The sequence below is a fragment of the Schistocerca nitens genome, chromosome 3 (assembly GCF_023898315.1).
Source record: "Schistocerca nitens isolate TAMUIC-IGC-003100 chromosome 3, iqSchNite1.1, whole genome shotgun sequence".
Lineage (NCBI taxonomy): Eukaryota > Metazoa > Arthropoda > Insecta > Orthoptera > Acrididae > Schistocerca > Schistocerca nitens.
In genome coordinates this window covers 734,240,081-734,816,796 of record NC_064616.1, presented here as the reverse complement: position 1 = coordinate 734,816,796, position 576,716 = coordinate 734,240,081, and the positions used below count along the sequence as shown (strand labels likewise).

Here is a 576,716-nt window from a genome sequence, read left to right as displayed (position 1 = left end):
GAGTTTTTTCCATCTACGTGGATTTTACGCTTCACGGAAATGCTCGTGGAACATGCACCACCATTTAAATATTTGCATCAGCTAATAATCGAATCCAGAACCCCCACGTGGCAGGCGAGCATTCTACCATATAGTGACACTACTTTAGAAATCTTGACTTTAGTTCAGGCTATTAACGACGCTCGGAAAACTTCAAAGGCGATTTTGTCGAGAATTTTTGTGAGTCGCGTCGGACAGCTATGGTGAGTTGACAATTGAGTTCTGAACTTCTAGTACCATAGATATAAAAAAGGACAAAAATTCGTTTACCGTGTGGTCTTGTTGTCAGTAAAGGTAGCTTTGTTTTGAAAATGGATGTTATTCCATTCAAATATGAATTTAGTTACATAGCTTACAACCCACTGCAGATTAATTCCCATAAGCAGTTGAGTTTATAAAAATGTTCTTGTTCACTAAATGCACATTCGAAATACATATACGATTCTAATAATAAAACAGTCAGTTAACAAACGGCGGAGCGTCTGGAAAAAGGTCTCTGGAGTTGCATATTCGTGTACAAGTTGCCTATAAGACTCTTACGACATTCGATTACCGAACACTGATTACAACTACTTGCATAACTTCCACGATCTGTTCAGTGCACTGATATGTGGAAGTTTTGCTGTTGACTTCTTCCAACTTTCGTATCTTGAGGACTTAATCAAATTAGAGTTGATTCCAAACTATGTGCGATTCTGAGACACTCTATAAGCATAAAACATGCTTCGAAGACAACGAACAAGGCCGACTCCCTGCCGCAGCGAGAATCAACCCACCCTTATTAGCGCAGCGAAGCGCGAGCATCAAGTTAGGCGAGATTCTACTCCGCTGATTTAGTCGGAAACGTTTACTGGTAGAGCTAGATTAATTCTCTGCATTGTTATACTTCTAAAACCAGTTTAAACAACGGTTGTCTGCCCTGCTTTGACACGCGATACAGAGCTAAGTTTTAGATTATGCTCATCCATTACTGATATTTTAGAACCGTGACTGTAAATTGAATGTAGATATGTTATATAAAACTGCAACCAGTCACTTTTTTGAATCATTATGTTTTATTCCATGAACCGGTTTTCGAACCTTTTCAGGTTCATCTTCAGATGGTTTAAGCCGCCCATATTGTCGCAGTAATTAAAAAACTAAATTTGCATCCATATCGATAGATGAACAATAGTCATGGCGATACATTAAAGCATGTTCCATCTTTTTGTCATAGAGCCAGCACCCAGCATTATGCTGAAAATAGTGATGTAACTTCCAGAAACCATCTGAAGATGAACCTGAAAAGGTTTGAAAACCGATTCATGGAATAAAACATAATTATTCAAGAAAGTGACTGGTTGCAGTTTTATATAACTTCTATACAGAGCTAAGCTTATCACAGTTTCAAAGTCAGTATTTAAAGCCTTGTAGCTATATAACTACGATCAGAAAGATCCTGAGATCTGTCCAGTGGACTGGAAGACATATGCCGTTATCAGCTTATACACCGTTTCCAAATGGCTGCTGTCAACTTAACGTTAATAAACTATACATATTATAATTTAATGCCCTCGGCGCGTTTTACTGTCTGTATGTAAAGGCTAATTTCAGGAACCACTGTAGGGATTTTGATACTGTGTTCGCTAATAGATAAACTGATTCACGAGGAAGATTTTTGTGTATAGTTTATAAATATTTCTTGCAAATCTACTGAACTACAATTTATCATAGTCCCTCGCCGTTTCTCTCTCTCTCTCTCTCTCTCTCTCTCTCTCTCTCTCTCTCTGTGTGTGTGTATGTGTGAACTCATCTCAGGAACTACCGTAAGAACCTTGATACAGCTTTCGCTAATAGGAAGGTTCGTGTGTATAATTTATTACCACTATGCCAGACAATTTTCCAGCCATACACACTTAGTGTTGCGCTTGCGTAGCAGGTGCGATTTGCTAGTCTCCACATAAACGGAAATAGCATTACCGTTCAAAGACAATTACTAAAAAATCACACAAAAACGCTACATTTGATGTTCCCACGGAAACAAAAGTAATTTATTGACTTCAGTTACATTTTATCAGGTCTACCTCTTCCATGCAGCTAGCTAATAGCTTCACGCTCTGAAATGAGGCCTCTGCTACCGAGTACACGAATATACTCATGCTCTCTAGACTCCGCCACACGCCTTTAAGCCGGCCGAAGTGGCCGTGCGGTTAAAGGCGCTGCAGTCTGGAACCGCAAGACCGCTACGGTCGCAGGTTCGAATCCTGCCTCGGGCATGGATGTTTGTGATGTCCTTAGGTTAGTTAGGTTTAACTAGTTCTAAGTTCTAGGGGACTAATGACCTCAGCAGTTGAGTCCCATAGTGCTCAGAGCCATTTGAACCAACGCCTTTAAATCTGATAAATATCTAAACAGAATCCCACGTCCACGCACCGGAACACGTTTTTTTAATTCTTGCTGTTTTCTGTATTGGATAAGGACCATTGTCAATTGCGAATGATCACTAACTTATGACTTCCAAAATGTTAACGGCTTTAAAACGTAAACGCCACGCTTGAGTGCTACCGGCTGACTTCTCGTTTTCGTTAACTGCAGGCAGATCAACAAAATAGTTTCAACATTCAGGTCTTTCAGTCGATCAGAGCGAGGAGCATATACATATACCTAAAAACATACTACTTCTAATGCCTATAATTATTAGTCTGCAAAATGCGTAAATACTGACTTAATGTTGTTCAGTACACTGTCCTCAGCCAATAATAACAATATCTGCACTTATGCACATAACATCCTGTATACTTCTTTCTCACTCTTACCTCTCTGTACTGACTGAGAGAAGAAAACGAGACTAACATATCGAAGACACAATTTTTTCGTAAGACTGGTTGAGCTATCATTTAGCCTCAAACGATAAACAACACAGTGCACGTCTCCTTTCCTTGCATGAATTTCTGAGCACTGCCATACCGCTAGAAACCAGAGAGATTTTCACTAGATAATAATGCTGTTGATTTTCTGACGAACCGTCATCTTATTTGCAGTCGGGAAAGCTAACAAATGAGTTCTTCGTAACTGACTTGAGAAATTATTATGATTTAATCTCATTCTAGAGGTAACTTATAATTCCTTCCTGCGATAATTAAAGGAAGGAAACCATAGAATGAGTGGGTTTGTGGCATGAATATGTACGTAATGCTTTCTCTTGAAGCTAGATGCCAGGTTCCATTCTTTATGCTGTACGTTTGCCTGGGGAGTAAACTAACAAGGGGAGGCCGCCAATTGTGAAATTCAGATTCGATTCATACTGCGCATAATAAAAGCTCATGGCCAGAGGTGTAATGTGGCAAAGCACCAAGATGCACTTCTCAGGCGTTGTCGAGAAAATCGACAGTTAAAAGTAACTGTTGCGGTGAAATACTCTCTACGATTAATATTTTTCTACAGCGTCGTGGCGCCGCGGTAAGCGCTTGGGTTCGTAATCCGAAGGTCGCCGGATCGAATCTCGCGCCATGCAACTTTTTTTATTATTAATACTTCTTTCTCACTCTTACCTCTCTGTACTGACTGAGAAAAGAAAACGAGACTAACATATCGAAGACACAATTTTTTCGTAAGACTGGTTGAGCTATCATTGAGCCTCATATAATATATAATATATATATATTATATATATATATATATATATATATATATATATATATATATATATATATATATATATATACACAAACTATTAATGAATTGCTTATGCATCTTGGTGAAGGCGGATCGCTCTCCAATTGTACCGCTTCCATTTTTCCGTTTGTTTAACAGGGTGTACCAAAGCTCTCACGTCCGCACTGATTATATACATATATAATTCCCGGTAATCATTCGTGAAATCTTCTCGGGTGATCAGCCGAGTAAAGGCGTCGTCTTCTCGCAACGTTTCGAAGGGTTTCGTACCCATCATCTTCAAGCGAAGATGGGTACGAAACCCTTCGAAACGTTGCGAGAAGACGACGCCTTTACTCGGCTGATCACCCGAGAAGATTTCACGAATGGAATACGCCGAGAAAGTCTCAAATCACATTTCCCGGTAATCAGTTGCAACAATTATGCATATAATAAGTTGTTGAAAGTCGTTTGTCGTGGAAAAACTGGCGACTTCGAACATCATTATGTTTTCCGCAAACAAAGTTGTATTTCACAAATGTTATTAATTGTCTTCATAATGTTAACCACGTATAGTTAACGGAAGACGTAGAAACGGTATTCCGAAACGAATACGTATAGCATAAGTCAAACGTTCGAATTAGAATAGAGACCCCACGAACACAAATTTGCTGTGGCAAGTATGAAATATAAACTCCGTTACTCGCTCGTTACACTTGAAGGACAGATGTTGAATGGGCCGAAACGAGCCGCCGCATAACAGCGTAGTTGCCGGCTAACTTCGAAAGAAGGTAGATGTGGTCCCTAGCGCAACTTATAACATCGTCGAAAATCAGTGAGAGCTTTGGTACACCCTGTTAAACAAACGGAAAAATGGAGGCGGTACAATTGGAGAGCGATCCGCCTTCACCAACGTGCATAAGCAATTCATTAATGTTTGAATTACAAAAAAACTAACAATATAAAAAAATTGCATGGCTCGAGATTCGATCCGGCGACCTTCGGATTACGAACCCGAGCGCTTACGCTGCGCCACGACACTGTAGAAAATTATTAATCGTAGAGAGTATTTCACCGCAACGGTTTCTTTTAACTGTCGATTTTCTCGGCAACGGCTGAGAAGCGCATCTTGGTGTTTTGCCACATTACACCTCTGGCCATGAGCTTTTATTATGCGCAGTATGAATCGAATCTGAATTTGACAATTGGCGGCCTCCCCTTGTAAGAGTTTGATGCTTTAGTACAAAGCAATTCAGCATAAATGAGTCCGTTTGATGTGGAATTCTTGTCATCTGTGCTACTTAGTTATTATTATACGCAATATGACCCAATCTGAAAGTTTACAGACTGTAACGGTCATAATGATTTGCCTGCTGACTCTTAGAATCTAGGCGCTTCAGTCTGGAACCGCGTGACCGCTACGGTCGCAGGTTCGAATCCTGCCTCTGGCATAGATGTGTGTGATGTCCTTAGGTCAGTCGGGTTTAAGTAGTTCTAAGTTCTAGGGGACTGATGACCTCAGATGTTAACTCCCATAGTGCTCAGAGCCATCTAAACCATTTTTTTCTTATAATCTCTTCCAGCGGACGTTCTCTCGCCGTGCTATGAACCGAGGAGCCTATGTCCATGTTAAAGAGAAGAATGCAGTGTCCTCTCCGCATAACACTGAAGTTATCGCTACCACTACTGGTGTAATGACTTCTCTTCCATGTATGCACGACTTACACCTTCACGAACAACCGAATCAGATATAGCTGTTCGAGTGGAGAAAAAGCGCAAATTGAGTGGTTCTTTAGTACCCGACGGTGATTCGGATTCCCCACCTAGACCAAGTACCGATAGGGAGATACTCGGGCTCCAGGCGACAGCTACAGCTTGAGCACGCGCGATTGGTTAGTAGGGTTTTGACCTTGCCTAATTTACGTTTGTGATCTGGATTGCTCCTGGATTGCTGTATACGCTTAAGACGACTTTGCTACACTCTGAACTTGTTTGGCTGTCACTTTGTGATCTCCTCTGTCTTTTACCTGCTGAACCGCCTGTTTCATTCCGCTGGTCTCTACGTTATCACCAGTGCGAGTTATCTGAAGCTGTGTTCTACCCGAACAGAGAAGGATAGAAGATGTTCGGCATGTCGCGTTACTGGGAAAACATCATACCTCGTGCTGGACGTCGCCAAGACAGTCAAGCGCAAGGCATGAGGCAGTTGATCGCGGTTAGATCGACATACTCCACCGCCGAGGTCATGCAGGTGGGTTGCAACGTGCTGCCATGTTAACAATGTACCGTGAGTACTTCGACTTCGGGAAAGAAAACAGCCGTTAGAGCTAACTGCGACGGGCCACAGGGCAGAAAATTGCACGTCAAATCTGCGTTGGTCAACAAGAACCAGAGAGCAGCTATGTCATCCAAAACAACATCCTCACTAAACTCACCTTAAAAAAAATGGCTCTGAGCACTATGCGACTTAACTTCTGAGGTCATCCATCACCTAGAACTTGGAACTAATTAAACCTAACTAACCTAAGGACATCACACACATCCATGCCCGAGGCAGGATTCGAACCTGCGACCGTAGTGGTCGCTCGGTTCCAGACTGTAGCGCCTAGAACCGCACGGCCACTCCGGCCGGCCTAAACTCACCTTCACATAGGGCGTGGCATTCAACGTGTGGCGTGCTGACATGGTTTCTACTACGCTGCTGATAGCTCAGAAACGATTCGGCTAGTTCACAGAGTACATGAAACGTTGCGTTATCGTTTACGACCGCTGCGCTCTCCATCGAAAGTTGGCATTTACAGATGACGAGTGCGACTACACACGAGTTTTCGATAAGTACGTGCGTAAACTAGCTTTGTACTTTGTCAAAGACACAAGATAGAGCCGCCGTGCGAAATCGTTCGTTATGGTATTTCGTACATTTGACATTGTACAGTCACTGTTGCTCTTTAAATACATCTCTCAAAACACATAATTCTTGTCATACCGAAGTAGCCATGAAGTTCTGTCCATACTGAAACGAGAAGCAATCTAAATGTGACGTAGGATGTTGTTCTACGACGTCTGAATGCTCTTTCAGAATTTCTGACGTGCTTGATATTGCTCTGCACGTTCCGTAGTACTCCTTAACATCGGTGTTCCTTGCTCTGACGTTAGAATTTGTGGCCAGCGTGAGGACGGTTTAAGAAGTTCAGAAGCCACTTTCCCTATCAGTTTACCTCTCGCTTGTGCACATCGCAGGGCAAAGATACAATGCCGGTCAAAAGAAGTGAAGCACCCAGTAGACATGGTCAGATGACGATGTAACTTCGTGCACGTTCACACCACCAGCGGAGCCGGCCGGAGTGGCCGTGCGGTTCTAGGCGCTACAGTCTGGAACCGAGCGACCGCTACGGTCGCAGGTTCGAATCCTGCCTCGGGCATGGATGTGTGTGATGTCCTTCGGTTAGTTAGGTTTAATTAGTTCTAAGTTCTAGGCGACTGATGACCTCTGAAGTTACGTCGCATAGTGCTCAGAGCCATTTGAACCATTTTCGAACCACCAGTGGGTATGTAAATGATTAGAAACGCAGTTCTCAGTGACAGTTGGAACGGATACCTGCGTGCATCAGTGCTGTCCTTGTTTAGTGCTATTACCGGGCGTGGTAGGATATATAAGTGGCTTGAATCAAGTCAGATGTTGAGTGATCACTGTGAAGGACACGGAGGTACCGCGTACTCGTATTAGACAAATTTCTCAGCACCTGGCAGAGTTTGAAAGTAGCCTCATTTTGGGTCTCCATTTGGCAGCCTGGTCGAATCGTGAAATATCGAGATTTGTGGGGCCTTCGAATGTGGCAGTGGCCCCATATTCGATTGCATCGTGATGTGACGGCAGACATACTCATCTTCAAGGTTCCGGTGGACCATACCTGACCACCGTCAAAAAGGATCGCCGTATTGTGCACCAAGCACATCGTAACTTCTTCACAATTGCGCCTGCCATCCATGAACAAGAAAGGCACTCCCTGCAACATTCTATGTCTTTCTGCGTCATTAGTCACAGACTAGCAGTAGCCGGACTAAGGAATTACCGTCCCATCCGTAGGCTGCCATTAAAACAACAATACAGATGGCCGAATTTGTAGTGATTCCGTGCTCAGGAAGCATGAACCGCTGTTGAAAGGCATCACAGAATGCTCAGCAGTGAATCACGGTTCTGCACTATCCCAGACGACCATCGTCGACGAATATGGTGGCGACCTGGGGAGAGACCCCATTCTTCTAATGTTTTGGAGAGACACAGCGATGATACTCCTGGGATCATGGTGTGGGGAGCCATCGGGTATGACTTCAGGTTACAGATGGTAGTGACTGAGATCTCTGACAGAACAACATTATGTTATGGACATCCTACATCCTCCTGTGTTACCTTTCATGTGACGTATCATGGTGCCGTTTTTCAACAGGACAGTGTTGGTCCACCACATAGCACGTGTCTCTATGAAATGTCTGCGTAATGTTGTGGACCAGCTTGCCTCAGGGGAGAACACTACGGCTTTATGACACCATTCTACACCTAATCAGTGTATGCATCCAGGCCAGAAAGAGTGCACATCACACTGATACGTGGACTCATGCTACCAAGTTCTTTGTAAATTTGATTCCAGTTTATAATCACGGAAATAGCATCGCATACCCTCTGAACCCGTAAAGTTTCATTTCGTTTCTTCATCCCCGTCTTATCTGGGATGAGCTCGACATGCAAGCCTTGAACGCCGCTGAAAATAATCTCCATTAGTTGTTCGCGTTGGTTGGGCGGCCATTGATCAAATTAGCCTCCGAACACGTTCAGTGCCTCGAGGAGCCCTTGCCACGAAGCGTTTCCGTCGTCAGATGAGTGGTTCAAATGGCTCTGAGCACTATGCGACTTAACTTCTGAGGACATCAGTCGCCTAGAACTTAGAACTAATTAAACCTAACTAACCTAAGGACATCATACACATCCATACCCGAGGCAGGATTCGAACCTGCGACCGTAACGGTCGCTCAGTTCCAGACTGTAGCGCCTAGAACCGCACGGCCACTACCGCCGGCAAGAGTGGTTCAAAATGGCTCTGAACACTATGGGACTTAACATCTGAGGTCATCAGTCCCCTAGAACGTAGAACTACTTAAACCTAACTGACCTAAGGACATCACACACATCCATGCCCGAGGCAGGATTCGAACCTACGATCATAGCAGTCGCGTGGTTCCGGACTGAAGCGCTTAGAACCGCTCGGCCACAACGGCCGGCGTCATAAGGATGATTCGGGGAGCTACTCACTGCCAAGTAGGATGCTACATGAAGCTAGGTGGGTAACGCTAATACGGTTGTTTATGAGTGTATGAACTGGGCCAGCGTTTGGCTCCCTTCACCGCAAGGGCGTACCCAGGATCTGAACTGGGGGGGGGGGGGGCAGGTCATACTAGTCTCAGGAAACAAGGACTCGAGACAACATACAGCACTTCTTATTAAATAAAACAGTAAACCAGTGAAAAACTGCTTTTAATAAACATTTTAAATACAAGAGTGCACTTGTACAATCCGAGAAAACATGCAGCATTTCTTATTAAATAAAACAGTAAACTAGTAAAAAACTGTGAATATCTTCTTCCCCCCGCTGGGTACGCCCATGCTTCACCGTATAGTTTTCCGTGTTGCACAAGTAGCACTAGATCTACTTGAAAGAGAGCACCCAAGTAGCTACATGAACATCAGGCCTAAACTGAACTATCTAGCCACTCAGGATCATCGATCGAGGAATAGGATACCACGTGGAACCTTGACGGGGAGTCCAAAGAGGCATATTACCAACCATTTTCTACGTAATCCGTAACCGAACTGAACGGTAAGCCTCGGTAATACGAGGTTCAATAAAAAAAAATATCCTCTGCCACAGACTTAATATTGATTTGCCGAGGTGTATTTATTTACACTCCTGGAAATGGAAAAAAGAACACATTGACACCGGTGTGTCAGACCCACCATACTTGCTCCGGACACTGCGAGAGGGCTGTACAAGCAATCATCACACGCACGGCACAGCGGACACACCAGGAACCGCGGTGTTGGCCGTCGAATGGCGCTAGCTGCGCAGCATTTGTGCACCGCCGCCGTCAGTGTCAGCCAGTTTGCCGTGGCATACGGAGCTCCATCGCAGTCTTTAACACTGGTAGCATGCCGCGACAGCGTGGACGTGAACCGTATGTGCAGTTGACGGACTTTGAGCGAAGGCGTATAGTGGGCATGCGGGAGGCCGGGTGGACGTACCGCCGAATTGCTCAACACGTGGGGCGTGAGGTCTCCACAGTACATCGATGTTGTCGCCAGTGGTCGGCGGAAGGTGCACGTGCCCGTCGACCTGGGACCGGACCGCAGCGACGCACGGATGCACGCCAAGACCGTAGGATCCTACGCAGTGCCGTAGGGGACCGCACCGCCACTTCCCAGCAAATTAGGGACACTGTTGCTCCTGGGGTATCGGCGAGGACCATTCGCAACCGTCTCCATGAAGCTGGGCTACGGTCCCGCACACCGTTAGGCCGTCTTCCGCTCACGCCCCAACATCGTGCAGCCCGCCTCCAGTGGTGTCGCGACAGGCGTGAATGGAGTGACGAATGGAGACGTGTCGTCTTCAGCGATGAGAGTCGCTTCTGCCTTGGTGCCAATGATGGTCGTATGCGTGTTTGGCGCCGTGCAGGTGAGCGCCACAATCAGGACTGCATACGACCGAGGCACACAGGGCCAACACCCGGCATCATGGTGTGGGGAGCGATCTCCTACACTGGCCGTACACCAATGGTGATCGTCGAGGGGACACTAAATAGTGCACGGTACATCCAAACCGTCATCGAACCCATTGTTCTACCATTCCTAGACCGGCAAGGGAACTTGCTGTTCCAACAGGACAATGCGCGTTCGCATGTATCCCGTGCCACCCAACGTGCTCTAGAAGGTGTAAGTCAACTACCCTGGCCAGCAAAATCTCCGGATCTGTCCCCCATTGAGCATGTTTGGGACTGGATGAAGCGTCGTCTCACGCGGTCTGCACGTCCAGCACGAACGCTGGTCCAACAGAGGCGCCAGGTGGAAATGGCATGGCAAGCCGTTCCACAGGACTACATCCAGCATCTCTACGATCGTCTCCATGGGAGAATAGCAGCCTGCATTGCTGCGAAAGGTGGATAGACACTGTACTAGTGCCGACATTGTGCATGCTCTGTTGCCTGTGTCTATGTGCCTGTGGTTCTGTCAGTGTGATCATGTGATGTATCTGACCCCAGGAATGTGTCAATAAAGTTTCCCCTTCCTGGGACAATGAATTCACGGTGTTCTTATTTCAATTTCCAGGAGTGTATTTTCTTTATTTGTCTATCAGGTTCCGTGGGACCAGAGCTACTTGGTCATGGAAACAGTCAATACATAGTTGCAATGCTGATTACAAAATTTATAAACAAAATAATAATAAAAGCACGAACAAAATCGTGAGTGTAAACGAATATATGACACATTACAGAGAAAAGTTCTCAACTACAGAGAGGAGCTCCTGTACGTAATAGGAGTGTGCCACAAGGAAACCTTTCAATTTGGATTTGAATTCTTCGTGTTATCAATAAATTTTTTTTCAGTTCTGATGGAAGCCTATTGAAAATGAAACCTTCTGAATAGTGTATACATTGCTGCAGGATGCTGAAAGAAGTATTACCCAAGTGCATCTCGTTTTTCCTTCTAGTGATCACTGAATGAATGTTGCAGTTTCTTCTGACTGAGTCAGTATTATGAAGAAATATACATACAGAGAGGGCAGAGTTAGAATTCCAAGAGACCTGAACAACATTGTACACGAATTTCGCGAGCTGACATCGCAGATCAATCTGGCTGCCCTTACTTGGGATAAGAGTATTAGTGGTGTGTGCACAGAACTGCCCCAAAACATAACGCCATACAGTAAGGTAAACAAAGTAAACAGTCCTTCTCGTTTCAGTTTCTGTACACGATCTTGAACGTAATACCGCCAAGAAGACTTCCATCTACCCTCAGTCCTAAGGATTCAAAACTGTCGATAGTTTTGAAACCTTCACTCACTGACTCACCACCTTGGGACCGTAAAATTTCGCTTTTACAAGATTTCCTTGTGAGAAACTGTATGCATCGCGTTTTGTCGCAGTTAAGCTTTAATCTGTTCTCTGAAAGCCATGTGCTTGATGTTCTACTAAATCTACATCTACAAGATTACTCTGCAATTCACATTTAAGTGCTTGGTAGAGGGTTCATCGAACCACAATCATACTATCTGTCTACCATTTCACTCCCGAACAGCGCTCGGGAAAAACGAACACCTAAACCTTTCTGTTCGAGCTCTGATTTCTCTTATTTCATTTTGATGACCATTCCTACCTATGTAGGTTGGACTCAACAAAATATTTTCGCATTCGGAATAGAAAGTTGGTGACTGAAATTTCGTAAATAGATCTCGCCACGACGAAAAACGTCTTTGCTTTAATGACTTCCATCCCAACTCGCGTATCATATCTGCCACACTCTCTCCCCTATTACGTGATAATACAAACCGAGCTGCCCTTTTTTTGCACTCTTTCGATGTCCTCCGTCGACCCCACCTGGTAAGGATCCCACACCGCGCAGCAATATTCTAACAGAGGACGAACGAGTGTAGTTTAAGCTGTCTCTTTAGTGGACTTGTTGCATCTTCTAAGTGTCCTGCCAATGAAACGCAACCTTTGGCTCGCCTTCCCCACAATATTATCTATGTGGTCTTTCCAAATGAAGTTGTTCGTAATTTTAACACCCAGGTACTTAGTTGAATTGTCAGCCTTGAGAATTGTACTATTTATCGAGTAATCGAATTCCAGCGGATTTCTTTTGGAACTCATGTGGATCACCTCACACTTTTCGTTATTTAGCGTCAACTGCCACCTGCCACACCATACAGCAATCTTTTCTGAATCGCTTTCCAACTGATACTGGTCTTCGGATGACCTTACTAGACGGTAAATTACAGCATCATCTGCGAACAACCTAAGAGAACTGCTCACATTACTTATTTGATCAGAAACCGCTTTTCGGCTTCTAAGGTTATCGTCAGGTTTCCACCTGACAATAGTCCAAGAGGCCGAGAACCAGTTCTTGGTAAAGTAAATAATCGGGAAACTGACTGTTCACTATTTAATATTATTATTGTAAAGGTCGACTGCGTAAGTAGCAGTTGATTTATTCTAGATGTTTCATGCACTCAGCATGATACTGAAATGAGGATGCCACCCACGTATTGGCGTTCCTTAGCACGGCGTTAAAGCATCTAATGCTGTGTGCTGACTGCTGACAGTTTCCTGTTATGTTAACTGCTTCGTTCACCCATTAACATCACGCTTTATCGCTGGGAAAATATCAGTACACTGGAACAAACACCTATAAATATTATCCCATACTTAATGAACTAGGAGTACGGTTACGAATTTATACGTCTGAGCACGTAACACAAATTGTTTTATCTGATGACGGGCTAAGAGGCCAACAAACCGGCTCTCAATCAAACGATTCTGGTGCAGCACGCGGCGTAATAGTTTTGTGTTTATCGTGCTGGGTCTTTAACTGTGTCAGTTTCCTCAAACAACGCCTGCAGTGTGATTTACGAGCTGGTGTTTTTTTTGTGTGGGAGATAAGGCGCAGGCAGGGCCGTTATGTCTGTCAGCCAGACGGCGGGGGAGGCGGTGGCGTGCGCACGGAAGCGAGCAGCAGCCGCCAGACAGATAAACCAGCGCCGGAACTCGCAGGATAATGCACCGACCTCACATGCTGATAGTCGACTCTACAACGGTTCTGCTCCACTCTCGTCTCGAACCGGTTCTCCCGACGGCATCCACTCACATTACCTGACTCTACACAGAACACTGTTTCGTCTTCTGTATCAACTTCCTGCTCCATTTTTACCAAATTTCCAACACTGGTGTTCTTTCCGACGAAGGCTATTCGCTTCTCAAGCAGAGTTAATTTATTACTCAGCGACAACAATTTAAACGCATCACTTGGTGATAGGATCGATGTGTGTGCAAACAATGAAACATTGAAATACGTAATAAGATAATCCCTACAATAAAGACGCGGAACTATATAGTATCTGATTACAAGGCAAGTTGCGAACAACTAGAGGACGTCGAATCATGTATGTATTTAGAGGTAATAAATACTAAGGAGCGATATGAAATCGGACGACCGCGAAGGCAGTGTGTAACACCCATAATTAAGGTAAAGAGAAAGACGTTATTATTAATGGCCGATTTTGGTGTAACTTTTTGACAATTTCACTGTCTTTTTTACCGAATATCGGTAATTGGCTAATTCCTGTTTTATTTTTTTCCAATTTTGGTATTTTATTGCCAAAATTGGTGATATTTTTTAACAAATTTGATGTTACTTTCAGCCAAATTTGGTGTTATTACTTACCAGTTTCGATGCTATTTACTGTCGACTTATTTTTGAAGTACCATATGTTCTTTATTTTTGTCTTATTTTATTGTTTTACATTTTATATTGAAAATGAAAACACACCTATCAATTACATTAAATTTATTGACAAAAAAATCACATTTATTTACATTACTATAAAAATGAAATTTACGTTAAACCTATTAAATCTAATTAATCAAAGAAAAAGTATCTCTGCAACCGTGCACTTGAAAATTTTTCAAAGTATAGTATTGTTATAACTTCAACTGAGACATTGTACCACTAGTCCGTCAATACTTCACTGTAGTGTGAGTAAAAGTCACCTGTAATAAAATTTTAAAAAATATCAACCATATTCTGTTCACTGCCAGGGGCACATCAACCAGCACGATTGCCTTCCTTGCGACGATGTTTGTTACGAAGATGTGAACAGCAGTATGTTTTTTTTTTAAATAGCGCCATATACAGGGTGCGTCAAAAAAATGTATACACACTTTGAACTGTCATAGACAATTTATTTCCCGTTCTACAAGGTTAAATATCTGTGAGAAAGTAATGTTATGTTTCTTCAACAGGTGGAAGCAGTGGTAAGGCTTAAGTAACTGCAACATGGCGGACATGCGTTTGCGCTTTGAAGCGCAGAAGCAGATAATTAAGTGGTACTGGAAGTTTGAGAATGTAGCTGCGGTTCGAAGACAGTGGAGAAGTGAGTATGGTACAGAACCACCTTCAAGGTTAACAATTACACGTCTACGAGACAAATTCGAAATTCGTGGAACAGTGTGTGATGTGCATAAAGGTCGATCAGGGCGACCCCGTACAGCTACAAGTGATGATTCCACAACTGCGGTCTTGGAACTATTTCTGCGGTAATGATGAGTTTTATTTCCGACAAGATGGCGCCCCGCCGAACTATTATAGGGACGTACGAGCATACCTGGATCACAATGTGCCAGGACAGTGGATAGGACGCAGGGGACCAATCGAGTTTCCTGCACGCTCTCCAGACCTCACGCCGCTGGATTTCTCCTTATGGGGCATAGTAAGAGATGAGGTGTACAAACGTAAACCACGTAACCTGGACACACTTTGGAATGAGATTCAGGCGGTGTGCGCAGAAATCTCATTGGACACTTTGGTGTCCGCAGCTCGTGGTCGTGCGGTAGCGTTCTCCCTTCCCGCGCCCGGGTTCCCGGGTTCGATTCCCGGCGGGGTCGGGGATTTTCTCTGCCTCGTGATGACTGGGTGTTGTGTGATGTCCTTAGGTTAGTTAGGTTTAAGTAGTTCTAAATTCTAGGGGACTGATGACCATAGATGTTAAGTCCCATAGTGCTCAGAGCCATTTTTTTGACACTTTGGTACGATGTACAGAATCAGTGGTGACTCGTACTCAGAAATGTATTGATGCTGAAGGCCACCAGTTTGACCATTAATCACATTTCCAAAGTACATTTATTTTTCCAATTGGACTTTAAGCTTTCCATTTCCAGAAATTTAACATTGTACAACGGGAAATAAATTTTCTATGACGCTTCAAAGTGTGTATACATTTTTTTGACGCACCCTGTATTTATCATTCGGTGGTCCACTTCCTCTCGTCAGTACTTATTCAAAAACTTATCATAGTGTACCCTTCATGTAAACATAACGTTATGAAAAACGTACCACAAAATTGACTTTGACACTACTGCACAAGCACACAGTGATGGTACAGAGGATAACGTTGCTCGTTCACTTGGTGGAATTGACAGTACACAAATGGAAACTCAAGCACGTTACATGCTGGTCGTTTAGTCAGACACCTTCAGTTTGTGTTAGTACACCAATGGAGAGAAGGTTGACATGCTACTCATTTGGAGTGTTCAAGATAAACGGGTCTGAATGTCCGACGTGCGTTTTCCTTGTGTTTCCATTTGTTTATTGTGAATTAAAGCAAGTGGACGAGTTACGTTACCCTGCGTACCTGCACTGCCAGCGTCAGTTTGGTTCAAATGGCTCTGAGCACTATGGGACTTAACTTCTGAGGACATCAGTCCCCTAGAACTTAGAACTACTTAAACCTAACTAACCTAAGGACATCACACACATCCATGCGCGAGGCAGGATTCGAACCTGCGACCGTAGCGGTCGCGCGGTTGCAGACTGTAGCGCCTAAAACCGCTCGGCCACTCCGGCCGGCAGCGTCAGTTTGGTTTTACATTTTTCATAACGTCACGTTTACGTGTATGGTGGATTGTGGTACGTTTTTGAAAATGTTCTGACGTTAGGAAATATTCCACACAGAAAATAATGCTGGAAAACTCGATCTGTTAGAACAATTGGAAGTATCCGTTACACAAAGAGAAATGATAAGTTTATTTTCTCCTAAGGAAAGAAGAATTTAACAGTTGCAACCATTTTAGAATGTAAGGCAACATCTCATATATGTGAAAATAGATGTTCTGCAAATGATACCTGTATATAAATAATAATGTAACAGTTTTGTATCATCTTAGAAATAGTAACACTTGCGTATATGTGGTAACTTCTTTGCATCATCTTACATGCACCCATACCTGTGGATACATGGAAATGTAACATCTTTAGTGTAAAGCCGACTTTGGTTTCCGGCTTTACTTTAAGAAAAGCATCTGCATGGCAATAGTATGTGAGCCGAGCAGCCAAGCGCAGAGGCGCTGGTATTCGATTTCATAAACGAGGCTGTTTACTTAACTCATGGAAGAATCGGGCGAACCACGCAACCTTGCTGGCCTCGCAGAAAAGCTATGTAACTACCGGGTTGTTATAATCGATGTGCACCTACTCACGGAGGTCCAGTTTGGGCTGTAATTATCGAGTGACAGCGAAACTCGTTCGATACACTAAAACATTTATGCGGAATCGACTTATGCTGGAAAAAATTAGTTCCAATTTCGGCCACCAGGTTCAAATCTGGCACTGTACAGAGTCTCGTCGACTGATATAAAACAAACTGTCTAAAATCGGAGGTTAATAATAAAATGAACATTATGACCTTTTCTAAGCCGGCCGCGGTGTCCGAGCGTTTCTAGGCGCTTCAGTCCGGAACCGCGCGACTGTTACGGTCGCAGGTTCGAATCCTACCTCGGGCATGGATGTGTTGATGTCCTTAGGTTAGTTAGGTTCTAGGGGACTGATGACCTCAGATGTTAAGTCCCATGGTGCTCAGAGCCATTTGAACCATTTGAACCGGCCGGCAGCGTCAGTTTGGTTTTACATTTTTCATAACATCACTTTTACGTGTATGGTGAATTGTGATACGTTTTTGAAAATGATCTGAGGTTAGGAAATACTCCACACAGAAAATAATGGTGGAAAAAACGTGAAAAAAATTGCCCCCTTCTAACAGCCGTGTACCGCAAGTCTCTAGAGGAAGGAAAGGTTCCAAATGATTGGAAAAGAGCACAGCTAGTCCCAGTCTTCAAGAAGGGTCGTCGAGCAGATGCGCAAAACTATAGACCTATATCTCTGGCGTCGATCTGTTGTAGAATTTTAGAACATGTTTTTTGCTCGCGTATCATGTCGTTTCTGGAAACCCAGAATCTACTCTGTAGGAAACAACATGGATTCCGGAAACAGCGATCGTGTGAGGCCCAACTCGCTTTATGAGACCCAGAAAATATTAGATACAGGCTCCCAGGTAGATGCTATTTTCCTTGACTTCCGGAAGGCGTTCGATACAGTTCCGCACTGTCGCCTGATAAACAAAGTAAGAGCCCACGGAATATCAGACCAGCTGTGTGGCTGGATTGAAGAGTTTTTACCAAACAGAACACAGCATGTTGTTCTCAATGGAGAGACGTCTACAGACGTTAAAGTAACCTCTGGTGTGCCACAGGGGAGTGTTATGGGACCATTGCTTTTCACAATATATATAAATGAGCTAGTAGATAGTGTCGGAAGTTCCATGCGGCTTTTCGCGGATGATGCTGTAGTACACAGAGAAGTTGCAGCAATAGAAAATTGTAGCGAAATGCAGGAAGATCTACAGCGGCTCGCTTCCCGCGCCCGGGTTCCCGGGTTCGATTCCCGGCGGGATCAGGGATTTTCTCTGCCTCGTGATGACTGGGTGTTGTGTGATGTCCTTAGGTTAGTTAGGTTTAAGTAGTTCTAAGTTCTAGGGGACTGATGACCATAGATGTTAAGTCCCACAGTGCTCAGAGCCATCTACAGCGGATAAGCACTTGCTGCAGTGAGTGGCAACTGACCCTTAACATAGACAAACATAATGTATTGCGAATACATAGAAAGAAGGATCCTTTATTATATGATTATATGATAGCGGAAAAAACACTGGTAGCAGTTACTTCTGTAAAATATCTGGGAGTATGCGTGCGGAACGATTTGAAGTGGAATGATCAAATGGTTCAGATGGCTCTGAGCACTATGGGACTCAACTGCTGAGGTCATTAGTCCCCTAGAACTTAGAACTAGTTAAACCTAACTAACCTAAGGACATCACACACATCCATGCCCGAGGCAGGATTCGAACCTGCGACCGTAGCGGTCTCGCGGCTCCAGACTGCAGCGCCAGAACCGCGCGGCCACTTCGGCCGGCTGGAATGATCATATTAAATTAATTGTTGGTAAGGCGGGTACCAGGTTGAGATTCATTCGGAGAGTCCTTAGAAAATGTAGTCCATTAACAAAGGAGGTGGCTTACAAAACATTCGTTCGACCTATACCTGAATATTGCTCATCAGTGTGGGATCCGTACCAGATCGGGTTGACGGAGGAGAGAGAGAAGATCCAAAGAAGAGCGGAGCGTTTCGTCACAAGGTTATTTGGTAAGCGTTACGGAGATGTTTAGCAAACTCAAGTGCCAGACTCTGCAAGAGAGGCGCTCTGCATCGCGGTGTAGCTTGCTGTCCAGGTTTCGAGAGGGTGCGTTTCTGGATGAGTTATCGAATATATTGCTTCCCCCTAATTATACCTCCCAAGGAGATCACGAATGTAAAATTAGAGAGATTCGAGCGCGTACGGAGGCTTTCCGGCAGTCGTTCTTCCCGCGAACCATACGCGACTGGAACAGAAAAGGGAGGTAATGACAATGGCACGTAAAGTGCCCTCCGCCACACACCGTTGGGTGGCTTGTGGAGTATAAATGTAGATGTAGATGTAGGCCTTTTCTGCCCACATCTCCCTCCTAATCCTTTACGTATGAGAACGTTCCTGGACGTCTTTCTTGTATTCAAAGCGCCAGATTTGCACTTGGTGGCCAAAACTGGTCTAATTTTTTTTTCCATCGTAAGTCGGTCCCACATTAACGCATTAGAATATCTACCAAATTTCGCTGCCATAGTATAACTACAGCCCACACTAGACTTATGAGAGTAGCTGCAATATAATTACAACCACATGGTAGAAACCGGCCTGAGAGCAGTTGGCACTCCATTGAACCATGAAGATGCTCATCTGTAAGTGCCTAGAAGCAACATAAGCAACATATGAGCACAACAAATGTGCCATTAACCGCTACAAATACCCTCTGATTGTATCACAGTTATGTGCAGTCTGGCAGCACCTTTCGCGACGCCTGGGCCACGCAAGTCTCCACCGAGTTATGGGTCAGCGAGCGGCCGACGTCGGTCTGGGCAGCCATTCCCTCCAGACATATTCACGGGATAAAGTCCGAAACCGTGGTCTTCGAGCAGTACAACGGACGAGCTGTCTCCAGGCTCTAGAGCAGCAGCTGGACTTCTGCCTTTTATAGCAGCGGTTCGCGACCAGGGCGGTTGTACTATCGCCAACCACCTGCACCAGGGCGAGCTTCTCTTCCCGTAGCAGTAGACAGCTACGAGAACACGGGAGACTGTTCATGGTGCTGGCACCCTTCGCTCACGACCGCGCAGTGCTACCTGGGACATGCCCTGCCGAGTGAGCAAACGGTGCCAACAAAGCACGATGTGTACGTCACCCGCCCAGCACGTCGCCAAGGTCATCAGCAGTTGACGCAGCCGGCGGACCACGCGCCTGTAGGGGGCGTGTCCGTAACGCAAAATAAATAAAAGATGTCTTACCTATGCTGTTCATTTTTGGAACACAACCTACGACCAGCCTAGAGACAGAAGTGATGACACTTTCTGCAGGAAGTGACCATCATTTTGCTGGACAATGCTCTAGCTCGTACAGTGCAAGCTGTTACTGATTTGTTTGACTGATGGAGCTGCTAAGTGCTATATCACCTACTGCACTCCCCTGACGTAAGCCCATCGTGAGCTCAACTCGATTTCTAAACTGAAGGAAACACTTCGCGGCATTCGCTTCAGAACTGCTGCAAATTTGTCGGGCAATAGACTGCGCTGCTCGAACTGTCATAACGACTGGCACTGCTAAGAGTATCCTACGACTTCCACATCGCTGGCAACGGGTTATACACAATACTGCCGGCTACTTTGAAGGTCGGTAAAACTTCGAAACACGTATCTATTTTTTACGAGCTGTAAATAAATAGTTGCCACTATTAAAGTTCCAACCCTCGTATTTGCGTTTGCCTTTTGGCAGTGTTTCCGCAACCGTCATTTTCTAACGGTATCTGGAACAGCTGACTGCTCAAGTACCAAACAGTTCAAACTATTAGGCCCAAATTGTGGTTGCAGGTCGTACACCTGAAGAACCCTTTGCAAATGTGCGTGCTTTGTTTCGCAGATGCAGGACTAAAGTGCAGATTGGACAACTGTGATTTTTTTAAAGCTGAGCTGCAGTATCTTGGTCATGTCATAAACAGTCAAGATGTACATCCTCTTCAGTCAAATTTGAGAGCTATACGTGACCTGCCAGTTCCTCGTAACATCACAGAATTGCAGTCGGTCTTAGGGAAAATGAACTATTATATTAGTTTCATACCGAATGCTGCACAAACCATTGCATCATTTACGCCACAAGAACGCCCCCTTTGTTTGGACAGCTGAGTGCCAAGAACCTTTCCAAAAACTTAAGTATGCGTTGCTCAGTGATCGATGCTTGGTTCACTTAGATCCTGAAAAACCAGTTGTGTTGCAAGTTGACGCTTGTTCTTACGGAATCGGTGCAGTGCTTTCGGACAGATTTGGTGATAAAGACAGGCCTATTGCTTTCCCATCAAAAGTCTTGTCCAAAGCTCAGCGTAACTAATCACAAGCCGAGAAAGAGGCATTGGCTGTTGTGTATGGAGTCACCAAATTCCACCACTATTTATATGGCAGAAAATTCTACTTAGTAACGGATCACAAGCCATTGAAGTCCTTGTTTCATCTGATGAAGCCGGTTCCTGTACGAACTGCCCAAAAATTGCAACGATGGGCTTTGTTGTCATCTCAATACCAGAACGAGATTGTGTATCGTCCGACAGCTCAACATGGTAATGCGGACGCACTTTCACGTCTTCCGATTAGTCCTGATACAGACTTTGATCGGTCTAAGGCGCTGCAGTCATGGACTGTGCGGCTAGTTCAAAATGGTTCAAATGGCTCTGAGCACTATGGGACTTAACTTCTGAGGTCATCAGTCCCCTAGAACTTAGAACTACTTAAATCTAACTAACCTAAGGACATTACACACATCCATTCCCGAGGCAGGATTCGAACCTGCGACCGTAGTGGTCTCGCGGTTCCAGACTGTAGCGCCTATAACCGCTCGGCCACCCCGGCCGGCGCGCGGCTAGTCCCGGCGGAGGTTCGAATCCTCCCTCGGGCATGGGTGTGTTTGTTTGTTCTTAGGATACTTAAGGTTAAGTAGTGTGTAAGCTTAGGGACTGATGACCTTAGCGGTTAAGTCCCATAAGGTTTCACAAAAATTTTTGGAACAGACTTTGATGCTTCGACTGCAGCTCGTCGTCACATCGATGCTCACGATTCTGAATTACTTCAATCTTTTCCTCTGAAGTATAAGAAATTTGTGCAGGTGACGGAAGCTGATTCAGATTTGAACATTGTTCTAAAATACATTCTCACTTCTTGGCCTCGCCCATTACATATCATAAAGGACTCTGTAATGCGCAGATCCTTTGCATGTAGGCATAGCCCTGCTATACTGCAAGGTGTGATTCTTGTTCAAAAAGACAGTGGACTGTCTCGTGTGTTGATCCCTAAAGCTTTACAAAAAGAGGTGTTGCAGTTACTTCACCAAGGACGTTTCAACCAGAGCGAAGGCCAGATGGCGGAGGATGATTGGAAGTCTGACGTCCCCTGCAGCCACTTCTCTTCAAATCACATTAATCATGGAATGGAAACACACAGCAACAGAACGTACCAGCGTCACTTCACTTTGTTACAGGAAATCTTCAAAATGTCCTCCGTTAGCGAGGATACATGCATCCACCCTCCGTCGCATGGAATCCCTGATGCGCTGATGCAGCTCTGAAGAATGGCGTATTGTATCACAGCCGTCCACAATACGAGCACAAAGAGTCTCTACATTTGGTACCGGGGTTGCGTAGACAAGAGCTTTCAAATGCCCCCATAATTGAAAATCAAGAGGGTTGAGGTCAGGAGAGCGTGGAGGCCATGAACTTGGTCCGCCTCTACCAATCCATCGGTCACCGAATCTGTTGTTGAGAAGCGTACGAACACTTCGACTGAAATGTGCAGGAGCTCCATCGTGCATGAACCACATGTTGCGTCGTACTTGTAAAGGCACATGTTCTAGCAGCACAGGTAGAGTATCCCGTATGAAATCATGATAACGTGCTCCACTGAGCGTAGGTGGAAGAACATGGGGCCCGTATCTCGTGGTCGTGCGGTAGCGTTCTCGCTTCCCACGCCCGGGTCCCCGGGTTCGATTCCCGGCGGGGTCAGGGATTTTCTCTGCCTCGTGATGGCTGGGTGTTGTGTGCTGTCCTTAGGTTAGTTAGGTTTAAGTAGTTCTAAGTTCTAGGGGACTGATGACCATAGCTGTTAAGTCCCATAGTGCTCAGAGCCATTTGCACCACTTTGAAGATCATGGGGCCCAATCAAGACATCACCAAGAATGCCTGCCCAAACGTTCACAGAAAATCTGTGTTGATGACGTGATTTCACAATTGCGTGCGGATTCTCGTCAGCCCACACATGTTGATTGTGAAAATTTACACGTTGGAATGAAGCCTCATCCGTAAAGAGAACATTTGCACTGAAATGAGGATTGACACATTGTTGGATGAACCATTCGCAGAAGTGTACCCGTGGAGGCTAATCAGCTGCTGATAGTGCCTGCACACGCTGTACGGAAACAACTGGTTCTCCCGTAGCACTCTCCATACAGTGACGTGGTCAACGTTACCTTGTACAGCAGCAACTTCTCTGACGCTGACATTAGGGTTATCGTCAACTGCACGAAGAATTGCCTCGTCCATTGCAGGTGTCCTCGTCGTTCTAGGTCTTCCCCAGTCGCGAGTCATAGGCTGGAATGTTCCGTGCACCCTAAGACGCCGATCAATTGCTTCGAACGTCTTCCTGTCGGGACACCTTCGTTCTGGAAATCTGTCTCGATACAAACGTACCGCGCCACGGCTATTGCCCCGTGCTAATCCATACATCAAGTGGGCATCTGCCAACTCCGCATTTGTAAACATTGCACTGACTGCAAAACCACGTTCGTGATGAACACTAACCTGTTGATGCTACGTACTGATGTGCTTGATGCTAGTACTGTAGAGCAATGAGTCGCATGTCAACACAAGCACCCAAGTCAACATTACCTTCCTTCAATTGGGCCAACTGGCGGTGAATCGAGGAAGTACAGTACATACTGACGAAACTAAAATGAGCTCTAACATGGAAATTAAGCGTTTCCGGACACATGTCCACATAACATCTTTTTTTTATTTGTGTGTGAGGAATGTTTCCTGAAAGTTTGGCCGTACCTTTTTGTAACACCCTGTATATGTAACACAGACTTGCGATTATCTATACTGAAGAAGTTAGTTTATTTTGTATGTCACCCTTTGGTAGCGACACATCTGTGTAATTGCAAAGTTTAGTATTGTGTCTTTTCTTTTTGTAATAAAACTCATTAATATCATTTGTTTGTCCAGCGAACCGAGAATGCAAGCTTCCTAGACACCACACTTTCAGCCTGCGATATTGTCGAATTGCAGCTGCAGCATTACTTTTGTTTTGATAACAGAGCTTCGCCAGTAATGCTATGCTGCTTTTGTCCAAGTTAAAGTTGAAACGTCAATAAATGGACTGCTATTGGTCAGCTGTGTGAGACTATGAATCACGACGACTGATCACGGCACCTGGTGGCCATAGTTGGAACTGGACGGTGGCGCTGTGAGCCATGGAAATCATGCACCCCATACTCTAGACGTTTATGCTAACAAATTTGGCACTCATACGGTAATTAGTTTCCGTGTTATAACTTGTTAAATCGGGAAAGTGTAATTATAACAACCCAGTATGTCCACTCATGTCCTGCTTAAAAACTATGTGACTGATACTGGACACAGTAAGTATTTTTTCAGTTTTGTCTTAGTTCTTTTACGTGTTCTTGTTCTTGTACTTGTTGTCAGTTCTTGTACTTACAATGTGCCACTTTGTAATCGGTACGCATGCGACTAAGCTCCAAAATCCCGGGCACAGAAACGGGATTTTTCCTCGGCTCATACCTCGAGTTCTTATTGGTGATGAATGGTAAGGCCAAGTCTTCGATAGCCTTTGCGCTAGTGTCTGTTTATACACCCAACAGAACGATCGTGTTACTGTAATTAACCTACAGTACACGACCAGAACTTAAATATTACACACTTCCTCCAGCTTAGTAAATAGAGCAAATCGGTTGGTTCTTTTTGCATTATACGTGACACATGCTTCGCCTTTAAGGGGCTTATGGAGTCATCATTCAGTTCATGGGCGATTCCTGAGAAAACCCGAAAATCATGGTTTTTTGGAGTGCAAGAAGGCTATACAAAGCCAATTGTTGTAATTTTTACGATATATTCCTAAGATCTCGAACAAACTCGAAAATTATGCAGAGAATTGGAAGACAGAATGCTGATTGATATTATATTTTATTTTAGTATATAAGATTATTGCGGCTTTATTGACTTCATCAGTACATCAGCAAACAATCCATTTATTAAACTTCCTGGCAGATTAAAACTGTGTGCCCGACCGAGACTCGAAATCGGGACCTTTGCCTTTCGCGGGCAAGTGCTCTACCATCTGAGCTACCGAAGCACGAGTCACGCCCGGTACTCACAGCTTTACTTCTGCCAGTATCTCGTCTCCTACCTTCCAAACTTTACAGAAGCTCTCCTGCGAACCTTGCAGAACTAGCACTCCTGAAAGAAAGGATATAGCGGAGACATGGCTTAGCCACAGCCTGGGGGATGTTTCCAGAATGAGATTTTCACTCTGCAGCGGAGTGTGCGCTGATATGAAACTTCATGGCAGATTAAAACTGTGTGCCCGACCGAGACTCGAACTCGGGACCTTTGCCTTTCGCGGGCAAGTGCTCTACCATCTGAGCTACCGAAGCACGACTCACGCCCGGTACTCACAGCTTTACTTCTGCCAGTATCTCGTCTCCTACCTTCCAAACTTTACAGAAGCTCTCCTGCGAACCTTGCAGAACTAGCACTCCTGAAAGAAAGGATATAGCGGAGACATGGCTTAGCCACAGCCTGGGGGATGTTTCCAGAATGAGATTTTCACTCTGCAGCGGAGTGTGCGCTGATATGAAACTTCCTGGCAGATTAAAACTGTGTGCCCGACCGAGACTCGAACTCGGGACCTTTGCCTTTCGCGGGCAAGTGCTCTACCATCTGATCTACCGAAGCACGACTCACGCCCGGTACTCACAGCTTTACTTCTGCCAGTATCTCGTCTCCTACCTTCCAAACTTTACAGAAGCTCTCCTGCGAACCTTGCAGAACTAGCACTCCTGAAAGAAAGGATATAGCGGAGACATGGCTTAGCCACAGCCTGGGGGATGTTTCCAGAATGAGATTTTCACTATGCAGCGGAGTGTGCGCTGATATGAAACTTCCTGATCTACTGAAGCACGACTCACGCCCGAGCTGTGAGTACCGGGTGTGAGTCGTGCTTCGGTAGCTCAGTTGGTAGAGCACTTGCCTGCGAAAGGCAAAGGTCCCGAGGTCGAGTCTCCGTCGGGCACACAGTTTTAATCTGCCAGGAAGTTTCATATCAGCGCACACTCCGCTGCAGAGTGAAAATCTCATTCTGAATTCATTTATTTATACCTTACGTAATAAATAATTTATAAGGTTTTTTCATTTGATGTACTCGCATCCTGACGTTGTGGGTGGGCATACATCAACCTGTAGTTGTTGGATGTATATTTTTTTCAGCAACGTTTTGAATTTCTTTGATAATTTGCTGTTGCCCGTTTATTATAAAACGTTTTTTATTATCTGACAGTCGTAGAAACTGACATTTGACAGCTAGTTGTTTTCTCTAAGATATTTATGTTGTTGTGGGTCGTGTATCAATGGAACTGTTATTGATATATTTGTAATCTAAGGTGTTCTGGTTATCCGTTATCCTAAATAAAATTTCAGTAAAATTTCTTAAAAACTGTGTGTGCTTGAAATCGGTTTGTACATATCGTACCGATTATCCTTGGCGTGTATGTATATTTTGAATTACTCCAAAATATTCGTGATCGGACCGTTTGGGATTTTGTTCGGGATTTGTAGTGCGTTTTCAATGTTGTCAACTTCGTGTTTTTCATTTTTGAGGTGTGTAAAGAAGGTGGAGTGTTTGTTATTTGCTTGTCTCATGTGTTCTCTGTCTCTAACGATGTAATTTCTTCTCGTCTGTGCAATATAACATTTTGTGCAGTTACTGCAGTTAATTTAGTAGATTCCAGGGTTGAAGTGTTTCGGGAGTATGGGTTTTCCAGAACGTAGTTTTGTGCTAATATTATATTTCGTTCTTAAGGCTAATTTCACGTTTGCATTTTTTAGTAGGGCGTTTATTTTATCGGATAGTTTGCTAATTTCCTCCATTAACCTTCAGAACGACAAATAATGTTAGCGCAAAATTACGTTCAAGAAAGGCCGTACTCCCGAAACACTTAAGCGCAGAAATCTACTAAATTAACTGCAATAACTGCACAAAATTTTATATTGGAGAGACGGGAAGAAATTTATTCGTTGAATTCAGAGAACACACGAGAGAAACAAATAACAACCAATCCACCTTCTCTACACACATCAAAAATGGAAAACACGAAGTTGACAATATTGAAAACGCACTACAAATCCTGCACAGAATTCCAAAAGGTCCGATCATGAATATTTTGGAGGAATTTAAATATATATACACACCAAGGATTATCCCTACGATACACTAAATGAAAAAACCGAGTTCAAGCACACACAGTTTTTAAAAAATTTTACTGAAATTTTGTATAACGATAGCGGATAACCAAAACACCAGAGATTACAAACACATCAATAACAGTTTCGTAGATACACGACCCACAATAACATACATAGCTTTGAGAAAACAACCAGCTGTCAGACTTCAATTTCTACAACAGCAAATTACCGAACAACTTTAAAGCGTTACTGAAAAAAATATTACATCCAACAACCACAGACAGCAATAACGGTTTATTCAAAGTTGACATATGTCCATCTACAAAGTCAGGACGTGAGTAAAAGATCAAATGTAAAGAACCTGTACAAATTATATAATATGTAAATTATAAATACATACGATTGATTACAGATGTAATGATGAAGGCGATAAAGCCAAAATAATCTTATATACTAAAATAAAATACCAAGCAGCATACTGTCTTCCAGTTCTCTGCATTATGCCCTACTGTGACATAAGAAATGCTGCAGGTTTCGCAGTAACGAAACCTTGCAAATTTTTATGGTAGATTTATCCGTTTCCGAGATACAGCGGTTTAAAGTTACCCTACTTGTACACGTAAAATATGCACGTAATATACGGTGTGAGGCGAAAACGTAGTTTATAAAGTGGCGTAGCACGGGGAATTACGCTGTAAAGTGTCTCCGGTATTATCAAGAGGATTCTGGGAAACCCATATTGTAATACTGAAGCACACGCAAAATTTTTGTGAACGTAAAATCCGATCTGAGGAGTAAAATTTGTTTTGCGTTACTTCAATTACACATAAGTAAATCATCAAAATTTCGCTGATGCATAAAGTTCTTTTCATGTGAGTGGCATGTCCTATTGTAGCAGGGAAAAGAATAGAACCAGCGAGAAAATGCGCCTATCAGAGTGCAAAGAGGCTAATATGCTCCTGCTTCAAAAGTCTGAATGAAAAGTGTAGTACCAGCTGCCTCATTCTACCTTCCTCAGAACCTTTAAAAGCTTTCCCGAAACTTTTGGCATCCGAACATATTATGCTGAGAGAGGAGGCAGTGCCAGTGGAAAAGAGACGGAAAAGTAATAAATACTGGAAGATGTAGACAGTGACGGTGGCACAGAAACAGCGAAGGAGACAATGACAATGTGAGTGAAAGAGAGGGAACATAGTTGTCAATGACAGAACAATGTTAGGAAAAGAGTGAAGGAGACAGTGCCAGTGGGAGAGGACTAAAGAGAAGGAGAAAGTGTGAGTGAGAGCCATTGATAATAAGAGACATAGTCGATGACAGTGACAAAGAGGAAGAGAGAGATAGTGATACTGGGAAGCGACAGCAACAATGGGAAGGAATGAACGAAACAGTACCAGTAGGAGAGAGCAAGAGGGAGATAGTGACAGTTAGAGGAGACGGTGGTAATAGGTTGAACGAAGGAGACTGTGGGACAGTTAGAGAGAGACAAAGAGATAATGACCGTCAGTTGGGCTGAATGAGTGAGGGCGAATGGGCAAGTGGGAATGGATGAGTATCAGCGACTTATAGCAATGGACTGGTGGGTGTGAGCGAGTTACAGTTAGGGCAACTTGTGGCAGTGACAAGTGAGTGGCATGTTAAAAAAGAATCGGAATATGTTAGCATGCCAAAATTTTAGGAAGAATTTTTAAAGGTGCTGAGGAAGGTAGAATGATGCAGCTGGTACCCCACCTATGAGTTAGTCTTTTCAAGCGGGAGTGTATTAGCTTTTTTTGTGCTCCGATAGGAGCGTTATTCCGCTCTTAAAAAGACCAGTCCCAACCTAAATCCAAAAAACTGGTGTAGACTGATCAGATACCTGAAGATGATCCCCCATAGTTTGAAATGAATCGTTAACTGAAATAAAAATCATGATTTGTGACTGAAGGCGGTTTGTTGTCTCTTTACGAAAGCATTGCAGTCACGGCAACAACTCTGACAACTATGGACTAAAAAAAGCCAAGTCCTTTGCGGGGGCTTTTATATCGCGTCTTTATAGGGATTCCAGACGGATAATCAATATTAAACAATCAGTCAAACGAGTGTTTTGTGAACCATTTCTTTTCTGGATGAGTTCCATTTGCCTATAATACTTCCAATGAATTTCAGCTTGGCTTCATATTGTTTCTATTCCTCTTTAAACCTGGTCTTTCTCTCGGTAGCGTATTGACTTTGTTGCAAAAAAAATTTTTACTTATAACATAGCAACAATCGAGTTTTCTTCTGTAGTGAAAATGTGGATGGTGTGTAGTGTGTGCGAGACCATCGCTGACGTATTATACTTTTGTAGTCTGTTGCCGGCCGCTGTGATCAAGCGGTTCTAGGCGCTTCAGTCCGGAACCGCGCTGCTGCTACGGTCGCAGGTTCGAATCCTGCCTCGAGCATGAATGTGTGTGATGTCCTTAGGTTAGTTAGGTTTAAGTAGTTCTGAGTCTAGGGGACTGATGACCTCATTAAGTCCAATAGTGCTTAGAGCCATTTGAACCATTTTGTAGTCTGTTACTGTCAATGTGTTCTTTGGAACGGATATTACGGATTTTGATATTATCAAGTTGACACAGTGCACGTTAGAAAGCAAAGTTTACGTAGAGGTATTAAAAGTTGAGGAAACAAAACATTACAAAATGTCAGATTCACTGCAAATGACATCTACGTGCCGGCCGGTGTGGCCGAGCGGTTCTAGGCGCTTCAGTCTGGAACCGCGCGACCGCTACGGTCGCAGGTTCGAATCCTGCCTCGGGCATGGATGTTCGTGATGTTCTTAGGTTAGTTAGGTTTAAGTAGTTCTAAGTTCTAGGGGACTGATGACCTCAGATGTTAAGTCCCATAGTGCTCAGAGCCATTTGAACCATTTTTTTTGACATCTACGTAAACATCATATCTGATACTAAGAAAGTAAATGAACCTGTTGTCGATGGTGAATCTTCACCGAAACATCTACATCTGCAACTACATCTACATGGATACTCTGCAAATCACATTTAAGTGTCTGGCAGAGGGTTCATCGAATCACCTTCACAATTCTCTTTTATTCCAATCTCATATAGCGCGCGGAAAGAATGAACACCTATATCTTTCCGTACGAGCTCTTATTTCCCTTATTTTATCGTGGTGATCGTTCCACCCTATGTAGGTCGGTGTCAACAAAATATTTTCGCATTCGGAGGAGAAAGGTGGTGATTGGAACTTCGTGAGAAGATTCCGTCGAAACGAAAAACACCTTTCTTTTAATGATGTCCAGCCCAAATCCTGTATCATTTCTGTGACACTCTCTCCCATATTTCGCGATAATACAAAATGTGCTACCTTTCTTTGAACTTTGTCGACGTACGCCGTCAGTCCTATCTCGTAAGGATCCCAACAGCGCAGCAGTATTCTAAAAGAGGACGGACAAGCGTAGTGTATGCAGTCTCCTTAGTAGGTCTCTTACATTTTCTAAGTGTCCTGCCAGTAAAACGCAGCCTTTGGTTAGCCTTCCCCACAACATTTTCTGTGAGTTCTTTCCAATTTAAGTTGTTCGTAATTGTAATACCTAGGTATTTAGTTGAATTGACGGGTTTCAGATTAGACTGATATATCGTGTAACCGAAGTTTAACGAGTTCCTTTTAGCACTCATGTGGATGACCTCACACTTTTCGTTATTTATGGTCAACTGCCACTTTTCGCACCATTCAGAAATTTTTTTCTAAATCGTTTTGCAGTTTGTTTTGATCTTCTGATGACTTTATTAGTCGATAAACGACAGCGTCACCTGCAAAAAACCGAACACGGCTGCTTAGATTGTCTCCCAATTCGTTTATATAGATAAGGAACAGCAAGGGGCCTATAACACTACCTTGGGGAACGCCTGAAATCACTTTTGTTTTACTCGATGACTTTCCGTCAATTACTACGAACTGTGACCTCTCTGAAAGGAAATCGCAAGTCCAGTCACATAACTGAGACTATATTCTATAAGTACGCAATTTTAATACGAGCCGCTTGTGTGGTACAGTGTCAAAAGCCATCCGGAAATCCAGGAATACGGAATCGATCTGAAATCCGTTGTCAATAGCACACAAGAACTTCTTGTGAATAAAGAGCTAGTTGTGTTTCACAGGAACGATGTTTTCTAAACCCATGTTGACTGTGTGTCAATAGACCGTTTCCTTCGAGGTAATTCATAATATTCGAACACAACATATGTTCTAAAATCCTGCTGCATATTGACGTTAACGATATGGGCCTGTAATTTAGTGGATTATTCCTACTACCTTTCTTGAATATTGGTGTGACTCGTGCAACTTTCCAGTCTTTGGGTACGGATCTTTCATCGAGCGAACGGCTAATGCATCAGCATACTTCTAAAGGAACCTAATTGGTATACAATCTGGACCAGAAGACTTGCTTTTATGAAGTGATTTTTCGTTCACTACTCCGAGGATATTTACTTCTACGTCACTCATGTTGGCAGCTGTTCTCGATTCGAATTCTCGAATATTTACTCCGTCTTCTTTTGTGAAGGCATGTCTGGGTGTAGAAGAAGAAGAATTTGTGTTTCCTCAAGGTAAAGTCATATTTACCTGGTTATATACGGAAAGCAACCATGAATATCAAAACTTGCCTTTTGTACTATTTGTTACACAAGTAGCTTGCTTACCTGTATTTACGTATAGAACTGGTACCATGAATGATTTTATCCAGAGATTGTTATTAGTGTTCAGACTAAACCCAACATATGCGCTTTTAAACATTCTTTTCATTTTCTCTGCCATAATAGTGACGTATGCAATTTTCTTGTCAATAGATACTTGGCTCATGTTCTGTGTGTGTAGTTGTCAGTGACATTCGATTTTTGTTTTCTAGGTTCTAAGAACTTTTATTTGTTTCCGAAATATCCATTTTTTGTGCAAATTCCTTTTATTATTTGAAGCTGTATCTGGTTATGGCCTCTGTAGAGACACGACCTATAATCTGTATTCTCGTATGAGCTTGAATGTGTGAATGCTATATTTAGCGCAAACCGTTGAGAATTTAACATGTCGACAATGGCTTTTTAGGAAAAATGGCACCATTCGACTCAAGTGATTGCAGGTTTTTACAGTGATCTTTAATGAGAAGATTGGTTTAATGCAGCACCCTCTGTTAGTTTATCTTTGCACAACTACTTCAACCTGCGTCCACTAGAACCTCCTTATTGTATTCATCCCTCGGTCTCCCTCTGAAATTCTCACCCCCTATGCTTCCTTCCATCCTCGATGCCTCAGGATGTGTCTTACTAACAGATCCCTTCTTTTGTCACGTTGTGCAACAACTTTTTTTCCCCCTATTCGGTTCTGTGCATCCTCATTAGTTATCCGATGTACCCACCTAATTTCCAATGTCCTTCTGTAGCACAGAATTTCAAAATCTTCTCTTCTCGCCTGAACTGTTTATCGTCCATGTTCCACTTCCGTAAAAGACGACGTCCATGCAAATACCTTCAGAAAAGACTTCCTGATACTTATATTTATATTCGATGTTAACAAATACCTCTTTTTCAGGACAAAATCTAAACTGGAAACATTAGGAAGTTCGGATATTGGTTTTAACTTCGAGGTTTTTGAGAGAAATTTTATTTCCCTGCCCATTGAGCCACTTACTTCATTTGCAGTAGTACGATGTTAAAGCCAGATGTGGTGCAGCTGACATGTAGTCATAGAGTCGCCTCATGTCTTCCGGAGGAAGATGATGCCACGCTGACTCCATTTGGTATTCCTGTAACCCTCGGTCTCGGGTTTAGCCAGAGATGAATTTCTATCTGCTCCCAAACTTATTTGATGATTGACAGTTTTTGAGATCTCCTGTAAGAAATTGCTTGCTAAAATCTAGAAGACAGATGAAAGACTCTCGCACTGTGACGGAGTGCATTTTACTGTTAATCAGCAGGCTTCTGGAACTGCTTAAGGGAGCTTATAAGAATTCTATGCAGTAGCTGCTGCACTGTGAAGTTCGCCAGATCGTATGTATGGAAGATAATAAATTCTGCACAGAGGTAGATCACAGTATGATACTGCACAACTAACATTTGATGCTCCATGGTGCATTTGTGATTTCAATGTTTTAGTTAGTTAGTTGTGTGTTCCATGGGTCATTTTGCACGACAGATCGTAATGAGGTGAAACGAGTCACATTATCATCGCAAATTAATTTGTACATACGGTTACATTCTGAACATTTCTAAGTTTTTTCCTTATTTTCCAAACAGGAAATAGATATACAGATGTCAGTTAGTAATTCATACTCACCAACTTTTACACACTACAGTAATAGAAATTCTTCTACAGAATAGGAGTTGTCAAGGAGGAACTTTCTCAGTTTGTTATCAAATTTTACTCTGTTGTCTCTCAGACATTGTATATCATTGGGTGAGTGATCAAAAATTTTTATTGCATCGTTATGCACCTCGTTTGTGCTAAAGACAACCTTATTCCGGAGTAATGAATGTCATTTTTCCTTTTGGTATTGTAATTATGTGCCTCATTGTCCATTTTGAACTGTAGTGTGTTATTTACAACAAATTTCATGGGGGTTCAAATGGCTCTGAGTACTATGGGACTCAACTGCTGTGGTCATCAGTCCCCTAGAACTTAGAACTACTTAAACCTAACTAACCTAAGAACATCACACACACCCATGCCCGAGGCAGGATTCGAACCTGCGACCGTAGCAGCAGCGCGGTTCCGGACTGGAGCGCCTAGAACCGCACGGCCACCGCGGCCGGCCTTTCATGGGGGAATAAATATAATGTGAAGCATTAGTCACAATGCCCATCTCCTAAAACAGATGTCAACAAGAAGATCGTGAGTGAGCACTAAATATTATTCTTACAGCACGTTTTCGCGGAATGGCTGAATGAAGACTTTCTTTCTTGAAGATGAGTTATCCCAGAACATTATTCCATATAATATTATTCAATGAAAATATGCAAAATAGGCCAGCTTATTGATTTGTCTCCCCCAAGATTTTCAATTGTTCTAAGAGCAAGTGTGGCTGAACTAAGTTGTTTTAGGAGTTACAAAATGTGTTTTCTTTTTTAAATTTATATTCTTATCAATATGGACCCCTAAGAATTTTGAAGTTCCCACCCGATTTATTAGTTCCTCACCATGTGTTACATTTATCTCTCGTGCAGCATCCCTAGATGTGCAGAACTGAATATGTTGTGTCCTTTTAAAATTTACGGTAGGACCATTCGTAGAAAACTGCTCAATGATACTTTTAAGAACCTTGATTACCATTTCTTCTGTTTCTATACATACGCTTGGATTGATTACAATACTAGTGTCATTGCAAAAACAACTAATTCTGCTCGCTGTATGCTAAACGGAAGATCGTTTACGTATATGAGGAACAGTAGTGGACCAAAGACTGAATCTCGGGGAACCCCATACATCATTTCTTCCCAGTCAGACTTACGTTCCGTCTCTAATGACCTCGATGTTGACGGGAGGTTAAATTCAATCTTCCTTCCTTCCTTCCTTCAGAATTATGTCCCTGCACTATGTTGATTGAATTACTACATACAACGTTCTGCATTTTTTTGGTTAGATATGACGTTATCCATTAGTAATTGTCATTATCAATGAAATTCCCCAAAAGCCGTGTAACTGAGATGATATTTTATTTTATTTTGGCATCCCACTATGCCATCTTCAGGCCCCTGCATAATAAAAGAGTATACATGTAGTGTATCTCAGGGTGATCACAGCAAGCTTGCAGAAACTGAAGGGTAATCATAAAAGCGCTTAAAGCTACAAAATGAAAGTAGTGGCGTTAAACCAAATCTCTCTGTACATCCAACACAAAAGACTAAAACATGTGTTCATATTTGTTGGTCATAAAACCATTTAACAACACAGATTTACAAGAAAATATGTAAAAATATTAAAAAGATCAGAACTAGACAGTACACAATCAGGAGTTCCGCTGGAACAAAGCTTGTCTTTTTTAAAATATAAAATTCTGTATAATTCGTATAGATGAGGAAATCCCTAGCATATATGAGAACCTATCTTCATTTAAAGTAAAATGTCACACAGTAATCTATGAAGTACAATAATATACACATTTACGGCCTAGGTACTATCACAACTAGTGATATAACTAGTTGTCACAACATCAAAAAAACAACTTGACGCAAAACCCAATGGCAGACGACATATTAAGAGATAAACAGCATGCAATGAGCACACTAAGAATATTCACAAATGCCTTGTGGGCCTAGGTTATACGTTAAATTGAAATAAAAATATATGATTTGGTATCCTTTCTATCACATAACAGGTCGGCATTACCACAGTGAAACAAACCAACAAGGTTCTCAAATCCTACTTAACTAAGGGGAATCCTCCACGTTCTCAGCCGATAATGCTATACTATTTCCCTGGGAATGTAAGGCAATACCCTAACGACCTATCTACAGATGACAAACCATCTAAATAATACGACATAGCAAGTTGTGTCGCGATTGGTAACGTGGGTGTGGCAAAAGACAAAAGATAAGTGAAAGTGTGAAGCCCATTAATTGAGTAACGTGATCAAAAAAGCTCCGTCTTTAGGCCACAAGTGGCCCTTCCGGGACCGTCCGGCCGCCGTGTCATCTTCCGAGGAGGATGCGGAGAAGGAGGGGCGTGTGGTCAGCACACCGCACTCCCGACCGTTAGGACGGTATTCTTTGACCGAAGCCGCTACTAATCGGTCGAGTAGCTCCTCAATTGGCATCACGAGGCTGAGTGCACCCCGAAAAATGGCAACAGCACATGGCGGCGGGATGGTGACCCATCCAAGCGCCGGCCACGCCCGACAGCGCTTAACTTCGGTGATCTCACGGGAACCGGTGTAGCCACTGCGGCAAGGCCGTTGCCAACGTGATCAAAAAGTCAGTATAAATTTGAAAACTGAATAAATCACGGAATAATGTATATAGAGAGGTACAAATTGACATACATGCTTGGAATGACATGGGTTTTTATTAGAACAAAAAAAAAAAAAAAAAATACAAAAGTTCAAAAAATTTTAGACTGATGGCGCTTCATCTGATCAGAATAGCAATAATTAATATAACAACGTAAGACAAAGCAAAGATGATGTTCTTTACAGGAAATGCTCAATATATGCACCATCATTCCTCAACAATAGCTGTAGTCGATGAATAATGTTGTGAACAGCACTGTAAAGCATGTCCGGAGTCATGGTGAGGCATTGGCGTCGGATGTTGTCTTTCAGCATCCCTAGAGATGTAGGTTGATCACGATACACTTGCGACTTCGGGTAACCCCAATGCCAATAATCGCACGGACTGAGGTCTGGGGACCTGGGAGGCCAAGCATGACGAAAGTGGCGGCTGAGCACACGATCATCAGCAAACGACGCGCCGTCTGTCGGACATTTTGTGAACTTTGTTTTTTTCGGTTCTAATAAAACCCCATGTCATTCCAAGCATGTGTGTGAATTTTTACCTCCCTATCTACATTATTCCGTGGTTTATTAAGTTTTCAAATTTATACTGACTTTTTGATCACCCGGTACAACTAACATTGGCGGGAAAACATACCCGAGACAGAGCCGAGAAGTACTGAGTGCAAGTTTAATGATGAACAGTAAAGTGGACATTAATGTTGTCAACAGCAAGAATCATCAGTGAATGGAGAAAGCTTTTTCTTCTGTAGTGTTCGCTAAATAAGTGTGGCCCCCAAAATAAAGGTAGCAGCAAGCGAACGCTTTACTACAAAATATGCTACTTGCTGTAAGCAGTATACCAATGCCGACTCTGGCTCACTTTTTTACATTTGTGACGTCCAGTGGGCAGATCAGTGACCTACTCGTGACACCATAACTCCGTCCTTCTTATCAGTGACGTCATTATTCTTATCGGTGACGTCATCTGCCTTATCAGTGACTTTATCCTCATTATGTGAGACACCACAACCCCAAAGTCAAATATGTTTGCGGCCAGCCGGCACTCGGGAGATCGGGTGGGTTTGCGCGATTAGCCGGCCGAGGTGGACGAGCGGTTCTAGGCGCTACAGTCTGGAACCACGTGACCGCTACGGTCGTAGGTTCGAATCCTGCCTCGGGCATGGATGTGTGTGATGTTCTTAGGTTAGTTAGGTTTAAGTAGTTCTAAGTTCTAGGGGACTGATGACCTCAGAAGTTAAGTCCCATAGTGCTCAGAGCCATTTGAACCTTTTTTTTTTTTTTTTTTTGCGCGATCTTGTTTGGATGATGACAGACGCCTCGGCCAACGACTCATCGTGCTTTTGTTCACTGAAAGGTCTCCGTAGACATTTTGCAAGCGCCTATGAAAGTCTGCGATGCTCTGGTTTTCCGCCAAAAGAAACGCAATGCCAGCCAGGCCTCTGCTTGGAATGTACCTCCGTTACAGGCGCCATTCTGAAGGCTACGCATAGCGCCGCCACCTATTGGAACTTGATGAAGCTATAGGGGCTGATGCGGAAATATTCCACGATATATCACAACCAATTCCTCATTTTTTTACAAAACTCCCTAGTAGATACAAATAACGTGCTAAAGAAACAGTTGAAATTCCAAGTTAAATCTAAATACTTAATGTACTAAAACTATCTCGAGCAGCCTTTCAACTGCAGAAAACACATGTTGACTAAAATACTACGCCAAGCAAACACATAAAAAATAGTCTGACATACTGCCAACGAGTGGTAAAATGTAATTAATTTTACTTTTCAGGCCTACGCTTGGTGTAAGGCGCAATGTACCTTCAAATAAAATATTTCCATATTTAAATAGCTCGAAGACACTTCTCAAGTTACAATAATATCTCCATATCTAAAATACATGAAAGATATTGAAAATTTCGATTGTTTATTGATCTATAGAATGGTTCAAATGGCTCTGAGCACTATGGGACTCAACTGCTGAGGTCATTAGTCCCCTAGAACTTAGAACTAGTTAAACCTAACTAACCTAAGGACATCACAAACATCCATGCCCGAGGCAGGATTCGAACCTGCGACCGTAGTGGTCTTGCGGTTCCAGACTGCAGCGCCTTTAACCGCACGGCCTATTGATCTATAGAACAGACTGTCATAAGACAGCATTTTTACAACTTTTTCATTGATGTTTCATCCTAGGAAATACCATTTTAAGGGGGTAATGCATCAAGGGGGTAAGAAACGAGGTGTGTTATACGGACAGTCCCACATAAAAACAGCACGCTTCACGTGCCTATTAATCACCCCTAGTCGAATTGCTTGTGAAGTGGCATGGATGCCCATAGCCACCACTTCCAGCATTTCTTATAAACAGGTAACTACATGTTTTTTAACGTTATTATTTCTTATTGTTTTTTATGTGAATGAGGTCCCATACTCTGAGGAGTCTAGGGGACAATGCGGGAGACCCGCACCGCCGTGCTAGGCAAGGTCCTAGTGGAGGTGGTTTGCCATGACCTTCCTCCGACCGTAATGGGGATGAATGATGATGATGAAGACGACACAACAACACCCAGTCGTCTCGAGGCAGGAAAAATCCCTGACCTCGCCGGGAGTCGAACCCGGGACGCCGTGCGCAGGAAGCGAGAACGCTACCGGAAGACTACGAGCTGCGGACCTTTTATATTTGAATGCCGGGCGCGAGGTGTACCGGTCTGATGTGGGACACCCTGTACTTTCGGCTACCTATTTTCACCAATTTTCAAGATCATCTAACTACCCACTTTCGGCTACTTTTCATGATCACCATCCAAAAGTCACACAAAACTAAGATATTTCTAGGATTTTTTGCACTGTAATGAATAAGAAAACAAATATTCTTGTACAAAGTATTTATTACTTTTTGCATATTTATTTACAGACAGAAAACAATTTTTGGTAAAGTTTCAATAGCATCCACATTAATTTTTAACTTGTAATATAAAACCACATCTGAATCATCTAATTCCTTTTCCAACTAGTAATTTGACAAATACAAAGAAGGTGTGTTTTCTTATTCTAATACATATATAATCCTTTTCCTGCAAACCATTTCTTGTTTCCCCTAACACATACTCAGTTCCTTCTCGCGATTTTTCTAGCTGTGAGCATTTGGGGAACTTTTCTTCCACAGTCTTGCAAAATATCGGTATAGAAATTTAAGTTTACAATCTTTGCAAATGAATTGCCAGCTGTAAAGCCTTCAAACAGATTTTCTGTGTCTACAGGTAGATGCACTATGTCCAGTCCACCACATTTAGATGCAATGTAACCATGCTTTCTAAGCAGATCCAGATTATAACAAATGTTTATAAACAGATTTTTTGTGTCTCTGTTAATATGGTAAAACCTTTGGATCGATTCCTTTCTGAAAGTACACCAACACGTAGCCACGTTCCATTGTTGCTTGCTGATATCTTGTAATTCCCAGTGGTATACTAATTTTTCCATGTACTGTGTTTTAAGTAATTTTTAAGCCTTGCTTGCTCTTCTGCAATGGCTTCCTATTTTTTTCAATAGCAATTTTTATTCCTCCGTTACGGTAATTTCTTTCACCATATACTCCTGTTTTCGTTTCCAGATTTCACTCTTTTGCGTACATATAACGCATTAACTGTACTTAAAGGAGTAATTTCTTTAACGGGAAGTGGTTGAAGTCTGTTCAGTAAGTTGTTTATCATGGTATCCAATCCTTATTCAGCAATATCTGTATTTGACGGCATTGTAGAGAACACGGTACTGGATTGAGAAAAAATGTGTTTCTCCATCTTTAATGTAACACTTGCGTACAATACTTTTGTCGTTTTTCGAGTCAGTGTTAACAATTTTTGTATAGTTTACAAAAAAATGTTCAAATGTGTGTGAAATCTTATGGAACTTAACTGCTAAGGTCATCAGTCCCTAAGCTTACATACTACTTCACCTAAATTATCCTAAGGACAGACACACACATCCATGCCCGAGGGAGGACTCGAACCTCAGCCGGGACCAGCCGCACAGTCCATGACCGCAGCGCCTCAGACAGCTCGGCTAATCCCGCGCGGCCGTATAGTTTACAGATAGATAATTAGAACTATAGGCACATAGGGCATAATTTACAAATTTTCTCGATCTTGATTGTCTGGAATGTTTACTTGAACACAGTCAACTTTTTTGTATTCTTGGAGCACTAAATACACAGGTTGCAGAACCATGTTACACGTAGCACAACAATTGTTCTGTAAGGTATCCAGTAATTTGCTACACGACGTAGAAGCAATTGGCACAGAGTACAGTGGAGAACATTGCAAATACTGTTTGTTGGCATCTGAAACACTTCAACAGTCTTACACAGGATCAAGCACATCACCCATTCTTTCGTTGTGTATTATAATTTTCAGTTAGGTAATCCCATCTTCTTGGCCAAGGAAGACATAAAAGTTTCTTTTAATCAAATGTCTGTGTACTTTATGAAATCGATAAGGTGATTGCCGATACGTTTCTTCAGTATTGGGCTTGCGATTTGACACATAAACTTGGTACATACACTATGTGATCAAAAGTATCCGTACATCCCCAAAAGCGTACGTTTTTCGTATTAGGTGCATTGTGCTGCCACCTACTGCCAGGTACTCCACATCAGCGACCTCAGTAGTAATTTGACATCATGAGAGAGCAGACTGGGGCACTCCGCGGAATTCACGCACTTCGAACGTGATCAGGTGACTGGGTGTCACTTGTGTCATACGTCTGTACGCGAGAATTCCACACTCCTAAACATCCCTAGGTCCATCGTTTCCGATATGATAGTGAAGTGGAAACGTGAGGGGACACGTACAGCACAAACGCATACAGATCGACCTCATCTGTTGACTGAAAGGCCGCCGAGAGTTGAAGAGGGTCGTAATGTGTAATAGGCAGACATCTATCCAGACCATCACACAGCAATTCCAAATTGCATCAAGATCCACTGCAAGCTCTATGACAGTTAGGCGGGAGGCGAAAAAACTTGGATTTCATAGTAGAGCGGCTGCTCATAAGCCACACATCACGCTGGTAAATGCCAAACGACGCCTCGCTTGGTGTAAGGAGTGTAAACATTGGAGGATTGAACAGTGGAAAAACGTTGTGTGGAGTGACAAATCACGGTACACAATGTGGCGTTTCGATTGCAGGGTGTGGGTACGGCGATTGCCCGACGAACGTCACCTGCCAGCGTGTGTAGTGTCCACAATAAAATTTGGAGGCGGTGGTGTTATGGAGGGGGCCTGCACCCCTTGTTGTTTTGCGTGGCACTATCACAGCACAGGCCTACATTGATGTTTTAAGCACCTTCTTGCTTCCCACTGTTGAAGAGCAATTTGGGGATGGCGATTGCATCTTTCAACACGATCGAGCACCTGTTCTTAATGCACGGCCTGTGGCGGAGTGGTTACACGACAGTAGCATCCCTGTAATGGACTGGGCTGCACAGAGTTCTGTCCTGAATCCTATAGAACACCTTTGGGATGTTTTCGAACGCTAATTTCGTGCCAGGCCTCACCGACCGGCATCGATACCTCTCCTCAGTGTAGCACTCCGTGAAGAATGGGCTACCATTCCCCAAGAAACCATTCAGCAGCTGATTGAACGAGAGTGGAAGCTGTCATCAAGGCTAAGGGTGGGCCAACACAATATTGAATTCCAGCATTTTCAGCCAGGAGTCCGGATACTTTTGATCACATAGTATACCTTTTCCCTATAACTGGAAGTCATCAGCATTAAACAGTCTATTCCAATTTTCTTGTCTTTGTTCACAATCACACTGCTGTTTTGTGGGTAATCTTCTTTCATGCAGAAGTCGTTTTGATGTTAGATACTCACACATTTCATTTTTGTTGAAAATCCAAAAACATCCTGCATTATATCTACTTCCATAAGGTATTAGTCGTCTCCACGAAGCTGGTGCAGTATCCCAGTCACCTCATCCATTAGTTCAGCCATTTTAACGTCAGATAATTCTACTTTATACGGTACAGTCACACGATTTTTATATTTCTTCAAAATGGTTTCCAGTATTTCCTTGCCATTTTTTCCATCAAACTTCATGCTGTCGCATCGTCATTCCAGTGTAGAAGAAACGATAGTTTTGCTTTGATGCCATGCATAGCAGAGATGAACATCGAGAATTTATTAGATCTACAAGTTTGCTTCCGGATGCCGTCCTGTGTGGACGAGCGGTCTAGGCGCTTCAGTCTGGAACCGCGCGACCACTACGTTCACAGGTTCGAATCCTGCCTCGGGCATGGATATGTGTGATGTCCTTAGGTTGGTTAGGTTTAAGTAGTTCTAAGTTCTATGGGACTGATGACCTCAGATGTTAAGTCCCATAGTGCTCAGAGCCTTTTGAACCTTCTTTTGTTTTCACTTTGCTTCCGGTGTTTTGCAGTAGATGGCAGTAGCGGCAAGTGGTGGTGGTGCTAGGTTGTGTCATACAGTAAGCTTAGGTATTTGTAAACATAATGGCATCAAACTATTAGTCGATTTGTGATTGTATCATGAAGTTATTCTCGATTGAATATGTAAAGTTACGAGCCCAATTCTCATTCGCGGGAAGTTTTAATTAACCGCTTGGACATGAAGAAATCCGCGGCTGAGGCTCATAGAATGTTATGTTATACCCATGGCGAGGCACCTATTAGTGAAAAAAAATGTGCAGAGAATGGTTTCAGCAAGAAAGGTGGTGATTTTGACGTGGAAGACCGGCATGGAGGTGGATGAGAGAAGGTTTTCGAAGCTACTGAAGTCGACGGATACAGTCGTAAGAGATCATTATCGAAAGCAACTGATACGTTTGAGCAGAGCACTGACAGACAAATGGCCACAATAGCGATAGACATGAAAAAATGATTTTACAGCATGATAGTGCTCCACCAAAGTCGCAAAACCCGTCAAAACATACTTGGAAATATTGAAATGGGGATTCCTACCCCAACCACCGTATTCTCCAGACAATGTTCCCTCAGGCTACCACCTTCTTTGATCAATGGCACAAGGCCTGGCTGACCACACATCCAGTCATATGACAAAGAAAAAAAATGGATCGATTCATAGATCTCCTCAAAAGACGTCCAGTTTTTCCTCCTCGGGATTAGTATGCAACCCAAAAGATGGGGGGAAGTAGTGGCTCGCGATTACCAAAACTTTTAATAGCAATGTGTTGAAAGTTTCTGCAACAACGCCTCGAACTTCTAGAAGAAACGGCGGAAGCAAAGTTTCAGACCTAATACCAGGAAGAGAATTGTTAAATGTACCACACATTTTCTTCTTTAACATTATGGACCGTCCTTTGCTTAGTAATTGTTCCTGGCAGTCAACCTGATCAAAGATTTTAACAACTATGTTGTTGTCAAAGAACGTTTCTGCCATTGGTGTAAGCACATTTAAACTCTTCTTGCTAAAAAGTATGCCGTTTCTTGTGTTATTTATGTTACCAACGTCGGTAACAAAATACTTCAGGTTCTCCAGTAATAATAACGGCACACCAAAGTCTTCGTCGGTTGGTCTTGTCTTCCTCCGTAACAGCTGAGGGATGCTAAGCACTTTTGAGGAAGTCATGCTAGTCCGCAGCTCGTGGTTGTGCGGTAGCGTTCTCGCTTCCCACGCCCGGGTTCCCGGGTTCGATTCCCGGCGGGGTCAGGGATTTTCTCTGCCTCGTGATGACTGGGTACTGCGTGATGTCCTTAGGTTAGTTAAGTTTAAGTAGTTCTAGGGGACTGATGACCATAGATGTTAAGTCCCATAGTGCTCAGAGCCATTTGAGCCATTTGAAGTCATGCTCTCACTTTCCACTACGACAGAACACTGATCAGTTGCAGCTATCAAGGTTTCTTATGTTTCCTAGTGATCCAAGATGGTGGCAATTTTTGCTGATAACTTTTGTTGTCGAGGCAAAATTTTTGCTAGATGTTAAGAGTATTAGCTACTGCCGGTCTCAGCTCTTGCATCTTAAAATTCTTTTGTGTCTCCTTATAAAGTATTAAAAACTTCTTCCCAGTAATTTAGGGAATTCGTCAGACATTTCACAATATCTTAAAATTCGTCAACTGTCATATCCTTCTCTGTCACAAATGAGGGGTGGATCAGCTGCTAAACTTGAGTCATTGCTCTTTCCTGAAAATAACATACCATTAATTAAAATGTTGTGATCAAAGATATACATACAACACAAGAGCCGCATGTTGGTTAGTCCCATCGAGCAGAAAGCCAGTATCATTAGACTAGGTGCTGTATGTGGAAAAGTGAGCGGTATTTCATCGTATCTGAGAGGTCAAGAGCAAGTACTCGGCCGGTACTTATTCTCTGTTGCCTCTTGCCACTCTTATGCCCGTCAATGCAGTCAAGAGCTAGCTGATCGCATGTAAATGGAATGCACCTTGAACCACTGAATTCAGTATATGCTTCCATGGCTACGAAATTTCCTGATGGCTTTCCCTGAATTTCCATGTGCTCTTGCACCATCAGAACTGCATCCCCTTCTCCAGCCTTTGTAGGTGGAGGAGAGAGTCCTAGGGAACCTGGACTTGTTTATCTGCTGATACGTAAATGTACTACATCTATCAGAAACAGAAATTAAACTACCTGCATTTCTAAAGAGCTACGCTGCTGGTTAGTTAAGTTGCAACACCACAAAGGATATCAATTAAAGAAATTTACATATTGTGAGTGAACAATATTGGAGGAAGAATAGGTAATTAAATTAAAAGTTATTTGGGGTACGATGTGGGAGGGGGAGGAGGTGTGTCAGTCTCTTGGCGACTCAGGACGATGAGATACTTTCCGTTGATAGGATTTGGAGAACTTGCTGGCCTAGGCCACATGCGGACACCTTTTGTATCGAGAGAGAGAGCAAAGGAAACATGCGCTCTTGCGTTATCTTCTGACAGACAACATTACGGAGACCTCGAAGACAGGCCACAGCTCCTGGCCTTAAAACGTCAGGAATAAAACACCTGCAGCCCAAATTAATGGCTATGTTAAATAGAGGTGATCGTGTTGTGTACCAAATGGCATCCCATATCATCACACCAGATTATGGGTCCGCTTGACGTAGACCAACACAATCTGATAGTGAACTTGCTCCTCAAAGACTCCACGCACAAAGATGCGTCCATCGTCATGTTGTACATAGAACTGACTCGTATGAAATGTTGACATGATGCTACTCTTGTGTCCAGTGTTGTCGTTTGGCGCGCCACTGTCGACACGCTTCTCTCAACTGCTAGGGAAGCCACAACAATGGTCGCCGTATTGATCGTCCAGGGTCCTCTAGAAGTCAACACACTGTCTGCGTGCCTTCTGCATTCCACATGAGCATATATTTGTGCGCCAGATGGTCAAATGGTTGTATCTAGATTTTTTAGTATTATTATTAAATTTACTTTTATGTAGATATTGTATGCAGATTTTTCCCTTAAACAGAATAATTCTTAGTTTTAATTAATACATATTAAATTATGTTGAAACATTATGTGCTCTATTCATGCCAATTCATGGGCAGCATTCTGTCTCTTCTTGTATGTAGACAACAGACTATAAGAAAATAGCAAATAAATAAATAACGTGGATACTTACCTTGCTACTGAGCGAGGTGGCCAGAGGTTTTCGTGAGGACGACGGTTCACGTCTAGATTTTGGTTTTCCGTGATTTCCCCAATCGCTTCACGCAAATGCTGGGATGGTCCCTTTGAAAGAGTACGGCAGATTTCCTTCCCAGACCTTGACACAATCCGAGCTTGTGCTCCATCTCTAATGACCTCGATGTCTATAAACGTCAAATCCAGTCTTCCTCCTTCCTTCCTCCTCATCTTGCTGCAGACATGCCAATTTCCTGACTCAAGATACGTTACATGGCTGTATTATCCTGCAGGTCGTACTGAACAGTGTGTTAACCTCTGGGGAGCTAGTCCCATGGGGCTGTTAAGATCCTGCTTGTCGTTGAGTATGGCCCTCCTGAACCCATCGATCCGATATTCGCATGACAGTCATGAGATACCAACAAATGCGAGCAACACTACCACAGAATGACAGTTTGCAGTCCCGATAAGCCAAGGTTCTGCCACTCTCAAATTCTGTTACGCGCTGTTAGATGTTTTTTTTCCTTTTTACATGTGACAGAACACGAACTTCACAGTAACAACTAAGATTTAAATGCGATTTCTGAATGAGAAGCCCTCTGGGTAATCTTCCTTTATATTCAGAATGTCGTTGGCATTGATTCTCCCTACTTTTTGTGGCTGCGTTTAAATGATAAATCGTTTCCATATCCAAGCCTTTACTACACTTTTATGCCAGTTTGCCGTTTGTTACATGCCACCTTCAAGCTATCGCAATTGTAATGGCCTTCAGTGTATTTGTAGTGGCATATTAGAGCTCAACCGTTTACCTGCCTTTTATGGTGCTGTTACTAGTGACAAATCTCATAATAATTGATCATAAAACTGGGAGTAGAGGAGTAATTTACAAGTTCGTTACCTCTTTTAAAAAATGGTTCAAATGGCTCTGAGCACCATGGGACTCAACTTCTGAGGTCATTAGTCCCCTAGAACTTAGAACTAGTTAAACCTAACTAACCTAAGGACATCACCGACATCCATGCCCGAGGCAGGATTCGAACCTGCGACCGTAGCGGTCTCGCGGTTCCAGACTGCAGCGCCTAGAACCGCACGGCCACTTCGGCCGGCTTACCTCTTTTAAGTCGTGCACAATGTTTGACTGTTTGCCTGTGTCTATTACACTCTAACCTGTTGAAGCCATAAGTTCTGTAGGAAAACAACCGTATATGGGCATATTAGTGAGATCCTCAGGGGTGTAATGCAGAAGCACTGCCAGCAGGCGAGAGCGAGATGTTGCCACTGCAATACACTACTGGCCATTAAAATTGCTACAACACGAGACGACGTGCTACAGACGCGAAATTTAACCGACAGGAAGAAGATGCTGGGATATGCAAATGATTAGCTTTTCAGAGCATTCACACAAGATTAGCGCCGGTGACGACACCTACAACGTGCTGACATGAGGAAAGTTTCCAACCGATTTTTCATACACAAACAGCAGTTGACCGGCGTTGCCTGGTGAAACGTTGTTTTGATGCCACGTGTAAGGAGGAGAAATGCGTACCATCACGTTTCCGACTTTGATAAAGGTCGGATTGTAGCCTATCGCGATTGCGGTTTATCGTATCACGACATTGCTGCTCGCGTTGGTCGAGATCCAATGACTGTTAGCAGAATACTGAATCGGTGGGTTCAGGAGGGTAATACGGAACGCCGTGCTGGATCCCAACGGCCTCGTTTCACCAGCAGTCGAGATGACAGGCATCTTATCCGCGTGGCTATAACGGATCGTGCAGCCACGACTCGATCCCTGAGTCAACAGATGGGGACGTTTGCAAGACAACAACCATCTGCGCGATCAGTTCGACGACGTTTGCAGCAGCATGGACTATCAGCTCGGAGATCATGGCTGCGGTTACCCTTGACGCTGCATCGCAGACAAAAGCGCCTGCGATGGTGTACTCAACGACGAACCTGGGTGCACGAATGGCAAAACGCCAGTTTTTCAACTGAATCCAGGTTCTGTTTACAGCATCATGATGGTCGCATCCGTGTTTGGTGACATCGCGGTGAACGCACATTGGAAGCGTGTATTCGTCATCGCCATACTGGCGTATCACCCGGCGTGATGGTATGGGGTGCCATTGGTTACACGTTTCGGTCACCTCTTGTTCGCACTGACGGCACTTTGATCAGTGGACGTTACATTTCAGATGTGTTACGACCGTGGCTCTACCCTTCATTCGATCCCTGCGAAACCCTACATTTCAGCAGGATAATGCACAACCTCATGTTGCAGGTCCTGTACGGGCCTTTCTGGATACAGAAAATGTTCGAGTGCTGCCCTGTCCAGCACATTCTCCAGATCTCTCACCAATTGAAAACGTCTGGTCAATGGTGGGACGAGCAACTGGATCGTCACAATACGCCAGTCACTACTCTTGATGAACTGTGGTGTCGTGTTGAAGCTGCATGGGCAGCTGTACCTGTACACGCCATCCAAGCTCTGTTTGACTCAACGCATAGGCGTATCAAGGCCGTTATTACGGCCAGAGATGGTTGTTCTGGGTACTGATTTCTCAGGATCTATGAACTCAAATTGCGTGAAAATGTAATCACATGTCAGTTCTAGTGTAATATAATACTCCAATGAATACCCGTTTATCATCTGCATTTCTTCTTAGTGTAGCAATTTTAATGGCCAGTAGTGTAAGTCAATAAGGCCAGCACAATTTTGCTAGTCAGGTTAGCTTGCTGAGACAGCGAACTCAGCAGTACTGCACGGACAAGTGCAACAAGGGGCTAGCCATCACATGAGGCTGGCAGTGGCGCATATGCGTTGTTGCCAACTATAAGTACTGGTCATTTTTGTAATAGATTTATTACGAATCTCACAGTCCAACCAGAACAATGGGGCTGTGCTGGATGAGGACGCCACATGGACCTACCAGTATACGTTACCGGTTCGAGGCCACAGCAAGGCAACAGCTCTCTCCACTATGTCGCTCCCCGGATTTAGAGCCATAGCGCAGATGGCTGTGACGGTCATCTCCAGCAGCACGGCCGTCTCCTGCTAGGGGGAAGGAGAGTGCACCCCATGCACACCAGCCACCATACGCCATTGCCAGGCAGACGTCTCAGCGTGGTGAGCATCCACTACCATGGCGCAACCGGGTGACCCCAGGGCTGGAGCACACAAGGAAACCGCGTGGTCAGCTTACATAATTAGGCTGCCAGTGTGGGGAAGCACCGCATCAGCATGCAGGCAACCAGCCAAACAGAATTCAGCAGCCAGCTGGCCACTGACGTGGTGGATCAAGTGTGACAATAAAAAAAACTTGTTACATTTGCAGCTGTATTTCTCTGGAACGTCCTGGGCTCCCACCACACCTCCACCAGCCGTCCACACCCCCTGCACCAGGGGCACTGTAGTTTCGTGTCAGAGTTTGTGGTGGCGTCTTCACGTCGCATGGCATACAAACCATGACTCAGGGTGCCAACACGGTGCAGTGAGTGAGAAAAAATTTGGTCGTTTTTTGAAGGGTGTAACAGACATGAAAGTGAGGCATGACTATCATTGTAACTTAAAAGTTACATTGTTTAGTCCAGAGGAGCCAACTAATTTATTTCAGTTTAAGGGTAACTGTAGAGGGCAGTATTCTATGCGTATGCAATACAACCTACTTAGACGTACTGCGCCATGCACAGAGTCAGTACCTCTAACCTGTTATGCATGTCTTGTATATGGTCATATTGCAAAGCAATGTTGAGAGTGCAGGTGGCTCATGATAGAACATAAAAACTAATTTGTAGTGATCCTTTGAAGCTGTAATTCATTTTTGTGCCGCGCGGGATTGGCCGCGCGGTCTAGGGCGCAGAAAAAAATTGCTCTGAGCACTATGGGACTTAACTTCTGAGGTCATCAGTCCCCTAGAACTTAGAACTACTTAAACCTATCTAACCTAAGCACATCACACACATCCATGCCCGAGGCAGGATTCGAACCTGCGACCGTAGCGGTCGCGCGGTTCTAGACTCTAGCGCCCAGAACCGCTCGGCCACCCCGGCCGGCTAAGGCGCTGCAGTCGTCGACTGTGCGGCTGGTCCCGGCGGAGGGTGTGTTTGTCCTTAGGATAATTTAAGTTAAGTAGTGTGTAAGCTTAGGGACTGATGACCTTGGCAGTTAAGTCCCATAAGATTTCACACACATTTGAACATTTTTTATATTTTTATATTATTGAGTTTAACATAGGGTACGAGTGTCAAAATGGCAGAGTTAGAGATGACAGGCTTGCCAAAAACAGTACAGATGTTTTTGGAAAAGTAGTCAGTTGACAGCTACGGATGAACAGTCACCAGTGCTTCAGGTACTTCTGCATTAGGTGGATCCAGTTGCCACAGGATTAATTGTTGCCTTTTCAGGAAAATCATCTCAGGATATGTATTCATTCTTAGAGGAACTTAAAACATCAGCGGAGATGGGCGTTTGGGCCGATAGTCAGTTGTTGCACGTAAAAAAATTGCGACTAGTGGGGGAAGTGAAAATGTATGTGAGATGTGCAGAGGCATTAAAGAACATAGCAAGCCTTGAGCAGTTGGAGAAAGGCCTTTTGCAAAGGTATAAAAAACAAAATACTGTGTGGTATTTTCAGGAGCAGTTGAGCAGTTGCATGGGGAAACTGTGGAAGTGTTCATGGACAGCATAAGGAAATATAATGAACATATGAATGTTTTAATGCAGAGTGATCCCACAAACGCAGTTTTATTGTAAGAATCTTAGCAGAGGGTCCTCGATGCTTTCTTGCTATTTGGTTGGTGATCGAATGTGAAGAAATTGAGTTATCAACAGGGATACAAGATAGATATGAGGTATTTGCTGTGACCAATAAGTGTTACAAGTATGGACAGAAGGGATATTTGCAGAGGCACTGTCACCAGCCTCAGGGACACAGAGGAAATGGAAGTTATCAGCTGAAGAATTTTGGTCATTAACATTGGGACATATATGTGGATGAAGAGGTGGTAAGCAGCCGTTAAATGCAAGACAGAACCCAAAGTTCACCCAAAGGCGTTCCCATTAAAATTAGATGCATAGATTATTCATGCTAAGGTGGAGTGTACAGTTGTAAGTGTTGTAAGAGGTAGAGCGTGCAAGTTTTTGTTGGACGCTGGGGTGCATGTGTTTGCTGCCAGCAGTTCAAAGGCAATGCAAACCGCTGTGCTATAGGTTATGTGCGAATACTATTATGACATCATTGGTGTAGTCAGAGATAGATTTACGTACAGAAGCTGTTGGTGTAAGCAGTGTGCAGAGATAGTACCACATATAAGCATTGGTTCCAGCATGGTCTTGGGATTAGATTTTCCGTATCGACATTGTCCTAAAATTGGCCTTTGGCAACATACAGTAGAACTCAGTGAAAATACATTCCAGCTAGGGGAACCTGTTGCCAGTGTAAAACTCTTGTGAGGAGCATCTAGTGTATTGCACAAACAAGTTGAATCGTGCACAATTGCACTAAGGCTTGTTTCGCATGATTGCGGGCCAGGTGGCACCAGGAAGTTTCTCTGGTTAAATATGGAGCTTCGTGTACCAGTGGGTATCTTATGTGTTGAAGGACCTCTAGAGGAGAGTGATGTACAAAATCTAGCAAGCTCTTATTAAGAGAAGTCCTGTACAATTACAGCAAAGGTATGGTGGAAGAGTGGTACCATTAAATATAGATAATTTTGGTGCTGAGGAAGTGAATTTAAAGAAGGAGATGTTGATAGCGAGTTTAGACATTCCTGGCGAGGATGGGTGGTGCACAACGAGTGCGAACCACAAGCAGCCACCATTAAGACTGCATTATGTGGGAAAGTGGGACACCTCAAGAGAACAGAGAGAAAGTGGGGATGGATGAACTGTTGTCAGAATTTGAGAATTTATCCTTTCCATCGTGTCCATTGCCAGCAATGCCCCTGTGTCAACACCGAATACTGACAAGGAATGAAGCAACAGCGTATCGGAAACCATATCGCATTCCTAGGAATTTGCAGCCAATTATGGAGTATTTTATTAACCAGTACTAATCTGATGGCACAATAAAAGAGTCTACAGGTTCTGATGTGATTACCATCACTTGAACAACAAAATTGCAATAGATTAATATATCGTTCCTGGCATTACTGAGACCATCAACAGCTTGGGACAAAGTCGGTATTTTTTTTAACATGGATTTGGGGAGAGGATCCATCAATTGGAGATTGTTCCTGAAGGCAGGCCAGAGACAACTGTTTCAGTAGCACGGCGGCACTATGAGTTCAGGAGAAAGTTGTATGGCTTGAAAAATGAACCTGCAACATTTCAGAGGTCTTTAGATGCCGTGCTGAGAGCTTTAACACTGCATCAATGTCTAATTTACCCAGATGATATCATCTATCGTCAAAAAACAAGGAGCAGAATAGACAATTTTTCAAGAAATTGCTTAAGAGATTGAGGGCTGTGTATCTGATGTTGAGCAAAGAGAAGTGTCACTTTTCAATAGAAGATGTAGGGTATTCAAGGCCACATAATTAGTAAAGGCAGAATGAGGACAAACCTGAGGCTGTCGAGAGTTCCCAGTGCCAAAATCGAATAAGGAATTGCAATCTTTTTTGGGCCTCTCAAATTACTACAAAAAGTTGTGAAAGGTTTTGCTGAAATAGCACAACCACTCATGAGCTTGCTAAGGGAAGGTGTGAAACTGCTATGCGCACAAGAGTGCCAGGGTGTGTTACAAGAATTAAAGAGAGGTCTGACATCCAGCCCGGTTCTAGTATTTCGAGACTTTCAGAAGAAGTTTATCCTTTCATGTGAGGCATCTAATCATACTTTGGGAAGTGTTTGAAGACAGGAGATTAGCGGTGAAGAGTATTCTATAGCCTACATGTCGAGACAGCTGAATGCAGTGGAGAAGAACTGCAGGTAGACAAGATGGCCCTCAGACTTAGTGAATTCAACTACAAAGTAGTACACAAGTCAAGGAAGAAGCACGGGAATGCAGATATTTTAATCAGGAAGGTAGCAGCGGTGAAAATTCTGGCTCGTGGTCTTGTGGAGTAGCAAGCAGCACAGAGCACTGACGGTGACAGAAAAGTTTAAAGAGGAAATTTTAAAGGAAGCACATAATCACATTTTAACTGACGAGACTAAGGCCACAGAGAAAAGTTTAAAGAGGAGATTTTAAAGGAAGCACATGATCACATGTTAATTGGTCATGGAGGGTTTAGGTCAACAAACTGGATAGTGGTTGGGAGGTACTGGTGGAGAGGAAGGAAAGCGGATGTGGATCAATCAGTGAGGAATTGTGCGCAGTGTGCACTGACTTGAATTGTAAACGAGTACCATTGCAGAGCCTTCTAGAAGCATCAAAATCATTTGGAATGCTTGGGATTGATATATTAGAACCATTCAGTCAAATGCTAGTGGGAAACCGATTTGTATTAACAGTAATAGACCACTTTTCATGGAACATGGAGATACTTGTGCAATATGCTGAGCCAGCAGGTAGTGACGGTTGCACAAGCGATGGCTAACAACTGGGTGTTGTAGCTTGGAGTATCAGGTACGATAATTGTGAACCAGAGTACGGATTTCATGTTGCTGTGTCAGTTATTGCATGTGAAGAAGTTAAGAACTAGTCCTCTTGATCGGCCAATTGTAGAACAGACCGGATCTGTAGAACAATTGGGAAAACTTAAGTTACTATGTGAACGCACATCCTGTAGACTTGGACACACATCTGTGGTATGTCATATCAGCACATAATTCAAAATTACGTACGAATACTGATTTGTCGCAATATGAGGTGGTATGTGGTCCGAAAATGTCATCACTGTTGATAAAGGCGAAGAAAGGTAAAGGCTCTAAGCACTATGGGACTTAATATCTGAGGTCATCAGTCCCCTAGACTTAGAACTACTTAAACCTAACTAACCTAAGGACATCACACACATCCATAAGAAAGGTAAATCTGCAGAGTCAGTATGTGAATTTGCAAAAGCAGTATGGGAAGTATGGGAATGAGTACTGAAAGCGAATACAAAGGTGTTAGCAAAGCAGGAAGAGTTAGTGAAATGTACAGCAAGATGACTGCAGTACAAAGCAAGACAACGGGTAGTGTCATCCAGTCTGTACATGCCAAAAGGGAAGACGAAGAAGTTCATCACAAAGACACTACCAGGTGGTGGAGTCAACTTCGTCAGTCAATGTGAAGCTCCAATTAGCAACAAGAACGACAGTAGTATATGTTTGATACCTACAACCTTTCTGAGAAAATCCAGAGTCGATTCCAGGAGTGTCAAGGATGGAGCCGAAGTAGAGTGTGAGGAGAAGGAATCACAGGAAAAGGAAGAAGATGTGGTTGAGCCTGAGCACGATGTACCATTTGCCTTTATGTCAGTAAGATGAGGTGTGTTGTAAATGATTTATTTTGTTTAAATGTTTGTAGTGACTAAGTTGTGGTAGTTTAAAGATTTTTTTCTGTTATGTTTTATATTTGTGAATGGGCTTGCTAGTGACAGGAGCCTTCTGAGGAAGCAGGAAGGGTGATATCAGTCCCTGCCTTACGTTGCGACCCGTCAGGAACAAGAATGGAAGGAATGCAAGTCACTGCAGTAAAAAAAAAAAAAATTGGCTGTGGGGAGTAAGTCACCAAAAGAATGGTACGCTAGACAGACAGCTAATTTGAAGAGTATAGTGCTTAACAACTACAGTTGTTATGGAGATTATCAGGTAGAGTAATGGTTTGTGCTAAAGCATCGGAGGACGCAATGAATCGGAATTTGGGATAGAAGTATTGGACAAGGGAATTGTAATGACGAGGTTACAAAATGGTTCAAATGGCTCTGAGCACTATGGGACTTAACATCTTAGGTCATCAGTCCCCTAGAACTTAGAACTACTTAAACCTAACTAACCTAAGGACATCACACACATCCATGCCCGAGGCAGGATTCGAACCTGCGACCGTAGCAGTCCCGCGGTGACGAGGTTACAAGCATTAGCAGATGGCATATGCGATGCATGAGGGGTGGGGTCAGACTTGCAAGAAGCCATACGTGATGTACTGCATGGACAACGGAGTGCTAACCTTTTGTCACCGGAAAAGTAATTTTTGGAGCAGGAGTTACAACATTGTTAAAGCGGTGTGGTCACAGTGATTCCGACCAGGGTAATACAAACGAGCCAGAGCGTATGTGCAATAAAACTGTTCTTAGCCAGGCAGAAGGGACGACATTGTTCAACGGTTATCTCGGACCCCACACTGCATTTCCAGCAAGCAGGTTTTCACAGGATTTATTCCACTTATGATGACTTGGTCATAGTGGCAAGTTTTTACGAACAGGGGAAGCTCACGGAGGCCAGACGGACTGAACTTAAGGGAAGTGGGTTATTAACCAATGGGACTACATGTGACATAACAATGCCAGCCTTCCGTCTAGCCGGCCGTTGTGGCCGAGCGGTTCTAGGCGCTTCAGTCCGGAACCGCGATGCTGCTACGGTCGCAGGTTCGAATCCTGCCTCGGGCATGGATGTGTGTGCTGTCCTTACGTTAGTTAGGTTTAAGTTGTTCTAAGTCTAGGGGACAGATGACTTCAGATGTTAAGTCCCATAGTGCTTAGAGCCATTTGAACCATTTGAACCTTCCGTCCACCAGCCATGAATACGAGAATCACACAAGTGAACATCTCAGTACTACAGTTGCATTGGCCAGATGTGCCTTTGGAGCTGTTACCAGCACCGAATGTAACATTTCTGAATGCAACTCTAGAACCTGACCTAATCCATTACCATGATCAACTCGTTGCATTGCAGGAAGGACGCAGTTCAGCTGAGCATTTAATGCAGCACATAAAGTAGTTCAAAGAAGGACAACGACATGTAATAGCGATTTTGAACGAAGTAATTCCCGAGTGGTACAGTGACTCTCACCCTGCTGTGCTTCGCTTTTATTCTTTTGAGGAAGAGAACCAATCGTCAGCATAAATCACCGGTAGTTCAACTCTAGTAGACTGGAAGCCTAAAGTGTAAGAGAGAGTGGGATTACATCCTTGTAGTGCGAATGCAGAAAAGATGTTTGTCTAGGGTTCAGATGAAAGAACGCAATGGAACAAGCTGTTAAGGCAAAATTGCCAGATGTGCAGAAAAGTGTGATAAATAGGAACGTAAGTAACGTGGCAATAAGCAGCATACTGAGGAAGATGGGATGCTGTATCTAATCTATATGGGCAAGCCTCAAGTTGTTCTAGCTATAAAATTTCTCTCTATTTTGTACTAATATGCAGTTTAATATGAAACTGATTTTAAGTTCTACTGTATAGACCGGATCTTCTTCATTGAGAGGGATAATGTAACGTAACGACCATATGTGGGCACATTAGTGTGAGCCTGGGTAGGGTATTGCAGCAGCACTCACAGCAGGTGAGTGCGATGTGTTTTCACTGTAATAATTCAATAGGGCCAGCACAGTGTTGCGAGGCAGGTTAAGTTGCTGAGACAGCAAACTCAATGGTACTGCACAAACTAGTTAGGTGAGGGGCAAGGCAGACACTGGCACTAGTGTTTTAGGATATGTGACTTCAAGTGGCTACTATGCACAACAAGTGTGTCGCTAGCGACTATATGTACTGGTTATTTTTGTGTTAGATTTATTCTTAGCCTGGCAGCCCAACCAGGACGATGGCTCTGAGCTGGAAGAGAAAGCCACATCGACCTGACAGTTGCATTCACCACTTTGAGGTCACAGCGGGGCAACAGATCTATGCACTAAGTCCATCTCAAGACATCGTGTCAAGGCGCAGCAGGCCACGCAAGGTTAAACCACTGCGGCAGGGCCGACTCCTGCCCAGGCGCCAATGGATAGCACCTGCGAACACCAGGCACCACCTGCCATCAGTGATCAAGGTTTTAGCGTGGTGGGCATACACCGCCGGAGCGTAGCCGGGTGCTACCCAGCGCCACAGCACATACAGCAGCGTCGACTGCACATCGCGAGTGCAAGACCCACGCGGCCAGCTTACATAATGAGGCAGCAGGCATGGTGAAAGACCGCGTCAGCGTCGCTAGGTCGAGACCCACGAGAAAGACAGACCGTGGCGCGTACGTGACAGCACTTGATACTACATGTATTACCTATGCCAGCAGCCATCCCCGGAGGAGAGCGAGTAACTATTTCAGACTAGTTTAATAATTCTTGACTGCGTGTTTAAATGAATGCAAGTTCTCGATAGCGCATGACTAAATTAAATATTGGCTTCCCGTGGACCCTGCACGGAGCCGAGCGTTCGCAAAGTGTGGAGGACATGGCGACTAATGTGACGTCACAAGTTCTTTACATGGCCCGTATATCTCACTGGTTCCGCGCAGGATGTGCAGGAAACCAGCCCGGGAAAATCCAACGGCCAGCCGGCCACCGATGTAGTGCATCAAACAGCGCAGTTGCGTCAATAAAAGAACTTGTTACATTTGCAGCTGCCTTTCTTTGGAGCCTCCTAGTCTCCCACCTCGCTTTCACCACCCTCTCGCACATTGTGGCCAATAGCCGCCCACCCAGCACCAGGGCACACTATACTTCCCTTAGGTGTGATAACTACGACCGTTTTGCATCATATATGAAGCCCAGATATTCACAGAATCCTTAAAACGTAGAATGATATCACTTATTTGCAGGACAGGTAAATAACGCCACTAAAACAACGATTGAAATGAACACATACGAGGGTAATCCCAAAAGTAAGGTCTCCTATTTTTTTTATAAGTGCATAGCCTGTTTATTTCTATAATGGTTTACATCAGCTTACAGCTTGAACATTTAGCTGTTTTTCGACATGATCACCATTTCTGTCGATGCATTTTTGTAGACGCTGTGGCAGTTTTTGTATGCCCATGTCATACCAGCTCGTCGCCATGCGGTTGAGAAAGTTATGAACCTCTTCTTTCACCTCGGAGCTTAATCGCTTTCCGGCCAAATGTTCTTTTAACGTAGGGAACAGGTGATAGTCACTGGGCTCCAAGTCTGGACTATAGGGTGGGTGAGTGATTATGTTCCACTGAAACTGTTGCAGGAGAGCGACGGTTTGCCGAGCGATGTGTGGGCGAGCGTTGTCATGGAGAATGTGTATGCCCTTGCTCAACATTCCTCTTCTCCGGTTCTGAATTGCCCGTTTGAGTTTTTTCAGAGTCTCACAGTACCTGTCAGCGTTAATTGTGGTCCCAGCGATTCATCTCCGACGACGAGGTGAAAGAAGAGATACATAACTTTCTAAACTACATGGCGGCGAGCTGGTATGACATGGGCATACAAAAACTGCCACAGCGTCTACAAAAATGCATCGACAGAAATGGTGATTATGTCGAAAAATAGCTAAATGTTCAAGCTGTAAACTGATGTAAACCATTGTAGAAATAAACAGGTCTATGTACTTATAAAAAATAGGAGACCTTACTTTTTGGATTACCCTCGTACATAATCATCTACAGAAAATTTTAAGTCAGCCTCTTAGACTTTTCCTTTAACCTCCTAAAAGTGAGTAATAACTGGGGGTGTGGTTATTGCTAAATTGGTGAAATAACAAAAAAGTTAAGAATTGACTACAGGGAAGGAGAGGCTGTGGACTCCTTACCGTTAACGAGAGTTACAAATGGTTCAAATGGCTCTGAGCACTGTAGGACTTAACTCCTGAGGTCATCAGTCCCCTAGAACTTAGAACTATTTAAACCTAACTAACCTAAGGACATCACACACATCCATGCCCGAGGCAGGATTCGAACCTGCGACTGTAGCGGTCGCGCGGCTCCAGACTGTAGCGCCTAGAACCGCTCGGCCACTCCGGCCGACAGAGTTACACTTGACGTACTTCCTAGAGGGGCACCAGTTACCTGCTCAGCTTGATCAGACTAAACTTCAACAATTCGGTATCAAAAAACCTTAAAGGTAGGATGGAACATATGAATACAGGCAGACGACCATGGAAACCTCACTGATGAAGATACTACAGAATTTTTGCTCAAGAACTGTCATATGCTTCTTCCGCCTAAAAAGAAGCTGCTAATTACATATTTTTTCGTGTAAAAGCCAGTTGTATACCCGCCTCCAGCAGTCTTAGGTTGTAGATGCTTAGTCAATAACTCCTGAAACCACATGGAGATCGGCCATAGAGCTTGTATATCAAGCAGACAACTTTTTGTAATAAACAGTGAACCATCACAAAAGGCGACTAGTTGCAGTTCATGACATGTTTGCCGACAGTATACAGCTTGCCAACAACACAAGCTGCACGTCTCTACTTTCTGCATTGCTCGCGGGATTTCCTCGAATATCACGAGTAATAGTGCGAACTACTGTTCGTTATTTGAGGCCTGTTGTCAGCAGTGGCAAGTCTGCAAATAATAAGGAAGGTATGCATTTTTTTCTCCTGTATTATTTCCATACGTTCGGTTTCTAACGCAGACACAATTTTTCTCGTTTCCATGTTTTTATATATCCACAGTCACCTCGTTTTACTTTGTGTATTTTATTCTGCAAAGTACACAACACGCGCAAGGCATATGGTCCAAATCAGACTATATACAGTCACAAAAGAAGGCATACTCGTAGCTCCAATATTACTTACATTCGCAACTGTTTCAGAGAAAAAAAGAGTCTGCATTTGTGGCGATCGCAAAGAACGAAGACAATTCATTAATTAGAAACATATGCTTAATACGTACTTTTCACAACTGACACATTAAACTTCTTTTTCAGACGCGACAAAAAGCAATAATTAACAAACATAATTTCTCGTTTTCCCAATTTTCCTCCCTTATAATATGTAGAAAATGGCGTGTACAGAGTTCGACATATCTTTCATTTACAATCGTAGGTTTTTATAAGAAAATGAGATGTGGAGATTGAAATATGTACCTTATAATGTGCTTGTTAAATGAAGACTCGGCTTTGTATTATGTATAGATTAATACAATTGTTTGTATTTTTAATGTCATCTGAAAAAGCACGAACATTTCCCTTACAACTAAATAAAATGATAGTGGTTTTATAGTAAATAGTTCTTAGAAGCGACTTTTTGAGGAATTTTTGTCCAGAACTAAAATTCGTATTTTAGATGCCGTATTACATAGAATTGTACTGTCTGAATTACATCAAGAAAGTTTCCAAATGTTCGCTTGGTTGCACTCAGGCTAAATGTAAAATTATAAGGTAAAAATTAGTTGCAAATGGACAAAATTTTCTTTATTATTGTATGGTATGTCGAAAAGGAAAAGTAAAAATGACGGGAAATAGTAACCATTATTGGTGGGATTTAATGATCTTTCATTACGAACAATAACAGAGGATAAATAGAAAAAAGTTAGAATCTGAAAATGTCACATCTCTCATTGTATTTCTATGACGGGCATAAATCATTACGGTATAGAACTGTTGTGGTTCGTGGGGTGTGTGAACCACCGCTGACTATTTCGAACAAAACACAAAAATTATAAATAAATGGCAACATTTGAAGTAAAATGTGCTTCATTTACTTTTCATACAAAGTCCACTATTCTTCTTAGTACAATAGTTCGTTGAGGCTTTGAGGAATTCTGGACACGAGGGAGCTACAAATATGCTGATTTCACCTACCGCTCTCGCAAATGGCAAAAACACAGTTCAAAAGAGCCGCTGGAGTACATTTCTGACTCAGTCCCCATTCTAGAACCGTCGCTACCCAAACATAGTCGACTGGGTTTAAGCCTAGAGACTATGCGGGCTTCTCCAACGCCTAGACTTCTGGGCATATGTTCAGATAATTTTTGCATGATGCTGTTATCCAGCACGACGTAGTTGATTAGCATCTCCTCAGTTGGAGAAGGATATAGAACAGTTCTAAGGGTATATTCTTCTTAACCGTGGCTGTGTTAATTCTAAAACGTCTCGCATAACACGTCAACCAAATCTCTGGCTCCATGTGCAGTAATTCAACCCCAGGCAGCCAAGTTTATCCTTCCTCTTTGTGTTACGGCAACGGTGAATTTGGAGAATGGCGCGTGTTATCGGTATTCATGTAAACTGTCTGCTACCCCCGTTCGAAAAAAAATATTTTTCGTCGGACCACACCATCAACTCCCAGAAGCCGTTTCCAGCTGGGAGGTACTGTTGACAGAACGCTACACGTGCTTCTTGATGACGAACTGTAGTTGTTGTAGGCTCGCGGTGCTGGAAGCCATCAACAAGAAGACGTCGACCGACAGTAATAGCACTCACTAAGAGATCGGAGTTTCTGCTCATTTTTACACCTACTTCTACATGTTAATGATTACTTCTACATGTTAATGATTACCGCTGTTCAGAGAACCACTTTCAGGCTGTTTCTCGACCAATCAACTCTCGAATAGCACGTGGGAAAACGAATACTTGAATCTTTTCGTATGAGTTCCAATTTCTCATATTTTATTACCATGCTCACTTTTTCCTACGTAGGTGGCCTTCGGAGGAGAAAGTTAGTCGTAGAAATTTCGTGAAAAGCTCTCGCAGCAACGAAAACGTCTTCCATTTTATGATTGCCGCCCCAACTTGCTTCTCAGAACTGCGAAACACTATCCCTTATCTCGCCATAACACAAAACGGGCTTTCCTTCTATCACATTTTTCGATGCCCTCTTGAAACTTATCTGGTATGGACCCCAAACCACGCCGCAATACTCGTGCTGTGGAGGGATAAACGTAGTGTGGGCAGTTTTAGCAAATTTGTTGGTGTTCGAAATGAAATTTCAATTACCAGTTTTCTCATCTGATTGTGAAAACATACTGTTGCCACTCACCTACATAGAGAGAAATGATCATCACGATAAAATAGGAGAAACCAGGGCTCGCACAAAAAAATTTACTGCTCGTTTTTCCCGCGCGCCGTTCGAGAGTGGAAGGGTAGAGAGACAGCTTGAAGGTGGTTCATTGAACCTTCTGCCAGGCACTTTATTGTGAATAGCAGGGTAATCACGTAGATGTAGATGTTCAGCCAATTAAATGCAGTGTTTGCTTCGCCTTCTCCACAACATTTTCTGTGTGATGGTTCCAGTTTGAGTTGTTCGTGATTGTAATTCCTAGGTATTTAATGGAATCGAAGACCTACAAATTTGTGTTATTTATCGTGTAACTGCAATTTAACGAAATGTTTTTTAGTTATCATGTGGACGTCCAAACCTTTTGCTGTCTAAGGTCAATTGCCACTTTTCACACCATGCAGATATCTTGTCTAAAGAACTTTGCAATTTGTATTGATCTTTTGATAGCTTTACCAGATGTTCAAGCACAGCCTCATCTGCATGCAGTCTAAGGGGGCCGTTCATTGTCTCCAAACTCGTTAATATAGATAAAGAATAACAGACGGCCTATATTTTCTTGGGGAACCCCAGATGTCACTTCAGTTTCACTAGATGACTTCCTGTCAACTGCTACGAACTGTGACATTTCTGACAGTTAATCACAAACACATTCGCACAGTTGAGACTCACTAGGCACCCAATTTGATTTGATTGATAAAAGATTTTGGTAGTATGTGAAATCAGTAAGTGGGTCAAAATCATCTGTTCATTCTCTCAGCGACCACACCGGCACCGAAACGGAAGATAACAGAGAGAAGGCCGAAATACTCAATTCGGTCTTCCGAAGTTGTTACGCTGCGGAAGATCGTAACACTGTCCCTCCTACCAATCGTCGTACGAACGTCTAAATGGCAGATATTGGGATAACCGACAGCGGAATTGAAAAAGAGCTACACTGTGACTGGATTTGTGATTTCCTGTCAGAGAGGTCACAGTTCGTAGTAATTGACGGAAAGTCATCGAGTAAAACAGAAGTGATTTCTGGCGTTCCTCAAGGTAGTGTTATAGGCACTCTCCTGTTCCTTATCTATATAAACGATTTGGGAGACAATATGAGCAGCCGTCTTCGGTTGTTTGCAGATGACGCTGTCGTTTATCGACTAATAAAGTCATCAGAAGATCAAAACAAACAGCAAAACGATTTAGAAAAAATATCTGAATGGTGCGAAAAGCGGCAGTTGACCGTAAATAACGAAAAGTGTGAGGTCATCCACATGAGTGCTAAAAGGAACTCGTTAAACTTCGGTTACACGATAAATCAGTCTAATCTAAAAGCCGTAAATTCAACTAAATGCCTAGGAATTACAATTACGACTAACTTAAACTGGAAGGAACACATGGACAAGTTGTGGGGAAGGCTAACCAAAGACTGTGTTTTACTGGCAGGACACTTAGAAAATGTAAGAGACCTACTAAGGAGACTGCTTACATACACTACGCTTGTCCGTTCAAAAATGGTTCAAATGGCTCTGAGCACTATGGGATTCAACTGCTGAGGTCATTAGTCCCCTAGAACTTAGAACTAGTTAAACCTAACTAACCTAAGGACATCACAAACATCCATGCCCGAGGCAGGATTCGAACCTGCGACCGTAGCGGTCCTGCGGTTCCAGACTGCAGCGCCTTTAACCGCACGGCCACTTCGGCCGGCACGTTTGTCCGTCCTCTTTTAGAATACTGCTGCGCTGTTGGGATCCTTACCAGATAGGACTGACGGAGTACATCGAAAAAGTTCAAAGAAAGGCAGCACGTTTTGTATTATCGCGAAATATGGAAGGGAATGCCACAGAAATGGTACAGGATTTGGGCTGGAAATCATTAAAACAAAAGGCGTTTTTCGTTGCGACGGAATCTTCTCACGATATCCAATCACCAACTTTCTCCTACGACTGAGAAAATATTTTGTTGACAGCGACCTACATAGGGAGAAACGATCACCACGATAAAATAAGGGAAATCAGAGCTCGTACGGAAAGATATAGGCGTTCTTTCTTTCCGCGCGCTATACGAGATTGGAATAATAGAGAATTGTGAAGGTGGTTCGATGAACCCTCTGCCAGGGACTTAAATGTGATTTGCAGAGTATCCATGTAGCTGTAGATGTAGAAGCGCTTAGTAGTGGAAAGGCGTCAGGACCAGATGAGATACCTATAAGATTCCATAAAGATTATGCAAAGAGCTTGCTCCCCATCTAGCAGTAATTTATCGTAGATCGCTTGAGCAACAAAGGTACCTAACGACTGGAAAAAAGCACAGGTCATTCCCGTTTTTAAGAAAGGCCGTAAGACAGATCTACACAATTATAGACCTATATCGTTGACGTCAATCTGTTGTAGAATTATGAAACATGTTTTACGCTCAAGAATTATGACGTTTTTGGAAAATGAACATCTCCTCTATAAAAATCAGCATGGATTCCGGAAACAGAGATCCTGCGAAACACAGCTCACTCTGCCGCGGTGGCCTCGCGGTTCTAGGCGCGCAGTCCGGAACCGCGCGACTGCTACGGTCGCAGGTTCGAATCCTGCCTCGGGCATGGATGTGTGTGATGTCCTTAGGTTAGTTAGGTTTAACTAGTTCTAAGTTCTAGGGGACTGATGACCTAAGATGTTAAGTCCCATAGTGCTCAGAGCCATTTGAACCACAGCTCACTCTGTTCCTCCATGAGATCCACAGCGCGGTGGACAACGGCGCTCAGGCTGATGCCGTGTTCCTTGATTTCAGTAAGGCATTTGACACCGTCCCGCATTGCCGTTTAAATACGAGCTTACGCAGTATCTGAGCAGACTTGTATTTAAGACTTTCTTGCAGATAGATCTCAACACGTAGCTCTTATCGGAACAAAATCGAAAGATGTACCACAGTGAAGTGTGATAGGACCGTTGCTGATCTAGTAGAAAGCGTCGGATGCTCTTTAAGGCTATTCGCAGATGATGCTGTTGTCTATACCCAAGTAGCAACGCCAGAAGATAGTAAGAATTTGCAGACGACTGCAGGGAATTGATGAATGGTGCAGACTCTGGCAGTTGATCATGAATGTAAATAAATATAACATATTGCGCATACATAGGAAAAGAAATCCACTGCTGTACAGCTACACTATTGATGACAAACAGCTGGAGACAGCGTATGCTGTAAAATATCTAGGCGCAACTAGCCAGAGCAACCTTAAGTGGAATGGCCATAAAACAGATAGTGGCAAAAGCAGACACTAGACTCAGATTCATCGGAAGAATCTTAGGGAAATGGAACTCATCCACGAAAGAAGTGGCTTATAAAGCGCTTTTTCGCCCGATTCTAGAGTATTGTTCACCTATCTGGGATCCCTATCAAGTAGGACTGATAGAGGAGATAGAGAAGATCCAACGAAGAGCGGCGCGTTTCGTCACAAGAGAGACGTTGTGCATCACGGAGAGATTTACTATTGAAATTTCGGGGCAGCACTTTTCAGGAGGAGTCGGACAACATATTACTTCCCTCTACATACATCTCGCGTATTGACCACCAGGAGAAAATTCGAGAAATTAGAGCCAATACAGAGTCTTACCGACAATCATTCTTGCCACGCACTATTCGCGAGTGGAACATGGTTGGAGGAATCAGATAGTGGTACCGAAAGTACCCTCTGCCACACACCATTAGGTGGCTTGCGGTGGGTGATGTAGACACAGATGTAGAAGCCTCTTGTGAGGAAGTGTATCAAATTAAAAAAGAAAAGAGCTCCTCCCCAGGCCGTGAAGACTCAGGGATGTCTACCGGTCCCCGTGTTATCCTGTCTGCCTTACGGCGTCTTGTGGATGTGATATGGAGATGTGTGTGGTCAGCACACCGTTCTCCCGGCCGATTCGCAGGCTTTCCAGACCATGGAGCCGCTACTACTCCGTCAAGGAGCTCCTCAGTTGGCATCACGAGGCTGAGTGCACCCCTTACCAGTCCTCTCAACAAGGAAAAATTCTTGACAGTGACGAGAATCGAACCCGGATCCTCCGCAAAGTGTATCAAATGCCTACTGGAAAAACGATCATGGAAACTACAACTGATTGCACGCGTTAATTCGTGTGAGCAAGGACCCAGTTATATTTCACAAGAACGACGTTTTCCAAATTCATTCTGGCTTCGTGCCAACACATCGTTTTCTTCGAGATATTTTATTGTGTTAGAACGCTGTATGTGTTCTATAATCCTACTAAAATTCAACGGATTGCTGCTATCTCGTTTCTTTTGTACGGGTGTGATCTATTCCACTTTGCAGGCCTTGGGTACGGAATTTTCGCCGAACGAGCGGTTCTGTATCTCAGATGAGTGGATTCCGAACGCTGGCATCTATAATGTCTTGGTCTTACACCCTAGTAGTTACTATAGACTTCCCACTGTTTTACATATTTGATGATCTTCACCACTCTTCTCTTTATGTCTTTTATAAAACTTTAATTATCGCTCCGAAAAATAGAGTTACGTAATTTTGCATTTGCGTACAAATACAGAGTGGTCTATTGATCGTGCCCCGTCATTAGTTTATCAATACCCGGAAACCTGTCCATACTGCTTACAGTAGTTGCCAAGTAACAGAGAAGACGCTGGAAAGTCTACGTCTTAGATAATCATGAAGTATTGTATTGTATTGTACTGGGGACCTAGGAACGACGGAGAGGCTTCGTCCGTGCTGTAGCCCCCAGTGGTTCACAACCCCATAACAGGCTACAGCAGTCCACTCACCCCACTTCCGCCTCACTCCGAACTCAGGGTTAGTGTGCGGTTCGGCCCCCAGTGGACCCCCCCCCCCCCCCCCTCCGCTTAGGAACGTCTCACAGCAGGCGAGTGTAACCCCAGAAGTATGCGTGGTAGAGTAATTATGGTGTACGCATACGTGGAGACACTGTTTGCGCAGAAATCGCCGACCTAGTGTAACTGAGGTGGAATAAGGGGAACCAACTCGCATTCGCCTTGGCAGATGGAAAACCGCCTTCAGAACCATCCACAGATTGGCCGGCACACCGGACCTCGATACTAATCCGCCGGGTGGATTCGTGCGTTAGACCGCACGACTAACCGGCCGGGCAATCACGAGGTAATTTAAAACGCTACAATCCGGATCCCTGGATTTGAATATTCTTACAAGGGGAGGGCACGACGTTGGGATCACGGGTTTACTTTAAACTTTGTAGACCATTAGTAGGCCATTAAAGCAACATGATGTGCAAGTAGTAAGGTGCAGCACTCTGGCAATTCCGTGAAAATCGAAAGAGGAGCTTTATGCGTTTATTATGTGACTGATGTATCTGAGCGAAAGCACCTAGACTAAGCAGTCACTATGGTCAAGGGATAAGTCGCCTTTCGGCACGCTAGCGGCACGGACGTCTTGTTTACGCTCGCGGAGTTGTTTATGTAATTCTTCCGTCTTAGCGCGCTATATTTCCTTCGACAGATTATGGCTTATGCCCACATAAAATCGACACTGAAAATTAGCTTTGCACCTGAATATGCCCGAACAAAAGCACTGGATATCGAACAGTTTATCACAGATGAAGCCAAGATTGATTGCCACGATCATGTTGGCATCCACCTGTTTATAGTGAGTAGTGTGGTCTACGTGAAATTGGTTAACGAAGACATATGTGACAAAATTCTACGTGTAACTCGAAGTGGTCTTAAGTTCCGTCACTCTGATGGACACATCGGTGACGTAACTGTGGAACATGCTGGACTTGGACTGCGGACGATACGTGTATTTGAACTCCCTTTCGAGGTGCCTTCAGAGGTAATGGTATCCGCATTGCGCCCATATGGCAAGGTTATTAGTCATACAGCTGAAAAGTGGGCTCAGTTTACTACATACCCGGTTCTCAATGGAGTACGACAGATCCGCATAGAGCTAACCAAATATGTGCAGTCCTACTTATATATTGGTGGCTGCCGTGGAATTATTATTTATGATGGTCAGCCGAAGACATGCTCGGGATGTGGCAGAGAAGGACACCTCCGTTCCAGCTGTCTGCAACGCAGAATCACACAGTTACCGCCTGGGGACCTGCCGGCCACGACCGCTCCGACGACGCTACCGCTGACGTTTGTCGAAGTTCTCCATAACGACCCCCGACCGCGATCACCCCTGGCTCCTACTACTGCCACATCGTTGTCTCCGGTACTGTCTCAGGCTGTCCTCCCGACATGTGCATTGGTGAGCCATTCTTGAGTCCATGGTTGTGCCTACCGATGCTTTTGTGCCCGAACATCCGAATCCCCAGGCGTCTTCGGACACTGAAGATCACGTGTGCAAGCAACGGTCGCCGAAGAGACGTCGGAAACGGCGGATCACCCCATCTGACACCTGCAGGACGCAGTCTCAAGACGATGAGAATCACACCTATCAAGATGTTGCCCCGATGGAAGCATCAGTCTGCACCCCGTCGGAGGTACGACCATCTCTGCATGCACCAGGCGCTATACCTATGGACGTTGAACTGCAGCTGAGCCAGCACCACTCTTCCACCGCCGACGTGACGCCGCCTTCGGACTCCACAGGTACTCCACCGGACGCACACCATCCACGCACCTTTGCGTGGTCTGACGATGCAGACGACGAAACACCCACCGTTGAGACAGCAGCGATTGCTGCTGCTCCAACCCACGACTGCTAATCGACAGGGTTACTGGATGGGGATGTGCAGCCTCCTGGGACAACATTTCTGTTCGCTGCTGCTCTTCGTGCCACCATGAACGTTCCAGTAGCCCCAATTCCACGACAAGCTTACAGGATTGGCTCCATCAATGTCAAAACCATTGGCACCCCTGTCAAGCTACAATTGCTCCTTGAAATGTTGAGGGCGTCGGACCTCGATGTTGCCCTTTTTCAGGAAGTTCGCCTGGAGACGTTTCCTAACATCTATGGCTATGTGTCCTACCTCACGCTGTGTGCTGACGGAGGCAGTGGGACAGCTATTCTTTTAAAGGAAGGTATTGAGGTAGACGACGTGATTTACCTCCCATCGGCTAGGGATCTCGCTGTGACTTTACACGGTGTCCGTGTCATCAATATTCACGCTCCCTCGGGCACGGCCAAGCGACGGGAACGGTCGCGATTCTATTTAGAACAGGTCGCTCCTTTGTAGGCCGCTACGACCATATTATTCTTGGCGGCGACTTCAATTGTGTGTTATCCCAGCAGGACCAACATCCGCATTTCACCACATGCCAGGAACTCAAGTTGCTCGTGCATGAACTGAACCTCACCGATACTTGGGGCCGCGTGCATAGTGATCGGCCTGGATATACGTACGTCACCAGCCATTCAGCAAGTCGTCTTGATCGTGTCTACGTTTCCCAAGGAATCGTAACTGCCACGCTCGACGCTGAGTTATGGCCTACCACCTTTTCCGACCATATCGCCTACATTTTCACTGTTTCGCTCCAGAGGCAGAAGGTGTGGCGCGGTCGAGGCCTGTGGAAGCTGAATGTCGCCCATCTCAAGGATCCGGAATGCAGGCAGGTCGTAGAAACGACGTGGAACAACTGTGCGAGACGCCTTCCAGCGTATCCTTCAACAGTCCGATGGTGGCTCGACTGCACAAAGCCTGCTTTACGTCGTTCGATGATGAATTACGGTCGCGACAGAATGCTGTGGAAACGACATACCATGGGATACTATTTCACAATTCTCCGGGAACTGTCCAACCCTGCCCCCTCTGTTCAACGACAGGTTGAAATTCAACGTATTAAGGCGAAGATAATTTCTCTCATGCGTCACCGCCTTGAAGGCACAATAGTACGCGCAAGATGTCACGATTCTGTACTAGGAGAGCCCCCGTCCATGCATCATATTATCCGAGAGAAGCAGCGATGTCGGAGAAAGCTGGTCAGAGCCCTCGACATGCCAGATGGTCGTCGATTGACGTCCCAGAATGACATCGTTGAAGCCTTTGTGGATCACTACAATCAGTTCTATGCAGCAGCGGACCAGAACAAAGCGGTAACGACTGAGTCCTCCGTTCCTGGACGGGTACCCTGGATGAGGCTGCTGCGGAGATTCCCACAGCGACAATTACGTTTGATTACGTCGCCGATGCTCTTCTTAAGGGTGCGGCGAATAAAGCTCCAGGTCCAGATGAGTTCCCGCTGGAGTTTTACCGCACATTCCACGACATCATGGGCACACGTTGGACTGCGATGTATGGAGAACTGATGAACCCTGACCTTCTCCTCCCACCCGAGTTCGTAGAAGGCTTGCTTATCCCGGTCCCCAAGCCATCGGGAGGTCGGGGAGTTGGGCATTATCGGCCGTTGACCCTGTTAAATTGTGACGTCCAGATTTTTACCCGGATTCTTGGCGCTCGCCTTCGGCGCGTCATTCCTCAATTCATCTCTCTGGATCAAACGTGCTTTGGTGGTGACAGTAACATCCAGACGGCACTCAGCGATTACCGTGATGTCATGGCACTGGCCACGACCTGCCGCCGTCGCGGTGCCTTAGTTCCAGTGGAATTCGAACACGCCTTTTATAGAGGGAGTCATGCCTTTCTAGAAAACGTACTCAGACGGATGGCCTTTCCCCACAGGTTTATACACATCGTCTTGCGGCTCCTCCGAGATGCCACGTCGCGAGTGCTGGTCAATGGCCGTGTGGCGGGCCCTATTAATGTCATGCGGTCGGTCTGTCAAGGCTGTCGTCTGTCGATGCTGTTTTCGCCATCGCCCTTGAGCCACTGGTACGCGGTTTGACGAGCCGGCTCACAGGGATAACAATGAGGGGGAATGCTTTCATCTGCCGCGCCTATGCAGATGACGTGGTGTTCTTGGTTCTATCGGAGGACGAAGTGCGAGAAGCACTGGCATGGATCGATCAGTACGGGACTGCTACGGGCAGCCATGTGAACCTGACGAAATCTAGTGCTATGTCCGTCGGTAGAGGTCTTCCAGCAGAGAGTGTGGCTCCATTGCCATTAGTGGACAAGCTCAAATGTTTGGGGATCACCTTCACACGTGATATACAGCACACAATCTCATTTAACTATAAACGTCTGCTTCGAGCTATACGCGCGAACGTTCGGGGCAACCTACTGAGAACATTGGACATGTTACAAAGGGTGGATTTTGTTAACACTCATCTAGTCTCGCGACTGCCCCATTTAGCACAGATTTTACCGATGCCAAAGACAATGGCACATAGACTTCAGGCTGCGTGCGGCTACTTTGTAAGCACGGGTCTTATCCTCAAAGTCCGCTACGACACGCTGACACTTCCTCCTCGAGATGGCGGCCTCGGCCTTGTCAACGTCCAAGCGAGAGATGTAAATACGATGGTAAAGTCGTGGACCCGCCGCCGAACGGGATTATCGGGAAGCCTGATTGACGAACTGGCCCCTCCCTCTCGAGTGGCACCTGTTACAGTAGCCCATATTTCTTCCTCGCTCTCACATGTCAGGACCTTTTTCATCGAATACAGTGATGTCCATGCCGACTTGCCTTGTACCAGAAAATCTACCGCACGTAATGTTTCCAGCCTAGTGATGAGAAATCATACTAGGAATGTTGTGGAAAGCCGACATCCTACGATCGCATGGCCCGTGGTTTGGCGTTCTGTGCACCGTATCCCCCTCGGCACGAACGCTCGTGCGACCCGGTATCTGGTCGTTGATGGAAAATACATGACACAACTTCGTCTACATGCCTCACTGTCACATGCTTGATACGGACGAACATCGACTGATGTGTGGATCTTCTGCAGAGATGTGGCAGCTGATTCAGAAGATGCTTGCCTTTCTTCTACGTACTGCTCCCCATGCCATTACACTGCAATCTCTTCTGTTCCCAGATGAGACATACTTCCCACGTGCGAAGGCCAACGCTGTGATCTGGATAAAAGGCCTCTAGATCTCTTATTTGTTCCATGAAGGTGATAAGACTGTTCTTGATTTTTGGACGTTCCTGGAAGATCGCTTTACTTTTCTTGTGCACCATCCGCGATACCGTCAGTATTATGCCAACTTTTTGGCTAGTGCCTTCCTCGATCCCCCCTGCAGCTGGGGTGTCCCAGGTATGAAAAGGTGATTTCAGTGAGATTGTTTAATACCAGGACTCGATCCAATATATCGGCAAATGCAGTATTCTTCGTGAAGGCGTGCCTGGAACATGGATGACTGCTTTGGGATACAGTGTGCGTCTACCCACAAGTTGGCGGGACGCGGATGCCATTTTGTCTGTTCTGCCAGGAGGGCATTTTCTTTAAATTCTATAATTCCCTTTTTTATTTTGTTTGTTATTGATGGTAATTACAAATAATTGTTTTTCGCCTGGAGGACGTCCTATGTGATCTCAACAACTATATAAAAATAAATAAATAAATTAGTATGATACCAAAGAAAAGCGGTTAGCGTTCGCCCAATACAAAGAGATCGGGAGACAAGCCACGATTCGAATCCTGGTAATACTTATTTTTTATAAACTATATTTTTAACTACATTTTCTTCATCAGTGGTTACATTATATAATTTATATGGCATTTGAGAGATAATACAATGAGGAAACGTGCATTTTCGTGAAGTTGTAGTGAATTTCATATGTTATTTGACTATTTACTATTTGTAATTAAATTTTCAAGGGCGAGGGACAAGCTTGGAAGGCCCAAGTCAAATGACGTTATTCGCAATGAGTAATATAGTAAGTCACAAAGTACCAGACCACAAGAGTAATGTTCAATTACTCGTCGGATGTGCTCTCGACATCACACGTTGCAGGGTGTTATTTGTCGTAGAGACACGGAAAACGTAAATTGAAACTCGATGCAAATACATCATGCGAATAGACGAGTTTTTTCATTATGTTATCTCTCAAATGTCACAAATTAAATAATATGACCAGTGATTAAAAAATAGATTAATTATTAAGTTCGAGTCGAACCACCGCTTTGTACACGTTCGTCTTACGAAGTTCGTTGGCTAATCGCCCGACCACCATGAATGAGGTCCGGCACCTGCGCACAGATACATCAGCTTGCGAACCATTCAACGAAACATAATCGATTGGGCTTTTGCAGCTGAAGGCCCACTCGTGTACCCTTGATGACTGCACGAGACAAAGCTTTACGCCTCACCTGGGCCCGACATTACCGACAGTGGACTGTTGACGACTGGAAACACATTGCCTGGTCGGACGAGTCTCTTTTCAAATTGTATCGAGTGGATGGAGGTGTACGGGTATGAAGACAACCTCATGATTGCAAGGACCCTGCATGTCAGCATGGGACTGTTCAAGCTGGTGGAGGCTCTGTAATGGTGTGGGACGTGTGGAGGTGGAGTGATACGGGACTCCTGATACATCTAGATACGACTCTGAAAGGTAACGCGTACGTAAGCACACTGTCTGATCATCTGCATCCATTCATGTCCATTGTACATTCCGAAGGACTTGGGAAATTCCAGTACGTCAATGCGACACCCCACACGTCCAGAATTGCTACAGAGTGGCTTCAGGAACACTCTTCTGAGTGTAAACACTTCCGCTGGCCACCAAACTCCCCAGACATGAACGTTATTGAGTATATCTGGGATGCCTTGCAACGTGCTGTTCAGAATAGATCTCCACCCCCTCGTACTCTTATGGGTTAATGGACAGCCATGGAGGATTCCTGGTGTCAATTCCCTCCAGCACTACTTCAGACATTAGTCAAGTCCACACCATGTCATGCTGCAACACTTCTGCGTGCTCTCTGGGTTCCTACACGATATTAGGCAGGTGTACCGGTTTGTTTGGGTCTCCTCTGACATCTGATCAAAGACTTAGGCGTTCGTAGTTTTCTTTCCAGCATTTTCACTTCGATTATTTACCGCAAATTTGTGACGTACTGGTATCCTCTCATGTTCCACTAATAGAAATTTATTTCGTGGCTAGGAATGTGCCGATTTCTCGGCGGAAACATCTCGGATTTATGACAAAACTGGTTGTGTCAACGCTTGAACATTGCTGTATTAGTAGCGTGTCACGCCCCAGCAAAGATATGTGTTGTAACAACGTGAAAGTTGCATTTTTTGGTTCATGAATAATTGCAAAAGTCTTGGAGACACAATTCTTCACAGAATTCATCTTGTAATGTAGTAATGATTTGGTTGTCTTCCGCTGATATTGTGTGCATTGCCAGTGGGGCGTATGCACGGTCTGTTCCACGATTCGGAATGAGGAGACAAAAATGGTGCCACAGAAGCTGATTTGTGATCTGATAGTGGATCTTGACAAGATTTGGATCATGTCACCGATACCGGTGGGGGTATTTTGCGAGATGGAACTGGATTGTCCACGCCAGAGGCGTGTTGTCGTTAGAGTACAGTTATTTCTCTCGGATGGTTCGCTTAGAGTTATTGCCAGTAGATCGATGTGTTCTCGTTGGTGGTTTTCGAGTGTGGTTACACTTTTGGATAATCGCGTATAGTACGATATTTTTCGCTGGAGGTATTTTTTCGTCTGTTAGCTTATGGATTATCACCAGGAGTGCGATAATGTTTGTCTTGAGGTCTTCCGATGGTGGATCGCCAGCGCCAGAGGAGCGTCATTGGGAAAGATTTGTATTACGTGGTGTGAGCACGTGTAGTGCGAGTCACGGTAGTACGTTTTTACGTGGATAGAAAAGAAATGGTAAATGGGACCATATGAAAACGGAAGATACTAATCGTTCTGCACTAAAAATTATTAATAAGACCCGGTATTTTTATGTCATTGCAGCAGCTATTAATGGATGATATCTGTATGGTCTGTATCGGTCAGTTTCAGAGGGAAACGTGAATTCCTGCCAATGTCTGATCTATGCTGACAGCACTGAGAGGAGTGCACAGATGGCGGTGAGCAGTATTCGACCCAGATACTGCGCCAGATATCTGCATCAGCGTTACCATCCAATAAGTTGGCATCAGGAGAAGTATCAAAGTCCAGAGTAGCGTAAAGTAGAAAGGGTTAGAGGTAGCTAAACTTGGTAATGGGTAGAATAATCAGAAGTAAGTGTTGCATGGTGTGAAAGTGCTTGAAGTATGAATGTGCAGGCATTGCTGGCGTAGCCCACTGGGGTGTACGAGGGGTGTTGGGAAACTGACATGAGACTGACGTACACACAACAATGGCTTCATAACTAGAAAATGGTTGTTCAGGTGTCTTTTTAGATAAGGGATTAACTTATTGCCACGCGGGATTAGCCGAGCGGTCTGGGGCGCTGGAGTCATGGGCTGTGCGGCTGGTCCCGGCGGAGGTTCGGGTCCTCCCTCGGGCGTGGGTGTGTGTGTTTGTCCTTAGGGTAATTTAGATTAAGTAGTGTGTAAACTTATGGACTGATGACCTTAGCGGTTAAGTCCCATAAGATTTCACACACATTTTTTTTTTTTTTTTGTAAATATTTTTGGTTTAATGTTGCGATCTTATCACAGAAATACACGCATTTACACAGTTTACAATGTGACAATGTTACGACAGTTGTCAAACGAACGCATCTCGTCCTCAGAAAGTGAAATAATCCAAAATACAACAATAGTAACTAAAAGTTTATTTACAAAATTATTCTTATGACTACGTCATGATGTTAGCCAGTACTACGATAAATCATCCGATTCCAGTTCAAAGTGCGGTACTATTTAGTATGATAATCAGGTCTACAGAGGATGGTTAGTTTTGTGACAGGTTGCGCAAATGATTACCCAAGGTCGCTCGAGTTTACAGTGGATGAAAGCTGGTGAACCAACAAGTGTACACCTCAGCTCGTGGTATTTACCTTAGCTGCGATGAGCTATCGTTGGCATGGCAGCTCTCATCCTCTGAAATTCCTATAAAAACTAATTAAGCCTTTGCTAATTTTTCTAGCAGAAACTCTCCCTATGTTATTCGTTATGCGAGAAAGCAAGTACTTAGCCCTAGTCTTGGAATATGGCAATACGCACGCACATGGCTGTAACAGCGTGCATATTACGAGGGCAGTTCAATAAGTAATGCAACACATTTTTTTTATGAAACAGGGGTTGTTTTATTCAGCATTGAAATACACCAGGTTATTCCCCAATCTTTTAGCTACACAACACTATTTTTCAACGTAATCTCCATTCAATGCTACGGCCTTACGCCACCTTGAAATGAGGGCCTGTATGCCTGCACGGTACCATTCCACTGGTCGATGTCGGAGCCAACGTCGTACTGCATCAATAACTTCTTCATCATCCGCGTAGTGCGTCCCACGGATTGCGTCCTTCATTGGGCCAAACATATGGAAATCCGACGGTGCGGGATCGGGGCTGTAGTGTGCATGAGGAAGAACAGTCCACTGAAGTTTTGTGAGCTACTCTCGGGTGCGAAGACTTGTGTGAGGTCTTGCGTTGTCATGAAGAAGGAGAAGTTCGTTCTGATTTTTGTGCCTACGAACACGCTGAAGTCGTTTCTTCAATTTCTGAAGAGTAGCACAATACACTTCAGAGTTGATCGTTTGACCATGGGGAAGGACATCGAACAGAATAACCCCTTCAGCGTCCCAGAAGACTGTAACCATGACTTTACCGGCTGAGGGTATGGCTTTAAACTTTTTCTTGGTAGGGGAGTGGGTGTGGCGCCACTCCATTGATTGCCGTTTTGTTTCAGGTTCGAAGTGACGAACCCATGTTTCATCGCCTGTAACAATCTTTGACAAGAAATTGTCACCCTCAGCCACATGACGAGCAAGCAATTCCGCACAGATGGTTCTCCTTTGCTCTTTATGGTGTTCGGTTAGACAACGAGGGACCCAGCGGGAACAAACCTTTGAATATCCCAACTGGTGAACAATTGTGACAGCACTACCAACAGAGATGTCAAGTTGAGCACTGAGTTGTTTGATGGTGATCCGTCGATCATCTCGAACGAGTGTGTTCGCACGCTCCGCCATTGCAGAAGTCACAGCTGTGCACGGCCGGCCCGCACGCGGGAGATCAGACAGTCTTGCTTGACCTTGCGGCGATGATGACACACGCTTTGCCCAACGACTCACCGTGCTTTTGTCCACTGCCAGATCACCGTAGACATTCTGCAAGCGCCTATGAATATATGAGATGCCCTGGTTTTCCGCCAAAAGAAACTCGATCACTGCCCGTTGTTTGCAACGCACATCCGTTACAGACGCCATTTTAACAGCTCCGTACAGGGCTGCCACCTGTCGGAAGTCAATGAAACTATACGAGACGAAGCGGGAATGTTTGAAAATATTCCACAAGAAATTTCCGGTTTTTTCAACCAAAATTGGCCGAGAAAAAAAATGTGTTGCATTACTTATTGAACTGCCCTCGTATAATGCCCTCTCAGTCCTCACAAAAACAATTAACTAATTGGCTGGTTTGTTTCACCACAGTTGGAGCTCAACGACGCTACAGCTAATATCTAGCAGAATGTCAGCCGCAGTCAACACAGTGTTCACACAAATTTCTCCTCTGCGTCATACAGAGCATTATGCACCCCGTTCTGTGCTTGATGCCAGTTCAGAGAAGAGTCCCCGAAAATTTCGGTCTTGTCTTTCTTGTACTCAAACTGTCTCCCCACATGAGTTCTTTGGTTGCCCACGTCACGTCTTTTTTCGACCAATAGAAGCATTCCTCTTATTTTGTGGAAACTCTCTCTGCCAATCATAAGGGACCTACCATTAAACTGCGTCGAAGTCTCTGCACTTTACTCCTTCCTAGTTCGTTTCCGCCATTCGGACGTTTTGTGCCCACTCCAGATGCCTAAAAGCTACATGCGTACATCACATGTGTATCCCTCGCTGTTCACGTGATCAACTACGTCACTGGTTTTGTTCGTATTCATTTGGAATTCCGAAACGCAGTTTTCTAAAGCTTCTTTCTGTCCTACTTCTGGTAGCCCATTACTTTCTCTGCAGTATGTGTCACCTGTCCGATCGCTGACTCCCACCGCGGGATGCCCCCTAAGAGGTGTGGCCTCTGCTTCTGCCCATGCCAGCTTCCACACAAAACGTTTCCTCTCGCTGCTTGTTTCACCTTCTGCTCATTGACATACGTTATTTAGGAGCGGTATTCTGCCACCTTACATATCCTCCTCCTTCCGTGTTCAGTTTTGTGCTGGGTCAATCAATGATTGAGAAATTGATTGAAGTCAGTGAAAAATTGTTTGCAACTGCAGACTGTAGCAATTGTAATATTTGCTGACCAACTTCCTATTTTAACATTTTGTATAGTACCTTAAACAGTGGTTGGATCTAGTCTCCTTATCATTATATTTTACATTGTACTTGATTTCATATTTACGGATTTGAGCTCTTAAGTGATGTTCTTTTTTCTTTCAAAATTTAATATTTTTTTCTAATTTTTTGATTTTTATGCAATTCTGCATTTTAATTTTAATTTTAATTCAAACAATTTGAGGTTATCTATAAATTTGTATCATCCCTAAAAATTTTAACTTTGAGACTGATCTGTTTTTCTTTTTATTACTTAGTTTATGTTAAATGATGATGGATTGTACTGAAGTTGAGGAAACCTTCATTTAACATTATCCTCTCCTTTTTCAATATTTTTCACTATCTCCAGCTTTCATATCAATCATAATCTAAGAAAGTTTTATTTCTTACAATAAAGGTTTATGATCTATATTAATCTCAACCAAATCATTCCCATGACTTTACAGGCATAATCCTATTCATAAACATGTTTATATTCCCCAAAAATCTTAAATCTACATATTATAACTTTATAAAAGTTTTCAAATTTGACTTTTACAAACATATTACATTTCTAATCCTACTAATTGCTTTACAAAATTTAAACTGACCTTATGGAATACCTAAACCCATTCATATTTACATAGCCTCCATTTTTGACAAACATATCACACATTAGAATCCTAACGTCCCAAGAAATGTTAATATTAGGTTACCATAATTTAAACATATTGAAAAATATTAAATACAAGGAAATATTATTGATATGCCAAGATTAAAGTTTTAAAAACATCGTTAATAAAGATCTATTGCTAACACATAAAAGTCTTCAAATTCAAATGTATTTTTAATCACAATCGTAAAAATTATCTTTTTTTTTCAGATAGTGGTCTCTCAAGGACAGTTATTTCTCCTACATCTTTAACATGGTTCATTGAAATCGTCTCTTTTATTCATGTGTTTTGGCGTGCCTCCGTCGAGCATGTAATGAGGATTAGCATGTGCCTCGCCGCGTTTCTGCTGAGCATGGAATGACAGTCGGCAGAGGGAAATGCTGCTGAAGGTCTGAGCGTGTTGTAAATGCGTAGTAGCCTTTGTTCCATTTTTCATGTGCCCATAGTGAGGTTGTATTGGAGATCCGTTTTTGGCAGCATAAAACTTTTCTTCTTCATTCGTCGAATCTTTATGTTGGTTCATCGTTGGTCTACTCGTCTCTAGGTATTCATACGAGTAGTCATCTTCTATGTCTCGGTATGACATCTGAGGATGTTGCAATTTGCCATAGGAATATCTGATATTGATACTGCTAGAACAGTTGAATTGGATTCTTGTTGTTAGTTAAATGCAATAATGGTCTTGTATGGGAAGCGATTTGAAAAGGTTCCTTGATCTCTTCTGGTCCAGGCTCTTCCTTCTTCCAAATCTTCTGCGTGTCATCTTCTGTTCTTGGTGCATCTTGCTGTCTTCTCACTTGTGTCTTCGTTCATCTCTGGACCGGGAATTGGGACTGAAGACCTGTTTAATCTCGTTATCCTTTAATCCGTTCTTATGGTGTCTTCTCTGAAATTTTTGTGTATTCTTTTATTGTATTCGGTTGTTCGTTTAGATAGATTGGGCAGCCTTCCATCGTTTTCTTGCTTCGTTCAATGAGTATTCAGGGGTTGGTTCGCAGTTGTTGAATTCCGTATGGTCTGATAACACTTCCATCTATTCTGCACGTTGAGTTACAGAAACGCGTCTCTTCTTCTTCCTGTGGTGAATTTAAACACCCGCTGGTCCTTGCTGTAATATGACCGTCTCCGTTTCGGATCGGTGGACATCCATCATCTCTCCATATGCTGCTTTAAATAGTTCGCGATAAAAGTGCCAAGTATCTAACACTTTCGCAAAACCATTGTTATAACGCTTGTATATGGCATTCGTATGAATAAAGCTCGCGTCGGGGTACATGTTGATTGTATCCAGGATCCGTTGTAGCTCTTCAAACATTGCCCCAGAAGTGTAATCCTCTTGGACCGTTGCTTCCACCAAGGCCTCTTCTTACGTCATCTCGTAAGGTGACGTACCAGGCACTCCCACTCAGTGCCCCTTCCTCTCACGCCTAACCGTTCTCCTCAGTCCTGCCGTCGATCTGACTGCAATGATGCTGAACCTTGTCTGCTGACTTCATACCTAATACAAAGTTTGTCCCTGATTTGATAATCTTACTTCTCTTACATCCCTACTTAATCTCTATTTCACATGATGTCATTATCTATTTTATTACAACCCTTACTCTCTCAAATTACGCTACAATATTACAAACATTAAAATTTTTAATAAACTTTACGAAAGTTATAATTTACTCTATAAAAATGTTTTTCTTATCACTGTTTTTATTTATTCATCTCTTCTCCTCATTCTACTTCATTTTCTTAATATACAGGTCATGATTTCCGTATCTTCATCACTATGGATAGTAAGAGTGAAATTGATGGTGAGAACGCTTAGTAAGTTAGTGAATTCCTTGCACCACCTCATTTTATTATTCTAACTACAAGTACTTCATACTATTTTTGCAACTTCTCATCTTGACTCTGACTCCCGCGTCTTTTTCTCTGCAATCGCTTCTTTTTGGCATTAGCTGTAACAGAACTTCAAAATATTACACACACACACACACACACATATATATATATATATATATATATATATATATATATATATATATATATATACTCCTGGAAATGGAAAAAAGAACACATTGACACCGGTGTGTCAGACCCACCATACTTGCTCCGGACACTGCGAGAGGGCTGTACAAGCAATGATCACACGCACGGCACAGCGGACACACCAGGAACCGCGGTGTTGGCCGTCGAATGGCGCTAGCTGCGCAGCATTTGTGCACCGCCGCCGTCAGTGTCAGCCAGTTTGCCGTGGCATACGGACCTCCATCGCAGTCTTTAACACTGGTAGCATGCCGCGACAGCATGGACGTGAACCGTATGTGCAGTTGACGGACTTTGAGCGAGGGCGTATAGTGGGCATGCGGGAGGCCGGGTGGACGTACCGCCGAATTGCTCAACACGTGGGGCGTGAGGTCTCCACAGTACATCGATGTTGTCGCCAGTGGTCGGCGGAAGGTGCACGTGCCCGTCGACCTGGGACCGGACCGCAGCGACGCACGGATGCACGCCAAGACTGTAGGATCCTACGCAGTGCCGTAGGGGACCGCACCGCCACTTCCCAGCAAATTAGGGACACTGTTGCTCCTGAGGTATCGGCGAGGACCATTCGCAACCGTCTCCATGAAGCTGGGCTACGGTCCCGCACACCGTTAGGCCGTCTTCCGCTCACGCCCCAACATCGTGCAGCCCGCCTCCAGTGGTGTCGCGACAGGCGTGAATGGAGGGACGAATGGAGACGTGTCGTCTTCAGCGATGAGAGTCGCTTCTGCCTTGGTGCCAATGATGGTCGTATGCTTGTTTGGCGCCGTGCAGGTGAGCGCCACAATCAGGACTGCATACGACCGAGGCACACAGGGCCAACACCCGGCATCATGGTGTGGGGAGCGATCTCCTACACTGGCCGTACACCACTGGTGATCGTCGAGGGGACACTGAATAGTGCACGGTACATCCAAACCGTCATCGAACCCATCGTTCTACCATTCCTAGATCGGCAAGGGAACTTGCTGTTCCAACAGGACAGTGCACGTCCGCATGTATCCCGTGCCACCCAAAGTGCTGTAGAAGGTGTAAGTCAACTACCCTGGCCAGCAAGATCTCCGGATCTGTCCCCCATTGAGCATGTTTGGGACTGGATGAAGCGTCGTCTCACGCGGTCTGCACGTCCAGCACGAACGCTGGTCCAACTGAGGCGCCAGGTGGAAATGGCATGGCAAGCCGTTCCACAGGACTACATCCAGCATCTCTACGATCGTCTCCATGGGAGAATAGCAGCCTGCATTGCTGCGAAAGGTGGATATACATTGTACTAGTTCCGACATTGTGCATGCTCTGTTGCCTGTGTCTATGTGCCTGTGATTCTGTCAGTGTGATCATGTGATGTATCTGACCCCAGGAATGTGTCAATAAAGTTTCCCCTTCCTGGGACAATGAATTCACGGTGTTCTTATTTCAATTTCCAGGAGTGTGCTGGACGTGCAGACCGCGTGAGACGACGCTTCATCCAGTCCCAAACATGCTCAATGGGGGACAGATCCGGAGATCTTGCTGGCCAGGGTAGTTGACTTACACCTTCTAGAGCACGTTGGGTGGCACGGGATACATGCGGACGTGCATTGTCCTGTTGGAACAGCAAGTTCCCTTGCCGGTCTAGGAGTGGTAGAACGATGGGTTCGATGACGGTTTGGATGTACCGTGCACTATTCAGTGTCCACTCGACGATCACCTGTGGTGTACGGCCAGTGTAGGAGATCGCTCCCCACACCATGATGCCGGGTGTTGGCCCTGTGTGCCTCAGTCGTATGCAGTCCTGATTGTGGCGCTCACCTGCACGGCGCCAAACACGCATACGACCATCATTGGCACCAAGGCAGAAGCGACTCTCATCGCTGAAGACGACACGTCTCCATTCGTCCCTCCATTCACGCCTGTCGCGACACCACTGGAGGCGGGCTGCACGATGTTGGGGCGTGAGCGGAAGACGGCCTAACGGTGTGCGGGACCGTAGCCTAGCTTCATGGAGACGGTTGCGAATGGTCCTCGCCGATACCTCAGGAGCAACAGTGTCCCTAATTTGCTGGGAAGTGGCGGTGCGGTCCCCTACGGCACTGCGTAGGATCCTACAGTCTTGGCGTGCATCCGTGCGTCGCTGCGGTCCGGTCCCAGGTCGACGGGCACGTGCACCTTCCGCCGACCACTGGCGACAACATCGATGTACTGTGGAGATCTCACGCCCCACGTGTTGAGCAATTCGGCGGTACGTCCACCCGGCCTCCCGCATGCCCACTATACGCCCTCGCTCAAAGTCCGTCAACTGCACATACGGTTCACGTCCACGCTGTCGCGGCATGCTACCAGTGTTAAAGACTGCGATGGAGCTCCGTATGCCACGGCAAACTGGCTGACACTGACGGCGGCGGTGCACAAATGCTGCGCAGCTAGCGCCATTCGACGGCCAACACCGCGGTTCCTGGTGTGTCCGCTGTGCCGTGCGTGTAATCATTGCTTGTACAGCCCTCTCGCAGTGTCCGGAGCAAGTATGGTGGGTCTGACACACCGGTGTCAATGTGTTCTTTTTTCTATGTTCTCTATTGTTCTATTGCATTGTTTTAAAGCTCAAAAATATTTTTGTCTTATCCCTGTCTCCTTTTTCTCGACAGTAAACTTTTATGTTCCTTCCTTTCCCCATCATACTCTTCCTTATTGAAATCTTTTCTGGGTTAACCTTACTTCCTACTGTTTACTTTCTTCCACGAAATAACATGTTTCTTGCTTAGCTTTATAATTCAATTCTCTTTCCTAATTATTACCTCCTAACGACTTCTTATATTTATTTCCCTCATATCTTCATTTCAATATCAGTTTGTGGTACCTTCCACAAATCATACATGCTTCACATCTTCCCCCAAAATAACTCCTCAATTATTTTTTCACCGTCCTCGACGGAACAATTTAGAAATGACACTCTCCTTCTTACCTAATTCTTTATTTCCTTCCTACTTCTTTACTTCCTTTCGTCCACAAAAATCAACTTCCTTCTCCTTTACACTACATCTTTAAGAGAGATTGTACTACTGTGTCGTCCAACTATCCACATGCTAATCTCTATCTTCCTTCTTGCTTTCTGCTCTTTCCCCAGAACACATTTCGTTTGCAGAAGAGCTACTTTAGTTGTTACATTCCTGTCTTTTCTACATAATATCCTTTTATCTTCCTACGAAAGTTGTTTTATTTATTTAACTGAGGTAAGTACAAGTTCAAAATTTTATATGTGTGCATTTTTTATCTTTCATACTCTTTGATTTCTGGACGTTTAATACAACTAAATTCTCGAGTGGAGTTACTTCTTTCTTTTGTTTACTCTTTATACAATTTCAAATGACTCACATGGTGCAAACACAATGATTTTCCTGTTTTTGGATTAATCAATTCGACTGCATTATCATGGACTACTTTACTCATTTGTATGGTGCCTTTCTATACAGAAAAGAACTTATTTCCAACGCCGTAATCTTCCTATTGCTTGGTGCTAATTTTATTTGATGTCGATGTTTTACTTTACGTACTTGTTGGACTTCACTTGTAACTTGGGTATTACTATTGGTGTTGTCAATGGTACATTATCCTCTTGGCGTACTATTTCTCTCTCCGTTTCGTATAAATGAGCTAAATCTTTTACAATTTGGTCATCATCAGGTTTTGTACAACTGTCTATATTCGCCGTTAATAACTCCTGTTCTTCATCATCGGTCGATTCCCAGTCAATTGAATCCCAGCATGCTGGTGTTTGTATCCGATTACTCCCTAAACCTACTTCAGAATCTTGCGGATCAAAACTAAGCCTATTTACATGTTTAATTATATAATTAACTTCATTTTGCGATTGAATCACTTGTGACTGCTGTTCGTACCGTTCATCTCGTCAGTTCTGTCTTTTACCTGGGTTTGGTGGCCTCAACTCGATTTCCTGTACCGGTTCATTTCGCGTGTTTTGTCCTGCTAAAGCTTGATTTTCCCAACCTTTCTGCGTTCTGGCCATTCCACTTCCACCTGCGTAACTTGGATTTTGTTGTTGAAAACCTCTAAACCATCCTGCCTCGTTTGCACAATGACTATATCTCGGATCATAGTTATCATCGTAGTTTCTAGGACCAATCCACTATTGTATTTCCGCGGCCCACCAAATCCATAATTATTATTCGACCTCTGTGAATTTCCAAAACCATAGTTATTATTGTTATCCCATGGGCGATTACCATTCTTTCCAAAAGGATTACCTTTTCCTACGTTATTATTGCCATTGTAATTATTATTAAAGCCTAATTGGTTGCTATTATCCACCCTACCATTGTTTTCTCTCACTGTACGTTGTGTCTTCGCGTCATCTTTACTGAAGATGAATTCAAGTTCTCTGAACATCTCCTTAAATGCTTGTATATTATCCCCTGCCCTACCAACCACTGACTGCTGATAACGTAACGGTAACTTCATTGTGCACATACGTATCAGTTCCCCATCGCTTTATGGATTATCTAAACACTGGTTCTTTTTTGTCAATTCTTCGAAAATTCTAAGTGTTTCCTTTCTCCTGAGTTTTCGAATAACTCTTTCTGTAACAATTCATACTTTATTCTATTTCGGGTTTCCGTGGGCCAGTATCGCTCCAAGAACGCGGATTTAAATTACTCATACGATTGACAGTTTGCAGCTACTCTTTGCATGGTTTCCGCTATTGCGCCGTGCATATGCCCACAAATGAAGTCAAGTTTATGTCTAAGTGGCCAATGGTCTGGTAAATCGATCTGGAATTGATTTATAAACGTACGTGGATGTAAGCCGTTCCAGCTTTCTTTGTAATGTTGGAATTTTCTGACTGTTAAAAATTGATCATTCTCAAATTTTTCTATTCCACCATACGACGTTTGTGTTTTCACAACATTATCCGTTCCCTTCAACTGTGTCATGTTTTCTTGTATTTGTTCTACCATATTTGGATCCTGAGATGACAGATTTACGTCTCGTCTAGCATCGTATCTACGCAGTGGTGTGCAGTTATCTAAACCGTACCGTTCCTCGTGTATCGGACTGAAAGATTCGTTTAAATCTACCGTTACTGGATCAGTGTTTTGTCTTCCTATTTGATTCATATTGACTTGCCGTCTACAACCTGTTGTTTTATAACTTGGAAATTGAGAAATTGGTACATGTGTCGTCACAACTTGCTCTGTTCTCGCGTCACTCGCGACGTTCGGAGGCTCGGCTGCAGCTCTATTGGAATGTGCGCGTTTACCGTTTCTCGCTCCATTGTCTGTTGTGACCGTACATTACCTGCTTCGCTCACCTGTGTTGACTGTTCTCTTCCCATGTGCTTCTGTTTCGTTTCGGTAGTTATTGACGCAAGCTCTTGTGGGTATACGACTGGAATCTCATGACTTTTTTGTGTTTCCGCTACTGCTACGGAAGATTGCACAGCTAACTTGTTTACTTCTGGATTTCTGTCCATCTCTTTGTCGGATGATACTACCGATACCGTTGCCTCACTACTGCTTTCTGTACGGTTCTCGATACACTGTTTCAGTTCTGTAAGAAGCTGTTCATACTATTTCCGACTTTTCAAAACGATGTTTTCAATGCGTGTATCGAATCTTTTTAATGCGGCTCACATGACACGTTTTCTGACATTGAGCTCTTCCACGATTTGTTGCGCCTTACCAGACGTCTTACGTGCTAAATTATCAGCTCTTTGATTAGCATTAGATACTGCATCCTGCACCTGGTTAACGTCAGAACGCATCTTTTTCTGGTCTGCCATTAACGATTGTATAAGCTCGCGCGAGTCTCTCCCCTCTCTCCGGATTTTAGTAAACTGTTCATTAACTCCCGTTCGTAGTTTTTGCTGATATTCGCGGACTTTTTCGAATCCAGAATGTTTCATATTTGGGACTATTTAAGCCAGCATTTGTCTCTGTTTTTAAATCTGCTAACCTTGCATTTGTTTCAGTTTTTAAATCTCCTTACCCCGCATTTGTTTCAAGTTTTAAGTCTGCTAACCCTGCACTTGTCTGCTTTACGACCATAGCGAGTTGCTTCAATATTGCGAACACACTATCTGACTCTTCGCCATCGTCATCTGTCAATATTTGATGTAAATTTTGCCGTTCGCGTCTTTCATGTGGCGTTTCACCGACTTCCGTACATAGTGCAGACGCACTTACACACATTCATTCTACCGAGCGAGGTGGCGCAGTGGTTAGCACACTGGACTCGCATTCGGGAGGACGACGGTTGAATCCCGCGTCCGGCCATCCTGATTTAGGTTTTCCGTGATTTCCCTAAATCGCTCCAGGCAAATGCCGGGATGGTTCCTCTGAAAGGGCACGGCCGACTTCCTTCCCTAATCCGATGAGACCGATGACCTCGCTGTTTGGTCTCTTCCCCCCCCCCCCAAAAAAAAAAACAAACAAAAAAACACATTCATTCTGTTGGAAATTGTCCCGTATGATTTAAAATTACTATATTTGGTTCAACGTACTGAAGTTGCTCGTCCTCTGATTCCACTTCTGACCCACTAGATCCGTCATTTGTTTCTTTTTGTGCATTCTCAGACTGTGATACCAATCGCGAAACTACCACAATTCCCTCTGCACTATCACTACGTTCCATTCCGCGACTCGCACTCGATACTTTGTGTTGTACATCGATCTCTGTCCTATCAAGATCTTCAGTTTGCCCTATCTGCGATAATCTCCGTTCTTCCGCCATCTCCGATCGTCTAACTAACCTCCATCCTTCTCGAATTGCGCGAGCCAGAGCTCTCGTCAACATCAAGTTATATGATCTAAGACGTTTCCAAAATATCATAGAAAGTTTATTAGGCTATGTACACATCATTAACAACGCCGTTCACTGTTTGTAGAATTTCAAACCGACGGAACAACGCTGTGTATAACTTCGCGCTCGCCAGCAAGGCCACGTACAAGCTACTTTTACACCAAAATAAACATGATCTTGTTTATGAATGCAACTTTTCTGCACTTTGGATCACACATTTACTTTTTTCTGACCACTATACATACACATACATTGGGTAACCTCGTCACAAAAACAACAAAAACAATTTTTTTTTTCAATTCAAAAATTTTAATTTCCCTTTCTAATTTCACTAATTGCGATCCAGGCAGACCAATTGCCATCCTGGCAGGGTCGCCATTCTGTAAGGTTTTGAGGACAGAACAACAACTGTGTAAGCTGTAAATAATTTTTGGTTTAATGTTGCAATCTTATGACAGAAATACACGCATTTACATAGTTTACAATTTGGCAATGTTGCGACAGTTGTCAAACGAACGCATCTCGTCCTCAGAAAGTGAAATAATCCTGAACACAACAATGGTACATTTTAACTAGAAGTTTCTTTACAAAAGTATCCTAATGACTACGTCATGATGTTGGCCAGCACTACGATAAATCATCCAATTCCAGTTCAAAGTGCGGTACTATTTAGCATGACAATCAAGTCTACAGAGGATGGTTAGTTTTGTGACAAGTTGAGCAAAAGATTACCCAAGGTCGCTCGAGTTTACAGTGGATGCAAGCTGGTGAACCAACAAGTTTACGCCTCTGCTCATGGTATTTACCTTAGCTGTATGAGCTGTCGTCTGCATGGCTGCTCTCGTCCTCTGAAATTCCTATAAAAACTAATTAAGCCTATGCTGACTTTTCCAGTAGAAACTCTCACTATATTTCTCGTTATGCAAGAAAACAAGTACTCATCCCTAGTCATGGAATATGGCGATACGCACTCACATGGCTGGAGCAGCGTGCATATTAAAATGACCTCACAGTCCTCGCAAGAACAATTAACTAATTGGCTGGTCTGTTTCTCCACAGTTGGAGCTCAACGATGCTACAGCTAATATCTAGCAGAATGTCAGCTGCAGTGAATGCAGTGTTCACAAAATTTCTACTCTGTGTTGTACAGAGCGTTATGTGTCCTATTCTGCGCTTGACGCCGGTTCAGAGAAGAGTCCCCGAAAATTTCGGTCTTGTCTTTCTCGTAGCCAAACTGTCTCCCCACCTGTGGTTTTTAGTTCTCCACGTCATGGCTTTTTTCGACCAATACGAGCATTCCTCTTATTTTGTGAAAACTCTCTCGGCCAATCACAAGGGCCAAACCATTAAACTGCATCGAAATCTCGACACTTTACTCCTTCCTAGTTCGTTTCCGCCAATCGGAGTTTTGTGCCCACTCCAGATGTGTAAAAGGTACTTGCGTACATCACATGTGTACCACCCCCTGTTCACGTGATCAGCTGCGTCACTGGTTTTGTTCATATGCATTTGGAATTCTGAAACACAGTTTTCTAGCTTCTTTCTGTCCTATTTCTGGTGGCCCATTACTTTCTCTCCAGTATGCGTCACTTGTCCGGTCGCTGACTCCCGCCGCGGGACCCCCCTAAGAGGTTTTCGTGGTGTCTCTCGTGGTGCTGCCTCTGCTTCTGTCCGTACCTGCTTCCACAGAAAACGTTTCCTCTCACTGCTTGTTTCACCTTCTGCTCATTGACATGCATTATATAGGAACGGTGTGTTAATACTGTCAATTGAGTGTCATCCCTTTTGCATTACATACCTAAAGGCAAATCTGCTCATTACCGCCGAAGTAAGTTAGGTGTCATATTCACCTTCCCGTTACGATTTATAAAACTCTTCCGTAAGGTGCGAAATTGACCTTCATTTATTCTGTCACCTTACAAAGTCACTCTTTCACTTTCACTACTCTCTCGGTCAGTTTAATATTCATATTTTAGGTCATGATATCTGTGTTTCCCAATACTACATTTCATATATGTGGCTTATGACTTTTTTACATGAGGAAACTGTGAACTGAATGTTCTTATAACTTCGCGTGTAGCCTGTAGAGATCTTGTACTTGAGGGGCCATAGTAGAAGCGATTGGGAACGGGGAGAAAGATGGATTGTGGGCCTTAAATGTTGTGTCCAGAAATCTGGCTGTCTACATCTACATCTACATGATTACTCTGCAATTCACAGTTAAGTGCTTGGCAGAGGGTTCATCGAACCTCAATCATACTATCTCTCTACCATTCCACTCCCGAAGAGCGCGCGGGAAAAACGAACACCTAAACCTTACTGTTCGAGCTCTGATTTCTCATATTTTATTTTGATGATCATTCCTACCTATGTAGGTTGGGCTCAACAAAATATTTTCGCATTCGGAAGAGAAAGTTGGAGACTGAAATTTCGTAAATAGATCTCGCCGCGACGAAAAACGTCTTTGCTTTAATGACTTCCATCCCAACTCGCGTATCATATCTGCCACACTCTCTCCCCTATTACGTGATAATACAAAACGAGCTGCCCTTTTTTGCACCCTTTCGATGTCCTCCGTCAATCCCACCTGGTAAGGATCCCACACCGCGCAGCAATATTCTAACAGAGGACGAACGAGTGTAGTGTAAGCTGTCTCTTTAGTGGACTTGTTGCATCTTCTAAGTGTCCTGCCAATGAAACGCAACCTTTGGCTCGCCTTCCCCACAATATTATCTATGTGGTCTTTCCAACTGAAGTTGTTCGTAATTTTAACACCCGGGTACTTAGTTGAATTGACAGCCTTGAGAATTCTACTATTTATCGAGTAATCGAATTCCAACGGATTTCTTTTGGAACTCATGTGGATCACCTCACACTTTTCGTTATTTAGCGTCAACTGCCACCTGCCACATCATACAGCTATCTTTTCTAAATCGCTTTGCAACTGATACTGGTCTTCGGATGACCTTACTAGACGGTAAATTACAGCATCATCTGCGAACAACCTAAGAGAACTGCTCAGATTCTCACCCAGGTCATTTATATAGATCAGGAACAGCAGAGGTCCCAGGACTCTTCCCTGGGGAACACCTGATATCACTTCAGTTTTACTCGATGATTTGCTGTCTATTACTACGAACTGCGACCTTCCTGACAGGAAATCACGAATCCAGTCGCACAACTGAGTCGATACCCCATAGGCCCGCAGCTTGATTAGAAGTCGCTTGTGAGGAACGGTGTCGAAAGCTTTCCGGAAATCTAGAAATACGGAATCAACTTGAGATCCCCTGTCGATAGCGGCCATTACTTCGTGCGAATAAAGAGCTAGCTGCGTTGCATAAGAACGATGTTTTCTGAAACCATGCTGATTACGTATCAATAGATCGTTCCCTTCGAGGTGATTCATAATGTTTGAATACAATATGTGCTCCAAAACCCTACTGAAAACCGACGTCAATGGTATAGGTCTGTAGTTCGATGGATTACTCCTACTACCCTTCTTAAACACTGGTGCGACCTGCGCAATTTTCCGATCTGTAGGTACAGATCTATCGGTGAGCGAGCGGTTGTATATGAGTGCTAAGTAGGGAGCTATTGTGTCAGCGTAATCTGAAAGGAACCTAATCGGTATACAATCTGGACCTGAAGACTTGCCCGTATCAAGCGAGTGATTTGGGGAAGCAGTGCTTTGTGAATTTTACCTGCAGAGGGACCTCGGGCCATGGCACTCCACTCTTCCCACTTAGGGTTGGAGCAGGAGGGCGTCAGGTTGCAAAACATTTTACCTGGGCCAGGTGACAGTCCATTGCGAAGGCGGATAAAACAGGCATGGACGGCTGGGAAGCTTAAAAACCTTCGTTCAGAAATTTGAAATGGTCAGTCTCTTCATAAATGAGGGACTGTGGTCCCATCTAGGTAGACGTTTCTTGCTGAAATGTGGCCATGCTTACCTTGAGAACGATGCCTTCCTAGTCTAAAATCTTTTTTTCAGACAATAGAGATTTTGAGTCATTGATTGGCTTCCCTCAGGATATGGAAAGCAATGGCTTGCTCCCTCAGAGTGGGAACCCTGTTGCTGTGACTGGATTGGCTACCAGGCCAGCAGAACAGTCAAGAGGGGAGATTCAACGAGTGGAGGATAGTTCGATTGGTTTGTACAAAGTGGAGGCAGGTTTTTCTGCTAATCCGGCTTCTGTACGAGACTTGGTGGAAATTGATTGTGATTCTTTGCTTTCTTTGTCTCCTGGTCCTCCCCTAGTGGAGAACTAACCGTCATTCCCTAGTGGCTGAGACTTGCGGTATGCAACTTGTGGTGGACTGAGAGCCAGTGGCAGTTTCCAGCTGTACTGACAGTGAAATTGCATATCATTTCGGACATATCTGTGTCACGATGGTGAAGTTATTTGTCCTCAGTGGGCCATCTGATGTTTGACAATTCCAACACGCGCCATCGTGCCTGTGAGTCAAATTGGTTGCCAGACCAGCGAACGGGTGCACCTCACACTGAAATCTGCCAGCATTTCAGGACTCTGATAGGGAAGTTTCCGGCGTTCTACTAAACAGAACGCCAATCCGCTTAGCTTGTAGGTTTTCGTGCACGCGTTAGAACATTACAACTGTCGCCGCGCACCACCCCTCACCCACAGTGTGCCGTATCCTGCTGCTGCCTCAATCAACGTGGAAGACTAAAGTATTGCTACACTGGTGTAGTATTGTTAATGATGTTCACAGCTCCCTGTTCTCCATGAACCATAGTTTGTGGTGTACCTGGTCGTAGTTGATTCCATTTGAATAGAATTTGGCCTCACAGTGGATTCATGTAAACGGAGTCTGATTACGTTGTAAAAGAGATTAATTCAGGGGAGAACTTGTATAATTTCCACCCCAATCAATGCACAATTCCCTTCCTGATTTATATTTGTCATATTTGTTGTAAGATTTATCAGCTCGACTGTAGCTATGGAAGGTTAAAAAAAAGCTTGTCATTATTTTTATAAACTTAAATATGTCACTGTTTTCATTCGTACTCCGTCAACCATTCACTGTTTTTATTTTATTGTGGTGATTTATGGATACACCAGCAATTCAGAATACAGTCCTACAAAATTAGTTAATTTGATGATTAATTTGAGTTCTGAAGATAATCGCAGACCAAGGGCAATAAAGGTGCCATGAGTAAATTCACTGATTTCATATATAAAAATTAAGGCTGTGGCTCACGATTGGAAGATTGCTGAGAAGATAATACTTTTCTAAATGTAAAGTCAATAACATCTGGCATCGCTTGGACGCATATTTATGATGAAGCAAGTGACCGCTTGCATTGCTGCTTTCGAAATTGTTGATGAGAGACTAACTGGTCTGTAATTTTTGGGATTCCTATGTTCTTTGTTTGGTTTGGCTATAGAAATTACATTGGCATGCTTCCACTGACTGGGGAAATGTATTAATTTTAACATTAAATAAATTATGTTGATTATCAGTCTTCGGGAACCGGGAGACAAATTTCATAACATCATGTGGATTATACCATCAACACCGGGGGATTTACTTGATTTTTGGCGAGACAGAACACTGTAAATTTCCTGCAGATTAGTGAAGTAGATACGCTCATCATCTATGGAAGCACAACGTCTTCAAGGCGTCCGCCAAGTGTTTCAGTACCTTCACTGACATGGCAACATGAATGGGATGTAAACACATTCCAACATATTCGTTTCCATCGAGTTGAGATCGCAACGAAGGTATTTCTGATGGCAACAGAAGTACTTTTTGACGCAGCTGTGTTTCGTAATGAGCATTAACAAATAAAATACAATAATGAAGGACAATTGATAGGTTTAGCTGTTTAATTCTCTATTACTCTCGCTGTTCCGAATTTCCAAAATAAGAGTCAGTGTGTTTAAGGCCGGCAGAAATTATCTCGTTAGTGAGATGCGTGATGAGCTGTGCAATACAGGCATGGTCATGTTAATGTGTCTGAACTTGGTAATTTGCATAATTCTTGTCTGCGAACTGAGTGAAAGCCGCGCAGTTTGGCGCCCAGATAGTCCTTCGATAGGCTAAAAAAGGGAATCATCAGACGTAAAAGTAACTTGGATCGTACGCCAAGGACAATCAATGTTCTCAGTGCACAAATTGGCGGAAAAAAATCGCAACACCGAGAAGGAGTTGTTGTTGTTGTTGTGGTCTTCAGTCCTGAGACTGGTTTGATGCAGCTCTCCGTCTACTCTATCATGTGCAAGCTTCTTCATCTCCCAGTACCTACTGCAACCTACATCCTTCTGAATCTGCTTAGTTTATTCATCTCTTGGTCTCCCTCTACGATTTTTACCTTCCACGCTGCCCTCCAGTACTAAATTGGTGATCCCTTGATGCCTCAGAACATGTCCTACCAACCGATCCCTTCTTATGGTCAAGTTGTGCCACAAACTTCTCTTCTCCCCAATCCTATTCAATACTTCCTCATTAGTTATGTGATCTACCCATCTAATGTTCAGCATTCTTCTGTAGCACCACATTTCGAAAGCTTCTATTCTCTTCTTGTCCAAACTATTTATCGTCCATGTTTCACTTCCATACATGGCTACACTCCATACAAATACTTTCAGAAATGACTTCCTGACACTTAAATCTATACTCGATGTTAACAAATTTCTCTTCTTCAGAAACGATTTCCTTGCCATTGCCAGTCTACATTTTATATCCTCTCTACTTCGACCATCATCAGTTATTTTGCTCCCCAAATATCAAAACTCCTTTACTACTTTAAGTGTCTGATTTCCTAATCTAATTCCCTCAGCATCGCCCGACTTAATTCGACTACATTCCATTATCCTCGTTTTGCTTTTGTTAATGTTCATCTTATATCCTCCTTTCAAGACGCTATCCATTCCGTTCAACTGCTCTTCCAAGTCCTTTGCAGTCTCTGACAGAATTACAATGGCATCGGCGAACCACAAAGTTTTTATTTCTTCTCCATGAATTTTAATACCTACTCCGAATTTTTCTTTTGTTTCCTTTACTGCTTGCTCAATATACAGATTGAATAACATCGGGGAGAGGCTACAACCCTGTCTTACTCCCTTCCCAACAACTGCTTCCCTTTCATGTCCCTCGACTCGTATAACTGCCATCTGATTTGTGTACAAATTGTAAGTAGCCTTTCGCTCCCTGTATTTTACCCCTGCCACCTTTAGAATTTGGAAGAGAGTATTCCAATCAACATTGTCAAAAGCTTTCTCTAAGTCTAAAAATGCTAGAAACGTAGGTTTGCCTTTCCTCAATCTTTCTTCTAAGATAAGTCGTAAGGTCAGTATTGCCTCACGTGTTCCAGTATTTCTACGGAATCCAAACTGATCTTCCCCGAGGTCGGCTTCTACTAGTTTTTCCATTCGTCTGTAAAGAATTCGTGTTAGTATTTTGTAGCTGTAGCTTATTAAACTGATTGTTCGGTAATTTTCACATCTGTCAACACCTGCTTTCTTTGGGATTGGAATTATTATATTCTTCTTGAAGTCTGAGGGTATTTCGCCTGTTTCATACATCTTGCTCACCAGATAGTAGAGTTTTGTCCGGACTCGCTCTCCCAAGGCCGTCAGTAGTTCCAATGGAATGTTGTCTACTCCGGGGGCCTTGTTTCGACTGAGGTATTTCAGTGCTCTGTCAAACTCTTCACGCAGTGTCGTATCTCCCATTTCATCTTCATCTACATCCTCTTCCATTTCCATAATATTGTCCTCAAGTACATCGCCCTTGTATAGACCCTCTATATACTCCTTCCACCTTTCTGCTTTCCCTTCTTTGCTTAGAACTGGGTTTCCATCTGAGCTCTTTATGTTCGTACAAGTGGTTCTGTTATCTCCAAAGGTCTCTTTAATTTTCCTGTAGGCAGTATCTATCTTACCCCTAGTGAGATAAGCCTCTACATCCTTACATTTGTCCTCTAGCCAAGCCTGCTTAGCCATTTTGCACTTCCTGTCGATATCATTTTTGAGACGTTTGTATTCCTTTTTGCCTGCTTCATTTACTGCATTTTTATATTTTCTCCTTTCATCAATTAAATTCAATATTTCTTCAGTTACCCAAGGATTTCTACTAGCCCTTGTCTTTTTACCTACTTGATCCTCTGCTGCCTTCACTACTTCATCCCTCAAAGCTACCCATTTTTCTTCTACTGTATTTCTTTCCCCCATTCCTGTCAATTGTTCCCTTATGCTCTCCCTGAAACTCTGTACAACCTCTGGTTTAGTCAGTTTATACAGGTCCCATCTCCTTAAATTCCCACCTTTTTGCAGTTTCTTCAGTTTTAATTTACAGTTCATAACCAATAGATTGTGGTCAGAGTCCACATCTGCCCCTGGAAATGTCTTACAATTTAAAACCTGGTTCCTAAATCTCTGTCTTACCATTATATAATCTATCTGATACCGTTTAGTATCTCCAGGGTTCTTCCATGTATACAACCTTCTTTCATGATTCTTAAACCAAGTGTTAGCTATGATTAAGTTGTGCTCTGTGCAAAATTCTACAAGGCGGCTTCCTCTTTCATTTCTTAGCCCCAATCCATATTCACCTACTACGTTTCCTTCTCTCCCTTTTCCTACTACCGAATTCCAGTCACCCACGACTATTAAATTTTCGTCACCCTTCACTATCTGAATAATTTCTTTTATTTCATCATACATTTCTTCAATTTCTTCGTCATCTGCAGAGCTAGTTGGCATATAAACTTGTACTACTGTAGTAGGTGTGGGCTTCGTATCTATCTTGGCCACAATAATGCGTTCACTATGCTGTTTGTAGTAGCTTACTCGCATACCTATTTTCCTATTCATTATTAAACCTACTCCTGCATTACCCCTATTTGATTTTGTGTTTATAACCCTGTAGGCACCTGACCAGAAGTCTTGTTCCTCCTGCCACCGAACTTCACTAATTCCCACTATATCAAACTTTAACCTATCCATTTCCATTTTTAAATTTTCTAACCTACCTGCCCGATTAAGTGATCTGACATTCAACGTTCCGATCCGTAGAACGCCAGTTTTCTTTCTCCTGATAACGACATCCTCTTGAGTAGTCCCCGCCCGGAGATCCGAATGGGGGACTATTTTACCTCCGAAATTTTTTACCCAAGAGGACGCCATCATCATTTAATCATACAGTAAAGCTGCATGCCCTGGGGAAAAATTACGGCCGTAGTTTCCCCTTGCTTTCAGCCGTTCGCAGTACCAGCACAGCAAGGCCGTTTTGGTTATTGTTACAAGGCCAGATCAGTTAATCATCCAGACTGTTGCCCTTGCAACTACTGAAAAGGCTGCTGCCCCTCTTGTACGACACGAAAAAAAGTTGGTAGGCGTGCTTCTACATCTGGAAGAAGATGTATGTTCAAATTTCACGTCAGTGGCGTAAGACTGGCGCTAGTAGTGCCACTATGAGCATGCAAATCAGGTTTGCTTTAAATACACGCTGTAAAGCGGTTGGGGTTGGTTTGGGGGAGGGGACCAAACAGAGAGGTCATCGGTTCCATCGAATTAGGGAATGATGAGGAAGGCACTTGGGTGTGCCCTTTCAAAGGAACCATCCCGGGATTTGCCTGAAGCGATTTACGGAAATCACGGAAAACCTAAATCGGGATGGCCGGACGCTGAATGCGAGTCCAGTGTGCTAAACACTGCACCACCACGTTCGGTGCTGTCTATGTCGTGAGCGTTAGTTACCTTTGAAATTGAACTTATGTCAGTCAAGAATGCCTTTAAGGCGACAAAGACGCTATTATCTATACCTCGCTACGTTTGAATTAGGCCGTGTAATAGGTCTACGGGATGGTGGATGTTCCTTCTGCGATACTGCAGAAAGACGTGGCAGGGATATAGCCACTGTCCAGTATTGCTGGCAGCGATAGTCACATGAACGTATGGCCGCAAGAAGACCGGGCTCGGCATGGCCACGTGGCACTATCGAGAGGGAAGACCATCGTGTTCGGCATATGGCTCTGGCGCATCGAACTGCATCTGCAGCAGCTGTTTGAACAGCAGTTGGTACCACAGTGACGCAACGAACTGTTACAACCGATTGCTTCAAGGACATCTCCGAGACAAACATCATGTCATGTGCATTCCACTGACCCTACAACACCGCTGTTTGCGACTTCAGTGGTGTCAAGGGCAGGGTGAAGATCTGTTGTGTTTTCTGATGAACGATGGTTGGGCCACCGACTCAGTGATGGCCCTGTGTTGGTTAGAAGGAGGCCAGCTGAGGGCCTGCGTGCTAGACACAACAGACCTACACCTGGAGTTATGTCTGGGGCGGCATTTCGTATGACAGCAGGAGCACTCTCGTGGTTAACCCACGACTTTGACTGTAAAACTGTACGTAATCCGGTGATTCGATCTGTTGTGCTGCCACTCATGAACAGTATTCCAGGAGGTGTTTTCCAACAGGATAACGATCGCCCACATACATTTGTTGTAACCCAACCTGCTCTACAGTGTATCGACATGTTGCCTTGGCCTGGATCGATCACCAGACCTGTCTCCAGTAGAGCATATACGGGACGTCATGGACGACAAATCCAACATCTTCTACAAACAGTATTAACCGTCCCTGTATTGCCCGATCAGATGCAATAGACATGGAACTCCATACCACAAACTGACAACCGGCACCTGTACAACACAATGAATACACGTTTGTACGCTTGCATTCAACATTCTGGATGTTATACCGGTTATTAATACACCAGCATTTCACATGTACAATGGCTTATCTCGCGCTTACACTAACCTGTGATCTTGCAATATTAATTACGGAAATATGTTACCTAGACAAACGTATTCCCCAAACTTCATTACTCTTCATTAATTACTTTTTGGTGCTGCGCTTTTTTCTGTCAGCGTATATAAACGTCGCGACGGAATGCACCGGGAACTCTAGGAGGCTGTTCGCGAAATATACTGGTATGCAGAGACACAGACAAGTCGCAAACCTAGAAAATTAAGGTGAGGTTCAGAAAGACCTCTAGAGAAACGACTCTGGTTGCAAAAATTGGCAATTAACTCTCAGTCTAAATAAATGTAACACCATTACCAATCACTGGTTGCAGATAGTCCATTAAATAACTGGGAGTATGGACAAGGAGCTATTTAAAGTGGAACGACAACGTAAAATTAATCCTACGGAAGGCAGATAACTCAGTGAGATTCATTGAAAGAATACTCAAGAAAGTTCACCCACGAATGAGGTGCTTTAAAAAATTCTGTTTCTACCAATACTTGAGTATTGCTCGTCAGACTGGGATCCGTACGAGACAGAATTGATGGAGGCAATGGAGATGATCCAAAGAAGGAAAACGCATTTCGTCACAGGTTCGTTCAGCAACCTCGAAAGCGCCACGGAGATGCTAATCCAACTCCGGTGGAAGTTGCTGCAAGGTGGGCGTAATGCATCGCGGTGTCTTTACTGTTAACATTCCGAGAGCGTACGCTCCCAGTAGACTCAAGTAATATATTGCTTCCTGCTATGTCTGTCACGCGAAAAGACCGTTGGAGTAATATCAGAGAGTGTAAAAGTAGAGGTAGCGCAACGGTGTGGTGGGCTTTCCCACTGTGGATTTAGCTACCAGTGACGTCAACATGGTGGTTTTTCCAACCGTTTTAGTAATAAGAACATCATTTCACATTTTATATAGCTTAAGAACTCACTATGCACGCAATGTGTAGTCATGTTTATTTTTTTTTATTTTTACGTTTTTTCTTTCTATAATATTACTGCATCTTTTTGTCTTATTCTATGACTTTTTTAATTCCTCCATCATTTTTTTGTAAGAAGACTAAGATTTTAAAAGTCCTCCTTAATCCCCGAGCCGATATTTATTTATATAATATCTTTCATCTTTTTGTCAAAAATCTGTACATCTTTTTTTCCTGTTTTGAAGACGTAGGCCAATGAATTTTTTAAAATTTCAAATAGAGCATTTGCTGATTCCTCAATCAGCTTATTTATCAGAAAGTCCTTGCTGGGATGTTTTTGATTTATTGAGGAGTTAAGTTTCCTACGGCAACTTCCGACAGCGTCCGTGGTCTTGTGGCGTTGGTTGAAAATATTCTACATTTCAATTGGTATAATAGGATTTTCTATCCACTGATTCAACATACAGTTTGTTCATTGCGTGACCTTTTCTTCACTGATCACTTCCTCCATTATTACCATCCACGATTCATCAGCACTATTTAGTGGAAGATGTACCACTGCAGCACACATGCGACAAAACGGTTGGACTTCTTCTCTAGCCCTGTGTTACTGGGTTAAGCCAAGTTCTTGTATTTTCTTCCACAGACTTTGGATGAAGTGATAATTGCTACCGGAAAGGTATTTTTTGGAAAACACTGCTTTCATAGCTTTAATTTCAGTCTTTTCGAAGTATAGCTTACTTGTTTTCGATGAACACCGAGGCATCTTATTTTTCAATCTGGAAAAAGTCTTGTGTGCCTATTTTGTCTACTGAGATAGCACGTAACACAAGAAATATCTTCGACTCCTCTTCTTGTGTTTCCGATGTCCGCATGTATTGTGAACAACTGTGTGACCCGTTTAGAACAATTGTCAAATGTCCCGTCCACAAGAACAGTTTTATTTGCGTACCTGATTTTCTCTGTTTCTTCATAACCGAACACTATTATTCTTTTGTCAGGAACAGACCCATCGTCAATTAAAAAAAAAAACTGTTAAATTACCTTCAGTTAATTTCAAAATGTTTTCGCTCTGTAGAATCTCCGAAATACAGCCAAGTTTCTAGGTCTTACCAATAGCTCCTCTTCTTGCTCTACAGTACCTAGTCTCAGAGTTCTCACGATTTGGCATAATTGCGACGAATTTTTAAGTTCTTGAGATTCCTCTTTAAAAATTTGTAAAACAGGCAGTGTGTTTTCTTTCCAAGCTCTTTTCCTGCTGTTATGCATTCGTTTTGTAATCTCCAGATCTGTTTCGTCAGATGGGCAAGACTATTGCTATTCAGCCTTGATTCTGCCTGACTAACGGTGACAACACATCTGCTGCTGGTGAATGACTGGCGTAAATCAGGAGCCATGGCGGCTCTTGTTGGGAATACGATGGTGCAAACCGGTTGTTCGGAAGCCCCGCTGTACCTGTGGCACCTACAATGGGGTCGAAAATACCACGGTCGGTCATTCCACACAGTCAGCGCACAAAGGAAGGGGAAAACATTGGTACACAACAGGAGTTGATCCAGACTTCGGATTTGGGGAGAGGATGGGAGCTCATAGTTAATTACTTTCTCTCCTCCGTTTTCTCCAAAATGTAAATAGCCGTCACCTCCACTTTTAACATTTCTATGCCTATGATATTAACTACAACAAAATATAAGAAATTTTTAAATGTAATGGTTACAACGCCTGACAAAAAAAGGTAAAGCTCGTAGAAGGGGAGGAAAGAAACGAAACTTCTGAGATGGTGCGCAAGAATATTTCAGCGATCACAAGTATCGAGTAAGATATTCAAAGGCCTTGGCAGTACGACAGCGCCGCCCGCGGTGGCCAAGCGGTTCTAGACGCTTCAGTCCGGAATCGTGCGATTGCTATGTTCGCAGGTTCGAATCCTGCTTCGGACATGGATGTGTGTGATGTTCTTAGGTTAGTTAGGTATAAGTAGTTCTAAGTTGTAGGGGACAGATGACCTCAGATGTTGAGTCCCATAGTGCTCAGAGCCATCTGAACAATATTGAAGTACGACACTATGTGATCAAAAGTATCCGGACACATGCCTGAAAATGAATTACAATTTCGTGGCACCCTCCATCGGTAATGCTATAATTCAATATGGTGTTGGCCCACCCTTAGCCTTGATGACAGCTCCCACTCTCGTAGGCATGCGTATAATCAGCTGCAGGAAGGTTTCTTGGGGAATGGCATTCACGGAGTGCTGCACTGAGGAGAGGTATCAATGTCGGTCGGTGAGACATGGCACGAAGTCAGCGTTCCAAAACATCCCAAAGGTGTTCTGTACGATTCAGGTCAAGACTCAGTGCCGGCCAGACCATTATTGTCGTGTAACCACTCCGCCACAGGCCGTGCATTATGAACAGGTGCTCGATCGCGTTCAAAGATGTAGTCGTCATCTCCAAATTGCTCTTCAATAGTTGGGAGCAAGAAGGTGCTTAAAACATCAATGTAGGCCTACGATGTGAGAGTGCCTCGCAAAACAACAAGGGGTGCAAGCCCCCTCCATGAAAAACACGACCACACAACACCACCACCACCTCCGAATTTTACTGTTGGCACTACACACGCAGGCAGATGACGTTCACGTGGCATTCGCCATAAGCACACCCTGCCATAGGTGTACCGTGATTCGTCACTCCACACAACGTTTTTCCACTGGTCAATCGTCCATTGTTTACACTCCTTACACCAATCGAGACATCGTTTGGCATTTAACGGCGTAATGTGTGGTTTATGAGCAGCCGTTCGACCATGAAATCCAAGTTTTCTCACCTCCCATCTAACTGTAATGGTTCACTACTGGACATTAAAATTGCTGCACCACGAAGATGACGTGCTACAGACGCGAAATTTAACCGACAGGAAGAAGACGCTGTGATATGCAAATGATTAGCTTTTAAGAGCATTCACACAAGGTTGGCGCCGGTGGCGACACCTACAACGTGCTGACATGAGGAAAGTTTCCAACCGATTTGTCATACACAAACAGCAGTTGACCGGCGTTGCCTGGTGAAATGTTGTTGCGATGCCTCGTGTAAGGAGGAGAAATGCGTACCATCACGTTTCCGACTTTGATAAAGGTCGGATTGTAGCTTATCGCGACTGCGGTTTATCGTCTTGCGACATTGCTGCTCGCGTTGGTCAAGATCCAATGACTGTTAGCAGAATATGGAATCGATGAGTTCAGGAGGGTAATACGGAACGCCGTGCTGGATCCCAACGGCCTCATATCACTACCAGTCGAGATGACAGGCATCTTATCCACATGGCTGTAACGGATCGTGCAGCCACGTCTCGATCCCTCAGTCAACAGATGGGCACGTTTGCAAGACAACAACCATTTGCACGAACAGTTCGACGACGTCTGCAGCAGCATGGACTATCAGCTCGGAGACCATGGCTACGGTTACCCTTGACGCTGCATCACAGACAGGAGACTCTGCGATGGTGTACCCAACGACGAACCTGGGTGCACGAATGGCAAAACGTCATTTTTTCGGATGAATCCAGATTCTGTTTACAGCATCATGATGGTCGCATCCGTGTTTGGCGACATCGCGGTGAACGCACATTGGAAGCGTATATTCGTCATCGCCATACTGGCGTATCACCCGGCGTGATGGTATGGAGGGCCATTGGTTACATGTCTCGGTCAACTCTTGTTCGCATTGACGGCACTTTGAACAGTGGACGTTACAGTTCAGATGTGATACGACCCGTGGCTCTACCCTTCATTCGATCCCTGCGAAACCCTACATTTCAGCAGGATAATGCACGACCGCATGTTGCAGGTCCTGTACGGGCCTTTCTGGATACAGAAAACGTTCGAGTGATGCCCTGGCCAGCACATTCTCCAGATCTCTCACCAATTGAAAACGTCTGGTCAATGGTGGCCGAGCAACTGGCTCGTCACAATACGCCAGTCACTACTCTTGATGAACTGTGGTATCGTGTTGAAGCTGCATGGGCAGCTGTACCTGTACACGCCATCCAAGCTCTGTTTGACTCAATGCCCAGGCTCTATGCACCCAAATTGCGTGAAAATGTAATCACATGTCAGTTCTAGTATAATATATTTGTCCAATGAATACCCGTTATCATCTGAATTTCTTCTTGTTGTAGCAATTTTAATGGCCAGTAGTGCACTTGCAGTGGGTCCTGATGCAGTTTGGAATTCCTGTGTGGTGGTCTGGATAGATGTCTGCTTATTACACATTACGACCCTCTTTAACTGTTGGCATTCTCTCAGTCAACAGACGAGGTAGGCCTGTACGCTTTTGTGGTGTCCGTCTCCCTTCACGTTTCCACTTCACTCTCATATCGGAAACAGTGGACCTAGGGATGTTTAGGAGTGTGACACAAGTGACACAAGTGACACCCAATCACCTGAGCACGTTCGAAGGCCGTGATTTCTGCGGGACGCCCCATTTTGCTTTCTCACCATCTCTAATGACTAGTGCACTCGCTGATATGGAGTACCTGGCAGTAGCTTGCAGCAAATTGCACCTAATATGAAAAACGTATGTTTTGGGGGTGTCCAGATACTTTTGATCACATAGTGTATCTGTGTGATGTTGCACCCCCTCTGTGCTGAATGCTTGCATCTTTTCTGTTTGGAATGGTTTCAAAGCCGTTTTATTCTCTCTCGAAGCAAGCTGCCCAATAACTTTTGTATCCGGTCCTTGATATCCACGATACCGGCACTGGGACGGAACTGACGTCCGAGCTTGTTTCGCACATATTCTGTCGGCTACTAGAGTACCTCAACATCACGCAGACAGGTCATAGAGACATCTGCCGTATATGGACGAGCATTTACTTGTTGAAATTTGGCTCCACGATACCTTCGCATGAGAGGTAACATATGAGAACGAAGCATGTCCGCGACATACCGTTGTGCCGTCGGATTTCCCTCAGTCACAACCAGCCGTGACTTGAGGTCATACCTGTTGGCTCCCCACTTCATGACGACAGGAGTAACAACGCTTCCAAAGACTGGCAGAATAGGACCTCACTCCATGTTGGTCATCTGGGATAATGCAAAACTACAGTTATTCGCTCAACACAATGCGACATAATTCATCAACAAACCGTGCTTCCCGCTCACGGCAACACTACAAACGCAGCTGTTTGTGGTGTTATCGGCAGCCAATGTATGGGACAGTAATTCCTTAGCCCGGCTGTTGCTAGTTCCTGACCAATGGTGCGGCTCGGCAAAAAATGTTACGGGAAGTCAATTACTTGTTCTCACATGGCAGGCACTGATGTGAAGGGGTTACAACGTGCTTACTGCACGATACAGCGATCCTCCCTTGTGGTGGTCAGACGTGGTCCACAGGAACGTTGACGATGTTCCCATGCACATCATAATCGAGCCACTGTCAAATCCGAATGCGCCACAAATCGGGATATTGCACGATTCTACTAGCCAGCCAAGTGGACGTTTACAATGACACCCCTCTGAAATTCTGTCAGGTGCTGGTAACGTTGTCTCACGGAAGTACGCATTGTCTCCGTGTCCTTCACAGTGGCCACTCAAATCTGATGGTGTTCACGCTGCTTGTATAATCTACCAGGCCTGGTAACAACACTAAACACGAACTACAGTAACACGCTTTGGTTGTCGTTCTATAAGGGGCATTCAAATGAAACCCGGTCACTAGTGTAGAGCAATGGCAACGATTTTATTAATTCAAAAATGTAGTTATATACAGTACTTTACTTTACTTTACACGTGGCAAGGGCCTTATCGACCATACGCCTGCTCTATGAGCCTCTTCCACTTCTACCTGTCCAATGCGCTGTTTGTCCAGTTGCTGTTGCTGTTCATCCTAGTTGTGTCCTCCCGAATGTTATCCCGCCATCTGATTCTGGGTCTCCCTCTTCCTCTGGTTCCATCTATTGTTTTGCTGAATGCCATTCTAGGTAGTCTATTCTCTGTCATTCTTGTTATATGGCCTGCCCAATTCAACCTTCTCCTCTTGTCTTAGGGTGAATAAGTGATCTAATGTGGATCCGTTTCTGTTATTGGTATCAGCATGTTTAATAGGCAGCTCGATAAGATTTTGTAGGTGACAACCAGTAAGGCAATTCCTCTGTAGTTATCACAAACAAGTGGATCATTCTTCTTAAATATAGGGCACACAATTGCAGTTTTCAAATTTGCAGGAATGGTTTCTGTCTCCCAAATTGTTTCTATTAACGCCTGTATTTCTAATTCCAGTTGTGGGTCTCCATTCTTTAATAACTCAGAGTATATCTTGTCCTCGCCACAAGCCTTGTTATTCTTTAATTTCGTTATTGCTTGCTGTATTTCATTTACTGATGGGGTAGTAACTGTATCAGCTGTATCAATTGTATCAGGTTCTTCCAATTTAAAGTAAGTGTGTGGGTCATTGCAGTTGAGAAGTTGTGAAAAGTATGTCTTCCATCTTTTTTGTATGTCACTTTTGTTGGTCAATATTTTCCCATACTGATCCTTTATAAACTGTTCCCTTTTATTAAATTTACCAAAGGATTTTTTTATATATCTTCTGGTATATTTTTTATATTTTGATACATCTGCCTTGTCCTGTGGTGTTGGAAATCATCCTCTGCTTCTCTGATCATATTGTTGTAGTATTCCCTTTTCTCTTGTCTTAGGGTTCTTTGCGTTTCTTGGCGAAGTTTATAGTATCTTTCCTTCAATCTCATATTGTCCCTTTCGTTAATCCATGCATTTCTCGCATTTCTTCTTTCCAGCACTTTTTCATGACACTTTGTGTTAAACCAAATTTTATTAGGTCGTTTTCTTTCACCTATGATTTTGGAAGCTGCTTCTTGAATACAGTACACATACTCAAAAATAGTTACCAAAACTGTTGGCACGTTTATCCCATTGCGGCACAAGCCGGTCGATTCTATCCTTGAAGAAGCTTAGCTGCTGTCGGATCCAGGCCTGGACCCTGCCACACACTTCGTCGTCCGTTGCGAATCGATGTCCGCAAATATCTAGTTTTAGAGGTACAAACACATGAAAGTCACACGGTGAAAGGTCGGGACTGTACGGTGGATGTTCCAGCGTTTCCCACCGAAACTGCTGCAATGTCGTCTTCACCGCATTGGCCGTGTGTGGACGGGCATTATCATGCTGGAGGGCATTGGACAACATGCCTCGGTGTTTCGACTTGATGGCTCGTCTAAGGTTATGAAAAGTGGCTTGATAATGCTGAACATTGACGGTGGTTCCCCGTTCCAGGAACTCGGCAATCAGTGGGACCTTGTGGTCAAAAAAGAAGGACATCGTGACCTTACCAGAACTGGTGTGCACGGCCTTTGATTTCTTTGGAGGTGGTGAAGTCCCATGTTTGCACTGCTTTCTCTGACGCTTGCTTTCCAGTTCAAAATGGTGACAACATATTTCGTCACTCGTGACAATACGCGACAGAAAGCCGTATTCTTTCTTATGATATCATTGCAGATAAATCAAAGACAGTGCCATTCGAGTATTGCCCTGTTCGGAGGTCAGTTGGTGGGGAACGCACTGCTTTCTAAAGTTTAAGAGTTGATGCATTATGGTGTGGGCGGTACCCACTCTAGTACCCAGTAACCGATGGATCTCGTCCACTGTGATTCTGCGGTTGTGCAGTAAAGCATTCACTTCCGCAACGATTTCCGGTGTGATGATACGATGAGCCTGTCCAGTACAAGCATCGTCTTCCAGTGACTCGCACCCCTCAAGGAATCGTTTACACCATTCCACAACACTTGAACGACTCAGACTGTACTCACTGTATACAGCCTTCATCCGTCGATATATTTCATGGCCTCCAACTCTCTCCGCCGCCAAAAATCGAATCACTCGTTGTTCCTGCTTACTCGCCTGCATGTTCGGTAGTGGATGATAACTTGTGTGACCACCTTCTCTTCGGCGTGAAACCACACTGGCGCTATGCAGCATCAAACGGTGCGCACGCGTCAATCTCTCTACCAATAGATGGCGCCACCTTACCCGCAGTTAGGTGGTGCCACCTTACGTGTAAGGCAAAGGTAGACGCACTGATCAGGTTTCATTTGAATGAACCTCATACCTGTCACACATAATTGCATCTCTAATCATCTACATACGCGATGATGGTGTGTACGTCTTCGAAGATACATTGACATCCTACTATGCCTTCTTCAAAGAAACGTTGACATCCTACCATGTCTTCTAAGTGTTTCAATCCTTTGTCAGGCATAGTATAATTTTTTTTTACACTACTGCTCAGTATATCGCTTTAACATAACGTCCAAGAAACTGAGAAGTATTCGTCGGAAAATCTAAAAATGTAACCTCACTAATGTCAGTATTTCACTAAGCACTATGACTGTTAACACAGCTCTGCAGACTGTGGTTGTGCGAGTGTGTAGGTGAGGGAAAGTTATTTCTTTCAGTTCTTTCTGCCTACGTTCGGGAAGTCAATTTCTTTTACCCCATGGCGGAACGTCTTTCCCTTGTTCATTTTCCTGTGGTTTGTCGTTTCTATTCGTGGAATCACGAACTGTGTCGGATTTATTGTTGACAGCAGGTATAGTCAGCATATGAATATGCGCCTTTACCTGGCTGACTGTTACTGATTAGACCGCAAGCCCATCTCATGTATTAAATACGGTTTGTGAAAGCCTGCGACTGTGGAAACAATGGGTTATTTTATATTTAACTTTTTCTTTATTTATATTCCAAGATAGAAGAGTGGGAAAGAAACCAGAACTGACGAGGTCAGAAAACAGGAAGAAAAAGGTAGTGAGCGGATGAAAGAGTATTGGAAGAAAAGAATAAGAAATGCATTGATACGTGGTCCTTTGTTGGCCCATCCGAGAATTCTATCTTGGAATTCTTCCATATTCAATATTTTTTTCCGTTCAACACTTTCGCCGCGCGGGATTAGCCGAGCGGTCATGGGCGCTGCAGTCATGGACTGTGCGGCTGGTGCCGGCGGAGGTTCGAGTCCTCACTCGGGCCTGAGTGTGTGTGTTTCTTTTACCCCATAGCGGAACGTCGTTTATCATCTGCAGTTCTTCTTGGTGTAGCAATTTTAATGGCCAGTAGTGTATTTTTTTTACACTACTGCTTAGTATATCGCTTTAACATAACGTCCAAGAAACTGAAAAGCATTTGTCGGAAAATCTAAAAATGTAACCTCACTAATGTCAGTATTTCACCAAGCACTATGACTGTTAACACAGCTCTGCAGGCTGTGGCTGCAGATTTAGGTTAAGTAGTGTGCAAGCTTAGGGACTGATGACCTTAGCAGTTAAGTCCCATAAGATTTCACATCCATTTGAACATTTTGTTAACACTTTCCTGTATTTTATTTATATTCACACGAAGCGTTTTGGAAAACGATTCCCATTTTCTAGATCGGTTTTCTCTGTGTACTACGCCAGTTTCTTGTAGTGCTTTTGGTGTGTGAGGTTTGCATTAACAAGTTGTCTTTCAGTTTTCTTGCCGTCCATTAGGGCAGAGTCTATAATACATTAAACATCACACACAATGTTCTGTGCACAGTATACATCGAAAATAACATGATGTGAGTTTGTTATTCTCGACGTATATTTTGCACAGAAAATTGAGTATGACGTTTAATGTGTGTGAGACTATGCACAGATGGACCACAATTAACAAAGATATCAGAATAACGGAGAATGTCACATATCAGAAACATTGCGCAAAATTGGCATAATACACAGACAAAAACTCATTTGAAAATGGGAATCGTTTCCCGAAACGCCTCGTGTAAAATATAAATAAAAGACAATCGTGAGTGGTAGCAGAAAAGTAAACAAACCCATACGTATTTCACTTACCGCCACAATGGTAAACACAGGCCTGCAGACATTGCTGTGCGAATGTGTATATGTGAGGAACGCTGTTTCTTTCAGCCCTTTCCACCTACGGCCAGGAAAGTCAGTGATTCTGTTAGTTTTTCCTCAGTTCAGGGCCTTTTCTTTTTATGTTGCCTTACTCATCTCTATTTGGTTTACCGGTTCTACTTGTGTACTCAAGAACCGTGCTGGATTTGTTGTTGGCAGAAGGCATGGCCAGGTTGTGAATCGGCGCCACTACCTCCTGTAATACAATACCGGTCAGCGAGCAAGCATATTCCTCAAGCGAGCAACGGAAAGGTGTTCTGCGTCAAACATAGCTGGTGGTTTTCTAAAATTCCTTGGCCTTTCTAAACTGTTTTCGTACTACACTATTTTCCGATAATTATCTAAGATAACTGATCATCGATATAGGTAAAAATACTAACGCTGTTAGTCAAATGTTCTCCTGGTCTGAAAGCTACAGATGCGCAGTAAGTAAAAAGTTTGGTATACAAATTTGTAAAGTTATTAGAGAAGATAAAAAGAAACACCTTTGTCGCGGGATATAAATGTCAGAGATGCACCCTTTCCCAACTAGGGATCTTTGAAGCATTTGACGCTGGAGTTCCCTTTGCCCAACGTTCGCAGTTGTGTTGGATGTTTCATAAGCAACACGTTGACACTGGAATTTGATTTGTATCCCAACTACATCATACTGCAAGGAAGAGTAGGTTGCCATTAGTGTTAGTAGAGTCTACGTCCATGGATAAACAATAACATTATTATTCTTGAAGTTACGTTGCATTTACATGGAAGTTTCTGCTGATATTTACAGTTCTTGGTGGTTGACTACATTCTAAACGAAGTTACTGACATGTATCTCAGTTAGGGGGACGTACGATGCAGCAGTCGAGCAGAAAGGGGCCTGTATAGCGAAATATTTCCAGGGAGGAGACTACAAAATCATTTTACGTTTCAGTGGCTTGATTGCCGTCTTCGTGAAACAGGATGGTCCAGACTGACGGGAAACTGGTATACCTCGTGTTGTGGCGTAACAAGCTAGTCACGCCACACTGAGGAGGAAGCCGAAAGGCACGCGTACACACACGCTGACTGGCGTCAAGTCTGGAACAGGATACGTATTGAATACTATAAAGAAAATACGTATCTTTGGAATATACATAACTTTTAATCAATCCTTGTGGTACATCTCTCTTGACTATACAAATGAGACTCGTAAGATACATGCACTGTGCCAATTGGCGCCTTGCTAAGTCGTAGCCATTAACTTAGCTGAAGGCTATTCTAACTGTCTCTCGGCAAATGAGAGCAAAGGCTTCGTCCGTATAGTCGCTAGCAACGTCGTCGTACAACTGGTGCGAGTTGTCGTACGTCTCTCGAGACCTGCCGTGTGGTGGCGCTCAGTCTGCGATCACACAGTGGCGACACGCGGGTCCGACATGTACTAATGGACCGCGGCCGATTTAAGCTACCACCTAGCAAGTGTGGTGTCTGGCAGTGACACCACACCTCGCAGTGTGCGAACTGCTCACTTTGAGGAAGCTGTTACAGTGAACTGAGGGCAACTTCTGCACCAGTACACGATCCGTAGCCAAAGTATTAAATACCTCCAACAACAATGTGGGGAACGTCCTATAAGAGACGGGCATACATTCATTCAAGTATCAGAAGGAACAAGAGTTGTCAGCTAATGACTTTCCCTGAGCGTGCAGAATTCTTGAATTCCAAACTTGTGTTTTGATTATCGACCAGGGTGCTTTCACAAGGGAAGAAATATTCAACAGCTACAATATACATCTCTGGAAGTACGAAAATCCTGAGGCGACTCGATTGTACCACCACCAACAGGGGGTTACCGGACATGTATGGCCTGGTATTGTTCACGATTGTCTGACTAGACCGTAGGTGCTGTCTAACACGCTCGATGGAGAAAAATACCGCCGGCCGGTGTGGCCGAGCGGTTCTAGGCACTTCAGTCTGGAACCGCGCGACCGCTACGGTCGCAGGTTCAAGTTCTAGGGGACTGATGACGTCAGATGTTAAATCCCATAGTGCTCAGAGCCATTTGAGCATTCTTTATTTTATTTTATTTTTTTTGTGAAAATTACCATAATATTCTCCACGAAGCACGATCGCAAATGCTGGCAATGCCCCGCTAGCACTCAGGCAACTATTACGGTTACAATACGACGGCCCACCACACTTTGCTGTTGATATCAGTGAACATTTAGACAACGCTTTCTCTAGTTGTAGGAATGGGAGGCGTGGGCCAGTCCCGCTGTCCAAACTTTCTTCATACGAATTGCTGTTTTTTGTGGCGGACAGGAGTAGGTAGATGGGGAGATGAAGCGTCTAGTGTCCGAGACACCGGTAAGTACTCCAGAAGAGCTAGTGGTCCGTTTGGCTGAAGCTGCAGCCATCATCAGCGAAATACCTGGTTGTTTTGAGAGCTCTAGACAGTTATTAGCATCCAGATGTCGGTTGTGTAACAACATAAACGGATGATATTTTCAGCACCATCTCTAACACAATATTCATCAAACGACGGTTTGAACGCAGTCTCTCAACACAACTAGCATCAAAACCGACATCGGTCTCTAGCAGGCAAACGGTGCACCTGTGACCTTTATGAAAAAGATTTCTGAGAGACCGCTACCAATCACGAAATTTTTGTTGACGTACTTAAATAATTTAACGAAGCAACATGTTTTGACTTACAGACCTCATGTTCAGGCTACGGTGGTAGTACGGAAAACGTTTAATGGTTCAAATGGCTCTGAGCACTATGGGACTTAACATCTATGGTCATCAGTCCCCTAGAACTTAGAACTACTTAAACCTATCTAACCTAAGGACAGCACACAACACCCAGCCATCACGAGGCAGAGAAAGTCCCTGACCCCGCCGGGAATCGAACCCGGGAACCCGGCGTGGGAAGCGAGAACGCTACCGCACGACCACGAGATGCGGGCGAAACGTTTAATAATAATACATATAGATACTAAAGTAGATTTTATAGTGTTGGCATGTTCTGTGGTCATCTCGTGGAGAAAGAGAAGGGAAACCTAATATGGAGGAATATTAATTGTTGTGGTCTCCTGTTTACTTAAAAAATTTCCACATGAAGTGTCTTCTTGTGGAGCGCTCAGTTGTCTCCATTGCTATGGCTCCTAGAATCTTGTTAACGCTGTTCGCAAACTTGAAATGGACACTTACAACACGTTATGACAATGTATTCCGCTGTACAGTGTTTAACTATAGATGTATAGATTCTAATGTTATCTGTCACTTGCGGTGTCTCCTATACATCTTGTCGCATCTCTGGTGTTAGTCGACGAATATATTACATTAAAAGACTATCACAATTTGATGTTAATAACGCCAGTATAAAAGTTATTCTAGGGAATTACGAAGGTATTTATATCCGAAGACAGATTCATACACAACTCATTCTTAATCGTTGCGTATTTTCTATTTTAACAGTAGTAAACTCAAGTTGGTGAAGAGATGTGAATTCTTGAAATGTATAGTTTCGTGTAGCAGTTCATTTTTCCACTTCAAGGATGAACACAGTGAGGTGACAAAAGTCATGGAATATGCAAATGGCGATAGTATCGCATACACAAGGTAAAAAAAGGGCAGTGCATTGGCGCAGCTGTTATTTGTACTCAGGTGATTCATGTGAAAAGATTTCCGACTTGATTATGGTCTCACGACGGGAATTAACAGACTTTGAGCCGACCTCGGTGGCCACGTGGTTCTAGGCGCTGCAGTCCGGAACCGCGCGACTGCTACGGTCGCAGGTTCGAATCCTGCCTCGGGCATGGATGTGTGTGATGTTCTTAGGTTAATTAGGTTTAAGTAGTTCTAAGTTCTAGGGGACTGATGACCTCGATTGTTAAGTCCCATAGTGCTCAGAGCCATTTGAACCATTTTTGAACAGACTTTGAAAGGGGAATTGTAGTTGGAGCTAGATGCATGGGACATTCCATTTATGAATTTGTTAGGGAATTCAGTACTCCGAGATCTACAGTGTCAAGAGTGTGCTGAGAATGCCAGGCATTATCTCCCACCATGGACAACGCAGTGGCGGCCGACAGCCTTCACTTACCGACCGGTAGCAGCGGCTTTTGCATTGAGTTGTCAGTGCTAACAGACAAGCAACACTGCGTGAAATAACCGGAGAAATCTATGTGAGACGAACGACGAACGTATCTATTAGCACAGTATGGCGAAATTTGGCGTTAATGGGCTATGGCAGCAGACGATCGACGCGTGTGTCCTTGCTAACAGCACGACATCGCCTGCAGCGCCTCTCCATGGCTCGTGACCATATCGGTTGGACTCAGCACGACTGGAGAACCGTAGCCTGGTCAGAGCAGTCCCGGTTTCGGTTGGTAAGAGCTGATGGTGGGGAGGCCGGAAATTTGTGGTAAGGACTGGTGGACCAAACTGCTGAGGTCATCGGTCCATAGCTACTTAATCTAACTTAAACTAACTTACGCTAGGGACAACACACACACCCATGCCCGAGGGAGGACTCGAACCTTCGACAGGGAGGGCGGGGGGGGGGGGGGGGAGGGAGCCGCGCGAACCGTGGCAAGGCGCCTAAGACCGCACCGCACGGCTACCCCGCGCGGCTCTGATGGTGGGGTTCGAGTTTGGCGCAGACCCTGCAAGCCATGGACCCTGGTAGTCTACAAGGCACTGTGCAATCTGGTTGTGGCTGCATCACGGCGTGGGCTGTGTTTACATGGAATGGACTGGGTCCTCTGGTGCAAATGAACCAATCATTGGCTGGGAATGGTTATATTCGGCTACTTCGGGACCATCTGCAGTAAATTCATGAACTTCATGTCCCCAAACAACAATATCACATCACCGGCCCACAATTATTTGCGACTGGTTGGCTCTGAGCACTATGGGACTTAACTTCTGAGGTCATCAGTCCCCCAGAACTTAGAACTATTTAAATCTAACTAACCTAAGGACATCACACACATCCATGCCCGAGGCAGGATTCGAACCTGCGACCGTAGCGGTCGCTCGGCTCCAGACTGTAGCGCCTAGAACCGCACGGCCACTCCGGCCGGCTTTGCGATGGCTTGAAGAACATTCTTGACAGTTCGAGTGAATGATTTGGCCGTCCAGATCGCCGGACATGAATCCCATCGAAATTTATGGGATATAATCGAGAGATCAAAAAATGGCTCTGAGCACTATGGGACTTAACTTCTGAGGTCATGAGTCCCCTAGAACTTAGAACTACTTAAACCTAACTGACCTAAGGACATCACACACATCCATGCCCGAGGTAGGATTCGAACTTGCGACCGTTGCGGTAGCGCGGCTCCAGACTGTAGCGCCTAGAATCACTCGGCCACTCCGGCCGGCGAGGCAGAATGGCTCAATATTTGTGCAAGAGACCTCCAATTACTTGTTCAGTCCACGCCAGGTCGAGTTGCTGCACTATGCCCGGCAAAAGGTCAGACACGATACTAGGAGGTATCACATGACTTTTGTCACCTCAGTGTATATGCATTACCTCCGAGATGTCCATGTTCCATGTCTTTTCTAAGTAACTGCGTTTTGGTGCCGTGCTAGGCGGGCTGTCGCAAAATTTTGCGGTGCCGGGTGGCGGAGGGGTGCCGGCGGGTGTCGGCGGCGCGGCGGGCGCGGGCGTTGGGCGAGGTCGGCGGCACGTGGCCCGGCGTGTCACGTGACGCGCGCCGCTGGGGCCGAGGCAGCGGCGCGGCCGCGGCGGCAGTCGGCGCGCCGCCATGACGGGACCCGGAGCTGCCGCGTGGCTGTGGCTGGCGCTGGCCGCGGGCGCAGCCGCCGCCGCCGCGCGCCGCTCGCTCGCCTACTGGGGCGGGCTGGGCGCCGGCCGGCCCTCGCAGCCCATCTGCGTCGACATCCCGCGCAACATGAGCCTCTGCCACGGCATCGGCTACCTCAAGATGCGGCTGCCCAACCTGCTGGAGCACGACACCATGGCCGAGGTGTCGCAGCAGGCGGCGTCCTGGCTGCCTCTGCTCAACGTACGCTGCCACCCCGACACGCAGCTCTTCCTCTGCTCGCTGTTCAGCCCCGTGTGCCTCGACCGCGCCATCTACCCGTGCCGGTCGCTCTGCGACAAGGTGCGCGTCGGCTGCGAGGCGCGCATGAACGCCTACGGCTTCCCGTGGCCCGACATGTTCCGCTGCGACAGGTTCCCCGTGGACAACGACATGTGCATCACGCCGCAGGCGCGCGACGACGCCGCCGCCGGTGAGTCGCACGCCCACTTCTCTGGCAGCTGCAGCAGGCGCTTCATTTTCAGTTGCCACGTGCGGTACTGCGTTCATTGTTGCAACGTGCACCCCCGTACTGTCTCTTTGTGTGGAGGGAAGCATTGCAGGGACCGTTACTGGCGACCTGACAAATATCGTAGACAATTTTTAATTTTATTACATCAGTTTTTTTGTCCCGTAGGTACACGGCAAGGAGATCTTCAACGGTGTAGACATGTCGTAAAGTGAAAATACGTAATACGTATTTAAAAGAAAAGCTATAGTTCCTTCCACAGATCCTGAGTTAAATGGTCCTCCGGGATGAGGAATTAATCGAAAGGTCTGCACGTCCCTACTATTCTGAAATTCATTTGCTCGAAGAAATACTTTTAATCTAATTTAAATTGGCCCAGTCTAAATCTGTATGTCCTGTCAGGTCTTTGAACGGTTTCTCCCGATAGTGGTCCATTGTTACTGTACTATCTCTCGGAGTTTACTTGTACTCTTCCCAGACGGCAATGGATATCATTCACTCCAATCTCAAATAATGCTATAGCCTACATCTACATCTACATCTATACTCCGCGAGCCACCTTACGGTGTGTGGCGGAGGGTACTTATTGTACCACTATCTGATCCCCCCTTCCCTGTTCCATTCACGAATTGTGCGTGGGAAGAACGACTGCTTGTAAGTCTCCGTATTTGCTCTAATTTCTCGGATCTTTTCGTTGTGATCATTACGCGAGATATATGTGGGCGGTAGTAATATGTTGCCCATCTCTTCCCGGAATGTGCTCTCTCGTAATTTCGATAATAAACCTCTCCGTATTGCGTAACGCCTTTCTTGAAGTGTCCGCCACTGGAGCTTGTTCAGCATCTCCGTAACGCTCTCGCGCTGACTAAATGTCCCCATGACGAATCGCGCTGCTTTTCGCTGGATCATGTCTATCTCTTCTATTAATCCAACCTGGTAAGGGTCCCATACTGATGAGCAATACTCAAGAATCGGACGAACAAGCGTTTTGTAAGCTACTTCTTTCGTCGATGAGTCACATTTTCTTAGAATTCTTCCTATGAATCTCAACCAGCCTGACACTTTCATGAAAACATGAAAAGAAATTAGAGACGAAAGAGCGCCAGATATTTGTTGAGAACACCAGAGAGTTGCTCTTATTATTATTATTATTAATATTATTATTATTAGTAATATATTCGATTAATGTGTCAACTATGGGGTTCATTACTCACGGCATACCCAACCCTAATGCCATTCCTTCAATGGGGTATGAAGTGACACAATTACGTAAGAGCAGTCGCGATTGTGACAAAGCCTTTGATTCATTGGTAGGATGCTCTTCGTTTTCTCTGTCATTTGCATGATCTATAGGCCTATTAGTATACAGCTTAAATGTACTGAGTCTATATCATATTAGGTTAACAGAGAACCTGGTGCATACTCAGAGGAGAGCAACAAGAGTGGTCAAATACTGCACTAAAAGTTGTTTTTTAATGGACAGAAAACTAGTCGCATGATAATTTTCAGTATTATAATGTGACCACTATACTTTCCATCAAAAATAATTTATAGTTAAGTAGGTGCCAACATGGCATCTGGTTAGTTTATTTTATTTATTTATTTATTTATTTTTTTAATGAGGAAGTTAACACACTAGTGCTCAAGGTAAGGCCCTTAATTTCTCACGGAAAGCTCATGGGAAAGAATTCCAGTATTCGATTTGTGGGACAGGCTCCATGGAAACCTCACACAGAACCTATAAACTCCAGAGAAATGGAAGAAACCATAATTCTGCACAACACAAAGTACTCTCAGCTACGCACTTTAATTTGTCAAGTTTAGATGTAGATAAAAAAACAGGAAATCTATGCATTATTTTTTTACTTCTTAAATTTTCCATCTGTTCATTGGGCTCCTTTTTCAGTTTCCCTTCTGTCAGTCTCCATGACAAACTTTCGTCTAAGAATATTTGCAGAAATGTACGGATGACCTTCCGATCAACTTCAGCGTAGCTCTTCTTCAGGTCCGATGCTGGTACTTTTAGACGTATTCTGATCCACTATTTGCTAGCGACATGCAGTGAGTGCACAAGCTGACTATACTGTGAGAGGTGGTGTAGTGGTTGGCACATTGGATTTTTAATCGAGTGGAGCGGGGTTGAAATCCTCTTTCGGCCATCCTGATTTACGTTTTCCGTGATTTCTCTAAACCGATCAAGGTGATGTTCAGGATGGTTCCCATGAAAAGGACACTGCCGATTTCCTTCTTCATCCTTGCCTTGTCCTATATGGTATTATTGCTAATAACCTCGTCGTCAATTGGACGTTGAACCCAAACTTTCCTCTCTTTTCAGCTGTTCATGTCAAATTAGACCAACAGGAAACTTTGTGCTTATACACAAATAAATCTTCCATCCTTCTCGTTGAAAATTGCAGCAAAAGTTCTCGTACTTCCCTATCCGACAATAATAGGTGTTACTGCCGCCGAGGTACACTTACGGCACCGTTAGTGACAAAGCATACGGTACGTGAACTATAATTACTCTTTAAGTACGTCTAATGAAGTCCTTTATCTTACATATCTTAATAACTTGACTCCATACATTAACGAGAACTGTATAGAATATCGGTTTGAGTGAAAGCAAATGCTCGCAACTTAATGGGTTTTTAACAGTGTAACAGTAAACGGAAGTCACTGCAGACATGGCTATTTTATGATGAATATGAAATCCACTACATCAACGTTTGGGGCGAAATATAGCTAGTAAATGGCTTGTAAATGTGACGATGGAAAAGCTGTCATAAACTTTTGTGGTTGTTCCATGTCTTATTTGTGTGCATAGGAGGTACGTGTTATAATATAAGAGCTTTGTTCACCTCTGCTACGAGTGGCTTCCCAGAAGCGCAGTACTTTGTGGTCCAACTCGATAACATTTGTATAAAAACAGTCACACTTTGGTTTATTGATTTTGTACCGGCTACAGGTCGGCTGTATTATCTGTGAGATGTAACTGTAGTGTTTCGAGTGGACGCACTAACATTACGAAATGTTTAAGTGAATACATCAATAGTCGTAGTAAGTATTTCAGTCTTAATTAACATAATCGTTATTGTCACCTGTAGAAATCTGTTGTTTCAAATGGACAACTTTAAATATGCTACTGCACATTTAACGGATTCCACATATGTGTGTTCTTGTTATTATTTATTCTTGCCCTTAACTACGTTGTCTCTCAGAAAACACAGCATTTGGTCAGAAGTGTTGCGGGAGTGAACATCTATAGTGATATTTTGCGCATCTAGAGTCGAGCAGCAATGTGAAATAGATATATATGCTAAATTTCGACTGATGTCTTAATATGCCCTACTGATAGTCTCGGGTACCCACATGTTTTAATTTTAGTAGATGACATGCACGTGAAGATCCGGTATCAAACCTCGAAATACACCGTACAGTATGAATTAACTAAATTCTTATTCCTTACGGTTTTCAAACTGTCTTACATCATCGTTCAAGCAGTGATTTCCTACAACTATGTATATTACTAGATATATAAAAATACTAATAACTGCTTATGGATTAATGGACTTGGCGATGTGAACAACTGCAGCACATACTCGTTTAGGGAAATCAGCTACTCTCGTAGAAACATTTGTTGCTGTCTGCGGTAACCGAGTACTCAGTTTGTGACATTGTTATCTCGAAATCTTAAATGCTGTTATGTGTGAAGTTAACACTGTGTAGGATACAAATATCACAATGTCGTTTGAGAGTAAATCTATGGCTGTACAACTGTCCGAAATTCCTCGAAGATGTTCAGTTATGTATGACTCACTTTACATATAGAAGAATTATGCTTATTTGCTTGTGTACTCTTAGGTGAACGTGACGTAATGCGAACAAAAAGATGCACGGTCAGTGAATATTGCAGACTTACGGGGAAACACGTGTCAACTGTTTCGTGAATTAAAAAAAAGGGTATGGGCTGCACGAAGACAGCTTTTTCCTTTGTATTCAACAAGGATGGGGCATCAGCCGAGACACCTTCTTAAAAACGGTCCAATTATACAACTGCATGACGGAAGACCTAAGTCAACAGTCAAGACAAAGAACCAAAGCACAAGCGACCACGTTCGTGATGATAGGCAGGTGATGCCGATCGTAGCTGCTGCGATACAGAAGAGTGAACGAAAAATATTTTGTCTTTACTGACATCGTGCGTCCTCTTTCTCGTTCCAGAAAAAAAAAAAAAAATCGTGCAGCTCGACCTGGGCGTGAGGTGCCAGTTCAATGCTGACAGAAGTTCACCGGGAGGTTGAAGCTTCAGCACAGTGAAAAACTTACCTTTCTGAATGCTCACGTGACAGTTAGGTCATGTGAGAATAAAGTGCCAAATGCTTGTAAGTTCATGTTCCACTCTGTTAGATTGTACGATAGAAATACCGGAAACGTATTCGTATTAGTGATCCTTCGCTACTGATACGATATCTTCTTCGCTCAATATAATGGAAGCTTTCATATCGTTGGCAGTTTCGCTACATAAACTTGTTCCTGGCGATGTTACAATTCACTGGAAAGTTCTCTGGTGTAAATATCATCTGTAAATTTAGCAAATGCTTTGCAACTCTCTGTCTCCCATTGTTACATACGTGGAGTGATATTCTAAGAGTTTAAGGAAGTGTGGAAAACCAGTTACTCTTAATCTGGTGTAGTCAGATCGTGAGGACGAGCACGTGTTATTCTCAGTTTATTGAATACAAAGTGACACAACAGAGAGGTTTCAGAACAGCTCTGGATATGAGGAAGTATTCCTCTGAAATAACACAGAACGCGATGACACAGAGAAACCCACTGCGGTTCCCATTTTCACGTCAGTATGTCTCTGTCACACTGCCTGTCATTTCTACGTCACTGCGAAGGTCTTTATCACACAGGCACCCAGCTCAGAGCAGCACCGATTTTTGGTATTCAGGTCGAGGGATGTATAGCTCATTGTGCTTCCCGTCCGCATGATGGATGATTATTTGAAACTTTGCTCTAAAATTACAATAGATGTGTAAAATCTGTAAGGAGTAATCTCTAGACCGTCTATGACTTCTTACAGAACACACACTACCTTCAGGAGTAGACAGTTACCGTCCTAGTAGTTTATACAGTACGCATATTACCCACAGACATTTAGTTAGATTAGATATGGAGAACTGCTGTGAGGCATACGTCAAAAGTAATCCAAATTTCTTTTGTTGTTGCTGGTGACATTAGAAGCGAATCATGAAAATAAAACGCAACGCACCGTCTCTGAATTATATTGTTGGTATTTCATGGGCACATTTCCGTAGAGTAAGTAAACAGAAATTATGACAATTTAAATAGATAAAAGTACTTGTCGCGATAGGGTTCGGGTGATTTGCCAGTTATGTTAACTCGTTATCACCGCATGTACTGTCAAATGCTTGCACAGTCTGAAATTTGGTGGAGGAACACTTGTCTCCATCAGTGTACATCAGAATTTTTGTAGAGCTTGGTGAATTCCTGATAAAATAGAAACATAAACCGGAAATGAGACATTCGAACCATAATGCAAAACACCTCTAGATTTAAATAAAAAATAATGTTATTAGCACTGTCACTGAAGTCTGCCGATTTTCGGGGTAGCACTGAAAGAGAACCTTGTTAATCTATATGTCAGTTTCTTAATCTCGCTAGATATATTTATTAGCATTCGAAGGTAGGAAGAAAGAAACATTAAACGTAAGTGTCACGTCGTCGGACATCGTGGTTTAGCGGTAAAGCGCGTGCCTAGAAACCTAGAGGTCGCGGGACCAAATCCCGCTCGAGTCACGGAAATTTTCGGTCTGCATTTACTCTGCCTTCACCTTTCAACGATTTGAGGAGTTGCCAGGAACAACACGTGATTTGGATTCCACGTTAAAGTATATGTCCCTTTTCCCATTACTGTATCCTGTCAACGACGACGTTATCAATGAAGCGCAAGGTCAGATTAAACAATGATAGGGAAGGAAAGCAATCACCCTGTTTTTCGCCTTACGAGATTTAGGGAAGCCATGTAAAACCAAATCTGGGTGGCCGGAGAGGGTTTTGAATCCCGCCTCACTATAATGTGAGCCATGTGCCATGGCCTAGCTGGGTTTAGTATTCGGTTCTTTTCCAAGTGATCTTCGTTTAAAATTTTTAAATTTTATTTTAATCTTAACAGTTCCTGACAAGAACGGTTATGTGGCTACCACGTGGCAGTCTTAACATTTTCTCTTATCTCTTCGAACCGCTGATAGCTACGGAACTTAAGAATAACAACAATAAAAAGCAGTATACTGTTACAGAAATTGATCGTATAGTAGTCACCAGAGGGCTGAAATTTACACAAGACACATAATGACCAGTCCAGCAGCATCTCCTCACTTGGTTCAAATGGCTCTGAGCACTATGGGACTTAACTTCTGAGGTCATCAGTCCCCTAGAACTTAGAACTACTTAAATCTAACTAACCTAAGGACATCACACACATCCATGCCCGAGGCAGGATTCGAACCTGCGACCGTAGCGGTCGCGCGGTTTCAGACTGTAGCGCCTAGAACCGCTCGGACACTCCGGCCGGCGCATGACCTCACTAATTTCTGTTAATGTTAAGAAATCCACGTTGAATAATGATAGTTGAGACCCTCGGAACGATACAAATGTTTATAAGGAAGAAAATCAACGACAGAAAATCTGCCGCGTAAAAATTTTGTCTTAGCTTCAGCCTCAGCTGCTTGTTAGGGAAACCCGAGCACAAACTCAACATACGACTGTTACTTTTCCATAGTATCAGATATAGTCAGACAATGACGTGCTCATTTCTTGAACAAGCCCACTGTCGATTTCTCGACGGATATGAGCTCTTAACCTTCCTTCCTTTTCAGTTCTCCACCGGTCCTTTCTGATTCATTGTTTCCGCTGTTTCGCGGAACCAACGAAAGAGAATGCTTAAACAATTCCATATTGGACCCTTGTATCTTCTACCGACATTCCGTTAGGAGAGAGTGTGAACCTTTCCCAGAAAGGTGATAATAAAAGGAATACCTATAAAACCGAAATAAAGTCGCGCGACGTTGGCGCTGCAAAAAGCCCATAAGTAAGGTTAACTGGAAAATATTATTCCTGATATTGAGAATTGTAAACAACGAGATGACATTTAAATGTAGGATGCCTACACGGCGAGTAATAAAAAGGGTCCTTTACATCACCAAGGAAATTAACAATACATAAATGAAACAAATGAACTAAAATTAATTTTATTCCTAGATATTCTCTGAATGAGATTTTCATACATTAGCTGGAATGAGCATAGATTATTACCCAATCGTGACATGAAAATTTGTTTTGGGGTGGAACGCGAATCTGGATTTCTCGCTTTTCGTTAGCGGTTGCCAGAATCATTTTGGCTATCCGTGCACGCTCTCCGGGCCGATCCAAACCGCCATTTATCACTGACCACTTCCTTATATCGAAGTCTTATGTACGCCTCTCTTTAAGCTCGCAACATTACTTGATTGCTTCTCAGGGACAATGACGCTACTACAAGGAATTGAGACCATTTTATCGTCTTATGCCCCACCTCGGCTTATGATACTTACATGTGATTTGACGGTCAGCAGCTATACGAAATATTATTCCAAATTATTCGCTGAATGTGAATTTCATGACATCAGTAGTTTGGATCGAGCCGGGGAGCGTGCACGGATATCCGAAATGATTAAAGCGACCGTCGCGATAAGCAAGAAATTTGGGCTCGGGTACAAACTTTTATGTCGCAATTGAATAATACATCTATATTTACCACTGCTGACGTCTTGAAAGTCGCATTCAGCGAATAATTTGGAATAATATTTCATTTAGTTACGACCTCCTCGACTGGTATCACGTGGCTGAATTTCATACAGTTACTGATCGTCAAATCATATGTAAGTAAAATGCATATCTTATGCAGCTAAAATTATGAGAGGAGAACTTCTTTGAGGTTTGAAAAGTAGAGAAGAGGTGCTGGCGGATGTAAAGCTGTGTGGGCGGGTCGCTATTTCTGCTCGGGTAACTCAGTCAGTAGAGCATTTTCCGGCGAAAGGCAAAGGTTCTGAGTGCGAACGTCGCTCTGACACACAGTTTTAATCTGCCAGCAAGATCCTTTACGCGACTCTGGAAAGATGAAAAATGTATTATCGATTAGATTTTTGGCGTGCAGGCGTAAAAACCACATTTCTTCCCTGGATATTTTGACTTTATACACTTCGGGCATCTTCCGAGTGAGCCTCTAGGCTGCAGCTAAAGTACTCGCACCGTCGTTTTAAGGCCACAGACCGCGCCACTGGGGATGCGCTCACAGATACACGATTTTTTGAGAAATCTAGATTATCATATACAGCACTGTGACATCTTTATAATCTTATAACAAGGACGTGGAAACAGTGAACTGCTATTTCAAGAGGAACAGGGAAAATAGCATGTCTTCGATCATTACTGTTGCCTCAGACCCTGCAGCAATGAGAACCCCAAGGGTAGAGAACGTTCGTGTATTATGCTCTGCGCCACCTCACGGCCACTGTGGTAAGATTCTGCCAGCTCCAGATAACAGAAGCTGATATTCGTACACTGTATCTATTGCTGGGCGATCCATATAAAAATTTTGTTTTCGAATGGGATATTGATTCACGTGCACCACATAGAGATGATGACTACTGGCTCATCGAAAATCGTGATGTCTGCATCAGTATTTGTCAAGACCTTACAGTCTGAAAAAATATATATTAAATTCATATATATTAAATTCATCAATAAAATGCCCTTCTGATTAGATTATACAAAAATAACCAGCAAAAAATCCAGTAGCCATTTTGTAATACACTATTAAACTTCCATTTACATCTATAGATATACCCCGCAATCCAATTTACGGTACATTGTTCCAATATTACAAAGGCGTGCTGAAAAGTAATGCCTCCGAATTTTTTATGTGAAAACTCGTAAAGATCTCTAAATAAAACAAAGTTTATTAACATTCTACATTTCAATTATTGATGTCTACATATTTATTTGCCAACATAGTTACTCTTGCGTTGATAGCGTCACTGTAGAATATTTGACTTTGTTCAGGGAGCAGCAACCTCACCTCTGCTTGCGCCGCTTCATCGCCATCAAAGTGAAGTCTTCGAAGGTGGTTTTAAAGTTTTGGAAACTGATGGAGCTCTGTCGCACACGTTGAGGCTAGCATCGCCTTCCCTTCATTACGAGCATGAATAACCAAAAATCGCACATTATCATACACATCTTTCATGTTTTCAGTTAGAGGGACGTTTTCTGCGGTTAGAAATTCGACTAGAACACGCTGTTCCTCACATTCCAACATACATTGATGAGCCAAAACATTATGACCACCTGCTTAATAGCTTGTTTGGCTATCTTTAGAACGAAATACATCACTGATTCTCCGTATCAGGGATCCGACAGTTTATCGGTGGGTTTGTGGAGGTATGTGGCATTAGATGTCTACGCACAAGTCACGTAATTCGCGTAAATAACGGGCCACTAATTTGCGAAAGCGGTGATGGCGCCAGATAGCGATCCAAATGGGTTCCATAGGATTTACGTCAGACGAATTTGATCGCTGAGACATCAACGTGAGTTCATTATAATGCTCCTCAAACGACAGTAGCACATTTCTGGCTCCGAGACTAGGGCAGTTATACTGCTGAAAGATGACATCGCCACCGGGGGAAGACATTAAGCAAAGTCGTTGCAGGTGGTTCGCAGCTGTCAGCGTGTCTTCGATTACTACCACAGTTCCCATGCAAAAGCAGGAGAATGTCTCCCATATCATAATACTGCTCCCTCCAGCCCGCGTCCGTGGCGTGCTGCACGTTTCGAGCCGCCGTTCACCTCAATGACGGCGTTTGTGGAGACGACCAGCGACCTAGTGTAGCAAAAATGTGATTCGCCCGAAAAGCCGACTCGTTCGCATTGATCGACGATTGAATCCCGATGTCCCGTGCTCACTGCAGTCGTAAGTGACAATGTCGTTAGATCAACATGTCAACACGTGGTGGTGGTCTGCTGCGAACCTCCATGTTCAACAATGTACGATGAACTGTGTGCAGCCGCGGGGGATTAGCCGAGCGGTCTCAGGCGCTGCAGTCATAGACTGTGTGGCTGGTCCCGGCGGAGGTTCGAGTCCTCCCTCGGGCATGGGCGTGTGTCTGTTTGTTATTAGGATAATTTAGATTAAGTAGTGTGTAAGCTTAGGGACTGATGACCTTAGCAGTTAAGTCTCATAAGATTTCACACACATTTGAACTTTTTTTTTCTTAACTGTGTGCTCTGAAACACTTGCGTGTGCAACAGCATTGTGCTCTTTCGGCAGAGATGCCACATATCACCATCTATTTTACAGAGCAGACAAATCTCCGAACCCCACGTTCTATGAAGAGTCGTGGACGACCAACCATTTGGCGCCTAGTTGTAGTTCCATTGTCCGTCAACCTCTTTCCGTAGATGATCACGACAGTAGCAAGTGAACAATCGTCCAGTGCTCGTTCACAGCCTCTGCGTAATAATATTATACCCTTTGTCAGAGCCACTTACTCAATGGATTTCCCCATTAGCAGCCCATATCTTCGCTGCAGTGATCCCCCTTCCGGGTCTGGTCTGATTATATGCTTTTGTTACCACGTCATGTGCCCGCAACGCCACTAAGCGGCGTCCAACGACTCTCTGGGCAGTGGTCATAATGTTTTGGCTTATCGCTGTAGTTACACGGAACCCTCCAGCTGCAGAGGGATGCAACTTGTTTCAGCGAAGCAGGAAAGTCGACCGAGTAATATGCGTGGCATATAATACCTCAACCGATATTGGGAACAGAACAAAAAATTGTAAGACATTACTAGTTCAGCATGCCCTCGTGTTTATTTTCTTTCTTTTTCCATTGCGGTACTGAGTAATTGAAAAATGACTATTTATATATATCTCTGTGCACCCTAATCTTTTTCATCTCATTCTCACGACCCTACGAGTGATATACAATGATGGCAGAATAATGGTCGCACAGTCTTCTTCGAGTACAGTTTCTATATGATTGCCCAACGATAAGATGGCGAGATCTGCTTCTTATGTTTTCCAAGGATTCCCATTTTAGTTCCCTGAGCATTTCTGTTACATTTTCATCCTTTTAAGATCATCCCAACTCATCTCTGAATTCGTTCGCGGTCTGTTGTCATGGGTACTTGATAAGTACTCCAAACACTGGAACAATGCTGTAGAAATTGTTGTACTAGGACCTCGTACGAGATTTTTTTTTTTCCCTATAGAACCCTTACAACAAATGCAAGTCTTCAACGTGCCTTCATCAATAATGATTTTAAGTGAGCGTCAAATTTTATGTCTTCTTGGTTTATCCCTGAATATGCATACGATGTTCACCACTAATTTTGTAATAAGATGCTATCGGGTTCTTTCTGTTTGTTATAAGTATTGTCTTACATTTAACCACATTTAATGAGAGCTGCCATTTATTACACCGAGCGGAAATTTAGTCCATGTCTTTTTGCAATTCCTGATCCTATTTTTCGCCTAAACCGCTGGAGTACAAGTATGCATATTTTGTTCTTAACAACGAGAAAGAGAGTTTGAAAATCCCGCAGAAAAATTTACGATCAGGTGCTCTTTGAGAAGCTAGTTTTAGACCATCGTATTGCGTACCGGTTGACAGTGACATCCGGCATCAAAAATGGCTCTAAGCACTATTGGACTTAACATCTAACGTCATCAGTCCCCTAGCCTTAGAACTACTTAAATCTAACTAACCTAAGGACATCACACACATCCATGCCCGAGGCAGGATTCGAACCTGCGACAGTAGCAGCCGCGCGGTTCCGGACTGAAGCGCCTAGAACCGCTCGGCCACAGCTGCCGGCACATCCGGCATCACTATATGCTGTCATAATACCTGAAATCAGTCAACAGTGCGATATTGAAGACTTTTCAGTAGTTGCCTGATGTCTTCTCACGCGTTCAGTCATGTACTAGTGTCTGGTTAGCAAAATGTGACGATAAGATGATGATGATGACGATGACGACGACGACGACGACGACGACGTACTTTGTTGTCGATATATTGTACCAACCTGACACTGTGTATGTTCCCGCGACCACTCTGATGAGCGCTGTACGGCAATTTGTTGTGTTTCATGCGAATTCAATATATTCAAGAAAAGAATTTAACTTACTACCAGCATGTAGAACAGTTTTCTAGAGGGTCTACGTGGTTAACGTCATCGTGGAAAACGTGAGTTATAGCCAACAGTATCATACCCTCCCTACCTGAGATACGGAGGGAAGATTTAGGTTTCTATCGAGGTTATTCCAGCATAGTTCAGTGAACGGGAACTACGACTTGTCCTGTTCATGCTGGCCAAATTCTGGCAAAGAAAATTTCTACTATCACCATAATTTGATACAGCACAACGACCATAAACGCACTGTCTGATCATAACTGTTCTGAGACGTTCTCTACTAACGTTTGTGATAGTTAAAAATCCCGGAAAGAATGATCAGCATGAATCATAAGTTCGAAGATATTACCGAACGAGATGGCGCATTGATTAAGACACTGGTCTTGTATTCGGGAGGACGCCGGTTCAAATTCCTCTCCGGCCATCCAGATTTAAGTTTTACGTGAGTTCCCTAAGTCGCTTAAGGCGGATGGCGGGGCGATTCCTCTGAAAGGACATGGCCAATTTTCTTCCCCAATCCGAACTTGTGATCCGTTTCCTAATGACCTCGTTGTCAACGAGGAGTCAAACACTAATCTTCCTTTCCCTTTAGGGAATGTTTAAAACAGAGTGTCAGCAATAAGTGATTCAGGTAGCAGAAAGCTGGCATACACGTAAGTCCAACTGCGTTCTCCCTTTTGCTACTGGAATGGTCAAACGTGAGAGCAACAGCCAGCGTACCTCGTCGACGTCAAAGGGTGCAATATCTGCATGTGAATGAGTTCAAATGGAACATTATGATTGGTTCCAGGGAACGTATTTTCTTACCATGCTACTATCGCAATGATGTGTGTGTCTAACCAATGGACAGAACAGGATTATATGTGGCTACAAGGGGGTGCTGGCCCCCGCAATTGCCCATAACACCTTGACCATATGGCCGTAACGGATAATACAGCTTCGTCTACAGTGTTATCTCGACGCTGGAGTGGACACCTGAATGCCGGTGATAGAGTGCTGGGTGTCAAAATATATTGTTTCCGTAGGAATCCCGTTTCTATTTGCTCTAGTGTTCTATAGTGATGGCTGCATAAGCGTTAGAAGCTACCTTGATGACTACTGTCCAGCAGACTGAATTCTTGAGCAGCATAGCGGAGAAACGCCAAATCCTATGTTTTAGGCCACCACTGCACAAAAAATACAATACCAACTAATATTTGTTGGGGAAAATGTGAACATGGTTCAAATGGCTCTGAGCACTATGGGACTCAACTGCTGTGGTTATCAGTCCCCTAGAACTTAGAACTACTTAAACCTAACTAACCTAAGGACATCACACACATCCATGCCCGAGGCAGGATTCGAACCTGCGACCGTAGCAGTCGCACGGTTCCGGACTGCGCGCCTAGAACCGCGAGACCACCGCGGCCGGCAATGTGAACATGGACCGGAGAGTTTTTAGACAGTTCCTGACTCTTCTTCAGGCACCATATTTCAGCACGACAATGCGCAACCACGTGTGGCGGGAAATGTGAAAGCTTTCACTCAGCAACGATGGGTAGCTCTCCTGTAAGTTCGTCTGACATGTTGGCCATCGAACGTGTCTGGGATATGATTCATTGGAACTCATTCTTCAGGGTCCTTCAGCAGAAACTGTTGCTGGTTTGTGTCCTTGGACTTCAGACGACAGCGGTTCCAGTCCCCTTTCGACAATGCAACGGTTTCCCAGAATAATTTAAGGCAAATCTAGGATGGTACCTCTGAAAAAGACACGGCCGATTTCCTTCTCCCTGCTTTCTAATCCGAGCTCCGTCCCGAATAACCTCGTCATCGTCGTGACGCTAAATCTTAATTTTCCTTCCTTCCTTCCTTCCTTCACATAGTGTGGAGAGATATTCCGTAGAAATATAGCCATGTTCTCTTCAATCCTGTGCCACGACTCGTGGATGCCCTACTTTTCGCTTGTGGGTGCTTCACACTATACTATTTTTTTTAAGCCAGACGGCATATACAATTCTGCAGCCCTAATTATGCATGTGCTGTCATGAACCTGATCAGCGGTGTAACGTATTCTTCTTGGTGATTGAGCTGTCAGTAACGTCAGAGTAGTACAGAAGTGAAGGAGAAGACAATGGCAATACATTACAAATAAATCAGAAAAATAGGAAAAGAAATGAACTGTTTATGTCTGTATGTTCACAAAATCTCTGTAAATACGGAAGATCGTCTAAAATAGGTGGTGGGGGTCTCCCACGTTTCTTTGAAAAGCGGGTGCTGATGACTGCGATGTTGAGTGCCCTAAAGATGCACAACAACAACATCTTTGAAAAGAATAAGACTCTAATAACTCTAATAAGAAAAGTCCTTACTGCAGAAAATAACGGCTTTGTGGTTGCCTTTCTGTGAACGCAATTTATGTTAATGATATAAAACAACAGTTAGGTATGTAAAAAAAGCTGCGAGAGGATTTGACTTAAAGTTCTAGCAAAAGACTATTCGGGAAACTAAGATAAACTGGTGAAATCTGGTTTGTAAACGCCGATTAGAGTTAGAAATAACGTCTACCGCAATATGATACAGACATTTCAGAATAAAATTCAGTAGCCAGTCGCACAGATATTTTTACTTCACTTTATCGGTTTCAACAAATTAATATGTCATTTTCAGAAGCCTACAAAATTAGGAGTACTATAAATCAGTAGACCGTGGGCATACATTTATGTAAATTACAAGAAATGTGTTACAAAACCTTACTTATTGTTGGTTTCAACAGATATCGATATGTTCTACACAGAACCATAATGCCATGACACGACCAAAAATGTACATATTGTCTGTGATTATTGTAAATACAGATTGACAAATTGATAATTTGCAATAAATTAATCACATTTATGTACATAGCTAAATTGTTGTGCTAGCAGCAAGGAACATATATAAAAGCATATAAAAACTATAGATAAGTTACCGGTGTATAAAGAAGTTATATATAATGCGTTTGAAAACCATGACACACAGTTCTGATATCTAAAGGGAATGGACTAATTCTCAAATGTATTACATAACTTCTTTATATACCTTAGTTACACTTTTTATATCCTTTTATATGAATTCCTTACTGCTAGTGCAACAACTTGACTATGTACATATATTTGATCCATTTAGTGTAAATTACCAATCTGCGTTTATAATAATCACCCACAATATGTACATTTTTGACATGTCATGGCATTATGTTCCTGTGAAGAAGATATTTATATCTTCCAAATCAATATCAAGTAATTTTTTGCGATAAACTTCGTACACTTTACATAAATTTAATTTATGGCCAAAGTCTACTGATTTATAACATCCTTAATTTTGTAGGCTTCTCAGGATGACAGATTCATCTGTTGAAGCCGGTAAGGCGAAATAATAATTTCATTACTACTGACGACTGAATTTTATTCTGAAATATATACTACAGTTGGTGCGAAAATAACAGCTACGAATAAAATCATATATGATACATGGGTGTTAACGTTGCTCTGCCACGGTCGTCATTTATGTAAGATGCTCTAGTATCGGAGCTATTAAGTGTGAGGCCAACAGGTACGGAGACGGAAATGTTTTCGCTTGGTAAACAAGCATAATTTCGTCCCTGAACCATTTTACGGTTATCCCAGTAAACGGAGCTTAGAACGTGAAACTGCGCAATCTGTCACGGGTTTGTTTGGCTATAAGCGTTAAATTCCAGCCTTCCACGGTGTTAAAACTGGATTCCAAACACGGCCGAACCACGCAGTGAGATGCACTCTGGCGATATTCTCATTTCGGAACCGACACGCGAGTGAATAGGCGATGCAGGCCAGGTAATATCTCGGGCTCCTCTTTTTTGCGTGGACTCCGCGTCGCAGACACCGGCGGATACGACGCGACTATTTCTTTTCCCCGTCCCTTTCTTTTATTTTGCACGATTTATCGATTCGCTCTTGGCTTCGACTGGGAGGCCGGCTTTTTGCTTCTCTTTTTGCGACACGTATCCGGCGCACCCGCCGCCTGCTTCTGATAAAGCGTCCGGCGCTCACATTTCACCGGCGCGCAGGGCCAGTTAACGAGCAGCCATCCCCAGCGTTTTATCACAAAATCCCCTCGGTGCCTTCTCGTCCCGTGGCCTCATAGTTGCCAAAAGGACACGAGTTTCAGGTAGTTGGAACCTACTGTCTCCACAAGGTTTACACCGAGATACACATACAGCAAAATCTTGTTCTTCTTGTTCTGCCACACCAGGATTAGGCATTGTGGCCTGTGCCAGGCTCACCATCTTTTCCTCAGCCTTCCCACACTCCTTCTTCCAATATGATTGTATTCCATCGCCTGTCGAAGGGTTTTCTGAAGTTACATACGCAATACATGCTCTTCCCAAACCTGCACTCGTTGGATTACTTTGTCATTTAATAGTTGTATTCCCAGTCCTTTTCCTGTTTCTTCATTTCTTATTTTTCCTTCTCTTGTGCAGCCTTTCACAGAATAGGGGAATTTCATTTCTGTTGTTTCAAGTTGCCTTATGTCTTTTGATCTTAATGTCTTTCTGCTCCGTGTAGCACTGTAGGTAGCACAAAGACTTTCTAAAATGTCACTTGGATTTGCTTCTCTTGTCGTTTTACTTTCAATGTTCATCTTTCTGAGCCACATGTATGTTGACAGAGGTTAAATTTTCCTATTTATGTCCTTCTTTTCTTCAAAAGTTATGTCACATACTTGATACTGGAAATGGGAAACCTGGTCTGTTATTATTTAACTGCCAATTGACTTAGTTGTTATGGGGTACTTTCCTAAAAATGCCATTGTTTTTGTTGTTGGCATATCCAGGTTATAATTTAGGATCTGTGTATTGCTATTTATAATTTGTCTTCACTGCCCTGTATGATTACCTGGTTGTTGGCAAAAAGCATCGTATTTAGAAATTTATCTGTCCCAATTCTTATACCTTGGAGTATTCTGTTCTTCATTTATTCCTTGACCATGTCGTCGATTTAGATATTAAACAGTATTGGTCACACACACTATTTTTATTTTCTGTCTGGTGCTAGCTCTTTGCCAGTATGTATTGTTATTTCCGTGGCCTTATGTAAACGTTGGCAACTTTTATTAGGTGCCTGGGGAATACATCGCTATAAATAATCTTAACGAGCTGGTAATGTTGAATTATTTCGTGCTGTTAGCCCATTCTTTCACTTTTCGGATTCTTCATTTACTGTTAAGCTTTTCACTATATTTATGATGATTTGTGTTTGTTTCACAGTAATGTGTAATCTCTGGTGTGTTTTTGATCCACTGTTCCACTGAATTAGTTACTGTTTATTTATAATAGTGCATCGTCTCGGAAATAAGCTTAACTGCAGCACCATCTCTTAATGCAAATATGATGCAAAGAGAGTGTTTCTTCCCTCTTCCTTGTGTAGGTATGCTAATAAATAGCTACCTTTTACAGAGGAACATTTATTTTTTCAGAAATGTTTCTCGCCTAGTGATAACAGTCGTTATATGTAGGTTCCTATTATATCTCCATGCTCGTCGTCAAATATGTGGTGTCTAGGAATCCTGCGTGCTCGGGTCACTAGACAAACATTCAAAGAAATCGTATTAATCAGTTTTATTTCAGAAATAAAAGATACAAGATTTAACTGTGCAATTACAAAGATGTGTCGCAAGCAAAGGGCGACATACGAAATAGTAGATCTTCTTCAGTATAAGCAATTCCAGGTCTGTGTTACATAAAGAGTAGAAGCGAAGTGAACAGAGTTGACGCTTCTATACAAGTGCCTAATCTTGGAGCTGCGTCGGTCGCGGCACTTATGTCCTCTTCATATACGTGCCGCTGGTGTTGCGTTGTCGTCCTGGAGAGGAGTCGTAGCGTGCGATTGGCTGACGTCTTCTCACAGCCATCTCTTCTCTTTCGTTGCCGACTGGCGTGCCGGGGCATGACTTTACGTCGTAACAGTTCCTATTCATTTAATGGCTGTTTCTGTTCATGGAATTTCCTCTGAAAGAGGTCTACTCCATTACAACAGATAATGAAGAGTCCCCAGTGGTTGTCTGTTTTGTTGCTGATCGCTGGGAACATCGATATCCAAACAAACGATAACAAAACTGATGACGAGCAGCCGGCCGCGGTGGTCTCGCGGTTCTAGGCGCGCAGTCCGGAACCGTGCGACTGCTACGGTCGCAGGTTCGAATCCTGCCTCGGGCATGGTTGTGTGTGATGTCCTTAGGTTAGTTAGGTTTAAGTAGTTCTAAGTTCTAGGGGACTTATGACCACAGCAGTTGAGTCCCATAGTGCTCAGAGCCATTTGAACCATTTAGATGACGAGCAACGTGCTCGTATACAATATTTAGTGGATGGGGCAGGTCCCTTCCTCATATGTCTCGTGACCATGTAAAATATACGAGTGTGGGAAAAAGTGTAAATTTTTTTGTTGCAAAAGAGCGTTCTATACTGATACATTCACACAAGTAATAGAATCGCATTCACGTGGCATGAATGTGTATCTGCATCGTAAAATTTGTAGGTCAAAAGAACATCTAAGGCAGACTTTGCTGCTTTGAAAATGTAATATGGTCGATTCTGGCCAAGTTGCTGTGGAAAAGGTCAATGAAGCGCAGAGGTCTATTTTTGAAGTCGACATGAGCACTGCGAAACGGTGACTGTTGTTATGCGGAAGAAGAGTACGAAGACTAGTGGAAAATACAGTTCTGAAGAAACCGCCAAAATGCCGTTAAACACGCTGCAGACAAGAGTTTCTTTGATGAGAGCAAATTTTAAGGTTTATGATATAAATCAAAATGTGAAGAATAAAGTCTAATAAATTGTGTCATTATACTAAACGAGGACCTATGATTTCAGTTGACAACTTAATAATGACTGAGTAAAGCTTTGGAGTACAGCAAATAAAAATTATTTCATCTTAGCAATAGCAAATAAAAATTATTTCATCTTAGCAATTTCTGCCAGACAGTGAATTTTGCCAATAAAGGCTCATGTCTTGTCACAAATCTCAAAAATACGAGAAACATTTCGATAAATACTCGGTAATTATGTTCCTTGACAATATTGTAAACCAACGGATACCTTTTGTCTATTTGTATTCTAGAAATGAGACTGTAATTTATGTGTGATTTTATGGTAGGGAAACAAGAGCATGCTTTTAGTGGACAGATGTTATATTCTATTACGTTGTAAATCTTTAGAGACAGTTTGGATTAATTGGAGCAGTGCTGTAAGAATCTGATACTTGTACTTTCGCTTTTGCGAAATGAAATATTACGTCATCAGTAGTTGTTTTAATGCATTGCCTTGGTTGACAGATGGTATCTATAACCTGCCACAGCAAATCACCTGCGAGTAAAACAGCCATCAATTCGAGAAATTGGTTGATCAGCTCATTGCTTTACTAGGACATGGTACGCACTGGCTTCCTTTGAACTCAGAACTATCTAAAGCAGATCATTGCGCTGGATATACTTTTGATATGGGACTCGGATCAAGCAGCAACTTTATGGTTCTCACCTACTTGAATTATTGCCAGATACGACAGTCAGGCAAAGTGCCTAACCTTAATCCAAGGACCAACCACGTATCCTACACAGACCGTTTACTTAAACACTTGATCCTCAAGAAACTGAGAATCGAGCCAATTTAGTATTACTTTTACTGTGTGCTAGGAATGAAAAATGGTTCAAATGGCTCTGAGCACTATGGGACTCAACTTCTGAGGTCATTAGTCCCCTAGAACTTAGAACTAGTTAAACCTAACTAACCTAAGGACATCACAAACATCCATGCCCGAGGCAGGATTCGAACCTGCGACCGTAGCGGTCTTGCGGTTCCAGACTGCAGCGCCTTTAACCGCACGGCCACTTCGGCCGGCGCTAGGAATGAACAAATATATATATATACTACAGAGCGAACGACAATAAGGATGATAATTAGCGTTTTTGGCATAGAACGTTCTTCGAAGGTTGCTTTAAGCAGATCTTTCACTGGGTAAGCGACGTAAGGTGTTGCCTCATCTTGCCTGAAAACAGTGGTTTACACACAGTTGTGCTCTTCCATAGCAGGAATCACATGCGGTACAAGGGGGTCTCGATAACGTACAGACGTCACGGTACACCAGAAAGGCCGTCTGGGTGTATTCTCTTCAAAGAAGAACGGACCGAGAATAAAGGTGCTTGTGAATCCACACAACACGGGTACATACGGCGCGAGCAGTGGCTCTGTCCACAACACGCAGTTTAACAGTATCCCACATTCGACAGTTCAGTGTATTCACTGCACTATGTAGTGTAAACTGTACCTGGTCACTCCGTAGAATATTGCCCGGCCACATGTCATTAACTTTGTCCGTGCCAGAAACCGAAGAGCAAGTTCAGAACGTTGCTGCGGACCTTGAGGTTTCAGTTGCTGCATCGTCTGGTTCTTGAACGGGTACGAGTGTAAAATGGACCTCAAAACTTTCCGTACTGTTGACCATGGGATGGGCAGTTTTCGTGACACTGTACGATCACTAGCAGTACCCGGGGCAATTGCTGCATGATCAGTTACAGCAAAAGCAACATTGTCAATAACTTAATAACTTCCACCGGCATATGACGCCTTCCTCTTCCAGGTACCGCACCAGGCTCACCCGTGTCTTCGAATTTAATTATTATCTTCTTTAAACCATTTAATGACATCTGGCCTCTACTCGCAAATCTCAGTCGGAGATATTGTCTCAATGCTGTACTGCCGTTTACATAAACAGTTTCATTAACAGCGCACGGTCTCTCTTCTCGATACCATACAGTTCATTCACGTTATGGTTAGTCAAATGACAGCGTGGATGTCATGCCGTCATACAAACGCTGTACAGTGCCATGTTTGCTCCTGGTGGTCAAAACTGGAAATAATATTTTTTCCAGCGTAAATCGGTTCCACATTAACGCATTAGCATATCTAATAAGTTTTGCTACCGTGCGATGATTGCAGCTTTCACTGGACCTCCGTGAGTAGCTCCACATTAATTATAGCCACCCGGTATTTAGAGTTTACAAGGATCTACTATAAATCTCATCGTCACCGTGGAGACAGAACACGCGCAAGTATACGATGAGATAAAGAAGACTCCAAATAGCTAACTCCATGTAAGACAATGATTTCTTGAACTGTTACGTTACAGATTGTCCACAAACAATACGTGGTGATCGTGAGCGATGCTATAGCCTTTGGTTTAAGTGACAAAATATTTTATTTCTCTTTTACGCACGCTGAAAGTACCAATATCAGGTACTTACAGCACTGCTCCAATTAATCAAAACCTTCTCTAAGGATTTATGACGTAATAATATATAAGACCCGAACACTGAAGGAATGGAACATTACCCATTTTTTCGGGTTCTGGTTCTGATACATACTGACTTTTTCCGAAAGCATGTCATTGTTTCCCTATCATAAAATCACACATAAATTACATTCTCTTTTCTACACTCCTGGAAATGGAAAAAAGAACACATTGACACCGATGTGTCAGACCCACTATACTTGCTCCGGACACTGCGAGAGGGCTGTACAAGCAATGATCACACGCACGGCACAGCGGACACACCAGGACCCGCGGTGTTGGCCGTCGAATGGCGCTAGCTGCGCAGCATTTGTGCACCGCCGCCGTCAGTGTCAGCCAGTTTGCCGTGGCATACGGAGCTCCATCGCAGTCTTTAACACTGGTAGCATGCCGCGACAGCGTGGACGTGAACCGTATGTGCAGTTGACGGACTTTGAGCGAGGGCGTATAGTGGGCATGCGGGAGGCCGGGTGGACGTACCGCCGAATTGCTCAACACGTGGGGCGTGAGGTCTCCACAGTACATCGATGTTGTCGCCAGTGGTCGGCGGAAGGTGCACGTGCCCGTCGACCTGGGACCGGACCGCAGCGACGCACGGATGCACGCCAAGACCGTAGGATCCTACGCAGTGCCGTAGGGGACCGCACCGCCACTTCCCAGCAAATTAGGGACACTGTTGCTCCTGGGGTATCGGCGATGACCATTCGCAACCGTCTCCATGAAGCTGGGCTACGGTCCCGCACACCGTTGGGCCGTCTTCCGCTCACGCCCCAACATCGTGCAGCCCGCCTCCAGTGGTGTCGCGACAGGCGTGAATGGAGGGACGAATGGAGACGTGTCGTCTTCAGCGATGAGAGTCGCTTCTGCCTTGGTGCCAATGATGGTCGTATGCGTGTTTGGCGCCGTGCAGGTGAGCGCCACAATCAGGACTGCATACGACCGAGGCACACAGGGCCAACACCCGGCATCATGGTGTGGGGAGCGATCTCCTACACTGGCCGTACACCACTGGTGATCGTCGAGGGGACACTGAATAGTGCACGGTACATCCAAACCGTCATCGAACCCATCGTTCTACCAATCCTAGACCGGCAAGGGAACTTGCTGTTCCAACAGGACAATGCACGTCCGCATGTATCCCGTGCCACCCAACGTGCTCTAGAAGGTGTAAGTCAACTACCCTGGCCAGCAAGATCTCCGGATCTGTCCCCCATTGAGCATGTTTTGGACTGGATGAAGCGTCGTCTCACGCGGTCTGCACGTCCAGCACGAACGCTGGTCCAACTGAGGCGCCAGGTGGAAATGGCATGGCAAGCCGTTCCACAGGACTACATCCAGCATCTCTACGATCGTCTCCATGGGAGAATAGCAGCCTGCATTGCTGCGAAAGGTGGATATACACTGTACTAGTGGCCGGCCGAAGTGGCCGTGCGGTTAAAGGCGCTGCAGTCTGGAACCGCAGGACCGCTACGGTCGCAGGTTCGAATCCTGCCCCGGGCATGGATGTTTGTGATGTCCTTAGGTTAGTTAGGTTTAACTAGTTCTAAGTTCTAGGGGACTAATGACCTCAGCAGTTGAGTCCCATAGTGCTCAGAGCCACTGTACTAGTGCCGACATTGTGCATGCTCTGTTGCCTGTGTCTATGTGCCTGTGGTTCTGTCAGTGTGATCATGTGATGTATCTGCCGGCCGCGGTGGTCTCGCGGTTCTAGGCGCGCAGTCCGGAACCGTGGGACTGCTACGGTCGCAGGTTCGAATCCTGCCTCGGGCATGGATGTGTGTGATGTCCTTAGGTTAGTTAGGTTTAAGTAGTTCTAAGTTCTAGGGGACTGATAACCACAGCAGTTGAGTCCCATAGTGCTCAGAGCCATTTTTGTGATGTATCTGACCCCAGGAATGTGTCAATAAAGTTTCCCCTTCCTGGGACAATGAATTCACGGTGTTCTTATTTCAATTTCCAGGAGTGTAGAATGTAAATAGACGAAAGGTATTCGTTGGTTTATAATATTGTCAAGGAACGTCATTATCGCGTTTCTATCGAAATATTTCTCGTGTTTTTGAGATTTGCGACAAGTCATGAGCTCTTGCTGGCAAACTTCATTGTCTGATTGAAACTGTGAAGAAGAAATAATTTTTATTTGGCTTACCCCAATGCGTTAGTCAGACATTATTATTTTTTCAACTGAAATCAAAGGAAATTGAAATATGTTTAAGTTTGGATTTACTCAACTTTGACTGTTGCCTTATAAACGCCGATTTTAGGATCTCTTTCGTCGTTTACAATTTCTTTCTCTCAATTTCAGTTTTGTTATTTTCAACCATACGCTACGTTAATTCCCAAAAAATAATCTTATTCGTCGGCCAACCACAGCTACAGAATTTGTACTTAATGTGAAGTACAATCAAACAATTTAAAATCGAAGACGGTAAAATAGTCTATATGAAACTGAGTGAAATTCCAAACCCATTTATTGTGTTTTTCGCTGTGTGACGACCGGTTTCATACCCGCGAGGTGTATCTTTAAGTCATATCTGCATATAGAATGAAACTACACAAGCAAAAGCGCTAATAATCAGCATAACCTACCGAACCGAGTAGACATTAAAGCGATGAACTCACAAAACTAATCCTTCGTGTGCCACGACTTCCAAGGTGCAAGTGTGCATAAAAACATGTCATTGCTGGGTAAAACCATGGATGAACCAGCAGATGGGCATCCGATCCCAAGTTTTAGGAAATGAAGATCATACATGTAACGTGAAGTCGAAATGGAACAGCGCTCGAACTAATGAATACTCTACTAGACCGCAGATGGGTGCTAATAGAAATAATCTACGTGCTAATTAGACAGTTTACATGTGAAGTATCTTAACCAGCTGCGTTTAATTAGATCATCTACTCGTTCGTTCGTGGAATAATACGCCAATTAGTAGAGATCACAATAGCCAATGTTACCTAAACGGTTTGAAACATGGAACTGATCATTGCGACTCTGGCGTGAAAAAAAGTCCCCTTTTTCAAACTAGACCAATTTCAAAGGAAAAAAAATCTGACAAACTGCCTTTTGGCTTCTGAATCGGGTACTTCGGCCGATTTTCATCTAATAATTTTATTGACGTTTCGCCAGCACGAGTGGCTGGCATTGTCAAAGCTTCACCCTCCATTGCCGGTGGTGAACTGAAGCTTTGACAATGCGAGCCACTCGTGCTGGCGAAACGTCAGTAAAATTATTAGATGAACGTCGGCCGAAGAACCTGATACAGAAGCCAATAGGCTGTTTGTCAAGTGGCCACGAAAGCCTTAACAACTTTGAAAAAAAAAAAAATGTGCTAGCAATTCTCGTTCTAAAATTTTACTTCTCTTTTATCAGTGGCTTAGTATAAAAATCGGTCGTACAGCCATCATTTAAGCGTTGGCGTCCCGAACTTAGTTCAGAAGAGGTAATCTACCCTGGCTGGGACTGAGCGCCGGCTGCACAGCTATCTCCAACTGAACACCAAGCATGCGCCTTCCTGTGCTGACTCACACATAAACGGCGAGCTTCTAGAAGACGCTAACCACACACATTCTAGCTTTTATTCCTTGAAGTGGCTATGGGCTGTCATCGCATAGAAATTACCACACACCAACTGCCAAAAAATTAAAGTATCTGGTAATCATTTTTTAAGTGAAATGTATGTAATAATTTGGCAATACACGGTGTTATGTGACGGTGTATTATAAATGAGACGACAGTGTTAATGGGTTTCTCTTGATGCTGGTGCTGCCCACTGCCTTACTGCCATTCAGGTCGTCGTGCGGGTGGCGACGTTGTTCGAAGAGAAATACCTAGTGAACGTAGTCTTTGTCCATAGCCAAGGACTTCCATTTTTCAGCGAGAGTTTGAGCTCTACTTAAACGTCCTTTTGTACTAGAAGAACCGTGACGTTCTCACGTTGGTATTGTCTTATGTCACTTTACAGTTGGCTATATGCATTCTTTGATGCCTAAATGAACGAAATGTTTTGCATTTGATACTGACTGTATTTGATAACCGCGAATTAGCTATTATTTCTCTGTGTGCTCATATTCATCTGGAACGAATGAGCCATAGGAAAATATTTCTGTTTCAGTCAGTACTGAGTTTCGTCCTTCATTCCTCACACACAAAGAAAGAAAATATGTTACGTGGACATGTGTCCGGAAACGGTTACTTTCCATGTTAGAGCTCATTTTATTACTTCTCTTCAAATCACATTAATCACGGAATGGAAACACACAGCAACAGAACGTACCAGCGTGACTTCAAACACTTTGTTACAGGAAATGTTCAAAATGTCCTCCGTTAGCGAGGATACATGCATCCACCCTCCGTCGCATGGAATCCCTGATGCGCTGATGCAGCCCTCGAGAATGGCGTATTGCATCACAGCTGTCCACAATACGAGCACGAAGAGTCTCTACATTTGGTAGACAAGAGCTTTCAAATGCCCCCATAAATGAAACTCAAGAGGGTTGAGGTCAGGAGAGCGTGGAGGCCATGAACTAGGTCCGCCTCTACCAATCCATCGGTCACCGAATCTGTTGTTGAGAAGCGTACGAACACTTCGACTGAAATGTGCAGGAGCTCTATCGCGCATGAACCACATGTTGTGTCGTACTTGTACAGGCACATGTTCTAGCACCACAGGTAGAGTATCCCGTGTGAAATCGTGATAACGTGCTCCATTGAGCGTAGGTGGAAGAACATGGGGCCCAATCGAGACATCACCAACAATGCCTGCCCAAACGTTCACAGAAAATATGAGTTGATGAGGTCATTGCACAATTTCGTGCGGATGCTCGTCAGCCCATACATGTTGATTGTGAAAATTTACAATTTGATCACGTTGGAATGAAGCCTCATCCGTAAAGAGAATATTTGCACTGAAATGAGTATTGACACATTGTGGGATGAACCATTCGCAGAAGTGTACCCGTGGAGGCCAATCAGCTGCTGATAGTACCTGCACACGCTGTACGGAAACAACTGGTTCTCCCGTAGCACTCTCCATACAGTGACGTGGTCAACGTTACCTTGTACAGCAGCAACTTCTCTGACGCTGACATTAGGGTTATCGTCAACTACACGAAGAATTGCCTCGTCCATTGCAGGTGTCCTCGTCGTTCTAGGTCTTCCCCAGTCGCGGGTCATAGGCTGGAATGTTCCGTGCTCCCTAAGACGCCGATCAATTGCTTCGAACGTCTTCCTGTCGGGACACCTTCGTTCTGGAAATCTGTCTCGATACAAACGTACCGCGCCACGGCTATTGCCCCGTGCTAATCCATACATCAAGTGGGCATCTGCCAACTCCGCATTTGTAAACATTGCACTGACTGCAAAACCACGTTCGTGATGAACGCTAACCTGTTGATCATACGTACTAATGTGTTTGATGCTAGTACTGTAGAGCAATGAGTCGAGCCCGCATCTCGTGGTCGTGCGGTAGCGTTCTCGCTTCCCACGCCCGGGTTCCCGGGTTCGATTCCCGGCGGGGTCAGGGATTTTCTCTGCCTCGTGATGGCTGGGTGTTGTGTGATGTCCTTAGGTTAGTTAGGTTTAAGTAGTTCTAAGTTCTAGGGGACTGATGACCATAGATGTTAAGTCCCATAGTGCTCAGAGCCATTTGAAAAGCAATGAGTCGCATGTCAACACAAGCACCGAAGTCAACATTACCTTCCTTCAATTGGGCCAACTGGCGGTGAATCGAGGAAGTACAGTAAATACTGATGAAACTAAAATGAGCTCTAACATGGAAATTGAGCGTTTCCGGACACATGTCCACATAACATCTTTTCTTTATTTGTGTGTGAGGAATGTTTCCTCCCGGCCGCGGTGGCCCTGCGGTTCTAGGCGCTTCAGTCCGGAACCGCGTGACTGCTACGGTCGCAGGTTCGAATCCTGCCTCGGGTGTGGATGTGTTTGATGTGCTTAGATTACTTAGGTTTAAGTAGTTCTAAGTTCTAGGGGACTGATGACCTAAGATGTTAAGTCCCATAGTGCTCAGAGCCATTTGAACCATTTGAATGTTTCCTGAAAGTTTGGTTCAAAAAATGGCTCTGAGCACTATGGAACTTAACATCTGAGGTCATCAGTCCCCTAGCACTTAGAACTACTTAAACCTAACTAACCTAAGGACATCAAACACATCCATGCCCGAGGCAGGATTCGAACCTGCGACCGTAGCAGTCGCGCGGTTCCGGACTGTAGCGCCTAGAACCGCTTGGCCACCGCGGCCGGCCCTGAAAGTTTGGCCGTACCTTTTTGTAACACCCTGTATATGTACCAGTCATATACAAGATCCTCTCTAGAGCTTTACGTAACAGACTAGAATACCAGACCGAGCACTTGATTGAGGAATACCAAGCAGGCTTCGGTAAGGGCGGTCTTGTGCGGGACAAATTTGGAACCTGAAAATGATTTTACAACACAAACAGAACCTGATAATTATCTTTGTCGACTTCAAAAAGGCGTACGACTCTATCGACCTGAAAACTCTCTTCAAAATTCTGGCTGAATACAAAGTAGACAACAAAACACGGACTATCATAGAGCAAACCTTGACCAACACGACCTCCAAAGTAAAGTTCTGTGGGGAACTGTCAGAGCCATTTGAATTTCGCACAGGTTTCCGACAAGGCAATGGCCTCTCACCTCTGCTTTTCAATCTAGTGTTAGATAAGGTACTAAAAGAATGGGAAATATCACAACAGGGGATAACCTTAGGAAACCTACAAACTAAATGCCTGGCTTTTGCAGATGATTTGGCAGTTGTCACGAAAGGTATAAACGAAACAAAAGAAGCTATTAAAAAACTACACAAAATCTAGCACGAAGACAAGCAATAGAAACTCTCGCCGTGTGCGGGCGGACGTTATCTTGCTAAAATGTAAGCCAAGGATGGCTTTCCATCAAGTGCAACAAAACGGGGTGTAGAACATCGTCGGCGTACCGCTGTGCTGTAAGGGTGCCACGGATGACAACCGAAGAGGTGCTGCTGTGAAATGAAATGGCATCCTAGGCTATCACCCCGGGTCGTCGGGCCGTATGGTGGGCGATGGTCAGACTGGCATCCCACCGCTGTCTCATTACAAGTCTTCGCTGGCCATTGGGATTCATTTCGAAGCGGGTCTCACCACTGAAGACAATTCTACTCCAGACAGTCAGATACCAGACCGAAGACTTGTCTTTTGCAACCACAACTTATTAAACTGATAGTTCTGTAATATTCACACATGTCAGCACTTGCTTTCTTTGGAATTGGAATTTTATTTATTATTTTTTATTTATCGTATGGCTTTACCAGTACAAGTGCGGCATTGACATCGTAAATTTACATAACATATAAATACAAATATACATATACACACATACATAATAATATAAACAGAACAAACACCAGTCATTACTGAATCTGAGCAAAGTTGAAATATAATCACAGCTACAGTTCGTCAAAAAGTTATGTCCAAATGTGACAGCCATTTAATGGCAGCAGCCACGAAGTCTCTCCAGTCACCACAGAATCTTCGCAGTGGGCAATATTGCACTAGATGTTGTAATGTTTGTTCATCAGTTTCACAGTCACACATTGGGTTATCATTGGCGCCTCATTTGTACAGCACGGATTTAGTTCTCGCGTGTCCAGTTCTCACACGGTTAAGCTGGCATTCCTGCGAGTTGTTGACTGGGGTCCTCTATATTGTGTCGGTTAATGTCACTATTGTTCCACTCGGTTTTCCAGGATTTGTGGAAGTCATAGGTATTTCCTTGGGCAAGTGTTCTGTCTTCCCATATTGGCGCTCTCGATTTAAGGCGATATCGACAGCGGTCATCTAGTACTTGGTGTGTGGGTAGTACTCTTGCCTTATCTGCATGATTTATTTTTTGCAATTCTTGAATTGTTGCCTGCTGTCTACGGATTTCAGGCGGAGTGATGTTTGAGAAGACATGAAGCCATTCTAGAGGTGTTGACTTTAGTGTCCCTGTTATTGTCCTCATGGCTTCATTGATCTGGGCATCAATCTTCTTTACATGGGCACTCCTACTCGACACAGGGGCACAGTACTCTGCCACGGAATAGACGTGTGATATTGCTGCAACACGTAGTGTATTTGCATCCGCTCCCCATATGGTACCTGCTAATCTCTGGATGATGTTATTTCGGGTTTTCAATTTCTGGCTAGCTCGTTCCAGGTGTTTCTTGAAGGTAAGTGACCTGTCAAGAGTTATGCCTAGATATTTGGGAATTTTGTTATGTTTAATTCGTTTTCCGCAGAAAGTAATATTTAGTTCTCTGTCTGCTAGTCTGTTATTTAAATCGAAGGCGCAGGTCTCTGTTTTATTTGGGTTTGGGCACAGTCTCCATTTTTTGTAGTACTGGGTTAGTACTTCTAGGTCAGCAGTTAGAGTTCTTTCACCATCTTCTAGCCATTTGCTTTGAGTAGCTATAGCCATGTCATCAGCGTAGCAAAACTTACTTGACTCAGTGTCTATCATGTCACTGATGTAAACATTAAAAAGCAGTGGAGCCAATACAGATCCATGGGGGAGTCCGTTTTTTATTCTTTTTGACTTGCTGCTTTGTGACCCCAGGTTTACTTTGAAATATCGGACTTTCAGCATTTTTTCCAACCGGTTTGTCAATTTCAAGCATGGAATCATTATGGCAAATTTCAGGATAAGACCATCTATCCATACCGTATCACAAGCTGCACTGAGGTCGACAAAGACTGCTGATGTTTTCAATCCTTTTTGGAATCCTGATTCTATGTATGATGTGAGGGCTAATTGGGATTATGACGTTCTTCTTGAAGTCTGAGGGTATTTTGTATTAAGCCTGTCTCACACGCTTCACACATCAGGTGGAATAATTTTGCCATGGCTGGCTCTCCTAAGGATATCAGTACTTCGAACGGAATGTCGGCTGGCCGGAGCGGCCGAGCGGTTCTAGGCGCTTCAATCTGGAACCGCACGACCGCTACGGTCGCAGGTTCGAATCTTGCCTCGGGCATAGATGCGTGTGATGTCCTTAGGTTAGTTAGGTTTAAGCAGTTCTAAGTTCTAGGGGACTGATGACCTCAGATGTTAAGTCCCATAGTGCTCGGAGCCATTTGAACCATTTTTTGAACGGAATGTCGTCTGCTACAGAGGCCTCGTTTCGACTTAGGTAGTACAATATACTGTCGAGATCTTCTAGCTGTATCGTATCTCCAATCTCACCTTTATCTACATCATCTTCCTTTTCTATAATATTGCCTTCAATTACATTTCCCGTGTATTGCCCTCCTACGTACTCCAACACGTTCCTTCCACCTTTCAACTTTCCCTTCTTTGCTTCGTCCCGGTTTCCTATATGAGCTATCTGGTATTCATACTCCTCTACCCACTCCTGTTCAGCCATACTGCATTTCCTGCCAGTCTCATTTTTTAGAGGTTTGTATTCCATTTCACCTGCTTCATTTGCTGCATTTTTATGTTTTCTCCACTCATTATTTACGTACAACGTCTCCTGTGATATCCACGGATTGCTATTAGGCCTTGTCTTTTTACCTATTTGATTCTCTGCCGCCATCAGTATTTCATCTCTCAAAGCTACCCATTCGTCTTCTACTGTATTCCTTTCCCCTGCTGTAGTCAATCGTTCTCGAGTTCCCTCTGAAACGCTCAACAACCTCTCGTTCTTTCAACTTACCCAGGTTCCACCTCCTTAATTTCCTACATTTTTGCAATTTCTTCGGTTTTAATCTGCAGCTCATTACAAATAAATTGTGGTCAGAGACCACATCCGCTCCTGGAAGTGTCTTACTGTTTAAAATCTCCGTCTTACCATTATATAATGAATTTAAAACCATCCGCTGTCTCCAGGTCTTTTTCATGTATCCAGCCTTCTTTCATGATTCTTAAAACAAATGTTAGCGAAGATTAAATTATGCTCTGTGTAAAATTCTCCCATGTGGATCCCTCTTTCATTCCTTTCACCGAGGTCATATTCACCTACTATTTTTCCTTATCTTCCTTTTCATATTATCGAGTTCCAGTCCTCCATCACAATTAAATTTTCGTCTCCTTTAACTATCTGGATGATTTCTTTTAACTCATCATACATTTTTTTTCAATATCTTCGTCGTCTGCAGAGTTAGTTGGCATATATATTTGTACTAGAGTGGTATTTTTCGCTTAGTGTCTGTGTTTGTTATGATAACGAGTTCACTATGCTGTTGGTAGTAGCTTACCCGCATTCCTTTTTTTTTATTCATTATTAGACCTACTCATGCATTATTTCATTTTTATAACTCTGCACTCACCTGACCAGAAGTACTGTTTATCCTGCCATCGAACTTCACTAATACCCACTATATCTATCTTCTACGTATCCATTTCCCTTTTGAAATTTTCCATCCTACCTGCCCGGTGAAAGGATCTAACATTTCACGCTCCGTCTGTAGATTTCCAGTTTTGTTTTTCCTGATGATGTCCTCCTGGATAGTCTCCACCCATTTTACTCAAGAGGTTTCCATAATCATTTAATCATACTGTAGGGGCGCATGCCCCCTCCGTAGTACCAGTACTGCAAGGCTATGTTGGTTGATGCTAAAAGGCCAGATAAGTCGGTTATTCAGACTGTTGACGCTGCACCTACTGAAAAGGCTACTGACCCTCTTCAGGAACCACACGTTTGTCTGGCCTCTCAACAAATACCCCTCGATTGTGGTTGTACCTATAATAACGATAGCTGTGTCGTTAAGGCAAGCAAGCCATCCCACCATGGCAGGTCTATGGTTCATTGAGGGAGGGAGGAGGCTCATACTTGCTGCAGTATCCCTGTTCATTTTCGTGGTAACACAGGCGCATGAATCACGCTGAAACATGGAAATGCCTCAGTTTGAAACGCACTCATTTTCCACATATTAAAATATCAATTTTCCATCCTCTCTCTCTATACGAAACTGTAGTGAAAATACTCGTCGCAGATAACCAGAAACCGTAAGTAGTCATTTTGCATCACAAGTAGAAGCGTCTGTGTCATCTAACTATTTTTAGTAAATTCTTAAGGAATTTTCATTCTAAAAGAGTAATTCCAGTGAACAGATTTACCGTTTTAACTCGCCATCGTATACAGATTTGTTCAGGTCATACAATTTATCGTATAGTATTCTTTTACTCTTAAATATCAGAAGAGAATAGTTTATATAACAGATAACATCATAACTGCTCTAGAAATGCTATATATTTCATATGAAGGACCTAGTTCAATAGCGGTACAAGTCCCTTTTTGTTCATTTTGAGATACAGTGTCCTAAAGTTAAATGAGCGCTGAAAAATCTGCAGTTGAGATACCAGAAATATTCAAGCATATTGCTTCTTGCTAGAGATGAACCTTTCTTTCTGTTTGTTTTGGATCATTAATTTCAGAAACATTATAGGCAAAAAAGTGGAGGTAATGGACTTGTACCACTATTGAAATAAGCCCTTCATATGTACCTTCACCTCTGAGCTATGCAAAACTGAGCTCTCTTCCCTGCATAATGTTTTAAGAGTTCCAGTAAATTCAGTTGTGTTAAAAATGAGTTTATTGCAGCGTTTTGTTCTTGACGAAAAAATATTGTATCAAGAGATTCAGGTAAGTGAATAAGATCCAGAATAGTGATTCACTTTCAGCTCCAGTGAAATGGTAAACCGGTGACTCACTATGTATAGCACTTACCTTTTCCCAACGCCATTCAATTTCATCTTGCTTCATCTGCTCACAAGGCCTGAGACGAAACTTCGTTTTGCTTTTGGCCTCAGAAATACTATTTTACTGCTCGAAAAATAAATAGCCCTTAGCTGTGTGCCGAGGCACAGAGCCAAGAAGTATCACACAAACGTGTGTCGCTATGAAACCTGTATTCTGAAACTGTTCATGCACAATATAATAAAGACGTTATCTACATCATCTTCCTTTTCTATAACGTTGCCTTCAATTACATTTCCCTTGTATAGCCCTCCTACATACACGTATACATTCCTTTCAGCTTTCCCTTCTTTGCTTCGTCCCAGTTTCCTATCTGAGCTTTTTGATATTTATTCTCCTCTACCCACTCCTGTTCAGCCGTACTGCATTTCCTGCCAGTCTCATTTTTTAGAGGTTTATATTCCATTTCACCTGCTTCATTTGCTGCATTTTTATGTTTTCTCCACTCATTATTTAAATCCAACGTCTTCCGTGATATCCACGGATTTCTATTAGGTCTTGTCTTGTTACCTATCTGATCCTCTGCTGCCTTCAGTATTTCATCTCTCAAAGCTACCCATTCGTCTTCTACTGTGTTCCTTTCCCGCACTTCCTATTTCGCTTTGCTCGTCAGCTGCCAGCTGTATTAGTATCTACGCACATATGCTGATAGGCCAAAACGTCATGACCACTGCTCACGGCGACGTTGGACGCCTTCTGGTGGCGTTGCGGTCACATGACTCGGTGACAAAAGTATGTAAACGGAGCAGACACAGGCGGGGCTCACCCTAGCGAAAATATGGGCTACAAATGGGGAAATCCATTGGCATAAGCGACTTTGACAAAGGGCAGATTATTATTACGCAGAGTCGGTGAACGAGTATATCGCAAACGGCGAAGCTGGTAGAATGTTCGCGTGCGATGACGTGAGCATTCGAGAAAAGAGAAGGACAGTGAAACTACCACTAGGCGCCAAATGGTTGGACGTTAAGACTCTTCACAGAACGTGGGATTCGGAGGCTTTTCTGCTCTGTAAAATAGGATGGATGGTGATCTGTGGCATCTCTGCCGAAAGATCACAATGCTGGTACACGCACAAGTGTTTCGGAGCACATCGGCCACCGTACATTGTTGAACATGGAGCTTCGCAGCAGAACACCCCTACGTGTTCACATGTTTACCCAACGATATCGACAATTACGATTGCAGTGGGCACGGGAGCATCGGAATTCGACCTTCGATCAATGGAAACTTATCGGCTCTTCGGGGGAATCACATTATCCTACACTAGGTCGATGGTTGTCACCACAAACGCCGTCATCGAGATGAACGGCGGCTCGAAACGGGCGGAGCGCCAAAGAACCAGGCTTGTGGGAGAAGTATTATGCTATGGGAGACATTCTCCTGCGCTTACATGGGACCTGTGGTAGTAATCGGAGACACGCTGACAGCTGCGAACCGCCTGGATCTCTTCATGTCCTCCCCGACGGCGATGTCATCTTTCAGCAGTATAATTGTCCAAGTCTCGGAGCCAGAACCTTGCTATAGTGGTTTGAGGAGCATATACTGAACCACGTTGATGTCTCGGTGACCAAATTCACCTCATGTAAATCCTACGGAACCCATCTGGGCCGTTATCGGAAGCCGTCACCGCGTACGCAAATCAGCGGCCCGTTATTTACGCGAATTACATGACCGGTGCGTAGACATCTAATGCCATATACCTCCGCAAATCTACCAACAAACTGTCGGATCTCCGATACGCAGAATCAGTGAGGTGTTTCGTTCCAAGGACAGCCAAATAAGCAGGTGGTCGTAATGTTTTGGCTCGTAAGTGTATCTTTGTATCATCACTAAAGTGAAAATTGTACATTAATGCATCTCGGTATATAAAAATATGCACAGGTCAGCTGATAAAACTTTTATAACTATATTATTTTGAAGATAAGAATAAATTTAACTTTCAGGATTGTAACGATCATGAAAAAGATGAAAAGGGTGTAGTAATAAAATGAACACCACTAGTAGCTGACGTCTATGAACTTATGAAATGTACGACTAAGAAATGGTGTCAAGTACCCTGTAACATGGGAAACAATGTTTTACTTGGGTTAAAAGTAATACAGCAGCTGCAAGGATTACGGGTTTTCTTCCCTGGCAAAACACCGCCAACGTTCTCAGTGTCTTACATAAGTTAAATATAGTAATGCCCCGACTTATGGCACCCCGTTTTATGCACATACGGAGTTCCGCGATTTGTCTGAGTGTCGCGCACCTCTCTTCCCGCACTCCGACCACACAGTGTTCGACATACTACAGGCTCGGAAGTGTTTCGTGCGGAATCGTTTTATCCACTTGTTAATAGATTCAAACTATGTCATACAAGCGAAACAGAACTGTTTCACTTGCATCAAGCAGGAAAAGAAAAACATTGCTATTGAAATGCAAGCGTAATATTATTATAAAAGACTCCGATGCAAAAATTAGAATTTGTGAATTGGCAAAGAAGTTTGATCTACCCGAATTAACTGTCAGAATAGTTATAAAAGGCAAAGAAAAAAATTTCGAAGCTGTGAAAGGTGCTCGTTTTTTTATTTCAAGTATGAGTCGTAAACGTCATGGTACAAGTATTATCGCTCAGGTGGAAACAATGTCAAAATTAGAGTGTGATAATGAAGTAAAAATGAAAAATTGTCTTGTTGACCAGAACATGGTGTGTTCTCAAAATAAGCTGATTTTTGAGAGCTTGAAAAAGAAGGTGGCGAATGATGAAATATACAGGGTGATTCAAAAAGAATACCACAACTTTAAAAATGTGTATTTAATGAAACATAATATAACCTTCTGTTATACATCATTACAAAGAGTATTTAAAAAGGTTTCTTTTCACTCAAAAACAAGTTCAGAGATGTTCAATATGGCCCCCTCCAGACACTCGAGCAATATCAACCCGATACTCCAACTCGTTCCACACTCTCTGTAGCATATCAGGCGTAACAGTTTGGATAGCTGCTGTTATTTCTCGTTTCAAATCATCAATGGTGGCTGGGAGAGGTGGCCGAAACACCATATCCTTAACATACCCCCATAAGAAAAAATCGCAGGGGGTAAGATCAGGGCTTCTTGGAGGCCAGTGATGAAGTGCTCTGTCACGGGCTGCCTGGCGGCCGATCCATCGCCTCGGGTAGTTGACGTTCAGGTAGTTACGGACAGATAAGTGCCAATGTGGTGGCGCTCCATCCTGCTGAAATATGAATTGTTGTGCTTCTTGTTCGAGCTGAGGGAACAGCCAATTCTCTAACATCTCCAGATACTGTAGTCCAGTTACAGTAGCACCTTCAAAGAAAAAGGGACCAAAAACTTTATTGGCTGAAATGGCACAGAAAACGTTCACCTTAGGCGAGTCACATTCATACTGAGTTGTTTCCCGCGGATTCTCAGTGCCCCATATACAGACATTGTGACGGTTGACTTTCCCGTTAGTGTGGAAAGTTGCTTCATCACTAAACACAATCTTTGAAACGAAAGATTCATCTGTTTCCATTTGAGCAAGGATAAAATCACAGAAATCGATTCTTTTAATCTTATCAGCTGCAGACAGTGCTTGAACCAATTTCAGACGATAAGGTTTCATAAGTAACCTTTTTCGTAGGACTCTCCATACAGTTGATTGTGGAATTTGCAGCTCTCTGCTAGCTCTGTGAGTCGATTTTCCTGGGCTGCGAACAAATGCTTGCTGGATGCATGCTACATTTTCATCACTCGTTCTCGGCCGTCCAGAACTTTTCCCTTTGCACAAACACCCATCCTCTGTAAACTGTTTATACCAACGTTTAATACACCACCTATCAGGAGGTTTAACACCATACTTCGTTCGGGCCGGCCGCGGTGGTCTAGCGGTTCTGGCGCTGCAGTCCGGAACCGCGGGACTGCTACGGTCGCAGGTTCGAATCCTGCCTCGGGCATGGGTGTGTGTGATGTCCTTAGGTTAGTTAGGTTTAAGTAGTTCTAAGTTCTAGGGGACTTATGACCTAAGATGTTGAGTCCCATAGTGCTCAGAGCCATTTTTGAACTTCGTTCGAAATGCACGCTGAACAACTGTCGTCGATTCACTTCTGCCGTACTCAATAACACAAAAAGCTTTCTGTTGAGCGGTCGCCATCTTAGCATCAACTGACGCTGACGCCTAGTCAACAGCGCCTCAAGCGAACAAATGTACAACTAAATGAAACTTTATAGCTCCCTTAATTCACCGACAGATAGTGCTTAGCTCTGCCTTTTGTCGTTGCAGAGTTTTAAATTTCTAAAGTTGTGGTACTCTTTTTGAATCACCCTGTATAAAGGTAGTAACGGATAGTTTAGGTAATTCAAAAGTCGTCGTTATTGGCACAGCATCGCAGAAAGTAGGGAGGCGGCAAGCGCTGATTAAGAGACTGCGTCGCTCTATCCATGGAAACTCAACGCAGTGAGAGAAGAAATTGTCTACATCAGACAAGCCATACTCAAAATGGATGAAAGTGGTCTATTCTGGAATAAGATGCCCAAAAGAGCTTATATCGCTCATGAAAAGAAAAAAATTCCAGTTTTTAAAGTCACCAAATATCGATAGACAGTGACTGTTGGCACGAATTCAGTTGCTAAATCAAAACCTCTCTTAGTTTATCGCTCACAAAATCCAAGAGCTTTAAGAAATATACGCACATCTAAAGCTGAGTTGCCCGTGATTTGGAAGTCGAGTGTTAAGCTTGGGTGACACCTTCCCTTTTTTGAGGGCTGATGAAATGAAACGAATTCTGACTTTTTTGGTCATAACTCGATACCTGAAGTCGAACGCTATTGCCAACCAAAACAAATCACTTTTAAAATGGTGCTATAAATCGACAACACACCTGGTCATCCTCCTGTTACTCTAATTAGTCTCCACCCACTTGTGGAATCTGTATTTTCGCCATCGAACATAACCAGCTTGCTTCAACCGATGGTGCAGGAAGTTAGCAAAACGTTTAAGGCTTACAACTCGAGACGATCGTTTCCGCATGTACATGAAGCTATGTGTGTGAATTCCTATGGGACCAACCTGCTGAGGTCATCGGTCCTTAAACTGACTTATGCTAGGAACAACACAGACACCCATGCCCGAGGGAGGACTCGAACCTCCGGCGGGAGGGGCCGCGCAATCCGTGACATGGCGCCTCAAACCGCACGGCCACTCCGCGTGGCCATGAAGCTATGAGACGAAACAACGAGCTCTCTGTTAAACACTTTTGGGAGCAATTCAATATTTGAGTTGCCGTGAGAATGATTGCACAATCTTGAAATGAAATTTTGCAAAAACCTTTAAATGACGTCTGGAAAACACTGTGTCTCTTTTTTTTTCACCACTCAAATCCAGGGGAAGTCAGCACCAGATCCTGATCAAATTAATAATGTGATTGAGTAAGCAGTTGATTTTGGAAGACAATTAAATATAGACGTTCACGAAACTTTCGGGAACTGCCAGACTCACACAATCAGGAGCTAATGACTGATGATTTTATAGAAATGTGTGAGCAAGAGCAAAACACTGAACAACATGATTATGTAGATCCGGTTCTATCAGAAGATCAAATGACGATTGCAGACTTGACAGAAAGCTTCAGTTTAATTGAAAAAGGTTTTCGAATTTAAAAAAAAATAGACTCCAATGAAATGCGCCTTTCTGCTACAAAACAGGGAATAAAATATTTATCAGCGTGCTACGAGGACATTTTTGGTGAGAAAAAAGTGATTAGGCCGACTACATTATTAAATTTTATAAGCCTTTTACGTCACAATGACTTCGGCTTCAATCGTTGCAATGCACAATAGTGCAGTGTAACATAATTTGTCGTATTGTTGAACATTTTTTAGAAACTTTTCTTCTAAACTACATTGTTTTCTTTAGTTTCTGGTCCCAATTGAACATAAATTGTATGTATTTATGTTAGAAATTGGATCCCTACATCCGCGGATTCGACTTACAAGGCTATCGCTCTGTTGAATCTATCGCGTAATTCGTGGGTATTACTGCAGAATAATATGTGACAAAATCGACAAAATTTTCTTATTAAATGAAATAGAATGTCTGGATGCGTCATGTAAGACGTCGACTAGGAGAGCGGAGAATCATTCAACCATTCTTAAAAACGTTGATTATCATTAACATTAACGGAAACAGAAAATTCGACATTTTCTATGCTGATTGAGCACTAACTTACTGTTAATAATTTACAGTAAATCTATTAATTTGCCAATTGTCGTAAATTTCCGCTTAAACATTTGAGTGTAGCAAAATGCGGCAGAAAAAGGTACAAAAAATTGGTAAGAAGAATTAGGCTTATATTTCCTAGATTTCATTATATATTCGGTATTCTAATGTTCTGTCTTACTTTTTTTGGGAAACGTGAGTGGTGAGGAATATAAACGGTTCTACAAATCCCATAATAACCTTACACCTGGCAACTTACATAATCTCATCACTTTATTCATCTGTGTAAATATTTTAAACGATCGACAAATCAGTCTTTTGTCTTTCAACCAACATAACTCACCATCTGCAATTAATTTTGTGAAAACATTCTTTTTTTAACACCTTGTAAAAATTTTAAGATGTTTAAATTTTTAAAATCGTTTCGCTGAAAAGCGACACATTGTAACCACTCATAACATACCCACCGCCAACGCGGACTAGGGGAATGAAATGAGAATAAAAGGCCGGCCGCTGGTGGCCGAGCGGTTCTGGCGCTACAGTCTGGAACCGCGCGACCGCTACGGTCGCAGGTTCGAATCCTGCCTCGGGCATGGATGTGTGTGTTGTCCTTAGGTTAGTTAGGTTTAAGTAGTTCTAAGTTCTAGGGGACTTATGACCTCAGCAGTTGAGTCCCATAGTGCTCAGAGCCATTTGAACCTTTTTTTTTTTTTTGAGAATAAAGGAAACAAAAAGACGAATTGAGTTTAAACACTCCTTAGCATTTTTTTTTTTTGCTGTCATTTTCATTTTTTGGGGAGGGGGATTTTTAAACTCCATCTTCTACGACATACCATTTTTGAAAATAGCGTTATTTCCATTTCACTCAGAACTATGCTATACTTCCTGAATACTTCTCCTGACATCATCCCCTTGCTGATCAGCCTTTTCTTGCTCTGATTTCTTCCATATTGCTGCCATGGTGTTTAATTTCAGCCATACCACCTTTTATTTGACACATGTGCATAATTAGTGCTAATGGTTGTCTCCTCAGTGCTTCTGTGAACATTAATTTCGTTCTTCTTATGGGGTAGCCACAACTCTATACGTCCGTTTTGTAAAATAAAGGAACCGCAGGACAGCTGCTTAATCCACAATCTTTCATTGTGTACACACGACCGGTTTTGGAACAGTTCAAGTTCCATCATCTACTGTAAAAAATAAAATTACTTAATCAACTGTGGTCATCCTAACCCCAATGTTGTCAAGGAACAAAAGGTTCCGTATCAAGGGTTTAAAAGGGACAAAAATTCCATAATAACTGTTCCACCGTGCTGCGCGACTGGGAACACAAACAGCATTAGGGAACGGCTGTCATGGAATTTTAGTCCCTTTTATTCTTCTCACACAGAACCTTTGGTTCCATGACAACATTGGGGTGAGGATGACATCAGTTGATTGAGTGGTTTTACTGTTTACACCAGATGATTAAACTTTAACTGTTCCGAAACCGGTCGTGCGTACACAATGAAAGATTGTGGATTAAGTAACTGTCCTGCGGTTTCTTCGTTTTTCAAAAGTAATTTCGTTATCAGTAGGCAACACACTGAGGTGACAGAAGTTATGGGATACCTCCGAATATGGTGTCGGGCCTCCTTTTGCCCAATGTAGTGCAGCAACTCGACGTGGCATGGACTCAGCAAGTCGTTGGAAGTCCCTTACAGAAATACTTAGCCACACCGCCTCTATAGCCGTCCATAATCGCGAAAGTGTCGCCGGTGCAGGATTTTGTTCATGAACTGACCTCTCGAATGTCCCATAAAGGTTAGGAGGGATTCATGTTGGGCGATCTGGGTAGCCAAGTCATTCGCTCGAATTATCCAGTGCCGCAGAGAGCGCTCTAGAACCATGCCTTTCTTAAGCCACAAGCCCCTGCTCGTTGCCGCACAGCCAATCAATGGTTCTGCTGTCGGGCCGTGCTTACGTTGGCGCTGTTACTCATTCTAGTCGAATGTTGCTGCAAGTGGTTACCATGGTGGTGTGTCTACTAGTGAAAAGTTCAGATCTTATAGAGTATTATTTTTATTCTACTCTTCTTGTAAGTAACTCAAAAACGTAACTGGCTTGATTTTAAACTGATGACAGGTATAGGGAGAGGGGATTAACGTCCTTTTCTTTAGTGGTTTGGCATACTGAAGACCGTATGAAGTAACTTATGTCTTCTTTCTTTTCTCCTTTCTTTGTTTCTGTAGTTATTTATTCTTTACCTATGTTGTTCTCTTCCCTCTTGTGCCCATATTGACCTTTTTTTTCCTAGAAGCCCTTCAGACTTTTTACTTTTGATCTAAACTTTTCCCCTTTCCCATTTCTTCCTATGCTATTTCCATTTCACTCGGATCTACTCTAACTTATTTGATCCATATCATTGATGTTCTTGAGTTTCTGCCAAAAAAGATTAAAATTATCTTTGTTTTTCATTTCTCACCTAGCCTTTTTAAGTGTTCACAGAATACAACTCTTCTCCTCCTCACTGTATCTACTATTCGTTCTAGTCTTTCATAAACTAATTTTTTAATTCTTACTTCCATTTCGCATTGTGGTATTTTGGTCTATTTCACTATTTTCTTTTCCTTCTTTCTCATTTCACCTAATTGTTTGACTGTATTGTACGAAAGACATTCTAATCCATAAAGACATTCTGGTCTAATAATAGTGTTGTAGAGCCGGAGTTTTACACTTGTGGGTAAAGCTTACTTGTTACGGAAGATTTTTGTTAAGTGGAAAGTCACTTCCATTTTCTTCGCCCTTGCTAAGTTGGCTTCTTTGTCAAGAGCATACTGTCGTATTACTTCAAATATATATTTAAATTTTGTAGCCTTTCTTATTCTTCTTTAATCGTTTTCCATTTATTTCGGTACCTCCTTCACCTCTTCTCACACTCTGTTTACTTTCAAAAGATATACATAGGCCAACGGTTGACGGTGTCTCTTGTAGGAGATTTATCTCCATTATTGCGTCTTCTATAGATTCAGTTCAGATGGCAAGATCATCTGCAAAAGCCAAACAATCTGTTCTGAGGTTACCTGTTTATCCTCAATTACGATTTTTGTTACTTCCTTCTCCTTCTGATCCTTTCCTTCATTCTCTGTTAACATTTTCTAGTACACAATTGAACAGCAGTGGAGACAATCCATCTTCTTGTCTTACACCAGTTTTAATCTCAAAAGCCTTGGAGGTTTCACCTAAAAATTTAATTTAGAATTTTGTTTTATGGTTTCAGCTGATTCCTTGTCGGCTCCAAACTCTTTTAAAATGTTGGATAATGTTTCTCTGTCAGTCGAAACACATGCTTTTTTTTGATGTTATATAAGTGTTTCTGGCCCTCATTCTTCTATATCTGGTTATACATTTCAAATTTAAAAGTTATTCCACACATGATCATCTTTTTCTAAACACTCCTTGATACTCTGGTAACTGCTAATCCAGTTTGCATTCCAGCCTATTTTGTAACACTTTTGAAAAAAATTTTGTAAGTCGCTGGTAGCAAGGGAATTCATCTTTATGTGTTGAGATCTGTCTTATCGCATTGTTTGTGCGTTGAGTGAATTAATACAGTTTTCCAATCTTTTGGTATAGATTCTGTCTGCTTCCCAAACTTTTTCAAAGGGTTCCTGTAGTTTATTGGCTGTTACAGATTTTGCAGTTTCCCACGTTTTAGCAGTTACTGAAACTTCCTGCTTTACTGGTAGTAATTGTTATTTTTATTGGAACCGACTAATGTGGTCATATCAGAAGAACGGCGTAGTGCTGTTTCTGCATGACTGCAGCAGCTCAGTGTCTACGCCCCCGGCCGCTACATTTTACTACCGCGGCAGATGGGGCAGGCAAGAAGATGGGAGACTGTATCCGCCGTCCTGATCTACCTTAGCAGGCTGCTGCACAATCTCAACTGTCTCTCCTATCTCTCTCTTGAAGGTAAGCAGCTGCCTAGCCAGCACGCGAACTTCCAGGAAATGTATGATTTTGCCGTAGTCTTTATGATGATCTGCCACCGTCGACTTGCTGTATTTTCCAAGCTATATGTGCCTTACGTTTTCCATTGAGCTTGTGCTGATAAACCGCTCCATCTCACCAACGTATACCATTCCGTTATCATGGGTGACTTGAGGCACTCCATATGTTTGCAGGCTGTCTGTTGCAATCTTCTTGGAGCCCTAGCACATCTCTGATTTCTTCGGTAAATCGGCATGATGTCTACTAGACGAAAGCTTTCCCCGCACGTTTTCTGACTTCCAGGGCGTACGATAAAGACAATCTCTTTCCCCATCTCTTCCTCCATTTCGGTTTTATTTTGTTTTTCCATTGTTCTGCGTATAGTTGTATTGTCGTAACCATAGGCTCTAAAAGCGGACCATAATTATTGGAACTTCACTTTCTTGTATTCTGCGTAGCTGACTTGGTGTGTGCGCTCAGTTATTGTGTGAATAGCAGATGTGTGAAATCATACGGGACTTAACTGCTAAGGTCATCAGTCCCTAAGCTTACACACTACTTAATCTAAATTAACCTAAGGACAAACACACACACACACCCATGCTCGAGGGAGGACTCGAACGTCCGCCGGGACCAGCCGCACAGTCCATGAATGCATCGCCTCAGACCGCTCGGCTTATCCCGCGCGGCTGTGAATAGCAGAATTTTTCTGTTTTGGGTAAGCTCATCAGACTAAATGTTATTGTGTGGGTGGGTGTGTGGAATTTGCGGGCACTCAACGGCGAGGTTATAATCGCCCTTACAAAGATGAAAAGAAACGGATGTCGATACAATGACTAAAAACGTTGTCACACAGCGAGGGATAAACCTACAAAAGAACACTCATTCATTAACCCACACCTCACTCGCTTTGACCACAGAATCACTCTATGTCACACACATTAAGATAACGGAGATAGGATGAAAGGCGCTATACCTGGGAGTAAAACATAAGGTAAACGATAGAGGAGCTAAAGTAACAGCACAGAAAAGTGTGACTGGCAGGCCACTTACAAAAAACAAAGGTGGACCTGTCTGTAAAGTACGTTAATAGCGCTAAAACTGAAAGAAATACGAGACGAAACTGAAGAAATACTAGAGAGGAGCTAAGGTAGCAACATAGGGAAATGTGACTAGCTGACCACTTACAAAGTACAAGGGTGGGCCAGTCACGCTGTAAAAATAGTAATAACATCTCCCTAAAATTTTAGGAAAGAAGTTGGACATACTAAAAAACCTTAAACTCTCACCGCACTCGTTTCAGTGTCACTTAAAACAGAGAGCAGACATGTCGGCAGCTCTGCTGCTGCCCTCTGGTCTGAAAATAAGACACAGTCTTGCTAAATGTGGCGCACAGTGGTCTGTACGTACTAGCACCAAGCATCGAAGGGTCCTCTCGCCGGAGCAATAAGCCATGCGTTAAAGGACTGTGCTCTATACGAAGACGAATGAGAAGAACCTCATCGCGCCTGCGTGGCTGACAGGAGGTACGCCACGGCCGCGTTGTAGGCTTTACCAAACGCAGCTTATTGTCTGTCATTCCGAGCCACTCTTCTTTCCACCTATGCATGACTCTGCACCTCAACAGCGAAGCGATAGCATGTAGGTGGCGGCACATTGAACTAACTGAGGATCGCGACATGCCTCCTTGGTTGCTACAGCCACTCTATCGTTCCCCACAACACCGACGTGCCCTGGCACCCAGCAGAAAGACACCTCATTCGCCAGCCTTTGTAGTTGGAGGGATGCGTCCTGGATAGTCTGAACTACTTTATCTAGTAGATACAACCATTGTAGAGAGTGAAGGGCACTCAGGGAGCCGGTGCAGACAAGGAATGTAGCACTTGAAACACATCGCATCTGCTTCAGTGCCCGCAAAGTCGCGTACAATTCCGCGCAGCAGAAAGTGAAGTCCAGAGGCAGTCGGATAGTGAGGATACGATCGGGGAAGACAACAGAGCAACTAACGAAGTCCGCATGTTTAGACCCATCCGTAAATACAGCTAAGGAGTTGTGGTGCTCAGCTAATATGTTATAAAAGAATTTATTTAAAAAATATACTGTAGTTCAACCTCTCCTGTACTGCACTAAATCTCAAATTACTTTGGGCCAATGTAGTAACTAGGGTGTCATCCGGTTAAATGGTTCAAATGGCTCTGAGCTTAACATCTGAGACTTAACATCTGAGGTCATCATTCCCCTAGAGCTTAGAACTACTTAAACCTAACTAACCTAAGGACATCACACACATCCATGCCCGAGGCAGGATTCGAACCGCGACCGTAGCGGTCGCGCGGTTCCAGACTGTAGCGCCTAGAATCGCTCGGCCACATAGGCCGGCCATCCGCTTAAAACTACGTAATATTGTTCACTCCTCTTAAAAGAGCAGACTGTTCGATTCAGAACGCTGTGGCTGGTGTAGAACTGGCTCCCATGTCGAACACTACCACTGGCCTTAGTCATAGCAGCGACGTGGTGTGTATGTGACAGTCGGTTTTATGGAATCAGCGCAGAAAGATGGGTCGCCTTTGGGACGCAACATAATGCAGTACGGGGCTATCGTGTTTGGACACCTCCATGACCACGTCGTGAAAGAAGCTGCCCCGTTTGTTTGTGTATCTAAGCTGGCTGTGCAACGTTTCTACAAGGAATCAAGTAATACTCGTGGCCAGGTAACACGATGTAATAACGGCAAACATAAAAAGATCCTAACCCATTGAGACGGCAAACGAGTGTAACGCCTTGTCACTGACAGTCGGTTTCAAATCCGACAGGAGTAGCTACTGTCATTGTATGTAGCTCTATCTCAATCAGTTTCCGTGCTAACATTGCAAAAGGAACTGCATACGACGGCCATTTGGCGGCACGTAACTCGGAAAAGGCCATTGCCCATAGCAGCACATAAAGCTAAATGTCTTTAATGGACCGTCCAACATGGATGTTTCACACTAGTTGACCGGAAGCGTTTAGTGTTGATGTGATGATGATGTTTGTTTTGTGGGGCGCTCAACTGCGCGGTCATCAGTGCCCGTACGAAGTCCTAATTATTACACAGTCCAAATTTTACGCAATACGATCTAGTCACTGTCATGAATGATGATGATGATGATGATGATGATGATGATGAAATGATGAGGACAACACAAACACCCAGTTCCCGCGCTGAGAAAATACCCAACCCGGCCGGGAATCGAACCCGGGACCCCGTGATCCAGAGGCAGCAAAAATAGCCACTAGACCACTAGCTGCGGACAGCGTGCAGTTTGGCCAGATGTGTCACGATTTTGCCTCATTTCAGCTGATCAAGGCGTCGCTATACTGACGACCTAATGGAGCATTTAATCGACAGTGTGTGCAAGGTGTAGTTCCGACTGGAGATGTTTCTGTGGAATTTCGTGGTTGTTTCCGTACCATATCTTGCACTCACTCAGTCAGGTCACCATTATCAGTGACCAAGTATTACCCTTACTTTTACATCTCATGAGTATTCTGGGGACACGCCCTCCACCAAGATGATGGCAGCCAGATTCTCAGGGCTGCACACATACGTTCTTTGTTTGACAGTCGTGCATCGACTGACTCGCTAAATCATCGGATATTGATGCCACAGAAGATGCCTGGCTCTATTTGGAACACCAGGTGAAGCGTAGCAGGGTGGTAGCTCGACAGGTTCTAACCATCCATGAGTGGGTTTCTTGCCGAATTGACGCCATTACCAAGACAAGAGACGGTGTTGCACTATATTAGCTTGATGTCTCCTGAGCGTGATTAAATTTTTGTCCTGTGTGCTTGTCAATGATCTTTAGGAAGTGTATTCCACCCAGCTTACAAGCTCCCGGTTCGACCAATACTTGAGTACTGCTCGTTAGTCTGAGACTCTTACCAGAGAGAACTGTTGGCGGAAATGCAGGAAATACAGAAGATCAAAAGAAGAGCAGCGCATTTTGTCACAGTTTCGCTTAACAAACACGAAACTGTCACGGAGATGGTAATCCAGCTCCAATGGCAGACTCTGTAGGAGAGCCGTTGGGCATTACTTTGCAATGTACTTTTAAAATGCCGAGCGTACTTTCCTAGAAGGGTCAATCACAATGTTTCTCCCTCCTACACATATCTCGCGAAAAGACAGTGAAACTAAAATTAGAGGGATCAGAGCTCACACGGCCTCCCACTAACCGTGCGTCTGGAGCACGTTTCGTTACTAGAACAGGAAAGGAGGGGGTGGGGAGGGGGGAGGGGGAAGAGAGAACTGACTATGGTGCATTAAGCACTCTTTGTCACATACCATCAGGCGTCATGCGGATCACATGTAAGTGATGGCTAGAACTATGGAAACACATAAAACACAGCACATTACATCTACATGGCTGTCCTGCAAATCACGCTTAAGTGCCTAACACGGTGTAGACATTCAAAACAGCTTCCACTCATCTCGGAACGGATGATACAGCTCCTGTATGGTTTTTAAGGGCACTAGTACCAGTCTTCCTGCAAATTAGTGGTAAGTTCAGGTGGATGGCGCTCATGTACTCTTCTGGCCAAAGTAGACCACACCGGCTCATTAATGTTGATATCTGGTGACTTTGTTGGACAGGCGAGATGCGAAAATTCGTCCTCGTACTCACAAGACGAGTCCTGGACGATGTGAGCTGTGTGAACAAGGGGCCCTGTCGTCTTGGTACACAGCATTACGATTGGGGAACAAGCATTGAATATGGGATTGACCTGATCAACCAAAATGGTCACATATTTCTTGGCAGTAATGCGAGCTCGCGGAGTAGTCATGGGGCTCACGGACTATCACCATATGGCTGCCCATATTATCACCGAACACCCCTCCCCCCCCCCCCCCCCCAATTTCTCTCTTGGCAACAAGCAGTCAGCTTCGTAGGCTTGGGGTAGCGCATGCCAGACGTCAACTTGTCCAGAATCTGGAAACAGTGTACAATGACACTCGTTTGACCAAATGACTTTCTTCCATTGCTCCATAGTACAGGTCTTATGGCTTCGGCATCACGTTTTCCTGTTATGGGATTGCATCACTGAGGTATGGTTTTGAAATTTCAGCTCACTCTCCAGTTCATAGTTTATAGAGCTCCTTAGTGTTGTTTTCGTGCTGACAGCGTTCACAAGAGCTACATTCAGCTCTGCAGTAACTTCTGCATTTGCTGTCATTGTATTTTTCGTCACAATCCTGTTCGACAACCGTCTGTAACGATCACTCAGCACAAACTTTCATCCGCGTTGTGACGTAGCGGATAATGTGTTGCCACTTTTCTGTATGTAGTATAAACCTTCGATACGGCACCCTCAGGAATACCAAACGCCGAGCGGTTCTAGGCGCTTCAGTCGGGAATCGCGCCGGTGCTTCGGTCGCAGGTTCGAATCCTGCCTCGGGCATGGATGTGTGTGATGTCCTTAGGTTAGTTAGGTTTAAGTAGTTCTAAGTTCTAGGGGACTGATTACCTCAGATGTTAAGTCCCATAGCGCTCAGAGCCATTTGAACTACACTCCTGGAAATTGACATAAGAACACCGTGAATTCATTGTCCCAGGAAGGGGAAACTTTATTGACACACTCCTGGGGTCAGATACATCACATGATCATACTGACAGAACCACAGGCACATAGACACAGGCAACAGAGCATGCACAATGTCGGCACTAGTACAGTGTATATCCACCTTTCGCAGCAATGCAGGCTGCTATTCTCCCATGGAGACGATCGTAGAGATGCTGGATGTAGTCCTGTGGAACGGCTTGCCATGCCATTTCCACCTGGCGCCTCAGTTGGACCAGCGTTCGTGCTGGACGTGCAGACCGCGTGAGACGACGCTTCATCCAGTCCCAAACATGCTCAATGGGGGACAGATCCGGAGATCTTGCTGGACAGGGTAGTTGACTTATACCTTCTAGAGCACGTTGGGTGGCACGGGATACATGCGGACGTGCATTGTCCTGTTGGAACAGCAAGTTCCCTTGCCGGTCTAGGAATGGTAGAACGATGGGTTCGATGACGGTTTGGATGTACCGTGCACTATTCAGTGTCCCCCCGACGATCACCAGTGGTGTACGGCCAGTGTAGGAGATCGCTCCCCACACCATGATGCCGGGTGTTGGCCCTGTGTGCCTCGGTCGTATGCAGTCCTGATTGTGGCGCTCACCTGCACGGCGCCAAACACGCATACGACCATCATTGGCACCAAGGCAGAAGCGACTCTCATCGCTGAAGACGACACGTCTCCATTCGTCCCTCCATTCACGCCTGTCGCGACACCACTGGAGGCGGGCTGCACGATGTTGGGGCGTGAGCGGAAGACGGCCTAACGGTGTGCGGGACCGTAGCCCAGCTTCATGGAGACGGTTGCGAATGGTCCTCGCCGATACCCCAGGAGCAACAGTGTCCCTAATTTGCTGGGAAGTGGCGGTGCGGTCCCCTACGGCACTGCGTAGGATCCTACGGTCTTGGCGTGCATCCGTGCGTCGCTGCGGTCCGGTCCCAGGTCGACGGGCACGTGCACCTTCCGCCGACCACTGGCGACAACATCGATGTACTGTGGAGACCTCACTCCCCACGTGTTGAGCAATTCGGCGGTACGTCCACCCGGCCTCCCGCATGCCCACTATACGCCCTCGCTCGAAGTCCGTCAACTGCACATACGGTTCACGTCCACGCTGTCGCGGCATGCTACCAGTGTTAAAGACTGCGATGGAGCTCCGTATGTCACGGCAAACTGGCTGACACTGACGGCGGCGGTGCACAAATGCTGCGCAGCTAGCGCCATTCGACGGCCAACACCGCGGTTCCTGGTGTGTCCGCTGTGCCGTGCGTGTGATCATTGCTTGTACAGCCCTCTCGCAGTGTCCGGAGCAAGTATGGTGGGTCTGACACACCGGTGTCAATGTGTTCTTTTTTCCATTTCCTGGAGTGTATTTTTTGAGGACATCTCATAGGTGCTGTTCGTTGTCAGAGTCCACAGTGCAACCAGAAGTCTTGGTTAACATCTGCATTTATGTGCAAGCATGCATTTCTCGCGGTGTGTCTATATTTTTGTCCAACCCTTATATTTAGATGTCCACCTACAACGTATTTTTCCAAATTGAGTGACTCTCTACCACTCACGAAGTAAACCAAATATTGCGGTAATTGAAATCGAACATCAAGTCTCTTTATTCACACGTCATTTGCTAGAAGAGTTTCGTTCACAACCTTGGTAGGAGAAAGAAAGCACATGTAAAATCCTTGCTTTCTAAGCAAACTAGTTTGGTATTACGTCTATGACCGTACATGTAGGTTCGACGTTGTTAGAAATCTACCAAGTGAACAGCGTTTTTCCCCGGATCGGCTTCCACTGCGTCAGTGTTGTGCATCGGCGATTAATCAGCTCCTTATAATAACGCAGCTACGCATGTGGCGTCTGAAACTCGAGCGGAGAGCCGCGAAGCCACATGCGGGCCCCAGCGCTTGGCATGGCGCCAGCGGCTTTTTGTTACTTTCACTTTAACTATGTATGGCTCTTAAAATTAATTGCGCGTGTCGTAATGAATATCCGAGTCGAAAAGCTAAGCGCCCAATTTAGCGATTCCGTAACGGCCTAGGTACCGCCCCATATTGGCGGTCAATGTGCACAGCGCTCAGGGCATTGTCAATAGCATCGTAAAATCATTAGCATTCCTTAAGACCCTATTCATAGGTACTTTATTTAAAACAGTCTTAGTTTTGTTCTCAAAGTTCTAGTAGCATAATCACAAGTCATCTACCAATTTTCAAGTGCATCGGTAACTATGTTACCACGGATTGCTCCTTACGGATCTAATGTTTATTCACATCCTGCGCTGTAGGTCACACGGAAAAATTTTGTAATAAAAAAAACATTGCAGAGCTATTGTTATTTCTGAAACATAAACCTGTTGATCTTGGCGAGATCCTTCAGAAATAAATGCTCCTGTTCTGGGAAACTGATTCTGGCCTTACTCCTTCTTAGGATTTCACAGAGTCCCTACAAGTAGAACTTCTGCAAATTCTCTCTACCTTTTTCTTTTTACATGTGTTGATCTCACTTATTTACCTGCAGGAGCACTCCACTTTAGTCGCTTCTCATTATTCGTGTCTATTTACACAAAAATATTCAATTTTTGATGGTAACATACTGTAAGTCGTTAGGCCGCGTCACATTCCTCTTCAAACTTCTTCAGTGCTCAACGTTTCGATCCCTCCGCTGGGACCTTCTTCAGGATTTCACTGGTTTACCTGGACGGCTGAACACTGTCGAGAAGCACTATCGCGATCGCTTATAAAATGCTATTTTCAGGCGCTTTTCCGGCGAAGTGCAGTTACTGTGTAAAAATCTTCAGGCTCCCATTAATGAACTGTCGTCATTGGGAAAATACTGAAAGCAGATATTGAAAGAGAGGGGGAAGCCAAAATATTATTTTTGTTGTGCCAAATCTGCTGATCCCTGGTAGTTACTTATGTTCATTGTTCAGCATCCACAGACACCGTGGTAACCTGAAGAATATCGCAGCTGAGGGATCGAAACGTCGAGGACTGAAGAAGTTTGAACAGGAATATGACGCGACCTAACGACTCAGCAGATTTTACCATCAATGACAAGGCCACGAAAGCGTGCAGTCTTCATTCCGTTAACTACGCCTACGATCACTACTAATAAAAAATACTTTACACGTACCCCATTAATGACCTCACCCATCATTTCCCTGTGCACAATTCTGTGCACAGAACGAAAACAGTTTTTTTTTTCTTCGTGTCATTTCATGTAAACTTTGTTAGAGTACCTCAGCTTCACATATGTCACGTAAAATACACTGGTGTGCAAAACTGAAGGACGAAAGTAGCTTTCGCATGATGTCACTGCCAAGTAACATAGCTCGATGAAACTTGGACCATAAACAGAATCAACTGCTTCGCTATAGTACAGAAGGCAACTGAAAGAGGCCGGCCGAAGTGGCCGTGCGGTTAAAGGCGCTGCAGTCTGGAACCGCAAGACCGCTACGGTCGCAGGTTCGAATCCTGCCTCGGGCATGGATGTTTGTGATGTCCTTAGGTTAGTTAGGTTTAACTAGTTCTAAGTTCTAGGGGACTAATGACCTCAGCAGTTGAGTCCCATAGTGCTCAGAGCCATTTGAACCATTTGAACTGAAAGAAATATGCAATGAGACGAACAGAAATGACACTTTTATTCAAAGACAATAATTACAATGAACTCACAGTGATGTATGATACAAAGACGAGACATGGTTATTCAAAATGTGTGTGATCACCACGGGCAGTGCATTATCTGAAACGTGCTCCCATGCTGGCCACAAGGTTAGTACGGTGTTCTTGTGGTAGGGTGTTCCATTCTTCCACTAGCTCGGTTTTTAGCTGCCGAATGGTGCATGTGGACGTCCTGCAATATGTCCCCCCGACGCACCCAACACGTGTTCGATGGGGAATTGGCAGGTCAGTCTATTCACCGAATGTCCCCTCGTTCCAAGAGCCCTTTCACCTACGCTGTTCGATGCGGTCTCGCATTGCCATCCATAAAAATGAAGTCAGGACCGAATGTACACCTGCAAAGTAATGTATTGCGAATACAAAGAAAGAAGGATCCTTTATTGTATGAGTATATGATAGCGGAAAAAACACTGGTAGCAGTTACTTCTGTAAAATATTTGGGAGTATGCGTGCGGAACGATTTGAAGTGGAATGATCATATAAAATTAATTGTTAGTAAGGCGGGTGCCAGGTTGAGATTCATTGGAAGAGTCCTTAGAAAATGTAGTCCATCAGCAAAGGAGGTGGCTTACAAAACACTCGTTCGACCTATACTTGAGTATTGCTCATCAGTGTGGGATCCGTACCAAGTCGGGTTGACAGAGGAGATAGAGAAGATCCAAAGAAGAGCGGCGCGTTTCGTCACAGGGTTATTTGGTAAGCGTGATAACGTTACGGAGATGTTTAGCAAACTCAAGTGGCAGACTCTGCAAGAGAGGCGCTCTGCATCGCGATGTAGCTTGCTGTCCAGGTTTCGAGAGGGTGCGTTTCTGGATGAGGTATCGAATATATTGCTTCCCCCTACTTATACCTACCGAGGAGATCACGAATTTAAAATTAGAGAGATTCGAGCGCGCACGGAGGTTTTCCGGCAGTCGTTCTTCCCGTGAACCATACGCGACTGGAACAGGAAAGGGAGGTAATGACAGTGGCACGTACAGTGCCCTCCGCCACACACCGTTGGGTGGCTAGCGGAGTATAAATGTAAATGTAGATGAAAGACGCACATGGGGAAGAAGAACAGTGTCACATTAACGTTACCGGTGAATGTACCGTGTTTAAAGATTTGGACGTCAGTACGCCCATGCAACATTAAGATCTGGACCGCCAAAACGATCACCTCACGCCTTATGAGAGTAAGTCCAGCACTGTCGAACATGATCGTTTTGTTGGTCCTCGTATTATGGTCTGGAGAGGCATAATGTTGCATGCGAATACTGACCTCCAGATGCGCGACTGCAGCGAATGGCGTAGACGGAGGAGCTCTTGGAACGAGAGGGTATTCGGCGAATGTACTGGACTGCCCGTTCCCCCGACGTAAATACCATCGAGCAGCTCTTGGGTGCGTGGGGCAGACGTCACATGCACCAACGACCGCCTGGCAGTTGTCAACCTCGCTGATGGAGGAATGGAACGCCGTACCACAAGAACTCCTTACGAACTCGCAGTTAACATGGGTTCAACTTCTGAGATCATCAGTCCCCTAGAACTTAGAACTACTTAAACCTAACGAACCTAAGGACATCACACACATCTATGCCCGAGGCAGGATTCAAACCCGCGGCCGTAGCGGTCGCCCTGTTCCAGAGTGTAGCGCCTAGAATCGCTCGGCCACCCCGGCCGGCAGTCAGCATGGGATTAAGTTGCATACCATGGTGATGACAAACCCTATTAAGAATCATGTCCCGCCTTTTGTTTCGTCCAGGGAAACGTCATAAATCGCGGTGAGTTCAGTGTAATTATTGCCTTTGTATAAAAGTGTCATTTCTGTTTGTCTCATTGTGTATTTCTTTCAGTTACCGTCTGCACGATATTAAAACAGTTGATTCTATATATGGTCTAAGTCTCATCGATGTATGTTACTCGGCAGTGCCACATCATGTGAAAGTTAATTTCTTCCTTAAGTTTTAAACACCAGTGTAGTTAGTGGAACAAATGTTCTCGAAATTAAAACTGTGGGTGTCGCGTTGTTATTCGAATTAAAAACATTATCTTTCGTGGGATGTGCATATGACTGACGAATCAGTCAGTGGTCTTCATTTGGCCCCTGAGCCGAACTCGAATGGCTCCGCCGTAGTGCTGTCTGTGGAGCATGTTTCCTGGAGGCGATGGTTTCATGATATTTCGGTTCGTAGATGGATTAACGTATTTAAAGACCAAATTAACAATCATCAATTTCACATGAAGTGGGTTTGGTGTTTGGTAGGACTACGAGGATGACACAGCTGAAGGGGCGTGGAAATGACTGTACATTACGACTGAATTTAACGTATAAAAAACGACAAATAAAAATTACGCATTTCTATTATATTGCAGTAATGTCAACCAAAAAAAGCAGAACCTCACACATCGAAAAAATTATGTACAAATGGCATAGTACAAAGAGAAAATACACTTTAAAATGGGGATAATTTCCCGAAACGTGTCGTCTAAAATATGAATAACGGAAATTGGTGACAGAAATGTTATTTATAAACACCCATAAGTGTTCACATGTTGACCCCACGATATCGTCAATTACGATTGCACTGGGCACGCAAACATCGTGTCGGCTCTTCGGATGAATCACTTTTATGCCACACTAGATCGCTGGTCGTCTGCACAAATCCGATCATCGAGGTGAACGGCGGCTAGAAACGTGCAGAGCGCCAAGGACGTAGGCTGATCGGAGCGGTATTATGCTATGGGAGACATTCTCCTGCGCTTGCATGGGACTTGTGGTAGTAATCGAGGACAAGCTGAGAGCTGCGAACCACCAGCACCCCTTCATGCTTGATGTCTTCTCCGACGGCGATGCCACCTTTCAACAGTATAATTATCCTCGTCTCGGAGGCAGAACCGTGCTACAGTGGTTTAAGGTGCATTGCAGTGACCCGCGTTCATGTCTCGGTGACCATATTCGCCAGATGTAAATCTTCTGGAACTCATCTGAGTCATTATCGGGCACCATCACCGCGTACGCGAATCAGTGGCCCGTTATTTACGCGAATTACATGACCTGTGGGTAGACATCTAATGCCACATAACTCCACAAAAATATCAACGAACTGTCGGATACCTGATACGCAGAATCAGTGATGTATATCGTCGCAAAGACAGCCAAACAAGCTGTTTATTAATCAGGTGGTGGTGGTGATGATGATGAAGAGTTTGTGGGGCTCTCAACTGCGCGGTCATCAGCGCCCATACGAAGTCCCAATTTTTCACACAGTCCAATGTTTACACAGTCCAATCGAGCCACTGTCACGAATCATGATACACTACTGGCCATTAAAACTGCTACATCAAGAAGAAATGCAGATGATAAATGGGTATTCACTGGGCAAATATATATTATACTGCAACTGACATGTGATTACAGTTTCACGCAATTTGGGCGCATAGATCCTGAGAAATCAGTACCCAGAACAACCACCTCTGGCCGTAATAACGGCCTTGATACGCTTGGGCATTGAGTCAAACAGAGCTTGGATGGCGTGTACAGGTACAGCTGCCCATGCAACCTCAACACGATAGCACACTTCATCAAGAGTAGTGACTGGCGTATTGTGACGAGCCAGTTGCTCGGCCATCATTGACCAGACGTTTTCAGTTGGTGAGAGATCTGGAGAATGTGCTGGCCAGGGCAGCAGTCGAACATTTTCTGTATCCAGAAAGGCCCGTACAGGACCTGCCACATGCGGTCGCGCATTATCCTGCTGAAATGTAGGGTTTCACAGGAATCGAATGAAGGGTAGAGCCACGGGTCGTAACACATCTGAAATGTAACGTCCACTGTTCAAAGTGCCGTCAATGCGACAAGAGGTGACCGAGACGTCTAACCAATGGCACCCCATACCATCGCCCTGGGTGATACGCCAGTATGGCGATGACGAATACACGCTTCCAATGTGCGTTCACCGCGATGTCGCCAGACACGGATGCGACCATCATGATGCTGTAAACAGAACCTGGATTCATCCGAAAAAATGACGTTTTGCCATTCGTGCGCTCAGGTTCGTCGTTGAGTACACCATCGCAGCCATGGTCTCCGGCTGATCATCCATGCTGCTGCAAACGTCTTCGAACTGTTCGTGCAGATGGTTGTTGTCTTGCAAACGTTCCCATCTGTTGACTCAGGTTGGTTGGTTGGTTTGGGGAAGGAGACCAGACAGCGTGGTCATCGGTCTCATCAGATTAGGGAAGGATTGGGAAGGAAGTCGGCCGTGCCCTTTCAGAGGAACCATCCCGGCATTTGCCTGGAGTGATTTAGGGAAATCACGGAAAACCTAAATCAGGATGGCCGGACGCGGGATTGAACCGTCGTCCTCCCGAATGCGAGTCCAGTGTCTAACCACTGCGCCACCCCGCTCTGTTGACTCAGGGTTCGAGACGTGGCTGCACGATCCGTTACAGCCATGCGGATGCCTGTCATCTCGACTGCTACTGATACGAGGCCGTTTGGATCCAGCACGGCGTTCCGTATTACCCTCCTCAACCCACCGATTCCATAATCTGCTAACAGTCATTGGATCTCGACCAACGCGAGCAGCAATGTCGCGATACGATGAACCGCAATCGCGATAGGCTGCAATCCGACATTTATCGAAGTCGGAAACGTGATGGTACGCATTTCTCCTCCTTACACGAGGCATCGCAACAATATTTCACCAGGCAACGCCGGTCAACTGCTGTTTGTGTGTGAGAAATCGTTTTGAAACTTTCCTCATGTCAGCACGTTGTAGGTGTCGCCACAGGCGCCAACCTTGTGTGAATGCTCTGAAAACCTAATCATTTGCATATCACAGCATCTACTTCCTGTCGGTTAAATTTCGTATCTGTAGCACGTCATCTTCGTGGTGTAGCAATTTTAATGGCCAGTAGTGTAATAATGATGATGGAAAAATAATGAGGACAACACAAACACCCAGTCCCCGGGCAGAGAAAATCCCCAACCCGGCCGAGAATCGAACCCGGGAACCCGTGATCCAGAGGCAGCAACGCTAGCCGCTAGACCATGAGCTGCGGACTTATTCAGGTGGTCATAATGTTTTGGCTCATAAGTGAATAAGGTGCAGTCAAATGGAAACTAGGCAAAGAGAAAAAATTAGTAAATTGTTTTGTACTTCAAAAGTGATCGGCATAACTGTTAATACATTTATCCTACTGTGAGACAAAACGGTCATTGTTATCATGGAACAATGTTTGCGCTTGCCCAATGAACCGTGATTGTACCCAGGCCTTCATCTTTCCGTCTGAAGAAAATCGATGGCCACGAATGTCTTTCGTCAGGGCTCCAAAACAGTGGAAATCGCATGGTGATAGATCGGCACTGTATGGAGGGTGTGTAAGGGTTTCCCAGCGAAATTTCTATAGCGTACTACAGGGTGGCGCACGAAATGTGTTACCAATTGTGTCTTTCACAATTTACGACGCACATTAGATATTCCGCTGGGATCTCTACAGCAGTACCAGCAGAGCTTGGAAAAACAAATGAGTTACGAATTGACGTGTAATTCGCGATACTGCCGCTAGGAGACGAGTAAGCAGCAGTGGCTGACAATGGAAGACTGATGACACAGCAACGATCGGCATTTGTATTACTTTTTCATGAAACGAAAAGCCTTGTTGTGACTCAGAGGCGTTTTCGACAACAGTTTAACACATGATGGGTCCCTTGCAAGAAGACCCTCCACAGGTTGTGTTACTTTTTCATGAAACGAAAAGCCTTGTTGTGACTCATAGGCGTTTTCGACAACAGTTTAACACGTGATGGGTCCCTTGCAAGAAGACCCTCCACAGGTTGTACGATAAATTTATATAGGAAGGAACAGTATTGGAAGCGAAGCGACCTCGGCCTAAGCCTGTTTGTTCGCCGGAGAATATTGAAGCGGTATGAGTTGCTGTACAGAGAAGTCCCGGGAAATCGTGTGGAAAGGCAGTAGTGCAGCTGGGAATATCCAAACGCTCCGTTCAACGCATTCTTAAAAGTGACCTCCATATGTACCCATATAAGATGGCCTGTGCACAGAAGCTCACTGAAGAACACAAGCAGCAGAGACTACTGTTTGCTCAGTGGGCGGAGGATAGGGAAGGAACTCTCAACAACGTTTGGTTTTCGGACGAGGCGCATTTTCATTTAGACGGCGTGGTTAACAAACAAAATGTACGCTTTTTGGGCCACTGAAAACCCACAAGTGCTTCATTAACGACAACATTATACTCCGAGGATTACAGCGTGGGCATCAATTTCCAGTCACGGACTTACTGGACCCTTTTTCTTTGAAGAAACTGTGAACAGCGAACGTTATTTGAGCATGCTTCGCAATAGCTTCATTCCACAGCTTCTTGCTACTGCCTTGCCTGTCAACAGGCAGTGGTTCATGCAAGATGGAGCAAGGCCACATACTGCAAACACTGTGTTGGAGTTTTTACACGAGCATTTCGACATGCTGATCATTTCACTCAGGTTTCCAGGTCGCTTCAATGACGGACAAAATTGGCCCCCCAATAGTCCAGACCTCAATCCATGTGACTTTTTTCTTTGGGGGTACCTAAATGAAAAAATTTTCCCGAAACGTCCACGTGATTTAATGGAGCTCAGAAGACTTATTCTTCAAGCTTGCAGTGAAATTGCGGAAGACATGTGCCGTAGGGTAATCACTAACTTCAGTGTTCGTTTGAAGGAACTTAGGAAACGAAATGGTGAACATATTGAGCATGTGCAGACTTAGAACAAATCTCCGTGGACGGCTCTTCATTGTAGTATATGTTCCTTTCAGACTGTATTGACAATAAAGTTCATATTCAAAAACAAAATGGTAACACATTTCGTGTGCCACCCTGCAGTAACAAGCTTGGCGAGATGTGGGCAGGCAATATGTTATCAAAATTGTTTCGAGTACGCTGCGGAAGTTTCGTTGGAAATCTCTTACACAGCCTCCATATGCCCCTTACAGTTCTCTATGACAGCCGTAAAGATACCAAAATATTCGGTGTCAAAGTTCATCTGCTGCCTTCTCTCAAATATCCGCCTCATCCATTGCCTCGTGCCTCCTACAACAGTACTGTAAATATCCGGAAAGGAGCGCAGTAGTCAAATCCTGACACGCTTGTCACTGAACCGCAGCCGCTACCAGCCCTTACTCATTTGGTACACGCCTTCCCAGCTTTCGTGTTCGACTACCACACAGTTTTAGTTCGCAAAGGTGTATCGTTACAGCGTGCTCTAAACTATAGACTAAAATATTTATTAATATTAGCGAATGACTGCGGCAATTTTGAGTAGTTAAAAAATTTTTTAGAGCTGTTTCAACGACGTGCTCTAAGCTGCTGTCTTCAAAGAGATCACTGATCATTTTAAAAAAAGATGTAGCGAAGAAATGGAGTACTTAACACGCATTGGATGAGAGAATGTGTTGAAGGGAACTGCAACAAGCAAGCAAGATCTGAATTGGAATGACTGTGTGTTTATGTATAGCGATATCAAGCTGATCATTAAAGTACTTATCTCTACACGCGGAATCTTAGCGCTACGAGCGCTTTTCGCTTGCTGTGTTACGAGATAAGTAATTTAGCTAGTAATTAATTGTTTTTGCTGCATATTCTATAGTATTTACGTGCATTAGTGTCAGATAGACTTGATAAATTGAAGGTTTCAGTTGTTATTTGCGTCTGAATAGGAAAAGCGAAGTTTCTGTTTAGGACAGTTTCGCGTGTACGCAAACGTTTGTTTACTTTCTTAACAACTGACGGTAAATACGCGGAATTATCAATTTAGCCAGTGTACAATACTCATTATTTACGTTTATTAGTGCCATTTAGACTCGATACATTGAAGGTAGCAGTTTTTATACGTTTTATTAGGTCACTTTTCACGTGTACGTAAACGTTTCTTTACATTATACAAGGGCAGTTCAATAAGTAATGCAACACATTTTTTTTTCTCGGCCAATTTTGGTTGAAAAAACCGGAAATTTCTTGTGGAATATTTTCAAACATTCCCGCTTCGTCTCGTATAGTTTCATTGACTTCCGACAGGTGGCAGCGCTGTACGGAGCTGTTAAAATGGCGTCTGTAACGGATGTGCGTTGCAAACAACGGGCAGTGATCGAGTTTCTTTTGGCGGAAAACCAGGGCATCTCAGATATTCATAGGCGCTTGCAGAATGTCTACAGTGATCTGGCAGTGGACAAAAGCACGGTGAGTCGTTGGGCAAAGCGTGTGTCATCATCGCCGCAAGGTCAAGCAAGACTGTCTGATCTCCCGCGTGCGGGCCGGCCGTGCACAGCTGTGACTCCTGCAATGGCGGAGCGTGCGAACACACTCGTTCGAGATGATCACCATCAAACAACTCAGTGCTCAACTTGACATATCTGTTGGTAGTGCTGTCACAATTGTTCACCAGTTGGGATATTCAAAGGTTTGTTCCCGCTGGGTCCCTCGTTGTCTAACCGAACACCATAAAGAGCAAAGGAGAACCATCTGTGCGGAACTGCTTGCTCGTCATGTGGCTGAGGGTGACAATTTCTTGTCAAAGATTGTTACAGGCGATGAAACATGGGTTCATCACTTCGAACCTGAAACAAAACGGCAATCAATGGAGTGGCGCCAGACCCACTCCCCTACCAAGAAAAAGTTTAAAGCCATACCCTCAGCCGGTAAAGTCATGGTTACAGTCTTCTGGGACGCTGAAGGGGTTATTCTGTTCGATGTCCTTCCCCATGGTCAAACAATCAACTCTGAAGTGTATTGTGCTACTCTTCAGAAATTGAAGAAACGACTTCAGCGTGTTCGTAGGCACAAAAATCTGAACGAACTTCTCCTTCTTCATGACAACGCAAGACCTCACACAAGTCTTTGCACCCGAGAGGAGCTCACAAAACTTCAGTGGACTGTTCTTCCTCATGCACCCTACAGCCCCGATCTCGCACCGTCGGATTTCCATATGTTTGGCCCAATGAAGGACGCAATCCGTGGGAGGCACTACGCGGATGATGAAGAAGTTATTGATGCAGTACGACGTTGGCTCCGACATCGACCAGTGGAATGGTACCGTGCAGGCATACAGGCCCTCATTTCAAGGTGGCGTAAGGCCGTACCATTGAATGGAGATTACGTTGAAAAATAGTGTTGTGTAGCTAAAAGATTGGGGAATAACCTGGTGTATTTCAATGCTGAATAAAACAACCCCTGTTTCAGAAAAAAAAATGTGTTGCATTACTTATTGAACTGCCCTCGTAAATACGAGGGTTAATCAGTAGGTGTAGCTTACCGTAGGTTACTGTTTAATTCTTTAATAACATTCACTAGATAGCCCCTGGCAGTTTACTAGAGGTCACTGTTTTTTTCTCTAGTATTCACTAGATAGCCCCTAGCAGGAAAATAAGAACCTGATCTAGCTTCTTCCATACATTTTTATTGTTTTTCATTGTTGAGTGTCCTTTCTGCCAACTAGAGTGTAGCTGTTAACCTTGTGTGGCAGTAGGTTTCCTTAAGTTTCTTATAGTAAATCACATATTAGCTAGATGGATAGGGACTGTGTCTGTTATGTGCGGATGCAGGAGGAGTTGGCCACAGTGCAAACGCAGCTGGAAGCTTTGTTGGCCACTGTCAACAGGCTCCAGAGTGCCACCTTGCCGGCCGGGGTGGCCGAGCGGTTCTAGGCGCTATAGTCTGGACCCGCGCGGCCGCTAGGGTCGCATGTTCGAATCCTGCCTCGGGCATGGATGTGTGAGATGTCCTTAGGTTAGTTAGTTTTAAGTAGTTCTAAGTTCTAGGGGACTGATGACCTCAGAAGTTAAGTCCCATAGTGCTCAGAGCCATTTGAACCATTTTTAGTGCCACCTTGAGGTGCGGCGGGGGGCCGGGATGCCTGGGGCAACCTTTGCTGTACTAGATGTGCAGCGGGGGATCTCACAGCTCTCTGTCACTGAGCCGACCTCAGGTGCGACTGAGCCGGCCGGCCTACTCTCACTTCAGTGTGCGTGGCGGACTTTGTTGAGGTCTCGAGCCTCAGGGCGAAGGCTCCATCAGAATGCACCTTCTGCCAGGATAGTGGCCGCTCCTTCAGCAAGGTCCGGACAGGCACATGGGGATAGGGCTTTGTTAGTTATTGGGAGCTCCAATGTTAGGCGGGTCATTGGAACCCCTCAGGAACATAGCGACTAGGGCGGGGAAGAAGTCCAACGCTCACTCGGTGTGCTTTGCCGGGGGGCCTTGACCGGCATGTGGAAGAGGTTCTTCCAGCGGCTATCGAGCGTGCGGGGTTCAGCCAGATGCAGAGTGTTGCATATGTCGGCACCAACGATGCCAGTCGTCGGGGTTCCAAGGAAATCCTCGGGTTCTTTCGACGGCTGGCTAAATTGGCGAAGGCGGCCTCCATATCTCGAGGAGTGGGAGTCAAGCTGACCATTTGCAGCATCGTACCCAGGGTGGACCGGGGTCCTCTGGTTTGGAGTCGAGTGGAGAATCTAAACCAGAGGCTATATCGACTCTGTGACGATAATGGTTGTAGATACCTCAACCTACGCTATGGGGTGGAAGGTTGTAGGACGCCCATCGATAGATCAGGGGTGCTCTACACACAGGAAGCAGCTACATGGGTAGCACAGTACTTGTGGACTGCACATGGAGGTTTTTTAGATTAGGTTCCTCCCCACGGGAAACAAACCGTTGGCCTGAACAATTACCAGTTCATGACACAGATGTGGGTGTGCCCACTGTAAAAATTATTAGTTCGCCTACACAGGTCATTCCAAAGGATTTAAATATGCTAAATCTCATGTTAGTAAATTGTCGAAGTGTCTGCAGCAATATTCCCGAGTTACTCTCCGAAATAAACAGTAGTAACGCCACTATTGTATTAGGTCCCGAAAGTTGGTTGAAACCAGACATACATAGCAGTGATATTTTGAGCTCGGATTGGACAATGTTTAGGAAGGATAGGACTGATGCTATAGGAGGTGGTATGTTCATTTCAGTGAAAAGCTGTTTAAACGTAGCTGAGATCGATACTGGGTCGGACTGTGAAATAGTCTGGATAAAGCTGTCAGTCAGACAAGGAGTGACCATTGTATTAGGATGTATTTATAGACAACCAGCATCTGCAACAAACGCCGCAGAACCTTTCAGGGAATGTCTTGAGTACACAGGAAATAAATATCCAAATCATCCATTAGTTATAGGTGGAGACTTAAATCTGGCGTCCATTAACTGGGAAAATTACACGTTTCTCACAGGGGGCAGGAGCAAAGACTCGTGTGAAGTTATTCTAGGAGCGCTCTCAACATACAACCTTGATCAATTGTTTAGAAAACCAAATCGAGATGGGAACATGTTAGATATATTGGCGACAAACAGACTTGTTCTTTTTGAGGAAGTTAATGTAGAAGAAGGTATTAGCAACCATAATGTCGTTGTGGCTTCTATGTCAGCGGAAGCTTGAAAAAAAAAAAAAAAGAAACAGCGTAGAGTTTTCTTGTTTGGGAAAGCAAATTAAAGTATCATTAATGAATATCTTCATAGTCAGCTCCAAGCATTCACCGCGAGACACAAAGATATTGAACATCTTTGGTTGGAATTTAAAGGTATTGTCCACCACTTGCTAGAGAAATATGTACCTAGCAAATATAGGGGAGGGAAAGGATCCACCTTGGTTCAACAAACATATTATGAAGTTGCTGAGAAAGTAGAGAATTTTGCACAGTCGTTTTAAACATAGTCACTGCCCCGCTGACAAACAGAAATTATGCGAAATGAAAGCAGCTGTCAAAAGGCCAATGAGAGAATCTTTTAACGAATTTGAAAGCAATATTTTATCTGCAGATTCTAAAAATAACCCAAAAAATTTCGCTCGTACGTGAAATCTATGAACGCTACAAATAATTCAATACCTTCTCTTGCCAACAGTACGGGTAACGTAACGCATGATGATAAATAGAAGGCCGAAATTTTAAACCTTCAAAAATTCGTTTACGGTAGAGGACTGCAGCACTGTTCTCCCTTTCAATTACCGAACAAACGCAAGAATGACTGACATAGTGTTTAGGGTATCTGGGATTGTAAAACAGATAAGATCTTTAGACGTCAGGAAGGCATCTGGCCCAGACTGTATCCCCGTAAGATTTTATGTTGACTATGCTACAACTATAGCGCCATTCTTATTCATCATCTATCAGAGATCATTGGAACAGCGCAAAGTTCCACGAGACTGGAAGAAGGCCCAGGTTATAGCAATCTATAAAAAGGGTAGAAAATCGGATGCACATAATTACCGGCCAATTTCGCTGACATCGATTTTTTGTAGAATCATGGAACATATTTTGTGTTCAGACATAATGACCTTTCTAGACTCTGAGAAGCTCATCTGCAGAAACCAGCGCGGTTTTAGGAAACAGCGGTCATGCGAGACACAGTTGGCCCTCTTTGTGCATGATATACAACATGCTCTAGATACCGGCTCCCAGGTTGATGCCATATTCCTCGACTTTCGAAAGGCGTTCGACTCAGTTCCTCACTGTCGCTTACTCCAAAAACTGGGCACTCACGGTCTATCCGATGACATATGTGGTTGGATAGAAAGTTTTCTAACAGACAGAGAGCAGTATGTCGTCCTGAGTGGGGAGATTTCAACAGAGAGAAGCGTAACATCAGGTGTGCCCCAGGGCAGGGTAATAGGCCGCTGCTTTTTACGATTTACATAAACGGTCTTATTGATGGTATTGACAGCGGCATTAGATTGTTTGCCGATGATGCTGTAGTCTACAGGAAAGTAGTATCACACAAAAGTTGTGAACAAATAAATGAGGATTTGCAGAAAATAAATGCATATTGTAATGACTGGCAGCTATCTCTCAATATTAGTAAGTGTAACCTACTGCGTATAACAAGGCGAAAATACCCATTAATGTAAGAGCACAAAATAAATGCCCAGTCTTTGGAAGGGGTAACATCCGTCAAGTATCTTGGTGTGACTATTCGAAATGATATCAAATGGAACGATCAGATCACACAAGTAACGGGCAAGGCGAACGCCAGATTGCAGTTTATTGGTAGGATCCTGAAGCGATGCAGTCCTTCAACAAAGGAAATTGCTTACAATACGTCTTAGAGTATTGTTCGTCTGTATGGGACGCTTACCAGTTGGATCTGATTCAGGGAATTGAGAAGGTCCAAAGAAGAGCGGCAAAATTCGTGACTGGTACATTTGTCCATCGCGAGAGCGTTACAAATCTCATAGAACGTTTGAAGTGGGACACACTTGCAGGTAGACGACGCGCTAAACGGAAGGGGCTGCTCACTAAATTCCGAAGTCCGATCTCCGCCGAGGATGTAGAGCATATATTATTACCACCAACTTTCAAATCGCGCAATGATCACCATTCAAAGATAAGTGAAATTAGAGCTCGTACTGAGGCGTTCAGGCAGTCGTTTTACCCTCGCGCGATCCGCGAGTGGAACAGAGGGGTGGGGGATATGACATTGGCGTGAATAGTGCCCTCCGCCACACACCGCTTGGTGGCTAGCGACGTATATGTGTAGAATAGATGTTTTGCAGAGATCGTAACGACCTATGCCACGATCGCGAAAGTGTAGGTTCCTGTTTTCCGACCCAGAAGAGACAGGATGCTAACACATCGGCCTCGCCGATGGCAGTGCAGCGCGAAGTCCACGGCAGTAATCTGTTGCCATGATCATCTCGCGTGGCCTGGATGTAGGGGCGTCCATTACGCTCAATTTACTGCGAAACGGCAATTATTTATGCGGACTCGTTTCCATGCGTCGCCTTTCATGTAGACTTGCCAGGCGTGCAATTAACGTCCCCTCTCTTCGGCGACGCTCGGCAATTTCCGGAGGCGTTTGTCAGCTGTGTAATGCACTGCACTTGCAACGCCGCTTTGCACAGCGATTACGCGCTAGCCATTCTTCGGTTACGACGCAGAGCGTTTTACGAGACTTCTCGAAACGAGGAAGGTGCCGTTCTTTTATTTCTTTATGACGCTGTTTTGTAGGAAGCAATTGTAATCTGTGATACATATATAGTTCCACTTCACTATTTTTTTCCAAGTTGCAAGTGGAACTTGTCGAGACCAGCGTCTGTACTTACGACTTTCTTTAACACAGCATCAAATTTCCAAATCAGTCACTCTTTATTTCTGGCACGAAGGATTATGGCCGGCCGAAGTGGCCGAGCGGCCCTAGGCGCTACAGTCTGGAACCGCGCGACCGCTATGGTCGCAGGTTCGAATCCTGCCTCGGGTATGGATGTGTGTGATGTCCTTAGGTTTGTTAGTTTTAAGTAGTTCTAAGTTCTAGGGGACTGATGACCTCAGCAGTTAAGTCCCATAGTGCTCAGAGCCATTTGAATCATTTTTGAAGGATGATGCCTATATGACATCCTCATTGCTATACGACTGTATTCGGTTATATTAACTGTTGGTGAATTATAAATTTTATTTTCAATCGCAACGGTTTTGCTGCCAAATCTACTTGGGCTACGTGACCTGCCAAAAATTAGTACAACATGTATGTAAACTATTCGATAAAATAAGTAACTGAGGGAGAAATTTAAAAACACCACGCGTTTCAATAAAACATAGATTAGCTTACCGTCGATCAGATGAAATATACTGCATTTAAGTTATATACTGATTAGCTCCTCCTAGTAATCGCTTTTCTGTTACTTTGCTATTAATAACACTATTTTCCAAATACCTACGTTAATAGACAGGACATATGACATGATTCAAAACAGTTTTCTTTCTGTGGAAGAGTTAGAGCATAATATAGATGGTCTAGCCCAAGTGTTTCCAAACTTTTGCTCTGAAGGAACACTTTGAGAATCAAATGGTTCAAATGGCTCTGAGCACTATGGGACTCAACATCTGAGGTCATCAGTCCCCTAGAACTTAGAACTACTTAAACCTAACTAACCTAAGGACATCACACACATCCATGCCCGAGGCAGGATTCGAACCTGCGACCGTAGCAGTCACGCGGTTCCGGACTGAAGTGCCTAGAACCGCACGGCCACCGTGGCCGGCCTTTGAGAATCCTGATACTTCGATGGAACACCTTGTTTATTCTGAGGTTTCATAAAATTTTAAAAATGATGAACACTTGTTTTATTCGGTGATTACTGCAGTTTTAAATCATTATTAATACAACACAAATCATTTATAAAATTTTAGAAAATAGTTTCGTCCAAATGTCGAAAACTAACGCCGTGATATTGATACACTGTCCAGTCACGTCAATGTGACCACCCTTCAGAAGCCTGAATAACCATCTTTGACAGCGCGAAACGAGCAGGAAGAGAGTCGATCGAGTTTTGGAAGGTGCCGACACGGATGTGGAGACATGCCGACTCTGGTGCCGGTTTCTCAGTTGAGGATCTATGGCGCTATAAATTCGATCGAGATGGTCCCACAGATTCTCGAGTGATGTTAGAAAAGGGAAGTTGGTGGCCAGGGGAGTACGGTGAACTCATCCTGGAGCTCTTCTAATCACGCACGTACTCTGGGAGCTGTGTGACACGTTGCATTGTCCTGCTGGTAGATTCCGTCGTACCGAGGAAAAATAAACTGCATGTAGGGGTGAACATGGTCCCCATGGATAGATACAAACTTGTCTCGATCCATTGTGCCTTCCAGAACGACGGGATCAGCCAGGGAACGCCACTGAAACATTCCCCAGGTCACAACGCTCCGACGAATGTTGCATGGTATTTGCTCTGTGACGTTTCACGCCGTAGACGCCAGCGGTCATCCGTTCGATGGAGCACAAAACGTGATTTCTCTGAGGAGCCCATCTGTCACCACTCAGTGGACATCCTGTAGCGGTATTGGCGTGCAAATTCCTGCCTTTCTCGTCGAAGACCAGCAGTCAGCATGGGTGCATGAACGAGTCACCTGTTGTGGAGGCTCATATGCAGCAACTTTCGCTGAACGATTATTGTGATGGAACTTGTGGTGGCCCCTTGATTCATCTGGGCGGTTAGCTGCTCAACAGTTACACATCTATTCGCTCGTACACATGTCCGCAGCCGTCGTTCTGCCCCGTCATCTATGCCCCACGGTGCGCCAGTTTTGCACAGTGTCATTTTGTCGGGCACGGCATACTTTAACCACGGCGGCACGAGAAAAGTTTAGAAACATAGCTGTTTCGAAAATGCTTCCACCCTTGGCTCGAAAGCCAATGATCATGCCCTTTTGGACGCTAGATAAATCACTCCGTTTCCGCATTACGACAGCGACTGCACTATTTTCCGCGTCCCCTATCACGCTTTACATGCCATCCACTGCTAGTGCTTCCAACTCCGTCTGTGATTCGTTACTGCACGTTGACGTCGAACATAGGCGGTGGACACTATACCAAACTGTAACAAAATGTAATACATACAGTTGACATGAAGCTCTTCTAAAAGCATAGTTTTATCGTCCCAGTGTTGTCATACAACCAGTGAAGGCGACCATTTCAAGTTATTAGGACTGAGGGTAGATGAAATGGTGCACTGGCAGTATCATGTTCAAAATCTTGCGCAGAAACTGAATGCTGCTGTTTTCACTGTAAGAATGATATAGACCATATCTGACGCAGAAATGGGAAAGCTTGTTCACTTTTCTTACTTTTACTCAGTAATTTCTCATATTTTTATTTGGGAAAACTCCGTGCACACACCATGAATACTCTTATCCCAGAAGAAGATGATCACGTAGATGTGAGGTGGCAGTTGGCGACCTTTGCGTAGGTAGTTGTTCAGGTGTCTCGTAATTCTAACTGTCAGCCCGTTGCATAGCTTGCATAATCGGAACTGTTTTTGACAATATTGTCTCATTCAGAAGAATCTAATGACTTTATTCAGTGAACACTAGACGGAAAAACAATTTGTATTTGGCTAAAACTTTCTTATGCACTGTACACAAAGATGTGCACTATTCGACCGTTTTCATTTTCAATAGGCTCCCAGCAGAACTGAAAAAAGGAATGATGATCCACAAATATTGAAAAACAAGTTGAAAGAGTTCCTTGATGCACACACCTATTTTTCTGTGCAAGAAAACCTCGCCGTATTTCAGATCTTTTCTCTGTAATGTTTTGTGTATTTGTATACTCTCTCGCTCTTTTTTCGAGTTTTATTTATTGTTTTGTTTATAAATTATCTACTCATCATTCTGTAAAAAATGTATTGCACCTTTCCGTGATCAAGTGGCTTTGGCTAGCACGATACTACGAAACTTCATAAATAAATAAAATCATTAAATAACAAACTACTTAGTGAAATTTGTTCGCCTCTGTATCTGAGGCGACTGACACGCTTACCTGGGTTCACTGTCCGGTACTGCCTGGGGTTTTTCCTTAGTGAGAGGACTGGAATGAAGTCCACCCCGCCTCGTGATGCCAATTGAGCAGCTACTTGATTGAGAGGTAGCGGCTCCAAGGTCTGCAAAGCCGACACCGCCAAGGAGAGCGGTGTGCCGACCTCACGCCCCTCCATACCGCATCCAGATCACACCGCTTGGTGACGATGAAACGGCGGTCGGCCCCTCCCGATGTCCCGTCTGTAGCCAGAGCGCTGGTGCTTTGCTTTGCATTACTTAGCGAAATTTACTTATAACGTAACTGATTTTCTCATTAGTTCGAAAACGAATGTTGTGATCCATTTTTATAGGTGATGGTGGTGGGACGCATTTAAATACATATAGAATGTGCCCTTCTTCGTTCCTTCAGTGTATTGAAAAAAAAAATGAAAGATGATACTAGTGTATTAAATATGTATCTGTGTTGCGTAGATGTCTGTTCGTCCCCAACCAAGAGAAAAAAAATGTTAACCGTGAGTTTCGAAACTAGTTTCTCATATTCATTCTCCAGAGAGGAGAATGATTCAGACTACATCGCTGGACACACTTTGTTTGTGTACGGTATAGTACTGTCTGTTCGTGTCGTCATGAATTTTACGAAAATGAATGAAGTATGAAACCCAGAGCCAGCGCAGGCACATACTGTAGTCTGCTGTCACTGGGATACAGGCGAGGCCCCTCCCCAATCCTCCCCCTACACACACACACACACACACACACACACACACACACGCGCGCGCGCGCGGACACTGGATAGCCGCTCGCGTCAGCACGCCGATTCCGGGTCTCGGGAGGGCGCATCGGCTCCTGATTTAATCTGCCCGGCGGATTAACGACGAGTGCCAGGCACTGGCCAGTCTGGATGTGATTTTTAGGCGGTTTCCCCCTTCTGAGTAGGCGAATAACTAGGTGGTACTCGCGTCCACTCTCAGCTACATGATCGACATATATTTAGAAAACGTTCGCTCACTTTCACGTCTGGCCACCCTCTACCACTAACGCTGCAAAATCCAATAATTAACATACCGACCCCGAGGCGGGATACAAGCCAGGGAAAAGATTGGGACACAAGCAGACGCTCTGAATTTTCCCGACAGCACCTTAAATGATACTACTTGAAACATCCCCTTAGAAAAATTAATGAATTACTGTGCTGATAAACCTCTTACGTTATTGGATTTTCAAACAGCTGAGCATAACTGAACGTACTCAGACACTTCTCTCTTCACTTATTCTCATCAATACTAAACCGACACACAATATTTTTAGCGCAACGCAACCTGACTTTCAATAATCCCTACAAAAGAATGGCCCTGACTAACAATAACCTATACCTTTCGTGAATCACTTACCTCACAAAAATCTTCGTTACTCGAACTACTGCAGTACAGCGAGCGCCAATACTGCCAGCTAAATAAAAGATTCTAACTACTGAAGGCACTAACTACTGATAGCAATAGTTAGCAAATGAAAGATTTTGATAGAGAACAAACTATGTATTTACCTTAATAGTATACAAAAGACATTATATATATATATATATATATATATATATATATATATATATATATATATATATATATAAACTGGAGTACGTCAAGGTGACGGGCTATCTCCACTTTTGTTTAATATAGTCCTGGATAAAGTCATTAAGGAATGGGAAAAAGAATTAAAAAATCAATCCTACTGGAAACCAATCCATCTTGGTAGAACCAAAGACAACGTGGAGATATCTTGTTTAGCATTCGCGGACGACTTGGCCATACTTGCAGATGATGAAGAAATCGCCACCAAACAAATAGAGATCCTTAAGGAACGCGCGGATAAAGTAGGTTTACAAATTTCGTTTCAAAAGACAGAATTTTTCTGTACGAAATTCCATATACACAGTTTGAACACAAAATATGGAAAAATAAATAGAGTAAAACATTTTAAATACCTAGGTGAAATTTTGGAGCCAACCGGAGGAGAGAAAGTTGCACAGAAGATCAGACAACAGAAAATGAAGAGAGCATATGGTATGACACATGAAATATACAATAAAAAATGCATCTCCTCGAACACAAAAATCAGACACTACTGCGCAGTAATTAAGCCAGCAGCACTATATGCTAGTGAAACGCTCACACTCCACACAAAATGTGATTTAGAAAAAATACTAAAAGAAGAACGAAAAATTATGAGAAAGATTTTAGGTCCAAAATTAACAGAAGAAGGATACCGGATACAATCAAGAAGAACCACAGAAACTATATCAAACCTGGCAGCAGACATAAGAAGGCGAAGATTAAAATTTTATGGACACGTCACTAGACTTCCCCCCACACGACTCACCAACAGAATTCTCACTTACATAGAAAAAGTCAAATCAACAACACCATGGATTAGCCAAGTAAAATTAGATTTACAAAAAGCAAATATTGAACTTAAAGATGTCAAAGATAGAAAAACTTTTAGAAATAAGGTGGAAAAGTGGAATGTATTGTCGGAGAAGGAAGCACTAAAGAGACCAGGAACAAAATGGACAGAAGAAAGAAAAAGAAAACATGGAGAACGAATGAAAGAAGTATGGAAGAAACGACGTCAGAAAGCTTTGCGTGATCCTTCTGGGTCCATTCGCGATAAGTATATATATATATATATATATATATATATATATATATATATATATACTCCTGGAAATTGAAATAAGAACACCGTGAATTCATTGTCCCAGGAAGGGGAAACTTTATTGACACATTCCTGGGGTCAGATACATCACATGATCACACTGACAGAACCACAGGCACATAGACACAGGCAACAGAGCATGCACAATGTCGGCACTAGTACAGTGTATATCCACCTTTCGCAGCAATGCAGGCTGCTATTCTCCCATGGAGACGATCGTAGAGATGCTGGATGTAGTCCTGTGGAACGGCTTGCCATGCCATTTCCACCTGGCGCCTCAGTTGGACCAGAGTTTGTGCTGGACGTGCAGACCGCGTGAGACGACGCTTCATCCAGTCCCAAACATGCTCAATGGGGGACAGATCCGGAGATCTTGCTGGCCAGGGTAGTTGACTTACACCTTCTAGAGCACGTTGGGTGGCACGGGATACATGCGGACGTGCATTGTCCTGTTGGAACAGCAAGTTCCCTTGCCGGTCTAGGAATGGTAGAACGATGGGTTCGATGACGGTTTGGACGTACCGTGCACTATTCAGTGTCCCCTCGACGATCACCAGTGGTGTATGGCCAGTGTAGGAGATCGCTCCCCACACCATGATGCCGGGTGTTGGCCCTGTGTGCCTCGGTCGTATGCAGTCCTGATTGTGGCGCTCACCTGCACGGCGCCAAACACGCATACGACCATCATTGGCACCAAGGCAGAAGCGACTCTCATCGCTGAAGACGACACGTCTCCATTCGTCCCTCCATTCACGCCTGTCGCGACACCACTGGAGGCGGGCTGCACGATGTTGAGGCGTGAGCGGAAGACGGCCTAACGGTGTGCGGGACCGTAGCCCAGCTTCATGGAGACGGTTGCGAATGGTCCTCGCCGATACCCCAGGAGCAACAGTGTCCCTAATTTGCTGGGAAGTGGCGGTGCGGTCCCCTACGGCACTGCGTAGGATCCTACGGTCTTGGCGTGCATCCGTGCGTCGCTGCGGTCCGGTCCCAGGTCGACGGGCACGTGCACCTTCCACCGACCACTGGCGACAACACCGATGTACTGTGGAGACCTCACGCCCCACGTGTTGAGCAATTCGGCGGTACGTCCACCCGGCCTCCCGCATGCCCACTATACGCCCTCGCTCAAAGTCCGTCAACTGCACATACGGTTCACGTCCACGCTGTCGCGGCATGCTACCAGTGTTAAAGACTGCGATGGAGCTCCGTATGCCACGGCAAACTGGCTGACACTGACGGCGGCGGTGCACAAATGCTGCGCAGCTAGCGCCATTCGACGGCCAACACCGCGGTTCCTGGTGTGTCCGCTGTGCCGTGCGTGTGATCATTGCTTGTACAGCCCTCTCGCAGTGTCCGGAGCAAGTATGGTGGGTCTGACACACCGGTGTCAATGTGTTCTTTTTTCCATTTCCAGGAGTATATATATATATATATATATATATATATATATATATATCCTTAAGCTCCGTCTTTAGGCCACAAGTGGCCCTTCCGGGACCGTCCGGCCGCCGTGTCATCTTCCGAGGAGGATGCGGATAAGGAGGGGCGTGTGGTCAGCACACCGCACTCCCGACCGTTAGGACGGTATTCTTTGACCGAAGCCGCTACTAATCGGTCGAGTAGCTCCTCAATTGGCATCACGAGGCTGAGTGCACCCCGAAAAATGGCAACAGCACATGGCGGCGGGATGGTGACCCATCCAAGCGCCGGCCACGCCCGACAGCGCTTAACTTCGGTGATCTCACGGGAACCGGTGTAGCCACTGCGGCAAGGCCGTTGCCATATATATATATATATATATATATATATATATATATATATATATATATATATATATATATATTAGTTCATGATATACAGTATTACAAATTTACTCTTTCTGATGGACACACGTCCAGATCGTCCGCTCTCAAAATTCTGCCATCTCTCTCCCCACATCCACCACTCCTGGCGGCTCACCTCCAACTGCGTAACACTACGCGCTGTTCACATCCAACTGCCCAACACTACAATAGCAAATATTCCAGCAAGGCAAATCAGCCACAGACTGCACACAGCACAGTCAGTGATTTTCATAAAGAGCGCTACGTGGCGTTACCAATATAAAAACCTAAACAGCCTACTTACATATTTTGATGATGATGAGGTCCCATACTCCGAGGAGCGTAGGGAACGATGCGGGAGACCCGCAACGCTGTACTAGGCAAGGTCCTGGTGGAGGTGGTTTGCCATTGCTTTCCTCCGACCGAAATATGTAAGCAGGCTGTTTAGGTTTTTATATTGGTAAGGCCACGTAACGCTCTGTATGAAAATCACTGGCTGTGCTGTGTGCAGTCTGTGGCTGATTTGCCTTGTTGGAACATTTGCTATTGAAGTGTTGTGCAGCTGGATGTGAACAAAGCGTAGCGTTGAGCAGTTGGAGATGAACTGCCAGCAGTGGTGGATGTGGGGAGAGAGATGGCAGAATTTTGAGAGCTGACGATCTGGACGTGTGTCCATCAGAAAGAGTAAATGTGTAATACTGTATATCATGAACCAATATATATGATTTTTTAATATTATTAAGGTAAATACATTGTTTGTTCTCTACCAAAATCTTTCATTTGCTAACTATTCCTATCAGTAGTTAGTGCCTTCAGTAGTTAGAATCTTTTATTTGTCTGGTAGTTGCCGCCGCGGTGGTCTAGCGGTTCTAGGCGCTTAGTCCGCAACCGCGCGACTGCTACGGTCGCAGGTTCGAATCCTGCCTCGGGCATGGATGTGTGTGATGTCCTTAGGTTAGTTAGGTTTAAGTAGTTCTAAGTTCTAGGGGACTGATGACCGCAGATGTTAAGTCCCATAGTGCTCAGAGCCATTTGAACCATTTTTTTGTCTGGTAGTATTGGCGCTCGCTGTATTGCAGTAGTTCGAGTAACGAAGTTTTTTGTGAGGTAAGTGATTCATGAAAGGTATAGGTTATTGTTAGTCAGGGCCATTCTTTTGTAGGGATTATTGAAAGTCAGATTGCGTTGCGCTAAAAATATTGTGTGTCAGTTTAGTGTTGGTCAGAATAAATAAAGAGAGAAATGTCTGAGTACGTTCAGTTCTGCTCAGCTGATTGAAAATCAAGTAACGTAAGAGGTTTATCAGCACAGTAATTCACTAATTTTTCTAAGGGGGTGTTTCATACTCTACTCGGTTAGCGACCTCGCGTATACGAAGAGTTATTAATTGAGTAACATTTTCGTGGCGACTGTATCTCCATGTATGTCAGTTATCGCATACCGCGTAGTGGACAATCAGAGGGGTCAGCACCGGTCATGTAGCCCCAGACAATTACACCCATTCCCCTGTCTTCAGAAGAAATACGAGCACGAAAAACAGTACCCGACTGTGCCGCTTGCGGAGCGTAACTGCTTGAATGGCCTCCATGAAATCCGACTCAGCTGCATCTCTGCCCTCTGCGTGAGAGATTATCCTGCGTTATCGGGGGCTATCTTGATGCACTAGTGCTCAAGAAAAGTCAAAGACGTTTAAACTGCTGAATAGGGCTGCTCCTCCTGAGGTGACATCTTTGATGCTCACATATGTATTTGCCAAACGTGTGAAAATATCAGTTGACAAAGAAAATGGTTCATGATTAATATACGGATGCCCTGCAATCATAATATTTGAAGTGCTATGTTTAGTTAAAGGCTTACTGAGTTATTCGATGCGTCAAGGTTAGCTACGTTAGTTCGCAAGTTACGGATGTTGTGTATGTCATTAGTCGTGTATCTTTTTTACCCAATACATATAGCCGAAGAATAAGTTATTATATTTGTCCGGCACGAGCAGTTGTATGTTCTACTTCGTCCGCCAGCATGGAGAAAACTAGAATAATGCAAGTGATTTATTCCTGGCGCACGTCTTTACCGGCAGTGAAATTCGTATCTCTTGTGCCACTACTTATAGAAAACGTTGGCCAATGGAGTGGCAGTACCTCCAGTTGGCAAATAGAAGTAAAACATTCACGAATTAAGTCGAAAAATTATATCAACGTTCTTTGATGATTTAAATAGCCTGTTTCTCCTTTAGGATTACTTTATGCTTGAAGGAACCATTAATAATGCTAATGCGTATTGTTTAACTCCCAAGAGACTGCGTCGAATAATTCAAATCAGCGATAAGGTCTATCGTGTTCAGGTGTCGTGGTCTTATACAAGAATACCAGAGGAAATGATTGTATGAAAACACGATATTGTCTGATACATTTTTACTGAGAATGTTCGTACTACCCAACCAAAGTCTAAGTCGTACTACTCGTTTATACGGAAGTGGAATATGTTTTAGGAAAGCATGTTATTCATAATTACATTATTTGGTCACATGTATCCGGACAGCCTTATGTAGTGCGGAACTGACCGCCAAATGTCACGAGAGGTGGACGCGCTGGTATAAAAGGGAGTCCAGGTGTATTTTACCGTCAGTAGAGAAGCGGTAACAGCGAAATGGGTCAGTTAAGAGAGCTCAGGGACTTTGAACATGGGCTTCTTACTGGACGTCACTTGAGTAACAAATCTCTCAGGGACATTTCACCCTTCTAAACCTGCACAAGTCAACTGCTGCCGGCCGTTGTGGCCGAGCGGTTCTAGGCGCTTCAGTCTGGAACTGCGCGACCGCTACGGTCGCAGGTTCGAATCCTGCGTCGGGCATGGATGTGTGTGATGTCCTTAGGTTCGTTAGGTTTAAATAGTTCTAAATTCTAGGGGACTGATGACCTCAGATGTTAAGTCCCATGGTGCTCAGAGCCATTTGAACCATTTCAGTCAACTGCTTGTGATGTGATTGTGAAGTGAAAAGGTGAAAGAAAAACCACACCTAAACCAAGACCACACAAATCTCATGTACTGTGTCCGCCACGATGGCTGAATGGTCAGCGTGACGGACTGCCGTCCTAAGGGGCCCGGGTTCGATTCCCGGCTGAGTCGGGGATTTTCTCCACTCAGGGACTGCCTTCATCATCATTTCATCCCCATCCGGCTCGCAGGTCGCCTAATGTGGCGTCGAATGTAATAAGACCTGCACCAAGGCGGCCGCACCTGCCCCGTAAGGGGCCTCCCAGCCAATGACGCCAAACTCTCAATTCATTTCCATTTTCCATATACTGTCGGACAGGGACCGTCGAACACAGCGGAGGCTCGTTGTAAGAAATCGTGTGAAATTGGCGGAAGAAATCACTCGTGATTTTCAAAGCGCTACCGGAAGTCCAGCTAGAACAATGATTGTGCGCACGGAGTGAAAAGGAATGGGGAGCAACAGTCGAGCAGCTTCTGGTAAGTCACACATTTCTGTAGCCAATGCTAAGCGAAGCTGAGGTCGTGTAAAGAGCCACTGCAGAGGGGATGACTGGAAAAGAATGCTTAGGAGTCATCAAACGCGCTAAACCCTGTGGCAATCCGATGGAAGGGTTTGGGTTTGGCGAATGCGTGGAGAGCTTTACCTGCCATCATGTGTACAGCCAACAATGAAATACGGTGGAATTTTTTTGGAAATTTATGGTAAGAACTATGGAACCAAACTGCTGAGGTCATCGGTTGAAGTGCGGTGGAGATGGTGTTATGGTATGGGGCTGTTTTCTGAGGTTAGGGTGTGTTCGGCTTACTGTGCTTAAGAAAACGTGAAATACAAATGGATATGAACAAATCTTACAGCATTGTATACTGCGTACGGTAGAGGAGCAATTCGGATACGATGGTTGTTTCCATCAGCATGGTATCAGCATCACAATGCATCTTTGTCGTAAAGCAGCATCTGCGAGCTAATGGCATGTGGACAATGACATTTCTGAAATGACCTGCCCTGCCTAGAGTCCCGACCTGGCCACAGTGGAACATCTTTGGGATGAGTCCGAACGTCGACTTCGCTCCAGACACCAGCGCCCAAAAATACTACCTTGTCTAGTCTCGGCTCTTGAGAAAAAATTGGCTGAAATTCCTCCACAGACATTCCAAAACCTCACTGAAAGTGTTCACAGCGGGGTTCTAGCTGTCAAAAGGGTAGAGGGTGGACACAGCCCATATTAATGACGACTGGTAGGTGTCCGGATACTTTTGATCAGATAGTGTATGAAGATCTGGTAGACGTAACTCAGTTACAGCAAAAAAATGTGACGCAAGTACCAAAACTCAAAAATTGAATATATGGCATAACAGGTTATTGAATATGTAAATTCAATAATCTTTTGCACCATGTAACGAGATTTTCATCATGTAAGATGACTGATTGTAGGTATATAGAAAAATAATGTTAGATACATAGTAAAATAAAACCTATAATTAGAAAGCTCTTCGTTGTTTTTGTTTTTATTGCTGACCAGGCACAACTCTCCATGATGGATTGCCTCAAATACGGATCAAAATTGAGTGCACTATCCGATAGGAGTTGCTCCCACGACTGTTTGTTCTAAAGTTTGGGGACGTTGTGCACCTTTCGTTTTTCATGAAAAATAGTAACAAATTGTTTGTCTGCTTCATACAGTCCGTCTATCTTGGATTACAATCCATGCAGCCGCACGTCACATCACCATCTAAGTAAGTACACTATGTGATCAAAAGTATCCGGACACCTGGCTGAAAATGACTTAACAGTTCGTGGCACCCTCCATCGGTAATGCTGGAATTCAGTATGGTGTTGGCCCACCGTTAGCCTTGATGACAGCTTCCACTCTCGCAAACATACGTTCAATCAGGTGCTGGAAGGTTTCTTGGGGAATGGCAGTTCATTCTTCACGGAGCGCTGCACTGAGGAGAGGTATCGATGTCGGTCGATGAGGCCTGGCATGAAGTCGGCGTTCCAGTCCCAAAGTGGTTCTATAGGATTCAGGTCAGGACTCTGTGCAGGCCAGTCCATTACAGGGATATTATTGTCGTGTAACCACTCCGCCACAGGCCGTGTTGAAAAATGCAATCGCCATCCCCGAATTGCTCTTCTACAGTGGGAAGCAAGAAGGCGTTTAAAACATCAACGTAGGCCTGTGCTTTGATAGTGCCACGCAAAACAACATGGGGTTCAAGTCCCCTCCATGAAAAACACGACCACACCATAACACATGGCCTCCGAATTTTACTGTTGGCACTACACAAGCTGGCAGATGACGTTCACCGGGCATTCGCCATAACCACATCCTGCCGTCGGATCGCCACATTGTGTACCGTGATTCGTCATTCCACACAACGTTTTTCCACTGTTCAGTCGTCCAATATTTAAGCTTCTTATACAAAGCGAGGCGTCTTTTGGTATTTACCGGCGTGATGTGGACTTATGAGCAGCCGCACGACCATGAAATCCACGTTTTCTCACTTCCCGTTTAACTGTCATATTACTTGCAGTGGATCCTGATGCAGTTTGGAATTCCTGTGTGATGGTCTGGATAGACGTCTGCCTATTACACATTACGACCCTCTTCAACTGTCGTCGGGCTCTGTCAGTCAACAGACGAGGTCGCCCCGTACGCTTTTGTGCTGTCCCTTCACGTTTCCACTTCACTATCACATCGGAAACAGTGAACCTAGGGATGTTTAGGAGTATAGAAATCTCGCGTACAGACGTATGACACAAGTGACACCCAATCACCTGACCACGTTCGAAGTCCGTGAGTTCGGCTGAGGGCCCCATTCTGTTTTCTCACGAAGTCTAATGACTACTGAGGTCGCTGATACGGAGTACCTGGCAGTGGGTGGCAGTACAATACACCTAATATGAAAACTGTATGTTTTTGGGAGGGGTCCGGATACTTTTGATCACATAGTGTATGTACTTACAGGATGTTTCCGTGATGACAATACAGAGTATTAGAGATTATGGAGAAGGATAAAAGTATTAATCTGAGACAGGGAATCCTCCTCCGGAAACAAATTGGCCGAAATGTATAAGCGAAACTCTCTGGTTTACTGTTGGTCTCCTGACGATGTTAAGAATTCATGTAAATACATTTCTGTAATAATTTTATCTGCACAATTTCACAGTTGTTCAGAGTGGCTCCCGCCAGTTTTAATGCAAACTTGTCAATGTTATCAGTGTTCTTTGTCATAACTCTAGTGTTGTTCCAACAATGTTACAGGCACCGAGATCTCTTGCGAGTAATCTCGACAGATGTTTCGCACATAAGGCTTTTCATATCGTTCCACAACATCGGGTGATCGAGATGTCCACGATCAGAAACTTCGTTACCGATCTGCCTTTCAGCGAACGTCTGACACAGGTGCTCACAAGAAAAATATGCGAAGCGAGCTGGGGCACGTAATGTATTACGCAATTGCTGAATATTATCAAAAGCCCCGAGACTACAGAATGATGCGCATTTCCCGTTGCAATTCCGAAACGCAAGGTGCATCATACGAATGTTTGGGGCTACATTACATTAAATCAAACGCACAGAATATTATTGATCTTCAAAATTACGACGTTCGTCATTGCCTTGGTAAATTATTAAATTTGACACTTTACAGACAGCGGACACCGCCTCGTTGGTACACACTCGTATAATAATACACCAGTTTGCAGAATAGATAACTTCATTACAGTTATTTTGTTTTATTTGACAAAGAAAAGTTTGGTGGTTTCTTTTACCTAGGATTATTTTACATCTTACTAAAGAGCATTTATATTCTCGAAATCAACATTTTGTACATTTATTTTATCTGTGAAATGACATTTAATTTGGTTTCACAATATATATATATATATATATATATATATATATATATATATATATATATAGAGAGAGAGAGAGAGAGAGAGAGAGAGAGAGAGAGAGATTGATTGAGATTATTTTATGTTTGATAATGTACCTTCCAGTCTTCTTCATGTAATCTTCCCTTCATTTATATGTCATTCAATATTTCAGTGTCTAGTCCCCGCGTATTTTTACCTTGCATTATTAACTTGCACATTGAAGTGAGGGAAATTTTAAAAAGGCAAAAATATTTCATTTAATACAAAAAATGTCTCTTCTCATTACCCAAAAGCACATTAAAATACGAAACTCGCGAACAGACAAGCTTCTGATTATGAAAACCGCAAGTCTCGTGTGCTTCACTGATACGAGATGTCGTCACTGTGTTAGACACCACGTGTTTCAGTTACATTCCAGGTTCCATCACGTTGGAAACCCGTACGTGCACGAAGATCAAGTCAGATATCTTAAAACAAAGTGGGGAATATGTGTCAAAAACACAGTAAAAAAAATGGTTCAAATGGCTCTGAGCACTATGGGACTTAACATCTATGGTCATCAGTCCCCTAGAACTTAGAACTACTTAAACCTAACTAACCTAAGGACAGCACACAACACCCAGTCATCACGAGGCAGAGAAAATCCCTGACCCCGCCGGGAATCGAACCCGGGAACCCGGGCGTGGGAAGCGAGAACGCTATCGCACGACCACGGGCTGCGGACCACAGTAAAATCGCGACGGGCAGGCGGATACGTGCCTATTTACAATTCATAAACTAGGCACATCCATCACTTCACTGCAAATGCGTCCTGTTTCCCTTACTCATTGGAACGACCTTAGAAACATAGTGTGTACCGGATGTCTCTTGTGTCGGTATTTGGCCCGTACAACCTGTCAGGTTCACTACAGTTTCCATTTGCTTGTCCGTTCACGAAAATCATATCTGCTCATTCCGTAAGCAAGAACAAAGTCGTATCACAGTGACTAGTCGACAGTAAACTGCAGCTTGCAAAAACAGACCACAGTCTTATAGATCTTTACATCAGTACCCGTCACTGCACAGTACACATCATGCCATCAACAGTGCATTTGTTGAGTTACTGTTCACACATATCATCCTGCACTTCTAAATGTTGGTCGGGTTTGCCTACCTTACAGTGTTAGCAATTACGTTCTTACGAGTTTCCAAGACCATGAAATACCCTGTATATTAATGAATGATTCTTGGCAAAACAATTTTATATAAATTACTTGAAAAATTGAACGGTGAATACAATATTAACTCTTGTTGGTAATCGGTTTTCATAATTATTCTATTCAAAATTTGAACGATAAATTTAGATAATTATCATTTCGACAACATTTTAAAAGCATCCAGTGAGACCAGTGTCATGTTTTTAATTCGGTGGATTATGCGCAAAGAAATATATTTGAATACAGAAAACACTTTACTGAAGCCGTGTGATGTTCACACTTTAAATTTGTGAACTACATACAATAACCTAGTCCTCAAATTATGCCGTAAACGCTCTACAATGTCAATAGAGAGCTCACAAAATCAATTTGTATACTCATTAGCCTTTGAGTAGTGTATTGTGGTTATGAAACATCTAGTTATTTTTAGAATACGTGAATTACATGGTTGGGTACATAAGGCTTCGTCTCTGTCTCCTTACTTCGTGTAATGACTGTCGTATAGGATAGGTGTCTGGTAATTCCCGTATTAAATTCTGGCCTCCCCTTAAGCAGTATGACTTCTCGGTTTCTCCGGAATATTCTTGCTAGTTATAGCTCATCAAGGCCATCTAGTGGCCGACTAATGACATTATAGTACAGGAGTGTACACAACTTCGGGACAATATTTGCCCAGATAACGCTTCTGGTTTCATCTGAAACAAATAGAACAACTTAAAATTTTACCTTCAAGCACGCTCGGTACAATTACATCTACCCTGTGGCTACAACCAAGTTTTTCTCAATGTTTCCATGACATCTGATAACAGAAAGGAGATTTAAGAAAAAAATGCGTTCTCTTAGAAATCCAGCCGGCTGTAAAATACAGGACACTATAAACCATTATTACGCTACGTAAACATTGAATTTTTTAACCTAAACTGTATTCACTGAATGTAAACAAACAGCTCATGTAGATCATAACATTCGCCTCTCTTTGAACAGTGTACAGCATACGTTATGTGGTGCCAATGTACCGTCACTATACCATGACTTCCATTCTTCCATTGCTTCAGGATTTCAAATGCGCTGCATCATTGAAACATGAAAGGTCTATTCGCAGAGGGTTAAATACTTGATTATACAGTAACTAAAACTCTTCAAATTTTCTGAAATAGTCACATTTCGAGCTCTCGTTAATACGCCATAGGAAGTGTTATTGCTCATAAAAGACTATAATTGATAGTTAAAAATACGTTAATTGCAACCCATTTTCTATAGTTCACATTCCACAAGACTTTTTAGTTTCGTTCAAACAGGGTTCCGGTTTATTTGCTTATTTCTCCACTATTATGAATCTACAAACAAACTGGCTATAACAATACCCATACATAAATAAAACAAAATAATCTCCTGCCAAAGCAGAAGCTAAGTGCTATTCGTTCTATTAAAATAATTTTTTATTGTAAGAGTGTATGAAAAATATTGCTAACAAGTAACAGTTATTCTCAAGCAGAAACCTGTACTAGTTTTTATTGTGCGTGATAGTTAAGTGAAATACAATTAAGTAAACAAAAAAACGGTCTGGTTATTTAGAATGAGTCCACAAGAGCCTTTTTGGGACATTTCTTCTGTAATTTCTAGAATTTCTATCTTTGTAGGTTTCTGTCCGTTCTGTCGCGAGTGCAGAACCTGCAAGTGTAAAGGATATTTATGTTTAGATTGTCGAAAGCGTTGTGCAGAAGTTAAGTCTTTTTTTGCGGTTAACAGTTCCTCCGTTTCTCTTTAGTGTACTATGGACTGAGCTCCCTGTCTTTCTTGTTAAATATGAAGCATTTTCTTTTCATAAGATCTAGAGATTCACCATGTACCGCATTTGTCATGTTCCATATCCGTAGCACCCGGAGGTAGTTCTGAGCAACGAAGCCAGTTTTATTCGCCAGTATTAGCCTAATGTATGACATAGTAATAGAAAAGAGTTTATTTTTCCACTGAAGAATTAGTTTTATGTATGATTGCGTAACAATAATGAATTTTTTGGTCTGTGAGGATATCGCCTAATATAGAGCGAGTTTCACAAAGGTGAAATGACCGTCTTGTACATAGATGGTGATAGATTACTTGGGCTGGATTTTAACTTACGCATACGCCTGTACGTTCTTATTTTAGAAAGAAGCAGCCGATTTCACAAGGGTATATCTTTTAGATGCATGCACATTCAGCCTCGAGGTATCTCTCTACAACTGAGCTTTGAATCAAAGATTTCATTTATTTTCCACAAATATTCAGTATGACCGGACACACGACATAAATACAGAAGACAGTCAGAATCGTCCGATATTTTTGCGAGCATGTCCAGAGTTCCCGCATTCATTGCTGTCGTTATGCAGTGTCGCAGTTCACCCAAAGCAATTGGAAGGGGAGGCACGTAGGCGGAGTCATAAACAGTTTACTTAATTTTCTTTCCATCTGTTTCGTTTTCATGTGACTACCCTTACACTACCACGAAGGATTTGTTACTCTTACAGCTTTTTAAATATAACAAACGTTAATAACATGCTGCAACTTTATTCTTCATATCTACATATTTGCAGCCCTCAGCCGTTAGAGGGCTCCGAATTACAGCGTGTAACATAGCGAATGGAATGTAAATACACTGAAACGCCAAAGAAACTGGTATAGGCATGCATTTTGCTATACAGAGATATATAAACAGGCAGAACGCGTAGTTGCTTTCGGCAACGCCTATATAAGACGACAAGTGTCTGGCGCAGTTGTTAGATCGGTTACTGCTGCTATAATGGCAGTTTATCAAGATTTAACTCAGTTTGAACGTGATATTACAGTCGGCGGTTCACGAGTGTACCGTGAATATCAGCAATCCGGTAAAACATCAAATCTCCGACATCGCTGGAACCGGAAAAAGACCCTGCAAGAGCGGGGCCAACGACGACTGAAGAGAATCGTCCAACGTGACAGAAGTGCAGTTTTGAATGCTGGATCATCAACAGGTGTCAGCGTGCGAACCAATCGACAAAACATCAGAGATGTGGAGTTTCGGAGCCAAAGGCAACTCGTGTGCCGCCGCGCGGGATTAGCCGAGCGGTCTAAGGCGCTGGACTGTGCGACTGGTCCCGCCAGAGGTACGAGTCCTCCCTCGGGCATGGGTTTGTATGTTTGTCCTTAGGATAATTTAGGTTAATTAGTGTGTAAGATTCACACACTCGTGTGCCCCTGATGACTGCGCGACACAAAGCTTTACACCTCACCTGGCCACGTCAACACCGACTTGGACTCTTGACGACTGGAAACATGTTGCGTGGTTGGACGAGTCTCTTTTCAAATTCTATCGAGTGGATGGAGGTGTACGGGTATGGAGACAACCTCATGAATCCATGAACCTTGCATGTCAGTAGGGGACTGTTCAAGTTGGTGGAGGTTTTGTAATGGTGTGAGGCGTGTGCAGTTGAAGTGATATGGGACCCCTGATACGTATAGATACGACTCTGACAGGTGACACGTACGTAAGCATCCTATCTGATCATCTGCATCCATTCGTGTCCATTGTGCATTCCGACGGACTTGGGCAATTCCAGCGGGACAATGTGATACACCACACGTCCAGAATTGCTACAGAGTGGCTCCAGGAACACTGTTCTGAGTTTAAACACTTGCGCTGGCCGCCAGTCTCCCCAGACATGAAAATTATTGAGCATATCTGGGATGCCTTGGAACGTGCTGTTCAGAAGAGATCTCCACCCCCTCGTACTCTTACGGATTTATGGATAGCCCCATAGGATTCATGGTGTTAATTCCCTCCAGCACTACTTCAGACATTAGTCGAGTCCACGCCACTTATGCGTGTTCGTACACGATATTAGGCAGGTGTACCAGTTTCTTTAGTTCTTCAGTGTATACCAGTGAGTGAGAAACACCGTACTGTATTCGAATCTCGAAATCGAAGAGTTCGTCCACACATATAGCATCCTCTCTTGCAGCATGACAATGCGAGACTGCACACGAATTCTACGACATCTGCAACAATCCGGCACGTAGGATTCGCTGTCATCGGTCATCCTAGGATTCGCTGTCATCGGTCATCCTCCATGTAGTCCCAACTTGACCCCATACGATTTTAATCTGTTTTCAGAACTTGAAGAACACCTCCGAGTACTTCACTTTGATAGTGATGAAGCAGTGCACACAGAGGTCAGGTTGTCGCTCCGTCAACAAAGTCAAACATTCGGTATCAACAAACTGGTCTCTCTGGAGAAATGTATTCGTTGTCAGGGTGACTGTGTTGAGAAATAAATATGTAGACATGAAGAATGAAGAATAGAATGTTAACAAAGTTTGTTTTATTAAAAAGGGTTGAAGAGTTGTCACATAAAAAATTCAGAGGCATTGCTTTTCAGCACGCTCTCATAAGTCCGTACGTTCTTCACGGCAGACCCATCGATGTAGTAGTTCGTTGTAAGAAAATACTCTCACGTGTAGGTGTTAGTGCGGCGGTGCGCCTTCAGATCGAAAAGTGATGCTGTGTTATAGCCATCGCGATTTGATGCATTTTATGTAATGAACGAACAAGCTTGCGAGCTACCTGTAAGACGCAGATGCCTACAGGCAACCACATGAACCAGCAACTTACAACTGGCGTCAGCCTAAACGTTTAGTGTCGTAGTTAAAATTCACTTCCCGTCCTTTCCAGTCTCCTTCATGCGGCGAATGCCAGGTCGAAACTGATATGGGACTTCTCTAAATTTGCTGACAACCAACCTCACCCTTATGTAGGCTATTTTTATGATGCACTCGCCACTACCAAATGCATTTTAAAGCTATGCGTGTTACACTCAAGTATGCGTGTGTGTGTAGAATATCTGAAGCATTAAAAGCATTAAAACCACCATTTTACATTTTCTATATTTTTGTTGATCCAGTCTTGAAACCTTTTGGACTGACAATTAATTACCACATTGCTCTTAAAAGGTATCAGTATGATTTAGGAACACTCCATGGACGTAAGATTTCTTGTGTGACCTCCCCACCCCAACCCGTCGGTAATGCTTTTCTCCTGAGTAGTGTATTTCATTGATAAGCTGCGTCTGAGTGATCCTAAAGAATCCGATGTGCGGTTTCTCCCTTATTGTCCCGTTTCTAGGGCGTTATTATATCGTCTCGCCATGCTGCACTGGCGCCTATAATCGATGTGATGGTTCGCAAGTCTTCATTGACACTTAACATGAAGTTTTGATCTATGACCATGCAACCTTCTGCAACTGTTGATATGATTAATATGTGAGTGTCCGGTATTTATCTTGTTCTTATACTTATCGAACACTGACTCTGGGTGAGAGGTGGCAGTTTACATATACTGGGTGATCAAAAAGTTAGTATAAATTTGAAAACTTAATAAACCAAAAAAAAAGTTCACAAAATGTCCGACAGATGGCGCTGGGTAGCAAAACGTCAGTGACTGCGCATGGCAGTCGTGTATAAAAGGAGCTGTAATGAGAGAGAGTATCACTCGGCTGAAGAGCGGCGTATTGTGCCGCTGACAGCCCTCCTCTGCCCATATGGGGCAGGGGAATGAAATCACAATAAAGAAAAAAAAAAAAAAAGAGAGAAAGTATCAGATGCTCCAGCAGTCGCAGCATGTTGACGTTACCTAAAAACGCGCTTTTAGTGAAGCTGTATTATCAGAATGGGGAATGTGCTAGTTCAGCGTTACGATCCTATCGCCATGGGAAGGAGATTCGAACGGGTAAAGGTCCATTGACAAATGCAGCTCTGGCGAGAATGACTTCGAAGTTCGAAGCCACGGGTTGTTTAGACGATAGACCCCGTAGTGGCCGACCGAGCACAAGGAGTAATGCTGCTGAGACAGTTCAGGAAGAAATGGAGACTGTAGCGGGTTCGTCTATGCATGGGGAAGTCAGCGCTCGTGCAGTCGCACGTCGCACCGGCATTCCATAAACTATTGTTTGCTTGGCACTTAGGCGTACCCTCCGATGCTATCCGTACAAAATCCATTGGCATTATGAACTGTTACCTGGCGATTTAGTGAAGCGGATGGCATTTGCGGTGTGGGCATTTCAAAAGATGGCGGAAGATGACGATTGGTTGAGTAACGTGTTGTGGACCGACGAAGCTCATTTCACACTCCGAGGGTCTGTCAACGCCCACAACTGCAGAATTTGGGCTACCGAAAATCCTAGAACTGTCGGCGAAACTCCATTGCACGACGAGAAAGTCACGGTATGGGTTGGATTTACCACATCTACCGTTATCGGGCCTTTCTTCTTCGAGGAAATGCGTGATTCTGGTTTCGTAACTGCTACCGTGACGGGTAAGAGGTACGCCGATATGTTACAGTTATTGGCTTTGGGGTTACCTGAAGTCGCAAGTGTATCGTGATCGACCGACATCTCTAGGGATGCTGAAAGACAACATCCGAAGCCAATGACTCACCATAACTCCGGACATGCTTTACAGTGCTGTTCACAACATTATTCCTCGACTACAGCTATTGCGGAGGAATGATGGTGGACATATTGAGCATTTCCTGTAAAGAACATCATATTTGCTTTGTCTTACATTGTTATGCTAATTGTTGCTATTCTGATCAGATGAAGCGCCATCTGTCGGACATTTTTTGAACTTTTGTATTTTTTTTGTTCTAATAAAACCCCATGCCATTCCAAGCATGTGTGTCAATTTGTACCTCTCTATCTACATTATTCCGTGATTTATTCAGTTTTCAAATTTATACTGACTTTTTGATCACCCAGTACATAAATAAATCTTTCCCACAGTATAAAGGGACATCAGTCAGCTCCTTTTTCTTTTCTTTCCACCCCGCCGTATTCTCTTTGCATTCCAGGAAACCTGGGAAAGAGCCGGCCGAAGTGGCCGTGCGGTTAAAGGCGCTGCAGTCTGGAACCGCAGGACCGCTACGGTCGCAGGTTCGAATCCTGCCTCGGGCATGGATGTTTGTGATGTCCTTAGGTTAGTTCGGTTTAACTAGTTCTAAGTTCTAGGGGACTAATGACCTCAGCAGTTGAGTCCCATAGTGCTCAGAGCCATTTGAAACCTGGGAAAGGCATTACATATTGATGGCTGTTACCTCTTAAATCTAAGGCACAGTCGTAACACAGTTGGAATTTCCTCACCGATACGAGCATTGTGTTGTTTTATCGCTCCGACGAAGGACTTACGGGTCTGTGGAAGCAAAGCGTGTAAACATCGAGAAGTTTCCCCGAGTACTGATTTCAATGAAGACTACAACTCCGACGTGTGAAACTTTTATCACGACCTAATGAACAGTGCTAGTTTATAGTTGACAGGATCAAGAACAATGTCTTGTGTCGTGAAAGTATTTATCAGTGTTAAGAGTATTTTTGGGATAAAGTGTGATTAATCGTAGATTCAGAAACGAGCCACGTTTTGAATTACCTTATATTGCTAAAGCAGACAAAAATACGAGAATCCAGAACGTCTCATCTTCTCTCATATTATCTGACGCTGAGGGATCGCGATTAATTAAATCATCAGTCTCATTATAAGTCGGGCACATATTGCGTTTTACGTTTGTAAACACTTTCGTGCAGAATAACGGTAATCCATCGGCGCGGCTCCCCCTTTATATGCATTTAAGAGATAAACATCTCAAGAACCGTAATCTTGGCACGGGCCTTAACATCCACAATTCCAGGGAAAGGTTATCGCGTCGGCCGCTGTGGCCGAGCGGTTCTAGGCGCTTCAGTCTGGAACCGCGCAACTGCTACGGTCGCAGGTTCGAGTCCTGCCTCGGGCATGGATGTGTGTGATGTCCTTAGCTTAGTTAGGTTTAAGTAGTTCTAAGTTCTAGGGGACTGATGACCTCAGATGTTAAGTCCCATAGTGCTCTGAGCCATTTGAACAATTTTTTCACCTTGTCTAGGCCCATGTTGACTGTCTGCAACTGTAATGCACACTGATGCTTGTGGTTCAAACCTACGTCGCCGTACCAGTACCGGCCCGGCTCCTACCAGCGAGTCATGACACTAACAACTAAAAACAACCTAAATTCTGAAGCGCACACTCTGAACAACACTCCTATAAAGTTGGGTACCCTTAAGATAAATAGTTTCCCGTCTACACTGACTGAAGGAGCGAAAATTTAATTATGACCACACTGTACTATGGATAGCACAGCTATTTTGGACATTACAGAATCGAAATTTTAACTGATTACTTCTTTGTGCCACCAAGAAATGATGACATTGACAAGCTCGATTCGAGATGATGATGTTTTTCAGACCAGTGCATTCCCCAGGCCCTTAGCGTCCGAATACGTGCTACTTCTCTTTAAAACAGTTCCCATTTTAGCATAACAAGTCAGCTTAAGCGCATTTTTTCCATTCTAAACTGTTTCTAATTCTTGAATGAGATTTTCACTCTGCAGCGGAGTGTGCGCTGATATGAAACTTCCTGGCAGATTAAAACTGTGTGCCCGACCAAGACTCGAACTCGGGACCTTTGCCTTTCGCGGGCAAGTGCTCTACCATCTGAGCTACCGAAGTACGATTCACGCCCGGTACTCACAGCTTTACTTCTGCCAGTATCTCGTCTCCTACCTTCCAAACTTTACAGAAGGTAGGAGACGAGATACTGGCAGAAGTAAAGCTGTGAGTACTTTACAGAAGGTAGGAGACGAGCTACTGGCAGAAGTAAAGCTGTGAGTACCGGGCGTGAGTCGTGCTTCGGTAGCTCAGATGGTAGAGCACTTGCCCGCGAAAGGCAAAGGTCCCGAGTTCGAGTCTCGGTCGGACACACAGTTTTAATCTGCCAGGAAGTTTCATATCAGCGCACACTCCGCTGCAGAGTGAAAATCTCATTCTGTAAACATCCCACAGGCTGTGGCTAAGCCATGTCTCCGCAGTATCCTTTCTTTCAGGAGTGCTAGTTCTGCAAGTTCCGCAGGAGAGCTTCTGTAAAGTTTGGAAGGTAGGAGACGAGATACTGGCAGAAGTAAAGCTGTGAGTAGGGAGCGTGAGTCGTGCTTCGGTAGCTCAGATGGTAGAGCACTTGTTCGCGAAAGGCAAAGGTCCCGAGTTCGAGTCTCGGTCGGGCACACAGTTTTAATCTGCCAGGAAGTTTCTGTTTCTAATTCTTAATTCGGCATGTATTTCTCTATTTACTCAGGAAGCGTATGGTCACGGACTTTCCAAACATAGAAATCTCATTTTTTGTTTCATTATTTCCAAAACAGTATTTTCTTGTCATATATTTGTCCCAATCAATTTGACAACACTTTTAACAGTAAACGGAAATAGGTAGATGTAGATGTAGATATTCATTTTCTTCCTCTGTTGCTCACGAAAAGCTAATCTTCGTTATCCGTTGCCAGATTCTGGCATCCGGAAATATGAGTGTCGTTTGCGTCGAAACAACGTAGTTGGAAAGCACCTTTGAAGATGGCCTACTAAGAACTGGACGAGAAGCTCGCATTATTTTCAGCTGTGGCTTGGTGGAATATGTGTATACTGTGTCGCCGCCTTCACTGGCTGGGACCCAGGGTGCTGCAGTTTCCCCAGCCGGTCTAGTACAAAGCATCTATTGATTTTCGAGCCCTCATCTGCCATTTAGCTATTTTCGCAGCTCTGTCATAGAGGCTTGCAGCAGCCGAACAAAGGATTACAGCATCATATGCTGACCTTTATTCGCTCTTTTGTTAAGCCACTACACTGGTATGTGTATATAGTGGAACGACGTAGCAGCATTAATGTTTACTCGTATTTTACTTGTACTGGTATGGCCCTCCTTCTTTAATCTCATGCTGCCAGTTAACAATAAAAACGTTTAAACAATGTGTGAAAGTCAACTAATACATAACTTTTTCTTCTTTTATTCTTCTTTGCTTCCTTTGTGTGAATAGTCGGGATGTCAATTAAAAAAAAAAAAACGATTTTGTGATTCTCGTGTTTTAGAAAAAAAAAAGTGTGTCAGTTGTAGACCGATACATTCAAGTTTGCTTTCAGTAATGTAAAGACCCAATATGAAAAATGTCATGGTAGCAGCAATGTTTATGTTTCGATTTCTGCCGGAATAATAAAAAAAATGAGCTGATACCCTGACTAACTTAAGCCTAGGATTTATTTTACGAAAACTCCGACTAGTATGTTTTGTAATTTTATTTATCTTGTCCATCCGTTTTCGGCTTAGGAGATAAATATTTTGCAACACTAACAGTTTGTGACTTAATTCATAATGTAAATAATTGTTCAAATGCGTTAAATGTCATAAGTGTGGCTTCGCTCGTATTAGGACTCTGCTTGAATAACAATAATGACATTCTCTTTCTTTTATTGATTTCATCACGCGAGATACCGCAGTTGCTCAAACACTAATGATGCTGCAGTCAACTTCCGGCCATTTGTTCCTTCTTTTCTCTCAAGAAAAGCTATTAAATACTCAGCTGTACACACAACGATAAAACTTATGAAATTATTATATAAAAATAATAGCAGTGAAAATGAAAATGAGGTGGACGAGACATGTAACTTCGCAAATAGATGATAGATGGACCGAGAAAGTTCGTGGCTGGAATTAAAAAGGTAAGAAAGACCAAGGAGACTGAATATTCGAAAGTAAGTAGATAACACGAGGAACCATGCGGAAGGAATACGGTTGGATGTGGCTAAAAAGTGTAATGCATGAGGTATGGAGGCCCTGTAGTGGATGTCGAATCAGAGGTATTGTCAGTCATATACAAATATATAATTTTTTAATCTTCTGGAGGTATGTGGCATCCACTTTTGTAGTGTGGCTTCACGGCGAAGAGAAACTTCCTCAGTTCTTAGACCACCTGAATTTTGTTCGTGTGAACGTGCAGTATTCCGTGTTACTGGAAAAGGACGGATGCCTGTCTTTCTTGGGTGTCTTCAGACATAGTGTCTTCTGCAAACCGACACATACGGATCTGGACCTGCGAGTGAACAACTGTCACCAGCCTGCGCTGACCATGGCGCCCTAAATACACTTGCGCAGAGGGCACACGTGGCTGCTGCTAAGAACCGTCTACAGCAAGAACTCGAACACCTCAAAAAATGTTTTTGAAGATAATGCCTGTCCGGCATGGAACACACTCAACGCTTTGCAATTAAAGCCGAAAGTGAGTGTCAAGCCTCAAGAAACTGAACCGGAAAGGCTCAGTTCCAGAGCCTTCCTTCCGTTCGTAGGGAATCTGACTTCTGAAATAAGTCGTCTTCGTCTTTTTTCCTGTTTTTTATCATGTATATTGACGGAGTCGGTATGTTAATCTGGATTTGACAGTGTTAGTGGTATAGGGTGGTCGCATGCTCTTCCTGTCGCCACTACTCCCCCCCCCCCCTTTCCGAGACGGAAATTGTGTACCCCATCTATTGACAGATGTGAAAATTACCGAACTATCAGATTAATAAGTCACAGCTGCAAAATACTAACGCGAATTCTTTACAGACGAATGGAAAAACTGGTAGAAGCGGACCTCGGGGAAGATCAGTTTGGATCCCGTAGAAATGTTGGAACACGTGAGGCAATACTAACCTTACGACTTATCTTAGAAGAAAGATTAAGAAAAGGCAAACCTACTTTTCTAGCATTTGTAGACTTAGAGAAAGCTTTTGACAATGTTAACTGGAATACTCTCTTTCAAATTCTGAAGGTGGCAGGGGTAAAATAAAGGGAGCGAAAGGCTATTTACAATTTGTACAGAAATCAGATGGCAGTTATAAGAGTCGAGGGGCATGAAAGGGAAGCAGTGGTTGGGAAAGGAGTGAGACAGGGTTGTAGCCTCTCCCCGATGTTATTCAATCTGTATATTGAGCAAGCAGTGAAGGAAACAAAAGAAAAATTCGGAGTAGGTATTAAAATTCATGGAGAAGAAGTAAAAACTTTGAGGTTCGCCGATGACATTGTAATTCTGTCAGAGACAGCAAAGGACTTGGAAGAGCAGTTGAACGGAATGGACAGTGTCTTGAAAGGAGGATATAAGATGAACATCAACAAAAGCAAAACGAGGATAATGGAATGTAGTCAAATTAAGTCGGGTGATGCTGAGGGAATTAGATTAGGAAATGAGACACTTAAAGTAGTAAAGGAGTTTTGCTATTTAGGGAGTAAAATAACTGATGATGGTCGAAGTAGAGAGGATATAAAATGTAGACTGGCAATGGCTAGGAAAGCGTTTCTGAAGAAGAGAAATTTGTTAACATCGAGTATAGACTTAAGTGTCAGGAAGTCATTTCTGAAAGTATTTGTATGGAGTGTAGCCATGTATGGAAGTGAAACATGGACGATAACCAGTTTGGACAAGAAGAGAATAGAAGCTTTCGAAATGTGGTGCTACAGAAGAATGCTGAAGATAAGGTGGGTAGATCACGTAACTAATGAGGAGGTATTGAATAGGATTTGGGAGAAGAGAAGTTTGTGGCACAACTTGACTAGAAGAAGGGATCGGTTGGTAGGACATGTTTTGAGGCATCAAGGGATCACAAATTTAGCATTGGAGGGCACCGTGGAGGGTAAAAATCGTAGAGGGAGACCAAGAGATGAATACACTAAGCAAGATTCAGAAGGATGTAGGTTGCAGTAGGTACTGGGAGATGAAGAAGCTTGCACAGGATAGAGTAGCATGGAGAGCTGCATCAAACCAGTCTCAGGACTGAAGACCACAACAACAACAACATCTATTGGTGTCTAGTGTTATCCTTGTAAAAGTGTGAGAACGTTTTCGAAATATTTGAGAATCATGTAACTGAGGCAGATGGGTGTGGGAAACCGACAAAAAACCACATCCAGGTTGGCCGGCACAAAGCTATCGTCGTTAATCCGCCAGACGGATTCGATCTGCGGGCCTGCCCTGCTACCCGAATCCCCAAAGGGGCATGCTAACGCGCGTGGTTATCCGTTGTGTATGTGATTCTCTGCCAGAGTGGATTTTCAGATATCGGACACAATTTAGCTACAGTCCATAAACGTGGCGTGGAACATCGACACTATACTCGTTTGCTACGGCCTGATAAATTGCTGTAGCCGAGAGCGTTTCAGGCAGGGCACGTTGTGGACTACGAGAACGTTCAGCTTTTCAGGCAGGGCACGCTATGGACTACGAGAACGTCCAGGTTTCAACATCTGTATCATCCTTCTGAGAATCGGTTTGCAGGGAAGCCACTGTAATACATTTGACGAGTGATATAATTAATCGTGATGATTGTTTTATTCCTGATTAAATATGAAATCCGGCACTGGCAATAGTTGTCTCTCATAGATAACGGTTCTGTTCCCCTGTTGACCAGAATTTGTGACACAACATCCTTCACAGAGGGAATCACGGTAGTATGTATCTTTGCCGTCCGTGTGGTATTTCTTTCACTATGATTATCCGTGTACACATGCGCAATTGGCCCACCCTACCAGTAAAGTTGGACGGAAGCGCCTTCCCGTCAGTCTTTACAGCTCACTCCGAAGATGACTTAACTGTTTGCAGCCGGAAAATTAGCACAAGACAAAGTTTGGTTATGGCTGAATTCCCGTAATTTTAGGGAACAAGTAATACGCCGAGGAAACAAAGATTGAGAGAAATGCAGTTGTTTCGGTGGTCACATATGAAGGGCTTATTTCAATAGTGGTGTAAGTCCATTACCTCCACTTTTCTGTCTATAATGCTTCTGAAATTAATGAGCCAAATAAATAGAAAGAAAGGTTCATCTCTAGCAAGAAACCATATGCTTCAATATTTCTGGTATTTCAACTGCAGATTTTTCAGCGCTCATTTAACTTTACGACTTTGTATCTCAATATGAACAAAAATGAACTTGTACCACTATTGAAATAAGCCCTTCATATGAAACTTTATGAAACTTAGAAATAAAATGGTTCTCCGAAATAAATAGACGTGTCGCAGCAGAACAAGAGCTAATCAACGTAGTTTTCTGCAGATGCGAATGTAAAACCTTAAAAATCAATTAAAACCATAATTTATGTAACTTCCTTATCTACTTTTCTGCTTCCTGCTCTTTAGACTGTTTTAAGCAGCTATGTAACCATTGTCTTGTAAGGATCACTAAAAAAAACGTGAGAACAGTATGACCAATTTCTGTTAAGTTCGTTGAAAAGAACTCTGAAAAACATTATGCTAACATTAATATATTGAATCTATAGATTAAGTAAGTATGTGCATAGCATTTTGTAATACCTATTTAAATTATTAGACTGCTTAAATACGAGCAACGTGCTAAAACAAAATAAAGGGCTGTTTTAATTCATCCAACGGCAATAAGTGTGGCAAAACATTACCATTTAAATAAGTAGAGGACGAATTTGGACCATTTCAACATTATTGGACTTCATATTGTAGAAATAAAAGGTAAAGCGGAGAAACGTTGTAGATATAAATCCTTCTTAGCTGGACAAAGATGGAGTACGGAATCTGTCGTTGCTGTGTCGAAGAAACTGTCACAGCAATCACCTAAACTGATTTATGGAAACCACGGTAACTCAAATTTGGTAATTTTAATGTAGCTCCTTCCGAATATGTGTTCAGTGACTTAACCACAGCGTCATTTCGCTCGGTAAAAGGCAAAAAGCTTTAAATAACAAACTGTACACGTTTGCAATAATACATTACTTGCTCAGGATTGGCAACAACAGAAAAATATATTGATTCCGAGTACAAAAACGGTAAAGTCGAAAATACAGTGACTTGCGTTAAGCAACAAATGTACGGTTGAGAATTGTGCACATTTTTCGCCTCCGACAGCCTATGGACGCGTCCGTGAAAGCAACTGTAATTTTACTAAAAGGCAGAGGCGTCTGCGACGACAAATGGTGTCTCCCGAAGCAGACACAGACCGTCTCTGTAAACAAGAGAGGCACGCGCCCCGAACGAACAAGACAAAAAGCGACGAAGCACTCCCGCCTCTGCCTCCCGTCATCGCATTTTCATGTGTGTTGACGACTCGGAGAAGAAATATTCTACTCGACAAGGAGGAACTCATGCGTTACGAACAGTCGTTCAACACTGAAGGTAGGCTACATCCTCGAGTACAATGCAGCATTTGTACAGGGTGGTCGGAAACAGTCTGAAAAGCTTGTTAGTGTTGCAAGATAGGTTGTGCTGCTAAGTAACTGTAAAGGAAAAAATTCAATACTTTGCGCTGTTTCCGAGCTAACTAGCGTTAGCCAATCAGACCTTTGCGCCCGCAAGTTCTAGCGGCCCGCTAGATACAGTTAATGTCTGTTTTCCCTATGTCGTAGATGATAGCGTGCGAGACTGCTTAACCGTTTGGTCGGGTTCGATCCTTACTACCGTCCCATGTCCAATTTTTGTATCGCTCTTGTTCGGTTTTAGGAAACCAAATGAAGTACACGTCTGGCAACGCCGTCTCTGGGGGGCCGTTTGAATTTGGGTGCACAACGGCTTGATAGTCTAACTTCAGTTCTAATAAATTCATAAACGGCGCAACGTATCGAATTTTTTTCTTAACATTTATTTCTCCGTACAGCTTGCCCTACAACACCCTTACAAGCTATTCACCCTGTTTCTGACCAACCTGAATAGCTGGCAATTCGACAGGCTTGTCAAAAGCGTTAAAACTTCTGCCGAATACACGTCTCGGATAGAGCTGCACAAACACTGAACAAGCAACTAGGGCTGTCACCAACCACTGTTTCGATAGGTGAAGCTCTGCATTCACTTGAAATGAGAACACGGATATTCATTTGCACGTGCTGTGATTCACATCACACTAGCGTCATTTAAAACGGTTCTGGATAATCCAGCAGATCATTGAATTGCTTGCATGTAGGTTAGTCGCTGCCTTTTGAACGATATAGGTAGGAACGTGATATAAAATGCTCAAAAGAAAAGATTTTCTGCGAACGTGTAAGAGCTTAGATACAGGGGTTGGACAATAATACTGAAATACTGAAACACCGGAAGCACAACACACTAAATGCCTAATACGCTGTAGAAAAATCGTTGTCATTCTAAACAGCTTCCAGTCGCCTTGAAACGCATAAATGCAGCTTCTGTATTATTGTCAAGGGTGGCTTATAACATCCTTCCAGCGAAATAGTGGCAAGTTCAGGTAACAATAGCGGATAGCGATCACACACATTTCTCTCCAAATCAGACCACAAAAGCTTAATAATATTGAGATCTAGTGTCTCTGGTGGCCAGGGGAGATGCGACAGTTCATTTTTGTCTTTTTTTAATCACAAAACCAGTCCCGGACAATGGAGGTGCGCGAACAGGTGCGCTGTCCTCTTGGAACACAACATCACCATTGGGGAACGAAGAAAGTACCATGCGATGGACGTTGGTAGTAACGCGACCTTGCAGAGAAGCCGTGGAGCCTAGGGAATACCACGATATGGCTGCCCAAATTATAACAGAACGCCCGCCATGTTTCACTCTTGACGATTAAACTCGGTCAGAAGTTAGGAAAAGTGTGAAATAAGACTCATTGATCAAAGAACAATCTTCCGTTGCTCCATAGACCAGGTTTTATGGTCTTGGCGCCACGTGCTTCTGTTACGAGCATTTTCATCACTGATGAGTGGTTTTGGAATTCCGCTCGCACTACAATTCCCTGCTTATAGAACTCCCTTCGTATAATTTTGGTGTTGACAGGATCATTTCTGCAGTGACCTTTGGAGCTGTACTCTTCTTATTTTTATCACAGTCCTATTCAATGACTGTCCGTCACGATCACTTAATACACAATTTCGATTGCGTTGTGACGTAGCTGATGATGTTTTTCCTCTTCACGTGCATGCGGTATCACTCTCCGATACGGTGCCTCTTGAAACACTTAACACTTCGGCTACCTTGGTTACGCAAGCACTAACAATATGCCAAGTTCGAATTCGTTTGACAAAGACATAATGCACTCACAACTACACACAACACTGTTCTGACCGAGACTGGCTCTTGCTAGGTATTGACTACGTTGCACATAGGTGCCGTTCGTAGTCAGATACACAGTGCAACCTGCAGGCTTGGCTAGTATCTCTATCTGCACTATGTGATTTTTTTATTTATTGCCAAATTATAGACCTGTTACCTGATGCTTAAAACAGGTCGTACATCTTACAATTTTCGTTTTTCATCTTTTTACAATTTTCTTTTCTTTTGTTTTATTTACAAAATTTACAAAGAATGATACTTTTCAAAATAACAATAATTTAAGGTTGAAAAGCAAATAAAATTTTGTTGTTTTTAAGAAGAATATGAATAGAAGATAGGATAGAGGAGAGATTTGTTAGTAGCATCACCGAGTGTGACTGTCGGTCAATACCTCGGAATGGTTTCTTCGAGCCGTTGACCGTCAGTCACACGCGCGCGCGCGCGCGCGCGCGCGCACACACACACACACACACACACACATACACACACACACACACACACAAATGGTTTTTAGTAGAGAAATAATGTTGCTTATCCTATTTATTACTAATCCTATGTATTAACTACTGTAGGTGCCCATCCATGTGCAGTATTTGGTGTTTTCTTGGCTAGATTGCCAGCGCTTTTGCTTATTTACTATCACATCTCAGTTTCGTCCTCCTGTTCCTCCTCATTGTCACTATTTTCGCTGTCACTGTGGGTATCGCTGTCCATCCCCTGGAGATTGTTGTTACGCTACACTATGTGATCAGAAATAACCGGACACCTGGCTGAAAATGACTTACCAGTTCGTGGCGCCCTCCATCAGTAATGCTGGAATTCGGCCCACTCTTAGCCTTGATGATAGCTTCCACTTTCGCAAGCATACGTTCAATCAGGCGCTGGAAGTTTTCTTGCGGAATGGCAGCCCATTCTTTACCGAGTGCTGCACTGAGGAGATGTATCGATTTCGGTCGGTGATGCCTGGCACGAAGTCGGCATTCCAAAACGTCCCAAAGGTGTTCTATAGGGTTCAGGCCAGTCCATGACAGGGATGTTATTGAAAACATCAATGTAGGCCTGTGCTGTGATAGTGTCACGCAAAACAACATGGGGTGCATGCTCCTCCATGAAAAACACGACCACACCGTAACTCCACCGTCTGCGAAATTTACTGTTGGCACTACACACGCTAGCAGATGACGTTCACTGGGCATTCGCTATGCCCACACCCTGCCATCGGATCGCCACATTGTGTACAGTGATTCGTCACTCCACACGACGTTTTTCCACTGTTCAATCGTCCAATGTTTACGCTCCTTACACCAAGCGAGGCGTCGTTTTGCATTTACCGGCTCGATATGTGGCTTATGAGCAGCCGCTCGACCATGAAATCCAAGTTTTCTCGCCTCCCGCCTAACTGTCATAGTATTTGCAGTGGATCTTGATGCAGTTTTGAACTCCTGTGTGATTGTCTGGATAGATGTCTGCCTATTACACATTACGACCCTCTTCAAATGTCGTCGGTCTCTGTCAGTCAACAGACGAGGTCGGCCCGTACGCTTTTGTGCTTTACGTGTCCCTTCACGTTTCCATTTCACTATCATATCGGAATCAATGGAGCTAGGGATGTTTAGGAGTGTGGAAATCTCGCGTACAGACGTATGGTGCAAGTGACACCCAATCACATGACCACGCTCGAAGTCCGTGAGTTCCGCGGAGCTCCCCTTTTTGCCCTCTCACGATGTCTAATGACTACTGAGGTCGCTGATATGGAGCACCTGGCAGTAGGTGGCAGCGCAATGCACCTAATATGAAAAACGTATATTTTTGGGGGTGTCCGGATACTTTTGATCACATAGTGTACGTTCAAGCATGGATTTCTCGCGGTGTTCCCTTGTTTTTATTCAACCCCTGTACTAGCGGACAAGGAATGAAAGAAAAAGTAGTGCGAAATTATTAACATAAATTTACTTTGAATTAAAAACCTATGTGGTATCAAAGTCTGCTGCTGAGTAACATTCAATACCAAGTGTCTCGCCCCCGTGTATTGTAACATGATTCGATGTTCCTTGACATACCATGCATCCACGAAGTGGTCTATACGTTACTTCTGAAGCCTGTGCCACTGTGACGGCGGGTCCCCTGAAGCCAACCAGCGTGCAATGAGGGTTTCTGTGACGACGCACGCAAGTTTGGTCCCAAATGCGTTCAACCTAGATAATGTCAGTAAATACGACAGACCATTCCATTCCGTCGATTACTGCCTCCAGAAGCAAGGTGTTCCAGAGATTGGCGTCGTGTGATTGCGTGTTATGGTCTTCAAAGGCGAACCCGTCGCCGAAGTGTTGACCGTAGGGCTTGGAAAGAGGGTGAAGGATCGTTTCTGTGCAGCTGTTAAATTACCCTCGACTGCGATGAGATACTTCCGATATCTGTGCGTGATACTGTAGAACTCCATGCCTGAGAGCGTATATTAATACCTGGCTCCCTCCTCACACTTCTACTGTGATCATCAGGCCTCCAACATATTCTGCACTTGTCCATGAAAACCCGCCGTGATTAATCGAGGTTCCCTACCAGGTGTTCCCTTACCTACACTCTTCCCGCGCACGGTACTTGGGTTTTATAACGAACGCCTAGAGACGATACTGGACCTACGACCAACAATTTGTATGTAGTAGTCATCAGCAGGTGCTGTGGACAGCAGTTGAACACTAGGAGGCAAAACTTCAAAGTGATGTGGCGCACTGTAGCGGTTGAATGTTGGACTACTTTCTCTATGGTGTACGCTAATTCTTCGGGCTACTAACTATGCTGACAACCATTCTTGCCTCAAAGTGATTATGTGCGCACAGTCTAAACTAGAAATCAGCGTTCCAGGCATGTTCACACAATGAACAGTAAACACAAGTCGTGTTTCCCCTTCGTGGTTGGAGAGACTGTGTACGTAACTGAATTGCATTAAGGACTCAGGTTTATTTTTAGCTGCATTATACGGGGGTCAATATGTAGCCATTTCCTGTGGTCAGAAGAGTATAAAGAAAGAGCTTTCCCATACAAATAAAAGATTACTCTATTGGCACAAACATACACGCACCCCAGCCCCCCCCCCCCTGACACACACAGGGTGATTAAAAAAGTGTTACATGTTCCTACAGGAGGTAATAGCCTATTGGTCAAAACTAGAAGATAACTTACTGTAGTGATATGTCCGGAAACCAACACCTGCTGAGATGCGGGCCATTGAAGAGCGGCAGTTCACAGCCTGCATTTTATTTACAGATTAGTCAGAATTCACAAGAGATGGAATACTACATCACCACAATAAGCATGTGTGGACAGATGCAAACTCCCGATTAGTCATGGTGGTGACGCATCGGAATCGCTTCAGTATCAACGTATGACCAGGAATTTTTGGTGAAAAAGTCATAGGGCCATTCAGCGTTACCATGCAGATTAAGACGTACTGTGTATTACCGATTTCTGCTCGATTAATTACAGCGCTGTTGGAGAACGCGATCCGTGCAGAAAAACGACGACTGTAGTTTGTTTACGAGGGGGCGCCACATGATTTTCTACGGATCGTGTGACAGACAGCACCTCACCACAACGTTTTATGAGCGATGAGTGTGTCGAGGAGATCCTGTAGCACGGCCTCTCCGTTCGCCAGACTTGAATCTGTTGAATTTCTGGCTATGGGGACATTTAAAGACAGTATTGCAAAAATGTTTAAATGTGTGTGAAATCTTATGGGACTTAACTGCCAAGGTCATCAGTCCCTAAGCTTACACACTACTTAACCTAAATTATCCTAACGCCAAACACACACACCCATGCCCGAGGGAGGACTCGAACCTCCGCCGGGACCAGCCGCACAGTCCATGAGTGCAGCGCCCTCGACCGCGCGGCTCAGTATTGCACGCCCAAACCATCGGCAACATGCAGACGTTACAGGACGGTGTGACTAACGCCTGTGACGCAGTCCGAATGGAGCCACGAGTGTTTCAAAGAATATGTGATTCACTGCGAAGAAGACCTGAAGGATGTGTCAGGATGCATGGTAACCAGCCCGCATCTCGTGGTCGTGCGGTAGCGTTCTCGCTTCCCACGCCCGGGTTCGATTCCCGGCGGGGTCAGGGATTTTCTCTGCCTCGTGATGGCTGGGTGTTGTGTGATGTCCTTAGGTTAGTTAGGTTTAAGTAGTTCTAAGTTCTAGGGGACTGATGACCATAGATGTTAAGTCCCATAGTGCTCAGAGCCATTTGAACCATTTTTTTGCATGGTAACCGCATGCGGCACTGCGTATTGTGTCTACTTCTGTGTAGGAGACAAATATGAATGAAAGGACATATTGGCCCACATCTCGGTTTCCTGACGTATCATTATAGAAACTTTTCTTCTAGTTTTGACCAATAGTATGTCCTGCAGGGATATGAAACACGTTTGGCGTGCGGAAATTCCCATCACAAACTTCTAAGACTTGTAAAAACGTTCAAATGTGTGTGAATTCCTAAGGGACCAAACTGCTGAGGTTATCGGTCCCTAGACTTACACACTATTTAAACTAACTTATGCTAAGAACAACACACACACGTATGCCGGAGGGAGGACTCGAACCTCCGGCGGGAGGGGCCGCGCAATCTGTGACATGGCGCCTCTAACCGCAAGGCCACAGTGAATGCATAACGCTTTGAATAGGGACGTCATCCTGTCTACCCAATTGCATTCCACAACAAGCAACTCTGAGACGTTTTTCTTTCCCTCATTAGAAGTGGACGCGTTACACATCTGAATTAAAACAGTGGTAGAACGGAAACGGTACGTTTCCGGACATGGTTTCCCATTCAAAATATTATGTACTCGCTCCTCTCTACAAGTCCTAGAAGTATGTACTGGGTATTTCCGAACACTCTGTATATGTACAGAGTGCCATAGGACTGTTAAGTACTCAGGTACATTACAGGATACCCTTCGAAGCAAAAGAGTCTAGTATACATGGGCTCTAAAATGGATATCGCAAGAGCTATGAGCACTTCCCATCTTCGATAATAGGAAACAAATCTCTAATGCTGCCATCTCTTTGCCTTCCGTATTTTGAGATGTGTTAGTATGGATCAAAACAAGGGAAAACATCCGGTAAATGTGGGCTCTAAAGTGCATACCTTAAAAGCTATGAGCACTCGTTCATCTTCAGTATTATGAAACACATCTCTTATACTGAACAAGTGCTCATAGCTCTTAAGATATGCATTTTAGATCCCATGTCTACTCGAATTTTCTCCTCTGAATGATCGGTCCTGTCATATTCCTGAATGTTGACCATTCCTCCGCGGACTCGCTGTATATATACAGGGTGGTCAGAAACAGTCTGGAAAACTTCCAAGAGTGTTGTAGGATAGTTTGTGTTGAGAAATAATTGTTAAGAAAAAAATTCGATCCGGTGCGCTTTTCGGAGTTGATTATCATTGAAGTTTGCCAATCAAGCGGTCGCGCGCGCAAATTCAAGAGTACCACCAGATACAGTACAATTAGTGTCAGTAGATCTCATAGCGTAGGTGATAGCGCATGATACTGCTCAGCCTTTGACTCGGGTTCGATCCTTACACCCTTCCGTGTGCAATTACTGTATCGCTCTTATGTTCGGTTTTAGGAAACTAAACAAAGAATACGTTTGACGACACTGACCCTGGCTGGCCGCTTGAATTTGCGCCCTGATTGGCTAACTTCAACGCTAATTAACTCGGATACGGAGCAACGTATCGAGTTTTTTCTAGCAATTATTTCTCGGCAAAGCCTACCCTGGAATACCCTTACAACCTTTTCAGACTGTTTCTGACCACGTTGCATACACGAGGAGCGGTACTTTGTGAAGTAGCTAAGACCGGCCACTCTTATCCGGAACGAGTAAATACACCAATGCGCGGTTTTCACAAAGTTATAGCGCGCATTTTCTGTCTTAGGGAAATAATTTTCAACGTATATAGTTGCCGAAAAATGACACTGACTTTTTTTTCTTTTTCAGTGGAACTATATACTTTCTTATGTGGAATCTGAGCAAACAGTAACATGAAAACAGCGTCGCAAATCAGTGTCCCGCCGTCCGGACAAGAAGTCCTTCATACGTTTGCTCTATTGTACCAAATGTAAAGAAACACGTAACTCAGGTATGATTAATACCTGTACGCCCGAAACCGTCAGTCTATGCACTGCTGATATAGCGACCAGACAACTTGCTCGAGAAGCTATTCAGGCTTCCACAATGTATGAGAAGGCAAAAAGGGAATATGGTGTTTATTTAAGGTGAATTTCGGCAAACTGTTATAGCAGCGGTGCGGTTGTATGGTGAAAGGTATCCTCATCATTCCAAGCCCAATTTCGTTTCCATTGTTCTAGCTTGCAGATTCTCTTCATTGGGCTTAGATCTACATTCGTCTTTGTAATAATAGATAGGTCAACTATTTCATCTGGCTCTAGAACGTTGTCGCAGAATTCTTCCTCAAACAGTAACATTCGTCGAGTGGATATAGATGAACTTGTTTCAGGTACAGTGTCCCAATATTATCTCAAAACAGGCACAAGGTTCTTGTTAATCAGTATCGACTGGAGGAGCAAGCACCAGAAAGTTTCCAGATGTCATCCTGGAGGGCACACAGAAGAACTCGGGCCACTTCATTCGGAAGTCATGGCTTATGATTTCCTTCTCAACTGTTGTAGTAACTTATTAGCCTATATTACAATTGTATTTCTTGGGATAGACATCATAGCTCCAAGCTTCTTTACACTGACATATGTTGAGCTTCTCTAAAATGTTATTGGAGGGTGACGCAAATTACACAATTGCATAGTCAAGAAGTGGGCGCTGTAAATGTTGATACTGATTTCACAGCCGATACTCTAGCTGGTACCTATTACTCCACGAAGCATGTTAATAGTCTTTCCAGATCTGTTTACTTCCTGTTTCATCTGGCCTTACCATTTGAAGATTTTTGATAAATGGTGCTGTGGTATATTGCAGGAATAACATTGCGGCTAACACCTTCAGCAGCTGCATTAAACAACTTTATCCCTTCCAGTGCCACTGTACGTGGGCATCTTCAGGTAGCTGAATGTATATACGAAAGAAACATCCAACAGTAGATACAAAAACTATAAAACAACACCGAAAATTTTCGTGGTAAAATATTCAGAAAAGATGACAATGCTATTTGTGTGTCAGTATTATACAGGGTGATTCAAAAAGAATACCACAACTTTAGGAATTTAAAACTCTGCAACGACAAAAGGCAGAGCTAAGCACTATCTGTCGGCGAATTAAGGGAGCTATAAAGTTTCATTTAGTTGTACATTTGTTCGCTTGAGGCGCTGTTGACTAGGCGTCAGCGTCAGTTGATGCTAAGATGGCGACCGCTCAACAGAAAGCTTTTTGTGTTATTGAGTACGGCAGAAGTGAATCGACGACAGTTGTTCAGCGTGCATTTCGAACGAAGTATGGTGTTAAACCTCCTGATAGGTGGTGTATTAAACGTTGGTATAAACAGTTTACAGAGAATGGGTGTTTGTGCAAAGGGAAAAGTTCTGGACGGCCGAGAACGAGTGATGAAAATGTAGCACGCATCCAGCAAGCATTTGTTCGCAGCCCAGGAAAATCGACTTGCAGAGCTAGCAGAGAGCTGCAAATTCCACAATCAACTGTATGGAGAGTCCTACGAAAAAGGTTAGTTATGAAACCTTATCCGTAACTACCTGAACGTCAACTACCCGAGGCGATGGATCGGCCGCCAGCCAACCCGTGACAGAGCACTTCATCACTGGCCTCCAAGAAGCCCTGATCTTACCCCCTGCGATTTTTTCTTATGGGGGTATGTTAAGGATATGGTGTTTCGGCCACCTCTCCCAGCCACCATTGATGATTTGAAACGAGAAATAACAGCAGCTATCCAAACTGTTACGCCTGATATGCTACAGAGAGTGTGGAACGAGTTGGAGTATCGGGTTGATATTGCTCGAGTGTCTGGAGGGGGCCATATTGAACATCTCTGAACTTGTTTTTGAGTGAAAAAAAAACCTTTTTAAATACTCTTTGTAATGATGTATAACAGAAGGTTATATTATGTTTCTTTCATTAAATACACATTTTTAAAGTTGTGGTATTCTTTTTGAATCACCCTGTATTATTGTCACGGGCTGTTATACCCCATTAGCACTGCTAACAACTTTTCTACAGTTTTCTAAACGTTTCCTTTTATGGCGCTTTGGCGTTCTCTCTTTGTAGCGATTGTAAGAAAAGGCCTTGACTCAGCCGTAGCATTGTCGTAACTCGGTGCAGGAGCTGCTGCAAACGACGGTAATAGATGCCTGTTAACACAATACTATATCTGTTTTCATCTGTTTGAAACCAAATACTTTACCTGTAGTTAGTTATATGTTCCGTAGATCATATTTACGATAAACGTTATGGTGGGGAGTGTGTCAGTGGAACAAAGGGTGTAGAGGCAATAAAACCATCCCCGTCCCACACACACACACACACACATCATTAATGTATACACTATAACACTTCAGCTCTCTGTCAGAAATTTTATTTCCTTGGGCAGATTTCCAGTGGATTTTATAGCTGAGAATTCCATTCCTTTCAGCTATATGTTCCGTAGGTCATATTTACGATAAATGTTATGATGGGGAATGTGTCAGTGGAACAAAGGGTGTAGAGACAATATAACCACCCCCTCCACCCACACACACATCATTAATGTACACTTTAAAACGCTTCAGTTCTCTGTCAGACATTTTATTTCCTAGGGCATATTTTCAATGGGTTTTATAGCTGAGAATTGCATTCCTGTCTCTGTCAAAGTATGATTCACTAGACAGTCCGAGGAAAGGTTTGTTGCAACTCTCCAAGATAGTCAATTTCGTGCATTTCTCTTCAACTAGATCCACACATTTCATCTTCACAATTTTCCTGTAACACCACATTTCAAAATCTTCTATTCGTCTACTCTTGTCTGTACCGTTTATCGCCCACGTTTCATTTGCATGAGGCTATACTCAAGACAAATGCTATTAGAAAAGACTTTCTAACACTTACATTTGTATTCGTCGTTAACATTTTCCTAGTCTCCTTACGATACACTCTTTACTTCTGGCAACATCAGTTGATATCAAAACTCTGATATTACGAGTACCTTTAGTGTCTCATTTGCTAATCTAATTTCTTCAGCACCACCTCACGTAATTCGACTGCACTACAGTACCTTGTTTCACTTTTTGTGTGTTGAAAGACACCATCCATTTCATAAAAACTGATCTTTCAAGTTGTCTGCAGTATCTGAAAGAATTTCATTGTCATTTACAAGCCTTCAAGTTATTAGTTCTTCTTCCTGAACTATAATTATTTTCCCAAATTTCTTCCCATATTCCCTTTACTGCTCACTGCCCGTACGAAGAAGAAAATGGGGGCTAGGCTGCAACCCTATCTGACTTATTCTCAACTACTACCTACCTTTCATATCCTTCGACTCACGGAACGAGGTCCATGGTACGAAGATGGATGGGGGGGGGAGGGGGGGGGCTGGGCAGCGACTTTCATCAAGCTCTGTCTGACACCCCGCTCACCCACTCTCCGTATGTAACTACCAGGGGCCAACAAGTTTAATGGACCCAATAAACTGTTATGTTATTATCATTATGGAAATTTGAAAAATTTTGAGGAAAAATTGTTTACTTGCAGAAAGGCAGACCCATCTGTTCATGATTATATTATGTAATTACATACTCCAAGCGACCTGTCACTGAAGTTTGGGACTTACGCCAGGATACGGGCGCACAACTAAGTAGGTTCATAGAAACCCGTGCAACTTTCCTGTCGTTATGTGGGTTAGTAATGTAACGAATCTGGTGAAAGATCGTGCGCCATATGTAGTCTTAGTACAGCTGTAGTAATACAACGTATGAGCAGGCCTAGGTTATTTAATGACCTCTAATGTGACATCAGTTATCGCCTGTACTTTCTTTTATATTTGTGCAAAGGAAAGTAATTCCTTGTATCCCCAGCAAAGCTCCTCAATAACAGAGTCTCGGATGGAGTCTACTAAAAATGTGAAAGAAGCACACATAAGGCTTGATGCTTCTCTGGCTATGAGAAGGCAGATAGACTAAAATGTACGCGCTCCACTGATGGAAAACCTCTGAACACAAAACATACGGCACACAAAAAGCAGCAGTACAAACAGCGCATTAGGGCCGGCCTGAACTTCGCAAACATTTGTACTGGCGCGCTTACACCAAGTTTGACGACTGCAGCCCACAGTGTATGAAAAAGGAAAATTCAGTAAGGCAAACGATATACCACATAAGAAAACTTGCTGAACCATTGGAGAAAGAAACACTAAGCGTTTAAGTAAAACACATATACAAAACGAAGTAATTAAGATGTATTGCAGAGAAAGGTTTACTCGCTGAAGTTTTACGCTTCTTTATCTGATACATCTTTTTCTAAATCGAGACGGCATTAATTACGCTTGAAACTCTACCATCCAGTGAAATAAATAGATGCGCGTTTTGCTTTTATTAGTTGGGCTCTTACCATTACAATTCACATTAATAAAATTTCTAGTCAGAAACCCTGCCAGAGCGTTTTTCATACTTCCTTACAAATGAGAGCTGATGTTTCTTTGTACTCTCGTAGTAGATTGTGGTTTTAAGATTTAAAGTATGTCATTAATATCTTTCCTATTCTCAAATACTGGACTCGCATTCGGGAGGACGACGGTTCAATCCCGCGTCCGGCCATCCTGATATAGTTTTCCGTGATTTCCCTAAATCGTTCCAGGCAAATGCCGGGATGGTTCCTTTGAAAGGGCACGGCCGACTTCCTTTCCCATCCTTCGCTAACCCGATGAGACCGATGACCTCGATGTTTGGTCTCTTCCCCCCAAACAACCAAACCAAACCAATATTCTCAAATGATCATAACACTAAAGAAAATTCAATAAAATCACTGAGTCAGCAAAATTCGTATACATTTCTGGTCAGTTGTCGTTATTATTCTGAGGACGATTGTTAAAACTGACATAAACTGATGGAAGAAGGTAGCGTTCCAGTGAAAGCCTGACAATAATGCATCAACTTGACATTTTTTTTTTTTTTTTTTACCTGCATGAGCTTACAAGGGGAGGCCACGACGTTGGGATCACAGATTTACTTCAAACTGTGTACACCTTTAGCAGGCCATTAAAACAACAACATGTACATAATGTACAAGTAGTAAGGTGCACTAATGTGGCAACTCCGAGAAAATCGCAATGAATTTTTACGCGTCCATTGTGTAACGTATTATCTACGCATAGGTGCAGGGTGTTAGAGTTCATGGTGATCAAGTGATTAGTGTTCGAGCTTTGTAAGACAAACGTGTATGAGGCGGCGGTTTGACTCCCGCTCGAACTTGATTTTCAATCTATATTTTTTTCGTTACTGTTCATATTACACTACTGACCATTAAAATTTGCTACACCAAGAAGAAATGCAGATGATAAACGGGTATTCATTGGACAAATATATTATACTGGAACTGGCGTGTGATTACATTTTCACGCAATTTGGGTGCATAGATCCTGAGAAATCAGTACCCAGAACAACCACCTCTGGCCGTAATAACGGCCTTGATACACCTGGACATTGAGTCAAACAGAGCTTGGATGGCGTGTACAGGTACAGCTGCCCATGCAGCCTCAACACGATAGCACACTTCATCAAGAGTAGTGACTGGCGTATTGTGACGAGCTAGTTGCTCGGCCACCATTGACCAGACGTTTTCAATTGGTGAGAGATCTGGAGAATGTGCTGGCCAGGGCAACAGTCGAACATTTTCTGTATCCAGAAAGGCCCGTTGACGACCTGCCACATGCGGTCGTGCATTATCCTGCTGAAATGTAGGGTTGCGCAGGGATCGAATGAAGGGTAGAGCCACGGGTCGTAACACATCTGAAATGTAACGTCCACTGTTCAAAGTGCCGTCAGTGCGAACAAGAGGTGACCGAGACGTCTAACCAATGGCACCCCATACCATCACGCTGGGTGATACGCCAGTATGGCGATGACGAAGACACGCTTCCAATGTGCGTTCACCGCGATGTCACCAAACACGGATGCGACCATCATGATGCTGTAAACAGAACCTGGATTCATCCGAAAAAATGACGTTTTGCCATTCGAGCACTCAGATTCGTCGTTGAGTACACCATCGCAAGCGCTCCTGACTGTGATGCAGCGTCAAGGGTAACCGTAGCCATGGTCTCCGAGCTGATAGTCCATGCTTCTGCAACCGTCGTCGAACTGTTCGTGCAGATGGTTGTTGTCTTGCAAACGTCCCCATCTGTTGACTCAGGGATCGAGACGTGGCTGCACGATCCGTTACAGCCATGCGGATAAGATGCCTGTCATCTCGTCTGCTAGTGATACGAGGCCGTTTGGATCCAGCACGGCGTTCCGTATTACCCTCCTCAACCAACCGATTCCATAATCTGGATCATTGGATCTCGACCAACGCGGGCAGCAATGTCGCAAGACGATAAACCGCAATCGCGATAAGCTACAATCCGACCTTTATCAAAGTCGGAAACGTGATGGTATGCATTTCCCCTCCTTACACGAGGCATCACAACAACGTTTCATCAGGCAGTGCCGGTCAACTGCTGTTTGTGTATGGGAAATCGGTTGGAAACTTTCCTCATGTCAGCACGTTGTAGGTGTCGCCACCGGCGCCAACCTCGTGTGAATGCTCTGAAAAGCTAATCATTTGCGTATCACAGCATCTTCTTTCTGTCGGTTAAATTTCACGTCTGTAGCACTTCATCTTCATGGTGTAGCACTTTTAATGGCCAGTAGTGTATTTAATTTATATGGCATTTGAGAGGTAATATAATTTTAAGAAACTACCTGTATTTGCCTGAAGTTTTAGTGAATTTCATGTTATTTGACTACTTAATATTTTTAAGCAAATTGAATTATTAGAACAAACATATTTATAACTATCAACAAGTAAATGAAGAATTTTTCCTGAAAATGCATGCCTGTCGTAATTTGCGAAATCTCTTATACATGCAATCTGGTAAAATACCCGGAATCATTCTCCACCTCTATGCTTCGAGCTGCAGACACAGAGGCAGGCCCCCTTTGTCAGTTAACCTGCGTAGTGGTCAGACGTTGCTAATGTAGCAAGTGCGAATAGTGTAGGTGCAAATTTTTTAAATCTTGCAGAATTTACCCTTTTATTACAAAAATGAAGGTTTGAGCGGGAGTGGAACCGTCGCCTCATACATGTTCGTCTTACGTAGCTCAAACGCTAACAACTCTTTTTTTTTCGTTGCGTTTGGTCTGGGCGGCCGTGACAAGACATCCGTTCAAGCTGATCGTTGATTACTTTACTCAGTTTTTTTATTACAGAGGGCGAGCAGCCCACTAACCGAACATGCTGAGCTACCGTGCCGGCATTTTTTAGTTCGTTGCAAGACACCCGTTTCAGTTCGTCGTTCATCCATTAACTCAGTTTTTTTATTAGAGAGAGCAGCTAACCCTCTGACCGAACACGCTGAGTTCCATGTTATGTTGTTTTCATGGCCTACTAAAGTTGTAAAATGTTTGAAGTAAATTCGTCATCCCAACGCCGTGGCCTAAAAGGGAAACTTACGTATATAGTATTGAGACATTCTCTTTGTTTTTTCTCTTTCCCTCTTCTCGCCCTCCCCTTAAAAATTTCCTTCCTTCCTTGTTCTGATGATCTTTCTGTCAAGAGATAGTTGACAAACAGCTGAACGAAACTGAGTGATGAAAAGATAAAGGTCCAGTTCTTTGTTGTGGAAATAGAAGGAAAATGATGTATCTGTGTACATAAAAAATCGAAATGTCCATAACATCTACGACATCTAATGAGATCGCATAACATGAATGAGAACGTTCTCAGATAGCTCGCCTACACCTACCACTATAGAATCGTCAGACAGCGCTTCATGTTGTGATTAAAAGTTGATAAAAATGCTATCACGCACGACTGTCGCCCCGAATTAGCTTATAATGGAGCTGATTTGCATTCCCACACACTTGTAAATGTTAGTATACTGAAGTAATGTGTTTGTGCTTTTACTGATGAATGTAGAACAAGAGGAAGGAAAATAGTAGCACCTGTGGAACACAGCATTACGACCAGATCTTTACAGAGCGAGGTGGCGCAGTGGTTAGCAAACTGGACCCGCATTCGGGAGGACGACGGTTCAATCCCGCGTCCGACCATCCTGATTTAGGTTTTCCGTGATTTCCCTAAATCGCTCCAGGCAAATGCCGGGACGGTTCCTTTGAAAGGGCACGTCCGACTTCCTTCCCCGTCCTGCCCTAATCCAATGAGACCGATGACCTCGCTGTTTGGTCTCTTCCCCCAAACAATCCAAACCAATCCTTCTGCGTCACCTGATCCGACAACCAGATCTTACATGCAGGTAACTATCCACAGTGGCGAAGCTCTTGCTTCACTAGAGATCGAAGGAAAATTTGATATGAAATGTTGAAAAATACCACTCAGTCCGAGGATTGGGTGACAGAAGTTTTTGCGGTAGCGTGACTTTAACGGGCTGACTATATCTCAAGTCATATTGCGCCACAACGGTAGGACTATTTAATTATTGCTCTCTAACGACTGTCGTATGTATACTTACTGACATCTACTGCCATTATAGAAATTATATTAGAAACTGAGACACTAAAAGGAGTACGTGAGTTTTGCTGTTTGGGTAACAAAATAACTGAAGGTCACCGAAACTGAGAGGATATAAAATTCATACTAGCTATAGCATGAAAAGCAATTTTGAAAAAGAGGAATTTGTTAATATCCAACATAAAATTGGGTGTTAGGAAGTCTTTTCCGAAGGTAGCATGTAATGTAGCCTTGTCTGGAAGTGAAATGTGAACGATAGAAAGATACAGATTAGTTTTTCCTATTGTTTTTGGGAAGTAGAAATACATTGAGAACTCTTACTGTAAGTTAAAAATGAGGAAGAAAAAGGAGTGTAATTAGAAATTAAAACTGCATTAAGTACACATTTGTCGATACACAATCATCAAATCATTAGTATTGACAATAGCATGGAGATTTTGCACAGAGCAAACTAGGAGCGGTATCTAGACGCGATTGAAGAACTTGAAATTTATACTGCAAAAAGAAAAGAATATGGTACGAACAGAATGGATTTTCCCGTAACGCTGCGATGAGTGTCATTTCTTTGTGGTGACTACTTTCGGACCATCACGACCGTTTTCAACCATATACTTAGACGAAAGTGTAATCATACAGTTCACCAATGTACTTGTGAGTAACCAAATGTTCATTATTTGTCGCTAGAAATCGTTACATGAATACAAAATGTTAATCGTCAAATGAGTATAAAATGCAATTTCTTTCCAATCGAACGTAACAAACTTAATGTTTGTGATGACGTGCTCCAGTCGTTGTATAATGCCTGTGTGCTTCCTCGCCGGCCGGGGTGGCCGAGCGGTTCTAGGAGCTACAGCCTGGAACCGCGCTACCGCTACGGTCGCAGGTTCGAATCCTGCCTCGGGCATGGGTGTGTGTGCTGTCCTTAGGTTAGTTAGGTTTAAGTAGTTCTAATTTCTCGGGGACTGATGACCTCAGAAGTTACGTCGAATAGTGCTCAGAGCCATTTGAACCATTTTTGTGTTCTTCCTCATTCCGCGAATATGATTGTCTTTCTATATATTGGCTTTCGGGACATGCCGATTCACCCATTTCAAAAGTGGAATGACAGTTATGACGATGGGAACTCAAGGACGACAACATCCAGTCCCCTCTCCTACGCGACCGGGAATCCAACCCGGGCAACTTTATTCAGCAATCCGTCCCACTGGCCGCGCAGCTACAAAGGCGGACATATGAATGTATTGATCATGTTAGCTGGCCGTAATGGAAGGCGGTCGACGTAAACTGCAGCTAGTGACATGCGTAAACACACTACTGCGTCGCCCGTCACTCAACCTGCTTTGGTAGGTGATGGCCATTGTTTCTCAAACTATTATCATTCAACTTCTTTAATTTGTATTAATTATTTGTAAAAAGCTGTGGCTAGACTACTTCTTCTTTCACCTTTTTAATTTACAGCAAGAGTCCTCAATGTGCTTCTATTTTTATTTATTAAAACGAAGACATATTCTTAAAATTTCAGGTATGTTTGGTGGTTTTGCACCGTCTTTTAAAATATGTAAACAAGAACTAAAATGTACTATGCCTAGTGTGCTGTCAGTTTGCTTATAACATTTGTTTTTTTTTCTTTTGTTGTGTAACGCATCATTCACGCTGAAATGTATTACATGAACGCACCCTTTTAGTCTTAACAGCCATTAATTTTTTATTTAATTATGTATGGAGAAATATTTTTACACTGGTTTAATGTAGTCAGCTATGAAGTACATAGGAAAATTTCTCCCTCACCACTTCCTTGTTCTTTTTTTACGTTTGTTTCATAGAGAGGTTCACAAACTACAGTTTGCAGTGTCATGTATAGTTGGTTTCGCAATATTTCGTTGGTATTTCTACAACGCATGAGACTAGTGTTTGTAATATCGCAGTTCTGTAAAATTTTTATTGTTGCGTTATTTTATTCCAACCTATACTTAACGATGAGCTGCAGCGCAGATTGAAACCGGTAGTCGGTTAATAAAGCTAGACAGTATTTATTTATTATAACAAGAGGGTCACGGTTCCTAAGTCATGGCATCATTTATAACCTCAATTATGTTTTTGTACGTGATACTATGTTCGGAATCAACCGGATACAAACTATCCAACAACTATACACATCTGCCTCTCTACGAAACCGTCTCTACTCGACACCACAGCTATTAAGTCTTGTTCTGCAGTTTTGAAATATCTTCATTATTTAGAAGGGCGATTTGATAATGTAATCGCTGTGGTTTTCTCGTGGTGTTTGATTACTGGTGTGCTTTCCGGTGTTCCGCCGAGTTAGTGTTTTCGTTTTATGTATATTACAAAATGGAAGCAATAACTTGGTAGACGACATAGAAGCACACCATTGATTATCTGATAATTGTTCCTTCAACCTATTGAAGTGTTGGATCTGACCAGAGATTGACAACTGGCCGAATCTCTCAACTCCTAGTAGATACCTTTTCGAATACATCCAATTGGAAAAGTAAACGTTTCAGTACTCCTCAAGGAACGTACTGGCAGTAAGCTGTAGACAAATTACTGTAGAAACTCTTTATATTGCCAAGTTGCAGTAAGAGGTTCTTTATGTTACGGCAAAAAATTAATGAAGGGTTGAACGGTGTGATTATACCTGGCCGGCTGCTTCTGCCTAAGTTCATGGTTCAGTTGTATTGATTTCTGACTGGCTATATATAATGCGCTCAGGTCCAGACGCTGACGTGTTCGGAGATTCCTCAGCTCGGCGAAGCAGTAGTACCTATTATGTAACAGTAAATACGGCTATTGGACAAAAATATGGAAACATTGCGAGGAATTCATGTCTTAACATAAATACATATGCTAGCCAGGCCTGCGGGTGGCGCTGTTGTATTCGACCACGAACGACACTTGTGCAGTTTCCTCAAAAAGGCGGAGTTCAATTGATTGGAACGAGTGCAGATCATTGGTACTCGCACAGTGGGTGCTTCCGTAACCAAGGTAACCGAAATGTTTGGTGTTTCATGAGGCACCCTATTGAAGATTTATACCGCATACGGGAAAAGCGGAAAAATATCATTCGCTAAGTCACAGCGCATGGTATGTGTTGAGTGATTGTAACGGGCGGTCATTGGAGAGAATTTTAAAGGAAAATAAAAGGACAACAGCTGCAGAAGTCACTGCAGAACTGAATGTCGCACTCGTGAACCCTGTCAGCACCAAAACAGCACGAAAAGACTTCCATAATCAAGGAATTAGAAGACGAGTTGCAATTCCAAAAACATTTGTCCGTGGATGTAATCACCCGTAACGGGAACACGTAGTGGCGAAGCCATAAAACCTGGCCTGGCGAGCAATGGAAGAAAATCATAAGGTCAGATGAGTCTTGTTTCACACTCTTTTCAATTTCTGGCCTATCCCAAGAGTGATATAGCGGTTTGGTGATGATTTGGCCAGCCATATCGTGGTATTCCATGGGCTTCTTGGATACTCTACAAGGTCACATTACTGTCAAGTATTATGTGACCATTTTGGCTGATCAGGTTCATCCCAATGTACAGTGTTTGTTCCCCAATGGTGCTGTTGTGTTCCAGGACGACATGCCCATGCTGACACATCATCCATGACTGGTTCTTGTACTTATTCAGATTTTTTAGCTAGCTGACCAAAGCACTTTTGCCAATACTATTTGATCAAACAGTTGATCCATATTTAGTATACTATAACACAAGATTTATTAATTTTGTAAGCAGCAGTTTAATTTTGCAATAATGTTAACTCGTTGACAGTTATCCAAGTAAAAGATTCCGATGCAGAAAAAATTATTTTTTCACGGCTCATTTATAAGAAAGACATCCATCATAAACTGCTCTAAGCTCTATTACGTTAATACCTCCACGTCAAATTTCACTTTTTCATTAAGAGTACGAACTATTTTCAAAAACGGGTAATATTTATTTACTGTCATTTCATGTTTCACTTTCTAAATACGATTACGAACTATTTTCAAAAACAAGAAATGCACTGTTTCTTTTAGGCATTTTGGAGTTCAATTAATTTAATGTGCAGTACAAAATAATCTAAAACCCCGACTCGTAATTTGAATGCAACTACTATAGGATATGCGCAATAATGACCTGACTAGTGTAAATTAAAGAATTGTTATCTCTATTGAAACAAAATATCTAAGCAGTGAAAAACATTCTGGATCTCCTAAGCTACATGATATTATAAATCCGGTGAAAAAGAATCCGAATAAAAAATAAAACATATAAATTCATTAGGTCACTTGCTGGGCTATAACTTTTGGGTGGAAACATCTAGACAACATTAAAATTACTTGCATCTGAATACAAACTATTTCTGTTGATAACAGTGAGTTCAAAAGAGGTCTAGAGTAGTTGCCAAATCGGGATTTTACTGGGGGTTGCACTATCTTTACCTTTTGTACATCCGGCACTTTCGAAATATTACTAAATATGCAAGGGAAAACGGTAAACCATCCTTGATGTGATCGCATAATCAAACAGTGACAGCCCTGGGTAGAGGGGGCCGGGTGACAAGCAGCGATGGACTATCCGCTCGTGAGTCCGCAGCTCGTGGTCGTGTGGTAGCGTTCTCGCTTCCCACGCCCGGGTTCCCGGGTTCGATTCCCGGCGGGGTCAGGGATTTTCTCTGCCTCGTGATGACTGGGTGTTGTGTGATGTCCTTAGGTTAGTTAGGTTTAAGTAGTTCTAAGTTCTAGGGGACTGATGACCATAGATGTTAAGTCCCATAGTGCTCAGAGCCTATCCGCTCGTGATGATACACTACTTGTGCGCCTACTTCATTTATATGCTTCCAAAACGCCTTACAGAAGTCCTACCTGTTTTACAGTTCCCATAATTTTCATCCTATTCTGGTGACTCCGTCTTGGTGTTTTGCATTTCACTAATGTACAGTGTGATTCAAAATACAGGCAGTAGACCGCTCCATTCGCACAGAACAGGCTCTGCTAACGGTATACTACGCCTTCCACATCGCTGGCAACTGGTTCTACACAACACTAGTGACTACTTTGAAGAACAGTAACAGGTGCAAACATGTAACTCTTTTGTATCGGTTGTGAATAAATAGTTTCCACTATTTAAGTTCCAACCCTCGTAAAAATTATTCACGTCGGCTTCTTGCTGTTCACCTTCCAAGTGTCCATAATCTTTAGCATGGAATGTATGGTAATGTCGTAAACTGAATTTTTTCGTTGCGTTTAAAGTTTTGAAGCACATTAATAGAACAACAAACATATCAAGATACCATCGCATACAATAAACATATAGACTAGGCATCCTGCATTGATCCGTTGATATTGTGTCTGAACACTTTGAAGTTCCTCACCCGACCATGATGCTACTTTTCATCCTTTTAAAAACAGTTACTCTCCGTTTTAAGGGGAGACATTACCCTAAAACTTATTTTTTTAAAATTCATGGCTATTTCACATCTTTAGAGTGATAACTCTTAGATCCCAAAGCGATTTGGCTGTACTCGTATTAGAAGTACGTCTAAGAAATTTTTGAAATACCGACTGCGTAAGGGACTGTGGCACACCAAAAGATGCCAAAGATAATTTTTGATTTCTATCACCATCAAACAGAACCGTCTTTACTCCGTACTTGTCATAAACTCAAACTGGGGAAAACAAGTTGCAAGATTTCCAGGAAAACTGAAGTGAAACAGTCGGCAGCCAGTCGTTGGAAATCAATTACTTTGCTTTTTGATTGTGTAAATATAAATCTAGGAAATACACTGAGGTTCTGTTCAGTACAACCAGCTAGCGCCAAGGAAACAAGCATTGACTTACAGTCAAATATCCTTAAAACTGCACCTCCTCAAAAAGACTGAGAGAGCTTTTCTGTTCAGAAAATTCAAGAAAAAGGCGACTCTGATCTTGAAATTACAAGAAGTAGTATCACATAAGCAGGAAGGGGAAACGTTACGGTGCTGGTGAATTTTAATGGGTACGTGTCTTGTAGTAACAATCATTTTTTGATAAAATCTTAAAATCCATTTTACCTTAAGTTTGTTTTTCTAAGCTCAGTGCTAACTTTTTTAATCATAAATATTAACCAGTCTGAATGAAATTTTTACAGGAAGTATTCTTGATGTGTTTGCATGCAATTTGCTTATTTTATCATCACATTTATGTGTTGTTGTGGTCTTCAGTCCTGAGACTGTTTTGATGCAGCTCTCCATGCTACTCTATCCTGTGCAAGCTTCTTCATCTCCCAGTACCTCCTGCAACCTACATCCTTCTGAATCTGCTTAGTGTATTGATCTCTTGGTCTCCCTCTACGATTTTTACCCTCCACGCTGCCCTCCAATGCTAAATTTGTGATCCCTTGATACCTCAAAACATGTCCTACCAACCGATCCCTTCTTCTAGTCAAGTTGTGCCACAAACTTCTCTTCTCCCCAATCCTATTCAATACCTCCTCATTAGTTACGTGATCTACCCATCTTATCTTCAGCATTCTTCTGTAGCACCACATTTCGAAAGCTTCTATTCTCTTCTTGTCCAAACTTGTTATCGTCCATGTTTCACTTCCATACATGGCTACACTCCATACAAATACTTTCAGAAACGACTTCCTGACACTTAAATCTATACTCGATGTTAACAAATTTCTCTTCTTCAGAAACGATTTCCTTGCCATTGCCAGTCTACATTTTATATCCTCTCTACTTCGACCATCATCAGTTATTTTACTCCCTAAATAGCAAAACTCCTTTACTACTTTAAGTGTCTCATTTCCTAATCTAATCCCCTCAGCATCACCCGATTTAATTTGACTACATTCCATTATCCTCGTTTTGCTTTTGTTGATGTTCATCTTATATCCTCCTTTCAAGACACTGTCCATTCCGTTCAACTGCTCTTCCAAGTCCTTTGCTGTCTGACAGAATTACAATGTCATCGGCGAAACTCAAAGTTTTTACTTCTTCTCCATGAATTTTAATACCTACTCCGAATTTTTCTTTTGGTCCTTTACTGCTTGCTCAATATACAGATTGAATAACATCGGGGAGAGGCTACAACCCTGTCTCACTCCTTTCCCAACCACTGCTTCCCTTTCATGCCCCTCGACTCTTATAACTGCCATCTGGTTTCTGTACAAATTGTAAATAGCCTTTCGCTCCCTGTATTTTACCCCTGCCACCTTTAGAATTTGAAAGAGAGTATTCCAGTTAACGTTGTCAAAAGCTTTCTCTAAGTCTACAAATGCTAGAAACGTAGGTTTGCCTTTTCTTAATCTTTCTTCTAAGATAAGTCGTAAGGTTAGTATTGCCTCACGTGTTCCAACATTTCTACGGAATCCAAACTGATCTTCCCCGAGGTCCGCTTCTACCAGTTTTTCCATTCGTCTGTAAAGAATTCGCGTTAGTATTTTGCAGCTGTGACTTATTAAACTGATAGTTCGGTAATTTTCACATCTGTCAACACCTGCTTTCTTTGGTATTGGAATTATTATATTCTTCTTGAAGTCTGAGGGTATTTCGCCTGTCTCATACATCTTGCTCACCAGATGGTAGAGTTTTGTCATGACTGGCTCTCCCAAGGCCATCAGTAGTTCTAATGGAATGTTGTCTACTCCCGGGGCCTTGTTTCGACTCAGGTCTTTCAGTGCTCTGTCAAACTCTTCACGCAGTATCTTATCTCCCATTTCATCTTCATCTACATCCTCTTCCATTTCCATAATATTGTCCTCAAGTACATCGCCCTTGTATAAACCCTCGATATACTCCTTCCACCTTTCTGCCTTCCCTTCTTTGCTTAGAACTGGGTTGCCATCTGAGCTCTTGATATTCATACAAGTGGTTCTCTTCTCTCCAAAGGTCTCTTTAATTTTCCTGTAGGCAGTATCTATCTTACCCCTAGTGAGACAAGCCTCTACATCCTTACATTTGTCCTCTAGCCATCCCTGCTTAGCCATTTTGCACTTTCTGTCGATCTCATTTTTGAGACGTTTGTATTCCCTTTTGCCTGCTTCATTTACTGCATTTTTATATTTTCTCCTTTCATCAATTAAATTCAATATTTCTTCAGTTACCCAAGTATTTCTACTAGCCCTTGTATTTTTACCTACTTGATCCTCTGCTGCCTTCACTACTTCATCCCTCAGAGCTACCCATTCTTCTTCTACTGTATTTCTTTCCCCCATTCCTGTCAATTGTTCCCTTATGCTCTCCCTGAAACTCTCTACAACCTCTGGTTCTTTCAGTTTATCCAGGTCCCATCTCCTTAAATTCCCACCTTTTTGCAGTTTCTTCAGTTTCAATCTGCAGTTCATAACCAATAGATTGTGGTCAGAATCCACATCTGCCCCTGGAAATGTCTTGCAATTTAAAACCTGGTTCCTAAATCTCTGTCTTACCATTATATAATCTATCTGATACCTATTAGTATCTCCAGGATTCTTCCAGGTATACAACCTTCTTTTATGTATCGATCATTAAAGAAAATTTAAGGCTGAAATTTTAAATAAACGCTGGAAACAAATTATTAATATTTCTCATAAAATGAAACCACAGAACCGTTAAATTATGTCTTGTGAATGTACCTACCTGGTGGGAGTACCAAAAGTTGGTTTTCAAAAATTCTATTTAAATCGTATTAAAAATTGAAAACTCGAAAATCAGTGAAGTTATGGACTTCAAAACTTTGGTATTGCCACATATTTACACAATTGACATGATTTAAAATTTTGTTGCTTTCGGCAAAGTACAAGAAAAGTTAAATTTTTGGGTGGAGTCTTCCCTTAAGCACCGCGCCGTATATACTGTATGTTCGTATCCAAGGCTACGCCGAACCTAATTATGGTCACTCCTTTGAAGGCAGCACATCGTTTGCACTTCTCCTGCAATACCAGTCGGCCGTGCTGCTCTACGTAATGACGTCTGACCATGCAATTTTACCGTGAGCGCTCACAACCAAGGCGGCAAGCGAACGTCAGCGCTGTTGCTCCCCTAGCTCCATCAACAGGCCTGCTGTAGTCTACGACATGTGTTACTAGAAATTAGTTTTAACATATGCTGAAAGGTTAAAAAATTCCAAACAGTCACTTTTTTATGATAATTTATTTTTCTTTATTAGTATCATGCTGGTTTGTTCATCTTCTAACGGAGGGAGAAATTATGGATTTAACTTCATGTCATTTGCCTGCATTTCCTCTGCAAAGATTTTGTATTCGGTGTCTGCCCATACAAATTTTAATTCTAAGAACTTCTCGAGGGTAATGCTGCGAGTATTCCCCAGAAAAGGTTTGGGCTTTGAGATAGTTTGTCAATTTAATTCTAAGAACTTCTCGAGGGGAATGCTCCGAATATTCCCTAGAAAAGGCTCGGCCTTTGAGATAGATTTGTTAGTTTTCATTGAGGAATATTTTACAAAATTTTAAGAGACATTTAGCCGATTTTGTATTCTTTCCAGGAAACAGCACGAGAAGGCAGTCTCTTCCAGTTCCCCATTACATTTATTTACAATACTTTCAAGATTCTCAATGATCACATTAAACTACTTTTCAATATTTACTTGTGTGCGCAGGCCACACAAGTCAGAAATGATTTTGAGTTCCCATTGTCTGGAGTTTCTTTAAAGTCTTTGCATTCGTTTTGTCAGTCTCTATTGCTGACCTTTTTCATCTTTCCCAGCAAAGTTTAAAATTAATCGGTTATTAATGTATTTATTCTTCGGTTCCATCCTTTTGAGACGATATTAGTGCGATGGCACCTTCCACTGCAATTCCACGTCTCTCTTGGCATATGTTCGTTAGCGAGTCACTGCTATAAAAAATGGTCATAAAAGTCCTGAAGCTTTTGGTTTTCAGGCGTGCTCTCGTGAATACACAGCCAACCATCGTCCAACATTTCCAGGGGAAGATATGCTAGGGCAGAACACATTCTTATTTAAGTGTATTTGCTTGTTTTCCTTATAGGCTGGAACGAGGCAGCAACACTGAACTTCTTTTCAAAAATATTTATTAAAACGATAATTGCAACTATAATCTCTGTTCCAGGAAACAAACTGTTAGCTGCTTGGACGAAATAGCTCTGAGCACTATGGGACTCAACTGCTGTGGTCATCAGTCCCCTAGAACTTAGAACTACTTAAACCTAACTAACCTAAGGACATCACACACATCCATGCCCGAGGCAGGATTCGAACCTGCGACCGTAGCAGTCGCACGGTTCCGGACTGCGCGCCTAGAACCGCGAGACAGCTGCTTGGACGATGACAGTTTCGAAGTCCATCATCAGAGATGTAGGGTTCAATCCACGCACGTTACTTTTAATAGCTTTTAAAAAAACAAAAAACAAAAAAAAACTTTCATATGGTTCTCGCTTTTTATTTGGCAGCAAAGTGTTAACAACTGGAATGGTTCAAATGGCTCTAAGCACTATGGCACTTAACATCTGAGGTCATCAGTCCCCTAGACTTAGAACTACTTAAACCTAACTAACCTAAGGACATCACACACATCCGTGCCCGAGGCAGGATTCGAACCTGCGACCGTTAGCAGCACCGCGGTTCCGGACTGAAGCGCCTAGAACCGCTCGGCCACAGTGGCCGGCAACTGGAAAAGTGTTTGTTTCCTCGCAAAAACTATTAAGGTCGGCGTGGAGTACAAACAACTGTCCAAACTACTTGCTCGAACTGTTGAATGTTCCATCCACAAACAAAGATTTGCAGTTTGATAAACACGTTTTTACCTTTTCGCTGGCAAACATCAGTATTCTGTCATTCGTTCCCCTGTTAGCATCTGCAAGTAAACAATTGCTGCCATCACTCATCAGTAAAGTATTTACTTGGAAGGATATTCCTCCAGAATCGGTGAGGTTTTTAATAGTTCCCACACATTTTCTCCTAATGGGATGTAACGTTTTCTCTTTTTTTCGCACTTCCGTGTGATGGTAAAGATGTTACTAAGTCGTAACCTCGATTGAAGAGCTGCCCTACTTCTTCAACATAAAGTGATAAAACTGTAGCGCCTGTTTCTTGCTAGCTTCTTTGCGCCGATAAAATGCTTTCACACTTCATTTGCTGCTTTATCTGGAATACAAACATGGCTATCTTCCCCTATGACTGTGTTATTTTTTGTGGATAGTCTTCTTTTGCATTTACTGTTTTTAAAGGTTACGCAACAGCAGTAAGTCACTCCTTGTTTGTTTGAATAATACACTGTATACCGTCGCCCGTTGTACATCGGTAAAGGCCTACCTTTGGTGATATCGGTGAACTCCATTATCTCAGCACAAAAACGTAGAACACTACTTGCCAGTCAGAGGTCAACTGCAGTACTGAACTATGAGAGACGCTACGCACACTACGATCTGATGGGGGGACAGGGACCTTCGTACAAAAATGAACCTTCCCCATAACACGTTGCATTTAGCGTCGGAGAGGCCGGTGTTTCCCACTTCTGGAACACTCTGTCCACTACCTACAGTGTCCTGTACTCCGTGCAAATGTCAACACATTCCCTCTCCCTGCAAGTGTCACAAATTGCGTTAAACCTGTCATACACCTTTTCTTCTGTCCAATGTGTACGCACAATGGTTGCAAAAATGGTGTCGGGTTTGTCGAAATACTTTAGTGTGTTACCTGAAATGGTTGTACCTTGAAGAAAGACGAGACTATCAAAAATACAGTTCTGAAAATTTTGGTAAGTCATTCTCGTGATTAATACGTTCATATCCTGTTTCCCTGTAACTTTCTTTCATATGCAGGGTGAACCGGAAACAAACCGACAGAATTTCGGATGTTGTTCAAAATGGTTCAAATGGCTCTGAGCACTATGAGACTTAACATCTGAGGTCATCAGTCCCCTAGAACTTAGAACTACTTAAACCTAACTAACCTAAGGACATCACACACATCCACGCCCGAGGCAGGATTCGAACCTGCGACCGTAGCAGTCGCGCGGGTCACAATGGCCGGTCCAGGAATAGTTTGAGTATTCTGGTATAAGAAGCCAATGGTGTCTGGTTGCTTGGTACGCAGTAATTATATAATTGTGATTTATTTGATAATATTTTGAGGAATCAGCCTTAGTTGTAGTTGTGCAACTGAGGCTAATTACTCAAAATGTTAGTCTATCACAGTTGCTGACGGGGCTGCAGTATGCAAAAAATTCTTTGATTTATTTGAGTTGTTGCCACAGTTACCTTTGTTAATGAGAAATTTTCTTCCTAGTAGTGGAAGTCCTGTAATATTCAGTCATCAAAATGTACAACACAAAACACAGAGTAATGCAACAGACTTTCAGACGCATCGTTGTGCCGTTTTTCCACTGTATTCAGTGAAGCCAAACATGAAGTGCATATTGGCCAATCCTTCATCAATAAACTTGTTCATATTTCTGTGTATCACTGTTAAAGGGCAACTGACACTGCCGGACAAGCCAACCCGAGACAGAACCGAGAAGTGCTGAATGCAGACTTGGGTTGGGGGGGGGGGGGGGGGGAGGTGGGTAAGTGAAGTGGGAGCTAGTGTTGTCAACAGGAAGTCCGTCAGCGAATGGAACAAATTAATTTCCACACATGACACACATTACAAACGATCAACAACTGCAGTGTTGTGTAGGTATTTTCAGTGGAATAAAGATACCAATATACGGCAGATAGGGATGAGAAATGCAAGCAACAAATCAGTAATGTACCACAGTAGAACACGCATTTTTTATTTGCAAGGTGCTCTGAACATATCCTTGAATACCCTCCGAAATTTTGTTGATGTAGTTTGGGCTCATCCTGTACAGTAGGAAACAACTACATTAGTTATAGAATTTAAAGAGGGACACAAACAATAGTCCACTATGATCAGAAAAGAAAGAGCTTCTCAGTGTATACAATAATATAAAGTATATGATAACGACATTCTGCGACTCAAAAATGGTTCAAATGGCTCTGAGCACTATGGGACTCAACTGCTGAGGTCATTAGTCCCCTAGAACTTAGAACTAGTTAAACCTAACTAACCTAAGGACATCACAAACATCCATGCCCGAGGCAGGATTCGAACCTGCGACCGTAGCGGTCTTGCGGTTCCAGACTGCAGCGCCTTTAACCGCACGGCCACTTCGGCCGGCCTCTGCGACTCATTTTACAGTGATCTGTAAAACAGAAATACACATTTAATACTCCGTCGAGTGTGGAAACTTGGGAAACAGAGAACTTGTCCTCGATACATACTGAAATTTGATGCGCTGGACGAAGATATAAACGTAATCTATTAATTAAGGTTTCCGTCAGAGTTGCAAATAATATTTTTATTACTGACTAGTTTCGAACTTTTAGTTCGTTATCAAACCATCACATACATTACAAGATACAATGTTATTAACAAATCATGAAAAACATCATCTTCAAACATCTTGTGTGCACAGATTACAGCAGTGCAATAAACCTTTTGTACATATCTGCATTTGTAATGTTTCAATGTACATATTGCATCTGTTTTACATCACATCAATATTACTAATGTTACTTGACTGTATCCCGGTTGTCTTGAAACATTCGCGGCTCTTTCCGTCGGAGGTTCGAGTCCTCTCTCGGGCATGGGTGTGTGTGTCGTCCTTAGCGTAAGTTAGTTTAAGTTAGATTAACCAGTGTGTAAGCTTAGGGACCGATGACCTCAGTAGTTTTGTCCCATAAGACTTACCACAAATTTCCAATTTTTCTTGAAACATTCGATATTCGACAGATGCCTTTAGTTGTTTAGACATGAAAATCTGACAGGCACCTTCAGTTGTTTATTGTGTGTCCATACGCTCAGGCTCTCAAACATCTTGATGTTACAACTAAATGCTGTATTGTTAAAAGTCTGAGATATTATCGCACTATTTTAGGCCTGTAAATTACTATGTAAGAAGCTAACTGCTTCACTAAATTATGAAACATTTTTAAAAAGAACAAAAAACTATTGTAATTAAATTATTGTACTCAGCTAAGCAAAAATTTTATGACTCTGTCCACCGCGACGTTGTATGCGTTGCGGGCACGTGACGCGGTAACAAAAGTACGTAAGCGGAGCAAACACCGACGGGCGATCACCCTAGCGAAGATGTGGGCTGCAAATGTGGAAATCCATTGAAGTAAGTGACTTTGACAAAAGACAGATTATTATTACACGGAGCCTGTGAGCGAGTATCTCGAAAACGGTGAAGCTGGTCGAATATTCACGTGCTTATGTCGTGAGCATCTACGGAAAGGGGTAGAAGGACGGTGTAACTACCACTAGGCGCTAAATAGTTGGACGTCCACAACTCGTTACAGAATGTGGGGTTTGGAGGCTTGTATGCTCTGTAAAGTAGGGTAGACGGTGATCTGTGGCACCTCTGCCGAAAGAGTACAATGCTGGTGCAGGTACAAGTGTTTCTCAGCACACCGTTCGTCGTACATTGTTGAACGTGGAGCTCAGTTACGATTCCAGTGGGCTAGGGTTCATCGGGAATCGACCGTCTATCTACGGAAATGTATCAGCTCTTCGGACGAATCGCATTTTTGCTACACGAGGTCGATGGCTGTCTCCACAAACGTTGTCATCGAGGTGAATGGCGGCTAGAAACGTGCAGAGCGCCACGACAATGATGATGATGTCTGGCTTGTGGGGCGCTCAACTGCGCACTCATCAGCGCCCGTACAAAGACCCAATTTTTTACACAGTCGAATTCTTTTACCCAATCCAATCTAACCACTGTCACGAATGATGCTGATGATGATACGATGAGGACAACACAAACACCCAGTCCCCCGGCAGAGAAAATTCCCAACCCGGCCGGGAATCGAACCCGGCACCCCGTGATCCAGAGGCAGCAACGCTCGCCAGTAGACCACAAGCTGCGGACGCAGAGCGCCACGAGCACAGGCTTGTGAGAGCAGAATTATTCTATGATGAGATACATTCTCCTGCGCTTGCATCGAGCCTGTGGTAGTAATCGAAGACACGCTAACAGCTGCGAACCACCTGTATCCCTTCATGCTGGATGTCTTCCCCGACGGCGATGTCATCTTTCAGCAGTTAATTGTCGGAGTACCGGTGCCAGAACCAAGCTATAGTGATTTGAGGAGCATTATAGTGAACTCACTTTGTTGCCTTGGCTATCAAATTCGCTTGATATAAATCCTATGGCACCCATCTGGGTCGCTATCGGCCGCCATCACCACGTACGAAAATCGGCGGCTCGTTATTTGCGCGAATTGTATGACCTGTGCGTAGATATCTAATGCCACATACCTCCACAAACCTACCAATAAACTCTTGATCCCTGATATGCAGAATCAGTGATGTCTTTCGTTCTAAAGACGGACAAACAAGCTGTAAAGTCGGATGTCGTAATGTTTTGGCTCATCAGTGTGTTTAAATTCGTTGATGAACCAACAGTCCGAATTTAAAAACAATAACTTTTTTGTAACTTTCTGATCATTTTCAAAATATTTCGTGATTGAGTAAAGCATTTAGCTAATGACGTATCAGTAATTTATAGGCCTAAAACAGTGTGATAATATCTGAGACCTTTACAAATACAGCATCTATGAATTTAGTTTCGACATAATGACCTCTAAAAGACAGACAGATGGTCACACAATAAGCAACTGAAGACACCAGTCAAGTTTTTATATCCAAACGATTAAAAACGCCTATCGAATTCTGACTGTATCAAGTCAACCGTGATACAGTTAAGAAAACATTCATTAAATTGATCTGATGTTAAAACGAATGTATTATGTATAGTGAAACTTAGCAAATGCAGGTATGTCACAAAATATTTATTGCGCTGCTGTACTCTGTGCACACAAAATGTCTGAAATTGTATTTCATATTTTGTTGATCCTAATATCAACTCAATGTTGGAATTGCTGCTACAACGCTTCGCTCTGTAAAACTTAACCCGAGAAATTAAATAACGATATTACTCAAGCGGACAACTGTAACAAACGTGCCTTCGTTAACACATCTAGAATAGTCGCTTTTCGTTTCAGGATTATACCCCTTCCTATAATATTACCACGGAAATTAGTCCACAGTCCACCTTCGGAGCTGTATGGTCATCGCGTCTGACTACTATGTGGTTGATCCGGATTCAATTCCCGGTACTGCCTGGGGTTTTTCCTTGGTAAGATGACCTCGTGCTGCCAACTGAGGAGCTATTTGGATGATAAGTTGCAACTTCAAAATCTGGAAAGCCGACAACGGCCCGGAGAGCGATACGCTGACCGCCCGTCAATACGTCGGGGACCAACGAGATATGCAGGCCCTGTGGCGAACGTCACAGCACGTGACACTACAGGTCTTAAGAGTTCCAGCGGCCGTCTCCTACGGCGAGCAAGCTACTACTTGAGACCACGTCGTAGCTACTGCTTGAGATCACGTCGTAGCTGCGCGTTTAAATAAAATCGAACTCTCTATAACGTATGACAAAATTAAGGACATTATTGGGTGCCTTTCAATTGGCATACTGTTCTCCTTCCTGGCCTCGGACGTAGCCCAGCGTTCGCGATGTACGTAGGGCAAGGCAACTAGTGTGACGTCACAAGTTCTTTGTGGGACACATATTTCCTGTGCGTCTCGACAAATCCGAATGAATCCATATGGCAGAGGATGACACGGGAGCCGGTCGTCATCGGCCGATCCTCTTTGTCTAATCGCTGACTGTAGTTTTACATTTTAATTAGTCCACATTTACTGTTCGCAGCAGCTTACGCCGACTTTCACGATATCGCACTGTAGTTTACGTCTTTCCTTTTTTGTTTTCGTGATGTGGGGCTCTTCTAGTTCGGTTAATACTCATTACACGAAATGGTGGTTTGCAAAGTAAGTTCAGTGCGATTCTATACCAGCAACGCGCTGCAGAAAGGAGCCCGGTCGCCGGTCTGCTACCGACAGCAAAAATAAACGCGTGCTGGGCGAGTTTATCGTAGAGCTGCGCTAGTGCAGAAGAGCGCGTGTGGCGTGGGAGTGGGCCACACCCTGCGGCCAAGGTTAGCGCTGCAGCGCGCCTTTCGGCACTGCACCGCACTCCGTTACGCCAAGCAATGCAAGACTCGATCCCATCACGACGCTTTACGATTTCACTCTTTCTCTTATGTAATTCGCGAAGGAGATACTGATCATTCTCTGACAGAAATGGACAGAAAACGCCATTCCTACAGATTAATAATGGTGCGAGTCTACATCTACATACATGTTCCGCAATTCACCGTAGTCTACTAGGTCGTGTCCTTTGGCGATGGAAGAAAGACTGTCCATATGCCTCCATATGAGCCCTAATGTCTCTCATCTTCGTTGTCCTTACGCGAAATGCGCGCTGGCGGCAAAAGTATCGTTCTGCAGTCAGCGTCAAAGGCCGGTTCTCTACATTTTCTCAACAATCTTCCACAAAGAGGACGTCGCCTTCCCTCCAAGGTTTCCCATTTGAGTTCCCGAAGCATCTTCCCAATGTAGACCGAAGTCGACCATTCACCGTCCCCACATGCTCGTGCCACTTCATATCGATTTGCAGCGGTACGTCTAGGTATTTAATCGATCTGAGTGTGTCATGTAGCACACTACTAATGCTGTTTTCGAACATTACCGGGTTCTTTTTCTACTTACCTGCATTAACTTACATTTTTCTACATTTTGAGCTACCTGCCATTGATCACACCACTTATAAATTTTGTCAATGTTACCTTGTATCCTTCAACAGTCATTTCCACAACACAACAGCGGCGTCAGCAAACAGCCGCAGGTTGCTACTCACCGTGTCCGTCAGATCATTCATGTATAAAGATAATAATAGCGATCCTGGCACTCATACATGGTGGCTACTGAGTTTGTCTAACGTTGCTGGGACTTTTCTGTTGGAGTATGTAACACAACATCCCCAGAGAATACAAACGTGCAGCTTATCACCATATTTCGGCGCTCGAGAAAGATCGAATGATCGCCAAGAGGAACATGGGAGCATCATATCGACATATCGCACAGATAATGGAATGACTGCAGGTCGAGTGATGTCGAGATAGTCTCAGGAAAGCAGTGTGGTAAATCTAGTAGGTACCAGTCCTGCCGGATGAAAGATACCGTGAGGAGATGGTAGTATCATTCGACTAGCTCTGTCCAATAGACCGATGACAACAGCTGAAATCCGGGCAGAGGTTACAAGCAAAGTTTCGTAACAAAACATCGGGAACAAGTTATTGGAAGCTGGGCTGAGATCCGTAGTTGCCACGCGCCGTTTACCGGAGACACCAAGATGACAGAGACATGCATGGCGTGGTGCCCAGAGTCAAATGGCACATTGAGTGACATTCTGCGGAGCTGAGCTATGAATCTTGCTTCTGTTTATGGTGGTTAGATTCTCGACCAACGTGTCTGTAGACGACTTTGTGAAAGGTGACAGGATGCAATGATTCTCGAGACCCGTACCTCCAAATAATGGAATCTTGGAGATCTATTGGATATGACAACCGGACTGATACTGTAATTAGTGAAGGGAGGCTGAATCCTCGTCAGTATATCACAAGAATGGTAAACCCTGTTTATCATACCTTTCATGAGCAGGTAACCAAACTGCACATTTCAGCAGAACAATGTAGCGCCTTGAAGAATATATGAATCCTTTATCGATCTGGTAGGCTCTCTGATTTATCACGCACTGAACGTGTCAGAGATGAGATGAGAAGACGTATACCTTCAGACAAGCGTGCAGCCAGGAACCTTCATGAACTGACACAGAATTTGTTTCAGCCATGGCAAGAATTTGCTCAAGATGTTTTTCGGAGGTTGTTCGCTCCAAGGCCACAACGAATACCATAGTGTATTCGATCACGTGGGTGTCACAAATTATATTTGTGTTGATCAGTTCCGAATGGAATGAAAGTTTAATCGTTTGATACTCATTATGTGATGAATATGTCCACAAAATTTAATAGATATCGGATTGGTGCTTCAAGGTGTATCACTTTCCATTTCATCACGCCATATTCCTCTAAACACTTATAAAAGTCACATAGAAGTTCTTCCTCCTTTACGTTATTGTTAAATACTAATCACGAACAAAAATCTACTTTAAATATAAAATGTTATAACTTATTGAAAATAATGGCTAATGAACGCCAGAAGTTTTAACGCAAAAATTGGTATACATTGACACTACACCTGCACGACTACTTTGCAATTCACACTTAAGTGCCTGGTAAAGGGTTCATTGAACCACTTACACACTATTTCTCTACTGTGTCACTTTCTAACAACACGCGGAAGAAACATTTAAACATTTCAAGCGATCTCTGATTTCTCTTATTTTATTACGTGATCATTTCTCCCTATGAACGTGGATGCCAACAAAATGTTTTCGGATTCGGAGGAGAACGTTGTAGATTGAAAGTCGGTGAAAAGGTCTCGCCGCATCGAGAAACCCCTTTGTTTTAATGATAGCCACCCGCGTATCATATGCGTAGCACTCTCTTCCCTCTAGCAGGATAATTCAAAACGAGCTGCCCTTCTTTGAATTTTTTCGATGTCATCCGTCAGTCCGATCTGGTAAGAATTCCATATGGCGCGGCAGTTCTCTAGCAAAGGACGGACAAGCGTAGTGTAAGCAGTCTCTTTAATAGACCTGTAGCAACTTCTAAGTGTTCTGCCACTAATACACAGTTTTTGGTTTGCCTTCCCCACAACACTATCTATGTGATCGTTCCAATTTCAGTTATTTGTAATTATAATTCCTAGGTATTTAGTTGCATTGATAGCTTTCAGATATGTATCATTCTCGGTGTAATCGTAATTTAGCGGATTCCTTTAGTACTATGTAAATGACCTCATACTTTTCATTATTTAAGATAAATTGCCTCTTTTCTCACCATGCAAATATCTTGTTAAACTCATTTTACAATTGCTCTTGATCTTCTGATGATTTTAATAAACGGCAAATAACAGCATCATCTGCAAACAATCCAGGAGAGCTTCTCAGATCGTCTCCTAAATCGTTTGTATAGATTAGTAACAGCAGAGGGCCTGTAACACATTCTTGAGGAACGCCAGATACCACTTTCGCTTTATTCGATGACTTTCTGTCAGTTACTGCGAACTGTGGCCTTTCTGATAGGAAATCACGAACCCAGTCGCACAACTGAGGCGATACGTCATAGGCACGCAATCTGGTTGGAAGCCCCTTGTGAGAGACGGTTTCAAAAGCCTTTTTGGAAGTCTAAAGATATGGAATTAATTTGAAGTCCCCCGTTCATAGCACTCATTTTTTTTCTCTCTGCAGTGATCTTTTTATACTCTTTGTGCATAACTTTACTGGTTGCTTCTCTGACGTTGTTGTTGAAATTTAAGCAAGACGTACTCCCGCAGCTTCCCACAATACCGCTAAGTCGTCCTGTTCCACGGAAAACGTGTAAACACTTTCTGGCGCAGTTCGCTATATACAGGGTGAAAAGTATTTAAACCGACAAACTCTGGGAGCCGGCCGCGGTGGTCTCGCGGTTCTAGACGCGCAGTCCGGAACCGCGCGACTGCTACGGTCGCAGGTTCGAATCCTGCCTCGGGCATGGATGTGTGTGATGTCCTTAGGTTAGTTAGGTTTAACTAGTTCTAAGTTCTAGGGGACTGATGACCTAAGATGTTAAGTCCCATAGTGCTCAGAGCCATTTGAACCATTTGAAACTCTGGGAGGTTGTAGGGGACATCAAAACAAATACTTTTCCCTAGTGTCATTTTTTCCTATGAGGATTATTTAAACCGTTGGAGGCCGTATTACGCTCTTCAGTAGTTAAAGGCCGTATTAAGATCTTCAGTTGTTAGAGGGCGTATTACGCTCTTCAGTAGCAGGCAACTGCTGTCCACCGGTGTAGTAGTACATTGTCTCTGTTTACTAATGGAGCGATACACAAGAGGTGAGTACACCGATATGGTTGGTGCGTACTACGTAGCGCACCACAACGGACGAGCTGCACAGCGGGTTTATCAACAACAATATCCTAATCGCCGTATCCCGCATCATACGACCTTGGCTGCTGTGTACCAACGTCTCCGTGAGACCGGGTCATGTAGCAGATTACCTGGACAGGGACGCCGTCGCACGGTAAGAACGAAGAACGCTGCAATTTGAGGAAGATGTCTCGCAAGGGCCGGCCGGTGTGGCCGTGCGGTTCTAAGCGCTACAGTTTGGAAGCGCGTGACCGCTACGGTCGCAGGTTCGAATCCTGCCTCGGGCATGGAAGTGTGTGATGTCCTTAGGTTAGTTAGGTTTAAGTAGTTCTAAGTTCTAGGGGACTGATGTCCTCAGATGTTAAGTCCCATAGTGCTCAGGGCCATTTGAACCATTTGTCTCGCAGGTTGTGGAGCGGGATCCGTCAATCAGGATTCGTGCAATTGCACGTAACATGGGGACGAATCAGACGAATGTAAGAACAGTCCTTCGAGAGCAATTGTTACGTCCATTTCACTTACAGCGTGTCCACAACCTGGAACCAGTTGATTATCCACCCACAGCACAGTTTTCGCAGTGGTACCAGGAACAGTGTGAAATGCATCCTACATTTCCATCCTCTGTGTTGTTTACCGATGAAGCAACGTTCGAGCTTGATGGAGTCTTCAACATTCACAATTCGCATGTTTGGAGTGATGATAACCCACATGCCAGAGTTACTAGCGCTCATCAAGTGCGATTCTTCGTTTATGCGGGGGTCGGAGTTTGCCGGCCGCGGTGGTCTCGCGGTTCTAGGCGCGCAGTCCGGAACCGCGCGACTGCTACGGTCGCAGGTTCGAATCCTGCCTCGGGCATGGATGTGTGTGATGTCCTTAGGTTAGTTAGGTTTAAGTAGTTCTAAGTTCTAGGGGACTGGTGACCACAGCTGTTGAGTCCCATAGTGCTCAGAGCCATTTGGACCATTTGGGGGTCGGAGTTGTTGGGGACTGTTGAATTGGGCAGTACCTGCTACCTAGGCCATTAAATGGCAGGCACTATTACAATTTTCTCGCCAGAGCATTGCCAGAATTGCTGGAAGACGTCACGCTCCCTACAAGACAATGCATGTGGTTCCAACATGACGGGGCGCCGGCACATTTCAGTCATCGTGTGCGTCGATTCCTGGACTGGCAGAGGTGGTCCTGTACCATGACCTGCTCGATCCCCAGATATGTCCCCTCTGGAATTTTTTGTGTGGGGAGAGATGCGCAACATTGTTTACGTAACTCCTGTTGCATCCGAAGAGGATCTGGTTGCCCGGATAGTAGCAGCACCAGGAACAACTCAGGATACTCCTGGGGTTTTTACCCGTGTCAGACGGAACATGATCCGACGGTGTAACTTTTGTTTACGTGTCAGTGGAGGCATTTTTGAAAATCTACAGTAACTGAAATTGGGTTGTGTTAATGTGTTGTGTCTTGGCCATAAAAAAATGAAAATTGTTTGTTGATTTAATTAATTTTCCGCCAGAGAAATCTTCCTCTACTGGTTTAAATACTCCTCATAGGAGAAAATGACATTAGGGAAAAATATTTGTTTTGATGTCACCTACAACCTCCCAGAATTTGTCGGTTTAAATACTTTTCACCCTGTATACCTATTGTTGTTAGTAAAGAGCGGAAATCAATATTCACTTAGTAATTTTTACTGTATCTTTTATCTCTTAACATGTATCTTAGTATCCTTCGGCGTCGATGCTGCTGCCTTTTTCTACCTACGCAGATTCAGATGTAGTGGGGTGTGATTCCTGGTACCCATAGACTGACGAGTTGTCACCCACGATGTCTATACTTCTTAGACGCTATTTTTCGAGTAATCATTGATTTGGTACAAAGGCTGCGTTTCACATATTTTAGTCAGAGCCTTGTTGTATTCATTTCAGATTAACAGAAAAGATTTTAATTACAATTTGTAATTCCAATTATGCTGCTAAGTCTTATTTTACAATAGGCCTGTTTCAGAGTACGTGGGACTATAAATTATAACTATACAATGTTCTTAAAAAGCATCTACATCGCAGCAGGAAATATAAATGGAAAGATATTACTCCAATGAGAATAGGACCTCCTATCATATGCGACCTATCGTTTCTGCAACACTTGTAATGATGACATCGTGAAACAGTCTTCATTAAGGTACTAAATAGGAGAGGTGATCAGTGGCGTATGTAAAATTCACTGCTCGCTACAGGAGGGAGCAATTTGAGTGGGCACGCCAACAAGTAAAATGGTTGGTGTTCAATGGAGGACAAGTCTCTTTAAAGGTGAGTTTCAGATTAGCTTGCCAAATGATGACACACATGTTTTAATGTACTGTGTGACCGGAGATCTGTACCACCTATCGAACATCAGTGAAAGGGACGCCATTGGACATGTCAATGTATGGTGTGATACATGTTAGATGGACGCACAGATCTCAGTGTGTTTCTATGTGACATGTTGACTTCATGAGTGTACATCTTCAGAGGGTGATCTTCTTTCTTGTTGTTTTATGAAGTTTAAATCGTGAGGTTGTCCCGTCTAGGTTGGCGTTGATCTCTCTTTTTGTTCCTAGCTTTTGGTTGTCTTCTTGGTGTTCCAGTTCATGGTAAATAGTTTCACGCGCTAACTTGCGTTGCCATATAGCAGGTCTGACCACCTTGCAGATGCCCTGCAGTTTATCTTTCCGACTAGAGCCCGTTTCGTCCTGTCTTATGAGGCCTGTGTCTTCCTATAAAAAATCACAGAGTCTCACGAAAGCATATCTGTAAATGTGCGACCCTTCCTATATGATGCACGATCTCTGACTGGAGATAGCAGCAGTGTTGATCTACTGAGACGACTTCCTTGATGCTTATATATTTACCGAGAAAGATAGTGCGCTATTCATATACTAGACTCGCGTACTCTGGTGATGCGAATTAAATTCTTGTAAGGTCATCCAAATTTTGGTTTTTTACTGTTCCTCTAAATATTCCTGGGCAAATGTCGGGATGTTTTCCTGACGTAGGCCATAGCCAGTTTCCTTCCTCGTCCCTTCCAATAAGAGCAAGTGCTCCGTCTCTAACGATTCACCATCGACGGCATGTTGAACTTCAGTCGTGCTTCATTCCTTCCTTATGGCCGTCGCTAGCTGGTGCAGTGCCCCACCACACAGGGCTTGTCTCGTTGATGCATATAACCAACAGCAAAGAATTTAGCATATGGGGTGGACAGATTCGCTTATTCCCATAGAGCTTGTTTGATGGACTCTTGTGAGGCATATTTTACCCCCAGTACTAATTCACTGAACCATGTTGCTTCGAGTAGTACCGTACAAGAAGAATGGTATTCACGGACCTCGTGTACACAAGCAATATCACCGTCGCACATCGTTACATGTGTTATACAGCTATTCGGAGTAGTCATGCTCCACGCTAAAACTAATAGCGCTGTGCAAACTGAAACATGCCTTTCGTAAATTTCGAACACAAAATTAATCATCTGTAATGTTTTTTAGACTCCGAGCAAGTGCCACATTCAACACACAACGGTTTTTGAGTTATCGTTATTTCCATGCATTTTCTCTATTTTATGGAAAATAGTCTACTTATGAACGTATGCGATCATCATGAATTAAATTATACTTAGTATGGACGTCATTAAGACCTCAAAAAACCGTTCAGGACTTCGAAACGAGGTTTCCAAGAAGTAATACGGCCAGGTGGTGTATTTTCTATGAAAGTATTATACAACTGTTGCGTTGATATACGAGTACTATAAAGGCGTATTCATAAATGGCACACGAGAGCATTTGTATAGCGACACAATGCTTGTTATGGTTGCAGTGAAACTACTACATCTACATCGGCATCTACATCTACATAGATACTCCGGAAGCCACCGTACGGTGCTTGGCGGAGGGGTCCCTGTACCGCTAATAGTCATTTTCTTTCCTGTTCCATTCGCAAACAGAAAAAATGGTTCAAATGGCTCTCAGCACTATGGGACTTAACTGCTGTGGTTATCAGTCCCCTAGAACTTAAAACTACTTAAACCTAACTAACCTAAGGACATCACACACATCCATGCCCGATGCAGGATTCGAACCTGCGACCGTAGCGATCACGCGGTTCCAGACTGTAGCGCCTAGAAACGCACGGCCACTCCGGCCGGCTCGCAAACAGAGCGAGGTGAAAACGACTGTCTGTATGCCTCCGCATGAGCCCTAATTTCTCGTATCTTGTCTTAGTGGTCCTTGCGCGCATTGCATGTTGAGGGCAGTAGAATGATTCGGCAATCAGCTTCAAATGTCGGTTCTCTAAATTTTCTCAACAGTGTTTCTCGAAAAGAACGTCGCCTTCCCTCCAGGGATTACCATTTCAGTTCTCGAAGCACCTCCGTAAAACTTACGTGTTGTACGAACCTACTGGTAACAAATCTAGCAGCCCGCCTCTGAATTGCTTCGATGTCTTCCTTCAATCCGACCTGGTACGGATCCCAAACACTAGAGCTTTACACAAGAATAGGTCGCACCAGCGTCCTATATACAGTCTCCTTTACAGGTGAACCACTCTTTTCTAAACTTCTCCCAATAAACGGAAGTAGACTATTCGCCTGCCCAACCACAGTTCTCACTTGTTCGTTCTAGCTCATATCGCTCTGCAACGTTACGCCCAGATATCTGAACGACGTGACTGTGTCAAGCAGGACACTAGTAACACTTTATCCGAACATTACAGATTGATCTTCCTACTCATCAGCGTCAACTTACATTTTTCTACATTTAGGGCTAGCTGCCATTCATCGCACCAACTGAGAATTATGTGTAAGTCGTCTTATATCGTCTTACAGTCACTCAACTTCGACACCTGACCATACATCACGACATCATCAGCAAACAACCGCAGATTGCTGCCCACCCTTCTGCCAAATCATTTATGTATATAGAGAACAACGACGGTCCTATCACAGTTCCCTGGGGCACACCTGATAATACCCTTGTCTCTGTTGACCACTAATACTCCTAGGACCAATGAAACTTTAACCTCAGCCAAGAATACCATACGACATTTGTATCTTTTTTTTTACCTGGAAGGATAGTAAATAACGAAATTTTACTTGTTCCATGTATGCAATCAGGTAGGAAGGATACATGATTATATTTTTTGGTGATTTGAGGGCATACAGGGAGCGAAATTTAGTACCCTCAGCTACCATCCCTGTCGGCAATAACAGCTTTAACCCGGCTGAGCAAGGAGACGGACTGAACTTATGACATAAGGGTACGTCATTCCATGATGCTTCAACTCTATGCTAGAGATCATCTGTCGCAGTGGCAGAAGAGTGGTGGTGTGTCAGTCTCTAGGTAAGCTATGTCCAGATGTTTCTAATGGGTGAGAGATCTGGATAACGTGCTGATTCTGTAACGAGGTAGGTCTAGATAGGACGAGCAACAAACTGCCTTGCGTTATCTTGCTGAAGGATACTGTCTCGGGGATCTAAATAATAGAGCACAGCAATGGGCGTTAAAACATCAGAAAAATAACGCCTGCTATCCTAGTTACCGGCTATGCGAAACAGAGGATGTGACGTTCCTCCAGTTTTGACATGTATTTTACTTTTTAAACTCAACGTTTATTAGAACTGACATTTAGCAGGAATAATTCGCTACCTTAAATTAGCGCTGCAGAATACGATGGCAGCGAATAGGAATCTGGTTTCCACGAAAGTTGTGGTGACGAGTGGACCATATGCGCAGTAGTGAATCATAGGAGTGGGGAGTAGTAAGCAAGCCTTGAGAGCGAATCTTGCGTAGAAGCCAGTACGTAGAGGAACCAGAAGTGTCCTGGAGCGAAACTCAGAATTTTATTTATTAAATACTAGTTATTAAATTCCACTTCTGACATAACAAATACGAGGAGGAGACTATGGGACATCGGGACTTTAATACCGTAACACTGCCATGCAGCAAACCAGTTAATTCAGTAGACAAATGAATCCTGTTAAATTACCGAAGATGTACGAGAAGCAATGAAGTTTTACAATGCACGAATGAGATTTCAGCAGCGTGCCAATCTCGCCAGTCGACGACGGGATGTACTCAGAGCCTGTTGTTATGTGATAGTCGGTCTCACCATGCTTTTGAATTTTAATAACTTTTCGAGAGGAATCGTTTCCTACTATTAAATTGTTGCTGTTTTACGTTGTTTGCTAATAAACGCATCGCAATGGCATCCCGAGACTTATTTCAAGTAAATTAGCTACCCGTATTGACCAGTTTTAATCACAAGTAACCTGCTTACCTCTTCTGAACTTCCAGTGTGTTTCGACGAACAGTATCTATGAGAGTGAACAGAAAACAGGTTGGTGGAAATCCTATGCGCTGATTCATTAACATATTCCACGAAGGGGTTAGCTTAACTAGCGCAGTCCCGGGTGGGAAGATATGTCCATTCATACTTTTTTTTTTTTAATTTAATCTTATGGCTCGGCCCCCCGTCGGGGAGACCGTTCGCCGGGTGCCGGTCTTTCAATTTGACGCCACTTCGGCGATCTGCAGTCGATGAGGATGATAGGATGATGATGACAGCACAACACCCATTCCCTGGGCGGAGAAAATTCCCCGACCCAGCCGGGAATCGAACCCGGTCCCAGAGGATTGACAGTCACGCTGGGACTACATTTATATTGTACGTCACCTATACCACTATCTACGGAGTCGCGGGTAAACTGAAAAACTTTTATATCGGTTTAGTACAGCGAGGGTATTTTGTACGATAATGGTGATTGCGTTGTACGAGGTGTAGCTATAAAATAACTGGACTATTGCTGTAAAGCATTTTATTCCAGAAACATACATATGTACTTATTGTCACCCTCAGTACACTCCCCTCCACTATCCCTACAGCGCTCTATGCGAATTTTCCGTTGATGGAAACAGTGCCGCATGTTTTCCTCTGTGAGCTCCTTGATGAGGCGTGCCACTGGTTTTTCTCTGCTTCAGTGGACTAAAAGCTTGTTCCTTTTAATGCAGATTTGACGTTGGGGAGTAGGAAACAATCACCGGCGAATAACGTGGGTGGTCTAACACTAGAATGCTGTACTTCGCTGGAAATCTCTTAACAGACACTGCGGTATGAGCTGGTGCGTTGTCTTGCAGAACCCATGACTTGTTCTCCTAAATTCGGTTGGTTTTTTTTCTTCTTTTCTCACATAGCTGAGCAAGAACAACAAGGTAGTAATGTTGCCTAACAGTATGGACCTCAGGATCCCAGTGAAGATACACAATTCCGTGAATAACATGATGGCTTTGAATCTTGATTCACTCATTCGAGCTTTTTTCGCTCTCGAGGAAGTTGAGCCCTTCCAGTGCATGGACTGACCCTTAGTTTCTGAATCGTAACCGAAACACTAAGTTTCGTCACATGTTGCCACTCTTTCCAAGTAATTAGGATCACTTTCAGCGGTATTCAAAGTTTCAGTACAAACATTTTCACGATTTTCTTTTTGTTCGCTCGTGAGAATTTTCGACACCAGTTTCGCACACACTTCTCTCGTTTTAAATTGGTTATGTATTATTTGCCTTAAGCATTCTTTCTCAAACCCTACAGTTTCAGCAGTCGATCGAATACTCAACCGACAGTCATACCGAATCAGATTACCTACTTTTCCGATATTTTCATCCGTTTTTGATGTTGAATGGCGTTCCAGGCTGAGTCATCTGAAACTTCTTCTCGGCCATCTTGGAAACGCTTGAACCACTGAAAAACTCGCGTACGTGATGAACAGTCTTCGTCATACACTTATTTTAGTAAAAGATTAGTTGTAGTAGCAATTTTTCCAAGCTTCATGTGAAACTTCAGGATAATTCGTTGCTCTATTAAAACACAATTATTTTTCCGGCAAAACAAAACAACAGTTCTCACACAGACAAAGGTGGCCACACTGATTTGTCTGCAGGCACCAGAGATGCCGCATTCGACTGAGAAGGCTTCACGCTTCACAGCTATTGGTCGTTCATCACTGGTGCATGCGTACTTTGTGACAGCACTCCTCGTATACACATTGTCAACCCGTTCTCCAGGTGCTGGGCATGTAAGACGATGACTCGAATGCACTCTGGCAACGTTCGTCCGTCTCGGAGACTCTGCACGCGTGTACCTTACATAGCGATGTAAAACGCAAAACCAGTACTCGCCTGAAAAAATGATTCGGTGCCACTCCTTAGTGCTGACTTTGGCCGCGCGTTTCTCTGCTGTCACGTCAAGGGAAGCCAAAACTATAATTGTAATCGTGCAGACAGTCTGTGGTGCTCCAAACGTGGTCGCTCTTTCCCTTTGGATACTTGTCCTGCTGCAAACAACCCAATTTCCTGACTCGAGATTCGTAATGTGACTGAATGATCATGCACGGCCGAGCGAGCAATTTGTCTGTCCCATTTTGGACGCCAATCCCGTGAGGCCGTTGAGATCCAGTGTTAAATTAAGTACAGGCTCCTGAACTCTTTGATTCCATATTCGTATGGCAGTTGTGGGTTCCCGACCAACGAAAGCAGCAATATCGCTCCTTAATCGTTCTTTATATACAACGGTTGTATAAAAAGTAGTGTAGTGGCATCACTGCCGTAACATGAAGAATGGCATGCGCGCTGTCTGTAGCTCATAGTAGACCAATGGAACTAGTGCGGTGACAGGCTACGGTTACGTTTGAGTCAGTTGCAGTGTGTCTGAAAATGTGGAAGGCCAGTTCAGGCGCCCTAACAGTATGTTTAGGAAATACGAACAAGACTGAAGTTGCACGGGGTCGGAACGCACAATGCACTTGCAGAGGAATTGCTCAATCACTACGACAGGACGGGTGAAACCTCATTCCAAGGATCGTCACTATGGACGAAACCTGGGCTCCGTCAGAAAAACCACGATTAAAGCGACAATTCATGGAAACACCCTGGTCCTCCTTGCTCACAAAGCTTACGCCGTGAACTGACTGATAACAAAGTGATGGTTGTTGTGCTTTACAAGATCCATAGCCAAATCCTGCAGCACGTCGTACAGCAGGGCAGACGGTCACTGCAGCGAACTACCGCAACTTGTTGCGACATCGCCATCGACCCGCATTGAGAAGGAAGTGACGGTACCTTCTGGCACTGCATCCAATCATCCTTCACGACAATGGACGATACCACACGGTGAAGCCCGTGCAGGAGATAGTGGAACATTCACCGTGTTCACCCGATACGAGTACGTGCGAATACGACCTGTTCGCCAAAATGACGCAACCTCTTCGTGGCAAGCACTACAACAGAAGACATCTTCCGTGCCACAGGGCGGTGCTTGCAAGACATCGACAGAGATGGACGCGCTAACGGTGTACGACACCTTTTATCTGTGTGGGCGAAGGTGATCGAGATGCGGGACGATCATATTGAGAGCGTAAATACAGTGAACTGATATTAAAATCTTCTGGGTGTTCTAGCAGAAGTGGACACCAAAAGATCCTGAGGAAGATCCCAGCAGAGGGGTCGAAACGTCGAACATTTTAGAAGAAACATGACGCGGTCTAATAACCCAGAAGATTTTAACTTCAGTGACAACGGCCACGAAAGCCTGCAGACTCACATAATACAGTGAACGTTTGTTAGTAATGAATCGTGTGAATTATAACAGTGTCGCCATTACTTTTTATTCAACCCACGTAGAGAATACAGGTGACGTTACTCCTATCTGCTTTGCGCGGATGCGCAGATATGCTGCTTATTTCCTTAACTAAGCACGTGTGAACCTCATGTCAGTTTGTTGCTTCCCGCTTCCATTGCGTTGTACACTGAGGTGATAAAAGTCACGGTATACCTCCTAATGTCGTCTCGCACCTCCTTTTTCCCTGCAGCTCGACGTGGCATGGACTCAGAAAGTCACTGGATGTCCCCTGCAGAAATGTTGAATCGTGCCGCCTCTGCAGCCGTCTATAACTGCGAAAGTGTTGCCGGTGCAGGATTTTGTGCACGAATTGACCTCTCGACTATGTACTACTGACGTTCGACGGGATTCATGCCGGCGATTTGGGTGGCCACTCTAAATGTCCAGAACGTTTTCCAAACCAGTCGTGAAAAATTGTGGCCTCGTGACATGGCGCACTGAAATCCAAAAAAATTTCATTGTTGTTTGGGAACATAACGTCCATGGAGAGCTGTAAATGGTCTCCAAGTGGCCGAACATAACCATTTCCAGTCAATGATCGGTTCAGTTTTACCAGACGACCCACGCCATTCCATGTAAACACAGTCCACGCCACCAGCTTACACAGTGCCTTGTTGGCAATTTGGGTCCGTGACTTTGTGGGTCTGTGCCACACTCGAATCCTACTGTCAGCTCTTACCAACTGAAATCGGGACTCATCTGACCGGATCACCATTTTCCAGTCGTCTAGGGTCCATCCGATATGGTCACTAGCCCCGAAGAGGTGCTGCAGGTGATGTGCTGTTAGCAGTCGCGTCGGTCTTCTGCTGCCATAGCCCGTTAACGCCAAATTTCGCCGTGCTGTCCTAACGGATACGTTCGTCGTACGTATCGCGTTGATTTCTGCTGTTATTTCACACAGTGTTGCTTGTCTGTTAGCATTGACAACTCTAGGCAAACGCCGCTGCTCTCGGTCGTTAAGTGAAGGCCGTCGGCCACTGCGTTGTCCGTGATGAGAGGTAATGCCTGAAATTTGGTGTTCTCGGCACACTCTAGACATAAATAGAGATCCCATACGTCTAACTACCATTCCGCGTTCACAGTCTCTTAGTTCCCTTCGTGCGACCGTAATCACATCGGACACCTTTCCACTTGAACCAACTGAGTAGAAACGACAGCTCCACCAATATACTGTCCTTTTACACCTTGCGTACGCAATACTGCCGCCATCTGTATACGTGCATATCGCTATCCCATGACCTTTGTCACCTTAGTGTAATTTTAATGCCTACAGTGTATTCCAAACACGAGAACTGACAACGGGACCACACCTACTCGTCATCACCAGTTTCGTCCAGATTGATGGTATATGCAGGGCTTGGCCAGAAATGAAAGTGACAGAAGTGGGAGATCCAGATATCCAAGCGTTTAAAAGAAGTATCATTATGGGCGCTGTTCGGGAGAGGCATGAGGCGTTTATGTTAGCATAATTTCCTGGCAGCAGGTGGCACAGAGGAAAGACAACAGAACGGTAATCCATCGGTCGTGGGTTCATTTGCGTATACACACACTATTTTTTATTTTCAATGTTTAGTTACTTACACTGCACAAAAAACGGAGATAATGCTCAATGTATTCTATTTGTTGATATTTTCATAAAAGACATGAAAAGGAAAGGCAACGGAAAATTTGTAATTAGAAATACGTTTTCAGGAAGGGATTTGCTTGTAGAGTCCACGAGGACTCTGCAGATAACTTTTCACGAAGGGATTGGACTTCGTATTCCATTAGTTTCACCTTCACTATCGAGCAGCCGTCGGCAGCTGCACGCGAACAGTAGGTTCCTGGTCCTTTTTAGGACCGAGGAGTCAAAAAAACGATGGATGAGTACGCAGAAAAATATAGGAATATCGTCATTACTTCAACAAGGTCTAGGAAATTTACAACAATCTTCACGCGCAGAAAAACAAATGTCTTCTATTTACTGACTCGTGGGATGAAAAAAGAAATCCAAAATTACCGACGAGATTTTCCAAGATGAACAAGGATAACCATCGTACAGTATTAAAGTGACTCCCACCACATGTGCTCCGCTAGTGCAACCCTACGACATCTAATTTTATCTTCAGGTAAAGAAGTTGATCAAAAAACTTCATAATTGCTCTTTTCTCACCGAAAGAGAAAAAGAAATCTCACCACGAGAAGACTGCATCAAAATACAATGGAATACATTCCACTGTACATCACCAGCTACGTTCGCCAATATTTGGCGAAATGATGCGTAACACCTGGTTAGCTCCCAAACTGTCCGCTGGGAGAGAACCTTTCATGAATGTATATCAAGTATTTCTTTCAATGAAAACTTTAAAACAGCCATATAATTGTAAAATTGCGGCGTTAAAAACGTGTGCAACATGCTGAGAAAATTACTGCTGCCCCTGTTTTTGAGATGAATATCGGCCCAACACGTGTACATCATCAACTGTAAAATAATGAAAGTATTTAATTTTGTATATGAAGCTCTCGGTATACCTTACAATCCCTATATGGAAATTGATTTACAACCAAAATTTTCCAATTTTCGTTTGCTTTTCCTTTTCGTGCCTTTCAGCAAAATATTAATAAATACCATGTATTGAGCATCATTTATTTACATTCGCGTTGTACGTAATTTAAAATATGAAACTCAAAAACAGTGTCCGCATAAGGACTCGAATCCACGACCCTAGAATTACAGTTCTGCACGCCTTCCATTGCGGTAATTGCAGTAGGCTTGGCTTAAATCCCTTACGCCTCTCTCGACCAGTGCCAAAAATTCTATTTTTTTTCTAAACTTTTGGCCATCTAGAGCTCCCACTTTTATTACTTACATTTCTGGCCAAGCACTGCACGTACCATAAATTGAGACGAAATCGGTAACGAGAGCAGGCGATGTCCCGTTGTAAGACTGAATCCACAGTAAAGTTTTCAGTCCATTGGTACGTAAACATCGCATAGAGGGGCTGGATTAGCGCTGGCATTTCGAAAATTTACCGAATATTTTTGCGAAATGTTCTACTGCTAGTATTACGAACTGCTACACCACTACACTCTCTTCGCAAGAGATTCAAGTGCTAATAGAAAAAAGCGTCATTTTATTTTAACTGCAGTCTCTTCAGTACCTCGGTAGATAATGGGGGGTAATGCTCGCCGCGTCCGTGGCATTCGAGAAGCCACACGTGCCCCCTGGGTCGTGCCAAATGGCGAGCACCTCAGGGAAATCGGCCAGTCATGGTTGCGTATAGATTTGGTGAATCTGGGGTTCTCTATCTGGGGACTGGTCACTGCCGCTAGTCCCCTGTTACCGTAATCTATGGCCATGCTTCAGTGACAACCAGGCGGAGCATTGTGTGTCACAGGGAACGACGCTATTGGCTTAACCGTCCGGGTCGCGGGGATGGAATAAACCTCCGGAAGAAACTTCATCCTCAAGGTGTGCTATGCACTGATGATGAAGATACCTCTGGAGGCAAAAGAGTCGTTCACTTCAACTTCTGGAACTTGAGTTTTGGGATGTATATAGTCATATTTTCAGCCCAATACATCGATCTTTAACGGAATATGGCAAAACAGGCGAGTTTATCGTCAGAGTAAATACAGACATTTTATTTCTAAAACAACATTTTCTACTCCAATTAGGTTTTGGCCTTCAGTAGCCCGTTTAACCGACCATTCCTGCTAAACATCTGAGAAGCCTGCAGCACCTCAGTTCAGTTACGTTAGTTTTGATAATACGAGCGTCTGTGTGGATCGACTTTTATAATCCTAGCTGGACGTAGAGAAGGAATGGACCATTCACAAAAATAAAACCCCCAGTGGTCCGCGCGTTTCGTTGGCCAGCACAAATACCCATTCTTCAGAGAGAGTTCGGGAAAGTAGCGGTTCCAGTTCGCACAAAAAAAAAAGAACTTGTTTACTGATAGTACATGGATATAAAGCACGTTCCGGAAGATCTTACACATTCAAAGGACTTCAAAGATATTTGTCCGAACACAGAAATCTGTTGAAAGACTTATTAACGGAATGTTACTTACACAACCGTGACGTCATAGAAAGCCTCGCACCAGCAAAAATTGAACCACTTGGGGATCAACCAGTTGTAGCAAAAATTGAGCCATTTGGGGATCAACCAGTTGTAGCGCAACTGGTTTCCACCGTTAACTATAGTAAAAAGTCTATTAGCTATATCCATATAACCATTGCAGTGATTCAGGAAGAATTCCCAATTAAAGGGGCTACTGAAGGCCAAAACCTAATTCGACCAGTAAATGTTGCTTTAGAAATAAAATGACTGTGTTTACTCTGACGATAAACTCGCGAGTTTTGCAGACTGCGGTAAAGATCAATGTATTAGGCTGAAAATATGATTATAGTTGCAGATGCTGAAGCATATCATTATGGAGAGTAATAGTGAGGCAAATTGCGGAAATTACGGAACGGCGACTCGTGATGAAAGAACGAAAAACAGTGTTCCTGACTTCTGCATCAACTGCTCGGGGGATACCCAATATACAGTAAGGCATGACGTGCCTTTCTGGAAGAGAAGAAAAACTGGGACCAGAAAGTAAGTAGATGGTGTATGCTAATGTGAAGAAGACGTAAAATGTTCTTGAACCACCTATATTTACTACAAATCTTGGAATAGCTCTCAAACAAACTTAGCGAGAAATCAAGCGCATCAACACAGATGCAAACCATGTATCTCAATAAAAACAAGCGCTCGTTCAACTGCACATGTAAAAGTAGTGTTAAAAATGAATCTGTTGTTGATCCCAAACCAGAACTACGAAGTTGGAAGTTCCCACAATTAGAAAAGTTTGTGCACCTGAAGCAGAAACCCGAAAAAAAAAACCAACTTAAAATCATAATGGTCGTGCTGCATCTTATTAAGTAAGTAAACCAAACCTGTAAGGAACCAGAGTTAAAACACGCAAAAAATAACTGACTTATTACATTAAATGTCGACTCCGTGCTGCACATTTAATTCTGACTTAGTGAATCCTCAAATACTTTGTTCTTCCCCCGACTGATGGCACCTATGCGAACGAGGAACGCAGACGGGTCCTGAAGAGATGCAGAGAAGATGAAACTTTTAGCAAAGGAAAGAGCGTATGTTTGTTTCAACAGTGAAAATTCTGGGATACGAAGCTACAGAGAAGCAGTGAAGTATGCGAGCGTGGGAAATGCTGCGGCTCACAGTGTCGTCTCTTTATGTGCACAGGAGCATGAGTTACTGGGAGGACAGCGACTGAAGTTCAGGAGCAACAAGTTGCCGTCAGTGAAGTCCACTCTTCGACCAAAGCATTTTTCCTGTTGGACACTGAAACAAGATGAAGTGACTTCCCACATGCCTCTGGATCGAGTACTGTCATATGACGTGATTTCGACGTTTTGAGCCCTAATCTTAATATTAAAGCCATCTCTACGTAACATAGTAACGAGTACTGAATACGGAATAAAATAATTTCTCCTTTGCGTACTATTACTTGTTTTAAACCATGTTTCGATATCCTGTAACTTTTATTGAATACGTTTATTGACTACGTTAGGTGGGCACATTGTACATGCAAAGCCTGTGACAAATATTAAATTCATGTAAAATTTAAAATGCAGAATGTAATTTTTAACACTCTGTTTGGTTTTTAAGTGCTTTTTGGAGAATGCACTTTTAAAAGTATAAAAATTAAGCCATGAATGGTTCATCAGAAAAAAATGTATCGCGTAGAGCTATTGTTGGCGTTGATAAATGATTAAAGCTGCTAAATAATAGTCACGTTGCTTCAAAAAAAAGAAATATTTTCTGATGTCAGTACCAGTCACAATGGTATCCTCTATATTTTGTGGCGTCAAATAAATAGTAAGGTGAACGTGCGTTCAAAGTTTTTACTTGTCTGTAGGCTTCGAGCTGTATCATCAACAAACAGGTACTAATTTCCGTATGTATTTATCTCTTAGTGGAATTTTTAAATTTTGTTTACCCTATTACGACCGCTGGACATTGTTGTACTATCGTGGAACATGTGAATAAATTTACTGAATAACAATAAAATACAATAGGTAAATAATAGAAGTAACAATAATTATGTAATTTAACGTGTTTGTTTAAGACGTTGATTTCAAATTTTCAACAAGCGATAAGCAGTTTTTAAGGCCATGGCCTATTACTAGGAAACTAGGAATGTTTTCGGATTACCCAAATCAGGAAAAAACACAAATTCTAGTTAAAAAACATATGTTTCCTCGATTTATTTGATTTTGATACTACATCGACCATCACTGTTAACTGAGACTTAGATATCATTGCTGCAAATAGGGTTTAGTCAAGATAAATGAAATCAACTCGGACATTTGTGTGCGTATTACTTGCGTAGTTTTGGAGAAGCGGGTGCTGATTGACTGTACAGAAGACTTGTTGGTCCCGGGCAGTACGTGTTTGGGCGTTTCCTCGACAGATTATAGCACAAAGAGGGTGCCGGAAATTCTTTTAGGAATTTGACGTCTATAATTTGGACACATTAACTGCTGATACTGAAGGTATCCTCCACTCCTTGCAGCTTGGAATATCCACATACCTACTATTGACCTAAGCCATCACTACTGCATTTCATCCTTCATTGGTCGCCCTGCCTTCGTGTTCAGTGCATCGATATGTAAATATCTTATTGGAGGCCTTGCTGATGACACATAATTCTGTTTTCCAGCCAGTGAGGAGCTTGAATCAATCTGAATCTTTATTCGAATATTTATATGATGATTGCTCTTCTGTGTCATATATTTGGATTCTCCATTGGAAGCTGTGGTTGTCCCTAACCCATCCATCTTCAACAGAGCTTTCAGAATGTATCTTTTACTCTGCAACGGTAAGAGTATTGCCTGGGAAAGTCAAGGTTTGGATTTCGAATCTCAGTCCGTCTCAGTCTTAACCTGTTAGGAAGTTTCAATGGAATTATTGCTCCGTCTCTCATGACTGCGATATCGACGAGACATTTAACATAAATCGTCCTTTTTCTTGCCACTCTACAGCAAAATTAATATTTCTCTCTATTTGCTCTGCTACGATCACTTCTTGGTAAGTGTCCAAACGATTGTAAACAGCGTATCATTTTCCTGTTGTACTACGCACTGTTGAATGACTGTTTCTCGTTTGCATTGTGAATATCATCCCTTTCTGTTTTTTCTGTGATGCTTCTCATAAACTGCGCGTCTCTTTCGTTAACGCTGCTTTCTTGTTTTCTGCTCGTTGTCCACTTATTTCACTCGCTATGGATACGACATAGAGTTGACACAGTGATCTGTTATATTTTAGACGCATTGTGGTGTTACACTACTCTTTCCCAAACAGTCTGAATGAATTTATTTTGCTACAGAGCACTATTTCTCTTACAAAGCAAAGAGTCCGTAGAGTAATTGGTTTCCTTTCTAGGCATTCCCTTTTTTGTTCGATGTGACGCTGGATTCCTTAATTACTTTTTTCGGTATTTATCCGTTATACCCTTACCTGTTTCTGTGAATAACTGATAGCGTTACTTCTTCTTTACATCTGTAGTGTTACTGCAGGCGCTCAACAGATTTCAGACATAAAAGTGCTGAAAGAAACGGAATCAAATTCTTAATCATTCTTGTGTTTCATTCCCTATACCTGCAACGCACCTTTACACCTTTTAGTAGAGACACAATATGAAAATTCTGCTTTTTGAGATACACAGCAAATTCTTTTTTATTTTACCCAAAAATGTTTCGCTACCCTCGACTCACAGAAAACTGTGGCCGTAAAGTGGTTTTTTGTTACCTCTTCGCCTTGTTAAAGCTAAACTATTTTCACAACATGTCTTCAATCTTTTATAAGTATATTATAGACATCAATCCCATATTATGAATACAGATGTTAGACTTTAAAGATAATGGAAAAAAATGATTCTCAGTTTTCCAGGTAGCCTCCTAATAAGCTTAGCACAGAAGCTGTTATTAGGATACAGTTTTGACTTGCATAGGGCAGACCTGGGTAAAATTTTAATTGCAGGTCTCCTGACCTAGTCCAATGTCTGCTACAGCCGATGTAAAAGTGCTCTTTTGTTCCTTCAGTTGAGCCTTAACCTTTACTTAAGCGTTTCCGATGCACGCCGCATATGCAATAGATTCTGTATGTTACTGCTGCGGTTATTCAACGACGCTTGTCTTTTGCGAAACTGAGGTGTTTACGTACTTATTTTGTTGGTCTGAATACTGTGTATTTACTTGTTTGTGTTCAAATTATGCTCTTGCGATCGGTGACCATTTTTACGAGAGAGAAATTTTTTCTTTAAATGCCTTGTTTTTACCTTCATTGCGAATGCAGAGCTCTATATATCTGTTTGATAATGGAGCCATTTCTTTTAAATAATTAAATTGCTCTTCCAAGTACTGTGGCTCACATAGGTGTCTATGGAATAGCGTGCGTATTTCCATTGCCTTCGAATGTGCATCTTTCCATCGTTGTTTTCCCCCACCCTCTTCTTCTTAACGTCTCTGTCTTTATTCTGCCGTCGTGGCTTTGTTTATAACCAACTATAATCGTTAAATTGCAGAATAGAGTTTAGTGGATAACAGACACCAATTATTTGATTTATTACAGAAGAAACATTTGATTAAGGGATACGGCCTTAAATATCAATAAAGTTACTGCCTTAAATCATTTTACATAGATAAACGCAAACAGGTTCGATTTTCCTCGATGACATATATTTCCTAATCTGGATTCACTAATCTCCACAGTAAAAGAAGCTGGGACACAGAATAGAGTCTTAGTGGTCAAATTCACTAATGCGTCGTTGCGGCGTGACCTTTTACACGTAAATAATGGATTTTAATATGGGCGCTACAGAAAGTTTTTGCCACCAGATTTAGACCAGGGGAAAAGAAGGAACGTTATGGTTCTGGCTCCTCACATGATATTGACGTGGAGACTTCACTATAGCATGCAACAAGTGTTCGACAACTTTCAGTTGATTTGATGATGCTGACTGTATGACGTTTAACGAATAAACGCGCATTTTGTTAAAAAATGTTCGTAATTGCAAAATGGAATCTTCGTGCTAGCAGTTATCCACTAACCACATCTGACTATGTTGCGAAAAGTGATAATACGCTTGGTAAGTACTAGTGTCACATGCTGAGCTGTCAACATGACACCTTTCCAACAGCTTCGTATTCACGCATGACTATTACTACGACTACGCCTGATTACATGTAGCCCACGAACGTACAGATATCTCTGTAATGCCGCTTTTCTCACGGCTTCCAGTTCTTGGCCAACATTACACAGAGAGATCTGAACACTCCAGTCAGAGCATACGTCATTAAAAAAGTACTTCCCGAAAACACAGTACCTCTCTTGATCACGACCGAGCGAGGGGGCACAACCTACGACCAACTTAGAGACAGAAGTGATGACACTTTCTACAGGGCCTGACCATCATTTTGCAGGACAATGCTCAAGCACGTAGGCCTACAGTGCAAGCTGTTACTGATTTGTTTGTACTGATGAGGCTGCTAAGTGCTGTACCACCTACTGCACTCCCCTGAGTTAAGCCCTCGTGAGTTCAACTCGACTTCTAAACTGAAGCAAACACTTCACAGCATTCGCTTCAGAACTGCTACAAATTCGTCGGGCAATAGACCGCGCCGCTCGAACTGTCAACACAACTGGTACTGCTAATGGTATCCTACGACTTCCACATCGCTGGAAACGGGTTATACACAATGCTGGTGACTATTGAAGGTCAGTAAAACTTTGAAACAAGTAATTTTTTTGTACGAGCTGTAAATAAATAGTTGCCACTATTAAAGTTCCAACCCTCGTATGTAGAAGACACAGTGTATTCTCTAATAGCAGTAAGGAAGAACTCAGTGAAATCTGTGGCCTGTTCAACAAATTACACAACAAGAAATGGTTTACAACAGAACTTGCAACGAATACAACACTATATATCCTTGCTCACTTTGTAAGCATAAAAATAGCAAGTATAACTTCAACATTGGTAGGAACCCATCAGCAGCAGAAACAATAATTCACAACATCTTATATCATTCCATATCATACAAAAAATGTGTCTGCCCGGTAGCTGAGTGGTCAGCGCGACGGAAGGTCATGCCAAGGGGCCGGGTTCGATTCCCGGCTGGGTCGGAGATTTTCTCCGCTCAGGGACTGGGTGTTGTGTTGTCCTCTTCATCATTATCTCATCACCATCGACACGCAAGTCGCCGAAGTGACGACGACTCAAAAGACTTGCACCAGGTGAACTGTTCACCAGACAGGAGGCCGTAGTGACACGACATTTCATTTTTTTTCACACAAAAAAGGAGGTCAAAGGAGTGTGACTCACGGAGCATTAACACTGACTCTGCTGGAAGAAGCATTTGTAAATGAAAGCCATATCACAAAGCACTTAGTAACAAAAATGGTTACACAATTGAAACTACGACAGGATGATAAAAAAGCTAATTAACAGGACAGAGAGGGATAAAGAAGTAGTTGTAAAAGCTTCTTCAATTGACGGACAGACACTACAGTTTGTGAACACATAGCAGCCCATCGACAGAAAAATTACAGTAAGTCAGCTGTCAGCTGTCGCAACCCATGAAACATGGGACAAAGTGGTAGATAGAACGACTGTTTTACATACACAGCCAAATTTCATAACGCTAATTATCCCACAGATATTAGAAATCTTCGAAAACTTCAGCCAGATGTTATTCTCAATGACAACATTGACAATGAACCCACGAAGATAATACAGAACTTACATGAGACATGCCTCCTCCCCAAACTCACCACATATGTAGCTGAACCAAATTAATGTATAATAAATGTCTTTTGTGTTATATATTACCTTTCAAAGTGGATCAAATTTATATCCAGTTTACTTTATATAATAAAATTCTGAATTCAAATGAAGTATTGAACCCTTTTTTAATCCTGAGAGTGATGCAGTTGTCAAATAAAGTAACCACAAGCTCATTTATGTAGAAAGCATGTACAAATTTATAAAACCAATATCCACTTTTTAACAATATTTGCGCACCGCAAAACGTGGAAAGAACCTATAACCGGTCGTGCGGTAGCGTTCTCGCTTCCCACGCCCGGGTTCCCGGCTTCGATTCCCGGCGGGGTCAGGGATTTTCTCTGCCTCGTGATGACTGGGTGTTGTGTGATGTCCTTAGGTTAGTTAGGTTTAAGTAGTCCCATAGTGCTCAGAGCCATTTGAACCATTTGAACCTATAACTTCTATATAGGTCTAGAGACTGTTTGTAAACAGTGAGTGGATACAGCTCAAACGCAGAGCTCCCGAGGAAAATACGCAAGGCAGTTGCACAGGATTCCAGCTATGGAACATCAGCTCTAAAAATTTTACTTTTTACTAATCCAGCTAAATCATTCAATTTCTTAAATTTAAAATATTCCAGATATTTCGACATCGTTGGTTTCCCGGGAACAATACTGATGAGCTAAACATCTGAACTATTATCCGACGATAGAGAAAGACACTGAAATGTGACATAATTGAAGAACTAAATTTTATTGACTGGTTACAGTGTGTAAATGTATAGATAAAATATACAATCTTGGAAGCATTTTTGTGTGTAAACTGTAATAGCATACTTAACGATTCGTACTCGATCGTCATTGGCAGCATCGGGCAACTAACACTCCAGAGCCTACGATTTCGATGTACCTCATGGTTATTAGGTTTTTTATCGCCCATACCTGGCGAATGAAACATAAACTTCGTAATCTTGTGGAGGTGTATCCCGGCTAGTCGATTGGGCAGGGAAGTGGTTATGTGACGAGATGAGTACGCGGTGCACAATCCTCTCTGCTCAAGAGTTCCGCTGGATGCGTTGGTTTACGGACTGACCAAGTGGGCGGTAGTTGTCGAGCTGGAGTGAATGAGCGATATGAGACATTGCTCGTAGTAGCATTGTAAACTGCAAATGATTTACACCTTTGTTCGCTCTCGGAACGAGCAACACATTGCACTCTTACTTAAATGACTACATCACCCTTCAAGACAGTTTGCAAGGAATGGAGGCAAGACAATCACTGCTGCACTGAGAACTTATTTAGCGACTGTATTCTGCTAGCAGCTTGTAGGCGGCTTTCAGTTTCCGTATAGGCAAATTTCGAGTCGCTTTTTTCGGTTTGCAGATCAAATGAATGATATACAGACAATTAAAAGAGGGTTTAACACAGAACAAAGTTTCCAAAATTCGTAGACGTAAATCATACACGAGTTTTTTGTCTGACGTTTGATTGAGGATGTAGCAGTAGAAATAATTTCTGATTGCAAAACAACAGGGAAACAGTTCTGGTACGTGAATCTTGCTGTGAATCCAAGACAATGCCAGAAATAACAGTAAGCAGAAAAAGCAACGCAAGAAATATTATATCACGCAGATACTTGTAGTAAACCTTTATAATTACTTGTTTGAAGTCTTCCGCTGCTCTGCAGGCTTTGGTAGTACTGACAGATGGGCTAGGTTTCACTCTTTACATCTTTTTTTTTCATTTGAAAAGAAGAAAGAAAGTTGAGAGCTTAGGGCCACGTCGTCATCGATGTCATGACCGATGGAGTTGCAGATCAGATCTCTAAGGAACTTGTCAGTGGCCTCACTTAAGGAACCAATCCAGTAACAACGTTAAGTAATCTAGAGAAACACGGAAAAACTGAACCGGTAGGATTTGAATTCCAGTATTCCCCAATACGAACAATACTGTGCCACCTGAGCCTTACGTGAGGGTAAACCCACCACTCATCGAAACTAGTGTACGAGACAATTTAAAAGCAGACGTCATATTCCATTAAAATCACATCTTACCTCCGAGAACCATAAGAAAGCACAGACAGAAGCATTACAGTGGAAAATAATGGCAGTCTGACTTCGGCTTCTCACAGGTAGATACATTACGCGCGGTCAGTAACTGCTGACGGCAATGCGAACTGGTTGACAGCAAGAAAAAGCTGTCAGCCAATAAAGTGTAAGTACAGTGTCTTTTAAAATGCAAATCGCACTACGCAAGGAAAGCAGATGCCGTTTGTTTCCTACACGGCACCATAAATCTCGTCAATGGAATTACACTTATTCAACGCCTGTCAAGTTGTCTTGAGTCAACAGCTAGTAGACTGAGACCACACGTCCGTAATTTTCACACGTTGTTGACAAAATGCCTGTGACAGAATTTTTCGTTTACATTAGTCATTTTGTATTGTAACTGTTCCTCGCTTTCACTATTTTTGTGTTCATCTGAAAATAATAGAGATAATTAATCCATTGAGAACTGGATTTGATGCTGATAGCAGTACCAAGGTCCATCTCCAGGTCGTTTGACATTCTTCCAGTCACCAGGGAGTAGCCAGTATGTGATACCGAACGAACCTGAAATAAGTGCCTCTTGGTTTAATTAGTTTCTGTAATAGACAGATCTTAATTTTTGTTGTATCCGTACCAGGTTATCTAAATCTATAGATTTCATGAATTACCCAAATAACATCAAGAGAGTATCGGTACGATTCCTTTAACAAAGCTACAGTCGAGCCATCTCCCATTCTTTCCCAAACGAGCTGAAATTTTCTGATTGCACTATTGCAGTACAGCTACCCATGAATGGTGTTCACATAGTCCGTACCTTTGGGGGAGATCTCAACCTATGGTTATTTTGTTAATTCTTCCCAACACAAGATGCGTTGTTTAATCATTTGCCCGTCTATCACACGAAATGCTGAATGCGAATATTGTAGAGCACTGAGTGCAGTTAGGCTCTGAGAAAAAGGTTGCTCGAGCCCAGAAATAACCCAAAGACATAGTTCCTGCGCAATAGTTCTTTCAGTTGATAAAGCAGAAAAAAATCACTGGCTGCTGCATCTGACTAATATGATTTCCGTACACTATCAGTATCGTAGGCTCAGAAAGATGTTGGACGGGGGACTGGAGGGAGAGGAAGATGGTGGTGACAATTATGGAGTATTCGATCATATTTTGCCATCATTATCCATTTCTTCTAATTGACCCTTGACACATCTGTGTCAGTGAGTCTTAAGAATGTCCCGCCTGTCTCTCTTCATAAATAAAATCCTGTGGGATCAAATGCCTACTCTCAAAACGTGCTAATAAAATTTTGGAATTTATATCAGTCTCCTATTTTTAGATTTTATTCGATTACGAATTTCGATGAGCTATGATCATCTTCAAATCGGTTTGTGTTAATAAAATGGCGTAAAAGTCAATTTTTTAGGCAAGAATGACATCTCAGTATTGAGCCCTTCCAAAGCTCCGCAAGTCATAAAGATCCTAGTTTCTCGAGTCAGGCTCCTCCGAGGTCAAGCCGATTCATTTTTTTTTTATTATTTATTTATTATTTCAACAGTGAGCGCAGTATCTTACAAAGGCGCCCAGTATTGAAATTCAACACATGTCATAACTTATTAGGCAAGTAAATTGTTTACGGGGCAGTAATACACATAAAAATTGGTTCTGCTCACATCAGAATTATTAACCTGGTCTGGAACATGTTAACCTCTAGCGTCAAGTTGGGAATCTCCCGAGACGCATCCAAACCATTTCACTTTGTCTTGGTGCTGCCGCAGAAGTTGTCGGTTAGGCGTCCAGACGTTTGGGGAACAAGAGAAGGCGATCGATAACATTTCCCGGGGCGAACCTCAGCCTTGGCCGAGGCTTGTTCAGTGTACTTCCCTAAAGACGCTTAAGTGCTTTCGCAGGTAAGGAAGGCCTGTTTCGAGAGAATGTGCCTTGGTCAGCGAGAGCTGTCAACCTAGCCTCCCACTGCAGAAGGACCTCCTGGCCGGGAAAACCCAAATAGGTAGCGTGGCAGCCAGCACGTTCCCAGGTGCAGCACGTATCTCCCGTACAGGTAAAACATGAGCCGAAACGGAAATCGAATTCATAACAACACGAAGGGGCAAATTCCTACCGCACTTTCGTTAACGAAATGTCACATAGTGTCAAAAGAACGACGAGTAAATTCACCAGAAAAAAAAATTCGTATGAGAACTGGAGCACATGAGAAGGAGAAGTTATTAATTTTTTTATTAACTGAACACACCGGTGACTGGGAGGTGGCTGTAATGCAAATTAAGTAGTTGATTAACGACATACGGAAATTCTTCAATCCCTATAATTTCATGGCAAGAAAAACGAAAGAAATTAAATCCATTTCATTGCTGATATACTTCACAGGAAGAAAAAAAAAAAAAACACGCTCTATACCACCGATGTGCCGCTAATTACAGCCACATCCTTCTGATGCTGCCATTCAGTTACGTAGCTTTTATGGAGAACGGCCAAGGATTTCGAATGAGAGACGAGAGTTCTATAACGATTGAAATATGGTGGAATAGGTATTACAATAAATCGTAAATCCATTGCCTTTTTTTATACCACGCGAGAAAATGTTTCAAGGATTAACAACAAAAACGCAATATTCCATTTGTTTCCGTCCTAGTCGTCTGCACGAATTAGTTATTTGACTATGGTGTCTTGGTAGCACATTATGATTTTTATTTTGGAAAACACACTTCGTTGTTTATATATCTCAGCTTCTCTGTTTTACACGACATAAATTTGTGTTACTGTTTCAAAGATATTATTAATGTGTTCAGGTGTGCTCTGGAACAAAGAGTCAACAGCTACCAAGTGGTAATTCGAAATACATCGAGATCTTACAATATACAACAAATAAATGAAACGTGGATATGAGAAATATAGCGTAGTATCTAAACCAGATTACAGGTTCAATACAGTTTCTAACAACATCAAATTGACGACGGGGTAGTACTTATAACACAAAAGGGAGTCAAGGAGGTTTCAGTAATTTTCACAGTGTCTAATCATTGAGTTTTTGATACAAATTACGTAACTGAACAACACAAGATAGGAGAGGAATCAACTCTTTTCTACTCTCTTCAAACAGTTTCGATGGGTGGTCCCTCTGATGTTTTTGAATTACTAACATTTCAAAGCCTGAAAATGTGTGTCCTCTTTGGCCTGACTGTGGTATTTGTACATATACAGAATCCTTACATATTCTTCCTAAATAATGCTAAACAGGAGTTGATTTCTGTCATTTCCTGCATATATGTTGTTATTTCCGTCTGAGTACATAAAATCTGTTGCCAAGAGTTGGCGCAGTGTTAGATGTAACTAAATACATTAAAATACAAAACAGTGCGACGGAAGGGAAATAACTGCGCTTTCGGGCTACAAAATTATAATTGTTTCTTTGAATCTGGAAGGCTGAGAAGCTAAATTACTGTTAAATGTAAAACCTAAATGTCTGTTACAAGTAAGTTATGGAACTTTAATATTTAGAACACATGTAATAAATATCCTTTAAATGAGTATTTAAACACAAGCGTTGTAGTTAATACAGCAGGAGACTAGGGAGAATGTGCATGCCAAAAATTAGCTGCTTCTAATCGAAAAATTCTGAGGGCAATTGACAGTCAGAAAAAATGAATGAACGAATTGGTGGTGATTTTATCGAGTCACTCACCCGGCTTCCTCCGGAAGCAATATATGGACACAATAAGAACCCGAAACCAGGATGGCAGGACGGAGATTCGAACCACACTCCTGTATATAATACATTCTTGTAACTACTGCAATTCGGTTTAAAACTCGGCATATGTAATTACAAGCCAAAAAAAAAAAATGGCTCTGAGCACTATGGGACTTAACATCTATGGTCATCGGTCCCCTATAACTTAGAACTACTTAAACCTAACTAACCTAAGGACATTACACAACACCCAGTCATCACGAGGCAGAGAAAATCCCTGACCCCGCCGGGAATCGAACCCGGGAACCCGGGCGGGGGAAGCGAGAACGCTACCGCACGACCACGAGCTGCGGACAATTACAAGTCACTACGTATCATATGACTTCACAACAACTCCCATATATTTTCTCTATTCTGTATCAACAATAATGGTTCGAATGTGATACTACTTTGTTTCGTGAAGAAGGTAAATACATAAATACGAGGTGTGATCAAAAAATACGGTGAATAATTTTGTTAGAAACAAAGTAATAGGCTTAAACGGAATTTGATTTAATCTCCTTCAAATTATAGTCCTTGGCTAGCAATGCACTTATACCAACGTTGTTTCTCTGCCTCGTGATGACTGGGTGTTGTGTGATGTCTTTAGGTTAGTTAGGTTTAAGTAGTTCTAAGTTCTAGGGGACTGATGACCATAGATGTTAAGTCCCATAGTGCTCAGATCCATTTGAACCATTTTTGAACCCAACGTTGAGTCCATGACTGGAAGCTTTTGTGGAAGGCTTCTTTTGGAACGGCGTTCAGCTGCTCTTTCGTGGTCGTCCAAAAGTCAGAAATGGTGCTAAAACGTTTTCCCTCAAGCATAGTTTTAATTTTTAGGAAGAGCCAGAAGTTTCATGTTGCTTAACCTGGTGAATGAGGCGGATGTGGAGAGACGGGAATACTTTTTCCGGCCAAAAACACGCGAATTAAAAGCGAGGTTACCACGGCGCGTTGTGATAAAGAAGGAAGCCATTGGCCCATTTTTCTGCTCTCTTTCCTCATACATTGTTTCGCAAACATCTATATTCCGCAAGCCACCTTACGGACTGCGATGGAGAGTACTTCTTTTATGACTGTGAGTGGTAATTGTGCAACACGCTTCCTCTTATCTGTTATACGGGGCGAACGAAAGGTTTCCGTTTGAGGGCGTTGCTGTAGAGTATATGCAACGTAGCGTGACCCCGGTGCAGGTATATAAGCACCGAAATGTAGGTTAGGGATTAGTGTGGCATTCGAGTTTTTCCCACGTGCGTGCGTTAAATTCGCAAACGTGAGCTATGACGACGTTGTTACCAAATGAGTCTGAACAGGACCAACACTGCTTCATTATGTCGTACGTCCCCATACGGCAAATGTCGTACCGCGGAAGTTGCACCAACTCAACTGGGAGACATTCGAGTATCCGATCTGTAGTCTAATATCTCCCCATGCGATTATCACGCCTTCTGGACCCTAAGAAAAGCCTTGAAGCGTGAACGATTCCTGTTGGACGACGATATGCAGCAGGCAGTTACGGACTTCTGTTTTACCAAATGGGTATCTTCAACCTCGTGCGTCGCTGGTATGATTGCTTCAATGTTCACGGTGGTTTTGCTTGATAATCATACAGCTTATGGCCTGTACGGCCTTCAGATGATCGACCCTTATACATTCGCGACCGGTGCATGGGAAGGACAATCAGTAAAACTCCAGATGAGCCCTAGTTTCTCATTTTCCCGTGGTGGAAATTTCGCGAAACGTTTGTGGAAGGAAGTAATATGTTGTCCAACTGTTCCTGGAATATACGCTCGCCGAAAATCAGCATTAACGGTAAATCTCTCTGTGACGCACGATGCCATTCTTGTACTGTCTGCCGATGGAGTTTGTTGAGAGTAGGATTCTCACGTTAACCGAACGATCCAGTGACGAAACCTTCCTCGCTTGGATAGGTATTTTCTCTCTCTTCCATTAATCCTACCTGCTAAGAGTCCCAGGCCGCTGAGCAATACTGAACAGTCGGCCAAACAAGTATCTTGTGAGCCATTCCTTTTGTGGATACATTACATTTTCTTAAGATTCTTTCACTGCATCCCAGGCTCTCATCTGCTTTTCCTACAATCAGTTTTAAGTGGTCATTCCAGTTTAGATCGCTCTGGACTGCTATTTTTAGGTATATTAGGGTTGTTACAGTTTGCAGTGATTCGTCGCCAATAGTGTAATCAAATAGTAATGGAATTCTTCGCATATTTATGTGCAATACATTACATTTGTTTGCGCTCAGGATCAACTGCTTGTCCTCGCACCAACTGTCGATCCTCTGCAAATGTTCCTGCATTTCGCTACAGCGTTCTGGCGACGCGTCCTTTGTATAGGCAACAGCATCATCTGTAAACAGCCTCATGGAACTTCCGATATTATCCACTGATTTACGTATTGTTAACAGTAACAGTCCTATAACACTCCCTTGGTGTGCTTCCGAAATTACGTTTACATATATTCACTTGTATGGAGTGATTTAGGGAAACTATGGAGCATGCTAGTCAGAATGGCCTGGCCAGGATTTTAGTCCTGCCACACCCGAATATATATCTAGTATCTGACGTACTGAGTCATCTTCTTCTGTTCCTCTCTGATGATTTCGCTGTCAACACATTAAACCCTAACAAAATTATCCGCATGATTTGTAAGCATATTATAGTCTTTCCATTCGTATTCCGAACGATGTCTAATGTCGGTTTATTTTTTTAATGAAGAATAATGTTCTCCAGTAATTTGTGTATGTGCTTATTTATAAAACTAGTTTCTTGCACGTGGATGAATCGCGACTCAGATCCCAATGAGGCAATACTGTTTCGGATTTTCATCGCTTCTTAAATCAACCCAGAAGAACGTCAGGGAGAATTATGACTCATTTGGAAACTCAGTGATGGCGCCTTGATGCTTAGGATAGCTTAAGAAAGCATAAAGGAAATTCACGAATGAGGTAGAGCCGAGGTCACTAGATGCACAAGACGATGGGATCAGACTCTACCTATCAGTGACTTCCCTAAATCACCATAAACAAATACTGTTGTACACCTGTCAATTAAGTCATGTCCATTACCATTACGTAACATTAATAAAACTAAACACCAATTTCGTATCCAGCGTTTTGATTACCACTGGATATGAAACGTAACAGCAGAAAAAAAGTAAAAAGTTAATGAATTAAGACAGCCACATTGGAAGCAGTATCGTAGAATGCGACATGTTAGTGCGAGGCTAGCTCACACAGTAATAAAGTTGCAATCCGCAACTGTAATCATATAAATCTTTCACAAAGAGCTTGAGTAATTGCGGAGCAGGTTAAAAGCTTGTTAGTATAAGAGCTCCTGTCTTACCTGTCATTAATGTGCCTCATTTCTTGTACAAATACGAGTTACGGAAGCGTGGCTACGATTTTCCCCGTTGAAACAGTCTAGTTTCCAATAAAAAGACGACAGAGGCTGACATCTTGCTACGAAAGGTGGATTTGTGCAGCAGCAGACGTGAGTGAGTGTACGTTTGGTGCGGTTTGCACGTGAGAAAACAGTTACCTGAGCAATACTTCGCATGGCTACGCTGAATGAGAGTAATTAAATTCATGAATCAGGGCATTTGTTTTCAAATCTGTCGTCGGAAGCATGGTGTTAGTCCACAAGATCTAAAATTCCGGTAACTCTGCAGGTAAATGCTAGATTTAAAATCCGAATGTTGAGGGTCCTAGTCTCAGTTGGCTCTATTACTTATTTTTCCTTTCTGACACAGAACTTCCATTGGGTCAGCCGATTAGCATCTCCAACACTGAGGCTAACAACACTACCTGCTTTGATGTCTGACTTTTTTATAATAGAAGGAGCTGCTATCATAATAACTGGATAATTATCGAACATGAATTTATTAATCGAATTACGATCAAACATAGACTCGAAATGATGTGATGTGCTCTTCAGCGATCTTAATTACTACATGGGTGTCAGGAACCTTCAAACTGTTTTAAAAACTATTTTGGTCCATATGATACCCAGAAAAGCCGTAAATCATTGAATTAATTTCATCAAATGGGAGTAATGATCACCTGCCTCTATTAATGCACTGCTATGTAATAAAGTATCAAATACAGTGCCAATTTCGTTGCGCGTCTTTGTCTCAATTGCTTCACCTTTCAACGATTCTCTCCTATCAGGTCTCTGCGGTACAATCCAAAAAATCTCATAAAATGTTAATTAGTTCAAAAAATTATTAATATTTGGATACATATACTGTACTGTGTTTTTATAGTGAAGGAAAACCATGTGCACTGCAGGAACTAGAATGAGACCAGTCCTGCAATGGTCTCGCCAAAGTTATGATGTTAAAACAAAACTTTCAAAGAAATTTACTGGTTCCATAATTAGCCTCGAATCAGAAAAAAATTGTCCCTGATCATCTGTCATGCAATATGTGGGCTCTACATAGGTCTGCTTCTGGTATCGAAACAGACATGTTACTTACATTAACACTATGCTGTGTTGATCGTTCTATTCATGTAGAGAGACCCGTTTTACACTCACGATTGGAAGAAGAACTTGATTGGTCACTGGGGAAGGTTAGAATGGGCACACGACCTAAACCAACGACAAACACAGGCTTGATTGGTTTTTGCTGTGCTCTACATTCTTTTGAATACATCAACTGAATTCATCATTTCAAAAGGAAGTTGAGTTTTGAATGTAATCATTGAAGACAATTCACCTCTCTGAAGTTTCTTTGAAGTTTTTCTCTTCTGTTGTTTCAACCTAAGCAATATGTTGAGTAAACTTAAATGCTTTGATAAGTATTAAATTTTGTATTCAATTTGAATCTAATTTTGTGATTATGTGTTCCACTGCTCCAAAACTTCTATAAGGACACTGACTAACAAGTAATGCCTCCATAGTCATTATGCGTACATGAATGAGAATAATTAAATAAATGAATGAATTAATTAATTACTAAGTGTGACAACAGACAATTTGTGCCACACCGGAACTCGACCCAGGATTTCTTGCTTTTCGTGAGCAACTGCGTTAGCCACATGGCAATCTGAGCACCCATCCTCGTCGCCAGCTTTTGTATCCCGCCTGGAAGGCGGCGCGTGGGTCTGCTCCTGTAAACTGAACGGTAGGCCGAATGTAGGAAGTGAGTAGGAGCAGGTGAGGTAAAAATCTCGGCACCGCCTTTTACGTGAAAGTACATTTAATAGAGAATATTAGTCAATGACATACGTAGCTTTGTACTGGGGAGCACGTAGGTGCGAAGCCGGATCTGTCAAAGCTACATTGGCCAGAAGTTACAAAGACAATATCTGTAGTAGCTCACCCACTATGAAATAGAAACAATGTTGCTAGGTCGTCTCCTCGAAATCAAATGGGTGAATCTGGAGCGTCGCTCGTAGAGCTGCACAGCGCCGGCTAGAGGGCGCTGTCGTCTGTGTCGGTGTCGTAGTGCCAACCTACGAACTTGCACCTACGCCGCGGCGTCGTAGCTATCGATACCAAGGATACAAGATGTGTCATAAAAAATTTATAGTTGGTGTTACGAATGGCAACTTACTCTAAATGTAGAAGGATGTAAGTTAATTCGGATGAGTAGGAAAAACTATGCTGTAATGTTCGAATAGAGCATTAGTAGTTTACTGCTTGACACAGTCACATCGATTAAATGACTAGGCGTGATGTTGCAAAGCGATATACTCAAAAAATGGAACGAGCACGCAAGGGCAGTAGTAGGGATTTTGGTTGGTCGACTTCGCTTTACTGGGAGAATTTAGAATTTTAGGGAAGTATGGTTGATCTGTGGAAGGAGGAGGATATAAGTGTTTAACGTTCCGTCGACAAAAAAAAAAAAAAAAAAAAAAAAATTGCTCTGAGCACTATGGGACTTAACATCCGAGGTTATCAGTCCCCTAGAACTTAGAACTACTTAAACCTAACTAACCTAAAAACATCACACACATCCATGCCCGAGGCAGGATTCGAACCTGCGACCGTAGCAGTCGCGCGGTTCCGGACTGAAGTGCCTAGAACCGCTCGGCCACCGCGGCCGGCGTTCCGTCGACAACGAAGTTATTGGAGATGTAGCACAAACTCGGATTAGGGAAAGATGGGAAAGGAAATCGGCCGTGCTCTTTCACAGGGACCATCCCGGCATTTGCTTGAAGCGATTTAGAGAGGTCACCTATATCAGGGTGGCCGGACGCAGGTTTGAACCGTTGTCCTCCCTAATGCAAGTCCAGTGTACTAACCACTACGCTACCCCCTTCGGTCATCTGTGGTAGGAGAACGCGTATAGAATATTGGTATGATCCGCTGTTGAGTATTGCTCGAGTGTTTGGGATTCCCACCAGCTCGGATTACAGGAAGACATCGAAGTAATTCTGAGGCGGGCCGCTAGATTTGTTGCCAGTCAACGCACCAGTATTATGGAGGAGCTTCGTGAACTCAAATGGGAATCTCTGGAGAGAAGATGACGTTATTTTCGCGGAAGACTATTGAAAAAATTTGGAGAACAGAATTTGAAGCTGAGCTGCAGAACGATTCTACTGCTGCCAAGTACATTTCGTGTAACGACCACGAAGATAAGATAAATTAGGTCTCGTACGAAGGCATATAGATAGTAGATTTTCCCTCCTCATCTGCGTGTGGACAAGGAAAGGAAATGGCTAGTGGTGATACAAAGTACTGTCCACCACGCACCATACCGTCACTTGCGGAGTATGTATGTAGATGTAGAAGACGTAGAATCATTCACTCTTCCCCATGGAACACAAGATCCGCATCCGCTTTCATGTGTTGCACGGATACTTGAAAGTACATGTCTTCCACGTTCAAAAGAGAGCTCCTGAGTATCCTGCGGAGACTGGGCATGAACAGATCACTGACAGCGGAATTTAATGCGACTTCGAAGCTGCAGAATCGGTACAATCGAGTCAGTGATCGTATTGGTGCAAGTTGTAATTTACCGAAACGCCATAGTTCTTATATTTACTCAAAGCACAACTTCCACGCAGGGGGATTGGCCATGTTCCACGTCCTCTTAATTTCTAGCTTCGTTAGCATATGGTCGGCAGAGTGTTTTACCGTTGTTACGAAACCGCTACTACAATCGTGACGAACCGGGTACTCCAAGCCTGCCCTCGTGCAATAGTGATTGATTACTCTGAATTACAAGTCCAAGAGTCTACGTAGTGACAGCAGACTGAAGGCACCGGCAATTAAATACATAATTCTAATCATGATAGAGTTCACAATTCACTCTTTTTAAAACAAATCAAAAATGTAGCAGAATCGAACTGGTGAAAATTGCTGTTAGAGGGGGAAAGGAGGGGGCGGAGGTGCCGGACAGGTTCTGGCAGCTCACCTTGGCTACCGGAGTCATGCGTTCGAGTCGCGGCGAGGTCACTGCGGATCGCTGGCCAATGCTCCAGCCCCGCGCGTGTCTACGCTCCGTTAGCGAGCTTACCTTTCTTTTCTTTTCGGACTTCAACTTTACTGGGTCTGCAGAGTGCTGCAGTGTGCGCTGACACAGTTAAAAAATGAAGGCCACCGTGATACAGTGAAAAGGGAAACAGAAAGAAATAATGCTTCAAAACCTCGCTTGTATTTCATTCAGTTTATGTAACCTTGTCGAAGGCCGCGCCATTCTATACATCGAGTATGCTCTACACATAGTTTTCATTTAAGTGTCCTTAATCATGTCACGTCTACTAATTTAAAGTTTCGGAATACAAAGTTAACGCTACAGACAGGCGGTATTATTAACGTTAAAATAGGTACATTTGGATGGCAAGCGTAATAGTTTTTTGTGGATCAGGATCATTTTTATCAGTTGCGTGTCATACAAGCGAATTTTTTTTCAAATGAGAAAGCACCAATTGAAAGTGTTGGCTTTACATGGGATCCTAAACTGCGCCGTTTTTGTTAGTATGTTACTTGAACGCAAAGACTGATTTTCACAACAGGTAAAATTTTAATTCTTACTTGAACATAAATTATACAGAAACTGCATATAAATGCTAATTGCAAAAGAAATGCCGCTATATATGCTAATAAACTGGAGAATAAAGTAAGAGCCAAAATTTAGATTTTCGCTTTACCACATATCAAGTTTTCAGCAACTGAGACCGTCTAAGGGCATTGTATGTAGCTCTTAAAATAACAGACTCCACTTTAAGATTTTAGTTTTACTTGAGATTCCAAAACCTAGATGCGGAATATATCTCTAAACTGTAATACTACTTCGGAGTGTGTGTGATTCCTGATTCTGGCTAATATGTGGCTTATGAGGAGCTGATCGGCCATGTACCCCATTCCTTTTAACTTCACAGTCCTTGTGCTAGCTCCATTGCTAACAGCACTTTGGAACTCACGAGTGATTCTTTGCGTTAATTCCATGCTATTTTTTCCAACCACCCTCCACTGTCTCGTTGGTCTCTATCCGCCATTAGATGAGGTCTGCTTGGTCTTGATCCGGTTGCGGTTGTTCTTTCGCGTTCCTATTTGACAGTTTCACAATCGCATCGCCAACAGTTGACCTTATCGTTTTTAGAAGTGTTAAAAAGTCGCTGAAGGATCTATTATTCGTGTGAAATCCAACGACTAGCCCACGCCGGCCGCGGTGGCCGAGCGGTTCTAGGCGCTTCAGTCCGGAACCGCGCGACTGCTACGGTCGCAGGTTCGAATCCTGCCTCTGGCATGGATGTGTGTGATGTCCTTAGGTTAGTTAGGTTTAACTAGTTCTAAGTTCTAGGGGACTGATGACCTCAGATGTTAAATCCCATAGTGCTCAGAGCCAGTTGAACCATTTCTGAACTAGCCCACGTTGTACACCACTGAACTCTTCTGACCGACCATTTCTGCTGTTACTCTTTTACTGCTGACAACATAATAGAGCCCGCCTCCTTTTCACTCCCAGGTCCAGCTGTAGTGGTCAATTCCGCATTACTTAGCGGTCCGGATACTTGTATTCAGATTTTGTAGATCGAGTAGGCTCTGCACAAAGTTTACATTCAAGTTTTCTTAATTAAGCCATGCATACTCATTTAAGGTTGTGAAAAATCCTTAACGCTAGAAAAATGTATCATTAACAGTAAAATTGGTACGTTTAGTTGGAAAGTGTTTCTAAAATATTCACTAGTATTTTTGGATGAGGATAATTTTTATCACTTACGTCTGATACAGGCCAAATTTTGTTACGATTTCAAATAAAGAAGCGCCAATTGAAAATGTTGATTTTATATGCGATCCGAAATGGCGACGTTTTTCGTTCGTATGTTACCTACACGCAAAGACTGATTTTCACAATATGTAGTTTTTTGATTCATATTGCGTCATAAATAATATAGAACCTATATTTAAATGCTAATTGCAACATAAGTATCACTGTTCACTGATAAGCCAAAACATTAGGACCACTCCCCACCGCGTAGTTGGATGCTGCGTGGTGGCGCTGCGGGCACGTGACGCGGTAACAAAAGTATGTAAGTGGGGCAGACACGGACGGGGGATCGCCCTAGAGAAGACAAGGGCTGCAAATGGGGAAATCCATTGCGGTAAGCGACTTTGACAACGGGCTAGTTATTATTACGCAGAGCTTGTGAACAAATATCCCGAAAACGACGAAGCTGGTCGATTGTTCACGTGCTACTAAAATGGTTCAAATGGCTCTGAGCACTATGGGACTTAACATCTGTGGTCATCAGTCCCCTAGAGCTTAGAACTACTTAAACCTAACTAACCAAAGGACATCACAAACATCCATGAAAGTGGCAGGATTCGAACCTGCGACCGTAGCAGTCGCGGGGTTCCGGACTGAGCGCCTAGAACCGCTAGACCACCGCAGCCGGCCACGTGCTACTGTCGTGAGCATCGATGGAAAGAGGTAGAAGGACAGTGAAACTTACTACCAGGCGCTAAATGGTTGGATGTCCACGACTACTCACAGAACGTAGGGGTTCGGAGGCTTTCCTGCTCTGTAAAGCAGGAAAGATGGTGATCTGTGGCATCTTTGCCGAAAGAACATAATGCTGGTGCACGCACAGAACTTTGTGAGCACACCGCTCATCGTATATTATTAAAGATGGAGCTCCGCAGCAGACCACACCTACGTGTTCACATGTTCACCTAACAATATCATCAATTACGATGGCAGTGGGCACGGCACCGTCGGGATTCGACCGTCGATCATTGGAAACGTGTCAGCTCTTCGGATGAATCATATTTTTGGTACAAAAAATGGTTCAAATGGCTCTGAACACTATGGGACTCAACTGCTGAGGTCATTAGTCCCCTAGAACTTAGAACTAGTTAAACCTAACTAACCTAAGGACATCACAAACATCCATGCCCGAGGCAGGATTCGAACCTGCGACCGTAGCGGTCTTGCGGTTTAACCGCACGGCCACTTCGGCCGGCTATTTTTGGTACACAATGTTGATGACCGACTCCAGAAACGCCATCATCGAGGTGAACGACGCCTCGAAACGTGAAGCAAAAAATGGTTCAAATGGCTCTGAGCACTATGCGACTTAACTTCTGAGGTCATCAGTCGCCTAGAACTTAGAACTAATTAAACCTAGCTAACCTAAGGACATCACACACATCCATGGCCGAGGCAGGATTCGAACCTACGACCGTAGCGGTCGCTCGGCTCCAGACTGTAGCGCCTAGAACCGCACGGAACGTACAGCGTTCCACGGACGCAGGCTGGTGGGAGCAGTATTATGCTATGGGAGACCTCCTCCTGCGCTTGCATGGGATCTGTGGTAGTAATCAAAGACACGCTGACAGCCCCGAACACCTGCATCCCTTCACGCTTGATGTCTTCCCAGATGGCAACGTCATACTTCAACAGTACAACTGTCCGTGTCTCGGAGCCAGCAGCGTGCTACAGTGGTTGGAGGAGCATTATAATGAACTCTCGTTGATGTCTCGGCGACCAAATTCGCCAGATGTAAATCCTATGGAAATCATCTGGATCGCTATCGGGCGCCATGACCACGTACGAAAATCAGCGGCCCGTTATTTACACGAATTACATAACCTGTGCGTAGACATCTGATGTCTCATACCTCGACAAACATACCAACAAACTGTCGGATCCCTGAACTAGTACATAGGAGAATAAAGTAAAAGCCCTAATTTTTTGTTCCTGACGCAGGTGAACACCATGTATCAAGGTACCAGCACAACTAGTATAATTTTACGTTCGATGTCCACTTATGTAAAATAACTAAGACCGTCTGCGGAGATTGCATAGAGTCCTTAAAATAACAGTAAACTACACTCAGATTTTAGTTTTACTTGACTTACTGAACCTAGATGTGGAATAAATCTCTAAATTCTAATTGGAGGAATTCGTGATTACTGATTATACTTCTATGCTTCTGAATGCTATAAAAACGTCGCTGTAAACTACAACCTGTCCCCCTGCATTAATGTGAAATTTAGAGGAGACGCCTCTCTGAAACACATTGGACTTGGCGATGGCAACGAATCTGAATCCCCGGCTCATCGGTTCGACATAACACCACAACCATTAGGAAACCGTGCTCAGTCAGCCATGCTACAGTCGGCTGCAATACCACTTGGACTCGGTCAGCCCTGCTGACAGCATTCCATATCTACTCAATTTATTTCTGACTTCAGGATAGCACTTCCACTTCTGTGAAGCATTCGTCGAATTACTTGACACATTTAGAGAGTGATGAAATACTTAGTTGCCAACGGCCTTGCCGCAATGGTAACACCGATTCCCTTCAGATCACCGAAGTTAAGCGCTGTTGGGTTTGGCTAGCACTTGGATGGGTCACCGTCCGGGTCCGCCGAGAGCTGTTGGCAAGCGGGGTGCACTCAGCCCTTGTGAGGCCAATTGAGGAGCTACTTGACCGAGAAGTAGCGACACCGGTCACGAAAACTGACAATGACCGGAAGAGCAGTGTACTGACCACATGCCCCTCTGTATCCGCATCCTGTGACGCCTAAGGCCTGAGAATGACAACGGCGGCCGGTCGGTGCCTTTGGGCCTTCAAGGCCTGTCCGGACGGTGGGTTTTTTTCCTTTTCTTTTTTTTTTTAATACTCAGTTGCCTTATTTAATGTACAGGTTCATTTATGGTGCTGTAACCTTATAAACGTGTACCGTTGTCGTGGATAGTCCTGTAATGGTGCGATTGTGAATACTGATGACATACATCCAGTAGGTCTCATTTCATTCCGTAGAAGCATTCCCCATATGAGGATACCAGCACCAACTTGAACTGCTTCATATTGACATGGCGGATCTGCTGCATTCGCCAAACGCTCTAAATGCCAAACATAAATATGTGACAGGAAGAGAACCGCCTACCACCGAAAGTAACTACTTTTAGGGGATTGCGTGCTTGCACGAAGCAACTATACATCCACGTCTCAGGCCTAAATAAGATTGGCAACATATATGACAAAATGATGGAAATAGAGATTAGCAGCAATTTACAATAATTTACTTGTAGGAATCTTACAAATACTTAACTGTAACCGAGCGAGGTGGGGAAGTGGTTAGCACACTGGACTCGCATTCGGGAGGACGACGGTTCAATCCCGCGTCCGGCCATCCTGATTTATGTTTTCCGGAATTTCCCTAAATCGCTCCAGGCAAATGCCGGGATGGTTCTTTTGAAAAGGCACGGCCGACATCCTTCCCCATCCTTCCTTAATCTGGTGAGACCGATGACTTCGCTGTCTGGTCTCCTCCTCCAAACAACCCAACCCAACTTAACTGTAGTACGAAGTTAGGAAATGGTAATACTCTGATAATTATAAATAGAGCTGCTTGCAAAAAAGCCCGACCAATCCACCGTAGACTGGATTGGTATGTTGTATATCATGAGGTACGCCAACTGTTAATTTTGCATGGTTGGCCGTGGACTCGGGGAGCGTGGGTGGGGCTGTGACGTCGTGAGAATCGGTTGATATAAGAGGGCCTCAAACCTCTGTTCCGGCCAGTGCGACAGCAGGTAGCGTCATTAGAGCGTCACCTGAAAATACTCTATGCCCAGGCGCCTCATTAGACAGCGGGTTTCCACCCTAGACGAGTTACAGAGGGTCCGCATCGTTACTGCGGTGACTCTGTGGTCCTATCGTCCTGTTGCGCACCAAATGGCCTTACGGGCACCACCATTGCCTGTTGTTGGCGGGAGTGGATACAGGAAGGCACGTAAGCACGACATGTAGGATCCGGACTTCCAGGACGCATCAGGAGGCGGCAGGACCTACGGATTGTCCGCCATGCACTATCAGATCCAACGACAGCGATAGCTGCCATTCAGCGGGTTGTCCTGTCTTCTACACAACTTCCCGCAAATGCTAAAACCATTGGCAGGCGTTGTATGACGCAGGGGTCGCCACACGCCGGCCGCTACGATGCCTGTCACTCTAACACCCGCAGCGTCGTGCCCGACTCGTCTGGTGTCGACAACGATGGACATGCAGACTGGCAGCGGGTCATCTTTAAGAAGAGTCTTTCTTCTGTCTTGGATGCGACGACCACCGGTCTCGTGTCTGGAGACGCAGTGGAGAGCGCCGCGATGGGCGATTTGTGATCTCCCATCACACATCCTGTCAGCCTGTTGTGATGGTGTGGGAGAGGTATTCTACGGCGACCGTTCACCTTTAGTCTTCCTAACGTGCTCGTGACTGTCGCACGGTACGTGCAACTGGTGGCTATGCAACTGGTGGCTATGCCATTCGTGAACGCCCACGCCTTATTTCAACAGAACAGCTCACGTCCTCATAACGCCGTCACTTCCCAATCGTGTCTTGCACCTGTGGATACTCTGCTATGGCCAGCCGAATCGCCCGATCTCTCTACGATCGAGAATGTGTAGGATGTCCTGGAGTGTCTCATCAGGACTCCACATCGAGCCACCAGCTTACGGGAACTGCGTGTTTAGATGCAGGTAGCATAGGATGGAGTATTACAGGATTAAATCCGAGACCTGTACAACTACATGCCGCGACGGCTGGACGCATGTATTCTAAACAGTGGGAATCCAATGTCATCCTAGCACGTACATTTTATGACCATGTAGTACAATAAATGTTGGTCCTTCCAAGTTGAAAGCGTCATCATTTCGTATATGTGGTACCAACTACGTTCCTGCCAACGATGATCACAATACGCTTTGTCCTTCTGGGAGCAGCTGTTTTTATGACGATGAGTGTAATTCATTGTTCACTTGCACTGACCTATCTTTAACTCTGGCCTAGTACTGAAACCAGTGAACAATAACTACGAACATTTGTAGACTGTCGAGCTGCTGAGCTGATAGAATGTCGACTTGAACTCTTCTTGGAAGCAACTTGAGGTACAGGTACTGTCTTGCTATTGTGCGATACCAAGTGACGAATGGAGCCTTGTGTCCCCTTACATCAGCGTTGGGCGGATATATGTCCACTTGGGAACTATCTGAGGCAAAAAATAGTCCTTTCTTGAAGCTAGCCTTACTGAATAGCATCTGATTGTCAGGCAGCTCGGCGCTCTTTGGTGTATGGCTGTGTTCCGTATCTTCTGGAAGACACGGCAGGATCCATCGCCTGATTCCCGCGTTCGATTCCCGGCGGGGTCAGGGATTTTTTCTGCCTCGTGATGACTGGGTGTTGTGTGATGTCCTTAGGTTAGTTAGGTTTAAGTAGTTCTAAGTTCTAGGGGACTGATGACCATAGATGTTAAGTCCCATAGTGCTCAGAGCCATTTGAACCATTTTTTTCCATCGCCTGATGCGATTTTCAGTGCGCTCATACCTTGTCTACGGCGAGTATCAACATGTAGCGATTCATCCGTCTAGACCGAGGTGGGTGACGCTGTGGTTAAGGTGCTGAACTCTCAGTCATGCGAAATGGGGTTCAAGTCCTCAAGTTGGCATTCTGAATTAGGCGAATATTGGGATGTTTCCTTCATCAAGGCCATGCCTGATTTTCTTCCCTGTCCTTGCTCACCAGAGACAGCACTCAGCCATTAATCACTTAGACTTTGAACATCAATTTCCAATTTTCATAATCGCAGGTGCCTTTACTGCATGTATCAACGTTACGTTGGTTGTCTTTCTGGACTCATTTAAATATTTCTGGCATGTGGCGTGCGTATCAAGGGAGTTGGTGTAGTGGTAAGTCACTGGAATCGCGTTCGAGAGTAGTGTGGTTGAAAGTCTGTCTAGCCATCCTGATTTAGTTCTTCTGTGGATCTCCTAAACCGCTAAGGTAAATGCCTAGACTCTTCTTTTGAAAAGGAAACGTCCGATTTCCTTCCCCAGTGTGAACTTTTCCTCCGTCTGTAATGACGTCATCATCGACAGGACATTAAACCCTAATTTCCCTTCCTTCCTTCTTTCTGTTTTTTAGAATGATTACAAGTACTTCTATTGTCTAGCGACTTCTGAACCGTATAGCGTGCAGATACTTGAGTTCTAAATGGTCCATTCACATGAATGTAGCCACTGGCTTTGTTCGACGTCAACGTGCAATAGCCACTCACAGACGACAGGTGGCAGCATTAGCACTGGAGTGAATGTAAAGCGTGTCAGTTGGATGCGGAAAGAATTGTAATCGCTGTCGCAATGCACCAACAGAGCGATTTATTTGACGTCTAAAATGGCATGATCATTGGATTTCAGGCCAAAGGTGGAAGCATTTCCGAAACGGCAAAGTTTGTAAACTGTTCACCTGCTGCCGTGATTAATGTGTACCGAGTACGGCAAAATGTATCTATCCAAAACCGGAGCCGAGACCGGCCGAAGTGGCCGAGCGGTTCTAGGCGCTACAGTCTGGAACCGCGAGACCGCTACGGTCGCAGGTTCGAATCCTGCCTCGGGCATGGATGTGTGTGATGTCCTTAGGTTAGTTAGGTTTAAGTAGTTCTAAGTTCTAGGGGACTGATGACCACAGAAGTTGAGTCCCATATTGCTCAGAGCGATTTGATTTTTCGATTTGAACCGGAGCCGAGGCAATTAAGGTGCATCACGGGCCATAGATGACAGGGTTGAAAGACGACTGCGAAGATGTGTATGGGCGAGTAGAGGTGCAATTGATGAGCAACTGACCGCCCAGATGAACCAAGGGGCTACCAACAGTGTCTCCTCAACGACTGTTCAGCGAACGCTGCGTATGGGCTTCCACAGCAGGCGCCTGCTTCATGCACCCATGCTGACTGCTGTTCATTGGTGAAGAAGACTGGAATTTGCACGCCAATATTGAAACAGGATGTCCACTGAGAGGCGAAAGATGACGTTTTCAGATGAGTCTATCTGACAGATGTCCGTTTGGCGTGTATGTGGGCGTCTGAACGCAAACACCCCGCAACCAGGAGGAAGCGTTATAGTCTGGAGCATGTTTTCGTGGCATTCCCTAGGTGATCTCGTCATCCTAGAAGGCACAATGGATCAACAAAAATGCATCTATTCATGGGGACTATGTCCACCCCCACATGCATTTTGTTTTCCCTCGACCCGATGGCATCTTTGGCTCTGAGCACTACGGGACTCAACTGCTGAGGTCATTAGTCCCCTAGAACTTAGAACTAGTTAAACCTAACTAACCTAAGGACATCACAAACATCCATGCCCGAGGCAGGATTCGAACCTGCGACCGTAGCGGTCTTGCGGTTCCAGACTGCAGCGCCTTTAACCGCACGGCCACTTCGGCCGGCCCGATGGCATCTACAGCAGGATAATGCAACGTGTCACACAGCTCGCAGTGTATGTGCGTAGTTCGAAGAGCACCAGGTTGAGTTTGTCGTACTCCCCTCGTCACCAAACTGCCTGGATTTCAACTGAATCGAAGATCTGTGAGACCACCTCGATTGCACCACGGACCCTTAAGTGAGAAACCTAGCGCATCTGGGCACGGCACTGCACTCGGCATGTCTCCACATCCTTGTCGGTACCTTCCAGAATCTTATTGTCTCTCTTCCTGGACGTCTCGCGGCGGTTCGCTCTGCAAAAGGTGGTTATTTAGGCTTTTGCCATGTGGTCACATTAATGTAACTGGACATGTTAATATTGTTATCGTTTTGTTTTGATTCACGGATTGTCGACCATGGCTGCTCTACTCACGGGAGCCCTTCGCGCAGTGGCACATGAATAACTCATTGCCTGCTCGACTTACGTGATGCAATGTCCTATACCTCCTGTCACTCTGTTAATATCCGATCACTTGAGCTGAAGTCGTGGATATCGCTCATTCTGTACGCGACTGGTACTCAAATGGACAATGTAATGTTTGTAAATTTTACAGTCACATCCCGCTCCTAGCTATTTCACTCGTCTCAGTAACGGAGACTCTTTCTCTCCCAATTCTTTGTAAGACATTTACTCATCACCGATAAAGATGTAGATTTCTATTTTCAAGCAAAGCCAGCAGTTATGAGAGCGTTTAGAGGAGCCAAACAACAACATTATTTACGTATAGGCTTCACAGTACGTTTCATTATTAGGGGTACAAACGGAAGGGCCGAGTAGAAGACAATGAAGCAAGCAAATAATCCTAATAAACAGAATTCCGAAAACCAATAGTTCACTCGATGCACCGTATTATGATTGAAGACATGAACACCTTGTAACAGAGTCTCCGCGGATCCAAACTGCAAATATGCACGTGAGGACATAGACATTACAACAAATATTCCCTCTACGGTCGCAGGTTCGAATCCTGCCTCGGGCATGGATGTGTGTAATGTCCTTAGGTTAGTTAGGTTTAAGTAGTTCTAAGTTCTAGGGGACTGATGACCACAGATGTTAAGTCCCATAGTGCTCAGAGCCATTTGAACCATTTGCACAAATATTCCACATGGCCACCGTTCATGTGAAGACAGGTTTCAGTACATCTACTCGTCGATGCTCATACAAGTCCCGTGTTGCTAATGCACTGTCACCACCCACAATGCTTTCCCGGAGTTCATCGACACTGTCAAAAGGGGTAGAATACTCCAAAGATTTAAATATCCTCATATTAAAAAAATCAACGGGTTGAGTTCTGGAGATCTGAGAACCGTGCTGTCGGATAGCAAATACCGATACAATTGTTGTCGAACATTCGTGCTACATATTCCCGAACAGCCACATGAAAGCGTGTCATCACATCATCATGCATGCACCACACATGTATCCGTTCACTGTAAGCAACATCTCCAAACAGTCGATTAGCATGACTCCAATTGTTCATCCTAACCCCTGGTTTCAGGGCCTATTTTTATTATTCTTATTTGCTTGTTTCGTTGGCCTCTGCTCACCCCTTTCATTGGTACCTATAAGGCAGACACATTATATACGCTGTACGGACATTGCTTTCCTCGGTTCGTTACTTTAATTTTGTAGGACGAAGCCGTACAAAACTCAGTGAAAATACAAGATGGTTGTCATAAAACTTTTGCTACTTGAGTCAGTGTAGACGGGAAACCAATTACCGTCTGGTTACCCAATTATATAGGAATGCTGTTCAAACTGTGCGCAGCACGATTTCTGTTGTTAGTAGTGATAACAAGTGTTGCCGTTAGGCGCTGGTCGTAGGGTTGAAACAGAAGCATCATTGCAGTTGCAGACAGTCAACATGAGTCTGGATAACGTAAGCAGGGCGTTACTCGTAAAACTGTTTTATCAAAACGACAGCAATAGTGCTACTGCTTTTCACGACTATCGACACATTAAAGGAATTCAGGGAGGTTCTCTTTCCGCACTGAGGTTGAAGAATATGATTCAGTTGTTCGAATTAACTGGCGATTTGGGAATTGCGTCTTGTAAAGGCCGCTAGCCAATGGCGGCCATAAATTGTTCGGGAATGTATTTTTGGCATAACTGAGAATGCTGGACGCAATATGCGATCTTTAAGCAGGACACGAGCTGTCTCACGACACCTGAACATTCCGTGGACCACCGTTCGAAAAGTGTTGCGAACAAAAAAAAGGAAGATTGGGTTTGGCGCCCCGTCGACGTCGAGGTCATTAGAGACGAGCTGCTAACAAATGGTTCAAATGGCTCTGAGCACTATGGGACTTAACATCTATGGTCATCAGTCCCCTAGATCTTAGAACTACTTAAACCTAACTAACCTAAGGACATCACACACATCCATGCCCGAGGCAGGATTCGAACCTGCGACCGTAGCAGTCGCGCGGTTCCGGACTGAGCGCCTAGAACCGCTAGACCACCGCGGCCGGCCGAGCTGCTAACAGTTGTGAAATGATATCCGCACAAACATCCAGGCTGTCGTGGATGCAGATGGCCGTCACATTGAGCAACGATTGTGACATGGACCGTAAACATAGCACGAAATTAACAAATGTTACCCACTCACGTGTAAATTAAAATGTGTTTCTTTCAATGGTTTATTCGTTATTTTTATTCCACGTGTCCTTACAAATGCCTCCACAATGTGCTACGATCACTCGGTTTTCATTGGGACCCACTCAAGTAGCGGACGTTTAATTATAACCACACAGTATGTTTTACATGAGCAGTTCCCATGCCATATCATATTTTTCTCTGCATTTCGTATGTACTTTGATTAAATGCCTATAAGCAAAGCTGCTACTCAAGTAACTTTTCCTCCACATCGTATTTATTCATTCTCTGTATACCGATAAATGCCTATCTTTAACATAAATTACGTAGAATCACTTTTGGCTGAAATTCGGCGCCATGTGTACCCTATATAAACATGCACAAAATTCGACACTAGTCTCCCAACGAAGTCCAACAAATTCATCGGTGGAACTTCCTAGCAGATTAAAATTGTTTGCCACACCATGCTCGAACACCGAACCTTACCTTTCTCGAACAATTTTCTTACCGGCTGAGCTACCCAGGCACGACGAGTGACTCACCCTCACAGCTTTACTTACGTCAGTAATTCTCTCCTAGTTGCTTAACGTCAAAGAATTTCTCCTGCGTGCCTTGCGGGTCAAGCAGTCCTGGAAGAATGATTATTGCCGGGAAGTTCAAATGGTTCTAAGCACTATGGGACTTACATAGGAGGTCATCAGTCCCCTAGACTTAGAACTACTTAAACCTAACTAACCTAAGGACATCACACACATCCATGCCCGAGGCAGGATTCGAACCTGCGACCGTAGCAGCAGCGCGGTTCCGGACTGAAGCGCCTAGAACCGCTCGGCCACAGCGGCCGGCTTGCCGGGAAGTGATATAGCCACAGCCTAGGGGATTGTTTACACAGTGAATCTTCCGCTCTACAGTGGAGTGTGCGCTGGTTTGGAACTTTCTGGTAGATTAAAACATAAAAGTTTTTTAAAGCTACAGGCATAATTTTGAGGCAGATCTATAACGGAAAGTTTCTAATCTTTCTTCATAGGCCTCTAGAAATATCTTACAGGAGGCTTTTATGGATGAAGTCAGAGGAGTGGGACTCTAACCGGAAGCTTCCCTTTCTCGGTCAATGCTTCAGTCTGAAAACAGTCGCCTAGGCTGTGGATAAGCCATTTCTCGGCAATACCGTTTCTTCAACGAATTGTAACCTGCCACGAAGTTTCAAACTAGCGCTTACTCCATTGCAGAGTTCAAAATTCATTTTGTAAAAATTCATTGCTACTGGGGAGTTCGATTTAAGTTAATAATGATTCAGAGCCTGGTGATCGTACCAGCAATAGAAAGTTGATATAATGGAATTTTGTACACTCACAGCCTGCCACGTAAAGTCACAAACTTAGCATCCTTAGTAATAAAAGTTTGTAAAGTTAAATGCATAATTCAGAGGCAGACCTATAATGAAATGTTTCTTACCTTTTTTTCGGAGGCCTCTAGAAACATCTTGCAACCGGCTTTTAGGGATGAGATAAGAGTGCCATTACGTCACACATGATCGTGGTGCCTAACATATCCATTGTTATGAAGGCAGCAGCACTGTTTCAGCTCTGTAATTCTCATAGCCTATGTAAAGTAATTATTCCAAGGCGACGTCTTAAACGACAGTTGCTGTCTTCTTCTAAGAAAACGCTTCCTTCGCGTACATAAACGAGAATCTTGTAAGTCTATAATCGTGTTTCACTAGGTAGGTGATGAGGCTGTTTTCTAGTCGCACTCAGTGACGGCCCATCGCCTTCCATAGTGTTCAAATAGTTATAAGTTCGAGGATGCGACGACGAATCTCCAACCCCGCATTCCCTTCCCATTTCTAGTAGTCAGTTGTCTTCGAGCGAGGTACATGTGTTTTGCAGAATGGAAACAAGCTAGATGCACCAACATCCCCACGTTCTTCCTATGGGCCTATAATCTCATTTTCATGTAGACATTCGACAGTGTCATTTCCTCATAGTAAGGATTTTAACAAAATGGCTCTGAGCACTATGGGACTTAACATCTATGGTCATCAGTCCCCTAGAACTTAGAACTACTTAAATCTAACTAACCTAAGGACAGCACACAACACCCAGTCATCACGAGGAAGAGAAAATCCCTGACCCCGCCGGGAATCGAACCCGGGAACCCGGGCGGGGGAAGCGAGAACGCTACCGCACGACCACGAGCTGCGGACAAGGATTTTAACAAACTAACGTAAACATTCGTTGTATAGTCACTTTCTAACTCACAAAAGCTGTTTGGATTCCAAAATCAGACACGGTGGCGGCTCATTATCTATTCTACGATTTTTCCACGCATTGATATGGATAACACACGTTGAACATTTGGGAACGTATGGCCCTTCACTGGTTACAAGATGGGTTTTTGGATCATAACACCCTTCCACCCCCTGACAAAAGTGAAAGAGGTCTTGTCCCTCCCAAAATTGTTCAAATGGATAAGAAGGATTTATTTGTCTGTCCACGTAAGGTGCCACAACTTGGTAGGTGGGGGGAGTGGGGGAGGAGGGTGACAGTTCCTCATTATAGGAACTGAAGCACCGACTGTCCCTCTCAGCAGTTCCCCTGTGGTTGTTTAAGGCTGCATCCTAACTGGCGCTAGAAGTTTCTTGGAAACTCTATTGTTTGAGTTCTTCCCGACATAATAACTGCTTGAAAGGTTCCCGGACGTTGCATCGAATGATGTTGTGGAACCTAAACAATTTTTTACGAGGCAGTTTATCGTCATCTTCAGTGAAGTCTGAAGATGATGAGCATGTGCGTCGTAGAAATACTGTGCAGTTTCCACAACGCCATCCGACGCAACGCCAGAGAACGTTTCATGCTGTCCAGTTGTTCTCTGGAACATGTCTCTGAGGTTCGTCCCGAGACTGCCATTCCATTGTCGACCAAAACCTAGGCACTCCCACCTCTTTCAGAAATCCTCCTGGTAATCTGTACTTTGCGAAACAGTCCAAGGTGATCTAAAATTCATGCACGATCTCTTCTGGATCTCATGAATAGTTGCGCGGCATCTGATCCTCGCTGTCCGAAAAACTGCATCGTACTCAGTAGTTGGTTGGCATATGAAACCGCTCAATATGCAGTTGATTGCAAAACGGCACCCTTAATTCCACTAGAGTACATCGGTGCTCTTATAAGTCTTGCAGGCTTTGCAATGGATATACATCATAATGTGATCGTCATTCCTGGGCTCTGCGCCCTGTTTATACACAGCCAGAACATTGTAAAGCAGTCTATTTGGCTTGTTGGGAATCTGTTTCGTCAGTTTCCTTTCGGACACTGGTCGATTTGATGTGTGTATCCAGACCAGAACGTGGTCACGGGAGCTCCAGTCCATAACTTCATCTCATCAAGCAGTTTAGGCGAGGGTAGAAGAGCATGGTGAGAGATCGATGGCGAAGAACGACCCTGTAACAGTGCAGAAGTGTGTGCTTTGCCCTGCGTTAAGACAACTAGTTCCTCTGAAGAAGAGAATTAATATTTTTAAAAAAATAAATAAATCTTTTACTCTCTGTAGGTATTATGCTCTCGACAGCTCGATACCAGGGCCCTTGGTGAATTGAAGCCCATCGCGCATTACATGTACTGAAGTATCCATTATGAAACAATGGACGGTGAGGTGTTTAATAACCAATCGCAGGTAAGGCAGACACCAGACTGTGATTCACTGCAAGAATCGTCATGTAAAGCAGTTCATGCATGGAGGAGGTAGCTTACAAAACCTTCGTTCGACCAGTACTTGAATATTGACCGTAAGTGTGGAATCAGTACCAGACAGGATTCACAGAGGAAGTAGAGAAAATACCAAGAAGAGCAGCGCGTTTCGTCACAGTTTCATTTAGCAAGCGCTAAAGCTTCACGATATGCTCACCCAATTCCAGAGACAGACGCTACAAGAGAGGCGTTGTGCATCATTGTATGGATTACTGTTCAAACTCTGAATTAGTATTCGTTGTTGACAAATTTGGCCACCCCACTTGTAGCCTTATCCCCACCTGCCATTCTGTAGGAGCTAAGACCCATTAGCACAGGGGCATCGTGGCATTGGTGCTCTAGAGACAAACTTGTAATCTTTAACTACATTAAGAGTTTCAGTTCCTCCACAAAAATTCTTGACTCATTATCTCTCCAGTGCAATGAATGAGACACGTATTAATCTTCCTTCATTTTGTCTTTTAATCGAGATGGCAAACTTCGCTTCCACATGATCAAAACGACCAACGTTGTTGAAGTCAACCGAGAAAACTAGTTTCACGTGGCTTATCACCCGTTTTCTGGTCTCTCCTGTTTTGAGTGCTTCTGTCTCTGTGGGCCGGCCGCTGGTGGCCGAGCGGTTCTGGCGCTACAGTCTGGAGCCGCGCGACCGCTACGGTCGCAGGTTCGAATCCTGCCTCGGGCATGGATGTGTGTGTTGTCCTTAGGTTAGTTAGGTTTAAGTAGTTCTAAGTTCTAGGGGACTTATGACCTCAGCAGTTGAGTCCCATAGTGCTCAGAGCCATTTTTTTGTCTCTGCGGGCAGATGATGCCAGTGCTCTTTATACGCCTTTCAATTTTGCACTTTTTTTTTCATTTGCGAGTGTTGACTTCAGCAACCTTTGTTGCGTATTTATTTAAAGGGATCTGTACACCTGCACTTACAGCTGCAATTTCTTTCGGTGCCTTTGTATTATCTGGTGTTCAGTTTCTTATTTTTTTCAACCATGGTTGTGAATTCTGTGGCGAATACTGCAGTTTGTTGAGCTCTATGCGCCTTTCTTGCCCCGCTATACGATGTGCGATTTGCTACTCTCATTTCTGCAATTTTCCTTTCTCGTGTGGAAACGTGACAATCCCTACTTCAAACAGCATTTATATCCGAGAAAATGGCGTACACTTATGATCTTGAGCGTATTATTTTTTGTTCAAAAGCAACCAACCCACAGCTGCAACAAAATACTTGCCCTTTAGATCCTGAGGTGGTGTGGCTACAGTTTTTGTCATTTAAAGCAAAGCATTGAGTTCAGGTTGAAATGTTTGACATAAGAGCGAACAACGCCGCTATTGACATGTATTTAGGTAATGTCGGTAAACTAAACGTGAGAACGAAAGGTGATTTCTGTGACAGACCAAAAATTCTTTTGTTTATATATTTTACTTCTCGAAGCCTTCATTTTTCCACTCCTCATGCAACTGAGCCGTATCAAAAAGTGTCAGATTTCTACATGCGAAGGAACGTTTGCTGAGGTTGGAGTTGTTGTGTGACTCAACTGTGGTGGGATGATCACCCAACTTTTTGCGTTTTGGATAGTGGATGAAATGAGCACCTTTGATGTGCGTGGATGAGTACCGAAATGCATGGGTATTCTGTTGGAGGCCTTTTTCGCAGAATTGGATTGCAAGTCATGACGTCTTATATAACACACTTCATTCTAACAGTGTTTTCAAATCGAATTAACTGAGTGTCTGTGTACATCCATCGACCAGAAAGGTCACAAATCGTTTTTCTCTTCCCACTTATTCCTCCTACTCTAGTCTTCAGAATGATTTTACTTACGCGAAGGTTACTCAAGAGTGACTCGCGCACGACATTTGTAGACGACCACATTCTCAGATAAACCGCACTTCACCATATATATCCCGAGGAACCACAGTGTGCTATTTGGCCCTCAGAATTTGCTCCACATAATCTTTGCATACTAGAGCGTTTAAAAAATGTGTCACCTACTACTACAGGACGTAGTATTGTCAAAAATAAAAGGAAATTTCCAGTAATGGTATATCTGGAAACCAATATCTGTTGAGGTATGAACCAATCCGTCCTCTCATTCCGATCTGTCTGATACGTGAAAGTAGACAGTATAGGCAGTGCTACGTGTGGTTACCACGCATCCTGACACATCCTTCAGCCCTTCTTCGCAGTGAATCACGCATCTTCCAAAGAAACCTGACTCCATTCTGATAGCGTCACATGCACTGGTCACATGTTCCTATAACGTCTGCACATTGTCAATAGATTTCGTACACACCAATGCTGTTAAACGTCCCAACAGTCAGAAATCCAATGGGTTCAGGCCCCGTGAATGGGGAGGCCATGTTGCCGGACCCCACCGACCAATCCACCATCCAGTGAGGCAGTGTCACACGATCCGCAAAAAAACTGTGCGGTGTCCCATCGGGCATAAACCACAGTGGTTGTCTTTCTGTGAGGGTAAGGTTCACCAATAGCATAGGTAACTCACCACGCAGAAATCGGTGACACACAGCACCTGTTAATTTGCTTGGTAAAGTGTATGGCCCTATATTGCACCAGACATTGTGCAGCCCCATCGTGTAAGGTGTTCTCAGGCACGGGATGAGTTAATTGTTATTCTGAATCAGCTAGAAATCGTCCTGACTACTGTCAAACAATTGGAAGCTGCTGGGAGTTGGGTGTTTTGGGAAGGCTATCGAGATCCATGTACCAGAGATACCAAAGGTACCTCAAGTACTATCGTCTCCTGTGGATACCGTCGCCTCCGCAGGAAGTACAGGATCTATCACTACTCGTCCACATGACTGTGAGTGCCATGACAGTCATAGGTCTAGGCGTCTTGCATGGGGGAGACAGGGACCCAGAAGTTTTTAGTATGTTACAGCCGTCCACCTGCTCAACATGTTTGAGGTGTTGTCTTCTACAGAAACCAAAACTGAGCAAATGAGATTTACTGCACGTGTTAGGAAAAGTGCTGAACTCCGTGTCAAGGGGAGGCAAACACAATCATCGGAAGTTCAAACGTACAATGAATAGCGGTTCCTTGGGAAGGAAAATCATGTGCACTCAGTGCATATGCCTGGTGGCCTCATTCAACATGGTGGAGAAACTATTCCAGCACACTGAGCGAACAGGTTGTAATCAATTACAGATTGTGTCTCACGCTGGGACAAACGATGCATGTCTTTAGCACTCCACTGTCCTACTTGGATGATTCCAGCAACTGGCGTAGAAGGTTGAGAACACCAGGCTTGCTCATGGAGTTTCAACGAAGCACACAATCTGCAGAATTGTCCCCAGAACAGATCGTGGCCTCGTGGTTCTGAGTCAAGTGGAAGGCATGAAACGGGCTGCGAAGGTTCTGCGGCAAGCTAGGCTGTGACTTCCTAGTCTTGCTCCATAGTGTTGAGAACTGTAGGGTCACACTAAATAGGTCCGGTGTGCACTACACATCGGACGCTGCTTTCCAGGTCACTGAAAGTGTAAGGGGCGCACACAAGGTTTTCTTAGAATAGGCCATTCGGACCAGACAATGAAAGCTGTAGGAAAACCAGATGTACCAAAGAAAGTTCCAAAGAAATGCCCCCCCCCCCTACACCCAAGAATATAAAAAATCCTAGTGGCTAAATGCGGAAGAATTCGCAAAAAAAAGTCAGAGTTTCAAGCGCTCTTAAAAACAGTGAAGCTCACATAACACCAGGTACAGAAAGCTGGTTTAAACCTAAAGTTAACAGCTGTGAAATTTCTGGGTAACATACACGCTTAGAACAAGAGAATAAGCTAATGAGATATGGAGGTAGTGTATTTCTCGCAGACGTACAGAGGCAGAAAGTGAAGCCACTTCCTGCTGTAACCAAAACTTTAAAGAATATCTCAGTTCATTAGTACGTAAGTTCCCCAATCATACAGTAGTCATCGGAGGAGTTTTTTAATCATTCAACATTCAGTTGGAATAATTACAGTTTTATTAGTGGTGGACGTGACAAAACACCTCACGAAACATTATTCAGTGCCTTCTCTGAAAACTACCCAGAACAAATGGTTCGGAACAAAAATCGCGATGGCAATATTTTGGATCTAATGACAACAAATAGACGCGACCTTTTTGATGACGGCCACAACAAAACTGGTATTAGCGACCATCAGGCAGTTGTAGCAACAATGATACCGAAGTACAAACGGCAACTTAAACAAGCAGAAATATTTATATGTTCAGTAAACTAGATGAAAAAAGCAATAGTGCCATATCTTACTGAGGAACCTGAAACTTTCAGCTCAGGACAGGCTATGGCTCAAGTTTAACAGAACAGTTCACCAGGTACTTCTAAAGAAACAGAGACTACTGCATAATAGGTATAAGACAATTCAGAGGACCGTAGATAGAAAGATGCCGAATGAAACGTGTTTAGTTGTGTAGAGAGCAATGCGCGAATACTTCAACAGCTACCGGTAGTAGCATATTGCCAACATGTTGGCAACATGTGTGCAGGAATTTGTTGGCATGCTGTTTCGAGAACGCCCAGAAATTTCTCTGCGAAGCACTTACACATCCTCCAAAGAGTCTCGATCTCCCCCATGCGATTTCCAGATTTTTGGAGAAAGACGTTCGTGGCCGTTGATTTGCTTCGGACGAGAAGGTACTCGCCTGGTACTTCCAGCAAATTTCGATTTGCTTCTTCCAGAAAGATTACCGTTGATTTCTTCGTCTATACGTATGCAACTGCTCATGCCCTGTATTCAGCTAGAAGTCAGTGAGACGCTAAACTTCTAAATTACTTCGTTCACACGGGGTAGAGGTGAAATTCCATCACATAAGGCAAGAGAATGCCGATGAACCCCGTAGCATTGATCCACAACTAAACAGGAAAACAGCATCTACTTAGCATACTACAAGCATTGTTTATTGCCTCGAGCTAAACAGAAAATACAATAATATTTCAAACATTCGTGACAGTTTTGTAGAAGATTATGGTGTAGAGGACGCGGGGGTGAGGATGAAGGGTTATTAAGGTAAAGTGTACTGGAACAATGAAGGAGAAGCAGAAGAAAAAAAAGAGATTGGTTGCTGCACTGTTAATACTAGACAGTTACATAAAGTGCGGCGGTAAAATAGGAAGAATTGCGTACGAGGAAGAAGTCTGCTGCAGTCAATTAGCGGTGCGGGGTTTTTGCAGCGGCGCGGCCCGGCCGCCTTGTGCAGGTGGTCATTGCCCGGCAAAAAGGCGAACAAAGAGCGCTGCATCGCGTCTAATGCCACGATGAAAGGCGCGCCGCCGACAGCCCTGGCCCGCCGCCGTAATTCGCGGAAAGTACTCCGCCAGGTGGAACGCATTCCCGTCCAAATGCTAAATTAAGTGCTCTCCGACAGCCGTTTAACCGCCACGTCTCACTTACGGCGACCGACATTTTATTTCTTTACAGTTAGACCGACAACAACTGAACTGTTGCCTTTGGCTGATAACATTTAAACACAGTGGCCAAAACTCACGAGAAAGGTTGTATGCCACGCCCGTTTCTTGCGGCTAGATGTACTGAGTACGCATCAGATGCATGTCAAGCGGTCGACTGCGTCTTCTTAAATTTCTGTTAGGAGTTCGACACCGTACTGCATAGTCGACTACAAGGTACGATCATACGGAGGACCTTCGTAAATGCCCTGCCTAACAAAAAAAGTGAAGCACCCAGAAGATACGGTCGGTTGTCAACGTAACTTCGCACACGTTTCAATGATAACAGTTCTACATCTACATCTGCATGGATACTCTGCAAATCACATTTAAGTGCCTGGCAGAGGGCTCATCGAACCACCTTCACAATTCTCTATTATTCCAATCTCGTATAGCGCGCGGAAAGAATGAACACCTATATCTTTCCGTACGAGCTTTGATTTCCCTTATTTTATCGTGGTGATCGTTCCGCCCTATGAAGGCCGATGTCAACAAAATATTTTCGCATTCGGAGGAGAAAGTTAGTGATTGGAATTTCGTGAGAAGATTCCGCGCAACGAAAAACGCCTTTCTTTTAATGATTTTCAAGCCAAATCCTGTATCATTTCTGTGACACACTCTCCCATATTTCGCGATAATACATAAAGTGCTGCCTTTCTTTGAACTTTTTCGATGTACTCCGTCAGTCCTACCTGGTAAGGATCCCACACCGCGCAGCAGTATTCTAAAAGAGGACGAACAAGCGTAGTGTAGGCAGTCTTCTTAGTAGGTCTGTTACATTTTCTAAGTGTCCTGCCAATAAAACGCAGTCTTTGGTTAGCCTTCCCCACAACATTTTCTATGTTTTCTTTCCAATTTAAATTGTTCGTTATTGTAATACCGAGGTATTTGGTTGAATTTACAGCTTTTAGACTAGCCTGATTTATCGTGTAACCGAAGTTTAACGAGTTTCTTTTAGTACTCATGTGGATGACCTCACACTTTTCGTTATTTAGTGTCAACTGCCACTTTTCGCACCATTCAGATATTTTTTCTAAATCGTTTTGCAGTTTGTTTTGGTCTTCTGATGACTTTATTAGTCGATAAATGACAGCGTCACCTGCAAACAACTGAAGACGGCTGCTCAGATTGTCTCCCAAATTGTTATCACTTCTGTTTTACTCGATGACTTTCCGTCAATTACTAAGAACTGTGACCTCTCTGACAGGAAATCGCAGTTGCAAGTTTCTGTGTCAGGTAGGACGGACACATGTGTGCATTAGAGTTGTTCGTATTTATCGTAGTTCCCGGGTCTGGTAGGGTATATAAGGGGCGTGAACAGTGTCAGACGTTGAATAATTACTGAGATGGCGCGAACTGGTCTGAGACAGCGTTCTGAGCATCTTACAGAGTCTGAAATTGGACTCATATTGAACCTCCATTTGGCCTGCTGGTCGAATCGTGTAATACGAGGTGCATTCATGTTCAAAGGCCTCCGATTTTTTTTTCTCCGGACTGGAAAGAGATAGAAACATGCGCATTGGTTTAAAATGAGGCCGTGTTCATTGTCAATACGTCCCAGAGATGGCAGCACCGTACGGCAGATGGAATGTTACCGCCAGCGGCGAGAATGAGAACTGTTTTAAATACTTAAAATGGCGACGTTTTCCTTACTTGAACAGCGTGCAATCATTCGTTTTCTGAATTTGCGTGGTGTGAAACCAATTGAAATTCATCGACAGTTGAAGGAGACATGTATTGATGGAGTTATGGATGTGTCGAAAGTGCGTTCGTGGATGCGACAGTTTAATGAAGGCAGAACATCGTGTGACAACAAACCGAAACAACCTCGGGCTCGCACAAGCTGGTCTGACGACATGATCGAGAAAGTGGAGAGAATTGTTTTGGGGCATCGCCGAATGACTGTTGAACAGATCGCCTCCAGAGTTGGCATTTCTGTGGGTTCTGTGCACACAATCCTTCATGACGACCTGAAAATGCGAAAAGTGACATCCAGGTGGGTGCCACGAATGCTGACGGACGACCACATGGCTGCCCGTGTGGCATGTTGCCAAGCAATGTTGACGCGCAACAACAGCATGAATGGGACTTTCTTTTCATCGGTTGTGACAATGGATGAGACGTGGATGCCATTTTTCAATCCAGAAACAAATTGCCAGTCAGCTCAATGGAAGCACACAGATTCACCGCCACCAAAAAAATTTCGGGTATCCGCCAATGCTGAAAAAATGATGGTGTCCATGTTCTGGGACAGCGAGGGCGTAATCCTTACCCATTGCGTTCCAAAGGGCACTACGGTAACAGGTGCATCCTACGAAAATGTTTTGAAGAACAAATTCCTTCCTGCACTGCAACAAAAACGTCCGGGAAGGGCTGCGCGTGTGCTGTTTCACCAAGACAACGCACCTGCACATCGAGCTAACGTTACGCAACAGTTTCTTCGTGATAACAACTTTGAAGTGATTCCTCATGCTCCCTACTCACCTGACCTGGCTCCTAGTGACTTTTGGCTTTTTCCAACAATGGCCGCACATTCACCAGCCGTGCTGCTATTGCCTCAGCGATTTTCCAGTGGTCAAAACAGACCCCTAAAGAAGCCTTCGCCGCTGCCATGGAATCATGGCGTCAGCGTTGTGAAAAATGTGTACGTCTGCAGGGCGATTACGTCGAGAAGTAACGCCAGTTTCATCGATTTCGGGTGAGTAGTTAATTAGAAAAAAAAAATCGGAGGCCTTAGAACTTGAATGCACCTCGTATTAAGATTTGTGGATCATTCAGACGTGACAGTGGTCCGATGTTGGACTACATGGGAGCGTGAGATCAGGCAAACTCGTGTTCAAGATTCCAGTCGACCATCCCTAACCACCACAAAGGAGGACCACCGCATTGTACATCAAGCACTTTATAACATCTCCACATCTGCCCCTCCATCCGAGACCACGTAATTGACTCCCTGCAACATTCTGTATCATCCCGCATCTTCGGTCAGAGACTAGCAGTAGCAGAACTAGGAAATTACCGTCCCAGGCGTAGGCTGCCTTTAACACCACAACACAAACGGCCGCGTTTGTATTCGTGACGTGACCAGGAAGCACGGGCGTCCGATGAATGGAGGTACTCCTGTGGCTAGCAAGATCCACAGATCTGTACCCGTGTCTGTTTGTGTAAGAGCAGCTCGGACGTCACAGCTCGGACGTCACTTCCATCCCAGTGTCAGTATCCACACTATGAAGCACCAGCTACAATGTGGGTAGATGGCGTCAGGAGAGGATACGACGGATTAATAACACCCATCAGCCGAATTAGTGCTTGTATCCACACGAGAAGTGGTGCTATGTCATACTGATAAATATGCTCATCCTGCCAAGTTCTTTATAAACTTGACTCGAATTTGTAATGACTGAAATAACATCACATGCCCTTTCAATCCGTGAAGCTTCATTTCGTTTCTCTATTTTTGTCAGGCAGCGTATGTGACTGGTTGGAGGAATGTTTGACTAATAGAATCCAAGTATACTGGACGGCGAATGTTCCGCAGAAATAAAAGGAACATGGGGTGTGCCCCATTTATTTAGCGTATGGCGCTACACACATGATTTAGACTGCTCTTACGTTCAGTGATAAAATACTCTATGATATAGATCAATGAAGATTGCAGAATAAAATAGGATAAAATGAGATAAAATATAGAAACAGTAAGACAATAGCCGGCCTGTTTTAGCCGAGCGGTTCTAGGCGCTACAGTCTGGAACCGTGCAACTGCTACAGTCGCAGGTTCGAATCCTGCCCCGCGCGTGGATGTGTGTGATGTCCTTAGGTTGGTTAGGTTTAAGTAGTTCTAAGTTCTAGGGGACTGATGACCTCAGCAGTAAAGTCCCATAGTGCTCAGAGCCATTTTTGAAGTAAGACAATAAAACGAAAGATCGCAGAAGATAAATTGCGTAACTTTTATCTTCATACTCTGACGTCCCTACGGGCGACCCATTCGAAGCAGGACGGAATGGTGTTGAACAAGTCAGTCAGGCTACCCTGATACGGTCTTAGTGCACAGTACTGGGCGATATATTGGGCAGTTTGATTTGGTGCCCCACAGTCGCAGCAACGGCTGGGTAACTTCTCTCACTTGATGCGTAATAGGAGTTCCAATGCTTTTAATATATAAACAGCACCATAGGATTTTTTGCTGACTCTGGAGTTGGGTATGGGAAAGCAGTGTCGTTGAGCGATCCTAAGGAGACAGACTTGGACGACACTTCTACTTGATGTAGTGTATGTCAGATCTCATTAAAGGTGGATAAATGTAAAATAATGCCTACAGCAAAGAGAAAGACTAGTGGTGAACATCGCCTTAGTATTTATGGTTAAGACCAAGATGCGATATGAAATTTGACGATCGCTTAAAATTAGTATTAAGGAAGGCAAAGATTTGGTGAAAGGGTTCTGCGAAAATGCAATACTTTTGTAAATGGAATGGCATATACAGTGCTAGTACGACCAATTATAGAGTTTTGTATCCGTGTTTGGATTTCTCACTAATTTGACATAATAACAGCCATATAAACAATACAGAGACACTCTGCCAGGAAATGCGACATAGTTCTCCCGAAACCCAGTTGGATAAATTTAGAAAATCTGTATTCGAAGATGAGTGTGCGACCATCAGGCTGACATAAACGTATACCTCTCGTTGGGATTATGGGGAAAAGGAAAGAGAGATCAGGACGAATGCAGAGGTATTGAGACAGTCATTTTTCCCTTGCTCAGTGTGCGAATGGAATTGGAAAGAGAGTTGCTAATACTGGCACGATTTACACTGCGCCATCTACTGTACCGTGGCTTGCGCAGTCCGTATGTTCTCGATCGGGTAGCCGCGCGTGTTAACGCGACCACTTCCGGAACGGGGAGGTATGGCGGCCCCGGATCGAGTCATCCCGCTGGATTAACGACGAAGGAATGGTTCGCCGGTCAGCCTGGATGTGGTTTCCCACATTCCACTAGGAGAACACCGGGCGGGTTCCCACGTTCCACTTCAGGTACATGCTACGCAACCATTTAGAACACTTTCTCGCACTTGCACACAGAATTTAGTCTACACGAAGACAGATTGGGTTCACTGCTTTTGTCCTAGGAGAGGAGGGAAGGGGGGAGGGTGTGGAGAGAAGACTGATAACCTTAGCTGTTTTGTCTCCTTAAATATTTACTCAGCGTCAGCATCAGTATTTATGTAGCTGTGGCTGTAGGTATCTGACTAGTATATTACAGACAGAAGTGTAATGAACATGGCAGCATGTAGTGAGTTAACCCACTTTGAATGTGGGATGGTAATCGGTGCAAGATTCATGGCTTATAACATATAGGCTCATAACATAGCTATAGACGAGCTACTGGGATTCAGATCTCTGCAGATTTGAAAGGGTGGGGGGTGTCAGGAATTGTTTTCTGTCTGGGCTGTGTGGAGACAAATGCACAGCAGCGGACGCCCGACTCATGTCACAGTGCCCTCCCGTGACTGGTCACTCAGTTGGGAACAGATCTCGTTTGGAAACATTTAAAAGGACGTTAGATCTCCTGGAGTAAGTCATCTATACCAGTATCTACTCTTTCTTGTTAAGCAGTGTTGCTTTCATCCCAGCCTCTCTCCCAATGACCGGCTGCACAATTTCACCCATACCGTGTGCCATCAACGCGTTAAAGTAAAATACACATTTATGTCAATCCTTTCAATCAGCGAGACTCTACAGTCACTGCAAGTGGCAATCTGTTATACTTTTCGAACCACGAACCTTTAACTTCATTCGTTGGCGCTAAAAGAGCATGCAATAAATGGCTCTGAGCACTATGCGACTTAACTTCTGAGGTCATCAGTCGCCTAGAACTTAGAACTAATTAAACCTAACTAACCTAAGGACATCACATACATCCATGCCCGAGGCAGGATTCGAACCTGCGACCGTAGCGGTCGCTCGCTTCCAGACTGTAGCGCCCAGAACCGCACGGCCACTCCGGCCGGCCGAGCATACAATACCATTTAGTATTTTGATCCACTGCTGGAACTCAAGATCGCCGTGCATACGAAACTCAGCGTCCGCCTTATTGCATAGTTTCTATCCAGTCGCCTTCGAATTGTGCACAGAAAGCTGGATGCCATATAGCGTGAGGTCAGAGTGACTATAGAGACAAATGGTGTTGGCCACACTATACGCGGCAGCTGAAGGAACGAAAAAGACAGTGTGCGTCAAACAGAGAGCAGTTACGGTACACTATCGTGGTTTTCTTCATTACAACATTTGGATGACTTCACACGGCGAAGAATCATCGGGAAACTGGATTTCAAATGGCTCTGAGCACTATGGGACTTAACTTCTAAGGTCATCAGTCCCCTAGAACTTAGAACTACTTAAACCTAACTAACCTAAGGACTTCACACACATCCATGCCCGAGGCAGGATTCGAACCTGCGACCGTAGCGGTCGCGCGGTTCCAGACTGTAGCGCCTTTAACGGCTTGGCCACCACGGCCGGCTCGGGAAACTGGAAGAAGGACGAAGTGTGAGGGGCGTAGCCCAGGATTTTCGTATTGCTCACAGCAATATTTCACGTGCGTGGGGAGCGTTCCGAACAACAGACACTGCTGCCCGAAGAGGAGGAGATGATCGACCATGGTCAACTACAAAAGCAGATGACCGCTGCATTGTGCAAAATGCAAGAAAGGACCCACATCAGACAGCGGGTGCAATTGCAATCACAATAAACAGGACTGCAAGGCAAGCATTAGCATGTCCACTGTGGCACGATGGCTGCACAGGAGTGTTCTCTTTGCCCGACGACCACTGCACTGTGTTCCGTTGAAACCGTCACATTGGCGGCACCATTTGCGATGGTGCTAACAGCGTAGGGACTGGATCAACAATGAGTGATGCATGTTCTGCGCTGAGAGCAGATTCAGTGTGAGTAGTGATTCTGGACGTACCCACATATGGTTGGAGGGGGGGAGCACGTAATGCACCCACGAACATTGTCGACAATGATCGTTTTGTGGTCCAGATGTTATGGTGTGGCGAGGCATAATGTCGCATACGTACTGACCTCCAAATCTTTGAACATGGCAGACTCACTGGTCAATGTTATTGTGACACTGTACTCCTTTCTCATGTGCGTCTTCTCAAGGGTACATTAGGCCCTGACTTCATTTTTAAGGACGACAATGCGCGACCGCATTGTACAGCGCAGGTGGATAATCTCTTGAAGCGACAGGGTATTCAGCGAATGGACAAGCTTCTCCGTTCTCTCGACTTAAATTCCGTAGAGCACGCGTGAAATGCGTCGAGGAGGCGTACTGCAGCACATCTACATGAATCGACGATCATCCACCAGTTGTCAATCGCTGTAGTGGCGGAATGGAACGCCCTACCACAAGAACTCCTTACCAGCCTCGTGGTCAGCATGGGAGCATGCGCTGCCATCTGTGGTTATGACAAATCTTATTGACCACCATTTCCAGGTGTTAGTAATATCCGATGGACCATCATGAACAGCGGTGATTTCAGTGTAATTATTGTCTTAGAATAAAACTGTCATTTCTGTTCGTCTCATTGCGATTTTTTTTTTTTTTTCAGTTTCGTTCTGTACTACACTGTAGCAGTTTCAACTATGAATGGTCCAAGTATCAATGAATTGTGTTACTTGGCTGTGACAAATCATGCAAAAGTTACTTTCGATCTTATGTTTTCCACACCAGTGTAGCTTCCATTCGCGATACCGTTTCATTTACAATAATCTTATCCAATTACATATCACACTAACAAACAATTCAGTAAACTTAAACTCTGAGCCATGTAACACCTATTCATACTACAAAACTCTCAATCGATCTAAGCTAGTAATTGGTCCAAAATGGAGGTTACATTCCTCCATTACTCTCGCACCCATAAAACCTTTATCCGACCAATGGCCTCATGTGCAAATGTTCTTCAGGTCCCATAAGCTATAAACAAATAAATACATCGTCTCTCACGTAATATCGAAACCGGTGTTATACAGTGACTATATCAACACATCTCTCCACCGTTACGCTGACATGCTCTCCACATCTACACCCAACGAAACTTCAACGTAGATCAACTTCCAGGGGAAAGAAAGAACCCACCCTGACATCTAGGCATCGAAACAGACTCTTTCTTCCCCTTCTGACACCACGTCTTGCCTTCGCTACATCCCATTCTTTAATGCCAACTTGGGAGCCATGACTGAACCTACATCTTCGTAATTCATTTGAATCAAATAATAGAATCTAATGTTGATACTATAAATCTTAAACAAATCATCTCATTTAACAACTCACTCATCCAAGCATATTCATCTTTATTGTGACACCCACACACACTCACCCACCCACCCACACACATACATATGAAAACCATCCGAAAGGTCCTTAATATACAACAAGAACAGCAGGGAACCCAACTCACTTAGCTGGGATCCACTGAAGTTACTATTACATCTGTCGACGACTCTCTATCAAAGATAACGTGATGCGTCTTTCCTACCAAAGAATCCTCAGCTCAGTCACAAATTTCGCTGGATGCCCCATCCAATCGTACTTTTGATAATAATCCTAGGTGCAGTAATGAGTCAAAGGCTTTTCGAAAATCGAATTTTTTGAACGCGAACAGCAAATATTGGTTACTGGGGTGCGTAAAAACTCTTGACCGTTTTTGGTTGAAATTCTTAGGATGCCGAATCTTAGAATCTAGTCTGTGAACAACAAAAAGGCATTCATTCAAGCGAATGGTCACCTTTAGCTGCGTTTGACGTCTCGTTCATTCGGTAATTGATTCTCCAACGTCATTCGACGTCTATACAGATGTTCTTCTCTCATACCCGCCGTCGTAAGTGTCGACCTTGTTTCAAACACGCAGTTGTGTGCTCTGTGTAGATGACGCGAGCGCGTTGCAGCGCTGCTGATTTGCATGTAACGTTTTTGTATAGCGCTAGTGCTGCAACAACATACTCATCTTCCGTGTAAGCCACTTAATGTATTCCAAAGTCACTGTTTTTACGTTTTTATTTCTTAAGCTGTGGAAATTAATAAACGTAACACCGAGGTAAGTTTACACTCTGATGACGAGGGAGAGAAAGAAGGAAAAGAAAGAACCAAAATTAAGTGCCCCTGAACAACACGCGAGTTATGTGGTGTTCGTCTCCAACAGGCGTATTTCCTCAACTGGCCACAACGCTTTTATTAAAAATGATATTATAGTACTGTACTAAAATTACAAGGATTTTAATTTGAATACAGCAACCAGTTACAAGTGTGGTATGAGAGGATTATTTACATTTAATCATAACCAGATTGGGATTTTTTGTTGAATTCATCGTCATATGGCTCTTACAAACTATCATGCTGAGGCCTCACTTTGCAATCGTTACTTGTTTCGTGCTCTAAGATAAACATTTTTTTGTTTAAAATACAGTAAATATATGGAAATACATTTAATTTGGGAAATAAAACGAGAAAGCGCTATGAAATTGATTAACAAATAATGTGTTACATACGATCCTGAAAGACGCATTCGTCGAATATTTTTATTTTGCTTTTCTAAATTTTGCTGTTTTGCTCATGCATTAAATATGTGCTGTACAATTCATAATAGACACCATTAGGGCATCACACACTATGATCAACATTTACAAACGCAGCCCAGCTTCACACTGGGTAACGAAAGAAACTACATTAGTTCCATAGATGCTAAAGCAGCAAAGACATTAAGTCACAGACTCTGTGTGAAATACCATGGGACTATAAAATGTGTCTTTTCTAGAAGCATGAAAATTTTTTTAAAGGTTGAATAAAAAGTGATATTATATACAATAGATAGTAATATGACATGTTGTGTAGAATGGTCATGAATTATGTGACAAACTATGATTTCTGTTTAACTATGACTGACGTATACATGGTGATCAGAAGCAGTCTGGGTGTTGCAGGGTAGATTATGCTGAGAAATAGTTGTTAAGAAAAAAAATTTATATGTTGTATCGCTTCCGTGTTAATTAGCATTGAAGTTAGCCAATCAGGCTGTTGCGCTCACAGATTGAAGCGGCCCGACAGACACAGTAATTATTCTCAGTTGTTCTCTTAGCGTAGATGATAGCGCACGAGACTGCTCAGCCGTTTATTTATTTATTGTTCCGCGGGACGAAATTAAGGAGAAGTCTCCATGGTCATGGAACGAGTCAATACATGAAATTATAACACGATATTAGAAACAGATAAAATGAAATATAAAAAAAAAAACATATTCAGGTGACAAGTCGTAAGTTTAAATAAAGAAAATCAACAATGTAACACTGGAATTTGCTTAATTTTTTCGCTCTTCCAGGAGCTCCTCGACAGAATAGAAGGAGTGAGCCATGAGGAAACTCTTCAGTTTAGACTTAAAAGAGTTTGGGCTACTGCTAAGATTTTTGAGTTCTTGTGGTAGCTTATTGAAAATGGATGCAGCAGAATACTGCACTCCTTTCTGCACAAGAGTCAAGGAAGTGCATTCCACATGCAGATTTGATTTCTGCCTAGTATTAACTGAGTGAAAGCTGCTAACTCTTGGGAATAGGCTAATATTGCTAACAACAAACGACATTAAAGAAAATATATACTGTGAGGGCAATGTCAGAATTCCCAGACTATTGAATAGGGGTCGACAAGAGGTTCTCGAACTTACACCACATATAGCTCGAACAGCCCGTTTTTGAGCCAAAAATACCCTCTTTGAATCAGAAGAATTACCCCAAAAAATAATACCATACGACATAAGCGTATGAAAATATGCGAAGTAGACTACTTTTCGTGTTGAAGTGTCACTTATTTCAGATACTGTTCTAATGGTAAATAAAAAAGCATTTAGCTTCTGAACAAGATCCTAGACATGGGCTTTCCACAACAGCTTACTATCTATCCGAACGCCTAGGAACTTGAACTGTTCTGTCTCGCTTATAATATGCCCATTCTGTCTGATCAGAATATCGGTTCTTGTTGAATTGTGAGTTAGAAACTCTAAAAACTGATTCTTACTGTGATTTAGCATCAAATTATTTTCCACAAGCCACGAACTTATTTCATGAACTACATTATTTGTTGCTGTTTCAATATTACACACAAGATCCTTCACTATCAAGCTGGTGTCATCAGCAAACAGAAATATTTTTGAATCACCTGTAATACTAGAAGGCATATCATTTACATAAATAAGAAACAGCAGTGGCCCCAGCACCGACCCTTGGCGAACGCCCCACTTAACAGTGCCCCATTGGGTCTGAACAGCACTACCACCCTCAATATTGCGGATAATTACCTTCTGCTTTCTGTTCTTAAAGTAAGAGCGAACCAATTGTAAGCTACTCCCCTTACTCCATAATGGTCCAACTTCTGCAATAATATTTTGTGGTCAACACAGTCAAAAGCCTTCGTTAAGTCAAAGAAAACACCTAGCGTTCGCAACCTTTTATTTAATCCGTCCAAAACCTCACAGTGAAAAGAGAATATAACATTTTCAGTTGTTAAACCATTTCTAAAACCAAACTGAACATTTGACAGCAAATTATGTGAATTTAAATGCTCCAGTAACCTTGTATATACAACCTTCTCGATAACTTTATCAAACACCGATGGCATAGAAATAGGTCTAAAATTGTCAACATTATCAATGTCTCCCTTTTTATAAAGTGGCTCGGGTTCGACCCTTACTATCGTCCCATGTCCAGTTTTTGTATCGCATTCTTGTTCAGTTTTAGGAAGCTAATCGAAGAACACGTTTGGCTACACCGTCTCTGACAGGCCGATTGAATTTGGGTGCGCAAAGGCCTGATTGACTAATTTCAATGCTAATTAACTCGAAAACGACGCAACCTATCGAGTTTTTTCCTTAACAATTATTTCTCAGCATAAAGTATCCTGTAACACCCTCACAAGATTTTCTCGCTGTTTCTGACCACCCTGTAGATCTGAAATATTTAATCAAAGCTTTTGTGAGACAAAATGTGATTACACAAAGTGCGTAAAATTGAATGAAACTGGAACTGAATTTGGTCATTAGGTTACAGACTATGTGTAAAGTACACGGGCATAATAAAATATGTGTTTGCTGCAGTTGTGCTACAAAGTTTAAACGTCGAATATAAAGTTACATTATACAGATTAAAGAGTAACATGACACATTCTACTACTGAGTGGCCAAGTATTATGTAAGAGAAAACTGCGATGTTTCCATACCTAGCTGTATAGTGTGGATTGCACAATGAAAACAAGGAGAGTTACATTGTAATCATAAAAAGTAGGCGTACTGATTCGCGAAAAGTCACCCATCGTTAATTCTCCCAGTACTACAGTAGTAACTTAATCCCTCCCGAAAAGTGCACAGCTGACTTCTCCTTGAGAAGAAAGGCCCATCCGTAATGAGACAGACGGCGGCGGTCTTTTAAAGATCAGAGCGCGTCGCACCAGCCAAGGCCGGTTGCGCGCCCTTTCAGAACCCAACAACGCGCCGCGCTGCCAACTCGCCTCACTCTATCGAAAACAACTCGAATCAAATTGGAAACACAAACAGTGAAACTAACGACCGTTTCCCGTATGTGTGTGTATATTTATCAAAAGTGTGTCGCGACGGCCACATTGAATACGTCAGAACTATAATGTTGAGCCGAAACGTTATGACTCCTAAGGGTGCGAGGTGCCGGGGCTAGCAGTGTATTTAATATTAAATTCTTCTAGAATCTACATATGTAAATGATGCTCTAAGCCCCCCCCCCCCCATTCTAACTCCGACTTTTGCTGTTGCACATGGATTAAAAAGAAACGCGAACTGACAGTAATCGACCCTGCAAGTGGAGTAGAAAAGAGTTTGGCACCTGCAATAATTTCATTTGATAAATAAGTTAAATAAAGGAAAGTTTCATTGACGTAGTGAGAAATGATAGGGTTGCTCTACCGATTAACAGAATGAAAGTTCTGTCCAAAATAACAATATGATTTATTATAACTCAAAATAATAAACAAAAACACATGAAACATTTACAACACATCACATTGGCTCAAATTGGATACTCAAATAAATGCTGTGAAGGTGAAGTTATCCCTAAACTAGATTGTAACATTTAGGACGAAGTGGTATGTGGAGCCAATTCCTTGCAACTCAAGTCTTAAGAGAGACACACAGCCAACCCAACATTAATTGCTGCTACAGTAGTGAGAATTCAGACAATGAACACCCAAGACAGAACAGAGTTAGAGAAAGACGAACAGGCACGCTATGCTTAGCTCTGATTATCACCTAGGAAAATCCCTATCTGCCAGTGCTGCGGACATACATTACCAAACTGTCTTCTTAACTGCAAGAACACGATCTGGCGTACCGGAGGCGATGGCTGGTTGCTTCGATGTCCCGTCATGGTGATGATAATGTCGCGAGTATAGCCCGAAACTAATTATCCTGGTCTGGTTGTTCCAGACTAAAGACTTCCTAGCAATACAAATGCGCCTCTGAGGGAGACGAAAAAGGCTCGCCACACAATCACTGACGGTACAGCGATTGATTTTAACAAGCGAAGTCACACTGTAACTCCGATACAGTCAACTTTAGTCAAAACTGCTCAAGACAGACAACATAGGCGCTTGTACGCAGAACGTTCAATTGCCAACTGTACTCGGAAAGTTACGTTGAAGTCGAAACTTCAGCAACTTCGTCAAACAGTTACAATTAAATAAAAGTATATTAGACAGCCAACGGAAGGCAGGCTGTCCAGAGCAGCGAGAGCTCAGTCTTGTAACCTACTCCGACCGGAAGGCGAGAGCCGACTCCCCACAAGAGCACCCGTACAAACCGAACACAGAACATTCCCGCCCCCACGACAGTGGCCATGGTTAACCGTTCCAATCAGCAACTCGAAAACCGGCGGAAAATTCCACTCTATTGCCGGAGCACTACCATTCCACCAATGGAGATTCTTGGCGCCAATTTCTGCGCCGAGTTTGCTACGTCACGGAGCTATGCCGTGAGCAAGCCAATCACAGTTACGATTTTGCAGAAAGCGCGGGAATTTGCCCGCCAAAACTGCCTGGGTACACAAGTCATTCCCACGCTTCGCTGGTAGCCCGCCAGAAAGTGTTTTCGCTAAGTTTCTGCGAAGTAACGGAACCTCTAGCCCAGCCGCTACTTCAGGCCCCTGTGGGCGTGTCTTTTGACAATGTCGGCGTCTGGAAAGCATTCTCTCGACTCCCTCACTCCCCCCCTTAACCCTTTTAACATCAGCAGAGCTCACCTGTCACTGGACCACCCGGGTGACGAGAGACGCTGCGTGGGAAGTCCGCATGTGAAGGAATAGCGACTTTTCACCGCATGCAATTAGAGAGGAAAATCGTAAGATAGAAATATGAGAGGGGGCCCATGCCACCTCTCATAGCCCCTACGCCATTTTAGATTGTAATTGGTGAGCAATTGGCTCACTTAGGAGCAAGGTAGTGAGTCAATCGCCCAAGAACAATCTAGCAAACTGACTCCACATGCCGCACTCTATAAAGAAAATCACTGCAACTGAAAAATGCAGCTCATAGAGGGAGGATTATTTATGATGTAGCCAACTTAACCTTCTTAATATGGAACACTAACACATCACACATCCATACCCAGGGAGCCCCTTCCAAACACCGATTCACACAGACATTCACGCTCTAAATATGGCCCGGGCATGTGAGCCAAATATGGAGCAATTTATTCTTTACAATCAGAGTTGGAGTGCTCTGCAATTAAATGCCCAAGATGTTATAACAATTTGAATCATTAAACCTACCTGAACTCACACATGATACTATTTAAGTTAACAATCTCTTTGTGAGCTTTCAGAATCTAATTACAACCTCCGATTCATTCTGTCTCCCTGCAGCAAGAATAACCTTTACAAAATGTTCCCTGAACTGATGGTCCATTCACAATGACAGTGGTGGTATCCGCTTTAGTTTATTGGGACTTCATTCACACTGTTTGCATACACACAACAATAAATACAAAATACAAAAAAAACAACATGGTGTGGAGAACAATACAGTAATTTGTAATTTGTGCGCCCTACTCTATTATTTACATAAGAATTACAGTGTAAAACACAAACACATACAAGGTATAACATACATTACAAAAACAACAGTAGAGAAAGAAATTTAAAAAAAGACAAGGTTCATGAGGCATCAAGTTGTGCTTGCACATTGCACAATGTTCACGACTGTGCTGAGAATGAGGCACTAAATCACATTGTTAGAAATATTCGAAGCACTTCACAAATTCGTTATTCTCTCTGAGGGGTTGGTATGTTGAGTCATATGCGTTGATGCACGTGGTTCCATGTCTTGAGCATCGGAGGGGGGCTTTTGGGATGGGGCCACAGTACTGACATCACATAGGGCTAAATGTCAGGTGTTGTTGCTACGTTGTTGCAACAGCAATAGGGTGTGCTGGAGCATCTGCAGTACGCTGTTGAGATTGCAGCAAGACCCACGCATATGATCACGGCAGTACGGTAGGAAGACATAGGCTCTCCTCATGTCGATTAAATGTCTCTGATGACTACTAGTTGGGATGCATCACTAGTCCAGATCTCTTCTCTCCCTGGACAGTACTTTATGTTTCCCAGTATTGCAGTTCGATGAGTGATGATGGCATGTGGAGTGACTCCACAAGTGTGTGAGGTGATCCAGACAGGATCGAACTAGGAGCTACGATTGCTACAACTGCTCTCTAAGTGAGAGGAGAAGTTAAAAATGAGACAATTCATTTGTTAGAGTTTGTGGCACGATACTGATTTGTGTATGCAGATCGGCCAATGCTAGTGAGTTGTAAACACTTAAATACACTCCTGGAAATGGAAAAAAGAACACATTGACACCGGTGTGTCAGACCCACCATACTTGCTCTGGACACTGCGAGAGGGCTGTACAAGCAATGATCACACGCACGGCACAGCGGACACACCAGGAACCGCGGTGTTGGCCGTCGAATGGCGCTAGCTGCGCAGCATTTGTGCACCGCCGCCGTCAGTGTCAGCCAGTTTGCCGTGGCATACGGAGCTCCATCGCAGTCTTTAACACTGGTAGCATGCCGCGACAGCGTGGACGTGAACCGTATGTGCAGTTGACGGACTTTGAGCGAGGGCGTATAGTGGGCATGCGGGAGGCCGGGTGGACGTACCGCCGAATCGCTCAACACGTGGGGCGTGAGGTCTCCACAGTACATCGATGTTGTCGCCAGTGGTCGGCGGAAGGTGCACGTGCCCGTCGACTTGGGACCGGACCGCAGCGACGCACGGATGCACGCCAAGACCGTAGGATCCTACGCAGTGCCGTAGGGGACCACACCGCCACTTCCCAGCAAATTAGGGACACTGTTGCTCCTGGGGTATCGGCGAGGACCATTCGCAACCGTCTCCATGAAGCTGGGCTACGGTCCCGCACACCGTTAGGCCGTCTTCCGCTCACGCCCCAACATCGTGCAGCCCGCCTCCAGTGGTGTCGCGACAGGCGTGAATGGAGGGACGAATGGAGACGTGTCGTCTTCAGCGATGAGAGTCGCTTCTGCCTTGGTGCCAATGATGGTCGTATGCGTGTTTGGCGCCGTGCAGGTGAGCGCCACAATCAGGACTGCATACGACCGAGGCACACAGGGCCAACACCCGGCATCTTGGTGTGGGGAGCGATCTCCTACACTGGCCATACACCACTGGTGATCGTCGAGGGGACACTGAATAGTGCACGGTACATCCAAACCGTCATCGAACCCATCGTTCTACCATTCCTAGACCGGCAAGTGAACTTGCTGTTCCAACAGGACAATGCACGTCCGCATGTATCCCGTGCCACCCAACGTGCTCTAGAAGGTGTACGTCAACTACCCTGGCCAGCAAGATCTCCGGATCTGTCCCCCATTGAGCATGTTGGGGACTGGATGAAGCGTCGTCTCACGCGGTCTGCACGTCCAGCACGAACGCTGGTCCAACTGAGGCGCCAGGTGGAAATGGCATGGCAAGCCATTCCACAGGACTACATCCAGCATCTCTACGATCGTCTCCATGGGAGAATAGCAGCCTGCATTGCTGCGAAAGGTGGATATACACTGTACTAGTGCCGACATTGTGCATGCTCTGTTGCCTGTGTCTATGTGCCTGTGGTTCTGTCAGTGTGATCATGTGATGTATCTGACCCCAGGAATGTGTCAATAAAGTTTCCCCTTCCTGGGACAATGAATTCACGGTGTTCTTATTTCAATTTCCAGGAGTGTAGATGATTATATAGCGTCCCTAGCTGTCCTGAGGCACATGAGGCGCAGGTTCTGACACCTTATGTGATCTTCGTGTACTCACGACAACGTGGTCTGCCGCAGGGAATCCCTCCAAACGGCTGCCGCGTCCGGAGAGCTAGCTGGCTGTTGCGTGTAGGTCGCGTGTCAGTTGTCAACAGCCAGCCACACTTTCGCTTGTGGCCCGGCGAGGGCTGTCTGCCGCCTAATCCTTCAGGTATACGGCCTGGTGACTGACAGCTTGTAGGACCGGATGCTCCCGCGCCCTTCTCGTCAGGCGGCGCGCTGACGCTCCCCTTCTTGCAGGTAGCCGATTACCTCTTGTTTTTGCTCCACCTGGCCTTTGCATTGCCACGATTACCGTCATCTGCACAGTTCTGACAAAAATCTTATGCCTAACTTTTTCCCATGACCTTCTATGTTATAATAAATTTACATAACGATACATTGATGGTCTGTCATTTCAGACACTCTTATTTCAATTTTATAGTTATCAATCTACGGCTGTCATTATAACAAAATCTTGGTGTATCTAATCTAGACATGGAAATAATCTATCTTGATATTTGTGTAGAGACCGATCTCACTACTGTACATGGTGTGTGACGCTATACTGGATGAACAACTAAATGTGCGGGCCCGCACTAATATTACTATTACTTATATAGAGCGACAGTAGACATGCTCAAGAGTTAACTACCAACTGCCAACGATCTACATTCTATGTCTTTTGAATAAATTAGGTGATTATGCAGGTGGAAGTTTTACTGAGTTATAAAGAACGTGCAACTATTCTACATTCGCTCGCCCGTCGTCCCTCCATCTCGGGTCTGTGGTTTGGTGACCTGAAAAATGGCATCCCAACAGGCACGCGCCAAACACTTGTGGTAGAAAACCACCACCATATTAAGGATCTTGTTATTGTTAAATCCTAAAGTTTAACTTATCCTAGTATATGGTACTCTCTCTCCCTCTTTTCTTTTTTTATTTTATTTTATTTATTTATTTATTTATTTATTTTTTTACCTTATACAACACTCTTACATAATTCCTGTTATGTTGAGATGTCTCGCTGCTCGCCGCTATTGACGACAGTGATGTGCGCGCCGTACGACATGCCCTCCGAGTTTTCATTACGCCTCACTGAAACTCCAGAGACTGGGTTAGCCATGGCTATACAAGACAATAAATTTATAGTTGAACTTAATTTTGTATGTGATGCAGTTTTAGCAATGAAAGCGCACCTTTCCAGAGGCAATGTAATATGACCGAGCCAAGACTGGTTCCTGTTGAGGATTCAGTCGCCCACCACACGCCAGCTACACAGTATGTCACGAATATCCAAGTATAAGTCCCTGGTTATTCATCTGTGACAGTCGCAAGCAGCATGCTAAATCCCCAACCAGCACATTGGCATGGTAGGCTTTATGCCCGCATTTCTACCGTCTAGGGCACCATTGGAGTCAAACGCTCACAGGTTCACCCCGACTTGCAAGACAACGATGCTGGCGCATCACTCTAAAAACTATACTGCCCATATTCATCCTCGAATTCACGCAATATACCACAATCTTGCAGTGCACTGTTGCGTGCCTGCAAGCATTGGTATGAACGTCTCACGAACTGTTTGTGGCCGCTATAGAGCGTATCACGACTTCTCACAACGCTTCTAAAAGCACGATCTTGTATGCGCCCGTTTGTGCGATATCTCCTCACTCATCATTATCCCTCAACATGGACACCAGACAGGAAAGGACAAAAACATTGCTCATGAAAAGGTAGTGTCTCCTACTCCATCGACATTGGAAGTCGCGAACATAAACAAAAAAAAGGATAGCAGCAGTAAATTCTTATGCGAGACAACGCAGCGTGTTAATACTTTAGCAATCTTAATCTATTAATGCAACGATTATTGTTCCCCGAAGAAAGGTTCATATATTTGCCTATTCTACTATGCACACCTCTTACACTACTACTATAGCAAGGTTCATGTATTTGCCCATTCTACTATGTACACCGCTTACACTACTACTATTCCACGAACTTCTTTATGTGAGAGATGTGGTGGAGTCCTATGGACTTCTTTCCTTTCAGCGTCTCCAATTCATAAGCATTGTGGTGAGCTGCTCTCCTTATACGGTACGGGCCGTTGTAAACAGAATAGAATTTTTGGCATTTCATTTTTTGTTTGTTAGGGAGTCGGAAAGACTTCACGAGCACCCTTTGTCCAATTTGGAAGTGTCGTAGACGAGCTCACCCGTCGGCACGTCTCTTCCTGACCTCTGCTGCAGCCCGTATCCTCTTGAGAGCCAAATCCACTATGGCTCGGTGCTGCGTTCGCGCCCTTGGTGGGAAGTTTACGACTTCGGTTATCAAGTCCTTAGGAATCCGGTTTTTCAGTACTGTAATGGGTGCCAATTTTGTTATCCCATGGGGTGCCTCATTGATCACCTCCTGGAAGTCTTTATGGAAAACGTCCCATGTCGTGTGCTGTTTGTTACAGTACAACCGGCACAAGTTTCCGAGTTCCTTAATAACCCGTTCTGCAGCAATCGAGCTCGGATGGTGTGAAGATATAAAAATGGGATCAATTTTACATCGACGCAACGTCTCCTTCCATGTTTTTGACTTAAACTGTGGCCCGTTATCAGAAATAATTCTACTCACATGACCAACCTGTGATAGGAAATCCCGGATTAGGGCTCGTGATACAGTTCTTCCTGTCGCCCTCTTCAGTGCCGTAAAGGTAATATATTTGGACGTAAGTTCAATAAACACTAATACGTATGTACATCCTCTTCTTGTTCTTGGCAAAGGTCCCATCAAATCTGTTGCTGCTAATTGTCTTAATTTGGTCGGTACGATTGGGTATAATGGTGCCTGCATGCTCACAGTGGTGCGCTTAGTCTTTTGGCAGTCTTTACACACCGACAGGACCCTCCGAATTCGACGCTCCATGTTTCGAAAGTAACACATGGTCCTTAGCTTGAGATTGCACTTGCGTGGTCCGAAGTATCCATAGCTGAGGTGAGTATGCCATATAATCTGGTTTATTAGGTGTTCAGGGATGCATACCCCCATTCAGTGTCATTGGCATAATTTCGGTGGAAAATTATGCCTTTCCGCAAGAGGTAGAACTGCCTGACGGTGGCGTGTCTTCTGTCTATCCATTTCTGTTTCAATAACACTAGGGCAGGGTCCTTGTCTTGCTCCTTCTTGATGTCCTGCATACTACAGGTAATAAAATTTTCAAAGGCTACTTTCTGCATATAGTAAAGGCAGTATTGATTTTCCTCCAGATCTTCTTCCATGTTGTGCTCAAATCCGACCGGTGACCCTGATAAGGCGTCTGCAATAATGTTCTGACTGCCGGGGATATATTCTATCGAAAAATTGTAGTGCTGCAAATAGGATGCCCACCTAATGAGCCGCCTGTGATTAAGCTTTGCAGTCATCAGGAACTCGAGTGCCTTGTGGTCAGTGTAGACCCTCGTCTTGCGACCAAACAGAAGGTATCTGAATTTTTCAAACGCCCATACAATAGCCAGCGCCTCTAACTCGGTTACTGAGTAATTCCTCTCACTCTTGGCTAGTGCTCTGCTACCAAACGCAATTGTCTTCCACACCCCGTTTCCTTCATGTACATAGTCTTGGAACACCATGACACCCTGACCTGAGTATGAACTGTCCGTGACTATGCAAAGCTCTTCTGCTAAATTAGGGTGTGAGAGGATGGGTGCTTGTAATAATGCGAATTTTAATGCTTTCCATTCGGATTCGGCCGCCTCATCCCATTCCCAAGGAATCTTCTTTCCTGTAAGTTGATGCAACCTAGGACTGCTCTGAGTTTTGACATGTATAAAGCGGTTATAAAAATTTATGATCCCCAAGAACCCCCTTAACTGCTTCTTTGTCGTAGGAATGGGAAACTTTTCAATCGCTTCGATCTTTTCGGGATTTGGGGCAATGCCCTCACCCGTGATGATATGTCCTAGAAATTTGACAGAGGACGTCCCAAAATTCGATTTTTCGATATTGATAGTCACTCCGTATTCCTTGAATGTCGCAAGGAGTTCACCGCGGACCGCATTGTGTTCTCCCCAAGATTTCTCCGCGATCAGCAAATCGTCCACATAGCTGGTGACATGACGTTTCAAATTATCGCTTAGTATGCCGTCCAGCCCCCGAATGAATGCGGCAGACGAAATGTTCAAACCAAATGGTAGACGACGAAACCGGTAACATCTTCCAAATGCTAAAAAGGCTGTATACTGTCTGCAATTTGGATGGAGCTCGATCTGCCAGAAACTCGATTTTGGATCAACTGATGAGAAGATTGATATTCCATGGAAGTTTTGTAAGAGTTCCTCTAATCGTTCCGGTCTGTCTGTTACGGGTTCTATTATGGTATTAATCTGTCGCGAGTCCAAGACTAAACGAATACTACCATCTGCCTTCTCGACTACTCTTAACGGGTTATTATAGGCTGAAGCCGTAGGTTCTATTATGCCTTCACTCAGCATTCGCGTAATTTCAGTTGCTACTTTCTGTCGATATGCCAAGGGGATTGGATAGGGTGCACACGAAACTGGTTGTGCGGACGTACACGGAATTCATATTGGAAGTTCTTTATTGATCCTGTCTTGGGAATGAAGACCTCCGCATGTTCTACTAGTAATTTATGAAGTTCTTTGCGGTGGTCGCACCTTATATTCTTTATTGCTTCCACTTTTTCTCCTATTTTCTCCTTTATTTCTCCCATTACTACAACTTCATTCTCATCCGTGTCCTCTCCCCTACCCGCAACGTTGACCTGTTCTTCCTTTCTGTCTTTCTGACACGCATAGTTTATCCGAACACAGTTAGACGGTAGTTGAGCTGGGATCAGCTGGTCGTCGAACTTAATGTGGACGGGTTTCCTTTTCCTCAGAACCACTTCACCTCGTTCTAGATCAACTATCGCCTCATGCTCATTTAGGAAGTCCGTTCCTATTATCATGTCGATCGCCAGATTTGGCACGATCCAGAAGTTAGACTCTATTTTGTGTCCTTGGCAGGAGAATTCCAGTCTTGTTTGTTGGGTGACCTCCGTACATTTACCCGCTAATGCCCCTTTTATTTTGGTTTTCTTAACCGATAGGACAGGCCAGTCCATCTCCTGAGAGCACCTCTTGTATGCTGCCTCAGATATTGCTGTTATGTAGCTTCCACTATCTATTATCGCATTCATACTCTTTTCAGCTATTGTTACTGTGATACAGGTAAGAGGCTGCCGATCCTGTCGAGGAGTTGTTTTATGTTCTTCGAGCAGGATTTCTGATAAATCTTCGTAATTTATCATCCGTAGTTGGCCAGGTCCGAGATTACGTGCGAAATTCCGGCGGCCTGTGTTCGCACTAGTCTGGCGTCAATCCTTTGTTAAGCTCCCCCTCCTCTGACGTGCATTAGGATTTGCGGGTCTAGTTTCAATCTCCTGGCTCCACTGTTGTCCTTGGTTTCGCTCTCTCCAATTACGGTCGCTTTGCCGTTCGTTATTCCTCCTATCCCAGATTCCTTGTCTACATTGACCCTGCTCCCTGACGTTCTGGTTTCCGTGTCTTTGGTTTCCATAACCTTGAATAGCGTAACCTTGGCTTCCGTAACGCTGGTTTCCTAACTGACCAGTGCGATTATGCGATCTGTTGTCGTCTTCCCTTCCTGGCCCGTGGTATTTGTTACTTTGCCCCTTCTTCCTGTCCTTTGCGTCTTGTTTATCAAAGACAACTTCGAGTTCGCGCAATAGACTCTTGAATGCTTCTATGTCAGATCCACACTTCGCGACAAGTGTCTGTTGGTACCTAACTGGCAATTTGGAAAAGCAAAATTTAATGATTTCTCCGTTGCTATATGGACTATCTAAAATTGATTCTTCTTGAGTAAATCATCAAGAAATTTGGTTGCGCTCCTATGCCCGGACACTTCCAGTTCAGGACAAAATATTATTTCCTCTTTAATCCTGTCTTGCGTTTCCTTTGACCAGTAGGTCCGCAGGAATGCACCAACAAATTCCTGATAAGTCCGACACGTCGCTGCCATACCTCGCATCTTTTCCGCGGCTTGGCCTTCGATGTGTCCACACATGAATTCTAATTTTGCCTGGGTTGGCCATGATGCCGGTAATGAATTTGTAAACTGCATCACCCAGCTCTTCGGATGCATCGACCCTCCATTTTCTTTGAACTTCTGGAATTTTAGTATCGACAGGAAGTGATTGTGATGAAAATCCTGTCTGATCCTCGCACTGGTGTTGTCACTCGTTTTCGATACTTGCACGTCTGCTGAGTGTCCTGTTCTATCTTGCTGATAATTGTGATGTGCTACCTCTGTAACACAGTGGAAGTGGCACTCAGAATTCACTCTCCTAAGTGGGCTACAATTATTGGAGCTATTACTCGCTGTTTCTGCGTGTGCATTGTTAGTTCCGCACTCGGTCATTGGGCTAGAGCACGGCGGGCTTTTCCTCGGAGACACAATTCTGTGTACTCCATCATTGGTATCCGAACGCGCAGTGCTCGTGTGCCCGTTTTGCTCTAGTTTTGCTATCCGACTCTCTACTTCTTCCATTCGTTTCGTGTTGTTCGCAACCGCGTTATTACCCTGGGTTTTTAAGAACGCTAGGGATTTTGAGTGGGATTGTGTTGTACGTCGCAAGCGCCCTGCGAGTTTAGAAGTTGCTTCCGCGACTTTCATTGCCCCTATTGCCGCCGTTATGGCCAGGCCTGCTACTTTTTGTGCAGCCATTGACATTTGTTTTACTTCTCCTCATTCTTTCTTTATTGTTAGTAATTCCCCTCGAATTTCTCCTATATGCGAAATTATTTCCTGAGTGTCCTTCTTACGCTGTTCGTCAGCTTCTTCCTTCTCCTTCTTACGCTGTTTCTCATCTTCTTCCTTCTCCTTCTTGCGTTGTTTCTCATCTTCTTCCTTCTCCTTCTTACGCTGTTCGTCAGCTTCTTCTTTCATTGATCGTAGGAAGCTCAGTATTGGGTTAATGTCATCATTTTGATCCTCGTCACACATGGGTGATGTAACTCTGGACACCTGGGTACTAGAGCTCTGACGTGACCGAGCTGGCCCCTGTCTGTTCTCGTTCGTTTGATTATAAACTTCTGCTACCGTCTCGACCCGTGTGCCTGTCTCTGTTTCATCCTCTACCTCAGTATCATAATCACGGCGGCGACGTTGCTCTAAGATCGCGTCCAAATCACCTTCCTCATCAATGACCCTGTCGTCCTGTCCTGCTAAAAATGTGCCCATCTCATCTCCGAACCTATCCCCGTCAGTAAACTGCCCCTTATCCATTATGCAATCCTCTTTTGTTTTAACTTCGCTCGATAATAGTCGTGCCTTACTTCTCGTGATCATTCATAAAAAACAATTTTACCTAAAATGCACAATAAAAATAATCTACTCCATATATTTTTCAACATAGACACAAAATTTCAACAACGCCGTTCCAACGCTGTAATTACATGCACAGAAACTGCACACAAACCCGACAAAGTGTGAAGTGGTACGGACACCACATCAAAGAAACATATAAAACAATGAACAAACAAACAAATATATACGCTGAAAACAAAAACAGTAATCATGCGCTGCTACTTAAAACTAATCACGGAACTACAAGAAAAACAAGTTGGGTATTAATCATTAAAAAAAGTAGAGAAAAAAATTTGAATGTTCCTACTAATAATACTGTTTGTTTATCAGTGATTCACAGGAAAGATCCGAGGCTAAGGTCGCCATTTTATGCGAGGTGCCGGGGCTAGCAGTGTATTTAATACTAAATTCTTCTAGAATCTACATATGTAAATGATGCTCTAAGCCCCCCCCCCCCCATTCTAACTCCGACTTTTGCTGTTGCACATGGATTAACAAGCAAAGCGAACTGACAGTAATCGACCCTGCAAGTAGAGTAGAAAAGAGTTTGGCACCTGCAATAATTTCATTTGATAAATAAGTTAAATAAAGGAAAGTTTCATTGACGTAGTGAGAAATGATAGGGTTGCTCTACCGATTAACAGAATGAAAGTTCTGTCCAAAATAACAATATGATTTATTATAACTCAAAATAATAAACAAAAACACATGAAACATTTACAACACATCACATTGGCTCAAATTGGATACTCAAATAAATGCTGTGAAGGTGAAGTTGTCCCTAAACTAGATTGTAACATTTAGGACGAAGTGGTATGTGGAGCCAATTCCTTGCAACTCAAGTCTTAAGAGAGACACACAGCCAACCCAACATTAATTGCTGCTACAGTAGTGAGAATTCAGACAATGAACACCCAAGATAGAACAAAGTTAGAGAAAGACGAACAGGCGCGCTCTGCTTAGCTCTGATTATCACCTAGGAAAATCCCTATCTGCCAGTGCTGCGGACATACATTACCAAACTGTCTTCTTAACTGCAAGAACACGATCTGGCGTACCGGAGGCGATGGCTGGTTGCTTCGATGTCCCGTCATGGTGATGATAATGTCGCGAGTATAGCCCGAAACTAATTATCCTGGTCTGGTTGTTCCAGACTAAAGACTTCCTAGCAATACAAATGCGCCTCTGAGGGAGACGAAGAAGGCTCGCCACACAATCACTGACGGTACAGTGATTGATTTTAACAAGCGAAGTCACACTGTAACTCCGATACAGTCAACTTTAGTCAAAACTGCTCAAGACAGACAACATAGGCCGCTTGTACGCAGAACGTTCAATTGCCAACTGTACTCGGAAAGTTACGTTGAAGTCGAAACTTCAGCAACTTCGTCAAACAGTTACAATTAAATAAAAGTATATTAGACAGCCAACGGAAGGCAGGCTGTCCAGAGCAGCGAGAGCTCAGTCTTGTAACCTACTCCGACCGGAAGGCGAGAGCTGACTCCCCACAAGAGCACCCGTACAAACCGAACACAGAACATTCCTGCCCCCACGGCAGTGGCTGTGGTTAACCGTTCCAATCAGCAACTCGAAAACCGGCGGAAAATTCCACTCCATTGCCGGAGCACTACCATTCCACCAATGGAGATTCTTAGCGCCAATTTCTGCGCCGATTTTGCTACGTCACGGAGCTATGCCGTGAGCAAGCCAATCACAGTTACGATTTTGCAGAAAGCGCGGGAATTTGCCCGCCGAAACTGCCTGGGTACACAAGTCATTCCCACGCCTCACTGGTAGCCCGCCAGAAAGTGTTTTCGCTAAGTTTCTGCGAAGTAACGGAACCTCTAGCCCAGCCGCTACTTCAGGCCCCTGTGGGCGTGTCTTTTGACAATGTCGGCGTCTGGAAAGCATTCTCTCGACTCCCTCACTCCCTCCCTTAACCCTTTTAACATCAGCAGAGCTCACCTGTCACCGGACCACCCGGGTGACGAGAGACGCTGCGTGGGAAGTCCGCATGTGAAGGAATAGCGGCTTTCCACCGCATGCAATTAGAGAGGAAAATCGTAAGATAGAAATATGAGAGGGGGCTCATGCCACCTCTCAAGGGTTTCCAAAAATTACTGGAACCAGTCACCTTTTGTAACTCTTCAATTTTTTTTTACCATGACCGGTCTCGAATCAGCTAGCGATTCCTCATAAGATGACTCTCATTTTTTTATTTTATTTTTGTTGTGGCTATTGCCCGCCGCGAGACGGAATGCCGTCTGGTGGCGTTGCAGCCAAGTGACACGGTATAGAAAGTACACTCTAAGGAAAATAAAAAAAAAGCGACACACCACGAAGGAATTATACGCGTGGGACGGAAATCAGTAGGTTTGATTTACACGTACAGACAAACAAATGATTACAAAAAATGGTTCAAATGGCTCTGAGCACTATGGGACTAAACATCTGTGGTCATTAGTCCCCTAGAACTTAGAACTACTTAAACCTAACTAACCCAAGGACATCACACACATCCATGCCCGAGGCAGGATTCGAACCTACGACCGTAGCGGTCACGCGGTTCCAGACTGAAGTGCCTAGAACCGCACGGCCATACCGGCCGGCCAAATGATTACAATTGCTGAAATATTGTATATTTTATTCAAGAGAAAGAGCCGCACTAATGGAGCAAATCAATAATGCGTTGGTCGGCGTCTGGCCCTTATGGAAGTTGTTATTCGGCTTGGTATTAATTGGCAGAGTTGTTGGATGTCCTTCTGGCGGATATAGTGCCAAATTCTGTCCAATTGGCGCGTTAGATCGTTCAAATCTCGAGCTAGTCGGAGGGCCCTGCACATTATGCTCTCTTACGGAGAGATACAGCGAATTTGCTGGCCAATATAGGGTTTTGCAAGCACAGAGACAAGCAGTAGAAACTCTCACCATGTGCAGGCGGACATTATCTTGCTGAAACGTAATCCCAGGATGGCTTGCCCTGACGGACAACAGAACGGGGCGCAGAATGTCGTTAATGTACCGCTGTGTTGTAAGGGTACTGCGGATGACACCCAAAGGGGTCCTGCTATGAAAAGAAATGACACCCCAGACCATCGCTACTAGCTGTCGGGGCGTATGCGAGCGATAACCAGGTTGGCATCCAACCGCTGTCTGGGGCATCTCCAGACACGTCTTCGGCCTGAAATCCCACTGAATGGAGTAGAACTGTTTTCAGTGACGAGTCCCGCTTCGAAATGAGCCACAGTGACTAGCGTTTTTTTTTTTCTTTTTCTTTTTTCAACGGTGCACATAAGCGAGCAAAAGACGAATAGTGGCGATGATATGGGCCACAAATGGGAATGAAGGTCAGTGAAACCCGTGTAGGTGACAAGGTATTACACATCCACGAAGTGGAGGTCAGAGTCTAGGCTGCTTTATAAAGCAGGCTAGGCGGCGATTTTACGACGAAGTTCAGTGATATACTTATATGGATATCCATATAAGTATATAGTTCTGGCAATACTGGTCATGACCTTTTTCTTCTGTGCGGATACACACATATTACCCGAACTCTTACGGGACTTGGTAAGAATGTCTTCCACGAGTAATGAGTGTGTTGGGTAGGGACACTACGAATGTAGTATGTGGACATATAAGGTGAGAATGTGGATCTCGCGGGAGGCGTGCGCAAGATAGTCGCTGCGGTCACACTATCCTCTGCCCTCGGTGGCTCAGGTGGATAGAGCGTCTGCCAGGTAAGCAGGAGATCCTGGGTTCGAGTCCCGGTCGGGGCCCACATTTTCACCTGTCCCCGTTGATATATATCAACGCTCGTCAGTAGCTGAAGGTATTAATATATAATTCTAATTTCGTTCTAGATGGCTGCAGGTCATCAATGGTGTCTGTTCTTTCAGACATGTCCGAAAATGTTCGAAAGAACAGACACCATATCCATATAAGTATATACTTCAGCGCCGGCACGGTAGCTCAGCGTGTTCGGTCAGAGGGTTAGCTGCACTTGTAATAAAAAAACTGAGTTAATCGATCAACAACGAACTTAAATAGATGTCTTATGACGTCCGCCCCGAGCAGATGCAACGAACAAAAGGGAACAAAATGAGATTAAAAAAAAAAAAAGATGGATAGAGCGTCTGCCATGTAAGCAGGAGATCCCGTGTTCGAGTCCCGGTCGGGACACACATTTTCACCTGTCCCCGTTGATATATATATCAACGCTCGTCAACAGCTGAAGTGCATAAGTTCAGTGATGGTGCGGGCACAAGTGTGGCGGAGCACACCGTTCAGTGCATGATGTTGAACATGAGGCTTCGCAGCAAACGACCCCTTACGTGTTCCCATGTGGACAGAACGATATCGTCAGTTCTGATGGCAGTTCTTTTGGGGACATTCACATGGGGTTCCATGGGGTTTTTGGTAGCACATGATACTGTTCACTATATGAACACTGTTTTGGATCACGTGCTTCCCTTCATTCTTGATGTCTTTCCCGATGACGATGGTATTTTCCAGCAGAATAACTGGTCGTGTCACAAGGTCAGAATTGTCAACACTGGTTTCAGGAGTGTGATAGTGGATCCACGTAGACAACTTGGCCACCAAATTTTTCCTGATATGAACCCAGTGAAACACATGTGGGACGCCATCGGGCGTCACTCTGTACCCACAAGCCAGCGGCTCATAATTTACGGGAATTGTGTGACCTGTGTGTCGTAATCCGGCGCCACATACATCCTGCGAGGTGCCGGGGCTAGCAGTGTATTTATCACTAAATTCTACTAGAATCCACATATGTAAATCATGCTCTAAGCCCCCCCTATTCTAACTCCGACTGTTGCTGTTGCACAAGGATAAAAAAAATACGCGAACTGACTCTAATCAACCCTGCCAGTGGAGTAGAACAGAGTTTGGCACCTGCAATAATTTAATTTTATAAATAAGTTAAATAAACCAAGGTTTCATTAGCATAGTGAGGAATGATAGGGTTGCTCTATCGATTAACAGAATGAAAGTTCTGTCCAAAATAACAATATGATTTATTAAGATTAAACACAGAATAGTAAAAGAGATACAGGAAATATTTATAAAACATCAAATTGGCTAAAATTGGAGATTCATACAAACACTATAAAGGTGAAGTTGTCCCTAACTTAGATCGTGAGGTTTAAGACGTAGTGGTATGTGGAGCCAATTCCTTTCCACTCAAATCTCAAGAGAGACACACAGTTAACCCACCAGTAATTGCTGCTACTCGAAACAGAACAAAGTTAGAAAAGGATGAACAGGCGCGCTCTGCTGAGCTCTGATTGTCACCTAGGAAAATCCCTATCTGCCGGTGCTGCGGACGTACATTACCAAACGGTCTTCTTATCTGCCAGAACACGATCTGGCGTACCGCAGGCGAGGGCTGGTTGCTTCGACGTCCTCGACCGAAAGGCGACTGCCGACCCTTCACAAGAGCACCCGTACAGGCCGAACACAGAACATTTCCGCCCCCACGACAGTGGCCGAGGTTAAACGTTCCAATCAGCAACTCGAAAACCGGCGGAAATTCCACTCCATTGCCGGAGCACTACCATTCCACCAATGGAGATTCTTGGCGCCAATTTCTGTGCTGATTTTGCTACGTCACGGTGCTATGCCCTGAGCAAACCAATCACCGTTACTATTTTGCAGAAAGTGCGGGAATTTTCCCGCCACAACTGCCAGGGTACACAAGTCATTCCCACGCCTCGCTGGTAGCCCGCCAGAAAGTGTTTTCGCTAAGTTTCTCCGAAGTAACGGAACCTCTAGCCCAGCCGCTACTTCACACCCCAGCGGGCGTGTCTCTTGACAATGTCGGCGTCTGCAAAGCATTCACTCGACTGCCTCACACACGTCGGCTTAACCCGCCTGTCACCGGACCACCCGGGTGACGAGAGACGCTGCGTGGGAAGTCCGCGTGTGAAGGAATAGCAGCCCTCCACCGCATGCAAATAGAGAGGAGAGTCGTAAGATAGAAATATGAGAGGGGGCTCATGCCACCTCTCATAGCCCCTACGCCATTTTAGATTGTAATTGGTGAGCGGTTGGCTCACTTAGGAGCAAGGTAGTGAGTCAATCGCCCAAGAACAAATTCGCAACTGGCTCCACATGCCACACTCTATAAAGAAAATCACTGCAACTGAAAAATGCAGCTCATAGAGGGAGGATTATTTATGATGTAGCCAACTTCACCTTCTTAATATGGAACACTAACACTCACATCACACATCCATACCCAGGGAGCCCCTTCCAAACACCGATTCACGCAGACATTCACGCTCTAAATATGGCCCGGGCATCTGAGCCAAATATGGAGCAGTTTATTCTTTACAATCAGAGTTGGAGTGCTCCGCAATTAAATGCCCAAGATGTTACAACAATTTTAATCATTAAACTAACCTGAACTCACTCACACATGATACTATTTAAGTTAACAATCTCTTTGTGAGCTTTCAGAATCTAGTTACAACCTCCGATTCATTCTGTCTCCCTGCAGCAAGAATAACCTTTACAAAATGTTCCCTCAACTGATGGTCCATTCACAATGACAGTGGTGGTATCTGCTTCAGTTTATGGGGACTTCAGGCACACTGTTTGCATACACACAACAATAAACACAAAATACAAAAAAAAAACATGGTGTGGAGAACAATACAGTAATCTGTAATAAGAATTACAGTGTAAAACACAAACGCATACAAGGTATAACCTACATTACAAAAACAACATAAGAGAAAGAAATTTAAGAAAAAAAACAAGGTTCATGGGGCATCAAATTGTGCGTGCACATTGCACAAAGTTCACGACTGTGCTGAGAATGAGGCACAAAATCACATTGTTAGAAATATCCCTGGCACTTCACTAATTCCACAGTACTGACATCACATAAGGCTAAACGTCGGGTGTTGTTGCTACGTTGTGGCAACAGCAATAGGGAGTTCTGGAGTGTCTGCCGTACGCTGTTGAGATTGTAGTCAGACCCACGCATATGATCACGGCAGTACGGTAGGAAGACACAGTGATAGGCTCTCCTCACGTCGATTAATTGGCTCTGAGGTCTACTCGTTGGGATACATCACTAGTCTAGGTCTCTTCTCTCGCTGGACAGAACTTTACGTTTCCCAATATTGCAGTTCGACGAGGGATGATGGCACGTGGAGTGACTCCACAAGTGTGTGAGGTCATCCATACAGGATCGAACTAGGAGCGACTATTGTTAAAACTGCTCTCTAATAGAGAGGAGAAATAAGAAATGAGACCATACATTTGTTAGTGTGGCACGATACTGCTTTGTGTATGCAGATCGGCCAATGCTAGTGAGTTGTAAAAACCCAAACAGGTGAGTATATAGCGTCCCTTTCTGTCCTGAGGCACATGAGGCGCAGGTTCTGACACGATATGTGATCTTCTTCGTGTACTCACGACAACGTGGTCTGCCGCAGGGAATCCCTCCAAACGGCTGCCGTGTCTGGAGAGCTAGCAGGCTGTCGCGTGTGGGTCGCGTGTCAGTGTCAACGGCCAGCCTCACTTTCGCTTGTGGCCTGGCGAGGGTCCCGCGTAATCCCTCAGGTAGGCGGCCGGGTGACTGTCAGCCTGTGGACCGGATGCGCTCGCCCTTCACGTCAGTTGGGGTGCTGACGCTCTTTTCTTGCAGGTAGCTGTAGACCTCTTGTTCCCGCTCCGGCCGGCCTCCGCATTGCCACGATCCTCGTCATCTGCACAATTCTTACAAAAATCTTATGCCTAACTTTTTCCCATGACCTTCTATGTTATAATAAATTTACATAATGAAACATTGATGGTCTGTCATTTCAGACACTCTTATTTTACTTTTATAGTTATTAATCTATGGCAATCATTATAACATCTCATCTAGACATGGAAATAATTTATTTTGATATATGTGTAGAGACCGATCTCAGTATGTACAAGGTGTGTGATAACTGATGCTTTGTAATGGATGAACAACTAAATGTGCGGGCCCGCACCAACATTACTATCAATTATATAGATCGACAGTAGACATGCTCAAGAATTAACTACCACATGCCAACGATCTACATTCTGTGTCTTCTAAACAAATTACACTACTATGCAGGCTGAAGTTTTACTGAGCTATAAAGAACATGCAACTATTGTACGTTCGAACATGCAACTATTGTACGTTCGCTCGCCGGTCGTCCCTCCATCTCGGGTCTGTGGTTTCATGACCTGAAAAATAACATCCCAACAGGCGCGCGCCAAACACAACACTTGTGGTAGAAAAGCCCCACAATATTAATCTAGTTATTGTAAAAATCCTAAAGTTTAATTTATCCTAGAATATGGTACTCTATTATTATTATTATTACCTTTTTTTTATACAATACTCTTACATAATTCCTGTTACGTTGAGATGTCTCGCTGCTCGCCGCTATTGACGACAGTGATGTGCGCGCCGTACGACATGGCCTCCGAGTTCTCACTACGCCTCACTGAAACTCCAGAGACTGGGTTAGCCATGGCTATACACGACAATAAATTTATAGTTGCAACTTCCTTCTCTATCTGATGCGGTTTTCGGGATCAAAGCACACCTTTCCAGAAGCAATGTAATATGACCAAGCCAGGGGTGGTTCCTGTTGAGGATTCAGTCGCCCAACACACGCCCGCTACACAGTATGTCACGAATATCCAAGTATAAGTCCCTGGTTATTCATCTGTGACAGTCACGAGCAGCACGCTAAATCCCCAACCAGCACATTGGCATGGTAGGCTTTATGCTCGCATTTGTCTCGTCTAGGGCACCATTGGAGTCAAACGCTCACAGGTTCACCCCGACTTGCAAGTCAACGATGCTGGCGCATCACTGTAAAAACTATACTGCACATGCTCATCCTCGAAATCACGCAATATACCACAATCTTGCAGTGCACTGACGCGTGCCTGCAAGCATAGGTATGAACGTCTCACGAACTGGTTGTGGCCGCTATGGAGCGTATCACGACTTCTCAGAACGCTTCTAAGAGCACGTTCTTGTATGCGCCCGTTTGTGCGACATCTCCTCACTCATCATTATCCCTCAACATGGACACCAGACAGGAAAGGACTAAAACATTGCTCATGGAAAGGTAGTGTCTCCTACTCCATCGACATTGGAAGTCGCGAACATAAACAAAAAGAAGGATAGCAGCAGTACATTCTTATGTGAGACAATGCAGCGTTTTAATACTTTTAACAATCTTAATCTATTAATGCAACAATTATTGTTCCCCGAAGAAAGGTTCATATATTTGCCTATTCTACTATGTATACCACTTAAACTACTATTATTCCACGAACTTCTTTGTGTGAGAGATGTGGTGGAATCCTATGGACTAGCGCCAATCCCTTGTTAGACTCCCCCTCCTCTGACGTGCCTTAGGATTTGCGGGTCTAATTTCAATCTCCTGGTTCTCCTGTGGTCCTTGATTTCGCTCTCTCCAGTTACGGTCGCTTTGCCGTTCGATATTCCTCCTGTCCCAGATTCCTTGTCTAGATTGACCCTGTTCCCTGACGTCCTGGTTTCCGTGTCTCTGGTTTCCATAATCTTGAATTGCGTAACCTTGATTTCCGTAACCCTGGTTTCCTAACTGACGAGCGCGATTATGCGATCTGTTGTCGACTGCCCTTGCTGGCCCGTGGTATTTGTTATTTTGCGCCTTCTTCCTGTCCTTTGCGTCTTGTTTATCGAAGACTACTTCGAGTTCGCGCAATACTCTTGAATGCTTCGATGTCAGATCCACACTTGCCGACAAGTGTCTGTTGATACCTAACAGGCAATTTGGAAAAACAAAATTTGATGATTTCTCCCTTGCTATATGGACTATCTAAAAACTGATTCTTCTTGAGTTAATCATCAAAAAATTTGGTTGCGCTCTTATGCCCGGACACTTCCAGTTCAGGACAAAATATTATTTCGTCTTTAATCCTGTCTTGCGTTTCCTTTGACCAGTAGATCCCCAGGAACGCATCAACAAATTCCTGATAAGTCTGACACGTCGCTGCCACTCCCCGCATCTTTTCCGCGGCTTGGCCTTCGATGTGTCCACACATGAATTCTAATTTTGCCAGGGTTGGCCATGATGACGGTAATGAATTTGAAAACTGCACCACCCAGCTCTTGGGATGCATCGACCCTCCATTATCTCTGAACTTTTGGAATTTTAGTATCGACAGGAAGTGATTGTGATCAAAATCCTGTCCGATCCTCGCACTGGTGTTGTCACTCGTTTCCGATACTTGCACGACTGCTGAGTGTCCTGATCTATCTTGCTGATAACTGTGATGTGCTACCTCCGTATCACAGTGGCAGTGGCACTCAGAATTCACCCTCCTAAGTGGGCTACAATTATTGGAGCTATTACTAGGTGTTTCTGCGTGTGCATTGTTAGTTCCGCACTCTGTCACTGGGCTAGAGCACGGCGGGCTTTTCCTCGGAGACACAATTCTGTGTACTCCATCATTGGTATCCGAACGCGCAGTGCTCGTGTGCCCGTTTCGCTCTAGTTTTGCTATCCGACTCTCTACTTCTTTCATTCGTTTCGTGATGTTCGTAACCGCAATATTACCTTGGGTTTTTAAGAGCGCTAGGGATTTTGAGTGGGCTTGTGTCGCACGTCGCAAGCGACCTGCGAGTTGAGAAGTTACTTTTGCGATTTTCATTGCCCCTGTTGCTGCCGTTCTGGCTAGGCCTGCTACTTTTTGTGCTACCATTGACATTTGTTTTACTTCTCCACATTCTTTCTTTATTGTTAGTAATTCCCCACGAATTTCTCCTATATGCGAAATTATTGCCTCAGCGTCCTTCTTACGCTGTTCGTCCGCTTCTTCTTTCATTGATCGTAGGAAGCTCAGTATTGGGTTAATGTCATCTTTTTGATCCTCGTCACACATGGGCGATGTAACTCTGGACACCTGGGCGCTAGAGCTCTGACGTGACCGAGCTGGCCCCTGTCTACTCTCGTTCGTTTGCTTATAAACTTCTGCTGCCGTCTCGACCTGTGTGCCTGTCTCTGTTTCATCCTCTACCTCGCTATCATAATCACGGTCGCGACGTTGCTCTAAGATCGCGTCCAAATCACCGTCCTCATCAATGACCCTGTCGTCCTGTCCTGCTAAAAATGTGCCCATCTCACCTCCAAACCTATCCCCGTCAGTAACGTGTCCCTTATCCATTATAATATCCACTTTTGTTTTAGCTTCGCTCACTAATAGTCGTAAATTACTTCTCGTGATCATTCATGAGAAACAAAATTTATCTAAAATACACAGTAAAAAATAATCTACTCCCTGTGTTTTTACACATAGACATAAAATTTCAACAACGCTGTTCCAATGCTGTAATTACAAACACAATTTGATGTGGTACAGAAACCGCACACAAATCCGACAAAGTGCGATGTGGTACGGACACCACATCAACGAAACACAAAAACAATGAACGAAAGAATATATACACTGAAAACAAAAACTGTAATCATGCGCCGCTACTTAAAACTAAACGCGGAACTACCAGAAAAACAAGTTGGGTATTAATCATTAAAAAAAAGTAGAGAAAAAAATTGAATGTTCCTACTAAGAATCCTGTTTGCTTATCAGAGATTCACAGGAAAGATCCGAGGCCAAGGGTCGCCATTTTATGCGAGGTGCCGGGGCTAGCAGTGTATTTATCACTAAATTCTACTAGAATCCACATATGTAAATCATGCTCTAAGCCCCCCCCCTATTCTAACTCCGACTGTTGCTGTTGCACAAGGATAAAAAAAATACGCGAACTGACTCTAATCAACCCTGCCAGTGGAGTAGAACAGAGTTTGGCACCTGCAATAATTTAATTTTATAAATAAGTTAAATAAACCAAGGTTTCATTAGCATAGTGAGGAATGATAGGGTTGCTTTATCGATTAACAGAATGAAAGTTCTGTCCAAAATAACAATATGATTTATTAAGATTAAACACAGAATAGTAAAAGAGATACAGGAAATATTTATAAAACATCAAATTGGCTAAAATTGGAGATTCATACAAACACTATAAAGGTGAAGTTGTCCCTAACTTAGATCGTGAGGTTTAAGACGTAGTGGTATGTGGAGCCAATTCCTTTCCACTCAAATCTCAAGAGAGACACACAGCTAACCCACCAGTAATTGCTGCTACTCGAAACAGAACAAAGTTAGAAAAGGATGAACAGGCGCGCTCTGCTGAGCTCTGATTGTCACCTAGGAAAATCCCTATCTGCCGGTGCTGCGGACGTACATTACCAAACGGTCTTCTTATCTGCCAGAACACGATCTGGCGTACCGCAGGCGAGGGCTGGTTGCTTCGACGTCCTCGACCGAAAGGCGACTGCCGACCCTTCACAAGAGCACCCGTACAGGCCGAACACAGAACATTTCCGCCCCCACGACAGTGGCCGAGGTTAAACGTTCCAATCAGCAACTCGAAAACCGGCGGAAATTCCACTCCATTGCCGGAGCACTACCATTCCACCAATGGAGATTCTTGGCGCCAATTTCTGTGCTGATTTTGCTACGTCACGGCGCTATGCTCTGAGCAAACCAATCACCGTTACTATTTTGCAGAAAGTGCGGGAATTTTCCCGCCACAACTGCCAGGGTACACAAGTCATTCCCACGCCTCGCTGGTAGCCCGCCAGAAAGTGTTTTCGCTAAGTTTCTCCGAAGTAACGGAACCTCTAGCCCAGCCGCTACTTCACACCCCAGCGGGCGTGTCTCTTGACAATGTCGGCGTCTGCAAAGCATTCACTCGACTGCCTCACACACGTCGGCTTCACCCGCCTGTCACCGGACCACCCGGGTGACGAGAGACGCTGCGTGGGAAGTCCGCGTGTGAAGGAATAGCAGCCCTCCACCGCATGCAAATAGAGAGGAGAGTCGTAAGATAGAAATATGAGAGGGGGCTCATGCCACCTCTCAATCCGGAAGCCTACCAAGGACTTTTCGAATCCATTTCACGCAGAATTTCTGCAGCATTGCCTGGCAAAGATGGACCAACACGTTTTTAGTAGGTGGTCATAATGTTTTGGCTCATCAGTATATGTTAGCTTAGCCATAAACCTGAAACTAAAAAATGAGTTTCGAGCTTTCATCCAAATATTGCGTCCTTTTATTACAGGACACTAAGAAAAATCAGCTATGTCTTTGAGCTGGAACAGTTTATTATGATTGTCAGTTTCGTCCTTTATTGAACTAGTCGCTTCATCTCTGCGCGCCTATTAATTCGACATATTCAGTAACCTATACGACAATTTCCAACCTTTATTAAACATTAGAAATATTATGTACTATTCTTAATTTTCTTAATTAATTCTATCTGGGTGTCTCGAATACGCTCCACTACGTCAGGTTTATCGAGCAAGGTATTTCCAAAGATTTCGTCCCTCATGCATTCAATTTTAGTTTATATACCACTTGTCACTCAAACTAAGCATCCTTCTGAGACGTCGCATTACAACGACCAGCACACCTAATGCTTCTGAAAACTATTTTGTTTTTCAGTTCAAAGCACTCTGTTCCTAATGTGTTTCAGGGGAGACTGTATGAGTCAGTGTGGAGTTTTTAACTCCTAATGAATATGATTTATAAATGAAACTTTTTACTCAAAATTGATCTTGCAAGAGCTATTGTTCTATCATTCCAACAATTTTTCATTCTATGCAGTCGATTTCCATCTATTTTTCTACGATATCTTTATTCGATTCGAAATATAATAATTTAACTTCCACTTTAATAATTTGTATGGAAACAGCGCCATATCCTGTCCTCTTTCCTTCCACCACACGTCGAATGGGTTTATACCACTAATATAGCATTACTTTCCGAATTTGATTATTTTTGTTGGCGATTGTTAATGCTTTTGATTCATTTCTTGAACTATATAAACGTTTAAAGAGCCGTTCGGTTATTGTATAATTTTCTCTCTCTTGTTAGTCACTCTGCCATCTGCCATTTTAACCGATGAAATGTGAAATCCCCCATACATAAGTTCCTGTTTTGTCGTCTTCATGTTGTTATTATTTTCAGTCATTTTTTTAGTAAAATTTGCACCGCATATTCTAACATCGTCACAAATACATTTGCGAAACGTTATGTTCAATTCTGCATATTCTACGCTTCCCGTGTCTGATAAGACACTGGTAATACTATTCGGGAGGACCACGGTTCAGATTCATGCCCTATTATCCAGTTATAGATTTTCCGTGATTTTCCTAAATCACATAAGGCGATTTCAGATAATTATAAATGTAGATATTTCTCCTGACCTATTTGCTTCTATTCCCAGGGGCTTAGAACTTCATAATAACATGTTCTGAATCAGCATCTACGTTTTCGTTTGCCTGATTATCCAGTACTTTGTGTCTAAATCTCACACACCAATAATACAGTTGTAAGTTTCGTGTAAGTCACTGATCGCTTGGAAAGAGTGAATTACTCGAATACTCGAAAAAGTCTAAAAATCGAACTCTTCTACAAGTCCTTTCCTCTTTCCCAATTACTCCGGCAGTTGTCTCCGTCCTTCTACTAAGGTCGCTTTTCTACGTGCAATGAGGACAAATCAAATCGTTTTGTCTTCCTTCAAACTGTGAATTTTCCAGTTTGCTCCTGATAAATGATCTTACGTTTAAAAGTCATTTCTCATTCCCAGTGACATATCCCTTAATTATATTTGTATTAATGCTTGTTTAGTGTCCAGAAGAAATTCATTGCCCAGAAACATGAGTCACGTCTGCGACTTGCAAAACAAAAATGATCCAGTAATGTTGGTTTGGGAAGAGGATTCTTCAGAGTTCGAAGTCAAAATGCAGTTTGTTATTTTATTTAGTGTACGGCAAAACTAGAGGAAGGTATGACACGTGTAAAACAGAAAAAGAAAGAAAACAAACATAAGAAAGTATTCCAATAACTAATATAAGCCGGCCGGGGTGGCCGAGTGGTTCTAGGCGCTACAGTCTGGAACCGCGCGACCGCTACGGTCGCAGGTTCGAATCCTGCCTCGGGCATGGATGTGTGTGATGTCCTTAGGTTAGTTAGGTTTAAGTAGTTCTAGGTTCTAGGGGACTGATGACCACAGCAGTTAAGTCCCATAGTGCTCAGAGCCATTTTTGAACTAACATAAAACTGTAGCCAGTGATAAACTAGAGACGTTATGAATTTCACACTCCCGTCATTACTCTATATCCGGGAAGTTTAACAGTGCAGTAGTCTTAAGAGGGGCCTTCATGAAGTCGTTCCAGTCTCCATTAAATTTACTTACTGGTCATTCACGAGTAATGTGGTCTATGGGTTTGCTGCACTGCACCAAGGTCGTGTCAGACCCCCCCCCCCCCCCCCCCCGCACCACTTTCCCCGCCTCATGTAGCATCATGTAGATAACCTAACCTCATGATGGTACACTCCAGGTAACGTTCTGCTAGTAGAACACAGTGGATAAAAGTCTACACAAATGGCGGCCGGACTAGATATAGCGTCTGTCGTGTGCCTAGAGAACTGCAGAACTAGAAAAACTATTAAAATGTAATAGTTATCATCTACTCATGGTCTGATTCTTTCATTATTACGCCGCAATTAGTTTGTTTCAAGTATCCTGTTGGAGTTGAGAAGATTATTTAGATGATTCGGAGACTAACTGGTAAATTCACAGAAAATTTAAAACTAAGCAGTCGTATAAAGACTTGAAAGGCGAACCAAAGGAGCCACGATATTATTTGCTGTTTAATAATAACGACACCTGCCGCGAGTATGGGTGCCATAGTTACATATACGACTACCCTTTTCCTTTGTACAACGATCTGAAAATCACTTGTTAAACATTTCCTTACTTCAGAACGACAGAAGGTAAGGCGTGTCGAAAGGAACGTAATACACCACTGTCTGTAAAACACTGTTGAGGCTGCTGTATTTTTATTGACAAAGGCGTGAAACTGCTCGCCGCGTCGCACCCGGCTGGAGTGGCTGCAGCACTTAGCTTGGCTGATACCACCAGATCTGGCTGCCTACGCCGTTACGCCCTTAGCAAATACTCTTAGGCGCAAAGAACGCCTCATTCAGATCCCCCTGTATGGACACAGCTACTGCTGTTTATTGTATGCCGCCAAATAAGCCATCTGCTAAAACCAACATATTTGATGACGGATAATGGAGCGACCAGTCGCAAACAAGGCGGGTCGCTGGAAATGTGTTTGCCTAGTGAAACTGTATTTTGGTAGCACGGTAGCATACCATCAATTGTACAGGCAGCTCTTCAAAACAAGCTATTTGCTCATAGCTATGTGGCGTAGCAGTTAAAACACCGATGCAAGAGTCCTATCCCTGTCCGTACATCTTCCCTTACTTAAATTTTCCATGGTTCCCCTAAGTCTATGGATGCAAATGTCATGATATTTCCTACAAAGAGGCCACGGGGAATTTCCCGTTGCACCCAAATGATCTATTAATCCGTCACTAACGACCTCGATATCGGGCGTCGTTGAATATCAACTACTTCTTTGCAGTACTTCAGCACAGCATACGACCTGACAATACGTATTCCTCTATGAAATACACAGAGTGAACCGAAACTCCACCGACATAGTTTCAGAGTTTGTTGAGGGATATTTTCTGAATATTTTAATACAAGGAATACGTGGTATCTAGTGGCTCGTATGGAGGAATAATGTAAATATGATTTATTCGGTTTGTTACACGAGTTATGTTTGTTTGTGTGAAAATACCTTCACAAAAGCGAAGAAATCTGTACTGTGTAATCACCAAAACGTACAACACAAAGAGCAATGTAACGATACTCATATGAAAAAGTATCGTGTTGTTATTGTTGTTGTTTCCGTCATCGCTGCGGGAACGCCTGAGCATAGCGTCGTTATGACGCTCTTCCGTTGCATCCAGTGAACCCATACATAGGGTGCATATTGGCCAACTCTTCATAAGCGACCCTATCCATACTGCTTGCTATGTATCACTGTTACTGTACTACTAACATTGCCGGAAAAACAAACCCGAGACATAACTGAGCAGCAGTCACTGCAAGCTTAAGGACGAAGGGTTAAGTGGGCATTACTGTTGTCAACAACAAGTACCGTGAGGGGACGAAATACGTTTGTTTCCAAACAAGGCACATAGCGAATACCGTCGACATTTGCACTGTTGTGCAAATATTTTCAGTGCAATACAGATGTAAAGATAAACGGGGATAAGAAATCAAACGAAATGCAATTACTTTGTGACGAGCCACAGGACACCAGAGGTGTCTTATACCAAACCACCCATAAAATTCACCTGAACAATCTCCAAAATTTTATCCGTTACCTTCCGGTTCGTCCCGTAGAAAGGTGGAACACACACACACACACACACACACACACACACACACACACACACACACATACACAGGTAGGGATAGACAGGGATAGACAGAAAGGCGAGACGTTTGTTTATAACAGCTTTCCATTGCGTAAAAGGTTGGTGCTTAGAAAGAAGGTAGCTTATGAGACGTCCAAATTCAAGTCCTGTTATTTCCACATCTGCTAAAAAATTACGTTCACTGTATTTCAGCAGTAATTATTTCGATTAGTCAAGAAGCGCATACCAAAGACGTCGCGAGATATTCCTGCGGCACTTTTGTCAAAAAAAATGGCTCTGAGCACTATGGGACTCAACTGCTGAGGTCATAAGTCCCCTAGAACTTAGAACTACTTAAACCTAACTAACCTAAGGACAACACACACATCCATGCCCGAGGCAGGATTCGAACCTGCGACCTTAGCGGTCGCGCGGTTCCAGACTGTAGCGCCAGAACCGCTCGGCCACCAGCGGCCGGCGCACTTTTGTCAAAAGCGGATTTTCGTGCTCCTGTTGGCACATATGCTGAGACTTCAAAATAAATATAATAGAATTAACTGTCTTCTACATGTCTTGTAATAATGAAAGACTTTTAAAAAATTACAAATATACATAGTCAAAAATCATCTTCACTCCATCTCATTGCATTTTACTCCTGCGAACTGCAAATCGTTATAGATTAGGCTTCAGTTTAATAATACGCATAACTGATCATTAAATAAGTATATTTTCATACTCAGTAAGGCAAAAATGACTGAAAAGACACTGTTTCATAAAAAATTATGGATTATCGATTGCGTAGCACGTAATTACGTTGGTAAAATCTGACTAAAAGCTGCCATACTCGGTGCAGCTCATTCTCCTCGGAAAAGCTATAACGCTACCTAAAAGAATTTTTGCTTTATTTATTGTTTTCATGTGTTCACATGTCTCGCCTCAAGAGCTGAAACAGACAGTTCTACGTCATTCATATGATTACACCAGACTGATGATTTTCAAACGTAGGAAGATTGAATATACACTACTGGACATTAAAATTGCTACACCACGAAGATGACGTGCTACAGACGCGGAATTTAACCGAATGGAAGAAGATGCTGTGATATGCAAATGATTAGCTTTTCAGAGCATTCACTCAAGGTTGGCGCCTGTGGCGACAGCTACAACGTGCTGACATGAGGAAAGTTTCCAACCGATTTCTCATACACAAACAGCAGTTGACCGGCGTTGCCTGGTGAAACGTTGTTGTGATTCCTCGTGCAAGGAGGAGAAATGCGTACCATCATGTTTTCGACTTTAATAAAGGCCGTATTGTAGCCTATCGCGATTGCGGTTTATCGTATCGCGACATTGCTGCTCGCGTTGGTCGAGATCCGATGACTGTTAGCAGACTATGGAATCTGTGGGTTCAGGAGGGTAATACGGAACGCCGTGCTGGATCCCAACGGCCTCGTATCACTAGCAGTCGAGATGACAGGCATCATATCCGCATGGCTGTAACGGATCTTGCCGGCCGGAGTGCCCGAGCGGTTCTAGGCGCTTCAGTCTGGAACCGCGCGACCGCTACGGTCGCAGGTTCGAATCCTGCCTCGGGCATGGATGTGTGTGATGTCCTTAGGTTAGTTAGGTTTGTTCTAAGTTCTAGGGTACTGATGACCTCAGATGTTAAGTCCCATAGTGCTCAGAGCCATTTGTAACGGATCTTGCAGCCACGTATCGATCCCTGAGTCAACAGATGGGGACGTTTGCAAGACAACAACCATCTGCACGAACAGTTCGACGACGTTTGCAGCAGCATGGACTATAAGCTCGGAGACCATGGCTGCGGTTACACTTGACGCTGCATCACAGACAGGAGCGCCTGCGATGGTGTACTCAACGACGAACCTAGGTGCACGAATGGCAAAACGTCATTTTTTCGGATGAATCCAGGTTCTGTTTACAGCATCATGATAGTCGCATCCGTGTTTGACGACATCGCGGTGAACGCACATTGGAAGCGTGTATTCGTCATCGCCATACTGGCGTACCACCCGGCGTGATGGTATGGGGTGCCATTGGTTACACGTCCCGGTCACCTCTTGTTCGCATTGGCGACACTTTGAACCGTGGACGGTATATTTCAGATGTGTTACGACCCGTGGATCTACCCTTCATTTGATCCCTGGAAACCCTACATTTCAGCAGGATAATGCACGACCGCATGTTGCAGGTCCTGTACAGGCCTTTCTGGATACAGAAAATGTTCGACTGCTGCCCTGGCCAGTACAAATGGTTCAAATGGCTCTGAGCACTATGGGACTCAACTGCTGCGGTCATTAGTCCCCTAGAACTTAGAACTAGTTAAACCTAACTAACCTAAGGACATCACAAACATCCATGCCCGAGGCAGGATTCGAACCTGCGACCGTAGCGGTCTTGCGGTTCCAGACTGCAGCGCCTTTAACCGCACGGCCACTTCGGCCGGCTGGCCAGTACATTCTCCAGATCTTTCACCAATTGAAAACGTCTGGTCAATGGTGGCCGAGCAACTGGCTCGTCACAATACGCCAATCACTACTCTTGATGAACTGTGGTATCGTGTTGAAGCTGCATAGGCAGCTGTACCTGTACACGCCATCCAAGCTCTGTTTGACTCAGTGCCCAGGCGTATCACAGCCGTTATTACGGCCAGAGGTGGTTGGTCTGGGTACTGATTTCTCAGGATCTGTGCACCCAAATTGCGTGAAAATGTAATCACATGTCAGTTCTAGTATAATATATTTGTCCAATGAATACCCGTTTATCATCTGCATTTCTTCTTGATGTAGCAATTTTAATGTCCAGTAGTGTATTTTTCTCTTGGTGTTTCCTTAAACTAGTGAGCTATGAAATCTTTAAGATGTTTGGTATAAAGAAATTATTCTGTCGTCCTGAGATAGATGCTATAAGAGAACGCCGGTACTGGCTTTATGTGCACATTGATTTTTATACTGAGATATTTCCAGAATTAAATGTTAATCATCGAAAGAAATAGAAGCTTTTTAGTGAAGATTACAGGCAAATCACCACCCTGGTACTCGTAAGAAGAACGTGCACGTGCCAAGGGAAATTTCTTTCAGGCGGCTGTCCGGCGGAAATGTAAGGGAGAGCCGTAGACAGCGGGGGCGGTGAGGTGAGCCTAGGACGGAGTGAAGACTTCCTGCTGGTTGCTTCCAGAGTGTTGAGTGCCATTTCCAGCGCAGGCAGCACCGTTCTTGAGGCAGCACTGCCACGTTATGTTACGACAGTTCACTCACATTGCTCCCAAATGTCAAGTAATAGAGGCAAACAAGTTAATTAATAAAGTTGTGGAATTTCTTCAGTGTATTAAGACGAATGGAGATATTAAGATTCGAACTACACACATCGACGGATGAATTTAGAAGCAGGCCACAAGCTAAAGGCGAAAATGCTTATCTCCGCACACTGATGGGTATCCATTCACGATACTAGAAGGATCTGTACGCCTACTAACCAATTTTCTGGCCAAATACACAAACATGCTGCTATTTATATTAACGTTCAGTACACAAGAGGCAACTACGGAATTCTTTCACATTTAGTAAACCTCATGCGCCTGTACTGAAAACTGTGAGTTAATGGAAGGCCATGGAACAACAGTAGTTCGTAATGATTACTGCAACAATAAGTGTTAGTAATGTAAGAATCTTCAGTTGAAGACTGAGCAAAACAAAGGCTCTCAAGGGAGAACAATTTCAACAACACTTTTTCATATTAAAGCTGATTTAAAACACACAGTTGTTAAGACAAATACACTCCATCCTGGCAGCACAAAGATAGGTAGTACATACAAAGTAAATTTTGTTGCATTAATTTGTAAATTTCAATGGAAGCAGATGAGAATAGAAGTCCAGGAATCTGAAGTTGCAACTACTCTTTTAAAATGAGTAAGGATTTTATTTAGTCGGTCTAATAGCATCCTTTGTTATCTACAGATGCAGGTTATTACTCTAACCCGATGTTTCCCGACAAACGGTGAGAGAGATACGTATGTGGTAGTTCGTTTCCATTCAGTTCAAAAGAAGTGGTCGTAAAAGTCTTGTGAGTTCACGCTTAACTGAGGTTCAAATTCAAATGGTTCAAATGGCTCTGAGCGCTATGGAACTTAACATCTGAGGTCATCAGTCCCCTAGAACGTAGAACTACTTAAACCTAACTAACCTAAGGACATCACACACATCCATGCCCGAGGCAGGATTCGAACCTGCGACCGTAGCAGTCGCGCGGTTCCGGACTGAAGCGCCTAGAACCGCTCGGTCACCGCGGCCGCCGCTTAACTAAGGACGTCAGAATAATGCATATGAACAAAATGATTGCATTAGGACTATTTATGGAATCAGCACATCACTATCAGTTTTAAGTGCTGGAGAGATATCATTACCCGACTCTGTGACGAAGACATCTAGTACAGGAGGCATAGATAACTTTTATAATCGTTTTTGCCCGAATACGAAAGGTGAACGTACAGATCTGGATCATCAAATTGTGTGCCAGTATTTTTTTTTTTTGTTGTACTCGAAACTTCTGTTCAAAATATAAAGGAGAGAGAGGGTAAGACACAGTTTATGTTGATGCATCCGTCAGGAGGAGAGAAAGTTAATTATAGCCCAACGTATCGTTGACGTAACTGTCATTAGAGTCTAAACATTGGTAGTATGGCGCAGAAATTTTACGCTCGTGCTCTTGTAAGGAAAAATTACAACGAAGGGTGCTATATACCGGCGTAGGGTTTTCCCTTGCTCAAATTTAAATGTTATAACAATGCTACAGAAAATATACTGAAGTTTTATGGATATATATGCCCCACTCGCCCACAGGTGACCGAGAAACTAAGCATGGTTGTTAAGCGCAAATCGATAATGAACTCACACTCTTCTGTGCAGTATCAAATTTATCTCCGTTTTAAATTAATATGTGATCGACGAGCATGATAATACGTGCAAACCAGCTGGTTAATGCAATTTATTTCAAATTACAGATTTTTCTCGTGACACAATGAGAGAGGTATTTTATACCTCCCCTCCTCCAGAGAAAAAACAAATCTTTCTTTTTCATTCTGGTATTACAGGCAATAATAAATCAATAGTAAGAAACAGTTGTACGACTCTGTTGAAATTTTTCTCATTAAATACTGTAGGTAATTCTTAAGATAATTTCGTATCACTAATGTTGTATATAGTTCTCAGGGAAGAAGGAATCCACCCAGAGACTATTTCACAGAAAATTCATTTGACTGTATGCTAAGCTACAGGAACAGCTAATGGTCAAAGTTAAACATAACGTGCACTTAGAGACTGTTGGGCCTTATTTCGAAGAAGCAGGTACATAGGTAAGCGGATGGCTTGATTCTGAGCATCGTTCACGTTTCAGCATGTAGTTGACAACAACATGCAAGCCCTTCATTCTTAAGCGCGAATTGCATAAAGAACGAACAAGTGAATGAGTCAGTACATAGCTGCAGTATCTGTCAGTTCCTCACCTGTTTGTTAATTGTGTAATTTGAGAGTTAGTACACGGTTAACCTTAATATTCGGAGTGACTTGTTCTTGCCTAGTTACAAATTTTGCAACTCCTCCAGAAAGAAGGTTTGTTAGCTGTTATTAACTTTTCTATAACACAGTCTCGAAAAGCTACTTTGTTGTTAAAAAACTGAAATAGCGTTGTTATTTTTGTTTCAGATAGTGGCTGCATAGTGTGCAATCAAGTTGAAACATACGAAAACATACTGGACAACTTTTGCAGAGCAGATTTTGGTAAGTATGTTGCTATTATCCTATGAAGCAAAATATTCACTACTATGCTAAGAAAATCAGTAATGGCCACTGTGTAAATGCCAACTCTTCTATATGCATATGAAGAAATCGGTAGGTATATACAGGTATTTGAGAAGTCAATGATTGGTTGGTTCCTTACTAACTGACTAGAATTTCAGTTATTTCCTCATTACACTTGATACCACAAGTGATGTTCACTAAGCAGTGTTTCCAGCGTTCCGTTGATCGTGTAGTATTCTGGTATAACAATGGGTGACTCAACAAAATGCCAGCCCTCAAGACCATGAACATCGTCTCGCATACTGTCGGTGGCTATCACAGATGATTAATGACCAACCAGATTTGGTGAACCACGTCTTATGGCCTGACGAGTATGGGTTCACAAGAGATGGTGTTATGAACAGACACATTTTACACATCTATGCTGACGAGAATCCTCGTGCAACTCGTTCCGCCTCATTCCAACCCAGATTCAGTGTTAACGTATGGGTAGGTATCTTCGGTGATACACTATTTGGCCCATTCACACTGGAGGACAGAATGGGGGGAGCTGCATAATCTTTCTCATGCGAATCGCGGTATAGCGTTCATGATGAAAGAGAAGAACAAAAGCAGCATCTGCCCTCATACTATTCCATATCATGTAAAAGCGACCATCAGTAGGCTATTCCTGATATTTGGTATCCTACAAGGCGAGATTACTGACAGGATTAGAAAAAAAATAAAGACTTTTCCTTTCCTTTTGCTGTCAAATTACTTTCATACTCTTTGTGATTGATATCGTGGAGAATTTCAACATAGTTTCCGAACTTATAAGCAACCATTATCTGCAGTGCTGACAGTCCATGGTGCTCCAGATGTCGTCGCACTGTCTGTGTAGCTACTTGTCCTGCTGACTTGAAGAACTTGACATGGGTGTATGGTGGTTAACGGCCGAAAGAAGAATATGTTTGTCCTCTCAGGCGCTAGTCGCTTGTGAACACATCGATTCCATATTCGAATGGCAGTCGCAAGCATCCTGACTGACATGAGCACCAATATCGGGGAACGCTAAACTGCAGTCTCGATAGGTCACGATGATGTTGGTTAATGCGACACGTACCGCAAGACGGTTCCCCTTCTTACACGAGGTATAACATAGTCTTCTACAAACAATCAACATTCACTTAATGAATTGTGGAAAATCTAGGTCGCAATTTAATTCACTGATGCGCTTTGATACCTCATCAATAGAACATTGTAGTGTTAAAAATAAAAAAAAGGTATTACAACATGTAATGCCACAGAAGAATTAAATACGTAATGACCAGACTTTGCATCAATAGTTACAAAGAAATACAAGACCGAGCCATACAGCCTCACAAAATGGCTCTGAGCACTATTAGACTTCACATCTGAGGTCATCAGTCCCCTAGAACTTAGAACTACTTAAACCTAACTAACCTAAGGACATCACACACATCCATGCCCGAAGCAGGATTCGAACCTGCGTCCGTAGCGGTCGCGCGGTTCCAGACTGAAGCGCCTAGAACCGCTCGGCCACACCGGCCGGCCACAGCCTCACAGCAGTGGGCAACCAAGGTATTGAAAATAGCCCATATACGTATATTAAGCCTAGTGCCAAACTGGACGTACATAGAGACCTGTAGTGCTGAGGAAAACAACTGTCATCACCACATGGGGTTGGCAACTAACAGAGCATAAATGACTATTAAAAAATGTAACCAACAGGAGGTCATAGACTGAACATCGATTATGTACTATGCAATTTGAAAACCACGGAGAAATCATGCAAGCATATTACTTCATGAAAAGATTTTACGTAATGTGCAGAATTAAAAGTAAATAATATAACAAAATAAACATAACCTGTGAAATGGTTGAAATGGATCTAAGCACATGGGACTTAACATATGAGGTCATCAGTCCCCTAGACTTAGAACTACTTAAACATAACTAATAAGGACATCACACACATCCATCCCGAAGCAGGATTCGAACCTGCGACCGTAGCAGCAGCACGGTTCCAGACTGAAGCGCTTAGAACCGCTCGGTCACAGCAGCCGGCTATCACGTGAAATGTTAGCCGCTACAATTACTAAACATAGCGCAGGTATCAGTTAAGACGTAAATGTATGCCCGCCCGCTTGGCCGTGCGGTCTGCCGCACGGCTTTTCGGGCGGGAAGGAGCGCCGGTCCCCGGCACGAATCCGCCCGGCGGATTTGTTTCGAGGTCCGGTGCACCGGCCTGTCTGTGGATGGTTTTTAGGCGGTTTTCCATCTGCCTCGGCGAATGCGGGCTGGTTCCCCTTATTCCGCCTCAGTTACACTATGTCGGCGATTGCTGCGCAAATAAGTTCTCCACGTTCGCGTACACCACCATTACTCTGCCACGCCAACATAGGGGTTACACTCGTCAGGTGTGAGACGTTCCCTGGGGGGTCCACCGGGGGCCGAACCGCACAATAACCCTGGGTTCGGTATGGGGCGGTGGAGGAGTGAAGTGGACTGCGGTAGTCGTCGTGAGGTTGTGGACCACTGCGACTTCGGCGGGGACGGAGCCTCGCCGTCCTTTCTAGGTACCTGGTTAACATACAATACACTACTAGACGTAAATTATAACAACTTGAAAGATATAAAAACACCGAAATAATATGACTTACGTAGACAAATAATTACAATGTGAGCGTGGAATGTGTCATAGCTTCATACAAATTACAAAGTAGGTGTAGAAATGAAATAGTTTCAAAAACAGTGCAGGCAAAAGTAACATAGATTGGGATTTTATATACATATTATCCGCAAATCACAAACTAAAGAAGGACAAATATGAGACACACCGTAAACGCATGTACCGCGTATGTTAAAACATAAAGTAACGGAATGAATTGGAAAATAACTTGTTAAAAATACCAGGCTCACTATAATAAAATAGTTAACATTACGCAATGCTGAACTCAACTTTGCAGCAGGAAATATTGTGAATCAGGTCCATATGTAATCAGTAACATCATAGTGCCATGAAATAAAATGCTATAAAATCAGTAAATAAAACGAACTTAACACCAGCAATAATGACTGAGTAGTCAGAAGATTGCGTTAAAGTAAAAACTAAAATTAAAACCAAAGTATCGTAGAAAATACAGTGTCTGTCTCGACGCAAATACAGCACAAGATGAGCAAAGTAGTTTCTAATACACTGGCCTATCAGTGCATGTACATTACATGAAACTTTTTTTCTTTTTTTAAGTACTATGCCTGCATGGTTCCTCCGCGGTTTTCAAATTGTATAGTATATGATCGATGTTCCGTGTGCAATCTCCTGTTGGCTGTATTTTTCGATAGTCTTATATACACTGTATATTTGCCATAGCCATCTGATGATGGCCTTTGTTTTTCTCACCACTACTGCTCTCTATGTTCAATCAGTTCGTCACTAGGCTTCATATATCTATTTTCATCATCATCTTCTTCTTCGCATTGGAGCGGTGTCCGTTTTTTGGTCAACGCACGCGCCATTTCTATTGGTCCAACGCTTCCTTTGGATTTAGGCTTCTTGATTTCAGATCTGCGTTTATAGAGTATAGTCACCGTAATTTAGGTCTTCCACGTTGTCTCCCTCCTTCGAAAATGAGATCATAGACTGAGCTGATAACTGAAGTGGATGGTGCCAGTATGATGTGTCCATACAACCACATTCTTGCTTTTTCTCTTTGATTGGAGTCACTCCAGATAGTTGGATTGTTGTATTATTGATGTTGTCGAGAAGTGAAATGCCTAATGATCTTCTCAGCAACCGCATTACCATGACGTGTAATGAGTACTTACAGGGTGTTTCAAAAATGACCGGTATATTTGAAACGGCAATAAAAACTAAACGAGCAGCGATAGAAATACACCGTTTGTTGCAATATGCTTGGGACAACAGTACATTTTCAGGCAGACAAACTTCCGAAATTACAGTAGTTACAATTTTCAACAACAGATGGCGCTGCGGTCTGGGAAACTCTATAGTACGATATTTTCCACATATCCACCTTGCGTAGCAATAATATGGCGTAGTCTCTGAATGAAATTACCCGAAACCTTTGACAACGTGTCTGGCGGAATGGCTTCACATGCAGATGTGATGTACTGCTTCAGCTGTTCAATTGTTTCTGGATTCTGGCGGTACACCTGGTCTTTCAAGTGTCCCCACAGAAAGAAGTCACAGGGGTTCATGTCTGGCGAATAGGGAGGCCAATCCACGCCGCCTCCTGTATGTTTCGGATAGCCCAAAGCAATCACACGATCATCGAAATATTCATTCAGGAAATTAAAGACGTCGGCCGTGCGATGTGGCCGGGCACCATCGTGCATAAACCACGAGGCGTTCGCAGTGTCGTCTAAGGCAGTTTGTACCGCCACAAATTCACGAAGAATGTCCAGATAGCGTGATGCAGTAATCGTTTCGGATCTGAAAAATGGGCCAATGATTCCTTTGGAAGAAATGGCGGCCCAGACCAGTACTTTTTGAGGATGCAGGGACGATGGGACTGCAACGTGGGGCTTTTCGGTTCCCCATATGCGCCAGTTCTGTTTATTGACGAAGCCGTCCAGGTAAAAATAAGCTTCGTCAGTAAACCAAATGCTGCCCACATGCATATCGCCGTCATCAATCCTGTGCACTATATCGTTAGCGAATGTCTCTCGTGCAGCAATGGTAGCGGCGCTGAGGGGTTGCCGCGTTTGAATTTTGTATGGATAGAGGTGTAAACTCTGGCGCATGAGACGATACGTGGACGTTGGCGTCATTTGGACCGCAGCTGCAACACGGCGAACGGAAACCCGAGGCCGCTGTTGGATCACCTGCTGCGCTAGCTGCGCGTTGCCCTCTGTGGTTGCCGTACGCGGTCGCCCTACCTTTCCAGCACGTTCATCCGTCACGTTTCCAGTCCGTTGAAATTTTTCAAACAGATCCTTTATTGTATCGCTTTTCGGTCCTTTGGTTACATTAAACCTCCGTTGAAAACTTCGTCTTGTTGCAACAACACTGTGTTCTAGGCGGTGGAATTCCAACACCAGAAAAATCCTCTGTTCTAAGGAATAAACCATGTTGTCTACAGCACACTTGCACGTTGTGAACAGCACACGCTTACAGCAGAAAGACGACGTACAGAATGGCGCACCCACAGACTGCGTTGTCTTCTATATCGTTCACATCACTTGCAGCGCCATCTGTTGTTGAAAATTGTAACTACTGTAATTTCGAAAGTTTGTCTGCCTGAAAATGTACTGTTGTCCCAAGCATATTGCAACAAACGGTGTATTTCTATCGCTGCTCGTTTAGTTTTTATTGCCGTTTCAAATATACCGGTCATTTTTGAAACACCCTGTATCACTTCTAGGTGCGGGCCAACACCCGATACTACATAATGCAACAGGTCTCACCATTCTGCGGTATATCTTTGACCTTAGGTGGGTAGGCGTTTTCTTATCACAGAGAATACCAGTGACACCTCTGAGTCTCATTCAGGTTGCTTTGATTCTTGCTCGTACATACTCATGTACACATGTAGCTGCCACTCTGTAATCGGGAACCTAGATATCGAAATGAGTCCGCCTTGTTTCGTGGAGCTCCATTAATTTGTATAGTTTCAGGATATGGAATCGTTTCGAGGTACTCAGCCTTGTGGATGTTTAAACGGAGGACAAACTTTGTGGATTTTAGGATTTGAGTTTCAAGATCTTCCATGTTATCCGTCGCAAGCATCACATCATCAGCTTATAGCACTCTCCACGGTAATTCGAGCATTATGGTATCCATTACGGTAACAAAGAGCAGCGGAGACAGAGCTATGCCTTGATGAACGTGACCAAGACATTCCATAATTCGTTAGGTGCGAATTCTGAATGGCAGCCTACCTCATAAATGGAAGCATGTATCTATCAAGTGAAGGGAATCAACATTCAGATGGCGTTTCTGAATGAGAAACCTGTTGCGTAATCTTGCCTTATGTACGAGGGTCAGTCAAAAAGTAATGCCTCCTATTTTTTTTTCTACGTTTAATTGTCAGGAAATTTAAATGCAATTACATAGGTTGAAAACCACAACATTGAGGATCATTTTGTCATTTTTCAATGTAATCTCCGCCCATCTCTACAGTTTTGGTCCATCTTTGAACAAGGGCATGCATCCCAGCACGGTAAAAATCACAGCTCTGCTTCCTAAGCCATTGACGCACGGATGTTTTGACGGCCTCCTCATCTTCAAAATGAATCCCACGATGAGCTTCTTTTAGTGGCCCGAACAGATGGAAGTCTGATGGTGCCAGGTCAGGGCTGTATGGGGGATGAGGCAAAACTTCCCATCCAATTTTGACAATCTCGTCAGAGGTGTGACGACTGGTGTGTGGTCTTGCATTGTCATGCAAAAGAAGAACATCTGCCATTGATTTTGTTGGGCGAACTCGCTGAAGACGTGCTTTAAGTTTTTTGAGGGTTGTGACGTATTGAACAGAATTTATTGTGCATCCCTGCTCCAAAAAATCAACCAGAAATCAACCAGAATCACACCCTCTGTATCCCAGAAAACTGTTGCCATAACTTTCCCCGCACAGTTTTGAATTTTTTCTTCCTCGGCGAGCTTGTGTGACGCCACTCCATTGACTGCCTCTTTGATTCGGGTTCAAAAAAATGCACCCATGTTTCGTCCCCGGTCACAATTTTTTTCAGAAACTCATCTCCCTCCAAACGGAAGCGCTGCAAGTGTTGGGAGGCTATTGTTTTCCTTGCCTCTTTATTCTGATCGGTTAACATTCTTGGAACCCACCGTGCACAAACTTTTGAGTACCCCAATTGTTTAATAATCGTGATCACACTGCCTTTACTAAGAGAAATAATGCGACACACTTCATCTGCAGTCACCCGACGGTCACCACGAATGATGTCATCAACTTGCTGAATGTTGTGTGGAGTCACTGCACTCACCGGCCTGCCGCTCCGCTTTTCGTCAGTCAACGGTGTTTGCCCTTCAGCTTCCTTACAACGACGAACCCATCGTCTAACAGTGCTGACATCCACTGTCACAACACCATACACCTTCTTCAGTCTTTCATGAATGCGTATGGGCGTTTCACCTTCTGCATTCAAGAATTCAATCACACAACGCTGTCTCAAACGAACATCGATGTCGGCCATCTTACAAACTTCTGCTGTGCTGCCACCTGTTGACACAGAAAGTTACTACTGCAGTGGATTGCAGAAGAAGGTTTGAGGAATGGCGCCAAATTCAAATTTTTCACTTAACTTAATTTCTTTAAGTAGAAAAAAAATGGGAGGCATTACTTTTTGACCGACCCTCGTAAATAAGACATATGACGTTACTGCTACCTTCTTTTTGCAGCTGTGTTGAAATGCTAATCAACTGCATATCCAAGCATGCAGTTCACTTTGTGCCAGTTCGCGTCTTCCGCATACCGCCATCATGGTGTTGCAAGTTTAATGGCTAGCAGTGTATTTGTCACATTGATCACGTATATAACAATACGTCATGGACGTTCTTCGCAGGTTTGATTATCTGTTCTTGTGCACACCATAGTGCTGTGGCCAGAATATAACTCCAAACATAAAAAAGTAAACAGCAATCAGTTACGATATATATTCTTTTTTTATTTTGCCAACATACCATACCAGTTTCGTACAAATTGTTCCATTCTGCTCTGACCTGCTACAGCAACAGTGGTTCCATCTTCCAAATAAAAACCAGTCTCTTTTGCAATATTTATTGATTAATAACCCGTTTCGCGCTCTTAATTCCATCTTTTAATTCTGACTAATGAGCCTCCGCTGACTTTTGAAGTCAATCTGATGATGCGCTAAGAGCGCGAAACGGATTATTAATCAATAAATATTGCAACAGAGACTGTCTTTTATTTGGAATATACCTGTTTCGGTATCTCCTGGTTTGTCTTTAATTAATACAGATGCGGTTTGATATTTATGACGTTCTCCACTGAATATTAGTGTGCGTCAAGCCTGGATTTTACCTGTGACACATAGCGAATGGATTTATGGTAGTCCTTTTAGACAGCTACTCACAAGAAGCGACATTATGAATGTAGAGGTCTCTTGAAAATGTATGTAAAGCTCTATGAAGCGACTTGTAGAGGCATTATGAAATCTCATTTTCCATTAGCTTTTTTAAAGTTATTTCTCCACAGCCTTTTGAATCTTGTTCATTGTTTTGCATTTATTATTGGGAATTCGGAACTGTGTACTTAATCTGTTCAGTGTAAGATTTACAACTGTTTACATTAACGAATCCACATCAAAACAATTCTGCCAAGGTATTACTCGCTCTGTAATTCCGCTCCCCCCCCCCTCCCCCCCTCCCTCCCCTCCCCCTCCCCCCACACACACACTTCCCTCCAATAGTAAATTGACGATTCCCTGCTGTCCTTGAATGTGTCCTATCAACCAATCCTTTCTTTTTGTCAAGTTATGCCAAAAATTTCTTTGCTTCCCAATTTGATTCAGAACTTCCTCATTAGTTACGCAATCTACCCACCTAATCTTCAGCATTCTACTGTAGCGCCACATTTCTAAAGCTTCTGTTCTCTTCTTGTCTGAACTGCTTATCTTCCACGTTTGACTTGCGTACAAGGCTACACTCCCGACACATACCTTCAGGAAAGACTTGCTAACACTTAAATTTATATTCGATGTTAACAAAATTTCTCTTCCTCAGAAACTCTGTTCTTAATTGCCAGTCTGTATTTTATACCCTACCTACTTCAGCCATCGTCTGTTACTTTACTGCCCAACTACCAAAACTCATCTTCTTTCGGTAATTTCCAAGAATGATTGCCTACGGAACGGGCGCATCCCTAACGATACATATCGAACATGCGACTCTTATGTCGACCACATGACCGTGGTGGCGCGAGTTATGGATACCGTTCACAGCGTTCAGTAGAGCAACGACAAAAGACGAACGATTATTAAATTACGATTAGTTGCAAACGAAACTAGTAACTTACTTTACTCGTCGGCCACGTCTTCTTCATGCACTATTTCTCGTATTTGCCGCCAGCTTGTTATGTCAGTTAGATATACGTGGGGAGTATGAGGAGGGCCAATTTTTCCAAGCACCCTCATTTTGTGTCAATATAGGTACTGGAAGAAGTAGAGTTCGTCCCTATCCCCTGGACGCCCCTCCCCTTTTATCGACGATTTGACAAATTTCCACAAATGTTTGATGTCCTGTGAGTGGACAGATAGATCATTCGATGGTATAAATTCAACAGAATGATTCACAAATTCATGCTGAAATATTTCTTTTTTTAATGTGCTATGTAACTCTTGTGACAATGGACGCAGTACAATTGCAAAGGAAAATCAGCATCCGCATGTTTCCTGCGAAGTTTCACGGAGCTGAGTCCACGACATTCTACACAGTTCCAGCTATCCTCATTTGGAAGCAATCCGAAGTACCAACAACATTTCAAACAACTTTCCATACTACATAACCGAGGAATTACATTTCGCCATGTGAGATTAGCGGCACTCGAAACTGTAACGATTTCACTCATTGTCACTCACAACCGAAAACGATAAAGTATGTTCCCCTGGCAACGGACTAACCATTTACCATAATTCGTGCCATCAGAGTTGTGTTGTCGACATCGAGTCAGATGTTCGATATAAATGGTTAAAGACCGGTGCATTCGGTAGGATATCTTTCTTGAAAATTACCAGTATTTTTAATCTCTCATTTCCAAATCTAACGACCTCTGCATCGTCTAATTTAATTCGACTACATTTCATTACCCTTGTTTTCCTTTTCTTAATGTTCATCTTATATCATTCTTTCAAGACACTGTCCATTCCATTCAACTGTACTTCACAGTCCCTTACAGTCTCTGACAGAATTACATCAGCAAACCTCAAAGTTTTCATTTCTTCTCCCTGAATTTCAATTCCCTCTCTAAATTTTTCTTTGGGTTCCTGTAAAACCTGTTTCACTCCCTTCTCAACCACTGCTTCCCTTTCATGCTCTTCGACTCGGCCGTCTGGTTTCTGTAAAAGTTGTGCATAACCTGTCGCTCCCTATATTTTACCCTTGCTACCTTCAGAATTTCAAAGAATGTATTCCAGGCAACACTGTCAAAAGCTTTCTCTATGTCCACGAAAGCTATAAACGAAGGTTCATCTTTCTTTAACCTATATTCTAAGATAATTCGTAGGGTCAGTATTGCGTCTCGTATTCGAACGTTTCTGCGGAATCCAGACTGGTCTCCCTTGAGGTCGGCTTCTACCATTTTTCCTATTCTCCTGTCAATAATTCGTATCGGTATTTTGCAGGTGTTACTTATTAAACTGATAGTTTGGTAATATGCACACCTGTCACCTCCTGCTTTCTTTGGAACTGTAATTATTACATTCCTCTTGGAGTCTGAAAGACTAAACGGTAGTCAAATGAAAATAAGGCAGATAGAAAAATAAATAAAATGTTTATTATTTCAAAACCAGTCGCCAAAACTGTTAACACATTTATCCTATTGTGAGACAAGACAGTGAATGGCTTCATGGAAAAGCGTTTGCTGTTACCTACGGCATCGTGATTGTATCCAGGCGTGCACCTCTTCGTCCGAAGCAAACTTACGGCCACGTATTGAAACTTCTGTATTAAAAAGTTTACTTCCACTGCTGAGTGAAATTGAATGCAAGTGAACCTGCTTTCTCTTTACTTATTCTTATCATGTCAACACTGACCCACAATATTCTAGCGCAACGCAATCTGACTGCTCAAAAAAGGATAATCAGACTTCAAATAATTAATTCAAATGGGCTGCTTTTGTGTTGGCAGCGCTTTGTAGCGCTTTGCATTGGATCTCTGACTGCGCTTACTTTGTAAGAGACTCTGTGGCTGGTCGGACTCGTTATTGGAAGTTAATCACCAGTAGCGTTGGGTAGTTGGAAATTAGTCGCCAGCAGTGATGGAAGTACTGTCGGGCAGTTGGAGGTGAACGACGAGCAGTGATGATGGATGTTAGATGTGAGAAGTCGGCATTGATGGAGGGTAGAGGTCTGAAGTGTTAGCGTAGGCTAACGATCTGTACGTGTTCGACCTGGAGATTGAATATCATTCATGATTACATACCTTTGTAATGGACGTCAATGACGATTTATGTTTGTGTCTGAACTGGATGTCACATTATTGAGGTAAGAAATACATTGTTTGGTTTGCAACAAAATCTTTCCTCTGCTAACCACATGCCTATTAGTAGTTAGTGCCTTTAGTAGTTAGAATTTTTTATTTAGCTGGCAGTATTGACGCTCGCTGTATTGCAGTAGTTCGCGTAACGAAGATTTTTCTGAGGTAAGTGCTTATAAAATGTATAGGTTATTGTTAAGATTTATTTTCATTCAGGGCATTCTTTTCAATTAATTATTTGAAGTCTGGTTATCCTTTTTTGAGCAGTCAGATTGCGTTGCGCTAGAATATTGTGGATCAGTGCTGACATGATAAGAATAACTAAAGAGAAAGTAGGTTCACTTGCATTCAATTTCACTCAGCAGTTTAAGTAAAATTTTTAAGAAAGAAATTTCAGTATGTCTTTCTTCAGGGCACCAAAAATGTGGAAATCGCGTGTGGAGAGATCGGGATCTATGGCGGATGTGTAAGGGCTTTCCAGGAAAATTTGTGCAGCGTAGACGAAACGACCTTGGCAACATGTGTTCGAGCGACATGGTTCCATAGACAACCACAAACGTTTTTCCATGAAGGCACTGGCGGTCTTGTCTCACAGTAGGATAAATGTATTAGCAGCTATGGCGTTTATTTTTCAAATAATAAACGTTTTACTTAGGTTTTTCCCTGTGTCTCTTTTTCGTTTGACTGCTCCTTATATTTCCACCGTCTCATACTGTATGTCCTTCACACCAGGTGGAATAGTTTTGTCATGGCTGTATCTCCCAAGGATATCATCAGCGCTGAGGGAATGTCGTCGACATCGTGAGCTTTCCACGACAGTTTACTGTCTATCTGAACACCTACAAAGTTGAACTGTTCTGTTTCACCAATCACATGCCCATTCTGTGAAATTAAAACGTCGAGTTTTGTTGAATTGTGTGTTAGATACTGTAAAAACTGAGTCTTACTGTGATTTAGCGTTAGTTTATTTTCCACAAGCCATAAACTTACGTCATGAACTGCACTATCTGAAACAGAGCCAATGTTACACACAACATCATTTACTACCAAGCTAGTGTCATCAGCAAACAGAAATATTTTAGAATTACCCGTAATAATTACCCGTAATTTGTATAAATAAGGAACAGGATTGGCCCCAGCACTGATCCCTGGTGCACCCCCATTTGACCGTACCCTACTCAGACCCCACGTCACAGCCATTCTCAACACTGTGAATAACGGCAGTTTACTGTCTGTTGTTAAAGTAAGAGGTGAACCAATTGTGATCAACTCCTCGTATTGCATACTGGTCCATCTTATGGAGCAATATTTTGTGACCAACACAATTAAACGTCTTAGTTAAATCAAAAAATATGCCTAGGGTTCGAAACCTTTTGTTTAATCCATCCAGTACCTCACAGAGAAAAGAGAATATAGCATTTTCAGTTGTTAAACGACTTCTAAAGCCGAACTATACATTTTATACCAAATTATGTGATACAAAATGATCAATTATTCTTACATATACAGCATTTTCAATAGCTTCCGAATTACGCTGTATAGGCACCCAACAAACAGCCCCGTGCTTCTATATATACCCTGTAGACCCCATAAGCCATTGTAAAGTGCGTGGAGAAGCTTACTTCGTTCCAAAACTAGTGATTTTCTGTTAAGTGAATGACTATATGCTTCTGTACGTGTCCTTACCTCTCTTACCTTCTTCCCATGGTTCATACACTAGGCATACCGTTGAGGTAGCACAGCTGTTGCTCGAATACTGTTTCTCTAAATTTACCCATCTGGGTTTTGCGAGAACTACGTCTCGTTCTTTCCAGAGTCCCCCCGCAGGAGCCCCGAGCGTCTGTTACTCTTAGGTATGGGCTACACCGACCAGATACTCTCCTAGCAGCGCGTTTCTCAATTCCATCGATGTCTGTTCTCATGCTTAATTCATAAAGACTCCAATCGCAGCAACAATACACTAATATTGATCGCAGGAGTGTCTCGCACGAGCTTTCCTTTACAGTTGCATCGCATTTTCCCATAAAACTTCCAACAAATCTGTCTTCCATTCGCCTTCCCTAATACTGATTTTGTGTGTTAGCCCCAACTCAAATCGCTTCTTAGTATTACCCCTAAACATTTACACTAGATGACTTACTTGTTAATCAAATTTGATAGCAAATTATAAAGCAGATTACCAGTTTCCATTGTTTAGGCAATTATCTACAGGAAGCTAATAGAACTTCTCAGTTATACATAAAAATTACCTGATACAGTAAACAACAGTATCACATAACTCGTTGACGATGCTGTTGTCTACACAAAAGTATCGTCGTTGGACCTTCTTTAAGAAAATGCAGAAAGACTTGAACAACATTTCCGTTTACATGAAATATATTCGCGGCTACCAATATAGACAAACATCAGCTGTATAAAGAAATGACGATAGTGAAAATTTGTGCCGGAGGGACTAGAACCAGGATTAACCCGCTTATCGCTCCCGCGCCCGGGTTCCCGGGTTCGATTCCCGGCGGGGTCAGGGATTTTCTCTGCCTCGTGTTGACTGGGTGTTGTGTGATTTCCTTAGGTTAGTTAGGTTTAAGTAGTTCTAAGTTCTAGGGGACTGATGACCATAGATGTTAAGTCCCATAGTGCTGAGAGCCATTTGAACCACCGCTTATCGCGATCGGTCGCCTTAGCCGTGGGCTATCCGTGCAAGCTTTACGGCCAACCCCAAACTTCCATATGTCGTCAGCCATGTGTCTACAACATGGACTCGTACATCTATTCTGTAAATTCCCATACAGGGGAGACATTATAACTGAAAGTTGCTTGCCTAGTGTTGGAGGGTAAATACGATGTTACAGTGCTTGTGTTGTTCAGAAGTACGATGCAAAATTTCTTCGGACATGCGTGCATTCCGCGGGAACTTTGCATCGCACTTCTGAACAACACAGCCACTGCAAAATCCAACATTTCCGTGGTATGTGATGAATGACAGTTGTCTTTGAATGAGAATAAACGCAAGATAATACCTAAAACAATGATACAGGATCCGCTAGTATCGTATAACAAAATTAGTGGAGGACTTATGGAGCATGCACCGCCGATTTTTTAGACAATCATCTCCTCAGATCGTAAAAAACATGGTTCAAGTGGTAACCCATCTTAAGCAGCATGCACAAATGTTGCTTCACGTATCTACATCTACATCTACATCCATACTCCGCAAGCCACCTGACGGTGTGTGGCGGAGGGTACTCTGAGTACCTCTATCGGTTCTCCCTTCTATTCCAGTCTCGTATTGTTCGTGGAAAGAAGGATTGTCGGTATGCTTCTGCGTGGGCTCTAATCTCTCTGGTTTTATTCTCATGGTCTCTTCGCGAGATATACCTAGGAGGGAGCAATATACTGCTTCACTCTTCGGTGAAGGTATGTTCTCGAAACTTTAACAAAAGCCCGTACCGAGCTACTGAGCGTCTCTCCTGCAGAGTCTTCCACTGGAGTTTATCTATCATCTCCGTAACGCTTTCGCGATTACTAAATGATCCTGTAAAGAAGCGCGCTGCTCTCCGTTTGATCTTCTTTATCTCTTCTATCAACCCTATCTGGTACGGATCCCACACTGCTGAGCAGTATTCAAGCAGTGGGCGAACAAGCGTACTGTAACCTACTTCCTTTGTTTTCGGATTTCATTTCCTTAGGATTCTTCCAATGAATCTCAGTCTGGCATCTGCTTTACCGACGATCAACTTTATATGATCATTCCATTTTAAATCACTCCTAATGCGTACTCCCAGATAATTTATGGAATTAACTGCTTCCAGTTGCTGACCTGCTATTTTGTAGCTAAATGATAAGAGATCTATCTTTGTATGTATTCGCAGCACATTACACTTGTCTACATTGAGATTGAACTGCGATTCTTCACACCAAATGGAAACGTTGTCCAAGTCTTTCTGCATTTTCTTAGTCCAACAACGATACTTTCACGGGGACAACAGCATCGTCAGAGGACAATCTGATAGCATTGCTCACTCTGTCAGACATGATTTATGAATAAATTATAAGTCCTATTACGCTTCCTTGGGTGACGTCGGCTGGTCCTTTCGTTTTGTTGAGCAATCGCTGTGCAGGACAGGGTTCCATTAGTGAAAATCTCAGCGAACCAACTGCATGTCTGTGAAGATACTCCGTATGATTTTCTCTTGGTTGTTAGTCGGCAGTGTGGTACTATGTCGAACAACTTTCCGAAACCTAGGAAGGCGGAATGCACTTGTTCACTTGCATCTAGTGTTTGCAAGATACTGTATATGAAGAAAGTCAGCTGTGTTTCACACTAATGTTTTTTTCCTGAATGCGTGCTGATTCTCTGACAGAAGCTTCTTTCCCTTCAGAAGCTTCCAAATGTTTGAGCTCAGAAAGTACCTAACATCCTGCAACGGGTGGACGTCAGAGATATTGATGTGTAGTTTGGGACATCCGTCTTTTACCCCTTTTGGAAACAGTAGTGACCTGCGCTCTTTTACAGTCACACACGACTGTTCGTTGCACAAGAGATTATCGATAAATACACTCCTGGAAATTGAATAAGAACACCGTGAATTCATTGTCCCAGGAAGGGGAAACTTTATTGACACATTCCTGGGGTCAGATACATCACATGATCACACTGACAGAACCACAGGCACATAGACACAGGCAACAGAGCATGCACAATGTCGGCACTAGTACAGTGTATATCCACCTTTCGCAGCAATGCAGGCTGCTATTCTCCCATGGAGACGATCGTAGAGATGCTGGATGTAGTCCTGTGGAACGGCTTGCCATGCCATTTCCACCTGGCGCCTCAGTTGGACCAGCGTTCGTGCTGGACGTGCAGACCGCGTGAGACGACGCTTCATCCAGTCCCAAACATGCTCAATGGGGGACAGATCCGGAGATCTTGCTGGCCAGGGTAGTTGACTTACACCTTCTAGAGCACGTTGGGTGGCACGGGATACATGCGGACGTGCATTGTCCTGTTGGAACAGCAAGTTCCCTTGCCGGTCTAGGAATGGTAGAACGATGGGTTCGATGATGGTTTGGATGTACCGTGCACTATTCAGTGTCCCCTCGACGATCACCAGTGGTGTACGGCCAGTGTAGGAGATCGCTCCCCACACCATGATGCCGGGTGTTGGCCCTGTGTGCCTCGGTCGTATGCAGTCCTGATTGTGGCGCTCACCTGCACGGCGCCAAACACGCATACGACCATCATTGGCACCAAGGCAGAAGCGACTCGCATCGCTGAAGCCGACACGTCTCCATTCGTCCCTCCATTCACGCCTGTCGCGACACCACTGGAGGCGGGCTGCACGATGTTGGGGCGTGAGCGGAAGACGGTCTAACGGTGTGCGGGACCGTAGCCCAGCTTCATGGAGACGGTTGCGAATGGTCCTCGCCGATACCCCAGGAGCAACAGTGTCCCTAATTTGCTGGGAAGTGGCGGTGCGGTCCCCTACGGCACTGCGTAGGATCCTACGGTCTTGGCGTGCATCCGTGCGTCGCTGCGGTCCGGTCCCAGGTCGACGGGCACGTGCACCTTCCGCCGACCACTGGCGACAACATCGATGTACTGTGGAGACCTCACGCCCCACGTGTTGAGCAATTCGGCGGTACGTCCACCCGGCCTCCCGTGTGCCCACTATACGCCCTCGCTCACAGTCCGTCAACTGCACATACGGTTCACGTCCACGCTGTCGCGGCATGCTACCAGTGTTAAAGACTGCGATGGAGCTCCGTATGCCACGGCAAACTGGCTGACACTGACGGCGGCGGTGCACAAATGCTGCGCAGCTAGCGCCATTCGACGGCCAACACCGCGGTTCCTGGTGTGTCCGCTGTGCCGTGCGTGTGATCATTGCTTGTACAGCCCTCTCGCAGTGTCCGGAGCAAGTATGGTGGGTCTGACACAGGTGTCAATGTGTTCTTTTTTCCATTTCCAGGAGTGTATAAACAAGGAAAGAAGCTAATTCGTCATCGTATTCCACCTATATTTACCACCATGGTCTAGCGCCTTTAACAATTTATCAGCCAGGGAAAACAAACCTGTGTGCCGGCCGGGGTGGCCGAGCGGTTCTAGGCGCTACAGTCTGGAACCGCGCGACTGCTACGGTCGCAGGCTCGAATCCTGCCTCAGGCATGGATGTGTGTGATGTCCTTAGGTTAGTTAGGTTTAAGTAGTTCTAAGTTCTAGGGGACTGATGACCACAGCAGGTAAGTCCCATACTGCTCAGAGCCATTTGAACCAAACCTGTGTACTGCATCACTACGACGCATCACCACACGACGTACAGCGAGCGGACAAAAATACTGAAACACCTAAAACGCAGCACATTACCGTGCCTAATAGGAAGTAGAAAAACCACTGGCATGAAAAATAGTTTCCAGTCGTCGCAGAATTGCTAAACACATGTCCTGTTTTGTTTTCAATGTAATCTTGCCCCATTCGTCCTGAAAAATAAATCTAATTGGAGAAGAATTCCGCCTTATTCAAGATGCCTTTATAGTTTTGTTCTTAGCAAACACAGAAATAAGAAGAACTGCAACATCCACAAGTTGATAAAATACTGTGAAGTTCAGATAACGATGATGGAGGTTGATAGCGATGACGCACCCTTCTCTCCAAAGCAGACCACAAAGGCTCAGTAATGATGAGACTGGTGGCCAGGGGTGATGCGACGATTCATATTCGTGCTCACAAAACCAGTCCTGAACGATGCGAGCTGTGTGAACAAAGGGCATGCCACCTTGAAGCACAGCCTCACCGTTGGGCAACAAACATTGTACCATGGGACGTACCTGATAAGCCAGAATGGTCACATAATCCTTTGCAGTAATACAGCTTTGCAGGGTAACAATGGATCCCATGTAATACAACAATATGGTTGCCAAAATCATCACCGAACCCTCTCCATGTTTCATTCTTGAGATGTAAACTCGACCAGAATTTGGAAACTGTGAAACGAGACTCATCCGACCAAAACACTTTCTTCCATTGCTCCATAGGCCACGTTTTATGGCTTCGACATCACGTTTTCCTGTTACGGATGTTTGAATCACTGATGAGTGATTTTGAAATGGCAGTTCGCCCTGCGATTCCCAGCTTTTGGAGCTCCCTTCGCTTTGTTTGATGCTGACATGGCTCGCGGGTGCGACATCGAGTTCTGCAGCGAGTTTTGCAGTTTTCGTCCACTTTCGTCACAGTCATTTCCAATGACCGTTTCTCACGATGACTCTATACACAATTTCATTCGCATATTAACTTAGCAAATGATGTTTTTCCGCTTTCCCTGTATGCGGTATATATTTTCGATACGGTGCCTCTTCAAACACCAAACACTTCAGCTACCTTGGTTACGGAAATGCCAACCATATGAACACCAAAAATTTGCCAACGTTGGCATTCACTTAGCTCCGACATTATGCACTCAGAACTACAGAGAACACTGTTATGACCACGACTTATACTTGCAACGTGTGCGGACATTTGGAAATTTTTGGTACGGCCTTATGGGACCAACTGCTGAGGTAAGCGGTCCCTAAGCTTACACACTATTTAATGTAACGTAAACTAACTAACGCTAAGGACGACACACATACCCATGCCCTAGGGAGGACTCGAAACTTCGACGGGGGAAGCCGCGCGGACCGTGACAAGACTGCTGAGACCGCGCGGATACCACGCGCGGCTTGAGGACATTTCATAGGACCGTTCGCAGTGTGATACTGCACTTATGCTCAAGTTTGTATTTCTCGCGGTGTTTCCATATTTTTCCCCCTGTCTGTGCTTATCTTACCTTCCTCTACCGGTGAAACTTCCCCTTTGTATGTAAAAAATGACAGTGCTGGAAAAACTCTTAGGTTATTTGATTTTCAAACAGCTGAGGAAAACTGAACGTACTCAGACAGTTCTCTCTTTACCTATTCTGATCATCACTAAACTGACACACAATATTTTTAGCGCAACGCAGTCTGACTTTCAATAATCCCTACAAAAGAATGGCCCTGACTAACAATAACCTATATCTTTCATGAATCACTTACCTCGCAAAAATCCTCGTTATTCGAACTACTGCAATACAGCGAGCGTCAATACTGCCAGCTAAATAAAAGATTCTAACTACTGAAGGCATTAACTACTGATAGGCATTGTTAGCAAATGAAAGATTTTGATAGAGATACCTTGATAGTGTTGAAAATGGATGGATGGATATGGTGTTATGGGCGCTCAACAGTGTAGTCTTTGGCGCCCGAACGGAAACAACAACGGACGAGTGTCACTAAAATGCAGCAAGTGCAAAAATAGGATTAAAATTATAGGTGAAAGTCTACAGAGGCAGTTTGCACGTCAACAGTAGCAAAGAGGAAAGCAGCACATAATGAGGAGAACTGCAAGAGAACGGAGGGGAAGGGGTAAAATGAAAGACATAGCACATGTTTGGAACTGGCCTATTACAAGAATAAAAAAGGAGTGGTAAGCCACTCGGCAACACACTAAAAATTCCAACCTAAAATTTTTGGCTGAAGCCCAGAAACATCACAGTACCTTAAAACTTTCTTGACACTCGCCTCGTCATCGGCTAAAATCGAGGGCAGATCCCCACTAATATTAACTTCCGCCCTGACAAAAAGATATAAATCACACTCAACTAAAATGTGGCGTACAGTGATTCGTACGCCACAGGCATCACACAGAGGGGGTTCCTCTCGCCGTAGTAAGAAGGCATGCGTACGAGGACAGTGCCCTATGCGAAGACGTGTAAGGGTCACTTCGTCACGCCTAGGTGACCGGCAGGAGGAACACCACGGCTGGATGGTGGGTTTCACCAACCGCAGCTTATTTTCCCTCACCGCCAGCCATTCCTCCTCCCACAATTGCATATACTTCCGCCGGAGCACAGAAACGACACCTTGCAAAGGAATAGGACATTGTGTCACATCCGGTAACCTGCAGGCGTCCTTGGCAGCTCTGTCAGCTTGTTCATTTCCCCGTATGCCCACATGCCCTGGCACCCAGCAAAAGGACACTTGCTTGCCCTGACGTTGGAGGATGTACAGTTGGTCGTAAATCAGCTGTTCCAACTTCTCCGCTGGGTACAGGTTCTGCAGTGACTGTAATGCGCTCAGTGAGTCAGAGCAAATTAGGAAGTGTTTGCCCTGAGTAAACCGTATCTGCTCCAGTGCCTTCAGGACCGCGTGAAGTTCTGTGGAAAAAACAGTGTATTCCTGGGGAAGGCGAATCCTGATGACACGGTCGGGGAACACGACTGAGCAGCCAAGAAAATCCCCCTGTTGGGATCCATCAGTGTAGACTACTGTAAAATCATGATGCCTGTCTAAAATGTTAAAAAACAAAGATTTGAAAGTAAAATCTGATGTACTGTCTTTCTTAAAATTTGCCAAATCTAAAATCAGTGTGGGTCTCTGGAGGAGCCAAGGTGGATATCTGCTCCAACATCGACGTGAAACATTAAAACCGGCCACACCCATCTCTAAAAGGCAATCCTTTGCACGAATCCCATAGGGCCTTGTTGCTCGTTGCCGGTTGCGAAAAAGCCTTTCCAGTGGAGGCCGAGCAACAGTGTGGTATGCAGGTGTGTATGGTGTGGATAATGTTTGATAGGCCTGCCGCACCAAGAGTAGACGCCGCCGGAGGTGAAGTGGCGGTTCACCTGCCTCTGCACAGAGGCTCGGTATGGGGCTGGTTCTGAACGCCCCAGTGGCCAACCGAATCCCCTCATGGTGCACCACATCCAACAAGGCGGCGGTTGACCATCCGCTCCAAGGTCTTTCCCACGCAGCTAGTGAGGGCAACACTACGGTAACTACCCGGGCACGTGCGGTCTTTCCCAGGTTTTAAAAGAGGAATTAAAATTGCTTCACGTCACGAGTCGGGGAAGTGACCGGACATCCAAACTAGATTAAAAAGTCGGAGGAGGATTTCTTTATTTCTCCCTGTGAGGTGCCGCAGCATGTTATAGTGGATTCTGTCCTGATCAGGGGATGTATCACGAGCCCCACACAGTGCAGAATCCATTTCCCACATGGAAAATGGGCAGTTGTAGTCTTCTGTATTGGGTGAGCGGAAGTCAAAACTGCTCCTCTCAGCAGCGACTCTGTGGGGCTGGAAAGTTGGATTCTGACTGGCGGTTGCAGTAATAGCTGCAAAATGAGCCGCCATAGACTGGGCAATATCTTTTGGGGTCGTTTGGAGAGTACCATTCCACATTATAGCAGCCATAGGGCACCTCCCACCTCTCCCAGAAATTCTCCTTATGGTCTCCCATACAATGGAACTTCGTGTAGAACGATTAATGGTGTTCAGGAACTGCTGCCACGACCTCTTCTTGCTCTCTCGTATAACCCGACGACACTTTGCCCTCGCCACCCGAAAGGCTGCAAGGTTCTCTACAGTTGGCCGGCATTTGAACCTACGCAGAGCTGCCCGCCTAGCCCTTACTGCAGAGCGGCATTCGTCGCTTCACCAAGGGACAGGCTGCCGCTTCGGTTGTCCCATGGACTGTGGGATGGACGCTTCACTGGCGCGGTGGATCACTTCAGTAATATGATCCACCCATTCCTGGACACTGACCCGATGTTCAAACTGGGCTAGTTGACTATACAGTGCCCAGTTGGCTCTACGGAGCACCCATCGAGGCGGTTTCCTTTCCGGTGCCACTGCATGTGGCAAGTGAATCCAGATGGGGAAGTGATCGCTGCCGTATAAGTCATCAACCACTTTCCATGCAGCAGTGTGGGCGATGGCTGGAGAACAAAGCGATAGATCAATGGCAGAGAACGACCCAGTTGCAATGCAAAAATGCGTGCTTTGACCTGTATTTAGCAAATAGGCACTGGAAGACAGAAGAAGCCTCTCGATTGCGCTACCCCTGGGGCAAGTACTCACAGAGCCCCAAAGCACATTGTGTGCATTAAAATCACCACAGAGGATGAAGGGGTGGGGGAGCTGTGTAAGAAGATCACTGAGAGCCTCTTCGTCGAGCACATCATGTGGGGGCAGGTAAAGCGAACATACTGTTAGCATATGACGCACATGTACTAATATTGCAACTGCCTGTAAATTCGTCGTGAGGGAGAGAGGCGAGGAGTGGTAGTCGGTGTTGACGAAGATACCTACTCCTCCTCGACCTCTCTGTCCACTCAGGTCGTCCTTTTTGTGGAGGAGATAACCACGTAGCTCAGGGGTGTATGTTTCACTGAAATTTGTCTCTTGCAGACATACACACATAGGTCTATCCTGAATCAATAGACGTAGTTCCTCCACATGTGTCCTGAACCCTTGCAGGTTCCATTGCAATATGGGAGCCATCACGGTGGTTGTATTTTCTGCCTCTCTTTCCGCCGAGGTGGGGAGACTGCAGCAGGTGGAGGCTCAGTCTTGGGACGAGATGATTGCCCCATATTCTCAGACTCCATCAGCTCTGGGGAAGAGTCTGATGAAGCGTCTAGTGGGACCACATTAACATGATCCGAGAGTTTACCAGCCGATTTAATCTGTTGGTGCTGCTTGATGTGTGCTTTCCTTTGTTTAGGCGGCTTTGCTAGAACTGGAGCAGGGGTATTTATGACCACGCTGGGCTTTGGAACAGCCTCAGCAATCGGAGATGCCTGGGGCTCTTCAATGTTAGCTACTGTACCTTTCTCTGCTGTTCGAGGAGGGGCTACAGGCTCTGATACACTTGCTGCCGTGCAAGTGCACTGACACGTGCAGGTGTTCGTGCCAACACAACCTCCGTCTGTGTAGATGCATCGACTTTTGGAGGCGGCTTCTGAACAATGGAAGCAAAAGACGTAACGAATGTGGGTGGCTGCATGGCCTTAAAGATCTTTTCGGCTTCACTGTAGGGGATACGCTTAGTTGTTTTTATTTCTTGTATTTTACGTTCCTCTAGGAAGATTCTACAGTCCCTACTCCAAACAGGGTGGCTTTCAGAACAGTTTATACATCTGACAGGCGACGAACAGTTAATTCCGTCATGGGCAGCCTTACTGCAGTTGCCACACATCGCGTCTCCTTTACACCCTAGAGTTGTATGCCCAAAACGCTGGCACTTAAAACAGCGCATTGGGTTTGGGACATACGACCGGACGTTTATCAAAGAAATCCTGCCTTGACGTGTTCTGGGAGTTTGGGGGTATTGAAAGTAAGAATGAAGGAGTCAGATTTCACCAGGTTCCCATTCACCCTTTTCATGATGTTCTGAACGTCAACAATTCCCTCCTGAGCCCACTCACTCTTTAATTCTTCTACAGGAATGTCAACAAGATCCCTACAGGTAACAACACCCTTACTGGAGTTCAGGGTGCTGTGAAGCTCTGTATCGATCGTGTATTCCCCCAAGCTTTTAGCTGTTTGAAGGTTAACTGCTTGCTGAGCAGTTGATGTTTCAACAAGCAGTGTCCCATTCCGTAAACGCTTCACTGATTTTAAAGTGCCAGCTATTCCTTCTAGACCCTTTTGCATATAGAATGGCGAAACCTTTTCAAAGGAACCCTCTTTCCTTTTTATTATTAAAAACACATTCTGATTGTCAGTATGTGCTCTGTTACTCTGAACTGCTGTACGTTTGCTGACGCCTGAGTCAGGAGGACTGGCTAACCGGGCCCTCTTGTTGGATTGGGCGGTAGTGCCTACCAGCGGTCCACCCATCCCACTGGCCAGCGAAAAATTAGAAGGAGGAAAAGAGGAAGAATTCGTGGTATCCATGGTCGTCCCACGAGCAGCTAGGGAAACTTATGTCCATCCAGACAGAGCCCCGCATGCCTGGATAAGCCTTGTACAACTGAGGTGCGGCAGGTTCCCCAGAGGTTGCCCGCTAGCGACTGTTCCACCTCAACAGCCATGCATCTTGTCGGCGCGCAGCACACCTTAAGATTGAAGGGTTTTTTATAGAGGTATGTACCGTCCTCGCGATCCAGGCAATCAAGCCAAGATCCCCGGTCCCTACGACACACAACGGTCCACCGTTGCGCCACACGGTGGTCGCTGAAGCATGCCCAGAGCTTACGGTATCTGCAGACTGGCGGCGCACACCAGTCCACAGCTCGAGGACCCCGGGTTCGCCAAGCCCGTACCCAGCAAACGAATGCTGAGCCCCCTGAGGGCAGTGTTGAAAAGTAAAGCATGTACAAGTAAAGCATGTACAAGAAGGATTATTTCCTCGACAACCAAACAAGTCCTAGGCACCGTCCGTGAGCAAATAAAGGCGAAACTGCTGTTGTATTATACAGAACGCTAATGTTTAACAGATCACACTAGACACTTTGAGTACAGTAGATGGTGTAGAACTGCTGTCAGATGGTCATGTGGCACTCCACCGCTGACCAAAGTCATGACTGTGAAGTGATGTATGTGCCTGTCGATTGTATGAAATCAGCGCAATTGGTCAACTTGGAAACGTGAAATAATTCCGTAAAGAACATGTTGTGTTTGGACGTGCCCGGTGACCACACCTTGAGCAAAGTTCCTCTATTTGTTGGTGTACCAGAGTGAACTGTCCAACGTGGCTGCAAGGAGTGATGTACCACTTGCAGCCATTTAAAACCGTATGTGAACAGTGGTCGCAAGAAACATCCTTATCGACAGGGACCGGAGACGAGTGCCACGCCTCGTTAGTGACAATCGGCTTCAAACCCAACAGGAGTGGCTTGTGTCAGTGAATTCAAGGTACTTCAAGACCAGTTTTTGAGCGAACACTGCATTTACATTTTGAGTATGGTGGCTCGCGAATGGTTATTGGTCACATCGGCAGATAAAACAGCACGTCTGCAATGGGACAAAAAACCCATAAGCTGGACAGTATCTGACTGGAGGCATGTACTGCTACCCGAATTTTGCTTCTTTGCAAATGATACATGGCGTTGAATGTACCGATAACCAAATGAGGCGTTTACACAGCAATGGATCGGACCAGAACTTGTTCTTTGACGTTTTGAGAGTATTTTATGTACCCACTCAATCAGGTTACATGAAACATAAACCTGGACGTTTATTTCAGCGTTATTGGTGACCAGCTGTTGCACTTTCCTGAACAACCTCATGGGGAGTATGCAATCGGCACTCCCTTCTTACAACATAACAACAGCAGTGTTCGCAGATGTGCACGCATGTTTTCCTGGTTTGAGGAACACGTAGGCACCATGTCGTATCTCGATTGGCCCACTAAATTAAGCGATGTTAATCCCATAGAATATGTCTGTGGACTGTTTGGAATAATGGTGAAACGTAGCAAGCAACATCCCACAGTTTAATAGCTCTACGGGGTCTCATCGTCAGTGACTGACTTCAGCTTGATACAGTACACCTGCAGAAACTTATGGGCCCTCTACCTCACCGGTCTGAAACCATTTATCAAGGCTAGCGGTGGCGCTACACGCCACTAGCGTCATATTTCCTGAGCGTGGCAACTTTTTTTCAAATGCGTTTAGAATATTTGAACGGTCACCTTACGTTGATATAGTAATAATTGGTGCTGCTCGCCGGTGTGATAGCCGAGAGCATGATGGGCCAGACCTGCGAAATTCGATTATGGATATCCGACTCACAGAGCGCTCTATTTTTGAGTTCGCGCCACGTCCCACTGTCAAGACAGTGCTATGAATATGTTGATTTGCAGAAATTACTGTCACCACGGTCAAATGTCAACAATAACCAGTGAATTCCCCATAAAATTCAGAACTTGCTCCTTGCAATGACCGAAAATGGCTCTGAGCACTATGGGACTTAACTACTGAGGTCATCAGTCCCCTAGAACTTAGAACTACTTAAACCTAACTAACCTAAGGACATCACACACATCCATGCCCGAGGCAGGATTCGAACCTGCGACCGTAGCGGTCACGCGGTTCCAAACTGACGCGCTTAGAACCGCACGGCCACACCGGCCGGCGCAATGACCGAGCAAGTTAGCGCAGTGGTTAGAACAATGGACTCGGTTACAGGAGGACGACGGTTCAAATCCCCGTCCGGCCATTCCCCAATTAGGCTCTCCTGATTTTCTAAAATGCTGCGATGATTCCTTCGAAAAGGGCAGGGCCTATTTCCTTCCCTCTCTCTTCGTAATCCGAACTCGTGCTCTGTCTCTAATGACTGTGCTGTCGATGGGACGTTCTACACCTACATCTACGTCTGCACGAATACTCTGCAATTCACAGTTAAGTGCCTAGCAGAAGGTTCATCGAACAGGCTACTCTCTACCTGCCGGCCGGTGTGGCCGTGCGGTGTAGGCGCTTCAGTCTGGAACCGCGTGGCCGCCCCGGTCGCAGGTTCGAATCCTGCCTCGGACATGGATGTGTGTAATGTCCGTAGGTTAGTTAGGTTTAAGTAGTTCTAAGTTCTAGGGGACTGATGACCAAAGATGTTAAGTCCCATAGTGCTCAGAGCCATTTTTGAACTCTCTAACGTTTGAATTTTCTCATGCTGAGAAATTAGAAGAAACGACGTATTTTAGATGGTAAAAGACTTTCAATAGTCAATATCATATAAATTCGTCTTGATTTTTGACAACCGGTTTCGACTGGTATAATTGTAATCATCTGGGATTTACAACTGAAAAACGCCATCTGCACGTAGCCCTCACAGATGACTGTTAATTCTTAAAAATCACAATATACAGTAAAATGCATATTTGCACATCTCTTAACGTTTTTGTGACATACTCTGTACATTGAGGATCCGCCTTAGATGAGGTATATTGTGCCGTTCCACTCTTGAACAGCGCGCGCGGAGACAAGGAAAACACAATTTTTTCCGTGCAAGTTCAAATTTCTCTTATTTTATAACAATTATCATTCCTCCCTATGTAGTTGGGCGCCAACAAAATATTCTTGCAGTCGGAGGAGAAAGTTGGTGACTGAAATTTCGTGAGAAGATCCTGCCGCAACGGAAAATGACTTTGTTGCAATGAGTGCCACCCCAATTTACGTATCGTATCCATGACGCTCTCTCCCCTATTTCGCGATAATATAAAACTAGCTGCCCTTCTCTGAACTTCTTCGATGTTCTCCGTCAATCCTATCTGATGCGCACCGCGCAGTGGTACTTCAGAAGAGGAAGGACAAGAGTTGTGTAGGCAGTCTCTTTAGTAGACCTGTTGCACCTTCTGTGTGTTCTGCCAATGAATCGAAGTCTTTGGTTCGCTTTTTAGGACATCATTGTGATCGTTCCAATTTAAGTTATTTAATTGTAATCTCTAAGTAGTTTTTTGAATTGACAGCCTTTAGATTCGTGTGATTTATCGTGTAACCGAAACTTAGAGGATTCATTTAAGTACTCATGTGGATAACTTCACATTTTCTATAATTTAGGGTGAAATGCCACTTTTCGCACCATACAGATATCACGTCTAAATCGTTTTTCAGTTAGTTTTGATCTTCTGATGACTTTATTAAACTGTAAAGGACAGCATCATCTGAAAACTATCTGAGACGGTTGCTCAGATAGCCTCCTAAATCGTTTTTATAAGAGGGCGTGCTGAAACGTAATGCCTACGATTTTTTCTGTTGCTCAGATTGCCTCCTAAATCGTTTATATACGAGGGCGTGCTGAAACGTAATGCCTACGATTTTTTTTATGTCAAAGCTCTTAAAGCTTTTAAATAAAACAAACGTTATCAACATTCTACATCTTCTTCTTCAGGTCTTCATAGTCATTCCTCAACATTGTCACCCTGGAGACGAATACATTTCTCCCAACGAGAGACCAGTTTTGTCCATACTGTCACTGTAGAAGGTTTCACTTTGTTGATATAGCGACAATCTCATATCTGCTCGCACCGCTTCATCACGATTACAGTGAAGTTCTCGAAGGTGTTCTTTAAGTTTTGGAAAAAGACGAAGTATGGGGTCAAGTCGGGACTGTATGGATGATGATCCATAACAGTGAAACCAAGAAGGGGACTGATGACCTCAGATGTTAAGTCCCATGGTGCTTAGAGCCATTTGAACCATTTGAAACCAAGGCGTCGGATTGTTGCAGATGTCGCAGAGCTAGTGTCTAGTCTGGCACTTTCATGCTAAAGGAGAGGGTTCTACATGTGTGGACGAACTCTTCGAATTGGAAACTCGGTTACGGCACGGCGTTTCTCATGCGCCGCCAAGCTACAATTGCACACCGTCATGTTACACGCCAAAATTCGGAGCGCTCTAGCGGCAGAGGGTTGCAAACATGCGGACATGAAGAATAAACATGTGGAATGTTAATGACATTTGTTTTATTTTAAAGCTTCACGAGTTTTCTCACAAAAAGTCGGAGGTATTACTTTTCAGGGCGTCCTCTTAGATTAGAAACAGGAGAGAGCCTGCAGCACTTCGTTGGGGAACGACAGACACCACTTCTGTTTTACTCGACGACTTCCCGTCAGTTACTACGAACTGTGACCTCTTTGTCAGGAAATCACGAATACAGTCACGCAACTGAGACAATACTCCATTGGTACGCAATTTGATGAGAAGCCAGTTGTGAGGAACGGTGTAAAAGATCTCTGGAAATCTAAAAATATGGAATCAATTCGAGATCCCGAATCGACAGAACTCATTACTTTGTGTGAATAAAAAGCTAGTAATGTTTTACAAGAACGATGCCTTTTGCATCCGTGTTGGCTATTGCGCAATAAATCGTTTTCTTCGAGGTTATTCAGACATATCTGAACACAGTGAATGTTCCAAAATCAAACGATATCGACGTTAATGATATGAGTTTGTAATTCAGCGGATTATTCATATTTCCTTTCTTGGGTACTGATATGACTTGTGAAACGATCCAGTCTTTAGGTCCGGATCTTCGGTTGTGCGTACCGTTCTATATGATTGCTAAGTATGGAACTATTGTATCAGCATACTCTGAAAGGAACCTAACTACTATACAGTCAGAACCAAAGGCCTTGCCTTTATTAACTAATTTAAGCTGCTTCACTACACCGAGGGTATCTATTTCTAAGTGGTCATCTTCGCTACTTGGAAACACAACTCTTCTAATGAACAATTGCTCATAACTTTTAAGGTATGCATTTTAGAGCAAATGTTTACTAGACTTTTTTTTCTTGTTTTGGTCCATACTACCACTTCTCAAAATGTGTAAAGCAAAGAGATTTCAGTAGAAGAGATTTGCTTCACAGTATCGTAGATGAAAAATTGCTCGTAGCTCTTAAGGTATGCATTTACGACCCTATGTTTGCTGATACTTTTATGCTTCTAGTGTCGTGTACTTTCAACTGTATGCGTTTACGTCATTAATTATGATACACCCTGTATAAACGATTTAGGAGACAAGCTGAGCAGCCGTCGCAGGCTGTCATTTATCGCCTAGTAAAGTCGTCAGAAGATTCAAATAAACTGCAAAACCACTTAAAAGAGATATCTGTATGGTGCGAAAATTGGCAGTTGACCCTAAATAATAAAATGTGTGAGGTCAAGGGGTCAGCACTCGAAGATTGGTATCTGCAGATTTCTGCTTGATACAGCGATCACTTCAACCATCATCTGCCGACATTTAAACGTAAAGTGGCTAGCAACCACATTTTTCACTCCAAAACCTTCAAAATTTGTGCTACAGAGGACTTGGATATTAGGTATCACAGTACCTATGACCCATAGCAAAGAAAAAGACACTTCAATCACCACGCTGTGATATGAAACTATAAAACTAAACTAAACTCCTCCCGAACAGGCCATGAAGGCCCCATGGTACCGACCGGCTGCCGTGTTATCCTCAGCCCATAGGTGTCACTTGATGCGGATATGGAGGGGCATGTGGTCAGCCCACCGCTCTCCCAGCCGTATGTCAGTTTCCGAGACCGGAGCCGCTACTTCTCAATCAAGTAGCTCCTCAGTTTGCCTCACAAGGGCTGCTTGCAACCCGCTTGCCAACAGCGCTCGGCAGACCGGATGGTCACCCATCCAAGTGCTAGCCCAATCCGACAACTTCGGTGATCTGACGGGAACCGGTGTTGCCACTGCAGCAAGGCCGTTGGCGATATGAAACTATAAGACACGACAAAAATCAGTTTTATATGACAGTTATTTTCCTCAAGACCCAATAAGACGTGCAATTGTGAAATAAGTCATTTTTAATTTTTTTAAAAGAAAAGGAGAACCTCTACCGAAAAACTAACCACAAGAGTTGATTTAACTTGATTTACATACGGTATTTTTTACAGTTTAATGAGCTTTTACGGTTTACAGCAAGACAATCGTAAAACTCATTTTTCTCGTATACTGCTGTCAGCTGCTTCGTGTGAATCGCTCGTTACTTTCCTGTGTGGTCTTTTCTCTTACTACTGCTCTTTATATGTTTCTAATTTTTCCAGCACATCAAACAATTTTTTACTTGTACGTGAGCCCAGCAGCTAAAATGCACTATTAATAAAATAAACACAGCTATTAACTCGGTTTCAAAGTGGCAGACTCGCGCATGCGCACAAATATTTGGCGCATGGTTTCAACTGAATTTCCATTCTGTGTACTCCCTATTCTGTGGCTAGACTCTAATTCAACTTCTCTGAACTCACACACACTCGTTTGACGTTACGTACTCCGCGTACAAGCTTGTTTAATACGTTTCTTTATGCTCAACAGGACACAGGATTCATTAATGGGTTATGTCACAGCTTTGCCAATGATGCATCTTGAGTCGAATCGATAAGTGGTATACAGTCATTAAGCGTACAAATTTTGAGTATCTGGGAGGAATCATGAAGTCTAATGCATGGATAAAAGCAATAATTAGAGCAAGATTATGAAGGATTGACTTAGTACTTCACGTAACAAAAGAGGTTTGAAAATTCTCCCCAAAAATTGCAAAGATTCCACGTTAAAAAATATTCATTCAGACAGAACGCCAGTATGGATCAAAAACACGTCAATAATAGGTAATAAAGCAATCATGAAGACAGGAAGAGTGCTAATGAGAAAATAGTCAGTAGAAAAGCTTTCGTAAAAAGTAAGACATATTAATTTAGAGGAAGAGTATTAATTATTTAATAGGGACATCTGAAGAATGAGTTCTATCTAGCTGTAAAACGAATCTGAACAATACAATGAAAAATTAAAGTGCAAGCAATCTAGCTTAGGAATATTGGGCGGAAACTTGCATAACTAAGCAAAAATCTGAGAACATATAAAAATGTAAAGGTAATGCTAAGAGATTGTAAGCTATCCGCAATTAAATACAGTGTGGCGCACGAAATGTGTTACCATTTTGTTTTTGAATATAAACTTCATTGTGAATACAATCTGAAAGGAACATATACTACAATGAAGAGCCGTCCATGGAGATTTGTTCTAACTCAGCACATGCTTAATATGTCCATCATTTCGTTTCCGAACTTCCTTCAAACGAATACTGAAGTTAGTGGTTACCCTACGGAATATGTCTTCCGTAATTTCACTGCAAGCTTGAAGAATAAGTCTTCTGAGCTCCATTAAATCACGTGGACGTTTCGGGAAATTTTTTTCCTTTAGGTACCCCCAAAGAAAAAAGTCACATGGATTGAGGTGTGGACTATTTGGGTGGTAATTTTGTCCGTCATTGAAGCGACCTGGAAACCTGAGTGAAATGATCCGCATGTCGAAATGCTCGTGTAAAAACTCCAACACAGTGTTTTCAGTATGTGGCCTTGCTCCATCTTGCGTGAACCACTGCGTGTTGAGGGGCAAGGCAGTAGCAAGAAGCTGTGGAATTTAATGAAGCTCAGAAGACTTATTCTTCAAGCTTGCAGTGAAATTACGGAAGACATGTGCCGTAGGGTAATCACTAACTTCAGTGTTCGTTTGAAGGAAGTTAGGAAACGAAATGGTGGACATATTGAGCATGTGCTGAGCTAGAACAAATCTCCATGGGCGGCTCTTCATTGTAGTATATGTTCCTTTCAGATTGTATTGACAGTAAAGTTTATATTCAAAATCAAAATGGTAACACATTTCGTGCGCCACTGTAGTTGCAAGAAGTGCGAAACCAGTGGACACGAGAAGAGATGAAATAGAAAAGTGTACAGATGATGTTTTCGGTGAAACTGGAAGTGAAATTTTACGTACTAGACTCAAAAATCCTAAGAAATGTTTGTGTTATGTAAAGTCAGTAAATGGATCATAATTAGCTACTCAGTCGCTCAGTGACCATACTGGCACCAAAACACAAGATGACAAAGAGAAAGATGAAATAATGAATTCGGTCTTCCAAAACTGATTCGCTGTGGAAGATCGAAATACGGTACTCCTGTCAGTCATCCCACCAACGTCGAAATTGAAGATACTGGCGTAAGTGCTCGCGTAACGGAAAAGCAACTTTAATATCTCAACAGTAAAAAGTCATACCACCGAAGGAAAAACTGAAACCAGCTATACCGCCTGAATGAATAATTAGTCTCACTGTAAATAATGTCGGGCCTTGCCACATCGTCATACTGCAGCGAGGATTTCTCTTACAAATACTATTCATTGTCCTTTATTATAACAGAATATTCATGATTTTCTTGTTTACAAAAGTTTTTACATTATACAGGCTGTTTGACTATTATAGGTACAAATGAAAGGGACTAGTAAAGTATAATGAAACAAGCAAATAATCCTAATAAACATGGGTCCATGAACCATACGATGTATGCACTGGTGCCGTCATGTCAGTGTTGCAACAATGTTAATTTCAAAAGCTACGTTTATTTCAATACACCGCAAGAGAGGCGTAAATTACAAAGTGGTAAACTACCCTCGCCGGCCGCGGTGGCCGAGCGGTTCTAGGCGCTTCAGTCCGGAACCGCGCGACTGTTACGGTCGCAGGTTCGAATCCTGCCTCGGGCATGGATGTGTGTGATGTCCTTAGGTTAGTTAGGTTTAAGTAGTTCTAAGTTCTAGGGGACTGATGATCTCAGATGTTAAGTCCCATAGTGCTTAGAGCCATATGAAACATTTTTCAACTACCCTCGTTTAATTTTATTATGATTCCGGATACCTAAGTACTGATAAACAGCGTTTTGACAACGAGTGTATCGGTCGTGACTCGCCAATAACATGGTCTGTCTCGCAGGTCCCTCGACATGAACTTCTGGGATTTTTTTGTCTACGGATGTTTAAAAGCTTTGAGGTATTCCAGCCTTGTTGACAGTGTCAATGAACTACGGGAACGCATTGTGGATGGTTTTAAGTCCGTTCAGAACACGTCTGGGAGTTTTGAACGTGTATGAGCATCGATGAGGGGACGTACTTAAAGCCTGCCTTCATATGAACGGTGGCCATGTGGAACAGTTGTATTGCGTTCGTCGTCAGATGGAAATCTGTCCGTGACACTATCTCCTCTATTTTTCGATAATACAGAACGAGCTGCCCTTCTTTGTACTTTTTCGATGTCATCCGTCAGTCCCACCTGATGCGGATCCCACACCGCACAGCAATACTCCAGAATAGGGTGGACAAGCGTGATGTAAGCAGTCTCTTTAGTAGACCTGTTGCACCTTCTATGTGTTCGGCCAATGAATCGCAGTCCTTGGTTTGCTCTACCCACAATATTATCTATGTGGTCGTTCCAATTTAGGTTATTTGTAATTGTAATCCCTAAGTATTTAGTTGAATTTACAGCCTTCAGATTTGTGTGACTTATCGCCTAATCGAAATTTAGCGGATTTCTTTTAGCACTCATGTGAATAACTTCACACTTTTCTTTATTCAGGGTCAATTGCCACTTTTCGCACCATACTGATATCTTATCTAAATCATTTTGCAAGTCGTTTTGATCATCTGATGACTTTACAAGACGGTAAGTGACAGCATCATCTACAAACAATCTAAGACGGCTACTCAGATTGTCTCCTATGTCTTTAATATAGATCAGGAACAATAGAGGGCCTGTAACACTTCCTTGGCGAACGCCGGATATAACTTCTGTTTTACTCGATGATTTTCCGTCTATTACTACGAACTGTGACCTTTCTGACAGGAAATCACGAATCCAGTCGCACAACTGAGGCGATACTCCGTAGGCACGCAGTTTGGTTAGAAGACGCTTGTGAGGAACGGTGTCGAAAGCCTTCTGGAAAATATGTTATAAATTGTTTCCGTTGTCATCAGAAGAGGTCTGGAACCCCATTGCTGTAGTGCTGAAGAACATACAAAATTTTTAGAATTTTTGGTGCACATAAAATCCGGCCTGAGGTGTAAAATCAAAATTTTACTGATCTATAAAGTTCTATTCATATGAGCGACATACCGTACTCTGGCAGGGCAAAGAAGGGAACCAGCGGAAAAATGCTCCTATCGGAGCACAAGTAATGTGAATATGTTCGTGTTTAAAACACTGACTGAAAAGTGGGCTACCAGCTCCCTCATTCTGCCTTCATCAACACCTTTAAAATTTTTCCCAAAAATTTTGGCATACGAAGGTATTCGCACTTTTTTATGCTGAGAGAGAAGAAGCCACTGACAGTGGGAAAGAGACGGAAAAGTAATAAATAAGATAGCAGACAGTGGTTGTGGTATAAAAAGAGTATGGCAGTGTGAGTGAAAGAAAGGGGCGCAGTGGCAGTGGAACACAGTCGACAGTGACAGAACAGCGCTAAGAAAAGAGTGGAGACAGTGCCAACTTGAGAGGAATAAAGAGAAGAAGAAGGTGAAATGGTTGAGAGCCAGCGATAATGAGAGGGAGAGTCTATGATACTGACAACAAGAAAGAGAGAGATTATAACAGTAAGAAGAGACACCAGCGGTGGGAAAGAATGACTGAGACAGTGGCAGTTGGTTGGGTTGTTTGGGAGAGGAGACCAGACAGCGAGGTCATCGGTCTCATCGGATTAGGGAAGGACGGGGAAGGAATTGGGCCGTGCCCTTTCAAAGGAACCATCCCGGCATTTGCCTGGAGCGATTCAGGGAAATCACGAAAAACCTAAATCAGGATGGCCAGACGCGGGATTGAACCGTCGTCCTCCCGAATAGTGGCAGTAAAAGAGAGCAAGAGAGAGACAGTGACAGTGAGAGAAGGCGGTAGTAGTAGGACAGAACGATAGAGAATGTGGCTATGAGACAGGACTCAGTGACAGTTGGAGAAAATAAGCAGATAATGACAATGAGTTGGCCTGAATGAGAGCGTGAGAATGGCCAAGTCGAAATGGATGCGTATGTAATGGACCTATGGTTGTGAGTTACAGTTAAGGGAATTCACGGGAGTGGGAAGTGAGATGCATGTTAAAAAGAGCGCGAATATGTTCGCATGCCAATATTTTTGCAAAACGTGTAAGGTGCTGAGGAAGGTAGAATGAAGCAGCTGATGCCACACTTTTCAATCGGAGTCTTTTCAACGCGAGCATATTCGCCTTTCTTGTGCTCCGACAGGAGCATTTCTCCGCTGGTAGCTCTTATAGTCGAACACCTTTTATTCAAAAAGTAAACTGTAAAGTTTGTGGCGCAAGTCTGGACCGGGTACTGGCCTGAGAGCGGGCAGAGTGCAGCCTTTCTTCGCCGCAGCACTAAGAGGGAGGGGGTGGTGGGGGTTGTGGGCCGTTTTAACCCCGAGTAATATCCCTGGACCCTGTGTGTAAGGTTTTTACATTTTATTATCCTGAGGGATCGTTTGTTGTGGCTACATCTTGGATTATCAACTAGTGTTACTAAACAGAATGTATACTCTCGTGCAAAACACGTGCTCAATGGGATTTAACTCGGGGAAACAGGCAGGCCAGTCCATTCACTGAATATCACCAAAGTAACCTTAGCCTGATCTACATCTAGATCTACATTTATACTCCGCAAACGGAGGGCACTTTACGTGCCACTGTCATTACCTCCCTTTCCTGTTCCAGTCGCGTATGGTTAGCGGGAAGAACGACTGCCGGAAAGCCTCCGTGCGCGCTCGAATCTCTCTAATTCTACATTCGTGACCACCTCGGGAGGTATAAATAGGGGGAAGCAATATATTCGATACCTCATCCAGAAACACACCCTCTCGAACCCTGGACAGCAAGCTACACCGCGATGCAGAGCGCCTCTCTTGCAGAGTCTGCCCCTTGAATTTGCTAAACTTCTCCGTAACGCTATCACGCTTACCAAATAAACCTGTGACGAAACGCGCCGCTCCCACACTGATGAGCAATACTCAAGTATAGGTCGAACGAGTGTTTTGTAAGCCACCTCCTTTCTTGATGGACTACATTTTCTAAGGACTCTCCCAATGACTCTCGACCTGGCACCCACCTTACCAACAATTAATTTTATATGATGGTTCAAAATGGCTCTGAGCACCATGGGACTTAACATCTGAGGTCATCAGTCTCCTAGAACTTAGAACTACTTAAACCTAACCAACCTAAGGACATCATACACATCCATGCCCGAGGTAGGATTCGAACCTGCGACCGTAGCGGTCGCGCGGTTCCAGACTGAAGCGACTAGAACCGCACGGCCACACCGGCCGACCAATTTTATATGATCATTCCACTTCAAATCGTTCCGTACGCTTACTCCCAGATATTTTACAGAAGTAACTGCTACCAGTGTTTTTTCTGCTATCATACAATAATGGATCCTTCTGTCTATGTATTCGCAATACATTACATTTGTCTATGTTAAGGGTCAGTTGCCACTCCGTGCACCAAGTGCCTATCCGCTGCAGATCTTCCTGCATTTCGCTGCAATTTTCTGTTGCTGCAACTTCTCTGTATACTACAGCATCATCCGCAAAAAGCCGCATGGAACTTCCGACACTGCCTACTAGGTCTGAGACGATCTGAGACTTCTAAGTAACATATCCCAATGAAACTTGTACCAGACATACGAAGACCTGCCACAATATAGTGCAGGAGGCAAGTGAAAGAAATACTCATGTGACGAACAGAGATGTCATTTTTATTCAAAGACAATAATTACGCTGAAGTCACTCTTGATGGTCCCCTGGGCAATACAAACGGCGGGATTTGGTTCTTAATGGGGTATGTGGTCGCCCCGGACGGCAGTGCACGCTATGCAACGTACTTCCTAGCTGACCACGAGGTTGGTAATGAGTTCTTGTGGTGGGGCGTTCCATTCTGCAAAATGGTTCAAATGGCTCTGAGCACTATGGGACGCAACATCTGAGGTCATCAGTCCCATAGAACTTAGAACTACTTAAACCTAACTAACCTAAGGACATCACACACATCCATGCCCGAGGCAGGATTCGAAACTGCGATCGTAGCGATCGCGCGGTTCCGGACTAAAGCGCCTAGAACCACTCGGCCTCACTGGCAGGCTGTTCCATTCCTCCACCCCCGCGATTGGCAACTGGTGGATGGTCGCTGATGCATGGGTACGTGTTGCAATACGCCTCCCCAGCGCAACCCACACGTGTTCAAAGGGATTTAATCTCTTCACTGAATATCATCTCGTTCCAGGAGCTCCTCCATATGCGAAGTTTGATGCTATCGCGCGCTGCCATCCATAGAAATGAAGTGAAGTCAGCGGACAGCACAGGCGAAGGAGCTCTTGGAACGAGAGGATATTCGGCGAATCGAAGGGCAGCCCTTTCCCCCGACTTAATTCCCTTGATTACGTGTAGGATGCGTTCGGGATACGTACTGCAGCACATCTACATGCACAAACGACCATCCAGCATTTGTCAGCCCCTCGTTACCAGAGCATGCACTGCCGTCGCTGGTGATCACACATCCTATTGAGAACGATGTCTACCTTTTGTAATGTCCAGACCATTATAAATCGCAGTGACTTCAGTGTAATTCTAGTCTCTGAATAAAAGTCTCATTCCCGTTTGTCACATTTCGTATTTCTTTCAGTTATCTTTTGTACTATACTGTAGCAGTTTTATCTATGCATAATCCAAGTTACTTGGCAGTGATACATCATGCGAAAGATATTTATGTCATTACGTATTGCTCACCTGTGTACTTTCAAAATTTCATGCAACATCTACAATGTTCTGACAGAGAGAATATCTATACTGCTATACACTACTGGCCATTAAAATTGCTACACCACGAAGATGACGTGCTACAGACGCGATATTCAACCGACAGGAAGAAGATGCTGTGGTATGTAAATGATTAGCTTTTCAGAGCATTCACATAAGGTTGTGGCCAGAGGCGACACCTACAACGTGCTGACATGAGGAAAGTTTCCAACCGATTTCTCATACACAAACAGCAGTTGACCGGCGTTGTCTGGTGAAACGTTGTTGAGATGCCTCGCGTAAGGAGGAGAAATGCGTACCATCACGTTTCCGTTGGATTGTAGCCTATCGCGATTGCGGTTTATCGTATCGCGACATTGTTGCTCGCGTTGGTCAAGATCTAATGACTGTTAGCAGAATATGGAATCGGTGGGCTCAGGAGGTAATACGGAACGCCGTGCTGGATCCCAACGGCCTCGTATCACTAGCAGTCGAGATGACAGGCATCTTATCCACATGGCTGTAACGGATCGTGCAGCCACGTCTCGATCCCTGAGTCAATAGATGGGCACGTTTGCAAGACAACAACCAACTGCCCGAACAGTTCGACGATGTTTGCAGCAGCATGGACTATCAGCTCGGAGACCGTGGCTGCGGTTACCGTTGACGCTGCATCACAGACAGAAGCGCCAGCGATGGTGTACTCAACGACGAACCTGGGTGCAGGAATGGCAAAACGTCATTTTTTCGGATGAATCCAGGTTCTGTTTACAGCATCATGATGGTCGCATCCGTGTTTGGCGACATCGCGGTGAACGCACATCGGAAGCGTGTATCCGTCATAGCCATACTGTCGTATCACCTGGCGTGATGGTATGGGGTGCCATTGGTTACACGTCTCGGTCACCTCTTGTTCGCATTGACAGCACTTTGAACAGTGGACGTTACCTTTCAGATGTGTTACGACCCGTGGCTCTACCCTTCATTCGATCCCTGCGAAACCCTACATTTCAGCAGGATAATGCAAGACCGCATGTTGCAGGTCCTGTACAGGCATTTCTGGATACAGAAAATGTTCGACTGCTGCCCTGGCCAGCACATTCTCCAGATCTCTCACCAACTGGAAACGTCTGGCCAATGGTGGCCGAGCAACTGGCTCGTCACAATACCCCAGTCACTACTCTTGATGAACTGTGGTATCGTGTTGAGGCTGCATGGGCAGCTGTACCTGTACACGCCATCCAAGCTCTGTTTGACTCAATGCCCAGGCATATCAAGGCCTTATTACGGCCAGAGGTGGTTGTTCTGGGTACTGATTTCTCAGGATCTATGCACCCAAATTGCGTGAAAATGTAATCACATGTCAGTTCTAGTATAATATATTTGTCCAATGAATATCCGTTTATCATCTGCATTTCTTTTTGGTGTAGCAATTTTAATGGCCAGTAGTGTAGTTAGATGAGTTAGTCTATGAAAAAGAAAACCCAAACATTATTGTAAAAAATCTTCATTGAATATTGCCACTATTTGCTAAAGTCTTAACGATAGCTTCCATCTTGATCTAGGCTAGGAACAAAAATCTCTGTAATAATATGCATCATAGCTGTACAAGTATTTCATTATTGTTATTTCATTACTGTACATCTTGCTCTTTGGTATAGCCAATCAAATTACTAAGTGACGTGGTGACATATGTAAGTACATACGTGCACTATCTTATTTCTAGGCTAGCCCATGTTCAGCTTGTCACATATCAGTGATGCAGGTCCCTAAGATGTTATGTATACAGCAAAATCTTGTCTCAAGTAAGTAAACTGCGAAGGCCTTACATATCTACATCTACATATATACTCCGCTAGCCACCAAGCGGTGTGTGGCGGAGGACACAACTTGCGCCAAAGTCATATCCCCCCCCCCCCTTGCCCCCTGTTCCACTCGCGGATCGCGCAAGGGAAAAACGACTGTCTGAACGACTCAGCACGAGTTCTAATTTCCGTTCTCTTTGACTGGTGATCATTGCGCGATTTGAAAATTGGTGGTAATAATGTATGTCCTACATTCTCGGTGAAGATCGGATTTCTAAATTTAATAAACAGCCCCTTCCGTTTAGCGCGCCGTCTATCTGAAAGTGTGTCCCACTTCAAACTTTCTATGAGATTTGTAACGCTCTCGCGCTGGATAAATGTACCAGTCACGAATCTTTCCGCTCTTCTTTGGACCTTTTCAATCTTTTGAATCAGTCCAACTGGTAAGGGTCCCATACAGACGAACAATAAGACTGGACGAACTAACGTATTGAAAGCTATTTCCTTTGTTGAAGCACTGCATCGCTTCAGGATGATCAAATCGTTGGCACCATTTCAGTACTGCTCGACGTGAAATTGAATATGGTCCGTACACCGCCAGAATTGAATGGTGACTCTGTACAGTTTAGACGTTTTGCGCCCAGGAATGGTACTGTCCCGCGTACTTCAACTTTGTAGTGCGATTACAGTTTCCGCACCATCTCACCCCCACACTGCAATGTCCCTGTTATCCGTACGGCAGCAGAAATGTGTTTCCGGCCACCCCAGAACATGTACTCTCTTCTAACAATGCGCCACTCGCGTTGAACGTTAGTCTTAACGTATGGCGACATGTATATCTATTTAGAAGTCCCCTCGCACAACTTAACACGTAATTTTTAAAAGTGTGACCGATCCTTGAGTATTGCTCGGAAGTCTGTGATCTGTACCAGGCACTATTGATAGAAATGACAGAGAAGATCGAAACAGGATCGGCACGTTTCATCACAGGGTCATCTAATAATCGCGAGAACGTGACGGAGATATTTCTTAAATTCGCATAGGCAGATGGTGCAAGAGAGGCGTTGTGCAACATGGAGTTTACTATTAAAATTCCAAGGGCGTACTTTCCAGGAAGCCTGCTTATCATTTGCCCGCATCTCGTGGTCGTGCGGTAGCGTTCTCGCTTCCCACGCCCGGGTTCCCGGGTTCGATTCCCGGCGGGGCCAGGGATTTTCTCTGCCTCGTGATGGCTGGGTGTTGTGTGCTGTCCTTAGGTTAGTTAGGTTTAAGTAGTTCTAAGTTCTAGGGGACTGATGACCATAGATGTTAAGTCCCATAGTGCTCAGAGCCTGCTTATCATTTCCTCCTCCACAATCATTCTTCCTACGTGCCATCGGCGAATGGAACAGGAAATCAGGCGCCTTATGTACTCTCCGCCATACAACGTTTAGGGCAGATGGAATACTGCAGAAAATGCAAGGTGGCTTTAGCTACGTAAATGTAGTCTTCATTTGGTAAGCAACATAAAATGAAAAGCACGAAATTCTTTATTGTATGGGTGTCGAGGTCTTCAATGTGTCTGTTACGTTATAGGGCAAGAACAAAAGGAGTTTACGCATTCTGTGACGTCAGCCGCATACAATTTATGTCATGCTGATTGTCTTGTTAGGTTCAGAACGCTACGCTGTGACATAAAATAACTTTCGTTTGTGTGTGTGTGTGTGTGTGTGTGTGTGTGTGTGTGTATGAGATAGCTATAGTGAGTGATGACGTCACGCGCCGGTTCTGCGAAGCTGCAGCGGGCTCCCACGGTGTGGCAGAGGCCGCCAGGTCGCCCCGGCGCAGCGCAGCCGCAGACGCCGCAAGGACGCGTGTTCGAACATTGGCGCTAACCTTCACCCAGCAGACGCGTCTGCACTCACTTCCACATTTCGATGAGCTAGCACGACGCAGCATAATCGCATTTCCACTGGAAGTTAATTTTCTTCGTATAATTGTACGCTACTCTATGTAGTTCTGTTTGGGAGTGGAACAGGTAGAGAAGATGCTAGTTGTGGTACGAGGTACCCTCCGCCACGCACCGTATGGTGGATTGCGGAGTATGTATGTAGATGTAGATGTACTACTAAAGCGGCAAATATTGTCGGTAGGTTACCATAATTTTCCTTAACAATCGTCCTGGATCGTAACTATGGTCCACTCTGCTAGTCTGGAATTATAATCTTGCGCAGGCCAGTTCAATTCTTGTCTGCATTTGAAAGACAAAAAGGTGCTGCACTTAATGAAACAGCTAACTTGCTATACTGGCGTACTTGGAAAGCGTCAATTGCTGTTGAACTTCCTTGACAAGTGAACGTGGTTTTGGTTATGTTGCAAACTTTTTGTGTGACCATAAACAGCTAAGTAAATTTAAATACTGTTGTACGCCATTTTTGTTTCTCATTATTTAGCAACGATCTGTCGCAGATATTTTTCGTAAATATGCATTACATGATATTTTGTAAAATAATTTAAACTTGGGACGTAACTGTGATCCAAAATTTTCATCTACAGGGTGTTCATTTTAAATAGCTTTACATTGCTAATACGCTCTTTAAATTCCTGAAATTGAAATAGCTTTTTTAATACAAATTACAGGGTATGAAATGAAAATAGAATAGGTGGGGGACATAACGTCCTTATGCTCCAGGTAGAATGGACTTCATTTTAAGGGAAATACTTGAAAATAAGCTGAGTCAGAGGAAACCATTTAAAGTTACAGTCATTGTCAAATATGAGGGCGAAATATGGTCAAATAGAGTCATTAAAGTTTGTAAAACTGGAGAGAAGTTAGTTATATGACCAGAATTAGAAAATTGTGAATTTGGCCTGAAGAAAGAGATTTTTCTTATGCCCCACGCAACGATGTAAGCTTCAAAATTCACCCTCCAGTTAACGCGTCCAACAAAAGAGAACTACATTCGGTAACGTAAGTCAAAGGCGTATGAATCAAATGAACAACCGTGTCACTCATTTTTTATGTATGGTTATTTAAATTTCATAAATTTGCAAAATAAACGTGTTGAATAATGTTTTTCTTTCGTATCCTTCTCAAATAAATCGACATAGGAACAGTAACTATAAGTTACGATGATATATGTGAGGTAGCTCATAGTTAAGAACATCGGCAACTGACTATAGTCCAATTTTTAATAATTAATACCTGCACTGATAATACTTCAGCCGCGCGGGATTAGCCGAGCGGTCTTGGGCGCTGTAGTCATGTACTGTGTGGCTGGACCCGGCGGAGGTTCGAGTCCTCCCTCGGGCATGGGTGTGTGTGTTTGTCCTTAGGATAATTTAAGTTAAGTAATGTGTAAGCTTAGGGACTGATGACCTTAGCAGTTAAGTCCCATAAGATTTCACACACATTTGAACTTTTTTTTTATAATACTTCAAATTGAAAACTGGAATAATAGAAACGTTCCTTTCACTTCAGCGTACACTTGAAAAAAGGAAGTAATTTGAATGTCATGTGAACACGCTCTCCTGACAAAAAGAAAAAAAATATTGTGGTAATAGGACCACATTTATGGGAAAATGCGGCAACTTTAATAGGCACAAGTTTAATAGAGTTACATGAAATTAAAACAAGAGCAGACGTAATTCCTGTAAAGGAAATAGAAAAATGTTTTACAGCAATTCAGGGCAATTGAACTTTCTCAAGCGCTGTGAAGTTTTGTTTCGGTTAATGTTCGCATCAATTGTTTAATGCCGGCCGCGGTGGTCTAGCTGTTCTAGGCGCTCAGTCAGGAGCCGCGCGACTGCTACGGTCGCAGGTTGGAATCCTGCCTCGGGCATGGATGTGTGTGATGTCCTTAGGTTAGTTCGGTTTAAGTAGTTCTAAGTTCTAGGGGACTTATAACCACAGATGTTGAGTCCCATAGTGCTCAGAGCCATTTGAACCATTTTGAATTGTTTAATAGACATACCGGTTTTGACTTGTCAGTCATTACCAGTACTCTTATAAAAATAAGAAAGCGTATGCAAGCAAACTTTGACGACATGATACTAACACACCAAACAAATCTGTAAGCATGTTACATGAGCAAGGTGGCGCAGTGTTTAGCACAATAGACTCGCATTCGGGAGGACAGGGGTTCAAATTCCTGTCTGACCATCCAGATTTAGCTTTTCTGTAATTTCCCTAATTATTTTAAGGCAAACGCTGGGATGGTGTCCTTTGAAAGGGCACGATTTCTTTCCCCATACTTTCCTAATCTGAGTCTGTGCTGCGATTTTACTGACCTCATCGTCGACGGAACATTAAACTCTAATCTTCTTTCCTTCTAAGTACACTACATAATTTTTAAAAGGCATAACATAAATAACTGAAGAATGGAAATGTCAAACATTCTAAGTGCCATTTTTCACCAAACCGGTTTTCATTACTATTGAGTTCCTGGTACTCTTGCATATTCCTAGACTTATTCCGAGTGCCAGATCGTGGAGAAAATGTTTAAAACATTCATTATTGGATGGTGGGTGTTCTTTTGTGTCAAGCAGGACTCACCTCTGTCGTCCCAAGCGCCATTTGTCAAGGGCTCTCCCATATAGTTGATCCACAGTTTGTGCGGTAAGCAGAGTGCATGTAGGCTTTAATTAGCACCAACAAAACATCTTTGTAACGAAAGGAGATAATTTGGGTTTAAAAATACTAAAAGAAGTTGAAGAAGTGAACAGACAAAAAAACGTTTGTCTGGGATATGTCACGAAAAGTCATTTCTTCTTCAGCAGCACAGGGAATTGTACAGAAGGTTCTTGAAACATCTGGTCCCAAGAATGAAGCTGTAAAAGAAACAATAGTCGATATTGAGAGATTCTTTTCTTGAATTTAATGTTGTTATTCTCTTGTAAAAAATTTAAAAGATATGAGATATATGGTTTTCCTGACTACAGTTCTGCTAGATGATATGTAACTGCTATATTTCTGTACTTGTATTATCACAAATAAAACTTTATGTCTCAGCATTAATGGCACATGGAACAAAAACTTTCTTATTGCCACTTAGAACTAGTCATTCCATTTATAGCATCTAGAACTTCCTTAATAAATTATTTTTATCCAGTTTCTCTCATTATTTTTTCCAAGCGAGCAGCATAATTCTGTGGTATTAGAAAACGTTCTTAATTTTTTGCATACAAATGAGTTATGCAAAAAAGATGTACATTGTTTTTTGTTTCTCCTGATAAATGTGAGCTTTTGCACTCAGTAATATTGCCATTTCCACTATTCACATGTAAACTGCCTCAACTATGCCCTCTCCAAACAAGATGGTAAATAAGAACAAGATTCTCTTACAATTTGCCAGATATGAGATTTAATTACGTTCGTTCATTCTCCTGCGTAAAATTTCATTACTGGAGTGTATCTCACGCTAATTTCGTCTTAAAACGCCCTGCGCACGTATAATTATTTCACTGAAAGAGCAGAATTCCAGCGTTTCTTTCGTAATACATGGAATGCTCAGCTCCTGCACAAAATCTTTGTGGGATGCCAATTCTTGTTTAAATTAGTGAACGTCCAGTCAGCTTTGGTTGCTGCGAATGAAATTTATGTCTTGATGCGCAGGGTGTATCATAATTAAAAATGAAAACTGACATGAGTTAAAGAATACGACAGTACAAGCAAAAACATTCCAGTAATCATGGTTCCGCAAACCAGCCATTTGCGAGATAATTTCGAATGAATGGTTACTATCCTTCATTGATATCCCTACGAAATATTGCTCTAGTAATTAATCTGTATTTGAAACGTAAAGATTTCTATTAATTTCCCACCTAAGTGGCCTCAAATTTTACTCATGATCTACCTTAACAAGAAATGTGTGGGCGTGCTGAAAAGTAATGACTTCGAATTTTTTATGTGAAAACTCTTAAAGCTTTTTTACATAAAATAAGCTTTATTGCATGTGTGAAAACTCAAGCGATGGATGAAAATCTTTGCCAAGGCTAGGATTCGAACCCAGGACTCCTTCTCACAAGGCAGATGAGCTAACCACTACGCCACCCTGGTATAATGCTTTTGTGCAACTGCACAGACTAACTTAGCATGTCTCCCTCCTCAGCCCAAATTCTCGTTCACACCTCAGCCCACTTGGTATTCCCACTAAACTCAAATAGCATTGCAGAGGCCTTGGAACAAATTTTCGTTCATCGCTTCAGCCAGCATACGAGTATATACATCATAGATGTTCGAGACTTGAAAAGATCTCTAGAACAAAATAGATTCATTTGACAGACTTTATTAACATTCTACATCTTCGTTCGTCATGTCTACATATTTATTTCTCTACATAGTCACACTGACAACAAAAACATTTCTCCCAATGAGAGACCAGTTTCTTTATGCCGTCAATGTAGAATGTTTGCCTTTGATAACGGAAGCAGAACCACATCTCTGCTTCCACCGCTTCATCACTATCAAAGTGAAGACCTCGAAGGCCTTCTTTAAGTTTTGCAGACAGATCAAACTCGCTAGGGGCCCAGTCGGGACTGTATGGAGGATGATCGATGACAGTGAACCCAAGGCGTCGGATTGTTGCAGATCTTGCAACGCTCGGTGCAATACTGCACTCGTCTCAGCAGTGAGTCACGAATTCTTGCAAACACTCACGGACCATATCGTAATTATTGACAGGACTATATAATTCGCTACTGCCGTTCTTTGACTGTATGAATAAGAGCGCCTTACAAGTCACTTCTGAGATGTCCCCAGAATGAATAATGCAAAGAACTGAGGTCATTTGATCTTGGAGGCCAAAGTGGAGGCTCTGCTCGAGCTTTCCATTAGGACCATTTTAGCGCGTGACGTGTCGTCGTGCATCAGTAGCAAAATGTGCCGAGGCCTACATTCCACAACCACGGGCCATGGGTGAAATTTAAGCCCAATGACAAGGAGAATTGACAGAAAAATTTACATTTCAGATACGTCTGTAGTAACTGGGATAGTTCTATACACTGAAGCCTGTGGCGGCTCATAATCACACTTTCTCAATAATCTCACAAACGGCTCATCCGCAGACCCATGCTTATTGGAACGGTTTTGCGTCTATTATCGTATCCTTTCACTCGTGTCAGTTATGGCTGTTAATTATTACATAAATCATGAGTCAATGAATATCCTCAGTGATTCAGCGAATGGGATCGTCTGCACAAACTACAATTTTTATTCTAATTTCAAACGTCTATAAGTTATGTTACAGTGTCCATAGCATTCAGTGTGAACTTTCACCATCGCTTTCTATGGAACATTGATGTTTATTTTGGCGTTCTGCCTCATAGATACAGATTATTATACGAGAGCCTGCTGAAAATTAATGCTTCCGAATTTTTGTGTGAAACCTCTCAAAGCTTTTCAAATAAAACAAAAGTTATTAACATTCTACACGTTTCTTCTTCATGTCTAGATATTTATTTCTCAACACAGTTACCCTAGCAGCAACACATTTCTCACAATTAGAGACCAGCTTGTTGATTGGGTCACTCTAGAATGTTTGACCTTGTTGACGGAGGCACAACCTCACCTCTGCCTGCACTGCTTCATCACTATGAAAGCCGAGTCCTCGAAGGCATTCTTTAAGTTTCTGAAACAGATGAAAATCCGCGGGGCCAAGTTGGGACTTACGTAGAATGAGCGATGACTGTGAACCCGAGGCCCCGGATTGCTGCAGAATTTGCAACGCTCGTGTGTGTTCTGGCATTGTCAGGCAGCTCCATGTGTCGACGAACTCTCCGAATCCGAAACTCGATTACAGCACACTTTTTCTGGCACATCGACATCGTTACATAATACACTGTCTTGTTACACGCTATAGTTCGGCGTCCTCTAATGGCGGGGGCTGTAAATACACGACTGGCCATTAAAATTGCTACACCACGAAGATGATGTGCTACAGACGCGAAATTTAACCGACAAAAAGAAGATGCTGTGATATGCAAATGATTAGTGTTGTGTCTACCTCATACAGCATAGACACAATGAGGTAGCTAGGTGCACGCTAAACTAACGCAGACGGGCTTGAAGTTCTGGAACATGAGACTTATTAATGAATAAGAAGAAAAGTACGTAGATGTTACTTAACTTTTATTCTCTTGTTGGAATACATCTCTTGAATAGTAGTAAGCTATAAGCACTGATACAAATGGCGCCTTGCTAGGTAGTAGCTATGGACTAAGCTGAAGGCTATTCAATCTGTCTCTCGGCAAATGAGAGGAAGGCGTCGTACTTCTGGTCGCAAGCAATGTCGTCCGTACAACTGGGCGAGGTCTAGTCCGTGTCTTGTGACCTGCCATGTGGGGGCGCTAGGATTGCGATTACACAGTGGCGACACGCGGGTCCGACATGTACTACAGGACCGCGGCCGATTTAAGTTACCACCTAGCAAGTGTGGTGTCTAGCGGTGACACCACATTTAGCTTTTCAGAGCATTCACATAAGGTAGGCGCCGGTGGCGACACCTACAACGTGCTGAGATGAGGAAAGTTTCCAACCAATTTCTCATACACAAACAGCAGTTGACCGGCGTTGCCTGGTGAACCGTTGTTGTGCTGCCTCGTATAAGGAGGAGAAATGCGTACCATCACGTTTCCGACTTTGATAAAGGCCAGATTGTAGCCTATCGTGATTGCGGTTTATCGTATCGCGACATTGCTGCTCGCGTTGGTCGAGATCCGATGACTGTTAGCACAATATGGAATCGGTGGGTTCAATAGGGTAATACGGAACGCCGTGCTGGATCCCAACGGCCTCGTATCACTAGCAGTCGAGATGACAGGCATCTTATCCGCATGGCTGTAACGGATCGTGCAGCCATGTCTCGATCCATGAGTCAATAGATGGGGACGTTTGCATTGACGGCGCTTTGAACAGTGGACGTTACATTTCAGACGTGTTACGACCCGTGACTCTACCCTTCATTCGATCCCTGCGAAACCCTACATTTCAGCAGGATAATGCACGACTGCATGTTGCAGGTCCTGTACGGCCCTTTCTGGATACAGAAAATGTTCGACTGCTGCCCTGGCCAGCAGATTCTCCAGATCTCTCACCAATTGAAAACGTCTGGTCAATGGTGGCCGAGCAACTGGCTTGTCACAATACGCAGTCACTACTCTTGATGAACTGTGGTATCATGTTGAAGCTGCATGGGTAGCTGTACCTGTACACGTCATCCAAGCTCTGTTTGACTCAGGCGTATCAAGGCCGTTATTACGGCCAGACATGGTTGTTCTGGGTACTGATTTCTCAGGATCGATGCACCCAAATTGCGTGAAAATGTAATGACAAAAATGGGTCAAGTGGCTCTGAGTAGTGTGGGACTTAACCTCTGAGGTCATCAGTCCCCTATAACTTAGAACTAGTTGAACCTAACTAACCTAAGGACATCACACACATCCATGCCCGAGGCAGGATTCGAACCTGTGATCGTAGCGGTCGCGCGGTTCCAGACTGTAGCGCCAAGAACCACTCGGCCATCTCGGCCGGCAAAATGTAATTACATGTCAGTTCTAGTATAATATATTTGTCCAATGAATACCCGTTTATCATCTGCATTTCTTCTTGGTGTGGCAATTTTAATGGCCAGTAGTGTATAAAGGCATGAAGAATGAAGATGTAGAATGTTATTAACGTGTAAGATTTTTCACATTAAACGTTCAGAGTCGTAACTATTCAGCATGCTCTCGTATTTGCGTATGCTATGTAAGTAACTCGAAAGAGGAGGGGCGTTTCTGTTGTCCGCCTAAGTATTCATACAATACATATTTCATCCCAATAGTTTAGATTTCCAACGCTGATGCAGTCATTTACAGTGGAGCTGTAAGAATGCATCTGCACTTATCCCCCTCACACACTTACGCAAAAATGACTGTAAAAATCCTATCTACGTTAAGATGACGAGAAAAATCAAGGGGCATTGTCTGAGCAGAAAGTATCGTAAAATCAAATTTCGACTGTAAAATCGGGAAACTGAACAAATTAAAATGTTGAAAAATTCCAATAATTCTGTTGTCGTGTGAAAAAGAGGGCAGGGAAAAAAGATCAAGATGTGAGTAACCTACCTGATCTTTAAACTACGCCAGAAAATACTTGCTAAACCCAGTACTTCATGCTGCAGTTGCGATGGGCTACTAACATGTCTCAACTTGGGATACGTACAAAGAACTCAGAATTATTGTTTACTTCTCACTCTGATTAAATCTAAGTTTTTTGAATTGTCAAACCTGTAAATGTATTTTTAAATTCATTAAATTTTGTGAAGGGAATCTTAAATGATACTTTCAGTTTGTACTTATTACCTCACTGCTTCTTTAATTTGTTGACTTAACGGAAAAATTTAACTTGGAATAACACAATGTTCAGTGACGTTATATTAATGAAAACAAAGTGCACAAATATGAATTTTGAAGTTTTCGCTATATTCATGTACTATGTTTAAAGTAAGCACGATTTAATTTTCTCTTTTTTTAAATTTCGTGCTTGGTTGTATGCGCAATTGCTGAAGCTACTTGAAACAATAATAAAAAAATCGTGTTTTACTCTCACTCTATATCTGTCCTCCGTGTAATTCTGTTCTGTATTCTTACTGTACACTGCTTGTTTCCACCCGAGATCTCACGTATTTGAGTCCGTGCGAAAGCATTTTTTCGCAGTTTTCGCTCCTTTTTCTAGAGTTTTGCATTTTTAAAGCTTCGTTCAAGTGTATCACGTTACATTTGCATATCTTATTCTTCATACCACATCATCTGATCAATATATATGACAATTTTAATCAGGTTTGTCTTATTTCAGTTTTTCGCCATTTCTGCACATTTCAATGCATTCTAAGTTTTGCATAAGTGCCTCGCGTTTTTCATGTATTAAGGCCTAAATTTTCCAATTTGTCAATACTTTTTGCCATTCCCTACTTTCAAAGTATTGCACAAACGTCTGATTACTTCCCTAACTCCTGTCATCTAGCAATAAAATCGATAGCTTTTAGTTATTCCGGCTTGACACTTTCGTGAGCAAATTTTCACTATTACAGCTCGATTTTGTGCACAGCATAATATGGTGCCACTTTAATTACCAAGCCACTTGAAATCATAGAAAATAGCTGAAATATGAAAGGATATGTAATTCCAGATACTGGTATGTCATTTTCTGAATAAAATTAGTTTCCTTTTCTGAACATTGAGTACGCTGTCTCGTTCGCCGTTGCTATAGTTGATCATAGTTGCCTCAGACGGCATGAGTATCGCACTACACTCTCATCTCAAGTGTTCGCGACCCGACGATGGACATTCCTACACTTTTCCTGTTAATTTCTCTCTCGACATGTTAGTGAATGAGTTCATCACCAGTTTTTAAGACCTACCAGATTTAATAGTCTCAGTACACTGATGTTCCAAAAATTATGACTACTGCCCACTGCAAGGTTTAATGCCTCCTGGTGGTGTTGTGGGGATCTGTCGCTGTAACAAAAGAATGTAAGCGGAAGAGCAGCCATTATAGCGAAGATACGGACCACAAATGCCTAAATCCACTGATGTAAGCGCATTTGACGAAAGACACATCATTGTTTCGCTGCAGCTGGAAACGAGAACCTCTGAAACGGCGAAGCGGGTCACCTGTTGGAGTACTGCCGGCCGGGGTGGCCGAGCGGTTCTAGGCACTACAGTCTGGAACCACGCGACCGCTACGGTCGCAGGTTCGAATCCTGCCTCGGGCATGCATGTTTGTGATGTCCTTAGGTTAGTTAGGTTTGAGTAATTCTAACATCTAGGGGACTGATGACCTCAGAAGTTAAGTCCCATAGTGCTGAGAACCATTTTTTTTTTTTTTTGTACTACTGTCGTGAGCACCTATGGAAAGTGGCTGAAGGATGGTGAAATAACGAGTAGGCCGTATGGTGTTGGACGACCACGTCTCATCGCAAAACGTAGAGGTCGGAGTATCTCCCACTGTGTAATCCAGGATAATCAGCGATCTGTAGCAGATCTGACGACAGAGTACAGTGCTGGTGCAGTCACAAATGTTTCGGAGCACGCCTGTCAAGGCTCGTTGTTGAACATGGAGCTCTGCATCACACGCCCCCACATGTTCCTGTGTTGACCCAACGACATCGTCAGTTATGATTGTAGTGGGCACAGCATCACAGAGTTTTCACCGTGGATCAATAGAAACGTGTCACCTGTCGAACGAGTCGCACTTCTTGCTACACCAGGTCGATGGCTGGGTCCTTACATGCCGTCATCCAGGCGAATGGCTCTACGCAACATGCACCGCGCTACAGATGAAGGGCAGTGACAGAAAAAATGTCTCTAAGCACTATGAGGCTTAACAAATGGTTCAAATGGCTCTGAGCACTATGGAACTTAACTTCTGTGGTCATCAGTCCCCTAGAAATCAGAACTACTTAAACCTAACTAACCTAAGGACATCACACACATCCATCCCCGAGGCAGGATTTGAACCTGCGGCCGTAGCAGCAGCGCGGATCCGGACTGAAGCGTCTAGAACCGCTCGTCCATAGGGCCGGCGGCGGTCACAGCAGAATCACCTTGTGGGGTACATTGAGATGGATTTCCGTGGGATCTATGGTGGTAATAGAAGGCATCATGGCAGTAGTGAAATACACTACTCGCCATTAAAATTGCTGCACCACGAAGATGACGTGCTACACACGCGAAATTTAACTGACAGGAAGAAGATGCTGTGATATGCAAATGATTAACTTTTCAGAGAGTTCACGTAAGGTTGAGGCCAGAGGTGACACCTACAACGTGCTGACATAAGGAAAGTTTCCAACCGATTTCTAATACACAAACAGCAGTTGACCGGCGTTGTCTGGTGAAACGTTGTTGTGATGCCTCGTGTAAGGAGGAGAAATGCGTACCATCACGTTTCCGACTTTGATAAAGGTCGGATTGTAGCCTATCGAGATTGCGGTTTATCGTATCGCGACATTGTTGCTCGCGTTGGTCAAGATGTAATGACTGTTAGCAGAATATGGAATCGGTGGGTTCAGAATACGGAACGCCGTGCTGGATCCCAACGGCCTCGTATCACTAGCAGTCGAGATGACAGGCATCTTATCCGCATGGCTGTAACGGATCGTGCAGCCATTTCTCGATCCCTGAGTCAACAGATGGGCACGTTTGCAAGACAACAACCATCTGCGCGAACAGTTCGACGACGTTTGCAGCAGCATGGACTACCAGCTCGGAGACCATGGCTGCGGTTACCCTTGACGCTGCATCACAGACAGGAGCGCCTGCAATGGTGTACTCAGCGACGAACCTGGGTGCACGAATGGCAAAACGTCATTTTTTCGGATGAATCCAGGTTCTGTTTACAGCATCATGATGGTCGCATCCGTGTTTGGCGACATCGCGGTGAACGCACATTTGAAGCGTGTATTCGTCATCGCCATACTGGCGTATTACCCGGCGTGATGGTATGGGGTACCATTGGTTACACGTCTCGGTCACCTCTTGTTCGCATTGACGGCGCTTTGAACAGTGGACGTTACATTTCAGATGTGTTACGACCCGTGGCTCTACCCTTCATTCAATCCCTGCGAAACCCTACATTTCAGCAGGATAATGCATGACGGCATGTTGCAGGTCCTGTACGGGCCTTTCTGGATCCAGAAAATGTTCGAATGCTGCCCTGGCCAGCACATTCTCCAGATCTCTCACCAACTGAAAACGTCTGGTCAATGGTGGCCGAGCAACTGGCTCATCACAATACGCCAGTCACTACTCTTGATGAACTGTGGTATCATGTTGAAGCTGCAGGGGTAGCTGTACCTGTACACGCCATCCAAGCTCTGTTTGACTCAATGCCCAAGCGTATCAAGGCCGTTATTACGGCCAGAGGTGGTTGTTCTGGGTACTGATTTCTCAGGATCTATGCACCCAAATTGCATGAAAATGTAATCACATGTCAGTTCTAGTATAATATATTTGTCCAATGAATACCCGTTTATCATGTGCATTTCTTCTTGGTGTAGAAATTTTAATGGCCAGTAGCGTACGTGAACATTATTGTGGATCACTTGCATCGCTTCGTGCTTGGAAGTCTCTCCATGCGGCGATGACATCTTCCAACATAATAACTGTCCGTGTTGCAAGGTCAGAATCGTGTTACAGTGGTTTGAGAGGCATTACAGTGAACCAACATCGATGTCTTGGCCACCAAAGCGCCTGTCTGTATACACTGGAACACACATCGGGCGCCAGCTGCGTGCACGTAAACCACTATCGCGTAATTTGAGGGAACTGCTTGATTGTGTAGACATCAGGTGCCACATACTTCAGGAATACTGTCAAGGACTTGTAGAATCCATGCAAAGCAGAATCTCTCTGGTACTGTGTTTGAAAAGTGGAGCAGGTGGTCATAATGTTTTGGGGCATCTGTGTACCTATGATGTTAATTTTTTTGGTTTGAGTCATGATGGTAGCAAATTCCAAGTTATATTAGGCGTCGAGCATAAGGCCATATGCATGAGTATTGGATAGTGTGAATTCTCACATCTTGTACGGTGCTTGTGAGATCCTCAGTGTTGCCTTTCGTTTTTCATCAAAAAATCTGATATCGCAATAGCTTCCTGTATGGCCTATGTCAGTGAGTCACTGTCAGAATGATCGATTTTGTATTACGCTAGTTGAAGGTGGGTCAAAGACAGAAATGCGACATTGCATAAAATAAAGCTGTACAAAAAGAGGCTGGTTGCTTTATTTCTTCAAGTAATTCAATCAAAGTCACGATGCTCGATCGCCATTTATATGGATAAATTAACGTTTGTCTAAACTGAATGCTTTCATTGTAACCATGGCATGATTTCTGAGCGGCACTGAAAGATATTTGATGCTGTTCTATTGAACAGACAACGTTAATTTAACAACACAGTAATAATACGATGTGGACTGTCTAGGCTCAGACCGAGCACGCTGTCAACACTGCTCTCAGTGAAAGCATCAAGAAACTACAAGTATCGATGTGGGGCCCCGAGTTTGTCGTAAGGAAATGTAACGTAGACCAGTATGACAAGCGAAATTCACAACCGCAGCTATTCTGCAGCTGTTCGAACAAAACAGAAATTCCCACTACGTTCATTGCAAGGAAATGTAACATACATAACATTAACCCTAAACAGATCTGTCGAGTAGCATAGTTTTCCCAATAACGAACAGTCATAACAAGCGCGATATGTTGATACCACTGGATGTGAACACAAACAAGACCGCCTTCAGCTTTCTTTTTATACATATATACTGCCTGGCAAAAAAGTGAAGCACCCAAGAGACAAGGTCGGATATTAATATAACTTCGTACACATACACATCATCGGCGGGCTTGTAACAATGTCAGGTACAAAGGCCACCAGAGTGTATTAGCGTTGTTGTGTTGTTACTTAGTATGGTAGGATATGTAAGGGCATAACGGTATCAGATTATGCCCCATCACTGTGAAGGAAGCAGATATACCGCATACACAGAGTTTGAAAGTGAGCGTTTGGTCGAATCATGCAGTTACCAGATTTGTGGGGCATTCGCATGTGAAAGCGACACGATGTTGGACTGCATGGGAACGTGAGGGCAGAGATACTCGCCGTCGCGGTTCCGGTCGACCACGTCTGATTACCGTCTACATTTACATGACTATTATGCAACTCACTTTAAGTGCCTGGCAGAATGTTCATAGAATCACTTTCAAACTGTTTCTCTACCGTTCCCCTCTCGAACAGCACCGGGGAAAACGATCACTTAAATCTTTCAGTGAGAGCTCTTGTTTCAATATGAAGATCATTTCTCCCTATGTCGCTGGACGTCAACAGAATATTTTCGCATTCGGGAGATGGTAATTTCGTGTAAATATCTCGCCCCAGCGAAGAACGCCTTTGTTTTAATAATTGCCACGCCAACATCCGTATCGCACTTGTGGCACTCTCTTCCCTATTTCACGGTAACAAAAAACGAGCTGCCCTTCTTTGAACTTTATCGATATCCCCCATAAATCCTACCTGGTACGGATCCCATACCGTGCATTTTTTGGGCAAGACTCATCTATCGACTACCAGACTCGCCTCGTTATGTAACCGAAAGCCTTAGAGAAAACCACATTTCACTTGTACATGAGTTCCCTAATTATACTGTAATCATTGTGGCAGACTTTAATCACCCGACAATCGGTTTGGATGATAATAACATTTTTTTAAAGATATAACCGCCATTTTGACTATTGAACAGGTTTTATTTCACAATCTAGATTTCGGCCTTAGGCCATTATGAAGAGTTGCAAGTGCAACAGATTAAAGCACAATAAAAGTAAAAGTATGAGACAAAGTATTAGAAAAAAGCCTTCCTCCATGCGAACCAGGACGGATTTTGAAAACACAGGTTATATTAAACCCAACTTGAACTTTTCTCACATGACATCCTGAAAGCCATGGATCGTGGCAGTCAGATAGATACAGTATTTCTCGACGTCAAAAAGTATTTGACTAAGTACCACATCTACGCTTATTATCAAAAGTGAGATCGTGCAGGATATCCGACGAAATCTGTGACTGGATCGAAGATTTCTGGGTCAGGAGGATGCAGCACGTTATCTTGGAAGGAACATTATCAACAGATGCAGAAGTAGCTTCGGGTGTGCCACAGGGAAGTGTGTTGGGTCCCTTACTATTCATGTTGTATACTAATGATCTTGCGGACAATATTAATAGTAACCTCAGATTTTCGCAGATGATGCAGTTATCTACAACGAAGTACAGTAACAAAGCTGTACAAATATTTAGTTAGACCATGATAAGATTAAAGTGATGCAAAGATTGGCAACTTGCTTGAAATGTTCATAAATGTAAAACTGTGCACTTTACAAAACGAAAAAAAGATAGTGTCCCATAATTATCATATCAGTGAGCTGCAGTTGAAAACCGTAAAGTGATACAAAAATCTGGGCGTAATACTTAGTTGGGACATGAAATGGAACGATAACATAGGCTCAGTCGTGGCTAAAGCAGGTAGCAATCTTCGGTTTATTGGCAGAATACTAGGGAAATGCCAACAACCTACAAAGGAGGCTGCTAACAAATCACTCGTGCGATCCATCATAGAAAGCTGCTCAAGTGCCTGGGACCCATACCAAATAGGACTGACAGGGGATAGTGATCGTATACAGAGAAGGGCGGCTCAAATGGTCACAGATTTGTTTCATCCGCGGGAGAGTGTCACAGAGATGTTGAAAGAAACGAACTGGCGGACTCTTGAAGATAGACGGAAACTATCCTGAGAAAGTCTACTAACGAAGTTTCAGGAACTGGCTTTAAATGATGACTCTAGGAATATGCTACAATCACCTACATACCGCTCCCGTAGGGATCATATGAACAAGATTAGATTAATTACAGCATGCACACAGGCATTTAAACAATCTTTCTTCCCGCGCTCCATACGTGAACGGAACGGGAAAAAGCCCTAATAACTAGTTCAGTGCGACATACCCTCCGCCATGCACTTCACATGGTTTGCGGAGTATAGTTGTAGATGTAGAATACGCCAGAATAGGACGGACAAGCCGTTGGCAGTCTCTTTAGGAGACCTGTTGCATATTCTAAGTGTTCTGCCAATAAAACGCAGTCAGATGTTCGCATCCCCCACATTATCTACATGATCGTTCCAACGTAAGTTGCTCGTAATTGTTACCGCAGGCATTTAGTTGCAATGACAGCCTTAGATTTACATGATTAATCGTGTAACCGAAATTTAACGGATGCATTTCAGTAGTCGTGTGGATGGCCTCACATATTACATTATTTAGGGTCAGCTGCCGCTTTTCGTTCCACACAGGTATTTTGTCTAAATTATTTAGCAATTGGTTTTGATCTTCTGGTGATTTTTCGAGACGATAAATGACAGCATCTTCTGCAAATAATCTAAAATGGCTCCTCAGATTGTCTCCTAAATCATTTACGTAGATTATGAACAGCGGAAGGCCTATATCACCTCCTTGGAGAATGCCAGATATCACTTAAGTTTTATTCAATGACTTTCCGTCAGTTAATACGAACTGTGACCTTTCTAATAGGAAATAACGAATCCAGTGGCACAAATGAGACGATACTGACGATACTCCATAGGCACGAAATATGATTAGAAGTCGATTGTGAGGATCAGTATGAAAAGCCTTGTGAAATCTAGAAAAAATGTGGAATCAGTTTGAGATGCCCTGTCGATAGCATTCATTACTTCGAGAGAATAAAGAGCTACATATGTTTTACAACAACGATATTTTTTCAAACTGGATGTGTCAGTAGATGGTATTCTTCGATGTAATTCATAATGTTCGGACATAGTATATTGTCAAAAACCCTATTGAAAACCGACGTCAGTGATATGGGCCTGGAATTCAGCGGATTACTCCTAATTCCTTTCTTGAGTATTAGCGTGACCTGTGCAACTTTCCAGTCTTTAGATTTTCGAACTAGCGGTTGTATATGATTGCTAAATATGGAGCTATTACATCAGCATACTCCGAACGCAACGTAACTGGTATGCAATTTCGTCGAAAAGATTTGCCTTTATTAGGTGATTTGCGTTGCTTCGTTACACTGAAGATATTTTCCTTTTAAGTTACTCATGTTTTCTGCAGTTCTTGATTCAAATTCTGGAATATGGGTTCAAATGGCTCTGAGCACTATGGGATTCAACTGCTGTGGTCATAAGTCCCCTAGAACTTAGAACTACTTAAACCTAACTAACCTAAGGACATCACACACATCCATGCCCGAGGCAGGATTCGAACCTGCGACCGTAGCGGTCGTGCGGTTCCAGACTGTAGCGCCTTTAACCGCTCGGCCACTCCGGCCGGCAAATTCTGGAATATTTACTTCGTCATCTTTGAAGAAGGAATCTCGGAAAACCGTATTTAGTAACTCCGCTTTAGCTGTCATCGGTAACATTACCATCGCTATTGCGCAGTGAAGGTATTGATTGTGTTTTGCCGCTGGTGTACTTTACATACAACCAGAATATCTTTGGATATTGTGCCAGATTTGGAGAGAGATGCGTTGTGGAAACTATTAAAAGCATCTAGAATTAAAATCCATATCGAGAGTCTGTAAAACTTCGCAAATCTTCGGGATTTTGCGTACTTTTAAATTCGACATATTTTCTTCGTTCCGTCTTCAACAGAGTTCTAATCTGTTTTCTGTACCATGAGGCGTCAGCTCTGTGTGTTATTAATTTATTTACTATAAATCTCTCAATTGCTGTCCCTACTTTTTCTTTGAGTTCAACCTACATCTGGTCTACGCTTAAATAGTTATAACGGAAAGACTAGAGACTGTCTCTTAAGAAGGTGTCAAGCGATTTTTTTATCTGTATTTTAAATAGATATATTCTGCGTTTATTTTTGGTGGTTTAGATGTTACACTATTCATTCTCGCTACAACATCCTTGTGGTCATTTTTTTCTGTATTGCAGAAGGTGCTCTCTATTTGCTAGGGATAATTTGTTGCTAAGAGATCAAGAATGTTTTCACAACCATCTACACTTGGAGTGGGTTCCTGAACTAACTGCTCAAAATACGAGGGTTGCCAAGAAAGTAATGCACCTCATTTTTTTACTTCAACAATTCTTTATTGAACATAATGAGAATTACACACACGAAAGAATGATGTTTTATCTACACAGTCTATTTGTCCACGGTCTCTATCCCGTTATGGCCTTCGTCTGGCGCGAAATAACGCCATGTGTACCCTGTCGGTACCAGTCTTTGAATATCCAAGGGTGCGGATTATTGCATACACACTTCCTTTGCTGATTGACAAATGCAGCGCCAACTGTCGAGTCGTAACGCGTCTGTCCTCGCGAATGACATCAGCTCGCTGCAACATGTCAGGTGTGACAGCCGTGGAATGGTCGGTCTCCCCGACCGCTACAAATCGTGGAGCTCCGCCGACCGCCTTCTGATGACCTCACCCTCCGTGCCCAGCGACTAATTGTACTTCTGTCGACAGTATACGCTCCTTAGACTTTGCTCAAGCGTTTGTGAACATTCCCTATCATTTACTTCTCTGCAGTGAGAAATTCAATGACGGCACGTTGCTTTAACGTACATCAGCTACAGACGCCGTTTCGAAACTGTCCTGCAGCTACCTTATCTGTCAGATTTGACGAAAACTGGGCGCGCTCACTCAGGAGACTTCAAATACGAGGGTGGTTTGAAAAGTTCTCGGAACGGAATAGAAAAAAGTACTTACATCACTGAAACTTTTTTTATTTTTCAATCTAGTATCCTTGTAGATTAATGCACTTTCTCCAATGATGTTTCGGTGCCATGATCCATCTCGAAAATGGGTTCCTCCAGGCCTGCGAAATAGTTGTTAACTCCGGATATCAATTCTTCGTTTTGTAACGTTCCCTGGCATTTTCACAATTTATTTGTAACATATACGCCGATCTGGGCAAGTTATATATATATATATATATATATATATATATATATATATATATATATATATATATATATATATATCTTAATATTACTGAATGTGGTATGAAATATGTTTGTTATTTTTATTATATTTTTTTGTAACATTTCTCTGTATTAGGATAGGAAATTTCTATATTTATTATGTGAATGTAAAAGTGTCAGTATTTGCGGTATCAGCGATATTTGCTAGAAATCGATTTACAAAGAAATGTTAATAATCGTAATAGTCGTGCCGTTGTTTATCTTTGGCATGTGGAGACTCTCTGTCGTTGTATGGACAGAGCAGTTAGTGTGTGGAAGAGTCAGTGTGTGGACAGAGCCGCTAGAGTGAGGAAGGGTCAGTTGTGGACAGAGCAGCTGAAGTGAGGAAGAAGTGAGGAAGTGTTAATCCTTGATCGCTCTAGCAGACGCGATGTGCAGCTACGCTCGCGCCCATTAGACGCGCCTGATTCATTAACCCGCATTGTGGGCACTAAAGGTTGTGTATGCATCGTGGTTATCCAGCAGAGTTAAGATGTACTTCTTTTGTATCTGTCGGGACTTTGCCGCCTTTAATCAAAGCGTACGAATTAATGTGAGTTGACTTGTTGTTTGGGCTAAATATATTAGTATTCATTAAAAGTGTGAATTATTTATGTAAATGAGCATGCCCACGTCATCTATAAATCACATGCGTAATGTAGTAGGTTTGAATAGTGATAAATGTCGGCTTGGTAATAATTAAGACATTTTCTGTTAATTAAAATATTCTTGTGTTCTATGGCTAGTGCCGGGATAAAAGTCAGTAAAAATATTTCACAAAAAGAAAAACCCACTGCATTCTGGAAAGTGTATGCCAAGGCCGAATGATTTAAGAGACTCAGTTCTTATCCAGATAGTACTATCCAATTAATATGAGTGCACGTAATAATTTCCTTTAAATGTACGTAATCCTTAAGAAAGTAAAATTTGTTTTTTTATTACCACACGTAATGAAGAGAGTGGTTCTACAACAAAGTTCGCGCTAAGGCAAATTAACTTTTAAGCAAGAAATAAAATTATTATTTCCTTTTTTTTATTTCTACGAAATTTCAAATCATTCATTCCAGTAATTTCGTTAAAATGGCACCCAGCGTGAAGCTCGATTCAATTTTAAGAGAATATCATTAAAATGGCACCCAGCGTGGGGCTCGATTCAATTTTAAGAGAATATCATTAAAGTTTGAAGTTAATTTTCGTCCACCAAGAAAAATTTTCAGTTTTGGGAAGTCTGATGGAGCCATATCAGGTGAATAAGGCGGGTATGGCAACACTTCATACCTTAGTTCGTGTAATTTTGCCATGGCGACGACACATGTGTGCGGGCGCGCGTCAAGAGTCGGGGCACCCATCTTGCAGATAATTTTTTCATTTCTAATTTTTCAGTGAAAATGTGATATACCCTTTCAGATGACATCTGGAAATCGTGAGCAGTTTCACGCACTTTCAATCGGCGGTCCTCCATGACCATATGGTGCACTTTTGCAGTGATTTCTGGAGTAGTGACACATCTTGGCCGACCACTGCGCGTATCATAATCTAATCTGTCCCGACCAAATTTAAATTCATTTGTCCTCTGGGCAACAGCTGACTATAAAGGAGCAGAGTCCCTCAGTGTATTCTGAATATCGGTATGACTGTCCTTTGCTTTCATACCTTCCTTTACGAAGTACTTAATCACTGCTCGAATTTCGATTTTTTCCATCTTCGCAAATCACTATGCTGGAACAACAACAGAACCACGTCACCGCCACAGCTCTCTTCCAAGAGCACTGACGTGGCACGTGTTTACAGGCAACATTCATATGAATATCACGTGAACAACTCGTTGCGCTAGCGCTGACCTCTCGTGGTGATTCCGAGAACTTTTCAAACTACCCCCGTAATACATACGTAAAGTTTCGCATTCGTAGCATTTTTTTCGGCTGAAGAAAAAAAAAAGGGGGTGCATTACTTTCTGGGCAACCCTCGTAATATTCGGAGAAAGCATTTAGCACCATTTCGGACTGAGTTTTATACCTTCCACCGGCTTTAAACATGTATTTTCGCTAACATATCGAGGGTAGATTGAAATCACCACCAACTATAACCGTATGAGTGGGATACATATTTGAGATGACACTCAAGTTTTCTGTGAACCTTTCAGCGATTGTATCATTTCAGTCAGTAGGGTGTTAAAAAAAGTATTAATTTGTTCCCGTTATCAAGTATAGCCTCTACCCAAATTAATTAACACAAGGAACCACAAGGGACGTTTACCGTATTGTGCACCAATCACATCGTAACTTCTTCATGTCTGCGCCTGCCATCTGCGAACAAGTAATGGATTCCCTGTAACATTCTGTCTCATACCGCGCTATTCGTCGAAGACTAACACCAGCCGGACTGGGCAGTTACTGTCTGATGCGGATGCTGCCGTTAACAACAAAACACGAACGGCAGCGTTTGGAATGGTGCCGTGACCGGAAAGGACGGACTGCTGATGAATGGTGTCGCATTGTGTTCAGCTACGAATCGCGGTTCTGCACTACCCCGGATGAGTATGGCGGCGACCTGAGGCGAAGGCCCCTTCTTTCAACGTTTCGAAGAGGCACAGCGGTGTTGCTTCTGGCGTCATAGTGGGGAGCCATCGGGTATGACTTGAAGTCACGGCTGGTGGTGATTGAGAGAGCTCTGGCGGCACAGTGATCTGTCACGAACATCTTGCATCCTGACCTGTTACCTCTCATGCGACAGTGTCGTGGTGCCATTTTTCAACAGTACAATGCTCGGTCACACATGCCACGTGTTTCTGTGAACTATTTGCGTGATGCTGAAATAGTCCCGTGGTCAGTAAGATCCCCAGAAGCGTCCCCGATACAACATACAGGGTGACAAGTATTGAACTATATGAAAAAAAAAAAACTACGGAGTGCACACACTTTATTCAACATGTAAACGTCACTACAGATATTCGGATTTATGTTATGACATGTTCGATATGCCTGCAATTATTGGCAATGATGTGGCGCAGACGAATAGCGAAATTCTGCACGCCCCGTTGAAGCGTCGGAACTTCGATGATGTCAATGACCTCCTGAATGGCCGTTTTCAGCTCAGCAATGGTTTTGGGGCTATTGCTGTACACCTTGTCTTTAGTATAGCCCCACAAAAGGCAGTAGCATGTGTTCAGATCCGGAGAATATGGCGGCCAATCGAGGACCATGCTAGTGGCCTCTGGGTACCCCAGAGCCAGAATATGGTCCCAAACGTTCTCCTCCAAGACATCAAACACTCTCCTGCTCCGATGGGGTCGATCTCCGTCTTGCTTGAACCACATCCCGTCGAGGACAGAGTCACTTTGGCTAATGGGGATGAAATCATCTTCCAAAACCTTCACGTACCGTGCAGTAATTACCGTGCCATCAATGAATATCGCACCGATTATTCCGTGACTGTACATTGCACACCATACAGTCTCCCGCTGAGGGTGAAGAGACTTCTCGATCGCGAAATGCGAATTGTAAGTCCCCCAAATGTGCCAGTTTTGCTTATTGACGAACCCATCCAAATGAAGGAGAACTTCGTCGCTAAACCAAACCATGCATGCGTATACTAATGCCCATCATGCCCCGCGGCCAACCGTGCAGTTTGAACGTCCTAACACAAACCGTTCAGAAGTTACAACGATTTTAATTCATATAGTGCAACAGTTGTCACCCTGTATATAGGACCAGTTCGGACGTCAGTCCCAGGGCCGCTATCCAGAACATCAGTGCTTTCACAGGATAGAGTAGCGTGGACTTCTGACTGAAGACTACAACAACAACAACCCTCTCAACACTTGAAGTTTCATTTCATTTCCCCCTCTCTTCTGAGTGCTTCACTATTTTGTCAGGCAGTATATGTCTGCGTATATTCTCGTTTCTCAGGGGGGCAAGTGGTCTATTTGAAGGCGTACAGTTCGCCCTCTGCAGCAAAAGATTTTATATGTTTTTAATTGGCTTTATTTCATGAGATTGTGTCAAATATGTTTAAGATTATTTCCTTTTTACATTTTAATCTGATTACAAAAATGAAAACATTCTAGTTTACAAAAAAAGAAATAAATTGAATTGAAATAGTTCTACGAATTTACAAATAAGAGAAATGGACTCACGTGATATGATTGTTACTTCGAGGAAGGAGACGTAACAATGTAAACAAAAACAAGTGTGACCTGATCAAAGAAAAACAACTGTAATTAAAGTACGAGTAAAACAAAACAAAAGATAAGCAAAAATTAATAAAAATAAAACGAGGATACTTATATAGAAGAAACATATGCGAAGGTTTATGTTAGCTGGTATAGTGAGTCATATTTGGAATGACGTTGCAGAGTTGTCGTGTATTATGAGTTGGGGCTGTGTTTTCCCAGTCGAGTGTTTTTATATATATATTGCTCGGCCACCATTGACCAGACGTTTTCAGTTGGTGAGAGATCTGGAGAATGTGCTGGTCAGGGCAGCATTCGAACATTTTCTGGATCCAGAAAGGCCCGTACAGGACTTATCCATAGTGAACATACATCTACATTGATGTATTACCACAATTTGGTTTTTATATTAGGGCTGTTTTCAGTCGAGTTTTGATCGTTGTTTTCTATTTCATTTTTCACATGTGTCTCCCCGTTGTTTCTAATGATTCAAAAGTTTTGGTCTTTGTCATGCCTGTCTGCTTTTGTAGCATTTTTTAGATGTGTCTAAGTTCTGGTCTCTGTGTCATAGACATGATTGCATATTCGATTCCTTTCCGCGGTCGTGGACGCTATTTTTTGGTGTGTTATTGTTGTATATTGAGGTGTTGTGGTACGATTTCGTGCTGTGTTAGCGCTGTGAATCGTATCTCCATATCAGAGTACATGAATGAGAGCTTTTTCTTTTTTCAACCTCCAATCGGTCGCGAAATCAAACTACAGTAAAATCCAGAAATGTTTTATTTGCAACATTTAGCTGCACCTTCCAGTTACTCCTCTACATAGTCGACACTCTGGCTTAGTTACTTGACACAGCATGGAACAAATTTTTCAATACACTCGTCAAAGAAGGCAGTCGCCTGTGATTTCCACCAGTGCCCTCCACGCTCTGCTGGTCATTGTCTGTGTCAAAATGCTGTCGTTTAGCCAGCTGTTATATGTGAGCGGAAAGATGAAAACCAGAGGGAGACAAGTCCGGTCTTTATGGTGGGTGATCAAACAGTCCCCATAGAAAACGCTGCAGGAGGTCTTTGTAGCTCCTGCCGCGTGTGGCCGAGAATTGTCGTGACGAAGGAAACGCATGACAGTTACTTTACGTGGACTGCACGAAATCAGGTGAAACCTTTCAGCAGACACTCACACGTGTCGGCAGATACTATTTTCTAGGCATCTTTACGTGTTCATTGTGCACTCACAACTGAAATTTGCGACGTGACGCGATAGAGGGGCATATCAGCAACATTGAGCAACACATCTGCGCAAAACTTCACTATATTTTCACTTTGAGTTTAATTTCGCGACCAATTTGGGGTTGAAAATAAAGAGCCCTCGTTTGTCGTGTTTTATGCGAAAGTGCGTGCACGGTATAAACTGTGCACCACAATTAAAGGATCACTTTTTCGAAGCCCCGTAACTGTTTCCCATTACGACGCAGAAGTTTGAAATTTGGCTGAGAGGTGCCTCCAAACCTCCTCTGTACTGATGCAAATGCGTAGCGTCCTGTGACGTCACCGTCGGGCTCACCGACGCCTCAAACAGTACGCGTCGACACATACAAATAAAATGCCAGAGCTTAGACTTTCGTGTTTACTGTAAGGTGGGTTACTGATGTCGCATTGACACCATATTTCACCACAATTCTGCCCAACGTCACTGCGGGCGTGTTACACAAGGGGAATGTCGTTATCCCCCTCATACTCATATCTGGTATGGAAAAACTGGTAGAAGCCGACCTCGGGGAAGATCAGTTTGGATTCCGTAGAAATGCTGGAACACGTGAGGCAATACTGACCCTTACGACTTACCTTATAAAATAGATTAAGGAAAGGCAAACCTACGTTTCTAGCATTTGTAGACTTAGAGAAAGCTTTTGACAATGTTGACTGGAGTACACTCTTTCAAATTCTGAAGGTGGCAGGGGAAAATACAGGGAGCGAAAGGCTATTTACAATTTGCACAGAAACCAGATGGCAGTTATAAGAGTCGAGGGGCATGAAAGGGAAGCAGTGGTTGGGAAGGGAGTGAGACAGGGTTGTAGCCTATCCCTGATGTTATTCAATCTGTATGTTGAGCAAGCAGTAAAGGAAACAAAAGAAAAATTCGGAGTAGGAATTAAAATCCATGGAGAAGAAATAAAAACTTTGAGGTTCGCCGATGACATTGTAATTCTGTCAGAGACAGAAAGGACCTGGAAGAGCAGCTGAACGGAATGGACAGTGTCTTGAAAGGAGGATATAATATGAACATCAACAAAAGCAAAACGAGGATAGTGCAATGTACTCGAATTAAATCGGGTGATGCTGAGTGTATTAGATTAGGAAATGAGACACTTAAAGTAGTAAATGAGTTTTGCTATTTGGGGAGAAAAATACCTGATGATGGTCGAAGTATGGAGGATATAAAATGTAGACTGGCAATGGCAAGGAAACGGTTTCTGTAGAAGGGAAATTTGTTAACATCGAGTATAGATTTAGGTGTCAGGAAGTCCTTTCTGAAAGTATTTGTATGGAGTATAGCCATGTATGGAAGTGAAACGTGGACGATAAATAGTTAAGACAAAAAGAGGATAGAAGCTTTCGAAATGTGGTGCTACAGAAGAATGCTGAAGATTAGATGGGTAGATCACATAACTAAAGAGGAGGTATTGAATAGAATTGGGGAAAAGAGAAATTTGTGGCACAACTTGACTAGAAAAAGGGATTGCTTGGTAGGACATATTCTGAGGCTTCAAGGGATCACCAATTTAGTATCGGAGGGCAGCGCAGAGGGTAAAAATCGCAGAGGGAGACCAAGAGATGAATACACTAAATAGATTCAGAAGGTTGTAGGTTGCAGTAGGTAGTGGGAGATGAAGAAGCTTACACAGGATAGAGTAGCATGGAGAGCTGCATCAAACCAGTTCTGGACTGCAGGCCACAACAACAACAACAACAAATCATATCTGACTCCTTCGCTTGATGCTTTAGTAGTGGAGGTCATAACCGCGTCGCCTACCGTTTAAATCACGCAGGTTTCTTATGAGTGGCCAAAGAAAATATTTTGAACACACTGCCGCGCGGAAATGACCCAACAAGGCCTCAAGAGGTGGCATAAAGAGCGCCAATGAAACCATTCCTTCCCTAGGGGCGTTCATTTTCACACATTTCGAACTCGAAAACGACAGTTTGCACTGCAGTTTACAACAGGACGACATTCTTGACATTTTTGACTAATTTTCCCACTACTGACATTCCCCAGTACGATTCAACCCTCATCTAAGGGCTTCGCGTGCTGCAATCGCACTGAACGTGATATCATCCTTTTGGAATGGAGAGTGACCGCTTGCTTTGGTATACAGGGTGGAACCGCTAGGGACCGTTCAAAACAATTCGAAGAAATCTGAAAGCGTTCCGAAGGAGAAAAGGGTGCTTAAGCTTTTCCATTCCTCTTTTTTTCGCACCCTCCTGTGGCGTTCCTGATATTCACGGTACACCCGTGAAATGGTCGTACGGGAAAATTCCCACTTCATCGCTACCTCGGAGATGCTGTGCCCCATCGTTCGTGCGCCGACTGTAACACCACGTTCAGATTCACTTAAATCTTGATAACCTGCCATTGTAGCAGCAGCAAACGATCTAACAACTGCGCCAGACACTTGGTGCCTTATAGAGGCGTTGCCGAATGCAGCACCGTATTCTGCCTGTTTCCATATCTCTGTATTTGAATACACATGGCCGACCGCAGTGGCCGAGCGGTTCTAGGCGCTTCAGTCTAGAACCGCGCAACCGCTACGGTCGCAGGTCCGAATCCTGCCTCGGGCATGGATGTGTGTGCTGTCCTTAGGTTAGTTAGGTTTAAGTAGTTCTAAGTTCTAGGGGACTGATGACCTCAGCAGTTAATTCCCATAGTGCTCAGAGCCATTGAACCATTTTGGATACACATGCCTATACCAGTTTTTTTGGCGCTTGAGGGTAATTGAGCTGCAACATTCATATTCAACATCTGTTTGTTTTACTATTTTTAACGCTCGATGAAATATTTCTTCTGGGGCGGATCCGGTGTAACAGGAAAGGGGAAGACTCGAACTCGGCAGCTTTTGATGACCACAAGAAGAATACTATTAAAGGATCAGTTAATCCTAGAGTCGAACTCGGTAACTCCGTACTCATGCAGGAGTACGGCCCCACGCTAGGGTTGGGTTGTTTGGGGGAAGCGAGTTCATCGGTCTCATCGGATTAGGGAAAGGTTGGGGAAGGAAGTCGGCCGTGCCCTTTCAAATAAACCATCCCGGCATTTGCCTGGAGCGATTTAGGGAAATCATGGAAAACCTAAATCAGGATAGCCGGACGCGGGACTGAACCGTCGTTTTCCGGAATGCGAGTCCAGTGTGCTAACCACTGCGCCACCTCGCTCGGCCCGACGCTAGGTATGAGTCAGCGGGTGTGGTGTTCCTGACCCTCACCGAGCTCGTCAGCTCTTTAAACGATAGTAACTCGCTAACATCTGTGCAGAATAATATAGTGTTCCATTGCGTAGCCGAAGTTAGTCATCGAAGCAAAAAATATGGCAGAACAGCGCGTTTTGCAACCTACTTATAGCGACTGTGGCAATATACATTTAATCTGCAATGGTTATAAATTCGAACGTTACAGAAGAATTCTAGGTACTGAAGAACGCGGATGCCGATGCTGTGGTAAAAATTCGCGGTATCCTGTCAAATTATTTACAGTAGGCGGCGAAACTTTGGAATGCACTCATAACCACACCCCATTTCCAGAACTCTCGTTAACATGAGAATGTTATCAAATTCTCTAAAAAGAAAAAAAAAAAACGATGAAGTAGATGGAGGACCATGAAAGCTTATATGCAAACAATCGGACAACCGTGAACGCATTAACGAGGAACGATGTAAGGTATATTCGCAACAGTATTATCCACGGCTCGGCCCCTCCTGCCGGAGGTTCGAGTCCTCCCTCGGGCATGGGTGTATGTGATGGTCTCAGCAGCCACAAGGCCAAAAACTCAAAAAATTTGGCAATTATGTTACTGAAATTACTCTGATGACAAAGAAGAGTCCGCAGCTCGTGGTCGTGAAGTAGCGTTCTCGCTTCTCACGCCCGGGTTCCCGGGTTCGATTCCCGGCAGGGTCAGGGATTTTCTCTGCCTCGTGATGACTGGGTGTTTTGTGATGTCCTTAGGTTAGTTAGGTTTAAGTAGTTCTAAGTTCTAGGGGACTGATGACCATAGATGTTAAGTCCCATAGTGCTTAGAGCCATTTGAACCATTTGACAAACAAGAGCCGGCCGCTGTGACCGAGTGGTTCTAGGCGCTTCAGTCCGGAACCGCGCTGCTGCTACGGTCGCAGGTTCAAATCCTGTTTCGGGCATGGATGTGTGTAATGTCCTTAGGTTAGTTAGGTTTAAGTAGTTCTAAGTTCTAGGGGACTTATGACCTAAGCTGTTGAGTCCCATAGTGCTCAGAGCCATTAGTTAGGTTTAAGCAGTTCTAAGTCCAGGGGACTGATGCCCTCAGATGTTAAGTCCCATAGTGCTGAGAGCCATTTGAACCATTTGTCCAGTCTAGATGATCCCTGCCCATTCCAGTATAATTGACGAAGTCGTTGGATCAACATGGGAACACATAGGGGTGATCTGCTGTGGATCGCCATGTTCAACTATGTGCGCTGAACGGTGTGCTCCGAAACACATGTGTGTGCACCATCATTGTACTCTATCTTCAGATTTGTCGTCTATCACGCTTTAAAGATTTGGCGAGCATCAGATCTCTACGTTCTTTGATGAGCCGTAGACGACCATCACGTTGTCACCAGCTCGTGGTTTCGCGTCCATCAATAACTTTCCATAGATGCGCACGACAATAGCATGTAAACAGTCGACCAGCATCGCAATTTCCGAGATGCTGTTTCCCAGGCGCCGGGCCATAACAGTCTGCCCATTGTCAAATGCGCTAGTGCATTTCCCCATTTGCGGCCCGGTATCATTGCTACAATAATGCCCTATTCGTCTGTGCTCCGCTTGTATATTTTCCTTGCCATGTCAGGTGCCTGTAACGCCACCAGGCGGCATTCCATCTCGCTATGGGCAGAGCTCATAATGTTCTGGCTCACCACTGTATACAGCTGTTTACCTATGCAGTTCAAACGCCAATATGTGGTGTCTGTTCTTTCGGATAGTTTTTGATCCAGCAGCCATTACGAATTAAGACACAATGGATAGTCGTTGGCTGCGAGCGAGCATTGATTGAAATCAATGGGAACAGTTGAAAATTTGTGTCGGACCAGGATTCGGACCGGGGTCTCCAGCTTACTAGCCAGATGCTCTGACCACTGAACCATCCGGACAGCGGCTCAGTGGTCAGATCACCTGCCTAGAAGGCAGAAGACCCGGGTTCGAAACCCGCTCCGACACAAATTTCCAACTTTCCTCATTGATTTCAGTCAGAGCCCGCTCGATGTCAAGGTCTGTACTTCCTTTGTGTCATAACTTTAGATGTTCTCATCTTTGTTCTGTAATTATTTTGCTTCCGATTTGTGCTGCAGGACAGTGCTACAGGTATGTCCATAGAATCAGACGCACACACACACACACACACACACACACACACACACACACACACACACTGTAACGGTTCCATGTGAGCCGTTACATGGCCTGACACAACAGTCATATACTCAAAACACAAGCCGGCCGGAGTGGCCGAGCGGTTCTAGGCGCTACAGTCTGGAGCTGCGTGACCGCTACGGTCGCAGGTTCGAATCCTGCCTCGGGCATGGATGTGTGTGATGTCCTTAGGTTAGTTAGGTTTAAGTAGTTCTAAGTTCTAGGGGACTGATGACCTCAGAAGTTAAGTCCCATAGTGCTCAGAGCCATTTGAACCATCAAAACACACCTGAGTGCCCTTCCGACACTCAGGGAAGATCAATATAAGATTTATTATTCGGAATTATGTTTAGTATAGGTAATGACTTTCATATTATCACTCTTAGTATTGTCTGCAAGTGTGATTGCGGGTCGTCTGCTGATGTATTTGTGGGTTGTCTGCTGTGGGTGCTATGAATGTGTAGATGCAGTTTAGCCAACCATTGTATTAAGTAGAGTGCGACTGCACTGCCCCAGAGAGACGTAAGTTCCCCGCGCGTTAGCAGGCCCCGTTAGGTTGGCAAACAGCCGCTGTGCAGACTCTCTGAACCCTTCCAGCCACCGTGTGTGGACCCCCCGACGAGAAGAGACGATTAGGCATTCTCTGCTGAGACTCTGGTGAGGACGGACGCTCTGTGTGATGGCTCCTATAGTCATCTTAGTTAGGAGATATACTCAAGTCGAATAAAATTGCTATTTTTATTTTTTATTACTTATGGTGGGCGAGCATTCCATAGAATCCCATTATTAAGTAAAGTGAGTGATTAATGAGTATTTTTATGTTTTCTAGGAAATAAATGTTGTTATATAAAATTCTTAATTTGGTTTCTCACAGCAACGCCAGATATCAATTATCATTTCAATTAAGTGATTCAAACTTTCAACTTAAAGCGAACCACTAAGCAGAACTTTTGTGCAGTGATGTTTGCTCATGCAAACGGTCGTAGGCGTCTTTCACAAAAGACACAGGTGCCATTTTCAAGTTGAGGATGCCTGCCAAGGCTTTGCGGAAAGCAAGTATCATGCTAAACACACACACACACACACACACACACACACACACACATTTGCGGTTACGTTAGTTTTTAAATAAATCTGCTCAATGGTAGGTAAGCAATTCCTCGCAATGTGTAGTGCAAATATGTTCATTAGAGATATTTTAATAGTTAAAGTTATAATGTAAGCGAGTAAACATCGTAAATAAAATTCTCTCGGCTTACTTTCCATGTTAGATTTAAACGGTAACTGAACCTTGCAATGTCTTCTTCCATCGGCATCCTCAGGAACCGAGCTAGCGGTGCTGTACGTTCACATATGCTTTCAGAGATTGTGCAGATGTCTGCTAGCTATCTCATTTAAAAGTAAACATCTCAGGGTATTTCTCCATAGCCTCTCAGCATCGAACGTCCTCTTCAGCCTCAGCTTCACGTACAGCGCACTGTGTCTCAGTGGCGTCCACGATGACACAATTCTATTGGATAAGTTTGTGGCAATCATCCCACCGACACATCAGGCTGAAGATATCCGTTTGGAAAACCACCGCATGAAGAAGTCCCTACCTCTCTGGTGCACATCCTCGTCCAACAGAAATCATCGAGCCTTCAAGGCCGTTTTTAAGGGACCCAATGTGTGATAATCGCATGGGGAGAGCTCAGGACTACGGGAAGGGTGTTCGGGTGTCACCCACTTGGGTTGGCGTAACTTCTCCATTACGACACTTGCGACTAGGGACGTGCGTTATCATGAAGCAGTAGCACCCCTTGACGCACCATCCCACAACGGTGGTTTTCGAGAGACGCGCTGCCCCATACTAATTCTTCATTCTCCGATGGATGTCTACTGGTGTTTGACCTCCTGTAACCAAGTAAAGAATAACAGCACGTTTGTCCTGTGTGAACGAATGTGGTATTAAAGTCGCCATTGTTCAAGCTTCCGCATTTACCGCGTGCATGTCAGCAAGACGAATGCCATACTGATCCTTTTCCTTCATCTCGATGCTTATATACCCGCATCGGAGTCGCGCTACGTCGCATATGCGCTGCAGCAACACCCTCCCTCGGAAACTTTTTGATCGTTCCTTATAATTTCCGTGGATTTTGTATGACGTCTTCGTGCGAATACATTTAGTAAGCCTAAATTTCTATGGCGGAAAAACGTCTAGCAGCATTGATCAGAGATCATATAGCGGAACTCAGTCCATGCACAACAGTTTTGCTGTTTCCGAAATTCGTACGGTGCATTAACAAGACCAAGATGATTTCTATTCAATAGTTACGATCATTACAACAAGTTTGTTCTCAATAACTTCATTAGTTACATAGGGGCTTCAGAACGTAAGTCAGACAGGTCGTCGCATTCTAAAACCGCGCCAACGAGAGCAGCGCATTGTCAGAAGAGAGTGCATGTTCCGGCTTTCCTGCAGATACAGTTTTGCTGCGGTACAGATAACATGTGCATCGCAGAGTGCGACTGAATAGGCACGGCAGCTGGAAACGTACTCCGAAGTTTAGGTACGCGGGACAGTACGATTTTTGTGGGCAAAATATCCAAAATGCACACAGGTTCACCGTTAAATTCTGGCGGAGTATGGAACACTTGGCCAGCCGGAGTGGCCGAGCGGTTCTAGGCGCTTCAGTCTGGAACCGCGAGACCGCTACGGTCGCAGGTTCGAATCCTGCTTCGGGCATGGATGTGTGTGATGTCCTTAGGTTAGTTAGTTTTAAGTAGTTCTAAGTTCTAAGGGACTGATAACCGAAGATGTTAAGTCCCATAGTGCTCAGAGCCATTTGAACCATATGGAACACTTGTAATGCCGCGTCCAGCCGTAAGGAAATGGTGACAACAAATTGACCAAGGCCGCACTGACGTGGATGACGTTGATCGGCAAGCAGATTTCTGTCGTCGAGAAACTGAACAAGTGGTAGACTGTTCCTACTGTTGTGCACAGAGATTAGGTGACTTTGTTACAAACTAGTATCACGTATCTTTGTCAGTCTGTAGTGTAGTGCAGCATACAGTAAAAGTTACTCGACTGCCATAATAAAGTTTTACATGCTTTTGGAAGTCCCCTTACAAAAATAAAATATCTACTAGATGTTCACGCCTGTCTCACGGTATTTGTCATGGCAAATGCGAGTACAACCAATAACCGCAATGCGTTCTGTGAATTAAATTGTCAATAAAATCGTGAGAAAGAGATTATGCTCTGTCAATTTAGAATTTGCAAGATAACGAAAAATTCGCTATTTTCTTTTCACTTAATTCTTTACCTTCCTGTAATTAACAGCTTAGTCTCACTAAATACTGTTCTGGCCATTGAAATTGCTACACCAAGAAGAAATGCACATGATAAACGGGTATTCATTGGACAAATATATTATACTAGAACTGACATGTGATTACATTTTCATGCAATTTGGGTGCATAGATCCTGAGAAATCAGTACCCAGAACAACCACCTCTGGTCGTAATAACGGCCTTGATACGCCTGGGCATTGAGACAAACAGAGCTTGGATGGCGTGTACAGGTACAGCTGCCCATGCAGCTTCAACACGATACCACAGTTCATCAAGAGTAGTTACTGGCGTATTGTGACGAGCCAGTTGCTCGGCCACCATTGACCAGACGTTTTCAATTGGTGAGAGATCTGGAAAATGTGCTGGCCAGGGCAGCAGTCGAACATTTTCTGGATCCAGAAAGGACCGTACAGGACCTGCAACATGCGGTCGTCCATTATCCTGCTGAAATGTAGGTTTTCGCAGGGATCGAATGAAGGGTAGAGCCACGGGTCGTAACACATCTGAAATGTAACGTCCACCGTTCAAAGTGCCGTCAGTGCGAACAAGAGGTGACCGAAACGTGTAACCAATGGCACCCCATACCATCGCGCCGGGCGATACGCCAGTATGGCGATGACGAATACTCTCTTCCAACGTCCGTTCACCGCGATGTCGCCAAACACGGATGCAATCATCATGATGCTGTAAAAAGAACCTGGATTCATCCGAAAAATGACGATTTGCCATTCGTGCACCCAGGTTCGTCGTTGAGTACACCATTGCAGGCGCTCCTGTCTGTTCAAAAATGGTTCAAATGGCTCTGAGCACTATGGGATTCAACTGCTGTGGTCATTAATCCCCTAGAACTTACAAGGGAACCTCCCCATCGCACCCCCCTCAGATTTAGTTATACGTTGGCACAGAGATAGGCCTTGAAAAACTGAACACAGATCAATCGAGAAAACAGGAAGAAGTTGTGTGGAACTATGAAAAAAATAAGCAAAATATACAAACTGAGTAGCCCATGCGCAAGGTAGGCAACATCTAGGAGAGTGTCAGGTGACGAGCGCCGTGGTCCCGTGGTTAGCGTGAGCAGCTGCGGAACGAGAGATCTTTGGTTCAAATCTTCTCTCGAGTGAAAAGTTTAATTTTTTATTTTCAGACAATTATTAAAGTTCAGGCAGTCACACATAATCAACTTCGCTCTCCAAAATTCCAGGACATGTTTAGATTTGCTTGGACATATGTAGGATTTGACGGTCTACACACGGAAACATTTGAAAACGTAAAAAAACGTATGTTTTGACAGAGCACAGGGAAAACTGTGCAACTGTGAAACTGTTGCATTCATTTGTTGTAGTTTATGTGACAAACTCTTATGTTTTCATCACTTTTTTGGGAGTGACTATCACATCCACAAGAAAACCTAAATCGGGAAAGGTAGAAGAATCTTTTTACCCATTCGCCAAGTGTGCAAGTTAGGTGGGTCGACAACATATTCCTGTCATGTGACGCACATGCCGTCACCAGTTTCGTATAGAATATATCAGACGTGTTTTCCTGTGGAGGAATCGGTTGACCTATGACCTTGCGATCAAATGTTTTCGGTTCCCATTGGAGAGGCACGTCCTTTCGTCTACTAATCGCACGGTTTTGCGGTGCGGTCGCAAAACACAGACACTAAACTTATTACAGTGAACAGAGACGTCAATGAGTGAATTGACAGATTGTAACTTTGCGAAAATAAAGAAAGTAAAATTTTCACTAGAGGGAGGACTCGAACCAAGGACCTCTCGTTCTGTACTTGCTCGCTCTAACCACAGGACCACGGCGCTCCTCAACCCAAATTGTCCTTGATGTTGCATATGTTGCACATGAACTATTCAGTTTGTATATTTTATTAATTTTTTCATAGTTTCACACAACTTCTTCCTGTTTTCTCGATTGATCTGTGTTCAGTTTTTCAAGGCCTATCCACTGCGTCAATTTATAACTAAATCTGAGGGGGGTGCGATGGGGAGGTTCCCTTGTTAGAACTACTTAAACCTAACTAACCTAAGGACATCACACACATCCATGCCCGAGGCAGGATTCGAACCTGCGACCGTAGCAGTCGCACGGTGCTCCTGTCTGTGATGCAGCGTCAGGGGTAACCGCAGCCATGGTCTCCGAGCTGATAGTCCATGCTGCTGCAAACGTCGTCGAACTGTTCGTGCAGATGGTTGTTGTCTTGCAAACGTCCCCATCTGTTGACTTAGGGATCGAAAGGTGGCTGCACGATCCGTTACAGCCATGCGGATAAGATACCTGTCATGTTGACTGCTAGTGATATGAGGCCGTTGGGATCCAGCACGGCCTTCCGTATTACTCTCCTGAACCCACGGATTCCATATTCTGCTAACAGTCATTGGATCTTGGCCAACGCGAGTAGCAATGTCGCGATACGATAAACCGCAAGTGCTATAGTCTACAATCCGACCTTTATCAAAGTCGGAAACGTGATGGTACGCATTTCTCCTCCTTACACGAGGCATCACAACAACGTTTCACCAGGCAACGCCGGTCAACTGCTGTTTGTGTATGAGAAATCGGTTCGAAACTTTCCTCACGTCAGCACGTTGTAGGTGTCGCCACCGGCGCCAACCTTTTGTGAATGCTCTGAAAAGCTAATCATTTGCATTTCACAGCATCTTCTTCCTGTCGGTTAAATTTCGCGTCTGTAGCACGTCATCTTCTTGGTGTTGCAGTTTTAATGGCCAATAGTGTATCAGGCATTCCATTTCTATTGTGTCTTACTTTCTTCAGCAGCTCCAAATTCTCTTGTTCGAACGACATACCTCGGTGAGAGAAAGTGACACTTCGTTCTGCTCCGCCCTTTTCAATCACTTTGTAATTACTTGCCTGTCTCCATTGTCTTTCTGTTTATGAAGGAATATTAAGGTTTAACGAGCCGTTAAAGACATTAGAGACATTGGAGACACAGACAAGTTCGGATTGTTTCAAGCATGGGGAAGGCAATCGGCCGTGCTCTTTCAAAAGAACCTTGCCGGCGTTTACCTAGAGTGATTTAGGAATGTCAGGGAAAACCGAAATCAGGATAGTCGGTCGCGGATTTCAACCGTCGTCCTCCTAGACGCGCGTCCAGTGAGCTAACCACTGTGCCACCTCACGCGGTCTCACTGTTCATGCATTTGCTCATATCTTCAACGACTCCGTTTAAACTTTCACATAAGGTCTTCATTTCGTTATTACCAAACTTAGTAATGAGCTCTGTAGACAATGAGTGAATCACTGTATGCTTTACTGGTTGTGTGATAGTGGAGGTAACTTGAGACTTCTGAAGCTATGGATAGTGTTACGTGTGCTTGAATAAGTTTTGTTAACATCGAGTATAGATTTAAGTGTCAGGAAGTCGTTTCTGAAAGTATTTGTATGGAGTGTAGCCATGTATGGAAGTGAAACATGGACGATAAACAGTTTGGACAAGAAAAGAATAGAAGCTTTCGAAATGTGGTGCTACAGAAGAATACTGAAGATTAGATGGGTAGATCACATAACTATGGGTAGATCACATAACTAATGAGGAGGTATTGAATAGAATTGGGGAGAAGAGGAGTTTGTTGCACAACTTGACAAGAAAAGGGACCGGTTGGTAGGACATGTTCTGAGGCATCAAGGGATCACAAATTTAGCATTGGAGGGCAGCGTGGAGGGTAAAAATCGTAGAGGGAGACCAAGAGATGAATACACTAAGCAGATTGAGAAGGATGTAGTTTGCAGTAAGTGCTGGGAGAGGAAGGAGCTTGCACGGGATAAAGTAGCATGGAGAGCTGCATCAAACCAGTCTCAGGACTGAAAACCATAACAACAACAACTGTCGTGAAGATGTTGCGTGGTTGTAAAATAGTGGAAAGGTACAGTTCAAAACTCGTCTCTGCCACAAAACTTACTTCCACGGATAAATTTGAATAGGGTCGCCACGATTAAAGTCTCAATCGACAGACGGATCGACATCAGAAGCGCCTTACGATCTCATTCCATAAGACATTACGGAGAGGTTTGGAAGAAGAAACAGCAAATGAACGCATCATATGAAGACCAGTAACAATAAACGCCACCCAGCCACCCACAATCTAGCGACGAAAATATCTTCCGACAGCATGTTGCAAATTGCCTACGTTCTTTATCGAGTGCTGCCGCGATTTAGCTAACATTCGTTAAGTGCGACGTATTTCAGTTGAAGATAGTCCGTTCAAATCAATGGCGTACGGTTCTGTATCGTGAGATACGGCACAAACGCCCAGGGCTGAATTACAAACGTCTTCGCAGTATTTAATGAAGCGCAAGCAGCAATAGGCTTGGTGGATAGTTACCTGTATTTTTGTTTAGTCAGGTGTGTGCAGGTATCTGAGGTCACCTTGTAGCTTGCTTTTGCTTCTATAACCATTAATAACAATAAAGACGCGACACTGAATTGCAGCAGCACTCGCCACGGCCACTCACACGACAAATATACACATTTGATACACCACTTCAGTATTTTAGTGTTTTCGACGAACAGTGTTGTGATCTCAACTATCCACAAGAAGAGATATTAACGACGACATACGTACAACACTTAAGTTTGAAGGCATGTTGTGAAAATATATTGACGGAAAAAATAGCAACGGCAAAAAATCGTTAATGTAGAGTAATGAAATTTCGGGACTACATTTGTCTACGTAATACATTTAAATCATTAAAATTGCATGATCACAGATTAACTTAAGCGCGAGATAAACCACTGCAAATGTGAAATCCTGGTACATTAATAACCGGAGTAACCGCCGAAATATTGAATGCAAACGAGCATGTACTATGTTGTACAGGTGTTTGATGTCACTTTGTGGAATGGAATTCCGTGCCCGTTGCACCCGGTCGGTTACTACAGGGACGGTTAATGCTGGTTGTGGATGTTGTCGACCGATGATGTCCAACATGTACTCGATTGGACACAGATCGGAAAGGTCAAGGGACATTTCGTCCCCCTGTAGAGCATGTTGGGTTACAACAGCGGTATGTGGGCGAGTGTTATCTTGTTGGAAAACACCCCCTGTAATGCTGATTATGAATGGCAGCACAAAAGGGCGAATCACCAGACTGATATACAAATTTGCAGTCAGGGTGCGTGACATAACTACTCGAGTGCTCCTGGCGTCATATGAGATGGTGCACCAGACCATAACTCCAAGTTTAGGTCCATTGTGTCTAGCTCGCAGACAGGTTGATTACCTCAACTGGCCTCCTCCTAACGAACACACGACCATTACTGACACTGAGGCACAATCAGCTTTCACCGGGAAACACAACAAACCTCCACGCTACCCTCAGATGAGCTCTCGCTTGACACAACTGAAGCCGCAGATGGCGGTGGTTTGCAGTGAGTGGAATGAACGCTACAGGACGTCTGGCTCAGAGCTGTCCTTGAAGTACCGATTTATAACAATTCTTTGTGTCACTGTGGTGCCAAATGCTGCTTACATTGCTGCTGCAGATGCAGTACGATACACCAGTCATACGTCGAACACGATGGTCTTCCTTGTCTGTAGTGCCACGTGGCCGTCCGGAGACCGGTCTACGCGCGACTGTATATTTCTCGTGACCACTGCTGCCAGCTATCATGTACAGCGGCTACATTCTTGCCAAGTCTTTCTGCAATATCACTGAAGGAACATCCAGCTTTTCGTAGCCCTATTACACCACCTCGTTCAAAGTCACTGAGGTGATGATAATTGCGTCTTTGTCGCCTTAAAGCCATTCTTGATTAACATCAATTCACCACGTCCAATCTCAAAGGTAGCTAATGCCCACGACCGTTACAGTGTGTATTTAAAGCAAACCTGATTTTCATCCTTATCGTGGTGCTACTAATGGCTGTCTCACGCGACTGGCGTGAAATGTGAAACGACATCATCTTTCAGATGTAGAAACACGCCTACCGAGTTCCGTTTGGAACAGAAAAAACCGTCTTTGCTGCACAAGACAGGTGGAGTGGAGTGATTTTAACTTCCGTTCATGTCACACAACTCCTTCTTGGCGTTTCGATTTCCTTTTTCCGTCAGTGTATTTATAAAATTGACGTGGAAATGTCCGTTGTTAATGAACAGAAGAACTGTCCATCACAGGTAATGCTGGAAACCGTTATTTCGACTGCGCACCTCCCGCATACTCTGTTGCGAGACTTTACTGTTTTATTACGTTTGAGTGAATGAGAGGAGCAGATTTGGACCAGTCGAATGCAACATAAAATAATGCTCACAATAAAGCAGGGCACGTTCATTGTCGAGTATTGGGCGAATCACAGTTCGTGGAGAACGTGTGCGGAAGTGAAACTTCCTGGCAGATTAATACTGTGTGCCGGACTGAGACTCGAACTCGGGACCTCTGCCTTACGTGGGCAAGTGCTCTACCAACTGAGCTACCCAAGCACGACTCACGCCCCGTCGTCCTCGCAGGAGAGCTTCTGTTAAGTTTGGAAGGTAGGAGACTAGGGAGACGAGGTACTGGCGGAAGTAAAGCTGTGAGGACGGGGCGTGAGTCGTGCTTGGGTAGCTCAGTTGGTAGAGCACTTGCCCGCGTAAGGCAAAGGTCCCGAGTTCGAGTCTCGGCCCGGCACACAGTTTTAATCTGCCAGGTAGTTTCATATCAGCGCACACTCCGCTGCAGAGTGGAAATCTCATTCTAGTGTGCGGAAGTATTTGCGTAAGCATTAAGACTAGAAGTGCTTTGGCAAAAGCTCCAGCGAAGTCTGATAGGGAAAACTCAGTGGCAAATAGTGCATGACGGGCTATGTAACGAATAAAATACATAACTATTCGAAAAGAGTTCGGTAAGGAGCAAAACAGGTCATGTGGCTAGAAATGCGCTCCAAGGGAACTACACCCACTTGAAGTTGGAGGTAAAAGATCTTTGATAGTGTTGGTTTCAGTGATTGAAATCACACATAAGAACGCACCAGACAAGTGGGAACTTTCTGTCCAGACTAGAGTTTTAGCTCCAGCCTCAAGAGACGGTCGCCAATAATCCCCGCCTACACACTGATGCTGAACCCGTACTGATGGTTCGCTGCCACCTTACTCTGGGGATTCTCCGTTACTGACAGGTGGGTATTGTAAAGGCTGACGATACAGTCCCTAGCAATTGTAGCCTCATCTGTGAGCCTTATTTGTGAATAAGATGGATGACAGAAATCCCCGCAGAATGGTGACATATGCGACCAACCAGCGACAAAACCGTCGCCGTGGAGGCAAGTCCGTAGGTAATGAAGCCTGCACGCGTTGTAAGTGATACAGATGGCAGTTTTGTAGAATATTCCACACAGTCTTCTGTCTTGCCTCATGTTGGCGAGTCACCTCCCAGGTGCTGATACTAAGCTAATATTCTACATTGCTCAACACCGTTTATTTCCATGGTCAAGTGGCTGTATCTCTCTTGGAACGAATTTCCGGCCATATGTCCATATGACATTTTCTGCTCTTATACTTTCAGGAATCGCTCCCATTTGCCAAAATTATTCTGTATAGCAGAAAATTCTCTTGCCACTTTTGATGCGAGAATATTGTGCATAACTCAAAGGGCATAATGCAGTTTTGCTGTAAAGGCATTTCCCATCTCTCCAAAACAGACCAGCGCTACCAGAATAGCCTCGTACTCCTCCTACACACCTGGAGTGTGTTGTCAGTGTGCCATCTGCCCATTCTAATAGTCCCGGACCCCGCCAGTCTTTTGTACTGCTAATCCTGCAAAAGGCAACAGAAGCTCGGCAGGAGGGTTGCGGATTGACAACGGATGCAGACAAGGCCAGCAGCCGCTTGGGTCACGTGCAGCCACTTAACAATAGAAGTGGTCGCCCCCAACGCATTCACACACACCACACTTTCAGTTAGCACTTCTACATGCGAGACAAATCGCAGAAGTCGAAAACAAAATCTGGCTAACTATTTTTCGCTGTTGGATGTACATGTTAGTCATCAATCGTTTTTGCTAGTGCGATATGCTGTACATCAGCAGTTTCGAATTCGCCAGCACGATGAAACGAGTTTAACAGTACACTACTTTCGTAATATTTTTAAAAAGAGAGATCACGATTTTATTATGGGTTTCAGTGAACTCATAAGGACGAAGAGAAGAAGACTGTACAAGAATAGGTGTTTAAAAATCTTATCCACGTCAGTTAGTGCATTCGAAATCGTTCTATCACACGCATGCGGAATTATGAAAAGTTTAAGATTATTGCACTTTACAATTTTGGAGACTTGAAATGGCTAGAAATCCCCCAGATGAGTAAAGGCAAATTCCTGTTCTTCTGTACAGAATTAGCGGATGTTATGTCACCAACCATTGATTGTAGGCGAAAGCCTTCGGCACTAAAAGAGAGAGTGGGAATGTCAGTTTATAAATCAACGAGCTATGCAAAACATAAGGTTGTTATGAATCAGCCCGATTTTTCTAATCAGTAAATATATCATAAATTATGTGCGTCTTTTCGTCTAATAAAGATAAAATATGCTTCTTTCCAACTAAATACAGCAAACGAATAACTTCCTAGTGAGTCGAATACTTCTTACTCTCTGATACTTCACATGAAAACGCTTCGCCTGTATCATATATACTATTTCTCAAGACGACATACCTTTCTCTCGATACATACTAATGAATGCAGTATCGTTAGAAAGGTTTTATAACCGGCTTCTGACATTGCATACCGATTTTGCGCTAAAACCTAATATTTGAGGAAACTTTCAACATAAAGGAGACTTTTAACTATCAGTGGGCAAAATGGCATCATGGACGCCCAGATTCTTATCTATATTTTACGAAGCTAACCTATAAATCACGAATAAGAGACTCCCCTTTCATGTTATCTTATTACAAATACCATTTTATTTGTTTTAAAGCTGGATAATTTGTGTACAGCATTATCATAGATAATAACCGAGATCACTGCGGTAGGCCATTATTTCTGCCACTACACCTTAAAGAAAATGTAAAACAAAAAGTACATGAAGTTTATATTATTACGTCAAATATCGTTTACACCGAGATATTGTAATGCTCTGTAAAGAATTCTGTTCAAAATTATGTGCATTGAAGTTTATATACAATAATATATCACAAATTCATGATTATTATTTCACGTCGTTCGATTCATGTTTAAAAATGCTTTCTCTTCATTCCCACAACTACCCTTATCCCAACGACTAGATATCTGCCAAATATTCTCATTATTTAAAATTAAAAAAGTGCGAAAGTTTCGCACGGGTCCAATACTTTAAAACGCAAGTAGCAGTCTGACAACTGAATCATGATGCTCCAGTGCGGCATTGTGTTTACTTGGCGCGAATACCGACTGTGGAAGTTAAAATCGGTAAACAAAAACCGCATTTCATGAATAGATATTGGATTATTTCTTTGACCAACCGGAAGTTGTACTGGGAAATCGGTATACAGAAAATCGAATCTGAGAGCCCATGTAAACGTAGTGACTGCTGGCTAGTCGAATTACGTGCTGATATTATCTTCTGAACGATTTCCGACTTTGATTCTCATACTGATTGCTGCACAGAAATGCGTTAATAATTCCACATTAATTCATAACGGAGAAAATACGCCAAAGTTCCAGTCACATTAGGCACTTCCATTCCGGCCGAAATGCGCCTTTGACAATGAGAAAAGCTAGGAAAATGACGCTGAAGCAACTTTCTCTAAGGCTATTGATTATCCACTGTAAGTCCAAGAGACTTGGTGGAGAAGTCGTTTGGACATTATTAGTTAATTTTATTGTTTTATAGCTGATGATTTACATTTGTTGGCTTAATATTCCTGCGACTGACGATTGACTATTAATCTTTGTTAAAACATGGGACATCCGAAACAGTTACTGTCTTGGCATCTTGCACACGGCTGCAGTTTTAAAATTGCTTGGTTGTTTTAAAGTTTCTGTGGAAAAACGAACTTGATATACATTCATAATAGGTTCTCTCTAATCGCACAGTTTGGCAGCAACCCATGCGAAACGCATCGCTTCGCCAAACAATGGCGAGGAGAGCTGATGATGTACAATTGGATGTATTTTGATGCAGTCTTCGAGGGATGTGATCCCCCCCCCCCCTCACTCTCTCTCTCTCTCTCTCTCTCTCTCGCTCTCTCGCTCTCTCTCTCTCTCTCTGTCTCTCTCTCTCTCTCCCTCTCTCTCTCTCTCTCGATGGGCCGATTTTACCTCCACCGGGAAACTACTGTTCACGTGTAGCTGCCCAGGGCCAAATTGAAACAAACGGAATACGAAATCCTGTACGCTTCAGTTGCAGGATTCTTCTTGGAAAGTTATTTGCAGAATCCTCGTGGACGCTGTAAGTACAATCTTTACTTGGTAATTTATCACTAATCCCAAATTTTCCATAACCTTTAGTTTTCACGCCTTTCATGGGAATATTAATAAGTACAATATATTGACAATAATTTCGGTTTATTTGCAGTGTAAATGGCTAAAAAATGGAAACAAAAAACTGTTCCCACATAGCGATTCGAGCCGATGACCTTTGGATTCCCGTTCCGTACACTTTTCGTTGCGCCAACTGCTGTCAGACGACTAGACAGACAAATGGCTCTCTCCTCGCCCGACCCGCTCCGAAACGCCATTTTCTTCTAAACGCTTGAATATCTGGAACTCCCACATCTGTCACTTTCATTTGAGGGCAGCCCTTGAAATATACTCCACTTCGGAGAATGATTTGCAGACTCTTTGGAAAATACGCGATAGTTAACAGATGGAACGAATCAAGTCGCGCAAGTGGCTATAGGTTACATGATTTTTCAGGAATCTCTTAATACATATTACTAATAGTTGTAGATGAAATTTAAACATTGTAGAGGTACAGAGATTGGACAAAATGTGGTTCAACATAAATGCAGATGCTGGCGAAACCTGCTTGTTGCGCTGTTGTACTTGACCACGAACGGCACTTGTGCAATGTCCTCAGCAAGTTGCAAGTGTCAGAACAGTCGTCTGTGTAGTTGAGAGTGCATTATGTCTGCGCTTTGTGAATTCTAAAGTGGGCTAATATTTGGTGCTCGTATTGTGTGTGCTTCCGTAACCAAGATAGCCGAAGTGTATAGCGTTTCAGGAGGCAGTTATCGAAGATTTCTACCGCATAGGGAGAGCGAAAAACCATCATCCGCTAAGTCACAATGTGGGCAAAAGAGTGTGCTGTGTCATTGAAGAGGATTGTGACAAAAAATAAGAAGACGACAGCTACAAAAGTGACTTTAGAATAGAATGTCGCACTCGCGAACTGTGTCAACACCAAAACAACACGGAGTTCCATAAGCAGGGCATTACAGGACAAGCTCGAGCTGGAATTCCAAAACCACTCATCTATGAAGCATATGCCCGTAATAAGAAAACTTGGCGCCGAAGCCATAAAACCTGGACTATGAAGCAATGGAGGAAGTCATTTGGACCGATGTGCCTTGTTTCACACTGTTTACAACTTCTGGCTGAGTTTACGTTCCAAGAGTGTAACATGTTGGGAGTTCGGTGATGATTTATCGTGATATTCCGTGGGCCCCATGGTTTCTCTGCAAGGTCGCTTAACTGTCAAGGACAATGTGACCATTTTGTCTGATCAGGTTCATCCCACGGCACAAAGTTTGTTCCCCAATGGTGATGCTGTGTTCCCAGACCACAGGCCCCTGGTCACACAACTCGCATCATCCAAGACTAGTTTTGTGAGCAAGAGGATGAATTGTTGTGTCTTCGCCACGACAGTCACCGGATCTCATTTTTACTGACCATTTCTGGCCTACTTTGGAGAGAAAAGTGTGTGATAGCTATCCACCTGAACTTTCCACTTTTTCAGAGAAAATTGTGTAAGATTCGTTGGAAAACCTCACAGGGTCTGTATTTACACATTTCGAGATGACTGGAAGGTGCATTGAATGCCAATGGGCTTCCTACACCGTATTAGCCATGGCAATGCGTTGTGTTTTCGGTGTGTCCATATTTTTGTTTATCTGTCTTGTCAGTAATGTATTGACTTTATATCCTCGACGTTGCACTGTTGGCTAGATACTTTCTTCACGGCTGACCATATGTTCCTAATTTTATCCTCGGAATTAGCTATTCTACACTGATGCGCCGAAAAAACTGGTATAGGCATGCGTATTCAAACACAGAAATATGTAAACAGTCAGAATACAGCGCTGCGGTCCGGCGCAGTTGTAAGATCGGTTGCTGCTGCTACAATGGCAGCTTATCAAGATTAGACTGATTATGAACGTGGTGCACGAGCGATGGGACACAGCATCTCCGAGGTAGCGATGAAGTGAGGATTTTCCGGTACGACATTTCACGAGTGTACCGTGAATATCAGGAATCCGGCAAAACATCAAATCTCCGAAATCGCTGCGGCCGGTAAAATATCCTGCATGAACGGGACCAACGACGACTGAAGAGAGTCGTTCAGCATGACAGAATTGCAACCATTCCGCAAATTGCTGCATATGTCAGTGCTGGGCCATCAACAAGTGTCAGCGTACGAACCATTCAACGAAATATCATCGATATGGGCTTTCGGAGCCGAAGGGCCACTCGTGTACCCTTGACTACTGCACGACATAAAGCTTTACATCTCATCTGGGCCCGTCAATGCCGAAATTGGACTGTTGATGACTGGAAATATGTTGCCTGGTCGGACGAGTCACGTTTCAAATTGTATCGAGCGGATGGACGTGTAAAGGTATGGAGACAGCAAAGAAAAAGTAAAGAAAACACTGGGTGGTTTTAAGGTACGCTCTGACTATACAGGGTTCTCCATTGATCGTGACTGTGCGAAATATCTCACGAAATAAGCGTCAAACGGAAAAACTACAAAGAATGAAACTTGTCTAGCTTGAAGGGAGAAACAGGGGGCGCTATGGTTGGACCGCTAGATGGCGCTGACATAGGTCAAACGGATATTAACTGCGTCTTTTTAAATAGGAACCCCATTTTTATTACATATTCGTGTAGTACGTAAAGAAATATGAATGTTTTAGTTGGACCACTTTTTTCGCTTTGTGATAGATGGCGCTATAATAGTCACAAACATATGGCTCACAATTTTAGACGAACAGTTGGTAACAGGTAGGATTTTTAAATTAAAATACAGAACGTAGGTACGTTTGAACATTTTATTTCAGTTGTTCCAATGTAATACATGTACCTTTGTGAACTTATCGTTTCTGAGAAAGCATGCTGTTACAAAGTGATTACCTGTAAATACCACAGTAATGCAATAAAGACTCAAAATGATGTCCGTCAACCTCAATGCATTTCGCGATTCGTGTAACAACATTCCTCTCAACAGCGAGTAGTTCGCCTTCCGTAATGTTCGTACATGCATTGACAATGGGCTGACGCATGTTGTCAGGCGTTGTCGGTGGATCACGATAGCAAATATCCTTCAATTTTCCCCACAGAAAGAAATCCGGGGACGTAGGATCCGGTGAACGTGCGGGCCATAGTATGGTGCTTCGACGAACAATCCACCTGTCATGAAACATACTATTCAATACCACTTCAACCGCACGCGAGCTATGTGCCATCATGTTGGAAGTACATCGCCATTCTGTCATGCAGTGAAACATCTTGTAGTAACATCGGTAGAACATCACGTAGGAAATCACCATACATTGCACCATTTAGATTGCCGTCAATAAAATGGGGGCCAGTTATCCTTCCTCCCATAATGCCGCACCATACATTAAACCGCCAAGGTCGCTGATGTTCCACTTGCCGCAGCCATCGTCGATTTTCCGTTGCCCAATAGTGTATAGTATGCCGGTTTACGTTACCGCTGTTGCTGAATGACGCTTCGCCGCTAAATAGAACGCGTGCAAAAAATCTGTCATCGTCCCGTAATTTCTCTTGTGCCCAGTGGCAGAACTGTACACGACGTTCAAAGTCGTCGCCATGCAATTCCTGGTGCATAGAAATATGGTACGGGTGCAATCGATGTTGATGTAGCATTCTCAGCACCGACGCTTTTGAGATTCCCGATTCTAGCGCAGTTTGTGTGCTACTGATGTGCAGATTAGCCGCGACAGCAGCTAAAACATCTACTTGGGCATTATCATTTGTTGCAGGTCGTGGTTGACGTTTCACACGTGACCGAACACGTCTTGCTTCCTTAAATAACCGGTGCAGATTAGCCGCGACAGCAGCTAAAACATCTACTTGGGCATTATCATTTGTTGCAGGTCGTGGTTGACGTTTCACACGTGACCGAACACGTCTTGCTTCCTTAAATAACGTAACTATCCGGCGAACGGTCCGGACACTTGGATGATGTCGTCCAGGATACCGAGCAGCATACATAGCACACGCCCGTTGGGCACTTTGATCACAAAAGCCATACATCAACACGATATCGACCCCTTCCGCTATTGGTAAACGGTCCCTTTTAACACGGGTAATGTATCACGAAGCAAATATCGTCCGCACTGGTGGAATGTTGCGTGATACCACGTACTTATACGTTTGTGACTATTACAGCGTCATCTATCACATAGAGAAAAAAGGGGTCCAACTAAAACATTCATATTTCTTTACATACTACACGAATATGTAATAAAAATGCGTGTTCCTATTTTATAAAAAAAGGCACTTGATATCCATTTGACTTATGGCAGCGCCATGTAGCGGACCAACCATAGCGCCATCTGGTTTCCCCCTTGAAGCTAGACGAGTTTCGTTCTTTGTAGTTTTTTCGTTTGATGCTTATTTCGTGAGATATTTGGCACGGTCACTATCAGTGGACCACCCTGTATGATGCAGTGTAATTTTACAAGATCGTATTACACTGTCTGCACACTATTTTAATATATGATGTATTACCTAACACATTACATATTTACCACATTTTCAACTTTCGTATTTGTAAGTCAACCATTTCAACTGACTGGCTGAAAAATATGTCTGATGCGTTAACCTTCGCCACGGTGTACAAGGACTTAAAGTCAAAACTCATAATCCATCGGCTGAAACAATATGAGCTCTCAGCTGTCGTTCCGCTGGCATCATCCAGTTATTCCTCCCTGAGTCCTAGTTCATTACTGAATCTGAAAATTACTGAAGAGATCAGTCGAGATAGTTTCAGTGGAAGGTATGTGAATTGAAATCGCATCTGACTAACGGAATTCGCACAGTATCTGTAATGTACTGTCTTATTTATGGATTCTTCTGTCAGTTATTGGTAGGAAAATTCCATATTTAATGTTGAATAACATGTAAACTATTATTGTTCTAGTGATTTTTGTTTATTTCTAACTAGTTTTCGGATTACTGGGCCATCTTCAGTTAAAAACTGACTAGCGTCCGCAAGGGACACTAGTTCTAGGGTAATCAAACATTATAAGCAAAGATACAATCCAACTGCACAGAATGTCGTGCAAAATTTGTTTTGTAAATTTGTAAATTACACTTTACCCAGTGGACAATATTAAACGCAATCAATTATTAAACTACACAATATTACAATATTACAGATTACTTGGTTATGATGCTATCGTTCATGAGGTCATGACATTGGTTGACAACTGCCTAACTGAGCACTTACGTTGAGCAACAAACGTGTTTCACACTGTAAATTACAGCTTATGCAATTGACAATATTAAACACAGTAAATGGTTAAAATACATAATATTACACTGTTACAAGTTATTTTGTTACAATGTTGAAGTCTGTGAAGTAAGACAGGTAAGGAATATGAAATTAGTTTTAATTTTTTTCGCAGTATATGTCATTGTGATGCTTTGTAGGCATGTGGCTGACTGACTGCATCATCTGAAGCTTAAAAGTGGAGATGTGCTGAGGTTTTCTAAATATGGGATAGTACCCCTACTGGTTTCCGATGTGGCTGTTGCCGTACAGGAGGCTTACACATAGAGCCCTTTTCTTTTCTTTGCTTCTCGTGTAGAATGTTGTCAGCTAAGTCAGCGATATAGCCATTGTTAGATGCAATACTTTTAACAGTATCTGTGATTTAGGAAAGCTATCTGACAGAATAGTGAGAACCTACAATTATAAAACTTCATTTTATGTAAGAGGCACTACAACTCATATCTTATTCAACAACAAGGAAAAAACAAATTTGTTAAGTAACAATTATGTTTATAAAATCACTTGCCATGACTGCAAAAACCTGCATATTGGTCAAACAGGCAGCGCTATAGCAACTATACTGACTGAACAGGAACGCAGAAAGAGATTACGTAAATTAGACTCCACCTTTGCCGGAAAAATGCTGAACAGAGAACACAGATGCCAATTCCTCACAGCGCTAGATATAGCCAAGAGCCGGCCGGTGTGGCCGTGCGGTTAAAGGCGCTTCAGTCTGGAACCGCGTGATCGCTACGGTCGCAGGTTCGAATCCTGCCTCGGGCATGGATGTGTGTGATGTCCTTAGGTTAGTTAGGTTTAAGTAGTTCTAAGTTCTAGGGGACTGATGACCACAGATGTTAAGTCCCATGGTGCTCAGAGCCGTTTGAACCATATAGCCAAGAAATGAAGAGAACTAAGTCTGTCAAAAGCACTTGAGATAAACAAACATTTAGCTAAAAATCCTCAGCTGGTTCTGAATAATCTATTATAGTTCAGCACAGCCACACTTTTAAGCTTCACATGATGAAGTCAACCAGCCACATACTCACATACCGTCACAATGACACATACTGCTACACAAAATTAAAATACAATAGAAATTCATATTCCTTACCTCGCTTACCTACAGTATAACAATATAACCTGTGTTACTGGAATATTGTGTATCTTAATCATGTACTGTGTTTAATATTGCCCACTGCATAAACTGTATTTTACAATGCAAAACATGTTTGTTGTTCAACATAACTGACTATTTCTCAGTTAGACAGTTCACGACCTCAAAAACTATACCATCATAACCAAATAATTTGTGATACTGTAATACAGTATATTTTAATTAGTTATTGTGTTTAACACTGTCCATTGCGTAAAGTATAATTTATAATGTTTAAATATTAACAGTTGTGAAAAGGATGGATTGTTGCTTACCGTGAGGAAGATACACTGAGTTGCAGATAGGCACAACGAGGAGACTGTTACAAACTTTTGTCCGGAGTCTTCCTCAGAAAAGAAAGGCTAAAGTCCGGCTAAAGCGGCCAGAGATAGCGGTCATGTGTGCCTCCTTCTGTGAATGTGTGTGTGTTTTCCTTTCTTTTCTGAAGAAGGCTTTGGCCGGAAGCTGAGTGTGTTACAGGCTTTTCGTTGTGCCTGTCTGCAGCTCATCGCGTCGTCTTTGCACTGAGTGGCAGTCTATCCCTTTCACAATTATTGACATTCCAACCTAGACTGTTTGGTACACAACATAAATGAAGAGAGCTCAGTTTGACAGTTTCTCAACTAGCGGCACGACCTCACAAAATTTAGCATTATAACAATGTAATCTGTAACACTGTAATATTGTGTAGTCTATTTATTGCGTTTAATATTGCCCATTGCATATAGTATAGTTTATAACGTTACAAAACAAGTCTGTTGCACAACATTCTGTGCAGGTGGGTTGTATCTTTGTTTATAACGTTTGTTTACCTAAAAACAAATGTCTCTTGCAGACGCTAGTCAGTTCTTTCCTGAAGATGACCCAATAATCTAAAAACTAGTTAGAAATAAACAAAAATCAATAAAAGAAAAACAGTTTATTTTTATTCAACCTTCAAATTTACTGTATTGACTAACCAGCTGATTAAAATCGAACGCCAGACCAGTACCGAAGATATACAGTGAAAGTGGCCTAGAAATAAGTCTGTCATATTTAGATTACCTGAGAAGAATCACAATCAGGCAACTCATGTATTTACTGACATTGTTATAAATTCACTTCACGTATAGCAGATGTCCAATATTGGCAAGTACACTACTGGCCATTAAAATTGCTACACCAAGAATATAACGTGCTACAGACACGAAATTTAACCGACAGGAAGAAGATGCTGTGATATGCAAATGAGTAGCTTTTCAGAGCATTCACAAAAGATTGGCGCCGGTGGCGACACCTACAACGTGCTGACGTGAGGAAAGTTTCGAACCGATTTCTCATACACAAACAGCAGTTGACCGGCGTTGCCTGGTGAAACGTTGTTGTGATGCCTCGTGTAAGGAGGAGAAATGTGTACCATCACGTTTCCGACTTTGATAAAGGTCGGATTGTAGCCTATCGCGATTGCGGTTTATCGTCTTGCAACATTGCTGCTCGCGTTGGTCGAGATCAAATGACTGTTAGCAGAATATGGAATCGGTGCGTTCAGGAGGGTAAATGCGGAAGGCCGTGCTGGATCCCAACGGCCTCGTATCACTAGCAGTCAAGATGACAGGCATCTTATCCGCATGGCTGTAACGGATCGTGCGGCCACGTCTCGATCCCTAAGTCAACAGATGGGGACGTTTGCAAGACAACAACCATCTGCACGAACAGTTCGACGTCGTTTGCAGCAGCATGGACTATCAGCTCGGAGACCATGGCTGCGGTTACCCTTGACGCTGCATCACAGACAGGAGCGCCTGCAATGGTGTACTCAACGACGAACCTGGGTGCACGAATGGCAAAACGTCATTTTTTCGGATGAATCCAGGTTCTGTTTACAGCATTATGATGGTCGCATCCGTGTTTCGCGACATCGCGGTGAATGCACGTTGGAAGCGTGTATTCGTCATCGCCATACTGGCGTATCACCCAGCATGATGGTATGGGGTGCCATTGGTTTCATGTCTCGGTCACCTCTTGTTCGCATTGACGGCACTTTGAACAGTGGACGTTACATTTCAGTAGTGTTACGACCCGCGGCACTACCCTTCAAAAAAATGGTTCAAATGGCTCCGAGGACTATGTGACTTAACTTCTGAGGTCATCAGTCCCCTAGAACTTAGAACTACTTAAACCTAACTAACCTAAGGACATCACACACACCCATGCCCGAGACAGGATTCGAACCTGCGGCCGTAGCGGTTCCAGACTGTAGCGCCTAGAACCGCTCGGCCACCCCGGCCGGCTACCACCTCTCATTCGATCCCTGCGAAGCCCTACATTTCAGCAGGATAATGTACGACCGCATGTTGGAGGTCCTGTACGGGCCTTTCTCGATACAGAATATGTTCCACTTCTGCCCTGGCGAGCACATTCTCCAGATCTCTCACCAACTGAAAACGTCTGGTCAATGGTGGCCGAGCAACTGACTCATCAAAATACGCCAGTCACTACTCTTGATGAACTGTGGTATCGTGTTGAAGCTGCATGTGCAGCTGTACCTGTACACGCCATCCAAGCTCTGTTTGACACAATGCCCAGGCGTATCAAGGCCTTTATTACGGCCAGAGGTGGTTGTTCTGAGTACTGATTTCTCAGGATGTATGCACCCAAACTGCGTGAAAATGTAATCACATGTCAGTTCTAGTATAATATATTTGTCCAATTAATACCCGTTTATCATCTGCATTTCTTCTTGGTGTAGCAATTCTAATGGCCCGTAGTGTAATATGGGAAACACAAGAGACGATTACATTATTATCATAATACACTGCCCGACATAAATGATAAGCACCCAGAAAGGTAGGAGGAAACGAAATGAAACTTCACGACTTGAGACTTTATTTGATGTTATTTCAGTGATTAAAAAATTGAGCTACATTTATATATAACATAACTGTATGGGTCCAGTTATCTGTGTGATGTTGCACGTCCTCTGGCCTGGATGCATATACACTGATTCGGTTGGATAGGATGTCATAAAGCCGTTGTATCCTCTCCAGAGGATGGCTTGCCAACAACTATTGTAAATTATCGTTGACACCCAGGATACTGGCACTGCCACGGAGTTGACATCAGAGCTCATCCTTCACATGCTCCATGGGGGACGAATCTGGGTATCTTGTTGGCCCTGGGAGTACCTCACCATCACGCACACAGTTCATAGAGATACGTTCCATGTGAGGGCGAACATATTCCTGTTGAAAAACGGCATCACGATATTGTCGTTTGAGAGGTAACACAAGATGACGTATGATGCCCATGACGTATCATTGTGCCGTTGAGCGTTTCCTCAGTAAGTACGAGCCGTGAACTGAAGGCATACCCGATGGCTTCCCGCAATATGGCGCCAGAAGTAACACCTATGTGCCTTTCCACTCTCCCCATATTCATCATCATTTCATCCCCATCCGGCCCCCAAGTCGTCCAATGTGGCGTCGAATGTAATAATACCTGTACCAAGGTGGCCAGACCTGCCCCGCCAGGGGCCTCCCGCCCAATGACGCCAAACGCTCATTTCCATATAACAGCCAAAGTCACCGACGATGGTCATCTGGGATGGTGCTGAACCGCGATTGATTGCTGAATCCAATACGACGCCATTCATCAGCAGTCCATGCTTCCCGGTTGTGGCACCACTCCAGACGCAGCCGTTTGTTTTGTGGAGCTAACGGCGGCCTGGGAATGGGACGGTAATTCCTTAGTCCATCTGCTTCTATTCTCCGACCACTGGTGCGTGATGATACACAATGTTGCAGGGAGTCCATTACTTGTTCTCGGGTAGCAAACGCAGATGATGATGTTTGGCTTGTGGGGCTCCCAACTGCGCGGTCATCTGCACCCGTACAAAGTCCCAGTTTTGACACAGTCCAATTTTTTTCACTATCCAATCTAGCCACTGTCACGAATGATGATGATGATGATGATGATGATGATGATGATGATGAAGATGAAATGATGAGGACAACACAAACATCCCGTCCCCAGGAAGGGAAAATCCCGAACCCGGCCGGGAATCGAACCCGGGACCCCGTGATCCTGAGGCAGCAACGCGCAAACGCAGATGTGAAGGCTTGCGATGGTTTGGTGCACAACACCGCGATCCTCCTCGTGGAAGTCAGACGTGGGTGACCAGAACCTTGACGACGAGTACCCCTGCCATCATGTTCGCATGCAGTCCAACATCAAGCCACTGTTACATCTGACTGCCCCACAAATTTGGCACAACTGAACAATTCGGTCAGTTAGCCAAATGGAGGCCCACTTTCCGGCACCTTTAATACTCTGTCATGTGGAAATAACGCTATTTCACACGAGTGTCCTTCACAGTGATCACTCAACATCGGAAGGTGTTTATGCCGCTTTTATACCTTAACAGGCTTAGAAATAACAATAAACACCATCAACATTAATGCACTCTGGGGGCAGCTCTACCTGTCATAGAGAATTGCTACATCTTTTACGTACTCGCGCCGGCCGGGGTGGCCGAGCGGTTCTAGGCGCTACAGTCTGGAACCGCGCGACCGCTACGGTCGCAGGTTCGAATCCTGCCTCGGGCATGTGTGTGTGTGATGTCCTTAGGTTAGTTAGGTTTAAGTAGTTCTAAGTTCTAGGGGACTGATGACCTCAGAAGTTAAGTCGCATAGTGCTCAGAGCCATTTGAACCAAATATGTTGAGAGGCACCCACTTGCCTTTCTCATACTGTGGCATCAAGCAGTCAGGCCTGCAAGATGTGTGGTTTGCCAAGCGAGTGGATTCTTCCTTAATTTAAACTACTTTAACATGAATACTCGTATCTTACTATTTAGTTACAAATTATCCTCCTGTAAAAATACTGCACAATGGAAACACGCATCTGACCTTCAGTGATTTATAGAACTCTGTTAGTACACTACGCACTGGCAATACCACATTTACTCTTTTGTCTTTGATTTAACGGCTTTTATATAAATTCGGGACATTATGGCAACATACAATTTAATGAAAAAGGCCACCAATCTCTTTCTTATCACCAGCTGATTTATTCCTAAACACACAAATTCTACAACCTACGACAATATCATAAGAGAATTTCCGCCCAATGGGCATAGCTTTACATTAGAGAATCTCTATACTATGGTCTCGTAATCTATCTACCACAACTGTGCACTCCCTGGATCGGATGGTGGATCTTTTATTATACCTCACACTTCACCTCTCACAATCATCCTCCCGAAACATTCCTCCAGATCGAGCGATACAGAAGGAACAGGCATACCCACAAAAATCTTCCGAAACTACCTTGCTACTCCCATGCAAAACACACTGCAAATAATTACAAGACATACACAACACAACAATCTGAAATAATACACAAAAACTGTTACAACTTCATCATTTTCCGCTTTCCCACTTCAATCAAATCCCAGTTTCACACGACACTGCCCCACTTTGTAAATCCAGTTTCCTACTGTGAACTCTGGAGATAAACGCTCGTCTTCCTGTGCAATGCAAGCCAAGTGGCGTTGCTGGAAAAACGGCCGACTCACCTTGATTTTCTCTCAGAGTTTAAATTTAGCGTCACACGGAATGATATTTCTTATATACTTCAACTTATGATACACACGCAATTCTTAGATATTTCAGCTTATTGTACACGCGCTATTAATTCTCAAATATTTCAGCTTATGGTACACACGATATTAATTCTTAAATATTTCAGCTTATTGTACACACGCTATTAATTCTCAAATATTTCAGCTTATGGTACACACGATATTAATTCTTAAATATTTCAGCTTATTATACACACGCTAGTATCTCAACTTATAACTACACGTGGGCTCTTTGTGACCGTTGGTTTACTACAATCCCCTTAAAATTACCTGCCTCACTTTGTAATTTTCCCCACAAAAGGTCCTGTGAAAGAGAAATTATTAATTCTAACTACTCTTATATATTCCACATCCATACCATGCCTCCACACTTTCATTACGGAGCACAATAAAAAAACAGGTCTTTACAGCAGAAGGTTCAGCGCCAGAGTGCCGAGTCTGAAACATGGCCGTCTTTTCGTTCTCTCGCACCTCTCTCGAAGTGGGAGAAGCACCTTGCTACCTTATTGGTCGGCCACATTTCAGACGCCCCAAAGCTCTGGTAACTTCCATCTCTTTGGTCTCACCAAAGGTAGCCGAAGGATCGACTCAAAGATGCTCATATATTCCCATTCACTATCTGTGGTTAGCAGACGACCATACATTTATTCATTTCACAGATCTCACCAAACTGGATGTAGGGATTTATTTTGAGGAAGTGCACATGTGATCAATTAAATAAATAAATTGTCATTCTTTCCCATACTGGTATCCGGCTTCGCTGTATTAATTGAAATTGAGTTACTTTTACACAAAAAATGTGTTGTTCTGACAAGAATTTCGTACCTATTCTCAATGTTGGGCGGTACTGTACCCTTTCAATGTATGTAAAATATTTAGGCATTTTAGCAGTTCATGTGTATTAATTGTATTCACAAACTCCTCACAGTTTGTGAAGATTAGGCTTCGAACGAGTATGAAATTTTTAAATAGACTAAGATACAATATACATTTTCTAGTGATATTTGTAAACACTAAAGCTGTCTGTAGAAAAATGCGTACGGGATCCATCTCTTTTCACATCATTAATGTCAGGGAAACAAAGTTTGCGACTGTACACAGAATCTTTTCTAACTAGTGTTGGTGATATGAGCGATATAATGACTTCAAATCCTTATAGCGGTTCATCTGTTTCGGACACAGAATTTTAGTTCTCGCACGTTACGTGGAATTACGATATGTAAAAGTTTACGAACTTATCTTCACTGTAAGAATACCGTTCTCATGTCCATGTTTACACTAGATTCCGATTTTCAGACGCATTAATTAAACCGTCTCCTTATAGAAGTTGGTGCTCTGCACAAGCATTAGCTACGTTTTTAATTATCTACGCGAAGAAAAAAACAAACTGTCCTGTACCTTATTTGAAGTTGCGATTATGAACGGCACGATATCGTAGAGAACTAAAGCTTCGTTTAAAGTTGTGGATTAGTGTAAGATTAAACTGAGGCGCGCTGGAACGAGCACACACACGCCCGTGGGCTTCCTGCTGCACTCTTGGCGCTGGGAGCCTACTGTCGTAACTTGTAGCTCAACTAGCACCTTACGAGGTCCTTCCTGATACACTTAGAGAAATCACGTGGACTTGATCGTCTTCCTGTATGTGTTTCAGTAAGAGGCTCCATCAGCCACTTAATGCTGGAGCTTCCAATTGCTACGTTTCCTCTCCCCTCCACTTTCGTTATCTGAATCGGCCGGACACAGCTCGTGGAGAGACGCCTCACGCCCCAGCAAGCCAAGCCTACATGTGGACTCGTTCCGTAGCCCGTGTGGGAAACACGCCCCATCTTGTGACACCTGTGGGTAAACAGTAACCCAGTGTGAAAGCAGGCCCCGCTGCGGTGGCCATCTGTTGAGCACTGTGGGGTGTTGTGGCTGTATTTGACACGGGCTTTCTTACCCTGTCCCCTGTGGGGAGTTTCACGGGACGGACAGCTCGCATACTTCACCCGCATCTGCCAGAAAAGGCGTACATATCCCGAGACGCACTGCTAATAAGTCCGAAGGGCAGAGACAGTTTTCGGACGTCTTCGACGGAGGAGGGGACGCGTGAGTGTAAATAAATAGCACAGTGTTTCGAGTAGCGACAATAGCTTGGAATATTTACCATATGGAGGTTCTCGATTACAACGAAAATAAAAATCTTGAACAATAATTGTTTCCTTAATTTACCCAGAATTTTTACAGACACTTTAATCCTTTAGACATGTTTTTTGAGATCCCCCTATCCCAGAGGTTACTTTTCCATTTTTTCTGTTGGAAAACGTTACTCGAAATACCGAATTGAGTGATATTGGACAGCTATTTAGTTGGCACATCATCAAATACTAGAACCTATACTTTTTATTTCTTGAACTTTAGTACTGTAATTACAAAACTGTTGCTCTCGTCTGTCAGTTATTTGCAGTGTTAAAACAGAATACGTTTTTAGTGACCATGAATGAGTCTTAGAAGTGCTTTGAAGTACAAGTAAAGGTAAAAGTTAGAACCTTTTTTTTGTCGTTTACCAGTTTACTTCTAATTAAGTATTATAACTAGGCAATATAATAAAAAAGGTTTCTTTTTTTAAAAGTGAGCATAATGATCGTATCCATTCGCTACTGATAAAAATAATGTAGTTTTGTTAGAGCACAACGTAAGATACACATTTCATCTCTTTCTTGCACTATTTTTACTAGATGACACATGCCACGTCGTTTCGCGCTATCCAGTAGCATTCCATAACAATAAACTATGCCATTTTTTACTACTGCATGGATAAATAGTCATGCCTGAAACACTTCTGTGCATTTTATTTCGTTCTAACGGCTTTCAGGTTTACGCTCATGTAAGTGTCGAATTTTCTCGTTGTTAAACAGTATGTAGAGATAACAAAGACATTAAAAAAGCCTATGCAAATTTTATTTGCTAATTTAAGTTAAATATAGTTACATATACGATGCAAATCTGACTGTGGCGTACTCTGGAGATTATCCACTTTTGTTACACTGCCCAAAATTGAAACAACATGTTGCTTTCTTTATTTGCTTACTAGAGGATCATTAATTCCTCTTGGATCCTGAAATTCGCTTCACAGCTGCAATTTATTTCCTAGATACATCAGTATAACATATCTATGATACTGCTGCTACTGCTTTATGTTTGGTTAAATACTTCAAGCTCACTTAATTCCAACTGAAGCTCTAAATTTCTTTTTAACTATGTACCTTACTTTTCTCTTACTTTTACAGGTATTTAACGTACTTTTCTCTTTGTATTGGCCGGACATATTTTCTTTCAATATCTCTGTGTTCACAATTATAATCCTCTTATTGTGACAATGACTTATCATATGCCGCAAACAGTTTAATCTTCATCTTTTTTGTTACTTGGTCCATCTCAAAGTTATTTATTTATCTATTCAGTTTTAACATCTTTCTCTTTCTCTTTCTGCTTAGAATACGTTTATTTATCTCCGATTTGTTTTATGATTTACCTGCTCCAGTCCCTTATTTCATCATTTTTCAAACTTTTACATAACATTTCTTCAACAGTATGTTTCAGTGTACATCTTCAAACACTCACCCCAAATTCCATTATTAGTACCTAAAGCCCCTTGCCTAAATTATTTGCCTCTCGAAAAAGCATCTGAAACTTGTATTATTCCATATTAGTAACACAGTTGTGAATCAGAACATCAATAATCACTCTTTTCAAGAAGAAGATGAGACACTGACATTCACATCAAACTGAGTATAGTCTCAATCATATCACTACACTGGACTCGCCACTTATAGCACTTTTTAGGCACTTAAGGCTAGTGGAAGCCGCAAGTTCTGGAATGTGCATCTGCGCAATAATTGTAAATACTTATAACTAACAGAATTTTCCGTCTGTGTAACACTTATTAGGCACATAAGACTAGTAGAAGCCGCAAGTGCTGCAATGTGCATCTGCGCAATAATTGTAAATACTTATAACTAGGGACTGATGACCACAGAAGTTAAGTCCCATAGTGCTCAGAGCCAACTAACAGAATTTTCCGTCGGTGCTTGATAGAACATGACAACAATGTTAAGTAGGAAATACTTTATTGATGACGTGTTGCGCTTTGGGTTTCCCTTCGGGATCTTCGACTGACGTTGGTTTAATGATTTTTCTGAAGTTTCGCCAGAACGAGTGGGCTGGCATTGTGAAAGATTCACCCGCCATTGGTTGTGCCAGACTGGAGTCGAACTAGCGACCGTCACGTCATTACCGCTCTGGTTCTCCCCTTGTTACCTACAACGGTCATTCGCTACAGCACAAAAATCCAGGATCCGTTTGTATTGAGGCTTTCTTGTTAAAGCTGCTGTCATTCTTACAAATTTAAACTGTTTAAGCTATTGTCATTCTTACGAATTTAAATTGTTTCCCTGAAGGAACGGGCAGGGTAGCCCATCTCCATAGCGAGGATCTGTTTCGACGAATTTATTCTCTAGCCGTTCTCACACAGCGCGTGCTCGGCCACGGCCGATTCTCCACCTGTCCCAGCCTACAGCACCGTTTGAAGTCGATGACCATGATGTTGATGGAAAATCCGGTTATTCCAGCCTCGACTTTCCCACATATACACGGTATCTAATGTACTCCCGACATTGTGAGTGGGGCCCTTTTGTCATCTACCGATCGGAGACACTCTCAAATCTTCTTCATTTATGTCATGTTTGTGCAATATTTATGCCATGTTTGTGCAATATACGGCCGATGTGGTACGTCACCCTGGTCACATCTTCGTGTTAGTTTATGTTGTCCAGGACTGCAGGTTCATGTGTTCAGTATTTCAGAATTACTAGTGTGATGTGATGGCAACTCATAAACTGAAAGAAATACAACTAAAATAGTACGTATTTATATTTTAAAAAAGACAGCTGTCACTCCTGCTTGCACATCATTACTGACATGCTGTCAAACCAAAACAATTTCTAGCATACAGTGATTAGTGACACACACCTGTTTCATACGTGAACTCGGCAGCCTCTACATTCTGTTTGACATGATCCCATTTACAAGCAGCACTAATTACATAATTATTTAAGCAACATTTTTTGGTTGAAGGCCAGATTCAAGAATAAATAAATAAATCACAATTTCAAATGGCATCCATCAAATAATGCTAGTTTCTTTAGTAACGAGTCACTTTTTATAATTATTACTTTGAACTGGGTTTGCAAGAATAAGACATCATGGGTGACGCTTAGAGTTAAAAATAACTGTCTCTCCTCCTAAAATTTATTACTGTCAAAATAATTTGCTGATGCATGCTATTTTCATGCATTATCTGTATAAAAATTGTTTCTAGAATTAAAATTGTCCTGGATGATTGCTCTTGAAGTAACTAATGTTTTGCCGGCCGAGGTGGCTGAGCGTTTCTAGGCGCTACAGTCTGGAACCGTGCGACCGCTACGGTCGCAGGTTCGAATCCTGCCTCGGGCATGGATGTGTGTGATGTCCTTAGGTTAGTTAGGTTTAAGTAGTTCTAAGTTATAGGAGACTGATGATCTCAGAAGTTAAGTCCCTTAGTGCTCAGAGCCATTTGAACCATTTAACTTATGTTTTAATGTCTCTAACTCAATATTCATTTGAATATGACCTTTCTGTTATAGTGTAATCACTCTAATATGTGATGTAATTACAACGATGCATTGTGACCTATGCAGACCATTACATACGAATCATGAATCAATATAGTTAGTCCTTCGCAAACCTGATTAACCTTGTGCTCTTGTCTGGCGTGCACATAAAACAGAGAACCAGAAATGTATTTTAGATTCAGTCACAGATATCAACACAAGTAAATCATAAGGCCGCTGCAGCATCCCTGAATATGGAAGTAAATAGGAATATAAAAAAAGGGAGGAAGGTTATCTGTTTAGCAAGAGTAATAGGAGGCAGATTTCAGACTACCTAATAGATCAAAACGAAAATTTCTGTTCCGACACTGACAATGTTGAGTGTTTATGGAAAAAGCTCAAGGCAATCGTAAAATGCATTTTAGATAGGTACGTGCCGAGTAAAACTGTGAGGGACGGGAAAAACCCACCGTGGTTCAACAACAAAGTTAGGAAACTACTGCGAAAGCAAAGAGAGCTTCACTGCAAGTTTAAACGCAGCCAAAACCTCTCAGACAAACAGAAGCTAAACGATGTCAAAGTTAACGTAAGGAGGGCTATGCGTGAAGCGTTCAGTGAATTCGAAAGTGAAATTCTATGTACCGACTTGACAGAAAATCCTAGGAAGTTCTGGTCTTACGTTAAATCAGTAAGTGGATCGAAACAGCATATCCAGACACTCCGGGATGATGATGGCACTGAAACAGAGGATGACAGGCGTAAAGCTGAAATACTAAACACCTTTTTCCAAAGCAGTTTCACAGAGGAAGACCGCACTGCAGTTCCTTCTCTAAATCCTCGCACGAACGAAAAAATGGCTGACATCGAAATAAGTGTCCAAGGAATAGAAAAGCAACTGAAAGCACTCAACAGAGGAAAGTCCACTGGACCTGACGGGATACCAATTCGATTCTACACAGAGTACGCGAAAGAACTTGCCCCCTTTCTAACAGTCGTGTACCGCAAGTCTCTAGAGGAACGGAAGGTTCCAAATGATTGGAAAAGAGCACAGGTAGTCCCAGTTTTCAAGAAGGGTCATCGAGCAGATGCGCAAAACTATAGGCCTATATCTCTGACATTGATCTGTTGTAAAATTTTAGAACATGTTTTTTGCTCGCGTATCATGTCATTTCTGGAAACCCAGAATCTACTCTGTAGGAATCAACATGCATTCCGGAAACAGCGATCGTGTGAGGCCCAACTCGCTTTATTTGTTTATGAGACCCAGAAAATATTAGATACAGGCTCCCAGGTAGATGCCATTTTCCTTGACTTCCGGAAGGCGTTCGATACAGTTCCGCACTGTCGCCTGGTTAACAAAGTAAGAGCCTACGGAATATCAGACCAGCTGTGTGGCTGGTTTGAAGAGTTCTTAGCAAACAGAACACGGCATGTAGTTCTCAATGGAGAGACGTCTACAGACGTTAAAGTAACCTCTGGCGTACCACAGGGGAGTGTTATGGGACCATTGCTTTTCACAATATATATAAATGACCTAGTAGATAGTGTCGGAAGTTCCATGCGGCTTTTCGCGGATGATGCTGTAGTACACAGAGAAGTTGCAGCATTAGAAAATTGCAGCGAAATGCAGGAAGATCTGCAGCGGATAGGCACTTGGTGCAGGGAGTGGCAACTGACCCTTAACATAGACAAATGTAATGTATTACGAATACATAGAAAGAAGGATCCTTTATTGTATAATTATATGATAGCGGAACAAACACTGGTAGCAGTTACTTCTGTAAAATATCTGGGAGTATGCGTACGGAACGATTTGAAGTGGAATGATCATATAAAATTAATTGTTGGTAAGACAGGTGCCAGGTTGAGATTCATTGGGAGAGTCCTTAGAAAATGTAGTCCATCTACAGAGGAGGTGGCTTACAAAACACTCGTTCGGCCTATACTTGAGTATTGCTCATCATTGTGGGATCCGTACCAGGTCGGGTTGACGGAGGAGATAGAGAAGATCCAAAGAAGAGAGGCGCGTTTCGTCACAGGGTTATTTGGTAAGCGTGATAGCGTTACGGAGATGTTTAGCAAACTCAAGTGGCAGACTCTGCAAGAGAGGCGCTCTGCATCGCGGTGTAGCTTGCTGTCCTGGTTTCGAGAGGGTGCGTTTCTGGATGAGGTATCGAATATATTGTTTCCCCCTACTTATACTTCCCGACAAGATCACGAATGTAAAATTAGAGAGATTCCAGCGCGCACGGAGGCTTTCCGGCAATCGTTCTTCCCGCGAACCATACGCGAGTGGAACAGGAAAGGGAGGTAATGACAGTGGCACGTAAAGTGCCCTCCGCCACACACCGTTGGGTGGCTTGCGGAGTATAAATGTAGATGTAGATGTAGATGTAGAAATGTATTTACTGTATCTGCTATCGAACAAATCAGAAAATTATTCATCATAATTACGGTGTTGTCAGATGTAAATGTTAAGTAAACTCTAAATTCAATTCAGATACTACACGGTTTATGTTATAGAGGAAAGCTGTATAGGATGGTTATATTAGGAGAAATATTGTCTAAACATACATTGTGACCCATCTAAGGCATTAATTAAGTCAATGTAAGCAGGAGAAATTCTTGTGACTGGAGGGAAATCACTTATGGGTTCACCGAGGGTCAATTTTAGGTCCACTACTGTTTCTCATATATGTCGTATGTAAACAACATGCCGTCTAACATACAACAATCACGAATTAGCTCTTCTTGAGTACGATACTAGTAATGGAATCAATCCGAACATTCATACAGCAACAGAAAAAGTAGTAAATAATGTTCTTTAAAGTGTTATTGAGAGGTACTACAACAATGTTAGGTGTAACATATGGTGTAACTAGGTGGAAACTTAAAAAATTCTACGTGTCCGTGTCGATAAGAATTTAAACAGGAGGAAAAACATTTCCGAATTCCTAAAACAACTTAGTTGAGCCACATTTTCACTTCGAATCACTATAAATCTAGGAGAGAGGCAAAGCAGTAATATGACATATTTTGCGTATTGCCATCAGTAATATCCTATAGAATATTGTTCTGGAGTAGGTCGTCTTTAAGAAATAAAGGCTTCATCGTTCAAAATGGTACTGAAAGAATAATATGTGGTGCTCACCCATGATCATCTTGTAGACACCTGTCTGTTTAAGGAACTAGATATTCTGCCTACGGCTTCACAGTATATTTATTCCCTCTCAAAGTTTGTTGTCTTTAGCTCAAAATGGGATGCACAATGATGTCACAAAATTTTTTTATCACTTACCCAAAAGACACCGAAGCTAAACTCGAAAACAAACTGAAAAAGTTTTCTCTTGACAACTCCTGTTCCGTAGAAGAATTTCTAATTTTATAATGTGTCAAAGGTGATGCATAGGAATTATAAACTCACAAGAGTACTAAAACAAAGATTGGTGACGATCGGCATGTAACCATATTTACACGCGAATGTGTAATATGAATGTACAATTACTCGTTCCCCATTACTACGATTAATCGTACAAATGATGAAACAAGCCAATTAACTAAATTAATATTTAAATAAAGATAATAATTATCTATGATATGACAGTGAATATTTTTAACATGATAGCCTTATACCGAATACAGAAAGAGGATGAACTAACTTCACATAGATTTTTCCTGTTCGAGTGGTACAGTCCACAATAAAGTCATGAAAACTTTAAATGAACCATACCTTTTTTCCCAGATACCAGGCAACACGAGACAGTTAATGATTGTATTGTCGATTAGTGTGTTCGAAAATTTGTACATGCTTTATTAATTCTTAAACTTCCAATAATTACAATAATAGTACATTTAATTATGCTGGAATGACAGAAGGATGATTTTGATGTCGGTCTTCTACCTCGGTCCGCCATCCTAGCTGGGCGATCAGTGTAGATAGTGGCCATGAGGAAGACTCAGGTTCGATTCCCGGTATTGCCAAGAATTATTACTTCGTGGGAGGACTGGACTGGGGTACACTCAGAATTGTGATGCCAACTGAGGAGCTACCTGATTGAGATGCAGCGGCTCCAAGGTCTAAATGTCGGCAACAGCCAGAAGAGCGGTGTGCTGACCCCACGCACATCCATATTGTATCCCCATGACGCCACATGACAGATGGTGACATGGCGGCCGGTCGACATCGAGTGTTCTTCAGGGTCTGATCCCAGAATACGTTTTTCGTTTTCTGTTATCTGGATGAACAGTCCATCGACATGAGGTCTGTTAAAACCTACAAAAGGCGAATGACACTTTACTTGCAGTACTTTCCCAGTTTTGGCGGTATGATGCTAGAAGTGGACTCAGACTCGTCAACGCATTAGATAACTCTTAGCAAGTCATGACAGCAAAGGCAGAGTTGTGTGGTATTCTCTCATCGTGCGAATGTTCATTACCACGAGTCTGTATCCATTGACGATCAACACCTCAGTGGTAACTATCCCCAGATGACTGCTCGGCTGACTGATTTGCGAGTCTGGAATGACATGGCATAGAAGTTTACTGTTTGTGTGCCAAATTGGTTCAAATGGCTCTGAGCACTATGGGACTTAACTTCTGAGGTCATCAGTCCCCTAGAACTTATAACTACTTAAACCTAACTAACCTAAAAACATCACACATATCCATGCCCGAGGCAGGATTCGAACCTGCAACCGTAACGGTCGCGTGGCTCCAGGCTGTAGCGCCTAGAACCGCTCTGCCACTCTGGCCGGCCGTGCCAAATTGGTTGAAACTGATCCAGGGGTTTGGGAGGAGGTCCCAGACGTAAATACATCCATCTATCCATCCATCCAGTCATATATATATATATATATATATATATATATATATATATATATATATATATATATATATATATATATATATATATATATATATATATATTGAATAGCTGACGTCATATGCATAAAGTATGGTTAATTTTATATGAAGTGTCATTCTAAGTAACCTTGAATGTTGAACAAAAGCATGTGGGATAATGAATTTCTCAGCAATTGTGGACTGTTTTGAATAGAATTAAATAATTTTGTATGTTGTTTACTATCGCGGACAGAACACAGGACCACCGTTGCACTGCAGAAACGAAGCAACAGCCAAAAACTGGTAACTCTGTACCAAAAGGGGCGAAGCCAATTTAATCTGCCAGAAAAGTTCTGGGCAGTGTTTTCCAGGATGTAAAATAGATTCTTATTATTGATTACTTTGCAGAAGTTAAGCAGTAACTGGGGAGTAATGAATATCTGCTAGATCAATTGTATTAAAAATTATGTGAGGAGAAGCCAGGATTTGCGAAAGAAAAGAAATATTTATTCAGGACAAGGCCGTTACCTACAAACGTCCTTTGCAAAAGGAAAATTGAGTAATACGGTGTGCTAAATATTGAAACATGGTCCCTATTTCGCGGATGTGGGCTCCTTTGTCTTCCAACAATTTTCGCTTTCCAACATTGCCGTCAGGGATGTGATCTGTTCGCTAGAAAGATGATCAACACAAGTGTAGTCACCTAAAAGGTGACAAAAAAAAACAGTATTTTGACACAACAGAATTTCTGTTGATGGCATATCAAGGCACTTCCTGCTAGTCCTTGCATTTGAAGATGCAGCTTGACAATAAATTGATCTCAATGTAAGATTTATCGTTCTCCCTCGTTTGTTAAAGATGTCATGTCCTGGATTGTATTATTCCGTTTAACGTTATGATGTACCTGGGATGCATTATCACCATCGTATTCTCTCGGCTTCCTGCTCTTCGTTTCTTGGTGTCCAATTACAAAATACAAAAGACAATAATAAAATTTTAATTATCACCTTGGATAAACATGCAGTGACCATGGAACTTGGTGATGGGGCTAGTCTTCCTACACATATTCACTTTTCAATGTGACACGATTTTTCCCAATGATTTATGTATTGGCAAGGAACTTGGTTGTAGGAGTCTGTGTTTTAACTGTTCAAGAACCGTTCCACCTCGAAAATCACTTTGCCTTCATTGTGGAATAGTTTCTTCACCTGACGAAAATCACTATTGCCATGTGAGCAGAATACAAGAAAAAGGGGAAGTCTACCCCCTCTTAAGCTAACTTAAATCTACTGAGCTCAGATATATATATATATATATATATATATATATATATATATATATATATATATACCAATGGACGAGGCAATGCAGCAGCACATAACAAATTAACACAAACTGCAAGGACAAAAAAAATGCAAATTGGCAAAGCTAGCAACAGTATATCTAAATTAACAGAGCAAATGCAACATTACAACGAATATGAGCCAATGTGCAGCAACAAGAAAAATAAATCAGTAGTAATCTGGCTTAACAGAGTAGTACAAAGTGAAATTCAGTAGCACTATGCCTGGAACACAGCATCAGCAAATGTAATAACTTATATCTATACATAAAAAACCCACAGGCAGAAAAAATAGTACACTAAAGACAACAATGCAGATAAGGGAAATGTCTATTCACATATTAATATCTATGTCACTGAAGTGGTGCACCACAAGAAGTTATTCTACCAAAAAAATTACCAAGTAGTTGAAAAGAAAATTACGTATGCAGTAACTGTTAATAATCCCTTCTTATTGTTCTTTCCTTTCCAAGTGCTCCTTTTTCGAAGAATGTGGATCATAAAATTATTATTTAATAGATCTGTTGACAGAAAGTGTTCACATTAGCAAATGCATTTAATTTTATTTTATAAAACCAATGCTGCAACACAGCTGGAAACCAGATATCAAATGAAATAAGCAACCATGTACAAAGCATAAAAATATCATTGAATAGTCATATCGCATTTCATAAGTTAGTAGAAAGTCTCTCAACTCTCATAGAAAGATGCTTGTCATAATCAGGTGTGCAGATGTAAGTATCTTTCCAAGTAATGAGCGTGTCGTATTTGCGATGCTTTCTACAAAGGAATGTCAATAGCGAGGATAATGGCCTCTTTTTTTCTCCACCTAATGGCTTTCTTTTGTCAAACGACTATCTCTCAGCTGGGCGCCCAAAACGCATTACGTCAAGGTCACTTACCTTTCTTACCGAAATATTTACGACATCACTTTCCGCTACAGTGGTAGTCTCATATAAAAAAAATTTCACAGGTTGAGAATTTGCATTACAAATGTGTAGAAACAAAATCCTATAAATAAAACAGTGACCAAACAATTTTCGTCGGCATTGTGATACATTACGCACATACACACATTCCATACCTCTTAAAGTACGATTCTTGGTTTCCAACATCCTTTTTCACAAGTCAGAGTCCCTAACCACTACTCCTTATTCCTTACCTTATTACACATATACATATTCATCAACACGTCTTCAATATTTCATCATAATAAATACATAGCATAATCAGATTCCTCATATAGCATCATCTCATTGATCATAAACATACCTCAACGGCATAATACACATCGTCGTCGCAATAATAACATCATAACAGATCAATCACATCTCAAAATCGTCGTAGCTTTCTGAATATTTTAAAACCTAAAAAAAAAATTCTCTGCTCATTTCAAAAGTGTTATCTACCTCAAACGTACTTTAAAAATCATGATCCGATACCAAATACGTCATTCAAAACTCTCATAGTATCACAATGGTTCTGAAAAAATATGAAGAGTTCACAAAGTACAGACAAAATACAATTTCATAAGTGTGAAGTTATCCAACGGTGTAATTACGTAAATATCTGTCACTGATGTAGTAAAATAAATGTTTGTCTCTCTCAGTTAATCAGATAGCTGTGTAATTCTGTGTTAGAGAAACATGGTACCAATTTGTAAAGTTGTATAAGCAAATACCATATTAGCTAGGGCTCCTTGTGCTTGCCAAACACATGATACACAAAGTAAGCGTGTACCCCCCTGAGGATTAATGTAATTATACCCTCAGCTGTTACAGATTACAGCAATGGAATGAAATGAATCACGGAAAACTTTCTTTGTAATTCAAAAATCTTTAAAAATAAATGTTTTAAGTATAAAATTAATCACTCAAATACGTGTACTGTAGCGCTAAACTGTTCGTCTTTTTGCAACATAATCTCTGTGGAAGTGTCGTAGTTATCGTCCTCCGAAAGTTAAGTTCTGCAGAAGTCAATGTACTTACCTAATGATAAACAAAAGTGAAATGCTTTGCGTATAGATATCGTAGTTATTATGCTTATTGGCGTGATGAAGAAAGTACTGTACAGTAACGTATTGTTGTGCCACGAAAAAGGCTGTCTCATTGTTGCTATACCACAAAAGTTACTACTAAAACATGTTTTACTTTCCAGAATAATGCAGAAAAACGTGCAGATATAAAACAGAAACACCGCAAAAGCAACATTGTAAATTGTCACTCATTAGTAGCGTCGTGATAAAACCGTGTAGTTGTCACATAAACTAACCACTGTGTCATCTGGTATCTCACAGGAAGTACTTTAAATCCAGAATGTATTTTCAAGTAAACCAAAATGTTGCATTAAAATCCCATTAGCAGTACCAGTATATGTTCCAAGTATGTAAGCCTTATAGTCGTTACGTAATCGTGCAACTAACAAGCAAGAATGTACACACACAATAACACGGTGTCGTCTGTTCACAATAACAATGCATTCGTAATTTCTGTTTAAATAAGTTCTCTTGGTTCTTGACTGGATTTTTAACTTCAAACATTGTTGCATGTTAACAGATTCTAAGTCTGACAAAGCATACTAGTAATGTAAAGTGAAAACTTATATGGCAAAGACAAAGTTAAAAACCAGATGATCTTTCAATAAACGGTTTTACATGTGAAATGTGGTGTAAACCTTTACTCTTCCTAGTACGCAGAGTTTCAACTTCAACGCAATTATCATGTGGTATACGTCGGATTCTGTAAGGTCCATTGTAAACTAGAAAGAATTTGTGACTCAAGTGTTTCTTCTTATGTGACAATGAATGAGCTTTAATGAGAACTTTCTGACCAATATATAATTTCTTTGCATTTGCTTTACGGTGTAGTTTTCTCCTTTTGTCTGCTGCAGATTTTATATTTTTAAGAGCCAAATCAATTATGTCTTTGTGTCGAATTTTACGTGTATTCGGGAAAGGTACAAGCTCTCTGATTCTGTTCGGTGGTTCTTCATTCTTCAGTACAAGAGGAGGTGGTAAAGCAGTGGAATCATGAGGCATTTCATTCAGCACATTTTGAAATAAGTGTAAATATCTGTCCCAATGCTGATGCTTTCTGTGACAATAAAGTCTGCAAAGCTTATTGATTTCTTTCATAATCCGTTCAGACGGGTTACAATGTGGTGAGTACAATGAAATAAAAACAGGTTTGATTTTATGATTCCGAAGCATGCGTTACCAAACAGCAGATCTGAATTGCGGTCCGTTATCTGAAATGACTTTACTGACGTGTCCAACTTCACGTAAGACATTTTTAACAAAGGCGTTGGATACAGACCTTCCAGTGGCTTTACATAACGGTGTGAAAGAAACAAATTTGGAAGTAAGTTCAACAGCGACTAGAACGTACGAAAATCCATTAGATGTTCTGACAAGCGGTCCCAAGAGATCAACAGCATCAAATTCTTTTAATTTAGAAGGAATGATAGGAAACAGCGGAGCACGATGGGAGATAGTAGATGGTTTCGCCTTTTGACAAAGTTTACAAATAGACAAGACTCTTCGAATTCTCTTTTCCATATTGTTAAAATAACAAGTCGTTCGAAGAATATTATAACGTTTTCGTGGACCAAAATGTGCATAGCTGAAATGAATGTACCAAATGAGCTTATTAACAAAATCGTCAGGAATGCAAAGTACCCATAGCTTGTCATCAACAGTGCAGCGTTTGAACAATATGTTGTTTCTAACCAGATAATAATGCCGAATCTGTGTGTGTGTCTTTTCATGCCATTTGCTTTTGATGTCTTTCCAAATCGGATCTTTATCTTGTTCATGAGCAATGTCCTTTAAAGATGTGGTGATGAAGTTTTCAAAGGCGACTTTCTGAATGTAAAGAATACTGAAATTTTTCTCGAGGTTGCCTTCTGTGTTACTTCTCTCAAGCCCAGCCGGTGCGCGTGACAGTGCGTCCGCAACAATGTTCTCCTTGCCGGGAATGTAGACTATTGTGATGTGGAATTCTTGCAGAAACAATGCCCAACGTTTCAACCTGTCATGATTTAATTTTGAAGACATAAGAAATTGTAACGCACGATGATCACTGTATACTTTTACGCGTTTACCAGAAAGAAAGAAACGGAATTTGTTAAATGCCCAAACGATAGCTAAAGCTTCTAATTCAGTAACGGAATAATTTTTTTCAGATTTTGTTAGCACTCTGCTAGCAAAAGCAATGGTTTTCTATGGCTTCTTGAAATAAATGGGCACCAAGACCGACTTTGGAAGAATCCGTGCTAAGACAGAAATCTTGTGACAGATCTGGATGAGCTAGTATTGGCGCGTTAAGTAACGCTTCTTTCAAAGCATTGAATTCCAACTGTGCTTGTTCATCCCAGTTCCAAATAGTATTTTTTCCAGTGAGAGAACAAAGTTTTGGTGTAACTAGAATTTGCATATTCAGAAAAGACGGTAAAAATTTACGAGACCTAGAAAACTGCGGACTTGTTTTTTTGTGGATGGAACTGGAATGGCTCTGATTGCTTCTAACTTTTCAGGATCCGGCTGAATGCCTTCAGAAGAAATAATATGTCCCAAAAACTTCACCTTTGACCTACCGAATTCAGAGTTTTCCAAGTTAACTGTAATTCCAGATTCTGCAAAAATACGTAACAAACTGTTGAGTATGCGATTATGTTGTTCCCATGAAGCTTCTGCTATTAGAATATCGTCCACATATAAGGTGATGTGACGTTTTAAGAACTCAGGTAATATGGAATTTAGCCCGCGAATGAATGCTGCCGAAGAAATGTTCAAACTAAAAGGAAGTTTCCGAAACTGATAACAAACGCCGAAACAAAGGAAAGCTGTGTATTTTCTACATTCTGGATGAAGTTCGATCTGATAAAAGCTGGATCTGAGATCAATGGAAGACAACACTTTTACACCATTAAAATTTTGAAGAAGTTCTTCCAACGTTTGTGGCCTGTCTGTTTCAGGAATAATGATAGTATTGATTTGTCTCGAATCTAAGACAAGCCTAATCGATCCATTGTTCTTCTCAGCAACATGTAATGGATTGTTGTATGAGCTTACTGCAGGCTCAATAATGCCCTCGTCAAGCATAGATTGTATTTCTGTTCTAACACGGTCCCTATAATGTGCCGGAATTACGTATGGTCTAACACAAAATTTAGTATGCTCACAAACATGAAATTGGTATTGAAATCCCTTGATTGTTCCTGTTTTGTGAGTAAAAACTGTGGAATGTGCTTGTAAAATCTCAAAAAGGTCCTGCCTATCAGTGTCATTACAATTCTCAATTGTTTGAATTTTACTCTGAATTAACTCATTAGTTTCAACTGTTGTCTAACAGGAGGTAAAGCCGATTAATTTCTTCGTCATGGTTTGAGAGCCAATCTTCAAATTTCAAAGCTATTGACTTACCTTCTTTCTCTAAACTTATTTCAGCATCGTGAAAGTTTAAGATTGCTTTGTATTCATTTAAAAAGTCTACTCCCAATATAATTTCCGTCGACAATAATGGAACAATAAGAAAGCTCATAGAGAAGCTGTGGCTTTGACAAAAGAATTCTAAGTTGGTTTGTTGGCGTACATCTACACTTTTTCCAAAGATTGCACCTTGTAATTTAATCTTACGTAACGGAAGTGTGGGGCAATCGTTCGATTTGTTGCATTTTCTAAAAGCTGTTTCACTAATTACTGAAATGGGACTGCCAGAGTCAAGTACTGCCGTAAATTTTACGTCATTTACAGTAATGTGAATGCAATGTTGTTATGTTTTACGTCGTGTTCCTGGAGTAAGATGTCCCTAATGTTTTCCATTTTTACGTAATTACTAGCTACGGCAGCTGCGTCGTTAGTTTCATACGTACGTTTTGTGGCTGCCAGCGGTATGAGTCATTGCCTATTGTCTCTTTGTTGGCGCGCGTCGTTATTGGGGTTTGGAGACCTAACTTCTACAAATTCACCTTGTCGAGAGGGCCCTGCCCTGTTTAAATCCCGCCAGTTCTGATGCAATTCAGGTCTGTCGTTACGATCATATCGTCTGTAGTCGTGTCGGTAGATTCCATAGTTTCTTTATTGTCGGTCACGTGGTGGAGAATTTCTCCCTGAATCATAACTGCGCGCTGGACCGTTGCGTCTAAAGTTATTCTGTCTCCCTTGATAATATTTATTTTGGTTCCGATTTTGTCTGTTTCTCTGATTGTCTTTGTGATAAACATTACCGCGGAGAGGTGATCTTTCCCTGTAACTATTACTACTCTGCCAACGGTTGTCATACGGGTGGTGTCTGTTTTGGTCACGATTCAAGTTGTAAGAATAGCCTTGTCGTGTATTATTTCTGTCATCGCGGAATTGTGACAGATGTGACCTGTAATTTTTGTGCTCCTGTTTTCGCGTTCCGCGATTGTCAGTGTCAATTTCCAGTTCTTGTAACAGTCCCTGAAAAGCTTCAATGTCGTCTTTGCAACGTCCTGCTAAAATAATATGTCGTAAATGTTCAGGCAGTTTGATTAAGCAAATGCGGATGAGTTCTGAGGGGCTGTATGGGTTTGAAAGATACTGATTCATGTGCAACATGTCTTCAAAATATTTCACAAGACTGGAAAATTCAGATTGTTCGAAATGTTTCATCATTATGATGCTATGTTTTACTCGGTCTTGTGTAGCTTGAGACCAATATGTTGAGAGGAAGGCATGATAAAATTCTCCTTCACTGTGACAATCGTGAATGACCGATCGCATTCTTGCAGCTGGTTCATTCTCTAAGTAGCCACACATAAATTCTAATCTGTGTTCTAACAACCAGTTGGGAGGAAAACAATGAGAGAATTGATGGAGCCATGCTTGTGGATGAATGTCGTTGCCAGAATTCTTAAATGTTTTGAATTTACGTGTAGTAATGAACAGCTTATAGTCAAAATCATCATGTCGGCGAGTCGCATGTCGGTCATTGTTATGTCGTTTCGGCGGTTCCATCTCAAAATTCGGTGTACCTTGCCAATTTCTTTCATAATTTCCGAAGTTTCCAGTGTTATTATTTTGTGGTTGTTCCGTATTTCTAAGTCCCTCTTCCCGTGTTGGAGCGCGAGTGTCCTCTGAAATATGAAATTTTTGTATTACTTGTGCCAACTGATCTTGTACTTCCCGGATTTCTCTTTGTGTTGCGTATTAATTTGATTCTGATTTTGTTTGAATTTCTTAATTTGTTCATACTCTTCTGTGTCAGTGATGGCTACAGGTCTTGTGTCATTCAGATCATCATCTACCTTTGTAGATAAGTTAGTGAACTGATCCGAAAGTTCGGCTACTTTCTCCGATAGTGGACTTATTTCCTCAGTGTGTTTTTCTGAACCAAGTTTCAGTGTATCTACTATGTCCTTTAAGTTTTCCTGAGTTTTTGCAAGTTGCGTAACCGAATCGGTAGATGCAACTGAGTCAATTTTAGCTTGCAAGGTGTCGTGATTTTCATGAACAATGGTTTGCAGTTCTTTTATGGCTGCTTCGTGATTCTGTAATGCATTTTCATGCCGCGAAAAAATAGGTTGAAAATGCTCACAAATTTGTGTTTTTACGTCATTACAGACTTTTTGACACTTCAATTCAATGTTATGTAACTCGGTAGTTAAATCTTCACGTGTTTGTTCAAGTGTGGTGTCTAACTTTTGAAGCTTTTGCTGTGTTTGTCCCATTTGTTGTATTAATTGTAATAACAATGCACTGGTGTCTGAAACATGTTCCTCAGTGCTTTTCGGCAGTGAATTTGCACCGGCAACATTCACCTTTTGACAAGTAGAAGATGTGTCTTGACTTATTTGAGAAAACGGTGAGGACCCAAAACCTGAATCTACAGTATTTACGAGATTGTGTCCTGTCATTTCGGATTCCTGAGGCGAGCTATTGCCGACCGATCGATCGATAATGCTTCCCTGTTCACTAATTGTTTCACTGTCTACGCCATTATTTGCCGCCCGCTCCATTTCCCTATGCACAATTACCAAATCACTAGTTTGAACATTAGTTAATTCATTACACGGTGGCGCTAACACACTGCTTTCGTCTTCACTGTCATTTCTCAGTTTACTTTGGAGCCTAGTATTACGTTTTTCACACGCCATTATTGACACAATATTTCACACGATAACACAGAAAAGCACAATTTGAAGAGCAAAATAAGAAAACACATTAACATAACAGTGAAAATAATATCTAGTTAATTGCAAGCGCAGCTGCGAAATACTTGGTGCAAATCTACATGCATGCCACAACAACAATGAAAGACTGCAACTTCAAAGGAGATTCTCTCTACAATTACGCGCTAGCAATAAACAAAGGCTGCACTAATTACACAAACTACAAGAAAAAAATCAGAAGATTCCAGTGAGGTATCCTCGGCTAAGGGTCGACATATGTAACGTCCCCTTTGAAAAATTATACATGACTGTGCTTATCCTGACACACAATATTTTTAGCGCAACGCAATCTGACTTTCAATAATCCCTACAAAAGAATGGCCCTGACTAACATTAACCTATACCTTTCACAAATCACTTACCTCACAAAAATCTTCGTTACTCGAACTACTGCAATACAGCGATCGCCACTACTGCCAGCTAAATAAAAGATTCAAACTACGGAAGGCACTAACTACTGATAGGCATAGTTAGCAAATGAAAGATTTTGATAGAGAACAAACAATGTATTTACCTTAATAGTCATAATATATATAGCAGTTCATGTCATCCAGTCTTACAAATTTCAAAACTCCGCCATTTCTCTCCCCACATCCACCACTGCTGGCGGCTCACCTCCAACTGCGCAACGCTACGCGCTGTTAACAGCCAACAGCCGCTGCCCGACACTACAATGGCAGACAACAATGCAAACTAGCCACAGACTGCACACAGCACAGCCAGTGATTTTCATACAGAGCGCTACGTGGCGCTACATATATCAAAACCTAAACAGCCTACTTACAGAATGTTACATCTGGCGCTGATTCTGTGCTTTCAAGTTTTGATTCTGGTATGCTCTACTACGTTTTCTTTCTTACAGCTGTGCGGACGAAGATTCGGAGGCTACGCAAGACAAAGCTGATATGCAAGAAGGCCAAGATCCTGAAGGGCCCGAACGAGCTGAGCAAGCAGCTGCGGCGGCCCGTGCTCCTGCTGCAGGCGGCAGAGTCGTGCTGCGAGGAGAAGGCGCGCAACACGCGCGACGCCTTCCTCATCATGGGCCACAGCCGCGACAAGAAGCTCGTGCCCTCCTTCATCATGCCCTGGGAGAAGCGCTCCAGGGTGAGTCCTACTGCTTGCTCCGAAACACACTATCTGATCAAATGTATCTAGACACCTATCAGTGGTCATTTACATGAAGTGTACCCAACCTTGGCCACTATGACAGCTTGAACTCTGCTGGGAACAATTTCAATGAGATACCTGTAGGTTCGTGGACGAATGGTAGCTCATTCCTCCTCAAGAGCTGAAACGGGAGAAGGTAGTCATGTTGGACGCTAGCCGCTGGAGCAAAGTCGACGTCCTAACTCATCCCAGAGGTGTTGTATTGGGTTCAGGTCGGTACTCTGGATAGGCCAGTCCGTTTGATGAATTTACTGTTCACCATAGCCTCACAATAGCTGCATTAAGGTAGGGTGCATTGTCATGCTAATACAAACAGTCTTCACCTCCGAACTGTTCCTCAATTCTACTCAGTACAAAGTGCTTAAAGCACTTAAAAAGGCACTCCGACGTCAGGCCACGAGTGACCTACCGGGACTATCCGACCGCCGTGTCATCCTCAGAGGAGGATGCGGATAGGAGGGGCGTGGGGTCAGCACACCCTCTTCCGGTCGTTATGTTGGTATTCTTGACCGAAGCCGCTACTATTCGGTCGAGTAGCTCCTCGATTGGCATCACGAGGCTGAGTGCACCCCGAAAAATGGCAACAGCGCATGGCGGCCAGGATGGTCACCCATCCAAGTGCCGACCACGCCCGACAGCACTTTACTTCGGTGATCTCACGGGAACCGGTGTATCCACTGCGGCAAGGCTGTGCAAAATATAGCATGATACATGACTCCAAGTCATTTATTTCCTCTCATCCACTGCCCAGTGGCGTCGCTACTTTACCGCCTCAAGTGCCGCTGGCGTTGACTACAGAAATATGTGGCTTATGAGGAGTTGCTTGACCGTTGTACCCCATTCTAGTCCCCTACGCACAGCCATTATGCTAGTAGCCCTTTGTAAATCTGGAGTGATTCCTTCCGCTGATTTCGTGTGATTTTTTACAACCATCCTCCACGATGCTCGATGGTCCCTGTCGGTCTGCACACGAAATCTGTCTGGTCTTGGTTTACCTGTGGTTGTACCTTCGCATTTCCATTTCACAATCACAACAACCACTGCCAGCTTGCGAACTTTGGAAGAGTTGAAATGTCCCTGCTGGATTTATTATTCTGGCGGCATCCAGTGACTAGTCCACGTTCGAAGTGACTGAGCTCTCCTGACCTTCCAATTTTTCTGTTACTGCTTCTTTATTGACAGCACCATTCTCCCTGCCTCCTTTTATACTGTTGGATCCGCCTCTCATGACATAGGGGTGTCCGCATACTTTTGATTAGATAGTATACGTTGACATATATGGAAAGTGTTACACCATGAAGCGCCAGTCCCATATTTATTAATGTTTGTACGGGTGTTCTTTATGTAATAAATATTAAATTATTAAACTTTCATTCCATTCTGAACTGACACCCATAATCAACATCAGTATGAAGTGTGACAGGCACATGCTGTGTCAGTTCATGAAAGTTCCTGGCCGGAGTATGGTATGAGAGTATACATTTTCCCATTTATTTATTTATTGTTCCGTGGGACCAAATTAAGGAGAAAAAAAATGTTTCAAATGGCTCTGAGCACTATGGGACTTAACATCTGAGGTCATCAGCCCCTAGAACTTAGAACTACTTAAACCTAACTAACCTAAGGACATCACACACATCCATGCCCGAGGCAGGATTCGAACCTGCGACCGTAGCGGTTGCGCGGTTCCAGACTGAAGCGCCTAGAACCGCTCGGCCACACCGGCTGGCTAATTAAGGAGAAGTCTCCATGGTCATGGAACGAGTCAATACAAGAAATTATAACACGATACTAGAAACAGGTAAAATGAAATATAAGTAACATATTCAGGCGACAATTCGTAAGTTTAAATAAAGAAAATCAACACTGTAACACTGGAATTTGCTTAATTTTTCAGCTCTTCCAGGATCTTCTCGACAGAATAGAAGGAATGAGCCATGAGGAAACTCTTCAGTTTAGACTTAAAAGTGTTTGGGCTACTGCTAAGATTTTTGAGTTCTTGTGCTAGCTTATTGAAAATGGATGCAGCAGAATAGTGCACTCCTTTCTGCACAAGAGTCAAGGAAGTGCATTCCACATGCAGATTTGATTTCTGCCTGGTATTAACTGAGTGAAAGCTGCTAACTCTTGGGAATAAGCTAATATTGCTAACAACAAACGACATTAAAGAAAATATATACTGTGAGGGCAATGTCAGAATTCTCAGACTATTGAATAGGGGTCGACAAGAGGTTCTCGAACTTACACCACACATAGCTCGAACAGTCCGTTTTTGAGCCAAAAATACCCTTTTCGAATCAAAAGAATTACCCCAAAAAATAATACCATATGACATAAGCGTATGAAAATATGCGAAGTAGACTACTTTTCGTGTTGAACTGTCACTTATTTCAGATACTGTTCTAATGGTAAATAAAGCAGCATTTAGTTTCTGAACAAGATCCTGAACATGGGCTTTCCACAACAGCTTACTATCTATCCGAACGCCTGGGAACTTGAACTGTTCCGTCTCGCTTATAATATGCCCATTCTGTCTGATGAAAATATTGGTTCTTGTTGAATTGTGAGTTAGAAACTGTAAAAACTGATTCTTACTGTGATTTAGCATCAAATTATTTTCCACAAGCCACGAACTTATTTCATGAACTACATTATTTGATACTGTTTCAATATTACGCACAAGATCCTTCACTACCAAGCTGGTGTCAGCAGCAAACAGAAATATTTTTGAATCACCTGTAATACTAGAAGGCATATCATTTATATAAATAAGAAACAACAGTGGCCCCAGCACCGACCCTTGGTGAAAGCCCCACTTAACAGTGCCCCATTGGGACTGAACATCACTACCACTCTCAATTTTGCGGAGAATCACCTTCTGCTTTCTGTTCTTAAAGTAAGAGGCGAACCAATTGTAAGCTACACCCCTTACTCCATAATGGTCCAACTCCTGCATTAACATTTTGTGGTCAACACAGTCAAAAGCCTTCGTTAAATCAAAGAAAACACCTAGCGTTCGCAACCTTTTATTTAATTCGTCCAAAATCTCACAGAGAAAAGAGAATATAGCATTTTCAGTTGTTAAACCATTTCTAAAACCAAACTGTGCATTTGACATCGCATTTCAAACAGGCTCTGTGGATAATAAATAAGGGGAACGAGCAGGGCAGTCAAAGATCACTACATCCTTCTTTTTTTTTTAAGGCCACAACAGTCTCTGATCGCAAACATCTGTTCATTCAGTTACCGGCTTCAATCATTATCATCATCTTCAGATTGATCTAAGAAGACAAAATGTGCATATTTATGAAAAAAGGGCATAATCGTACATTTACATCTACATCCATACTCCGCTAGCCACCTGACGGTGTGTGGCGGAGGGTACCCTGAGTACCTCTATCGGTTCTCCCTTCTATTCCAGTCTCGTATTGTTCGTGGAAAGAAGGATGGTCGGTATGCTTCTGTGTGGCTCTAATCTCTCTGACTTTATCCTCATGGTCTCTTCGCGAGATATACGTAGGAGGGAGCAATATACTGCTTGACTCTTCGGTGAAGGTATGTTCTCGAAATTTTAACAAAAGCCCGTACCGAGCTGCTGAGCGTCTCTCCTGCAGAGTCTTCCACTGGAGTTTATCTATCATCTCCGTAACGCTTTCGCGATTACTAAATGATCCTGTAACGAAGCGCGCTGCTCTCCGTTGGATCTTCTCTATCTCTTCTATCAACCCTAGCTGGTACGGATCCCACACTGCTGAGCAGTATTCAATCAGTGGGCGAACAAGCGTACTGTAACCTACTTCCTTTGTTTTCGGATTGCATTTCCTTAGGATTCTTCCAATGAATCTCAGTCTTGCATCTGCTTTACCGACGATCAACTTTATATGATCATTCCATTTTAAATCACTCCTAATGCGTACTCCCAGATAATTTATGGAATTAACTGCTATTTTGTAGCTAAATGATAAGAGATCTATCTTTGTGTGTATTCGCAGCACATTACACTTGTCTACATTGAGATTCAGTTGCCATTCCCTGCACCATGCGTCAATTCGCTGCAGATTCTCCTGCATTTCAGTACAATTTTCCATTGTTACAACCTCTCGATACACCACAGCATCATCTGCGAAAAGCCTCAGTGAACTTCCGATGTCATCCACCAGGTCGTTTATGTATATTGTGAATAGCAACGGTCCTATGACACTCCCCTGTGGCACACCTGAAATCACTCTTACTTCGGAAGACTTCTCTCCATTGAGAATTACATGCTGCGTTCTGTTATCTAGGAACTCCTCAATCCAATCACACAATTGGTCTGATAGTCCATATGCTCTTAATTTGTTCATTAAACGACTGTGGGGAACTGTATCGAACGCCTTGCGGAAGTCAAGAAACACGGCATCTACCTGTGAACCCCTGTCTATGGCCCTCTGAGTCTCGTGGACGAATAGCGCGAGCTGGGTTTCACACGACCGTCTTTTTCAAAACCCATGCTGATTCCTAGAGAGTAGATTTCTAGTCTCCAGAAAAGTCATTATACTCGAACATAATACGTGTTCCAAAATTCTACAACTGATCGACGCCGTTAACTATTATAATCAGTATCGTAATATACTCGTACATAGTCTGGAAGGTTAGAGACATACCCAGCTGTCTGCTTGAAGTTAACAGAATAAGCAAATAAAATATGAAGCCAGAATTGGTAACGTCAGATAAAATAAAATCATGATAAAATCATAAACAGTCACATCCCGTTATGTCAGGAAGTTGCTGGCGTACTGTGTTTACAACTACAGCTGAGAGGGCGTGGCCGCTAGATGTCACTGGAGGAGGCACTTTGCGATGGCGTGATACAAAAGCAGAATGTGATTTTAGACATTCGACGTAAAACTAAATCTGATACATTAACCCTTTCAGAGCCTGACGTCGTTTATACGCCGGGAATAAAATCAGTATCGGAATATCTTGGACCAGTGGTGTGCATTTTGTCCTAGAGCAAAATAGAAGTCCTTAGATGCTGTCGCATCACAAATGTCAGGTTTTTATAATATGCCTTTTTTAGATGCTACATGTCTTATAAATTATTTGTCATATTTTCACCTCTGTCGTCGATACAAAAGAAATATATCGTCCTATTTAAGTGACTCCTCAGACTGCACTAAATGTTATTTCACATTATCCACTTCGGGATGTTCTGTCCCATCATGAGATGTATCTGAAAACTCAAGTTCATCAATCGAAAATAAGGTTTGTGTGCGGATTCGTTTATGGATCTTGTCCAATTTACAGATCATATCAGACTCAAACATAAACCCGTGTAATACCACGACACGTCCAGTCTCCACCGCTTCTCTACTGTACGACCGACCATCCGATTCTCACAGTTGACAGGATTTATTTTCCATTGATGTACTTGAGTTTTCAGGCAGTGCTGACAATGGGACAGGATGTCACGAAATCAGTAATTTTAAATAAAATGATAAAATGCTGTGTGAGGAGTCAGTTAATTTAGACAATATAAAATTATGCCTCCATGTATCTCTAAACCATCCGGAAAGATAGGAAGACTTAATAAGAAGGATGTGTTCCACCTTTTCATAATAGTTTGCATGTGTGCTCAGCAAGCCACTTACGACGTGTGGCGGAGTCTTCTCCCTATACTACTATCGTTGCCCGCTTTCCTGTCCAATTCATGACTCGTGCCTGAGACGAACGACTGTCGCTAAGCCTCTGTATGTGCTCAAAATAACTGATTTTATCGTAATGATCATTTTCCGAGATGCAAGTGGGAGGAGATACCACGGTAATCCCGCCTAACACCGCCTATAGCCTTAATACTGCATACTGGTTTAGGCTGCATCGCTCGTGCGAAACTGAGCTTGTCCTTTTCGCACATGATATCCTACACACCGTGTACGGAGGACAACAAGCAGATTCAGTATTCCCAGATTTCAGGGAAGCGTTTCACACGGTACACCACTGCAAACTGTTGACGAAGGTCCGAGTATACAGGTTAGGTTCCCGTATATGCGAATGGCCCGAAGACTTCGGAAGTAATACACTCATGCTCATAAATTAAGGATAATGCTGATACATGGTGAAACAACGCTCTGGTGGGCGGTTTGCGGGTTTAAATCATCTCGGGGTATGACCATGTGGTGCATTTGACCTGCGGTCGTCGCACGGTGGCGCACCACATACGCAGAGGTGTGTTGGTGCATGTCAGAGTACGGTGCAGCGAGTAAGTGTGAAGACGTTTGCAGGCGTGTTAATGGTGACTGTGCGTTGAAAATGGCTCAAAGAACACATTGATGACGTTACGAGGGGTAGAATACTAGGTCGACTGAAGGCTGGTCAAACACAGCAGGTCGTAGCACGGGCCCTCCGTGTGCCACAAAGTGTGATCTCCAGATTATGGCAACGATTTCAGCAGACAGGAAACGTGTCCAGGCGCTACAGTATGGGACGTCCACAGTGTACAACACCACAAGAAGACCGATATCTCACCATCAGTGCCCGCAGACGGCCACGGAGTACTGCAGGTAGCCATGCTCAGGACCTTAGCGCAGCCACTGGAACAATTGTCTACAGACGACTGAACAGACATGGTTTATTCGCCCGGAGACCTGCAAGGTGCATTACACTGACCCCTGGTCACAGGAGAGCCCGTAAAGCCTGGTCTCAAGAACACAGTACATGGTCATTGGAACAGTGGTCCCAGGTTATGTTCACGGACGAGTCCAGGTATAGTCTGAACAGTGATTCTCGTCGGGTTTTCATCTGGCGTGAACCAGGAATCAGATACGAACCCCTTAATGTCCTTGAAAGGGACCTGTATGGAGGTCGTGGTTTGATGGTGTGGGGTGGGATTATGATTGATGCACGTACACCCCTGCATGCCTTTGACAGAGTAACTGTAACAGGTCAGGTGTGTCGGGACGTCATTTTGCACCAGTATGTCCTCCTTTTCAGGGGTACAGTGGGTCCCACCTTCCTCGTGATAGATGATAACGCACGGCTCCACCGAGCTGCCATGGTGGAGGAGTACCTTGAAACAGAAGATATCAGGCGAATGGAGTGGCCTGCCTGTTCCCCAGACATAAACGCCATCGAGCACGTCTTCGATACTCTCGGTCGACGTATCGCTGCACGTCTTCAAACCCCTAGGACACTTCAGGAGATCCGACAGGCACTGGTGCAAGAATGGGAGGCTATACCCCAGCACTGCTCGACCACCTGATCCAGAGTGTGCCAACCCGTTGTGCGGCCTGTGTACGTGTGCATGGTGATCGTATCCCATACTGACGTCGGGCTACGTGCGCAGGAAGCAGTGGCGTTTTGCAGCACATGTGTTTCGGGACGGTTTTCTCAATTTATCACCAATGCCGTGGACTTACAGATCTGTGTCGTATTTGTTCCCTATGTGCCTATGCTATTAGCGCCAGTTTTGTGTAGTGCCATGTTGTGTTGCACCACATGCTGCAATTATCCTTAAAATGGTTCAAATGGCTCTGAGCACTATGGGACTCAACATCTTAGGTCATAAGTCCCCTAGAACTTAGAACTACTTAAACCTAACTAACCTAAGGACATCACACACACCCATGCCCGAGGCAGGATTCGAACCTGCGACCGTAGCAGTCCTGCGGTTCCGGACTGCAGCGCCAGAACCGCACGGCCACCGCGACCGGCAATTATCCTTAATTTATGAGCATGAGTGTAGAACGCAGTACGTTGTCCTCGACGGCGAGTGTTCATCAGAGACCAGGGTGTGGTTGGGAGTGCCTCAGGGAAGTGAGATAGGGCCACTCTTGTTCTTTATATGCATAAATGATTTGATGGACGGGGTAAGAAGCAATTTACTGCTGTCCACTGGTGACGCTGTGGTTTACGGGAAGATGTCGTCCTGACTGAGCGCAGGTGGGTAAAAGATGACCTAGACAGAATTTCTAGTTGGTGTGAGAAATGGCAGCTAGCTCTAAAAGTAGGAACATTCAGTTTAATGCAGATAAGCAGCAAAAACAAACCCGTAACGTTTCAATACGGCATTAGTAGCGTGCTGCTTGACACAGTCAAGTCGATTAAATGGTTCAAATGGCTCTGAGCACTATGGGACTTAACATCTGTGGTCATCAGTCCCCTAGAACTTAGAACTATTTAAACCTAACTAACCTAAGGACATCACACACATCAATGCCCGAGGCAGGATTCGAACCTGCGACCGTAGCGGTCACGCGGTTCCAGACTGAAGCGCCTAGAACCGCACGGCAACACTGGCCGGCGTCGATTAAATACACGAGTATATCTAGGTGTAACATTGCAAAGCGATATGAAATGGAACGAGCATATAACGATTGTAGTAGGGTGGGTGAATGCTCGGCTTCGATTTATTCGACGAATTTTAGGAAAGTGTGGCTCATCTGTAAAGGCACATAGGACACAAGTGCGACCCATTCTGAAGTACTGCTCGAGTGTTTTGGGATCCCCACCAGGTCGACTTAAAGGAAAACGCCGAAGTAATGCAGACGGGGGTGGGGGGGGCAGTTAAATTTATTACTGGTAGGTTACAACACGCAAGGATTGCGGATATGCCACGTGAACTCAAATGGGACACCCTGGAGGAAAGAGGAAGCTCCTTTCGCAAGGCACTACTGCGGAAATTTAGAGAACCGTCATTTGAGGTCGACTGCAGAACGACTTTACTACCGCCAACGTACATTTCTCGTCAGGACCACGAATGTGAGATAAGAGAAATCGCGACTCATGAGGCAGTCATATAGATAGTCGTTTTTCCCTCGCTCAATTTGCGAGTGGACCAGGAAAGGAAAGACAAGTAGTGGTACAGAGTACCATTCACCATGCGTCGTATGGTAGCTTGCGGAGTATGCATATAGGTGTAGATGTAGAAGCTACTCATTGCTAATTAGATCTCGTAGAGATCCCAAGTTGCTGGGACGCCGGTTCCTACGTCAACACAGTATGGAAATAGTAGCAGACATTTTCTATGGTGTTAAGAGCGGATGATGCAGCAGACCAGTCGAAGTGCGAGCCTAAAAGTTTCTCAGACAGGAAACGAAAGCACGCAGCCCTGTGAACACGCCTGACGTCATTAGAGAAGATAGGACTGCCATTAGTATATTCACCATAAAGCTATAGAAGAAAGGATAACACACACTCACTGAAATTGTTGAAATAAACGTCCTGGTTCACGATCACGGTACCATGAGTCAGCGGGCCGAAGTAATGCTACAAAAAACACCCGCAAAGTATACGGAAATACCAACTGACTGAAATACGCCGTCCTTACACTGCGTGTTAAATCGGGCTACTGCTGTACTCAACGTCTTGCATCAGTAGAAAAGAGACCAATCGACTACACGTCCCTAGCAGCCACTATAATCTTTCTCTTTTGCCTGACCCATACAAGACGTGCAGCTTGATATGCTGTTGTGAGCAATAGGGTTTCGCGAGATACTCGATTACATATTTCATTCGCAATATTTGCTAATAGACTGGTTGAGATGGAACTGTATTCACTGACAGTAGAAATTCCTGTTTTTAAAAACGTCGTGTTTACATGAATGGTACACTGTGATGTGTTTTTGAACGGGTCTTGAGGAGAGGAATGCCGACTCCCGTATGGAGGACATAGTAATAAGCATTCCTAGCGTAGAGAAACATCTGAAAGTGCTGAAAACAAATAGGTCACCAGGTCTGGATGGAATCCCAATTCGGTATTACAAAGAGTACTCTACGGCATCGACCCCTTACTTAGCTTGCATTTATGGTGAATCTCTTGCCCACCGCGAAGTCCCAAAAAAATGGTTCAAATGGCTCTGAGCACTATGGGACTTAACATCTATGGTCATCAGTCCCCTAGAACTTAGAACTACTTAAACCTAACTAACCTAAGAACATCACACAACACCCAGTCATCACGAGGCAGAGAAAATCCCTGATCCCGCCGGGAATCGAACCCGGGAACCCGGGCGCCGGAAGAGGCGAAGTCCCAAGCGACTGGAAAAAAGCGCAGGTGACTCCTGAATACAAGAAGGGTAAAAGAACTCACAGGCAACATTACAGATTGATATCTTTAACATCAGTTTGCATCAGAATTCTTGAACGTATTCTCATTTCGAATATAATAAAGTTTCTTCAGACGGGAAAGCTTCTGTCCACAAATTAGCACGGTGTAAGAAAGCACGGCTCGTGCGGAATTAAACTTGTCCTTTTTCACATGATACGCTGCGAACTATGGACGAAGGGTGACAGGCAGATTTCGTATTCCTAGATTGTCGAAAAGCGTTTGACGCAGTGCCCCACTGTAGACTGTTAACGAAGGTACGTGCGTACGGAATAAGTTCCCAAATATGTGTGTGGCTCGAAGACTTCTTAAGTTGTCCTCGGCGACGAGTGTTCAGCAGAGAAAAGAGTATTGTTAGGGTTGCCCCAGAGACGTGGAACAGGACCGCTCTTATTCCCTATATGCATAAATGACTTTATGCACAAGGTGAGCAGTAATCAGCGGCTGTTTGCTGATGATGCTGCGTTGACGGGAATGTGTCGTCGTTGACTGACTGTAGGAGGATACAAGACGACTTAAACAAAATTTGTAATTGGTGATCAATATCAGTTGCCTCTAAATGTAGAAAAATGTAAGGTAATGAAGGTGAGTAGGAAAACTAACCCGTAATGTTCGAAAACAAGCATTAGTAGTGTGCTACTCCACATAGTCTGGTCGATTAAACATCTAGGCATAGCGTTGCAACGCAATGTGAAATGGAACGAGGATGTTAGGATTGTAATTGGGAAGGCGAGTGCTACACTTCGGTTTAGTGGGACAGTTTTAGGAAATTGTGGTTCACCTCTAATAGAGACCGCATACAGAACACTTGTACGACTATTCTTCAGTACTGCTCGAGTGTTTGGGAAAACAACGAAGCAATTAAGAGGCGGGTTGCTATATTTGTTATCGGTTGATTCGATCAACACGCGACTATTACGGAGGTGCTTCTGTAACTCAAATGGCGACCCCTGGAGGGAAGACGACTTTCTTTTCGATGAACATTATAGAGAAAATTTAATGAACTGGCAGTTGAAGATGACTGTAGAACAATCCTACTGTCGCCACCGTACATTTCACGTAAGGTCCACGAACATAAAATAAGAGAAATTAGGGCTCGTACGGGGGCATATAGATAGTCGTTTCTCCCTTGTTCCATTTGCGAGAGGGACACGAAGCGAAATGATTAGTAGCGGTACAGGGTACCCACCGCCACGCACTGTTCTGTGGCTTGCGGAGTAGTTATGTAGCTGTAGATGTTGATACAGAAATGGATTACCAAATAAAAAAATATACGGCACTGTTAAACAAAAGGTGCTGCTATTCGTACCTTCGTAACAGAAGAAAGTTACAAGAAAGTGAGTCATGCTGGTTAACGTCATGCGGTAGCCAAGCAACATTTGCTTGACACAATTTGTATTTCCCTTCTGGACAAAAAATTATTGATGTGATATTCACTGTCAAAGTCTGAAAAAGTAAATTTAATTCCTCTCCGTGACCGCTTTCTAATGTGAGTACCCAGCCAGATGAAAAGTCGAGCAAACTCAATGGAATTTTCACCTCCATAATCGATAATAACAATTGTCTTTGTTTCACACTGGAGTGTATTAGTGAAGGTGTATGTTATTTAGCTGGGAGTGATACACCATTCCTTGCAGACACTTTGGATATTTCGCGTTGATACAACAATAAACCGGTCAACTTCATTCACGGTGTGTTCATGGGCACGTCCAAACACATTAGACCGTTTTTGCCATTCTGTCACGCTTCCACGTCAACCGATCCTACTGCGTTGATTCTGTACAACTGACTACTGGCATAAGCACACCCCTTCACTGCCATGGCTTACGTCAGCAGTGGAGGGTCACATGACCTGCTGCTACAAGTTTTACACAATCTACAGCGCTACAAAGGGACCAGTGTTTCTTTTATCGGGGTGAGTAACATTTTGCCCAGTTAGCCTTCGATTATCGCACAGGAAGCCTAAACCACCCGACCAGAATGCTGATCATGAGATTCGTTGTCTCCATTGTGGAAGAGATTAAAGCAGGTGGTGCCTCTTGTTGGTTATACAAAGAACGTCGACATGTAGCTTTTTAAGGTCCTTTGTAGTCAGTGACGGATCCTTCAGGGTCTATTGCCTGGTGATCTGCACGAGAAAAAGGTGCGCACGCACGGAGAGCGAAGCCAGTTCGATACTACACTACTGGTCATTAAAATTGCTACACCAAGAAGAATTGCAGATAATAAACGGGTATTCATTGGACAAATATATTATACTAGAACTGACATGTGATTACATTTCACGGAATTTGGGTGCATAGATCCTGAGAAATCAGTACCCAGAACAACCATCTCTGGCCGTAATAACGGCCTTGATACGCCCGGGCATTGAGTCAAACAGAGCTTGGCTGGCGTGTACAGGTACAGCTGCCCATGCAGCGTCAACACTATACCACAGTTCATCAAGAGTAGTGACTGGCGTATTGTGACGAGCCAGTTGCTCGGTCACCATTGACCAGACGTTTTCAATTGGTGAGAGATATGGAGAATGTGCTGGCCAGGGCAGCAGTCGAACATTTTCTGTATTCAGAAAGGCCCGTACAGGACCTACAACATGCGGTCGTGTATTATCCTGCAGAAATGTAGGGTTTCGCAGGGATCGAATGAAGGGTAGATCCACGGGTCGTAACACATCTGAAATGTAACGTCCAGTGTTCTAAGTGCCATCAATGCGAACAAGAGGTGACCGAGACGTGTAACCAATGGCACCCCATACCATGACGACGGGTGATACGCCAGTATGGCGATGACGAATACACGCTTCCAATGTGCGTTCACCACGCTGTCGCCAAACACGGATGCGACCATCATGAAGCTGTAAACAGAACCTGGATTCATCCGAAAAAATGACGTTTTGCCATTTGTGCACCCAGGTTCGTCATTGAGTACACCATCGAAGCGCTCCTGTCTATGATGCAGCGTCAAGGGTAACCGCAGCCATGGTCTCCGAGCTGATAGTCCATGCTGCTACAAATGTCGTCGAACTGTTCGTGCAGATGGTTGTTGTCTTGCAAACGTCCCCATCTGTTGATTCAGGAATCAAGACGTGGCTGCACGATCCGTTACAGCCGTGCTGATAAGACGCCTATCATCTCGTCTGCTAGTTATACGAGGCCGTTGGGATCCAGCACGGCGTTCCGTGTTACCCTCCTGAGCCCGCCGATTCCATATTCTGCTAACAGTCATTGGATCTCGACCAACGCGAGCAGTAATGTCGTGATACGATAAACCGCAATCGCGATAGGCTACAATCCGACCTTTATCAAAGTCGGAAACGTGATGGTACGCGTTTCTCCTCCTTACACGAGGCATCACAACAACGTTTCATCAGGCAACGCCGTTCAACTGCTGTTTGTGTATGAGAAATCGGTTGGAAACTTTCGTCATGTCAGCACGTTGTAGTTGTCTCCACCGGCGGCAAGCTTGTGTGAATGCTCTGAAAAGCTAATCATTTGCATATCACAGCATCTTCTTCCTGTCAGTTAAATTTCGCGCCTGTAGCACGTCATCTTCGTTGTGTAGCAGTTTTAATGGCCAGTAATGTATATATCTGGTGTCTGAAAGAACCGACACCACATACACAATTACAACGAGGACCGCCAACGGTCCCTTCAATGGAACTGCACACAAAGCTCGAACTCTTACCGGAATCGGCGAAATGTCGCGAGTAATGAGGATAATTGACAAGGGGCACTATATCAATAGTCTGTACAAAGATGAGAATTTAGGTCTGACGGAAGGCGTGCTAGGGTAAGTCCATGCAATTGCGATGAATTGTGTGTCCAGATGGCGTAGTGGTCAGCCTGTCTGTCTAGTAAGCAGGAGACCAAGGTTCGCATCCCGGTGCGGCACACATTTTCAATTTGCCCCATTGATATAAATCAATGCCCGCTGACAGTCAGACTCATTAATTCCTTTGTGTCCAGTTCGATGCTTTCGCACGACAGGAAAGTTGACAGCTGGAAATACCGACATCCTCCCAGTTTGCCATTGCTGTCGGTTACTTGAGCTGGTTACCTGCTGTCGTAGTGCCTCGCTCCCCCACAGCCACTCACATGGAGTGAAGGCTTCTGACTGGCCAAACTCCTGCAACCACATCATTCCTATGCAGTGAAACACGCAAAATTCTTGCCAGCAGAAAAATGCAGAAGACACATACAACAGCTCACTCATCTCGCGGGAGACGACTCACAATGGGAATGATACTGCTATTCTGAAAATCATGAAACCTATTAGTCGTCTTTGTAAATGTTCTGCAGGTGTTGGTGTGTCTACAGTGACAAGTGAGTGAAATGATACGATTAATGTAGCTTTTTTTTATAACAGTGTTGTTGTTGTTGGTGGTGGTGTTTCGTTTTTCAGTACGACTTCTACCGTTGTTACTTGCATACAGACAATCAGATATCTGCGAACAACCGTAAAGAGCTACTAGACCATTTATATACATTGTAAACAGCAACGGTCCTATCACACTTCACTGCGGTACTCCGGATGTTACCTTTACATCTTTCGACCAATGCAGGAAGGTGTCACATGCCTTTCTGAAATCGAGGAACACGGCATCAACCTGAGCGCCGTTGTCCACTGCGCTGTGGGTCTCATGGAGGAACAGAGCGAGATGTGTTTCGCAGGATCTCTGTTTGCGGAATCCATATTGATTTTTAAAGACAAGATTTTCGTTCTTCAAATACGTCATAATACATGAGCATAAGATATGTTCGATAATTCTACTACAGACTGACGTCATTGATACAGATCTATAATTATGTGCATCTGTCCTACGACCCTTTTAGAAAATGCTAATGACCTGCGCCTTTTTCCAGTCGTTAGGCTCCCTTCGTTGCTCGAACGACGTAAGACGAACTGCTGCCAAAACAGGAGCAAGTTCTTTCGCATACTCTCTGTGGAATCTACACTCCTGGAAATGGAAAAAAGAACACATTGACACCGGTGTGTCAGACCCACCATACTTGCTCCTGACACTGCGAGAGGGCTGTACAAGCAATGATCACACACACGGCACAGCGGACACACCAGGAACCGCGGTGTTGGCCGTCGAATGGCGCTAGCTGCGCAGCATTTGTGCACCGCCGCCGTCAGTGTCAGCCAGTTTGCCGTGGCATACGGAGCTCCATCGCAGTCTTTAACACTGGTAGCATGCCGCGACAGCGTGGACGTGAACCGTATGTGCAGTTGACGGACTTTGAACGAGGGCGTATAGTGGGCATGCGGGAGGCCGGGTGGACGTACCGCCGAATTGCTCAACACGTGGGGCGTGAGGTCTCCACAGTACATCGATGTTGTCGCCAGTGGTCGGCGGAAGGTGCACGTGCCCGTCGACCTGGGACCGGACCGCAGCGACGCACGGATGCACGCCAAGACCGTAGGATCCTACGCAGTGCCGTAGGGGACCGCACCGCCACTTCCCAGCAAATTAGGGACACTGTTGCTCCTGGGGTATCGGCGAGGACCATTCGCAACCGTCTCCATGAAGCTGGGCTACGGTCCCGCACACCGTTAGGCCGTCTTCCGCTCACGCCCCAACATCGTGCAGCCCGCCTCCAGTGGTGTCGCGACAGGCGTGAATGGAGGGACGAATGGAGACGTGTCGTCTTCAGCGATGAGAGTCGCTTCTGCCTTGGTGCCAATGATGGTCGTATGCGTGTTTGGCGCCGTGCAGGTGAGCGCCACAATCAGGACTGCATACGACCGAGGCACACAGGGCCAACAACCGGCATCATGGTGTGGGGAGCGATCTCCTACACTGGTCGTACACCACTGGTGATCGTCGAGGGGACACTGAATAGTGCACGGTACATCCAAACCGTCATCGAACCCATCGTTCTACCATTCCTAGACCGGCAAGGGAACTTGCTGTTCTAACAGGACAATGCACGTCCGCATGTATCCCGTGCCACCCAACGTGCTCTAGGAGGTGTAAGTCAACTACCCTGTCCAGCAAGATCTCCGGATCTGTCCCCCATTGAGCATGTGTTGGGACTGGATGAAGCGTCGTCTCACGCGGTCTGCACGTCCAGCACGAACGCTGGTCCAACTGAGGCGCCAGGTGGAAATGGCATGGACAGCCGTTCCACAGGACTACATCCAGCATCTCTACGATCGTCTCCATGGGAGAATAGCAGCCTGCATTGCTGCGAAAGGTGGATATACACTGTACTAGTGCCGACATTGTGCATGCTCTGTTGCCTGTGTCTATGTGCCGGTGGTTCTGTCAGTGTGATCATGTGATGTATCTGACCCCAGGAATGTGTCAATAAAGTTTCCCCTTCCTGGGACAATGAATTCACGGTGTTCTTATTTCAATTTCCAGGAGTGTAGCACGTATCTCATCTGATTCCGACGCCTTTCCATTACAATGCGATTCTAGTCTTTTTTCCTATTCCACAATAACTTATCTCAATATCTGCCATTTCGAAATTCGTACGATGATTGAAACGAGGGGTCATGTTACGATCTTACGCGGTGAAACACTTTCGGAAGACCAAATTCAGTATTTCTCTCATTTTCCCTTTTGGTGCCATTATGGTCACTGAGTGACTGAACAGATGATTTCGAGTCGCTTACTGATTATACGTATTTCCTTTCGCTTCAAATTGTTTATGTACGCCAGTCTCCTAACACGACTATTAAAACCACGGTGGGTTTTTCCTGTCCCTTAAGAGCTTGCTCGAAACATACTTGTCTAAGGCATATGGAACGATGCTTTTGAATTTTTCCCATTTTTTCTCCACATCTTCGTCCCCCGGCAGAGTATTTGATGTTGACTTCTCAGATACTCTGCAAATGGTGTCTTGGCACTCTTGTTAAGCAAAAATACACTGGCGGAAAGAAAACTGCGATACCGAGAAGAAGTTGTGCGATATAAATGAAAGTTGGTAGGCGTGTTTCTACATCTGAAAGATGATGTCTATTCAGATTTCGCGGCCGGTCGCATAAGAGTGGCGCTAGTAGCGTCACTATGAGGATACAATGCAGGTTTGCTTTAAGTACACGTTGTAACGGTCGTGAGCGTTAGTTGCCTTTGAAATAGGATGTGGTGAGTTGATGTTAGTCAAGAATGTCTTCAAAACGACAAAGATGCCGTTATGAACACCTTACTGGGTTTGAACGAGGTAGTGTAATAGGGCTACGAGAAGTTGGATATTCCTTCTGCGATACTACAGAAAGTCTTGGCAGGAATGTATGTGATTGCTGGCAGCGGTGGTCACGAGAATGTACGGTCGCAAGAAGACCGGGCCCCGGACTGCCACGCTGCACTACCGAGAGGGAAGACCATTGTGTTGGACGTAAGTGTCTGACGCAACGTACTGCATCTGCAGCAGCAATGTGAGCAGCAGTTGACATCATATTGACACAACGAACTGTTAAAAATTGATTACTTCAAGGACAGCTCCGAGACAGACGCCGCGTAGCGTGCATCCCAATGACGCCAATCCACCGCCATTTGCGTCTTAAGTGGTGTCAACACCCTGTCTGCGTGCTAGGCTCACTGGACCTACACGTGGAGTTGCGGTCCAGGGTAGGTTTCATATGACGGCAGGAGCACTCTCCTGGTTATTCCACGCACTCTGACTGCAAATTTGTACGTAGACCTGGTGTTTCGACTTTTTGTGCTGCCATTTATGAACAGCATTCCAGGGGGTGTTTCTCAACAGGGCAGCGCTCGCCCACATATAGCTGTTGTAACCCAACATGCTCTGCAGAGGGTCGACATGTTGCTTTGGCGTGCTCGATCATCAGATCTGTCTCCATCTGACAGCATGAGACCAGAAATACAGCGACATCCACAGCCAGCATTTAACCGCCCTGTATTGACCGACCAAGTGCAATAGGCATGGAACTCCACCCCACAAACCGACGTCCGGCATTTGTACAACAAAATGCATGCACGTTTGGACGCTTGTACACTATTGGTCATTAAAATTGCTACACCACGAAGACGAAATGCTACAGACGCTAAATTTAACCGACAGGAAAAACATGCTGTGATATGCAAATGACTAGCTTTTCAGACCATTCGCACAAGGTTGGCGCCGGTGGCGACACCTACAACGAGCTGACATGAGGAAAGTTTCCAACCGATTTCTCATACACAAACAGCAGTTGACCGGCGTTTCCTGGTGAAACGTTGTTGTGATGCCTCGTGTAAAGAGGAGAAGTGCGTACCATCACGTTTCCGACTTTGATAAAGGTCGGATTGTAGCTTATCGCGGTTGCGGTTTATCGTATCGCGACATTGGTGCTCGCGTTGGTCTACATCCAACGACTGTTAGCAGAATATGGAATCGGTGGGTTCAGGAGGGTAATACGGAACGCCGTGCTGGATCCCAACGGCCTCGTATCACTAGCAGACGAGATGATAGGCATCTTATCAGCATGGCTGTAACGGATCGTGCAGCCACGTCTCGACCCCTGAGTCAACAGATGGGGACGTTTGCAAGACAACAACCACCTGCACGAATAGTTCGACGACGTTTGCAGCAGCATGGACTATCAGCTCTGAGACCATGGCTGCGGTTACCCTTGACGCTGCATCACAGACAGGAGCGCCTTCGATGGTGTACTCAACGACGAACCTGGATGCACAAATGGCAAAACGTCATTTTTTCGGATGATCCAGGTTCTGTTTACAGCTTCATGATGGTCGTATCCGTGTTTGGCGACATCGCGGTGAACGCACATTGGAAGCGTGTATTCGTCATCGCCATACTGGCATATCACCCGGCGTGACGATATGGGGTGCCATTGGTAACACGTCTCGGTCACCTCTTGTTCGAATTGACGGCACTTTGAACACTGGACGTTACATTTCAGATGTGTTACGACCCGTGGCTCTGCCCTTCATTCGATCCCTGCGAAACCCTACATTTCAGCACGATAATACACGACCGCATGTTGCAGGTCCTGTACGGGCCCTTCTGGATACAGAAAATGTTCGACTGCTGCCCTGGCCAGCACATTCTCTATATCTCTCACCAATTGCAAACGTCTGGTCTATGGTGGCCAAGCAACTGGCTCGTCACAATACGCCAGTCATTACTCTTGATGAACTGTGGTATCGTGTTGAAGCTGCATGGGCAGCTGTAGCTGTACACGCCATCCAAGCTGTTTGACTCAATGCCCAGGCGTATCAAGGCCGTTATTACGGCCACAGATGGCTGTTCTGGGTACTGATTTCTCAGGATCTATGCACCCAAATTGCGTGAAAATGTAATCACATGTCAGTTCTAGTATAATATATTTGTCCAATGAATACCCGTTTATCATCTTCATTTCTTCTTGGTGTAGCAATTTCAATATCCAGTAGTGTATTCAACGTTCTGGCGGCTACACTGGTTATTAATGGGCTAGCATTTGAAATGGCTTATCCCGCTTTCTCGCATATCTTGCAATGTGACTCACTTAAATATGTTACCTAGACAAATGTATTCCTAAAATTTTATTACTCTATATTAATTATTTTTTGGTGGTGCAATTTTTTTTCTTCAATTTATTTTCCTAACTGTCTTGACATTCCTTGTAATACCCATAGTCATAGTTGCTACCACTGTCCGCCCCCGGTAGCTGAGTGGGCCCGCGCAAGGCAAACGTCCCGAGTTCGAGTCTCGGTCCGGCACACAGATTTAACCTGCCAGGAAGTTTTATATATTTTTCTGCCGACACGGTAGCTGAGCGTGTTCAGTCAGAGGGTTTAACTGCCCTCTGTAATAAAAAACTGAGTTAATCGATTAACAACGAACTTAAACGGATGTCTTACGACGTCCGCTCCGAGCAGATGCAACGAACAAAAGCAAACAAAATGAGATTATAAAAAAAAAGTGGTCAGCGCGATAGAATGTCAATCCTAAGGGCTCGAGTTCGATTCCCTGTTGGGTCGGAGATTTTCTCCACTCAGGGACTGGGTGTTGTGTTGTCCTAATCATTATCATTTCATCCCCATCGACGTGCAAGTCGCCGAAGTGGCGTCAAATCGAAAGACTTGCACCCGGCGAACGGTCTACCCGACAGCAGGTCCTAGTCACATGGCATTTATTCATTCAGATGCTACCACTGCCCTGTGATCACTCTGGAAAGCTAAAGTCACACAACTTCCTGTGGTTTTTCTGTTCTACCCGCGGGCTCGTGAACTGTGTCTGCTTTGTTGTTAGTAGCAGATAAGATCAGCTTGTGAATGGGACGGTTTATCTAGTAGGAATGTTTCCTACAGCCAATCAGGCCGCACACCAATCCTTGTTGGCTACCACTTAGGAACGCAAGAGAAAAGCATTCTTTGTTAAACGAAACTTGTATTTTTCTTAAAACTTCTTGCTGTTTTCGGAACTTTTAGTTCTTACATTACTGTATTCTCCTAACGTTACCTGATAAATTTGGAAATTACTATATATAAAAATACTAATGCTTTTATTAATATGTTTTTTTGGGGGCGGGGGGGCGTTCAAGACACTCATGAACACCATCTCTCCCTTCCCCCCAGCCAATCACCATGGAGATCTTACGCAGCTCGCCACGCTGGTCTTCTCGTACAAGCCTTTCAACCTCTACGTAATTATTGAAACCTTCATCATTTACGCTTTGTTTTTCTTACTCCAAATAATTTTGTGTGTCAATTCCTAACGGACGATACTGCTGAGGTCATCGGTCCCTAGACTTGCACACTACTTAAACGAACTTATGCTAAGAACAATACACATGCCCGAGGGAGGACTCGAACCTCCAGCTGGAGGGTCCGCGCAGTCCGTGATATGACGCCCAAACCACGCGGCCACTCCGCGCTGCTCCAAAAAATTCCCGATTTGTTTTTATATATGGATAGTGAGTATATGAACGAAGGTCTTCGAGAGTAAAGCAAACATTGGATGCTCGACTGTTACTCCTCATCTATGGAAAATGTGTTTCTAGTCCCAGAAGTGTATAAAATATGTAATAACCACATCTTGTTAATGGCTGACATGATGAATTCAAAATCTTATAGGCCCCGGGAAAAATGGAGAAATCGCCAAATCTGGTATTTCGAGACAATCATGCCACATACAGTGACAGGAAACAAGCAGGTAGGAAGCAGAATCTATCATTAAATCACTCAAGAAGTCAGACTCACGTTGGAATGATGAAATATCGAAAAAGGCTTATGATATTTGTGGCATATATTAATGCCGTACACATTCATCTGTGTACTGTACGTTTCTAGTGCGGCCAGTGTCGATATACACTCCTGGAAATGGAAAAAAGAACACATTGACACCGGTGTGTCAGACCCACCATACTTGCTCCGGACACTGCGAGAGGGCTGTACAAGCAATGATCACACGCACGGCACAGCGGACACAACAGGAACCGCGGTGTTGGCCGTCGAATGGCGCTAGCTGCGCAGCATTTGTGCACCGCCGCCGTCAGTGGCAGCCAGTTTGCCGTGGCATACGGAGCAGTCTTTAACACTGGTAGCATGCCGCGACAGCGTGGACGTGAACCGTATGTGCAGTTGACGGACTTTGAGCGAGGGCGTATAGTGGGCATGCGGGAGGCCGGGTGGACGTACCGCCGAATTGCTCAACACGTGGGGCGTGAGGTCTCCACAGTACATCGATGTTGTCGCCAGTGGTCGGCGGAAGGTGCACGTGCCCGTCGACCTGGGACCGGACCGCAGCGACGCACGGATGCACGCCAAGACCGTAGGATCCTACGCAGTGCCGTAGGGGACCGCACCGCCACTTCCCAGCAAATTAGGGACACTGTTGCTCCTGGGGTATCGGCGAGGACCATTCGCAACCGTCTCCATGAAGCTGGGCTACGGTCCCGCACACCGTTAGGCCGTCTTCCGCTCACGCCCCAACATCGTGCAGCCCGCCTCCAGTGGTGTCGCGACAGGCGTGAATGGAGGGACGAATGGAGACGTGTCGTCTTCAGCGATGAGAGTCGCTTCTGCCTTGGTGCCAATGATGGTCGTATGCGTGTTTGGCGCCGTGCAGGTGAGCGCCACAATCAGGACTGCATACGACCGAGGCACACAGGGCCAACAACCGGCATCATGGTGTGGGGAGCGATCTCCTACACTGGCCGTACACCACTGGTGATCGTCGAGGGGACACTGAATAGTGCACGGTACATCCAAACCGTCATCGAACCCATCGTTCTACCATTCCTAGACCGGCAAGGGAACTTGCTGTTCCAACAGGACAATGCACGTCCGCATGTATCCCGTGCCACCCAACGTGCTCTAGAAGGTGTAAGTCAACTACCCTCTCCAGCAAGATCTCCGGATCTGTCCCCCATTGAGCATGTTTGGGACTGGATGAAGCGTCGTCTCACGCGGTCTGCACATCCAGCACGAACGCTGGTCCAACTGAGGCGCCAGGTGGAAATGGCATGGCAAGCCGTTCCACAGGACTACATCCAGCATCTCTACGATTGTCTCCATGGGAGAATAGCAGCCTGCATTGCTGGAAAGGTGGATATACACTGTACTAGTGCCGACATTGTGCATGCTCTGTTGCCTGTGTCTATGTGCCTGTGGTTCTGTCAGTGTGATCATGTGATGTATCTGACCCCAGGAATGTGTCAATAAAGTTTCCCCTTCCTGGGACAATGAATTCACGGTGTTCTTATTTAAATTTCCAGGAGTGTAGATTTAAAATGCTCATTAGTAAAACAGCTTCATGAAAACGGAGAAAAAAGTCATTTGGACAGTCGCAGGTCAATATCCTTGCTATCAGTGCTCCTTAAGAGAGCAGTAACAAGTAACATGTAATCTGGAAAATACTCACTAATAGTAAGTTTTCTTCAGAGGCATTTTTCTTGGATAGCAGGTAATCTAGGTATAAGAAGTAAATTCAAGCTTTCCCTAGGGAGGGGTATGGGGATCATTGCTGTTCATGTTGTGTATCAATGACCTTGCCGACAATATTAATAGAAAACTTAGACTATTTGCAGATGGTTTTCTATAATGAAGTACTGTCTGAAAAAATCTGCATAAATATTGTCAGATCTTGATAAGATTTCAAAGTGGTATAGAAATTATCAACTCAATTTAAACGTTCAGAAATGCAGAATTGTGTAGTACACAAAACGAAAACACGTAATGTCTTTTCACTACAGTATCAATGAGCCGCTACTGGAATCGCGGCGAGAAAATGCCAGAAGCCACAAATCTCCGATAAGTGTAAACCCAATGGTTTTCAAATCCACATAATCCTATAAAAAGCAACGAATTTCGAATCCGTCTCTCTGCAGCTCCTTAGTTGCTAGGAACAGCATGCAGTTTGTTTCTTTGGATGTACGAGTGGATTCAGAATTTTAATCGCTTGCTCATTGGTGTGCGATGATAATAACACTGTCACCCCTTCTTTTGATCTTGAATTTATGTTAGAAATGTCGACTGCAACAAAAGGACGTCTCTTTCCTTCACGTTTGCATACAGCAACTGCATTTTGTCATTTGAGTTACACCTTGTGCAGAACTGTGTTTCCAGCAAGCCGGCAACTAGTCACCGATATACACTGGAGTTCAAAATAAAAGCAACAAACCGCTATTTCCCCGTCTGGTGTCTAATTCACGATATAATAATACAAATTGTCAACAGATCTCCATACGAGCGTGTTCTGCACGGAGGATGGCATTTCGGTCAACGGAAAACCACGCCAATGATGACGTCAGAGCACCTATCAATCGGAGTAGTGTTTGCCGGGTATTTCCACATCCACAATTGCTGTGTACATAGTCACAGATAGCGCAGTATGGCGCATAGAAGACGCCTACCAGACTCTCTGCAGTGGAGGGCCATAGAAGAATGGAAGCAGGACAGTCGCAAACTCATGTGGCCCGGTGGCTGAACGTGAATCGTTCTGTTGTTTCTCGGATGTGGCAACAGTTTGTAGAGACCTAAACTACATCACGAAGACCAGGGCAGGGCCACCAACGTGTGATATCAGAAAGAGAGGAGCGTTATTTGGTTCTAAGAGCACGACGGCACCGCCTTAGTACTGTGCAGCAACTGGCATCTGACCTCGCAGCATCCATTGAACGTGTTGTATCGAGGTAAACGGTGTAGAGATGGCTTCGGCAGTGTGGCCTTTATTGTCAGAGACCTGCTCTATGTGTGTCTCTGACGTGTATTCACAGAAGGGAACGTCTGGAGTGGAGTCGAAAATATGCCGCCTGGACAGTCGAACAGTGGGCCAATGTTCTTTTCACAGATGATTCCCAATTTGGTCTGAACAGTGGTTCTCAACGGATTCGCATCTGAAGGGAATGTGGGACACGATTTCGAGACCCGAACATTGTGGAAAGAGACCAATATCGACGAGGATCGCTAATGGTGTGGGCAGGGATTTCGTTGATCTCTCGAACATCTCTTCATGAAATTTTACGGTGATTCGAAAGGTTAACTGGTGTCAGGTATCGTGACGAGGTCTTGGGACCTCATGTACGGTTGTTGCGAGGTGCTGTGCGCCCAGACTTCGTACTGATGGACGATAATGCTCGACCTCATACAGCACGAGTGGCTGATGTTTTCTTGGAAACGGAAGCTACTGCACGAGTGGTGTGGCCTGCTCGCTCTCCCGATTTGAATCCCATAGAGCATGCATGGAATGCACTAGGGAGACGGGTTGCATCACTTCAGCATCTACGAACCACTCTCCAAGACATGCGGGCGGCTCCGCAGGAAGAATGTGCGTTATTGCCTCAACATGACATTGATGACGTTATTCACAGCATGCCCCGTCGTTGTCAGGCCTGTATTGCTGCCAGAAGTGGTCCAACCTCACAGTGAGCACGTTAACCAGTTGTCGCAATGGGGTGAAAATCTGTTAAGTTGGAAAAAACGAAGAACATTTTCGTCTACCGTTATGTATGTTGCAGTTGTTTACATTCTGTATTCTTTCGTTGTTTCTACTTTGCTATTACCTATTTATACCGTTTTGTGGCAAGATAAATGCAACCTTGCAAAATTCCCGTTTGTTGCTTTAATTTTGGATTCCAGTGTAGATCGCCAACCTGATCCATTTCTTTTGAGTTGCTCCGTGTGCAGATGACAATAAAGTTGAAAGATGTGGAATCGTGAATACATTTTGATTACCTGAAGGAAACTGGTAGCAGAAGGTTAAGACTATCAAGGTATGGGAAAATTCTCAACCATTTTCAACCATTTCTTAATTTCTTCTGCTTTCTCCTGGCCTTATCGGTGTCTATATTGAGTCGGCATATTAGTCTGGATTTGGCAATTTTAGTGGTAGATGGTGTCCGGATGCCGTTCCTGTCAACGTCCCGTCCCCTCTTCACCCGGTCCGAAATGTGTGTACCCCATCTTTTTTCGTCTGGTGTGATCCCAAGTAAAAGTGTGAGAACGTCCTGAGGTGTTTGTGAATCGTGTAACTGACGCGGGACGTGGGTACCAGCCCGGTATTTATCTATTTGCATGTGGAAACTGCCTAAAAACCGCACCCAGGCTGCCCGCCTCACTGTTCCTAGTCGTTAAACTGTGGGTGGCGCGCCTTCCCGGATCCCGGCAGCGGCATGTTAATGCGCGCGGCTATCGGGGCGGGCAACATCCCCACTTGCTGTTAGACAAAAACATTTAAGGCAGTCTGTCAATGAACAAAACTGCCCACAAATTTGCTTATTCTATCGGTTTTGGTGTCGGCTGTTCCCAGTATACAGAAAAACTAATGCAGACTCCCAATGAAGTAGACTTTCACAGTGACGAGCCAAAACATCATGACCACCTGCTATAATAATCTGGCAAAGTCGCTTATCTCAGTAAATTCTTCCATTTTGCAGGGCATATCTTCGCTGGGGTAATCCCTCATACGTTTCTGAACGGCTTACATACATTTCTTACTGCGTCACGTGCCCTCAACGCCCCAACCTTGCAATGGCCACTGGTCATAATGCTTTGGCTGCTCATGTATAAGGTCGAGATTTACTATTGTATAAATTCTAGCATGTACACTTTATATTGTACAGTGATTTACAGTAGATTGGGCCGGCCGCTGTGGCCGAGCGATTCTAGGCGCTTCAGTCCGGAACCGCGCTGCTCCTCTGGCCGCAGGTTCGAATCCTGCCTCGGGCATGGAAGTGTGTGATGTCCTTAGGTTAGTTAGGTTTAATTAGTTCTAAGTCTAGGGGACTGATGACCTCAGATGTTAAGTCCCATAGTGCTTAGAGCCATTTGAACCATTTTCTACAGTAGACTGCCAAAAGAACAACGTTGTACATACATGTTATTTTCTATAAATTATGTATGCTGTTACTTTATTCCTGTGTTCTTATTTGTAAATAAGCAATGACCTGAATCACCATCCTACGCCCAAAAACTTATTGAGAAGGCACTCAAAAAAGCTTAAGCCAATTAATTCGTGAAAATAATGAGGGAATCACTGTTATCAGTTTCCGTGCAATCGTTACATGAGGAGGAGGAGGAGGAGGCAGAGATCTAATGGCAACAAATAAACGAGACATCTATGAGGAAGCCCTCATCGAGACTTGTATCAGTGGCCCTGAGGCGGTTGTGATAACAACGATTGCCAAAATACAGAGGGCAACTAAAATAAGTAGAAAGATTTATATGCTCAACAGCCTACATAAAAAAGGTTGTAGTGTCACATCTCAATGAGGAACTTGAAACTTTTAGCACAGGACAGGAACATGTAGAGGAACTACGGGATAAGTTTATAAGAATGGTTTCTCATGCACTGGATGGATATGTATACCCAGTGGAATAGTTCATAATGGGATTGATCCTCCATGGTATTCAGTGTGGTCCATTGATAGTGTCCGGGCCAAATATCTCACGAAATAAGCATCAAACGAAAAAACTACAAAGAACAAAACTCTTGAAGGGGGAAACCAGATGGCGCTATGGTTGGCCCGCTAGATGGCGCTGCCATAGGTCAAACCGATATCAACTGCGTTTTTTTTATATGGGAACCTCCATTTTTTATTACACATTCGTGTAGTACGTAAAGAAATATGAATGTTTTAGTTGGACCACATTTTTCGCTTTGTGGTAGATGGAGCTGTAATAGTCACAAACGTATAAGTACGTGGTATCACGTAAAATGCCGCCAGTGCAGACGGTATTTGCTTCGTGACACATTACCCGTGTTAAAATGGACCGTTTACCAATTGTGGAAAAGGTCGATATCGTGTTGATGTATGGCTATTGTGATCAAAAAGCCCAACGGGCGTGTGCTATGTATGCTGCTCGGTATCCTGGACGACATCATCCAAGTGTCCGGACCGCACGCCAGATGGTTACGTTATTTGAGATAACAGGAGGTGTTCAGCCACATGTGAAACGTCAACCATGACCTGCAACAAATGATGATGCCCAAGTAGGTGTTTTAGCTGCTGTTGCGGCTAATCCGCACATCAGTAGCAGACAAATTGCTCGAGAATCGGGAATCTCAAAAACGTGGGTGTTGACAATGCTACATCAATGTCGATAGCACCCGTACCATATTTCTATGCACTAGGAATTGTATGGCGACGACTTTGAACGTCGTGTACAGTTCTGCCACTGGGCACAAGATAAATTACGGGGCGATGACAGATTTTTTGCATGCGTTCTATTTAGCGACGAAGCGTCGTTCACCAACAGCGGTAACATAAACCGGCATAATATGCACTATTGGGTAACGGAAAATCCACGATGGCTGCGACAAGTGGAACATCAGCGACCGTGGCGGGTTAATGTATGGTGCGGCATTATGGGAGGAAGGATAATTGGCCCCCATTTAATAGATGGTAATCTAAATGGTGCAATGATGCTGATTTCCTACGTAAAGTTCTACCGATGTTACTACAAGATGTTTCACTGCATGTCAGAATGGCGATGTACTTCCAACATGATGGAAGCTCGCGTGCCTTTGAAGCGGTATTGAGTAGCATATTTCATGACAGGTGGATTGGTCGTCGACGCACCATACCATGGCCCGCACGTTCACCGGATCTGACGTCCCCGGATTTCTTTCTGTGGGGAAAGTTGAAGGATGTTTGATATCGTGATCCACCGACAACGCCTGACAACATGCGTCAGCCCATTGTCAATGCATATGCGAACATTACGGAAGACGAACTACTCTCTGTTGAGAGGAATGTCGATACACGTATTGCCAGATGCATTGAGGTTGACGGACATCATTTTGAGAATTTATTGCATTAATGTGGTATTTACAGGTAATCACGCTGTAACAGCATGCGTTCCCAGAAATGATAAGTTCACAAAGGTAGATGTTTCACATTGGAACAACCGAAATAAAATGTTCAAACGTAACTACGTTCTGTATTTTAATTTAAAAAACCTACCTGTTACCAACTGTTCGTCTAAAATTGTGACCCATATGTTTGTGACTATTACAGCGCCATCTGTCACAAAGCGAGAAAAGTGGTCCAACTAAAACATTCATATTTCTTTACGTACTACACGAATATATAATAAAAATGGGGGTCCCTATTTAAAAAAAACGCAGTTGATATCCGTTTGACCTATGGCAGTGCCATTTAGTGGGCCAACCATAGCACCATCTGTTTTCCCCCTTAAAGCTAGAGAAGTTTCGTTCTTTGTAGTTTTTTTCGTTTGATGCTTATTTCGTTAGATATTTAGCCCGGTCACGATGAATGGACCACCCTGTACAGTCACTGTAAAAAATCTTCTATAGAAACAGAGACTAGTGCACAATAGGTGTAAAACGAATCATAGAACTATACATAGAGAGATGCTAAATGAACTGCGTTTTGGCTGTCGAGAGAGCAATGCGTAAAGCCTTCAATGACTATCGTAGCAGAGTATTGTCAAATGATCTTTCAAAAACCGAAAGAAATTCTGGTCGTGTGTCAAGGCTGTTAGTGGCACCAAAGGTAGCGTCCAGTCACACGTGGATAAGACGGGAACAAGGTATGGTAGGTTCGCAGGAGAGCTTCTGTAAAGTTTGGAAGGTAGGAGACGAGGTACTGGCAGAAGTAAAGCTGTGAGGAGGGGCGTGAGTCGTGCTTGGGTAGCTCAGTTGGTAGAGCACTTGCCCGCGAAAGGCTCAGGTCCCGCGTTCGAGTCTCGGTCCGGCACACAGTTTTAATCTGCCAGGTGTTTCATATCAGCACACACTCCGCTGCAGAGTTAAAATCTCATTCTGGTAATGAAGGCTGTCTCTTTAGTGGGTTTATTGCATCTTCTAAGTGTTCTGTCAACAAAGCGCACTCTTTGTTTCGCCCTCCCCACAATATTATCTATGTGGTCTTTCCAACTTAAGTTGTTCGTAATTGTAATTCCTAGGTATTTAGTCGAATTGACAGCCCTTAGATTTGTGCGACTTATCGTATACCCAAAATTTATCGGTTTTCTTTTAGTACCCATGTGAATGACTTCGCACTTTTCTTTGTTTAGTGCCAATTGCCACTTTTCGCACCATACAGAAATTCTCTCTAGATCATTTTGTAATTGGAATTGATCGTCTGATGATTTTACTAGACGGTAAATTACAGCGCCATCTGCAAACAATGTAAGGGGGCTGCTCAGATTATCACCTAGATCATTTATGTAAATCATTATGTGAATCATGTATGGGCTTGGAAGCCTGATTATTTATTGCTATCCATCTGAGACAATGACGTTATTTCTTGCCCAGGGGTAACAGAATGTCTCCCCGTATTCTGGCTTCATCAGCATTCTTCGCCGTTCATTGGTGCCACAACAGTGGCTTTCAGTGTTTCAGCTTGTTGCTTTTCCGCCATCTCAGTGGGCTGATAGGATTGCTTGTGGAGCACCTACTCGTTGTGGAGCACTGTGCTGTCGGAATGACGTCATGATCCCTGTTCAGTGAGGTCATGTCACTGAATTAACGTTCGGGCAATGTGAAGCAATAGCTTATTATTTACTGTATGGACTGTCTACCAGTTCGTCATTGTGACTGCTACACGGTGCGCTGGCCTGGTTTGATTTGGCTTAGAGCTGGCTGGAAAAAACTTGAAGAAAAACTTCGCATTTGCCATTGATATCTTTGTGAGCCGTAACATACTCCTCTCCTTTTAAAAAAATCGTGACAATATCATGACGTATGTGTTAAATGGATGATTACAAACTGTACAATTTCTTGTTATTCAAATGTTTGTGAAAGCTCATTCACAAACGTTTTGTTCCTTATTGATGCTATGCCACTCGACAGGTATTTGATGTATTGGTAATTTAAACGTATGAGAAATTTCGCGTCTTAAACAAAAGCAGAGTACAATTTGTTGTTAGTAAACCCATGGCAGCACTGGTAGTGGTAATACTTATAGTCGTAATGTTATGCCGTTCTCCACCTCTACAGTGCTGAATATGCTGTAATATTTGTTGTGCGGAAATTCGTCCTTTTTGTGCTGCTACCATTTCGTTCAGTGACTATAGAAGGACGGGGTTTGGGGTGTTGAAGAATGTTATGTTTGTGCTGGTAGCACTTCCAAAGGTTTTTCTGGCCAACACGACTTACTTTGGGATAATTTGATTTTTGTCGTTCTGGTGATTGTAGCTACAAGGCGAAATTATGCTCCTTCTATATCAGAAGTTATGCCATTTATCAATATACAGCTGTTTCATACTTCTACTTCGGTCATGCCTATGAGTATTCCATTTTTGTAACAGTTTACGATGGTGACTTCTGGTGAGGAAACTGAATAAATGCAGTGTGCTCACAAACTCTGGAAATGTGGGCGTGGGGCCAGCACTTCTCATCGGCACTCTGCTACTTCTGCATTCCTTAAGGGCAACTGTACCTCACATGTCCGTGTGTTAGACTGTTACACTCTGGCTGGACGAATCGTAATGCTTCCTCTTACACATTTGTGTAACTTTGCTAGGGGCATGAGGACGTACGGCTCCCTCTGTTCTGAAATTAATAATACTTCTAGTGTTTGTAACTATGTTCACTTGCTTATTGCTCGCCACTTAATCTGACACGGGTGAACGGTAAAACATTGGTATCTTGCGTTCGTGCCTGCTATCGGCAATTGAACGGATACATGCAGTTTTGCTCTATCCGAACTGACTTGAACGGTTGCTAAGTGACAGAATAACGCTAGGTTCTTCTCAGTTATGATCATTACTTATTGCAGTTTTGCAGGAAATTCTTTTTGTACCTGAAGTAACCCTGCTAGGAACTGTTCTGAAGGTAACAGCCCTGCTGTGTATTGCAAGGTAAACCACCTCTTGTAGTGTTGCTACTTCTAGTCTCGCTTTATACAAGCTAACTGCCGATGCTCGCAACAGCCTGGCTACAGTCGTTCTCCCGTCTAATGCCCGTAACCAAGCCTCAGTTCTTTGTAAGTTGTCATTCATTGTCCGCGTGGTACTTATGGTACACTGTGCCAATTCTGTATAAAGTTATCTTACCATACTCGTATTATTTAGCACATTCTGTTCCACGTTTATAACTGCGTAATATACCTTTCTACTGAGGCTTTGATGGTATTCGCTATTACCCGTATTTGCTTTTCTGTATTATATAAATTCTGTATACCTTCGCTGTATGCCGTACCCAGTATAGTTCTCAGTAATTCCCTCCTGCATCCAATCATCCTCTTTTTTTCGTATTAACGTTTGTGGCACTATTTCCGTTAACTGATTCAGTTGCGCTCTCACTTTCTCATACAAGCGTCTCAGGTCTTGATACCGGTTTTGCATATCTCCCAAGACCTTATCTTTCTGCGCCTCTTCAAATATTGCAGTGAATACCTCCTGTAGTCTGTGCACTTCATTTCGTACTTCCCATACATCGAATTTTAATCTCAACACCCACTGACGGCTAGGTAGTAGTACATCCGGCTGTCTGCACAACAACATTCCTTGATTTAGAAGCTGGTTCGAAACTGAACGGACCTTTTATTTCCAGAAGTTTTCCGGATGCATGGTCTGCAAGATCTCCTGATCTGAATCCATATGACTTACGGCTCTCGGAATATCTGAAAGAACGCGTTTAGCAGAGACACGTTCGGCCTCTGCCTGATCTGAAGGCCAGTATACAGGAAGGCGGCGCTCGGATTCCAACGGAACTGCTGCGTGCAACCGCTCGCCACGTCGTTTTACGGATGCAGCATCTCGTCGGCATCTCCAGTACTCACATTGAACAAATTGTGTTAGCGGAATTATACCTTCCTCGTTCTCTGGGGTGTGTGATTCATCGCTAAACACATTGCGACACCATTCATCAACAGTCCATGCTTCCGGTCACGGCACTACTCCAAACGGAGCCGTTTGTCATGTCTCATTTTGTAAATGCCGTATTTCCGCAACCAAACAGCAAGCAGCTTTGTACCTGCCGACTACATCAACGGATATATTCCCAAGATTACTAATAGGACTTTTCCTGGCGTTTTAGTAAATGCGCCTGTTAATATTGCTGCACGCGTCTTAGCTGTGCTGTTGCATATTGGTAGCGCAACTGTTGGGCACGAATGGCCCTAAAGGTGACTCTACGTCTACGGAATGCTTCACTGCTGGCGATGGTAATTTATGAGTTTTAGTTCCAATTCACGCCAGCTTTTGCGTGATTTTGCTAGCTTTCTCAACGACTTTACTGGGGTGAACCTAAAAAATGTCTTTTTTGTCTAAATTTTAACTCCTGACTTCTGTGACTTACGATAAATCTACCTTCCAGCAGTAAAATACGTGACTTACGGGCAGATACAATTAGTGATGGAATACTTGCCGTACTGCCTCTCCAAAGTCAAGTGTAATGGCGCAGTGGTTATTTCTTTATTTCTGCGTTTATTTCACCTGGCAAGATTAGGGCCTTCCGGCTTTCTCTTACGCCTCATTAGACTTCCTCAGCGAGCATACATTACAATTTATATGCTACGTGGGAAATAAACAGGGTGGTCAGAAATAGTCCAAAAAGCTTGCAAGAGTGTTTCAGCGTAGGTTGTAATGAGAAATAATTGTTAAGAAAAAATTCGATACGTTACGCTGTTTTACAAGTTGACTAGCATTGAAGTTAGCCAATCGGGCCGCTGAGTGCGCAAATTCAAGTGGCCCGCCAGGGACAGTGTCGCCAAACGCGTTCTACGCAGGTTTCCTAAAACAACAAGAAAACGATACGATAATTCCACAGGGGACGGTAGGAAGGATCGAACCCGAGCTAAAGGCTGTCTCGTGCGCTATTACCTTCGCTATGAGAACAACGTATACTAATTGTATCTGGCTGGCCGCTTGAATTTGCGCTCGCAATGGCCTCATTGCCTAACTTCAGTGCTAATCAACGCAGAAACGGAGCAACATATCGAATATTTTGACAGTTATTTCTCAACACAACTTAACACTGCAAAAACCGTACAAGCTTGTCAGACTATTACTGACCATCCTGTTGTTGTTGTTGTTGTTGTTGTTGTCGTCTTCAGTCCAGAGACTGGTTTGGTGCAGCTCTCCATGCTACTCTATCCTGTGCAAGCTACTTCATCTCCAAGTACCTACTGCAACCTACATCCTTCTAAATCTGCTTAGTGTACTCATCTCTTGGTCTCCCTCTAAGATTTTGACCCTCCAATACTAAATTGGTGATCCCTTGATGCCTCAGAACATGTCTTATCAACCGATCCCTTCTTCTAGTCAAGTTGAGCCACAAATTTCTCTTCTCCGCAATTCTATTCAGTACCTCCTCATTAGTTGCGTGATCTACCCACATAATCTTCAGCATTCTTCTGTAGCACCACATTTACAAAGCTTCTATTCTCTTCTTGTCCAAACTATTTATCGTACATGTTTCAATTCCATACATGGCTACACTCCATACAAATACTTTCAAAAACGCCTTCCTGACACTTAAATCTATACTCAGTGTTAACAAATTTATCTTCTTCAGAAACGCTTTCCTTGCCATTGCCAGTCTACATTTTATATCTTTTCTACTTCGATCATCATCAGCTATTTTGCTCCTCAAGTAGCAAAACTATTCTACCACTTTAAGTGTCTCATTTCCTAATCTAATTCCCACAGCATCACCTGATTTAATTCGACTACATTCCATTATTCTTGTTTTGCTTTTGTTGATGATCATCTTATATCCTCCTTTCAAGATACTGTCCATTCCGCTCAACTGCTCTTCCAGTTCCTTTGCTGTCTCTGACAGAATTACAATGTCATCTGTAAACCTCAAAGTTTTTATTTCTTCTCCATGGATTTTAATTCCTACTCCATATTTTTCTTTTGTTTACCTGGTCAGTAGACAGATTGAATAACATGGGCGATGGGCTACACCCCTGTCTCACTCCCTTCCCAACCACTGCTTCTCTTTCATGGCCCTCGAATCTTATAAGTGCCATCTGGTTTCTGTACAAATTGTAAATACCCTTTCGCTCCCTGTATTTCACTCCTGCCACCTTCAGAATTTGAAAGAGATTATTCCAGTCAACATTGTCAGAAGCTTTTTGTAAGTCTACAAATGCTATAAACGTAGGTTTGCCGCCGGCCACTGTGGCCGAGCGGTTCTAGGCGCTTCACTCTGGAACCGCGCTGCTGCTACGGTCGCAGGTTCGAATCCCGCCTCGAGCATGGATGTGTGTGATGTCCTTAGGTTAGTTAGGTTTAAGTAGTTCTAAGTCTAGGGGACTGATGACCTCATATGTTAAGTCCCATAGTACTTAGAGCCATTTGAACCACAACTAGTAATTTTTTAGGCACTTGGGGCTGGTACAGTCAACACCTCGGTACAGATGAAACTCCGAGCATTCTTCATTGTAACTACAGTGCACGTAGAAAACAATACTATATGGTTTGTGAACGTTTATTTCATCACTAACATATGGTTGTAGTAAGCATTTAATATCTGCATATGTGGCAAACGATAGCTTTAGTTACTTGCAGTACTTATCGAATGATATGTACTGTCTTTTTGCTTTAAGCATAACACTGTTGCCTTGTTTGAGCTGCAGGCAGTCAATCAAATGTGCAACCAACTTCGCACAAATGAAAACAGCACAAACAGCGCTCACATTTTTCACTAAATGATGATGGGCAGTAACAATACTACGTGCTAGTCTCGAAAGGTTTTTTTATGGAGCAGAAGTAGTAAATATCCTTGCTGTCAACCAGCAGCATTACCAGATTTACATGTATCTCACGATTATCGTTTTCCAAGAAACACAATGGAAACACTTTAAACTCTTTTACTAAGCAGTCATATCCTTTCCTTCACGTTCTTTTTTCCCCTCCTATATCAGACCACTCACACTCAGAATAATGAATACCGTGCACATTAATAGATTCCGTTGTTTCCCTCAAATAGTTGTACATGCTTCAGACTGCTAGGAAATGAAATGTTCTCAAAGTTTAATGCAACTGATGTGGGCGATAAGTAGAGAGGCATCACCCATTGTAATCTCCTTACAAGGGAACCTCCCCATCGCACCCCCCTCAGATTTAGTTATAAGTTGGCACAGTGGATAGGCCTTGAAAAACTGAACACAGATCAATTGAGAAAACAGGAAGAAGTTGTGTGGAACTGTGAAAAAATAAGCAAAATATACAAACTGAGTAGTTCATGGGAAGATAGGCAACTTCAAGGAGAATGGGAACGCAGGAGCGCCGTGGTCTCGTGGTAACGTGAGCAGCTGCAGAACGGAAGGTCCTTGGTTCAATTCTGCCATTGAGTGAAAAGTTTAATTTATTTTCAGTTTATGTGACAAACTCTTATGTTTTCATCACTTTTTTGGGAGTGATTATCACATCCACAAGAAAACCTAAATCGGGCAAGGTAGAAGAGTCTTTTTACCCATTCGCCAACTGTACAAGTTAGGTGGGTCGACAACATATTCCTGTCATGTGACGCACATGCCGTCACCAGTGTCGTATAGAATATATCAGATGTGTTTTCCTGTGGAGGAATCGGTTGACCTATGACCTTGCGATCAAATGTTTTCGGTTCCCATTGGAGAGGCACGTCCTTTCGTCTACTAATCGCACGGTTTTGCGATGCGGTCGCAAAACACAGACACTAAACTTATTACAGTGAACATAGACGTCAGTGAACGAACGGACAGACAATAACTATGCAAAAATAAAGAAAGTAAAATTTTCACTCCAGGGAAGACTTGAACCAAGGACCTCTCGTTCCGCAGCTGCTCACGCTACCACGGGACCACGGCGCTTCTGAGCTCATATCGTCCATGACGTTGCTTATGTGACCCATGGACTACTCAGTTTGTATATTTTGCTTATTTTTTCACAGTTCCACACAACTTCTTCCTGTTTTCTCAATTGATCTGTGTTCAGTTTATCAAGGCCTATCCACTGTGCCAACTTATAACTAAATCTGAGGGGGGTGCGATGGGCAGGTTCCCTTGTTAGTATAAGCCAGCTGTAATTGACGATTTAAAGCAATAATTATCATTGTTTGAATTAACATTTATAACGGCATGTTTGTTTGTAGTAACTTTTTGTTATTTTCTGTGCGTTCCCACATAATATACTTTATTTATATCGATTTTAAGGTAAAGTTTGAAAATTTCTTTTAACGTCCAACCAGAACTGCGAACTTCGAAAGTTCCCAGTTTTTTTATAGTGAATCTGTCACATTACCCGAAACTCACCTGATTTGGGATGTGGGAATTTACAGAGAACTGAGATGTTTATCTTCAGCAGCGGCGCTACTGTTTACGGTGTGTGTGTGTGTGTGTGTGTGTGTGTGTGTGTGTGTGTGTGTGTGTTTTGTCCTATTCCCTGCATACAGAGATTGTAAATTTCCTTACATAGCATTCTCTCATTGTATTTGTACTCTGAAAATAATAGGGTTTGCAACTGTCGAAATTTTGGTGGTTGTCGAAGACGTAACACGGCTGCGTTCCCAAAAGTTTTTCGAACTTCTTTTCTCTTCCTTGACGAGTAGCCTCGCAGTAAATCTGTGGCCATCATTACTGAACTACTACATTGTCGTCTCGGATTATGGGTACATGATGTATCCTAGCAGTGAATCAGCGGCTCTACTCTCAGTATTATGGCCTGGGGGTCATTCGGTACGAATTTGGATCGTCTCTATTTGTGCTCTGATGACAGGAAACGGCAGGATCATCATGACTATCTGTATTTTGCGCGTCATTAGAATGGATGCTCAGGTAATCTTTAAAAAAGACAACACCTGTCCACATAAAGTGTAAGTGTCTACATCCCGTCTACATCAGTCCTAAGCACTCATTCGATCAGGAGTCCCATATTGGTGCCCGACAGAACACGTATGATACCAGCGCGAAAGTAAAAGAATGTGAACCGGCGTGCTGATTCAGTTGCTAAATTCATATTCAAAAAGGATGTTATCCAAATTCCCGTTCGATTGTTAAGATATAGGCTTTCCATGTGAACTGATACGCGTCAGGTGATAATGGAATGTTTCCTTCAACAGGCCCACGGCCCTATTCCTTACCTCATCCATCCAGCCACCCACATATCCCTCTACATCCGTGCGCTAATGACCTCGTGTTGACAAGACTTCTGATCTTGACACTAGTAGAAGCTCTTGTTGCTGTACACAGAGAAGTCACGCAACACCAATTACCTTGGGGTCTTCTATAACGTCGGCAATAAGAAAAAATACATTTTGCGTCAAATGTAACGTAACCACTAAATTTGATTCTCCTGACTCCATTGTTTCTGAGTGATGCAACTAACGTAATGAACTGTTTACTTAACTATGACTGGAAACATAACGTTTTTCTTCGACTGCGGAGAACTGTAATACATAAATAGAGCGCCGATTTTATCCAACAAGTATATAATAATTTATCTACATCTACAGCTATACTCTGCGAATCACTATGAAGTGCATGGCAGACCGAACGGCCCACTGTACCAGTTATTAAGGCTTTTTCCCATTCCATTCACGTAAGCAGCGCAGAAAGAATGTTTGTATAAATGGCTCTGTGCGTGCTGTAATTAATTCAATCTTGTCCTTACAATCCCTACGGGAGCGGTTGTAGTATATTCCTACAGACGTCATTTAAAGCCGGTTCTCGAAACTTTCTTAGTATACTTTCTCGGGATATTTTCCGTCTATCTTCAAGGGACTGCCAGTTCAATTCTTTCAACATTTCTGCGGCACTCTCCGGCAGGCCAAATAAACCTGTGGCCATATGTGCTGCTATTCTCTGTATACATCCAATATCCCCTGTCAGTCATATTTGATACGGATCCTACACAATCGAGCATTATTCCAGGATGAGTCAGACGAGTGATTTGTAAGCAATCATCTTTGTATACGGATTGCACTTTCCCAGTATTCTACCAATAAACCGAAGACCACCGCCTGCTTTACACACGAGTGAGCCTATGTGCGTATTCCTGTTCATATTCCTACAAAGTGCTACAGCCAACTATTTGTATAGGTTTACCGATTCCAACTGTGACTCACTAATTTTATATTCTTAGGAATTTACATTTTTTCGTTTCGCGAAGTGCACAATTTTTCTGAACACTTAAAGCAAATTGTTAATCTTTCCACAACTCTGAAATCTTATCAGGGTCTGACTGAATATTTGTTCACCTTCGTTCCGACTGTACTTCATTGTAGATAACATCGTCTGCGAAAAGTCTGAGGTTACGATTAATATTGTCCGTGACGCCAGTAATATACAAGAGGAACAGCAAAGGACGCAACACATTTCCCTGAGGTGCACCCGAAGCAACATCTATATCTGTCGATGACCATCCATCCAAGATAACATGCAGCATACTCCCTACCAAGAAATCATCAATCCAGTCATAAATTTCGTCTGATGCCACATACGATCGTACTACTGGTAATAAGCGTAGGTGCGGTATCGAGTTAAATGGTTTTCGTAAATCGAGAAATACTGCACCTAGCTGACTGCCTTCGCCCATGGCTTTCAGGATGTCATGTGATAGAAGTGCGAGTTGGGTTTCACATGATCTGTATGTTCGAAACCCATGCTGGTTGGCATGGAGGAGGGCGTTCTGTTAGAAACTACATTATGTCTCAGATCGTAATATTTTCTAAGATTCTAGAACAAATCGATGTGAAGGATACTGGCCGGTAGTTTTGGAGAACACTTATACTACCCTTCTTAACAATGGGTGTGACTTGTGCTTACATACTGCTACAGGGCACGATTTTTTGTTTGAAATATCTACGATGGATTACAGTTAACAGACTGGCTAACTCAACCGAAAATTGGGTATAGAATCAGATAGGGATTCCGACGCGCCCTGGGACTTTGTTTAGTTTTAACGATTTCAGTTGTTCCTCAACACCACTGATACTAATAGCTAATTCACTAACATTTTTAGTGGTACGATAATTAAATTGGGGCAATACTCCTAAGTTTTTCTTTGTAAAGCGACATTTGAAAACAGAGGTAAACATTTCTGATTTTGCTTTGCTACTCTCAATTTCATTTCCTGTATTGTCCACGAGGTATCTGAAATGTATTCACTGTTGCGAATGCGGTCAACAATCAGCTGTATAACGGAATGACGGCAATGGATATTTGTGTCGGACCGGGACTCGAACCCAAATTTCCCGCTTTACGTGAGCAGTCGCCTTAACCGCTTTGGCTATGCGTGCACTTCCATATGTTATCGTTCTAGCGTCACATCTGAACCTTGTATACATTATGTAATTCTCTACCAGGGAAGGACATTTTAATTAAAAGTCGCTGCTCGGTATCGGCGGATAAAGACGATATTGCAGTGTCTGTGTTGTTGAGAAGTATGATGCAACGTCCCTTTGGATTTTTTATTCATTTTTTTACACCTATTATGCAGTAGTCTCTCTTTCTTTAGAAGTCTGCCTACAGTGATTGTATATCATGGAATATCTCTCCCATTGTGAACTGTTCTGCTGGGTATATATCTATCCAGTACATGGGCAAGTTTTCTTTTGAACATGAGCCACAGTCATCTACATACTCCTGTCCTGAGCTAAAAGTTTCAAGTTCCGCATTGAGATATGACACTACTGCTTCTCTGTCTAGTTTACTGAGCATACAAATCTTTCTACTTACTTTAGTTGCCCTTAGTAATACGGTATTTATTGTTACTATAACTGCCTCATCGTCACTGTCACCAGTTTAGATGTGGGTTTCCTCAAAGGTGTCAGGTCTCTTCGTTGTCATTAGATATAATATATTTCCATCATGAGTGAGGTTCCGAACTATATGTTCCGCGTTGTTTTCAGATAAGGCATTTAGTAACGTTTCACAGAATGCCTTGCCACGCATACCTCTAACAAAACTGTAATTATCCCAATTGATGGCTGGATGATTAGAGTCTCCTCAAATGATTACAGTATGATGAGGGATACACATAAATGATCTGGCGGACAGGGTGAGAAGCAATCTACAGGCATTTGCTGATGATGCTGAGGTGTACGGAAGGGGTCGAAGATGAGTGACTGTAGGATGATACGAGATGACTTAGACAAAATTTATAGTTGGAGTTATGAATAGCAGCTGGCTCTAAAGGCAGAAAAATGTAAGTCAATTTGGATGAGTAGGAAAACCAAACCTGTAATGTTTGGATACGGTATTAGTAGTGTCCTGCTGGACAGAATCACGTCGTTTAAATATCTGTGTGTAATGTAGCAAAGTGAAATGGAATAGAACGAGCATAGGAGAATAGTGGTACGGCCGACTTCGGTTTATTGGGAGAGTTTTAGGGTAGTTTGGTTCACATGTAAATGAGACAGCATATAGGACGCTACTACTACTTATTCTTGAGAACTTCTCGAGTGTTTGAGATCCGCACCAGGTCAGATTAAAGGAAGACATCGAAGCAACTCAGATGTGGGCTGCTAAATTTGTTACCGGTAGGTTCGACTAACACGCAGTTGTTACGGAGATGCTTCGGGAAATCAAATCCGAATCCCTGGAGGAAAGGCGAAGTTCTTTTCGAGGAAAACTACTTAGAAAATTTAGATAACCGTCATTTGAAGCTGACTGCGGAACAATCGTGCTGCCGCCAACATACATTTCGGCTAAGGACTACGAAGATACGAGAAGTTAGGGCAACTTCGGAGGCATATAGGCAGTCGTTTTTCTCTCGTTCCATCTGCGAATGAGGCAGTGAAGAAAACGATTAGTAACGGTACAGGGTGCTCTCCGCTACGCACCGAACGGTGGCTTGCGGAGTATGTATGTAGATGCAGATGTAGAACATATGTACAAACGAAATGAGGTTTTCTCTAAAGTGGCGAGTCTGGTGGTCTATAGAAAGACCCTATTATAATTTCATACCCACCCTTCAGACTGAGTTTGCCCAAAACAGACTCACATGCAGCTTCAATTCTATCTGTGGATTTGAGTGCATTGCCTACTCCGACAAATACACCACATCCATTTCCCATTAGGTTGTCCGTGCGGCATACGCTTAATTTTTCCCCAAAGATCTCTCTACTCTTAATTTCAGGTTTTAACCAACATTTTGTGCCTTGAATTATGTGAGCTTCAGTGCTTTTTAGGAGTGCCTCCAGCTCTGGCACTTCGTTGCGAATGCTTCCGCAATTAACGACTAGGATTTTAATGCTCTCACCTGCGCCAGGCATTTCTTTGAATCTTACACGGATTCTTCTGGGTTTCCTACAGTTATCGTTATCTAGATTGAATTGAGAATCACCTAATCTAAACAACTCCAGCCCCACACATGGGAACTGATGACCTCAGATGTTAAGTCCCATAGTGTTTAGAGCCATTTTTTGCACCCCGCACGCATTCAGCAACTTGGGTAACTGCCTCTGATGTGCAGTTCACACCTACGCATTTAGGGGGATCCTACAACTCTCAATACTATGGTGCAAGTCCATGAAGTAAAGTAGTCTCTGCTTCAAGCCTTCCTCTCAACTCAGAACAAGGGGACCACGAGCTGTTCTGCGGTTTTTAGGCTGTTCCATCTGCCTCGGCGAATGCGGGCTGGTTCCCCTTATTCCGCCTCAGTTACACTATGTCGGCGATTGCTGCGCAAACACGTTCTCCACGTACGCGTACACCACCATTACTCTACCACGCAAACATAGGGGTTACACTCGTCTGGTATGAGACGTTCCCTGGGGGGTCCACCGGAGGCCGAACCGCACAATAAGCCTGGGTTCGGTGTGGGGTGGCGGAGGGGTGAAGTGGATTGCGGTAGTCGTCGTGGGGTTGTGGACCACTGCGGCTGCGGCGGGGACGGAGCCTCTCCGTCGTTTCTAGGTCCCCGGTTAACATACAATACAATACAGTAAAGTTTACAGTTGATGGTATAATACTACACAGTATTTCACATTCCTGGATATGATAGGTTATGTGTACAATTTACGATTTAATATTACAAAATATACTACTACAACTGCACGAGATTTGATAAAATCAACACGAAAAACACGTTTAAATTTTACGTCAAGTTTTTGTACCTATGTTTTCGAAATGAATTTATGCGATACATGTAATTTTACTATAAAAAAAAGGAAATGCAGGGAGTTTGCTAGTATAAGTAAGTACAAGTAAGTAAATGTGCGAATTGCACGGATTTTCCCACATAGCTGATATTGCGTCCACTTTTACGTCAGCGTGCCAAAGATGAACACTACAGCTTCAGCATATTTCACAAAAACGAAATGAAATGTAGACCACAGCAAACACACATACATATGAGGCAGCTAACGTAACTCTAGTGACTTTTGAACTCTCGCCTTAATCGAGCAGGAGTGACATAAAACTTGACTTGGATATTGATCTGAATCTGTCAGCTGTACGGCACTCTGACTGGTGTTACCAACAAGAGACAGTAATTGAAAAGTTTTTATAACAGCCTTCTTTGAACAGCTGTTAATCTCTTGCTTACTTTCAGAAGGATGTTTACATCCCAGTTTCCTCCGTACCTGCTAGCAACAAGAAGGTTTTCCTTTAACACAATCCTGCTGTGCTCTGTCCACGTACGAGTAAGCCCCCATCCTGTGGCGAGGGCTCTCCACTAACTTAGCAAGTTAAAGCCTCGTGGGGGGCGACCTGCGCCGGATTCAATTTCCCTTGGACGGCTAACGTGGAGGAACACTCCATCTGTATGAGGCGCTGGAGCGCCACACACCATGCCAAATTCTGTGTCCGACGTGAGCGTTTTTTATTCAGCAGCGGCAGCTCAGTTTATCATCAATAAAACTTGGAGAGTGGACTAAACATGAACATCATTAAAGACTTTTTTTAAGTACTGCAAATATTTCTGGTTATATGCCTGAATAATGACATAGTTCGAAGTCAAGTTGCAGTTTTTGCCATTCTCTAGAAGTATTCTAGGTCTTTGTGAAAATGTTTTAGCGCTAACACACCCTGGTTTATCATAGTACGACCATCTTGTTGCATGGAACAGCCTCTTGTGTCGAAAGGTACGATGTGATGGAAACTGATTACTCATTTAGAACCCTCCGAAAACGAGACTCTGGTACGTTCCATAGAATCAGGCGGGGGAGTGTGAGATATGGAATGGTGGTTTTGTCATCATACTACTCACATATGGCCATCACTAATTATGCTTCATTACATTTTCTTAACAGCTCGTGGTCGTGCGGTAGCGTTCTCGCTTCCCGCGCCCGGGTTCCCTGGTTTGATTCCCGGCGGGGTCAGGGATTTTCTCTGCCTCGTGATGACTGGGTGTTGTGTGATGTCCTTAGGTTAGTTAGGTTTAAGTAGTTCTAAGTTCTATGGGACTGATGACCATAGATGTTAAGTCCCATAGTGCTCAGAGCCATTTGAACCATTTTTTTGAACCACCTGAAAATAGCTGAAGAAAATGTTAGGCAGTATTGTTGTTGTTGTGGTCTTCAGTCATGAGACTGGTTCGATGCAGCTCTCCATGCTACTCTATCCTGTGCAAGCTTCTTCATCTCCCAGTACCTACTGCAGCCTACATCCTTCTGAATCTGCTTAGTGTATTCATCTCTTGATCTCCCTCTACGATTTTTTCCCTCCACGCTGCCCTCCAATACTAAATTGGTGATACCTCGATGTCTCAGAACATGTCCTACCAACCGATCCCTTCTTCTAGTCATCTAGTCCTCTTCTCCCCAGTGTAGTCAGTGATTAAGTAGGATGAAAATGTGAACTCTAACACAGTACTCTCACGAATAGATCGTCACTAGATACTTTGTGCTGCATATGATATGTCAGATGCTTAATTATAGCTTAAGAGTTAATGTAAGGGGTTCAGGTGACTATTATTATTATGTTCTTACAAATGAAGACGGAAATAAAAGGTAGGGAAAAAGTAAAACTTCGTATCGAATTCTCTTGAACAACACAGAGAAGAGTTCCTAAAAGTAAAGAAAGGAACTAAAGGTACAAAGCGAAACCCGGTGACGACACACAGAATCTTTCTCCCGAACACCACCGATGGGACTACAAGAATACCGCAAAGGAATAACCTACGCGCTCGTCTTGTCAGAGACTGGAGATCTGAGGAACTTAATTTAAGACATAAATGAGAAATTAGTGCTCAAGAATTGTCACTACCTCACCTTCCCTTCTCATTCATATTCCAAGGGAGACTTTTTTTCCCATGTCGTTGGTACGACATTGTTCTTCCTGGTTCAAGAGCGAGTTACTCATCTCGAGTAAGAAGGGTGGTTAAAATGATTTACAGAAATTTTCATTTTTTGTTTGAATTAAATATGCGTAAGTACCCCTTCTATGTAAGTATTTTTCGCAGAATTAACCAATTATTTCTCTTCTTCTTCAGACCTAGCTGTCAAAGAGCAGCCGTCCCAGTTCTTTCTTGTAACGCTTACTGTCTCTTCTCCACAAATCCTCACGTCTAAATACAACACTCACACAATTCGTGAATTTTATTAATTAGAGTTTAAGCAATGAATGGTCACTCTTAATTCAAGATTTCCCTAGACATTAGGTACCAGGCAGCGTCATGAAAGTTCGGCTTGAATCCAAATGTGTCACGCAGCTATAATTTTCTGTCAAAATCTGGATTCATTAAATCGGCATCATCAGTTTAGCAGGTCTGTGCAGCTGAAAATATCTGTAAACTACTGTTTTGAATATCTGATATGTTCCATAAATTGGATTTCGATTTTCTCCCAGTGGTGTTCCCACTTCAGAGTACAGTGAAGTCACGGCTGCGTCTTTTCCATTGGTATGCGCTCAACAGTTTTCTTTTTCTACAATGGACACACGTCTTGTTTTCATTCCACATCTCGTACAATCAACTGGGCGGAAAAATGAAAATTTTATACACATCCCTGTGCATTTCAACCAGTCACTATCGACTGCAAAGTGGTTCTACAGTTCTAAAATTCCACGTCAATAGTTGAGACCTATTGAAATATTTCTCTGATTCTGTTTTTAGTCTGCTTTATTAATTTAGATGTCTGTCTTCAGCACTGTGCTTCGAAAATATGTGTACTGCACATTGTTAGCATGGCCTGCCTCTAAAATGTAAAGTTATCGTAATATGAAATCGAATTCGCGCCTTCTAGGGTTTAAGCGAACTGTGAATACTTCTTCTTAATTGCTAGGGACAGAGGGAGCTATTAATGCGGATATCACACTTCAGTTTCTGTTTCATTCACAGTTAGTGAATAGCCTTTTCTTTGCTTCCCTGTTTCCTTATATGTTAACAGCCGGTAAATCTTACTGATACGGGAAGATACAGACACTTATATCACAATTTTTGATCCATTTCAGCAAAATTACTTTGTACTAAAAGAAATTACACTTTCATATTTTTCAAGAAAAAGGATGTTTCAGGTCATGACGCTGGATCATCTAACCTACGGAAATAACGGAGATGTTAGTGAGAAAACATTTTCATCAATATGTATGTGGTTCACAACATGAGAGTTTTTGAGGTTACGCTCTCAGCACACGATTTATGGGAGTAGTGTGAACGTCCGGGCAATAGGCAGACTGAGTCAAAGACAAGGATCAGATCTTTTTTGTAAAAATACTCATTTTTCTTAACGTCTGTTGCGTCCTCTACATTCTGAAACAGTCTGTCAGCATGCCTAAAGATCTGAATTTCTTCATCTGAGAGGTTACAGCAGAAATGTTCATGGTGTCTGTATTTTCCGCGTTCACTCTTGTTAAATTCGTTAGGCATGTTTTTGGGAATCCAGAAGTCCTGGTTAGTTACCTTTACGAGGCAGGATTTTAGACATAATTCTTACGGGCAATTTGATAGTTTTCACTCTTGTGAGTCCTGTACAATGGTTCCTTTCATTTTCTGATGCGGTCACAGAATGATCAACCTATTAAATCCATCCATGGGTCTTAATGGGAATAATTTTTCCGCAGACTGTTATGTCTTATGTCCTATGAATGTCCATTCACTTACCAGGCTGAATTATTCCATAAAAAGCGTGTCTCATTCAAACTGTCTCGTGACTTTAGCAAGTCTCTTGACTCATGTCTGAACCTATACCTCTACGGCTGACTGATTCACAACTACATGATTCTCACACTTGACAGGCGCGACTTGATAGTCGCAAGACTGGTAGATGATCACCTCCACGGCCGAGAAGACGTTTTTCTCCCAGAGAAAAGTGCCACCGTGCGGAACGTCTCTACCTCTAGTGTTTCAGGGGGACACAATTTCTAATCTGATTTACAGTCTGCTCATATAACAGCAAGTTTCTTGCAGCACATCTACCAAAAGTCGTGCGTTTCAAGACGCTGGAGGCGATTCTGACTTTCCATTTTAGTCCATTACTGTTTAATCGCAGTAAATGACCATTAAAATTACATCATAACATATTCGTTTTATAAATTCAAATACCTTTTCTTGTTGCAATATAATATTTATTTAAGTTCCAAACGCGTTTCTATTTTTATGAGGGTGTGCTATAAAGTAATGCCTCCTAATTTTTTATGTGAAAACACTTAAAGCTTTTTGAACGAAACAAACGTTATTAACATTCTAGATCTTTATTCTTCATGTCTACATATTTATTTCTTAACATAATCACCCTGGCGACGAACACATTTATCCTAACGAGAGACCAGTTTGTTGATAGCTTCAGTGTAGGACGTTTGACTTTATTGACGGAGCCACAACCTCACCTCTGCTTGCACCGCTTCGTCACTGTCAAAGTGAAGTACTCGAAGGCGTTATTTAAGTTCTGAAAACAGGTGAAAATCGGATGAGGCCATTCTGGACAGTATGGAGGATGATCGGTGACAGTGAAGCCAAGGCGTCGGATTGTTGCAAATGTCGCAGCGCATGTGTGTGATCTTGCGTTGTCATGCTGAAGAGAGGGTGCGCCATGTGTGGACGAACTCTTCGAAATCGAAACTCGATTACAGCATGCTGTTTCTCACGCAAATGAAGAATAAAGATGTTGAACATTATAACGTATGTTTCATTTAACAAACTTTAAGAGTTGTCACGTAAAGAATTTGGAGGTATTACATTTCCTCATGCTCCCGTATATTAATGGTATATTCAGTGGACATTTTTCTGAAATAATATAGTTTTGTTTTTACATGTTATGATTATAAATTTGAAACAGTTCACACGATATTTTTTACATAAACAAAATGTTTTTACACTTTCTCAACTGTGCTGCCAGAATCTGACCAGATGAGAGAAAACGTGGATTTTGGAAGGTCAGTGAAGTGACTGTAAGAAACATTTTATTCATATAAAAATTACAATGTGAACCGTTTAGAATCTATAATTGTCACATGAACAAACAAAACTATAAATCCCAGAAAAAATTACTCTAGCTGCCTTTCATACACTCCTGGAAATGGAAAAAAGAACACATTGACACCGGTGTGTCAGACCCACCATACTTGCTCCGGACACTGCGAGAGGACTGTACAAGCAATGATCACACGCACGGCACAGCGGACACACCAGGAACCGCGGTGTTGGCCGTCGAATGGCGCTAGCTGCGCAGCATTTGTGCACCGCCGCCGTCAGTGTCAACCAGTTTGCCGTGGCATACGGAGCTCCATCGCAGTCTTTAACACTGGTAGCATGCCGCGACAGCGTGGACGTGAACCGTATGTGCAGTTGACGGACTTTGAGCGAGGGCGTATAGTGGGCATGCGGGAGGCCGGGTGGACGTACCGCCGAATTGCTCAACACGTGGGGCGTGAGGTCTCCACAGTACATCGATGTTGTCGCCAGTGGTCGGCGGAAGGTGCACGTGCCCGTCGACCTGGGACCGGACCGCAGCGACGCACGGATGCACGCCAAGACCGTAGGATCCTACGCAGTGCCGTAGGGGACCGCACCGCCACTTCCCAGCAAATTAGGGACACTGTTGCTCCTGGGGTATCGGCGAGGACCATTCGCAACCGTCTCCATGAAGCTGGGCTACGGTCCCGCACACCGTTAGGCCGTCTTCCGCTCACGCCCCAACATCGTGCAGCCCGCCTCCAGTGGTGTCGCGACAGGCGTGAATGGAGGGACGAATGGAGACGTGTCGTCTTCAGCGATGAGAGTCGCTTCTGCCTTGGTGCCAATGATGGTCGTATGCGTGTTTGGCGCCGTGCAGGTGAGCGCCACAATCAGGACTGCATACGACCGAGGCACACAGGGCCAACACCCGGCATCATGGTGTGGGGAGCGATCTCCTACACTGGCCGTACACCACTGGTGATCGTCGAGGGGACACTGAATAGTGCACGGTATATCCAAACCGTCATCGAACCCATCGTTCTACCATTCCTAGACCGGCAAGGGAACTTGCTGTTCCAACAGGACAATGCACGTCCGCATGTATCCCGTGCCACCCAACGTGCTCTAGAAGGTGTAAGTCAACTACCCTGGCCAGCAAGATCTCCGGATCTGTCCCCCATTGAGCATGTTTGGGACTGGATGAAGCGTCGTCTCACGCGGTCTGCACGTCCAGCACGAACGCTGGTCCAACTGAGGCGCCAGGTGGAAATGGCATGGCAAGCCGTTCCACAGGACTACATCCAGCATCTCTACGATCGTCTCCATGGGAGAATAGCAGCCTGCATTGCTGCGAAAGGTGGATATACACTGTACTAGTGCCGACATTGTGCATGCTCTGTTGCCTGTGTCTATGTGCCTGTGGTTCTGTCAGTGTGATCATGTGATGTATCTGACCCCAGGAATGTGTCAATAAAGTTTCCCCTTCCTGGGACAATGAATTCACGGTGTTCTTATTTCAATTTCCAGGAGTGTATAAACTGTATGAATAGAGAAATTCGTCTGGAATATAAATAAATATAAGGGGCAGTAAAATGAAAATGAAACAGGTGGAAAAAAGTAAATAAACTGTTCATTATCACAAAAGTAATCGCCACAACTGTTAATGTATTTATCCCACAGTGGGACAAGAGAGTCAGTCCCTTCATGGAAAAATTTTCGCTGTTGCTTACGGAACCATGATTGTGCCGAGGCATGTACCTCTACGTTCGAAGCAAATTGACGGCTACGAATGTCTTTCTTCAGAGCTCCAAAACTATGGAAATCACATGGGGTGAGATCGGGACTCTATGGATGATGTTTAGGGGTTTCCCAGCGAAACTTCTGCAGCGTATTCGAAACAACCTTGTCAACATGTGGGCCCGCTGCAGAAGTTTCGCTGGGAATCTCCTCACATCCTCCACACAGTCTCGATCTCTCCCCACGTGATTTCCATAGTTTTGGAGCCCTGAAGAAAGACATTCATGACCGTCGATTTGCTTCAGATGAAAGGTGCAGGCCTGGTAACAATCATGGTTTCGTAGGTAACCGCAAACATTTTTCCATGAAGAAATTGACCGTCTCGTCTCACAGTGGGACGAACGTATTAACAGCTGTAGCGATTACTTTTGAAATAATAAACAGTTTACTGACTTTTTTCCATCTGTTTGGTTTTTATTGACTGCTCCTTATATATTGTGCCAAGAAAAATCGCACCAAGTCCAGTGAAATCCTTGTGGTATGAGCAGTGGCACAACCTTGAGTTTCAGTTTCATTTTTCTCAAGATGAGGAATAAAAAAGTCTTGAAGCACAGCGACGTAACGCTCGGAATTCAAAGTTATTGCCACATTTCTCTAGATTAAAAAAGTAGGGCCCAGTTATTCCGATTTTGGAAATTTCTCGCGGGTTGTCAGACGCCCAACAACGACAATATTGTTTGTTGACGTAGCAGTCCGAGTGTGAAATGAGCCTCGTCTGTAAATAACGCAACTCCATGTTCATCCTCTAAAATTTCTAGAATCCGCACTCTGAGGGGAAGCAATATTTGAACAAAATCGATTTTTTAAGGGTGATATTACATATATTTGTTCGAGATTGTGATTAGACTTCGACGAGAAATCCCGAGTGCTTGAGATCAGTATGTGGCTAACAGTCTTGTTATACCCTGTTACGCGATCCACATTTTTCGGTGTGGCTACCCATCGACGAGGGCAATTTTCTTTGTTCACTTTCACATTGCCATAAGTGCTACAATCGGTCACATACCTCAAAACTATGTTACGAGAAGGAACGACATCACGCACCTCTATATTAAATTGACGACGGAAGGCAAGTCGAGTGGCAACGATAGAAACACCATTTCGAATAAATTTCTTCGTGGCGAACACACGATGCTCAACGCTCCAGTTATCCATTGAACTTATACGTGCGGGCTACGAATAAAGGGGTCGGCGAGCTTTAGCGACCTCGAAGCCATTACAAGAACGTCCATTTTAAGTAGGAGAAAGTGAATACAGACATCTAAAAAATGAAATTTTTGGAAAGAGCAAAATGGCTAAGCTGAAATAGCTGAAGGACAAATACAACGGTGTAGCAGTATTCGTAAGTAGAGGAAAGAAAGATGCCACCTATAGGCAAATTAAAGAGGCCTTTGGAGAAAAGAGAAACACCTGTATGAATATCAAGATCTCAGATGGTAAGCCTGTACTAAGCAAAGAAGGGGAAGTTGAAAGGCTGAAAAAATATACAGGGTGATTCAAAAGTTATGACCCATAGGACAAAGCCTGCATTTGTGATTCAGTAGTCTTGGCCCATAGAACAAAGTCGTATTTAGGGATATGAAAAGTGTTGTAAACATAGGTTCTAAAACGCATACCTTAAGAGCTATGAGCACTTCTTTACCTTCAAAAATGGTTCAAATGGCTCTGAGCACTATGGGACTCAACTGCTGAGGTCATTAGTCCCCTAGAACTTAGAACTAGTTAAACCTAACTAACCTAAGGACATCACAAACATCCATGCCCGAGGCAGGATTCGAACCTGCGACCGTAGCGGTCATGCGGTTCCAGACTGCAGCGCCTTTAACCGCACGGCCACTTCGGCCGGCTTCTTTACCTTCGATACTGTGAAACAAAGCTCTTCTACTGCAAGCTCTTTGCTTTCCATATTTTGAGAAGTGCGAGTACGGACCAAAACAAGACAAAAATATCCAGTAAACATGGGTTCTAAAGTGCATATCTTAACGAGTTAAGAGGCATGAGCATTCGTACATCTTAACTACTGTGAAGCACGTCTCTTCTACGGAACAAGTGCTCATAGCTCTTAGTGTATGCAGTTTAGTACTCATGTCTACTAGACCTTTTTTGTCATACTACCTCCTCTAAAAATATGGACAGCAAAGAGTCTGCAGTTGAAGTGATTCGTTTCACATTATCAAAGATAAATAAGCTCTCACAGTTCATAAGGTATGCGTTTTAGAGTCCATGTTTACTAGACGTTTTTGCTTCGAATGGTCGTTCCTGTCACATCCGGGAATACGACTCAGCCGTATGGGCCAAGACTACTGAATCACGAATGCAGACGTTCTCCTAAGGGGTACGGCTTTTGACTCAGCCTGTATATAGAGGGACAATATAAAGGAAACAAACTTGTCAACAATATCATAGAAAGAGAAGAGTAAGTAAATGAAAATGAGATGGGAGATGTGATAATGCGAGAAAAACTTGACAGAGCACTAAAAGACCTAAGTGATAACAAGGCCCCTTGAGTAGACGACATTCCCTCATAATAAATAAGAGCCTTGGGAAATCCTGCCATGACAATATTATTCCACCTTGTGTGCAAGATATATGAGACAGGCGAAATATCCTCAGTCTTCAGGAAGAATGCAATAATTCCAATTCCAAACAAGGCAGGGTCTAACAGGTGTGAATATTACCGAACCATCAGTTTAATAAGTCATACTAAAAGTACTCCCCCTGTTTTGTGGTGGAGCTGCCTTTCGCCTTATACTAAGGACTTTTCGTAGCTGAGAGCTATCTGTTACGCAAATACAGTGCTTCAGATTATCTACCTTCTGCTGAGTGCCAAGTCTTCTGAAGTTTCATGAATATTAATTGAATATTAGCCCTAACTCCTATCCTAAGGACAAGACTGCACAACGGGAAGTTAATTAGAGACTAGAGAGCAACCGATCAGGGACTGCACATTACTGAGCATTCCAAGTAATTTTCTCTCACACGGTACATGAGGTTACAGATTAAAGGAGGAGGAAAGGCGTGTTGGTATGCATGATGTGACGAAGTTTAACGGGTGAAGTAGCTGCATAACGAGCATTTATTTCACAGGTAGAGGGAACTCCTGAAACTGCATTTACATGGAATCTGCATAGAAAATACTAATCCTATGGTACCACACAAGCAAAAGATAATAACGTATCGATCATCGTTTGTCAACAACGACTGGATGGATTAAGCACCGCAAAATGGACGCGCAGCTGCTCTCACGTAAAAATTCAAACTCACAAAGTAATCGAAAGCGAAGTTCGACTCTTCCCATTAATAATTGAATCGTCAGAGCTGGATCGTGACTCGCAACGGAAATAATCATGTAAGTTGACTGGGTAAATGACGCATGAAGTGAATTGTGGCTGATAAGAACCAAGTTCGGCTCCAGCTGAATCTATATAAAACAGAGCAAAATCGTGCTTCGTGAGAGTCCTGTACTGCTCTTAAGGATTAAGTTTAATCCTTACAGAGAATCCTAACTCAAAATCGAACTGACTCCCATCAAAAGTCACTATTCATGTGGGCATAGAAACAGCACATCTCACTTACTTGACGACGGAGCAGTGACTGATGCTCTGTATGAAATCTAACCTCCTGCATCTCTTGCACACAAAGCCCAAGCAAAACTTGGAGGGAGGGGGGGGGGGGGGGGGATGGCGAACAGACCAATAAGCAAGACGAATTTTCCAATGGTCCCAGGAGTTTCCTCCTATGAGAAGGCAGGAGCGAAAACGCCTGATTCCTGCAGCCTAAAATTTTCCACTCGATTTAACGTCTGAAAGTTTGAAAAAGGCGGTCATACGCTTGGATTCGAATGGACCAAAGGTGTGGTTACACCTCTAGGGACAGGCAGGCTAGTGTGGCGACAGTGTGGTTCAAATGGCTCTGAGCACTATGGGACTCAACTGCTGAGGTCATACGTCCCCTAGAACTTAGAGCTACTTAAACCTAACTAACCTAAGGACAGCACACAACACCCAGCCATCACGAGGCAGAGAAAATCCCTGACCCCGCCGGGAATCGAACCCGGGAACCCGGGCGTGGGAAGCGAGAACGCTACCGCACGACCACGAGATGCGGGCAATGACTTACCGTAGAAGATAGTTTGAAGAAAGGCAAACCTAAGCGCATAGCATTTGTAGATTTTGAGGAACCTTCTGACGATGTTGACTGGAATACAATCTTTGAAATTTTGAAGGTATCAGGGGTAAAATACATGGAAAACTGTATACAGAAACCAAACTGAAGTTACAAGAATTGAAAGAAATGAAAAGGAAGCAACACCTGGAAAATTGTAGCCCATCCCAGGTTTTATTCAGTCAGTATATTGAGCAAGCTGTGAAGGAAACAGAGGAGAAATCTTGAAAGAAAATTAAAGTTCAGGGAGAAGAAATACGAACTCTGAGGACTGCTGAAGACATTTTAATTGTGTCGGATACGGCGGAGGACTTGAAAGACAAGTTGAACGGAGTGGTCAATGTTTTGAAAAGAGGTTATAAAATGGACATAAACAAAAGTAAAACAATGGTAATGGAACGTAGTCGAATTAAATAAAGTGATGCTGAGAGTGTTAGATTAGGAAATGACACGCCCTATTTCTGCTATTTAGGCAGCAAAATAACTGATGATGGCCGAAGTAGAGGGCCGTAGCAGGTTAAAGCAATAAAATCATTCTTGAACAAGAGAAATTTAACATCTAATATAAATTTACTGAAAAGAAGTCTTTGTCTGGAGCGTAGTCTTGTATAACAGTGGAACGTGGACAGTAAGTGGTGCTATAAAAGAATGCTGAAGATTAAACTCATAGATCTAAAAACAAATGAGGAAGCTCTGAATCGAATTGGGGAAAATTTACGACACAATTTGACTGAAAGAAGGAATAAGAATATCCTGAGGCATCAATGAATTGTCAGTTTGATAATGAGAGAAAGTGTGTGTGTGTGTGTGTGTGTGTGTGTGTGTGTGTGTGTAGGGATGGGGGGGGGGGAGTTAGAAATTGTAGAGACAGACCAGGGGAGGAATACAGTAAGCAGGTTCAAATGGATGTAGGTTGCAATAGTTATTCGGAGATGAAGAGGGTTGCACAGAATAGACTAGCTTGGACAGCTACATCAAATCAGTCTGAACGCCACGACAGTAGGAACAATAACAACAACGGAATAATATACACGGCATAAAGCAACTTAAATCGTATGAAAAATAGTAATCACATTATCTAATACGAAAGACATGCACTAGAGGTACACGTACATTACTGTCCATTGAAATTGCTACACCAAGAAGAAATGCAGATGTTAAACGGGTATTCACTGGACAAATATATTATACTAGAACTGACATGTGATTACATTTTCACGCAATTTGGGTGCATGGATCCTGAGAAATCAGTACCCAGAACAACCACCTCTGGCCGTAATAACGTCCTTGATGCGCCTGGGCATTGAGTCAAACAGAGCTTGGATGGCGTGTACAGGTACAGCTGCCCATGCAGCTTCAACACGATACCACAATTCATCAAGAGTAGTGACTGGCGTATTGTGACGAGCCAGTTGCTCGGCCACCATTGACCAGACGTTTTCAAAACATTCAAATGTGTGTGAAACCTTATGGAACTTAGCTGCAAAGGTCATCAGTCCCTAAGCTTACACACTACTTAACCTAAGTTATCCTAAAGCCAAACACACTCACCCATGCCCGAGGGAGGACTCGAACCTCCGCCGGGACCAGCCGCACAGTCCAAGGCGTTTTCAATTGGTGAGAGATCTGGAGAATGTGCTGGCCAGGGCAGCAGTCGAACATTTTCTGTATCCAGAAAGGCCCGTACAGGACCTGCAACATGCGGTCGTGCATTATCCTGCTGAAATGTAGGGTTTCGCAGGGATCGAATGAAGGGTAGAGCTACGGGTCTTAACACATCTGAAATGTATCGTCCACTGTTCAAAGTGCCGCCAATGCGGACAAAAGGTGACCGAGACGTGTAGCCAAAGGCACCCCATACCATCACGCCGGGTGATACGCCAGTATGGCGATGACGAATACACGCTTCCAATGTGCGTTCACCGCGATGTCGCCAAACACGGATGCGACCATCATGATGCTGTAAACAGTACCTGGATTCATCAAGAAAAAATTACGTTTTCTCATTCGTGCACCCAAGTTCGTCGTTGAGTACACCATCGAAGGCGCTCCTGTCTGTGATGCAGCGTCAAGGGTAACCACAACCACGGTCTCCGAGCTGATAGTCCATGCTGCTGCAAACGTCGTCGAACCGTTCGTGCAGATGGATGTTGTCTTGCAAACGTCCCCATCTGTTGACTCAGGGATCTAGACGTGGTTACACGATCCGTTACAGCCTTGCGGATAAGATGCCCGTCATCTCGACTGCTACTGATTCGAGGCCGTTGGGATCCTGCACGGCGTTTCTTATTACCCTCCTGAACCCACCGATTCCGTATTCTGCTAACAGTCATTGGATCTCGACCAACGCGAGCAGCAATGTCGCGATATGATAAACTGCAATCGCGATAGGCTACAATCCGACCTTTATCAAAGTCGGAAACGTGAGGGTACGCATTTCTCCTCCTTACACGAGACATCACAACAACGTTTCACCAGGAAACGCCGGTCAACTGCTGTTTGTGTATGAGAAATCGGTTGGAAACTTTCCTCATGTCAGCATGTTGTAAGTGTCGCCACCGGCGCCAACCTTGTGTGAATGCTCTGAAAAGCTAATCATTTGCATATCACAGCATCTTCTTCCTGTCGGTTGAATTTCGCGCCTGTAGCACGTCATCTTCGTGGTGTAGTAATTTTAATGACCAGTTGTGTATTTTGGAATGTATTTTGTCTTCTGTAATGCAGATACAGCTGACTATATGCTTTTGCACCAGATATTAGTCATGCATTAAATAAGTAAACATATTTTCTATTGGACAGCTTACGTTAATATACAAAGTATTTAAAGAAACAATCACATATTGCTGCAGGAGGTAGTACTGGTGTTGGTAGATGCAAATCGTCGGGGATTGTTGGAGGTGAGGTATCGGGATCGGTTCATTATGGTTCTGAGTATCACCGATTTCTGCGCGATGGATTACCAGCGCTATTGGAGGACGCTAGTTTCTGCACGACGGGTAACTACGGATTGTGCGACGGTACCTTATCACATCGTTTCTTGGACGATGTTATGGACTTAAAAGTCCAGTTGCATGGACCTGAAACAGTTGAATTTCTGGTTATGTGGACATTTAAAGGCACTGGTACATGCCTAATCCATCGAAAACGTGCAGACGTTGCAGGAAGGTGTGACCAGTGCATGTGCAGGATCCGATTGGAGACAAATGTATTTGAAACAGTGCGTGATTCACTGTGAAGAAGAGCTGAGGATATGTCAGGGTGAAACGTAAACAAATGCAGCACTGCCTATAGTATAACAGACAGAACAGACAGATGGGAATGAGAAGATAGACTGGTCCATATCTCAACAGGTATTGATTTATGGACATATCATTATAGGAACTTTTCTTCTAGTTTGTACTAATACTCTCTCCTATAGGAATATATGATTCTTTTAGTAAACACCCTACATTTGACGTGCCACTAGTATCCAGCATTTACAAAGGTGAAAGGTACATCCAGTGACATAATATGTTTTTTCTCAAACACATGATTTTATAGACGTCATTTGAAATTAATGAAATCAGTTTTCTATCGTTTGGCCTTCTGACCAGATGTGGATTGAAATAATACGAATACAGTAGTTGAATACTATTGTTTGTGCTGTTTCTATCAACTACAAAAAAAAGTGCCGTAAATCACATGTCTATTTCTTCCATTCCTGTGTTTGAGCTGATGGAATACAAATCAGTAATTTACTGCCTGTAATATGATAAGTCGTAGCGAAATTCGTGAAGACTGTCACGTGTGAAGGAATGGTCACCTGTTCGTATCCCACAAAGTACATTTCTTTAATTATTGTCACACGACATAAATCATCAATGTTTTGCAGACTATCATGAGCCGTAAATAAAATCTAAATCTTTTTTTAATAGTAATCTGAATTTGAACTACTCTGTTTTAGGAAGTTGCAAATGTACATACATTCTCCATTGTTAATACAGATCACTACGAAGAGTCCAAAAAGCCCCAACAAAACGCACTGAGTATTTCTTGAGAGAGAGGTAGCAGGCAAGATTTCAAAAGAAAGGCTCCACAAAGTGAGCGACATAAATCGTAAGAATCACTGCGAACGGATGTGCAAATTGGCTCCAGATAATGGTGTAACGTGTAGGGCTGAACATAAGCAAAGGGAAGAAAATAATTACAAATCTGTCCCATGTTCTAGAGCGACTGATTGATGGTGGTGGTGGTGAATGCAGTGATAGTGGTGGTGCTGGTGAGAATGATGTAGCATGACTCACAGTTCTGTTTAATTGAGAGAAACTTGCTTACGAAAAACGAGGAGCTTGTAAAGTTATTGTAATAGTGTGACACAAGAGATGACAAACTTAAAATTTTACAGAAGGTTTTATTGTGCTCTAGTTCCTCAGTAACTTCCAAAACTGACCAATCTAAAGTGCTCACTGTCATACAGAAAAACTGCAGCTTACTGTGCTGTTCTTGCCGGCCGCGGTGGCCGTGCGGTTCTAGGCGCTTCAGTCCGGAACCGCGAGACTGCAACGGTCGCAGGTTCGAATCCTGCCTCGGGCATGGATGTATGTGATGTCCTTAGGTTAGTTAGGTTTAAGTAGTTCTAAGTTCTAGAGGACTGATGACCTCAGGTGTTAAATCCCATAGTGCTCTGAGCCATTTGAACCATTTTGCGCTGTTCTTACGAAGTGGTCCGTCTGACGTATTTGAGAAGTGTAAACAAAGATGTATTGTAAACGAAGCCTCAGTGGGTGGCAAAAGTCGTGCGTTGTGCAATAACTTCAACTGGGAATACTAGATGGCCAGCTTCGAAATTTTTCCAGTCTGTCACAATGCTTGATGGCATGTCGTGGGCTTACCGAGCGATTGGGCTTTGCGACCAGTGATGTCAACGCGGTGTTTCCGATCACAATATTTTTGCCTCGGGTTTCCTGAGCGTCAAAGGAAGTCGCAATATTGCGGAAGTGTCTGTCGACCGTTTTGTAATAAGAACATCCTTTCCCATGTTATCCAGGCCTAGGACTGGCTCTGTACATGGTACATAGACGTGTTTAAATGTTTTTAGTTTTTACTTTTTTTTTTTATTTTTAACTATTTTTGTTCTACAATATTACTGCAGCAAATGATTAAACTTCTTGCCTTATTTTATGAACTTAATTTCTCACTCATTTTTTTGTTAGAAAGCCAGAGTTTTTAAACATCTTAAATTCCCAGAGTCTATATATACACTGCGCAACACTATTAAAGGATCACTTCTTCAAAGTTGTCTCAAGTTGCAACGTAGAAGTTTGAAATTTGGCTGAAAGGTGCCTAGAACCCTCCTCTGTACTTGTACAAAAGCTTGGCGCTCTGCAATGTCACCCTCGGGCTCGGCGGTGCTTCAAACAGCAAGCTGTCGACACATGCGAAAAATTGGCAGAACTCAGTTCATTTGAGGTGAAAGGTGTATTAATGATGTCACATTGACACCACACTGCTGCCCAATGCCTCTGTGGGTGTGTCACATATTCGGAGGTCGTCACACATCCTCTTACACACATTTCACCCCTTCTTTTGATATCTCTGCCATGGTGGTCAAAACCGCGGCGCCCAATGTTGAAATCACGCGGTTTTCTTATGGGTGGCCGAGGAAAACATTTCACTTACTTCCAGCGTGCAGCATGGCAAAAGGTAGCAATGTGAAATGACTAAGCAAAATTGTAAAAAACCGTCAAAGGTGCAATGAAGTTTGTCTGTATTAACTGCTGACTAGTTTCGGACCTTTTCAGTCCGTTTTCAAATCATCCACGTAAGTCATACAACAACATCCACTACGTGTGAACGCTAACCACATAGGGTGTGTGTGCAGGCGGACGGGTGGCACCGAGTGTGTTGTCCAACTGACCGGTCTTAGAAGAACTCTTTACCATTCTGTTTATGCATGCTTCAGTGTCGCAGCCACCCCTCCCTCCCCAACCCCCCTTTGTGAAAACGTCAAATAGCGCGAAACAGGAGGACTGAAAAGGGCGCAGCACCCTATACTGCTTCGGATCGTGTTCAGATTTTGTCGAATGGTTTTGAATGGTCCCTAGTAGTTTCATTCTGTACACCAGTTCAAAAATTGCGATCGCACAGCACCCGAAACGTGTGTGATCACGTTCAATGAGGTTGCTGACCCACGATGTCCTTCAAGAAGCTCGAATCGTCCGGGAGGTGTAAGCACTGTCAAAGGTTGTCAAGAATGTCGTTCTGTTGCACATCGCACTGTAAACTGGCAGCGAAATGTGCGTAAATGGACGCCCCAAGGAAAGGTTCAAATGGTTCAAATGGCTCTGAGCACTATGCGACTTAACTTCTGAGGTCATCAGTCCCCTAGAACTTAGAACTACTTAAACCTAACTAACCTAAGGACATCACACATATTCATGCCCGAGGCAGGATTCGAACCTGCGACCGTAGCGGTCGCTCGGCTCCAGACTGTAGCGCCTAGAACCGCACGGCCACTCCGGCCGGCCCAAGGAAAGGGATGGTTTCATTAACACCCTTTATGCCATCTCCTGAGGCCTTTTTCGTGCCGATTCTGTGTGGCAGTATTTATGAGAAGTTTTCCTCAGCCACGAATAAGAAAACCGCGTGATTTCAAAGCTGGGCGTCGTGGTTCTGACCTTCATCGCAGAGGCGTCAAGAGAAGGATTGAGATGTGGGTAAGGGAAGCGGAGGGGGAGGTGACGACCTTCGCATCGTGAGACACTTCCACATTAGCGTTGTGCAGAATTTTGGTGAAATTTGAAAATTTTGTGTCTATGTGATATCATTAACCCTCCTTATATTTCACATGAACTTCTGAGCACTGACCTTTTTTTTCCTGTACGTCCACACCTTGCTGTTTGAAGCGTCGCAGGGCGCCAGGCTGTTGCACATCATTTCAGGGGAAGGTTGTAAGTACCTCTGAGCAGTAGTTAAAACGTCTGCGTCGCAATGATAGACGATTACGGAGTTTTGAAAAAATGATCCTATAATTGTATTGTACCGTGCATCCTTATAATGGCTGTTAACCTTTCGTCAAGAACTCTGTACCGTACCTTTTTCTTCTTTTTTCGAAGAGGAAAGCCAAAGGACTTTTTTAATTTTAAATATAGCATATATTGTTTCCTCCTTCAGATTTTTTGGTTTATTTAGGCATCTAGTTTCCTATGCCGATCTACGAAAGCATTTGTAGTCGTGAGCCCCTGGTCAAAAATATTACACACTTCAATTCGTATACTAGGAATTTCCGTCCATTGATTCACCGTATATTCTGCAAAATTCATGACCTTTATTCCACTGGGCGTTTCCTCCATTATTACCACCCACACTTAATCAGCACAATTTTCTGGGAGACGTGCCAGTACAGAACACATGTAGCAAAACAGTCAGACTTCTTCTCTGTCCCCGTATTTCCCGATTAATCCCAGTTCTTGTATTTTCTTCCAAATACATTAGTTTAAGTGAAAACTGCAACCGAAAAAGAATGTTTCGGGAATTACTATTTTCACAGCTTTAATTGAAGCCATTTCAAAGCCTATCACTGCAGTGTTTGGTTACCACCCACGTATATTTTTTGTTTTTTCAGTCCAGAAAAAGGTCTTTCACATGGATTTTGACTCTTGTCTCGGAGCAAAGTAGATAAAACAGGAACTACTTTCATCTCTTCTTCTGTGCTGTGGTGTATGAACTGTTTCGAAGAACTGTCTAATGCCCCATCTATAGGAGCAGTTTGATTTTCGCCCATGATTTTCTTCGGTTCTTCATAACTGAACACCAGGATTTTTCGTTAGGAACAGACCCTTTGTCAATTTTCAAAGAAACTATTACCTGCAGTATTTCAGAATGTCTTCGCTCAGCTGATTCTCCGAACTAGAGCCAGGCAGGATTCAGGGTAGTCCCAATAGCGTCCCTTATTGCTTTACACAATGCGGTAGTGGAGTTCTCATAATTCGGCATATTTGCTACTAAACCTAAACCTTCATCTTCCACATCTTCAAATTCTTCTTTAAACATTTGCGAAGCAGCCACTGTCTATGCTTCGTGCTCTCTTTTATTGCAGCTATGCGTTCGCTTCTTCATATGCACATCTGCTCGTCAGGTGCGCAAGAATGTTGCTGCTCAGCCGTGATTCTGCCATTTGCAATTTTTAAACGACCTCAGCACCTACTCCGTTTGGAATCCAAGCACAGCCAGTTCGTATACTCTTCACATTTTCTGTGCACCCAGTAGCGATGTTCATCCTTGAGGGAACTCAACTAGCTTAGGCCTACGAAACTATACGGAAGTGAAGGCTGTCGGAGAGGGCACTAGCTGCCTGACTGTGACAACACGTCCGCCGCCGGCGAACGACAGGCTGGAGGAGGCTCTAGTCGGAAAACCCACGTTGCAAAACTGTTTGGCTCGAACACTCACGGTGTCTGTGGCACCCACAAAAGGATCGGAAACACCAGGGTCGGGAAATCCACGTGCTGTTAGCTCCGGGCGGAACACTTCTAGACACAGAGTATACTTCTATGCTCTGTGCTCCTCGCCGCATATCTGTAAAAAGCAAGAGAGGAAGGAAGATTAGGGTTTAACGTCGCGTCGACGAAGTCATTAAAGACGGAACACAATCTCCAATTAGGGAAAGGATGGGGAAGGAAATCGGGCACGTCCTTTCCAAAAGAACCAACATGGCATTTGTTGTAAACGATTTAGGAAAACTACGGAAAACCTAAACACAGATAGCCGACGGGTACCTGAACCACCTTCCTCCCGTTTGTGAATAAAGGAGAAAAAGAAAGAGATAAAGTATCAGTTTTTGTAACATACCTGACAGCGCGCACACTTTATCTTATTCCACACGAAATCGAAATTCTTCTTCTGTTGATGGTGTTAGGACAGCAACCAGTCACAAATTTACTTTCAGTTCAATGGTTCAAATGGCTCTGAGCACTATGGGACTCAACTGCTGAGGTCATTAGTCCCCTAGAACTTAGAACTAGTTAAACCTAACTAACCTAAGGACATCACAAACATCCATGCCCGAGGCAGGATTCGAACCTGCGGTTCCAGACTGCAGCGCCTTTAACCGCACGGCCACTTCGGCCGGCTTACTTTCAGTTCCTTTATTCAAAGGATACCGTTACCGGTTTCGAATCGTTGTGATTCATCCTCAGACGGTTTACACGCTTTCTTTATGACATGTGGTGTGTTTTTTTTACAGATTAATTGTCCTAAAACATAAATAATACATAATTATAAACACGCCACACACAGATGGTTGCGTTACAGACTTTCGTTGCATGTGACTTCCGTGAAACGTCGGTTTCGAGTGTTTGTTTTCACAACATTCGTCCAACAGATGTAAATGCATTCCCACTCCATCCTTGTTGTTGCACGTGTAAATAGTTCTCACTGAACACTTTATATTTGTCACAGATGATTTCTACCACGCACCACATGTTTTGATACATACAAAGAGCTTACAAACATATGAGTATCTCAGATGCTATGATATATCGTAACATTTGACGATGATGTCCATGTTTGGAAAGGATCATATATTCATTTACACAACTGTAATGCCTTTTACGTTAGTACAGAGACATTGAACTTTGAGTTGACATTGCTAAATTAATTATAAAGTTTTTTATATATATTTAGAACTGTATAGGTAAAATAGTATATTATTTAATTGCATTTAGCATCATGAGAATTATGGTAACATATGAATTTGCTACTTGATCTGCAGATAGGTCTACTAATATTATTTGCTTTGGAGGCTGGAAAGTAATTTTTGGAAATTTTTCAGGAAAGGGGTGTTAGCTAGCTCTGTTTGTTCGTTAAGGATATAGTCTGGGGTGCTGTTTTTGTGTGTGTGTATTTCTAATTCTTCTAATATATTCATAGTGGCTCCTTTTCTGCTAAATGCAAATTTATATGTTGGTGGTTGGTTGCTGTCCTAACACCATCAACATTTGTCTTCAAACAACAGCCACGGTCTCCATCATGTCATCATATGACAAAATTGCATCTTCTTCTTCTACTTCTTCTTCTCTTCCTCCTCCTCATTATTATTATTATTATTATTATTATCTTTACTTTCTCAGACGTTAAGTCTGGTGAGGAATGGAGTGACGCGGACCTTTATCAAGCGTCACTTCCTTTTTGCTGTACGGTATATGTTATATTGCATTTAGGAACTTTCGGGTAATTGAACATGTATCAATAATTACGGATTTCTGTAATTGTATATATATGTTTGGATGTAGCTGTATTGCATTGATGTATTGGTGGATATTGTGTGGTATGACTCCTGTAGTTGATAGTATAATTGGTATGATGTCAACTTTATCCTGATGCCACATGTCTTTGACTTCCTCAGCCAGTTGGATGTATTTTTCAATTTTTTCTCCTGTTTTCTTTTGTATATTTGTTGTATTGGGTATGGATATTTCGATTAGTTGTGTTAATTTCTTCTTTTTATTGGTGAGTATGATGTCAGGTTTGTTATGTGGCGTTGTTTTATCTGTTATAATGGTTCTGTTCCAGTATAATTTGTATTCATCATTCTCCAGTACATTTTGTGGTGCATACTTGTATGTAGGAACGTGTTGTTTTATAAGTTTATGTTGTAAGGCAAGCTGTTGATGTATTATTTTTGCGACATTGTCATGTCTTCTGGGGTATTCTGTATTTGCTAGTATTGTACATCCGCTTGTGATGTGATCTACTGTTTCTATTTGTTGTTTACAAAGTCTGCATTTATCTGTTGTGGTATTGGGATCTTTAATAATATGCTTGCTGAAATACCTGGTGTTTATTGTTTGATCCTGTATTGCAATCATGAATCCTTCTGTCTCACTGTATATATTGCCTTTTCTTAGCCATGTGTTGGATGCGTCTTGATCGATGTGTGGCTGTGTTAGATGATATGGGTGCTTGCCATGAAGTGTTTTCTTTTTCCAATTTGCTTTCTTCGTATCTGTTGATGTTATGTGATCTAAAGGGTTGTAGAAGTGGTTATGAAATTGCAGTGGTGTAGCCGATGTATTTATATGAGTGATTGCCTTGTGTATTTTGCTAGTTTCTGCTCGTTCTAGAAAGAATTTTCTTAAATTGTCTACCTGTCCATAATGTAGGTTTTTTATGTCGATAAATCCCCTTCCTCCTTCCTTTCTGCTTAATGTGAATCTTTCTGTTGCTGAATGTATGTGATGTATTCTATATTTGTGGCATTGTGATCGTGTAAGTGTATTGAGTGCTTCTAGGTCTGTGTTACTCCATTTCACTACTCCAAATGAGTAGGTCAATATTGGTATGGCATAAGTATTTATAGCTTTTGTCTTGTTTCTTGCTGTCAGTTCTGTTTTCAGTATTTTTGTTAGTCTTTGTCTATATTTTTCTTTTAGTTCTTCTTTAATATTTGTATTATCTATTCCTATTTTTTGCCTGTATCCTAGATATTTATAGGCATCCGTTTTTTCCATCGCTTCTATGCAGTCGCTGTTATCCAATATGTAATCTTCTTGTTTAGTGTGTTTTCCCTTGACTATGCTATTTTTCTTACATTTGTCTGTTCCAAAGGCCATATTTATATCATTGCTGAATCCTTCTGTTATCTTTAGTAATTGGTTGAGTTGTTGATTGGTTGCTGCCAGTAGTTTTAGATCATCCATGTATAGCAAATGTGTGATTTTGTGTGGGTATGTTCCAGTAATATTGTATCCATAATTTGTATTGTTTAGCATGTTGGATAGTGGGTTCAGAGCAAGGCAGAACCAGAAAGGACTTAATGAGTCTCCTTGGTATATTCCACGCTTAATCTGTATTGGCTGTGATGTGATATTATTAGAGTTTGTTTGGATATTAAGTGTGGTTTTCCAGTTTTTCATAACTATGTTTAGGAACTGCATCAATTTAGGATCTACTTTGTATATTTCCAATATCTGTAGTAACCATGAGTGGGGTACACTATCAAAAGCTTTTTGGTAATCAATGTATGCGTAGTGTAGTAACCTTTGTTTAGTTTTAGCTTGATATGTCACCTCTGCATCTATTATCAGTTGCTCTTTACATCCTCGTGCTCCTTTGCAACAGCCTTTTTGTTCTTCATTTATAATTTTGTTCTGTGTTGTATGTGTCATTAATTTCTGTGTAATGACTGAAGTTAATATTTTGTAGATTGTTGGTAGGCGTGTTATGGGGCGATATTTAGCTGGGTTTGCTGTGTCTGCTTGATCTTTAGGTTTCAGATAGGTTATTCCATGTGTAAGTGTATCAGGGAATGTGTATGGGTCTGCAATGTAACTGTTAAATAATTTAGTTAGATGTGAATGTGTTGAGGTGAACTTCTTTAGCCAGAAATTTGCTATTTTATCATTTCCAGGGGCTTTCCAATTGTGCGTAGAATTAATTGCTCGGGTGACTTCATGTTGCAAAATTATCACTTCAGGCATTTGTGGTATCATATTGTATGAGTCTGTTTCTGCTTGTATCCACCGTGCATGCCTGTTATGTTGTACCGGGTTTGACCATATGTTGCTCCAGAAGTGTTCCATGTCTGTTATGTTTGGTGGATTGCCTATTTTAATGTGTGTGTTATCTATTGTCTGGTAAAATTTCTTTTGGTTTGTGTTGAATGTTTGGTTTTGTTTCCTTCTATTTTCACTTTTTTTGTATCTTCTAAGTCGTTTGGCCAATGCTTGTAACTTCTGCTTCTTTTCATCTAATTGCTCCATTGCTTCTTGTTGTGAGATTTTACCTAACCTTTTTCGTTTTTTGTCTGATATTTCATTTCTTATAAATTGTGTTAGCTGTCCGGTGTCTTTTCTCAGTTTTTCTATTCTGATCTGTAGCCTGTGTTGCCATGCTGGTTTTGTGGGTTTCTTCTGTGTGTTGGTTGGTTCTGATCTCTGCCTAGTGTGTATATTTAGTGTAGTGAGTGCTCCTACATAAACCAGTAGTTGTAACTCTTCCATTGTCGTATTTTCATTTATTTTGTTGTGTATGATTGTGTTGATAGTTGTTATTGTTGTTTCGACTTGTGGGTTATTTGGTGGTCTATGCAAGAATGGTCTAATGTCTGTATTTGTGTCTTTGTATTCTATATATGTCAGCTGAAATTTCTCTTCTATATCTAACATGTGTGTCACTTCGTGTTCTATTTGTGCTTGTTCTGGTGGCTGTCTTAAGATGTCGTTTTCCTCTGATTGTTTAATTGATGTGTGTTGTTCTTTGTTTGTTTGCTCTGGGATGTTTGAGTCCATTACTGTATTTTCTTCTTCTTCTGATTGCACATTATTTTGTTCTAGTATTTGTTGTACTTGTTGTTTGATGTTTTCTAATTCTGACTGGGGTATCCTGTTATTTTTGATTATTACACGGATCTGATCAGCTAGTCGTTGTTCTGTTAAAAATTTTAATTCTGGGTATCTGGTAATAAATGTTGTGTGTACTTGTGATCTGTATCCAGTTGTGTTGGTTCCTAGGTTTGTTGCTTGGTAATAACAGAACATGAGGTGTCGATTAACTTCATCTGACCATCTCATCCTCTGTCTTTGTTTTCCTTCTAGGGTGGTTGCAGGAAGCATATCCTGCAAAACACCTCTATTTGGATTTAAATCATTTTCCAGTTGGCTAGCAGTGTCGTTACCATTGTGGGCGGGCATAGGGTTCAAGCGTCGTCCCCGACCATGACGGCGCTTGTCCGAGGCTTCTTTAGTTCTGTCCTGAACCAAGTAATCACACTAAAAGGGGGGTTAGCCCTATTAGTGGTTTGTTCTTTTCGTTGCCTTTTACGACTGGCAGAACATACCGGAGGCCTATTCTTTTCCCGGGCCTCCACGGGGGTTATTATTATTATTATTATTATTATTATTATTATTATTATTTGCGTCGAAATCCTGTAGGATCACGCAAAGCATTCTGCCTCATTTTAGCATTCTTTCTGATCATCCACGAGTCTCCCACTTTTTCTCCATCGAGTCTCTTTCTATCCTCAGTCTACTTTGGCCCTGGTTTCTTTGGAACTTCATTCCCTGACCTAACATTCCAGTTGTATATCTTGTCTCTAGATATGTTTCTGTATTAACTTCTATTGGATCGATATGTGCTTTTCCTAGGTCATGTTTGACTTGCGTGATCCATGGTATTGTTGACTTGACCCCTTGTATGTCTGTCAGACTTCTATTGGTGAGTCTTGTTGATGGTAGCCTGATGATGGGCCCATAGAAATTTAACCGTTTCTGCGACGTCTGTTGCTACCTTTAACATCTTCCCTGTGGTTTCCCTAGAGTGTATTCTGTATCCGCCTTCTGTCAGCTTCAGGCGGAGAATTTTTCTGATGATTCTGTGTTCTTCCTTCAGTATGCTTTCCATGTCGTTTTTCATGTGGAATGTTAGTGTCTCACTTGCATACAGTATTTTAGGCTTGATTACAGTGTTTTAGTTTCTGACTTTTGTTTGACTGGACATGCATTTCTTCTGCCATAAGTTCTCTTCATTTTTTTTTTTTCGTCAAGCCTCCAGTGAGTTCTTTTCTCCTCCTGGAGGGAACTAGATATATGAAATCTGTAACTTTGTTTATCTTGCCGTTGTGTGTGTGTGTGTGTGTGAAATCTTATGGGATTTAACTGCTAAGGTCATCAGTCTCTAATCTTACACACTACTTAACCTAAATTATCCTAAGGACAAACACACACACCCATGCCCGAGGGAGGATTCGAACCTCCGCCGGGACCAGCCGCACAGTCCATGACTGCAGCGCCTTGCCGTTTTTTGTGTCTAATTTTTGTGTGTTTAATTTTGAGTAGAAAAATTCAGACTTGTGGAAAGAGATAGGCAGGCGAACTTTTTCTACACATTCTTTTAGTATTTCTATTTGTTTGGGTGCTGTTGCTTCGATATCCGAGAAAATTGCCAGATCGTCTCCAAAAGCTAGGTTTGAAATTGCTATCTTGTCCCTGGATCGTCCTAGCCGTGTTGGTTTCTAGTGTCCTTAAATTTTTCAGTTCTTTTTTCCATTCCCTCATTACTTCATCCAGGACTAGGTTAAAATGTAGTGGGAATAATCTGTCGCATTGGCGTACTCCAGTTTTGATCACGAAGGGATCACAGATTTCATCCATCAATTTATCTTTTGATGTTGTGCCAGCCAATTCTTCTACGACGTTGCATAAGGACTGTCGGTCAGCAGAATCGTATGCTATCTTTAAATCTCTGAAATTCCAAACGACTGTAATATTTCTGAGAGTCTTGTATTTTAGAATTGTTTTCGGATTGAATATTTGTTCAGTGCATGAACGACCGGGACGGAAGCCTGCCTGCCTGATATTCACCAAGTTTGTGTTGTAACTGTTCTTGGTTCTCTGGAGTAAGCACGATGGGAAAATTTTGTAGGGGACTTGTAGGAGGGAGATTCTTCTGTAGTTGTCCACATTCGCCCTATCTCTTTTCTTGTGCCGCGGGCTGATAAGTGCACATTTCTAGTCGTCAGAATTTTTTCTATTTACCAAATGGTTTTGATTATTTGTGTAAGTTCCTGTGAAGACTTTGGTTCGAGGTTCTTCAGTAGTTCTGCAATGATGCCTTCTTCACCGGAAGTCTTGTTTTTTAATTTAATTGTATGTTTGTGGATCTCTTCACACGTTAGTGGGCGTGATTCTGGGTGAATGGAGGTGCAGTCCTGTGTTGTTTCAGGTTCAGGGCAGTTAAGGAGATCAGAGAAATAACGTGACAGTTCCTGATAATTATCTTGATGAGTTAATGCGAGTCTTCAACCTTGTTTTCTGTAGCGTAAGTTTTGAGATGTGTGTACCCGCGGACCTTGCTTGAGAAGGTCTTGTAGAATTCTCTCGTGTTGTGGTCGTGAAAATTTTCCTCTAGAGCGTCCAGTTGCTCCTTCATGTAGTTTCTCTTGATTTGCCTCATGAGTTTTGCTGTCTGTTTTGTGGACTCGTTGAAATGATATAGGTTTTTCGGGGATATTTTTACTGTAGTATTACTGGAAGGCTTGTTTGCGTCTTTCTAGTTCACACTCTGAGTTCCACCATGGGTGTTCAGTGTTGTTTTTCTGTGGTATCAGTTCTTTGGCTTTTTTTGTGATCTTCCTATGGAATTCTTCCCGCGTGTTTCCCATTCCTGTTTTGTGTTGGATTCTACGATCTTTTTCGTGTCAAACTTCTCTATGTGTGTTCTCTTCCGATGGATTTTCTTCGGTGTAAATTTGGTTTTATTCTAGTTATGTAGCGGTCTGAATCAACATTCGCACCTCTGCGAATATAATGTCATGGGTCTCTTTATGAATTAGGTAGGTTATCGCTACATGGTCTATTTGGTTCAAATGGCTCTGAGCACTATGGGACTTAACATCTATGGTCATCAGTCCCCTAGAACTTAGAACTACTTAAACCTAAATAACCTAAGGACAGCACACAACACCCAGTCATCACGAGGCAGAGAAAATCCCTGACCCCGCCGGGAATCGAACCCGGGAACCCGGGCGTGGGAAGCGAGAACGCTACCGCACGACCACGAGCTGCGGACCGGTCTATTTGGAATTCACTTATCTGTTGTACAGGTGACCTCCATGTTTTCTGTCCTATTATTATTATCGTTACAGTTTCGTACCCAGGACGGAACTGTACGTCTCTTTAGAATGTATCTACAACATGTTTACTGGAATTACAGAAAGATTTCTACACATAATAGAGATTTTGAGGCGCAGAATTCGGCAGTCTTGATTCCCCCGATATTTGCTAAAACCGGGTAAGGGTTACAGGTAGTTTCGATCAGGCCAACAGGTGTTCTGCATCTCGAAGTTCTCCGTATTCGCAGGTTGCATGTCCAGTAATATAGGCCCACAGTTGCCAGTTCAGCTTGAACCGCATAACTCCATTTCGCATTCTCTTCAAGGTTTTCCACGTCTGCTAAGGTAGTTGGAAACCAGCAACATGCTCTTAGAGTTTCAAAATGTCCTTCGCCACATTTCCATTCGGCAGGTGGAAATTGATGATGCAGCTGCTTCACCTGTTTGGAGAAAATTCTTTCTTGATTTCAGTCGGGAAATTGTGCTTCACCTCCATACGTTGGATGTCTGTGGTACTTTACCTTTTTTTCCAGCTTCTGCCGCTGCTCTTCACCTAACATGCGATGATACTATCCTTAAAAAATGAGAATTTCTCAACTGGTGTTGGCCGTACGCCGTACGTATATTGCGGCTAGACGAACTGAGAGCAGAGTCAACCAGCCTTGTAGCACGAAGAGGCAAACTGCGACTGCGAAATATTCTATGGCTGATGCGGAACCATAATAGCAATTTGCGAATTCATTCTTAACTGAATGTGGCTCTTGATCGTCATCCCATTGTCTTAGACACTGCCCAGCAATACTGCAGCAACCAGCCTTGTGTGTGCAGTGTTCCGCCAAACTGGTGCTGCGTTGGACCTTTCGTTGTGTTCCCCATGTGCTGTTGGTAACCTTGCGTATAATGTTATTGTTGCTGCAGACTTTGAGCTGCGTGTTCCCTCAGTGATCGTTGAAAGTGAGTGCTCTAGCTTTACTCCAAGGTATTTAAGGCTGTCACTATGTTTCCTCACCAGATTGCGTCAAGCTTTCTCTTAACTTGTCTATAACTGAGGTGAAACGCACAGACCTGTTTTCTTTTTTTTAATTTTGTTACGTTTTAGGCAGTTGTTGTCATAGTAGTCTGCCAAGTCTTAGAGAGTTGTTATCAGTTTCATTTTCATCACTTCAAGCTTACCTCCTTGAACTGCAACTGCAATGTTATCGGCCTAAATGAAGGTTCTTTTGTTTGTTCCGACAGCTTGGTCACTGATGTAGATTTTGCACACCAATGGGACTATCACATTGCTTTGAGGAAGGCTGTTCTACAAGATTCTCCGTAGACTTTTCTTGTTGTTGAGGATGAGAAAAAATCCTCTATTTTATAGTAGACATTGGATGATCTGCATTAAGAGGTAGTCCTTGGTGATGGTATAAACCTTGCTTACAAGTGCATTATAGCTGACGGTGGGATAAAACGCTGTTGAATCAACGAATGCCGCAAAAAAATGGTTCAAATGGCTCTGAGCACTATGGGACTCAACTGCTGAGGTCATTAGTCCCCTAGAACTTAGAACTAGTTAAACCCAACTAACCTAAGGACATCACAAACATCTATGCCCGAGGCAGGATTCGAACCTGCGACCGTAGCGGTCTTGCGGTTCCAGACTGCAGCGCCTTTAACCGCACGGCCACTTCGGCCGGCACGAATGCCGTACCTGTAATCTGAATTCTCTCGTAATCGCTCTCCAGATACTTATTCCAATCAAGGATCTGGCTAAAATGTGATTTTCTAGAGCGAAATCCAGCCTTTTATTTAAAAACGGTCCGACCTACCTGTCCCGATACTCAGTTCACGATCATTTGTTCTAAAAATATTTTTCAAAAAAAAAAACCGAGAGTGATCGAGCATTTTCTGGGTCTGTCAGATCTTTTCCACATTTCAGTAATGCTACAACTTAAGCTTCACGCCAGATTTTGGACAACTGTAAATTGGAGACGCAGCTGTCAACTAGATTTGAGATCCGCTGTTCAGCGTCTAATCCGAATCTCTTTCTTTGTTCTACTCATAGTTCATCTAGGCCTGCAGCTGAAACAAAGCATTACTGAAGAAGAACGCGATAAAAAATTAATAAAATTTGTATATTGATGTGAAAACTGTCCTCCAGTGACGCTGTTTTGATATGAAATAGTGCTCACATTCATTAGTTGGGACCAGAAGGAAGTGATACACTTTCGTGTAAGACATTAGGTGCAAGACACAAGGAATTCATCACTCATCAACCGTATACATAATATCTCTGGGACGGGGAGCCGGCTTTTGTCAGCTCTGATTTAAGAATTTCCGTTTTCAACTCGGGGACCTTTGTTTATTTGATTTGTATTCTTGTATTTGAAAGCGTTCATTAAATCGCTCGTCACGCACAGTTTGTTCGTGTGCTGATACCGTTGCTGCTAGAGCGCCGAGAAGTTTGTGACAGGAAAAACAAACTGCCGCCGTTTGCTATACAATTTGTAGTGCGCGCCACAGAGCAAACAAGGGAGCGGCATCACCAGCGACAGAAATATTAGGTCTCCTCTCCCATCTACAGCCGGCCAGGAAACATAACGCCACGTACGAGGAAGCCGTTAGACAAGATATTCAAATGCCGTAATCGTCCAGAGCTGGAGAGGCAAGCGAAATGGTATCAGTCCAGAAAACCTTCTAAAAATAGCATAAATATTACAACAGATAGAAAGAGCTTGCATTTGCGATTTGTACACTCGTTGTTTTTGTGATAAAACTCGTAGGGCATGTCTTTAGCTAAATACGAGCTAAAATGAATTATACTATCATAGAGGTATTTTTGAGGTTTGTAAGCAATGTTCAGAAACATCCTGCAACGAAATCTCAAGTACATATGTCGGAAACACAAATAATCTAAGTTTGAACGAGTTTGCTCTTGAGTTACAGGACAGAATAAAAATAAACTGCCGGCCGCGGTGGTCTCGCGGTTCTAGGCGCGCAGTCCGGAACCATGCGACTGCTACGGTCGCAGGTTCGAATCCTGCCTCGGGCATGGATGTGTGTGATGTCCTTAGGTTAGTTAGGTTTAAGTAGTTCTAAGTTCTAGGGGACTAATGACCACAGCAGTTGAGTCCCATAGTGCTCAGAGCCAAAAATAAACTAATAACACCTGGCCGGCCGGGGTGGCAGAGCGGTTCTAGGTGCTTCAGTCTGGAACTGCGCAACCGCTACGGTCGCAGGTTCGAATCCTGCCTCGGACATGGATGTGTGTGTTGTCCTTAGGTTAGTTAGGTTTAAGTAGTTCTAAGTTCTAGGGGACTTATGACCACAGCTGTTGAGTCCCATAGTGCTCAGATCCATTTGAACCATTTTTTAATAACACCTATTATAAATGACTTGTAGCAGTTGTTGCTGTGGAATTAAGTATTGCCCAATCGCGGCGTCTGAAGGAAGTACTCAGCATCGATGAAACTAATGTCATGTATTTTATTTTGGGGTTTACTCATAGGACCTGTAGAAATTATTTTTAATTTTCAAGGTAAACGCCACGGAACTTAATGTACTTGATGGCCCTGGGAACTAGTTTCTTGAATCTCAAGTCAGTTAAAGAATCCGCTTGTCCTCTTCTATATTGCGTTAAAGCCTAAAAATTGCCTACGCCGGAGTCTCACGTATCTGCAGGCTTCTACTGTCTCCTCCTGGACTTTTTGTGGTAGTTCTGATGTCATCGTTGACGTTTTCTAACGACGAACTGTTCCACAGATTCGACAGGCAGTAGACCGCTCCATTCGCACCATCAACAGAACAGGCTTTGCTAACGGTACACTACGCCTTCCACATCGCTGACAACGGGTTCTACACAACGCTGGTAACTACTTTGAAGGACAGTAACAGGTGCAATCATGTAACACTTTAGTATCGACTGCGAATAAATAGCTGCCACTATTTAAGTTCCAACCCTTATAAATTCTGTTTCTTAAGCACCAGCACTGAATGTGTCGAGGTCGAAGCGATATTGGTACCATTTATTGTAATAAAACGACGGAAAATATCACATTGTTGGTTAAAGAATTTTCATATTTCGTTATTATCGCGTTATACTCGTAACTCGCGTGTTACGGAGACTAAGCCGTTTTAAGGCAACGGCACATTGCAGATTCATGAAAAAAGTTTGTTGTTACGATTTTTGAAATTAACAGCTTTTCACCGCTTAAAACATATAAACGATTGTAACATAAAATACAACCTCTAACAATGAAGTTCGGTGAACAGTCCTGTAACATTAAGGTACATGAACCATGAACTACAGTTACCTTACCGTCCTTCGAAATAGTCACCTCCCATAACTATGTACCGCTGAGCTCTCCGATGCATGTTCTGGAAACTTTGCATGAAATCTTCCTTTGGGATGGTGTTCAAAAGCCGCATCACGTTTCGTTGGATGTTAGGAATATCGTCAAATCTCTTTCCTTTCGAAGCGAGTTTGAGTCGAGAGAATAGGAAGAAGTCTGGTGGACTGAGATCCGGCGAGTATGGTGATGTTCAAGTTGCACCACCCGCTTTTATGCCAGGAACTGTTTGACGTTATTGGCTGTGTGGGGATAAGCGTTGTCGCGAACAAAAATCCAGGAATCTTCTTGTGCGTACTGACCACTGAAAAGCAAATGGAGAATGCCATTGGATGTTCACATAATGCCTTTATTATTTGCCAAAAAACGAAGAAACTGCTGAAAGAGTAGGCAATGGATGCCTATGACTAATCCAAGAGCACAGACGCCACAAGCTTGCCCACTCTGCATAGTCCATTAGGCGGTGATTTGTGGCCATACTGTGAAAGGCACCAGTGCTTCGCGGCATGCGAGTCACCACGCCACATCTTACTGTAAGTAGTGCTCTGCAGGTGAAGACTGATACACAGTCTCGATGAGCGAACGATAACATCTGTTACCATTTCAGTGGGGTAGAAACATCGTGACAGGAAAATTATAAGATGGAAATGCGTTGCTTTATCAGATGAATACTGCTTCGTTTTTCATTACCTCTGTGCTCTTGTCAGGATACACTGACTTTCAACAGAACACTTACAGCTTACACTCATAACACGTAACACACATATTGCTCTTTGAGGTGCTATGGTGCTATAAGGGGAAATTTACTTTCGCTTTCTTACAACTGTGTCTGTCGCACAGGGAAATATATGGATTGTATAGCTATCATTATTGATCACTAAATGGCTGATTGTCTCCCAACCAAACACAGTATTTTCCAGCAGTAAAATCGTCCACGCCATAAGGTGTTCCAGGAACCATGATGAAGAATTCCAGTTGATTTCGTGACTCCCCTCCCCCCCCCCTCCCCCAAAACAAAATCACCACATATTAGTCGGTTAAACAGAGTACTAACTCAGAGTTCGCGAACACCCTCTCGACACCTGTAGAAATTGCGTGACTTCTGCATAGGTCTCCTCCATCTCCGACTCTTAGGACTAGCGCGGGTTTAACAATGCGTTACAACATGTGTGCTCATAATGGTGTGGTTGACCACTATGTAGTGGACCTTGAAAAAGGCATGCCGTATTCCGGCCGTTATCGTGTGGGAATCAAGAGTATGCTATAAGGGACGCATGATATTGTCCTTTGCAACTTTCCAGGCGCTTATACTACGACGTTGCGTTCTCTGTGTATGTTTCATTGGATAAATACCTGGCACAATCCATAACAACAAAATAAGTATGATATTTGTAATTCTAAGAAATTTCTGAAATTTGTCTCTGGATCAGTAAACCTATCGTATTAGAAAAACCGGTTACATTGGTGTGCAAAACTTGATGACAATAGTAGCTTTCGCATGAAGTGTCACTGCTCGATGAAACTTATACGGTGTGGTCCATTGATAGTGACCGGGTCAAATATCTAACGAAATAAGCATCAAACTAAAAAGCTTCAAAGAACGAAACTCGTCTAGCTTGAAGGGGGAAACCAGATGGCGCTATGGTTGGCCCGCTAGATGGCGCTGCCATAGGTCAAACGGATATCAACTGCGTTTTTTTGTTTAATATAGGAACCTCCATTTTTTTATTACACATTCGTGTAGTACGTAAAGAAATATGAATGTTTTAGTTGGACCACTTTTTTCGCTTTGTGGTAGATGGCGCTGTAATAGTCACAAACGTATAAGTACGTGGTATCACGTAACATGCCGCCAGTGCAGACGGTATTTGCTTCGTGATACATTACCCGTGTTAAAATGGACCGTTTACCAATTGCGGAAAAGGTCGATATCGTGTAGATGTATGGCTATTGTGATCAAAGTGCCCAACGGGCGTGTGCTATGTATGCTGCTCGGTATCCTGGACGACATCATCCAAGTGTCCGGACCGTTCGCCGGATAGTTACGTTATTTAAGGAAACAGGAAGTGATCAGCCACATGGAACGTCAACCACGACCTGCAACAAATGACGATGCCCAAGTAGGTGTTTTAGCTGCTGTCGCGGCTAATCCGCACATCAGTAGCAGACAAATTGTGCGAGAATCAGGAATCTCAAAAACGTCGGTGTTGAGAATGCTACTCCAACATCGATTGCATCCGTACCATATTTCTATGCACCAGGAATTGCATGGCGACGACTTTGAACGTCGTGTACAGTTCTGCCACAGGGCACAAGCGACGAAGCGTCATTCACCAACAGCGGTAACGTAAACCGGCATAATATGCTCTATTGGGCAACGGAAAATCCACGATGGCTGCGACAAGTGGAACGTCAGCGACCTTGGCGGGTTAATGTATGGTGCGGCATTATGGGAGGAAGGATAATTGGCCCCCATTTAATAGATGGTAATCTACATGGTGCAATGATGCTGATTTCCTACGTAAAGTTCTACTGATGATACTACAAGATGTTTCACTGCATGACAGAATGGCGATGTACTTCCAACATGATGGATGTCCGGCACATAGCTCGCGTGCGGTTAAAGCGATATTGAATAGCATATTTCATGACAGGTGGATTGGTCGTCGAAGCACCGCACGTTCACTGGACCTGACGTCCCCGGATTTCTTTCTGTGGGGAAAGTTGGATATTTGCTATCGTGATACACCGACAACGCCTGACAACATGCGTCAGCGCAGTGTCAATGCATGTGCGAACATTACGGAAGACGAACTACTCGCTGTTGAGAGGTTGCATTGAGGTTGACGGACATCATTTCGAGCATTTATTGCAATAATGTGATATTTACAGGTAATCACGCTGTAACAGGATGCGTTCTCAGAAATGATAAGTTCACAAAGGTACATGTATGACATTGGAACAACAGAAATAAAATGTTCAAACGTACCTACGTTCTGTATTTTGATTTAAAAATCCTACCTGTTACGTACTGTTCGTCTAAAATTGTGAGTCATATGTTTGTGACTATTACAGCGCCATCTAGCGAAAAAAGTGGTCCAACTAAAACATTCGTATTTCTTTATGTACTACAAGAATATGTAATGAAAATGGGGGTTCCTATTTAAAAAAACGTAGTTGATATCTGTTTGCCCTATGGCAGCGCCATCTAGCGGGCCAACCAAAGTCCATCTGGTTTCCCCCTTCAAGCTAGACAAGTTTCGTACTTTGTAGTTTTTTCGTTTGACGCTTATCTCGTGAGATATTTGGCCTGGTCACGATCAATGGGCCACACTGTATACAGGGTGATTTTTTCCACTGTGTATAAACTCTAGGGATTGATCGATGAGAGGATATTCGAACAAAAAAGGTCTAATGAACTTATGTCCGGAAATGCATGGTTTCCATCCTAGAGACTGTTTATTCAGTCATACGTTGTTACAGAGACTGTGGTCTAACACGCCCTGTATCATGCAGCCACAGTTGCAGTATGTGTTGAAAATGGTTTCCATGTGCCTCAAGACATGCGTGTACATGCCGTAGCATGTTCTGTCATACACGTCCACATTGGCCAGGCTGCATCCAAACAGTGTCAAAGGCAGTATGAATATGCTGCTCCAGTGTCTCCACATCTGGAATGGGCTCTGCACACACGATACTTTTGAGGTGGCCCCATAACCATAAATCACACTGGTTGAGACCCAGTGAATAAGCAGGCCATGCAACTGGGACACCTTCGTTGGATGCACGGACCATAGAAGACACGATTGACAACCATCCAGAATTTAACAGTGAAGTGGCCTGGAGTACCATCATGTAGCACCCACATAACTCTTCGAATGATCAATGGCACTTCTTCCAGCAGGAGAGGCAAAGTCACCCGCAAGAAACGCCGATGGTTCCGGCCTGCTAGGCGACGTGGGAGGAAGACTGGTCCCACAATGCGATCGCCAGTTATCCTGGCCCACACAGTCCAGCTGCACCGATGATGATGATTCGCTGTCACCATACCATGGGTGTTATGCAAACAATCCCACAGATGACTGTTGTGAAAGTTGAAAATACCTCTCCACGTAAAGATGGCCTCATCTGTGAACAGGATGGATGACATAAATCTCAGAATCATAGTTGTCTGGTGAAGAAACCAGTTACAAAACTGGTCCCAATGTGGAAAACCTGTCCCCAGTAAGCCCTGAACACGCTGTAAGTGATAAGGGTAATAACAATTGTCATGGAGAATGTCCCACACAGTCGTCTGGCTAACCCTGTACTGGTGGGTCAACTGCCTGGTACAGACACGGCGGTCGCCTTCCACAGTGTTAATCACATTTTTTTGGAAATTTGTGGTAAGGTCTTATGGGACCAAACTGCTGAGGTCATCGGTCCCTAAGCTTATACACTACTTAATCTAACTTAAACTAACTTATGATAGGGACGACACACACACCAATGCCCGAGGGAGGACTCGAACCTCCGACGGGGGGAGCCGCCTGGACCGTGAAAGACGCCCTAGACCGCGCAGCTTCCCCGCGAATCACATTTTCCTCCAAGACTGGTGTCCGAACATTTTGGGTACGTTCATCATGATTTCCTAATTCCTGAAACGACCCTGTCTCAGACAAACGGTGAAACGCTGTTGCAAGTAAACATTGAATGCTGTGGTTGTTGTCGGCAGAGATAGATCTCCTGATACAACCTTGGTGACAGCCACCCTTTACCATTTGTCTTTCCGTAACTAAACACCAAGTCGACAAGCTCTCGATTCGAATACGGAACCACTGTGTACAACGCTGCATCACTCTCTCTACAAGGTGAGTCTACAAGAGAAGTGAACAGGACACAACAGTACCAATTAATATGGCAGGAGAGGGCAGTAGGGCATGACATGTGAGGAACAGTACCACCTCTAGGAGGAAACCATGAATACTGTATCTGTAGCTGCATGGTACAGCACATATTAGGCAACAGTCTCTGTAACAAGGTATTATTGAATAAATGGTCTCAAGCATGGGAATCATGCCTCTCTGGAATAAGTTCATTAAACCCTTGTTTGTTCCGTATCCTCTCATCAGTCATTCTCTAGCGTTTGTACACGGTAGACACACTGTAGAAAGAAAACGATTGATTTGGTGTTACAGGTGTTATGGTGTGGCGTGGCATAATGTTGCTTGGGTGTACTGAGCTCCACATCTTTGAACACGATACACTCACCAGTCAACGTTTTGTAACACTGTACTCCCTCCTAATGTGCGTCTTTTCAGAGGTTCTTTCGGCTGTGACTTCGTTTCCTCCAGTTATAAGAGCAGAAGGAGAGGGGTGAGAGAGTGGATTAACCTCATTGACTCAGGGGGAAGGGTTGGGTAGGTAGGAGGGGGAGGGGTTAGCAGTTCCCCTGGATAACCTTGAACAATTGTCGATGATTCCTCCTGGACTGGGAGGGGGGAGGGGGGTTGATACTGAGTTTAATTAGCCAAGAGTGTACCTGACAATGGAAGGGTAACATGATACCTCCTTATCTTATTAATGACCGCGACGTAAAATTGTTATCTTGGCTCGCAACCCATTGATACCGAACTGTCACCTACATTCCAAACTTCACATATGTTTGCCTGCAAAACTTGCTAGACTAGCACATCTGGAAGAACAGCTATTGTTGAGACATGGCTTAGCCACAGCCTGGGCGATTGTTTACAGAACGAAACTTTCACGCTGCAGTGGACTGTGCACTATTATGAAACTTAGTAGTAGATTAAAACTGTGTGCTGAACTGGGACTCGAGCCCAGGATGTTTGCCTTTCCCAGGCAAATTACCTACTAACTGACGTACCCGAACACGTCTCATGATCCATCCTCACGGCCAGTTCCTCATCTCCTGTCTCCCAAACTTCACAGACGTTCTCCTTTAAAGTTTGAAAGACTAGCACTCCTGAAACAATGGATATTGCGGAGGCATCGAAGATTGTTTCTAGAATGAAATTTTCTCTGTGAATTGGAGTGTGTGTTGTTATTTCACTTGGGAAATAATGTCCCTGGCTGTGGCTAAGCCAAGTCTCTGCCATTCTTCCAGGAATGCTAGTCTTGCAAATTTCGTAGGAGAGCTTGTGTGAAGTTTGGAAGGTACGAGATGAGGTACTCGGGTAGCTCAGTTGGTAGAGTACTTGCCCACGAAAGGAAAAGACCGCAGGTTGGAATGCCGGTTTAGTATACAGTTTTAATGTGCCAGGAAGTTTCATACCAATCCACACTCCCCTGAAGAATGAAATTTTCGTTCTGGAAACAATCCCCCACACTGTGACTGAGCCACGTCTCCGCAATGTCGTTTCTTCCAGAAGTGTTAGTGTAGCAAGTTTTGCAGGAGAACTTCTGTGAAGCCTGGAAGGTGGGAGATGAGGTACTGGCGGAACTAAAGCTGTGATAACGAGTCTTGAGTCGTGCTCGGGTAGCTCAGTTAGTACAGCACTTGCCTGTGAAAAGCAGTAGTTCTGGGTTCGAGTCTCAGATCTACATACAGTTTTAATCTGCCAGAAAGTTCCATTACCTCTCATGATGCTATATGTCATGGTACCCTACGATAAAATTAATTTTAATTGAAAATGAAATGAATATAATATATCAACTCATAATAAAAGTAACAGTATAACTGTATGACTACCTCCAGTGAAACTGACTCATTTTGTTTCGAAAACCTGTAAAACTATGTAGCCCAAAATGTGATCCGTGTCATTCTCCAACGTACTTTCTGCTTTCCGGAGCTACTCAAAACTATGTTCAACATAAAAGAAAGAATGTGGTGTCATTTTCAAGAAAGGCGAACAGCGTAATTTTAATGGTCCCTTTGCTTTTCTCAATGAAATGATTGTATAAGTAGATGCCACAGGCAAAAGTATAAAATTTTTACGGGAGTCACAACATATATGCTGATTGAGATGTCAAAATCGATAGATATTACAGTTAATATCAAATACAAACTGAAATCATATCTACTTTACATATCCTGCTACTCCACAAATGACTTTCTGTGTCATATGCTGTGTGTGTGTGTGTGTGTGTGTGTGTGTGTGTGTGTGTGTGTGTGTTCAATCTAGAGGGAGGGAGAGATCGAACATAGTTCAGTATAAATCGTTGTATGCAAAACAGAACTACAGCTTAAGACAATCACGTTAATGGTCACCAAGTTTCCCTATTTTTACAATAATTGTAAAACTGACTTATTCCACATCACCGCGAGAGATTGCAAATATGATACAAGGAACTTTCAGATAACTATGTTGTCAAGAACGGTATATACTATTTAAGATAAACGATCAGCCTAACTAAATGTCAACAGATATGAGTCGCTTTGACGTAACCTGACAATGCAAACTTTGAGATTCTTGTGTGTTAACAAAAGTATACTGATCCATTAAAAAATACAATTACTTCAGTATCTCGCTGTGAAGAAATGCTGAGAATGTTAGCCACATAGCTAAATATTTGCGCCTTTGGTAATATTACTCCCAGAAAAAAGTTGTTTCGGTATCTAAAACTATTTGTGAAATGTAATATGTGTCATAGTTATCTAACACATTGTATATGTTATTTCAGAGCGCTCCATTTCATTTGCTAATAGTCTGTTTGGCTTGTTACACGTGATTCGGGATGCAATCTACACACATTTTTATACTGACTTCCTTGAAACGTGTTGTTGCTATGGGAGAGTCAAAGAAGTAAGTGTAAATTGCAGTACCGAGTTCGTTTCCTCTGACACAGATCAGAATAAAATTAAACAGAAATAAAGAGAAAGGACAAACGTATCGGATTATTAAAACATCTTATGCTAGAAAGAGAGCCCAGAGGACAAGATAATCAAGAACTGATTTAACATTACCATCAACATTGTAAAATGTCGACCGCTTAGCCAGAGAAGCTGCTGTGACAGGGCCCACTACTTGGACTGCAATTCTAAGTATGGATTCCAGATTTCTAATCTGTAGAGACTTGATAGAGAACTGACAGCGGAAATGGGGTGAAACAACAAGACTCAAAGGCGAGAAGTACACCATAACTCACCCGTAAGTCCCCTGATCCACGAAAGCCTTTACAAATTGATTGTCTAGGCACCTCGCCTCTCTAATAGCGAGACTCAGATTTAACTACGGACTTTTCCATGAATATCTTCAAAGGTTGCATAGAGACACCTTGCTACCTTTGTGGCGAAGAAGTGGACGCACATTACTTTTCCTTCGAGTGTGCCAGGCTACATGGAAGTATTGCAATCCTTTTGCAGGAACTTGTGAAGCTAGGTCATCCATTTTCAGCCTGTGTGACGGCTTTGTTAGCAACACAGCACCACAGATTGTTTAACATGATGTAGAGATACACTGTTGCCGCTGGTATCCACATCTAAGACCAACATGTCTCAGGCAAGGAAACTGACCAAAAGAGTTCTACGACATTTGAATTTACAATGATTACGCTGTACTGGTCTGTCTATCTGCAACTAAATGTGTTCTGTCTGCAACGTGCTGTGTGGTGTAAGCTAAAGTTCAATAAAAAAGCCGCTTACACCACCAACAGACATATGATCCGTCTAAAAAAGTGAAGGAAGAAAGATATCCTGTTCCGTTGGCGACTATCTCATTAGAGACAAAGTACAATTCGAGTTGGAGAATGATAAGAAAAAAAATCAGTTGTGTCCTTTACAAAGAAAACATCGTGGCATTACTTGATGTTATCTGTGGAAATCAAGGAGAACTTAGAACCGGATGGCCAGAAGAGAATTTGAACCCCACACCTCCTGATCCCAAGTGCAGTGCCGTAAAAACTGGTTCATCTCGTTTGGTAAGAAGTTTCCTGAAAAACTGCGTTTTCTGTCGATGAGGCTGTTTCTAGCAGAAAACTAAAATCTAAATCTGACTTTATAAAACACAAGCCCCTCTCTGTTCATTTTATTTTCTTCGTAATCGGTCAATGACGTTTCCTGAAACAGTGAAATATGCAGTCGTTATATCCATGAACAGGATTAGAAAAACGTGAATATTCCATAACGGTACACCCATTTTATTTTTTCCGATGGTTTCTAAAATAATTGGGAAGGTTGTGTCTGATACTGTTCACGTCTACTGAACAGTACTTGTTAATTGCCTCTCAGTTCTGTTTCTGTGAATGATTCTGTATCGAGAAAGTAGTTCTGAGTTCATAACTGACGGCCTGACAATGTTGAACAAAAGTGTTCTATATGAATTTCCTGTGATCTTGCCAACATCTTTAATTGTGTTCATCGTAAAATTATGCTAAGCAGGAGATAACTGTAGTGACCACTTGGGGCACCAAGTTGAGTGGAACACAAGAGGCGCTCAAGTGCAAATTTTATATACATGGCGTGTCCCAGTCAGTAGTGATAGAAGAAAAAACTTTCCAGTAAACATGGATCTGCAATGAGTCATTTGTGAGGCAACTGCGAATGTGTAGTTACGACCCGCCACTGACTTCAGTATCAAATATTGTCCCACTTAGTATAAATGTATTAAACTTCTCGGATAATTCCCCATGTAACTGAGCTCAAATTTCATCCAGGGCCAACATTAACAAGACATGCAACCTACTTCGGCACTTTGTAGACCGAGTTAAAGGAGTTGTTCCACATGTCATGCCTACATTTGGAGGCAATGCCGCCTTCGTCTCTGCAGTAAGTTACGAATTCTTAAATCACCTTGTAAATCTTGAAGAGACTACAATTCGCTGTTCCAGTTCTGCAATTGTATCAACGGAAGTGCTATAAACTTCTCTTTTGAAATGACGTCAGACAGAAGAAATTCCATAGTATTGTCGTCAAAAGTGTTTAAGATAAATGTAGATAACCAAATCAGTATTGCTGGAACCACACTCATCTTGACTGTCCAGTAAGCTCCCTCATTGATTTGAACCCCAGGTCAATAAAAGACAGTTCACAATGACGCGTGATGAGGTCCTCCCGTCGGGTAGACCGCTCGCCTGGTGCAAGTCTTTCGATTTGACGCCACTTCGGCGACTTGCGCGTCGATGGGGAGGAAATGATGATGATTAGGACAACACAACACCCAGTCCCTGAGCGGAGAAAATCTCAGACCCAGCCGGGAATCGAACCCGGGCCCTTAGGATTGACAGTCTGTCGCGCTGACCACTCAGCTACCAGGGGCGGACATAAAAGACAGTTGAGAAACTATAATGTTTGTCGCAAGTCTCATCAAGACACCGTCACTTTAACAGCTCGGCAATTCTATAACTGATTAACAAGCAACTTTTCTGCACTTGTTCTAAAAAGTCACAATGCATAATTTTAAATAAATAACAATGAACTACTGCATACTGCATAATCTTAAATAAATAACAGTGAACTACGTGTATACATGTCACTGATCACACGCTCAGCGAAATATCATGGGAAAACTTGATGATCAAATGGATAACAAGTCGTGAGACCACAAAGAAACTCAGTTATCTTTGCACTTTAAACACACACCTCAACGTGCAGACCCAAACGAGATTCGTCTGAAAAGGCCACCTGTTGCCATTCAGTGGACGTCCGCTTGCGGTGTTAGGGTATCAATTCCAGCCTTCGTCGCCGATCAATAGCCTCCAGCATGGGTGCATGAACCAACCGCCTGGTGCGGAGGGCCATACGCGGCACCCTTTGCAGAACGGCCGTTGAGGAGACACTGTTGGTAGCCCCTTGGTCCATCTGCGCGATCAGTTGCTCAACAGTTGCACATCTATTCGTCCGTACACTTCTTCACAGCCGTCTTTCACCCCTGTCATCTATGACCCTTGGTGCAGCACAGTTGCCTCGGAGCTGGTTTTGGATAGCCTCATGTTGCCATGCACAGTATATTTTAACATCGGCGGTACAAGTACAGTTTACAAACTTAGCCATGTCGGAGACGCTTCCACCCTGTACCCGAAAGCCAATTATCATGACCTTTTGTTGGTCAGATCAATCGCTCCATTTCCGGATTACGACAACTGCACTGTTTTCCGCTTCGCCCTGACACATTTTATATGACGTCGAACATAGACGGTGGTCACATTAATGTTACAGGTCTGTGTATTTCTCAGAGTATTTAGTTTAGTGACAGTGTTAAAAAATTATTTTCAGACGAATACAGGTACAACATCACTGATTGAAGTTTTATACTCAGCTGCAGAATTATGTTAGAAGCTGCATTTGTACATAAGCTATAAACTGGAATATTCTCACAAATTTAAAAGCAAATTGAAAATATATAATTTCTTATCATTTAGTCTATAAATTATACGATTAAGTAGATATGGAATTGTAAATATAGATAAAAATGTTCGCGCCCGGGTTCCCGGGTTCGATTCCCGGCGGGGTCAGGGATTTTCTCTGCCTCGTCATGACTGGGTGTTGTGTGATGTCCTTAGGTTAGTTAGGTTTAAGTAGTTCTAAGTTCTAGAGGACTGATGACCATAGATGTTAAGTCCCATAGTGCTCAGAGCCATTTGAACCATTTTTGATAAAAATGTCCGTATTTACAGCGTATAGATGGCATTACTATTTGACAGTTATGAATTTACTCACACACACATTAAGGAATCAGTAGAAAATGAATAGTGGTTGAATAACATACAGGCAATTTTACATGCATTTAATGTTGTCAAACAAAGTAATTAGATACATGTCAATAATACAAGCAAATAATACTAGATGACATGCATAATTACTGAATTCAATAACAATAAATAATTACATAACATATCACTTCCAAAATAAATGCACTACATAATTAGGTGAATGGCAAAGACAATAAATAATTAAAAAGTTAGATAAAATACAAAAAGCATATCTCAGTAATGAAATTATGATAAGAAACAGATGATTTTCTTTAGAGTAGCAAAATTCCTTCTACTGCACTTCTCTAACATGACTTTTTATTGCATTACAGTACAAATGGGGGAAAGTAAGTTACAATTAATTGTAAATGTCTGCCAATATAGTTTCAGTAGTCTTCCTCTATTTGTTATACCTTGAGCCATTCCACATCGCCAAGGGTGTTTCTTCATTATGGGACCTACAGAACACCACAGACCTCTACACGTGAGTGAAGTTGTAGCTTCTTATATATTTTACTTTCCCATCACCTTTCTGTGTGTTGCCAGAGACAGCTGTTAAGTTGGTCTGTTCCTTCTATTATTACTGTGCTGCTAGTATGATATCTTTGGCTTACTTGAAACTGACTAATGGCACAGAAGGTTGATGTTATCTTTCGTAAAACTTTTTAACATCAGATTTTCAGGACCAATGAAGGAGTGATGTGGAGAAGAAAAGAGGAAAGATACATAATACTTAACGTCTCGTTGACGGTGTGACCATTATACATGTTGCATTTGATTGAAGTGGACAAGAATGGAGAATGAATCTGAGTTGTGGTTTTATTGAATGAACTGTCCTGGGATTTACATGAATTCATTTAGGAAAACCGTAGAAAAATAACCAGAAAGGGACTCTGCTACTCCTGAATATGTTTTAAGAGTCTTCGCTGCTGAACAAAAAGTTGCGAGAAATCTGAACTCGGATTTGAAGGACCGACCCCGGCATTTGCTTAACTGACTTAGGGAAATTCCAAATAAATTAAATCTTGTTGCTAGAGATTTGAAATAGACCCCCCCCCCCCCCCCAGTATTCCTTTCTCAGCACGAGCTTAATGCTTTATGCATTGATCCATGCCGGTCAGTGATGCACGAACAACAAGACAATATTCTGATCATATGCCCACAGTCGTCACAACACTATGACTTACTTGTCTACTTTCAACTGTATGCTTAACTGTGATGAGAAATATGTCTTGGCAGCTGCGGTCATTAATGGATGGGGGCTCTTTTGCTCTTCAGACTGGTTTGAATCCTACTGATGGAAGAAATTTTCGTCTAAAACAATCGCGCTGATAATTTCATCGTTGAGAGCCCCTAAACCATAAATACTCACACACGCATATCTCAAAAATCTGACTGGCAGTGTACAGTCCCCAGTCATCAAATTCTGCACCACTATCCTCAGTTTATCTATGAACCATTGCACAGTTTATTTTGGGTTGACAGTACGTGACATTCGCGCATGAATGTTAAGCTTGAGGGCTCACTTGATACCTTTTAAAATGAGCGGGTTGCATGCTGGCACAGCGTTTCACTTTCTCGCTTCCATCAACTCGAGCATCAACCGAATAAACACAATTTACTCATCAATAAAGAATAATTTACAATCACAGAACTGACATACGATTAATTGGCCCAACAAGAGATATTTAGAGGTTGTATCCAACTGGAAGGTTTATAATAAGCTGTGAACCACACACTTTATTATTTAAAAAAGGTACACTGTCTTTCATGTTCCTTGTGGTACGACCTTTCATCACTGAGTAGGTTCGATTGATAGTTCAGGATGTCTAACATTACTACTAGGCAAACACTGGGATGCCTACTTTGAAAAGGGCACATCTAATTACCTTTATCATCGTTATCCTATCTAATTTGTGGGCTGTGTGTAATGTCCTTGTCGTAACTGCGATATTAAACATTAATCTTCCTTTTTTAATATTATTACTAGAGCACTATGATATGAGATGAATGTGACCCTGATGAGCTCTACATTATTTCACCATACACCATGCTTTACATGGTATTAACAGAACGTGATAGTAAGACTTCAAAGTCTGCCAAGACAGGCTACACACATGTATTTTGTCAAAGAGTCTCCTGATAAATTACATGCATTTCGTGTCTCAAATCGATCTTCTTAAAGCCTAACAAGTAAATACACAGTGTAATAACTTGCATTCGTAGTGTAACTATTAAATATTTTTATTTAGAACAAAATAGAGGATTTGCATACCTAATATAACGTTTATTAAGGAGTAGTCATACACAGGTTCATACTTTTAGGACCAGTTCCTGTATCACTTCCTTAAATAGAAGACTCTAATTACTCACTTGTGTAACTTTCTTGTGGTGATAGGCTTCTTTGGTGATGATTGGTCATAACCAATTATATTTCCTAACAATTTGAAGTACAACCGATGATGTTTGCTTAAGAATACACAGGTTGTAAGCAATAGATGCACTTTAGCATTAGCTTAAGTCACATGTGATGTTACTTGTGTTCATATTAATCACTGTATTTTTTCTTTTTTGTTCCAGCCACTGAAAACAGCTGTCAGGATGTTCAAGAAGCTGAACTGCTCTGACCCAAAATTTTTGACTGGTATTGGAGATAATTTTGTGAACACAAGCATTGTTACACCTGTACCGAAAAAGAAAAAGCTTCGCCAATCACGCACCAATCCACATTAAATAGTGCTGAGCGCATGTGGAATGTTGCCATTTCAAGGAACATTTTTCTGAACACTTTTTAACAGATGAATTTTGATTTCTCTACTTAAAATAAATTTTATAAATATTACATGGAATATTATGTGACTAGGATTGTAAATACATAATATGTCTGTGATATGTTAAACTGAAGAGTCTTAATTGATTTTATATGTGGAGAAGTGATTTGTGTAGCTACAATACATTTTATATGAAAAATGGATGAGAAAGCCAAAGCATGATGCTCTGAAGTGGTGAAAAATGCTGATATATGAAACTGGTAACGTTTCATCTCTATCTGACAGCTGTTGTTTATAGTTTTACAAATTCTTACATTTGCTGTAATGAATGGACATTACCACTTATCTTACTTGTGTGCATCCTAATCTTAAATATAATCAACACTTAATATTTATACCTTCATGAAAAGGCTTTTCATGCTATTGTGACCAAGCTGTTCATAGGAACAAAAGAAAATGTATGTAGATTTAATAAAATTTTATCTAATTGCTGTATATTGAATAAAATGTATTACTCACAAATATGCAATGAGTGACTTATTGCCTAGTACATTATTTCAACAGCCACATCTTGTCTCACACATAACACTTATGTTAATAAGATGTGTATCACTCACTCAGACTAGCCTTATATTTTGAAATAGATCCGTAATTATTTTACTTCTATTTTCATACTGAATTAATCTTTTTTAGGCTTTTGAAACTGTGACTAGCACTGTAATTCACATATATTTAAAATTATATTCCCCTCACAGATATTTTTAGTCATATTCTTTGAAATAATAGTTACTAGTAGAAAAGTTTATAATGGGCAGATTATATAAAATACTGAGGTTATTCATACATTTTATACATGGAAGTATTAAAGTGTATAAATGAGATTGTCAATCAATGTAAACACATTGACAGAAAATCCATTACCTAACATTATCAATAAGACATTACTCATTAATTAATCAAATACTGATAACCTATTGTATTTAATAGAATTAATCACACATTGTATTGTGAAATGAATCATTTTCCTATGACATATCGTTCTGCCCACTGTTCCAAACATATAATAATTTCATGTCAAGGCATGAAGCAAAACAGTTTTTCATATTAGATGTAATTAGTTGAAATCCAGGACCTGTTATAACTGGATGGGTGATTCAGTTCAAACGTCTGAGGAAAACAAGTGCATACCACATAAAATTGGACCATGCTAAGTAAATTAGTAGGGTGTTCAAACTAGTCCTCAGGATGGGAACGAACTTATCTTTGTTTATGTGTATATGAGAGAGAGAGAGAGAGAGAGAGAGAGAGAGAGAGAGAGAGAGAGATGGGGAGGGAGAACAAATACCCATTAAGAGCTAAAGTAAAAATTAAGAATTTTTCAGCAGCAGAATTCAAGTTGCACATCAGTATGGAACAGAATTAAAAGAATGAAAAATTGAAAGAATGGTAAGCTAAATGAAAATCAGTTCACATTATATAGCCTAAAAATTGACATATTTATTTTTTAATTCTGCTGCTTGTATTTTCATGAGTTTGTCTCTAGATTGAGATATTTTCCATTTTAAATTTTACATTCTGCTTCAGTTTTCTCTGTCCTTTGTTTGTATATATTCACTAAGATTTTTTCCTGTCACACAACTTTAACAGTCTATAACTGGAAGTGTTGGATCATATGACAACCTCTCTTCAGTCTAATAATCTCACCTCATTCTCCTCTTCATTAATTACCCCTCAATCTTTGTTAAATCAAGAATTCATGGCTTAACTTTTAAACTTGTCATTTCAGTTTCAGCGAAATCATTTCACCTTTCTCCATAGCACTTTCACCTTCATTTTTTTCAGTTTCATTTTGCTGCAGCTAATTAAAATATTTTTGTAATGTCATCTTCACTTCAAGCACTAGGCTTTTTTGTTTTGCCTGTTACAGTACCCATTGCTTCCTCAGTCTTCCATAACTTCTTCCCCCAATTGGCTTAAGTCTTCTTGTCTGTACAGGTGATCTTCCTTCAGTCATTCTTTTGAGATGTTCATTCCAGTTTCTCCTATTTTCTTGTATTTTACTGAAGAATTTAAATATATTCAGTTCTTCCCTAATTTCCATATTTCGAAATCTGTCAGCTATAATGCATCCCTTTACTGCCCTTATAAACCTCATCTCTGGGGCTCGTATGCGACTTCTTGATGTTTACTTATGACCCAAAGTTCAAGTCCATAAACAAGCAGTGTGCCTGCCATTGACTTATAAAATTTCAGACTTGTTTCTTTCCTCATTTTGTTTTTTATACTTCTGTTTATTGTTCCACATGTGTTCCCAAACTTTGATTCTTTCTTCTCTGTGTCTTTATCAATCCCATATCTGACGTCACAACCTAAATATTTAAAATGTTTGACCTATTCTGTTGTTTTATTGTTGATCACAATTTTTGCCCATACAGGCTATTTACCTTTGAAAGCCATTGATTTTGTTAAAAAGTGTGGGTGAAATGTTGCACCATTGTCTTACTCCTTTGTTCGTGGCTATAGACTGTGCTAGAGCGTCATTTATAACTAAAATTACAGTCATCTGTTTCTACAGACTTTTTAAAATGTTTATTAGGAGTTTTGGGTATCCTCTTCTCCTCATAATTCTCCACGGTTTCCTTCTATCATCTTTACCGAATGCCTCAATAAAATTTATGAGATTCCCAGTTATAGGCTACTCTCTCTGTTTTTCGATAATTTTTTAAAATTGTAATTACTCTATCTGTTGTCGATCTGCTCCAACATAATCCCATTTGTTCTTCGACGAATAAGCTGTTAGCTACAACCTTTAACCTCATGTTCACTATTATTGCGTAAACTTTGTAAGCAGTGTCCAAGAAGCTGATTTCTCTGTTGGCCTCATAGCTACTACGGTCTCCTTTTTTAAATACTGACAGCACCTTTGTTTGTGATCATGCTTTTGGAAAAGCTCTCTTTCTCCAGCACATGTTAAATAAATCCAGTAATCTCTTTTGTAGTAGGGTGCTTCATATTTTAACAGTTCAGCGTGTATGCTATCCACATCAGTGGCTCTTTCTCTGGAGTTGAGGGCTTTTCTTAATTCGTCTGTACATAAATCGTCTAACATGCCAGTTCAATTCCATCCTCTATATTCTCTGTGGAGCGCGTTTGTCCACAGGGCTACCTCAATTCCTTGTAATGTTCTATCTATATTGCTTGTTGGATGTTATTCATTTAAGCAAAATTTTTTCTGTTTGATTTAGCATTTTCATTGCTTTATGAGCTGTCATTTGCTTTCAGTGAATATCGTCGTCTATTACGCTTATAAGCCAATCCCAAGATTCTCGATGAGCCGTTTCGCTGCTCTGTTTGCTGCATTTCTCTCTTCTTTGTAAATTCGATGCTTCTTCTTTGACTCATTGAGATACTTAAGATAACCGTCTTGTTTTTTTCCTTAAAACTTTATCTAATTCTGGTTCCCAAATTTTTAACCCGTTCTTCATTCTTATCTAAGGCTGCTTCAGCAGCTTTCTTAACCACATTTTTGAGCCGGCCGGTTTGGCCTAGCGGTTCTAGGCGCTTCAGTCTGGAACCGCGCGACCACTACGGTCGCAGGTTCGAATCCTGCTTCGGACATGGCTGTGTATGTTGTCCTTAGGTTAGTTACGTTTAAGTACGTCTAAGTTCTAAGGGACTGAGACCTCAGTAGTTAAGTCCCATTGTGCTCAGAGCCATTTGAACCATTTAACTGCAGTTTCTATATTTTTCCATTCCTTCTCTATTTCTTCCACTTCTTTCTTCTCTAGTTTTTGATTAAGTCTCTTCTTGCACAGATCTCATATGCTTTGTTTATTTAACAGGTATACTTTGTAGACCCCTCGCTCCATATTTTCTTCTGCCAACTTTTTGTTCTTTCTCCATTTCGTTTACATATCTGTTTATGATATTACCAAGAAATGGTCAGAACCTATGTCACATACCCTGTACACTCTTGTGTCTCTTACTTTGCCTTATAATTTTTCATTGATGATAATTCAGTCAATAAGAGACTTAAATCCTAACATATTTGTGAACATCTGTTTTCTGGAACAAAAGAGTTGGTTATCTGTAGTTTGTTAAAAGAAACAAAATCTGTAAGCAATCTTCCATTGTTATTTATGCCATTCTTCCATTTCCCACAACCTGTGGGATAGGTTTATTCCCAAACCTTGTGTTTAAATCTCCTGTCAATATTATTTGATTCTTGTTGTTATACTTGTCCAAAACCGACTACAGTTTCTCATAGAAATCTATAGACTCTTCTTTTTCCCTCTTCATGAACTGTAAAGACAGCCAAGTTTTTTCTTTCTTCTTTGTCAGTCACGACTATAATTCTTTCATATATATAACTGTACCCAATAATTTTTTTCCCATCTCTTATGGGTGTAAAGGGCAACCCCCTTGCTTGCTTTCTGTTATTTTCGTGTTTCAATGTATAATACTAAATATTCTCCTACATACTTGTTACCCTGTAGCTTTTCTTTGTTTCTGTTATGAAAGAAGCTCTGTCGTCTACGTTGGCCTTTTTCATATTCCTGCCAACTCTTCTTCTTTGTTTGCTAAACCTTGATATTCCATGTTGCTACCTTAATTATATTAGCACCCCTTTATTCTTAACCTTTCTCTTCGATGGGCCTATCATTGTTATATCTGACCTTGATTCAAGGCTGTTTTGGGTATTATCAGTAACTGGGAAAATCTACCTGGCCGTCTTACAAGGGCAGCCCATGGGGCTGCCACTTTGCAGCCTTCCAACATGCCTGATTTTCTTTTAATGGTTTACCCCCCTAGGGTGGCTTGCTCCCCTACACCTAACAGTCCTCCCTAACCTTTACTTGTAACTGGAGACAACAGGAAAAGTGGATATCAGAAGGATAGGCCTAGGACAGGAGAAAGGTACCAATAACCCACTGTGGGACAGACTTCATCTAGCTCCTCCCCTTCATCCTGCATGGCTTGGGTCATCCTCTGACAGCTAAGCTACTACCAGAATACCCTCCAGATCCAGAGCACATAAGCCTCCTCAGCCACACAGTGTTAAGTTAAGGTGGTGTCCCATGAGCAGGTATTTTTGTAACAATTAACAAAAATAATACCACCTTCTACATTTACATCTATACTCCACAAGCTATCTTATGATGTGTGGCAGAGGGTACCTCTGGTGCCATTGTCATTTTCTCCTTTCCCTGCTCTTTGCAAATGGTATATAGGAAGAACAACTGTAAGGAAACTTCCATATTCATTTCTGAATACAAGTAATTTTAAAGAAGACTTTAGTGTTTAAATATTTAAGTTTTTACTGGACTAGAACTCCAGTGTCAATTGTGTTTCCTTTACAATATATCTTATTTGCATTGTAAGTTTGAGTAGAAGGTAATTAGCTTCGAAAAGAAAAGGAAAACTGTTATATTTCTCATCTAAAATGTCCATGACTGAAGTACTTACCTGTATCAAAATTTAGTGTCGCAAAGGTTTTGGGCAATGAGTTGTAATTCATACTTTTAGAATACACTGTGTAATCTATACACTCAACAAGCTGAATAACTTTGTTGAAGCATATCTGACATGGTTTATGATTTACTTGCACTTTTATATTGAATTATGTATAAATATATGAACAAGTATTCATTATATTGATCACTTCTCTCATGACTGCTCTTTTCTTAAAATCCAATATTTTAAGGGGTAAACATTTATTTCACATTATTTGAAACTTGTACTGAATGAAATATTGTAGATTTTGTAATATTTCCATTCACATGACAACCATCCTATCAACTTATACTTTTAATATTAACAATGTTACACTGAAATCCAATATTTAGTGTCTTCCAGGTAGATTTTTCATATTTCATATACTTCTTTTATTTTGGAGTCAGAAAATATATATACATATCTCCTCATATTATTGTACTTTCAATGTGCAGTAAGTCATTCGATGTTCATTTGTAAAAGTGTTCCATATCAAAACACAAGCAGCATGAAGTCGTCAAGACGAACTAATTATTATTCTAGGTGTCACTGAAAAAAGCTACATGCAGCAGAAAGTAAAAATTTGTTCATTTCAAATGCAACTTTTCACTGCATTGGCACCACACACATTCATTTCTAAAAAATTGCTATGTATTGTTGTCAGCAAGTTCTGAATTTTACTTTTTATGTCATATATTAAGACCTGCAAGTGCATAACATAAACATTGTGGAAACTATACAAACCTCTACTACAGAAAAATTAGCTCTATTTATTATAAAAGTTTCTTATTACAATGACATCAGTTCAAGCAGTAGATTAGAGTTTGTGTTTTTTTATTCATGTAAAATTTAAAAAAAATTTAATTGGCAAGTATATAAGTCATAGATGTCCAAAGAGATCACCTGTAAATTACAGCAAAGTTTTAATTCCTCATGATACATTATTTGAACCCCAAGGAAGAGTGAAAGTATTAGTGAGAAGAAAAAGCAAAAATGTGTGCAGTTTAGTTATCTGCAATGTGTAGCTATGTATCAGTTATTGCCTCTCAGGAATGATAAATATTTCAGTCAGCTATCCTTTTTGTGATTCCATATAATCAATGAATGTAAGAAACTGATTCCATAGCTTTAGCATTTCTTTTTAAATTTTAGGTAGCAAAGATTATTATTTTAATATTTAAATGGAAAGTATAGATTTCAACATGTGAAGGCTTCAGATGCTAGAGGTTTCACCAATCACACCTATATGTTCATAGACAGTTCTAGTCAGTTCCATGGTATAGCTTTCTCCTAGCCATTTGGTAACTCTTAAATTCCCTCTGCCAAATAATCAATAACTACAAAACAATATTGTGACATTAATGAAGGAAATACACGTGCTAATATCTGCCCATGAAGCAAATGTTACTGAGAACTACTGCCATCAAAAGTGTCAGTGATAATTCCCATCACCTGTAATTAGAATGAAAATGAGGGCAGTAATTTTGTTTACGTTTATCTGAATTTTGCTGTGTTTATCTAATTCTGTATATGTATACTCCTTCACGTAAACATGTGTATTGCTTATGTAATAAAACTATAGATATGGACAACTGGCTTAAAATTATTGGTTTAAACCAATTAATGTTCCAGATTAATAGTTACTAGTGAGAAATTTTGTGTGTTTGAGAAAAAACTATTATAAAGAAATAGTGTTTGTAAAGATGCATACCAAGCTGGTGTCATTGATTTTGAACCAATATAGTATATCTGTCTTGTCTAATGTAATTCAAATTCCAATATACCCCATGACATTGATTAAGATGCTAATTACTCTGTTGCATTTACGTAAATTGTATTCTAACATTTTCTAATAGACTGTACTTATCTGAATAGTAATAATGTAAAAATAAAACAGTCATACAAAAATATATCTCCACATCTATATTAACATCATGATATACATATTTTATCTCAAGGAGTAGATACTAATAATGACACTGAAATTTTATGTTCATATACTATGTATGTGTATTATCATATACCAGCAGATACAGACACATACTGAGAAAAAACTCAACACTAATTTATCTATGTATTTAACTCTCAAAATAGGATAGCGAATACTCTATCCTGAAGTCAGTCACTGTGCTCTATGAGAAGATTCACTAAAAAGAATTGATGTACATTTAATCTAGAAAGTACATTTCTGACCCCGTGCAGAGTTTCAGTTCATTGAGGTTGTTTATTACATGTTGAAATAGAGAGCAGTGTGCATATATTAAACTGATTCAAGATCCTTTTTACAGAAACAATTGAAGAATAATTACATCGTACTGACTTGTTAAAACCACCAGCAAATAAAGGTTTACGGCAACAATAACAGTTTGAAATTGTTCAGTTTAATATCTGTCTGATGTTTCATTAAGTTTGTTAACTATATAAGACTTTTTAATATGACGTTTTAACTTCACAGTACTATTGAGCAGCTTTTTTTTTTGTAAAATTCTTGATTAACTGTAGTATGACAGGTATTTCATATACTAAGATGATTTCTTGTTACTAAACTGTGGTTCAAACAGGATAAGATTTTATGGCATAAATACTGTAGAAACTTTACCCTAACAATGTAAAAACTATTCTGCTGAATTGAAACCAGTAAATGTATTCAGCATATGAATTGAATAATATGCCTGCCTATGCCTGCCTCATACCAAAAAAATAATGTGTTTAACTGCTGGGAAGAACTCAACATTATATTAACATTCTATGCTATTTGTTTTCACCTATTATGAACATTTACTTGATTCATTTAACATTGAGGGTTACATTCTAATATACAATTGTCCAGTAAGTAACTTATGTCTTTCTAAATCTCCAACACACTCAGAAAAACTAAAAGCGCTATTTTCTACATCTTTTGGCAAACTTTTTCTTTAAAAATCAGTTGTCCTTGAAGAAAACAGTTTGATTAACTTTAGAAGAATAATCATGTAAGTAACATAAAAATACAGCTACTGATGACTTTTCATTTTGAGGCATGTGACGCATTAGCGAGTCTGCTTGGTCCCTTTGTTCCTACGAGTACCTCTGCTGGATTCACTACAGCTTATACAAGCTAAGGTGGAGGAGGACACCTTACATCTATTCAAATATTTGCTCACCTCGACTTACTTTTTATTTAATAAACAATATTTTGAGCAAACTGACAGTGTTGCTATGGTTAGCCCTTTGTCTACCATGTTAGCTAACTTTTTCACGAAAGACTTCGAGGAAAAAGCACTTCAGCCTACGGATTTGATACCTACATGTTTCTGGAGATATGTGGACAACACGTTTATAGTATGACCACGTGGGTTAGTAACGCTTCCTGCATTTCTGGAGCACCTTAAATCCCATTCTTGTAAGTCCTAGTCTACAGAAAAGAAGATAGTAGCTGGCGTCTCAGTGTGTTCCATAAACCAACTCACACTGACCTATATCTATGAGCTAGAAGTTCCCATCATCCATCTCAATGCAGTGGTGTATTATGTACTTTCATTCATAGGGCTAGAGTAATCTCAGATCCAGGGAGCTTATCAGATGAGCTTAGACGTCTCTGCTCTGTGTTTTTACAACCTGGTATTCTCATAAATAGATTCGAAATGCATTTCAACCTGTATTCACTATACCTCAAGAACAGCCAGAAGAAATGGAAAACTCCACGACGATCGTTTTTTCACCCTATGTTGGTGGAGTACCCTTTAAGATCAGAAGGCTGTTCAAGAAACAAAACGTGTCTTCCGCTCTCCACGGCAAGTGAAAATGATCATGGGTTCTCTAAAAGAAAAAAAAGAAAGAAATGAGAGTATGGCATCGTTGGTCAGGAGGCCCCTATTCGGGGAAGTTCGGCCGCCAAGTGCACGTCTTATTTCATTTGACGCCACGTTGGGCAACTTGAGCGCCAGAGATGAAGATGAAATGATGATGAGGACAACACAACACCCAGTCCCCGAGAGGAGAAAATCTCCAACCCAGCGGGAATCGAACCCGGGTCCGTTAGCATGGGCGGCGAACACGTTAACACCCAGCTAAGCAGGCGGGCTCCAAAAGCCAATCTAGGTATAAGGAGATCAGGGCTATATAAAATCCTGTGCCAGTATGGGAAATCGTACATCGGCCAGACGTGGCACACCGTTAAAGACAGATGCACTGAACGTAGATGTCACACCAGATTGAGTCAACCAGAAAAGTCTGCCATTGCTGAACACTGTCTTGACACAGATTCTTTCAGCTGCCTCCACATGCTGGGACTCCATCATTAAAGAAGCAGTCAACGTACGTACAAGTAACAACCTGATTAACAGAGACACGGGATTTGAACTTAGCAAGCCATGGAAACCGGCATTAGTCGGCCGCAGACGGACGAATCTGTGTCAACACAGGCGAGGAGTCGGAGTCCAGACACTTAAACTGGGCGCAAACATAATGCTCGCGAGTGCCCTGGGCCGCAATTTGTGGTCGCACTCTTCCCGGGTTGCGCATGCGCAGACTGTGGCCCGTTTCTCAGGCAGGGGATATTGGATGTCGTCGTTCTCTATGATTCGTCTACGACGAAGTTCTAGGCCCACACATCGGTGCCTTTCCTTTTCTAGCGAACCAGTGCATATATCAGCGAGCTACTACAGCAACACGTCAGTATGCACTTGAAGATAACGAGCAGCTGTTTCGTCAAAATACTGTGCAGTTTTCACAGCATTATCCGACGAGACGCCCAAGAACCAGTGAAGCAGTTATTATGTCGTGGAAGTCTTAACGCAGCATAAAATAAAATTAGTTGCAACTACTGAAAAAGGTGAACTGTTTTGGTGAAATATTTAAAATTTTATGCAAACATCATGAAATTTATTATACTATTGTCCTTGTGTGCACTGAGACTGCATTCTGACTGCAGCAGCCATAGTTGCAATGAGCATTGATTAACAAACACAATACCATAGAAAGTAGTATTTGAATCATCTGCTATTAATATCTTCTTTTTTATTCACAATTACAAGGTGTACAACTTTGCTTCCTCCATTTTTCCCCAACATTTTAGGCTTAATGAAACAAATTGGTTACACATGTATCATTCAAAGTATTTTCCATCGCTGGCCACTACTTTCTCCCATTTTTCGGGCAGTGTACGAATCCCGCGTCGAAAAAATTGTTCATCTTTTGAAGCGATCCTCGAATCGATCTAATTTGTGACTTCTTCATGAGATCGGAAGTGTTGGTCAGCCAGGCCATGTGCCATTGATTTAAACAGGTGACAGTCAGAGGGAGCAATGTCTGGAGAATACGGCGGGTGAGGTAGGACTTCCCATTTTAACGTTTCCAAGACATTTTCACCTCTTTTGCAAAGTGGGGTCGAACGCTGTCGTGCTGCAAAATCACTTTATCGTACCTCTCGCTGTATTGCGGACGTTTGTCTTTTAATGCTCTGCTCAAACGCATTAATTGCGTTCGATAACGAGCACCTGTGATTGTTTTACTTGGTATTAACAACTCACAGTACCTCGCAGTGCACGACACCGAGCTGGTCCAACCATATGGAGAGCATGATCTTGGAGCCGTGAATATTCGGTTTGGCCGTCGACATGGAAGCATGACTGGGATATCTCCATGAGTTTTTGCGTTTAGGGTTATCATAATGAACCCATTTTTCGTCCCCAGTCACAATTCGATGCAGTAATCCCTTCCGTTTTTGCCTCTGAAGCAACTGTTCAGAAACACACAAACTCCATTCAATTTCTCTTGGTTTCAGCTCACACGGGACCCAAGTTCCTTCTTTCTGAATCATACCCATAGCCTTGGGACGTTTTGTAATGGCTTGCTGTGTCACTCCCACTAATCGTGCCAATTCTTCTTGAGTTTGACGCTGAGTCTTCACTCAGCAATGTCTCCAGTTCTGCATCTTCGAAAACATTCTCTCTTCCACTACTATGCCAGTCTACGAAGTTAAAATTACCTTTCTTGAAGCGTTGAAACCACTCACTAACAGCGTCTTCTTTCACTAACAGCGTCCTTACCATACATACTTGAGAGCATTCCATGAGACTCAGCCGCTGTCTTCTTCATATTGAATCAAAACAGTAACACCTCCCGCAAATGACGAGAATTAGGCTCGTAAACTGTCATTTTCAATCAAGAACAACTTTATGATGTAAACACAAATCGATTAATGTTTGAATGAGGTTATGTTGACCGAGGTCCAAGCTAACTGCCTGACGTCTGTGATCTGTTTCTTTCGACCGCTGTTTACCGTTGTCGCCACCTATCGTCAAACGGCGGAAGCAAAATAGTACACCTTGTAGTTTTGAGTATACAGCTTATTTTCAGCTGACTCATATCTGAGACAACATAACTTGGAGAGACTGTAAAGAATTTTGAATTTTCTTTGTAGTATTTGTATTCATCTTCAGTATTTGTGACTTGAACGAGCGGTTCTAGGCGCTACAGTCTGGTACCCCACGACCACTACGCTCGCAGGTTCGAATCCTGCCTCGGGCATGGATGTGTGTGATGTCCTTAGGTTAGTTAGGTTTAAGTAGTTCTAAGTTTTAGGGGACTGATGACCTCAGAAGTTAAGTCCCATAGTGCTCAGAGCCATTTGAACCATTTTTTGTGACTTGAAAATAAGTAGTATGCACATAAGGTAGTGAATAAGAAGAAATACACTAACTGCAGGTCTGCATTGGCCGAATTATTGATGTCTGTATTACTTTCTGATCCTGAACGATGAAGAACATTATATGGTCAAAAGTAGCGCTATACTAACTCTTATCAAGTGAGGTGATGCAGTGGTTAGCACACTGGACTCGCATTCGGGAGGACAACAATTCAAATCCACATCTGGCAATACTGATTTAGGTTTTCCATTATTTCCCTAAATCTCTACAGGCAAATGCCGTGATGATTCCTTCGAAAGGGCACAGCTGATTTCCTACCCCATCCTTGACAAAATCCAAGATGGCGCTCCAACTCTAATGATCTCCATGTCGACTAGACGTTAAACCCAATCTTCCTTCCTTCCTTCTTATATTAACTTTTCTGATAGTCCCACTTACTGTACAGGCATAAAAATCCGCACCAAGAGTCCTGAGCTGTTTCTCAACGGCCAGTGCTTGGTGTTAGACTAGTCTTGGTCTTCCTTTTTGGTGTCTAGTATCCGTAGGTAGGCCAGTTGTGTAGTTTCTTCGGTCTTTGTGATGAGGCGTTTCATGTATGAAAGAGTGCTGAAAATTAATGCCTCAGAATTTTTTGTGAGCACTCTTAAAGCTTTTAAAATAAAACAAACGTTAATAACAGCCTATATGTTTATTCTTCATGTCTATGTATTTGCAGCCCTCTGTCCCTCGGGGGCTACGAATTGTAGCATATAACATAGCAGTGTATAATGTAAATATGTCAGTGTGTGAGAAGCATATACTGTAATCGAGTTTCGAATTCGAAGAGTTCGTTCACACATTGAGCACCCTCTCCTTCAGCATATCAACACCAGAGCACACATGAGCACTGCAACATCTGCAGCAGTCCAACGCCTCAGATCACTCTGATAGTGATGAAACGTTGCAAGCAGAGGTGAGGCTGTAACTCTGTCAACAAAGTCAAACATTCTACACTGATGGTATCAACAAACAGCTCTCTCGTTGTGAGACAAATTCGGAGGTACTGCTTTCCAGCACGCCCTCGTAGTCACCCTGAGTATAGTCTGGTTGAAATGGGAACAGTTTACCGATTTTCATTTCAGCCTCACGAATCCTGAATCTGATTCTGTCTACAGTCTTCTGACTAGGCGTGAATGTTGTGAAAAAACTTCAGCATTGCTGCATGTAGATGACCTGGGATGACGAGGACCATTTATGCACCACTGGATCGTATTTCCTTTTATACAACGCTCCTTTAATTAATTGGAATTCTCCTTTGATTGGTTACTCCTTCTTCAAGGCTTCTGTGGTTTGCAAAGTGCTGTATGTTCCCTCTATTCTTCAGCAATGTCTGTTAACGCGATGATGACTGATATTTTATACACAGTGCCGTGGATTTCTTCAAAGGCAGTCGGCGTCCATTTTTGTGTATCACTGTGACATCATACTCCTGAAGGTCTCAGTGCCGATCTTGCCAGTTGACCCGATGTGCCATTCAGGCTAGACAGCTAGCACAGAGAATGGTGATCCATCACAACATTGGTTGTTTCGCCAAATAAATATAACCATAACTTGTTGGTGGGTTTGGGTTGTTTGGTGTAGTGTCCAGACACTCTGTGACCAAAATGGTACTGAAACAGAGGATGACAGACTAAAGGCCGAAATACTAAAAGTCTTTTTCCAAAGCTGTTTCACATAGGCAGAGTGCACTGTAGTTCCTTCTCTAGATTGTCGCACAGATGACAAAATGGTAGATATCGAAATAGACGACAGAGGGATAGAGAAACAATTAAAATGGCTCAAAAGAGGAAAGGCCGCTGGACCTGATGGGATACCAGTTCGATTTTACACAGAGTACGCGAAGGAACGTGCCCCCCTTCTTGCAGCGGTGTACCGTAGGTCTCTAGAAGAGCGTAGCGTTCCAAAGGATTGGAAAAGGGCACAGGTCATCCCAGTTTTCAAGAAGGGACGTCGAACAGATGTGCAGAACTATAGACCTATATCTCTAACGTCGATCAGTTGTAGAATTTTGGAACACGTATTATGTTCGAGTATAATGACTTTTCTGGAGACTAGAGATCTACTCTCTAGGAATCAGCATGGGTTTCGAAAAAGACGGTCGTGCGAAACCCAGCTCGCGCTATTCGTCCACGAGACTCAGAGGGCCATTGACACTGGTTCACAGGTAGATGCTGTGTTTCTTGACTTCCGCAAGGCGTTCGATACAGTTCCCCACAGTCGTTTAATGAACAAAGTAAGAGCATATGGACTATCAGACCAATTGTGTGAATGGATTGAAGAGTTCCTAGATAACAGAACGCAGCATGTCATTCTCAATGGAGAGGAGTCTTCCGAAGTTAGAGTGATTTCAGGTGTGCCGCGGGGTAGTGTCATAGGACCGTTGCTATTCACAATATACATAAATGACATTGTGGATGACATCGGAAGTTCACTGAGGCTTTTTGCAGATGATGCTGTGGTGTATCGAGAGGTTGTAACAATGGAAAATTGTACTGAAATGCAGGAGGATCTGCAGCGAATTGACGCATGGTGCAGGGAATGGCAATTGAATCTCAATGTAGACAAGTGTAATGTGCTGCGAATACATAGAAAGATAGTTCCCTTATCATTTAGCTACAAAATAGCAGGTCAGCAACTGGAAGCAGTTAACTCCATAAATTATCTGGGAGTACGCATTAGGAGTGATTTAAAATGGAATGATCATATAAAGTTTATCGTCGGTAAAGCAGATGCCAGACTGAGATTCATTGGAAGAATCCTGAGGAAATGGAATCCGAAAACAAAGGAAGTAGGTTACAGTGCGCTTGTTCGCCCACTGCTTGAATACTGCTCAGCAGTGTTGGATCCGTACCAGATAGGGTTGATAGAAGAGATAGAGAAGATCCAACGGAGAGCAGCGCGCTTCGTTACAGGATCATTTAGTAATCGCGAAAGCGTTACGGAGATGATAGATAAACTCCAGTGGAAGACTCTGCGGGAGAGACGCTCAGTAGCTCGGTACGGGCTTTTGTTAATGTTTCGAGAACATACCTTCACCGAGGTGTCAAGCAGTATATTGCTCCCTCCTACGTATATCTCGCGAAGAGACCATGAGGATAAAATCAGAGAGATTAGAGCCCACACAGAAGCATACCGACAATCCTTCTTTCCACGAACGATACGAGACTGGAATAGAAGGGAGAACCGATAGAGGTACTCAGGCTACCCTCCGCCACACACCGTCAGGTGGCTTGCGGAGTATGGATGTAGATGTAGATGTAGACCAAACAGCGAGGTCATCGGACTCATCAGATTAGGGAAGGATGGGGAAGGAAGTCGGCCGTGCCCTTTCAAAAGAACCATCCTGCATGTGCCAGGAACGATTTAGGGAAATCCTGGAAGACTTAAATCAGGATGGCCGGACGCACGATTGAACCGCCGTCCTCCTGAATGCGAGTCCAGTGTGCTAGCCACTGTGCCACCTCGCTCGGTAACTTGTTGGTGGCCCAAACAACTGCAAGACACCCTTTATCAGCTGTAACGTGGTTCTTCTCGAACTTGGACAGTACTCTGGAAGCATAAGCTATCACCATTTCAGCACCTGTCTGAATTTGTACTAGAACTGCATCTATCCCGAAACTATTAGTGTCAGTGTGAAGTTCTGTCTAAGCGTTCTCATCATACAATGCTAAGACAGGAGAAGAAGTTAGCGCCTCCTTAAGTACAAGGAAAGGGCTTTCTTGCATAGTTGCAGGGAAATTTGGCATCTCCCAGCTGAGGTTCTAGTGCCTTGGTACAGAAGTCCTTCACAGATCGCTGGCAGTATGAGCACATTT

The 576,716-nt window shown here is 43.3% G+C and overlaps 1 protein-coding gene, 2 non-coding genes and 1 pseudogene across 3 annotated transcripts; all 4 read left to right on the top strand.

The window, feature by feature from the left end:
• Positions 1-114,917: 114,917 nt before the first annotated feature.
• LOC126249410 (secreted frizzled-related protein 1-like) lies at positions 114,918-561,250 on the top strand. Its single transcript, XM_049951064.1, has 4 exons — positions 114,918-115,407; positions 353,459-353,533; positions 471,440-471,681; positions 560,550-561,250. The coding sequence occupies exons 1-4, from the start codon at positions 114,918-114,920 to the stop codon at positions 560,700-560,702; spliced, it is 960 nt and encodes a 319-aa protein (XP_049807021.1). The 3' UTR covers positions 560,703-561,250.
• On the top strand, positions 288,780-288,898 carry LOC126249862 (5S ribosomal RNA; annotated as a pseudogene).
• On the top strand, positions 334,040-334,114 carry Trnat-ggu (transfer RNA threonine (anticodon GGU)). The gene has a single exon. It is a non-coding gene; the product is annotated as a tRNA-Thr (tRNA).
• Trnat-cgu (transfer RNA threonine (anticodon CGU)) lies at positions 434,696-434,770 on the top strand. The gene has a single exon. It is a non-coding gene; the product is annotated as a tRNA-Thr (tRNA).
• Positions 561,251-576,716: the final 15,466 nt, after the last annotated feature.

Bases quoted from the DNA above. Each gene is read 5' to 3' on its own strand.
- LOC126249410 (XM_049951064.1), top strand. From the start codon at position 114,918: ATGACGGGACCCGGAGCTGCCGCGTGGCTGTGGCTGGCGCTGGCCGCG. The intron at 353,534-471,439 runs GTAAGTATGTTG...TCTTTCTTACAG, and splicing joins CTTTTGCAGAGCAGATTTTG to CTGTGCGGACGAAGATTCGG. The intron at 471,682-560,549 runs GTGAGTCCTACT...TTTTTGTTCCAG, and splicing joins CCTGGGAGAAGCGCTCCAGG to CCACTGAAAACAGCTGTCAG.